Below are 564048 nucleotides of genomic sequence, written 5' to 3'. Positions count from 1 at the left end.
GAGTTTAATTGACTCGTAGGACATTCAGTTGGTGCCTGCAGAGAATTGGAGAATTGCTTGGTGTGGAAAATATGCACATTTGGAGTTAGAAGTGTGGGCAGCAGAAAACAGCCCATTAAATAGTGAACAAGGCAGGCATGGTCTCTGTCCTCACAGGTCTTTAGATTTAGCAGAGGAGCCAGACTAGCAAAGAGCAAAGCTCTCAGATTCTGTCTCTTACCACTTTCCCCCTTAGTTACCACATGCCAGTCATTCTGACCTCTCCCCGATTGTTTATAGACACCACATTTGCTGTGCTCTTGCTGAGACCTCTGTCTAGAATGCTCTCCCCTCCCCACAGATCTTCTCATGTCTCATCCTTCTGGTTTCATTCAGGTCTCCACTCCAATGACACTTTCTCATAGAGACCTTCTCCAACTTGCCTACCTAAAATAGCATTCCTGTTCCTCTCTGTGTTCTGCCATCGCTTTATGTTTTTTTCCCCCTGAGCTCTTATGCTCCCTGTTATGTTACATGTTTATTTCTTTACTCGTTCAGGGTTTGGCTCTGCCAGCTGTAATGCAAGCTCCCAAGAGCAGAGAGTTGGCCTGCTTTGTTCACAGGTGTATTTCCAATGCCTGAAACAGTGCATGGGACATGCAGAGTAGATGCTCGAAAAATATTTGTTTATTAAACAAAGTGAATAATGAGTGACCTGCGCAAGTGGTATCTAAATTACAGTTGCAAAAAGTACCCCAAAGGAGACATTCCAGAGCTTTGTGAGACTACATCACCAAGAGTGGGAGCAGGTCTCAGGATAGAAACGGGGGCTCCTGAAGTGTCTTATTGCGTTTGATGGCTTTCCAAGCAGGTTGGTGGGTGTGGGATTTGGCCTCTGCTGCAGACAAGCCAAACCTAGTTTCCATTGGGTCCCTACCACACTAAGCCTCTTGGGCTGTGCTGTCCAATATGTTAGCCACTAGCCATGTGTGCCTATTTAACTTTAAATTAAACAAAATTAATTCACTTTCTTAGTCACACATTTCAAGTGCTCTGTGGCCCCATGTGGCTAGTGGCTGCCATATTGAGCAGCAGCGTTAGGTACAGGCTATCTCCATAATCACAGATAATTCCGTGGGGCAGAGTGTGTTTCAAACCAGCAGTCCTGTAAGTATGGCATAAGCTAACTGCCACATTGCCATCTGTATCCATTCCCATCAGCAGTTCTAGAGAGAGAGAGAATGGGGGATGGGGAGGGGCGGGGAAAGGAGACCTGGTTACCAATAACCCCCATGTAATCATAATCATGTATTTTTCCTAAACTTGCTCTTTCCCCTGAATCACAAAATGACCTCCCTGCTAATCCCGACCCCACCCCTTGCCCTAAGCAACAATACAACACATGGTTGCCCTCATTCATATGCTCCCTTTTCCTGCTGTAAAGAGAAGGATAAGATGCTTTGATATTATCTGCATGGGAGGAACAAAGAGGGGAGTTCACAGTAGACTTTGAATGGAGGTCCCTCCATCTGTAATTTGAGACTCCATTGTTGGGAAGGCAGGAAGGCAGACACATTGCCTCCTTTCCAGGTTGAAGCATAACATCTTCAGGAGAAAACTGGAAAGAGAAGGGTCCTTTAGCCTCCAGAGCTAGGTGGCCAGGGCAGGCTCTGACATCTGTACTTTGTAAGCAGACTATTTTATGATTCTTGCTTTCTTTGTGTTTATCCCTTTTTTTGTGCTCCTTTTGTACTTTTTTTGGCAATGCCAGCCAGGCTTAGCTGTGCTAAGGATAGTCAGAGACGGAAGATTTTGTTCCACTTGTGCCAGAGCATGTAAGGGGGTACAGCCATTCTGGGGGCAGGCTGGTGGCAGAGGAATTTCCTGTGGCAGGGGGAAAGATAAACCCTGGCAGACAATGTTAGATCCACCTGGCAAATTACTTCTCCCCACCTGGAGCTTCATCTTCGAGGGCAAAAGCCTTGGATGTTTTAATAAGAGAAATGATGACAGCAATAGGATCTAAACCTGAGGTCTGGTGGGACATGCCTGTGCCACACACAACCACCGCAGTGAGTGGAAATCACACACCTGCATATCTTACAGGACCTGTTTGTGTGACCGGAAATAAAGAAAACTCAAGGGTGGAATTAGTAATATCCATATGAATTATTTGTCATTCCCCATTTGTAATAAAAGTTAGAAAAATACGATTACAAATATCCCTCATGAGATTATATGCTAATGTTAATTTCTGACAGTCCTTGAAGCACAGGCTAGATTTTCCTGAGCAGCTCAGCGTGCAAGTTTATTGGTAACTATGTGTGAATATGCTTATTTCCAGGGATCAATTACAAGAGATGAGTTCCCTGTCTGTAATAGCCTTTGTCACAGCTATTGTTTCACAAGCCTCTAACTAGATAGCCCTCTCGATGTCACTGCAGTGACCAAGGAGCAAAAAGGAAAAATGAACCATCAATCAGTTTAATGCTATCCTTTTCTTTCCCACGAAAACTTCCACTCAGTGGATGATGACTGACATAAAAACTAAATCCATCTGTTTTATCACTCCTCTACAAAAGGACAAGTCTGAGAGGCAGGAAGAGGACAAAATGTGTAGGATTAGTCTTACCTCTAGTCACTGGTCTGCTGTGGTACTAGGTAATCTATCACTTGGGGGAAGAAAATCAACTATTAAAATAGCTGTCTTGCAATTTAGTGCACATTTAGTATAAAATGTGCAGCTGTGAATCGTAAGCAAGATCTTTTGGAGTAGGATTCTTGGAATATCCTGTTTAATATTACAGAAAACATCTTTCAAAAGTGTCTGAGAATGCAGATAGGTTATTCATTCATTCATTGAACAAATATATTTTGAGTACCTATTATGTCTGAAATGCATGCCAGACATCGAGGACATAGTGGAGAACAAGACAAAACCCAGTTCTTGACTTCATAGGGCTTACAAGTTGGTGGTGAGGACAGATGTTTAATAAATGAGCAAGTGAGACAAATGTTACCAGAGAGGAAGCACAGAGAGCATATCACTCCACTCTGACAGCCCATGGTGGTGGCAGTGAGGGATACAAGGGTCCTTTCTGAGGAAGAGACATTTGAGATGCCATACAGAGGGTGGGTAGGATTGAGACAGATGGAAGTGGAGGAGGATGAGGGGTAAAAGTGAGGAGGGCATATTGTAGGCCAGAGGGCAACAGGGAACAGGAAACATTTCAGGAACTAAGGTAAGAATGGCTGGTGCAGAGAAAACAAGGGGAGAGTGGCATATAATGAAACTGGAGAGATGAAAAGGATCAGATCCCAGATGAGAAGTTTAAAATTCTACACAGGGAAGTGGGAAAACAGAATTGTAATCATAGGAATGGAATGCTTTATAAAGATCTGTGTGCAGCAAGACTGATTAGAAGGGTGTAAGACCAGAAGTGTGGGGTCCAGTTAGTGCTGTAGTCCAGGTGAGAGACAACAGATGTTTAGACTAGAGCACAAGCTGCAGATATTTAGAGAAATGGTCAGATACCCAGGAGACAGAACCCGCCACACTTAATGATTAAGTTCTTAAAATATATATATTTTTATTTATTTTGATAGAGCACACAAGCAGGGGAGGGGCAGATACAGAGGGAGAGAGAGAGAATCCCAAGCAGGCTCCATGCTGTCAGCTCAGAGCCCAAAGCGGGGCTTGAACTCACGAACCTCGAGATCATGACCTGAGCCGAAACAAGAGTTGGACACTTAACTGAGCCACCCAGAAGCCCCATCACTTAATGATTAATTAGATGAAGGGAGAGGTGAGAGCAGAGAAGGATTCAAGGATGACCCCTGAGCTTCTGGCTTGAGCAGTGGGGTAGACAGTGATGTTCTCACTGGATTGAGGCACACTGGAGGTGGGGCAGGTTTGGGGAGTTGGGAAGAATGTGAGAAGAGTAGTTGTACAAATATTGAATTTAAAATACTTATGGAATATACAAATAAAGATGTCTAATAAATGGTTTGATATATGGGTCTGGTGCTTACCAGAAACAAGGCTGTATAGGTGTTCCACTTTTACCTCTAGTTTTCTCGACTCATTTAAACAAAGAAACATATTTGGAAAATTACTTATGAGTTGTAAAAATGGAGGCTAAAGTGTATCCTTTAACCTCCAAATTCAACCTCTGGGAAATTATCCCAAATAAATTACCCAGAAAAAGAGAAACACCATATGCATTGAATTCTGGTTTATAAGAGAAAAAAAAAAGTGGAAACATATTCATATCCAACAAAAGGGGCTAGTTAAATAAATTATAGTATACCAACAAAACAGAATATTGTACAGTTACCAAAAACAGTAATTATGGATATATTATAGCAGCTTAGAAAGATGCTTTGACATTTTAAGCTAAACTGCAAAATTCAAAATTCTATTTATGCTATGATTATAATTTTGTGGGAATGATCACACATGGACAACTAGAAGGGCACATGAATAAACAAAGGGTTGACTTGCCAAGCAATGGAATTATGGTGTTTTTTTTTATTTGCTGAAATGTTGTCTGTAAAGTAAACATGCTAAACAAAATAAAGATGGCTTTCTGCTAGGAATTTACCCAAGGGATACAGGAGTACTGATGCATAGGGGCACTTGTACCCCAATGTTTATAGCAGCACTCTCAACAATAGCCAAATTATGGAAAGAGCCTAAATGCCCATCAACTGATGAATGGATAAAGAAATTGTGGTTTATATACACAATGGAGTACTACTTGGCAATGAGAAAGAATGAAATATGGCCCTTTGTAGCAACATGGACGGAACTGGAGAGTGTTATGCTGAGTGAAATAAGCCATACAGAGAAAGACAGATACCATATGTTTTCACTCTTATGTGGATCCTGAGAACCTTAACAGAAACCCATGGGGGAGGGGAAGGGAAAAATCAAAAACAAAAACAAAAACAAAAAAGAGGTTAGAGTGGGAGTGCCAAAGCATAAGAGACTCTTAAAAACTGAGAACAAACTGAGGGTTGATGGGGGGTGGGAGGGAGGGGTGGGTGGGTGATGGGCACTGAGGAGGGCACCTTTTGGGATGAACACTGGGTGTTGTATGGAAACCAATTTGACAATAAATTTCATATATTAAAAAAAAAAAGATGGTTTTGCTATTGTTTTGTTTTTGGTTTGGAGGCAAATGGGTTTCCATCTTAGATAAGATGGAACCATCTTGCTGAGTTGGGGACATGGAGTTCAGTAGTGGGGTGTGGCTTGATGCACTTTGTCCACAAGGATCTTGTCTCCCGGCTCTCCCCACGATCACATAGGAGTCTCATCTGAGCATGTCTCAGTTTCTCCAACTAAAGAAGCCCAAGCTCCTTGGAGCACATGTGAGTCTCCCCTGGGATCCTGTGGATTCAGTTCTTTACACTCAGATCTTTCTTCCCAGTGGCTTTCCAATCTCTGGAGACCGAGGAACTTGACACACAATTGATCTCATTTTTTTCCCTCTGTTCCTTGACTTGCCTCAGGAACCTAGTAAGAATTAATGGTCAAATGTTGGAGACAGGTTCTCATTTTGTTTTCTCATCTCCTTCATTGAAAGCCCCTCAGTGAATATTTGCAAGCGACCATAAAGATGATGTGCCAATGGTTTCCAAAGGAGAAGTGTTCTGAAGATGCTGGATGCCCATTGTTACTATTCTTGTCTATTCATTTATGCCCTTTGCAGTCCACAGGGGATGCAAGGAGCTTTCCTCACAGGAGAATCTTGTGTGATGACAGTAGCAGCAAGAGCAGAGCCAGAATGCAAAACTCCTGGGTCAGATGTCACCCTGAAATAGGCTGTGACAAGATGGCTGTACTGGCAGGATCCTTTGTTTTTCCAAAAAGAGAAGCTCTGCCTGGGAACTAGTATAGAAAATGAACTCCGGTGGCATGTACAGTAAGGACGGATTTCACGCTTTTGAAATGAGCTGGGCTATGTGGCAAAGAAATCAATGCCAATGAAATAATGAAACATAAACCCTCAGAGGTAAAAGAGCTCTTTTCATTCTGGGAGGAAAAAACAAAACCAAGCAAAAATGGATTTAAAATGTCCTTGTCTTGGGTTTATGACAAATGGAGAATTAAGGAGATTGGCTGGATCGGTTCCCCTGGAAGAGATAAAATGGCTGAGTGTTCAGATGCTCCCTTTTCTCTAGGGAAGCCCAACAAGAAAGTTGCCGTGAATGGCAGAGTGGGGCAGTCAGGTGAGAGAGAGGGGCTCAGCAGTGGAGCCAGGCAGGGCATTGATGCAGCGAATTCCTGTTCCCACTGCTCTCTGCCCCAAGCAGAGGCCATTTCATACATCCTCCTAAGATGTGATGTTTCCGTGGGAAGTTTTGTGAGCTCTTGTATCTGTTAGGATTGATGGCAATGCATCAAGTAATAGCTACCTGGGTATGATTTACAGGTGTCACAGGGATGGTTTTGTGTGGTTATAAACATTCAATAGCCTTATTATGGCTTTAACTTTTTGTTGTCAGTTCATCTGAGAGTTACAGAAGGATCACAAAGACAGGACAAAGAGTGCCATGTGCCCTTCCCTGAGCATTAGCACCATACAGAGCCGGAGTCCATTTTCTGAAACAGAGAAATTCACATTGGGACAGATTTTATTCATATTTCAGCACTGTTTCCACTAACGTCCTTTTTCTGTTCCAGGAGCGAATCCAGGATGTCACCCTGCATTCTTTTGCCTGGTCCCTTTTGTCTTTTCCAGCCCGCGATAGTTTCTCCATCTCTCCTTGTTTTTTGTGACCTTGATAGTTTTGAAGAGTACTGTCAGGTGTTTTGTAGAACATTCTTTAATTAGTGTTTGATGTTTTCTCATGATTAAACTAGAGTTATACATTGTGGGGAAGAATGCCACTGAGATGTGCCGTTCTTATCATGATATCAACACGATGTTACCACAACTTATACTGGTGATGTTAATCTCGACTTGGTCTAGGTGGGACCTTCCAGGTCGGTCCCCTGTAAAGTTACTGTTCTTCACTTTCTATACTCCTTTGAAAGTGACATTAAGTCCAGCCCACACTCAGGAAGGAGGAGAGGGGAATATCAAAGAATTTGCGCACACATGCTAAAACCACCAGAGTAATTAATACACATTTTGGGGGATTACTTTGAAGCCAAACCATTTGTTTGTATATTTACTATTTTAAGATTAAATTTCCTTTTTTGTTTTTGATCACAAAGTGTAAAGCAGGTGACCTAAATTTCAGCAGTCTCACAGACAAAAACCCAAATCTCACTAATCACTGGGTGCATGTGGATGTATAGTGTGTATTTACTATTTGGTAACTGGTTAAATTTATGACATTGTGAACATACTTTAATGCAAAGTGATATTTGAGAAGACCATAGAGTACGATAAGCTTCCCTCACCGTCCAGCCCCTACCAAGAATGAGTGCCTAAGATCAACACAATTACCAGAGATTTAAAAATATAGGAGTTTTAAAAACTCAACACCCCCAAAATGAATACAACAATTAAAAATGGGCAGAAGACATGCATAGACATTTTTCCAAAGAAAACATACAGATGACCAACAGCCACATGAAAAGATGCTCAACACCACTCATCATCAGGGAAATGCAAATCAAAACTACAATGAGATATCACCTTACACCTGTCAGAATGGTTAAACTAAAAAAACACAAGAAGCAACAGGTGTTGGCAAGGATGTAGAGGAAGGGTAACCCTTGTGCACCATTGGTGGGAAGGCAAACTGGTGTAGCCACTCTAGAAAACAATATGGAGTTTCCTCAGAAAATAAAAAATAGAACTACCCTAAGACCCAGCAATTGCCTAAAGAATACAAAAATACTGATATAGAATATGGCGGAACAGCATGGAAATTTTTTGTGTGTCTCGCGTCCATGAAATACAGCCAGACCAACACTAAACCATCCTGCACACCTAGAAAACGGATCTGAGGATTAACACAACAATCTGCACAACCTGAACCACAGAACTCAGCAGGTACATGGCATGGAATGGTGAACTGAGGGAGATAGAAGCCGCAGAAAGCAGGGAGCCACTTTTGCATGCAGAGAGAGGACAGAGACGGTGGAGAGAACACAGGAAAAGCACCCCTCCCCCTAAAGCAGCTGGAGAGAAAGTGGAAAAGTGGAAACAGCCGCAGAGACTGAACTAAAAAGGGACAAAGGAGAGGTTTTAAATTCCATTAAGACTATAAACAAGGGGAGCACAGAGTCTGAAACTCCGTAGCACAATACCTGACGGTGCTCTGGTGGGAAGGGCGAATCCTCAGGAGCAGAGTGGAGTCCGGGGTTCTTCAGGCCACACGGGCAGAGGCGGTTCCCCTGCTGGGAGGACACCTGGTAAAGGCTGTGCGGGCCCCCGTGGACCCAGGAGAACAACCACATTTGCTGGTGCTGGAACAAGGTAGTTAAGGGTGAAGCCTGGTACCAGATGTGTTGTGATTTTTCATAATCCCTGAAAAGCTGCTACACTACCTCCTGAACTTTTTCTGGGGCGGGCAGGCACCCGGCTGCAGCCTCTGGGCATCGACAGCAGCACGGTCCCGCAAACGTTCCTGGGTGCCGTCGGCACACGGCCGTTGCTTGGTGAGACCCTCCGGCAGAGGGGCAGAACGCGTCAAAGCCGCAGTCCCTCAGAAGTAAGACATCGGGAAAAACAGCCGCATCTAAGACAAAACTCAGGAGGGAAGTGCTGCCTGGGGCTTGGTCACGGACTGTGTAAAAGCGGGGAGTTAACAGCAGCCGAAGACAAAGGACGGGTGCGATATTGCTGATTGGGGAGAACAGAGTTCTGATACTGGAGACTGGCTGGGTGCCGCCATGGTCACCATTCCCGCACATGCGCATATGCACGTACAGGCGCCACAACGATTGACCCCAGTAAGCTAAGCAGCGCCATCTTGTGGAGATCAGAGCCATTACACTAAGCCCCGCTCAGGTGCGCCAACTTTGCTCTTCAGGAACACGTGTCTCTCTCTGCCTGCTTAGCTTATGGACTATAAAGTGCTTCATAGTTTGACTTCTAGGGGAAAACAAAGTAATTTCAGTCGTATTTCAGTCTGTTCACCGGTCCATTTATTCAATTTTCTTTCTTTTATTTACTTATTTTTCTTTTTTCTCTTTTTTGTTTCTTTTTCTTGAATACAGAAAGAGAAAAAAAAATCATTTTTATTTTCAATTTTTATTAAAAATATTTTTGTTTAATTTTTTCTACTATATTTTCTACTTTTGTGTAAATTTTTTCAAATTCTATTTTACTTCCATCATTTCATTTTAGTCTACTTCAGTGTATTCATTTTTTCAAATTTTCAAACAATTTCCTTTTTTTTCTTTTTTCTTTCCTCATTTTTCTCTAATCTATCAAGCTCCTTTCAACATCCAGACCAAAACACACCTAGGATCTAACATCATTTATTTGATTTGTGTGTGTGTGTGTGTGTGTGTGTGTTTAATTTTTAATTTTAATATTTTTTTAATTTTAATTTTTTTACCTCATGAATTCCTTTCTCACTTCAAAATGACAAAACAAGGAATTAACCCCAAAAGAAAGAGCAGGAAGAAACAACAGCCAGGGACTTAACCAACACAGATGCAAGCAAGATGTCTGAACCAGAATTTAGAAGTATGATAATAATACTAGCTGGAGTTGAAAATAGATTGGAATCCCTTTCTGTGGAGATAAAAGAAGTAAAAGCTAGTCAGGATGATATAAAAAATGCTATAAATGAGCTGCAATCTCAAATGCAGGCCATGGTGGCAAGGATGGGTGAGGCAGAACAGACAATCAGCCATATAGAGGACAAACTTATGGCCAATAATGAAGCAGAAAAAAAGGGAAATCAAGGCAAAAGAGCAGGATTTAACAATGAGAGAAATCAGTGACTCATGAAAAAGGAACAACATCAAAATCCTAGGGTCCCAGAAGAGGAAGAGAGAGAAAAGGGGTAGAAGGGTTATGTGAGCAAATCATAGTGGAAAAATTTCCTAACCTGGGGAAAGACACAGACATCAAAATCCAGGAAGCACAGAGGACCCTCAATAGATTCGACAAAAACCGATCATCAACAAGGCATATTATAGTCAAATTCACAAAATACTCAGGCAAGAAGAGGATCATGAGGGCAGCAAGGGAAAAAAAGTCCCTCACCTACAAGGGAAGACAGATCAGGTTTGCAGCAGACCTATCTACAGAAACTTGGCAGGCCAGAAAGGAGTGGCAGGACGGATTCAATGTGCTGAATCAGAAAAATATGCAGCCAAGAATTCTTTATCCAGCAAGGCTGTCATTCAAAATAGAAGGAGAGATAAAAAGTTTCCCAGACAAACAAAAATTAAAGGAGTTCGTGACCACTAAACCAGTCCTGCAAGAAATTTTAAGGGTGACTCTCTGAGGGGAGAAAGGATGAAAACAACAACAGCAAATAAATAAAGACCAAAAGCAACAAAGACTAGACAGGACCAGAGAACACCACCAGAAACTCCAACTCTACAAGCAACATAATGGCAATAAATTCATATCTTTCAGTACTCACTCTAAACGTCAAAAGACTAAATGCTCTAATCAAAAGAAATAAGGTAACAGAATGGATAGGAAAACAAGATCCATCTAGATGCTGTTTACAAGAGACCCACTTTAGATGTAAAGACACCTTCAGATTGAAAGTCAGGGGATGGAGAACCATCTATCATGCTAATGGTCAACAAAAGAAAGCCAGAGTCACCATATTTATATCAGACAATCTAGACTTTAAAAGAAAGATTGTATCAAGAGATGCAGAAGGGCATTATATCATAATCAAGGGGTCTATCCACCAAGAAGACCTAACAATTGTAAACATTTATGTGCCAACTGTGGCAGCACCCAAATATATAAATCAATCACAAACGTAAAGAAACTCATTGATAGTAATACCATAATAGTAGGGGACTTCAACACCCCACTCACAGCAATGCACAGATCATCTAATAAAAAAATCAACAAGGAAACAATGGCTTTGAATGACACACTGGACCAGATGGACTTAACAGATATATTCAGAACATTTCATCCTAAAGCAGCAGAATATACATTCATCTCTAGTGCACATGGAACGTTCTCCAGAATAGACCACATACTGGGACACAAATCAGCCCTCAACAAGTACAAAAAGATCGAGATCATACTGTGCATATTTTCAGACCACAATGCTATGAAATTTGAAATCAAACACAAGAAAAAATTAGGAAAGGTAACAAATACTTGGAGACTAAAGAACATCTTACTAAACAAGGAATGGGCTAACCAAGAAGTTAAAGAGGAAATTAAAAAGTTCATGAAAGCTGATGAAAATGATAACACCACAACCCTAAACCTCTGGGATGCAGCAAAGGCAGTCATAAGAGGAAAGTATATAGCAATCCAGGCCTTTCTAAAGAAGTAAGAAAGACCTCAGAGTCACAACCTATCCTTACTCTTTAAAGAGCTGGAAAAAGAACAGCAAATAAAAACCCAAACCAGCAGAAGACAGGAAATCATAAAAATTAGAGCAGAAATTAATGCTATTGAAACAGACAAACAAAAAAACCCAGTAGAACAGATCAATGGAACCAGAAACTGGTTATTTGAAAGAATTAACAAAATTGATAAACCACTAGCCAGTTTGATCAAAACGAAAAAGGAAAGGAGCCAAATAAATAAAATCAAGAATGAAAGAGGAGAGATCACAACCAACACAGCAGAAATAAAAACAATAATAAGAGAATATTATGAGCAATTATATGCCAATAAAATGGGCAATCTGGAAGAAATGGACAAATTCCTAGAAACATATACACTACCAAAACTGAAACAGGAAGAAATAGAAAATTTGAACAGACCCATAACCAGTAAAGAAATCAAATAAGTAATCAAAAATCTCCCAAAAAACAAGAGTCCAGTGCCAGATGGCTTTCCAGGGGAATTCTACCAAACATTTAAGGAGAGTTAAGACCTATTCTCTTGAAGCTGCTCCAAAAAATAGAAATGGAAGGCAAACTTCCAAACTCTTTCTATGAACTCCAGCATTTCCTTGATTCCAAAACCAGACAGAGACCCCACTAAAAAGGAGAACTATAGACCAATTTCCTGATGAACATGGATGCAAAAATCCTCAACAAGATATTAGCCAACCGGCTCCAACAATACATTAAAAAAATTATTCACCACAACCAAGTGGGATTAGGGATGCAGGGCTTGTTCAGTATCTGAAAAAAAACAATCAGTGTGAATCATCACATCAATAAAAGAAAGGACAAGAACCATATGATCCTCTCAATAGATGCAGAGAAAGCATTTGACAAAATACAACAACCTTTCTTGATAAAAACCCTCAAGAAAGTAGGGATAGAAGGATCATACCTCGAGATCATAAAAGCCAAATATAAAAGACCCAATGTTAATATCATCCTCAATGGGGAAAAACTGAGAGCTTTCCCCCTAAAGTCAGGAATAAGACAGGGATGTCCACTCTCACCACTATTATTCAACATAGTATTGGAAGTCTTAGCCTCTGCAATCAGACAACACAAAGAAATAAAAGGCATCCAAATCAGCCAGGAGTAGGTCAAACTTTCACTCTTCACAGATGACATGACACTCTATATGGAAAACTCAAAAGATTTCACCAAAAAGCTGCTAGAACTGATCCATGAATTCAGCAAAGTTGCAGGATATAAAATCAATGCACAGAAATTGGTTGCATTCCTATATACCAACAATTAAACAACAGAAAGAGAAATCAAGGAATCAATCCCATTTACAATTGCACCAAAACCCATAAAATACCTAGGAATAAATCCAACCAAAGAGGTGAAAAATCTATACACTGGAAACTATTAGAAAGCTTATGAAAGAAATTGAAGAGGACACAAAAAAGTGGAAAAAATATTCTATGCTCATGAATTGGAAGAACAAATATTGTTAAAATGTCAACACTACCCAAAGCAATCTACATATTCAATGCAATCCCTATCAAAATAACACCAGCATTCTTCACAAAGCTAGAAGAAATAATCCTAAAATATGTATGGAACCAGAAAAGACCCCGAATAGCCAAAGCAATCTTGAAAAAGAAAACCAAAGCAGGAGGCATCACAATCCTGGACATCAAGCTAAACTACAAAGCTGTAATCATCAAGACAGTATGGTCCTGGCACAACGACAGACACTCAGATCAATGGAACAGAATAGAGAACCCAGAAATGGACCCACAAACATATGGCCAACTAATCTTAGACAAAGCAGAAAAGAATATCCAACGGAATAAAGACAATCTCTTCAGGAAGTGATGCTGGGAAAACTGGACAGCGACATGCAAAAGAATGAACCTAGACTACCATACACCATACACAAAAAATACTCAAAATGGATGAAAGACCTAAATGTAAGACAGGAAGCCATCAAAATCCTCAAGGAGAAAGCAGACAAAAACCTCTTTGACCTTGGCCGCAGCAACTTCTTACTCAACACATCTCTGGAGGCAAGGGAAACAAAAGCAAAAATGAACTGTTGGGACCTCATCAAAATAAAAAGCTTCTTCACAGTGCAGGTAACAATAAGCAAAACTAAAAGTCAACTGACAGAATGGGAGAAGATATTTGCAAACGACATATCGATAAAGGGTTAGTATCCAAAGTCTGTAAAGAACTGATCAAACTCAACACCCAAAAAACAAGTAATCCAGTGAAGAAATGGGCAAAAGACACGAATAGACACTTCTCCAAAGAAGACATCCAGATGGCCAAGAGACACATGAAAACATGCTCCACATCACTCATCATCAGGGAAATATAAATCAAAACCACAGTGAGATACCACCTCACACCTGTCAGAATGGCTAACATTAACAACTCAGGCAACAACAATGCGGAGAAAGAGAATCTGTTTTGCATTGCTGGTGGGAATGCAAGCTGGTGCAGCCACTCTGGAAAACAGTATGGAGGTTCCTCAAAAAATTAAAAATAGAACTACCCTACAACCCAACATTGCACTACTAGGTATTTATCCAAGGTTATATAGATATGCTGTTTCGAAGGGACCCATGCACCCCCATGTTTATAGCAGCACTATCAACAATAGCCAAAGTATGGAAAGCCAAATGTCCATCGATGGATGAATGGATAAAGAAGATGTGGATATATATACAATGGAGTATTACTCAGCAATAAAAAAAATGAAATCTTGCTATTTGCAACTACATGGATGAAACTAGAGGGTATTATGCTAAGTGAAATTAGTCAGAGAAAGACAAGTATCATATGATTTCACTTATATGAGGACTTTAAGACACAGAACAGATGAACATAAGGGAAGGAAAGCAAAAATAATATAAAAACAGGGAGGGGGACAAAACATAAGAGACTCTTAAATATGGAGAGCAAACAGAGGGTTACTGGAGGGGTTGTGGGAGGGGGATGGGCTAAATGGGTAAGGGGCATTAAGAAATCTACTCCTGAAATCATTGTTGCACTATATGCTAATTTGGATGTAAATTAAAAAAATAAAATTAAAACAAAAACCAAAACAAAACAAAAAAAGGAATACAAAAATACTAATTCAAAGGGATGCATGCACTCTGATGTTTACAGCAGTATTATCTACAATAGCCAAATTATGGAAAGAGTCCAAATGTCCATCGACTGATAATGGATAAGGAAGATGTGCTACACACACACACACACACACACACACACACACTGAACTATTACTCAGCCATAAAAAAGAAATTCACCATTTGTAACAACATGGATGGAGCTAGAGAGAGTATTATGCTAAGTGAAATAAGTCAGAGAAAGACAAATCCTGTATGATTTCACTCATATGTGGAATTTAAGAAACAAAACAAACAAGCTAAGGGGAAAAAACAGAGTCAAACCAAGAAACAGACTCTTAACTATAGAGAACAAACAGATGGTTAGAGAGCAAACTGATGGTGGGGGTGGGGTGGGTGAAATAGGTGATGGGGATGAAGGAGGGCACTTGCTGTGATGAGCACTGGATGTTATATGCAAGTGTTGAATCACTATATTATACACCTGAAACTAATATTACACTGTATATTAACTGAAATGTAAATAAAAACTTTAAAAAATATGCATTTTTCATTTAAAGCCACATAACAGGGTACAAATAATCAAGATTGAGGCTGTGTTTACTGAGGCGGGGTTCTAGTCAGGCACAAAGAGCAGTCCCAGAGATTTCCAAGCATGACACTTCAGTCTCAGCTCTTGACCTCTGAGGCAGAGACCAAAGCCACAAGTCTTCCGCAGTGAAAAATGAGACCTTTAGACATTCAAGAATGCCAGCTTAAATCTCATTCAAGAGTGTTTAATTTTCAGAACAGAAATTGCAAATACTTTCCTCATCATTTTAGGAGCCTGCACCTGGGGGCAGGGCAGTCCAGCTGGTCACAATTAAGACTCATTTAATAAATGCCATGTTTTTGAAAGAGTCTTCATCCGATTTTTTAAAATGTTTATTTATTTTTGAGAGAGAGAGAGAGAGAGACAGAGTGTGAGGAGGGAAAGGCAGAGAGAGAGGGAGACACAGAATCCGAAGCAGGTTCCAGGCTCTGAGTTGTCAGCACAGAGCTGGATTTGGGGCTTGAACTCACGAACTGTGAGATCATGACCTGAGCCAAAGTCAGACACTTAACCGACTGAGCCACCAAGGCAAGCCATGAGAGACTCATCCTTTGAATCTTTTTTCTAGTATTAAGATTGGAAGAATGAATAATATAGTGAAAGATGCAGGCAAAATTAGATGGCATAGAATGTATAAACACCTTATCAAATTTACGTTGAATGTCAGCCCCAAGGGAAGCCTGGAGTTCTGTCACCATCACAGTGTAGAGTATAAATAAATCTTAAAAACTTGTGAGTGGGTACAGGCATCCTTCCCCTGTCTCTCTTTTGATTTTCTTAAGTGACTGATCTGTCCGTTGTATTGAGGGTCAGGGAAAAAACCTGAAGACAATATTGCAACACCTAAGAGACCTGTTTACTTTTACTGTTGCTCCATATTGACTGGCAAAAATTTAGATCTCTCTCTCTCTCAATTGCTCTCCCTCTCTCAATCTCTCTCCCTCTCTCCCTCTTCCCCACCCTCTCTGGTTCCCCCTCTTTAGAATCCAGACAAGGGTAAGGAATAAGAAACAATGCATTTGCTATTGGAGAGGTTTGTGGGTAACTGAATAATTCTCTATGTCTGGGATTAACACTGTTGACATTGGTGTTGATGCTAAGCAAGGTTAAAGGACCAAATTAGACTTCTGACACATTAAAAAAAATGTTAGCCATTTCTTTTGTCAAAAAGTCTTAGAGTGGCTGAACTTGAGCATAATCACCAAGAATCACGTGGGTGACATCTGAGAAGCTTCTGTGCATCAGAACCACAAAGAGAGCTTATTAGCAAGAGAGTCTGGGCTCCATTGCCAGAATCTCTGATTTCGTAGGGCCTAAAGTGGGACCCAAGAAGTTGCATGTCTAACAAGTTCCTAAATTATGCTGATAGTTTTGGTCCAGGACCGCACTTTGAGCATGACTTCTACAGACCAAGTTACTTGCGTAGATTATTTTCTGCACAAGTAGCAGGTGCTGACTAAGTGGATATGATGAACTAATAATGCAACACCAGGACAAAACAAAATTCAGCCTGCCTTGCTACAATTTTATTCTAATTAACATCTGCTCTCTCTTGGGCTCTGAAAAACTCTTTTGATGTTTGTATTTGAAACCACCACCAAAACGAGTTGATGCAAAAGTTCATTCAATTACCAAACATTTTGTTTGTGATGAGAAAGGAGTTTGCTTTCTCTAATTTGAGACACGTTTTGTTTCATCTTCAATAGTGGCTCGCGCAGGTGTTTCTTCCCTCTGACATCTGGCAGGCCACAGTGGCTTGGAGTTTTCTGATCCTCTCTCACCCTTTGCCCCTCAGAATCTTGAGGTTATGAGGCCTGGGGCTTGCTCTGAGTTGTAGGGATCTTTGACAGTTTCATCTGTGTACCTCTTTTAGTCTCAGATGAAAATCTGTGGCTTCTGGAAGTCATCAAGCCAAATGAAATCGTTTCCGATACAGTACCAACCTTGGCATTCCTGGGGGATGTGATCCAAGACTAATCAGTTCTCCAACTGGAGAATTCCAAATACAGTCTGCTCCTCCTCATTCTTACCTCAGTGAGGCCCCCTGGAATATAGCTTCGGAGAAACAAACCAAAACAATGCTGCCACCACCTTAAGAAAGCAGTACTGAGTGTTCAGCAGACACAGAAAATGAGGGCCAAAGAGGTTTTTCTGAAATATATCACTGGTGCCTAGAAAGGAAGGGGAAATTAAATAGTGCAAGACAAGGAGTGATTCCTTGCTTGCTGGATGGATGATCACTCTTGTAGAGGGAAATGCAAATGGAGACTTGAAAGGGCTAAGTTATTATCCTTGTGTTTTAGTCATAAGCAAAGTCGATGCCCATCTTGGCTACAGAAACATCTGGTATGGAGCCAAGGGCATGGTTTGTTATGGGCCTGGGCTGGGCTAGTGTCCAGCGTCAATGATCAGGCATGTAGAGCTGAGGTTGGAAGTTGGTCAGACAAGTAAGAACAGGACTGTGGTTAGAGACTCCTGACAGAGGCAGACAGGCAAAGGTGGGACAATGATTCACTTTACAGAGCAATCCCCATGGGCCTGCTTGGGTTAGAAGTGTGTGTGTTTGGGGTCTGTGTGGTTCAAGAGCCACTTTAGGGAATGAGACAAGTAAAGGCATGTTCCCAGATGAAATACAGGACACTCAGTTAAATTCAAATTTCAGGTAAACAATGAATATTTGGGACATTCCTCTGCTAAAAAAGTGTTTGTAGTTTATCTGAAATTTAACTGGATGTCCCGCATTTTTATTCACTAAATTTGGCAGCCCTAAATTCAGGAGGCCTGGCTTAGGTAAAGCAGGTGGGCAGCAGCTCCTGGAGGCAGGCCGCATGGTGGCCAAGGCCTCTGCTCCGGAGGCAGGCGCTGCGGGTGCTGCGGGGCCCCTGGGCCAGTGGGAGAGTCAGGAGACCCACTCTCACCTGGTCTAGGGGAGAGCCGTAGGCTATGTCCAGTCAGACTTTGGAATGAGTTATGAACTAAACAGTAATTAAAAACATTTCACATTTTTCCAGGCCTTTTTTTTTTTTTTTTTGAAAGCAAGAGAAAGGTTGGGAATCCTAGGGGCCAGGAGTGTGACTTCAGGCAGAGACTCTAAATGTGAATTCTCCACAGCTAGTTGGTAAGTGTGACCCAATTGGGCAGAGGAGAAGAGCAAAGTAATGAGCATCTGCTCTGAGCTCAGCATTTTCTATTTGTTTCTCTATTTATTTTCACAATAACCACTGTAATATAGGGGGGGTTGGCAGTGCCTATTAACTTCCCGGCACCCCAGCCCTTATCAGGACCTGCCTCACTTCCTTCTCCTCGTCCACCTCCATCCCTCCCTCACCACCCCGTGCACATATCCAAAGATTGGACTTGGCTGTTCTAGTTCTCATGCAAATCTTACTATCTAAACTGAGCCAACAGGAAACCCTCTGAAGTCTTGGAATGAGACATAGAGACTGAGCTCCTTATTTGTGGGAAGAAAAGTTAGAAGGTCATATGAACTCAGAAGATTTCTTTGTTCTTGCGGGTGACCAGACTGATGGGTGCAAGCATGCATAGCGCAGATAAAGCCAGTATACAGAGGGTGCAGAGGGATGTGGAAGAGAGAGGTAGAGAAGGAGAGAGACACACAGACAGAGATAAACTACTGGCAGCTTTCCAGTTCAGCTGTCCTTGCAACTGGCCTGGCAGAACCACTCCCTTATAGTTCATCTCAATTTTGTTGTTTAATTCTGAGTGGCTTCTTGTTCCTCATAACTCATAACTAGTGTGCTCTAAACCGGTCATTATTATTAATTCTTCTTTACAACATATCACATGGCAAATAAATGATAACACCTGTAAATGACCCCCATGTGGCCAACCACAATAGTCCCTGCTCTGTATCATTCTAAGCTGCCAGCTTTTTCTGAAGCATGATCTCCTATCATGACAGATGGTGAGTGACCCATGATTTCCTCTCTTGGGTAGACCACAGAGGTGGCAAAGGTTTGCCCAGACACAGAGACCAGAAGAATATAGTTGTTGAGGTCCACTGAAAGCAGAAAGCTGAGCTGGGCTGGGATGGTCCAGCAGGTAAGGCCAGGCTCTTCCAGCCACAAGGCCATCAGATGAGCCAGAGCTCCCAGAGAAAGCACAGATGACTGGGGCCGGTCCTCAGGCTGCCCAAACACTCAGAAGGTTTAAGTGAGGCAGCTGCAGGGTCAATGTAAGAGGCCAGAAATAGGATGGTTCCCAAATGGTGCCATTGATTGGCCAGTCACCTGGCATACAGTGATGACGCCATGCTGAAGGGACTCTTGCATTCAAGAACTTTAGTGGGAAAGGACACAATAAGCAAATAAATGTAACTAAAAATTAATAAACGCAGGTGACTGGTGTGCTATGAAGCAGAAGTTCTGGCTATGAGGACCGAGATAACACAATAACCCAGAGCTTAGTGTGGTCCATCCCAGGAGGGAGTTGTGGCCCTCCCAAAGCAACCATTCAGACCAGGGGCTCAGAATTTGTTTTATGGGTTGGGGAGATCCGCTGGTGGGATAAATGGGATAAATTACTGAATGGGATGGTAGGAGTGGTAGATAAAGACTAAACTTGAAAGTTCTTCTTGGATTTCATTTATCCAAGTTGGTGAGGTGAGGTGTTTGGGATCTGGGTCAAGTCATTGAAAGGAAATTATTCACAATTCACCTGAAGGTTAACTTGCTAAATTATCAAATTACCAAAGTTGGTCAGATACATTTTTTTAAGTTTATTTGAGAGAGCGTGAGCAGGGGAGGGGCAGAGAGAGAGCAGAGAATCCCAAGCAGGCTCCCTGCCAGTGTGGTCCAACATGGGTCTCAAACCCATGAAATTGTGAGATCATGTCCTGAGCCAAAATCAAGAGTCAGATGCTTAATGGACTGAGCCACCCAGGTGCCCCAGTCAGATACACTCTTTACCTGGCTCTAGAATGGTTTGTCACAGCCATTTGGTGGGCATGGGCAAAGATGGGGCACAAGACAGGAATAGTAGAAGATAAAGAGAAGAGATAGGCAGAAACAGGGGTGTAAGGTCTCACATTAGGATAGCTAGCTTGTATTTAAGGGAAACTCATTCTATTTGCATATAAAAACTGCAACGCTTGGAAAGGTCCTGGGCATTTACGATGTGAAATCCATAGGAAATTGACATTCAATTTAGAAGAGTCTGACTAACATCACAGCTAAATGCGAAAGTAACAGCCCGGGAGAAGCCATAGCTAAACCAAAGTGTGGGGAAAGCATCAGATTTGTGACTAGGTCATTCAGCAAATAGATTATTTGAGGAATTGATTTTTGGCAAATTGGTTAATCAGACAGGTGGCTTTCAGAAACGTGGGGATTCAGGGTACCGTCCTGTTTTCATTTGATTTGATTCATTTATTAGTCAGGGCTCGCTCTTTTAGATTCAAGGACAGAAACTCAAAGTGGCAATGGCAAAAATAGTAATTTACTAGAAAGATACGGGAGTATCCTATGTAATCAGAGGAAGGATCAGGCAGCTAAAGGGAAGGGCAGAGCTGCAGCCGGTCCTCAGAAGCAGTGCCCAGGGTCAGGCCAGCCCACTGCTGGTGTCAGCCCAGTCCCACTTGTGGTATTCTGGCTTCTGCCATGAGGCTACTGATAGGTCCCAGCCTCATGTCTCAGGGCTCCCATGCCTGTGGTGGACTGACTTTTTGCCCAATTTTCGTTTGAACATAGGAGAGGAGTTCTTTGGCCAGCATGAGAAATGTACCCAAAGCAGGGGGAGGCAGAGTTTCCAGAAGAAGGGGGTGATGTGGACACACAAAAGAGTTATATGTCCACTTGCTGGCCTTATGAGAAGCTGGGAAAGACGTCCTCACCGTGTGGGCCCACAGCACAGTTCTTGTTGATACAAAAGGACAAAATTAGTCAATCCCCCAAATAAACAGGTCCTCAAGCCTCTTGTCTCCACCTGCCAGCTTAAAATGGTGATCAACCCCCCACCTTCTGCTCAGAGACATCAGAGTCCCCTCCAACCCTCAGCTCGGTGGACAGCAGATGGATATTGCTCGAGGGAACAGAAAACCTGCTGGCCAGATTGGGCTCCACTTTGAACATGGCAGTGGCCGATTACCAAATTCCACAGGGGCTTCTTATGAAGGGGATGAAAAGATGGAGAGGGCCAGGAACACAGCTGAGGGGCTCTGTGGAGCTCACCAGAACTCAATGGGAATCAAGACTGCCTAGACACCCAGCCTGGCACTGGGAGTGGGCAGGTGTCCTGTCTGCATAATGCCCTTGATCTCTAGGAATAATGGTGAAGAACCAATCAAGTGGCGGTCTCCTGCCAAGGACTCCATTAGCCCGCTCCGGTGGCTGCTTCTGAAGTGGCGGCCGCTGGCTCCTTCTCGCTCTCTTGTTCACGGAGGACATATGGGCCAGGCAGGGATCAACGGAGGAACATCTGGTACAGGAACAAATCAAACAGCCCCAATGACTAATTTAGGAGGGTTGCTTCTCCATTGTTCTTTCCATGGCCCCATGCAAAGGTCACCCAGTGCGGCAGGCTCAGAGAAGCCACCTCTCCACCTCCAGCAGTCCCCAGGATCCAGCTTGTTTTCCTTAAAAGTGAATCGATCGCTCTTTCTTTGAGGATAGAAACAGCAGCTACCTATCACTGAATCCTGAATTCTCCCAAGCATGGTTAGCCCCTCCTTGCCAACCCCCCAGGCACCCCTGTTTCTTATTAGCCATTTATCATCTTGCCTCAGAAGGCTCTCTTTTTTAAAAAAACTCTACTGAATTCAAGTGTGACATGTTCTATTTCTGCAGCTGAACTTTTTCTCCTTTTGGTTCAAATAAAGGAAACAGCAAATATTAAAGAGCATGAGAGAAAAGGCACAAATGCCTGGACCATTAACAGACAAGATTGCCTGTGGTTCTGATTTTGGTGGTTTATGTAATAGCCAGAAATGATCTTTAAATTAAATATCCATTTTCTTTTAAATTATCTCTAATGGCACAGTACAACCATATCATTTTCAGCCTAAGAAGAGGGTTTGATAGGATATCTGATGCTTCTTCTGTCCTTTTTTTTTTTTTTTTTTTTTGGGTCAGGATCACACATCACATAGCTTATTTTTGAAGTTCTCTACTGGAAATGTTACATCTTTCCTTCAGAATTTATTCTCATGTGTTAAAGGTGTGCTGTGGGATAAGCCAGGTCTTCCGTGTTTGTCTGCATCCTAGCTCATTGGTAACCCCCAGCTGGCTGTCACATTACCAATACCTCCTGCTTCACTCCCTCACCTGGTATCACACACTCCTGGGGCTCTGGGTGTCCCCAGTCATGGGATGGTCAAGATTATTGTGGTTAGTCACAATTATCCCTGGAAACACCTAAAAATATTTCCTGATCCTATTCCCAGCAAAGAACATATTCCATTCCTAAGGGAAGCAAATGCCAGCTTTCTTCCTGCTGTCCCAGGCCGGCTGGCTCTGAGCTCCCAGAAGTGATTCTGGAATTGTCTTACTGGTTATCTCCATTGGGTTTCTTCAGTGCAGCACTAGCTTTCTTTCCTCCCTTCACTGATGTAGACTGGTGTCCTTTGTACGACAGGCTGTCCTAGGCAGGTAGATGATCACTGAGTGACAAGACAAACGGAATCTAGTTCCAGCTCAGTCATGACCTTGCTGCGTGCTCAGAGACAGGCTACAACTTCTCTGTGTCCCTGTATCTGTACCTTCTGTTAGGACATACTATAGATCTTCTGATGTGGTTATCACTTAAGGTGGGAGTGGGCAACAGATTCAGTGAAAACTATCCTTCCTAAGCAAGGTGGTGATAATGAACCGACATGTGTTTTGAGGGCCCTATAGTCTAGTGTTCAGAGCATTCCACTGTGTCTTCACTATTCTAACCTACTAGAGACATATTTGTCAAATGAGACTTCCAAAGGATTCCTCCAGATTTCCTTCGAATGGGCGAGAAGACAATGCAGGGCATTGTCTGGAGCCTGTTCCTCTTGGTTGCGTGACTGCCCATTACAGCTGTCTAATAAGGACAACATGATCATCTGTCTGGTAATTACAAAGCACTTTCATTTTACTGCCTCCTTTAATGTTGCCAATAACCCTGTGGAATAAATATTATTTCCCCTATTTTATAGATGAAGAACCTGAGGTTTAGAAAGGTTAATGACTTATTAAATGATGCCTGGCTACTAAGGGGTAGAGTTGGAATACAAAACTAGGAGTTCTGATTTCAGATCTAATAATTTCCATCTTCCCAATGGTTTTCAAGCTGTTCCGTCAAATGGCTAGGTTTGGGGAGGTACCTTAGGGGAACAAGGGAAGCTAGACCAGTGGAGTTTAGATCACATGATTCAATCAAACCATCTTTAACCAGTTTTTTTCTGTTTTATATTTATAGGATTCCACAGTAAATTTGGTTTTGAACAAAATGTTCCCAGTGCTAAAAAACAAAGTTTGTGAGCCACAACACTAAACCATATGTGTTGAAAATGAGACCTTTTATCAGTCCTCTCTTTAGTACTCAGGGGATTCTTCCTTCTTTGTTCTAACAATCCCAGCTTGAAATCCTCTGTCCCAGAGGAGCTGACCACAGGTACTCTTTCTTCTCTCATTCCAGTGAGACACATTCTGTTTTGGTGGATCTTTCTCAGGAGAAGCATTGTGGCCCAGGTAGTTGACACTGAGCCAGCTGTTGTAGAGCCCAGATAGAGGCCCCGTTCCTTTCCTTAGAAGGACTGAACCGCATGTTCCAACCTGCCTCGTAAATATAAAAAGAAAAGGCTAGTTTCCATTTTAATTAGATGAAATAATTACATGTCACACATCTCCTAAACAGTTTTGTGTTTGCCCTAACTGTAATGCTGACATTAGCATTCAAAGAAGCTGTTTGCACCGTGTACAGATGTTGAGTTTATAGACTGTCATGTTCCTTGTGGCCACAAGATGTCAGGCAAATATGGTCATGGGATGTAGGCACCAGAAGGTGCCTTGGCTCCTGAAAATGCCATTGATGAGTTCATTAGCTGATTAAAATCCTTCCAATACACTTGTTGGAAGAATGTAGGGAAAGTCTATGAAATGTGTCATATTGTTATCCTGTTGATGGAGGTACTGAGCACCACTAGCTGGTAATCAGATTAAGATGAACAAATATTGATTGTACATGCCTGCATGATTAAATCCTGAATAATTAAAGGCCACTGAATTTCCCAGCTCTTTCTCTAGTGTGTGTTACCATGAGCAATCTCCTTTGAAAGTTTCTGTTTGAAAATCTGGTAAAGTGAAGGAATGGGTTTTAATGGCTATCATATAATCATGAAATACTACATACACTGGAATATGTTAAATAAAGCCACATATCTAAACATGTCCGTATATCTAACGTATACTTGTTTCCTCAATGATTTGAATAATAGGTGTTGTTAATTAATGGCCGTCCTGACACCCCACCCTTGCTATTCTTTTAGTCTCCTGAGTGACTTCCTATAGCAGCTTCCTTGGGATCTGATGGAAGGAAGCCATCATGGCAAGCAAAGGCCGGGTCCAATCAATAAGCAGTTATTGAGTTCCTACAGAGGGCCAGGTGCTGGTGGGGATTCAGAAGACATTGAGGATATGGTCTCTGCTTCACCCTTGTTTCTATCCTCCTCATTTATTTCCTTTATCTCATTTTCTGTCTTCTGCTCCTTAACCTTTCAAATGCTCTTTACTCTAAGCTAGAAGATGAGGAGATGAGCCATTATTCATTTACCTTTGAAATCATATTGGCCTCCTACCACATGCTAAACTTTGGTCTGAAGATTCAAAGATAAAGTTTAAAATGTTGCTCGCCTTTCTGGGATGCCTGGGTTCTCAGTTGCTTGAGTGTCCGTATGATTTCATCTCAAGTCATGATCCCAGGGTCATGGGATTGAACCCTGAATTGGGCTCTTTACTCAGCATAGAGCCTGCAAAAGATTCTCTCTCTCTCTCTCTCTCTCTCTCCCTCTCCCTCTCCCTCTCCCTCTCCCTCTCCTCCCCTCCTTCCCTCTGCCCCTCTCCCATGCTCTCTGTCTCTCAAAAAAATGGCACTCATCTTTCTGTTGGAGGAGTACGGTCATGGAACAGACCATGGAACAAATGAAAAATCAAATGACAGTGGTCTGGTATTAGCGATGTCATCAAGTAAATGTGCTATGGAGAGCACAGGCAAGAAAGGATTAATTCTGCTGGGTCCTGCGAGAGTCGTGGCCTTTTGCAAAAGTGATGAACTGGAGCTTACCAAGTAAGCAAGTTGGGACAGCCTGAAGGATTAGGACACATGAGGGCAGGTGCGTTAAGACAAAGGCTAAGGGCTGTATCAAAGAGATCTACAATATAGCGACTTGAAAGAAGTCTGTCACAGAAGTCTCTCACACAACAGTCTGCAGAGGACAAGTCAGTGGGACAGGGCAGCTTCAGGGACCAAGATCCTTTCAACTTGGGTCCTCCAGGATTGGTGGGGCATCACATGGCTTGCTGCTAAGAGCACATGCCAGTTTCAAGGAGGAGAGAGGGAAGAGAAGGATAGCAAGCTAGCTCATTTTAGCCAGGTGAGGCAGAAGTTGCACACCTGTCTTCCTCCTACATTCTGCTGCTGGCTTTGAGAACAGACGTGTGGCCAAATCTAGCTTCAGAGGAATGATGGCGGAGGGGTGTGGCAGGAAAAGGGAATAATATATTTTTAATAAGGTGAAAAGGGGAAGAGTGGGCTGTGGGGACCAACCAGTAGCCTGCTGTAGCAAAGGGTTATAAAGGGAATGCTGTGTCTATGGTGAATCTGTAAGTGGGGACGTGTAGCCGGCTTATGGCTGGTGTGGCTGGTAATTTGCCTGGTGGGGTGGGGCCAGGGTATGGAGGAGTTTGAAAGCTACATGAGAAAACTTCAATGGAGCCAACACACTGACTTTGTTTTTGGCGTATATCACTCTATTTCCTGGTGGCTCCTTTGGTACGGCGAGACTGGAGGCAGGCAGTTGTTGTAAGTCCAGGTCAGAGATGACAAGGGCTTCACTCAGGGGTAGGGATGGCTGAGTGGGATGGTAGAGTAAAGTTAAGAGACATTTAAGCAAGACTTTGAACTGAAACTGGCTAAGGATCTACCAGCACCTTCATTAAAAAGTGTTAACAAACCAGACTGATAGTATTACCACTATTAGCAAAGCCTCTCCCACAGAGAATAGTCCCACCTCTGTCCCCCACCTTTTATGAAATGTACACACTCTAGAAATCAAAGCAGCAGAGTGGGTCTTTATGCTTTACCCACTTGGATCCATGTTCTTCTTTTTTTTTAATATATGAAATTTATTGTCAAATTGGTTTCCATACAACACCCAGTGCTCATCCCAAAGATGCCCTCTTCAATACCCATCACCTACCCTCCCCTCCCTTCCACCCCCCCATCAACCCTCAGTTTGTTCTTAGTTTTTAAGAGTCTCTTATGCTTTGGCTCTCTCCCACTCTAACCTCTTTTTTTTTTTTCCTTCCCCTCCCCCGTGGGTTTCTGTTAAGTTTCTCAGGATCCACATAAGAGTGAAAACATATGGTATCTGTCTTTCTCTCTATGACTTATTTCACTTAGCATCACACTCTCCAGTTCCGTCCACGTTGCTATAAAGGGCCATATTTCATTCTTTCTCATTGCCACATAGTACTCCATTGTGTATATAAACCACGATTTCTTTATCCATTCATCAGTTGATGGACATTTAGGCTCTTTCCACAATTTGGCTATTGTTGAGAGTGCTGCTATAAACATTGGGGTACAAGTGCCCCTATGCATCAGTACTCCTGTATCCCTTGGGTAAATTCCTAGTGCTACTGCTGGGTCATAGGGTAGGTCTATTTTTAATTTTTTGATGCACCTCCACACTGTTTTCCAGAGTGGCTGCACCAGTTTGCATTCCCACCAACAGCGCAAGAGGGAATCTGTGATCTTCTTATGACAACTTTGCAGATTCAGAACCCTGAGTGTGCTGGTACATTGAGAGTATATCTGCCTCTCAGGGACTGAAGCATTTAAGTTCACAGAGACTGACATAGATAAGTCAGGACCGTCATTTAGTCATTTGCAATGAGCAGTGCAACCAGCAAGTAGACAAATGTCAACTCGACCAGCTCTCTAGGGGGCACTCTACGTGGGAAGTCAAATTACTAGAAGGTTGCTTTAGGGTTGTGGAGTAGAGCAGGGGAATTCTATATCTGAGTATTAAATGGCAGCTTGATGCATTCATCTCCAGGGTGGAAATGGTCTATCAGGGGCACTAACTTTTTGTGGTGGACTTATCTGGCATCTCATCTGAGATTTTGTCCAAAATTGGAAGCCCTGGTGTTTCCATCACTACATCCACACTAGAGGGCATTTTTAATTGCACCCCATATGTGGAGATTCTGATAAGAACCAGGGCCCCTCAGCTCCAATTTGGGAGCTAATGGGAGTATATTTTATTTTGGAGATGTGTTAGAAGAGATCAAAGATTGGGAAATCAAAGGCTAATCTACATTAGGGATTAGGAAGTTTTTTCTGTAAAAAGCAGGATAATATATATTTTAAGTATTGTGGGCCATATGATTTCTGTCATAACTACTCAACTTTGTAATTATGGCACAAAAAGAAAAAAAAACCCTGCCATAGACAATATCTAAGCAAATGTTCCAACAAAACTTTATTTACAAAAACAGGCAGCAAGCTGGATTTGGGTTGACTGACCCCACTGCCTATCCTAGATTATCTTTTTATTGACAAAATCTTTCTTGGAGGAGGATTCAATACTGTTGACTTTTTTCCTACTAAATCTTATCTTTAAGTTTACCCACCCTGAGTTTGCATCCAGACCAACCTGATTGGAATTTGGGGTGTTTCTAAAGCTACAAGTCACAGAGAATCTTCTAGTTTACTATCACATATGCTTGTCGCATCCATCATGTGAAATTCCACTAGTTGAATTCTCAAAAGTCAATCTTATTTCCCTCCAAGTTCCAGAGTCGCAACTCACTTTGTACCTATTATGAAACCCATTTCACAGATGAGCAATCCAAGTTACAGCAATGCTAATAAATGGGAAAGCAGAGATTAGACACCAAATTAGCAAACTCCAGGTCCAGGATCCTTCCCACTCTGTCACAATATCCTGGGTTTATTCTAATTCTGCAAGTATTTAGCCTGGCATAATGACAACATGGAAATGTGGTAATATGGGCAGGACAGAAAATTATTAGGATCTGAAGGCTATAAAAACAAAACAAAACAAAACAAAACTGGAATGTAAACCCAAGTTCACTGCCTAACACCTTCTTATATCTACACAAATATGACCTTTGTGGAACAAAGGATTTAGTCATCAAAGCTAAAGAGGTTTATGTGACTGTGTGTTTGGATTTAATCTCTACACTTCATTAAGCATACGGCAGTAGTGAACAATGTCTGCTTCCTACTGTACTGACGAGGGGGGATGTGACCAGAAATATCCTTCAGACGTCTGTGAGAGGCTCCTGGAAGCTGCCAGGCTTAGCAGATGGAACTAGGAAAATGTTGATTCCAAGGCCCCTTGTTGTTGTGGTAGTTGTATTACAAATTGGAGGTCCTCATTCTGGCCAATGGCACTCCTATGAAATCCTTCCCGCCTGAACCCCACCCCTGTTGGAATCAGCCGCTCCCTCTTCTCTGTAAATCCTGCTCTAATAAGGCCTACAACACTTTGTGGACTTATCCATTTATAAGTCTGTTCCTCTGTCTTTTTTTTTTGAGGCAATAATTAGGTTGCGTCTTTCCACCTAGCATAGGGCCTGGCCCTTAGTAGTCACTCTGTAGATTTGTTATGGGAAAGAAAGCTTCCCCATGCAACTTTTTTTTTTTAACCTTTGCTCTTCATATACACTTTCCAAATAATGAGTGTGTGACACCACTTACCTCCTCTTTCCCTCCTCCTGGTTGGTTCTATCCATGTCTGTCCCTGCGGGAAGCACGGCTTTGCCTGGAGTCTCACCATGTACACGTGCCAGGCAATGTTTTACATGCTTTGTATGTCTCAGCTCCTTTAACCTTCTCAGTACTGCTCTAGGTCCTACTTCATGAAGCTCTAGAATTAGACAGCTTGCATTTGGATTCTGAATTATCTACTACTGAGCTGTATGGCTTTCCGTGTGTCACCTCCCAGTCTGTGACTTTGAATGAGATAATACACGTAAGGTGCTTAGCACAGTGTCTGCCATGCAGTCAGAGCTCCTTAGGTTTTTAACTCTTAATATTATGCTTGAGAGATGACAGATATTAGCAAATCAGAGTCTGTTTGTCTTTCAGATGCTTTATGCTAAATAGTGTGATTATCTACTTAGCATGCATGGAAGCCATAACTAGGTGGAGATGGGACTCTGGGGGAGGGGGGGGAGGCAGAGAGACCTAAAGGAGAAAGGAGAGAGGAGAGGCAGGCCTCCCTCTGAACCCGAGGAGAGCCGTAAAGATCCTGTTTGTGCCATGCTCTGGCCTCAGCATGTTTGTGATGGGCTAAGAGTAAGATTGAATTTTCTCTGGTAATGGCTCATGTGGCCTCCCAGACATTGTGCAACATGGTCACAAGATTACAAATGTCTTACTTAGGTGGTTAAGCAGTGGATCAATAATTATTTATTGCAAAGCAACCTCCTGAAAGCCTATGCCCCATACCCTAAAAATGGTCACAGGTATTCTTGTTATAATGCAGCAAAGGTGGATTGGAGACATACCCAGAAAGTTCAAGAAGGGATGGGCTCCTGCCAGAAACGACTCCTAGGTGTAGTTCCTGGGCATGAGGCAGACTGTGGAGAGGAAATAATGACAAGGGTAAGACATTTCACCACACAGAGGTCTTCTGACACATACCATTCAAATGGAAATGAAAACCGAGACAAATTAAGGAAAATTAAAAGCTCTCCTTGCTCCCTCCCCCTGCAAGACGCATTCTGTGGTGCATGGCCCACTTAAACAGATGTGAGAGGTCAGAGCTTTCCACTTCCAAATATATATCAGTGCCTCACTGAGGAGGAAGCATGAGGAGGGCTTTGGGAGGGGGGCTCCGGAGGAGATGGTGTAGCAAGCCCACCCTGATGGTGGCTCCCCAGATCTTCATCCCCACCTCACCAGCTCTGGCTCCTTTAAGCCTATGCCACTCTTCTAGCCTTTCTCTTGCAAGGGGAAAAATCACCCTTCATATCCCACGTGGGTATTGTTGGGAAGAGGTATGCTTCCTTCTTCCTTCTTGGCTATAGAGTTGTCTGTTAGGGTATGTTATAAATAAATAATGTTTCTATAAGAGAAGAGAAGACTGAAGCAGGAAGGGGGAGGACGAGGTTTATCAGACAGAATAGGTGCCAGTTAGGAGAACCTGCAGTGGAATGTTAACATGGACTAAACAGGAAAACATGCTGCCGGCCGGGCAAGCTAACGTGTGAGCAGCCTTGACTGGGTACGCAAGGGGTGGCCTCCAGGTGGACTGCCTTAAAGGGAAGCCTGGCTCAGATGGGGCAGGAAGGAGCTCCAGTCAGTGCAGCCCCTTAATTGCTTTGACAGTGCAGGCAGCTCTGGGGGATGTGGCTCCTGCGGGGAGATAGTGCAGGATTAAGGGAGCCCAGGATCTCTTGGGAATTATCTCCATGAGGGGAAAAAACAACAACAACAAAAGATACTTAAGCAACTCTAATGTTATAAAAGATAACTGTTTGAAAGACTTAATTGCTCCCATGGATCTCAGTATAGGAATGATATCTACCATGCATCTATTTTAATCAACTTGGGACTTCTGTCTAGGGATGTGTTCATTCATTCATTCAACAAAATCTTGATAAACATGCCCCATGTGCCTCTTGTGTTATACCTTTGGATAATATAAGCAAAGGAGGCAGGAACAGATGATAAGTAATCAGCATATTAAGTACAATATATATTTTAGAAGATGATAAGTTCTCTGGCACACACACACAAAACCAACAGAAAAAAAAGAGGGGCGAGCCAAGAAGGAGGTAGTTGACATGATAAGTATGGCGGACACGGTGAGCCTTATGGAAAAAGTGACATATGGACAAGGACTTAAAGGCAGCATAGAAGTGGCCACTGAGGGTATCTGGGAAAAGAGTGTTCCAGGCCAAGCAAACAGCAGAGCAAAAGCCCTGTGGTAGGAGGAAGCTTAGTCTGTTCTGAGTCAGCAAGGGCGCCCTGTTGTGGTGCCTTTGCCAGAACAGAGAGCGGGGGTGCAGGGTGGCAGACGATGGAGATCTTGATGGTCTCTTGCCTCAAGCCCATTATGAGAACTTTGGCTTTTATTCTGATGGCAGAAGGAGGGAATGGCAGCGGCTGTCACTGGGAAGCTGCTGCTTTTCACCTGACAGGATTTCTGAGAGGCCAGCCAAGCAAAGTTCTTGTTGCTACTGCAGAAGAGGACCTAGTATGTTGTAGAGACCAAGGTGTGTGGGAGCTGAGGGGTCAGTCATCTCCATGGAGGTGCAGAAAAATCCCTGTGGTGCAAACAGCTTCCAACCGTTCAAAGCCAAATGGAATTTTCTTTGCCATTTTAATTTCTTCCCCTAGTATTTGTCCAACCAATAGGTGGTGAGGTGTCAGGTGAAAAGAATACTGGATTAAGGGTCAGATACCAGGTATCTGTGAACTCTAGTCACCTTGATTAGTCTTAGACTTTTCTTAATGAGAGTGATTAAACCCCATTGAGCTTTCCTCACAGGGTGGGGGGATGTGAACAGTCTTAAAGGGGGAAGAGAAAGGGATGGGTCTGTCAGCCACTCACTGCATGGCAGGCTACAGGTGGAGCTCAGCATGGTTTGTTTCTCCTAGTAAAAGAAAACCTGTTGAATACTGAGAGATCTAATGCAAATAAAAGGGTTTTTTTTGCCCCCCCCCCTTAAGTTGATAACATAATTAGGCTATTGCTCTGGAGAGGTTTTCTCTCTGTGTATTTTGGAGACTAGGACCCAAAGCTAGGAATGCAGGATTAAGACAAAAAACAAGGAATTTCTTGTGTGTTTTTGCCAGAATGGAAATGGTGATTATATCTCAAAGAGAAAACTCATTGAAGATAAAAATCTTCATTTTATTGATCTATTCATGACTAATAACAGTGCCTTCATGGTATAAAGAGTGAATAAATAAGAATGGACAAAGAAATAATCAACAGACGAGAAACGAATAGGCAAGGAATGGTTGCACAGGTGGATGGATGAACCGATGTTTGTGATTCTCCACAGTTCATTGCTTTTTGTTTGGTTTTGTTTTACATGGCTTTGTCACTTAAGGAGGACTCTCTGGCTTAGGAAATTATTTTTTTACTTACAGAGTAAGAATTATAAAAAAAAAAGATGTTGAATATATGGAAATATGCACAAGGAGACATTACAGAATCAAGTGCTCATTTCACTCTAGGCCACATTGAAAAATGGACTTTACGTGGAACTGAAGACATGGCCAGTGTTTTTCTCCCTCAGTGAAGTTCATCTTTCAGAGCCATGGGAACAGCATGAAAGGCAGTGTCTGAGCTCCTTTCTCCAGGAGCAGAAGTACACAGAAGGTCAGGGAATGGTGCCCTATCTACTTCCTTCTTGTGTTCCCTTTCTCCTCTTCAGCTTCCTTGCTTCACTCTGCCTCTTCAGCTTTTCTCCTCTTCTTTTAATGGATGTATTTGCCCTTTCCAGGGTGCTCCGCCTTGTTCTGTCTTCCCTGAAGACCTATCTGAATAATACCTGCATCTCCCGCTCTATTTCACTACAGTTCTTCTCCATTCTTTACTCCTCTGTGAGTTTGTCATGCTTCATCCCTTCCATCCACTTCCAGCATGTGTCATGAAGAAGTTCCTGTTGGCTCATTTACCTTGGTAAACCTTTTTTTTCAAATAGTTGTGCTTTCTGCCTCCTTTTACTTTGAATACTTAGTGAGAACACTTTAACCTATGTTAGTGGATGATTGAAGAAAAAAATCAGTCTTAACCATCTCTGAGAGAAGAATATTTTCAGTTTTTGAATTTACCTGGTAATTAGAAAGTAAGGCTTATGTGGGTCTAGATGTCAAGAAAGCTGGGGGCCATATTTTTGAGATGTCCTGGAATGAAAATGGGCCTAATCTTCCATGTTCCAATTAAGTCAGGGACTGATGGAAAAGAGCCTCCTGTAATCATGCTCTGGGGGTGGGGTGGGAGTTGGAGTAGTTGACCAGACACATTACCTGGATCATGTGCTTATTTGTTTATAATGAATGACCCCTGCCTTGGAACATTATCAGTAATGATGATTTTGGCCTGCTTAAATCTTTTGGAGCTTGGAGCTAGGGGTGAAGAAAAAGAAAGGAATCTGTCTCCAGGCCACTCTGCTTTCAGCCAAAGTCATAGCTGAATGTTTTGCCATTTTCCTCCATCATGTGTCTTTGCTTCCTCATTTGATCTATAAACTTAAAAAAAAAAAACACTTTTTTTAGTGTTTATTTATTTTTGAGAGAGACAGAGTGCAAGTGGGGGAAGGGCAGAGAGAGAGGGAGACACAGAATCCGAAGCAGGCTCCAGGCCCTGAGCTGTCAGCACAGAGCCCGACGGGGGGGCTCAGAATCATAAAACATGAGATCATGACCCGAGCTGAAGTCAGATGCTTAACCGACTGAGCCATCCATGCGCTCCTCATCTATATGCTTTTAAAGTCTGAAGAACTTCAAGTCAGGAAAGGCAGAGGCCCGTGGCTTCTGTGCATTCTCCTTGCCTGTGCCCAGGTGAGGGCAGAGTGGCTGCACCAGCAGGGTATGTAATGGAGCCAGACCAGTTTGTGGCTTCAGTGACACTGGAAGCAAGAGGAGAGTATCCAATGTAAGATAATTCTTATCTTTTGAGTTGTGGCTCCTATTCCCATTCTTGTTCCACTGAGAGAATTCACAATTTCATAGTCTCATCAAAAAAAAAAAAAAAAAAAATGCATAGTGACCAGCAGTGAATATGGGCAATAAAGCACATAAGGCATTTTGACTAGAAGTGAGAAAGTAGTTTTAAAACAATACAGAAAGAAAGGCTTAGGGATTGAATGAACTAAAAACATGCATATTAACTGTGGTTGTTTCTTGTGGTGGTGACGATCTTGGGAGACTTTTTTATCTTTTAGTTCATCAGTATTTTCTCCACTGATATTTTTGTAAACTATGTAATTGTATAATTAAATATAGTAACTTTTTTTTAAAGGAATGTAGTAAAAACTGTTGAAGTATGACTGACTTATTAATGTCCAAGTGACCCCAACAATCTTAATTGCTTGGAACAAAACCTTTGCAAGACATGGGTGAGACTGAAGAATGCAGTTGTATGTTGTGATGCTAAGTGTATTGGCTTTAGGGTAATCTGTGCAATTCTGAGACATGTTGATTTATGAACTAATTAATGGCACACCACAAAAATACTTAATAGAAACTTGCTCTACCCCCAGCCTGAAAAAACTTTTGAACAACAGGAAAATGGGTTTTGCATGTTAGAAAATTAAATTCAATATATATTTATGAGGCCATTCAAAATGTGGAGTCCTTTCCTACTAAGTCCCGAGTAAGCAGAAATGTACATGCATCAAAACCTAATTGTGCCAGAGTCTAAGGCTTGGGGAATAAATTAAGTCTTAAGCCAGAAAAGACATTGGACATTAATTTTATGGCTTATTATTGCTCCAATGATATGGGCATTAATAAATCCAACAGGAAGAAAGAATAAGGAAAAACAACAAATAAGACATACCTATTGGTTTTCCTTGGCAAAATGTTGATTGTTGATCATTCATTTAAAGTTGCACAGATATTTCTGCACTCTAGGGTCATGGTTCCAGCAGCTTGTTAATAGGGACCGAATAGGGTGTTGAATATTTCATGTATTTTTGATGTCCCCACTTCTTGTTTCTGAGGTGAGAAGGGAATAGAAATTATTTTATACTGTGTAGAACATTCAACATTCATCCCACAAACCTTTACTGAGCACTTTGTTTGATAAAGTAGTATTATAGGCTATGGGTAAAATTTGATGGGCATTTAGAGGAGGGAGACATTATTTCAGGCTGGAAATAGAACTGTCTTTAGAACTGGTCTTTGAAATATCTGTAGGACCTAAAAGTACAAAAATGTGGCTAAGAAAGATTTCATGATAAAGAAGCAGTATGAACAAAGATGCAAAGATTGGAAAATGTGGGGCATGTAATAGAAATAGTAAGTAACTTAACTGTGTGATAAAATAAGGTTCATAAAGGCACATAACAGAGCCAACCCTGGAGAGGAGGTAGGGGCCAGATAATGGTTAAGTTAAGAAACCTGGACTTTATGTGCTAGATAATGTAGTTATCGAACCAATTTTTACTGAGCACCTATTAGATGGGTCTGAGTTAGATATGAATATGAATATGAATAAGAAATGCTACCTATTCTCAGAGCCTCAGGGTAATATCACAGTCAAAAAATTTTCAGTACAATCAATTTCAGTACAGTCAATTTCAGTACAAAGTGAAAAATCTATGTTAATACAATAAATGCAGGTCTATGCAGACCCATTAACAGGGCATCTAATATGTTCTTGAGGGTCAGGAAAGTTTTATTGGATAGATAACCTTAATTATGAATCTTGGGAATTTAAGCAAGAATGTATGGAAGAAAGTCATATTGTGTTTGGGAAAAATGGAATTACTGCAGGAAGGCTGGGACGTAGATTGTTGAAAGAGGGATGAGAGTAGCCAAAGATGAGCTTAGCTAGAAAAGCAGGGAACAGACCATTCAAACATGTGCAAGCTGTGGCGAACTTTTTTACTGTTCACTGAAGTCTTGTTGCCCTCTTTTTCTGGACACAGGGAAGGACTATACTTATATACACCTTGAAATTAGGCATGGCCATCTGATTTCCTGTATCCAATGGAATGTGTATAGGAAGAAGCACTTAATTACTGGTATTCAACTCTATATCTGGTTGTGTTGCCATAAGATTATAAAAACATGTGTTGACATGGCAGTGTAATACTGAGCCATCTTGTAGAGGGAAGCTTCTGTGAAGAGTCCTATCAGGTTCCTTTGAACCCATCAGACGTCGTGCGAATGAAAAATAAATGCTCTCTCTCACTGCCCTGCTAATACCAGCAGGGGTATACGGTTCCTGTGCTCATCCACTGCCCTGCTAAAGCTGGTGCACATTTGCAGACCACACAGGGGACTCTCCTTGATTGCCTGGTTTTAGTGGTCAGGGGGCCTTGCATTCCTGAGTCCACAGTACTGTAACAAACAGAGAGACAGCTCTTGGCAGGCCACCACCCCCAGGACACTACACAGCAGACTGAAACATATCCTCCAGTCTTCCTGTGAAAAAGGCCTATTTACTTGTCCTGGAGCTTCAACCTGAAAGGCATGCTTTAGCTTTTCTATACACCTAGAGGCTATGGAGTAGCTCTCAGGGAATGTAGGAATCTAAACCTAACACTAAAGAAAGTCATCAAATCTCAAGAGAAGAAGAAAGGAACAAAGAGGAACTACAAAACAATCAGAAATAAATTAACAAAATGACAATAAGCATATACCTATCAATGATTAATTTAAATGTAAATAGACTATATTCTCTAATCAAAAGATACAGAATGGATGAATGTATAAGAAACCAAAACCCATCCATATGCTGCCTGCAAGAGACTCACTTCAGATCTAAGGACACAAACAGATTGAAAGTGAAAGAACAGAAACACACATTTCATGCAAATGGAAACCAAAAGAAAGCTGGAGAAAATATGAGACGAAACAGACTTTAAAACAAAGACTGTGATAAAAGACAAAGAAAAGCATTACATAATGGTAAAGAGGTCAATTCAACAAGACAATATAACATTTGTAAATATTTGTGCTCCCAACATAAGAGTACCTAAGTATACAAAGTGATTGTTTTTTTTTTTTTTTTTTTAATTTTTTTTTATTTTTCAACGTTTATTTTTTTGGGACAGAGAGAGACAGAGCATGAACGGGGGAAGGGCAGAGAGAGAGGGAGACACAGAATCGGAAACAGGCTCCAGGCTCTCAGCCATCAGCCCAGAGCCTGATGCGGGGCTCGAACTCACGGACCGCGAGATCGTGACCTGGCTGAAGCCGGACGCTTAACCGACTGCGCCACCCAGGCGCCCCTGCGCCACCCAGGCGCCCCTACAAAGCGATTGTTAACAGACCTAAAGGGAGAAATTGACAGCAATACAATAGTAGTAGGGGACTTTAATACCCTACTTACATCAATGGCTAGAGTATCCAGACAGAAAATCAATAAAGAAACAATGGTCTTGAATGACACACTAGACCAGATGGTCTTAATAGATATATGCAGAACATTCCATCCAAAAATAGAAGAATACACATTCTTCTCAAGTGCACATGAAACATTCTCTAGGGTAGATAATATGTTAGGCCACAAAATAAGTCTCAATAAATTGAAGAAGATTGAAATCACATCTAGCACCTTTTCTGACTACAATATTTTGAAACTACACATCAATCATAAGAAGAAAACTGGAATAGTCACTAATATGTGGAGATTAAACAAGATGCTCCTGAACAGCCAACGAGTCAATGAAGAAATCAAAAGTGGAATAAAAAAATACCTTGAGACAAATTAAAATGGAAATACAACATACCAAATCTATGAGCTGCAGCAAAAGCAGGTCTTAGAAGGAAGTTGATAGTGATACAGGCTGACATCAAGAGACAAGAAAAATCTCAAATAAACAATCTAACTTTACACCTAAAGCAACTTGCAAAAGAAAAACAAACGAAGCCCCAAATCAGTAGAAGGAAGGAAAGAACAAAGATCAGAGAAGAAATAAATGAAATAGAGATTTAAAAGACAATAGAAAAGAACTAAAATTAAGACCTGGTTCTATGAAATGATAAACAAATTGACATATCTTTAGCTAAATTCACCAAGAAAAAAGAACGCTCAAATAAATTAAATCATAAATGAAAAAGAACTTACAACTGATACCACAGAAATACAAAGGATCATACGAGACTACTAAGAACAATTACATATCAAAATGTTGGCCAACCTTTAAGAAATGGTTAAATTTGTAGAAACATACATTCTTCCAAGACTGAATTAGGAAGAAATAGTAAATCTGAATAGTCCAATTACTAATAAGGAGATTGAAACAATAATCAAAAATCTCCCAACAAACATAAGACCAGGACCAGACAGCTCTACTGGTGAATTCTACCAAACATTCAAAGATTTAATACCTATCCTTCTCAAACTCTTCCAAAAAATTGAAGAGGAAGAAATGCTTCCAAACATATTTTATGAGGCCAGTGATATCGTACTACCAAAACAAGACAAGGACACACACACACACACACACACACACACAAATTATACTCCAATATCCCTGATTAATATAGGTGCAAAAATCCTCAACAAAATATTAGCAAGCCAAATTCAACTATAAATTACAAGGATGATGCATCATGATGAAGTGGGATTTATTCCAGGCACACAAGGAAAATTGGACAGTCAGATACAAAAGAATGAAACTAAACCACTATCTTACACAAAAATTAACTCAAAATGGATTAAAGACTTGAATGTAATGCCTGAATCCATAAAACCTCTAGAAGAAAACATAGGTGGTAATCTCCTTGACATTGATCTTAGCAACGATTGTGTAGATTTGACCACAAAAACAGAGACAACAAAAGCAAAAATAAACAAACAGGACTACATCAAAATAAAAAGCTTCCACACAGCAAAGGAAAATTAAAGCAACAAAATTAAAAAGCAACATACTGAATGGGGTAATTGAAAATTATTTATCTGATAAGGTATTAATATCCAAAATATATAAATAATTCATACAACTCAATAGCAAAACAAACAAAAATTCTGACTAAAATATGGGCAGAGGATCTGAATTGACATTTTCAGAAAGAAGATGTGCAGATGGCCAACAGGTACATGAAAAGATATTCAATATCACTAATCATCAGGGAAATATAAATAGAAACCATCATCAGATATCACCTCACACCTGTCAGAATGGTTATTATAAAAAAAGACAAGAAATAACAAATATTGGTGAAGATGTGGAGAAAAGGGAGTCCTTGTGCACTGTTTTTGGGAATGTTTTGAGAGTGTAAATTGGTGCAGTCACTATAGAAGAAAATAGTATGGAGTTTCCTCAAAAAATTAAAAATAGAACTGCTATATGATTGATCCAGAAATTCTGCTACTAAGTATTCAGAAAATGAAAACACTAATTCAAAAAGATATATGGACCCCTATGTTTGTTGCAGCATTATTACAATAGCTAAGATACGGAAGCAACATAAGTGTCCATTGATGGATGAATGGATACATATATCCATTATATATATCCGTATATACAAATACTACTCAGCCATGAAAAAGAATAATATCTTGCCATTTGTGACATGTATGAACCTTTAAATTATGCTAAGTGAAATAAGTCAGACAGAGTAAGACAAATGGTGTATAATTTCACTTATATGTAGAATCTAAAAAACAAAAGAAACAAATGGAACAATACAAAGCAAAGCAAAATTCATAGATACAAGGAAAAAAACGATGGTTGCTAGTGTGGAGGGGGTGGTTAGAGCTGGGTGAAGAGGTGAAGGGGATCAAGAGGTACAAACTTCCAATTAAAAATAAATCAGGCTTGGGGATGTATGCACAGCACAATGACTATAGTTAATAATACTATAGTGCACACTTGAAAGTTAGCAAGAGAATAATCCTCAAAGTTCTCATCACAAGGGAAAACAATGTTTTGTAACTTTATATGGTGACGATTGGTAACTAGACTTTGTGGTGATCAATTCATAGTATATACAAATATTGAATATCTTGTCTGCCAGAAAATAATATGTTATATATCAATTTTGCCTCAATAAAAATAAAGGAGGAAAATAAAAAGAAATTTATCATTCAGGTATGGAGACATTAGAGATTGTTTGTTACTTCAGCAAATCCCAACCTGTCCTGATTGATACCATTAAGCCATAGTTAAGAGTACATATTTTATTATGAGGGCATGAGGACTAATTGGAATGTTGGATTAAATTTTTGAAAGATTGCTTTCGTGTCAATGTATAGGAAAGCAGAAAAGTATGTTCAATAATTAATGTGAGAGATAATATGAAATTAAAATATGGCAGTGTGATAGAAGAGATTGATGCATAGGAAAAATGTTGTCATGATGGAATTGACATGATTTGTTGAGCAATGAGCTATGAGAATTGAGTGAAGGTTCTAGGATGACTAAGTTTCCCAGCCTCACGTACTAGAAGAATTAGGTTGCCTTTAGAAGAAATAAGAAGAGGGACACCTGGGTGGCTCAATCGGTTAAGGATCTGACTTCAGCTCAGGTCATGATCTCATGGTCTGTGGGTTCGGGTCCCCCATCGGGCTCTGTGCTGACAGCTCAGAGCCTGGAGTCTGCTTCAGATTCTGTCTCCCTCTTTCTCTGCCCCTCCCCTGCTTATGCTATGTCTCTCTCTCTCTCTCTCTCTCTCTCTCTCTCTCTCTGAAAAATAAACATTAAAACAATTTTAAAAATTAAAAATGAAAGAAATAAGAAGTGTAATAGGAGAAATGAATTGGGGATGAAAGAAGAATTCAGTCCATGAGCTGATTTACAATAGAAGAATTCAAGACACTTTAGTGCTTAAGAATCATGTACTTCTAGATGGTAGTTGACCTGAGGAAAATGACTACCTAGAGAAGAGGGTTGAGAACAGAAGCACAATCACAAATTTGGGGGACAGGAGCATATATAGGAGCATAAGAAGTTGTTTTGCTGTGACAGAAGCTAAAGGAGAAGAGATTTTCTGGAAGGAAAAGGTATTAAATGCTGTAGAGACATTGAGAGAAATAAGGGCTGAAAAAATCCATTAGAATTGAGGTTCAGTAACCACACTGGAACTCCATGAGGAAGGGGTTTCCTGAAAGAATTGGAGCAGAGAATGGATTTTACAAGACAGAGAGGAGGGTGGGTGTTGGGAATTGGGAGGCAATGGGTATAGATGGGTATTTTAAGAAATTTGCCCATGAAGGGATTTAAGAAAAGGGAAGATGGGCTGGAAAAAAAATAAACTATAAATAAAAAGTGGAAATTTCTAAAGAAAGTTGGCACAATGGTAATGAGTGCGATTAGGACATCATAATTGTTAAAAGCGTGGGCCAGGGGGGTAGATAGGCCTGGATTTGAGTCCCAACTTTGTCAATAACAAGCTTTGTGACCTATTGAAAGGGGACCTCTCAGGTCTCTCAAATCCCTCTAAACAAGTGTTTTCTTGATCTGGGCCCTATCTACCTGTGTTCACCTCACCTCATACCTCCCTACCCTTTGCTCATTATGCTCCAACCACACTAGCACATAGTAAAGGGATCCATAAATAAGAGCTATTTACAGCCCTTTGGATACAAAGATCCTCTGACCAAGGCTTGGAGTGGGCTTAAAGAGTTTCTGATCTTCAAAGAACTTGCTGAAGATTCAATTCCATTTGATGTCTATGTTTTGAGATGACGGTGGCTAAGGCAACATCTGAGGATGCAGGGAATTTATCTCAAGAATAGTTTAGGGCCTGGCCTGACTGGGGAGAAGGTGGGTCCTTGCCTGGTCATGAGAATAGGGAGAGCCCAGGTAAGGCGGTCTCCATCATCTTCACTAGATGTGATGCTATTCAGGGATCAAAGAGAGCATGTACAGGCCATGCCTGACGACTGCAGGGCTGGACGAGCCTCTGTATGTGTGTGTAGTGATGGCAATGCTTACCCAAAATTAAGCCTTTAAGTTGTTATCTAGGTCTTTGGAATGTGAATGCATTTTCCCACCATACTGTGTGTTCAGGGTGGAACTGAATGGCAAGAAATGAGATTTTATCAATAAAGATTTCATGAGCATCTGGTACCTATGAAGTACACCATTATTTTAAAGGGCAGAGTGTTGGGGCGCCTGGGTGGCTCAGTCAGGTAAGCATCCAACTCTTGATTTCGGCTCGGGTCATGATCCCATGGGTTCCGTGCTGAGTGTGGACCCTGCTTGAGATTCTCTCTCTCACCCTCTCCCTCTGCCCTTCCCCTGCTTGTGCACTCCCTCTCTTTCTAAAAACAAGTAACAAAATAAAAAATAAATTAAAAGTGTTTGTTTTGTTTTGTTTTTAAATTACACAAATTCTTGGCAACTACAGCTGCAGGGATCAGGCTGAGGACTACCCTGGAGAATGGAGCCTCACTGATGCTTCTGTATACACTGGCTTCTCTGAATCTATTTTGTTCTTAGGCAATTTGGGGGAAATAGAAGCAACACACTAGTTGCCAAAGCTGGATCACCCCCCTGGGACTTTCTAGGCCATTACTCCTCTGATAAATTATTGCACTTAAGGGTTTCATTGGAATGCATCGTCTTCATTAAAAGAGATATTACCAAGAGGATGTCATTATAGGGCCCAAGGAACAATAGTTTCAGAGTCAGCTTTTGAGCCATGTAAATCCATGGTCCCACTTCTACTAGGCATATATGAATAACTTTAGCCATTTTTACATAGCATGCGTCTCTATCATCTTATAGCAAAGTAGATAAAGTTATGCCCTAAACTTCACCAAGGGCATCCCAGAAACACAGTAAGTATGTCTTGAGAGTCAGACTTGCTGACAAGGATATCTACATGGGACTCACAACAAAGAACGAAAAGTCTGTTGTGGGGACTGAATGTTTGCTCAGAATCCCAATTGTGGTCTAAAACCTGGTCCTCTCACAGACAGAGAGGTTTATCTGACAAAGAAAAGGAATGTTGTCTCGTAGAAGCAGGAGGCTTCTTTGGGAACCTTAACTCAGATTATAGATCCAGACCTTTAGTGGAAAAACAAGTATATAGGGACTTATACTTTTCTTTTGGTTCTACTTTTCAGGGACAGCCTATGTCATTAACCACTCATGACACCAGGCCATCCAGGAGACACATCCATTTATTCACAAATATTTACTGGTCACCTACAAAGCACCGGACATAAAATAGACAATAAAACAAAGCCCCGATTTCATGAAGTTTAAATTCTAACTGGGGAGTCTCTGGTAGATAAATGAGTATGTGTATGTAAACATTCATGCATACAGATAGTGCTAAATGATATGAAGAAAAATAAAACACGGGAAGAATATAGTGAAAAGGGGTGCAGATTAACTAAGCAGATATCGGAGCAGATACCTAGGTGATATGAGGGATAAACTACATGCAAACCTAGAAGGAAACGCTAAAGCCCTGAGGTATGAATATTTGTGTATTTAAGGAACAAGTAAGGAGTGCAGATGACAGAGCAGCATGAGTGTGGAGGGGGACAGTAGCTGGGGGATGAGTAGAGCTTCTCACCACACTTACCCATGACATATGACAGCCTTGGGGTTTTGTCATTCCTTGTTCGTCTTTCCTCCATGTTACCTTCACCTCCGTATCTTAAGTGATGGTAACTGTACTTGACACACAGTAAGTCCAAAGCAGAAGTAAGAAAGTCTGGAGTTTTGAAAAAAAGTTTGGTGTCAGAAAGTCTTTACTACAAATGCCACTCCATTACTTATTATCTGTATGTCTTGGGCAAAGCATATAAACTCCTTCTGGGTTTCCCTATCTGGACAGGTACTAAGGATCCCAAACATGAAAGCTGTCAGATGGATGAAATGCAATACACCATGTAAAGTCCTCAGCCCAGAGACTGGATGGTGAGCTCTCAATCAGTGGTGGCAATAGATGGGTTATAGATAGGTTAACAGGGTTCTGGCGGGTACATAAGTTGTTTTAGGGACAAGAGGCTGATCTTTAACTTATAATACTTGGAAAATTTGCTTGGCAGATGAGAAATAATATGGAGGCTGATCTTTCTAGTTTTTTAATTTAAAAATTTTTTTTTTACTTCTCAAAACTCTATAAAAAAAAAAAAAATAAAGAGGCACCTGGGTGGCTCAGTCGGTTAAGCGGCCGACTTCAGCTCAGGTCATGATCTTGTGGTCTGTGGGCTCAAGCCCTGCGTCGGGCTCTGTGCTGACAGCTCAGAGCCTGGAGCCTGTTTCAGATTCTGTGTCTCCCTCTCTCTGCTCCTCCCCTCACTTGTACTCTGTCTCTCAAAAATGAATAAGTGTTAAAAATAATTTAAAAAAACCTAGCAATACCCCTTTACCAATTAGTTTCACTGTCTCCTCTGTTAGCAGCCATGATATGGGTCATAAACTAAAATGCTGAGCTGCATAATACACAGCTTTTGGAAAGGATTTTTTTTTTTTTTTGTCTGGTCCTAGACTGTTGGCTAGAGTAATCTGGGACTGGGTTCTACTTTCAATGATAACAAAAGTTTCCCTTATTCCCTGACAGGTATAAGAGGATGTGTCTGTGTGTTTTCACAAGTAGTCCATATGCTCTTTCTCTATATGAGCAAACATGGTATGGTAATTGCTGGTCTACCAGTTTAGACTGAAAGCCATTGGATGTGTTGCATCCACACAATTCCTGAAACAGAATGCTACAGGCACCAGTGATAGTCACAACAAAGTTTATTGCAATGACAGGCAAGGCAAACCGATCGACCGGACCAACACTCTTGACCAGAGTGCCATCTCGAACAGCCGAGGTTCAGAGCTTTTATAGCTGACCACATCATCTTATTATCACCTGGGAACAGAACAAAGGAATAGTTCCCAGGTGGAAACAGTTCAAACAGGCCCTTGCCCCAATCCAATCAAACACTAATTCATCCCTTGATTGATAGGATAAGGCTGTTATCTCTTAACCTATAGTGTTAAAACAAAGCTGTTATTTCTTAAGGCTACAGGTTAGCCCTACACTACAATTTAACCCTTACATTTCCCTTTTCTTGTCCGTGAATCAATCCCTTCATTCATCATTAGGAACTAAGGGGACATAGTTGGACCTAATCATCATAATTTTTATTTCACCAACTCACCTCTTGACATACTGTACTAACGAATTGATAATGCATGGGCCGATAATTAACCTCAGAAGTAACAATAGCAGTGGCCCAGCCATGGTGGTGAGCAGTGATGTGAGCCAGGGGGACCAAGAGTGATACCAATTATTGCTGGCCTCCCTGGCACGTTCCCTGGCTCTAAGATTGTTCCTTACTAAACTGAGGGTCTCTAATTGCTCCAGAATTGTTGGCATGAGACACTATGCACCAACCCTGCCCTTGGAGGTCCCCTAGGGTTAAAATTGGTCTCGAACTCCAAGGGCATAATGACATCATACATTCAGAGGCCCCAAGTGTGCCCAGTATCTCAGAATGAGGAGAAAATAGATGAGCTGGTGTTGGGTTACATTTTCCTTGGGCCTCACATTGGGGGTTCGGGGTTCTAAGGAGAGTAATTAGGGGGTCAAGGTCCCGTCCTGTTAACCAGTGGGCTAGCGTCTCACAACCCCATTTGGCACAGTGGTATTGACCCTCTCCTTCACATTCATTTTTTTCTATCTGCATCTTAGCCAAATTTTGCTCTAGTGCCCTATTTCCACATCCACAATTGTTCTCCCCAGTGTTCCTGAGAGCTCTTGCCCAGGTTTACAACCCCCATCCTTCTCCTACCAGGTCACACAGGTCGAACAAGAAACAAGGCATAGTACAAGAGGCGTTAGACGTTACCACCTTCCGTGTGACAGTGTCTGAGTTCCTATTGGTATGGCTAAAAAGACAAGGGGTGCAGTTCCACAGTCTCCCAAGCTTATACAAACCCAGACAATTATTATTCCCGCATCAGTCTTATCTTTAAAGGATCCTCTGGGTGCCTTTTGACCTTCCATCGCCGTTCGTTCTCTGGTCCCGTATCAGTCCTGGGTGTTTCTGCCTCCGCACAGTTTTTCTTAACCTGAGAGTGATGAATCCAGGTTTGGACACCATCTGTCTTCACAGCCATTGGTGTAGTCAGGATCACGGTATGTGGTCCTTTCCAGAGCGGCTCCAGGGTTTCAGGCTTGTGCCTCTTGACCCAAACTAAGTCTCCTGGTTGAAAGGGGTGGGGAAGAACAGGAGGATGGACAAAGGCTTCTTTCAAGCCTTAGTTATTTCCTTTTGTACAAGATGCAGGGCCACGAGTGAAGCCAACAAGTGGTCCTGTTCTAGCTGTTTCTTTATGTCGTCCCCTAGCCTTGGCAAGATAGGTGGAGGTCTGCCAAATAAGATTTTGTAAGGGGACAATCCCTTGATAAATGGAGTATAATGCACTCGCAAAAGGGCAAAAGGCAGAACATCAACCCAATTTTCGCCAGTCTCAAGGGACAATTTGGTTAAGGTCTCCTTTAGAGTCCGATTCATCCTTTCTACTTGACCGGAGCTCTGGGGTCTATATGCGTGATGTAATTTCCAATCTATTTCCAATGCTCTGGCTAGACCCTGCAATACCTGTGCTGTGAAGGCCGGGCCATTGTCTGATCCTATGCTCAGAGGCAGCCCGAATCTAGGAATTAGTTCATTTAATAATTTAACTGTCACCTGAGCTGTTTCTGATTTAGTGGGGAACGCCTCAACCCATCTGGAGAAGGTGTCCACAAAAACGAGCAGATACTTGTATCTGTATTTCCCTGGTTTAATTTCAGTAAAATCTACTTCCCAAAACCAGCCTGGCTCAGTTCCTCTATCTCTTTTAGCTTCTGAAACCTTATTTGCACCCTGATTTACTTGGGCACAACTTACACATCTTTCAACCATCTCCTCGATCTCTTTTCCCAGCCCTTGCGCCCTGAACTTCTTCCCGCACCAATTCCACCATCTTTGCTTTTCCCAGAGGAGTCCCTTGGTGGAGCAGATGCACCATGCGTTGCCCAAGTGCCGCAGGTAAGAGTATCTTACCTTCAGGATCCTGAAACCACTTTTCTCCCGGTATCATACTTCTTCCTTTTCTTGAAATCCACTCCAAATCTTTAGGAGTGTAATTGGGCTCCTGCGGAAGCAGGGGGTCTATCAAGATCCGTAGTGCCAAAGCACTTTTACTTTCAGTTAGGGCAGCTTCCCAGGCTGCCGCATCAGCCAGGCAGTTTCCGACTGCCTCTAGGGTGTTGCCTTCTTGATGTCCTGGACTGTGAATGATCGCGAGTCTCACAGGTTCCCAGATGGCTGTTACAAGGTCTAGAATTTCGGCTTTATTTTTGATGTCCTTGCCCTGGCCCGTGAGGAGGCCGCACTTAATAGATGGACCCGTGCACATGCGCAATTGCAAAGGCATAGCGGCTGTCTGTATAAACATTAACTGACTTGTTTTTACAGAATTTCAGAGCTTTAGTTAGCGCGATAAGCTCTGTGCGCTGGGCTGAGGTTCCCTGGGGAAGCGTCTGTTACCATAGAACCTCGCCCTTTGTCCTAACCGCAGCACCATCATACCTTTGCCCTTGAAACACAAAACTACTGCCATCTGAAAACATGTTGATATCAGGATCCTGTAGGGGAAGGTCTGTGAGATCGGAGTGGAGGAACGAAACTGTAGCTAAGGTCTCTGGGCAAGAATGTAGAGGGGGACCTAGTCCTTTGGGCAGCAAAGTAGCTGGGTTTAAGGCTGCGGGGGCACAAAAACGTATCCGGGGCTGGTCGAGCAGCAATGCTCGATACTGGGTAATCCAAGCATTTGACAGCCACCGTTCTGGGGGACCCGCAGTAAGGCCTCCACTTCATGGGGCCCTGTAACAGACAACGTCTGTCCCAGGGTTAGTTTATCTGCATCTTTGACTAGTAGCGCGGTGGCAGCTATCTGTCGAACGCATGTGGGCCATCTGGAAGCAACTGGGTCTAGCCTTTTGGATAAATAGGCCACTGGCCAGCCTCAAGTTCCCAGGAGCTGAGTCAGAACTCCCTTAGCTACTCCCCCTTTCTCAGCTACAAACAAATGGAATGGCTTAGTGGGATCTGGCAGGGCCAAGGCCGGTGGGGTCATGAGAGCCTCTCGTAAAGCTTTGAAGGCTTTAGTTTGAGTCTCCCCCCATGTGAAGGACTCCGGAGACCTGTTGAGAGTGGCATACAAAGGGACTGCCAGTTCAGCAAAGCCAGGTATCCATAGTCTGCAGTAGCCTGCTGCCCCCAGGAACTTGCGAGCTTGTTTGCGAGTTTTAGTCTGAGGAATATTGAGTATAGCATGAATTCTTTGTTCACTGAGATAGCGCTTACCTTTTTTAATGTTGTAACCTAAATAAGTGACCGCAGTGCAACAGATCTGCGCTTTTTTGGCTGACACTCGGTATCCTAGTTTTTGCAGAAGACTCAAGAGTTCCTTGGTGGCACTCAGGCATTCTGAATGAGAGGGGGCTGCCAGCAAGATATCATCAACATACTGCAACAGAGTTACCTGCGGTTTGGAGATTCAAAATGGTTCTAAATCCTGGTTCAGGGCTTAGTGAGCTGTCCAGCTTTTCCCTCTTCAGGATTGGTCCATTCAAATGCAAACAGTGGCTGGCTCTGTGGGGCCAGTGGGATGGCAAAGAAGGCGTCTTTTAAGTCCAGAACTGTGTAATACACCTGAGAAGGGGGAAGCAGACTAAGGAGAGTATACAGGTTGGGTACAGTGGGATGAATATCCATTACTCTGGCGTTTACTGCTCTCAGATCTTGAACTGGCCGAAAATCGGATGAGTTAGACTTTCGGATAGGGAGAAGTGAAATATTCCATGGCGACTTGCATGGGGTCAGAATGCCTGAGTCGTGCAAATGCTTGATGTAAACAGCGATTTCCCGCCTAGCCTCCCAGGACATAGGATATTGTTTCAGTCTTACTGGAAACACGGACGCCTTAAGTTCCACAATTATTGGGGCTTGATGAATTGCCAGTCCAGGTGGATTGGTCTCAGCCCATACCTGGGGAAAGTCTGCCTAGAGACTTTTAAGGAGGGGATTGACTGTGTGAACATTTTCATTGGGTACCCGGGGTACGTAGGCCCTCTTTCCCAAGTGGCACAGTCACCATTACTATTGTTGGGCCATCCTGGCTGACTTTAACAGGCATACCTCCTTCAGTGAATCTCAAAGAAGCAGTTTATGTAATAGGTCTCTACCCAGTAATCCAGGGTAGGGGCATTCAGGCATGATTAGGAAAGAATGTGTAACAGTTTTACGGCCTTGAGGCAGCTTTCCCATAGTCCTGGAAATGGGTTAGTATGAGACTCAGAGGGGTGGGGGTACTCTGATTTTGATCCATGACAAAGATGGGCAAAACTGAGAAGGACGCCCAGACAATCAACAGAAAGAAAATAATTAAGACACGAAGAGAACACAAGTTCGGGATCTCGAGGCCAGTAGGCCGCGGTAGCCACCTGAAAATAGGATCCTTTCTAACAAAAACCAAACCAAATGGGATCCACCGGCGTCCCGGTAGGAACCCCGACTCTGGGTCGATAGCCGCGTCCAGCAGACCCTTCTTGAATCATTCAAATTGCGTGCCCCAATCCTTACCTCTCCCAATCCCGATCCTCCTTCCAGGGGTCAGTGGAGCAATCCGAGGAAAGGACCCTGTTTCAGACCTTTAACTTTCCCGGCCAATGCACCAAATGTTGCATCCATACGACTCCTGAAACAGAATGCTACAGGCACCAGTGACAGTCACAACAAAGTTTATTGCAATGACAGGCAAGGCAAACCGATCGACCGGACCAACACTCTTGACCAGAGTGCCATCTCGAACAGCTGAGGTTCAGAGCTTTTATAGCTGACCACATCATCTTATTATCATTTGGGAGCAGAACAAAGGAATAGTTCCCAGGTGGAAACAGTTCAAACAGGCCCTTGCCCCAATCCAATCAAACACTAATTCATCCCTTGATTGATAGGATAAGGCTGTTATCTCTTAACCTATAGTGTTAAAACAAAGCTGTTATTTCTTAAGGCTACAGGTTAGCCCTACACTACAATTTAACCCTTACAGATGGTTTTCCAATAGCTACCTGATTTTCATTATTGAATCCCTACCACCTTAGATGCATTTACCATAAAGCTAGTGTACTTTAGGCTTCAGGTTCCTAACTTGCATTGTGCCTTTACTTGGGGGGTAGGGGGAAGAGTCCTTTAACAAAAGTTCACATGACCATTTAATTTTGGTAAAAGTTGCATAAGTTAGATATTTTAATCACAATCAGTTACACTGCCGGGTCTTTCCCCACTGACTTCCCCTCTGTCACACTCCCTCTTTGTGGTGAGTCGTGTTGGTGTGGCCAGGAGTGAGTTTTGGATTCAGCTAAGAGAGGGTTGAGTTGCATAGATATTTAATTTTAGTTTAATAAGATATATTTCTGTGGCTCCCATTCACTTTTTTGGTATAGCTAAGTTATTACTTGCTGATCCAATCCAAGAACAGCTTCCAGATATAACCCCACTGCCTCCTGTGCCAACTCGTCTGGTGTTGGGATATAATGATGAAGGGCCAGAGGATGTGCTTTGAAATGAGTGTATTCCTATGGCTCCAAGCAGGGGAGGGATAGGGCGAGTAGAAGAGAAACAAGGTTTGAACTATATGGTGCCTGAAGTTAGTCTATGAAAAATTCTTCCAATCATCAGTTGTATAAAATCCTAAGGGTTTGGTTCTTGTTGCTGGAAGCAAATCAAAAGAGTTCTCTCCTTGATAAATGTTTTCCCAAATTTGCTGGCAATTCTGAAATTTTATATTACACTCCTTATAATTAGTTGTGAAGCTGAAAAAAAAAAACCACTTCAAATTGCCAATTATCAGAAACAAATTTTGATTAATGATATTGAAGAGAAGACTAACATATCTTCCTTTTCTGTCTACGAAAACGATATTATAAAATCATTGTCATTGAAAGGTGATGAGGAATATGTGCCCAAAATTGTTAGGGAAAGATATTATAGAGGTGTGATAGGTAGTTAATCAACAAAAATGTTATGCTACTTTTCTGGATTTTGTAATGTCTGTGATGATTGTTGGCTTCAGCATTTTTTTTTTGTTTGTGTTTTTCCATTATTCTACATAAGTATTCACTTTTTGACCTAACTTTACATTCTTTTCCTAAACTTATATAAGCTTCAGGATCCACAAAGCTGGATCTACTCCTGCCTACTATTTAGCATGGCACCTGGCTCATCATAGGTGCTCATTAGACACTTACTAAGTGAATGAATGAATAAAAAATATGACCAGAGGAATCAGTCTCCTTCTTCGGACCATGGTCTCTTTATCTGAAAAATAATGGAGCTAGGGTAAGAGGGCTAGAGGTGATACCTACCCAGTGTTCTTTTACTGCTAATGTTCCTAATTCAGTATTCTGGAATTTTCTTTGGTGAGTAGGAGTCACATTCCATGTGCTGAGTTTGCTTATGCAATCTGTGCCTCTTGAGTGATCGCACTGGTCTGTATTTTAGTGCCCTAACCTGCTACCCAACTCAAGCAATTTCTGAGCCGTGTGACTCTATTATTCAGTGTTTCTGTTTCTACCACACACTCAGATTAGAATGCTGTCATGCAAATCACAGAATCAGATTTTGAGCTCTCTACTTCTCCAACACTTTTGTCAAATCCATATCTTTAGCCCACTGCCTCATTTCCCCAAAGAGAGTTTAAAATAGTATCTAAAAATCTCTCTCTTCCCACATGATTCTCTTAAGGATGACCCACAAGGATATAATAACTGAATGAGGACTGACATTGATGTCTTACCTCCTATTAGCAAATCCAAAACAAAGAATCACACCACACAGAAACCTGGCTGATGTGTATTTTTTTTTTAAAGAACACAATTTAACTCATTAAACAGTCCCCTCATGTCAAATTCTCCATCAGCTGAACATCCTACACACTTTTGCTGAGAACATCTGTGACAGTCTGGAACGTGTTTTTTTTCCAGTGTTTGACTTAATGCTTACTCTAAGTATCAGACACTTTCCCAGATCCTGTGATATATCTTAGTACAGTTTTAGTGAAGAGATGTCAGTTATGTCTGTATCTTCAATAGTGTCAATCTGAATTGAAAATATGCCTTGTTCTTACTAACAGAGCTTTTAATTCACTGGCTGATGGTGTCAATAATGCTGTCAATTGATGGCTCAAGATCTATAGCTGAATATGTCTTCTATTTAAATTTACAGCTTCTTTAGAACTAAACAATTCGTTTTTCAATGTGAATGAGAAATTCAGAAACAACAGGAAAGCGATTGATTTAAGTCTCTCAATATGTAACTGTCACCTATGAACTCCAGTTGCATTCATTATTTATTCTACAATTCCAGTATTTTTCATGATGCGTATTCTTGTCATACTGCTCATAAGAATTAGTTTTAGCAGAATGTCTTGGGATGGAAGAATGAGGATTGTACTTTTTCATTTCATAGAGTTTTAAATATACTTGCATGCAAGCAATTTAACATTTCTATAGTCTGGCTCATTTCTTCGATGTATTGCCCATACATAGGCTGATGTACAAGAGCTTGTCCCTCCCAATATGAAATGAACCAATGTGCTTTTAGGCCAAAGCTTATTGAGAGTCAGTAAAGATTTCTTTCCATGGTCTAGTCTTTTACAGTAACTTGTCGACCTCTGCTTGGTGCCCTGAGTATAATACACATACGCCAGAGGTTGTAAGGGCAGAAAGCCAAGACCTGGGAAGAGCCAGGTCTCAGCAGGAAAAGGTGAGAGGAGAGGAAGTCATTTTATAATTTATCAAAGTAGGAATACTCAGAGCACAGGTTTTATGAAGAACTAAAAATTGCCCTTTTAAAAAATAAAAAATATGAAATTCATATTTTACTTAGATTGAAATAAATTAAGCAAAAATTTTTTTGCTTTCACCAAAAAAATAAGAATAGCAGTTTATCCATTGCCCATCAATAAACTACAAAACCTTTTTTTTTTTTTTTTTTCATTCTCTTGGCTAACTATGTCAAGGTGAGTCCTGACGAACATGGCACAAACACAGACAGAAGAGTGTCAGTGTCCAGGGGCCTTGTTTCTGATTCCATGATGACTACACAGCAGGTATCAAATATATACCTTCTAAAAAGCTTGTAAAATGGTTTGCATGGAGGCCCAACAAAGGACAGGATGAAGTAGCAGCATCCAGATTTGGATTCATGTCTGCTGGCTACTGGTGAATGCTCAATAAATATTTATTGAATGAATTCAGTGACCCAGAAATAGAGGTCATATCTCTTTTTGATGCTTGTTCACAGATATTTCCAGCCACTCAAGCTGAAACACATTTCCTAGAGTCTTTGTACCCCCTAAACTCCACCGTCACCAAAAGTTTCTGCTAGGGAAAGCTAGGAACTCCCTTATTTCAAGATTTTATGGTCAAATGACTGGAAACTACTATTTACCCAAGGAAAAAGCAGAAGCGCTTTTCCTGTTCTTTGTTGCTATATTCCTTCCATCATAGAGGAGACTATCTGGAAGGCAGAGGTACATTTTCCCCTAACTTTTGCTTTTCATTTGGAAAGAGGGGGGTGGTGGTGGTCAAATGTTATATTACATAAGCTGGTATTCTTTTCTCCAGCTCTCATCTGCCTCACTGTAGCTGGGTGTATCTAGTCCTTGAGCCTTTTTTTTTTTTGAACATTTATTTACTTATTTTGAGAGAGAGAGAGAGAGATGAGTGGGGAAGGGGCAGAGAGAGAGGGAGACAGACAGGGAGAGAAAGAATCCTAAGCAGGCTCTGTGATGTCAGTGCAGAGCTTGATGCGGGGCTTGATCCCACAAACTGCATCATGACCTGAGCCAGATACTCAAACCTACTGAGTCACCTAGGTGCTCCAGTCCTTGAGTCACTGGATCTGCATTAGTGCTTGGGTGCTAAAACTAATGTCTCATATGCAGTTCCAAAGTTATCCTTCATGAGAGTGCTAATGATAGCAGGTGCATTGCAAACACTCTGGGGTTGGGGGTGGGGGGGAGATAGAAACGCAACTTATGCAAAATCATAAAAACAGAGTTGCAAGGTGTTTCTTTTTTTTCCTGGAGTTTTTGAAGGCCATGTATGATAAATAAGGCACCAAATACCCAACCCTATAAATTGAGCATATGTTAGGAATAAACACCTAAAACATGTGTATGGTTAATCCCCCATCCAGGGAGTTTCATTAACAAACACGCTAATTAGGATCCTGTTTACTTTGCTACTGTCAATAGTTGTTTGTTTTAACTATTCTATTCTACCCTCATTTAAAGTAAAGCAGCACCAGTTAGTGCATGAAAATGTGTTTGAATTTTATAAGAAATTTAGGACCCATACAGAGGGTCGATCTCTACACAACTTCTGATCATTCAATATTTTAAATATATGAACAAGGTATCAGGTTTATCTTAAGAACTGTAAATGAAACTGCAAATTATAGTATCCCTTCTGTGGACATTCATTCATTCATTCATGTAATTCATAACAATAAAACTTGGCTCCTGTTTTCACGTGCCTTACAATTTAGTATAAATCAGGAACATCAACACATATAACAGATATGACCCCAGCCTTACCCTCTGGTGGGTACAAATGAGGGCAGAATTATATCAACACCCTAAATTTCAATGTTTTAAGCCAGTAGTCAGCAAACTACTACTCCTAGGTAAGATCCAGGCTGCCACCTATTTTTGTAACGTTTTGTTAGAATGCAGCCATGTTCATTTGTTTTCTTGTCAGTGGCTGGTTTTTTGTTTTTTTTTTTTGTTTTTTTTGTCTTTTTGTTGTTTTTTGTTGTTTTGTTTTTTTGTACTGCGACAACAGAATTGAGTAGTTGCAATGGGAAACATATAGGTCACAAAGTCTAAAATATTCACAGCATGGCTCTTTACAGAAGAACTTTGCTGAGCTCCATTCCCATGGAATGTTTGCGGTTCCCCCGGGGTGCTTACATGTCAGTCATCCTCATGGCTCTGAGGATGTCCTTTCTGGGGAGCTGGGATTTTGCATGTGCCCTTTGAGGCTACGTCAGAAACTGTCAGCCTCCAAACATCCTACAGGGGTGCCGCCAACGTATCATCCAGTGCTGCTGGCCCCAGTGGCCTTGATGCCATAGCTTTCACTGCCTCCTCTGCACAGGCTATTATGTTGCAAAATGTCCTACTTGCTATTAGTAGAACCAGAAACTTGTAAACCTTATGGGGGGCTGCCAAGCAAGACAGAACAGACCCAAAGAACGTCTTGGGGATATGCCTCATCAGGTCACTTGGGTTGGCTTCAGCGAAGCTTCTCTGATTGCCCCAGTCTGCCAGGATCTTGGGGAGAAAGGAGAACGATGCTGCACGTCCTCCATGTGCCACTCTCCACTCCTCTCCCCTGCTCTGTGCCTTGGGTAATCCTTTATGTTTCCTTCAAGGATCACCTGAGCAGGCTCCTTTGCTTTCTTGATTCCTGTTGGGTTTGGCCAATGGGAGGCGCTGGCAGGAGACTCAAGTGCAGAGAAATAGAGAAGGGTTTTTCCCGCCAGGATGCCTCCTGTAGGATGCAGGTTGGCAGGCACTGGTTCCTCTGCTAAAGTCCATACCTCCCCCAAAGCTGCCCGTCTCTTCAGGCTCTGGTGACGGCTCACTCCCTTCACCTGTCAGGCCTGGGGGTGGTAGCTGCTTCCCCAACCCAGAGACCTTACCGTTTCTTTTCCCTTAACTCTTCCCATGTCTTCGAACATAGTCCCTTTGTTAACTTCTTAATTTCCCCTTTTGAATGTGCCATCTGTTTCCTGCTGGAACCCTGACTATAACCAGAGCCATTTCCTCAAGGCACCTGCATGTCAGGAGGGTTACTGGGTTGAAATCCAAGTTTCTCCTCTGTGTCTTAGGCTGTAGTATTGACTCCAAAATTATTTTCCTCTTATGGCACATTAAGCCCTTTCTTGAAATTTGATCTTGGGTAGGATCCATTCCAAGTCAGCATTCTAAAAAGTCAGAGACTCAACTAGGTCCATGGGGGTGGGGGGACAGGATGGAGGACTTTGTTTTATTCCACTTCTTGGTAACACCTGAGCCTCAAATACTTGTGAATTGCATCTGAGTCCAGCTCAGCCAGATGCAAAAAGGGCCAGAGAGTGGTCGCCTACTCTTCTCCCCAGATGCCTCTCAGGCCCAGATCTGCTCAGTCCAAATGCCCTGTTTCAGAAGAAGTGCCTTAGAGAACCAGGAGGCCATGAGCCCGTGTTGTCTTCAGTTCTAACATCCACGCAGAACTGGGAGTTACCTTTTGGGTCTAGGCTCAGAGAACAGATACGTGCTGTGATTACATTATGGTATTTGCAAGGCCACGGTACAGAGGCAGAAACAAGAAACAGAAGTGGAATACTCAACTGAGAAGGCAGCCTGTCAGCAAGAGAAGCCTTGGCAAAACTTATAAACACCTACCCATTCTGCTCTTAACTGATATCTCAGGGGAACTTCAATTCTGCTTGATTTCCCAGACTGGCCCTCTGCCCGGCTGCTGGAGGTCTCAGTCAGGAGGTGCCTCTTGGGTTTGCCATTCTGACTGATTTAGTTTAGAGAATTTCTCGCTCTTCACATGGCAGCAAAGGTCACGTGGTTTAGCGATTATGTTGTTCAGGAAACAGCTTCTTTACTGCTGTGGTTCTGTAACACTGTTTGAAATTTCCCTTTTTATGCTGTTTTTTTTTTTTTTTTTTTTCCTCTTGGGCCTGAGATTATAAGGTTCTACCAAACAGTCTTATGACCACATCTTGGAAAACACATTTTTTTCCCCTGTAAGTCTTTATTGCCAAAGAGGACGAGAATGTGTATATGCACTTACATAGTGTATTTCTATCTTCAGAGACAATTTCCCATCTCATAGAGAGAGGATCAGGAAGAGAAGCATCTGGAGACTGAGTTGGTATTATTTGTAGGCAGCTCTATCAAGGAGAAAGAGGTCTTGATAAAAAGAGGAGATGGCTTGGAAAGCAAAGGACCCCAGGTGCTGTTGCTTATGAGTAGTTTTATTTACGATGTTGAACTTTGCCTGTAATTGGGAAATTAAGGTGATATCAGGAAGCCCTTCCATGGTCATTGGTTTGGTTCTGTTTTCCTGATTTAATAGCATTCCCCTAATGGCAAAGGAATTCTACATGTGTGACTCTCTTAGGACTTTATGGAATAGGAATTGTTATCTCAGTTTTCAGAGAAGACTGTGGCTCAAAGAATTTGGGTCACTTGCCCGAAGACACACAGCTTAGAGGTGGTAGAACACCATCCTGGATGTGAAAGAGTCAGATATTGGCTTTTTCTCACTCCCCTGGGGCAGCCTGTAAAGACTGATAATGCCCTGCTGAGGGTTTGGGTTTGTCTGAGAATTTTGAAGGAAAATTGAATAAGAATGTGTCCTGGCATGACACGTAGTCCCAATCATTCCTGCCTGACTACGGATGGTGTTTCAGGTGTGGCCACAACACCGTTCTCTTTTTCTGTCTACACCTCACCCAAGCGCTCTCCATTCTGAGATTTTTTTTTTTTTTGATTAAACAAAGGTGACTCAATAAAATAACACTGACAGCATTTTATTTTTTTAATGTTTATTTATTTATTTTGAGGCACACACATGAGTGGGGGAGGGGCAGAGAGAGAGAATCCCAAGCAGGCTCTGGGCTGTCAGGCTGATACAGGGCTTGAGCTCACGAACCATGAGATCATGAGCTGAGCTGAAACCAAGAGTCAGGGACTTAACCTACTGAGCCATCCAGGCGGGCCAATGCTGAGAGCATTTTAAAAGAGAAGCCACCTCTACCTGAGCACCACTGATCAGACATGCAGGTCCCATCTGCCTTTTCTTGGCATGCTTTACTGTTGGTCCCTGCTGATTTCCCCTACTATTCTGTGGCCTGGTGCTCAAGGACCCTAGCTTCTGCAATGGTATAAAACAGAGAGGTTGCTCAATAAATATTTCAGCTTTGCTAGTGGACAGAGAACAAGGTAAGGCATGTGGATTGTATTCAATAAGAAAATAGGCATCTGTAAAGTTTTTGTCTGAAAGGCAGAACTGGAATTCTCAGAGTGTATTTTATACAGCCTCCCCCTGCCCCCTGCCCCCCACCACCAGCAGCAGGCAGTAGAGCCAACCGCCTTGGTAAACTTGAGCGCAGGCTATTGTAATGGTTCACAAGGTAGGCAAAGGTGACAGATGAAATGGTGGGGGCAGGTGGGTGAGAATGAAAGAGAGGGGGCTCATACAAAAACACCTGGTGGCACTAGAATCAATAGGACATGTGGACTGAATTGAAAGGGAAAGTGAGGGCGATAGCCAATTCTGAGACAAGTTGTGGAGCCTGGGTGACTGAGAGAAACAAATTGTCTTGTTATCACTGCTCCTCCTTCCCTGCCCCATTCCTCACATCAGCTGCCATTTCACTGTTTACTTAGTTCCTGCATCTCTTGTGTTGGTATTGGCTTTTTCCACCCTTTTGAACTCAGAAAAGAAAAATTTCAGTGCAAGCTTTGATCCTTCAGAGCCCCGTCTGACAAATTTGGTGGATAGTTTTCGGACATTCATACTGAAGATGATGTCAGGATCACCCTGCCTGACTCAACCTCTACGGGCTGCAGTTCAGGCAGCTCCCATTTCAATCAGACCTTTCCTGGCAACTCTGAGGAGGGGATTAACTAGAGGGAGAGATTGGGGACCACATAGAAGTGGAGGTCAAAATAATGAGAGTGGACAACACCACTAAGGCAACGTCATAGTGATTGCCTTAATTACCTTGGGCTACTTTAACAAAACAGCATAGACTATGTGCCTTAAATGACAGTAATTATTTTTACTGTAATTCCAGTATAGTTGGCATACAGTTTCAGTTATATTATATTCATATATATATGTATATTCATTTATATTAGTTTCAGGTGCACAATGTAGTGATTCAACAATTCTATTCATGACTCAGTGCTCATCATGATAAGTGCACTCTTTGAAGTTTATTTATTTTGAGAAAAAGAGAGAACCAGTGGTGGAGGGGCAGAGAGAGGGAGGGAACAGAGGATCCAAAGCAGACTGTGCGATAAGAGGAGAGAGCCCAATGTGGGGCTCGAACTCATGAACTGTGAGATCATGACCTGAGGCAAAGTAGGACGCTTAACCAACTGAGCCACCCAGGTGCCCGATAAGCGTATTCTTTAATCACCTTCACTGATTTCACCCGCACCCACCCCTCCCCCCCACCTCTCTTCTGGTAACCATAGGTTTGTTCTCTATGGTTAAGAGTTTGTTTTTTGGTTTGTCTTTTTTTGGTCAGTGTGTTCGTTTGTTTTGTTCCTTCAATTCCACATATGAGTGAAAGCATATGGTATTTGTCTTTCTCTGACTGATTTATTTGACTTAGCATTATACTCTCTGGATCCATCCATGTCAGTGCAAGTGGCAAGATTTCATTCTATTTCATGGTGGAATAACATTCCATTGTATGTATATGCCACGTCTTCTTTATCCATTCATCAATCAATGGACACTTGGGTTGGTTCCATAATTTGGCTACTGTAAATAATGCTGCAATAAACATAGGCCTGCACATATCTTTTCGAATTAGTGTTTTCATATTCAAACATTAGAAATTTATTTCTCACAGTTCTGGAGGCTGGATGTCCAAGATCAAGGTGCTGGCTGATTTGGTTTCTGGAGTGAGCTCTCCCTGCTTTCTAGATGGCTGTCTTCTTCCTGTATTACTACACAGCGGAGAGAGACATCGTGTTACTTGTGTTTCTTCTTATAAGGTCACTAAAATTCCATTCACGAGGGCCCCATCCCTAATTATCTCCCAAAGGCCTCACTTCCTAATACCATCCCAGTGAGATTAGGACTTCAACACGTGAATTTTGGGAGGGCACAGACATTTGGCGGTAATAAAGCAATAATGAAAATAATGATGACAATACTAAATATTTAAGGATTATTATGTTCCAAGCTTAAAAGATGTATACATACATTCAATTCTTATAACAACATGAGGAAGATATAATTTTAAACCCATTTAGCAGTGAAGAAACTAAAAGTTAAAGTTTGAAGTCAGTGCCCAAGCTTAAGAGCAGAGAAGCTGGGCTTCTAACCAAGGCAACTTGACTCTGAGCACATCCTCCCAGCCAGTCTGGGAGCGGGAAGCAGCCAGCAGGGAGGAGGCTTGGAATATGATGGGTATTGAGGGCCTGCTGGCAGTGAGCTGGTGCCTCTCAGGTCTAACAGCCAGCCTGCTCCTTCTGTGAGCTTAACACTCCCATGGCTCAGACTTGCCCACTGCCATCCTGGAGGGCTGGCTTCCTGCCCCTGAGGGTGCTGGAAAAGTGAGGGATTGGAGCTGCTGAGAGAGGGTCGTGAGTTCTGCCCTGCCCTGGCCAGAGGATGGCAGCTGTGGGTAATTGAAAGAATATGAAGCCTAGAGTCAGTCCAAGACTGAGCTCCCGCCACTTCTTTGAGTCACAGTTCCTTCATCTGTGAAATAAAACTGTCATGGGACTGAAGGAGATTGGGTATGTGAATGTACCCAGCGCAATGCCAGGTGTGTGGCTGGTACTTGGTAAAAGCTGATTCACTCATTGCATCACTCTGAGAATAAATGCCCGAGGGGCAGGGGGAAGCTCCCCCTATCTCCTGTTACTCCCAGGGGAAGCTCTGATTTTGTATGTGTTCGAATGATAATGTTAGAACATTCAACCATGGCCCAAAGAGACGTGTAAGATTTCCTCACAATGGCAATGCTCATGCGTTACCCCCAGTTAGAGCAGAGCAGGAGTCAGCATCTAGAGGAAACTCCTCTTGTACTTGATGTGTTCTATGAAGCATTGTTTCCTTTTATTTGTCTCATGTAATGTGCTGATAATTTCATTGCACAAGTTGGCATTTCCAACTAATGTAATTACATTTGGAAACTGTTATAAGAGGCTATTACTAAAGAAATCAAATGTTTCTCCTCTTTATGTAAAATGGGGATAATAATTTCTCTTAATGTTCCTATCATGCTTGGAGAGCCCTGACTTAAAGAAATTTTGCAAACACAAAGCAGCATTTTCTGTCTTGCTTTGTCCTTATTTAGCACCTATCACCAAGAATGCCTTTCTGGCAAAAAGTAAGGCAGAAAGCACAGCCTCTCAGGACCTATGGAACCTTCTTGCCACCTGAGTGACTGAGTGTTCACAGTAGAAGACGGGAAATGTCAAATGTAAATTAAGGTCTCCTGTCAGAAATTCCAACCATAATTTCCTAAACAGGTACACATAAGCACAAGATAAAGACAGTACCATTTCTTATCTTATCCCTGCAATTCAGGGAAAGATGTCAGCATGAAGTGACCACCCTCATCGCTCTAGTCCACACCAGGGGAGGAGGCTCTACTGATGAAGACAAGGATCCAGACACTCCTCCCTGGAGCCAGCTGCTTAGTGCCCAGTTAGCCACCTTCTCCTTCCTTCCAAGCTGCCAGAGCAGCCCTGGAGGAGACAGGGAAGGCACACGGGGCCTGGGACTCAGTGCTTGACACATATTTGGTGTCAGTAAAATATTGGCAGAATTCAGCTGGGGCTCCCAATCACCACTTAGTTATTACATACGGTGAGGCACAAAGCCATCGCGTGGACTGCTCTTCGTCTTCTGAGCTGTGAGTGCAGCAGACACCATTAAATGCCTATTATCCCAGACACTGTTAGGCTCAGGCAATAAAGAGACAAAACAGTCTTTGCTGTGAACAAAACAAAACAAAAGGAAAAGCATCCCATGGTTTAATGCAGAGACCGCACATTGTTTTCATTTCTTGAGCTAAATGCTTTCAGATTGTTGGTCACTTGGAGCCCCCATCTCAGGGGTTCCAAGGCCTCACCCAGGTTCTGCAGGCAGGAGCGCTGCCATCAGGGTCTTCCATGAGCGTTCATTCACTTATTCATTAATTCCACAACTATTTATTTGGGGACCTCTATAATGCCATATGCTGTTCGGGATGCTTGGAAAGCAGCAGCAAACACAGCAGACATTCTAGTGGAAGGAGACAGACAATAAACAAATAATATAATGTCAGAGGTGGTAAGTGGGAGGAAGAAAAACAAAGCAGGCTAAAGGAATAGAAGGGGATTGGTGTGGAAGAGGGACCTCTCTGATGAAGTGACATTTAAGCCAAGTCCTGAATGAATTTTGAAGAATATCCAGGAAAGAAGATTCCAGGCAGAGGAAAGAGCAAGTAAGTAGGGGGCTTGAGGCAGAGCACGCTTGAGGGAAAGGTGGCGTGGGTCTGACGTGGTGTCAGTGAGGGGTGGTGCAGTAGGACATGTGGGCAGCAATGTAGTGCAGGGCTATTCCTGTAGGGCCTTGTGAACAGTAATCCCTTTGGACTCTACACGTGAGGAGAAGCCATTGGTGGGTTTGAGAAGAGGAGGGACATAGGAATATTCCCTTCTTTAAGGGGTCACACTGCCCGTGGAGGGGGCCATGAAGGGGGTGAGGCTGGATGAAAGGAAGCCAGTGAGGACACGGTCGCAGTAGACCAGGTGGGAGAGGTGCTGCATCTGGGATGCCACGTGACCTGAGGATGAAGCCAGAAGGTCTTGCTAACTACATGTATGAGGAAGAGAGAAGATGCCCATTCTGGGGGTCTGAGGAACTGGGTAAAAGGTGGTATCATGACCTGAGATGGGGAGGTTGCTGTGGAGCAGATGGGGTTGGAAGAGGTGGGCAAGTGAGGATTTGGCATTTTAGACATAATGGTTGAGCATTCCTATTAGACATTAGATGTCCATGCAGGCTGGACTCCAGGGAAAGGGGGAGACAGCAGTGGCACAGGAGAGTGACAAGATTGTCTGTGCCTTTTTTAATGTTTATTTTTGGGAGAGAAAGAGAGAGAGAGAGAGGCAGAGAGAGTGGAGGACAGAGGATCCAAAGCAGCCTGTGCTGAGAGCAGAAAGCCTGATGTGGGGCTTGAACTCACACACCGTGAGACCGTGACCTGAGCCGAAGTCAGATGTTTAACCGGCTGAGCCACCTGGGCGCCCCTGTCTGTGCCTTTTGACAACCCTGGGGTACTTGTTTTAGTTCATGGACATGATATTTCCTTGGACAAAATTCGCAGCATTGGCAAAGTTTCTCCTTTGCTTGTGAAGGAAATGTAAGCTACTCTGTACAATGTATTGATAATATTTTCTGATTAAAACCTGGCACAGATAAATAACAGTCTTTCAAAACTGAGACTGTTCAAAAAGTCTGGGTGTATTATCACGGAGTTGATTAACTTAAGGTTCATGAATTCATACACACCACCACATTTGTTGAATGGCTCCTCTGTGGTTTGCTAATTTTTTGTGTAACTTGCAACACAGAAATAAGACTAAAGCAGAAGAACCCTATAAGGGGACTACTTTCCTCCTTTTATGTCCTCTGGGCACCAGAAATCCTCACTCAAATATTCATATTAAGTTTATATGTCAGTTTGAAGACGAAATGGGTCCTGACCCTCTCTCACCTCATCTACATCCCCCCCTTGGCTCAGCCTATTCATTCTTGCAGCTCCTCACACATACTCTTGCCTCATGGTATTTGTCTTGGCTGTTCCCCCTGCCCGTGATGCTCTTCCCCTACATATTGGCAACGCCCACTTCCTTACTTCCTTGAGGTTCTTGCGTGTCACTTTGTCATGATATCTCATCTCAGGGCCTCAACCTGCCAGTGCTCTCTGCCCTCATGTCATGTGTCACCATCTGACACACTCTGTGCTTTGGTTCTTGTTGGTCACCTGCCACTAGGATGTGATGTGAGCTCCGTGGGAACAGGGTTATCTTTTTCTCCACTGTATCCCGGCACTGGCACCCTAACCATTCCTGGCACATATTAAGTCCTCTGTAAACGTTTGGAGAATGAGGGACTGCACTTAGTAGTGGTCTTTTTTTTTTCTTTTTAACACTCAGGTCTTTGGTGGCTTATTAGCTTGCTAGGGCTTCTATAACAGAATCCCATGGGCTAGGTGGCTGAAACCATAGAAATTTACTTTTTCAGAGTTCTGGAGGCTGGAAGTCCAAGATCAAGGTGCCAGTAGGGTTTGTTTCTCCTGAGACCTTGCTCGTTAGCCTGCAGATGTCTGTCTTTTCGATGTGTGTTCAATGACTTCCCTCTTTTGTGCATGCATTCCTGGTGTCTTTTCCTTTTCTTTTTTTTGTTTATTTATTTTGAGAGAAAGAGAGAGAGAGAGAGAGAGAGAAGGTGTGTGTGTGTGTGTGTGTGTGTGTGTATAAGCAGGGTAGGTGCTGAGAAAAAGAGAGGGAGAAAGAAAGAATCCCAAGCAGGCTCCACACTGTCAATGTGGAGTCCTACAGGCTCACGAACTGTGAGATCATGACCTGAGCCGAAATCAAGAGTTGAATGTTTGGCCAACTGAGCCACCCAGTCACCCCTCTTCCTTTTCTTGTAAGGACACATCAGTTCTAAACACTGATCCTAATGGTTTAGGACCTCACTCTTATGACCTCATTTAACTTTTAAAGGCCTTATATACAAAATCAGTCACATTGGGGGTTAGGGCTTCAACATATGAAACTTGAGGAAACAGAATGCAGCCCCTAAGAGAGGGGAATGTGCTGTGCTTACAGTGACAGACTCTTTCCCCCTGGCCTCTATGATGGGATTAGTTTTCTAGAACAGTGCTTTTCATATCAGGATTCCATGCCTTGATGCTGACACCAGCCATGACTGCAGCTAATGGGGGAGTTCTCTGTGCCTGGCCAGCATGAACTCTCTGCCCTGTGCCCTGTGTTATTCCTGTCCCCAGATACCTCTGCACTTGGAAGTCTGCTCTTTGCTTGGAGCCCTTGGCTTGATCACTGCTGGTATTTGTCTTCGAACAAAACAGAGTGGGGTATTACTCACCCCACTCTGGAAACATTGTGGGTGGTGGCCACTGGTGGCCTCTCTCACTGAGAGATCTGAGTCTATGTTCTCTTGGCCACCATGCACCCTGCCCATAAACAGCACTCTTCCATGTGGCATATTGGGACTGTGCTGGGGAGCAGGGAGGTTACATATCCTTTGGTGGAGGAGTTTCTGCTTGGAATCCAAACTTAAAACAGACCCTCTGTGTGAGCAATGCTCAGAGTGGTCTCATTAAGCACTTTTTTTTATCCACTATCTTATGTGAGCTTTGCTAGGCCCTGCGAATACAATGATGCTAGGAGGTCAGGGTCTAGTGTGGAAGCCAGTGGGCTAAACAGCCACACAGCACAGCCTGAGGCAGGTGTTGACAGAGACCTCAAGGTACAGGGGTAGGCAAAGAAGAAAGTACCACCCTATATGGGAGGGGTCAAAGAAGAAACAGGGTCCCAAATTCTTTGACACTTTTCCCAATGAGAGGCAGAGTCTGTGTCCTCTCCCCATGAATGTGGCTAGCTCGGGACTGTGTTGAGTGATGGAATTTGACAAAAGCAACACTATGTATTCTGAAGCTAGGTCATAAAAGGCATGTGGTTTCCATCTTGTTTGCTGGAATACTAAACCTTTCCATTAGATGTTTGGCTACCTGACAGCTGTTATGCCAAAGAGACCACATGCAGACACTCTGGTTGATGGTCCCAGCTGAGGCTCAGCCTTCAACCACCCCCAATGATACGCCAGACATCTAAATGAAGAAGTCATTTGGGAGTGATCTTCTAGTTCCAGCTGCCAGTCCCTCCAGTGTTTGAGTCACCCCTCAAGTGATGTGCCTGCCAGATATTTTGGAGAAGAGACAAACGATCCTCACTTGTCTGTTTTACTCCACTAAGTTCTAGGGTGGTTTGTTATGCAGCAATAATAATGGGAGCAGGGCATCAAAAAAAGGCACTTCAACTGAGTCTTAGGAATGAGCTCGCCAGATGGACACAACGGGGAGGTATATACCAGGCAGAAGGGACAGCAAAAGGAAACACACATAGAACATCCGAGCCTGGTGTCTTTGGGGAATCGGCGCCATTGGTACTTAGCTGGAGCACAGGCTGGTAAGATGGGGCGGAAGCAATACAGACACCAGAGGACAGGGAGTCTTACATGCCTTGCAAAGACCTCATCATGCTTGATTCCATTAAATCTAAATTTGCCACCGTTCCACAACTGCTGATGATTTCCTCAGGCAGTGATGTCTTATTAGTGAAATTAACTGTTTTATAATACTTGAGATGCTATCTATAATACAGTAAATAAAGTCGCCTTTATTTCCTAAGTCATTGATCACAGATTTTAATTTTCCTGTGTTAACATTTTTTTGAAGTTTATTTATTTATTTTGAGAGAGAGAGAGAGAGAGAGAGAGAGAATGAGCAGGGGAGGGGCAGAGACAGAGACGGAGAGAGAGAATCCCAAGCAGGCTCCCCCATGTCCATGAGATCATGACCTGAGCTGAAGCTAAGACTCAGATACTTAACCGGCTGAGCCACCCAGACAACCCTTGTTGTTTTAACATTTTAATCATGAGTGTTACTGTTTGTCCTCAAGTGTCTATTATGTTGTCCCCAAAAAGAAAAGGCACAGGTGTCTGACTTCTGGAATGCTATCACTTCCAGGGGACAGAGTAGACTGGAGCTTGGGGGTCTCCTAAGGGAACAGTTAATTCTCTGTGCTCTCAGAACACCTCTATTGCATTTTTCCCAACTGTACTTAAACACCTTCTTTTACTTTTCATGGGAACAAAAGCCTTTTCCCTCCTTGGAAAGGAGACTCACCATCCTGTATTCTTGTTGAGGCAATTTTAGAAGTACCTCACTCTGTGCTGCAGGATATTGTAGTGCGTTTCCATAACATGTTTAAAGGCTCACTCCTTAAAATTGTCACGTCTGGAGAGCCCTAGATAAGTCAGCAAGGACACAGACGTGATCACTCTCTCCTGCCCCTAGTATTACAAGCAGCTATCAATTCCAGCTCATTTAGACTGATCCAATTCCGGCACCAAAAGCCATTTCCATATTATTATACCAAACTGGAAATTACAAGGCTGTGTATTCCTCTGCAAAGTCTCCAATTTAGGCTTATAACTTAGCACCAGGTTATTAGTGATATGCATCATTATTCTCAAGATACATTCTATCTGCAAAATTCTGTTCTCAAATCCTTTGGAAGATCTCAGCTGTGCTGCCCTGACTTTCTGAGAAGCAAGCTGCACTGTTCATGTTAATGCGCTCTTACCAGGGGCTTTAAAATTAATTTCTGATCATTGATTCCTTGCATTAGCCACCCCCTGATCCTTTCTAGTGGGCAGAGAAATATCACAGAGTGAAGGCACAGAGTGACTCAGTGGGCAAGCTGGTGTCAGGAGGAACTAGGCTTTCATTAAGCGGGAACTCACAGGGCTTCCGAGCGTCCGTGTGGAGGCTACCGCCATGACCTGACAAGAAAAAGAGAATCTTATTTCTATTTTTCTTTTAGTCTGGATGTGTCTTGTTTCAGTCAAATAATTCAATTTTGGAAAAGCCAGATATTCAAGTTGAGGAATGACACATGCAACCAGTTCAATTGTTTTGATTGCTTTATTGAATCAAGAAAGTAAACAAAAAAGGCTTGACAATTTACCTGGTCCAAAACATTTAACTGCTTGCTCCAGAAAAATCTCTAAGGTCTTTGTCAACTGTAGGGTTCTATTATTTTATCATTTTGTCAGTGAAATTAGTTGAATTTAGAGACTGGAATTTCTCACAGATAGTTAGAATTGCATGAGTGGGAGAATCTAGTGAAATAAATGCTCTTGCCTTATTTTGTGGCTAAATTGAAAATGTGTGGCTTCAACTCACATTTCCTGAATGTGAACCTCAGATCAAACAGTTACATGTACATGATGTCATTCAATTCTTGCCATAGCCCTGTGGGGTGAGGGTGAAGATGGCCACTTTAATGTTAGGTGACTGAGCCTCCCTCCAGGAAGGGGAGTTAGATCAGCTTTGTGAGATTCTCAGTAAATTGCAGTGAAGGTTTTAACTACCTTAAGCCAATGGGTCTCAGACAGTGATGTCTCAGACCTGCAGCATCAACTTCATGTGGGCACTGGTTACCAATTGTACCCTCCGGCTTCACACCAGACCTATGGAGTCAGAAACCCCAGGGGTGTGCTCCACCACACTGCTTCACCAAAGCCCTCAAGGTGATTCTGATGCATGTTTAAGTCTGAGAACAGTTCATTCAAGGGCGATGTGTGACAAAGATTGAGAAATACAGGTATTTCTATTTTAGGACAAGGAAATGTCTCAAAATGTAAATGGTAAATTAGGATACATTGATCACACTGTAAAAGACTGCTTGCTTTTTAGGAAGCATACCTCACAAGTTTTAATTGGGGGTACTCCTCTAATGTTTAAACTAATTTTTTAAATGTTTATTTATTTTTGGGAGAGTGAGACACAGAATGTGAGCAGGGGAGGGGCAGAGAGAGAGGGAGATACAGAATCCGAAGCAGGTTCCCGGTTCTGAGCTGTCAGCACAGAGCCTGATGTGGGGCTTGCACCCGTGAACAGTGAGATCATTACCTGAGCTGAGGTCGGACACTTAACCGACTGAGCCACCCAGGCACCCCTTCCCCTAATGTTTTAAAAAGGAGATTCAATCTGCAACTCTTAAACGTAGACAACATTTTCTCTTTGGGAATTCAGTTTGCTTTAGTTCTTATTTATATTATTTCACAGAATAGTTTACTTGAATTGCTTTATTTAAATATAATGTGAGGGCCACACACTCAAACTTATATTAAACCCTGTTGTTTCAGTCATTTAGATCAGTACCTGGTATATAATAGGTGCCCAACAACATTTGTGAATGAATGTATGGAACACTATTCTACAGAAAGTCTTTGTGTGTGTGTGTGTGTGTGTGTGTGTGTGTGTATCCAATGTTAGTCTTAACAATGATAATCTACGAGGAGAGATAACAAGTAAGTCATGGTATAAATCACATATAGCAAGAGCTAAGTGATGAGTCAGACCCCTAGAAGCTGTGGGGATAATTTGCCAAGATTTCTTGGAGAGGTGGAGCTTGACTTGGGGTAGGATTTTCATGGGTAAAGAATGTTTAAAGGTACTCCAGATTTTAGAAAGACCTAACTAAAGTCAAGAAGATGATAATAGGCAGGGCATTTTCAGGTCTTGTGCACTGGAGAAATGCACGGGGAAAACTCCACAGTCTGAGGCTGTGGAGTGAGCAGTTTATTTTGAAAGATTGTTGAATGGAGGGATCATGGAGGTTCTATCTCATGAAAATCATTGTTTAAGCAGGTAAAATTTAAAGTAATTAAAGGTTTAACCCTTCTAACAATAGAAATCCTAACACCCTTCCCATTATAATGCTGTATCTCTATTATGCAGCCTATGTGCACATTATAGACTCACATTTGGCCTTTGTCCATTGGATTGCCACACTTTGCCATCTTCTATTCATTGTATGCATACACAGCTTAGCAGAAGCAATTAAATGTACAGAAAGAAAAATGTGGGTCAACAATATGCTCGTAAGCTGCGTTGATAGAAATGTGGTGTGTTATTTAGAATAAAGATGGTAAAAACACTTACCACTGCATCTAGCTCCAGGCTTTCAGTGAAGACTTGCTGTGTTGTTGCTAGTACTATTATTTTTCATCACCATTAGTATTCTTGTTGATGCTGTTGCTAACGTAAGATCCACGTTCAGGCTACATGACTCGTTTAAAACTCTAGAAGCCTAGGGGTGCCTGGGTGGCTCAGTTGGTTAAGCTTCCGACTTCGGCTCAGGTCATGATCTTGTGAGTTCAAGAGCCATGTTGGGCTCTGTGCTGACAGCTTAGAACCTGGAGCCTGCTTCAAATTCTGCATCTCTCTCTCTCTCTCTGTCTGCCCCCCTGCCTTGCTTGCATGTGTGCTCTCTCTCTCCCTCTCAAAAATAAATAAACATGAAAAAATTTAAATAAATAAATAAACCTTTAAAAGCCTAGCATTCATTGTTCCAGAGTGCTTTTAGAGAAAGACTTGGTAAGACCTTTGGCTGAAAATTTTCCAGAAAAATCTGGAAATGTGGAACTGGAGCTTGAAAACATCAAGATTGTCACCATCAGATTCATCAGCACAGTCATCTTCCTATACTTTACAATTTACCAAGTAATTTCATGTTCGCTAGCTCATTTTTATTTTCACATTAACTCTGGAGAATGAATTTCATGAACCCCATTTTAGAGATGGGAAAATTAGGTGTCTAGGGCATCGCTGTCCAATAGAAATATGACATGAGCCACATATGTAATTTAAAAATCTCTGGTAGCCACATTAGAAGAGCAAAAAGATACAGTTAAAATAAATTCTAATAATATATTTTATTTCACCCAGTATATCCAAAATATTATCATTCCAACATGTAATCAATATGAAAATTATTAAAAGAGAGAATTCACATTCTTTTCTCATTTATTTTGTACTAAGACTTTGAAATCCAGGGAGTATCTTACATTCACAGGGGTCTGTTTCGACTAACCACATTCAAGTCCTCAATAGCCATCGGAGGCTAGTGGCTACTGATTTAGATAGTGCTGGTCCAGAGGACAGGGTGGGAATGAAAATCAGTGCCCTGAAGAGTCAGAATAATGCCCACAACTTAAAGAACCATAGAGACACTTAGAAAGACCTTTGCTTCTGATGTAATGCTTGTAAACTAGAATAACCATAAAAATAAAACAAACCAGACAAAAGGAAAACGGTTTCGTGCCATTCAATCCAAATGTGTTCTGGTGTCACATGTATTTTATTTTTCAAAATGTTAGGACAAGTATGGAAAAGAAAAAGTTTGAGCCCATTCCAGCAAAATGTCTGCAATAGAGAAATCAGGGTGGGTTGTGCTTTGCACATCCCTGAGAACAGAATCAGAACCCACATCATGTCAGACTTTTTCAGAGTGTTAAGAGTATTTTAGGTGATGGAATCTGACTAATGGGGAGGGATTTAAATCTATGTGGTAACATCCTATAATAGGCGAGTCTCAAATTAACCCAGTGCTATCTGCCTTTAATGAGGGGTAGTCATAATGTGATTTTAAATGCTAATATGTTGTGTGCATTAACGTGAAAATTTACATGGAAATATGCACATATTCAGATCAAATGAAAAATGGTATGTGTCCAATTGGCGGAGTTTAGTTATCATTTAATTGGAACTGAATATGCAGTATAGGGCCTTTATTATAAACATTTTTTTAATTGTTTAATTTTTTAAATTTTAAACACATGCTTCCATGCACACGCACAAGAGAGACAGAGAGAGGGAGAGAGAGAGAGAGAGAGAGAGAGAGAGAGAGAGAAAGCTGGGGAGGGGCAGAGAAAGAGGGAGAGGGAGAATCCCAAGAAGGCTCTGAGTTGTCAGCACAGAGCCTGACACAGGGCTTGATCTCACAAGCTGTGAAATCATGACCTGAGCCAAAATCAAGAGTCAGACGCTTAACCAACTGAGCCACCCAGGCACCTATGATAAATATTTTAATGCAAGTACTTAAATTACTTAGGAACAGAGATTCTCCCAAGAGCTTTATTTAGTGGCTCTTTATGGAGCCACCAATATCCTTCAAACCCTAGAGAAGGTCTCCCATCTGCAGATACAGAGGATGTGAATCTCCATTTGTCTACATGCTGCCATGAGAAACACTACATAAAACACTACACAAAAGCTACCAAGACACTTGGATCATTTGTCCATGACATTACACTCCTGCTCTGGGCCATTTTCACTTTTACTTCCTGCCTGGCTTCCAGAACAACCATGCACATGTTAAAATAGGTACCTACAAAAGGGAATACAGATGCCCTTAGCAGCTTAGGAGAGATAAGGTCGGTATGAAATGAATAAAGAGCTGATTTCTGGAAAACATGTGCTTTCAAATACCGTCATGTTATTTTCACTCATCACCTGCCAACAATTTACTATTTAAAGACAACTTCCAGGGGTGCCTGGGTGGTCCAGTAGCCTGGGTGGCTCAGTGGGTTAAGCATTCGACTTCAGCTCAGGTCATGATCTCGAGGTTTGGTTTATGAGTTCAAGCCCTGAGTCCGTCAGATGCCTAACTGACTGAGCCACCCAGGAGCCCCATTCAAAAAATTTTTGTAATTCAGTTCCCTGTGTATATATAGAATATTTGTAAATTTGGATAATTATTGCTTTATTTTAAAGAATAAAGTTCTATATAACTTATTTTAATTATAAATTATGAATGTACCATAACAAATGTCCTGTACATATCTCCTCCAGAAGTTTCTTAATTTATTAAGAAAATTTTTTTACCATATAATTATACTACATAAAATTTGTAATCTTATTATCTCCATGAAAAAATACCTCTTCAGTGTTCACCTTTACAAATTAATTAACAAAGATGTGGGTTGCCTGGGTGGCTCAGTCAGTTAAACGTCTGACTACCACTCAGGTCATGAACTCTGTGAGTTCAAGCCCTTGTCAAGGACTGTGCTGACAGCTTAGAGCCTGGAACCTGCTTCAGATCCTGTGTCTCCCTCTTTCTGCCCCTCCCCCACTCACATTCTGTCTCTGTCTCTCTCAAAAATAAACACTAAAAAAAACCAAAACAAAACAAATTTAAAGAGAACTTCCATAGATAGGGTAAATCTCAATCTTAGGTTTGGGAGCAGTCATCCTTATACTTTTAGGCCTTTTGTAAATTAAAAAATAAATAGAGTGGGGTGCCTGGGTGGCTCAGTCGGTTAAGTGTCTGACTGTTGATTTTGGCTCGGGTCATGATCTCACTCAGGGTCATGAGCTTGAGCCCCATGGTGGGCTCGGTGCTGGGAGTGGAGCGTGCCTAAGATTCTTTTTCTCCCTCTGTGCCTCTCCCACATTACTCACATAGTCTCTTTCTCAAAAAAAAAAAAGAGTGTAATAGCTCCTCTGCCAGAAAAAAATATATGTATGCACACATATATATGTATATACATACATATGTGTATATACATACATACACACATACATATAATCTTACACGTAATTTAAAGCACTTTACTGCCAAAATTCCTCCATTGCCCTCCCCAAATCTGGTTTGAAGTCTAGAAAGAAGTCTCACTTTTAAGAGTCCCTTGCTATAATGCGTGCTGCTGGGTCTATGTGGCAGAAAGAACCATTGATCAGAATGCATTTCGATTTCACTGCTTTCCCAATTATGAATTGTAATTACACAGGATGTAAACACGAGTTTAAGTGGTTGTAAAACTGCTTCAATTCTTGTCACACTATTAATTTAATAAACCTAAATATTTAGCTGGGGTCTTCATAATTAGGCATCAACCGACCAAAGGATTCTTGCAAATGTAGTCCTCCCATATTTGGACCCATTCCCCGCCCCCCCAGCGGGGACAAAAAGAGATAGAGAGTGATGACACTAATCTCTGCCTGTAGGTGTTTATCACACACCATGAAAGCCAAAACAATTACTCAGGGCTTCATGGGGTAGGCACGACTGGTAAATTTCAAAATGCTATTTCCTTGGAGAATGTTTTTTTGCGTGTTTCACACCGGCAGAGGGAAAGTCATTCCCCCACAGGAGCAGCCCCCCTTCAGAGCGCAAATACAAACGAACAAAAATGACATTATGTTCTTCCTTGCCTGGGGCAAAGAGAATCACCTATTCTTAACAGGACTTCAGGTGTGTGATTTTCTGCCATTTTCCTTCTTTTGTTAGATTAGAATGACTGCTCCTTGTAAGAGTAAAGCTGTAATGTGGTCATATCAGGGCAGGGCGGCTGGAGGATACACAGCATGGCACATTATGTCTTTAACGTAACTTGACACATTCTTGCCACACAGGAATTTTCAGTCTATTCAGACAGATATAGGAGAGGTAGTCATTATGTTTTCTCTCTTCCAGGCGGGGTTTTTTTTTTCACATACAATTCATGGTTCGCTAATTAAATAACGGTTAAAAGGGATGCCCCTGCAAAACTGGGACAGTGTTAGGAAAATGGGTATTATTTTTACTTCCAATTTTCTGCAGTTCACTTCAATCAGCCTAGCTGAATCTTCAGTGTTAACATAATTAGGTCTCACGGAATAATGGCCCATTTTACCAGCTATCATTTCAGGTTAATAAAAACATCACATAATTTTAAATGCTACTACTCCATTTTAATTCATCCATCAATTAAAAACAGCTCTTGGGTGACGGGAGAAGGTAGAAGAGGGATTCTGGCATCTGTTAGATGCTTAACTTGTACCATTGTAAACGATGCCCTTAAAATCATTTAGGTCTTCTTGACAGGCTTTTTCAGGACCTACTCTAAAAACGTGTTAGGAGCAGAATTTTTCTGCGGTAATCTATCTTAAATAATTGCATTTAAAAAATATTAATATGAGTTTTTCACAGATATTGTTTTCTCATTTCTAGCTAAATGCAATAATATGATTTATACAAGGGATATATCTGTTTCTTATATTTCTTATATTTGATTCTTCAGAAACAAAATGAAGATGATAATATGTGAGTCACACCTTCCCAGGTGTTGTGAAGATGAAAAGTTCTCCATGTTCCCAAGATTTTGGTGAAAATTCAAAACCCAATAGTTGGCATTCTGAATTCTCTCTGACATCATATTATGTTTATGTGTAGTTTATGCTGGGAGCTTATTGGCATCTGTTTTAGGTAACTAAAGGGAAAAATTACTTTTTAATGTAAAAACAAGTGAAAATGTAGTTAAAAGTGAAAAACTCTTCTCTATGGAACTGGTAAGAATTACAGGAATATTTGTGCCAGATCAACATTTGATATTTCTTAGACAGAAAATGGATTAGAATCTAGTCCTGATACCCTGAGGCACAGAAGAGATTGCTCACAACTAGACATTTGGATCAAAATTCTGGGGGTGTTCCTTATCTCTATGTTTCTTTCTTACATATTACTAAGGCTGTCCAATTGGATTTCAAAAAAAAAATCTACTTTTACCTGGTTGTTCATATTTTGCTAACATGTAGCTTGATTGCTGCTACCATTCCCATCCTTGCCGATGAAGACTGGGAGGGACATGGCGGGGAAGGAATTCTAATTCAGATTTCTGAAGGTGAAACTTGAAATTGCCCCAGATCATAAGGTACAGAGTCCCATATGTAACAAATATATAGAACATGTAGTCCAAATTTCCCACATGTGCAATCCTGTGATCAAAGAAACTGTTGAGCAGGTATTTTTTTTTTTTTTTGTCTTTAACAACAGATGAAGTACAACAACCCATATCCCACATAGTGCAGAGCACCTATTTCAGAATATGGGGTCTTTACATCCCAGCAATACTGGGTTATTGATGGTGGAGAAGGAAGGCAATGGGACAAAAGATCTGATTTTCGGGTTCCCCACAGCTGCCCCGTAGTCCATCCAAACTTCTAATAATTTCAGTAAGTCCATAGGTCTGAGAAAAGGTGAGGGAGAGCATTCATGACAGCAACTGCTGAACTGTGGCCCACGCCTTCTCCAACCTGTACCTTTCTGTTACCTGGGTGAGTGATTTGTGCCAACTTAGTGATTTAATGCAAGGGCATCTCGTGCAGTGTTTACCTCCAGGTAGAGCCACCAGGTGGGGGCCAGGACAAAAGTACCAACGGAGGCCCATGTGCCATATGTCTAAATATTTAAAAGTTATACATTAAGCTAACACAGTGTTGAATAAAATACATTCCAATCTGCCACACTGATGCAAATGCTTTCCTAAGAAATGGAAACCCAGTTGTAGATTTATAATCCTTAGTCTGCTCAGGGTTCTGTACCCGACCCTGGCCCTGAGGCAGCCCTAGTCTCTCTCTCTCCCACGTTTTAGACCCTTTCCTTCCATTTCTGAGCTCTGGTTTTCACTGCAAGGGGCTTCTTCTCACTCATGTGTGAATTCTCCCATGTACACTCCTAGGACCGAGTCACTTATCTACCCACACAGATTCACTGTCGGCCACCCCTTGTGTCCAGGGATATGCAGTCATGGTGCTGCTTGCCTTTGGAAGTTTGGGCCCATAGAAGAGGTGCATACATGCCCTTTAAGTGGGTAGAGGCCATCGGGGAAGGGAATACTAGGTTCCTGGCTACTGAGATGAAGTGAGAGGAGAGTCAGAATGGACTCCTCTTTGCTGAGACTCAAGTACATGCTCTAGGCTGGTACAGGGACAGAAACGAATCACTTCCATATCACAGCAGGGCAGTCTAATTACTGTCCTAGAAATAGTGACCCTTTCTATAGAGCTGAACATTTGGATAAAAATTTTGTTGAAGTTTTATGCTCATTAATGGTGTTGATGGAATGAATTATATTTTTACTCTGTGGGAAAGTTGGGGAAGCAAGAATTGGGACCTTAAGTATGTGAACAACTCAGTACCCACTTTTCACCCCAATCCTGTTCTCAAAGGCATAATATTGCAGGTGGAACCCACATGGCAAGAATGCTGGAAAGCAGCAGATGAATAAAAATCCACTGAGTTGGGGTTTCTTCAAAGGAATAAACCCTTTAGAAGAACTTGAGAATCCAGATTAAAAAGAACATTTCATTTCCATTTGTTATATACCTAAAAGTGAATTTTTATTAAAAGCAGATCACATCACTTCAGGAAATTCAGAAAACTATATCTAAATACATGGAACGCAAGATATTCCTCATCAATTTAGATTCTTATAGCCTCATAAAGATAAAATGCAGATGAACTGATTTAGATCAAGCCTTCATTAAATTTTAGAATTAGATTTGGAGTCCCATGTATTGAAATGTGTGGAGTCTGATTCCTGAGCACTGTGACAAAGCCATGAGTGGATAATGATAAAGTGCATCGTTGCTAGAAATAACACAGTCTGCCTTTGGTTTGTGCTAATAAACTATAAGACAACCTAAATTCCAATTTTAATATGAGGAATCCACCTCATTAGAAGTAATCACAAACTCTGTATGTTATCAGCATTTTCATGTGTATTCTTTGGTGAGTCTGAAATATAATTTGCTGTTTATGCTTCTAACGTAAATCTCCAATTTCTGGCACTAAGCCAGAGCTCTAATTTATTTCCATCTTTCCTTATTTCTTACATCAAAAGAGACTGTTGGTTTGAATAACAAACATTCAATCGACTTAGACATGGGGTGGCAGGCAGCACAGGCATTACCTGTTTACCTTTTATTGCCTTTTTTGAATTGGCTTTTCTGGGAACAAAACCAGTAAGACATGATGTTCCTTCATCTAGTTTCTACCCAGGTTATCAGAGGACACCCCCCTCCCCGCCCCATGGTAGGGTAAAGAATTCAGACCAGAAGCCGGCTTCCAACCTAACACTATCATGGATTATTGCTCTGCCGAGTCAGGTAGGACTTGGTTGTCCTTAAGACTCTGGCTTGGGCTGAAAATTGTTTTTGATTCCAGGAGATGCCGCTGCTGACACGCTTGTAACCTGTAGGACAACAGTGTGCCTGGAACGGAACACACACTCTGAGCCACTGTGAAAGTTTGCGAGGGTTCTCCCGCACCCACCTCCCCTTGCTGCCTTGCACAGTAATTGGCCTGATAAAAGGCAGAAACAATTTATTACACCTCGGGTGGTACTTAAAACAAACTTTATTCTCAGGAACAGCAGTCATGTCTACTTGCTGCTGTATATTTTGATATTTCCTCTAAATACTAAGTCTGAATATATTCAAATTGCTAATCACTCAAATTCCCTGTGAATTTCCTGGTTCTCCAGGTTTTCTCTCATGATACTCCATGTAAACACTGTATTTTCAAAGATACATAGATCAGCATCCCTAGAGTCACACGATCACATCAATCTGTGAAAATAGCATGACTTAAAAAATCAAAGTCTCTTAGTACTCTGCCAACAGGCTTTGGCATAATCTTGGCAATCATTTAGACTTTTTTTTTTTTTTTTTTTGCTGTTATAATTTTTTCCCAAGTGGAAATAGTCTCGTGTTTTGCAGAAGTTGTCCAAGCTAGTGAACATCAATCCATCTTCCTGGGTACTAAATTCATCAGCTGAATGTATTCAGTCCACAGAGAAACCAGTAAAGTGAGTGTGGAACTGCTCGCTGGCTGCTCCGTTCATCTTAAGAAATTGCAATACAAATTCCTGAAATCATTTACGCAGGAATTTTTATTCTTTAAATCTTCCAGTGTTAAAGCAACAAGAAAACACTTAGAATGTCCTTTGGTGGAATCTTATTACACTTGTTATTATATGTAAACTGATATTCTTTGATGCCAGCACGTTCGTTGCCCTTACAGAGAAATCTCTGCACAATGAAACAAAACAGAACCGAAGAGGACAAAATAAAATGTCAGTCTTTGCTGATTCGAATTAGATACATCAACAGATTGTCTGGTAACACAAATTGGCAAGAATACAAAAAATCTACATATTACAGTATTTCAAGAAAAATAACTTCATTTGAATACAAAAGGATAGATACACTTTCTTTTTTTTTTTTTCTCTTTTTTCTTTTTTTTTTTCCTATAGCCACTCTTGGACAGTGGATGTGTGCTTGCACTGGGATAACAGTGCTGCTAAGATATACGGGGTATGACTGGCTTGAGCTTTTGGAGGGGGTTGTTACACATGTGCATTACTAACATCAGACAAAGAAATCTTTCAACCAACAAGGGTTACAGAGCAACGTTCACTAAAGCACAGGTTGGAAGGGGTTCAGGGACTGAAGCAGGCCAATATGGCAGCTTGTAACAGATTTCCTTATACCCACAGTGCACTGCCAGCAAAGAATGCTTCTATTTGGTTGGTCCACACACCGGGCCAGTGGTGCTGGGGCACCCCGCGGGAGAGTAGCGAATGTTTTTAGGTTGCTTGATTTGTTTGTTGTCCTTCCTGTTTCAGGGGCTGTCACAGCCTTTCCGATCGGCAATATGCTCTGCAGCTGGCAATGTGATTTGCGGTGATGGTATCAACAGCTGCCAACTCCTCTGGAGTCAGAAAGTAACAGTCTTGACTCGGGATGTGCTGTCCACGGCTGATAAATATGGCTTAGTTCAGTTAGGCCTTCTTAGTTTGTACACGGTGTTTGAGTGGGGGTGTCTGAGTGTGTGTTTCCTATGTTAGCAGCGAATGCTCGCGTTGCGTTGGCTCCCCCTCCCGGGCGGGTACGCGCCCCGGCCGGTGGCTGGTGGCCCATCTAGAACAGCAGGGGGCTGGCTGTGCCCAGCAGCGCGGGCAGCAGCAGCAGCGCCGGGGAGCCGGGAGGGGGCGCCCCCTGGCCCGAGTCGGAGCCGCAGCTGCCCGCCTCCTCGCACCGCAGCTTCTCGCACAGGATGCCCGTGTACGCGGCCGGACACAGGCAGCGCACGTTGTTGTGGCACGTCCCTCCGTTCTGGCAGTGCAGGAGCTCGTTGTCGCAGACATTCGCTGCAGAACGAGGGGTGGGGGTGGGGCGGGGCGCGGGGAGGAGAAGCAGAATCAATTTAAGTTCATCTAGTACATCGTGTTTTTCAGCTTAAAAAAATCTATATCGATCTTGTGCTTCCCCCCTCCCCTCCACAAACTAAGCATGTGACTCCAATTTCCAAACGAATGTAGTTCGCTGCCTTTTTTTTTTTTTTAATCATATTTGTCCTTTTCGTATAGATTTTTGCTGCAATCCTGGATGGTATCATTGTCCATTTCAGGCTATCGAATACGAAGGAATGTAATACTCCTGGTTTGGCAGTATCTTCTCTTCAAAGAACTGGGACCTGTTGTGACCTCCCGGTTTTCTAAAGGGCGAGTGCCCGGTACAAGAATGCAGAGTTTTGAAGCCAGGTGAATGGAAGTTAAAATGCAAAGCAGTATTGCTGAAATGACCAAGAACCTCTAAGGGGTGGGCCATTCTCCCTGCAGGTGATTCCAGCCGCTGCATGCAGGAAGACCGAGCCAACAGGGAAGCACAAGGGGAGAGGGGACCGGTCAGGGGACAGGCAGCATGCTCCAGGCAGGCGGGCAGCCAGATCAGAAGAGAGAAAGTGGTTTTGTGGGAGGAGAGGGAGGAAGAGCGGTCATATTTGCCCCTGACAGCCCTATTAGGATATTCATTGCCTTGTAAATATGGGAAGTAGAATCCAAGGTTACCTTGATTTCCCCGAATAGTAAAAAATGCGGTGATGAAACCCTGATTACCAAAATTTCACTCTGTCCATCAATTAATAGAATCAGTTTGAATAAATCAAGCAAGCAATTCCAGATACTGCAATTCATTCATGGTCCCTGTCATGTAATTTTCATCTCTAATAATTACTTATTTCAAAGTTCTGGTTATCCTCATTAATTCCATGTCTCCTATTCTTTTAGATAATCAAGGTTTCACTGATTTAGCAGAATGTTAAATAGGACCCAGGGAAATTAAAATAATAACAAAGAGTAAAAGAGCCAAGAACACTTCCCAGCAACATATGCTGCTTAAGCACTTAATATATAGAACCACTCTGGAGTTGGGGGTAGGGGCAGAGCAGAAAAAATAGATTTTTATAAATTATAACATTTTTCATTTTTAAAAAATGTCATGGTCAAATTTCCCCAGGGGTACCACGTGAATTAAACACAGACACACACACACACACACACACACACACACATGCACGCACGCACACACTTAATATTACTATCAAGTGCAAAGTATTAAAAAAAAAAAAAAAACCTCCCAAGTAGTAATTCAATAGAGAATGTTGCTTGTCCATTAATCATGTTCAGCAGTCATGTCACCTTCAAAAGAAGCTTCTTACACACAAATGTGCTAATGCCCTGTGTGCAAATGAGCTGAGGAATGATGGTAGCGGACACTCACAGAGTTCATAACAAAGTGCCCTAAACAAGGCCTTCTTTTACCTTCTTCCACAGTAACTCTTTGGCAACCTCTAAGGCAGCTGCATCACTCACTGGTATAATTTTCAAATGTACCCACATTTGCTGTCTGTAAATGTCAGAAGTGACTATTAAGGCCTACCAAATCCTTGAGGCTCAAAATATTGATATACACAGTAGTGTCTCAGGGGTTCTAATGATTATTTAAGCTACCTCTCATTGGGTGGTAGAAATCTTGAATATCAGACCCAAATGATGGTATTTTATGTGTCATGGTTTAAAAAATGCCAAGATCTGTGGCTGCGAGGCAAAATCTACAAGGGTAGAATGGTTACACCCATGGTCAGAGATGGTTGTTGTTAATTTGAGAAGCATACCTAGGTTTTCAGGATTTTGTTTTGCTTACACTTCAGGAAATATCTGTTTAATTGGGGCAACATGGAATAAACAGATCCAAATAACTGTTTCCATTTAAAGTTAAAGATTCTCAGCATTTCTTGTTCCCGGCAGCAGATTGCTGAATGGGATATTTCCTTTCATTTGGGCACTGGAGGTAGGGAAATATCTGTTCCATCAATATCGATAATTGCTTGCCTTGAATAATTGAGAAGAAATCAATAGTTAATTAAATATTGCTCCCCTTAAAAAAAAAAAAAGCTATTTTTCTTCTTGGACTTGAATGTAAATCAGTTGAACAGAGGTTTCTTTCTTTATTTCTTTTTTTTCTTTTTTCAAGAAGCTGGTGATTAAGTTCAGATTCAATACCTTTCCTACATTTAAATAATCTGCTAGTTGATGTTGGGAAGTGTGAGAAATTCAATAAATATGCAAGGAAGAGATGTAACCCAGGATTCATAATACCGTGAATTGGGGATATCTATTTTTCTGTAAGAGGTAAACAGAAAAGAAATCAAACCTAGAATATATTTCATCACTTTACAATTCACTATAAGACATTTTACATTTAGTCTCCCGATTGTGCTATTCAACAAACACAGAACTTCAGCGTATGAACAGCACTCTGTTGGAGTCATGTGCTAGAAGCACGTCTAAACCTAACTACAGATCTTACCTGCTCTTCATACATCTATCCTCCATCTTCATGTCTTTTTGGACCAAATTTGTGATGCTTAACGAATAAACTAGGTGGTTAACAAATATCACTGAGCTCTTCTTCAGCATACGAAGCCTTGTACTGAACACCATGAAAAAGTTTTTAAAAAATATTATAAAGCGTGAACTCTACTCTTATGGAGTTCAAGTCTGGTTGGGAAGATAAAATATGTACAAGAAGTGATCTAATATTAATTTCATTGACATGCCTTTATTGATTCCATCCATCTCAGCCAACATCTGTTGTGTGCCAGGCACCCTGCTCCAGTCTATGGTTGTAACTCTACCTGCCCTGAAGAAGTTCAAAGTTTGGCAGAAAACAAATAAAATGAACATACACAAGTAACTGTGAGACCAAAGAAGACTAAAAAGGAAATATTTGCAAAATGCTAGTGGAAATAATTATTTGGGGGAAGATTAGAGAAGATTAGAAAGGAGATTGTATTTAAATAATGGTGCACTCCAGGCAGATATTGGTTGGAAGAGCATTATGGATGGGGAAGCTGTATGAGTATGGATAAGGAGACAGGGAAGTGCAGAGTGCTGGTTATTAAGCAATTGTCTCTCAACTCTAACCCACCCTTCCTTCTCCAAATTGTCTCCTGGCTTCCACCAACAGGGGGCACTAAAGGCACTGGAGAAGGTGAAGAGATTTCCCTTTTCCCATTTGATGGCTCTTCCTAACATTGTTGCCCCACGATGGCCCTTCATCCCAATAGCAGCATTTGGTCCCAGTGCATAGCCTTACTCAGAACCAGCTTTATCTCACCCTTAGAAGGTCCCTGCACCAACCCAGCAGCATTCCTTCCCTAGAGGTTTGAGCTCGGCTCCAAGGGGCCCTTGCCCATGTTGCAGAGGTACTAGGAGCAGCCAGGCATTACATCTTCTCAGAGATGCAGGTTCCATGTCTGTGCGGTCTCCCCCTGTACTTCTAGTTTCTAATAACCCATCCCCTTCCCTGTAAGCCCTCTGCCTGGGAGTGGTGCTGCTCCCTGCTTACACAGTTACTATCTCTGAGTGACTTCAGGGGCTCTCATTTCTGAATTCCAAAACACCCGTTTAATGATTTCCTTTGATAAATTCTCTCTGTCAAAATGCCTAGTGTGGTTTCAGTTTCCTGACAGGAGCCTGAGTGAGAGATGCATGGGACACGCTAGTGAATGGTGAATGGACTGCAGTGGCTGGAATGTTGGATGTGCAAAGGGAAAATGGAGACTGGAAAGGTAGGTTCTGGCCTGATGACTGTGTAAGCTCTACATAACACACAACACAGCATTGAAATAACAGGCAATGGGGAGCCATCAAAGACCTATGACCAGGGTGGGGTTTTAAGGCGGAAATAGACAGATGAGGCTTGGCCAGAGAAAGGACAGACTGGAGGCTGACCTTTGCATGGAGCCAGCCATGCAACCCAGATGCTTCAGTACAATGGGCTTGGTCTGGTTAGAGCACTGGGGAGAGAGAAGGGGAAGATTTGGACACAGGTGATTTGAAATGGGTAATTTTCAGTATTTGGATGCATTATAATGTAACTTATTAAGAAATGTAGATTGGAGGAAGACTTCTGTCAGGGATGAAAATGCACTTTTCTTGGACCTATTGACTCTGAGGGGTCTGTAGGCTCTTCTTCAGGGGTCTTGTTATTAGTTGGAAAAATTAGTTAACCATTCAGGAGGTGGGTCATCTTGGAGATACAGGTTTGGAGCAGGAGTGATGGTGGTCATCACCAAGACCTGATCCTGGTGGAATACACAGCAAGGAGAAATAAAGGCACCAGTTGGAAAACTGAAGAATATCAGCATTTAGGCCACAGGAAGAGAATGAAAGATCATGAAGCGTTCTGAGAAGAAAAGATGTCAACAAAATGCAGTGATCATATGAGGGTATAAAATTAAGCCTAGAAGTTTTCCTGCTGTGGTTGACTCTGTCTAGGGATAAACAGACTGGCAGAGTATGAGAGGAAGGGCACTTTGAGTTGGGTGAAAGAAATTGAAAAATAAGCATTTGATTCTTGATTGAATCTGGTAAGAAGGGATTTCAGAATAATTTAAAAAAGGACTGAAGAAATTTAAAGAACTAACATTTCACCGAGGTCTTTGGTTGTCAGTGTAAAGCAGTGGTTTTCCACAGTGGATGACATTGTCTCCCTGCAGACACTTGATGATGTCTACAGATGTTTGGCTGTCACATCTCAGGGCCCGCTACTGGACAGAGGCCAGAGAGGCTGCTAAATATCCCTCAGTGCACAGGACAGCCCCCACAACAAAGAATCTCTCTTCAATTAACGCCGATGGTAACATGATGAATTTCTGAATGGGGGTGTCAGCCAGGCAATGAGGAGGAGTTGTCTTTACACATACTGGGCAAAGGAGAATGAAGATGTCTTGGTGATTCTAGGTCACAGAGGATTGTGAGTTTGTAGGTGTGCAGCTCGGGAGTTAGAGGCAACTATAAGTACTTGAAGTTGAAATGTAAGAGTGGATTATCCTTGGAGGGGAGTAAATACAGAAGCTTGGGATCTAAGACAGACCCTTGAGTACTGTTCATAATTAAAGAGTAGGAGAGAGGAACCAAAATCCGCCTTGTCATGTAATTTGTTCTACTTTGCCCCGTTAGAAACAGTAAAATCAGAGCTTGAGGAGACTCCAGAAACTAGGCAAGTTCTAGATGAGGAAACCAAATGCAAGTTAGGGAAGAACTAGAGCTAAAATCAGGTCTCTTGATTTGCAGATTACTCCTCTTTACATAGAATAGAACATTCAGGAGAAACGCAATAAATGGTGGTGTACAGTGTGCACCCTGTGCTCCTCAAGACAATATAATTCACCTCTGTAATCCTCAGTAGGTTGTCACTTGTATTGACCTTCATATTGTATTGTCGGCTGTTCTGCTGTCAGACCACACTGCGCCTAGGTTGAGGTGTTTGTTGACAGGATCGAATCTCACATCTTCTAGACTTCTACCACATTCTAGGAGAGCCCCAAATACCAATCAGCTCAGACATAAAATATAACCAAAAATAGCAGAGGTCTGGTTTGGGAACAGCAAATATGCTGCATATGCTGCCATTTCCTCTTCCTCCATGGAGAAGACATAGCTACTTATCCACGGCACTCTCTTGCATCACACTTCCGGATTTCTTGCAACATAAGGTTTCAGGCATCCACCACCAGCTGATAGAACTGGCATGAGGATGAACAGCCATTTACAGTCCTGTCATCATCGCCATCTTGTCTGGCATGTCACTGCAGATTAAAAATCCAACCGGGGAGTTTTTGCAGTTATCACTTCCTTTACTTGGTGCCCTTCTGTGTGGATTTGTCTCAAACGAAAAACTCTGACCTTATTTTGGGAAGTATTTACATTAAACATGTTCTGATTTTTTCCTTACCACTATTGATAATCTAAGAGTGTGTAACCTCGGTAAACAGGGAAGGTTTGTTTTTCAATCCCTTTTCCAACACTTGATCCAGTATTGGATGCAAATTGCTATTTGCTAGACACCATTGTTTTTATTATGATACCTTTTATTATGATATCCTTAGATACTGGATAAGCTAATCCTTCTTTGGTAATAGTTTGGCCATATTCTGAAGGATAATTTTACAATTGATAAAAATAATTCATGTATGGTGTGTGCAATATCACACCATATAATCTATAACCCCCTGACATTTCAATATCAGGAATGCTTTCAAGTAGAGTGACCCAAATGATCTATGGCCCTTGATAGAAAGGTTACAGTATTAAAGTTAGACCCGAACAGTTACACGGCTAGAAGATGAAGTGTGGAATCCTGGTGGAAAGTTTGTGGTTGGCAAGGTATTATAATAGCTCTGATCACAGCTTCAGTAAGCAAGCTACAATGGTAGATAAATAGGCTTCCACAATTGCTATGAGTTTCTAAAAACACTCAGAATTTTCAAAGTGAAAAAACAGGAATGCGCAGCATTTCTTCCTCCCTTTTTCGCTACTTATTTTTTTTCTAGCTTGAATAATGAGCCACAGGGATGTAGTTAACTATTCAATTTTTTTTAAGTTTTTTTTTTTTTTTTTGAGAGAGAGAGGGGGCAGGGGAGGGGTGGAGAGAGAGGGGCAGGCAGAGGATCTGAATTGGGCTCTGTGCTGACAGCAGAAAGCAATGCAGGGCTCAAACTCACAAACCGCGAGATAATGACCTGAGCCAAAGTTGGATGCTTAACTGACTGAGCCACCCAGGCACCCCCAAATTATTCAATTCTTTAACTTTTTTGTAGGTTCCTTGTCATACACATTTCCTATTCCCAAACTGCAATCTCTTGTCAAAATGTGCATTATGAGAGTTTGATTCCTTTTCCCTCTATTAGTCCTTTCTGGAAGGAATGGAAAAGCAGACATAGAGAAGGATCCCTATGCTCAAAATGGGCACCAGCCAGAACTTAATGCTGCTGCTTGCTCTAGTCTTCTTTTCTTTTCTGACCTGAAGGGTCACTTATTCCCGTTATGGTCATGATGATCCATTACATTACAAAAGGGAAGTTTTCTTTTCTCTGTTTGGGTCTTGTTCAAAGCTATACATTTAGGTTCACCCTGTCAGTGAGTTGCTATGCTTGAGCAATGCTGGGTCTGTATTTATAGACTTGAAAGTTTCTCTTTTTGGCTTTGTCTCAGGCACTTCAAGGGATCGATGCAATGTGTTGCCATGACAGCCTTCCTTGATGGTTGTATTAATAAAGTGACCTCTACCTTCACCACCTGAAACAAGCCCAGGATTGCCGAGGGAAAGATGTTCCAAATTGTTCCCGTCCTTTTCAAAGAAACGTCAAAGAGTGAATAACCTCTACCAAACAGGCTAATAACAAAGGCATGTGTGAAACATTCAATTCTGATTTAGACATTTGAGATTTTGTGGCAGGGAGATGAAGAGCTATGATTATGACCCATTTATTCAGCCTTGGTGGCTGTTATACTAACTTGTGAGCTGGGAGCTATAAAACTGAACCTACAGGTTAGCTCCTGGGGTATAGAAAAAACTTTGCAGACCATGGTCTAATGGGCTTTTTTTGAATTCTGGGTACTCTAACTGAATTTCCCTCCATCTCTTCTCACTTGTGTCTGGCTATGACTGGTACATGTATGGTGGAGAAAACATTAAGAGGCATGAAACATGAGTTTTGGTTCTGACTAGCCATCATTATGTTGTGAGGCTTTGGACATATCATGAAGCCACTTAGTGACATCTATCCATCCATCCACCCATCCATCCATCCATCCATCCATCCACACATCCATCCATCCATCCATCCATCCATTCATCCATCATCCCACCAGTCACTGTTCTTGACGATGGGCACATAGCAGGAGCCAGGTGGACAATGCAGCTGCTTCTGGGGAGCTTACATTCTGATGACAGCTACAGAGTTAGGGGAAGAGTTTGACATAGGTATTTCTAAAGTTCTCTTGAACTTTATGATTTGCATGCATATTATCATGGTAAGCCTATTGTCTGAAAAGGCAAAATGTGAGGAATTCCTCTTCTTTTTGATGAAATACTTGATGATTGTTGGACGTCTCCAGTATTAGTCCTGGTGATGACTCAGGTGGCTTTTTTTGCTTGACTGGTTTTGCTTGTCAGTCTTGTCTAGTGCAGGAATAGTTTTTCTCCTGACTTGTACTATAAGCATGAGATGGTATGAAGAGAATGAGGCAAAGAGAACTTGTGATTTAAGACTGGTCTCTGTAGTTAATGGGCTGCGTGAATTGGGGAAATCATTTAACCTCTTTGTGGCTCTCTTTCCTCATTTCTGAAGCAAGAGTAATAACGCTTGTCCTGTTCACCCACCTCACAGTTGTTGGGACCCTCAAGATAAATTATGTGGAGGTGGTTTAAAAAAATATAAAACATAACCTAAGTATACTTTGTTAATGTTCAGTACCTTTCCAATCCCTGCCAAGTGTTAGAAGCCCGGGTTGAAGAGTGAGCTGTTGCTCCTAACTCTGCCAGATGAGGATTTCATCACTACCTATTCAATTCAAGGCACTGAAGTGAAAATAGAAGCAAATGTCCTCCCTCAAAGATGCATCTATGTGTCCCCTGTGGGGTGAAATGTGCAGTCCTTGAATATTTATTTACATCCAACTGTTGTGTACTCCACAACAGTTCTGTGAGTTGGCTTGGGTGCACAGTTCCCGTCTGTTCAAAGGTGACTTGTGTACTCACAATGTGCCTTCTTGGGTACTGATCAGAGTACAGAAGGTGTGTTTTCAGGGGAACAGGGAGGGTACCACCCCACAGCCCACCTTTAGCCTCTGCTTTGGTGAGGCAGGGATAGATACAGATGCAAACCAGGATCTAGACTGCAACGTGGAAGCCATCCATTGGAAACTTTTTTGCCTTCCTGCTCTCAGCCTACCTTGCGTGCTGCATCTCTATCCATCTGGGGACAGTGGTGCTGGTGGCACAATGCCCGTGTGACAGCATCCAGTCTACTTGGTTTCGGTGTAATGAGGCCAAGGAGCAGAGCTGAAGGGGCCGTCGGGAACAATGTGGGAGCTGTCAGCTGGGTGCTCAGACATGTGTGGGTAATGAAGTACAGCAGGTTCTGACATCAGAGAGAAGCCGTTCTATTCATATTCATCTAATCTCAAGGCACTGATTATGGGAATGACACTTGCTCTTGTCCAGTTCAAGGAAACACTGCTCAAAACATCATAAAAACAGCCACGTTCATTTTGAAGGAGCCTATGTTTGCAGCTTGCAGCAACACAGCCAGCGTGAGAGAAATCACAGATGACTCCAATGCAGGAGCGAGAGGCGCTGCCCAAACACCCCCCAAGTTTTCAGCTTCTGCAACCACCCCCTCCAAAAAAACCCCTCCGCTGATGTTGAGAAAGAATTAATTCACTGAGAATCCCACAAGCCAAAGGCTGGGTATCTTTTCCCAAAGCGATCACTAATGATGTATTGAAATCCTATTTAGGTCAACACCTTCAGACACAGACACAGGCAAGGTGCTCAAAAGACCATGCTGAGAAATCACACAGTTTCTCATCTGGTATCAGAAAACACACTTGTCTAGTTTAATAAAAAGGTGCAGCCTCTACTCTTTTGCCCGAGGTGAAAGATGGCTCCTGTTGGGAGGCTTAGTCACACACGATGCAACACACATCAGGGTCTAAACCACCATTTCAAAGGGCATGACGCTATGTCAGGAGGAAAAGCAGCACAAATGTTTATCCAGCATGATCTCCATAAGCACAGACATACACCCCTACGCGTGCCCTATGTAATATAGACCTTAGAAGAAGTACTAGAACAAACTGTACCAAAATGCGACCAGTGTTTATCTCTGGCTGGTGGGAGTATGGGTGATTTTAGTTATTTTAATTTTCATCTTTAGACTTTTCACTTTTTGCAAATTGTCTAGAATATATAGTCCTTTGAAAGTATTAAAAATGTTAATAAAAGGAGCTATTGTTACTTGAGAACATAAAAGGCATCTTTTACAGAGATGATAAAGGTGATTCATGTAAGAAATGATCCGTGTGACCAAATTTTGCCACATTTCAGTATTTGTGCTATTCATATATATTTCTAGTCAAACTGCTGGTTATCTTAAATGTCTCCAAAAATTATCTCGGAGTATGTTAACTAACTGGGATTTAAATAAAAACTTGAAACTACAAAAACAAATTATCTCATAAAAGAAAAAAGAGTTCCTACATAGTCCCACAATCCTAAGAAGGCCGCAAATGTTTTCACTCATGTGTGGAATTTGAGAAACTTAACGGAAGACCATGAGAGGAGGGAAGGGGAAAAAAATAGTTTCAAAAGGGAGGCAAACCATAAGAGACTCTTAAATACAGAGAACAAACTGAGGGTTGATGGGGGGAAGGGGAAAATAGGAGATAGGCATTGAGGAGGGTACTTGTTGGGATGAGCACTGGGTGTTGTATGTAAGCGATGAATCATGGGAATCTACCCTGAAAACAAGAGCACACTGTATACACTGTATGTTAGATAACTTGACAATAAATTATATTAAAAAAAAAAAAAAAGAAGGCCCCAAGCACTGAGATTCCTTGCCTTGCCAAAGACTAAACAGTGCCAGGTATGGATGGAAGCTGTAGAACCCTTGGGGTTAAAGGGATCTGTAGCCTGAGGGCCAGCTCACTGCTAACCGGTGCAGATGATATGAAATGCATGGACATTCTTGTATTGGCAGATCACAGTGATGACTGTAACTGAATTCTCCACTACCATCCCAGTATAGGGGCTCAGAGTCCAGCTTAACTGCCCTAGAAGAAAACATATTTCATGTGCCTTGAGCCTGTGGGAGACTCTTATTGGCTCCCCTTGTATGTGTCTGCACCACATCTAACATGCTCACTGTGGTTATAAGTCAGTAATGGGCACTGTCCCTGGCACCAAACTGATGCCCAATAAATTACTTACTGAACATGTAAATACAATGTGTCTTTTGTTCTCTGCCTTTTTCTGAACAGTGGGCATATATCTATTTTAGTAGACAGACAAGTAGATTGGTAGATAGATATTGATACACATGCATATAAAGCTTACTGGCTGGAATGGGAAGTGGAGGTAACTTTCCCTTAATGGCCTCATTTTGTTTCTGGGCAGTAGGAGGTAAGACTAGCTCCTGAGCTTAAGGAGACAGAGAGAGGTAAAGCGAGACATTGAAGGTAGGGCTGGAATATTTGGTAGGGAGCAGGACAGGGAAGTAAGACAGGAAGCTAACAGGGGACACCTGGCAAAAGTGCTGAGCAGCTTTGACGTTCCAGCTCAGCCTGCATACCATGACTGGTCAGGCCTTTCCTGCTTTCCTGATGGAGAACACTAGAAGGAAAGGCATGGTGACTTATTTGGGGTTTCTTCCTTCGATGATACAGTTTATGCCTGGGGAAGGGATGGAGGGAGGTGAAGAAGCAAGAGTGGCCACCTGAGCTCAGTCATCAGAAGCACCCCCTTCAATTTTCATTAGGCAAAATGGATTGGCCCTTAGTATCATCTTGGCATGTGAGTAACCCAAAGGTGGAAAAGACATGGCCCTAAAGGAAATTAGTGGCTTTCCTTTTTTTTTTTTTTTTTTATAATTTTGTTTTAATGCTTATTTATTTTTGAGAGAGAGAGACAGAGTGCGAGCAGGGGAGGGTCCGAGCGAGAGGGAAACACAGAATCTGTAGCAGGCTCCAGGCTCTGAGCTGTCAGCACAGAGCCCAAGGTGGGGCTTGAACTCTTGAACCGCGAGATCATGACCTGAGCTGAAGTCAGACGCCCAACCGACTGAACCACCCAGGTGCCCCTCTTTTTTTTTTTTTTTTTTTTGTTTTTTTGTTTTGATTGGAAGGTGACTAGACAAATTCAGAACATAGGCTAAAAAAACATCCAGATGGAACTGTTCTATGTGGAACTAGGATGGAGGTGATACACCATCACAGGCATATGGAAGAATGCAGGTAAAAGGATTTGGTGTTCTTTGAAATGATGAGGGAATTGTGAAAGACAATCCATATAGCCTCATTCCATGCTGAAGGCAAATCTGTAAAACAGTCCACATTCTGAGGAGAAGGTAGAGCAATACTACAGTAGGCCTTTGATATTTGGCATTAAGAATCCAAGTATCTGTGACTGAGAGGAGATAATTGTGTCATTAATTCACATGCATGTTTTTTTTTTTTTGAGACAGAATTTCAATGCCTTTGAGCACTGTGTAAAGCTAAAATATAATTTGAGGTTCCTGTTTGTCAAGCTATAGCTAAATGACTCCTTAGAGACTTAATTTTTCCTATATATATTTGGCAGGAGTGTTCTAAATATGGTCTAAGCCCTCTTAGGATTTTTAAACAGCAGGGATATTTAAGTATGAAAAATAGCTACTGAAATCACACAGCAGTAACTTTTCTTAATGATTTTTTTTTTCCCTGAGAATCACTGTAATTCACTCTTGTCTGTTGTGGCCTTGCTGTCACCATAACCACCTCCTGACAATGTCGAACGAAGTCTTGGGAGGTGATTTTATAATTGGATGAAGCAAAGCTATTTCCCTGTTAATGCCAATGTCAAAGCAAAATGAATTGGTGTCAATAAATTCAAGGTGAGGAAAACAACATTATGGAATCAAGAGAATGTGCAGAATGATGACAGGAGTCATTTAGGGATGCCAAGCTCCAAGTAAAAATGACTGCTAATTTTCAAAAATGTACTTGCTACTGCATCAGGGACCAAACATTTAAGTGTTCTAAAGTACATTAACAAGGTTCCAAACAGACAAGGGGTTACAATTATAGATGGGTCATAAGCATATCTTTTCAATAAAGTCATTGGTGACCCATTGCAGTTCACATTGTCCTTTCCCATTGATAAAGTCCCGAGACACCCAAAATTTGAACTGCAAAATTTAGTATTTAACTGTTTACTTTGGTGTTGTCCAAAGGCCTAGGTTCGAATACTGACATCACCACTCATGGCTGAATTTCTGAGCCTCTATTTTTTCATCTGTAACAGAGGCCATCTCATAGGGCTGTTGTGAGCATGAGAGATCATTCAGCTCAATGATTATTATTAAGAGTTTTGTAAGTGTGGGCTCTGTTCAAAGTCCTGCAATAAAAACATAGACTGGGAGAGCCACAGGAATGGTGTTTATTTTTGTAGGTCAATATATTCCTTGGATAATGTAACTTCACATAGGGTATGTTCTTGTGTCTTCTAGTTCACTTTAATCATTAATAATTTCTAGCTTCTGGGGCACCTGGGTGGCTCAGTTGGTGAAGCATCTGACTTCGGCTCAGGTCATGATCTCACAGTTTGTGAGTTGGAGCCCCGCCTCGGGCTCTGTGCTGACAGCTCAGAGCCTGGAACCTGCTTCAGATTCTGTGTCTTCCTCTCTCTCTGCCTCTCCCCTGATCGTGCTCTGCCTCTCTCCCAAAAATAAATAAACATTAAAAAATACCTGAATAAAAAAATTGTTTCTAGCTTCTTTGGGGCTTAATAAATACCTGTTGATTTAAAAAAATCATCTTTCCTACCTACAGTTCCTTACACAGAAAAAACAACTGCTTACCCATTGAAAAGATCTATTTGCTCATTTTTCTTTAATGAAGAGAAAGAGGGACAAAGCGTGTTCTGAGGAAAATGTTTTGGTAAGACAGGGATGCTAGACTAGCTCATAAGTAACTTAAATAATTCTGTGCAACATTACTTTTACCAAACCTAAACTTCAAACATGATGCAGAAGGTAAAGTTACTCAGTTCTTTCTTAACATCCAAGGGAATCTTTTCTTAATAGGTTAATAAAAAGGTGTAGGGATGAGAACAAATCCAGAGTGGATGATTTGAAAAGGGGAAATACAGTCATTGCAGGTATAGAGAAGGACATTTTAAGTCTTCTTAAATGCATAGCTGTTGTGTCTCAGGAGAGAGGTGAGCTAGTCAGCCCGAAATCAAGAGGCTAGCAAGCGACGTGTGTGAGCTGTGCCTTCTGGGGCTTTCAGATTCAGAGGCAGAAAGAAAAAAAAAATGTAGGAATTGGTTTGGATACAGTTGGGAGGCTGTGAACATTATTTAAAACACAGTGAAAAGATGTTAGCCCTCCTCTTTGAAGCAGACTAAGGCACACCCAAAGTTAGATTAAGCAGGAATGAATACGATTTGGGTGGGCTGGTTAAAGGGAAATCACACAAGAGCCTTTGAAATATACCTTGTTCTTTTTTTTAAAGTTTTTTCTTTTTATGTTTATTTATTTATATTGAGAGAGAGAGAGAGAGAAAGCGCATGAGCGGGGAGAGGCAGAGAGAAAGAATCCCAAGCAGAATCTGCACAGCCAGCCTGGAGCCTAATACGGGGTTGAAACTCACGAACCATGAAATCATGACCTGAACTGAAATCAAGAGTTGGACGCTTAACCGGCTGAGCTACCCAGGTGCTCTGAAAAAATCTTGTTCTAACATGTTTCATTTTCTTGGACATTTATTATTCTTTTTTTGAATATACCATAATTTTATATTAATAAGGAGTTATTCTAGACTATCAACGGGATTTTGACTGTTTTGTTCCTCGATGCATGTGTGATGCTTAGAACCATGCCTAGTACCCGACTGTATTCAGTGGATGCCTGAGTATTCTCAAGTGAATGAATACATGAATTTCATAGAAAAAAGTCATATATCATATCCATTCCTCCCTTTCTACTTCTAACCTACCTTCCCACTGTGTCTATTCTCTCTCCCCAAATCAAATGCACAGAAGTGCTATGGCCAGATCGAACTCACAGAGCTTACATGATACCCCTCGCTCACTGTGTAATGTTGTAGTCAGAATCCTTCACAATGTGCTGGGAATCTCCCTATTGTCTGTTTTTACTCCCCAACATAAACTTTCCAATGTTGGCTAATCTACTTACTGTCCTAAACACATACATATGCACAAGACAAACAAAAATAAATTATAATTAAGATACCTTTGCATATGTCACTTTGCCAAATAATTCCACTGACCTGGCAGGATAGCTTTATTATTATTATTATTAATTATTAATTATTATCATTATTTCCATTTTATGGGAGCTGCGTGGATTTTACCCAAGCCCCACCAGCAACCCAGCAGCAGAGGCAGGACTAGAACTTAGGCCTCTCTGGCCCCAAGCACCATTGGTCCATTTTGACCTCCTGTTCCTTGGCTGCCACATGCTGGCCCCTGAGTCAGAGCCTCTACTCCTGGTGTGTCCTTTCCTAAACTCACACCCATCCTTAAAAAGCCAGTTCATGGACAACCCCACCATGAAGATTTCTGCTTCAGCCTTCAGACACCAGTCCTGCCTTTGATGCCTAAGATCTAGATCTAGACATAGATCTAACTCTAACTGTAGATAGAGTTTGAACAGCCTGGATTTAAACCTTGGTTCCACCAAATACTTGCTGGATGATCTTATGAAGTCGCTCAACCAATCTTTGTTTTATTCACAACAGGGAGCTAATTTAATACCCGGTATCCACTTCATAGGACTGTTATATATGTAGTAAAGGAGTTAATACATATAAGGCAGCCACCACAGTGCCTGACACACAGAAAGTCCTTCAGTAAATGCCAAGGTTTATTTGACTCTTCAAAACTTACAACAAACACCCCGTTTCCACATGCATTTCTTGTCTCCTCCGTGAAAACACATGCAATTTGAGGGTAGGGCATTGTCTTGTACCTCTTTTCTTTGTCCGCACTGAGCAGCATGGGGTGCTTTGCACAGAGTGGAAGTCTAAACATTATTTCTTGAGGGCAGTGAACATCTCTTATCTTTGTATCCTAAGCACCTATTCTACTGCCTGGCACATAACAGGAGATTCTTCTTGGTGTTTTTTTTTTTTTTCCCCTTCTCAAGCAATTCTGCATTCCTAAGATCATGTGAGAGTTAAATCACTCTTGAGAATATAACTGAAAATAATCTGGTTTCATTACTGACTCCAAATAGTAGTTTCAGCAATGTTCCTTTCCTCTGTAGTTTTTAATACCTTTTGTTTCTGTTTCTTTTAATTCTTTGGAGTGAAAGCAGCAAAGACAGGGGGGCAGGGAAGGAGAGAGGGAAGGGTGATGCAGGGTTGGGTTGATCTGGAGGGAACCCCACACCAGAGATGTGGTGCTGGCCCTCCTTGGGGTGGGGGTGGAAGGTCTCCAGCTCTCCTTGTTTGGGAGTATGGATTGCATTTAAAGTTTAAAGCCTTCCAAAATCTTAAATTAAAACTCTAGCTCAGCTTTAGCCTCTATCCTGGCTATTTTATTCCAAGGATGAGAAGGATGAATACGTCACATGTACTCCCTATAAAAAAAGTGCAGAAGGGCAAACAGGTTTTTCACTCCACAAATTCAACTTTCCGACTTCTCCTTAGGCCAAAGCCAAGACCCTGACTCCAATGAACACGTTTCTTCGCACTGGATGTGCTGCTTGGTATGCTGTGTGATCCTACGTGGGTCAATTTATCTGGCTTTATTGTCCGGGGTTCTAATTGTTTTGTACCAGTTGCTCCGTGTAGGTCTCTCAGTTAATCTAAAGTTCTTTGCTCCACTCACCCCCCTTCCTCTGGGTTCCTGCTACCTGTCATTGCTGCAGTAGACCTTTCATCTGTGTCCAGGTCACTCATTTCCATGCAATGCTTGCTTTCTACACCAGGTGCCCTTAACTAGTCACATCTTCTGAATATCACTTCAGTGTATTAGAATGTTTCAGGCAGGTCTCTGACCTGTTCAATCAGGCAATTCCTTTGTGGTAATAATTGTTGGTTATAAATCTTTGTGCTTGTCAAATGCCCCTACAGTGTTTAAATGCTCTAATCTAAAGGTGCGCCTATGGCTGGCCTGGCCTCATCAAGACAAAACAGGGCAATTTATAAATAGATTGCAAAGAAAGAGAAGAATCATGAGGGTAGGGTGTGGGAAACAGAGGTTTTCTGACAATGTAATCATTTTCCCATGAGAATTCTTGGATTTTTTTTTTTGTCTTGGCCTAATGCTTAAATATCTAAAAATGTCTCAATTAATATTATGGGTTGTTAGTGTGCCGTTTTAATTCATCAATTCTCTTTTGTGGGAACAAGTATAAAAAGAAACCCAAGGAAACAAAGGTACCATCAATTAAAATTGTGTCTTATTTTTTTCTAGTATTACATAACTAATAAGATGAAAGTTTATGACAAAAATTCAGTCAGTAAAGAAGAATCATGCCAAAATTTCAAATAAATGAGTTTGTATGACCAAACTACATGATATAGATCTTCTTTACAATGCTAACATCAATAGATCCTTAACTATATGGCCAAAAGCAATTATGTGAGAATAATGTGAAAAGACTGAATGGCCACATGAAAAAGTAAAGGATTTCCAGTGATTTCCAGCCTTCATGAGTTTATTTCCTAAGAAGCACACAACAAATTCCTGTTGACGATGGGTACTTGCCTAATGGCATTAAAGTGTGTCATCAATACGCACTAACCAGGCTGGGAATCTAGTCCAGGACATCCTTAATTGGAGACCAGTCAAGACACAAATGAAGACCTGAGCTCGCTGGCATGGGGGGAAAACTAACTTCCTGGTTTGTCTGATGGATCTGAGAGATCGCTGGAAGTCACCCGGTATAGTTTGCCTCTAACCCACTCTTTAGGAGAAAGGGGAAAGGCTATGATGTCATACAAAGCTGGGTCACATTTTGGTTCTTCAGCTCTTCAGCTCACTAGTTGTGGGAACTTGGGAGGGCAAGTAACCTCCCAGATCCTTCCAACGTTGTAAAACAGGCACATAATGTTTTCCCAGCAGAGTTATTTCTGAGGGTGCAAATAGAGACTGCATATAAAAAGCTTACCAATAAATGGTAACTATTTTGATTACAGTGAGGTCTAAATGAGATATAATTGTCTATGAAACATCTGTCAAATAGCAAGAGCTTCTTCAATGTTAGTTCCCCTGCTCCTTTTAAGAAATTGAGAAAATCTCTACACAGTCTCTCTTCCTGTTTGGTAACTTAAAAGAAAAGCACATGTTGATATGTCATTTGATGTATCATTTGGTCAGGGTGGGGGGAGGGGGGGAGAGAAGGGGGTTTAGTCAAACCACGATAATAGCAAAAGCTAACATTTATTTATTGAGCATTATTGAGTGCTTTTCATGCATTAATGTATTCGATCTTTTTTAACAATCTTATAAGGTAGGTATTCTTATCCTGATAGTTTTATTGTAGATGGAGAAACAAAGACTCAGGGAAGGTAAATCATGTATCTAAAGTCACATAGGTAGTGGGTGGCCAGAGCCTGGGATCCCACCCAGTTTTGGGGACTTAGTCACTTTGTCTAATCTCTAGGCATTACATTAATATGCTGGAATGCTGTGACAACTACTACTTGTGTCCCTCTGTTTCCTTCTCTACCAAACAGAAACCAGTACAGCCCAACTACAAGGCATCCAGGTGGTGAGGGCAACAGAAAACAGAAAATACAAAGCTGTGTTGCAGAACACCTCAAAATTTAGATTTAACACTGAGTTTCTCAGCAAAGGCAGGCACAGACTACAGCAGGTCGTGAATCCATCCACTTTCATTACTTGCTTTGCTGCCAATCCAGTTCACGCCATCAAAGCCTTCTGCCTAGACTACTGTGGCCTTGTTCCTTCGAACCTCGCCCTCTCTCTTTGCCCCCTCTACCATTCATTGCTCTCACTGTAGTCACAATTATTTATTATTTTTTAATTGAAACCCCCATATCATGTCACCCTACTGCTTAACATCCACTGTGCTTAGAAGAAAAGCCACACCTCTTCTCCTGGCTCTTCAGGGACAGGTGAATCTGGTGTCCAACTCCCTCTCCTACCTCATCTCAGACCCTCTTCCTCTGATTCACCGCACCACACTTTCTTCTTCCCACTTTCTGAACTGGGCAAGCTCCTTCCTGCCTTTCTGCTTTTGCAGGACGAATTTCTTCTTCCCTGGAATACTCTTCCTTCAGAACTTCCCACAGTGGGCTCTTCTTGACACTTGGGTCTCAGCCAAAGTGTTACCTTCTCAGAAAGGCCCTCGATAACCACCTGTCTAAAATGGTCTACACCCACTGTTCATTCCTTGCCTTACTTCCCATCTGCCTCCCACCAGCATATGAGCTCTGGAGAGCAGGGGCTGCATATGTCTTCCTAGTACCATACCTTCAGCACCCAGAACAGCGCCTGGCACAGCATTCGTGCTCAATACATGTTCAGTGAATAAAGTGAAGTCGTCTATGGCTTGTTTCACCTAGTATCCTTCCTTTAAGGACCTAAAACTATGATGGGAATACTGGATTTTGTGGAAGCTCTCCTGGCTGAGATGGATTTTAATTGCTCTCCTACTCCAGGATTAGATAAACTCTTCAGACTTTCTGGGCTTTAAGGCCTGATGATACCTCTAGAACACAATTAGCACTCCAGGCCCTCTAGAGTTACATATCATGCGATATGTCACAGCAGTGTCGTTTTATGCAGCCCCCCTCCAGCAGAATATTATGCACTTGGCAATCTGGTAGAAAATTCTCCTCAGAGAAAAGATCATTCCTCATGATAGATGAACAGTTTCCAACATCAGTTTCCACAGCTAGGCTACCTCCTAATTTCTAGTTCAGTATAAAACTGAGAGCTGAAGGATGTGGCTGCTTTCAAAAGAAAGAAGGAAAGAAAGAAAGAAAGAAAGAAAGAAAGAAAGAAAGAAAGAAAGAAGAAAGGAAGAAAGGAAGAAAGAAAGAAAGGAAAAGAAAGAAAAGAAAAGAAACAAAACTATCAAATGATTACAGCTATTATTTCCATAGAACTGCCTTTTCCCCCAGCAATACAGCTAAGATGCTAGGAATATAAATATTTGTAAGAAGTCAATATGAAACCACGGGCCATAGAGGAAATAATTTCATATCCCAAATAGGAACTATTGGATTTCTTTGTGAGATTTAATTGCCAAAGTTATTCCAAATGGTAAAATCTGTCCTGCCTGATAAATTATTATCAGCTCACCTCTTTATGAGTAACAGAGCAAAGGAGGGATGTCATGGTAAAAGAGGCTGCTAATGACCCAAGAGTGCACTCCTGGGAGCTGCCAGCTTGGCCCTGTGCAGGGGCACGGCTTAGTGGCATGGCACCGGGCAATGAGGCAAGCGTCATGACGAGAGCCAGGGCTAGCCATCTGTGATGCTGAGATGGGTCTCAGCCTGCATGGTCATTGTGCTGAGAACTGTGTTTTGAGGTTTTTCTCTCCTGGCAAAGCAAATTGTTTTCTACTCTCAATGTTCCAAAGACACAGAAAAGAACAAAGAGCAAAATCAGAAAAGACGAGCCACCACTATACTTGAACCCATCGATGCATCTCCGCTCCCCTGGTGTACCTCTGGCTAGCTGGGAGGCAGGGACCCTGATTTGTGGTTTTAAATCTCTCACTGTCAAATCCACAAGCAAATGATTTGCCCTGGGAGTACCTGGTTGGCTATGTCTGAAAATGCTGCTGTGAACCCTTTCCTTCAACATTCCCAAACTGTGTATTGGAACAGCTCCCTTGTGCCAAGTTCTAGGTTAGAGTGTTCCATCCCCAAAGGTGTTCTAAAAAATTATCCCCTGCTGGCTTCCCACTAGCATCACTGCATAATGGGTTTTGTCAGAAGAAACTAGTGGGGAGGCTAAGGCCTACCCCCATCTGTAAGGAATCATTAATCTTTATTGTGAATAATTTTGCAAGACTTGACTAAATAGAAAAAAAGCTCAAATTGAAAGTGTAGTTTTTTCTCTTGGCAACTTATTTTCCACTCCTGCCTTGCCTCTGTCCCCCTCCTCCTCCTCTGCCCCCATTCCTTTCCTCTTCGCAGGCTGACATCTATGTATACTGGCGAGGGTATTTGTGAATACTCTCCAACAGCAATGAATGCAGAGAATGGGATCTTCAGAAAGTGTATATTTTACTTTGCAGCTGAATGAATGGCATAACCTGAAGCTGGTAGCCTCTGTGTTCAGAAAACAACACAACACAACAGGACATGTTTGTTTTTTAAACAAAGTTTTGGGTTTTACAAAGGACATAGGAATAAAGTTATCCTAAGTTTAAGACTCAGACCAAATTTATCCAATTTCTAACTCACTCTTCTTAAACAATGTATCTTTGCAAAGTTGCCTCAAAAAAGGCAATAAACTGCTCTAACCATTTTGTCTTCAGTACAATTCAGGCAATAATAGATAGTGTGAGCCACTGCTAACTAAAAATCCAATAATTACATTTTTTAGAGGCCAAAGAGATTAATAAAAATCATCAAACAATATGCATTGAGAATGACTTAAAAAAAACATCTTTCTGCTCAGTCGGTTAAGCATCTGACTTTGGCTCAGGTCATGAGCTCAAAGGTTGTGGGTTTGAGACCCGTATTGGGCTCTGTGCTGACAGCCAGGAGCCTTGAGCCTGCTTTGGATTCTGTGTCTCCCTCTCTCTGCCCCTCTCCCGCTCGTGTTCTGTCTCTCTCAAAAATAAATAAACATAAAAAAAATTTTAAAGCAACATCCGTCCTGTTTTGATGCCTTTTGAAATTATAGAAAGTACAGCAAAATTAGGCAAAAATTGAATCATATTCCCTTGTAAGAAATAACACTTCCAATTTGAAAGTAAAGTTTACATCTAACAAATAGGATTCTATATATAGGAACATTATAGAAATTGGAATGATAAATTTGGACCACTAGTTTTTGGCATGCAAAAATGTTATGCAAGAACCCATCATATGGAAACTATAAGTATAGTAATAGTAATGGTAAGATATTACAGATTTATGTTCTTTTTTTTTCCTTCCAGAGTTGTTCAAAAAGGGCTCTAAAAGGCCATCAGGCTAACTTTTCAGTAACTGTTTCATGAAGACTATTAATTTGTGAACTAACTGAATTTGGAGGTCTTTAAAAGAAGAAGCTGTGGACCCTTTGCTCATTTCTGTCCGTGTCATAAATGATACCTATGTTTTAGTTTTAAGCCAGATGGTCAATGAAGGCAGTGACCTCAGTAATAACCAATGTAATTACCTACTTTATTTTCACTGAGAGTGAAACTTCATTGAAAATAATTTTGTCTCTCAGTTTATTTATAGTGAAAAGTGGTTTTTACCTTTTGAACTTTAAGACTACTGGGCTGGCTATAATGGCTGGAGATCTCCTTTAATCGTCTCTAATGGCTTCAGAGCAGGATGAAGTTAAATTTAAAATGATATAGAGTTCTTTGGCTTCCCCCAGATTGGCAGTACCTAATTTTAGAAGGCTGCCAGTGGAGTGATAGAACAGTGGAACCAATGTGCCACCCCTATTAATCTGACTAACAGATTTAAAGTAAGGGGACTTTTTATTATACTGTGTTTTTTAATATTTGACATCAGACGCATGAGGAATAACACTCCCAAACTTCCATATGAGGACAGATTCTTGGGCTATTAGGGCAAATGAGGTCAACTTTTAAAAGGAAACTGAAACTTTTCCTTGAATATTATGAATAAAAACATACCATCCCAGGGATGGGCTCATTTTCTTTTTTTTTTTAATTTTTTTTTATTAAAAAAAATTTTTTTTTTCAACATTTATTTATTTTTGGGACAGAGAGAGACAGAACATGAACGGGGGAGGGGCAGAGAGAGAGGGAGACACAGAATCGGAAGCTGGCTCCAGGCTCTGAGCCATCAGCCCAGAGCCCGACGCGGGGCTCGAACTCACGGACCGCGAGATCGTGACCTGGCTGAAGTCGGACGCTCAACCGACTGCGCCACCCAGGCGCCCCTGGGCTCATTTTCTAACGTCACAAAGAAGTCTGAGATAGATAAAAGTCTTCAGAAAAATTTCCTTACACTACTCATAACACAAAAAGCCAAGAAATTAATGTTCTGTTTCTTTAGATATTATGGCGAAGTATTAGATTCATAATTTTCTAATACTTTAGGAAGGCGAACACATCCTCACATTACAAACTCATAAGTCTATGGATATAAATAATTTATTCTGGCAGCTTATGTATGATTCAAACTGTAATATTTATGAAAGGATGTTGCAATTTTCTTGTTACAAAAAACTTAATAAAAGATAAATTATTGTTAGATAACCCCCCAAACAAAATAATCTATTTGCCTCTAAGAACATTACATGAATAGCTGATAGACACATGTATGTCATAATTAAGCATGATATTAAACAATATTCCCAAATTTTGTTAATTGAGCATAGCACATTCAAAGTAAGCATGTTGAATGAGTTCTCACATCTATGTATATCTACAGCACTGAACACAGCACTGTGCACATGAATAAATGTGAAAGGTGCAAATGGAATTCAAATGCATTGCTTCCAGACTTTTCCAAATATGTGCTGCCATAAAGTATTGGATAGAGGATTTTGTACCAAAAGAACCAGAAATTCATACTGGAAAATAAACTGAGTGATAGATGTGCGGTGTTTTCTTTCCAATCTGGATGCTGCCTGCTGGCCTTTATTCTCTCCAAGAATGCTTTTCTAATGAAGGAGAACAGCCTGGAACAATTCTAAGTGCACACATCTAAAACGGCACAAAAAGAATTGCGCTAGCCATACAGCCTGAGGCTTGAGATTTGTATTTTCCTCAAATGATACATCTTAGATGTGCCAGTAATTAGATTTGTGATAGAACAAAAAGGAAGACATTTTGTATGCAGAATTTCTGCAGACAGATTATTAATTCATCTGTACCTTGAGTTACACAGCACACAGTACTCCAAATGTGTAAATCTGTGGACCTACAACTTACAGTGCAATCTTACAGAGAACAGTTGCACGCTAGAACCTCTGATAGCTAACGGTACATCAAACCACACATGACATCCAACTGGGGGATTAAAGTCTTGCATCATCATAAGGCAACAGTATTACAATGTATAGCCAGACAAAGGTATTTGCAGACCAATATGAAAACAAATGGAACCTGTAACCTGGGGTATAGGGTTTCTTGGTTGGTACCAGATACCCTAATCTACTTTGGGCATAAGGATTAGATGAAGCGCAGCGTGGTATCTGCAGATACATCAAAGGCTATTCTAAAATCCAGTTAGGAGTCCCAGTAAGCAAACAAGGTGGGCTCCTTGGGGGGTCGACTCACTTCTGGTGGCAGCTCTCAGAAAAGTTTAGCTGATTTATTTGACCAAGGGTGATTTTATAATACCAGGGTCTTTGGGAGTAGGCATGGACCTACAGCAGATTCCAAAGCCAGTTTGGGTGAGAGAGAACTTGCTTATGCCTATTTTGTCCAAGTCTCACTCCCTCTCCTAAAGTTTGAAAGCAGGGAGGTGGATATCTTCTTGGTGTCCAAGGGGTTTCCATTTTGTTAAGCCCAGGCAGCCAAATGAGCCAATGACTTACCAGAACAGCCCATTGAGGGCATAATTCTATTGCCTTACTACGTACCGTAAGTAATCACTCACAGCCCCAAGTGATTTTAGGATTCCCTCCATTGCACTATTTCATTTCCCCTATCCTTCATTGCTCATCCTCTTTTTCATGAGATGGTTTTCAGTTTTTGAGATGACATGAGTCTCCCATCATGATGGGTCACTGTGTTCAGGCATGGGCAATATTCTTATCTCTTCTAGAAATGGGTGCATCTTTCCAAACCTGATCGGAGATTATTCCATGACAACCACCCACGTTTTCAAAAATCCTGTTTATAGCATGTGCAGCCACTATATGGAGCCATCTCCATTTCCTCTCATACACACTTCCAAAAGAGATGACAGGCACAGGACACAAGAGCTGAGACAGTGTCTGCTACCAGCAGCTAATGATTTGATGATGAAGAGATTCTTGCTATTCCTTGTCTCCAGGGCAACAGAAAGAGCCTGACCATGGAGCACTGACATGACATCATGAAAGCTGCTACCACAATCAAGACTTGTCCACGCATTGTTCCTGCCATGCTACTCAGTGCTGTCACCTTATTTCACTGGAATGGTTGCAATGCAACAGCAGTTACTTGCCCTGCCCGTCTGAGAATATTGGACCCTTACAGTGAATCAGGCATTTATTACTTTTCACAAGCACTAACACAGCTGGCGAATAATAAGCCTGCTGCTTTAGAGAAGATGGGCGCCTTCCTGTTTCCAGCATCCAACATTCTGTTTCATTTGATCCTGAGGAGCACCACACTAGGTTAATGGACAACATTGTGAATAATGACTCTTTACTGCTCCTAAAAATCATCTTGCCAGTGTCTGGTGTTCAACAGTCTGCCTCCTTACACCTCACTTCTCACCTCACTTTCTCTGCAAGGCTCACCCCCGAGTGCCGTAGCTCAATGCTCTGCATGTGGCACTGGGCGGTGAATACACATTGTTGGCCTAGGGAGGAAGCGAACTGGGTTTGAGTCTCATCCTTTTCTTTTCTAATTTTGTGACCTAGATAGTTGGGTTCACCTCTCTAAGTCTGTAAAATGCAGAAGGTAATATATTCTCTTACAGGGATGCCGTGAGGATTATTTGATCTTCTGCTTGGTGTCCACATAGTAAGGCAACAGAATGATGCCTTCCATGGGCTGATCTGGTAAGTCATTGGCTCATCTGGCTGTCTGGGCTTAACAAAATGAAAACCCCTTGGACACCAAGCAAGATGATGCAAATGGCTTGTCATGATGATGATGTCGGAATAAGATGATCTCTTTGGTCAGATAGGAGCCAGTGACTAAATATCTAACATCTGTTTATGTATGCTGCTTCCTTCTTTGAGGTATTAACATGTGAAGTAATCAGCTACAGTTTGATGTCTTTATTTGAATTTCTGACTGGCTTGAGGAATTGGTCAGAAGGTATTTTCATGACCAGTTTGAGTGATTTTTCTGTGTGAAAAGACACAGGATTTTGGCTTGAATTGAATGATTTGCATCCTTAGAACCCATCCTCTATCCTCTTTGTTAACCTCCTCCCCTACATGAGATGCTACCTCTCACCAGTTTGTATGTTATGGCAGCGCCTCTCTGCACACTTCTAGGCGCCGACCTTGAGAGCTAGGGATCTAAGAATATAGTTTGCTCCTTCCAAGTGAGCATGGGTGGATGAGCTGTGGATTCTGGGAAATAAATTCACTGCACACAGAGGGCAGCGAATAAACATTTGCTGCCATTGGCACATGATAAAGTGATACTGAGACACAGTAACCTTTGCCTGTCGATGCTTGTTTTTGTCCAGCAGGCTTTTTCTCTGTTGTGCGGTGGTGTCTGTGTTCATAAGCACTCCTATTAATGAGGACCGAGGATTGTTTCCATCTCACTGAAAGCAAACTGATCCTGTGGCTGGGCTGTGGTCCAAGACTACGACACCGCAAGTTGCTATTACCCTCCCAGTTTTGAAGGAGGATTGAGCTTAAGACTGCATCTATTTTGGACCCACAGCACTGAGTTTGCGTGGCAAATGGAACAAGGAATCAGATCTATATCTTGGTTTTATAATAGCTCTATTGCCTACCAATTGTTTGACCAAATTTAACTCTCTGAGCCTTAGTTTCCTCATCTATAAACTGGGTATACTAGCACTTCTTTCAGGGTTATAGGGAAAGCTAATTGAAATAACATGTGTGAAGTGTTCAAGCATGCTTATGGCACATGGCATGTTTATTACTGAAATATTTTGAAATACACCTATTTGTAATAGAGGTGTATTTATTTGTAACACTCCAGTGAATTTCCCTATATGGTATTCATCTTTCCTGTTATTAAAGTCATAGCAGTTTGAAAAGAAGGACACAGTCAGTGGGAAAAGCTTAAGTACATTGCAGGCATAGAATTGGACTTATGCTGGGCCTGAGGAGAGCCCCTGGGGGTTTTAGTCATGATCTCTAGTTGTGTTTTCAAACACATTTTTCAGTGAGTAATGCATACTCTTGAGCTGGAAACTAGGCACCTGCTGAGGGAAAGAAAAGATCCCCAGTGAACTCCTGTCTTCTCTTGAAAAGAAATGTGTTTTCAATGTCCTTTTTGACTGTCAGTTTCTGGATGAAGTTTTTTTAGACAGAAATCCATGCTCTAAAGGAACATTATTTTCTGTACTGATGTTAAATTTGGAGCTAGGAACAGATAGTGCCTGGCCTTTTTTGATTAAAAAGTGTAAGACTACCTTTACCTTCAGATTTATTAACAAATTTGAAGCTGACTGTGCTATTCCACAAAACAATAAAATTCTCATTTGAAACTGGGTACAAAGGAGAACTCTTTCTTCTACCACACAGATGGCTAATTCTGATGTTTTGAGATGCTAAACTCATGCCAGAGAAGTTAGCCACAATGAATGGAAGCTCTAACTTCTCCCTCAAAGACCGAAGGGGGAGTATCCAACAATCTTGAGCAAGGGTAGGAGGTTCAGGCATTTCATAGATCCTGGTCACTTCCCCAGCACAAGGGAGAAGACTTGTGATGTCAGATACCTCCTGAATATAGGACAGACTTTTCAACTACTTATCTTTTCACATCCCCCACAAATGAATTTCAGAACATCAGGGAATCCACGTAAAGTTCTCTGTCCCCACCCAGAGACTCCCCACTTTCCCTTGATGGCTTCTGAGCACATATGATTAATTGCCTTGTCAAATATTGCTTAGAAACCAACATTTATGATCGGAATCTCCATTTATAGCTGTAATGGCTCATTGACAGCTGCAAATCCTTCCCAGCTCTTCATCAATTGCTGTTACCTACTGCAGTTTGCTTACAGTAGAACAATCCCAATAACAGTGATCCTTCGCAGAGCTCACTGGGCCCCAGGAACTGAGCTGAGTAATACAACCATTTCATTTAATTTCCTGACAATTCTATGAGATGAAATCATCTCTTTTTTTTAGAGAAGCAACAGCTTGGGCAGAGAGGTTATATAATTTACTCAACACAGGATGAGGCAGGGCCAGGATTCCAACCACTATTCAAGACAGAGCTACTTACTCAGCTAGAATAGACCTAGAGTAGTTTTCAGTTTCCTTTTACAACCAGAGTCATTAGGAGAGAACTAAATACTCTGGACAGGAAACTTCATTTAACTCTCTAATTTATGTGCTTTACCCCAATCTCGAGTTTGATAACCTCCTTGAGGGCACAGGCTGTATTAACCTTGCTTTACATCTTATATAGCACCTAACATGATGCAGGGTTCATAGCAATAGGTCCATAAATGTTTGGTTATTTATTGATGAATCCTTCAACCCAGGGTCTTTCCTCCAACCCTGCTTCTTTAGAGCTTGGTACTTTCACACCTTTTCTCCCTGCCCTGATAAATACTTCCTCAACAACTAGTACACTCATGTTAAAACATAAATTAATATGCCAATACAGCATACAGAGGGACAGCACATTTCAAATGCACAGACTAAACCAAGATTGGTTGACCCTGGCAGTGAGTCCCCTGCCTGTTGTGAGGGACAGTCACACTTCCTTCATGTCCTCCTTACCCTTTGGAGGTTCTGTTTCCTTCTTATTTTCACATTTGGTAGTGACATTGCTAGGGCTGAAGAAATATCAACTCATCCTCTGTGCCTCAATGCCTTTGATTCACTGTTAAAATTCAGCCTTCCTTCTTTATGGGCTGGATGACATGTGGTTAAACTGTTACTCATATTATTTCTTTTAATCTTCTGTAAGAAAAAAAAAACCTTATTCCCTTAAAAGTAAGAGTCTCAATGTGAGCATCTTTGTAGTATAAGAAGAGAAATCTTTGCTGAAAAAAATAGCACATAGCATGAATTTGCTAAGAATAGCAATAATAATACTAATAATAAAGTCTCCTGAGGAGTTCTAAAAAAAGGGGTGGGGGATCTGAATGTATTTCTGACATACAAATCCCTTAGGGTGTCAACAGTCACCAAGCTGAAAATGATCAATTATCACATCCAATAGGTCTGATGATGGCACAATGGATTGTTAAGTGTCCAATCATCATCCTGAGAAACTGGTTTATGTCCAACTACAGAACCCAGTCTGCTTTGGGTTGGATTAGGGGTCACCATAATTCAAGACCTGGCTAGCAGGCAGGCATTTTAGCATTACAGGATAATTTCCAGGATTTAAGACGATCCTAAAATTGATGAAGAAGTGCTGCTAAGGTTAGGGTGAATCTAATGGACAAAAGTTTATAGTGAGAGCTTTACTTCTCTATTTGGAAACTGCAAAACTAAAAGGCACTGATGTTGGATAAAATCGTAACTAAAATTTTGCATTCACAAGGGGCAATGAGGACTTGAAAGAACCACAAGAAAATGACACACTAAGTATTAAATCCCATCCATTTTTGAGTTTTTTTTTCTTTTTTTCCAGGTAGCAGCTGTGACTAGGATTGCTTTCATTCTCATGTCATTTTGTTTGTAACTTGACTGCCTTCTTAAATTTGTTGATCCAATTCCCACCATTTTCAATGAAACTTTGAGGGCAGGAACCATCATGTAGCTCACCATGTGATCTTACTGTGTGATAGAAACTGGGTTAAATATCGTTATATTATTGAATTCTCACAGATAGTGAGATGGATCTGATTCTTAGTGTCATTTTACATCAGCAAATTGAGGCTGAATAAGGCTAACTAATGGTACAGGACTGTAATGGCTGCATATAAAATGTTTGATCGAGTCTATAAGGACTCAGGCACATTAGCCTAAGTTGCAAATGTTACATTTTGTTTCATTATCCTTAAATTTCTGTCATTGCCCAACCAAATGTTCTTCCTTCTTTATCCCAAGATTTAAAAAATTAATAGGTGTTAATGTCTTTTAATAATCCTACTCATTTTCAAAAAAAATAACTGAATATAAACATAATTTTTTGAAGAAAGAATATAAAGCTATCAACAGGAATAAAGCAGTCATATTTTTTATCTTCTTATACTTCCTTTCTCTCTGTCTCAGAAATATTTTATCAAGACACGTATGCAAGGAGGAAGTTGATTTAAAAAAATGGTAATTGGGAACCTGATAAAATATACTTCAGAGTAATGCTAATCATGTGTGTCAAGATAAAGGAAATTAAGGTAGCTTAAGTTTTCAGTTCTCTTCGGAAAAATCAATTATAAAGCAGTTACGCTGCTGACACTAAACAATAAATCCCTGGATTTAGTTCATAAAAAAAAGCCTTCCACTTTTTGAAGGTTTTTTTTTTTTTAATCCAACAGAAGAAACTCATAACATTGATTTTTTGAGAAAGAAGGGGCTATTTACATCAGGTATCTTGAAATCCAGATACATTCTTGATCTTAGCCTGTATGGATTAGAAATCACTTGCCATCTAGGGAATATGTCTTTATAAAGCTGCCATGGTTTACACTGCTCCTGGCCTTGGTTGAATGCCCTCTTACCTCAAACTCTAATGAAGAATGGCAAACTGGAACCCACCTTGCATTCACTTGGGGTTCAGAATATCGAGTCAAGTTCAAGGCTGGGTGAAATCTCTCTGACAACATGCAGTTACTGAAAATGTAACCCTTAGTCCTGGCTATATATTGTAATTGCCTGGGAAGTTCTGGAGAATGCAGATGCTTGGGCCTGCCCCCAGGAGAATCATACTTATGTATGCTAGAGGGGGGCCAGCAATAACTATTCCATTTCAATTGCAATTAACCTTTATACAGTTGCTGAGATGTTCACAGTCTTGTCACTTTCTAGTTTTGGATGATTAGAATCTTGCTGTCATTCTTTCCCTTTTGTTCTCATAAAACCAATGACACAAAGGTTAAAGCCACTGAGAGGGAAAGTTTTTCAACAAGTGCGGTTCTGCTCATCGCTTTTCAAATGAGCAATTAATAATTCATAACAATTAACTGAGTTATGAGTTTCTCTTTCAATACGTTTCCAAACATGAATAGATTAAATGGTAATTGCCATCAAATTTTATGTTCTATTTCATGTGCCCAATAAAAGTTTATCTTTCGGAACTCACTTTGTATTTCCTTTTGATATATTCATAACCAAATGCAATATACTATATTAAAATATTTATTATTAACCTATCAAATATTAACCACTTTTAAATTATATGGTGAAAGAAAACAAATAGCTACTTGTTTAAGTTTTCATGATTCTCCTTCTTTTAATATGATTTGGATTTGTAGAATACATGCTGGTAAAAACTGATGACATGAGATACTATACGAGTTCTGCCCCTTATATAATTTTTTCCAACGCGTGCGTATGCCCTTGATTTCCCAGCTACCATCATTCTGTGAACACTAAGTCATAAAAACAAATAAGCAAAACACCTGGGCTGTAGAATCAGCCCGTCCTAGGTTAAAATCTACACTGACTATCTCATCCCCTAACTTCTCAAATTTTAATGCAAATATGCATATGAATCACCTGGAAATCTTGTTAAAATGCAGATCAGGAAGTCTGGGGGAGGGCCTGAAATTCTGATTTCTAACAAATTCCCAACTGCTGCTGAGGCTGCTGGCTGAAGGATCGCACTTTTAAGTTGCAAGAATCTAGACGTGCAGGGTACTTTGCCTCTTTGAGCCTCAATTCACTTATCTGTAAAGCGGGGATAACTGCTAATGGGATTTTATACAGATTAAACAAGTCAGGGTAAATGGCTTGGCATAGTTCCCGGCACATGGTGCCTGCCCACTTAATAGTGGCCACTGTCATCATTAGTAAATGCAATAGGGAGAGCTTATTAAAGCCCTGAACAATTTAAAGACTAAACAATTTTCATCTATGACTGAAAAATAAGGGCTAAACTAGAAAACGTCTAAGACTCAAATCATATATAAGATCCTAAGATTAGAGGTTGGAGGAGAGATTCCTGTGACCAGAAAAACAAGCTAGGAAAGTGGTACAGGAGGTCTGTCTTCTCAGATTCCAACTAGAGTGGAGAACCCTCCTTAAACTGTCAGCCCTTAGAGGGAAGGGATCACATTTTCATTGCCTTTGGTGATAAAATTTAGCACAATTCCTGGTGCACAGTTGGGCTTTAATATTTTAAAACTAATGACAGTATGAATAAATGAAGGCATGGATGGGTGAATGAATGACGGCGTGAACAAGTGAATGAATCAAACAATCCTCTAGCCAGCCTGGTTTGCTGGGGAGGAAAATTCAACAGATTTTGCAAGACTCAGTTAAGAAGCCCTTCTATCACCTTGGTTAAATTGAATTTAGTAACCAAAGATGAAATTAAGGGTATAGATTTCCTATAGAGTATGCTACAATTTGACCCCATTTGTTGTATATGAAGGAATATACTGACCATGATTGATTTAACCCATATTAGATGGGCCTTGTCAATAGGTGAAACAGAAACTCCTCCATTCCAAGACTCCGGACAGTCTTGAGTAAAAATGTGACTTCAGAAATTTTAAAGCCTGATATAATCAGACAGAATTCATATGTCATATCTATGTGTCTATACATAGTTTAGCATCCTTGGTGCAAAATCAGTTCCTTTAATTTTTATTTTAATTGGAAAGAAGAAGGGTGTGATATCTCAGTAAAGACCTCATAATATATCCAAATATCTTCCATGTGGGCACTAGTTAAAGCTGGATTGGCAAGATCATTGAAAATGCTGCCACTGTGACATTATATCACTAATAAACTGCCAGATTAATCCTGGTAACAAGCCTTCCTACAAACTCCCAAGCTTTGTCTTTTTGTACTCAAAATCATGCGAACAATGTAGTTGTCTATATTATTGATTTTCATGATAAAGAATACAGATTAACATAAGACTAAGTCCATAGGGTCCAAATACTAATTAAAAAGAGGTCTCAAGGTGATTCTTAAAAATAATTACATCAATATTTCATTATTTTTGTAGTTTTGTCTCTGAGACATACACCCATTTTCCCCAAAGAGTTGTAGCACAGAAGAAACAGCTGCAATACATAATATTAATCCTGCACTTTTGTAGAACATGGGAAAGAATTTTGTGAAAAATACATTTTTAGCAATTGTTTCTGTTTTAAAGCATCCAGCAATGTCTGGATGATCTTGACTGCTATCTATGAGGATGAGTCGGTGACTGAAGTTGGACGTGAAACAGATGAATCGTGTACGGGCCTGAATTTCTGTGTGTATGTGCCTGTTTTCAATGAAATCCAGTCTCATTGGAATTTGCATCGAGATAGTCAACTGTGCTGTATTAATGCATGCCTCTTCTCCCACCTTGCAGCAATGGAAAACTGAAGGTTGACTATAATTTTTAAAAACAGAAAATTTGACAAAGATGAGATGAAGAGCATATAGCCCTTAAGTAAGGATGGTCATGACATAATTCTGTTCCTGGAGGTAGAGCCACATGATCCAGAATGCCCTGGGTTCAGTGGACTCAGTCACACTCAAAAGGGCATTGGGCAGAAAAGGCAGGGGTTTATGGCCCTGACATACACTTTATTTAAAATAATTATCTCTGACATCAAAGCCGATGGTAGAAAAAAAATTCTCAATGGGTTCTGTATGTATTTTTTTCCTGCACCCTCCGTGTTGTAGGTGGTATTATTTCTATAATTCTCCCTTAGTAGAGCTTTTTGCTGATGTTCAAGGTGATGGGTTGTTCCTGTAGAATGCAACAGAATGATTCCTTACACCAACATGAGCAATCCTGATTGTATTATGGCCACCCTGACTTCTCTTTCATTAGTTGCTGATTGTACTAAATTGATGCTAAATTGACTCGGCTGGCTCATAAGCCTTTAAACGGCTGGCACTGACTACGCCTGTGATCTTGTCCTGGAAATTATATGATTGCAGCCTTCATGTTTCTGGAAATCCTAACTTTCTTCTTAAGGTCAATTAGGGCCTGGTAAATATGAATCAGTTAGACCAGCCCCCCGTGATACCCATATCAAGATAGAAGACACACTTTAATGAAATGTGTGCGTTTTTTCTTAATGTCCTCTTCTGTCTCCTGCTTCATACTCTCTCCGCTTTATTAAACAGGTGCTCTGCTTTTTTATTTCTAACTGCTGTGTGAGCTTGAAATAAATCAAACTATGGTCTGCAGGCCAAATGGAGCCTGTCTCCTGTTTACTATGGCCTATGAACTAAGAATGTTTTTTACATTTTTACGTGATTGAAACAGAATCAAAGGGAGAATAATATTTCATGGCGTGTGAAAACATATGAAATTCAAATTTCAGTGTCCATAAACAAAGTCTGATTGGAACATAGACACACGCATTCATTTCAACATCATGTTGGGCTGATTCGGGGCTACAACAGCAGAGGTGAGTAGTTGCAACAGACTGTGTGGCCCAGGAAACCTGAAATAATTGCTATCTGACCCTTCCTAGAAAATGCATGATGACCCCTGGAGTAAATCACCAAAGTCTCTGTCTCCATGTTCGAAGTAAAAATGACAAAATCCTATAAAATGCTGCAGCAAACTCAATTAATAAATATTTGCTAATAACTGGTTTGCCATTTTGGCGGGGGCAGGGATTGCCCTCTTTAAATCTCGGTTTTTCTGTCTACAAAATATGGAAGATAATCTTAACCTCCCTTGTAGAATGAGATAATGCATACGTATTTATGTATTGACACACATAAAATGTACAATAAATAACAACTTTTATTATTTTAAAATAGTTATTACTCCTCAGAAATTGGCCCAAATGCAAGTAGGTCAAACCATTTGTGAGGTTTCAGGATCACAGAATTTCAAACCAGCAAGGAGCCTGAGGATTTCACAGGAGATGCACAGAAAAGGCTGAGGTGTGGAACAAACATTCCTTGGAGAGCTGGTAGCAGTCACACCCAGAATCAGGATCCCTGATTTCATTGTGTTGACTTCTAAAATTTAGTTATCAGGAACCCTAGCTACCCTGGTTTATCTGTGGCTCCTCTACCCCAGAATTCTGTTTGATGGGGGCTGAGGACTGATTTTTCAGTTACATAAAATTTTTTCTCCCACAAATTTCAAGTGGGGCAGCCCTTTTACAATTGGGCTGATTTACACACATAGACATTACCTTTATATACACAGCCTCAGAAGATTTTGAGATTCTCTTTCTCTTTCTCACACACACACACAACACTCACTAGTGGGTAAAGAGTGGCTCAAGGTGAAACTCCATTTATGTATTGTCTAAAGTAAGGAAAAAACTTCATGTATTGTATTTCTTCTTGGCCTCTCGATCATCTCACTATCAGATAGGACCAGGCTGTTGCTTCGAATCTGGAACACTAGTAGATAGAGTTGTACCCGCATTTCTCCATGAGTTTTGGCATTTCACACACCTTTCACTGTTTAACTTGTACAGTGGTGTAAAATTGTAGAGTTTGGGCATTCTTGTCATTTTCAAAATTCTCTTCAAATAAAGGGGGAAAATTCGTATGGATTGCCAAGTAAATATGGAATGTTTCTTATTGAGGTCAGAACTGAGGCCCCACTCTGAGCTGAGCACAGGGTAGCTGAGTAGCAGGCAAACCTCAGAATGTCAGGAAGTGGTCTGGAGTTGCTGTTAGTATACCCACCATTGTATCTGTCTTATGTCAAGCTCTAACAATTCGAGAGTCACAGGTTTTGATTTTGAACATACTTAGGATATGATCCAACTGTGAAGGGAATTCTGAACAAGGCACTCCTTTCAAGCTGCCCCAGCCTTTGCCTCTAATGGTTGCTCCAAATGGAGTCATTAGTAATGTGAAGGGGGACAGCACTTTTCATGGCATGAGGGTAAGCCTTGGCTCCCCTGTTCATGGGTGGCATCAGGTCCCTGATGTACTGGAGATTGGTGGGATTTTTCTCCCAATCCCAAATTAAAGTTATGCTAATAATGGAAGGGAAACAGGACTGGAACTGGAAAGTGATGGCTATTAGCATGACGGACTGCTGTGGCCACGTCCTGCTGAATCAGGAGAAATTTCACAACTGAGAGCAACCCTGGGGTTTGCTCTTCTAGATGACAAAATGAGCCTTTTCTCCCCAGGAGGACTACCAAGCCTATTTGTAATGCCTACAAATTGCCACTTTCTATCTTCTGTCGTCCTAATATTTTCCTTTTTAAATTACCTCAGGGAGGCTCCTACTGGTTCTGTTTAATGAGCACTTCCTTCCCACCCTTAGGAGTTGAACAACAGTAACATCAAGTACCCTTCCAACTATTTACTTTTCATCACTGTTATGTATGTGGTGCTCAGCAAGGGAGATGAGACTGTTGTTCAAGTTGCTAGCAAGGAAATTAAAAACTTGGATTCAGTGATGCCATTCACGTTTAGTGATAGAGATGCAAGAGCCAAAATGAGTGAAATCATATGTTTGGGCCTGCAAATGCGCTGAAGCATCACGGACATCCTTGTTAAGTGACGTGCCACCTGTCAATGGATTCAAAATGTGAGGTCAACTGGTGAAATGTGAATTGGATGTTTTAATGTAACACAGCAAATAGCAGGTCACTGCAACTGGAGGCAATTGAAAAGTTACAAGTTAGGTTCACAGTATTTGTCCAGGGAGGTATAATCTTCATCTCAGTGAAGCAATTGGAAGCATCACCTTAATGATCACAAGTTGACAGGTCTTTAGACGTTAATCTCATACAAAACAAAACAACAATTAAAAAAGAAAATAAAAGAAAGAATCCTGATCTATAGTAGGAGAAAAGTTAGTTTCTAGAAAAAAAGGATTTACCAAGAAGTGAGGATGGAGAACATGGCCAGTGAGAAGCATGAGAATCTACCCATTGGTAAGGAAAGGCAAGAGCACAGAGGACAGCTGAATGGCCAAACTAGTTCTTAATACAACTTGAGGTATCTCATGATGCCTTCCCTTGGCCCACTGACTTGGTCTACTAGAACCAAAAAGCTGGAAAGGTTCTAGAGGTCCTTTCACTCAACTATTCATTCAGGCAGAAACTCTCCCAAAAGCATCACTCACAGGAGCCCATCCAGCTTCTCTCTGAACTCTTCCAGAGTCTGGGGATTTATCATTACCCAAGGCACTCTACTGTATATCCTTAAAACAGCTGGGGAGAATAGTTGTTGGAAAATGCTGAGACCCACCTCTCTCTTTTACCTACTGGTCTCCATTCTATCTTCCTGAACCAACATGTCCACTTGTTACATAAGAGCCCTCTGAACCCTGGTTGACATGTGTCAACCTGCTTCAGCTTGCTTTATGAAAATCCCTTCACCAAAGATGGAACTCTCCTACATCACTATCTGCTGCATTATTATGTGGTCTCCCAGGACTAGACTCTTGACGTGGGCTGCTTGGGGCACATGTCAGAAGGACTATAACTTCTTTTGGTCTTTGTTCAGCCTCAAGTTGTGTTAGCTTCTTTGCTGCTCATGACATACTGCTATCTAGAATTGAGCTTGAATGTGAGCTGAGATTGCCACATCTTTGTGACGTAAGCAACTGTGAACACAACTTTATACCATCCTACATTTTTGCAACTTCTATTTTTTAGCCTTAATTTGCAGCACAGTGTATGGCACACAGTGAGGACTAAATGTTTGTCAAAACCCTGTTGGGAACCCTTGGATAGCCATGTTGGTTATTTTAGAAGTCTTCTATTTTAGGTCATCTATTGGGAACAATTTTTTCTTTTATTTCTTAAAAAAAAAAAGAGCGTGTGTGTGTGTGTGTGTGTGTGTGTGTGTGTGTGTGTTTAATAAGGGTCTAAGATCTTACTCCCGCCCCTCAAGGATATTTTGAATTTTTCTTAAGGCTTGGGACAATGTCCCTTAAAGGTTTTTATTAACATTTCTTCACTTATGTGATACTACCATCTCTGTACTAACCCAGTGGTAATACTAGTTTCCTGACTCCTTTTTCCACTCTTGTCAATGCAAGTCAACAATTAGTAGACCACATCTTTTAACGAATGTCTTGGTATCTGAATTCCCTCATTTTGGAAGATTCCAGAGCATCTAGATTTTCTAATTTGGCTTTGAAAAATATCTGTATCTTCCAAATAGCTGTGTGGTCTATAATACACTTTACAATATCTTTTCTATAAGCTTCTTGGTCTTGACTGAAAAATATTTCACTGTTTCTATCTTCTAATTCATAATGTGAGTCTATACCTTCTCGACCCATGACAATCTTTTCTAACCCTATAACGTATTTTTTCAAGTTAGTTTTATTCTTGCATATCTTTATTCTGAGCATGAGTTACATTCCATCTCCATGATGCCTGCGTATTTATCCTTGGCATTAAAAAGTTGACATTATCAATGATTATTGTGGTAGGCAATGTTGACTGTCTTATCAAAGATGTCTATATCCTAATAACCTGTTCTTTTACATGGCAATAGCAACTTTACAGAGAAATTACATAAGGACCTTGAGGTAGTGAGATTATCCTGGATTATCTGTGTGTGCCCAATCTAATCATGAGTCCTTAAAAGTGGAGATCCTTTCCCAGCTGTGGTCAGAGGAAGATGTAATAATGGAAGAAAGGCAAAGAGAGATAGAAAGTTCTTGGCTTTGAAAGTAGAGGAAGGAGGGCATGAGCAAAGGAATGCAGGTGGCTTCTAGAAGCTAGAAAAGGCAAGGAAAAAGATTTTGCTGCTAGAACCTCCAGAAGGGTACACAACTCTGCCAATAGCTCCATCTTAGCCCAGTGAGATTATTGTTGGACTCCTAAATACAGAACTTTAAGAGATACATTTCTGTTGTTTTGAGCCACTAAGTTTCTGGTAGCTTACTACAGTAGCAGTAGAAAATGAACATAACCATTGTGCTCTCTCTGGGAAGGAAAACATCTAAGCCATAGAGTATTGTTCCCCAACTTTCCCTTATTCTTCTGAGAATAACTGTTGTCTTCTTTTCTTAACTCTGTGGTTTGCCACAGTATTCAGTTTTTACAGTTTTATAAAGGTATTTTTACAATACCCTACTCAAACTTTATTAAAAATCTTCTTGATCAGGCCATTGAGTCTTCTGCTAAACACTCATTTTTCTATTCACAGTAATATATGTACTGATCCCTTCCAAGAACCCATATTCTGATATTGTAGGCCATGATCCAGCCACTGAATCTCAGCCTTCCCCTTGCTATATGTACTAGTTCTTGATTTCCAACATGCTCTGTTATCTTTCAAAATCATAACACTGAACTATGTTACCAAATCTTTGGACTTTAGTCCAAATATTAAGACTATAAGTTCTTTTGAAAGTACCATTAGTATTCATATAAACTAGGTAAAAATGGGAGATACTTGGTAGCTTAATATACACTGCATGATATTCTAATGTGTCTTATATGTCCTCCAGGGAAATGACACACCTTCTCTTCAGCCTCATTGGTTCTATGTGTGGCTATTTCCATTAAATTTTCCAAACCAAAATACCCCCAACCTCCCCTATGTCCATCTCCTTAGAACAAGTGTTTCATTACTTCCCAATACATGTTAACCCTCCGTGTTTTATGTGAAGCATGGAACGTGGTTTCCTTTTGGATGGTTTAACTTTATTCTCTGGGATGTGGTTCATCCCTCTTCACTAACTTCAGAGGGGCACATAAAAAAAACCCTCCTTCTCCTCAACATCTCATTCTTCTATTAGTAACCTCAACACTAATTTAGATTCTGCTTGGTGTCCTTGAAATCTTTTTCTTTCTCCTTTCTCTCCCAGATTGGGTGTGCTCCATGCTGTCTAAAGACCATTCATTCCAATGGTTTTCAAGTGTTTCACCTTTTATGTCAGAGAGAGCAGCTTACATTTATGGAGCACACAATCGGTGGCCCCCTGAGGGAGAAGGTTCACTTATGAACCTAGAGTTCTTCATTTCGCCTGCTGAAGCCATAGCATTGTTTTTGGGGTCAGCTTTGCTCCAATCTCTTAAATCAGCCTTGCTTATCATAAAGGGCTTTTTAGAACTTCCTAAGTCCACAGTTTGGAATTTCAATAGTGGCCCAGCTTGCTGATGTTCTGCACTATCACTGTACAATAACTTTTAAACACAGATTCTTGCCTAGAATTTTGACACATCAACATGTGCTTGGAATTAAATAATAATAATCGAGTGCTTACTATGTACCATAAAGTCCACATTCATTACTTTCCTTGAATTTTCACAATTATCATATGTGTTAGGTCCTAGTATACCCCCATTTTAAGACGAAAAACTGTGCTTAGAGAGTCCAAGTGATTTCCTTTAAGTCTTGCAGGTAGTAGGAGGTGGAGGTGAAATTCAAACCCAGAGCCTAAGTGTGTCTGCTTCCTCCCTGCTCATGGCTACCAGCACCACTGCCAGCCCTATTTACCACTGCTTTCTTCTTGGCATTGGTTTCTTGTTGTCAGGTTAATTACTGCCACTGATAATGTGGCTAACTCAAGGATGGGTTCATCTCAGTAGAACTGTGGGGGGTAGGGTGGGGAGGAGGGTGGAGGGAAGAGAGAAAGACAGAATTGACTTGAGGGACTTATTTTTAGTACATTCATGTGTGTGCAGACACAGAGTGATATGAAAAATATTTGTCAACCTATAATCGCCAACTAATTAGAATGATATCTGTTATATAATACTGGTGCTGGAGGCACCTTACTATGACAGGTATTACCCTAGTAGTTGCTGGATCTTGGGGGTGGTCTGAGAGATCCTGGGGAAGGCACTTAAGGATCCTCATGCCATAGCCATTTATCAACTGACAGCAGAACTTCTATATTTTTATGTAGAATATCAGCCCTATGTGGGTGGGTCTGAGGGAAGGAAAAGATATTTCAGAGTGAGAAAAAGCTATTGCATACTCAAAGGTGTATTTGAAATATGTTAAATTTATATAACAAATCCCATCTCATCCTGTTCCAGTCCTTCCTTTACAGAGCAGCCAGAATAATCTTTCTAAAACGAAATCTGACAACTTCATTCCGCTGCTTAAAACTGTATGATGGATTCCGTGTCTGTCTCCTCCCCAGTGAGAAGAAATTCCTCAGCTTAGTGTTCATGAAGCCATATGATCTGGTCTCTGGTTGCCTTTTCAACATCTTCCCTCCCTCCCAACACATACACACATGCATGCGCGTGCACACACAAACACACACACACACACACACACACACACACACACCCCTCATCCCCCATCACATCAAAACTATTTGGTATTTCTGGAACATAGTGGGTTAGCTCATTCACTTTTGCTCAAGAAATTCCCTCCTGTAAAGCTCCTACTAATCCCTCAGTACTGAATCAAATGTCACTTCTTTGGGAAGCCTTACAATTCCCACCCGGGCTTCACTAAAAGCACACCTATAGGTCTTTCTTAGTTCTGATTATCTTCTTTCATAATCATTGGGTTGAAGGTTAGCCTCTTACCTCAGATTGTGAACTCCATGCCTATATGTCCACAGCAGCTATCTTTCTTCATCCTTGTAGCCTCTACTGTTACCTCAATGCCTAATTCATGGAAGGTACTCAAGAAATACTCAAGAGGATAAAGCATTCGCTTCCATAATCTCATTTATCCATACATACCAAGGATGTGAGATGCTGGAGCTGAGGTACAGAGTTTTCTATATTGCACAGCCTTTATGTGGTAAGGCCACGTGTAATACAGTCTTCCAATTCCAGAAGGGAAAATTTGATGACATTATATCGGTTTATAATACTCCAACAATTAATACAGAAAAATCAAGTTAGGACCTTTTTGGGATATATTTCCCCTAAGGCTAGATTAGTTTTCCTCTCTAATGTCTTTCTCTGATTATATTACAGGAACCCATTCCTCAGGTCCTGTTGCATCAGGAAATTTACATGGATCTTTCTTTTAGAGAAGTGTGTCTTAATTGTAAAGTCTTATGCCTTATGCCTTGAGTCTTGGACCTATTTTGGGTCCTTCCTTTGTCTGTCCCTCCTTCTCTCCTTTTGGCTGCTGGCATTCTCTGGGCCTCCACATCCAGATGTTCCAGAACCAATGACTGTCCGCTGAGTCCTGGCTCCTCATATGGTCCTTGGGATCCACCAAGTCATCCATACCCCTAAGGTGCCTTCTAGGAATCTATAGCATGTACGATTTTTAACCATGGCCTTATGCAGAGCTCACGTGCAGGTGTGCTGCATGACTTCTGACTATTTGTCTTCTAATGCTCCTCTCCAGCATGGCTGGAGATGCTCACCTCCAGCTCCTTGATCCCATATTAACCTTGGCATACTCAATGGCAAATTTCTCAAACTATCACCACAGTTTTCTGCCACCCATGACAATAGGATGGCAGTTAATTTCACTTTGGCTTTACATTACGTAGAAGGGTAGCTTACAGATAAGTATAAATTCAACGAGTGGCTGGTGAAATATTCTGTAAGGCCCTGGACTTAGCTTTAGACAGTTCCTGCATGCTGATATTGTTTTCAAGTGAAAAGTAAGCAAAAACAAAAACAAAAACAAAACAAAACAATCCCAAAAAGGCAGAAAAACAAACAAACAAAAAATGTCTAGAGCTGTGCTGTCCAATATGGTAGACACATGTGGCTATTAGGCCTTGCAATATGGTCAGTCCTAATTGAGATGTTCTGTAAGAATAAAACACACACTTGATTTCAAATACAGTATGGAAAAAACGTATCTTTAATAGTTTTGATGTTGATTTTATGTTGAATGATACTATTTGAGATATTTGGGTTAAATAAAATAAGATGTTAAACTCAGTTTCTTTTTCAATGTGGGTAACAAAACATTTAAAATTCCATATGTGGCTTGCACAATTTTCTATTGGACTGCACTGCTCTAGAGGATTTGCCTGGTGGCTCTTTAATATTAGTAAGCTAAATGTGTATGGATAGACTCACAAGTTAGTGCATAATGAAAAAGCAGAAAAGGTTATGAATGACAGAAGGAAGCTTCTGCTCAGATTTTTAAATTTCTGTTCCCCGAATACACCGACATGCCACCTGCCTGACAAGCTTTTAAGAAGGTCTGATAATCCTCAGAGAAATGAGGCTGAACCAAATGGCATCTGTCTAAGTCTCACTGCATGGTGCCTAACCTCAGAGGCTTAAAATCAATATTGATTTTTTTTCATTATTTTACCCTGGCATTTAAATATCCCTTAGATTTATTACCCTTAGGTTTCTGGTTAAGATTCAGTGATGGGTGTGAGAGCAGGGGTGGTAATAAGTTATGTAGATATCATTTAATTTATGAACTCTGGAGCTTTGAGGTAGCTTTCAGTTCAAGAAATATATTAACCACATCCACATCACCCTTCATTTTGCGGTGAGGATTTCCACGCTGGGTCCCTATTGTGCCACTTAATTTATGGTCTGGCCAGGTACATGGATCTGAGTACAATATTTCAATATAAGTTGCTCCTGCATTCAGAGGAGAAGAAGATGGGCTTCAAAGAAGCTGGCTGGACAGCTGATGGATTGCTCTCTCTCCTATACATAGGCTAGGGCTTTAAGTAGCTTTTAAAGCTTGTCAGTGGCTTGGGTCTTTTTCTGCTCTGAGAAGCTGCACACACCGGCCTGGACAAGCAGATCAGCCATGCTGCAGCAGGCAGAGGGCAGCTCCCAGAGTTACTTACGTTGACAGCCGTAGTGCCAGGAATTTCCCGGCAGACACTCATCACACTTAGGCCCTGTCGTTCCCGTCTTACACTCACAAAATCCTGAGCCATTACAACGATCATGGACTGAGCCCAAAGGGTTACAATAACACTCTGTAGAAACAAGACAACACACAGGCTGGAGACAAGTCTGCATGGCTTATAGGTTATCAACACAGGAGCGTCACTTAAATGCATCGCTTACTTAAAGAAAGATGTCCGCTAATGAAATGCTTTGGCAAATACAGCTATCTCAGGCCCCTTTATTTATTTCCTCAGCCTTCTGTGATGCTGTTTTTATGATATGGGAGGAAATTAACTGAAAACTTCCCAGGAAATAAGACATTATGCTCTTCATGGCTAACAGATCATAATAGAGATTCCATTTGTTAGGGCATTTTTAGATGGTTTAATGAACACCATGAGAAGTTTGTATATCAAGGATAAATCAATATGCCATCAGTGTAAAATCTGTTTTAAATTATTCAAATGGCCTTATCTGTTACACTCAATATTTGAGAACTGCTGAACATTTTTAAAGTGCAATATGAATGCACTTTGTTCACTCAAAGGCATTTTTACTTTATGATATGGGAAAGCACTTTAACTTATTTATATATATACTGTTTGGTATGAGCTTTTAGATACTTTATCTGCTAGGCATGTTAGTATGGTTTTTATGCAGCCTAGATTAACAATCATGAAAGAAAAATAAATTTTGTAATCCCAAGTAAATTTCAACATAGGCATAATTTGAGACATATATTTCATCATAATGTCTCCTGGCAGGACAAAACAACTTTGTCCAATGAAGAGTAAATAGAGTGTTTTCTGGATTCCTCACACACTCTTATACAGGATACTTTTGCTTCTGAAACTCTGTTTAGCTGAAAGGCTGAACCTGAAGTGGGGATTCCTTAGGTTTCCTTTAGTTTGAAAGGTAATAACAGCTAGTTTGCAGCTTTGGGGACTTGGGGGCCAAAGTTTCTTTCCTTGTTATCCCACTGTATAATCTTGGACAAGTCATTATGCCTCTCTGTCTCTCAGTTTCCTTTATACTAAAAGGGTCCTATTAAAAGGTTTTCTGGTTAAAAACCAAGTAAAATCATACCAGCCAACCAACCAACCAACCAACGGAAGCCCTGAGAGCTTTAGCTTAACAGCATCAAGTTTAGTGTTTTAGACTGGCAACAGAGATTCAAGGTTTAACGATATAGAGAGGACTGGACATTTTGTTCTGGTTTTACTACAGGAATCAACTGGAGAATGTCTTCAGAAAATGTGGAAGACCTTACGATTATGATTTATTTCATGTTAGTCAATTTTTGAGTTCTGCATTATGGTGATATAAGCATTGATAAGACTAATAGTGATAGTGACATATGCAGGTAAAAATAAAACTAAATAAACTAAAATGTTCCCTCCTTGCCTGGCTTGGTTTGTATTTAATAATTAGAGTTTTATTTTAAGTCATCATTTTCTATTTTAATGTGTGTACATGGGAGTTGTTTAAAAAGATTTTTTTAAATAGTAATTTTGTATGGCTTTAAAATGTTTTGTGTACATATTTATACTATAAGTCTGTGCCTATACTTATTCAACATTTAATGTTTCTTACTATTTCAAGTGCATAAGTTGACAGTGAGTCACCAGCATTTTGCAAACCAGGGAGTACAGTTATATCTAGCCAACAGGAATCCACACACCAGTCTAGTCATTTAGCCCATAGCAATTATATTAATATAAGGATTTAGATGCAAAGAAAGTAAACAAATTTTTTTTTAAACATGGGACACCTAAACCAGTGATTGTCACAGGAAGGGTGATAAGTGTTATGTTATACAAACAGTAGGGAAAATAAGTGACAAGGAGAGGTTTACCACCTTATGTACAAATAACTTAGTTTTTTAAAGAATACCATGGTCAATGGTAGATATTGGTGATGGCCTTGGAGTATTATATTTTATTACATTAAACCAGGAAGAATATGCAGGACTGTTAGGCTAAAAAATAACATGAAATACTTTGGAGGTTTGATTAAAAAGTTACAGTACAATTGATTTATAGGTATTAGAAGTATCCTGTCTATAGAAGGTACCTCTGACTACCTGATCTTGGGTTTCAAGGGGAATAAAAAGACAATACTTCATAATTTGAGATACGTTTAGTAGCAAATGCTGAACCCTGTGTTTCATTCTGATGTCAAGCTTGTTACCAGAGATTATTAGCAGTGATTACCCAAGGTCACGAACCACATATCCTCTAACTTCCTGCTTAATGCTTGAGTTTATATGAAACAGAAGCATGCAAGGGTGTCATCTTCATGTAATTGCTGCGTAATACAGGGTAATTACATGCATCTTTGGAGACATGGCTGTGCTTGGAATTTGTATGAAAATGGGGAAATTCACCAGTAACCAATAAGCAGCAACCACTGTGGCAACACGGAATAGCCTGCATTTTGTATTTGTCATAATATAAAATGACGCAAATAGTTTACGACACGTACTTCAATGCAGTCTATATATTTTGTCGAGATTTGGCCTGTTCCCTCACAGCCAGTGTGGTGGATTTCATTGTCATTTGTTGAAGAGATGGCAAAATGCCTCTTTTCCCCCTTAAATTTGGAGAAGAGTTAGATGAAGTTCAAATTTTCTGAGATTGGTGCTTAATTCTGTGAAAGTGAATTGGGTAAATATCCATTCATTTTCATTAGTGCTTTCTATACAAAAAGGTATTAAACTCAACTATTTGTGATGTATGCTCTTCAATTTAATTCTCAGTCCTGGCTCGAGCCCTTTGGGGAGCTTAACTGTGGAAAAGAGTGAATAAGTTCATGCTTTCCCTTAGGGCAAACCTTGGCAATAGGGAGCCACAGGCTACCAATGGCCCTCAGAGAGCAAACTCCAGCCTTAGCCTGGTGTGTAGGCAGCTCTTCAAGTGGGAAAGTGGAACCCGTAGCTCTTATAGGACATAGCTTTTATTGTTATTGATTCATTGTACATATATATAGACTAAACACAAAAGATAGACTATAGCATATATCAGCTAGCTACATTTTCCAAAGCATTCTTTACAAACAATTTTACGCCTTAGAAAAAAGGCAGCAATTTAAGGAATTTTGGTATGTGGGGGAATATTATAGCCAATTTTAATGGTACCTAAAAGTTCTCATCTTTGTGTTTACCAATTTACTTGGTTTGGAAAGTATAAAATACTGAATAGAAACATGTTTGCTTCAATAAAATAAAATTCCCCAAAGATTTATAATTTTAACTAACAAACTGTCTAGGAATGGAGATAACAAATGCTCTTGATTTTTTTAGGCAGGAGAAGAAATGTATATTCAGCTTTTTCATATTTCATCACTAGTTGATGTTATTCAAAAGACAAAAGCTAAACAGGCTGCCTTCCTGCCTGTAGATAATCAGAAATAGATTTACAACAGGACTTAAACCTCTTAAAATTAAATAGTAAGTGCAGATTTTATACTTCATAAAATTACTTTAGGACTGGAAAAAGGCCAAAGCTTATAAGAAAGAATACTCTGAGTAAAACACTTTGGGATATTGTTAAGTTACCTGCTATTAGAAATTTTATGGAATAAAATCTTTTCTTTTAAGGCCTTTTTCTCTGATTTGTTTAAAATACTATGAAATTAACACTTTAAAACATGTTAATCTTAGGTATTTTATGAAAATGATTTTTATTCCTGCGTTCCTATTTATTTTACCTTTTCTCTTGTTTCTGTATTTATAGTATGACATTTATATATTTTACAAATGACATTCAGTGAAGTGTAGCTCTGCATTCAAAACTCAGACAGCTACATGTCTTTTGGGTTATTAATAGCCTCAAATCTTTGTAACCCCGATTGTTATAAAGGCCACTGAATTACTGTTCACAAACTCATGGTGGAATTGCTACTGTTATCCAAAAAGCATACCGTTTAAGTAAGAAGTCTGACAAGTTTAGTTTTGCTAATTATGTCAGGGTAGCTGGGAGAAGATGTTCAAGCTCTGAAGTCAGGAAGCTAACTCTTTGCTAAAGCTGTATAATTTGGTTCATTTCACCTTACTTTTCTCAACTAGAAAATAGAGGAAATTATCAGTGGAATACTTACCCCCCCTGGTTTTGTTAATGAGGATTAAGTAAAAACAAAACAAAACAAAACAAAAACAAAAACAAACCATATTTGCAAGTCAGTTCACAGTTTACCAAGTGTTTCCTGGGCATTCCATATGATCCCAGTTTGTTTGACTGGGAGTTCTGAAAGGACTTACCTAAGACATACAGCTATTAAATAGCAAAATGGGACTTGAACCCAGCTCTCCGGTCTCTAAGTCCAGTGATCTCTCCACTAATTCACAAATAATAAATAAGGAGGCACTTGGAAAAATAGAACATACTGTAGATATCAACAGTATTATGTAAACTTGGTCTAACTGAATTCACAACAACTTGTAGACCTAGTTTATGGGATTCTGGGCAAGTAGCCATATGATCTTGATGACCTAATCAGAAGACAATGATCTCAGAATTGCAGATTAGATTTCTTTTTTGATGAAAAAAACCACCTGTCATTTTTCTGCATTTTTAAAAAATTTACATTAGTCTTTATGTGAAAAATTCTATTTTGAAAATTAGTTGCCAATGTATTTACCTACTGGTATGGTAACAGACACACATGTACCTTGACCATTTCAAATATATGCATTTCTTCAAAGTAAATTATGAAGTGAAATTCCATTTATTGTTTCTTATTTTTCCATCAGCTCCCTTTCTTAAAGACTGGTTCCACTGTGCAAAAGGTGGGAGAAATTTTTTGTCTGTGAAAACAGGTTCTTTCTCCAGTTGACCTGAGCAGTAGTCATGGTGGGTAGGGGATAGTGCTCAAGGGAATCCTGTGGACCCAGTTTTTCCTTATTTACCTTGGAAGCTATGAGAATTCATTGCCTATAATACTTCTGAGAAATTGCTTCTGCTTTGGGGGGCTAGGAAAATTAAATAAATGGAATTTCCTTGCTATGGATGGAAAAGTCAGGCAAACTTCTATATTACCAGTTGCTAATGATTTTCAATTCCAATTGGCAATATTTTTAATCAATCAATGTTTGTTGATTACCAGTTATGTGCAAGAGTTTATCCTAATTTCTCATATCTATAATTAAGTGCCATATAATGAGTTTTCATTTTAAAAGTTGAATGTACAACATAAGCCTTTAAGATCAGTTTGATATTACCAGGTTTTAAGATTTCATGCAAAAAAAAAAAGGAAGAAAGAATAATTGATAGAAAATTCTTCATCTTCTAAACAAGATTTCCAGATCATCATATTTAAAGCAACAAAAACATAAGGATTCAGAATATATTCCCCAATTCAACTGGCACAAGAGAATTTTAAGTCTACCACAAGGATGTTTTCTCCATTGAGAAAGTTCATTCTGGCTCAGCCGTGGTTCAAGTTAACAGCCTCTTCACCTTGAATCGCTCCCCATAGCTCGAAAGGCACAGAACAATAGCTGAAATTATAATGGAACTGACCTATGCACACATTCTCATCGTCCAGCTGTGCAGAAGCATTTCTGAAGTAGCCCAGCCTGCATAACTCACAGTGCTGCCCTCTAGTGTTGTGTTTACAGCTCACGCAAATGACTGTATTTAGCAGATCGATATAACTGCATCGATTGGAGTGGCCGAAGCATTCACAATCTTGCAAGGAAGAACAGAAATGTATACAGAGTGTATACAGTAGCAGAGTAATAGCACACTACATGCTTGGATAAAATGAGGAGTGGAGAAAAGATGGCAGAATGGCATTACATCTATGTGATGCAACATGACACATGGCGACCACAGGTGGTTGTGACTGGCATGGAAGTAGCGTCTGTTTCAAGCAGGATAGAAAGGTTGGACATTCAGAACATGACCGAAGAGTGTTAATTCTTGGCATACAATATGAACAGAAGCATTTGCAGGTGTACACCTTTTAAAATTTGGGAAGGCTCGGTCGCCATTGATGCAAAAGTCTAATTTTTGCACACTGAGAACTTTACTGTCTTTACATCACTTCCCCATTTTTTTCTTCACATTTGCACTCTTAAAAAAAAGGGAGGGAAGTATGTGAGCATCTAGGGCCTGAGCCTGCCATCACCCATGACTCCTTTGTTTAGTCTCATTATCATTTATGTTAAGACAGTAGCTCGGTCAGGGTTTCACAGAAATTGTGGCAAATTTAATAGGGATCTGGAGGACTAAACAATTCTCTATTTTTATTCCAAATACTAACAGAAAAGACAGCCTTTGTAAGCCTTTCATCAGGCCAAATATGATGTTTGTTTATGTGTGAGAGAAAATACAAAAAACAGAGAGATGATTTGTATGGGAAAAGTGCTCTGAAGATTTCCTTTTCATTCAAATTTCAAGCTGAGTCCACTACAAAAGAAGGATTAGGTAGCTAGTGATTATACAGTACTCCCAGATTTCCTTTCTTTGTTTTCCCAGAATGTTGGAGATGCCTCTGAGGCTGAGGTCCTGATGGTGAGAAGAACTAGACAAGGAGATGGGGAAAGAGAAGGAGAGCAGGTGGGGAAGGATGGGGAGTGATTACATTTTCTCTTGGTTGCATCTCAGCTAAAGCAAGAAGTTGTTCATCTAATTCAACATTTTTCAAAAAAGTGGTAAAGACAAAGCCTTTACCGGTAGCAATCACCATCAAATCAGATAGAAAAAGAAAAAAAAAAAGACAGGAGAAGTAAGTAGGTGGGGAAGCTAATTTGTCTTCTCAAAATATGGGGGCAGGTGTAGCTGGATATTAATGAGGAAGGTCAACGGTGATACTGCAAAACCTTTATTTAGTTTATCCAAAAATACTCCTCTTTTTAATGTCTGACCTTTATTTTACCTCACTAGGAAGCCAAAGACAGCCACTACTTGAACCCATTCATTCATTCATTCATTCATTCCATATTTTATTGGGTTGATCTACCATGTGCCAGGCATTATGCAAGGGACTGAGTTACTCTTTTGGCTTAGATAAACTTTGGAAGTATCGCATTTGATGAGCAGAGTAACAATGAATAAGCACTGTCAAAATGAATAACGAAGATTAAGGAAGAGAGACTGGATTTTTTTTAAACATGCTGGTACTCATCGGAATGGTGTGGATTTATTTAGTGCAGAGCTGATTGCTATAGCAGAGGGTCAAGGTCCTGAAAGAATAAAATAAAATGTGTATCAAAGCAGAGGAGGACACTGGATATAGTGACTAGTGAAAGATACCAAGATTAGGGTCAGCACTTTGGGGATTCTAGATGCTCAAAAGGGAAGCAAGAAGAAGGGGAGGCTCCTGAAGACAAGCTGGTTCCTTTAGGGGAGGATAGCTCTGTCGTGTGTGTGTGTGTGTGTGTGTGTGTGTGTGTGTGTGTGTGTGCGCGCGCGCGTGCGCGTGCATGTTGGGGGCTGGGATCAGGAGGAAGCAGAGGGAGAAGAGCAGAGTGGGAAGGAGGCCTATGCAGTAGTTAAGGTATGCCATATTAATAATAATAAAACAATAACAACAAAAATAATAGAATTACAGATCACCAAATTAAATTTTCTTAGAAAACAAACATATCACTCCAATACACTATATCTCCCTGAGTTACACCTTGTTTATGCTGGCAATTCTGACTTGCGAGGAAACCTAAAAGGGCTCTAGAGCCTTTCTTGGTTGAGGATTTGGAACAGGGAAAACCTTTCTGGCCTAGAGCCACCCAAGAGTAGTGGTTTCAGGAAGGAGACCCAAGTTCCAAATCTAATTGCTTCCTAAGGACTTCTTCAGAGCTGCCTGGAACTGCTGAGGGATGGGCATCAACAGCCCTGTCCTCTGGCTCTCCCTCCTGGAAGACGTTCCTTGGTGGTTGTTTCTTATATTCCCCATCCCAGGCTGGCCCTTGGTGCACCTAATATAATTTATCCAGCTTTGAAAAAAGCTGGAGCTACAAAGAAGCCCTTGTTGTCAAAAAACTAGTTTTGTGGGTAAGACAAACATATGGTTAGAATAACTAGAAAACAAAAGAGCATGTGCTAAGAAAGTCAAACAGTGACACAAAGTGATCTAAGGAGGAGGCCATTTAACTTGAGGGGAATTAGCAAAAACTACCTTAACACTGGACTTAACAATGGGTCTTCCATGAGGGCAGGTAGGGTTTGTTAGAAAAAAGAAGTTTGGGGGAGAGGGGATGAGCATTTCAGGTGAAAAGGGAATAGAACCTGCAAAGGTATGAAGTTGGGGAAAGTGTAGAGAATAAAGCTAGAGAAGTTTCATAAATCATTTCCTTTGTGGGTATTTGAAGGGTTCTGTAAGATCTGCGCAATGGCAAGAGTACATGCTGAGCTCTATCTGACAAAGTTTTATCCAAGAAATAAAACATATCTATAGATATCCAAGTTCAGCACTTTCAAGACTCAGCCCATGAATCTCCATGGACACATCAAATGTCACACTATCATCTACTATTACTCTGAATTCAATGAGTCGTATACATTTCCACAATGACATTATTTGTTTCTGGGTCTTGTTTGAAGACCGATTTATTAATTTTGGTAGGAGAAGATAAATAATGTAAGTTGCATAATTATATATAGAACCATACCAGCTAAATGCCCAATATTAATAAATTTATTTTAGAAGATAAGTGGATATTTAAATATCTTTTAATCTAGGAAACAGGGTAGCAACTTGATTCTTTTAAGACTTCTAAGATTCTTCTGAGACTTCAATAAAGCTGTCTTCTCTGGCCACGATATATTTGAGAATGTAAAATGACACAAAGATCTTTGAAAATGATTTGAAAAACATGAGAGCAGTGTATAAATGCAAGGCATTTCAAATGTAATTATTAGGCTGCTGTATTATTTTTCAGTATTCTGTTAATCTACCGCTCTTTAGGAACTAGTCTTTCCACACAGGCACAGAATCCTTGAATGATTATTAACGATGTAGTCTGAGTTACATTACCATATTAAGATCCTGTAGGGATGATACTAATAGTTCAACAATTCTTTGATCTCTCAACTCATTGACCTGCCATGTCCTCCTTTCCCTTCTTACAAAGTATGGAGTCCATGGTCCTTCCTTACAGTGACTTCCTTTCATGCACTCTCATCTCCCTTGACCCCGAGTGTCCACCGCAATCAGTCTCCTGGGAAAACCTGATCCTGCTTAAATCCACCTCTCCATCTCTCCATGCCTACACCCCAGCAGCTAAATGTGGCTGGAGTTTTTCTCCAACTATTTTGAAACAAGTGTCATGTTAAGTTTATAACCATAAGTCTCAAAGGGACCTTTAGGGCTGCCAGGAAATCCTTCCTAAAACAGGGGACTTCTGGGTCACCACTTTCTCTTGCTTCTTCTTCTCCACCCATGATTGTTTTTCCCTCTCTTTTCCTCTTGGTCCTTTCTCCTCACAGGTACTCAGGGCTTAGCTCTTGGAACTCTTTGCTCTTTAGGCTCAACCTAGAGCCTAGGGCTCCTTACCCAGTCTCCGGACTTTACACATCATCTAGATGCTGACCTTTCCAAAATAGTTGTTTCAGCCTAGATCAACTCCCCAGTTAGTGAGACTTCCTCCAGACTGACACACTCATCTGCATTCTTAGTCTCCACCTGGACATTTACTAGATATCTCAACTTCAACATGTTCATAACAGAGCTCTTAGGTCAACCTTCCCAAACCTGCTACTCACCCAGGCAGCCCACCCTATCTCAGTAAATGGCAACTCCATTCCTCCAATTGCTTAGCTCAAAATTCCTGATGTTGTTCTTGACATGTCTTTTTTTCCTCATCCCTGACAACCAGTCAATCGGCAGATATTCTTGGCTATGCTTTTAAAATACACTCTAATCTCACCACCTCTTACTCTGTCACCTTGAGTTAAAGGCACTTGGATTATTGCAATGGTCCCCAAACTGCTCTCTTGGCTTCCATGCTAGTGATACCTCCTCTCCACACAGCAGTCAGAGTGACTCTTTCAAAACTTAAATTCAGTCATGACATCCCTTTGTTTACAATCCTAATGGCTTTCCATGCCATTCAGAATAAAACACAGAACTTACATGCATTCATTCCCAATTGATCTGGCCCCTGGCCTCCCTGGTGGCTCACTGCAATCACTTTCCTCCTTGCTCTTGTACAAAGCCTCCATGTTGCTCTGCAAACATGCCAGGGACTTCTCTGGGGCCTTTGCTCTTGCTGTTACCTCTGTGTAGAATCTTCTTCCCCTAGACATCCCTGTGACTTGCTTCCTCACTTTGTGCTTAGGTTTCTGCTCAAAGAAAATTTTGTGACCACTCTCTTTGAAATAACAGCAATGCCTAAACATACTAATTTCCTAATCCTACTTAATTTTTTGTAGAATTTATAGTAACTGGAAAGTATATTTAAAATAATTTTTCCCCCATACTCTGAGTATAAATACATGAGTGTGGACTGTGTTATGTTTACAGATGTAACCAGAGAACTCAAAACATCTGTCACATGCTAGGCACTCAACGAACATTGTCAAATGAACGTATCTGTGAATATGTGACGATTCTAAAGGTGCCCTTTTTTGCAAAACACAGGCAGACACAAGAGGAAAGTTATGCTTAAATTCATGCCTCCCCCATTTGAATTCCATCAGAGTCTGGCTACATCCCATATACCCAAGAGTTTAGAAAAACAACAGCCACACCAACAAGGTGTAACTGAGTTACTGATTATTTTAGCTGAGGGTTGTCTACCCGTCTATGCAGATCATTTTGGGAAGAAAAAAAGGAGACTTGTAAAAACTTCTATGGTTTTATGTAGTTTTTCAATCTCAGATTACACTGTAGATGATTTTTCATTGCTGCTGTGTAGACGAGCTAGTGGGGTCATCTAGAACACATGGCCATGGTGTGCACGGAACCGCTGGCAGTACATATTTCCTGAGAATCACCTCATACCAGGGAACAACATGAGCCAGTCCTGCAGAGTCTAGGGTGGTTTCTCAGCCTTGGCACTATTTCCACGTTGGGCCAAATAATTCTTTGTTTTCCTATATGTTGTAGGCTATTTAGAAGCATCCCTGGCCTCTACCTACTGGATGCAGTAGCAACCCCCGAGTTGTGACAACCAAAAGTCCCCTGTGGGGTAAAATCCCCCATATGAATAGGTGAGCTCATATGAAACAGTTATGATAAGATACTACAATACTTAGCAATTGGCTAGTTAAGACCAATTAAAGCTAGGGATACTTTAGAAGGAGTATTTTAGAAGGAGTGGTTGGTCTAGATCAGGAACGACCCAACCCTCTTAAGTAAAGGTTCTTTCTGACTGACACTGGCTGGAGAAGGGCTGGGCAAGGAGGAGTTGCCAGAAGCAAGAGGTTGGAGAGAAAGAGAATGGAAGAAAAAGAATGTTAGAATAGGAGGGGTTAAACTTCCCGTGGGTGTCTTCTTTCTTACTGTTTGCCATGTTGCCTTGCATCATATGTTACATGGCCTATGTAAATATAAGATCAAGTCCTCTGAATATGGCACAGGTCATTTTTCTTTTTGGCCAAATTAGGAAAGCTGATGAAAATTCATTAAAAAAGAAACAAAACAGATTTGGGGAAAAGAGTTTAGATAGAAAGTAAAGGAATGAGAACTCTCAAAAAGTATTTTCCTCTCACTACATTAATAGAGTCACCATGCCTCTGAGGGGCCTCCTCCAGGGGTGGCAGTGAAGTGGCTGTAGCATTTTGCTGGTCCTTACCCCACCCCTCCCCTATTTTGCAACCTTATGTAGCTTTTGAAGCTACATACATCATTTGATGACGATATGGATTTTTTTAAATGATAAGTCATTAGGTGGCTTCTTCCTGCCTCTGGAGATGTGTTTGAACCTCATTAGTGCTATGACCCCAGGAAACTGGAGATTCAATGATGCAGGGTGAAATTCCAGGTCAAGAGGCCCCTTGTATTTCCAGTGTACTTGACGGGACATAAGAGAAATGAAATCTATGAAAGTCCCTAATGCTTCTCTGTTTCCTCCGCTTCCTTGGTTTCTTTGTGTGGATTTGCATTTTGGAGATAAAGAAAGATCTTCCCCCTGTGGCCTTAAGATGGGCACACTTGCCCAGATAGGCTTGATACCCTATGACGCTGTGGCCGGTCTGTTCCAAAGAACTTAGTTCCCCCAAATTCAAATACATTTGTATTCCCCTCAAAAGGGCACCATTAATGCTTGATATGTAAAAAGCACATTGTGAGGAAAGTTTAAGACATGGTTTGAATACCATCCATTTCCCCTTTCCCATCTTTGGCCCAGTTTCATCTTTTTCTCTTTACGTCACAGAAGGACCAACTCAACATTAATTAAAATCTGGAAAATGATCTGACTCTATTCAATAAGGAATAAATAAGCTATTATGGTCATTTTCATCAAGTGGGTCAAACTGAATTTTGACTTTGTTAATAAACAGATTTCTTTATAAGAGGTGTTTCATGAAAAAACAAAGAACAAAAAAAAAACCCCACAAACCAAAAAACATGACATAAGCCCAACAGTCAAGGGTGGAAAACAAGACACACCTGTCACAGAAGACATTTAAAGGAAAATGGTAAAATAAAAACAGAAGTCTTTATGTTTCCTGAAAAATCTTCATTCTGTGAATGACAGATGCTAGCTGGAATGGACTATTCATGAGTCACAGATGAGATACTGCTTGCTTGCATTTAAAGTAAGTAATGTAATTATTATTTTCAGGTCATAATCAATGCTAAACCCAGTGTAGATCTTCACTGGTATTCATTCAATTTCATTTCAAACAATGGAAATAGAAAATATAAGCTATTTCGTTTGTCCAAAAGTCAAATGGGCACAAAACACGGAACCTGCCATTCTGTTCTCATGAAAAGCATCCTTGAAACTCACTGTAAGTGGGTTTCCTTATTTTCAATGCCAATGAACAACAATGTTAATACTCTAACATTCATGTTCTAAACAGGATCCTAAGCTGTTTGAATGTTTATTCACGTGTTAATCTTTCAGAAAACAAATGTTGCAGCAATTTTCATTTGCAGCAGTGAAATTTCTCAGTGAAGTTTTTTGTCTCTTACAGATGACATTTTCAGTACTTTTTGATGCATTGATTGGTATCAGTCAACATGCCTCACCGATAAGCTGATGGGTACACTTCACAGATATTCCAGATTCATACAGTGCAATGTTTCACAACACATAACACCATGAAATCACTGTATGAATCCAAGAATTCCTACCTCTCTTGTGGTTTGCAACTTGAACAGAAGAAACTGTTGACAAAGCTAATTTGGGAGCAACTGGATAGGTTTAAAAGAATGAACAGAACATTAGAAACAATAGTGAAACGTTCAAACTGTAATAACTTATCATCAACCCACTTGAAAAGGTAGCCCTAAATGAAGAGACTATTTGTATCTGTTGTTTCTGGGAGATGGTTTCAGTCCCAAAGGAAGTCTTGTATTTGGCTGAAAATGGTTTTACATTGTCAGTAATAAAGTTTAGAAGCTTTATTTTCAGAGGCAAAGAGAATTACCATTTAAGAGTCCAGTTATGCAAGGATTATTCTGGTAACATTATGGATATTAGGATCCCCTATTGACCCTCTCTTAAAATAGTAGTTGTGCTGAGATAATTAGCAGTCATTGCCTCAATTCACTGTCATTTTCTCTGTGTAACCAAAAGCTCGTCTGTGCCTCAGCCAGTTAGATTATTTTTGTTGAACTGATTAGACCTCACGGAACATAATCTCAGTGGCCAACCATATGGACCTTAGTCTCAGAGTCACCTTGAATCTGTCTACCTTTGAAAAATGTAGTCTCCTTCTCAATATTTATTACCTTTGTGGTCATATCAGTTTGTTAATGGCAGAGATTGCTCTGTATGCTGTCTGCCATTTCTTTTCCGATTATTCATGACGAGTTGCTTGCGAAAACAGCAAAAGCAGATAGAGCCTGACGTTCTTTGCAGATGTTGACAAGATAAATTATGGCTGCACAGAACTGGCCTCTGTTAGAAAGTGCCCCTTGAGCTAAAATTTCAAGTTTAAGCACTTTATCCCGTGCGCCGCTTCTCAAATAAATTGAACTCATTACCCACGTTCTAAAAAAACTGCACCTGGTATTAGCTGAAGGTATTTCTGAAAGTTTTCTGTGCAGTGACACTGACAGAAAACACAGCAAAATAATTAAGCAGGTGTGTTTCAGGTTTTGAACAATGCATAATCTTGTTCATCTCAAAACTCACTGTGGAGAAGTGTTAAGTCTTAGATCCTGTCTTGTATAATTTGTTGAACTCTGAAATTCAATGGGAAATACTGAGTGACATTTCACTGAAGATGCTCTCATTGAACCTGCCAAGGAATAAAGGCACTAAACCTCCCCCAAATCCTCACAGAATTATACTAATAGGGGTGAGCTTGAGCTCTATTTCTTCTTCCACATATGTATGCAGAAAGTTGAAAAAATTCATTTGGAGCAGATGATTAAGATAATTCTATTTGCTACTAATATATGTATCTAGGACAGTCTCGATTTCATCACCCTGATCAAGGACTGAAAATGCAGCCCTTCCAATTTGACTCCCCAACAAATTGCTAATATATTTTGTTTGCTTAGCAGCTATTTCCTGGTTCCTCCTTTCGCTCATTTCCTCCTCCATCTGTATTCATTAGAGTTTAAAAGGAACATCCTGTATGTAATGAAAGAAGGTGGAAGCCAAAAATGTGCCTTTTTTTTTAGAAGAAAGAAGGCAAAAGAATACAATTTTCTCTTAAAATAAACTCCTATTTATACATGTCTATATACATCTATAGGCTAGATGTTAATGTGAATTTAACATTGCGTTTAAAAACTCATTGCCCAGTTTTTAAAAGTTCTATTTCTTCCTGTGTAATCACACTGCTGTCAGTCTCTCTCTTTTATTTATTTACTTATTTTTGAGGTTACAAGTCAGAAAATAATTACTGCTCTAAAGACAGACAGAGAGCAGGTTGTTCTTAATGCTGCTAGAAATAATTGTTAATTTGTAAAGGATTAAAAGGGGAAGCCCCAACAGAGAAAATATACTGTGATGTGGAAGAGAAAGAGAGAGGGAGAGAGAGAGAGAGAGAGAGAGCGAGAGAGAGAGATACACAGAGAGAGAGAGAGAGATTCAAATTTCTGCCAGTCAATATGGAGAAACAGTAAAAGAAAACAAGTCTGTTAGGGGTTGCAATACTGCCTTTATGTATTTTTCCCCCGACCTTCAACACAACTGACGTACTAGTCAGTTTCGTTAAGAGGAGCAAAAAGGAGACATTGGAAGGACACCTGCAGCACTCAGAAGTTTTTAAGGCTTATTATTTATATTCCAAACTGTGATGGCAGCAAAACTCTAGGCTTCTCTTGGGAGAGACATTCAACCTAAATTTGATGAAGTGCTTGTAACTTCTATGCCATCTAATTTTCCCCTATATCTTTCACTCTAATATTTCCAGGGCACTCTTCATATTAGAAATAATATTTGAATCAGGATTCTTTCAAAGACATGGCATTCACAATAATGCTGTTATTCAGTGCTGAAAAATAGTATATGGGATTTTCCCCCTAAACATGTGGGGTTTTATATTGCTAGGAATTTTACATGCTCCTACCTTGTTTTGGGTTAGAAACCTCAAGGGAAGAAATATTCGGCCATATCCTATTAAACTTTGGAAGATCTGCATGCATCAGGAAAAATCAGGGTATGTTATTTTCAGCTATAATGTCATTTGGTCTAAACAGAAACTTATATGGACAAAGACACAAACCACACATCTGCTCTTTAACTTGGCTGTGATGCACTTAACAAAACATGACTCCCGCACCAAACAAGAGCAAGCAATTGATGATTCCCAAAACATTGAATGGACATTAAATAGATAGCCCCTTCGCTAACAAAGCTATACACATTTACTTTTGCAATAAACTAGAGTGTTCTTACAAATAACCAAATAGGGACTTCGGCATTTCAAACTGTTATATAAAGCTGGTGCCTGAAACTAGAAGATAACGTGAAAGAAATAATTTCTCACTGGAGGATTCCATTCTCTGAAATTTATATTTACAGATATGAACTGGTTGCATTAGTCTTTCATGAGAGATTCTTTGGGGTATGTTTTAAGTGTGAGCCATTATCTCTGCAAAGAAGTGGATTTATTTCCTATTTTTATTTATGCCATTTCTCAGAGAAAGAAAGGGAATACTGGTGATTTCTGGCTTCTTAGTATAGCTAAGGCTTGTATGTACAGATGTGTATATGTCTTCATGATTTTTTTTTTTTTTTACTTCAACCTATGTTTCTAGAGTTTTTGGCTCCAATCCAGAGGTAATTATAAGCATTGTTACCTTGAGAACTGATGTTCTTTCTTTCTTAGATTCACCAGTATATACATATTAAAAAAAAAAAAGACTCTGGAAAAGCAGAACATCTAGGTTTAGGATTGGATGCTTTGAAATTATTTTTGCTAAGGTGCATAACTATTAAAGCAGGCATTTTAGGACTCCAATCTACCACCCATTCAGATCAGCTCAAAACTACACCTTCTGTGTGGTCCTTTGGGACTACCCAAGTCCACAAAAAGTGCTCTCACCTCCAAACTCCTATAGCATGTTACTGTCTGTGCTCCTGATTTCTCATTGATATGGGGATAAGGCATGAGTTTTAATATTGTTGATTTAAATTTCATAGGTCTATTTCTCGTCTCTGTAATTAGATTGGATCTCTTTGAGGAAGGGCAAAGCCTTGCAGGAGGCCTCAGTAAATATCTAATAATTGAATAATTGATATCAAGTGGCTAGGCCACTGTAAACAGGTATTATCAGATTGTTTCCTCCATAATTAGATTATAGCAAGTCACATTCTTGTAAGACATGGTACTTTCGCTATAACTTTGGTATTTTAATATTTGTTAGAAAAGCTGATCTACTGTGTGTGTGTGTGTGTACACAAAGGCAGATGAAATCTTAATGTTGATATTACTCTGTCAAAACTGCAGAATGAAAAAAGTGTAATAATATTTTCCACATTTGTACCCAACTGTTACTAAATATATAGATACTTAGTAACATGTATAGGCAAAGTAGGCAAGTAATGTTGCTTTTCACCTGAGCATTTTGGTGCTGGGTAGATGCTGAATTAACAGAACAAGGCTACTTAAACAGTGCTCATTACCTCTGAAAAACTATAAATTTGCATTTTGAGAGAATGAATATGATTTCTAGAAATTACTTGGAAAAAAATTGTGGGTTTATATAGGAAATATATTCCCTCACATTATTAGCTTCAAATTAAGAATATTTTAGTTTGTTGAAATGGTTCTCTCCATATTTTTCTTATAGGAGAGGCAAATACAGGTCATAGTGGGGCTGCTGTTTGTAAATTTGATGTTAGGTATTTAGTGACTTGATGAAATTAAGCAATATGATTGTTTGGTTAATAAGCTCTGCCAAGAAATTTAAGTAAAGACCGGCATTTATACTAAATCAATTTAAAAGTGAGTTTTGAAAATTAGCTTCATAAATTAAACTGTATCCCATATTCTATTAAATATTTGTTTATGCCTATTTTTAGCATACTCTTTTCCTAGTGTTATATAACTTTTCCCCCTAGGATTCTGAGGTTCCATGTTAAGGAATGTATAAAATATATAAAAAGTTAACATAGGGCATTCTACTTTTGAATCGTTAACTACCTGACTGTATGGAATTATAGAGGTAGACAGCTCAGTCACAATCTGATCCGTACCTGGAGTGTAACTTTCTTTTGTATTGTGTACTTCAGATGGTTTCTTGGGGGGAAGGGGAGAAGGTAGCCCTTGTATTTGCCTGGGAATGTAATTAGACATTCTCCCCCCCGCCGCCGCCCCCAAAAGTTCCATTATGTGGGATGCCTAACTTTCCTGAACACTCAAAACTCAGAACCACCAGCAGTGATCCCATTGGAAATCCCAATCTAATCTACACATATCTCTGATGGGACAAAATTTTATGTGCTGTTTTTCCCTTGGAAGGAAAAATGTCCTGAAAAAAAAGGCACTGAAATTTGTGCCCTCCCTCCCCCCAGACTCCTACAGCATGTTACTGTTTGTGCATGCATGTTCCAATATTTGGTCCCCAGGAGTTTTTAATTTAATATCTCATCTTATTTTTTAAAAATTTGATTTTGTCTTATAATTGCAAGGCTAAGTAAGAAAACAAAATTAGGCAGTTACTCTCCATTTACTCTTGTTACTCTAAGATCCTGGCTCAAATAAATATTTAATCAATATTACTAACAAATGTTTAATTCCCAGGAGTAAATTAGGCACATTGAAGATGATTTTAATAGTATAATTGAAACAAATTCTATGTTATCATAGCCAATTCTAATGAAAAATCTTTGCATAACATGTAGCTTCTAATAATTTTTAGCCAGGGGGCCACTTGTTTTGAGTAGGTGGAAATTGAAAATAGAAAAAAAAAAAAAAAAAAAAATATATATATATATATATATATATATATATATTGCATTAAAACTATTGTATTGCCTCTTTGGGTGACCTGAGGCAGAATTTATTAATTTCACTTTTTCACAAATTAACTAAGGCATATCTTTGGGCCAACATGAAGGTCTTAAAGTGGTGGCTTGTTGCAGGGCAAAGGTCACCGTGAGTCAGAAGAATCAGGTTTGGTCCCAGTACTGCTACCAAGGAATTGCCTGGCTGTTAATTTCTCTGGACTTCTATTTCCTTATAAACAAAGGTGCTGGACTAAAAGATTTCTAAGGTTTCCCTTAGGTGTTAATTTCCATCCCTCTAGGAGTTCTCCAATGGTCTAGCAGGGCCCCCACTCAAGTTCATGGGAGGATGAGGCCTATTGGGATGAGGTACATGCTCTTTGGAGACTCTAGAGGACTAAGAGGGAAGGGAAAATTATTGCTGCATGTTTTGGCAGTGGACCTTTCGACTGTCACAGTGAAGCCCAAACTGGAGTTGAGAAATTATTGGGGTGAGGGGAGGGATCCCTCCATGTGTCCAGCGGGGTTGTAGATGACTAGTCATTCAAGAATAGCCTTCTGTGGAAATCCCTATTTCTTAAGGATGCTGGCACAATACATCTGGGAAAATGGACTGGACTCATTTTGATAATCTCCTTGACTAGATTCCAAAGACTGGCTCTAGGAGTATAGAGACCATAATCACATACTCCACAGCTGTCCCCTTACAAAAAACAAAAATATCTGGAATGTCAATCAGATCCAATTACTCTCATTGTTGAATTTTCAAAGTGCATCTATGGGAAGCTTAGAAAATAACTATTTGGGGAAATTTTTTTGAGATATGGTGCAGGTAAGTAGAGCTTGGGCTGGATTAAAATCCCAGCTCTACCACTTGGACAAGGAACTTGTCTCTTTCTTGATCAAAAAAAAAAAAAAAAAAGGAAACTCTCTTTGTCTTTCTCATCTGTAAGTTGGGGATGATGACACTATCTGCTGGTTGTTTTCAAGACTCAGTGAGTTAATACTTGCTCGATATTGTAATGAGCATTTAAAAAATGTTAGCCCTTATGATACCATTTGTGGTTGCTATTGTGACAAAAATCAGATTACTGTAGTATTAAAAGTTCTTGCTGAATTGAATTAGAGAAAATAATGTGCTCCCCCTATTTTTTGCAATCTTAATTATTCCCAAAGTGAGTGGTACTGATAGGTAAAAAAGCTCACTTAAGATGTAGTTTACTTTAGGCCAGTTTTAGGGTCTCTATTGATTAATACTATTGTTCAGAAAGCAATGGAAATAGTTTGGGATACTGTGAAAAAGATTTGATTTTTAATATTAATAGTTAAATATATAATGTTAACTTTCAAATTTCTTTCAATTTGGGGGCACATCAGTTTAGACTATGAATCAAATATATATGTCATCTGAATTCTGTTTTTCATCAGGGAGAGAATTCAGAAAACAGTTTGGTTGTGGCACTTGAAACTCACTTTCATGAATCAGAAAAAATGAGATTCTAGTTACAAGAGTGAAACTTTGGAGGAAAATTTTTCTCCTCTGTGCCCCAAGGAAAACTCTGCACTATACATTGGAGGGGACTATGTTGGAATGGCTGAAATTGACCATCTATTGCTGACGCCATAATTTGTCAAACTGGAAAACAAGCTTGAAGCAGAAGGCTGAAAATATGTTATTCACATCAAGAAAGCTTTAGAGGTAGGGTTGTTTTAGAATATTAAGTTGTCCTCTATCATCCATAGCACTCAGTTTGCATGAACTATAGGCAACTTTCAACTCACTTTGTGGGCACCTTTTAAAAACAGAGTAAATTGTGACCATGATTTCCCATCTTTTTCTAGAATGGTGCACCACATAGAATTTCATACTTTAGTAGTTTCATCAAATGAGAAGGTGAGTTCTAATATCAGGGTAGAATGTGAAGAGTCCTAATCTGGAAATTGGATATTGAGCTGGAATCCTACCTTGGCCACTGCCCCGATGACTTAGACATTTCATTTAAGCCTTCGTTGCCTTATATGCTGTAAAATGATGATGTTGAATGAATGCTCTTTAAGTTTCCTAAAAATACTAATTTTTAAATAATTTTTTGGTTCTAAAATATGGTGGGAAGCCACCATGGGTGCCACCATGGATATGAAAATCCACTCCTGGGGGATGTTAGTGAGCCTTCATTAAACATCCTTCTTCAAGGAGTGTGAGAGGAAAATATCAGGTAGAGGCAAAGCCACAAGGTCCTTTGGGCCTTATATAGTTAATGCTTCTGTTACTCAGGGAATCTGGAAGCATTATTGATGCCTAGAAAGGAATCTATAGAAAACCCTAAAGCTTTCCAGAAGAAATCTCTAGGGCCTTGGAGGTAATCTTACCATCTTCATAGCAAGCTGCCTACCCTCAGAACTACCATGTCATTAAACTGATGGGAAAGATATAGTTTAATGTGATAGTGGTAGGTCTGTCCTAGAGATGGCATATAGAATTTTATTTTTGCTATAAGTGACTATTTCAATAAAGAAAAAATTTTGGATTTTTACTGTCATACAATATGAACAAACATGTTTCATAATTTGCATAGAAAATTTCATGAGCTGTCTTTCTTGTGGTCTATAACATACCTGACATCTATACATCTCCCCTCTTGCTCAGCATACTGAGGATGTTTAGGGGTAGAGGAAGGGCATATATTAACGTGGAGGTCACAGTTCCCTACCCCTTCTACTCAGACATGATGCTGGTAACTTCTATTGACAACATAGTGAAGTACCAGAAAATGAACTTCTGTTTTTCTCCGGGACACTAAATTTCTCTGTGCAAAAATGGGTCAATTCAGAGATCAACAGGTCTAAAGTGCAGTGTGGTGGACTAGAAAAAGTCAGAGGTAAGAGTCAATAAATCTAGAATTTTTCCTTCTGAGTTCTTCCATTTGGTGTAATGTTATGAGCATAACTTCTGGAGTCAGATGGGCCTTCCTGCTTGTATTACACTGGTCAAATGACTCGGCCCCTCTGAGCCTCAGATTCACCATTTGTAAAATGGAATTCTGTAGATATGTGGGAGCATCTCCCTCCGGTTGTGAGCAAAAGCACTGCCTAATTCTTCCTGGGAAGTGAAACACTTAGTTGACCAGCTCCATATCTATACTCCAAGAAGATGTCAATGATACCCACACTCTTAGCACAGGAATTCACAGTTACATGTTTGAGGCTCATCATGGGGCCTTTCAGAGATCTTGCTGAATCTTTGTTTATGCTAGGAATTTCCAGATGCCCCTACACAGAGATAATAGCAAAGGTGCAGATAGCAGCTCACACTTAAAAACTGGTCTGGCACTCTAAATTCACCTGGGAAAAGGTTAACACATGAAAAAAGTCAGTTTGCTCAAGGTGGGTGATTTTTGATAACATTACTAAACCTCCCAATTCTTTTTTCTTTAGGTAGGGGGTACTTCGCCTCCTTCACTGTAATACTTGATTTATTCTTCAGGATTAAAGCAGCAGCTATATCCTAATGTTCATTCAATTTTAGGATAACCACAAAGGTTTCATGAATGTGAAATGCTAGTTACACGAATATGAAATGGATCTGTGATGAGGATACTGGGTACATGATATAACAAAGTCCCAAAGGCATTTCACCTGGGACCTGAGCTTTCCTTCTAGAACATCAGCAAACAGTTCAAAATTAATGTAGCACACCATGCAATTTGCCATATAGCTACACTAGCCTGATAATTTTTTTCCTCATTATATAAAACCTAATTAGTTAAAGGGCAATTCAAATGAAACTTTTATTTGGGGGATTTAGAAGTATTAAAGCAAAGGGAAAAAAAAACAAACACTGCAGATGTCTAGATAGATGAACATGATTACTAATAACCCTTGGGTGGGGAAATGATTAACCTCATTATTTTCCTCATGATCCAGGTTTCTACAGCAAATCGGTGCCGAACAGAAATATCTGGATGCTGTATGGAACACAACTTTTACAAGGTCTCCAACTGGCATCAAATATTTTCAAGTATGAAAACATCTCTGGGCTTTCTCAACAGGCTATTGGATCCCTGCAGCTAGCATCTCCCTTGTTCCACAGTCCCGTCAGTTAAATCAAATTAGAGATGAAGTTTAACTCCATGATGAAGGGAATGCTCATTATAAGAGAAAACAGGAAAATGGATTATTTCCTGTAAGTGAACCATGATTTCTAATTGAATGAGGTAGAGAGGAGAGGATATCCAAACACTTCCACCAATATTCTATGCTTTATATATCATGGTCTCAGCCACTGAAAAGTAATTTAAAGAAATAATGTATACTTGGGTTCACAGAACGTTTACATCTCTCTTTTCTTTTGTTGCTTTTCTAAGAAATATCTTTACTTATTAAAAATTTTCAAGCTGTCTGAAATGGTGTTTCCTGATGTGATCTTCCATTTCAGTGGCTGGCCTACCTTTAACCTCGGACTCATCTGTCATCTGCTTTCTTCAGTGAGTATAACCCACACAAAGCTATGTGCACATTAGGCCAGTTCTTATTCTAATTATGGTCTGTATAATGTTTAACATATTAGGGAAATCACTTGCTTTTCAGGACTAAGGATCAGATAATATATGCTAGAAGGTAATCATTAGTTTATCACTCTAGCAAAAACATCCACACCAAACCAACTCTTAATTTGCATCATCAGCATCAATAAATGTTCACTTGGGTAAAATTGTGAATGTTTACTTATCAGTGTGTGATACATTTTATTAAAAAAGAATGAAACCTGAATGAATTACTGCCCCATTAGGTAAAGTAGTAACAGAGATCACAAGGCTCAAATGACTATAGATATATTTTTGGGATTAATTAATTGCTGACAATATCACCAGTATTTTTTTCAGCCATGGTCAAAAGCACATCAAAATGACCAAGTTTTAAATCAAGGACCTTTGAAATGGTTGGGAAGCCTATTTCCTAATAAATAGACAATAGCAGGTACAACAAATGATCTTAATGAGAAATTTGTTTCAAAAACATTTTTAGCAGATGATCGGAAAGGATGACCACTCTGTCAATGTATTTGAACCGTAATACTGGTATTGACAGTTTGAGATCTATACTGAAATCTATCAGGGCTTGAAAATCTTTAGCCATTGTGTATATAGCATACGTATGTGAATTTATGGTTACATAAATCAATAATTTACATCAGTAGTATATATCATTCCCTTTCCTTGAAATATGCTTTGGTGATGGGAGTCTCATGGGTATTACATCTGTTATAATGGCATTGTCTATGTACTTGGTGGAATTATGCTCCTTGCTTCTTTCTTTGGGATAAAGGCGAAAGCCCTGGGAAACACCCAAACTTAGTTAAAAACCCAAGCAACTCCCTCTTCTCTAGCTTATACCTTGGAAACCTCCTTCCTGCACCCTGTGGAATAGGCCATGAGTCCTCTATGCAGGAATTCTTGCCCTTTGGAGAGGAAAGGAATACACTAGTGCACACAAGGAACACCTTATGAGGAGCACCACAAAGAAGGAATGTGCAAATGCCATTTAAGCAGCCTAGAAGATACAATCATGTTTGATGGTTTTATCGTAAATCTCTTGACTTTAAAGCCAGCAATAGGCAAGCTAGTTGTGTGTGATGTTGGGTGACTCCTGGAAGCTTTTACATCCTGTTTGCTGGAGAAATCTGAGGAAACACCCACTGAGCTCCAAACGGAGCTGCCAAAGGCACAATGAGGTCAGGTTACAAACTATCACTTTGTTAGAGGGTTTTCACTAGGCATTAAGGAGTTAAATTTTCCTAGGCTCCTGATTAAAAAAAGGTTGATACATTTGCCAAAGGCACAACAAAGCATCCTTTCAGGTCACCACCCATTTCAAAATAAAACAAAGCCAAACAAAAGTGGGATTTCCTGAATCAGGGTGTAAAAGGTCAACATCTGCTGATGCTCAGAGATGGGGCATGTGGCGGAGGCGGCCGAATGAAATGTCCAGTGAGCTGTACGGTCAGAGATTCCATGCAACACATGACTGACACCGTGAACAGAAACACACCCCAGCGCCAAAGAACTACTTTCCATCCATCCATTTCTGAAGATTGGATAGGTCAGACTGCCACAGCAGCCTCAATAGTCTGTGCCAGCTTGCTTCCATTTGGTTCCCTTTTGCTCACAAATGCATATGCAAATGAAATTGTCAAGGCCTGAAAGGAGCCTACTGTGGGGTATATGTATGTGTGTGTGTGTGTATACACACACACACATACATATGTATACACACACACACACACACACACACACACACACACAATTAGGCAAATGCCAGAGGAGATACTAAAGCAGAACCCGGAGACTACTAGAGCTGAACTTTCTCCATCTGCAAGACTGTAGCACTGATGCCATTTCAATAAGATCATAAAGGCCATGCTGTAGCATTAGGCCGGTATCTAAGAGGATGTGAACACTACTTCTATTTACAAAGCTGCTGATTTTCATGGCATTTAACATGCCCATTGCTTAACAAAGCTGTGTCGGGGCCTATTCACAAGCTTAAGTACACCGGGTTGCTTTACAAACTGGAAGACCTGCCTGTGCATTTGTAAGAAGGAGGAAGTTGTTTTTATCCAAATGATCAGAGTATTGCTTTCAGGATGGGTGTTGGGTTTTGCAACACCTCAGTGGCTGTTGTTTACACTGCAATCACCCTGGGTGGCACAGCACCCATGAGGAAGTCTGGGAGGGGTGAGACCACAGTGAAAATTCTTCCCTTCACTTACAGCACATAATCTTGGCTTTCTCAGTATTCTATTTTGAATCAGTTAATCTAACAATTGTTCAAAGGTTTTAGCCATCAGAGAGAAAGGCTGAGATATATAAAAACCCTGCTCCACAAAGCTGTGGGGCATTTCCTTAATGAGCATTTCAGGCTTGGTGTTGGGGTGTCATTGTTTTCTATGTGAAGAAGGAGCTATAGTCTGTTTCTCCTATGACAGCTGGGAGGATGCTGTGTGCCATGGCAGTGGGAGTTTCAGTTGCTTCTATTTCTACTAAAAGATTTCTTGCAGGAATTCTAGTAGCTGGATTCCTAAATTCTGCATATATTTTTTAATATCCCATTCTCTATCAAACTTAAGCCTAAGTAGTCAGGAAAAGATGGATCGCTGTATTTTAGGAGGGAGAAATGGACATACATTCTTTCATTCCTCCAGAAAACTAATGGTCGCCAACCTGCCTCTTTCAGGCCTTCACAAAGACTGGAGTGCAATACATTACTAAAATTCCCTCCCCCTGGTTTTCTTGGGTTCTAATAAATATGCCTAAAGCATTTGTTGGTATTCACTCTCTGCTTTTAAAAATTACAGTAGAAATCCATACCCAGTCCTAAAGAGAAAGTTGAGTTTGTTGTTGGTTACTGAGTATGAGTACACAGGACTATTTATACTTTTGCTCATGAGCTATGGTTACCTTAGTAACTGCACCTCTGTAAAGGTAGCCTTCATTGATTAAAAGTAGTCAGGAAAACTGTGGTATTAGAGGAGTTATACATGGATAACTGTTTTATCTGTGCTCTCACCATATCTGTGCACAGAACAAACACAACAGTTCAATTCACAAAGAAAATACCCCTTCCATCAGAAATGGACACTGGGAAAATAGGTCTTAGGAGCCCAACAAGAAAACAGAACTAGCCTAGACTTGGTTTGGTGATTTTCTTTTTTTTACTTACTACCAATACTGGAAATACTGGGGATACCTGGAAAGAAAGAAAACAATAAAGAAAAATTGTTAGACAGTTATTAATACATGATATCTTTAACTTAATATAAAAATCTCAGAAACTTAACACTAAATAACATTCAGATCATTAGGAAATATGCACAGAAACAGAAAGACATATATTCATCCATCAAAACCGTTTTTGCTTTCATTCTAGAACTCCTGAACTTATCAGGGTTGGGAAATTAATGCTCAACTTCAACAGCTGGTTCAAGACTGCTTCGTGACATCAAACATTTTGTGCCTGCCTCTAAGGTCAATAAACATTTTGTGGCACTGTATGTGGTTCAAAACAGATTTTAAGCTAGGCTTATGTTCCGGGCATAGAGTGCCAAATATACACTGTGTGGACCTGTGTAAATATCTCCACACGTGCAACAGATCTCTTTAAATGTGTTATGAGACACATATGTTAGCTGTTGAAAGTCATTTGGCCCTTTATTTGATTAATTTCGCATAACCATCATTTTTAGCCCTCTTTTACTTGTCAGATATGTGGATTAAACTCTGTAATAGAAACTTAATTGAGCAGAATAATTCAAGAATACATTAGGTTGTTCATATTGATCATGCAGTTCATCAATTTTCTCAGCTTCCACTTTAATTTACAGGTTGTGCTAAGGTGGTGGCACCATTGCAGAATGCAATGGACTTGGTACAAACGTGGACATGAATTTAGTCTGTGCTGAGAGCAGGGGCATGGGAGTCAGGCTGCCTGGGTTTGAAGCTTTGCTCTTACACTCACTGACTGTGTGACCTTGGGCAAGTTGCTTACGCTCTCTGTAGCTTGGTTTCCTACCTCTTAGGGTTGCTGCAAAGATCACACAAATTGATACATGTAAAATACTCAAAATGCTGCTTGGCAGGTAGTGTGGACTACATCCGTCTTTACTATGATTACTGTTATTGATATAGTGGGTTCATCAAGCAAGCAATACAATGAAAGATACTGCTAATTAAGAGTCAGAGATTTATATCTTCTCCACTAAAGTTGGGTAGGGGTATGGATGGGAGCATGAGATGGGAATCAGACAGAACTGAGAGGCCAGCTTTGTAACTGATTAGCTGGGTGATGACTTCAGGCAGGTTCGCAGCCTCTCTATGCCTGTTTCCTCAACTGAAGGGGGCTAATACTACCTACTGCATAGGGCTGCTGTGAGGATTGGATGAAACAATCCATAAAAATGTCTGACACATGGTACACTGTCAATAAGTGATAGCTGTTAAGGAGCTGTTCAGACTTGTTCTCCACATCACTGGAGTGTGCTCCAAACAGGTGGTAAATGTAGGAATCATTAAACTTCTATTTTAGTATTTATTTTTGAACAACTGCCCTCTGCTTGTTTTAACATCTGACATTTGGCATAACCTATTTAATCATCGTAACTTAGAGATTTCTAGCTGTGTATTCTTTAAAACCAAGAGCCAACAAAGTCCCAGAGACATCACTATAAGCATAAAACATACAGACATCACAATGACTCTAAACCCGTATCTTTCTATAATAACACTGAATGTAAATGGATTAAATGCGCCAACCAAAAGACATAGGGTATCAGAATGGATAAAAAAACAAGACCCATCTATTTGCTGTCTACAAGAGACTCATTTTAGACCTGAGGACACCTTTAGATTGAGAGTGAGGGGATGGAGAACTATTTATCATGCGACTGGAAGCCAAAAGAAAGCTGGAGTAGCCATACTTATATCAGACAAACTAGACTTTAAATTAAAAGCTGTAACAAGAGATGAAGAAGGACATTATATAATAGTTACAGGGTCTATCCATCAGGAAGAGCTAACAATTATAAATGTCTATGCACCGAATACCGGAGCCCCCAAATATATAAAACAATTACTCATAAACATAAGCAACCTTATTGATAAGAATGTGGTAATTGCAGGGGACTTTAATACACCACTTACAGAAATGGATAGATCATCTAGACACACGGTCAATAAAGACACAAGGGCCCTGAATGAGACATTGGATCAGATGGACTTGACAGATATATTTAGAACTCTGCATCCCAAAGCAACAGAATATACTTTCTTCTCGAGTGCACATGGAACATTCTCCAAGATAGATCATATACTGGGTCACAAAACAGCCCTTCATAAGTTTACAAGAATTGAAATTATACCATGCTTACTTTCAGACCACAATGCTATGAAGCTTGAAATCAACCACAGAAAAAAGTCTGGAAAACCTCCAAAAGCATGGAGGTTAAAGAACACCCTACTAACGAATGAGTGGGTCAACCAGGCAATTAGAGAAGAAATTAAAAAATATATGGAAACAAACGAAAATGAAAATACAACAATCCAAACGCTTTGGGACGCAGCAAAGGCAGTCCTGAGAGGAAAATACATTGCAATCCAGGCCTATCTCAAGAAACAAGAAAAATCCCAAATACAAAATCTAACAGCACACCTAAAGGAACTAGAAGCAGAACAGCAAAGGCAGCCTAAGCCCAGCAGAAGAAGAGAAATAATAAAGATCAGAGCAGAAATAAACAATATAGAAACTAAAAAAACTGTAGAGCAGATCAACGAAACCAAGAGTTGGTTTTTTGAAAAAATAAACAAAATTGACAAACCTCTAGCCAGGCTTCTCAAAAAGAAAAGGGAGATGACCCAAATAGATAAAATCATGAATGAAAATGGAATGATTACAACCAATCCCTCAGAGATACAAACAATTATCAGGGAATACTATGAAAACTTGTATGCCAACAAATTGGACAACCTGGAAGAAATGGACAAATTCCTGAACACCCACACGCTTCCAAAACTCAATCAGGAGGAAATAGAAAGCTTGAACAGACCCATAACCAGCGAAGAAATTGAATCGGTTATCAAAAATCTCCCAACAAATAAGAGTCCAGGACCAGATGGCTTCCCAGGGGAGTTCTACCAGACGTTTAAAGCAGAGATAATACCTATCCTTCTCAAGCTATTCCAAGAAATAGAAAGGGAAGGAAAACTTCCAGACTCATTCTATGAAGCCAGTATTACTTTGATTCCTAAACCAGACAGAGACCCAGTAAAAAAAGAGAACTACAGGCCAATATCCCTGATGAATATGGATGCAAAAATTCTCAATAAGATACTAGCAAATCGAATTCAACGGCATATAAAAAGAATTATTCACCATGATCAAGTGGGATTCATTCCTGGGATGCAGGGCTGGTTCAACATTCGCAAATCAATCAACGTGATACATCACATTAACAAAAAAAGAGAAAAGAACCATATGATCCTGTCAATCGATGCAGAAAAGGCCTTCGACAAAATCCAGCACCCTTTCTTAATAAAAACCCTTGAGAAAGTCGGGATAGAAGGAACATACTTAAAGATCATAAAAGCCATTTATGAAAAGCCCACAGCTAACATCATCCTCAACGGGGAAAAACTGAAAGCTTTTTCCCTGAGATCAGGAACACGACAAGGATGCCCACTCTCACCGCTGCTGTTTAACATAGTGCTGGAAGTTCTAGCATCAGCAATCAGACAACAAAAGGAAATCAAAGGCATCAAAATTGGCAAAGATGAAGTCAAGCTTTCGCTTTTTGCAGATGACATGATATTATACATGGAAAATCCGATAGACTCCACCAAAAGTCTGCTAGAACTGATACAGGAATTCAGCAAAATTGCAGGATACAAAATCAATGTACAGAAATCAGTTGCATTCTTATACACTAACAATGAAGCAACAGAAAGACAAATAAAGAAACTGATCCCATTCACAATTGCACCAAGAAGCATAAAATACCTAGGAATAAATCTAACCAAAGATGTAAAGGATCTGTATGCTGAAAACTATAGAAAGCTTATGAAGGAAATTGAAGAAGATTTAAAGAAATGGAAAGACATTCCCTGCTCATGGATTGGAAAAATAAATATTGTCAAAATGTCAATACTACCCAAAGATATCTACACATTCAATGCAATCCCAATCAAAATTGCACCAGCATTCTTCTCGAAACTAGAACAAGCAATCCTAAAATTCATATGGAACCACAAAAGGCCCCAAATAGCCAAAGGAATTTTGAAGAAGAAGACCAAAGCAGGAGGCATCACAATCCCAGACTTTAGCCTCTACTACAAAGCTGTCATCATCAAGACAGCATGGTATTGGCACCAAAACAGACACATAGACCAATGGAATAGAATAGAAACCCCAGAACTAGACCCACAAACGTATGGCCAACTCATCTTTGACAAAGCAGGAAAGAACATCCAATGGAAAAAAGACAGCCTCTTTAACAAATGGTCCTGGGAGAACTGGACAGCAACATGCAGAAGGTTGAAACTAGACCACTTTCTCACACCATTCACAAAAATAAACTCAAAATGGATAAAGGACCTAAATGGGAGACAGGAAACCATCAAAACCTTAGAGGAGAAAGCAGGAAAAGACCTCTCTGACCTCAGCCGTAGCAATCTCTTACTCGACACATCCCCAAAGGCAAGGGAATTAAAAGCAAAAGTGAATTACTGGGACCTTATGAAGATAAAAAGCTTCTGCACAGCAAAGGAAACAACCAACAAAACTAAAAGGCAACCAACGGAATGGGAAAAGATATTCGCAAATGACATATCGGACAAAGGGCTAGTATCCAAAATCTATAAAGAGCTCACCAAACTCCACACCCAAAAAACAAATAACCCAGTGAAGAAATGGGCAGAAAACATGAATAGACACTTCTCTAAAGAAGACATCCGGATGGCCAACAGGCACATGAAAAGATGTTCAGCGTCGCTCCTTATCAGGGAAATACAAATCAAAACCACACTCAGGTATCACCTCACGCCAGTCAGAGTGGCCAAAATGAACAAATCAGGAGACTATAGATGCTGGAGAGGATGTGGAGAAACGGGAACCCTCTTGCACTGTTGGTGGGAATGAAAACTGGTGCAGCCGCTCTGGAAAGCAGTGTGGAGGTTCCTCAGAAAATTAAAAATAGACCTACCCTATGACCCAGCAATAGCACTGCTAGGAATTTATCCAAGGGATACAGGAGCACTGATGCATAGGACCACTTGTACCCCAATGTTCATAGCAGCACTCTCAACAATAGCCAAATTATGGAAAGAGCCTAAATGTCCATCAACTGATGAATGGATAAAGAAATTGTGGTTTATATACACAATGGAATATTACGTGGCAATGAGAAAAAATGAAATATGGCCTTTTGTAGCAACGTGGATGGAACTGGAGAGTGTGATGCTAAGTGAAATAAGCCATACAGAGAAAGACAGATACCATATGGTTTCACTCTTATGTGGATCCTGAGAAACTGAACAGGAACCCATGGGGGAGGGGAAGGAAAAAAAAAAAAAAAAGAGGTTAGAATGGGAGAGAGCCAAAGCATAAGAGACTGTTAAAAACTGAGAACAAACTGAGGGTTGATGGGGGGTGGGAGGGAGGAGAGGGTGGGTGATGGGTATTGAGGAGGGCACCTTTTGGGATGAGCACTGGGTGTTGTATGGAAACCAATTTGTCAATAAATTTCAGAAAAAAAAAAAATAAATAAAACCAAGAGCCATTTTCCTATTTCCTAATGGGGAGGGGTATGAAGGAATTAAAGCATACCATGATTTTTTAAAAACCTTGGAAGGAGTGAAATTTTATTTTCAGTTATTAAATACATTCAAAATCTCTTGATTTTTAAATGCACAGGGTTTATGGAGCTTCAGCTTAATTACTGATTACTCTTCGACCCAAACTGGAAATCTAAATTTCCATTTCTGTGTTTTAACTCTGTCCTCTGAACTGAATTTCATGCTGAAAGCAATCTCTTCAAAGGACTGCTGAGTTCCTGACCGATACTTTGGCAGACTATCTTTGCTGCAGCGTGACAGTGACTTGGTACTGAATCTTTCTTTCTTTCTTTCTTTCTTTCTTTCTTTCTTTCTTTCTTTCTTTCTTTCTTTCTTTCTTCTCTCTCTTTCTTTCTTTCTTTCTTTCTTTCTTTCTTTCTTTCTTTCTTTCTTTCTTTCTTTCTTTCTTTCTTTCTTTCTTTCTTTCTTTTGTAAATCCCCTGTTGAGTGAGGTATAATGGAAGCATCACAATTTTAGTATCAATGGCAGAAGCTCCAAATTCCCCCATGATTGAAAATCCTGCTCCATCAGAACTGCTTGCCTTTTGTAATCCGTCAAAGAGAATGGAAGTTAGGATGGCAGAAAGAGACTTTTCGGGTGTTTTGAAACTTACATGGAGTTAGAGGGCCATGCATAATGCAAGGCGAAATTCTCAGGATGTTTGGCCAGGCAGCTGGAGAGAGAGCGAACCTGCAAGACTATTTAATGCAGTACTTGCTGCAGCTGAATACGGTAGAACGATGCAGAAATGTTTCCATTCCTTTGGGGATGCTAGCGCAGGAAGAAATGTTCACTGCAGCTGTACTAAACTTGCCAAGCAAGGCCATTCTGAGATCTTATTTTCCTCATGAAGATGTTTTCCATTACCTAACATTTTGGATGCTTAAAATTCAGCCCCTTCCTCATTTTGTGGCTTACAATTTTTTGGGGTAGTGTCAGGTGAGTCACTTTCTATTCCATTGCTGTAAAATGGGAATTCCTTAGAAAAGCCTTTTAAACTGTTTGCTGGCATAAAGATTTTTGAAGTAGAAAATATGTGAACACCAAGGGATAGCCATTAGTACATTTTCGAATGTTATTATTACAATTATTTTTCCAAATGTTCCTTATTGTACTGTCCAAACACCTTGGTCTGGGTTCTCTACAGACAACTAAAGAATTTAATAAACCCATTACAGTCATTAAAAAGAGTAAGGTAAGCCATGAGAAGCCTTCCAAGAGTAAGACAAGAGGGCTGTCATTCATGAAAGGTGGGCTTCTTTGGGGGTCTGTAAAGGATGAATAAATGAATATAATTTCATCTGACAACACAGAAAGTGCCCATGAACCACGGGGATGAGAGTCAGATTATCTAGACACATGTTGCCAGTTCTTAATCACTCCCTGTGAAGTAATAAGTATTAGGTAAAGAATATTTTTACCCTTAAAATTGAGCTTGGGAGTTATTCTTTCCCTTCTTTTTTCATCTCCCTGATGTGAAATAGCCACTCCCTGTGATCACACACCTCTTTGTACAGGCCTCCCTGAAAAACTTATCAACTTACTTATAATTGTTTGTGTGTCTGTCTGAGAGGTCTGAAGGATAGTCACCATGTCTCATTCCTTTCTGTATTTCTAGTATCTGCCTGGGACAATGCCTGGTACAGAAAAGCTGCTCAAAATATATTTGAGCAAAACTTTATCACTTGTTACCAAAATAGTTTCTATCAAATGAAAATACTTTTGGCCATAATATGATCTTGTCCCCTATAAAATGTTCAACTGAGATATTTCTCAGAGTTCAGAGTTAATGGGTACTTTTGTTCTCTCTGAACACTTACTTCATTCTGATAGCCAGAGTTATACGATATTCCTTGCCTTCTAGAAAGTGCAGTGGCTCAGAACACAACCTGGTGCTCAACTGGGTAAACTCATTTAATATTTGGCTTATTTGCCTTCCATTCCTTCTTTCACATCTTTTTTTTAACCCTTTATTTGGATACTCTTATTTGTATTTGTCTTTTCCCCTAAGCCACCCAAGGGAAAGTACAGATTTTGTGGAGGTCTAAAGCATATTCAAATCTGGGAGCTCTCTTTGAGAAAAAGAATATTAACTTTAAAATATAAAATTAAATATAAAATTTATTTTTTTAAGGTTAGAAGGATTCTGATGAGGAATCCTAAAACTCAAGCTTCATTAGGTTAAACCTCACCTCTGAAGCAACCTCAAAAATACTTGGGAAAGATAAACAGATGATAGGTAGACAGACAGGAAGCACGATACCAGGTAGGCTAATTCAGAAAGAGTAATTTAAAAATGAAGAGCAGACAGGGAGTTAAGAAATAATCTCATCGAGCTTTTCATTTTAGAAAAGAGGAAACTGAATGCACAAAGAGAAGAAAGAGAGAGCCTTGCCCAAGTCAACACTTTTAAATTCAACATTGGAACAGTTAATTCCCAATCCTTGTCTGATTAGACACTGCTGAACTTGCACTGAGGAAATGAAGCACAGGTATGCATGAGTTTGAGAGGAAGGTTCTGCAATACATGGTATATAGAAAATGCTCCTTCAGTCGAGATACACACACACGCTGAATATGCCAAAGGGTTTCGTGTATCAAAAGAATGAGAAGGCACTTAGGGTTAGTCCTTCCTCAACTGTAGGCACTTATGGCTAGTCCTTCCTCAACTGGCCCTTCCACTCCTGTATTTAGTTTAATGTTTGTTTTAAAGGAATTTGCTACAATTAGGGGGATGAGAACTTAGTAGAATTATACAATCATTTTCTTCTTCCCGTTCTCCTCTTTCTCCTTCTCCTTCTCTTTCTGTTTTCAATTTTACTAACCCTCCCACCAAGTAAATGGCTAAAGGGGGCATAGTTAAGCAACATGATGGAGATCGCAAAAATAAACATCCTAATCTTCCAAAGCAGATTAATGCAGTGCTAAGAGTCATAACTCCTTCTGAGAATCAATGCAAAGTCGGCAGCTTTTCATCAAGAGGAAATCAGAAGGGACACAGATTTGGCATGCCTCAAAATGAGAGGAAATATTACCACTGTTGTGATAGATGGTTTGAAAACAGCCCATCAAGTAGATGGCTAGATCTTCAGGGGAAGCCAGGCTGCGGCCATCGGGAGCTATAATTTCAAAAAACCCAGTTGAAGAAGAGGTGGGTGATGAGGAAGAAAACACTCTGCAGCCTCATTTGTATTCTGGGGGAATAATTTCCAATGTCCTTCCAGCCCTAATCCCTGGTCCCACTGTGTTGATAGGAGGCACAGTGAGTTGTCTGCCGGGAACTTGAAAGTAAAGGAAATAAGGTTGCCTTCATAGAATTATAGTGTGAAATCACCATATAAATGATCCAATCAAAGATAGCTAAAGTCATCTTACAACAGAAGGACATGAGTGTATGTGATTGACTTGACATAGGTGACATCAACCTGATGTAGCCTATTGACAGATCTGAAGAATGGAAGAATGGCCAATCAGAAGGGGGAGGCCTAGAAAGGAGCAGCATTCCAAGGCATATGGTAGCACTGCTGGCCCAGCACTGTTTCAGGAAGAGGGAGGGGCAACCTGAAAGCTTTCAGGCCTGCAGTGTTCTGTTGGCATTAAGGAGGCTGACTCTGTGGCAGGATGGATGTGTCAGGATGTTTCAGTCTCATGTTATTAGCATTAGAGTCATTTAAATTTCCTGATGCCATGCTCACCAAGCAACTTTCTGATTGTCATCTGGCTCTGCAAGGAGTCTCAATTACAAGGGAGAGAATACACTGGTCATGAGGACTTAAATATTCTGAATACCATAACAGTTATTTCATATTCTACATGAATAAGCTGGGATCTGGACATAATTTATCTCCCTACATAGCTGTTACCTCCAAAAGGAGGATTTACACATCCGGCTGGGATGAGTCCATGTGTTAGATCTCAGTGAAATTATAATGACAATAGCATCTCATTCCATTGTGTGCTTACTATGTGTCTGCCTCTGTTCTAAATACCTTACATGCATTTGGGGCACCCGGGTGGCTTAGTTGGTTGAGTGCTGACTTCAGCTCAGGTGATGATCTCATAGTTTGTGAGTTCGAGTCCTGCTTTGGGTTCTGTGCTGATAGCTCAGAGCCTGAAGCCTGCTTGGGGTCTGTGTGTCCCTCTTTCTCTACCCCTCCCCCACTCGTGCTCTTTCTCTCTCTCTCAAAAATAAAATAAAAAACATTAAAAAATGTAAATACCTTACATGCATTAATCCATTTAATTTTAATGACAACATTATGAGGTCAACACTCAGGTTTATTCTATGGATGGGAGAAACTCAAAAACAAACAGCTTGCCTAAGATCATCTCTTAAGGAAACTGATTTGAATCCAGAGATCCAGGTTGCAGAGCTTGCACCTGTAACAACCACTCTATACCATCTCTTAATTTATTTTAGGTCCCTATCTCTTATCTCCAATCTTCAAACAACAACTCTGAAAATTAAAAGTTTTTTTTTTCTCCCAAATTTACCTCCAGCACAACATAACATGCTCTGAACTAATTTGGTGGTAAAACCTGAGTGAAAGGGGCATAAGGTGAGAATAATCAGAGGTTTGCTGCAGAAATATTACAATGTTTTCAAGTGGTGCTACCTCATATTGTGCTGTGAAAATGGTTATAATATATGTCTACAATATATGTATTACCTTTTAAAATCCCAACAGTTTTGAATTCCAAGTCATATTTGGTCCCATGAGCTTCAGATAAAGACTGTGTGGATTGATGGTTATACATGAATAATTTGGTATTCTGGTTTTGTATATTGGGCTGACAGCTTGGCATGCATATATATATATATATATATATATATATATATATATATATATATATATATATGGCTCTGAGAGGAAAGTCCTCTGTTATTGTGCTGTAGAACCAGGGGTCTCAGCCTGAAAGGCTGGTGGGCAGAATCTGACAGTGCTCAAGTCAGTGAGGCCATGAATGACATTTGCGGAAGTCTGGGAAGCTCAGCCAGCCAATGTGCCATCTCTAGATGGTCAGATGGGTTATGAGTACCCTTGAAAAAAAATGAGTCTTTTCCCTGTTGTATTTCCTCCAAGATGGCTGGCTCTTCCTGTAGGAGATTGTAGACCTTTGTGTTAGAGCTGCTGAGCTGTGAAGACCATACATTCCAGGAGACAGGGGAAAATGGATGGGAGGTCAATGTACCGCATGCACATTACAGCCTTATTTAGGTTTTCTTAGTCATTCACAAAATAGTTAATTCCACAAGCATTTATAAAGGCCAGAAATACAGTATGGTACTGTTCTTAAATTGCTAACATTTTAGCTCTTGAAGTCATATAGACCTGAGTTTAAATCTTATTCAGTAAATCAGGACACTATAGATGCTGGAGAGGATGTGGAGAAACAGGAACCCTCTTGCACTGCTGGTGGGAATTAAAACTGGTGCAGCTGTTCTGGAAAACAGTGTGGAGGTTCCTCAAAAAACTGAAAATAGATCTACCCTAGGACCCAGCAATAGCAATGCTAGAAATTTACCCAAGGGATATAGGAGTGCTAATGTATAGGGGCACTTGTACCCCAATGTTTATAGCAGCACTTTCAACAACAGCCAAATTATGGAAAGAGTCTAAATGTCCATTAACCGACAAATGGATAAAAATGTGGTTTATGCATATAACGGAATACTATTTGGCAATGAGAAAGAATGAAATCTGGCCATTTGTAGCATTGTGGATATAACTGGAGGGTATTATGATAAGTGAAATAAGTCAGGCAGAGAAAGACAGACACCATATGTTTTCACTCTTATGTGGATCCTGAGAAACTTAACAGAAGACCATGGAGGAGGGGAAGGGGGAAAAATGTTACAGAGAGGGAGGGAAGCAAACCATAAGAGACTCTTAAATACTGAGAACAAACTGATGGTTGATGGGGGGTGGGGGAGGGGAAAGTGGGTGACGGGCATTGAGGAGGGCACCTGTTGGGAGGAGCACTGGGTGTTGCATGGAAACCAATTTGAAAATAATTATATTTTTAAAAAGTAATAAATCTTGTTCTGTGACATATTTGCTGTGTGACCTTGGAAAAACTTACTTAGTGATCTTTGTGTGCCTGTGCTTTCTTATCTGTCAGATGGAGATAAAAATAGCACACACCCCATGAGGATTGTTATAAGAATTTAATGCAAGAAAGCACTTCACAAACTATAAAAGCCTGTGGTAAACTTAATAAATAGAAGCTACCATTATTATTATTACAATCTTGGTCATAGAAAGTCAACCAACTGTAAGTGTACATACGCTATCAAAAATCTAGAGCGAAAAGAGCAGTTAATTTTGCGTGGGAGAATCTAGGTAGGCTTCACTGAGGAGTTGACATTGAGGAGCAGTCTTGAAAAAGGAGAATTAAAATAGAAAGTGACAGAAAGGCAATTTGGAGAAAGGAATAAATTCAGTGTCCGGCATGTGGACTTTGAGATCTTCATAGACAGCTGGAAAAACCAGTGTGGATTCATTAGAGCAATTCTAGGCTGTAATTGGCTGATTACTATCAAACCAATAATACTAAGAGCTAAAACCACAGGAATATACAGGAATGGTAAGGAAAAAAAAAACTGTAGACTGAGAAGAAGCAGGGGTGGGGAGCTTGAAAATTGAAAGCAAGGGCAGATGGGGAGTCTCTGAAGGCAAAGAAATAACAAGCAGAAGTCTAGGAAGAGAAGTAGGAGAGACCAGGTTTAGAGAAGACTGACTTGTTTAAGCAGGTGTCAGAATGTGCATACCCCAGTGGAGAACAGAGGAAGTCATTAAACTTTAACCTGAGAAGCAATATAGTACAATGTGCAGTCCTTGGAGTCAAGATATATGTGGGTTCAAATCCTCCTGTTCATCCTGACTAGTCATGGAAACCTTAATACTTGTCCTCAGTAGTCTGCAAAATCCACGTCTGTAAAATGAAACTAACAGCATCTACCTTATAAGAATGTTGTGAGTTAAGAATGAGCTAATGCATGTAAAGCACTTAGGAAATTGTCTGGATAATGACACACACATGTGTACACCTGGGAAAATATAAATTGGTCAATGTGAATTTAATACTAGAGAAAATAACAGAACGATCATCAAATTATTTTCCATTACTCAGAGGAGACCTAGATATTGTGTAACAATTCAAGTTGGATTTCTGAACAAACAAATAATGTCAATGTCAGACCAATTTAATTTTCTTTCTTTGAAGAATATTAGACTGTGTAGGTAAGAAGAAAGTGAAAGATTGAATACAGTGGAACTAGATGGGCTTTCTGTCTGTCTTCATGACATTTCTATCACTAGGCTGTAGAAATTGTTTAGTGCAGCAGATCCCCCAAAGAGTGTTTTATAGAAAGTTATTAAATGTTCCATGAACAGTTAATTTTGGGAAACACAGGGTAAAATAGGTTACTTTACTATCGGATTCTCAAGTTTTTAATAAGGTAATATGAATATCTTAAGAGTCAGTACAGTTTATAGCATTTTCCAAACTTATTTGACCATGGAATTCATTAAAGGGTCATAGAACACACTTTGGTCATAGAACACAGAGGTGTGGATGGTATTGTACTATCTTTCTTACAGTTATAGTTCTTAAAAGTTAATTATTGAGTTTTTAGCATATATATGTAGAAAAATATTGTGTGTTATTCCACAGGGATCAGAAATTTAAAGATGTGCTACTTAATACTTTTATTAATGAGCTGGACAATAGCAATCAAGTGAATCATGATGAAGCATGAAGTTGGACAGAGTTGCCATCTACTTTGAAGACAGAAAAGAAATTAAAGGACGCTGAGAATACTATCAAAAATAGAATGAAGATCAATGGGGAGAAGATGCCTTACAGAGAAAACATAAGCTTTGTAGAAAAACAAGGAAAACATTCTGATATCTATATCTATATCTATATCTAGATTTTTTAGTATATCTAGATCTAGATCTAGATCTAGATCTAGATATATATTTGGCTTTAAAAGACAAAGAAGAAAACACACTGGTCTTGAATAAAAAACATGGTGAATAAAAATATAAGCACAAGAGTTATTACTTCTGCCTCTGCCAAGCCTATGGCAGTGAAAAGCATAGGGAAATGTGATGTGTCTCACAGATGGGGTGTGGCTCTATTTTAGAATTTAAAAATTCTATTCCACCCCTATTTAAATAGGGGTGGCTCTATTTTAGAATGTTGGGGATCTGTATTCTTCTCTCCTGGCTCTACATGCTCCTTACAAAAGTGGCCTTGGAGATGCTCCAGAATTCAGGACTTCCAAAGTCATAAAATTCCCAGCAAACTCCTGGTTTACAGTACCTCTGGGTGATGGGTTAATTGTCTGTGAATGGAAATCTTCTAATTTTCTAGTTTAATGAAGTTCTCTTAGTTCTTTTGCTAAGAGTGGACAGGAATTGACCTTCCTACTAAAAAATTACTCTGGGGGCACCTGCGTGGCTCAGTCAGTTAAGTGTCCAACTCTTGATTTCGGCTCAGGTCATGCATGATCTTGTGGTTCATGAGTTCGAGCCCTGCATCAGGCTCTGTGCTGACAGTGCAGAGCCTGCTTGGGATTCTCTCTGTCTCCCTCTCTCTCTGCCCTCCCCTTCTCTCACTCTCTATCTCTCAAAATAAATGAAAACTTAAAAAAAATTATCCTGGCTGCGGAGATTCTGCTAAATCAAGAGATTATCCAGGATGCATAGCCTTTCAAAGCCATTGAGAAGTTGACTTTGAGGGCTCAGAGATTGTAGCCACTCTTTTTTTACTTCTTAGGTTTTGTACTTTTGTATTAGGATATGACATATCCTAAGTGTTCCTCTTAAATAACTGACCTGTGATGCACCACCTAGAGTTGTGTGTGTGTGTGTGTGTGTGTGTGTGTGTGTGTGTGTCATGCACACAAAAGCATGTATGCATGCATGTATGTAAGAAAAAGCCGGTATGAATAAGAATCACAACAGTGCCAGAGTCTTGTGCTTGGCTGACATTTTCACACTAAAAAATTAGATGACTTCTAGGGCAAGCAACCCCACAAGAGACATGAAAATCCTATTATATGAAAAAGGATGATGATGTTAACCTGGAGAAGAAAAGAAACAGGGATCATATACTCTTTCACTACTTAAAGAGAAAAAAACCCACTGGAAATTAGGAGATAATACTGATATTAATGAATAAGTTTTATAACAATGAAACCTGTCCAACAATGAACAAGCATGCCTTATGAAAAAAATTCCAAAATCAAAATTATTTTTGAACACCTATTTGGTGACAGGTGTTATGCTGAACACATTACACGCAGTAGGCCATTCAATTCTCTCAAAATCCCTATGAGGTAAGAACTGTTATTATTTTCACATTACAGGTGGGAAACCAAGTGTTGGAGAGGTTAGTTTAACTTTTTCAAGGTCACACAGCTAGTGAATAGATAAACTGTATTTGATCCTGGAACCTGTGTACTAAACCACTGAATTGTTTATTTCCATCCTTGGACATTTTAAAGCACAGTCTGATGTATCAGAAATTTAATTTAAGGGGTTCTTTCCACTGTAAGGCTTTTCCATTGCAAGACTGAACCACTGCAGTCATCTCTAAAATCTTTCATTTAATTTTTGCATACTAAAGACTGAAAGAAACATTGACTTGGGCCCCCTTGGGCATTATGACCCCTGTAATCTTCCTACTGTAACAAAGATGGGGTCAAGTCTACAAGTATAGAAAAGGCCAGTTGAAGACTAAGGGATTGATAAGCAATAGAATCCACAAAGAAAATTGGAAGAGGTTGCATTCCTTTGGCCAGGGAGTAATTGGTGATCTTCTGCAATGTGCAAAAGATGATGGGTAAGTAAATCATGTCCATGGAGAATACAAGAAACCCATCACAGTGAGAAAGCTTGGCTAGCACAAGAAGCTCTTCCTAGTGAAAAGGCCTTGAAATAAACAAGACTTCGAAGCTCAGTTACAAGCAGAAGAAGTCATGTTAGAATAGCAACCAATGCCTTTAGTAGCAGCCCACTCCAGCTGCCTTTCTGGTAGCCTTGTCAAGTTGGTCAGCCCTGAGGATGAGCTAGAAGGCTGGCAGGTGTCTGTGAACTTTCCTCTGTTCCATCTTGTCCCACTAAAGAAGCAGCAGACACCAAAAATGAAATCCGAGCCACTTTCATTTTGGGAAACCTTTAAAGTAAATATGACAAGTGTGGTGATAGGGAACCTTGGTAGGCAGCCATAGGGTCTCGCAAACAAATAACCTTGTGATTCCTTCTGAATTCATGAGTCTATGGCCCTGAACAATTGAGGATGGCCAAAAGAGTCTCTGTTAATAAAATCACCTTGAAAAATCAACATTTCTGTTCAATAGAGTTTTATGTATTAATTTTAGGAGCTAGACTGTCAATTTTTCTTTAACACAGAAAGAAACTGAATACCCTTACAAATAGGGATTTTAAAAAATCTTTTGAAGAATTTTTTTTTTGCCTCATAGAAATTTTATCATAATTTCATGCCCCCTTACTTCATGGCTTGTTTCTCGCTTCATTACTCTTATATTTAACTTGATAAGGTCCTGGTTCCTGTGATACTAGTTTTTAGATTTTGGTTTCTCACAGCTGCTGCTTTGAAGTACCTGATAACATTCTTAGCCTTGCACAGAGTGAGTGGCTTTTCAAGCCCTCATTCTCCCACTGCTCACTGTCCTATTTCTGTTATTTCTCACTTACTAGGTATATTCTCAACCTCACCCCTCCTCTACTTTTGAAAGAGGGCAAACCTTTGGCTTTTACAGGTGGCTAATCGGTCCACCCATGGAATTGGGCAGTTTATTCTGAAAGTAATCATTTCTCTGCCTGAGCGTGTCAGAGTGTGTTTTCCTATGGATGTTCAGGGATTTTAGTGGGGCATACACATGAGTGGTAATGGGGCACCTGTTATGGTTCCTGTAAACACAGATAAGGCCAATGCTCTTTTCACATACACACAGACGTTCCTTAACTTAATGTAGCACCTGCAAGGCCTACAATCACACTCTGTGTCAAAAGGTGGCTTTTGCTAACAGGATCCATGCCAAGCATGACCTCAACTGCTGGAATTTGGAAAAAGCCAATTATTTCACTGGGCATAGCTAAGGCTATGGTAAGATCAGACAGGGAAGCATCTTCTGGACAAAGCATCTCTCAGGTTACCCAGTAGGGGAAATGGGATTACAAACATTTAGAGAATTTCTGAATTGTTTATGGTTAAAATTAAGTTACCATTGGGAGTTTTGAATGCTGTTGTTATTTTAACTGGAAATTAATTTGGTGGAGAAAAACAAACATTTCCTGTTTCATCCACTTAGCAAAATTTCTCCTGATTTCCTTCATTTCCCAACACATTTGATGTGAATGTTGGAAGACTGAATTGAACAGATGAGCCAAGTGTGAAAATGTGCTTACAAGTGGTAAAATAGGGACTAGAGCTTCAGCTGCATTTTGAAGAGGAATGGGACAACGGTAAGAATAAAAACAAAAAAAGCACAATCGCAAGTGAAATTGAGCAGAACTCTCAGCTCATCTCATCGTGCACAAAATATGGTGTTACAGAGCAATGCTACTCACAGGTATTTGCAGTGCCTTTGGGGATGGGGAGATAGGAGCCTGGACTCCAAGGCCGACCCTGATAATTCTTCTTGCATTTCCCACAGTCTGGACCTGTAGTGTTGTGCTCACATTCACAGGTCAATTTGCTGTTGTCATACACACACACAGTGGCGTGGAGATTACATTTGCACCTAAAGAGAGGAGAAACAAGAGTTCATTGTTAAGTCAAGTTGGTGATCACAGAGGCTTTACCCATCTATCTCCTGGGTGGTAGTTCTCACACCCTGCTGTGCTTGGATACCTACAAGCTCTTGGCAAAATATAGATTTGGAGGCCCTACCCTCAGAATCTTTTCAACAAGTGCCATTGGGGGAAGAGGTGGGGTTATGATACAGTCTGTATCCTCCCACACTTTGAGGAATCCCAATACCAGTCAGTCCGTTCAGTGGGGACCTGAATGTGAGGTAAGACAACTGTGCTAAAAAATCAAGGGCTTTCCAACAGGTATCAAACTACTTAGGGAGCAGTTTTCCTGTAATATTATCAAAACTATGACGATTTCATCTGGGTTGGAAGAACAATGTTATCTTCTGTTTTTCCTTAAACCAGAAAGGCAATCTTTCTTTGTTGAAAAGGAAATGTAACCATTAAGACAATTTGCTATTCAGACTATTTTATAGACCCAAGGAGGTCATAATAAGATATTCATATTCCGGGCTCAAAAATGACCTTACCCCAGATCCAAAGTTTTCCCACCAAGGCTTCTACCCAATCTGAGTAGTCCTTAGATTGCTCCTCACAGCAAATAAGACAATTACAAAGTTCTCTCAGGAATGGTTCAAATGACTCAGAAAAAAAATGCTTAGAGGTCTAGAAAACAAAAACCTATATGTGGCTGGGTTATTGCCTTTGGTGCCTATGAATAAAAGTGTGATCTATGAGAGGCCACAATGAAATATGCAGTTTCCACAAAAATGCATCCCCCTATCCAAAATCCTGGACTGTAAAATTGCAAAGGCCAACTGGATATTTGTTGAGGTAGCAGATTATAAATTGTAACTTCCCAAGCACAGGTCGCATCCTGTGGAAAAGTAAAACCTAGGTTGACAGGATGACCATGGCCAGAGGCCAGAATAGTGTATGCAGGATGCCATGCATCCACACAAAGGGGAGAGCTAGGACACCCAAGCTGAAGGATAAAGGGTCAAGGTATGTCAGAGTCAGAATCGGGAAAATGTAATTTGTGTGTGTGTGTGTGTGTGTGTGTGTGTGTGTGTGTGTGTGAATTTTTAAATGAGTCTGGCCTCTTCCAAGAAGTAGGACAAAAATATAGAAAGCCAAATTTCATAAAGACAAAGAAATATTGTTGTGCTTTACATTTGTTTTCCTTTGTGGAAAGTGTCATGAATTAGAAAAGGTAACAGTAGTCTTTCTTAGGTAGGAAAATAAGGTTCTTTAAGAACTGATGTGGGTTTCTATGTTGTCTGTACAGCAACATCCGAGGTTCTCCCTTGTGCACTGATGATCTGTTTGGTAGGCTGGCCCACACTTATGGCAAGGAAGCAAAGGAATGGCTAAGACCATTACTGAGAGCTGTTGGGTTCTCTTCTAACCAAAAGGTGTGGCCCCTAAAGCAATGCCCACCCTGCCCCCCTCCCTCAAACCTCCCTGGGTAAAGACCACACCTCAGCTTCCTCAGGGGTCTAGCACAATTCATAATACTTGTAGCTACACTCTGCCTTCTGTATACTTATAAATTGTAGTAAATTGAAAGGCTGCTGTTTAAACAATACCTCTTCAACTTAGATACATAAACAAAGCCTTTAAAATTAACATGTATGCAGTCTCATAAAAAGATAAGAGAAAAATAATTCGGTTAAGTGAAATAGTGTTTAATTATGAGCTAGGTCTTACAGCAATCTCCTCTATGCAGGGAGGGAGTCAATTGTGCCAAATTGTATATGGAAGGATCTTTATCCATCAACATTAGCACCTTTATTTATGGGTGTGTTTGTATATATGGAAGATGTTAGAAACCTAAGTGATAGAAGCACCAGCTTATACTGATTTAGCACCCTATCTGGTGTTAAAAATTCCAAATGGGGAAAAGAATAATGTGACCCCAAAGGATATGCTGGTTTCATGTAGGAAGACCAAGAATACAAGAAGTAATTGTAAGTTGGATTAAATGTCTTGTAACTGTTAATACCTTCATATACTTGTAGTCACTTTCTGTGTTACAGGCAATTTCCATTCTAAAGACCTTATATTTGCTGAGAAAATATTCTTTGAATAACAAAAGAAGGTGAAAGAGGAACGGATAAATGTTTAATCTTATTTCTCGCAGATTTCTTTCAATTAATGGTTCATCCTCACCTGTCCAAAAGCTAATCATTCAAAGGCTCAACTCAATTCAAACTCTTCCCAATCACCTATGCTACCAGTGTAGGCACCCTGAGCTCTATTCTTCTGATCCCCTTAAATGCTTCTGTGTATTTGGTTTTGTCAGTTGTTCCTTAAGGCTCTTTGAGCTTTTAAAATGTTGACTCATTGCACAAATCTCTCCCATCTTAAGCGGGGGTGGGGGGTGGGGGTGGGGTGGATATCTACCCTGTACTTCTTTTCTACCTTGTCTTCATTTCCAGCTACTTCTTTAACAATCTCCTCTCCCTTCTTGAGTTTCCTGTACTTGAATTTTCCACTTTCTCATCTCCCACTCACTCTCTTTCTCACCACCACAGCCTCTCTTGCCATGACCTCCTTGTTGAAAATCCAATGGATACTTCTCTTTACCTCATTTGACCACCCAGGGGTATTTGAATCTCTCCCTTTGATTGAGGTATTGACCACTCCCTTTCTCCTGATACTTTGTCCTCACTGGATTCTCAAGTGCATTTTCAGAACCTTCTTCTGTGTGTTCTTTTTATATGCTGTTCTTGGGGTTCTGGCTCAGAACCATCAGCCTAAGTGAGTCTTTTCGGACACTCTTACAAAAGGCCGTCCCTTCAATTTCCTCTGTGGTCCTTAACTACCTTTGGGTTACAGCAAACTTGCATTCTAAAACAAACTTCCATAATCTTCCCCACCCTGAAATAATAAGCACATGAAAGATAAGCTTTAACAATTGAAAACATTTTAGGAGATTCAGAGATTCTCTGTTACCCACAGAGATTGATAGAACCCTTCCCACCACTATTACTAGGTGAAGATTACCTGATTGACATATTGATAAATTCTGGATCTATCATGGATCTCTCTCCTGGGCATGTCAAACTCCACAGATTCTGAACTGAAGTCTGAGCCTCTCTTCCCCACTCACTCCTCCTTCTGAGATGTCTGTCTCAGTAAACTGCATCACCTTTGAGGCAGTTGGTTAAGAATGCCTCTCTTCCTTTCCTATCACATCTAAGTTGTCATTGCTCCATCTCTCACCAAATTCTGGGATTCCTTCCTCTTTGATAACTCTCAAATACACATGGTTCCAGCCACCCATTGCCACTGCCCTAGTTAAGCTTGTCATCATCTCTGATCTGTTTTATTACAATGGCTTCTCAACAGACCTTACTGCCTCCAGTTATGCTCCTCTCTAGCCCAGTCTCAACACAAGAGTCAAAATAATCCTTTACACAAAAATATTGGGGTCACTGTGGCTTAGAACCATTTAAAGACTTGTCACTATTCTCAGAATAGAGTCCAAACTCTGTCATGTGGCCTCCAAGTCCCTTTGAAGTTGGTGTCTTCTCCCTTCTCTAGATTCATCTGCACTGCCAGCAACACTAGTTAGTTTTTCAAACTTTGCCTTCAGGTAATCTTATAAGCTGTTCCTTCGGCTTGCAACATTCTGCTCTACCATTTCTATTCCTTTCATCTGCAAAATTCTTAGCATTCAGGTGTCAACTTGGAAATTTCCGTGTCTGGCTGCTAACTGACATTCAAAAAACATCTGCTGGTCAATTATCTGAGTGCTTCTCTGACCCACCAGAATACCTTTCCCATGTGCTCCTGGGACACTGGGTGAGGCCAGTCACATGATAAAGCCCACACTATCTCTGCCTTAGACATAGGCTGCATTCTCATAGTTTCTTCTTCTAGCATGTTTACTAGAGTAAACTCCTGGAGGCAGCAGTCATGTTTGCCTTATTTATTGCAACATCCCCAGCACATGTCAAGGTGCTTGGCACGTAGTAAGTACTTTAAAAAAAAAATATATATATATATATATATATTTGACAGATAAACAAATGATTGTTAAACAAGTAAACTCTCTGAAAGCAGGAACTTCATGGGTCTTTTCTACTATGTCTAGCACGGTAATGGACTAAAAACAGAATTAATAGGTATTGTAATAAATCAAAAAGTCCTTGACATGTGCTCAAAACTACCACATGCCCTTATCATTGGTTTACATAACTAACCTCATAATGGGCAAAGAGAACTCTATAAAACTGGTAAGACCTTGTAAACACTATTCAAACTCCAGGGAATTTGCCAAATGCTGGAAACCTAACACAAGAAAAAAAAAAAGCCCGAAAATAAATGCCTCAAAGACTCAGGAAAACAACACAGTTTAGAGGAGGAAGAACAAGACAAAACAAAAACAAAGCATTTGTGTAGCATAATTATTCTGGAATGTTCATCTTTTGGCTTCAACTTCTCATGGAAGAATGGCCACCTGCTTCAGGTTCAAGTTTGGCAATCTTGCTTGGGTTCTGGCAAAAACTGGAACTTGTCTAGTATTCATTCTGCTGACCTAGCCTAGCTTCTGGACTGTGTTTCCTCCATCCTGGTGATGACTGTTATACCTGGACAGCACAGGTGAAAGTGGACATTGAGGTACCACAACACTGGCTGGTATTTGAAAATGATTCTCTTTCCTTCCCTACAGTTTGGTTGATTCGCATCAGCCCATTCCAACCAGCCACTAGGATTCTTTATTTAGAGCCCCTGCCAGAGTATCTTTTCCTCCAGCAGAAAAAAAAAAGAAGAAATGGATGTCACAATGCCAGGAAATTGCTCTCAATTCCTGGGAATATGACCTCCAGCCTTGTGATGGGATGGAGGTCAGATTTCCAGGGCAACCACTTGTCTCTGACAGATTCATTATCTATTTCCATGGTCATCCAGCTCCCACGTCTACCATTACATTGGGCAGGGAAGGAGCTGTACAAATGGAGACCTAACAGGCTTTGCTAACAGTGAAATATCTGATGTTCTGGAGAGCTAAAACCTATTCACTGATTCTGTTTACACACATAGAACTCACACCAAGACACTCTAGATGGAATTGACTTGCTTGTACCTCAAAGATCCACTTGTGCATAAGTGACAAACTACATACACTGTCAAATAAAGGCATTGCTAAGACAGACTTACAAAAAAAGCGAGCTCTGTTCTTTGATACGAGTGATGAAAACCAGTGTATTCTTGCTTTCAACCAGGTCTGCACTTCCTGTATTTTAGTGACCAGCTGTCATGAGTCAATTTAATCCTGCTTATAAAAAGGCTCCAACATTTAGATGTGTGCCACCTGCCAGTAGGTACGAAAAACCCATACAGTCTGCCTGTTTTTTTTTTCAAGATAATTTAATATATTTATTCTGGGAAACATGTTATCCACCAGAATTTCCTGTGAGTTAGAGATCTATATATATAATCTATCACTAGTGTTTCAAATAGAGGCACCAAGACACAGAAGTTTGAAACTGGCCCTTTCTGAAGCAAAACAGGAAGGAAAGCCAGGCTTGCTGCTTTGCAGGTCAGGGATTTGACTACTTTTGTGCCAGAGGCGGTTCACCATGAAGCGAATGAGGTTTAGCATCACGGCCTTTTCAGGGCCTTAAGGAGGACCCTAGCAATGCTCTCATGTGGTCATGTGCTTTTGTATAATTTTCACAAATAAGATATTTTTGCATTTTTTAAGTAGTGAAGGCTTTCCCTTAATGAAAGCACCCTTCCACTCCCAAAGGGTGTAAATTTTGGGCACAACAAAACCTGGCTCAGTCTCTGGTTGCACCCTCTGGCTTGGATTGGCAGCAGCCACAAATGCTTCTAGAAAATGAGTTCGCACAAACACTGGAGCTTTGAGGATGTCTTTTTCAAAAGGTGATAAATTACAAAATGCCTTTTACATATTTTTTCTGCCTCTGCAGCCCCTTGACCTTTCTCTTTTCACTTTGACACATGAATTGTTGGTTTCCACCTCAACAGATTATTTGAAATAGGAGACCCGCAGCAACATAATTTAGAAATTATGAGTTATTGATTATTAAGTCAGATACCCTGGGTTCAAATCCCACCTTTGCCACTTGTGAGGCCATTGGATAAATGACTTCACAAACACACACGTAAACAGAACGTGTGGAATACTTCCAAGTAGCGGGAACGGTGCTAAGCATTTTTTTTGTATAGTTCACACGGACCTCACAATAATACTGCGGGATTGGCATTAATTATAGATGATGTATTTGCATATTGACCAGCTAAGAAACCAAACCCATCTCTCTAGCTAGAATGAGACGGAACAGAGATTTAGACTGTGGGCAGCCGGCCTCCACAACTCTGCTCTTACCACCAAAAGTGGAAGGCTGTCTAAGTATGGCTAGGTCTCAGCTGCCTCGTCTGTAAAACAGACACAATAAATGGATGTGTTTCAAAGAATGGTTTTAGGTATTGAATAGATAATGTACGCGTGCCTTTAGGATAATGTCTGACACAAAATTCTTAATAAATGTTATTACTTCTATAGTCACTACTGCTACTACCACGACTGAAATGGGCTTATTCATTCTGTAAGACTTAATAACATATTCTTGGGTAGCACCATGAGAGGGCCCATGGGATTCAAAACCAGAAGATGACGAAGAGTCCTAATGTCCAAGAACATACAATTTTTGAGTAAATAAGATGAAATACACATAGACTACAAACCTTCAAGAGGGCAATACCAAGAATGCCAGGGACCATGGGAACAAGCCCCAGGTGAAAAACATTATATACCTGGGGCATTTCATGTTGATTATTATTGCTAAGCTGCTTCTCTTACAGTGAAGAACTGGGATGCAGACTAGTATACAAGGCTGACTTAAAAACAACAGCCATAGCTATGTCCTATTGGCACAGAAACAAACAGGCGCCACAAGCCTGAAAGACCCCAGCTCCAAAAGACACCAATAAACTGTCTTAGTTGCTTGCCAAAATCAACCAATCAGGACAAGGCACTTTTCTATCCTTTATTAGCATAATGGACCTGGCAACTTTCAGGGGACTTTATATAAGCAGGGCCTCCCCTTTGTTTGGAGAAGCCAGCCTAACTCCTGTGTGTTGGTGATGTGTCTCCTTCCAGCTAGAGCTATAGCCCAATAGAGCCTCGCCTGTGCCTTGGTCTGGCCTCATTTCTACCGTTGTGGGGCCGAAGATCTGGACTCCAGTAACAATGCTTGATCTAATCATGACAATACAGGAAAGTAGGGTAGTAACACTCACTTGTCCCCCCACTGATAATGCTGTATTTGCACAAAACAGAGGGACAGCCCCTAATGCTGAAGGCGGGTAGAAGAAAAAAAACAACACTTAACCACGTCCTAATATAGATCTGGAACTGTGATAGATGCCTTATGTATGTTATTTCACCTCATCCTCATTACCACTGGGAGAAGGAAGTATAAGTATCTGTAATTTACAGATGTGGAAAGTGTGGTGAAGAGCAGTTAAGTGATTTGCTCAAAGAAGCACTTCTGGTAAGTGGTAGTCAAGAGTCAATTCCAAAGGCCAGGTTTGAGCTAGGACATCAGTCTATTTGAGGCAGAAGAAAGCAAATTGGTTTGTAGAAGGAGAATTAGACTCATGGTTCCCAGCAGCGATATTAATACTTCTACTAACACTTGCTACCTAAATTGAGGTCCCTGGATCAGCAGTTTCAGGATCACCTGAGGGCTTGTTAAAAATCTCAGGCTTTTCCCAGACTTGCTGAAGAAGAATCTGCATTTTAACCAGATGGCCAGGTGATATATATGTAGAGTAAGGGCTAGAAGCACTGCCGAGTCACCAGCGTGTCAAAATCCTGATGAACAGGAAAACTAAAATCATGGGTGTGATCCATATACAAACCTTACTTCTGCCTATATTCTGTTGGGAAGTCTTTGGCCTAAAATCTGAGTAGTACTAAGGTGCTAGCTGTACTCACAAACTGAACTGACCATTTTTGTTTGTGAATTCTGTCAAGGCTATCAATCTGCAGATTCATATATCACAGAATACTTAAATAATTCAACTATATTAAAAACTGTTTATACTTACTAATCAAAATCGTATTTCTATCCAGAATATATAAGGAGCTCTTACAACTTGAATAATAAAACGACAAAAAAAAAATTAGAAAACGTGTAAAGGATCTGAATAGATAGGTCTCCAAAGAAGATTTATACAAATGGCCAATAAGCACAGGAAAAAATGCTCAACACCATTAGTCATTAGGGAAGTGCAAATTAAAACCACAATGAGTTACCACTTCACATCCACTAGGATGGTTATAATTTAAAAAGATGGTAAACACTGATGATGATGTTGGTAGAAATATATTGTTGGTAGGAATGTAAACTATAAAAAAAATTTTAATGTTTTTTGAAAGAGACAGAGAGAGAGAGAGAGAGCAGGGAGGTGCAGAGAGAGAGGGAGACACAGAATCCAAAGCAGGCTCCAGGCTCTGAGCCATCAGCACAAAGCCCGACGTGGGGCTCGAACCCACAAACTGTGAGATTATGACCTAAGCCAAAGTCTGACGCTTAACCTATGGAGCCACCCAGGCGCCCTGGAATGTAAACTTTTTTAGCCACTTTGGAAAACAATATGGCAGTTCTTCAAAAAGGTAAACATAAAGTTATCATAGGATCCAACAATTCCACTTCTAGGTATTTACCCAAGAAAATTGAATACATGCCCACAAAAAAACCTGTACACAAATGTTCATAGCAGCATTATTCATAATAGTCAAAAAGTGAAAACAATCCAAACATCCATCAACTGATGAACGGAGAAAGAGGATGTAGTATATCCATATAATGGAATATTATTTGGGAGGAAAAAAAAGGAATGAAGTACTGGTACATGTTACAATATGGAAAAATCCTTGAATACATAATGCTAAATCAAAGAAGCCAGACACAGAAAGCCACAAAATGTATGTTTACTTTTGTATGAAATACTCAGAATAGGCAAATCTATACAGATAGAAAGTAGATAAGTGGTTTCCAGGAGGTGGGGGGAGGGGCATACTGACAGTGACTGCTGATGGATGGGGTTTTCTTTTAGATTGATGGTAGTGTTCAGGAACTCAATAATGGTGAGCGTTGTACAACTTTTTGAATATACGAAAAACCACTGAATTGTACATTAAATAAATGAAAAAGTAAACTAAAAAAATATGGTATTTGTCCACAGAGATGGCAGAAAAACAGTGGATAAGAGTTTGGGCTCTGAGGTCAAATAGTCTGGCTTTAGCAGGAACTTAGGCAAGTTCCTTAAGCTCATTTTATTCCTCTGTAAAATGAGGATAATTAAAATACCTACCTTAGGGGTTGTGGGGGCCTTAAATGATAGATTACAAGACAGCAGAGACTGCTAATTGATGTATCTTTTCTTTTTCCATACCACTACAGTGTTAGCTGGGTGCACAGTCACACGTATTAAGACTATGTTTCCCAGCACCTCCTCTAGCTAGGTGTAGCCATGTGACTATGTCCCACCATTGGCATATTAGTGGGAGTGATGTCTGTGTGTGACACTCCTGTTGGGCTACACTCCTTCCTCCATTTCTAATTTACTTCATGGAACACGAATGTGGCGTTGATCCACTTTGGACAACATGGACCATGGCAGTAACCATGACTAGTGGAACCTGGGCCCTCAGGCAGCCTTCACTGCAGTCATACGGTAGGTAAAGATAGAGCCACCATTCCAGCCATGGAGGACCTACCTCCCAAGAGAAAGGAGAGAGAAAAAACTTCTACTTTGTTTAAGGCTCTTATTTTTTTTTTAATACATGAAATTTATTCTCAAATTGGTTTCCATACAACACCCAGTGCTCATCCCAAAAGATGCCCTCTTCAATACTGTTTAAGGCTCTTATAATGTGAATCTATCTTACACACATCTGAACTTATATTTGAGCATAGCACCTGGCAAGTAAGCAGGTAATAATTATAAGCTATTACTATTATCACTTCTATCTCATAGCAAAAGGCCAGATTTTCAACTATCAAATGGGTCTGCTGATCCTGATCCCATGAAGAAAGAGAGAGCTCAAATCTTTCCAGCATTCTCCTACTCCTTCCTCCATTAAGAAAACCTACTAATTGCCGTCTGACAGTAGTTACCACTGGTAAGCAAAAATGTTTTCAGAAGATTTATTGTTATAAACTATGCAATGGCCAAAGTTCGATGTGAAATAGATATCTACTTACAACAATTTTTGGAAAGCAGCCACACACTAACATACTAACAAAGAGTCTGGGCATCTAACTTGGGTTTGCATTCCTGTATTATAGGAGAGGCATAGAAGAAAGAGAGGCGCTAGGACTGTAGGTATCTGCCCTGCAAACCCAGAGGACAGATTTCCACATAGCTTTTGAGCTCATTCTTTCACAATATATTGAGTATGTAATATGGCCCCGTGTTGATGGTGGCTTTCCTGTCCTGAGGAAACTAATTGAAAGAATTAGTTTTGAAAAGTTATTGGTACAGATCTTTTTTTTTTCTTTTTTCTTTTTTTTTTAAGCAAAGAAATATACAGTTACACAGTTTTCTCCAGGAGTGTGAAATAAAGCCTGAGATCCTTATCAAGTTCTTCACAGACACTGGGATCTTACCATCTTTTAAAAAATATGTAATTTATTTGCTCCAAAAATTGATGGAACAGGGGCTAGAAATCCTTCTTGTACATTTAAGCAATAAATGACTTAGACATCCTTATGACATTTAAGAAACCCTCTAAAATTACACTTAAATCTTGCTTGAAACCCTAAACCGACCTGTAGTGAAACCTCAGATTACATGACTCGCTAAACTACTGGTTCTTTTACATAATCTTAAAAATAGCTCTTTTCTATTTCTAAAGCTTGCCAGGGAGACTAGCATACCATGACTGTAAAATAAAATAAAAATAGGAGCTTATAAATTCGAGATAATGCATTCTCTAAGATTGGAGTAGGTATACGATGGTGCTCTGTGACCTGTTTATTACACTCATGAGGAATCTGGTTAGACAAGAAGTGCTGAAGGATAAAAGACATAACAAGATAATTATCTCAATTGAGACTGCCACTGTTCTCTGCACAACCAATCAATCTGGAGATTGGGAGGTAAAGAGCTTGTTAAATTAAAACTAAACTAATCCAAGGCCAATTAGCAACTAATAGATGAACCTAGATGTTTAATATATCCATGGTGAACCTTTCCACTCTAATTCTTTTTGAGAAAACAGAAAATTTAGGGGTCTCTGGTTCCAGAAATAGAGATGATCATTGTTCAAGGAACCAGATAAGAGAAACAGGGCAACATGGTGTTAAGAGCTTGGACTCTGGAGACAAAGAGTCTGATATCAAGTCCTAGCTCTGCCATGAACCTGGTGGGTGTCTCCATCTGAGTCTCAGTTTCCTCACATATATTTTTGGACTGTTATTAGTACCTATCACATAGGATTGCTATGATGATTAAATGGAATAGTTCACGTAAAGTATGTACTACAGATTCTGGTAAATACGAAGTATTCAAGCTGTTATTATGGAGAGAGATGGGAAATTCATGGCTTGGCCATCTAAAAGTCCTTTTCATCCCTTTCTCTCTTGATTTTTTCTACAAAACATGTGAGGAAACTACAATACTCATTTCCCAGGCTCCCTGCCTCTATGGTTGACCATGTTATATAGTCTGACCAGTGGGATGTGACCAGAAGTCACTAGGTGGGGTGTTCTGGAAGGTTTTTATTTATTTATTTATTTATTTATTTATTTATTTATTCATTCATTCATTCATTCATTCATTCATTCATTTTAAAGTTTATTTATTTTGAGAGATGGAGAGAGTGTGGGGGGCGGGACAGAAAGAGAGGGAGAGACAGAATCCCAAGTAGGCACCACACTGTTAGTGCAGAATGCCATGCAGGGCTCAAACTCGAAAACGGTGAGATCATGACCAGAGCTGAGATCGAGAGTCTGACGCTTAACTGATTGAGCCACTCAGGTGCCCCTTGAAAGTTTTTAAACAGGGACAGCTTAAAAAGAATCATTCCTCCCCCCCCCCTTTTTTTTTGCCCCCTTTCACTTTGCCATTTCTTCCTTCTTCTTGTCTGGGATCCAGACAGAAATGCTAGGGGGACTCCAGGCTTTGCAACCACAAGAATGGAAGTTCCATTTAATGATGGGTAAGCGGGAGGCCAGAAGGAAACTAAGGCCTGATGGTGCTCTTATACCCTGAGCCCCAGCCTGCCCACCTCCCATGTGTTCTCACTTGAAGAAAACAAGCTTCACCCTGTTTAAGGCAGTCAGCTATCCTGTTTTTGGAAACCAAATATATTCCTGATATAAGAAGCCATTATAAAGGCTGTTGATGTAATCAGGTTATTATTTTCACACATATTCATCCATTTTGCGGTTTACAGTAAACAACTGCTAAGTTACATTTCTTTTTTTCTCTTTATAGAACTACATAAGTGAAATCTTTCTTTCACCTATTTTTTACTTCCAGTTGATTTGGACTATACCATGATAATTTCTTATATACTTCTTGGATTAAAAAAATATAATTCTCCTTTTTTCTAGGAGAAACTGGGACAAAAGAAAAATAGGACAGGAATGAACCTAAAGTCCTCTTGTGCTCTGCAAAGCCACACCGTTCAGTAAAACTCTGGCTATAGACCTAAGAACCCTCTGACACTGTAGGATTCCGCTATCAGGTTAGATTGCCAGGTAAGCTTGGGGGTCTTTTAAATAAGTACACTCATCCATTCAAAAAAGGTCTTATTTCCTCAAATAGTTATAGTAGAGTCTGATTAAAAATGAACCAGGCTGAATAAACAGTTTTATCACATAAAAAATAAAGTCACACCTGTGCAAAAGAATACACTACAGCAACCTGATTCTATATTTTTACTTTTCACTACAAAATTTGAGAGGAAATTGAATTAGATTCCCATGGGTGGTATGGAAAATTGGGGGAAATAGCTTTCTTCTAATTCTCCCTTTTCTGAGAAATAAAATAATACCCAATAGAGAAGGGTGCACCTAGCAAAGCCTTTGTTTTTTTCCCCTTATTTGGTGGCCTACTTTTGTCAGCAAGCCTTGAAAAAGTTGAAGTTTAAAAGTAAAAAAAAAAAAAGAATATAGAAGAGAGAGAGAGAGAGAAACAGAGAGAGACAGACACACACACACACAGAGAGAACGGAAAGAAAAAAAAAACCCATCTGTTAAAAGAGACTGATCTTACTTGCTGTGGCCGATGACCTGAACTGTATGTCACTTAAGATTAGACACAAAGGCTTTAAAGCAAAGAAATAAAGAACTCTGAGAATAGAAATGAAGAACAGCAATGAACTCTCAAAAGATCCAACAGATAGGATGTGGTCAGGGAAAAATAACCAGATGGTAGCTACGAGATTAATAATATTGTCCCCATCACCATCTCTTCACTTATGTAATGAAATATTCAGAGGTGGGGTCTGCACCAAATGTATGAGAAGTGAGGTGTCACGAGAAGTGAAATTTCAAATAATGTTATATGGATCATGGTCATAATTTAGAGTCAAGTGATAGGTGATCAAGAGACCCAGGCTTAATCACTAAATAGGTGATTCACTTTGGGTGGGTTACACTGGCTTGAGGGACTAATTTCTTTGAATTGTGAAAAGTTTGGTCTGTGCGTGAGAAAAGGCTTACATTGGCTGTGTGATTTACCCCACCTCTGGCAATATCTAAACTTAAATGGGGGTGCACATTGCAGTTTTTGCACCCCCAAATTCCTACTTCTTTTTCCTTTGGTAACAACGCTGTGGGGCTGCCCTTTTTCATCTTCATATTGGGAGGTTGAGGTGGGGGATTCCAACCTACAGCTCCAGGGATGAGCAGAGAGGCTGAGCTCAGCCTACCAATCCATTCCATCTTCTTGGAAACATGATGATTGGTTCAAGGATGGGAGTAGGACCTAATCCCTGTGAAAACGGACCCTTGGGCCTTTGCTGAGAGTATGAGGGTAAAAAAAAGTCCTGTTCCTTGTGGTACTGCTACTCTGGTAGCAGGTGGCCTGGAACTGCTCATGGCCATCTTGTCCACGACATGGAGAATCTCAGCCTAGAATAAAGCCAAGACGGAGGAGAACAAGCCAAGAGATAGGGACAATATCCTGATGACTTTGTGTAGCTCATGCTGTCAGCCTGTCTGAATCTAACTGTGTCCCAGATTCCTAACTATGTGAGCCAAAATAGTCTCTATTTTGTTTAAACTAGTTTGAATTACTTATTTATTTATTTTTGGCACTAGCAACCAAAAGATCCTAATACAATATGCCATGTTAGTTCCCCATGATTCTTCCACCTCCCAAAATGATTGAACTAGACTGGACCTATTACCCATAAGCAGTCATTACAGAAATTGCTCAACAACCCAAAATTTATGGCCTGGCTTGGAAAAGTCTGGCCAACCAGATTTTTCTGCCAAGGATTTAGACTTGCAAAACAGACATATGTTATCATTAGGAGGTAGGCATTAGAATATGCTGGATAATTTCAAAGTATGCTGGTTCTAACCTTACATGATTTTTATAAAAAGTGTTTTGTTTTGTTTTTGTTTTCAGTAAAATGAACTGACTTTTTAAGTTAGGGTGCAAAAATCGTGCTGTATTTTGGAGTTAGAAAAGACCTAGATTTGAATATCCCTATGATCACTTTTAAACTCTTTGACCTTAAGCTAGTTCCTCACCTGTAACATAGAGATGAAAGTGAATGACTTTGTTAGGCTTTATTTTATTTTATTTTTTATTTTTTAATTATTTAATTAATTTAATTTTATATCAATGAAACTAAGAGCTGGGTCTTTTTCTCTTAATGTTTATTTATTTTGAGAGAGAGTGCATGTGTGTGTGTGCCTTGGGGAGGGCAGAGAGAAAGAGAGAGAGAGAGAGAGAGAGAGAGAGAGAGAGAGAGAGAATCCCAAGCAGGCTTTGTGCTGTCAGTGCAGAGCATGATGCAGGGCTCCATCCCATGTAGTGTGAGATCATGACCTGAGCCGAAATCAAGAGTCGCATGCTTAACCACTTGAGCCACCCAGGTGACCCTTTATTTTGACTTTTGAATGAGATAGCATGTCAAGTGCCACCATGAACAGATCATAAAAAGGTAAACTCAATAAGTTTTAATTCCCATCTGACTGTCATCATCAATCATTATTAAATATTTGTTAAATGCTTATAATACATAAGATCCGGTGGCTAAGTTTATACTATTTCTGAACGATATCAGAACAATAATCCACAGAAAGAAGGGACCTGCTGTCTCACCTCAATTACTCTAAGGTCATGAGGTCTTCTCATTTTTGTTTTATATTTAACAGAAGAATGAGAAGAAACTTGAGTGTGTTGTGAGGCAGTACAGTGTGAAGGAAAGGGATCAGGACTCTGAACTTCATGAGGTCAGGTGATGGGCAGGCTAAACCCCCAGTTCCTGAAAAGGACCTTTCATGGTGCCTGGTCTGGAGTAGGCTCTTTGTAAGTATTTGTTGAAAGAATTATCCAGTCCCATTCCCTCACTGTGGAAATGTGGGAAACACAAGATCAGAGAAAGAATAATAGCAATAATAACAATAAAATAATAAATTGGCTAGCAGTTTTTGAGCTTAATTCTGTGTTTAAATGTACATTCGTAAGAGTATATTTTTCTAGCAGTGTTTTATTTCATCTGTATAGCAACGTTGTAAGAGAGAGGTGGGCAGGTATCACTCTCCCCATTTTATAGATTAAGATAAAACTCAGACTTAGAGAATTTACATGTAGTAATACATAAAAGCAAACTTGTTTTAATATTCCCACTAGCAATACTTTAAACATAGTAAGCCAATATTTTTTTCTTCAAGTTTTCAAAAACTGAGCTCTACTTTGCTTTTAGTTCCCAAAGATTTTGGCTCTAGTTTTAACAGGTGATCAAAGCCTCTCCATAGGAAGGAACAGAGAGGGGGATAGGACTTGGGGTGTGAAAGGATACAAATGTATACAGTAAAAGCATCATCATTGTCCCTGCAATGATCCTCACTTCTTGCCTCCGCATGCTTGGTACTTGGCCAGCAAATTTTACAAGGGAGAGGTGAATTAACTCCCCAGGAGCAACCCCTGGGTGTTTGAGGATAAATACTCCAGTTTCCCTGCCTCTTAGGGAGCCAGTTCTGGGAAGAGCACCCTTATTGACTTTAATCCCTGCTCCATTTATTCCCCATTTCCTCACAATGCTTTCCTGAATTACTTCCCAAATATATCATTTGCATCCAGATCCTTGTCTTGGGTCACTTTGAACTAGGAAGACAGAAAAGCATTCGTAGACTGCAAGAAGAACCACAGAAAGGGACACTGCTAGATTGTTGGATCAGTGTTGTCCTAGTAGTAAGAAGCTCTCTGCACACATCGTGTATGTCTGTTGATCGTTTAGTTAGCACATCGGAGTGTGTCTTGTTCCTTATGTAACAGGGTTTTACTGATTGACTACTTTTCCCTGGGATTCTGAATCTCTCCTGGGGTGTTCAGGAAGGAATCTTATACCTCTAGAGGCTAACAGATCCAGCCTGACAACTCTCTAGAAATAGGATGGGTAATTAGTGAAGTACCCTCATTGTATATACAGCTTGTCCAAATGCATTAGGATCCAAACTTGTATTAGGATCTTCTGCCTCTCAAGTTCCAAAATGCCTCAGTTTGGTTTCTGGCTCTACTACCCGCTTGCAGTGTGACCTTGGGCAGGTTACCTAACTTCTACATGCATCAGTTTCATCATCTGTAAAGCTGGATAATAATAGTACCTGACTCAAATGCCAAAATATTATCTTCAAAGCAGTTTTTAAAAATATTTATTTATTTATTTTGAGAGAGAAAGAAAGAGAGAGGGTGCAGGGTGGGGCAGAGAGAGAGAGAGAGAAAATCCCAAGCAAGCTCCACACTGAGAGAAAATCCTGACACAGGGCTTGAATTCATGAACTGCGAGATCGTGACCTGAGCCAAAAATCAAGAGTCAGACAACCGACTGAGCCTTCCAGGCGCTCCTTCAAAACATTTAAAAACAATGCCTGGCATGCAGTAGATGTTGGCTGTCATTATCACCATCTTCATCATCACCATCATCTTCATTATTCTTGTCATCATTTTGGTTTTGGGAAGGGAACTAAAGGGACACCAGAGAAAGCCAAACCTTCCAGATTCCTAACTTGTAGAGTTACATAACACTAGTGCCAAATTATCACACAAAAGATTTCTGGGTCCATGTGGCTGACAGAGAGCTCAAACTCTTATTGATAACACTAATATTTTCCGCTCTCACACAAATTGCGTAGTTTGGACAGAATTTTAAACTTTTGGGTGCTTGAACTGAATCTGAAGAATGAAGCTGTTGATCCCTAAACAACAGCACTGGAGGCAGGGAGTGAGGATTTGTCATCTGAAACTGAGGTGGAAGGTTCCGGAAGTTGTATAGGCCCATGGTCCTTAGATTCTATAGAGATGGCCATAGAAATGAAATGACCTGTGCTTTTTCTAATAAAAACCACATGATGGGGGCAATAACTACCACAATGCAGTCTTGGGCTTTGAGGTTTCCTTTTGTTTGGGGGCCCACCCAAAGAGCATCTCTGCAACAAAAGTAAATAAAAATTGCTTCTCCTGCAGGACTGGAAATATCAAATGCAGAGTGTTGTGCAGCCTTTTAATCCACAGGGTAGCAAAGTAAAGGTCAATTACCTCACTTAGAGGAATGAAAGGCATGTAGTAAAAGTCAAATAGATATGCCATTAGATAATATATTTCAAGCATGGAAATGAGGATTTTCTATTGCAGGGTTATATTTAATGCACTGGTAAACACAAGAGCTTTATGACAGAGAGTAAGATACGAGGCTGACAGTGAATCTGCCCGACAGAGTGCCCTCTGTTCGATGAAGGTGTCTGTGTGGGACCGAGCGGTCACCATTGATTGGTGTCAGGACCCTGCCGGGAAGCAAGCAGGCTGGCCCCACAACCTGCCAGACAGAGCCAGGAGGAACAGGTGCCTCTGCAGTGGCTCTAGGGATTTAAGGCTGTCAAGACACTCAGCTGTGCCAGACTAGTCTCTCTGTCTCTAGTCTGTCCTGATCTGTGAACCTCTACCTTTGTTTTTCTCCTTCCCTGATATTCTACTTGTGATCCTGACATTGGCTCAACACCCAGTTCTGCATTCCTGCATTGGCGCATTCGGTTTAACAACCTTATTCCCAGTTCCCAGGGCTGTGACTCTATTCCAAAGCTCCCCCCCACCCCTTATGCATCTGAGATTCTAATCTCCACGTTTAACCAGGATTAATGTGCATGTATCCTGGTTTCTGAATTTGTTGACGATTTGATTTGGAGTCTTTGACCCTGATGTATTCATTCTGATCACTTCCAATACCCTTCTTCTTTAGGAAGGGCTCTTTCTCCTAAAGCAATCACATGGTTATGTCTCTAGATTGAGCTTCTCCCCCTAGCTATGGCCTCAGTTTTTCACCTCATCAAAAATATCCTTCAGGGTCACAGGCAATATGCTGAAAGGCTGTGTGTTTCTGTTGCTGACACAGGCAGTCCCCATGACCTGCCATTTTTTCACTTGGAGAAGCACCTTGTTTATTGGCCACCGCTTAAGAAGCTGTGTGGCTTTAGAGACGTTGTTTAATTTCTCTGAGCTTCAGTTTTTCACATTATAAGCATTCAAAAGAATCTCATTTTTCATTTTTTAAAAATAAGTACTTACATTAAATGAAGATATTTAGGAGGAAAGGTATGTTAATATTTATTGAAGCTGCAAAACTATCACCTGGGGCCTCAGCTAGAAACATCTGCAGTAGATTACATCTACATAGCAAAATCTGGAAAGCACACTTTGGTGAACTTTTCATTCATGAAGAGGAATGCCAGGACCTGCCCACTGTTTTCAGGAAAGCCCCGATCCTGTGAAATTAACTCAAATGCAGATGCTTCAGCTTGATCCAGTAAGATTTCTGGTTGGTGTAAATTTGGTGTGTCACCTGCAGATCCAAGCCTTTGAAGAGCCTCCCCACTAAATCATAAGTCATGCTCACTTGCCCCTGGGAGACATGTGTATCCTTTCGCCCAAGCATTTGCTCGTAGGAAATTAAGGGGAGTATATGAAACAGGAGGAATGTGGTGGTCTGACCTCTTAAACACTTTCGGGATAAAATGGGGAATGGGACAAACTGGGCACACCCAACATGACTGGGTGTTGGAGGCAGACTTGAAGACACGCACTGTTGGACGGCTCATCTGTTTTCACAAGGGCCAGGAGGTGTGATCACATTCTCTAGGTAGGGGTGGGAATTTCTCTTGAAGGAACTGAATGTTCTCAGTCTTCCTGAGGCAGGAAGTTAGATGGGCTTTGGAGAGAGAAAGGAGGTTTTTCTTCCCTCTCTGCAGCCAGGAAGTGGGGAACTTGGAATGTGAGGTGTAGTGGTGGCTGGAGATTCCAGCTGGTGGTGACAGAGATGCTCCTCTCTGCCCAGGCCACCATGTTGCCTCTGAGTGACGCCTTTCGGGAAGTGGGAGCCACTTAAGATTGAACATGAACTCTAAAACTAGTCATTCACTCTCAATGTGATTCTTCAGTATTCTCCAAATCTTCCACAGAGTGCTTTTAAATTTAACAACTTTGTTTTAAGGGAGACGGGGTCCATAATTGAGGGAAACGGGTATGTAGCAAGCACCTGATGAGCCCCTTGTAAGCAGGTGAGAGGGGTCAGAGGGACCCCAGATTCACATATATCAGCTCAGGGGACTTTAATCTCCTGGCAAAGCTGCATCTTCTAGCTCGCTCTGCCTCACTGTTAGTCTAAATGAGGCTGTGCTGTGAAACTAATAAATAAGGGGGAAAAGAAGAGGTATTATTTAATTGAGGAAGAGGTATTCCTCCAATAGTTCTGAGTGAACAGAGCTGTGAATATGAAGAGCAGGGGACGAATGTGAAGAGCAAGCATTTACAGGTGCCTGGGTTGCCAGCTGGGGAGCAGCAGGAGAAGCCTAGAGGTTGGGACCGAGAGAGCCGAGAAATTATTGAATGAAGTTCATTTGTTCAGCAACCAGGTTAGAAATCACCTCATCATACAAAATAAATTCAGAATAAAGCATGTCAGAAACTCAGAGAAAAAGCAGACTTCATGATGGATATACATTCTGAAGTTCAGAGGATCTGGGCAGAAGGTAACAGAGCAGAGTGGGTTGGGGCGTGGGCACCAGGGCAGGGTTTCCTGGTTGGAATGCCGGCCTTGGACAATCCTCTTATCGTCTCAGTGCCTCAGCTTCCCCTTTTATAAAATGGGAATAATAATAATATTAGTATTATATGGATGTTGTGATGATTAAATGAGCTAATAAGAGTAAGTGTTTACAAGAGTTACTAGCTCAATATAAATACTTAATACACATTAACCACTGCAATTACCATCATTATTTTCTAGGCAGAGATGAACTAGGAGCAACTGATTAATGGTCAAATGCAGAAAAAGAGGAAAAGGAATGAAAAGAATGGGACGAATGGAAAATAAATATCAAGATATTAGAGTTCAACCTAACCATTAAATCCAAATCGCAACATCCGATCACATTAAATCTAAATCCTAACAGCCTATTAAGATAGAGATCAGGGGCGCCTGGGTAGCTCAGTTGGTTAAGCATCCGACTTCAGCTCAGGTCATGATCTCACAGCTGGTGTGTTCAAGCCCCGCATGGTGCTCTGGGCTGACAGCTCGGAGCCTGGAGTCTGCTTCGGATTCTGTGTCTCCCTCTCTCTCTGCCCCTCCCTCGTTCATGGTCTATTTGTCTCTCTCTCTCTCAAAAATAAACAAACATTAAAAAAAAGAGAGAGAGATCAAAAAGAGCAACTATATGCTGCTTACAAAAGGAAAGAAAAAGATGTATCCTGCTAACACTAATCAAAAAGAAGCTGGGATGGTATGTTAATATCAGATAAAATAATACATGTGAAAGATCATAAGAATGTTGTTACACAGTGCTCAGTGAGTGCTCACTGTTAGTATATCACTTATGTGGTAGTTCTAATGAGGGAGGCAATGAATCATAGCAGACTTAGAAGTCAAACATAAGAGTAGACCAGGAGTCTTAAATTCAACTCTTAGCACTTTATTTATCATCTGTGAAACTTTAGATAAGTTACTTAACTCCTCTCAGCCCCAGTTTCCCTACCTGTAAAATGGGGTTAGCAACAATGCTTACCACACAGGAATGTTATGAAGGAAGGTGAAATAAGCAACATGTATTAAAAAATTCTGTCACCCATTCTTTTTTCTTCAGGTAAAGGAAATCAAGAAGTGTGGTATTTTGCATACCTGAGATTGCGGACTGAGATTCATCCCAGTTACACACACTATGTTCATGTGGTGGAGAGGGGAGGGGAGGGAAGGGGAGGAGATGGGAGGGAAGGGAAAAAAGAGAAGAGAAGGGAAGGAGAGAGGAGAGACACAAGGATACACCAAGGGAGGAGAGACACAATGAAGATCATAGAAATAGGAAAATGGAACAAAAAGTAATTAGGAGATAGAAAAATTCTCTAAGAACCCTGGAAATGATGTATTTGGGATAGAATAAAGGGTTTCCTACTATATGTTGGATGGATGTTTTGGCCATTTTTATTTAAAGATCTAGTATACAGTAACTAGGGGATACCTAGATGGCTCATATATATTTGTAATATATTTTGTTTTATTTATTATTTTATAGTTTATATTTGTACATTTATATTAATATATATTAATAAATATATAAATATAATATGCTATATTAAGTTTATAATTTATATTCATAAACTTGCCTGTTTTACAAAAGAAAAAAGCTGTCATTCTGTAAGAATACCATTGATATTCTTGGCTTGATTGTGATACACTAGGGGCTTATATGTACAGTGATATTCTAGCACAGGAAAACATTTTCCTGAGGGTAAATCTGGTCACAGTTACACATAAAGTTTGCTAGGCCATAACAATAATGATTCAGTCAACAATTATTTGTTGGGTATCTGATATGAACCAGGCATACTGGTGTTCAATATTCAGAAGATTCAGTGCCCTTCTTCAAGGAATTTCAAATCTGCATGTTTCTACTTCCTACCTCCATTTCTTAGGGTCCTGTATATTTAAAAAATAAAAATCGTTTCTGGGCAACTATTAAGATCTACACTTCCTGCTTTGGGCAGGAACAAGTTTCAAATGCCCTAGTCCCCGTTCAAGTTGCAGTTCCTTTTCCAATTATATCTGTAGGACAGTAGTGATTTATCATATGCCTTAATGTCATTAAACATTTATTAAGCACCCATAGTGTGCTAGACACACAGAGAACAGCTGAAAGACATTGTTCCTGCTTCACAGCTCTTTGTAAAAGAGGACTAATGAATATATGCTTATTCAATAGATCAAGCAAGCAATATACATTTTAAGAAACTTATAAATATTCAATCAAGATGCTGTACAGTTACTCTGACAGAGAAACCAAGGCTTCTTGGATTACAAAAGTGGATTCTCAATGACTAAAAATGTAAAGGTCTACAGCTTTCATGGACAAAATGAGTTGAAAACATCTTGAAATAGGTATGTCAAAATTATTCCATATAATTTCTCCTAATTTCCCAGAAAAAAAGTTAAAAATTAGAAAACATCTTAAATCCCCAAGAGACAAGATGAATTAACTCTAGATATTTCAATCTAGATATAAAGTATGGAAGATTTCCTATTATCCCAGTAGCTTATATGTTAATAACTTGGAAAAGATTTGAAGTCTGACTTTATCCTTTCATTCTGAGTGACTTTAAATATAAATACTCCTACACGTGTGCGCACAACCCCCCCCCCCCCAGCCTTACTGGAGCTTTTGCCTACAGATCTATAACCCCAGGTTGGCATTTTGTGACCCTCTGGAATATCATCCTTGACTCTAAACCTTTTTGTTCTAAAGTTAATTTTAGCTATGAATTTCCAGGTCTCTGGAGAGAATGTGTCACAGCAAACTTTACTTTGAGACAGATTTTTGGGTCTATATTTAATTAAAAGTGCCCTTACATCTGCTCAGTAGCCATCCTATAAAAGTCCTTCTGAGATGGGAGTGATGACCCAAAACTTCCGATCTATATTTGTAGGTAGTATTCCATAGCAGCAACTGCCAGCTGGTACCCTGCACTCTTCTCCCTACCGTGCCACTGAAAGGGAACAATTCGTTGTGTGGGAGGTCTAAAATTGTAGAGATTAAATTACCATCTGACTGGACATGGTTACAATACCATTCAAAATCTTACTTAACTCTCTGCTATGTTTTTATTCTGCAACCCCCTACTCCCCACAACAGAACTACCCAGGAGAGTTGTTACAGATCTAGGCTGACTGCTATTGTTGCCTAGAACAGACATGGGTAGCAGGATCTTCATCTGTCATCAGCTACTGAAGAGGTAAAGTAGAGAAGATACTTTGACACAGTGGGGAATATAGTACATTTATGAACTGAAAGAAAATTGAATTTCTGTTGAATTGTTTACTGCTGCTGGAGAAACAAGAGAGGTTAATTTCATACTGTTTAATATAGCTTTGAAAGAATGTAAAATAAAATAATGCTTGAACATAACAGTGGTATGCTTAAAATCTGCCCTCCCCCAAGCAAAACAAACTCAATGTAGTTTTAGACCTTTAAAATACATTTTAAATTCTTATGAATTCAGATCCTGAGGGATTATGTTAAGTAGTTCTTACAAATCATACCTTATGCCAAGTGGCATATAGAAAAAAATATGCAAAAATATGATTATGTTTCATTGAAGATTCTGTCTATTCCATATTATGGCTGAATTTGAATTTTTTTATTTATAGGCATCATTACATCACATATGGTAAGTGATGGTAAAATATGCATATATAAAGTTTTATTGGTTTACCTATATGCAAATGAATAAATATATTCATTCATGTGTATAATTTTTTTATTATAGTTTGACTTATCAAAAATAGGGCCTTTTTCTTTTTTCTTATGGGCTCTGGACTGCCAAGAAGGATTTATGTGTAGCATCAGTAAATCATTCACCACTGTGGTGGTCCTCTGGCTGTCTTTTATTGGTAGGTATCATCTTTTGAAATTTTTATTTATTTTTTTGATGAGGGAAGAGACAATTCTTATTGCAGGTTCAAGTTACGGAGTTATAGTGTGAATGAAGACAAATTCTAGGATTGACTTTGAACATTTTGAATGAAGTTTTTCAGGAGAAGAACTATGCTCCATATTCCTAGCCAATACACTGGATCTCAACTGTTTTTTAGGTCAGTACTTTAAAAAAATTTTTTTTTTAATGTTTATTTATTTTTGAGAGAGAGAGAGGCAGAGCGTGAGCAGCAGTGGGGCAGAGAGAGAGGGAGACACAGAATCCGAAGCAGGCTCCAGGCTCTGAGCTGTCAGCACAGAGCCCGATGAGGGGCTCGAACTCACGAACTGTGAGATCATGACCTGAGTGAAGTTGGACGCTTAACCAACTGAGTCACCCAGGCACCCCTAAATCAACATTTTGTAATAAAAATGTGGCTCACATCACAAACGCAGACACAAACACTCACATGACAAAGCCCCAGATGCAAACCACATATATAAATTAGAATTTCCTAACTAGCTACATTCAAAAAAGTAAAAAGTAACAGGTGAAATCAATTTTAATTATATTGTTAATCCAATGCTATTCAAGACACGATTGTTCTAATATTTTTTAAATACTCATCAGTGAATATATAACTACATTGTGTAAAAATTTTTTGCTTCCCATCAGTGCTAAAGGTGCTATATTTTGGAAAATACTTTTTGAAATGATGAGTGTGGGTGATAAAAAAAAATAGAGAGAAATTATTAGGTGTGTATTGGACAGATCTGGATTGGGACTCCAGGTTCTGTATTTGATGATACAATTGACCTTAGGCAGGAATGTAGTGCTCTGAGCCACTCTTACCTGTAGAAGCATAATAATAATAATACTTGATTCAAACTGGATAATCAATAAGTATTCAAAGCACTTAGAACATTGCCTAGCACAAATTGCTCAATAAATGCTAAGAATAAGATGATGGTGACAGTTTCTTGATTGGGAGGTAAGTTGTGGTCACTCCTCCAGAAGCTTCCCTTGAGAGTACTCTGTATCCTGCTGGACACATTGTAAATGGTTGTATAAGCCCCTTGTGAAGCAATACATAACACTTAATATGAATATTAAATGTGTCTTCTTACCAAGTCAAGGCATTCCTAGAATGTATCTGAACGAAATAATTCAAGTGAAACAATTAAAAAAAAAAAAAAACCAACCCTTTGTTATGAAGGGCTGCACTGAAGTGTTACAAATGAAAAATAAATGGGAAAAGGTCAAAAGTTTAATAATGAGTGAATACATTAATAAAACTATGGTTCTCTCATAAAGGGAATATTATGCTGTATAGTATTGTACAGGTAACATGATAATCATGGAGATTATGTAAAATTACTGAAGTGATTATGCCAAATACAAATGAAAATTCAGAATATGAAATGTAAGTACATTCTGATAACGATTATATAAAATATTTATAGATGTGGGAAAGGCGTGGAAGGTAATTTGCAAAAGTAGAAATAATTGTGTTAGAGTGAAGTGACAAACTATTATTTAATATTATTACATCACACTTTCAATACAAGAAGTGTAAACAGTTTATTACATAAGTCCTCATACATTCTTATTATTCAGTTAAGCACAAAGATTTATTTAGCATCTATTCTATCTATGTACTTCCCTTCACTGGTCACAGTGGGGCAATCCAAAAGAAAAAGAAAAAAGGGAAGTCCTCTACAAAATAACATAGTCAAAACAAAAATGAAAATTGTAAGATAGACCTGTCATTGTGTCTTATTTAGTGATAAAAGCATTGTATATAACGTCTCAGGAAATATATATGTATCTATATCTATACAGATGTAAGATGGTAAAGTTCGGGTAAGAAGGAAGAACTCAATGCAGATGTTATCTCTGGGTGGAGATTAGCTTGGAGCTGACGTTTAAAGTAGGCAATCTCTGTATAAATGGAAAGAGAGGATCCACATTCTATTGGTGGAAAAAGTGAATAAAAGCATGATGTGAATGGAATTAATCAGAAAATAGACTAATGATATTAGAAAGTTTCTTTTTTGACGGGGAAAGAATAGTGGGATAATTATTCAATTTCCTTAGCTAACATTTATTAAGAGCAAACTATATTTCAGATAAGGAGTCATCAACTTAGGCAAGATATGGAAAGTAGGTTATGTCACAGGTTAAATCATGTGTCCTGTGTATTCTTGATCCGTGATCAAGTTGGACTGGATGGCCCTCCATACCTTTCATGGTTATGAGATTCTGTGAGGATACACCCCATGCCAGTTTCTGACGCAAAGACTATGTAATGCAGTATTCTCTTCATAGGATTATGTCAGGATGATGCTCTACCACATCTGTACTTGAAATAGGGCTTTTTTCCATTGAGTTCTCCAGAAAACAATCCAAAATATAAGCCCTGCCTTTACTCAATCATATGCTAATGAAATTTATATGAGAATATGCTTTATTTTGAGATGTATGATTAATGATTAATGTAGATGACTTATATTTACAAAATGAAAAAAACTAACTTCACTCATTTGCGTAATTTTTTCAAAGAAGAAACAAAATGATGGAACAGTGATGGTTAATTTGACAATATACACAAAAGGTTCTTCAGGAATACTTGAAGTCAACTTCCAGCGTGACCAGAGAAAGCCCAGAAGAAATGCCAAGGCACATAAGGGAGGAAGAAGGTGAGACAGAGATAAAACTCATGCATTTGTTCAGAAAAGTCTCCTGAGAAACTCCTCAAGTAATCAGCCATAATAAAAACAGATTGTCAAAAAAGGTAGAGAAACTTTAAAAAGAAAAATCTAAAAGAGGATCTTGAAATCTTCATCTGCCCTTATTCTATTTTTGCTTAAAATGAAAATAGCATCATTTGCCTTGTGCTTTACAGTTTACAAAGCATTTTAACATATATTCTGTGTTTAGATTTCACAACAACTCTGTGGGATTTTACAGATGACGTTAAGAGTCTCAGAGACTGAGGGACCTGCCCCATGCCTCTTTTTCCACAAGCAGTGGACATGGAGGGCTCACCTAGGTCCTTGAACTCCAAAATTATTTCCACGGCACCACACCAGGTGCCTGTCAGCTTTGGCTTCACGTGGGCTGGGATAAGGGACAGAAAAAGTTACTTTCCTACTTCAGTTCCTGTTTCACTGTAGTGGTGGCTAAAATGAGGATTAACTAATGAATACCCAGTCTTCAGTAATGAAAGTAATAGAACTGCATAGCATTTGCCATGTCCAGTCAGGGCAGTAGGCAGTAACATGTACTTAATAACCACACATTAGACATCACATGGTGGTATTCCAAGGGGATCAAAAGGCATCTTGTCTGTAACTCTCTTATGTTGCCTCCTATTGCATCTAGAATGTCACCATTCAAGTCATTCCTTTGGAGAAGGCATAAGCACGTCTTTTAAAAAGCAGTTATGTTGGGGTGCCTGGGTGGCGCAGTCGGTTAAGCGTCCGACTTCAGCCAGGTCACGATCTCGCGGTCCGTGAGTTTGAGCCCCGCGTCAGGCTCTGGGCAGATGGCTCGGAGCCTGGAGCCTGTTTCCGATTCTGTGTCTCCCTCTCTCTCTGCCCCTCCCCCGTTCATGCTCTGTCTCTCTCTGTCCCAATAAATAAAAACGTTGAAAAAAAATTTAAAAAAAAAAAGCAGTTATGTTATTGAATGGAAATATCATGGCAAACAGACTTGGGAAATTTATCAGAGAGAGGGCTCTGAGGAAAGTGGATAGAGGTCAGAGTAATTCTATGGATGGATGGGTTTCAGGGGTGGATGCTTTTGAGAGGAATATTCAATAATACCTTATATTATTGTATAATATAATATATGGTTATAATTCTATTGTGTATAATATAATATGTGGTTGTACAAGAGCACTGCATGTATGACGTGTGGATGTGAGACGATTCTTTCTGCAATTTTGTTCAGGGCTTTCCCTGTCCCTATCCTTGTCTCTGTCATATGTAAACCAGCCTGTTCTTGCTCAGCGTTCCATGCACCCTGCCAGTCACACTCAAAGATTCTACAAAATAGGGTAAGAGAAGCCATGATGCTAATTTGCTACAGCTCCACAATTATGAAGTGATCCTCAGAAGTGAAACAGCAAACACGATCTTTTATTGAGTTACTGCAGTAGGATGCAGACTTGTTTATCACTTCTTCCATATAGGAATCATTTCCTGAGCATCAAAAACAATATCAGCTTTCAGCAGGATGAGGAAGTGCTGGCAGTGATTAAAGAATCTGTTCCCTCAAACTCATTTCAAAGTTCTTTTGCCTTTTTTTTTTTTCTGGAGCTGTGAACCTTCATATTGCAGTATGCTTTTCTTTAAATCAAGGTAATTAATAAAAGAGTAAAAGGAGTGACATAGGAGCTCCATTAGAAGCAGGTTTATGTGTCATAGTTATTGATCAATAACAAAACTAAGGTTCTTAATTTGTTTTTTAATAATAGGAAGAAAAATGTAACAAACGTATTTTGGAGACATGGCAGAAAATACTCAGTGACCAGTGAATGGATGTTAGAAAATGGTGTCTAAACTTTTTGAGCCAGGCACCATGTATTAAGTAAACTTTATATTGTGAACAGAACTTAGCATAGGACTTTGCACACCGTAGGTGCTCAATAGATGTTTCCTAACATATTGTAACTAGCTAAACAGATTAAGAATCCAGATAAGATACATATGTTTCCTAACATATTGTAACTAGCTAAGCAGATTAAGAATCCAGCATTATTTAATTTTGCAAATATTTTAGGAATTTAAAATGAGTTGAAATATTTATGTACAAACAATCCAGGGAAGAAATAGACACTTCTCTAAAGAAGACATCCGGATGGCCAACAGGCACATGAAAAGATGCTCAATGTCGCTCCTCATCAGGGAAATACAAATCAAAACCACACTCAGATACCACCTCACGCCAGTCAGAGTGGCTAAAATGAACAAATCACGAGACTATAGATGCTGGAGAGGATGTGGAGAAACGGGAACCCTCTTGCACTGTTGGTGGGAATGAAAACTGGTGCAGCCATTCTGGAAAACAGTGTGGATGTGCCTCAAAAAATTAAAAATAGATCTACCCTATGACCCAGCAATAGCACTGCTAGGAATTTACCCAAGGGATACAGAAGTACTGATGCATAGGGGCACTTGTACCCCAATGTTTATAGCAGCACTCTGAACAATAGCCAAATTACGGAAAGAGCCTAAATGTCCATCAACTGATGAATGGATAAAGAAATCGTGGTTTATATACACAATGGAATACTATGTGGCAATGAGAAAGAATGAAATGTGGCCATTTGTAGCAACGTGGATGGAACTGGAGAATGTTATGCTAAGTGAAAGAAGTCATACAGAGAAAGACAGATACCATATGTTTTCACTTATGTGGATCCTGAGAAACTTAACAGAAGACCATAGGGGAGGGGAAGAAAAAAAAAGAGAGGGAGCGAGCCAAACCATAAGAGACTCTTAAATACTGAGAACAAACTGAGGGTTGATGGGGAGTGGAAGGGAGGGGAGGGAGGGGAGGGTGGGTGATGGGCATTGAGGAGGGCACCTGTTGGGATGAGCACTGGGTGTTGTATGGAAACCAATCTGACAATAAATTTCATATTAAAAAACAAACAAAAAAGAAATATTTATGTACCACTTATGAATAAAAATTATCTATTTATTACCATATAAGTTAAATTACTTGATTTTCTTGCTGAAAATCTTCCAGTGGCTTCCCCTTGTCTTGAAGTAGCCTGTAAGACCTAAGCAATCTGGCACTTAAGTGCTTCATCACAGTGTATATCACTTCCTGCCTCCACTGCTCCACACTGGTCGACTTCCTGTTTCTCTTCAGGGTATTTGCAGTTGCTACTCCTCCTTTTGGAAAGTTCTTCCCCCAGATGTTTACAAGGCTCACTCTTTTACATCACTTAACTCTTGCTCTGATATCCTGTCCTCTGAGAAGTCTTCTTAGACCATTCCTAAAGTGGCTGTCCTGTGTTCTCGCTCTGTTTCCTTAACTGAATTTATTTTTCTTCATGGTATGTATCGCTGCCTTAAATTATAAAATCTTTTGTTTGGCTTGTGTCAGGTTCAATACCTGGCATATAATAAGTTACATTTCAGCAACCGTTTTCCTCAAAAAGTCAATGTTTCCAAATCAATCTATTGGATGGTGTTAGACCACGGCGGGGGGTGGGGAGGTGTCACAACTCAACTGCCTTCAGCTGTCAGGTAGGTAAACACACCTTGTATCAGACAACAAGGTGTGGAGGGAGACGGAACTACCTGGAAAGTATAGGCTCCATAAAAGGGCATTCAAATTTTAAATATAACTAAAACACTGTGTTGGCCACATAAAATACATCTAAGGACCAGATTGGGCCTTACCTCTTTGAGTTTACATAGTATATGAATTTATAGATAATGGTAGTTGGCTTTGGAGAAAAAAGTATTGTTTCCAATAAATATTTATTCCCATTTCTCTTCCTCCCTTTCTTTTGTCTTCTTTGCCTTAGCATTTTAAGTTAGCACAGTTGATGTGCTTAATTCTTGACTATTCAGCAACCTAATGTTATAAGCAGTGACCACAAATGAAAATATCTCTAGGCTTTCTAATCACAGAAACAGGGAGCTCCAAACTCAAGAACACAGGGCGAGTTATAAAAATGAGAAGGGAAGGGGCTTGCCAAACACAGACAGAAAACAGAAAATGCCACCTCTAACTTCTGGTACCTACTCTCACGTCTGCAGAGAAGGCTAATTGCCAGAAGAATGATCATCTTATAGGTATGAATAGGGCTAATGAGGCTATGAAGGCTTCACTGGACAACTGGACCCGTTCACTCTGTATTCGTGTGGTCTCTTCCTAGGAAGCTAAGATTGATTTTAGGTGGTGCTTGGATTTTCTGATGTCTTAACTGGTCTGTGATAGGTTTCAGATTGAGTCAATCAATCTGTTATCATCTGCTATTCATATTTCTCTGCAATCAATGTCCATGCCACGTTGCTTCAGGCTGTGATTCACAATCATAAACAGTGGTTTATAGTTATCAACCTTGGTTATAAGAAAAATTGAGCAGGCAGGATGTAATTACATTGTCATGAACTACTAGAAGACCAACACTGAGGATCACAGAAGTCAGGCACATTCTCCCCATTAGCTCCGTGTGTGTGTCCACATCTCTATTTCCCCACCAGCCTTGAGGGAGCTGCAATTTCCTGTGGTTTTACCTGCCTTGTTCAAGTTTCTACCAAATGGGAATAGCATTTTGTGATAGAGATGTCAGAATTTTCAATAGTACTTTATGATTTTTTTCCAAGACAATGATCAGGCTTGTAGTAGTCTGCCATCATTTAGATTAATTTATGGTGGAGCTGTCAAGCCTAGAATTAACAGGGAAAACCTAGCAAAAAATGAATCTGTCAGTTCAAGGCACAGACCTCAATCCTTTAATCACAGCTAAACTCTTACTTCTGGGGCACCAAAGCTGTCCCCACAGCAGGGTGCTATGGCAAGTTTATAATGTCTAAAGGGTAGAAATATGCTCAAATTTCAGTTCGTATTGTGTGTTTTCAAGCAACCTCAGCTTGCGGATATTGTTAAACTCTCTGCCTTTTTTTTTTTCCTGGAATGATTTGATTACCATCTCAAGGTGCTCTTTAGAATTCATTACTTTCAAAACAGATATTCGAATTTAAGCTTTTACTCATAGGATATTACTTTGGGAAAAGATGACCACATTTTTAGTGGGCTAAAGCAACACTAGAGATATAGCATATGAATTGGAGATCAAGAAAAATGTTACTGTTGACAGAGTCACCCAGAACAAAAGAACAGAAAGCCCCCAGTAGTGACCAAACCTGTGTGCAAGCTGCCATGTGCTGTTGATTAATTCTAGCTTCTTCACGGACGTCAAGAAAAACAAATTACATCCTAGCTCTTCACACCCATCTATTTTCCAATGTTCAACTGTGTGGAGTATCACCTTTAGCAACAAGACTTGATAAACTAAACTTTAAAAATAACTCAAATTGAGGTGCTCCCTGAGTCAAGAAGACAGTATTTTCTCCCAATTACTTTTTTTTCTCCACAAAGATAGAAAAGCCATATTTTGATATTTCCTTTCAGATTTTGTATATTGTTGTACCCAAAATCTCTATCACATTCTTAGGATGTGTAAATATTTTCTCACAGAGTTTAAGATGGAGTTCACAATAATAGTTCATCTAAAATTCAATATATCTCAAAATCCTAATCTTATATTTGAATGAAATAATGTATTCCTTAAGAGTAGTCACAAATTTAAAAGAAGTAATTTGTCCTACATAGTTTAGGTTATAATGCTATAGATTCTACCATTAGAGTTTCCAAATGTTTCTTAGATATATGAAATAAAGCACAGCTTCAATATTCTAACTGAACAACTCCAACTATATTTCAAATGTTTTCGATCAATATTTTCCTTCATTTCATATTAACTTACCATTTTAATCACATATGATTGAAAAGCTTAGGATCAGATAACCTGTTGTAAATAATTTATAGTTGTTTCTGTGAAAAACAAATTGTTACATACCATGAACAAAAACATTATGTTTATCCTTTTGTGTTAAAAAATACATTTTTGCCCAGTGTCTCTCCTTTTCTCTTAGCTTTTAAAACCAGCCCATCTTCTTTCTTTCAATGTAAACTTTGTGATCTAGAATTTCTGGTCACTTCTCAATCATATACTTGACTAGACCAGTCAAGTAAAGAATGAAATCATTTCAAATTTTTAATAAACCATGAAATGTCTATAAAAGAAGTAAAGTAGTGGGGCGCCTGGGTGGCTCAGTCGGTTAAGCGGCCGACTTCGGCTCAGGTCATGATCTCACAGTTCGTGAGTTCGAGCCCCGCGTCGTGCTCTGTGCTGACAGCTCAGAGCCTGGAGCCTGCTTCGGATTCTGTGTCTCCCTCTCTCTGACCCTCCCCCGTTCATGCTCTGTCTCTCTCTGTCTCAAAAATAAATAAACGTTAAAAAAAAACTAAAAAAAAAAGAAGTAAAGTAGTTAAAATTTAAACTTGGCTAAGCTTGTGTAGGGATTCTGGAGCCCAAGACTGACAAATAGATACTAGGATTTAGGGTCCTAAAACAGATGTTATAATCTGGAATTATTTTCCACCACTGTGGAAAACAGTATGGAGGTTCTTCAAAAAATTAAAAATAGAACTATTCTATGATCCAGTATTTCCAGTATGATCCAAAGAATATATACACACACATATACACATATATACCATATATACACATATATATGTATATGATACATACATATATATGCATATGTATATATACACACAATGGAATTGTACTTGTATTTAAAGTGAAAGAAACAGCCATAAATATTTATAAAGACTTCTGTTTCTGCCATTATGGCAGTCTAGTATACACTAGCCTTACAACACAAAATCTAAAAATATTTGATACATATTTTAAAACTGTAAGAGTATAGAGAATCCACTGGAGTCAGGAATAAACAAACAAAAAACAAGGAATCAAGTGAATATCGGCACCACTGGATTATTAGATTTCTATGTCCTAGAGCTTGAAGGTGGTGGTGGTGGTAGAATTAGACCGGTACTGAGACAAGACCTTGAGCCCGGTGGATCAAAGACTACCTTAAATAAAGATAGAATCCAAAAAGGATTAGGGTCTTGCAGAAAAGGGTAAATTCATGCGTGCATATATATGCAATGGAATTATTCATCCATAAAAAAAAAGGAAATCTTGCTATTTGCAACAACATGGATGGACCTTCAGGGTAACACAATAACATTAAGTGAAATAAGTCAAACAGAGAAAGATAAAGTATGGTCTCACTTACATGTGGAATCTAAAAAAGCCTAAAAAATAACAACAAAAAGAAGCTCATAGACACAGAGAATGGATTGATGGTTGCCAGAGGTAGGGAGTGAAATGGGTGAAGAAAGTCAAAAGTTATAAAATAAATAAGTCACGGGGGTATAATGTACAGCATAGTGACTATAGTTAATAATACTATATATATGAAAGTTGCTAAGACAGCAGATCTTAGAAGTTCTCACCACAAGAAAAAAAATTCTATAACTATGTATGGAGATGGATATTAACTTGACTTATTCTGGTGATCATTTTGAAATATACACAAATATTGGACCATAACATTGCACATCTAAAGCTAACATAATGTTATATGTCAATTATACCTCAATAAAAATAAATAATTTTTTATTTACTTATTTTTTTAACGTTCATTTATTTTTGAGAGGGAAAGAGAATGTGAGCAGGGGAGAGGCAGAGAGAAAGGGAGACAAAGAATCTGAAGCAGGCTCCAGGCTCTGAGCTGTCAGCACGGAGCCTGATGTGGGACTCAAATTCATGAACTGTGAGATCATGACCTGAGCTGAAGTTGATCACTTAATTGACTGAGCCAACAAGGCACCCCAATAAATAAATTTTTAAAAATAAAAATAAGTAAATCCATCACACACACACACACACACACACACACACACACACACACAAATTGGAGATTGATTCTGAGCCCAGATGAAATAGTCAGCTTTTAAAAGGAATTCTTACAAGTATCAATATGAAATGGAATGGGTCCAGCTCTAGCAAGGCTGATTTATCTATTTTAGGCACTCTAGTATACTAGTTTCTGGTGTGCTGTAGCATAGTCTGTGAAAAGCTTAAGTAATATTGCCTATTGATGTAATAATAAATATATTTACTTAGATATTTCTTTGTCCAATTCATACTTTAATTTCTTAAAGAATAATAGATGAGGGGCGCCTGGGTGGCGCAGTCGGTTAAGCGTCCGACTTCAGCCAGGTCACGATCTCACAGTCTGTGAGTTCGAGCCCCGCGTCAGGCTCTGGGCTGATGGCTCGGAGCCTGGAGCCTGTTTCTGATCCTGTGTCTCCCTCTCTCTCTGCCCCTCCCCCGTTCATGCTCTGTCTCTCTCTGTCCCAAAAATAAATAAACGTTGAAAAAAAAATTTAAAAAAAAAAAAAAAAAAGAATAATAGATGATATCAACTTGTTTTAGATCATTTTTAATTAAAAATGGGATTAATACTAATAAATGTCATTGGATATCTATGAGATACCATACGTTCTATTTTCTACTTTACTTCCTAAGTTATATTAATAGATTTATTAACCTCCTAATATTGAAAGACCTGACATGTTAGAAAATCAGCTCTATTAAGCATGACCAAATCACCTCCCATTGGCCTTGAGAAGATAAGCAACATAATAAATATGGTCTAGCAGGCCTTGGAATGCTTGCCTTTTCCTATCACTCCATTTCCTGCTGCATATAGCGAGCGCTGCTGAGTAAGTTTTTACTATATTGGTTACTTTGACATAATTATATTTGAATTGATGTGGGATGATTCTTTAAATAAAACTCCCTTTCAGTAAGAAAAAGAAAAAGAAGTTGGAATATTCAGATCAAATACAAAATAAGTATGTTTGATAGCCTTAAGAAATAAAGAGAAAATTGAAAACACAAGTTGGGAATGAGACTATCAAAAGCATTCAGGTAGGTCTGGGGAAAAAAAAACTAAACTAAACACAATTTTAGATAATGCTCATTGAAATAAAATCAATGAGAGTTTTATCTAGAGAAAAATCCAACATAAGGCAGAAGTAGCATTGCATATCCAAAGGAAAAGATGAATGTTACACACTAATCGTTCCAAGAACCCCATAAGGCCAGTTATTATTCCTATTTTACTGATGTGGAAAATATAGCTCAGAGAGACAAGGCATTTGCCCACATTATCCAGAGGTAGTAAATGATGGAGAAATGGATTTGAGCCATTTCCAATGGGTCTGTCCACCTACAAAGATGACCATTAAATAATACAAATGGTGTGACTCTGGTGTGAATGTTCTGTTCTCACTGGAAATCTACTCTTCCTGCTTGCTCTGTCTTGTTCTTGTTTACTTCCTTTGCCTTTGTCCCTAGTATATGCTGCAACTGCTTCTGGTGTACCATTTCTCAGGGTCAGTGCACCCCTAAAGAAAGAACATGTTTTTTTTTTTCTAGGGCAGAAAGAGATGATGGCAGAAATAAGGGACTAAGATAAAACTCCTACTACGTGTAGGTTCTTTACATGTGCAAATACAAGATAAGAAAGTCCTGGCTGTTATGGGGCAAGATTAAAGACAAAGTTAAGCAATTTGGAAGGCATGTTTTAAATAAAGATTGCCTCGCAATAACTTCCAAATGCTATTCTGGTCCCCTAAGCCTGATCAAAGCTTCTTTTTAAACCAGGCACTGAACATTTTATCTTGGATATAAATTTTTCACTTGTTTTGACATCTCTGAAGATTTTTTTTTTAAACTTGCCAAAAAAAATCTAAATATATAACGCATTTGTGAGTGCACCTTGAGAGAAATGTATTCTGTATCCAGAACAGCCATCCCACCCCGTGTAGTCAAGCTGTTATCCAAGGAAGGGGCCACAGGCCGTGTCTGTGCTGCTGCCTGGAACACACTTTCGGGCTAACCTCTCACTTGACATCTGGGCTGCTTTCAAATGACTGGTCATCTTCTCAGCCTGCAATCCCCAAGGGTGCCAAAATGGCTTATTCAAGCCCCATTTTACCCCTGGCCAGCCAACTATACTAAATTCATGCTTAGAGCCAAAGAAATGCAGTTTCCTCATAGACCTGGTGTTTCCAGGGAGCAATCCTCTCCCAGAGCTATGTTACTGATGAAGAAAACCTTCAGTCACTTTAGGTTGGCTGTAGGTCAGCATTTCTTATTCTGAGACATATCTCCTTTTTGAAGCCTATGTAAATTGCAGTGCCTGGGAAGGTCAGACTGCAGGACATCAGCCACACACACAGGGAGACTCCAGATTCCAGCCCAAATCCAGGTTTCTAAAGTGAGCCTATTTTGTTTGTTCCTGGTTGCTACAACTGTACTTTTTCTGATGTCCTGGGGCCTATGCAGCCTCAGGAACCCCTTCTCAGAAAACAGATCAGCAAATCACACAATGTATGCCAGGAGAACTGATGAACATCTTCAATTCTAAGAAGACTATACATACCCTCAGTCTAGAAATGGGAATCAGGTATTACTCACCATGTCAGATACATGATCTAGAAATAAAAATATTTCAATTCAGGAAGTTTTTTATTTTTTTATTTTTTATTAAAAAAATTTTTTTAATGTTTATTTATTTTCGAGAGAGAGAGACAGAGAGACAGAGACAGAGATACAGTGCGAGCAGGGGAGGAGCAGAGAGAGGGAGACACAGAATCGGAAGCACGCTCCAGGCTCTGAGCTGAACTGTCAGCACAGAGCCTGACATGGGGCTCGAACTCATGGAGTATGAGATCATGACCTGAATTGAAGTCGGATGCCCAACTGACGGAGCCACCCAGGCACCCTCAATTCAGAAAGTTTTTAAAATAAAAAGAATAGCACTAATGTAGGGCAGTTAGCACACTTTTTATATGGGGATTTGTTTTGGGGAAGAGTCTCCAAGTTCCCTAAAAAATCTGCATTCAGACTATTGGCTATAAGGATAGTTATCCATCTGCAGGTGGGTTTTCTAGAACAATGGTTCTCAGCTTGAAGGGTTGCCATCATGAATAATATGAAATGCCATCTGACATTCTCATCCCAGAAAAATGGCATTTCAAAGGATAAAGCCAAAGTAACTTGATGCCCCTTGCTGCTGTGTTGGTGACTTCTATGCCACAGCATCTCACACCTGTCCAGTGACCTGCTGATCATTGATCCTTACAGAACTGAAAATCACCCTCTGGGTTCTTTGTGTTCACACAAAGAACACCAAGGTTTGGTTATTCTGAACATTACATAACAAGATGGAGTTCCTACTTATAACCTATTTTAAAATGTTAGCCCTCCCCCCATTTAAATAACTAATTCTGGAAGCAAGCAGTATGGAGATCAGATACTACCCAGATTTCCCATATAGCTTTTGAACACTGGATTTTAATTCCCAGATAAATAAATCAGACTAACTCAAACATTTGGAGAGATTTTCATGATCAAATCTATGACACAATGTGTGATCCCTATTCTCTCTTGGAACTATTGAGTCTTACCCTTCTTAGAAAAAAAAAAATTAGAAGGGACATTTTGGAACTACTCTATAACTATCAGTGTTTGAATGGCTTGGGACTGCTTTTCTTGTTAGTACAACAAATATACTGTTTTGATCTGTTTTAACTAGATATTTTCCTCACAAGTCAACCTTTCCTGCTATTTTAAAGCAGAATATCACATTGTAAAGGACACGGCAAGATTTTAAAAAATTACTCTTATTATAAAAAATGAATAAATGCCTGCCTTCACCTAACTAGACAACTTGAATTTGATGACCCAGAGGAGTTTTCAGAACGAAAGTGAGATAAGTATTTTGGAATTGAGGACATTGCCAGTATAAGAAAGTATTAAGAGAGGGCTACGAAATTCTGCTTTGCATCACTGAGATACCTTTGTGCCCAAGAAGAGGGCTCAAACCTCCAAAAGACAACAGAGTGACAAGTTTGCTGACAAATACCTCATCAAGTGAATTTGAAAAAAAATTAAACCACCAACAGATGGAATGTGTCTGAATGCCCTCCCTGCTGGTGTGTGTGTCACTGAATATCAGCACAGTGTACTGGGGAGGCCCCATAGGATCCTGCCAAGAAGGAAAGCAGCAATGACCCAAATGCACTTCCCTATACAAAACACTCAAGGTTGATGAATACCATGTCTCTGCAACTGGCTTTTGCTGGCTCTTCATATTTCCCTGGGTGCCCTTTCCTCTCCTTAAAAAAACAAAACAAAACAAAACAAAAAAAACACCACCAACAACAACTCCAGAAAATCAGACTATAATTTTGGATCAAAGAAACTTTCCATTTATATTTCCATGAAAAACTTTGGTAAATATCATCTGTAGGTTTAAAGAATCAATCCTCCTGCTCCCTGTAATTAAGTGGGAAAATGAATTAGTGAATGTTTCCAAACACAAGCATTAAAAACAATAAATATGCCTCCATGGTGAAGTTTTCCTTTTGGAGGGGAAGAAGTAACAAAATCTAAATTAAATTAAAGTGGTGTTCTGGGAGCCAAAGTGGTACTACAGCTCAATAAACTAATGTAATTAGACAACCTAAGATTTTTTTTTTCTTCTAGGCTCCAAATCTAAAGCATGGGCTTTGTAAAGGTTCAGGATCATTGTTAGAATCCAATTCAATATTCGAGCTTCTCAAATTCACAGCCGGCACACTCTGCCTTTAAGGTATTGCCTGTCTGATTATCCTGCCAGTCTCCCCATCTCCTAATGGTTTTGTGTAACTTTCAAGTGCAGCAGCCCCCTTTGGAAACTGACAAGTGTTCATTTGGAAATGGAGTCATCAAATGCACGCAGCCTTCAGGAGGCTCCTCTTTTCATGAGAACAAACAAAGGGAAATGTTTTTAGTACAAAATCCCTTTTTAACAAATAAAAAGCCTGTATTGCACTGCAGGGCTGCCCACCTCCACAAAGCCCCGGCTCTTTTTGGTGGCCCTCAGAAGCAAGCTTTTCATTGTATAATTCATCCACGGATAGAGCATCTGCTGGGCTAATGAGCTCTCCTGCAGCCTCTTCTCCCGCAGGCGAATCCCCAAAAGCACAGTCTTAAATCAGATACTGTAAAAGCCAAAAGAGAGAGGAGTGGGGGTAGGGAAGGAGAAAAAAAGTAGGGTAGAGAAAGCCAAGTTAGCAGTAAGCCAATAATCATACCTTGCATCTGGCTTTAGTGAAGTTGTATACTTAAAGATTTTCATCCACACAGTTAATTTCTAAGCTTGTTCTTTCATGGCCAAAGTTCTATTTTGAGTATTGTATCACTGGAGCACACCTCCAATGGAGATTAATGTAATAGATCATCATGGCAGCTGGCTCTTAAATATACTGATAGCAACCTTGACCAGGAACTGATTAGAAAGGGCAGGATTAAGGAGCATTACCTTTTTGCCAGAAAGTGGAACATGACATTGGAAACCTGATGGCTCTGATTCCTGTCCTATTACTAATTTTCTCATGTTTTACACTGTCATCAGTGAGTCTGGCGGACATTATTGGGAAGCTATGTGACAGCATCTAATAAAGTATGTTGGGAGAGAAATCATGGCTCCCCTTTGCACTGATGATCTTTTGGAGAAATACAGTATTGTGGATTATGGGAGGTGGAGGTTGCAAACGCTGATGATACCCATGGCAATTCATCATCAGCCTGCAACTCGCCAGTGATCTACAGCTATAAAGGAATACCTTCCAGGAGGGACGGGGATGGAGAGTCTGTCTTATTCATGTTAGCAAAGATGTTCTAGAGAGGATTGTCTGATTATTTATTGGTTGTTCTAAATCCCTGAACACAATTTTAGGACACTGTCCATATCTGTGCAGTGTGAAGCCTCTGTAGAATGTTCTGCCTTTAGAAGTGTCCAACGGGGTTGCATTAAAACAGCACAGACTATGTTACGAGTGGTTTAGTGATGAATTTGTAGGATTCAAAAGGCCAGAGGAGCATTAGTAATGTTGGGGTTAACAGAGGCAGCTCATTTTAGAAATGTGGTATTTGAGTTTTTCAACATCATCCAAAGTAGGTTCACCACATTCTTTTTAACAAACTCTCCAGCACAGAGCAGATGGTTCCTCTATTAACAACCATTTGCATTTAACATATTGCAATGATTTATGTACCACATGCCACTGAGCAAAGCAAAAACATTCAGTAGCGACTAATTAGTTGACTGTAAAGACACATATCTCAATGTACAGAGCCCTCCTCTATGTTTTTTTCATTTTTTATAGTTTAGTATTTTATCTGTGTAAAGCATTTAAATCTGAACTATGACATTCATCTTTCAATTATGGTAATGGTGTAATTATGGTTTTATTAATGACTTGGTTATACTCTTTTTGGGGTGGGTGGTTGAGATTTGTATGTGAAAATTTCTCTGGGGACTGATCGGTCAGTCACATTTTATTGCCAAGGTGGTAGAATGCTTGTAAGTTACTCCCAAACCCACCAAAATGCTTATTTTAAGAAGTCCACTTTGCCTTAAGAATAGAATAGAATAGAATAGAATAGAATAGAATAGAATAGAATAGAATATATACTAGAGATGAAATAAGACTACTAGTCAAAAAAGATGACTTACAAAGAGTGATTAATTTTAATTGGATTTGAGTGTCATTTATTAATACACAATACCTTTTGTATCAGATCTTCTCCACTATACTGTCTACCTTAGTGAGCTCACATAATTTTCTTCCCTCCCCTGCTAAATCCCTGCTTCAATTCCCTCACAACTCATGGGTTTGCCTCTGAACTGGATGTGGTTCTTAAGTTGGTAAGCCCTGAACTTCCCCAGGACACAAGGGGTTTTGCTGCTTTTTAAAAGCAGATTACTTGAAGCCAGAGAAGAAACTGAAGTACAAATTGTATTAATTCTTGCAATCTATGGAAGAGAAGTCTTAAACTCTTTCGGTCTTAGATGATCCTGAGACATTTTCGTCTCCTTTTTGCTGACCAACAGGGTCAACGGACATTATAATACTGTCACTGTGTGTCAAGGTGACAGCGTTAGGACTGTAGGATGAACCAATGAATCTTTAATACCTACAGTTTTCATTCTCAAGGGTTATCCATGCAAAATGTCAAAGTAGGCCATCCATCATCGGGAGGATAAATGCATGTCTGCAACCCAGAGAAAATGGGGTATAATATAACTGCATTTAGCCAGGACTCAAGGAGCCAACCTTAGAAAACCTGAACTTGCCCTGCTCTTTTTACAATTCCCAGTTTTAATTTTCATGGTGATCTCTATTGACAGAGAACCCTAGAAATATGGTAATGATAAATTTAACCTGCTTAAGTCTTTAAAGGGAAAGGAAGCAATAAAGACAGAATGTAAGTGCATTAATGAAGGTACAATAGAATGTGAATTATATATTAGTATAAACAGTCCAGCAATATAAGAAAGTGGAAAGAATTAGTAGACAAAAAAATATTAATGACTGAAGTCTATCAGGTACCAAGTGGAAGAGCTTAGATTTGAACCCAGGTCTTTCCTGCTTCAAGCCCCCTCTACTGCCTCTCCATGTAAACCAGAGTTGGTTAGAAGCATATGCTTCAACTTAATATTTTCTTATTTTAGTTTGTATCAAAAACTCAACTGTGGTGTGATTTCCTTTGGCATTTTATTTTGGTAGTAAAATAATATTGGAATCTTTAGATATGCTGTTGTTAGTAGCAAAATCTAATAGAATAATCAATATCAAGGAAAAGAGCAAATAATCAAATTGCAAAGAAGACTCTTGGTTTAAATTCATCAATGCTAAGCAAATATAAAGTGTATAACCCTGAGAGATATCTTTTTGCTTCTGCAGGACTCTAGTTTTCCATAAATAACATTTATATTTAATGAAAACAGGATTAACTTTGTATTGAAAATTGAGCCTGTCATTCAGTCTGATTAAACAACATGCGGTCTTGCAAATCCACATTTTACTCAGTATTTTTGTGTGTTTCTACTGTGAATAAATTTTCTGGATATACCTATATTAGGGAAAGAAGAAGGAAAACATGTCTTTCTAAGTGTGTACTGGTACTAAAATAGGACACTGGACAATTTTCACCCATTAGATAATATTCAACCATTTTTAGTCAATTAATAACAACTTCATATGGTTCAACCTAATATATGGAAGTAATTGTTTAGAAATAACCCCGATGCAGGGTGCCTGGCTGGCTCAGTCGGTTAAGCGTCCGACTTCGGCTCAGGTCATGATCTCACAGCTCATGAGTTCCAGCCCTGTGTCAGGCTCTGTGCTGATGCTCAGAGCCTGGAGCCTGCTTCAGATTCTGTGTCTCCCTCTCTCTCTGCCCCTCCCCTGCTCACATTCTGTCTCTGTCTCTGTCTCTCTCTCAAAAATAAATAAACATTAAAAAACAAATTAGAAATAACCCCAATGCAAAAGAGACTATCAGAAGGTCCTCTAGAAACCTTCTCCCATCCCACCCTCCTCCTCCTTACTAGTGTTACTACAGTAATCTTATCTGTATCCCTATCACTACACAGATCACACGGCCTTATAATTTTCTTTGTGAAATGTCTATCAGTCTGTGCAGATGGTAGCAGTTTGAAGACAGGGACTGTGGCTTTTCATTTTTGTATCTCCAGGAATTGGCACACTATCAGGAACAAGTAAGCACTAAACATTTAAATGCTTGCATTTATTTGTATTGCATTTTGTGTCGTCGTCGTCGTCTTCTTCTTCTTTTGCATTTTTTTCAATTCTTGAAAGGGAGGTAATATAGGTATCATTATTTCTGCAGTTACAGTGCTGGAACTAGAGTCTGTGTGATTCAATCCTCAATTAAATGATCCTTTACCCTTTTTTTCTTACATATTGTCATGTTCTCAAAAAGACTTGTAATATCACTTCTACTTAACTAAATATAACTAGTTTTTCTATTCACTTTTAAGATATAAGCAAATTATTATTAAAACTGCAAAATGTCTCCATTGCATTAGCATGTTTAATCAAATGGTTATGCTATTTCCAAAAAGGACTCCTTTCCTTTTTAAATTACCATATATTTCTGACATTCCCTTGGCTATTTGAAGTTTTTGTTATGCTTTATGGGATTTTGCACATTTTACATTCTATGTAGTGCTAAGGTTAAATAAGTGGTTGTCATGCTCTCATTTAATATCAACACTACATACTTTTCAACATGCTTTATCTCTTCCTCTAAATGGGTAACTCTGGAACACAGCAAAGGCCCCACCTTATAGATTATGTTCTGCTGACTCCCAATCTCATAATGACTAGAGAAGTGGGCAGAGCTGTGAGAAACAAAGAGCATTTGAATGGCTCTGGTGAGTTGGGGACATTCCTCTCAACCAAGACGGCCATGTGCTCTACTCTTTATTCTCTCTGATTTGTAATCAGCCATGAAGCTGGCCTATAAAAAGTGCTTCTGAAGTGGATGAGATTTCCCAGCTGATCTGCTCATCTTGGGTAGGAGTGCAGAAAGATGCAACATGCTATTAAAGACTTGCAAGTTTCAGCTTTCCTGAGAAACACCACAATTTTTTTTTCTTCTTTTTAAAATGTTTATTTATTTATTTTGAAAGAGAGAGAGAGAGAAAAAGAGGCAGAGAGGGGGACAGAATCTCAAGCAGGCTTCATGCTGAGTGTGGAGCCCAACATGGGGCTTGATCTCACGACCCATGAGATCATGACCTGAGCCAAAATCAAAAGTGGGACACTTAACCAAGTGAGCCACCCAGGCGCCCCTAATTTTTTTCTTTACAAAAATTTTTCCAAAGGAAATAAAACATTCCATTCAAAATATTTTTGTAATATACTTTCCATCTAAAATCCTATTTTTTATGCTTATGTTATTGGTATACTTTCTAGCTGAGCTGGAAGACTCATTGAAGAGTCCAACCATTGCCCTAAATACCAGTTATTTTAAATTTTTTTTTCAACGTTTATTTATTCTTTGGGGGGGACAGAGAGAGACAGAGCATGAACGGGGGACGGGCAGAGAGAGAGGGAGACACAGAATCGGAAACAGGCTCCAGGCTCTGAGCCATCAGCCCAGAGCCTGACGCGGGGCTCGAACTCACGGACCGCGAGATCGTGACCTGGCTGAAGTCGGATGCTTAACCGACTGCGCCACCCAGGCACCTCCTAAATACCGGTTATTAATGATCTGAATGCATTCAAGGTTATACACAGGAAAAGAATACTTTCTAGGTATTCTGGTGTCATTCAGAATTACTGGGTTGCAATCAACAAAGATATTAATTATTGCTATCTACTTGCTTCTAAAAAATATTTTTCCATTGATGGAATTTTAAAATGTAAAATAGCAATCTATTTTATTTGTAGGTCATCAATAAGCCAATTTGCTCATGTAGCAACTAACAAATACTTATCATATCTCCTGTTTCATGTTCTTACAGTCTCATGATTCCAATTTCCTATAGGCCATTACCACGTTTAAAAAAAAATTTTCCTTTTACATTTTTATTTATTTTTGAGAGACAGAGAACAAGTGGGGGAGGGGCAGAGAGAGAATGAGACAGAATCTAAAGCAGGCCCCAGGCTCTGAGCTGTCAGCACAGAGCCTGACGCGGGGCTTGAACCCACGAACCATGAGATCATGACCTGAGCTGAAATCAGACACCCAACCGACTGAGCCACTCAGGTGCCCCATTACCACGTTTAAAAAAAAATGTTTTTATTTATTTTTTTGGGGGGGAGGGGCAGACAGAGAGGGAGACAGAGGATCCAAAGTGGGCTCTGTGCGGAGAGCAGAGAAGCCGATGTGGGGCTCCAACTCATGAATCGTGTCATGAGCCAAAATTGGACACTCGACTAGACCACCCAGGCACCCCAGGCCATTACCACTTTTGAGTTAAGTTAAAATATGAGCTCACTGTAGTCTTAAATAGGTGTCCATCTCAATTTCTAAAATATTAATAATGGCTCCATGACCCTTCTAGCTCCCTGGGATGAAAAATTTGGTCATACATTGTAGATACCTCTGTCTCTTTCTACACTTCACCACTGATGTCCTCAGGTCCCCGCAGAAAGGGTCACTGCCCTACACTCTGACTTTAGAAGGTCCCCTATATCACAGTATAGAAACATTTTTTAAAAATGTTGTTTTCTTAAAATTTTTTGAAAGTTTGGTAACAGATCAAGCAGTTAGGAATCATGGAGGGGGACTTGAGATTTTACCTGAACCTCATCAACATCTCACCAGAAGATTTAGGGCTGAGAGAGCTTCAGTAGCTTTGTTGGGTGTAGGGGGAGTGGAAGGCGGGAAGAAAAATCCGAGCCTCTGCTTGTATTTTTGTTTTTACTTTTAAAAAATACTGCGCACCCCAAATTACCCAAAGTAGATGTCTAGGCAGATAGGCTCCCCAGATAACTGTGCTTCTTCCCTTTCCCGACCTTCCCTTTCCTCACCTACTTGGAGCTAACACTGTACCACTTCATGTCAAATGTAAGAACTTGCAAACATATAGATCCATTTATCCCCTCTTCCCATGCTTTATGCTGTAGTTACCTTGTTTTATATCCACATGTTAGAAACCTCATATTAAAATGCTATACATTTTTTTACACAACCATATATTTTAAAGAAATAAAGTGGAAAAATATTCATATATTTTCAATTTCCAGTGTTCTTCATTGCTTCCCAATGTTCTAAGATTTATCTGGTATCACTTCCTTTTGGCCTAAGAAGCTTCTTTCAGCATTTCTTCTAGTACAGGCCTGCTGGCGATGAATTCTCTTGGTCTTCTTTTATCCTTATTATTCTTTTAATAAGCCCTCATTTGTAAGAGATATTTTCACTGGACAGAGAGTTCTGGGGTGAGAGGGTTTTTTTCTCTTTCTTTTTTCTTTCAGCCCTGTAAAAATGTTCTTCCCCGGTCTTCTGGTCTTGCTTGCTTCTGATGAGATTTTCAGTGGTCATTTGAATTGTTGCTTGCTTATATGTAATGTGTCTTTTCACCTCTCTCTGCTTTCAAGATTTTCTCCTTATCATTTGATTTCAGTGGTTTGCATATGATATGCCTAGAGGCTGCTTTCTTGATAGTCATCGTGCTTGGGGTTCACTGTAACTTTATGCCATTGGAAAATTTTTGGACATTACTTCCTCAAATACTTTTGCTGCCCCATTTTCTCTCTTTTATCTTTCTGGGACTCCTATTACATATCTATTGGACCTTTAGATATTGTCCTAAAAGTCCCTGAAACTGGATTCATTCTTTTTTCTACCTTCTTTCTCACTGTTTTCTGATTTGGATAATTCTACAGATGTATTGTTAAGGTCACTGATTCTTTCTTCTATCAGCTCCAATCTACTATTAAGTATATGTGGTAAAATTTTATAGAAAAATATGCTTTTTCAGTACTAGAACTTCTGTTTGGTTACTTTTTATATTCTCTGTTTCCCTGTAGGTATTTCATATAATTATTTATTAACATCACATTCTCCTACATCCTTTGGTATTGTTATAATAACTGCTTTAAAATCCTTGTGTGCTAATTCTTATACTTTTGTCATGTAGAGTTTGGTCTCAGTTGTCTATTCTTTAGAATGTGGGATATCTTTTTCTTTCTTCATATATTGTGTAATTTTTAAATTGTATCTGGATATTATGAATGATACTTTGTAGAGACTCTAGATTCTGTTATGTTCTTCTGAAGAGTATTGATTTTACTTATTTGTTTTAGGGGGCAGGGACTGTGACTAAATTCAAACTGCACACTGTAAACTGTCTCCTATGCGCTATGAGTCAAAATCTCAGTTCAGTTCTTTTAGCTTTAGCCACGCTGCTTGGAGGCTGTCCCACGCATTAGGATTCAGGAGTTCACCAGAGATTTAGGCAGAGTTTATATATACAGTATTTAGGTTTCTCCATCTCTGTCTCTCTCCTTTTCATATTTCTGTCTTGACATTTTAGTTGTTATGGTGGCCTCAACCTGTCCTCTGGTATTTCAAGCCAATAAAAGAAGAGGATTTTCCATCCTGGTTTTAACTACACCCCGTTCCCTATCATGCATGGCACAGACTGAGGCCTGCCCTTAGGGGAAAAACTGAAAAGAGGTGAAAGTCCCTCAATGCCTTTGACTCCCCTCCAGTATCTGCCTGCTTCTTATCTCTCTCTAAAGTCTTCAAATAATTGTTTTTATTTTTAGTCCATAGTTTGTAGTTATTATTGGCAGGAGAGTTAGCATGATAGGAAATGTGATTACCAGAAGGAGAGCACTTGGTGTAATTTTGGGAGGTTCTTAGAACTACCTGGAAATCTTGGAATGGAGAAGTGAGAATGGAGAGAAGAACCTTCTTGCATTGGTTTGCTCGCCTGGGTAGGTTTCCATCCCAAGTTCAGGCAGATCAGTCACCACTTATGAGTCTTGGACCCAGATACAGTGTCTACTTTCCTCCAGCAGTACCATGTTGCCATCAATCTTCCACACAGCAGAACTGTCTGGATTGAGATGGTGGCTCCTTTAATTACACATTGGAGAGTGGGCTATGGGGTCCACGGTGGGAAAATGGGCCAGTCAGAGGTGTAATTCAATGTATAACATTATTATTTAGGCATATAGTATTTCATTTGTATTCTTTCCCCAAATATTAGGGACAAATATTAGGGACAGACTTGGGTATTATTAGGGACAGACTTGGGTATTATTAAAACCTATTTTTCATCTCTCCTTCTATTCTGAATGACAGCTTTGCTAGGTAAAGGATTCTTGGCTATATATGTTTCCTATTCAGCACATTGAATATTTCCTGCCACTCCCTTCTGGCCTGCCAAGTTTCAATGGACAGGTCTGCTACTACCATTATGTGTCTACCCTTATAGGTTAAGGCCCATTTCTCCCTAGCTGCTTTCAGAAATCTCTCTTTATCTTTGTATTTTGCCAGTTTCATTATGATATGCCATGGAGAAGACCTATTCTGTTAAATTTGAAGGGAGTTTTCAGTGCCTCCTGGATTTGGATGTCTGCCTTCTTCCCTAAATTAGGGAAGTTCTCAGCTATAATTTATTCAAGTAAACCTTCTGTCCCTTTCTTGCTCTCTTCTTCTGGAACTCCTATGATACAGATATTATGTTTCATTGAATCACTTACATCTCTAATTCTCCCCTTGTGGTCTAGTATTTTCTTATCTCTCTTTTTCTTGGTTTCATTGTTTTCCATAATTTTATCTTCTATTTTTTTTAATGTTTATTTATTTTTGAGAGACAGAGAGACAGAGACAGAGACAAGGCACAAGTGGGGAGGGGCAGAGGGAGACAGAAACACAGAATCAGAAGCAGGCTCCAGGCCCCAAGCCTTCAGCACTGAGCCTGATGTGGGGCTCAAACCCGCAAACTATGATACCATGACCTGAGCTGAAGTTGAAAGCTTAACTGACTTAGCCACCCAGGCGCCCCCATAATTTTATCTTCTATTTCACTTATTCTCTCCTTTGCTCCCCCCACCCTTGATGTCATGCATCTAGTTTATTTTGCAGCTCATTTATAGCATTTCTTAATTCATCATGAGTATTTCTTAGTTCCTTGATCTCAGCAGCAATAGATTCTCTGCTGTCTTCTATGCTTTTTTCAAGCCAAGCTATTAATCTTATGACTATTATTCTAAATTTTTGCTCAAATATGTTGTTTATATCTGTTTTGAGCAATTCTCTAGCTGTCATTTCTTCCTGGAATTTCTTCTGAGGAGAATTCTTTCGTTTCATCATTTTGGCCAGTTTTCTGTCCCTTACGTGTTTTAATAGCTCATTATGTGTCCTGCACCTGCAAGCACTATTATATTAAAATGGGGTCATACACTGTCCGGGGCCTGGCCCTTCAGGAGGTGTTTTTGGAATGTGTTGCTTGTTCTCTGTTGTTGTGACTCTGGTTGCTTTATCTCCCTACTCATAGTGGTGGTTTGGACCTACCACCAAGTGTGTTTTGATTTGTTTTTTGAAGTAACCCAGCTATATGACCTTGAGAAGACTACTTCATGTATATGAGCATGCGTCTCCACCTCTCAGCCTCCTGGAAGGGACTAAGGTTTGACCCGAATGGGGTATAACTTAGGGTGCAGGCAGCCCAGGGTACTCTGGCCTGGATGCTGCCTGTAGGAGCTGTGTAGGTGGCCAGAGGAGTGCACAGCCCCAACTCAATGGCTCTGCCCATTTCCCTGTGCCTCCACCATGCCGGCTGAGGCTTCCTTTCTATTGTCAGTCATCACCTTTCATGATGGTTATTGCAACAGTCAATAAGGTTCTTCTTTCAAGCCATTGTACACACAGACAGTAGTAAAATCTTTTTAGTGTTTTTTAAAATATTTTCATCTTCCTCAATATACATTATACACAGACCTACAGTTTTTCCTCATTGCTTACCTCAAGCAATGAAATCAAAACTCAGTCTGATATTGAATATCCTCTACTATTACTGTGCCTGCCCTTTAAGCCCACTTTTGTAATTGTTCTCCATCTCTCCTGTACACAGAGAATCCCCTCTGCCCATTAACTATCTGTTTGACAAAATATGGTTTCCTCCAACTAGCATGTATTCCCTTCCTCATGAAGCCCCTTACAAACTCAAACCCTGCTCAAAATCTTTCTTCATCTCAAAGCCAAGAATAATATTAAAAATAGCAAAGGGCTAAGAATGTTAAATATGTTAGAATTTCTATGCTTTACTTGAGTCAATAGGTTTTATGTTTTTGCTGTTACTTAATTTTATTTACTTTTTACGTGGTAAAATACACATAACATAGAATTTACTATTTTAACTATTTTTAAGTGTACACTTTTGTGACATTAAGTATATTCTTATTGTTGTATGACATTCACATTTGTTGTTGGATTGTAAGTTTGTTATATTTTCTGGATAACAATTCCTTACCAGATATATGATTTGCAAGTATTTTCTCCCATTGTGGGGGTTGCCTTCCACTTTTGATAGTGTCCTTCAATATGTGAAAGGTTTTAAATTTGATTTTTTCTTTTGTTGCTTGTGTTTTTGGTATCACATTCCAGGAATCATTGCCAAATTCAATGTAATGAAGTTGTCCCCTTATGTTTTTTCCTAAAAGTTTCATAGGTATAGCTCTTATATTTAGGTCTCTGATCCATTCTGATATGGTTTAAGATAAGGATCTAAATTCCTTTTTTTTTGCATGTGGATATCCAGTTTTCCCAATACCATTTGTTCCAAAGGCTGTCTTTGGCCTTTGAGTGGGATTGGCACCCTTCTCACAAATCATTTAGTTATATATGCAAGGGTTTATTTCTGGACTCTATTATATTCAATTGCTCTATAAGTCTATCTGTATGCTGATATGCACTGTTTTGATTACTATAGCTTTGTAGTAAGTTTTGAAATAAAAAAGGATAAAACTTCCAACTTTGTGCTTCTTTTTCAAGATTGTTCTGGCTATTCAGAGTTACTTGAGATTCCCTATGAATTTTATAATGAGTTTTTCTACTTTCGCAATAACTGTCATTAGGATTTTGATAAGAGATTGCACTGATTCTATAGATCTCTTTGGCTAATACATCTTAACATCTTTCAACTCATGAACATGAGATTTCTTAATCATTTCTTTGTCTCCTTCAATTTCTTTCAGCAATGTTTTATAGCTTTTAGTGTTTCAGTTTTTAGTTTTTTAGTTTTTAGCCTTTTTGGTTAAGTTTATTCCTAAGTATTTTATTCTTTTTGATGCTGCTGTAAATGGAATTGTTTTCTTAATTTATGCTTTGGATTGTTCATTGTCAGTGTATATAAGCACAACAAATTTTTGTGTGTTGATTTTGTATCCTGTAACTTTGCTAAATTTTAACTTTATTTTTAAAACTAATTTTATTCAATGATATGTCCTATGAATGAAATGTGAAAACTACAGAAAAGCACAAATAAATAATATTACCCACAATTCCATGATTCTGAGCTAGCCATGCACTATGTTCTTTCATTTTCTTCCCCCCCCCCATCATAACTGTTAATAGTTTTAGTCCCATTCTGTTACTTAAGAGCATATAATGAACTTGAGTTATTTTAGTAAAGACATATGTTCATAAAAGGTCACTGCCTGTCTCCATGTCTCCTCAGCTCAAATTTCTTGAAACCCAACCCTGACTCTATCAATATTTAAAGGCCTCATTTACAAGTTGTAAGACGGTTTTTATATAATTTTTAGCTCTTTAGTTGCGAACCCAAGAGACAAACCTCATTTGAAGACAGCTTTGGGACACATAGTGATATTGTAATTTTACTAAATATTTCTTAAGGGTGGACAAAAGGGTCCACTTCTTTTCATGGACTTGTTCTCACCCAGGGAGGAAATTATGAGTCAGAATTTTTGGTCTTAAAGCACGAATCAGACGATAATAAAAGAAACGTGTGTGTCTGGGTAGAGTGATACTCATTTATCCTGAATAGATATATGACTCTGATATCTGAGATAGATAAATTTTATTCTCTATCTTTTGACAACTGGTTGAAGCTTTGCAATTTTGGTGTTTTAGAAAAGTGGCATTACCGAAAATTTGGGCTTGGCTCCAGTTCCCTTATGGTCTTATTAAGGAATACACAAATGTGGTCAAAGGATGTCAAGCGATCGCTTCTTGGCCTTCTGGCTAAAATCAAGTGTAGGATGTCAAGTGAAAGGGTATAGATGCTTAGAATTGTTGTTTTACATGATGTTCAAAAGGGTATTCCACAGACATTCATTCACTCTGTCAATAAGTATTTATTGAATCCCTACTACGTGCCAGGCCCAGTTCTAGTTACTGGAAACAGGTCAGTGGATAAAATACAACAAGTTCCATCTGGCTCTAATTCCTGGTTATGCAACAGTATCATCCTTGGCTAATTGACTTAACCATTCTGTTTCACATTTGAAAATGAGGGAGTTAGATTATATTATCTCATGGTTTCTTTCAGTTCTAAAAGAAATTATTTCATAGTGCTATGATTCTGACTATTTGGCATACACACTGCCTATATAATTCCAGTTCAGGAGTTCATAATGCTATCTACTCCCAATTTGACAAATTGTTGACTTCTCCTCCCATCATCTCTTGGCCACCCTCCGCCTATCTGTTCTCTGTTCCCAGCAGCACTGGAAAACCTATAATTACACATGGATATCACCAGTATGTTATAATAGCTTCACTTCCCTGATATTCTGCTAAGACCAAATGAGTAAAAGCAGACAGGGCAGCAACACAATTCCCAGACAAGGTGATATCCCTTAGCTGTACACTATTTTTATTTTTACTGGGCTCTCATTTGTTATTCATTAGCACTCCTAAGGGACAAAAGAAAGGCAATATGCATTTAACTAAAATCAGCCCGTGGTTTCAAGAATATCTTCCAAAGCAAATGAAAAAAATAAAAAAGAATATATTAAATATGAGTTAATCTTATTTTCCTTTAAATACATGATTTTAGTTTATTGCTGTAATTAGAGTTTGAGAAGTTTACATTTGAGAGAAATAGAAATCTTCCAACATCTCTATTTATCTCTGAAACATACCAGATTGTACCACTTGGCATTTCATTTTTTACATCTTTGCTGACTCTTCCATCACAATTTCTCAAACTTAAAAACAAAACAAATATCCCTATCTATTCCAATACTGTACTTAATTTCCTATCTTAAAGAACGATACACAGTACTCCCCTAGGTTCAAAAAATAAGAGCAACAGTTAAAAAAAGAAAGGCACTCCCTATCAAGGCCATACTTTCCTTAAGATAGTCTCATTTTTTCACTCAAGGTAGCAACAATATAGGAAAGATGATAGCTAAAATTAGACTTTGCTGGGAAATATCAATCTGTTCTCAGCACTGCAAATACTTCAAACACACACACAGACACACACACACACACACACACATGATGTTTTCATTTATTTCCTTATATCATAGGAAAAGTCCAATAATATTAGAGACTTAAGTGAAGAAATTTTGCTACCCACATGATTTCTACTGATGCTAGTTATATGGGGTATTAATAGAGGCTTTTTGGCGAAGTTTGGGAGGCTCTGGGTAAGTAAAATGGAAATGTTTTCCTTATTATAGGATAATCTGCTAATACATATTGTGATTCTCCTAGAAGGAAATACTGCAAACATTTCCAAAATATATTTGACCATTATGGGCTTTATTTGAAGAGTAATTCTCAGAAACTAATGTAGTGTAACATTCTTACTTTGTAGATGAGGAGACTTTGCTCACAGTTGCTGGGGCTTGCCCTGAGCTCACACAGTTATTAGCATAATAGAGCTACAACTATTTCTCTTGACTCCTAGCGAATGTTTCCTTCTAAAGAAAGACAAAAATGATTTGAGATCCTAATGTTTTGTCCTCTGTCATCTCAGTACATTCCTAATACAATATCAGTTGTCTTAGTACCAGTCACAAAGTTAGCAAGAGTTGACACAATAGCTATCCTAATTGAACAATTTTCTGGATTGGGATCTGTGAACCAATGGGATTTGTGAAGCTCCTACATCACAGACTTAAAACCTAGTCTATCCATTCACTCAATGATTTTCAAGTTGAATTTCAGGAGAAAATTCATTTCCCTAAACATAAGTATTTAAATTTCTTCCTTTTCCCCTTGCCACTGATTCAGTGACCTTATTTAGATAGTTTTCTTACCTATAAAAAGGAGGCAGAAATAGCAATGATTTATATGTGGTGTAGTCAGTTCTGGTTAAACTAAAATATTTAATTCTAAAAGTCACTTAATTGAAATATAGACCTATATTGCAATGAAATCAACATATTTTACATAATCAAATCACTATGATAAAACCCATTACTATGAAAAAAATCCATGACATTAATACATTTATTCTTGTATCTGGAGAATGAATGGAAATAGTGTCTCTACTGAACCATTGATTACATATCTCCACACAAACTCTTGCACTAAATATCAACCAGTGGCCATGACCTCCTAATTTGTCAGGAAATACCTGTGATCCTAGGGACAAAAAGTCCAAGACCTTCCCAAGATGCCTACCTTGGAACTAAAATGAAAAGCATAGCCCCAGAAGTTGGACATAAGAGCCGAGTGCATCCCTGTCTTCCATTGTTCGGGCACGCAGATGCAGCCAGAATATAGCTTTTTCTACAAATGCTAAACTAAGTGAGGGAGGAAATTATTTTACTTTTTAATTATGTGGTATTTTGCCTAACTATCCTTTTGTTTCTTAAAAAGGAGACAACTTTCCTTTAATGACCCACTAGTTTAAAAAAATCTACGGCACTGGGGAATTAAGGATAAGGAGACAAGCTCTTAAACTGGGTTGTTTTTCTGCACACTAATGAAGTTCATAATTTAATTGGAGGAATTATTAGAAACATTCTCTCTTTATAATGGTGCAAACCTCAGAGGAAAATGAGCTGCTTAAGCATATATTCTCCTTGTAATTCAAGAAATCCTCAAGGATTTAAGAAATATGCTCCAAATCAGAATGGCACTCAGTTGTCCACTTAAAATGGTTTCATACCATAAATCTTGATTCTAAGCATTTCCACTGGAGTTAATGCTTTGTGTTGTTTTTTATTTTCAATTATGGTTACTAAGCTTTTCATTTGAGTGCTCTTATTTACTGAACTTCATTCTCCCTTTAAAAGAAGAGGAAATCAAATTTTAAAAATTTGGATGGTAAAATGTTATTTATGTATTTAACTTGAATAAAAGACTTAAGGATAGGATCATTGACTGCAAATTTATGAAATGTTATCATATGAAAGAGGTAGTACACTTATTCACTATAGTTACAGAAGGGCTAATGTAGTCTACTACATGGAAGTTAAAAGGAAAAGCAGATCATTCTCAATTGAAAGGTAAACTCTTAAAATAAGCTGGTGTAGTTGCTAATTTCTAAGCTTATCCATTAATATTTGTGGTTTGTTTTCATGTTTGAGGATGCACCTTAAGCAGAAGTGGTTGTGGGTATTAAAATTTATGGGAAAATATGGGGAAAGAATTAACATTTAGAAAATTCAGTGCATTTCTTTATTTTTTTCTCCCCTTAGAAAATGAGACACTACCATGAGAATTTTATTTTAGCAGTGAAGCACCTAGAGCTAACACAATATGTCAAATAAGCCCAATCAAACATATAAAAATGAGTTAAGAAGTTAGGATTCAGATAAACACAGTGATCTGATACAGTGAAATACACCATATTTCAGCTGAGAGTCATGGAGAGGGTGACTCCCAGAACATTCCAAGAAGGGCAGAGCCATAATTTAAATTGTTGCCATTTAAAGATGGCTCCTTTAGGAATATTCTGGGTCTCCTGTATGGATTGAGCTCACTACAGGCTAGTGTGACTATATAAGCACAATGCAGAGAGCATGAGGTTTGTAATTAGCAACATGACTTTGTCACTTTATTATTACGTATGGGATGTTTAAAAAAACAAAGTCATGAAACTTCTCTGATCCTCAGTTTTCTCATCTGTAAAATAGGGTTAAACAATACCTGCCTTAAGTTTTTTTTTTTTTTAAGTTTATTTATTTATTTTGAGAGACACAGAGAGTGAGAGAGAATGAGCTGGGGAGGGGAAGACAGAGAAGGGAACAGAGGATCCGAAGCATATTCTGTGCTGACAGCAGAGAGCCTGATGCAAGGCTTGAACTTATGAGCTGTGAGATCACGACCTAAGACATGAAGTCACGATCTGAGCTGAGAGATCATGACCTGAGCCAAAGTTAAACGCGCTTAACCAACTGATCTGCCCAGGTACCCTGCCTCACAAATTCCTTATGAGGATTAAAAGAAAGAAAGAACCTGCCAAGAACCTTGTAACTGAGTGCCACACAAACGTAAAGGTTTGTTACTTAAAATATTCATGGGGGCTATTAGAATTACTTAATTCTTTCCCCCTTTTTTTGATTTCCTCCTAGTTCTCAGATTATTTCAAAATTTCCTTCAGAAATTACCTCTTAAATGACAGTATTCCACAGAGTTCTGTAAATGTTCTGTAAGTGACCACAGTCATTTATAACTGCAAGGGAAAATACCATATCATATCATATCATATCATATCATATCATATCCTTGTCATCCATTCCTTAAACTTCACCCATCACATGTAAGGCATAATTTTCAAACCTATATTTCTAACTCAAACCTCTTTCTGCAACACCAGAGCAGTATTGTTAAATCCTTGACTAAACTCTCTACTTGGATTCCTACTGAAGTCTTTCCTTCAGCCCTTCCTTCCTCAAATTCTGATTGAGGCCATCAAGTCCTATTGACTTTGCAAGCAACTCTCAAACTCTCATGTGATGATGGCTTTTGTGGAACTTAGAGAGCTTTTCTGGACTCCTCATTTGGGCATCAGGACTTGGAGTTACAGCTTCTCCACCACTGAGCAACGTAACAGCTCTTCTTGTCTCTCCCACAGTTCCTTGCTAACCACAGCTGCACTGAAATATCTCTAAAACCATTGCCTTAGAATGTTTCTCACCTGCAGGGGTGCCTGGGTGGCTCAGTCAGTTGGGCGTCTGACTTCGGCTCAGGTCATGATCTCGCAGTCTGTGAGTTTGAGCCTGCATCGGGCTCTGTGCTGCAGCTCAGAGCCTGGAGCCTGCTTTGGGTTCTGTGTCTCCCTCTCTCTCTGCACCTCCCCCACTCGTACTCTCTCAAAAATAAACATTAAAAAAAAAATAAAAAATAAAAGAATGTTCCTCACCTGCGCTGAGTTGATATGTGAGAATCCAAATAATCCAGTGAAGAAATGGGCAGAAAACATTAACAGACACTTCTCTAAAGAAGACATCCAGATGGCTAACAGGCACATGAAAAGATGCTCAATGTCGCTCCTCCTCAGGGAAATACAGATCAAAACCACACTCAGATACCATCTCACGCCAGTCAGAGTGGCTAAAATGAACAAAGATGTGGAGAAATGGGAACCCTCTTGCACTGTTGGTGGGAATGCAAACTGGTGCAGCCATTCTGGAAAACAGTGTGGATGTGCCTCAAAAAATTAAAAATAGATCTACCCTATGACCCAGCAATAGCACTGCTAGGAATTTATTCAAGGGATACAGGAGTCCTGATGCATAGGGGCACTTGTACCCCAATGTTTATAGCAGCACTTTCAATAATAGCCAAATTACAGAAAGAGCCTAAATGTCCATCAACTGATGAATGGATAAAGAAATTGTGGTTTATATACACAATGGAATACTACATGGCAATGAGAAAGAATGAAATATGGCCTTTTGTAGCAACGTGGATGGAACTGGAGAGTGTTATGCTAAGTGAAAGAAGTCATACAGAGAAAGACAGATACCATATGGTTTCACTCTTATGTGGATCCTGAGAAACTTAACAGAAGACCATGGGGGAGGGGAAGAAAAAAAAAAAAAAGAAAAAATGGTTAGAGAGGGAAGGAGGGAGCCAAAACATAAGAGACTCTTAAAAACTGAGAACAAACTGAGGGTTGATGGGGGGTGGGAGGGAGGGGAGGGTGGGTGATGGGCATTGAGGAGGGCACCTGTTGGGATGAGCACTGGGTGTTGTATGGAAACCAATTTGACAATAAACTTCATATTAAAAAACAAAAAACAAACAAGCAAACAAAATAAAGAGAATCCATATAATTTTAGATTTCCTATGACATGGAGGGCTCAGAGGCCAAGATACAGGATTCCTTCAATGTTCTTGGAGATCCAAAGAAAGAAGATCCACAGAGAGAAGATGGAAGGGCATCTCCCAGGATTTGTCCATCCCACCAATTCCCAACTATTCAGAGGTTCTTAACATGCTGTATTGTTCTTAAACATAATTTTTGACCTAGAATATACATTCTTCCCTGGCTACTTAAAATTCCGAAGCACATATTTCAAGATACCATGCAAATGTCATATCCTCATCAAAACTTTTCTTAGGCTTCCCAGATTAAATTAGTATCCCCTTCCCTATCATCAGGGCACTTTACACATTCACATGGTAAAAGTACTTAACCCAAGCCATCATCATTTTTTGTTTACACCTCTGTGCCCACTCTGGTTTCAGCTCCTTGAGAACATTGACTATGCCTAGTACATCTCTGTTATACTCACTGTCTAGCCCAGCATCTCTCCCAGGGTGGAGAAGGAGTATTTTTTGGTGACAGAAAGAAGGAGGGTGTTATAAAAGCAGAATCTGTTAAGTAGTAGTACAGCCCAACCTCAATAATTAGGACTAATTGAGAAGAATGAACGAATGCCAGGTCCAATGCTTCAAAAGCGCCTTGCAGGACGCCTCTCACAGGAGAAGTGAAAAGTAAATATTGTGGTACATTTATTCAAATTGTGGCTAGGAAAAAGACAGAGAACTTGCAGGGTAACTGGTAAACCTTTGGTAATTGGCAGACCACTTTCATATTACATGATTTTTCCAAATTATTTGAGAAAAATCGAAGGGATTCCCTTCTGCTTTGATACTTTTAAACTTCCCTAGTGTTCTTGCTTACCTAATATCACATGTTTCTGCACTAAAGATTTGAATGCCTACCTTTAAGAAAGTGAATTCCAACCTCACTTCATACTAAGTACAGCAAATACCAAGGCAGTGACATTCAAAGAGTAAGCATTTGCAAATAGATCTGATTCCTCCTGAGGGTGAGAGTGTAGTGGGGGGAGGGGGGTGTCTTTCTCACTCCAGACACCTAGTTAGAGTGGTTCTGTTCCTCTACCTTTGCAGATCTTGGGATTAGGTAGGGAGGGTGTAGGGAGGGAGGGTGTGGTTAAGAGCTGGAACAATAATGAAGTGAAGGAAACACCCAAAAAGGTAGCACATGGAACTTCTGAGCTAGCACCCCCTGGCTCCTTCCTTGGAGATAAAAAATAAGGGGACAGAAGGCAAAATCAATTCTGTAAATAGTAACAGACAACCAACTACTTCTGAGGTGTTTGGGTAGGTGCTGCAACGGGTAAGGAATGAATAAGCACCAGGGAGAAAAAATACATTGATAATTATTTTTAGAAATATTGTGTAACAAGGCGAGTAATGGAGATGTGGGTTAGAGTTTTCTAGGCCACTGAGAAAAGTTCTGACAATTCTGTCCTAAAGTTTTTGAGGTCAAAAATGATTTTCTAGGGGCACCTAGTGGCTCAGTCACTTAAGTGTCCAACTTTGGCTCAGGTCATGATCTCACAGTTTGTGAGTTTGAGCCTCATGTCAGGCTCTGTGCTGACAGCTTAGTCTGGAGCCTGCTTCAGTTTCTATCTCCCTCTCTCTTTGCCCCTCCCCCACTCACACTCTTTCTTTGTCTCTCAAAAATGAATAAAAACATTACAAAAATTAAAAAAAAAAGAATATGATTTTCTATTATCTTAAGTCTGAAACCAGTACCCTAATACATTGCTGGTAGCAAATCTTACAGATAAATGAGCACATTATCAAATGTTCATTTGTCTTTCAGATTTAACAATTATTACAATGAATCACATTACTTCCTTGAAACTGTTCATCTCAAAGAAACAATAAATTATGCTGAGTTTATATTCTATAAAATCTACACATCTGACAAATGTGATGTTCAACTTTTCAATTAATTTAGTTACGAAAGCTTGGAAGAAAACGAAACATTTAAAAATCAAAACTTCCAATTGTGCAACTAAGAAAACATTTTGGACATTATCTCTACTTAACAGCCTGTGACTTGAACTCCCTGTCTGTGTAAAAAGATGTTCAGAACAAATATCTGCTCTTCATTTCTCCTCTCACCCCTCATCTGGGTAGATTTTATTTATGCATTAGATGACCTTTTTGGCCATTAGAACCATCTTGCTTCAGCAGTTAATTAACACAAGTACCATAATTTAATACAGTTAATGCTACTTGATGCCCTTTAATGTACCTTCCATTAGTGATATTATTGTAGTATTACCCTGTAAATTAAAATGAGATCAAGACTAAGAGAGCCACTCTTTAATTAAGGTACTGGCACACTGTACTCGTCTATTATTCACTAGAGAAAATCACCCTGATTTACTGAAGTAGGACATCCATAAGTCAGAATTAGTCCATGAAGATTATGAGGTTTATTGAACAATGTAAGTACTACAGAGTCGCTGAGATCGCCAACAGCCATGTTTCCTCTTTTCCTTCCATTATCTTAATAAATACACAATGAGAGGGAGTAAATGGAAGCAAAATAAGTATGTGGCCAAAGAAGAATAAAATTTTTATGATGGGATTATAGTTTTTGTCACCAGTAAAACAGGTATGAGATGTATCACATGCTAAAAGGAACATAAATGCTACATTAGTCTAATAACAATCAAAACATCACCTTTACAGCAAACAATACTAGTGTAAAACATAAAGGCCAGGGAGCCTGGTTCAGTCTGTTAAGCGTCTCACTCTGGCTCGGGTCATGATCCCATGGTTCATGGGTTCAAGCCCCATACTGGGCTCTTGGCTGCCAATGCGGAGCCCACTTAGGATCCTCTGTCCCCCTCTCTTTCTGCTCTTCCCCCACTTGTGTGCTCTCTCTCTGTCTCAGAAATAAATAAACATTAAAAAAATCCATCAAGGCCATGTGCACATGTTGCACAAGAATTGAGAATTGGAATTCACAGTCAAGTCAAACAAAGACTCTCCTGTTTTTGTTTCATAGCTTCATATACCTCCAGGTGAAAAATCTTGTATTGTCTGTCCACTCTTCTATGGATATTTGCCCACTTTCCCCAAATAATAATGTCAATTCCCACACTATGACATGGGTGGTAGTAGAGTAATAAGTCAATAAACATCATTATAATGATAAGATATGGACATGAAATGACACATGAAATATTGCAGCCATTTCGTGGATGGCCAAGAGCAGGTTCAGGGTAACAAAGGGCTTCTTATATTTTGGAAAGTTTATAATGATGAGGTCTTGGAAAAGGAACCCTTAGAACTTTCTTTTGGACATCATCAATTAATCGTTTTGTAGATGATTTGCTCTATAAGAAAAAGTTAACCCTACCGAAGTTTTCAAGTGTAAAATGTATGTATCAGCTTCTGTGCTGAAAGGCCTGTGTACCAGAGGCAGCTCAACAGCTCTCTTTAGTGCCTCCATTTCCCTTATATAACTTAAAAGCTGGAGACACGCCTGAGCCATCAGGCCTTGCTTCCTTAGTCCCTCCCCTATGACTAAAAATACCCCAGCCATCTGGTGCCTAGCACAGTACACGCCAGCATCAGTTTTGCCCTGAGGAATTTGGACAGAGTTTAGAGGTGACAGAGAAGGACCTGATGGAAGGAGCTCACCTCTATTGGACCTTTCTCTCTTGCCCAGCTGCTTCCTCACTAGCTTACACTTGACTGGTGAACAGGAAAAGGAAGAAGAGGGGAGTCCCAGAGAAGGGAGGATGGTTCCTGCCAATTTCCCAGTCACCAAAATGCAGTTGGAGAATTCTAGTAGGACCAGGGATAAAAGAAAAGTGGTAAATCTGGTGGGAGTCTACATTTCAAACATGCCACTTTTAAGAGATAGTATGTCTGACCTCAGAGAATGCATAAGAAATGCCTGTCACTTTAAAGGGCGCCTGGGTGGCTCAGTCGGTCGAGCATCTGACTTCGGCTCAGGTCATGATCTCACAGTTTGTGAGTTCAAGCCCCGCGTTGGGCTCTGTGCTGACAGCTCGGAGCCTGGAACCTGCTTCGGATTCTGTGTTTCCTTCTCTCTCTGCCCATCCCCCTCTTGTGCTCTGTCTCTCTCTGTCTCTCAAAAATAAATAAATAAATGTAAAAAAAAATGCCTGTCACTTTAAAGTGTATTTATACTCTCTTTTTAAATCAGAGGAAACAAGAATGAATGTGCAGTAACAGAAATAAGTCCCAACAATGGTTATATCTCAACCAAAAGCTGCACAAGATTGCCTTCTTTACAAGTGGAAGATGACAGTGTTTGCAGAAGTTGGACTCTAAGGATTTTGGCTTGGATTAAAATTTCTCAAACTGCAAGAAAACTGAATTAGATGATACTATCTAACAGTGCCGATCACACTAGGATTCAAATTCAAATCTCAGTTTATTAATTCTGTAGCACTCATTCTTGTAGATGAACAGAATACTTGTTACTTTGTTGTGGAATGCTATTGTTAATAATACCAACATCAATTATTTTTATATATTATAGTCCCCCAAAATAAGAACTGGAAACTGATTATCTTTTGCTAAGATATTTATGAGTATAATAGCTACCTTTTATTATAAATAGCAAATTCATATTTAAGGCAACAGTTCCAGATTGCCCACTCGTGGTGCCCTGCTAATACATAAACATTCCTCTACACCCTAGAACCCATAAGCTCAATAATGTACTGATACATATTTCTCTCAGAAATACTACTTTGTTCTAAAGATATCTTCATCATATGTCACCAAGACCCTACTTAAAAGTTTTTATTTGTATTAATTAATTAATTAATTAATTAATTTTTAAATATTTATTTGGGGGGAGGTGGGAGAGTGTAAAGGGGGAGAGGGACAGAGAGAGCGAGACAGAGGATCTGAAGCGGGCTCCGTGTTGACAGGCTGACAACAGTGAGCCCAATGTGGGGCTCAAACCCACAACTTTGAGATCATGACCTGAGCTGAAGTCGGATGCTCAACGTACGAGCCACCCAGGTGCCCCCGGCCTTAGTTAAAAGTTTTTATTTTCTATTTATTTACTTATTTATTTTTTTATTTTTTTAACTTACATCCAAGTTAGTTAGCATATAGTGCAACAATGATTTCAGGAGCAGATTCCTTAATGCCCCTTACCCATTTAGCCCATCCCCCCTCCCACAACCCCTCTAGTAACCCTCTGTTTGTTCTCCATATTTAAGAGTCTCTTAAAGTTAAAGTTTTTAAAGAGACGTCATTGCTAAAGATTCTAGACTCTTCCAGGAGGAACATGAAGCTGGAATAAAATTGAGAGTAGGTGGCCACCAGTTCCTGCTACTTCCCACAGTTAAGATTGTGAAACCTCTACTACTATACCGAGGTCATGTCCACCACTCCATTCTGTGTGCCTGCTATGGTCTTTACCTTAACATCAGTGACCTCTTCTTTCTTCTCGTGCACAAGTACAACAACGCTATCTAAAGATAGGTCGAGTCAACTCTTGGAAAGACCAGGGAGTCTCAGTTCTTCTCCAGTTTGTGAGGACAGGGTTGCCTTAAGGGATGCTGAAAGCCAGTAAACCTAATGGAGCCTGCCTTATTTGTTTGAATTTCATAATTGTTAATTAAATCTACATGATTTATGTACCATTTATATTCTTAAGTTCATATATTCTGACTTAAAGCTATCTTGGCATTGTTAGAATGATTATTGCTTTGCTTTGCTGTTTTTTTCCATTTTGCTGTGTATTTCACTCATCTTTAGTTTTCCCAGCTAATTACCTCATGCTTCAACTCCCATCAGTTGGTTATTTGGATAACATACCACACTTAGAAATCTGGTTGAACAGCTCTACGTTAGTAGCCCTGGTTCTTATTACTTGAGGTTTTCATTAACACATCCTCAAAATTCTCAGAAACTTGCTCATGTGTGTCTCTGATGTATTCTCAGAACCAAATATATGCTCAACTATGACCATTCAGGTGTTTAAACTCTGGTCCATCTGTAATTGACCCATAAAATGAAGCAAGCCTGCCTCAGGTCCATATTTAAATGGCCGCCTATCTTTTTAAGACAGTAGCGACCAAAAGCCTGAAAAGTAGAGCTACTCCTTTTAATAAATGTGTGACATTCCTATTTGCATTTGGCTCTGATTTAATATATTAAAGGAATATAACTCACATTTCTGAAACTTTTTGGGGGGCCATACAAGAAAACAAAAACAGAGTTGTACCATGCTGAAACCCTCTCTTGCACTTGAAAACGATGGAAAGACAAATTTCTTATCTTTCAGTATCTTTTATAGAGCAGCTGGCTTTGTTTCCCCTGGTTTCATTGTCTTTAACCACCCCCTGGTCTAGGGAATTCCTTGGTCTCAAATAAGATGCTATTCTTTTTTCTTTTGTTTAAATTCTAAGAAATCCTGCCAGGTTCAGGCTCAATGACAGGGAGTCTGGGATTGCAAATGACTGCTGAGTAAGAAGGGTCTCAAATTTCCCCAAACCTACCTCCAGACTGGCGTTCCTGAGAAAATGGTGTAGTAGAAAGTGACAAATGTCACTCTCCAGCTGTGGGGCCAACACACTGGCATTTTCTTTGAACAACCGTTCTCACTCAAGTCACACAGATGTTTTCTTACCTTCCGTGAACCTTTATGTCTGAGATCGCATAAAAGTAGCGTGCCAAGTGTAGCTCATCTACAAATATTTCCCCAACCGCTGGTCGCAAAAGCCGTATCCTCAGGTCTGTGACTGTAAAGAAATCTCTGAGTTTCTTGGTTGTATCCAGCTGTCCGTAGAGAGAAGCCATATTGCGTAGCCATGGTCCAGCAAAAAACGCAAACCTGTCTTTGATTTCAAAGTGGATTATTTTGCTATTTGTCATATACCCCGTAGAGTACTCTTCAGTGCAAATGATTTCTAAGACCGTATGCTGTGATAAATCCTTCACGGATTTAGGGTCCATGTGAAAAGCGTCTAAGCAGTCTGTGGCATAATACTGATAGGGCTGCCATGTTCGTCCATAATCGAGAGATTTCTCCAGGATCATTTGGTCTGGACGCCCCGATTCGAAGGTAATAACTATGTTGTCTGTGAGCTCAATGGTTTTGCTCCAAGACAGAGTGATGTTAACCTGGAGAGGCTTGGGATATTCCTTCCAAGTAGCAGACTGCCAAAATGTGGATGGATGTCTTCCTTCAAAATCAAACATCAGCTCAGGGGGATGCGCCAACTCGGGGGTACTTGCATCACACTCATTATTGCACATGTAGGGGTTGCCCTATGGAAGAAGAACAAAAGAGGGTGCATCAAAACACTGGTTTGACACAAGTCTTGCCATATTGCTGTTGCTGAGTAAAAAGCTAGGAAAGAAAGAAAGGGGGGCGGGGAACGCTGTCTACAGTAATCATTTTTATTTGCCCTAACTGGATTCTCCTTTTTAATAGCTTTAAAAAAAAATGAGGCAATATGGTAATTTTCTTGTCTTGTTTCCTTCCATGGGCTTTAAGAAATGAAAACAGTTTATTTATCCCATATGTGTTAGACCCATAATGCAGTCCCAGAAGCACAAAGACACTGAGCAACTGTCTAACAGCTCAATACCTCTGTGTCCTCTTAGAAAGATGCTATAGAAAAGCAAGGAAATTCCTCCATGCCTCAAGGACGTTCCTCAAGAGCATAGTTCTTTAAAAAGTCATTTTCCAAGCAAACCTTTAGAATTAGCAACGAACCGTAGATACCCGTGTCCTGTTTGGGAAACAATACCCCCCTACAACATCCAGTTTCTTTTTGCTTCGCCTCAAATCCATCATCCTTAACTAGGTCTCTGCTTCATAAAGTCTTCTCTTAAAGCATTTACTTTGTTCACCACAAATCATTAAAATGTGGTATTCTACAGGCTCTGGGGCTTGGTCCAAACATCTGCCATCCTATTAGCTAGAGGCAAGGGGATTGCACAGAAAAGACTTGGGGCAAGGGTGTGCTCCAAGTTATCAGGACAGGACACCCCAGTACTTAATTAGGAGTATAAGCCATGGCTACTTGACGTGTTACTCTGTGCCGGCCCATAGTCAGCTGTCTGTCCATGAATGTTGGCCATTACTATAATTTTCCTCTCACAGAAGCTAGTTCCTTCACAGTCCACTCAGACAAGAAGCTGGAAATAAATCTTGTATCACAACAAGTTACAACACCACTTATGCTACACTTAATAGCTGCTTTCTAGCTTTCATCAGATGATTCTTTGGCAAACAGCTGGCTCCCCGATTTTTGTTTATTTTGCATTTAAGAAAATAAATGGTATCATTTGGAGCCAACTATCCAGGCATTTCTCTCTAATCCTCTATTGGGTAATTATAAGCATGGATGGGTGAAAGAATCGACCCTTTGACATTGTCCTTAGGCTTTCTCTTGTAATTACAATTAGATTTTTTTTTTTCTTTTCATGAACTGAGAACTTTTCATCGTATCTGCAGGATGCATGAGCCAGGTCTCAAATAATGAATTTACACGATGGACCTTGGTGCTCAGTTACCAGCTGACTCCCATGAAATGTGAGATGGACACTGGAGAATTGCCTTGGCCTCCCCAGAGGCGATTTCTCCTACCCAGTCAGCTAATACTCTCACTCTCTCTTTCCCATTAGTGCAACTGAATCCTAAAGCTGGCAACAGGTTTGGGGGACTCAAGTATAATTGAGATGGGCAAGAGAAAGGAGAGAAGGTACATTATCTGAGGAACAGAACTGTTTTAAAAATACATCCGAGGCATCAGTGATAATGGAAATGTTTCTGTACTTCTCTCTCGAATTTCAATTCCCTATTCCTGATCCCAGCGTCTGTGGCACTATTTATAGTAACCCCTTCAAGAGGAGCCAAGGGGGGAAAATACGTTTCTGTTCCAGGTGGAATAAATCACCAAATTTATTATTATTTAAACTCTCTTAAGCATACCAGAGAGCCAAATGCAAAGCTCTGCAAACTGGCAAAGGCTTTTTATGGAGGGCTATAAATATTGTGGAATCTGTCAAGATTTATAAGTTCTAAATATATGTAAATGCACATTTTACTGGAAGGGGTCAGGTTTACACAAATCACACCTTCGTTTGAAATTTACTGAAAAAATATGGTCACTTCAAAATCTACCAGCATGTAGCCATCTGCACAATCATTAACTTGGATGCTACCACCTTCCTCCTGACAAAAGCATCTTCATCTGAGGTCAAGGGTATCAAAACACAGGAAATCAACTCTGCAGGATACACCAAAGTGAGTTATCAGGCATTTGTATTAAGTCATGTTGAAAGATAGCATTTCTTCGACTTCAGCATTGATGTGCAGATCTTCTCAGATGGGCATAGGGTGCCGAGACAAAGAAGGAGGTACAGTAGACTGATTCTGGGTATGGGTTGATACTAGCAAACTCGTCTTAGGAAATATACTTGAAGGTATCTATCTAAAAAGCATTCATTCCTACATTCAATAAAAGGTGTTGACAATAACCACCATTTATTTAGCACTTATGGGTCACTTTACATCCATTATCCTGGGTAGTCCTTTCCACCCCTGCTATATGGAAGAGAAAACCGAGGCATAGAGAAGTGTTATGCAACTTGCCCAATGTCACATATCAAAGTGAGTAAGGGACAGAGCCAAGATGAGTTCCTTCTGCCCCTGCCCTGACCTGCTTAATTCCCAAGTCAATGGAGTTACCTATGATGCAACCCAGTCTTAGAAACACAGTTGGCTGGTTAGAAAGCAAGGGCCTAAAATCAAAATAGGTTTGGGAAACAGCTTAAGATCTTCCTGCCTTAGAAAGCCCTAATGAGCATTATCATACATCTCAGATGTTAAGAATCTTCCTCAGCTTCATGTAAGACCTAGTTTCAGAAACTTAATTTGACCATGGAGCCCCTTTTTGCTTTAGTAACCTCTATTTATATGCCACAGAAGTAGTGTTCCGGAGAACATCCTTTGAGATTCCCTGCTTTGTATTACTCTTAAAATTGTAAACGTGTGGATGCCAGAGAGCACTGCAAAACTCAAAGTTTTAGTCCTTTAGTGAAGACATGGCCATACAAAGCACTTAGTCTCTGCTTTTTTTCCATAAGGATACCCTTCCACAGGGGCTCAGCAGGACAGCCAGCTCAGGATAAATGCTTATATTTACATCAAATTGTCAGCCATCAAAATGCATGCCAGGACAAGGAGACAATTTTATTGCATTGCACTGATCTGGTGCTGTAGGCACCTGAAAAATGAGAAAAAAGTTTCATGCATGCAATAATTATTTATTGATTGCCTATTATGCTACTATATTTAAGGCACTTGTCTTGGCTTTCAAGAGGCAGTAGCGAACAAATCCAAGTCCCAGCTTTTAGCATGGCTTCCATTTTAGTTGGGGGAGATGTACTAAACAAATATATAATGTTCTACAATGTTACATGGTGATAACTACTAATAAACCAGTTAAAGGGGAAAATGGTGTTGGAGGAGGAATACTGATTGTAATTTTATACTGGGAGGTCAGAGAAAGTCTCTCCTGGATAATGTGACATTTGAACAGATTAAGAGCAATTCCCAATTTACACTGGAGATGATCAGAGTTTGACCAGAATGACAGTTTTGTCCTTCATCTGACTCTACTCTTAGAGATAATTTCAGCAGCATAGCAATTTATTGAAATGGATGAGTAAACAAATCATTTCTAAGGAGATTCTACACCAAATGGCTCACCCCCCCCCCCCAAAAAAAAATTAATTGAACCATTCTTATTTCATAGACCTCATGCTCTTTTAGGAGATTCATGATTTGATGACCATTAACATAACTTACTGAGAGACAATGATACTGAAAGAAAATTACTAGGGAAAAACAAAGATTTCATTTTGCTCCCCTCAGAAAAAGCTTGCATTTGTGGTGAGAGAGAAAAAAAAAAAGAGAGAGAGAGAGAGAGAGAGAGGCAAAGAAGCTGAAAACCTTACTATTCTAGAAAGAGAAAGCTAGAGGAGAGATTATATGCTAAAATATTTCGTGTAAATATTTCACAAGGGTGTGATTGGTAATACTGTTGTTACAGAGAATTATCAATATGAAAACAATTGCTGTTAAAAGGATTAGATTAATTAAATTTTCAACGACTTCAACCCCACCCTAATCCTCCCTAATACAATTAACAATGAAATTTATATAAGAAAAATAACTTTCCCCTACTTGTGAAAGCAAAGAACACTTCTTGTTGCTAAATCTAACAGATTCAGGCATTAGCAAGTGTAAGTAATTATTTTGTGGCCAGCAGGCAGCTTTAAATAGATCTTAATTTAAGTCCTACAAGTAACAGATCCTTAACTGATTGTCTATGGACAAAGCAGAAAATATTTATGACTGTGCTGATAATATTTACACCATTAAGAGATGCCTAAATAATTAAACAGATATTGCTGCTAAATGTTTTTGTAACAATTAGAAGATGAAGATTGTGATGCTTAATTTCATTTAAAAAAATGTTAATATGTTACCTCTGGGAGAATTGAAGTTAGTTATTAATTAGCACTTTGTAGCCAAAGTGGAATGTTATTCTTCCTTAATGCGCTTTCAGAACTTAAAAGGATAAATAAAATTTGAGACATGTTTCTATTGATGGAATTCCTTCTGTCAAGAGATACTTGACAAGAATAGTCCTTTCAACTCAGATCTGCTAGACTCTTCCGAGTTAAAAAAGAAAACCTGCATAAGCAGTAATCCTTGTGGTTCCAACCAGTTTGAACTTCTCCTTCCAAGTTTTAACCATTGGGAAAGACAGTTGGAAAGGTAGGGAATTCTCATGAGAGGTTTGCCACTGAACTGTACATTATATGCCAAGTAGGCATGTACTTACAAGTGGTCGTGAGAAGGATTTGGGTTCACACTTATACCGATTATGAAAAACAGTGAGACAGAGCTGCCTCACACCCATTTGCATCTGGCTCGTCCTTGCTTGTTTTAAGACTAGGTGCCATTAAAAAAAAAAAAAAAAAGACACATAGGTAAGGGAGCAGACACAGTATTCTGGGATAGCACTCCCAACCTGTTTCCATTGTGATTTTGAAATATATATCACTATGTCGTTGCTAATGCAAGGCTTTAAAAGGGTGAAGAAATAGGTAGCATAGTCTACTGTTTGTCTCTCAGAGAGATGAACCATGAGCACCATGTTTTAACTGCTAGGCTGGGCTATCATCTTGAGGATATGGCTTCCTTTTCTTCCCTTTCATTGGTGTAATTTGTGGTGGTTAGGAGCCCCTACTCCCCAGTCCCTTCTTGGGACTTCTTTGTCACTCCTTTCCCTGAGTCCTCGATTCTCGGTTGGCTATAACACAGAAAGGCCCCTCTTTTATGACTCCTTTTCTGAGGAGCCCCTCTCTGACTTTTATGACTACTCTGAGTCTGAGAGCTGATCATTGTTCAGGCTGAGGTGCCCCCTCCAGGTCTTATAGCTTTGTTACTCATGATAGAAAGAACAGGAAGAAATCAGAACCAGAGGTGTGTATAATTCAAGATGGTGGATACCTTCTCCAGAAATCTGAAAGGTAAGTGTCAGCATCATCAGTACTGATAGGCCTTGCTGACCACAGCTAAGGGGATAAACTCTTCATGTCCTCAGGTAGGTCCACAAGACAGCATGTTTCCATTATCCCTCTGTACATAAAGGGCAGCAACCGCTACAAATGACAGTGCACTCTCACTTATAACCTGCCCTGTTAATTGGCATGTTGGATCCCAATGAGGAGTACACACAGGGCAACAATATAGTCTGAATATTTTGGGACTGTCCAAACTTTAGTCTGAAAATGTCGGGACAAAATTACCTATATATTTGTCAGAGCATAAGTGCCAATTTTTGCTTTGGAAAATATGGCCACTCTAAGAATAATAGAGGAGAAAGAGTTTTGCTTTTGTAACTCTGCAGTTAAAAACCAACTACCCTGTTTTCTAATGGAACCCTCTGTTCATCACAAAGATTCCTTTCTGGCATAGACACAGGCTTAAGGCCTGATTGAAGCCATTGCTTGTTTCAATCTGCTCCCTGACGATACTAACACCATGTGGACTTTTTTACTCAGGAATAAAGACAGGAGGGCTTAACCTTTCTGCAACGAGAATTCTAGAGGCCATATCACAGAATATGGGCCATAATAGACAGCTGTGTAAATCCACACAGAGGATTATGGCCAGGATTTTCAAACTGGTGAAGGCTGCACAGATCAAGATGACCAAGTTTTTAAGAAGGAGCCAAATACATTCTCAAGCCACAGTAGCCACAAAAGTGGATTCTTATATAGCAACCCAAATCATTATTTTGCATGAACTGGAGAAGAAATAAATATTCATGGAATCGAGTTAGTTTGAAAGTGAACGTCTATAGAAAAACACTGTAGTAATGTGACACTTTTATAACTGGTAGGGAAATTGCTTTTTTAAAATTTATTGTCTTAAAAATCCTTGGCACGGTGTTTTGCCTTATAGGTCATCTTGAAACAGAAGCTAAGTGTTGATAACACCAAGTTGAAGTGGACTTTCAGCATTTTAAGTTAAAGTAACTTGAGGGGAGTTAAAATATCATGAAGGTGGGAATGTTCTGAGTTTGATACCATCATGCACTGTGAGAGTTGATTTGAACATTTTGAATCCTGAAAGTTCTGACTTGATTCTCAAAAAGTGGTTCCTTCCTCTCTCATATGAAAAAAACAAGTCCAAGACCCACTTGAAGTCCATTTTCTGCAAGCCTCCAGCTTTCCTGTAAGAGAGTATAGGAAGACCAAAGCATTCTCTGTTGAAGTGATCACTAAACCATGAAAGGCATGAAGAGAACTTTCTAATGTGGCACTTTTTTTTTTTTTATTTTTTTTTTCAACGTTTATTTATTTTTGGGACAGAGAGAGACAGAGCATGAACGGGGGAGGGGCAGAGAGAGGGAGACACAGAATCGGAAACAGGCTCCAGGCTCTGAGCCATCAGCCCAGAGCCTGACGCGGGGCTCGAACTCACAGACCGCGAGATCGTGACCTGGCTGAAGTCGGACGCTTAACCGACTGCGCCACCCAGGCGCCCCTAATGTGGCACTTTTCAAAAGTGACTGGTTTCTGGTGAGTCTATTCTGATTTCTCATACTCTATATTTCTTTCAAACTCCTCTCTTCCAAATTCATTAGCTGTTTACTGGGAACCTACTCTGTTAAAAACACTGTGAAGAACACAGAAATTATACAACAAAATGTTTGCAACTTGGTAATGGAGACTAGATCTATACATGCAACAATCATGTTTTTCCAATTGGTTATTCATGCTCCTAGAGAGGGCACTAGGTGCTCTTGAGGGTAAAAAGACCTACCAACAACATTGTGCAATTTTCTGGAGGGTCTATTTCACTACTTGCCGCATAATTAAACAAATATTTATATTAAAAACAGGCATTTTGAAGTATGGAAAGAGCCCAAATGTCCATCGACAGATGAATGGATAAGGAAGATGTGGTGTATATATATATATATATATATATATATATATATATATATATACACACACAATGGAGTATTAGCAGTCAAAAATAATGAAATCTTGCCCTTTGCAACAACATGGATGGAACTAGAGTGTATTATGCTAAGTGAAATTAATCAGTCAGAGAAAAACAAATATCTTATGACTTCACTCATATGTAGAATATAAGATACCAAAGAGATGAACACGGGGAAGGGAAGCAAAAATAATATAAAAAGAGGGAGGGGGCAAAACATAAGAGACTCAAATACAGAGAACAAACTGAGGGTTGCTGGAGGGTTGTGGGTGGAGGGATGGGCTAAATGGGCAAAGGACATTTGGGAGGAAACTTGTTGGAAAGAGCACTGGGTGTTATACGAAGGAGTCATATATGAATCACTGGATTCTGCTCCTGAAATCATTATTGCACTATATGCTAATTAACTTGGATGTAAATTTAAAAAAAAATTCAAAAATATAAAAAACAAAATAAGGTAAATGAAAAGTGAAAACAGGCATTTTATGGAGTAAAATGCAAAAAGTATTTGCAAGCAAATTTTTAGGAAAACACACAAAAACATTTCATGCCTGGGGCAAATTTGGAGGTATGTGTCAAAACCACCGAACTAGAGAAGGAGGGGATCTGGGGGTTTCTGCTCAGTGACAGTTTATTCCATTCCACCATCTTCCTGCATATGATACTTCATCCAAAACACCTTGGAGAGGTTGTGGCAATACTAGCTTTACCAACACTGAGAATGGTGATTTAAACAGTTCCAGCATCAAATTCTAGCCTGAAAATATTTGCTGCACTCTGCCATGGCAATCTGGGTGGGTACTCCATACACTAAAATCTCTATACAAGAAGAAAATTTGCCATCCTTCCATCAAGTTGAACATACAGTATGTATTGTGGTAATATACAAACTTTAAGGTGCATAAGAAATACTTGGTGAATCCAATCCCCTTCCATCAGGAATGCCACTTCAATAGATTGGGTGGACCCAGGAGCCTAATTTGACAACTACCCTAGATGAATCTGATGCAGATAACCTCTGGACTACACTTCCATAAACACTGGTGTAATGTTTCTAAGAATCATGGCTCTAGGTTAGATCTGCTTAGGTTTGAATTCCAGGCCTACCACTTAGTTATTAAGTAATTTTGGACAAGCTAATTGACTTCTTGAGCCTTGATTTCTTCTTCTTCAAATTCCATATAATATGTACTTCATGATATTAACTTGAGAAAAAATTACATAATGCATGTTAAGTGTTCAGCATCTCCTTGAAATGCTCAATTTCAGTGCTCAATAGTTAGTAGTTAGCATTAAAAATGCTCCTCCTTCTGCATTTCTTGACTCTGAGAATGACATCAAATTCTTCCATGTCCTAAGCAGGAAACATGGAAATCATCTTTTTTCCTTCTCTTTCCTCAATCTGTTTACCAGCCAAGCTCTCTAGAACCCATCACTACAGCTTTCTTAACACTGCCAATGTTTTCTTTAGTTTTTTCATGTTTTAAATATTTAAAAACTATTTTTGTCCTGAATTACTGTAACACCTTCTTAAATGAACTCTCTCCAGATTATACTATCCTCTTACAATCTATTCTCTGCGTAGTTTACAAATGTACTTTTATTATGCCCCCTTCTTAAAGCTCTTTAATGGGTTTCCCATTACCTCGAGGGCTACAATTCAAATTCCTTAGCCTAGCTTGTAAGATCCTTCAAGATCTGGCCTCTGTGCTTTTTCCTTTTTCACTCACTTATGTTCACACCTTATGAGTCAATCACACCAGCCCATGAGTGTTTATATATATATGCATTATTATGCAATTCATCATATTAAATTCTAATTGTTTATTTTTACATCTTTCCAACTAGAGTTCTGTGAGAAGCATTGGCACATAAGAAGCAAACAACACAACTTTATGAATATAAGAAAAATAATGAAAGCAGAAAGACAGGAAGACAGGGAGAAAAAGGATAAATTAACTTGGTTTGACAGTATGGAATAAGATGGGAGGGATTTGCCCATAGGTTGGTGATTAGGGATCAAACAGACCACCAAGCTTGAAGGACTATCTAACATCCTAAGTTGTAGATGAAATTAGTAATGATGTAATATATTGGGTAAAACAAAATAAAACCAGGAAAACATCAAGAAGTCCAACTCCAAAGTGCAGAGTGCCTGTGTCTGTGATTGATATAGTTACTGGGACTTCTGGTGAGGTCAGAGGACAAAGACAAATGGCATGACTACAGTCATGTCCCAGTCCTTTCCTGGTGTTCATTTCATCTTCATTTTTCTCCATCAGTCACAGCAGTGTTTCTACTAGTGGCTTTAGGCTGAAGACCTCTTTTCCTCATCCCACCTTGCCTCACTTATCCAACCTATAGCATCCTTCTGAGTTTACAGGAGTGGCTGAACATCAAGGGTTTGATTGGGCAATTATGGAGAATAAAATAAAAATTGAGGGAAGAATCAGTGAATGGGGAGGTTATAATTTAACAATGCTCAGGCATGGAAATGGTGCCTGGTGCAAATCCTTGGGAAATGTAAGATGTGGTAAGTGGAAATGGGTGAAGAACCAGGAAGCAGCACAGTCTGTTGCAAAAAAGGAAGTGGTCTTCATTTATTGTGCTGCAGCTTACATGGCTCTCCTAATTACAGAGGTCCTGAAACTTCTACCTGGCTCCAGAGGCTGACTCATTAGGAAGCTAATGAAGCTTACACCTCAGAGCCACTCAATTACACTAGCTGCCTCTTAGGTCTAGTACCTAATTTTGTGTTTGAAGCTTTGAATTTCTCTTTTTAAAAAAGGGCCCCCAGAACTGTATAGGCTCCAGGCTCATAAAACTTGGTCTTACCATGGTCTGGGCCATAGGTAGTGTTTCGGGGCTTGCTGAACTAAAATAACTCTTCCTTCCTTCCTTCCTTCCTTCCTTCCTTCCTTCCTTCCTTCCTTCCTTCCTATTTCTTCTTTTCAATTGATTTCCTTCTCTTTTCTCCCCTAGAATGTTCTTTTCTCAACATTTCCAACCTTGAAATAAACTTTCTCTATTTTTTTTTGCCCAAGTTCACACTTGAGGGGTGTGTGTGTGTATGTGTGTATGCGTGGTATATTGTCAACAATAAATGTAATTAATTTATTTGTAAGTCTGAATGACAGCTTACCAGAGCCACCATCATGAACCAGAGTAAATTAAATGACAAAAAATATCAAGCAGCTATCATGTGCCAAGTATTATGCTAGCTCTTATAGATTAGTTTATAATAAGGTTGATTCTTCCTTATCAGCTATAATGTAGTGGCAAGATAAAATTAAGGAAGGTGTATCAGTTGAAAAAAAGAAAATGTATTATAGAGGGCTATTTTTGGTAGGTTATATAGGAATGAAGTAGCAGCTAATAATATTCTAATATGCAGGTAATATATGCAAAATGTATTGTTAAAAAGAAGTATAAAAGTCAGACAGTCATGATGAAAGAGTTAGAGTAGGCAGAATCTTAGTTTTCAAAGATGTCTCAGATTTGCATAGGTGAGGAAGGCATTCTCTTCCTGGAATAAAGAAGGGATCAATGATCATTGAATACCTTTTATGGTTAGGAATTGCAAAAGGGGCTTTATATGTGTCCTCCCATTTAATTCTCACCATTACCTATACAGCAGGTGTTATTCTAACTTTACAGATGAAGGAACTGAGGTTCAGAAATGTCATGGAATCTATTCCAGATAAAGGGGTAAGTCTGTCTGTAAAATGAAGATGAACCTAGTGTTTGAGAGGCTGGAAGGTGTTAGGAGAGAATTTTAAATATACAATGTGAAGTTGATTTTAGAGGGTACTAAAATCTGGGTAGGCGTATTTGTGTGTGATTAATTGGAGAATAAAAAGCTATTGGTGGTTTTCAGAGTAAGTGACCTGTACAGTTAGCTTTCTTCATTAGTTTTCCAGATTCCTTTCTAGAGAAAATATCACCTTGAGTCCAATATTAGGAGTTAACTCAATCAAGTCATGAAGAAGAATCAAAAAGCAAGAGTTACAATTCTCAGAGTGGGCACGCAAATAATTCTGGACACACCTTATTTATCTTTGTATCTAGCACAATTCCTGGCACACGGTAGACAGTCAATATATGAGGAGCTTACAAATGAATGTAAAACAAGCTGCTTCTCTAACTAGCTTTTCTGTTTAACAAAATAAGAAAATTCTCAAAAATGAAGAAGAAGCAATTAAATGTCTTCTAATTCAACTATCTGCTGCGTAAATCACTTCTGGGACTTCAGGTAAAGAAGAAGCATGATCTTTGATTTTTCTCTTTATCTAGAGAGCTACTGCCCAAATCTCAAACACTCGTTCGTATTTCACCTACAAATCAAGAGATTCATTATGGAACTGGAAAGGGTCCAGAACTGACTTAGGGCCTGATGACTCTATTTCCAATGAAGTCTAGGATATGGACTGAGACAGCCTCAGAAATAGCAGAATGTCACAATAACTGCAGTGTGGGATATAATGAAAGGAGGTAAGACTAGAGGTAAGGAAGGAAGCTAGGAGGTAGCTTTAATAATGTAGGTGTGAGAACAAGGAGCTGATTAAACCGAACAGAAAGGCAATGGAAGAGTCAGCAGGAATTAGACTGATTGGAAGCAGAGAGCAAAGGAAAACAAAGAATCAACGGTGACACTGAGTTTAATGCCTGCAGACAGTAAAAATGGTGGTGATAAAGTTTTCGACTAAAACTAGTATGAGACTGGGACTCTTTTATTGCCCCATCAGAGCAAAGTTCCATTTGCAAAATGTTAGTGTGACATCTAACATTACTGAAAACCAATTACTGAAAATGCCACAGAGATTCTATTCATAATGTACAAGATATTTAATTTATTTTTTATTAAAAAATTAAAATTTTTTTATCGTTTATTCATTTTTTTAGAGACAGAGAAAGAGTGTGTGTGAGGGAAGGGCAGAGAGAGAGGGAGACACAGAAGCTGAAGCAGGCTCCAGGCTCTGAGCTGTCAGCACAGAGCCCAACGCGAGGCTCGAACTCACGAACCACAAAATTATGACCTGAGCCGAAGTCGGACGCTTAACCAACTGTGCCACCCAGGTGCCCACAACATGATATTTTAAAGTCCTCCATTCTCATCTCTCTCTAAATAGCCAACATGCGTACTTATTGATCTCCAAATATTTCCCACCTAACTTTAAGTTCCCATTAACTTGGTCCCAAACTTGGTCTGTACAGGCTTCCTCATCTCTCTTGCTTTCTCCTCCTTCCCCTCTTTATCTTCTTTTAGTTGCTGCTTATTTCATTGCAAATCCAGCTATTCTCCTACGTACAACACTAGTTTATAAAATGAAAGCCGAGGAGCCTAGAGAGAGCAAAACAGAACCCTTAGGAGCCAGTGCAAGAAGCTGTGAATATTATTAAGGGGCGAAGTGGATCCAACTGTATTTTAGACAAGAGGCTAGAGCTGGGAATTACAACCCAAGGAATGAACAAGATATGTTATCTTCCCCAAAGTAGTCCACAAAAGAGTAAAAGGCCAAGGACAAATGTTCAAGAGGAAGGAACTTGGGTGGAAGTGTGAATAGGGCTAAGTGTTAGAAAGTAGAAACCAGTAAAAACAGGAGCAATAACTTAAAAATAAGCCCTGTTAGCTACAAACTAGTGATGCGTGGGGGCATTAGTGCTGGACAAAGAATCAGCATTTTCAAGCCTGGACATTTGGAATAAATTGTTATTCTGTCAAGGAGTATCAGCCTCTTCCATAGTAAAGATGAGCACATGTAATAAGAATAATAAGGGATACTCCCACAGCATTTTTGTGAGGACTAAATAAGCTCATAAGTAAAAAGAGTTCAAGATGGTGCTTGGCTCATAGTAAGACCTCAGTACATGTCAGCAATTACTATTATCATCAACATTGCCATCTCTATGACCCTTACAACTTGTCACCTCATAAAAGCCCTCCTTTTCAGGGTCCATTGTGCCACCAAATAACTCAGCACTCAGTTATTCAATGTGAGCTGGTAAAATGGAGGTATGAAAGTTAATCTCCTCATAGAATTCATACGATAAGTCAACCTCTTAGGGATGCACATGCAAAAATACCATTCCTATTATTTACAGTATAGCTTTACAAGGTCTCAAGGTACCTTTCGTAACAAATATAAAAATACCTCCAGATGGCTCTTATTTTTAGAACATTTTTAATGTTTATTTATTTTTGAGAGACAGAGAGACACAGTGTGAGTGGAGGAGAGGCAGAGAGAGAGAAGGAGACACAGAATCTGAAGCAGGCTCCAGGTTCTGAACTCTAAGCTTTCAGCACAGAGCCTGATGTGGGACTCGGGACTCACAAACTGCGAGATCATGACCTCAGCCAAAGTTGGACGTTTAACCGCCTGAGCTACCCATGTGTCCCCCAAGATGGCTCTTGTTGAATGCAATATCTACCTCTCAGGATCAAACCTGTTGTAGTAGCTATGGTCAATGTAGAGCAAACCCAGAATCCTCCCAACCGGACAGCTAACTCAGAACCCAGTGTAATTAAAATGAGGATGGGAAGAGGACAAGACTGAGACTGCATCCACACTCTTGAATTTATGAGAAGAATCAACCTGGGGAAATTATCTAACTTTTCTGAGCCTCTGTTTGCTCAGGTATACACTAGGGAGTACATCTCACTACCCGGTGAAGATTAGAGTATCCAACACATCAAATACACACACACACACACACACACACACACACACACACACGCCCCATAGAAAGTGAAATAGAGCTGGCAATAGAGATTAATTTTCCTCTTTTTATTATTTTTTAATGTTTTATTTATTTTTACGAGAGAGAGACAGAGAGACAGAGTATGAGCGGGGGAGGAGCAGAGAGACAGGGAGACACAGAATCCAAAGCAGGCTTCGAATCCACAAACTGAGATCATGACCTGGGCCGAAGTCTGATGCTTAACTGACTGAGCCACCCAGGTTCCCAGAGATTCATTTTCTTCTACTTCTATCCATTCTGTCGTCTTTTTAATGGTTCACACCTATGTTTTCCAATATGGTAGCCATGAACCCCATGTGCTTATTAAGCACTTAAAATGTAGCCAGTAGGCAGTCCAAAATGAGATTTAATGTAAGTCTAAATTACACACTGGATCCCACAGACATAGTAAAGAAAGAAAAAGAATATAGAATACCTTGTTAATAATTTCATATTGATACATGTTAAAATGACAATTATTTTGGGTATGTTAGGTTAGATAAAACATATTATTAAAAAATTGTTTTAAGATTATTTATTTACTTTGAGAGAGAGAGCTGGGAGGGACAGAGAGAAAGAAAGAGAGAGAATCCCAAGCAGACTCCACACTGCCAGCATGGAGCCCGATGTGGGGCTCAAACTCATGAGCTGCGAGATTATGACCTGAAGTGAAATTTAGAGTCTGATGCTCAACTGACTGAGACACCCAGGCACCAAATTAAAATCATTTTTACCTGTTTCTTTTTACCTTTGATAAATTAAATATTACTTATATGGATACATTATATTTCTATCAGACAATACTGGTTTAAACAATCAACCAGATGTGATGAAGGAAACAAACATTTGGCAAGTGAAGGTTCATATGGTCCTTTTTACTTCTCATAGCCTAGATTGAACTGATTTTTGTCATTGATGCCAATAGGCACTTGAGGTCTCTTTTGGGCAGGCATCCAGAAAGGAGAATTAAGCACCCTGCCCACACACAAGATAACATTAACATTAATAATAATAATAATAATCAATATAAGTATGAAATGGCATGGAAAGCACAGCCTGAGCAACTGGTGAAAACAAAGCCTAAGATGAGAATAGAGTGACAGGAGTCTTTGAAAAATTGTCTGAGCCTTGTGTTTTTCATGATTGTGAAGACCAAAGACAGATCAGCCACCAAGGACCAAAAAAATCTTTTAAAATTACATGAAAAAAAATGAAATGGATGCTAAAAATGAAACTGCAACAAGAATGCATTTATGCCTACAGAAAGGTAATTAGAAATTCTTCGACTACAATATCAGCAAGTTATTCCAGAATTTAGGAGTATAAGAGGGAATTACTCTTTCTGGAAGAACCTCTTCTGGACCCATCATGTAGGCTATTGATCAACTCCCTTGGAAGAAGAAGAAAGAGTCCATGTATTTTGTCATAAATGTGAAAATACCATTTAGTTAGAGCTGGTTTTATTGGCAGCTTACAACCCATATTTGAGTTAATAAATGTAAGTCAGGGCTCACTAGATATTTTAATATATGTACAAGGAGAGAAATAAAAATTTAATCTGACCTTCAAGAAAATGAAAACGCAATTCAATATCCTAGAGAATAAAAAACAAACAAAACAAACAAAAAACTTCAAAATGCCAGAAAGAAAAAAAAATTGTGTGATCAACAGTGCCAGATACTCAAGAGAAGATAAGGAGCAAGAAAAATCTTTTGCTCTGTCTTGAAAAGGGTTGTCAGTGACCTTGGAAATACTTGTTATGATTGAGTGTTGATCCAGAGCCATTTTACTAGAGAATGTGAAATGCTAAAAACAAAAAGGGAGACAGAGATTCAAAACACTCATTGGAAAAGTCTCAAAACAAAAGCAAGCAAAATGAGATAGCTTAAATGGGGAAGAAGATTAAGTAATGCACTTTTAAGAATGATCAGTGTTTGGAAAAAAAAAAAAAAAGAATGATCAGCATTTGCTGACAGAGTGCAAAGAAACGTAGCACAAAAAGAAAGAAGGGTTAAGTGTGAAACCAAGTTGCCAGTACCTACCCTGTAATTTTGGAAACAAAGGATATCTTCTCAATGCAAAAAACTTATGGCTAGATCTTTTCAGTGAGTAGCCAAGATGCTTTACAACTAGAATTATTGGATGAATGTCTCCTTTGTTGCTCACCTTCTAATTTCATTAATCTGCTGTGGTTAAGGCTCACTAACAGGAACCAATATAAGGATTGATTTTAAGCAATTTCAAATCTTCCTCAATATTAGTTCAGGACCATATCAGCGGAAAATTTACTTGTCCTGAATGGATTGCACTGGTCTACTCAAGTGAATTCAGAACTGGGAAGTTAGAGATATTGAGTTTTAAATATTAGATTATTTTATATTGGACTTTGGATCTAATATTAGATATTAAAGTGTAAAATCACATTGTCCTTATTGCTAGCCTTCTTTTTTATCTTGCTGCAGGATCAGTATTATTTTAGTACAGTATTTGATGGCTCATGAGCCTACAGGGTAAGGGAAAATATTTACACTACTTACTGACTGGTGGACGACCTAAGCTTTAAGATAAATGTTGCCAAACTTCAAATGCACTAATTTATTAATGCCTGATGACCAAATCATATTTTACTAGTGTAGCAAAAATATCAAACAAAATGAAACAAATCCCAAGCTAACTTAAAGAAGTAATGAAGGTGTTTATGAGTCATTTGTAATGATGCTTTCAAAAAGAAGCATTCTGCATCTATACAGTCTGGTATGCTGACACCATAAAAAAAAAGGTAGTAAACAAAAACAAATATAGAACAAAATTATGAGGATCCAAACTTGAAAAGCAAATTGGGTCAACACTACTTTTCAACTATACTATTATGAAATATACTAAGAATAATCAGTATTAAGAAATACTTAAAATTGGGGCGCCTGGGTGGCTCAGTCAGTTAAGCGTCCAACTTTGGCTCAGGTCACAATCTCACAGTTCGTGAGTTCAAGTCCCTGCATTGGGCTCTGTGCTGACAGCTTGGAGCCTAGAGCCTGCGTCAGATTCTGTGTCTCCACCTCTCTTTGCCCCTCCCCTGTTCACGCTCTGTCTCTCTCTCTCTCTCAAAAATAAACATTAAAAAAAACTTTAAAAAGAAATATTTAAAATGATTGAAAGCAGAAACAAAACATGCAATTTTAGATCCTCAAATGAAACACAAATACCTGATTTTTATTGAACTTCAAAAACAGCCCAAGTCTCTTCAGAAAATACCCAATGCAATTGTTTAAAACAACAATAGTAAAAGTTTTTATTATATTATTATATTTATTGTGGACCTATTATGTGCAAGGACTGTACTAAGTACTCTATTTCAAGTACTCTACATGTATTGAATCATTTGTCTCAAAACAAACCTGTGAGGAATATACTGTTATTCTAACTTTGCTGATGAAGAAACGGACTTAATTGCCCTGCCAAGGTTGCACAGCTAGTAGTGCAGAATGTGGATAGACCAAATCTAAGTTGCTGTTGCTGTTGGGCTTTTTGTTTTTTTTAATTTTGTTTTGTTTTTTGTTTTTTTTGTTTTTTAATGACCAAAATACTGGTATACTACAGTAGTTCCTGAACAGAAGCTAACTTACATTTTACTTTGTTTGAATTTCAGATACTCATATTCCCTGTAGAGCAAGGATTTAAAATATTTTTCATGAAATGGTCTGATACCAGGCAGGTTAGCAATCACCTGGTTATCATCACTGGAATAAAAAGTGGGGAATGGGTCTTAGGAATAAGAAGGTTGTCAAAATAGGTGTTCCTATGCATGATCAAGACTAAGCAGGAAAAGTGAATTTGTGGTGAGTCGAATTGTAGAGTAGATCTATTTTAAATCCCTTTAACCAGGCACATGAAAAGATGTTCAGCGTCGCTCCTTATCAGGGAAATACAAATCAAAACCACACTCAGGTATCACCTCACGCCAGTCAGAGTGGCCAAAATGAACAAATCAGGAGACTATAGATGCTGGAGAGGATGTGGAGAAACGGGAACCCTCTTGCACTGTTGGTGGGAATGCAAATTGGTGCAGCCGCTTTGGAAAGCAGTGTGGAGGTTCCTCAGAAAATTAAAAATAGACCTACCCTATGACCCAGCAATAGCACTGCTAGGAATTTATCCAAGGGATACAGGAGCACTCATGCATAGGGCCACTTGTACCCCAATGTTCATAGCAGCACTCTCAACAATAGCCAAATTATGGAAAGAGCCTAAATGTCCATCAACTGATGAATGGATAAAGAAATTGTGGTTTATATACACAATGGAATATTACGTGGCAATGAGAAAAAATGAAATATGGCCTTTTGTAGCAACGTGGATGGAACTGGAGAGTGTGATGCTAAGTGAAATAAGCCATACAGAGAGAGACAGATACCATATGGTTTCACTCTTATGTGGATCCTGAGAGACTTGACAGGAACCCATGGGGGAGGGGAAGAAAAAAAAAAAAAGAGGTTAGAATGGGAGAGAGCCAAAGCATAAGAGACTGTTGAAAACTGAGAACAAACTGAGGGTTGATGGGGGGTGGGAGGGAGGAGAGGGTGGGTGATGGGTATTGAGGAGGGCACCTTTTGGGATGAGCACTGGGTGTTGTATGGAAACCAATTTGTCAATAAATTTCAGAAAAAAAAAATCCCTTTAACCAGTACCAAGATTCATCCTAGAAACTGGAGTGAAGCTAGGCTTACAAGTTTTGTCAAAAGCCAAGATAGACTAGTTGCATGGATAACAGGAAAGCTGAGGCTATGATTCAAGCAGGGCTTATTCAAAAGCATATTAGGTTCTGGGTGCAAAGGGGAAAGCATGGTCCTAGAAAAGAAGGAGACAATAAGTGAGATGAAAGGACAAAGAGGTTGGGAATTGGTAAGCAGGATCTTTTCAGATTTATATGGGAACCCCATGGAAAGAACTGGCAAACAGCAAGCAAAGATGATCTTCAGGAAACTTGAATAGATGGGGGTTTCCCAAAGGAATCTTGGAGGAATACTAGCCCTATAGTTGTTCTCCCTTGTAAGGACTCACAAAGAGTCATCTGTATTAAAGATGGGAAGTCACATGGCAAGGAAACCTAATTTTAACCTAGCATTTCCCAAACTTACTTGACAATTACACCATTTCTCATACTTAAAATGACACTAAGCTGGTGTTGCATAGAATAGACTCTGGGAAACACTGAAATGGACACCATTAAGAAGAGGGCACCAAGCCTATTAAGGGAGTTGAAGAAAATACTGGAACATCTATTTCTACTTGTGTTATCCTTTAAAATTTCTTATTTTGGTATGTTTCATAATGTACAAAATGTATTAGTGCAGTAGAACATATATTCCATTTTTATATAAATGAACATGTATATACTAGAGGCACATGTCCCATACTTCTTACTGATTAGGTGCACATCAAGTGGGTTTGGACACAAGCAGGAGAGGGATAAGACCACTTTTCTGGTGAACATTCCCTACCAGAATGCAACCCTAGTCTATACAGATGGGGAGACTGATCTTTATTCTTCCTCTACTTCTATTTCTTTTGGTGTTTGTCCCGGATGAGTTCCAGCCCCCCAGAGTACCACCATCAGCCACCGAAAGCTGTTGGTAATAAGGAGCAATATCAACCTAACCAATGCTTTCAAAGAGAAGAATTTTTGTTCCCTCAGAGGAAATATGAAAATAAATCTAAACATTACATGGCATTTTATTGTTATTTCACTTTTTAAAGAAAATAAATAAGCCAATAATAGGACTTCTGAGTAGACACCAAGGTTACTTTTTTTCTTTCTAATACTGATACCTACTTAGGGTCTAATAACGGGTTTTAATTAGCAAAAAACCTTTTATTTTTTAAAGCATTTATCTCAAAAAGGCCCCAGATTTTAGGTAGAAAAAATGAAAAAGAAAAGAAAATCCATTCAGTTACTGTAGTTATTTGGACTTAACAAAAATCTCTTTCCTCTCAAAGCCTTTAAAATTCCCTCTAGTAAGTTTGCTGGTGTGCATTTTATTTTATTATTTAAAAAAATTTTAATGTTTATTTTTGAGAGAGAGAGAGAGAGAGAGAGAGAGAGAGAAAGAGACAGCCTGAGCAGGGAGGGGCAGAGAGAGATGGACACACAGAATCTGAAGCAGACTCCAGGCTCTGAGCTGTCAGCACAGAGCCTGATTCAGGGCTTGAACTCATGAGCAGTGAGATGATGACCTGAGCATAAGTTGGACGCTTAACCAACTGAGCCACCCAGGCGCCCCTGCTGATGTGCATTTTAAAAATATAATCTGTATTCTCAAGAATATTATTAACCTTTAAATATCCAATTGTAGCTAGTTACTAAATCTCAACATTTTAATGTTGATCTGACATCAGGGTACCAACAAAATGTGAAAGTAGAATATAAAATCTGTTAACTTTTGAGATACAAATATAACTCCCAAATTTAGAAAGAAGTGCTCTACCGAGCACTTGCTTGATCTGAATCCCTTAAAAAACACAAAAACAAAAACAAAAAAAAACCCTACCAATATAATTCTGAACATCACAAAACAGATGTAACCACTGCTTCTAACTTTAAAAAAAACTTAAGAGTTTACGATTTGTCATAGTTTATGTTTTCAAGTACATGGCTGTTTGAATTATAATAATCATTTAGGTTTGAGGTCCCAGATCGAAAGCCCAGAGAGGGGCCAGGCAGGCAGAATCAACCTATGAAGTGCACTGGGTGCAAAAGGAATGGAGTGTTGGGGTTAAGTGAACTGGGGAACTAGAGCAACCGATAGGTCCATCGCACTGTTGCCATTTAAGAATTCAGATCCGGTTCTGCCCCAAATCCAGACTTCAGGGCATCTCTTAGTATTCAAACCTGACACAACTGTTAAAGAAATCATTGCATGTGACAGACCCACCACATATATAGACAGAATTGAACTGCAAGCTGCCAGTGTGTAACCTCTGCCCTGGCAACATGCTTCCCTTTGGCAATCAGTAATTGTATCTAATTATCTTTGATCAATCAAAGACCATTGGCTTCAGATGCACCTATATTTAAGTCTGCAGTCTTATTTTGCCACATACTAGTTCTGGAACTTGGAACAAGTTACCTATCCTCTCCAAGCCTTTGTTTCTTCAGCTGTTGCACAGGAAATTGGTAATGAAGCCCCACTGTGATGATTAAATAATATTATCAGCCCAACTCTCCTTTAAAACTGACTACATTCCTTTTCTTTTATTTCCTGCCAATGTTGGCAATAATGGGAAATTTGTGCGGTTGTGCGTGTGTGTGTGTGTGTGTGTGTATGTGTGAAGGATCTGCATATCCACGATATTGTTTTTTGTTGTTGTTGAGGCCATACAAAGTAAAAAGAATGTAGAATAGGATTGGACTTTATTCTATCACTAACTTATTACATGCTTCTTGCTAAGATACTTAAGTCCTCTGGGCTTCAGTTCCTCATCCACATAAGTGTGAAGTGAGCACCTCATCCTAAAGTCCTTCAGAGGCAGTGACAGAGTGATGACGGACTTGGCCACTGGAGTCAGACTGCCTAGATTTGAATCTTGGCTCTGCTACTTACTAGCTGTTGAGATATGTATCACATTACTTATCTTCCCTGTTTTCAGTTTGCCCCTCTGTAAAGTGAAGATAGTAAGAACACCGTACTTTTAAGAAATAAGTAAGATATGTAAGGCCCTTCAAAAAGTGTCCAGAACATAGCAGATGCTTAATAAATAATAGTTATTTCTATTATTCATAGAATATAAGAAATGCAATTGTATGTATCTCTAAAGAAGAAAAAAATCACTTCAAATTAAATTGTGACACATGCTTTCTCATTAGAATTTTTATTTTACATTGAACAAAAATGGTTTCTAGGCCTTTTGTGCATCACATGCTACACTTTTGCATATATAAAGAGAAAAATATAAATTTAATTGACTAGATTGACTTTGCTGAATCAGTGCTTTTCTACCCAATATCATCTTCTGAGTAATGAAGAGTATTAGGAATGCATATCTCCTCTCCTTCTTTTCCTGCTCCTTCCTCCTTCTTCTGATTTGTGAAGATTTTCATTTAAAAAGATTTCCAAGATGCATATTAATAGAGAGAACAGTATAATGAACTCCTATATACCCATAACCCAAGGCAACACTCAACAAAGCGCTTTTACCATCTGCAGCTTTTTTCCCAAGTCACTAACATCTATTTTGCAACTTCTGATGCTTACATTTTCTTGATCTTTCTAGAAGATGCAAATAGAAGCTTTGTAGGCAAGAATCAGGACTCATATTTCTTCCTCTTATTGCCCTCAAACGGTTTGTTTTTTGAAACATCAAGGGGCTGCCCTTATTCAGTCACGTCAACAGGAATCCCAGCCAGGTTTGTGCAAGGGCAGGAAATGACAACTCTCTCACCACTCCCACCTGTCACACAGCAACTGTAGCTCATCATTGATTAGAAGACACATCCTGACTTCAGTGATGTTAAAATGAGGTGGGGGAGTGCAACTTAGGCTCAATATAGTAGAATATTATCATAAAATATGACCCAGAGGATATCAGACCCTTTTCTTGATTTCTCTTCAGTGACTAACTATTTCTTACCACCTTTGGCAAAACATGTTCTTGGGTAACATATTCTCTGCTACATTACATATCCGAGGATGTCTTTTTATATGAACAACTCATGATTTCTCTGTAGGAATGCTAGAATTAACCCAAAATGCAAATGAGGCCCATGAAGAAAGGTAATGATAACTCCTGTGGAAGAAATCTAGGCTCTTCTGTTCTGAAACTTATGGAATTCATCATCACCTTCTTCTGTAATTTAGAAATTATAACAAGAAACAGCGTGTGTCATTACCTTGATTACTAAGTTACCCAGGCCATGATACAGTCTTTCAGTTGCTATTTTTTGGGTCTCTTTTTTCCCCAGAATTCTAAAATACATGTTATTACATCTTTAATGATTAATTTTGATCCATTTGTTGAGTCTATAAGCTTTATCTTCATGACTGACCTCTAGGCCCATTATATTCTGTCTCATCTTTTAAACCCATGATTTCATTTTCTCAGTATTCTGGGTATGGCTGATTTGATTATCTGCAATGTCAGGTCTGCTTTTTACTACTTTCAAATAAGATTTTTATTTCAGTTATTGTCATTTTCATTATGTAGTGTGCTCTTCTTACCCAGGCCTGCTTTTCCTCAATCGAGACAATGTCCTCTTTTATTTCATTAGGAATAAAAAGTAGATAATTTCTAAAACCATGTCTTCTATTTCATGAAATAGATCAGATTTATTTCTGAGCCTCTATAACATGGCTCTGTCTGTGCATCTTTGAGATGGATGTGTTGATATTTCTATCCGGAAGTTAAGGTTTTCTTTGGATGTCTCGAGTAGCAATTGTTGTTTCGGTTAGAGATAGATATGATCCTGCTATCTTAAATCTCAACCAGTGGTTCTTAAATATTAAAGCACACAAGATTCACCTCGAGAGCTTTCTAAGAATGCAGAATCCAGGGCTTTATCCCCAGGGGTCTTGATTCAGCACAACTGAAGTGGGGTGCCAGGAACGGTTATTTATTAAATAGTTAATATGAGATTTTCAAACATACATTGAAGTAGAAGAACAGTATAGTGAGCCACCCTGTTCCCATGATCCAACTGTAATAATTATCGATAGCTTACTCATCTTGTGTCTTCTATCACTGGTGCCCTTACTTTATCTTTTTCTGTTTTGTTTTGTTTTTTTAGTTTTTATAATTTTTGCTACACTAATTTAGAACATATCGCAGACATCAGTTATTTCACTTTTAAATCTGTAGAATATATCCCTAACTGATGAGGACTTAAAAAAAAAACACATAACTGCAATGACGTTATCTCAATGAAAATCACACCAATTCCTTAATATCTCACATTGCATGATTGCATTTGAATTTCCTCTTGTGATTAAAAAATTTCTTTCACAGTTCGTTTGTTGCATCAGATCCCAACACCATGCGTAGTTTGCATTTGGTTATGTCGGTTATATTGGAGCAGCTATTCCTAAAACTTGTCCTCTAGAACCTGGATAAGATGCTGCCATAGGATCCTTCCAGAAGTGAAATGGTTTGGTTCAGAACACAAGAAGATAAGGAAGACAAGGTTTGTCTTTAGCCCTGATGAAGATGGACATAGAGAGATCAATTCAAGATTTGAGTCAAGGAACACCGTCCAGGGGTGCTCAGAGAAGGAACTATCAGTTCAGAACAGGCTGTAGCACAAAGGATACTTGCTATTCATCCCTCATGCTATTAAATGATACAGTATATAAAATGTGCTTAGGATGACCTAGCATATGGTAAGCTCTCAATAAAATGCTAGCTGTTGCTATAATTACTCGGTGGGACACAAAAAATAAAGGTTAGAGGCCTGGTCAGTGACTGAAACAAAACAAAAAAAAAACTAATCAGCATTTAAATGTCTTCAGTGATTTAGAGCAGAGTTTAATGGCAGGTGGCAGAGGGTAAGTGCAGGAGAGAGAGCTGAATGGAGAAGTGGGTGACTGGTTCTATAGTAAAAACAAGGCAGGCCCAGAAAGTGCAACACGGGCAATGAATAGAATTCTCTATGGTGTCCATACCTGTCCCGTTGGTATTTCAAGCACAACAGAGACACAACTTAATTCTCATTAGTTTTTACATATGCTGCTGAAGCATCTTTACTTAGTGTCTCATAGGTAGTTTAAGTGGAGTGAGGAAGGTGGAATGCCATAATTAATATGCAACACTGTGTGTTTTCTAGGCACTGGAAACGATGTGGGATAAATGATGTGAAAACAAATGAAAGTTTGCTCTCAAGGGGCTCATGCCCCAGTGGCAGAGAGGTAAGTGAGAATTTATAAAATAATGAGACTTTATGAAACAATGTGATAAATCTAATGCAGAAGGGAGTGCAGAGGTCTGTGGAGACAGAAAATAGGGCATGCTTAGCTTGGCCTAGGAACAAGGGGAATTTAGGTAGAGTGATCAAATAATGTATCGTCCAATGCCCTGTGAGTGAAAGGTGGTGCCAACATTAATCACAGGGAGACAGCAGCGGTAAACTAAGACAATCCTTGACAAACTGGAATGGATGGTCACCTAGATTAGGCCAAAGAAGTCTTTATAAGTCAGGTGATCTATGAGCTCTGATGGGAGAGAACACAGTCACCAGGGAAGAGTGTCTTTCAAGTGCAGGAAGAGTGTATATAAGGACAGAGAGGTGTGAGAAACCTAAGATGGTTATGGGGTCAGGACATAGCTTAGAAGTGGAATACTGCAGTATAAAGGATGTAGAATGGGCAATGATGAAAGAAGAATCTAGAGTTAGGGCCAGGCCATAAGAAAATGAAGTCAACTAAGCAGCCAAGACTGAATTTTATCTTTAGTGTTATTGAGCATCATTAAGGGGAATGTGGCACAGTCAAATTTGCATGGAAAGGTACTAGTAAATAAATTTTACTAAAGTCTCTGCCTATCATATACATTTCCAAATTTAATGTTTCAACCACCTGACAATATGCATATAGCTATCCCTATTTCACAGCCATATACAAGTTCAACAATTTGCCCGTGAGAGATGGAACTGGCAAATATAGGTGTATCTAATCTAAATGTAGGTATGTCTACCTCAAAATCTAATCTACACTCAACTGTGACTGAAGGTTTGAGAGCACTGTGGTGAGGAGCCAGGGGAGTCCAGTGAAGTGCCCGCTGAAATCCAGGTAGGAATCATGACAGGCATTACATGTGGAACAGGCAGGAGAATGATTGAGAAAGAAATAGGCATGCCATATAAAAAGAAATAAAAATCATAAGACTTGGTTTCTTGAGTGAGTAGGAGGGGCAATAAGTAGATTCAAAGAGTCTAGATTTCTAGTTTATATGTCTGAGTAAATAGTGATACCACTCACCAAGATGGCCAATTCACTGAAGGCAGACGTTTTATGAAAATTCAATAGGTTTGCTTTTAAAATGTTGGTATAGGATTATTGGGTGGTACTTAGTCAGTAATTGGATATATGAAGCTGGTGTTTACCATTGAATTAACTGTCAAATCCATGGCAACAGATTATATAAAATGGAAAGACCAGAAGGCTGAAAATGAAACTTGGATAATACCACCATTGAGAGGATGAGCTGAAGCAGATAAGAAAATAAAAGTTATAGGGGCACCTGGGTGGCTCAGTCGGTTGAGCATCAGACATTGGCTCAGGTCATGATCTCACCATTCAGAGTTTGAGCCCTGCAACGGGCTCTGTGCTGACAGCTCAGAGCCTGGAGCCTGTTTCAGATTCTGTGTCTCCTTCTAGCTCTCTGCCCTTCCCCCACTCGTGAGCTCACTCTCTGTCTCTCTCTTTCACTTATAAACATAACAAAAATTTTTTTAAAGTAACAGAGATAGATGAGCCAAAGGGATAAGAAGAAAATAAGAGGAATGACTCAAGAGAGTAGGAAGTTTTGAGAGAGCAAAAGTGGTTGACAGGGACAAATACTGCAGTATAGTAAAGCAAAGATGTTAAAGTGTCTTCTGAATTAGGCATCTAGTAGACCAATTTGGGAACCTAAACTGAATACTATATCTTTGTACCTGTTAAATGCAATACTTGCTGAAACACGTTTGAATCTCAATTCTGTCATCTCTTATACTAGCCAGCTTTTTCTGCTTTGTGTCATCCATACACTTTATACATTAATACCTATTTTACTTATACATTCATAATAATAGATACAATTCATAAAATGCCTACAATATCCCTGGTTCTTCATATAAATTATCATCTAATTTACAAACAAGCCTGCAAAATCCATATTCTCATCTCCATTTTAAAGATGAAGAAATGGGGTGTTCCTATAGCTATGATTCAAAGAAGAGGGGAAGAAAGCTAATTAGGGCAGATATTGAGGCCTGTTCTCTATGTACTTACACCACAAGCCCATCATTCTCTTCAGGTTTCAACTGCATTAAGCCCATTTCAAATGTATCTTCTTTACGGCACAGGAAAACTGGTGATAAACAGCAAAGTTATTTAATGTTTCCATTCCATGGAAGAAAATAGATTATTTAATCTACTATAGAAGCAAGAGGATCTGCTAACTGAAGCAAAGTGAACATGGAGATACCCACATCCACAATGAATGAACAAACAGAATGTACCGAAGGTACAGGTAATGAAGCTTAAAATAATCACATCTAAAGGGAACCAGAAGAAAAGAAACAGGGTTGGGTGAGACCTACAGGAAAATCAAAGTGACACAGCTCGCTCCATTGGGCTCCTTTTTAAAATGGCAAGAGCACAAATGATTCTTCCCGCACATCCCAACCAACTCTAAGGTAATTACACAACTGCTTCCTGACACTAAAAACCGAAAACAGTGCAAAATCCACAGGATGATTTTAATTAAAAGCTATTTTCAAAGGCAAATATGAATGGATTTTACAAAAGGGCAAGTAAAAAATCAGATGTGTAAGTGTTGCAAAGATTTCACTTATTGGGTGCACTTAGGTTGACACTATTTTGGATGGAAAAAAACTTCTCACTCCCATGGGGTCAGCTTCATTTTATATGTTGGAACACCCTGAATTTCAGGTGAACTCATCCCTAATAAAGCATATTATGTGCTTAAGGTAATGTTACAAAACAGTGGACAAATAAACGATACCAATGAAAACATAAGCAAAATGCTGAGGGGTTCCAAATGAACACTAAACCACCATGAACTCTCACTAATCTCTATAACTCTGTTGGAAACGCCAGAGTACCCTGCCCTCTTAAACATGAACCCATTAAACTGATGACTTTTTTTTTTTAACATTTTTATTTATTTTTGGGACAGAGAGAGACAGACCATGAACGGGGGAGGGGCAGAGAGAGAGGGAGACACAGAATCGAAACAGGCTCCAGGCTCCGAGCCATTAGCCCAGAGCCTGACGCGGGGCTCGAACTCACGGACCACGAGATTGTGACCTGGCTGAAGTCGGACGCTTAACCGACTGCGCCACCCAGGCGCCCCTAAACTGATGACTTTTTAAGATCACCTGCTTCATCTGATCTTCATCTACCACCATATATAGCAGTCAGGTCTCATTTCTTCTTCAAACATGCCCTCTTACTGTCTAGCAAAGGTGCTATTACTGACTTACCAATAACAGGACGTTACGTTTGGGGTTATTTGTTTAATAGTGTGTGGGGTGGAGTGGAGAGAGAAGGGAGGAGACAATTTGTTCCTTTCCATTCATGCTCCAAACTGGCCCAGCCTTGGTTAGACATATGGCAACAAATGGGCATGTAGCCTGCAGGCACACAAATGGCTAACTAGGGAAGTCCCTTGGGGATGATGTCTGGAACTTTGGCCTCATTAACACCATGTTTTAGCCCAAGGATTCTCAAATTTTGGTGTGATTTAGAATCACAGGTGGGATAGTTATTAAAAATTCAAGCGCTTGGATCCCACGTCAGTCCTACCAAATTAAAATCTCTGGAGGTGGGGCTCTGGCATCTCCACTGTCATCAGGCTCCACCGTTGACTCAGACACACATCACAACTGCAGAACCACTGCTCTGGCCACCAGGCTGCACCTCGTCAGCCAGGACTCTGACTACTTGCTGTGTGGCAGATGGTGCTGGCTGACAGTTGCTCTGTCCTAGTGGCCCACGTCCTGGCTTCTGCTGCCGCCTGTCTGATTTACATTTTCTTTTCAGAATCCTTTGTCTGCTTTCTACCATTTGGAAATGAAACCAAAACAAAACACAAAACCGGTATACTTTAAGAATTATGAAAGGAGAAAAAATTATGAAAGAAAAAAAATCACATAATTGCAACATTCTGAGATAACCACTGTTAATGCTGCCGTCAATTATTTTCACTGTATATTTAGACAGTTACAACCGTCCTTTGGAGGAATCATGTGCCTCATTAAAAAAATAATAATTTTTATTGAGTGCTATGTGCATTGCGCTAAGTACTTTATATTCATTATTTCATTTAGTCCTCACGGCATCCCTGTAAGGAATGCACAAGTATGTCCCCTTTTATAAATTAAAAAAATTGATAGCATGGAGAAGTCATAGTAGATGGGGGGGAAGTGCTGGTTTCAACCCTGACACACAGTATCTTGTCTCATTCTGACATTTCATATATGTGTGTTTCAAAGATATTAAAAACACTTTGTAAATAACATGTATAATGACCACATACTCTTCTGCTTCAGGACTCTACCATTTGCTCACTCAATGCTTAGAATCCAACTATGGAGTGTAAATTGCTCTAATGCTGCAATACCTTCATAAATTTATCTTTATCTATGTTTCCAATGATTTCTTTAGGAGAAATGCCTAGAAAATGAATCACTATGTCAAAGAGTATAAATATTTAAAAAACATAATTCTTGGTGCACATTACCAAGTTGCTTGTAACAGAAAATTAGAAAAATTTCTGCATGCTTTTTTCATTTGCCCTGGCCAAAATGCTTAGGGTAGCCGTTTCTCATTTTTCCTGATTGTAAATAAATCCTAGGTGACTATATTTGTACATTTATCTTTGCCTACGTTTCTGATTATTTCTTTAAGTTCCATTTCTAAAAGTGGGATTGCTGGATCAGTGGATACACATATTTTAAAATCTGTTAATACTTATGGTATTGCTGAACTGTCTGCCAAAAAGATCACAATGATACTCCCACTGGCAGGGAATGTGAGTGACCATTTCTTCACACCCTTGTCAACACAAAACATTTTGTTTCTATTTGAATTTTTAAAAGCTGAGGAAGTAGAACAGTTTTTCACATGTTTATTGACCTACTGCTTTCCTCTTTCTTTTTTTTTCTTGTAAATTTTTAAATTTATGTTCTTTGCCTTTATTTAAAAAAATCTTTATGTTCAAGTCTCTTATTAATCATTTATTTGGAAGAGTTCTTTATATTAAGACTATTAGGTCTGTCAAATCCATTGCAAAATGTCCCCTGTTTCTCATTTGCATATTTCTTAGTAAAGTTTTTGATGTAGTACAGTTTAAATTTTAATATGGTCATGTCTATCAGTATTTTCCTATATGGTGTCTACCTTTGGTTTTATGTAGAATTTAGAAAATCTATTCTCACTGCACTAAATATGAATATTCACATATATTTTCTTTTATTTATGGCATCATTTAATCTTTAAATCATGTGGAACTTTTTTGGTGTAGGGTATAATATAAAAACTCTAATATATTTCAAGTAGTTAATAAATTAAGTGAGCAATATTTCTGGAAAAAATATTTTTCCCTATGTGAAATGTTATTTTTGTATTTATGAAAAAGACCCATGCATGCACATACATATACATTGTGCATGTGTATGTATAAATACACACACACACATACACACACTTGTTTATATACATATAAAACACTTAAAAATATCTTGTGCGTGTAATAAATATTTTAAACACCTAATTCATTGATTCATCTATCTAGACTTTCATTTATTTATCCAGTGCATATTCATGAATATATTCTACATGTAAGCACATAATTAGATGCTTTAAACTCAATCTCAGGGAAGAGGTCTTACCATTTAATGAGAAGTTCTACTTTTCTCTAAACTCTACAGCACTGATGGTCCCTTCTGTTCATTAGGCACTTAATCATCTCAAGTACAACAGCATGTCTTATTTAATTTTAGACTGTTTTGGTGTGGGTCCATATGAAGAAGATAAGCTTTGTGGAAAAGGACTTTACCTATCATCTTAGTATCCCTTACAATGCTTCAGAAATGTATGCTTATGGGGTCCCTGGGTGGCTCAGTCGGTTGAGCATCCGACTTTGGCTCAGGTCATGATCTTGTGGTTTGTGAGTTCAAGCCCCATGTTTGGCTCTGTGCTGACAGCTCAGCCTGGAGCCTGCTTCAGATTCTGTGTCTCCTTCTCTCTCTGCCCCTCTCCCCCAACTCTCAAAAGTAAACAGTAAAACATTTTTAATAAAAAAAGAAATGTATGCTTATATGCACAGTACATTTTTGAGATAAATGCATCCTCTTAACTAAAAGTTAAGTGTAAATCACTTATACTAATTTTACAAATGAAGCAGATTCAAAGGGGTCAAATGACTTATCCAAGATCATACAGCTAATCGATGATCATATTAGGATCAGGACCCTGTTTTTAAGCTGTCACTTTAGGGACCCTTCTGTCACCACATTCTTTTTTTTTTTTCTGGCATTTTACTTGGCTCTTCTAGATGGGCTACTCTTCTAAAAGTCTTGGCATAAAGGCAATGCCAGTGGCTCTTGAGCCTTGAGTGAGTGTCAAATCATGAGGAAACTCTCCTGGGTTGTGAAACAATTCTGTTCTATATTTTAATATGTGTATACATAAGCATCATGTGTCTGGTTGACTAAGTTATTAGTAGCATAGAAGAATTAAATACACAAACTGAAAAATTAAATACATATGGCAAAGAGATAATGCTTGTTAAAGTAAATATAGAAATGTTAAGGATGGTTATATCATATGTTGAGGTCAACACTTTCTCAGTGGAAACATATTTGAAATTATAATTGTGCTTAGTGAGAAAAATGACTTCATATGAAAATATTCCTTGCTTTCCTCCTAAAATGAATGTAGAAAAATCAATTAATGTAAAAATCAATTAAATCTAAATTTATTCTTTTGATAAATTACATTATAATACATGTACTAAGGAATCTATTAATGAGAATCTGCAAAGAATATTCAACAAAAATTTTCTGAATGCTTACTCTATGCCAGCCTTACTCTATGCCAGACTATATGTAGTATTCACTATATAAGAATGAACAGGACATATTGCCCTTTCTTTATGAAACTTAGAGTCTTTTAGGAAAGAACAAGAAGTGACTAAAAGTGTAGTAGGTATAATAAAGAAAAGTTTCAAGTCTAGGACTGAGACTCTCATGAAGAAGTGATGTTGAAGACTGAAAAGGTGAGTATGAAGAAGCTTGAGGGGTTAGAGAGGTTGGGGGCAGGAAAGAACATTCTAAGTATGGACATTTTAAGAAAAGGCAGAAGGCAAGAAGTGGTGCTATATGTAAAAAGTTGGCCAAACATTATGAAGCTACAGAATTAACATCAACTTCTCTATAAAACAGGAGCTGGAGGAATATAAGGAGTAAAAAAGGGGAGGAGGCTTTAAAAAAGTGTGGTAGAGACCTGAGCTTGCTTGATGACTGATATAAAGAGGTCAATGTGAACTTGCATATATGTGAAGTGAGGAGATGACTCAGCACAGATTCTTGAGAAGGAGGGAGGAGAGAAATCCTGTGTAGCAGGTGCCGGGGTCTGCCTGCTGCATTGTGAAAAGGGAAATGGAATAACCAGGAGACTCAAAGGCACATACGTTTCTAGATTTGATGGTGGAAAGTGGAAAGAGTCAGCATCTCTGCTGGCTTGTGTTTTCTCAATGAAGTAGATTGCCTGATGGGAATGAAGAGAAGGAAGAGAAAGCTGGAAGAATGCAGAAATTTTGAAACAATCATTGATGGTCAATGGAAGAGACAATGTGAGGCTTCTTGTGTGTATACCTGTATTATACAAAATTTAACTTGGCTTTAATCTATGAGGTCATCTGAGAAATTGGGGAGAAAAAATAATACAAAGAAAATCATTGAACCCTGATTCAAAAATCACGTCAAAACAACCCAATGCGATTGAATGTATATACTTCCTGTAAAATAAATCAATCAAACCTCCTCAGAATATAAACGTTTTTTGAGCTTCCACTCACTACCAAACTTCTTGAAACAATATTTCATACATGTTTCCAACTCATTCCTCAATCCCTTGCAAGAGCAATTGAAGTTTTCAAAGGATATAGCTGAATTAAATGAAAATTCTTCGGATTCATCCTACACTGTCTTTCCTCAGAACTTTACATCCTTGAAACTCGCTTCTCTCCTACCATCTTGAAATGTCCTCATTGACTCTTAAGATTATTCTTTGGAGAAATTTATGTTTACAATAAAATTAAGAAGGATGTCCCATAACTCCCCCACTCCCCACATTTATAGCCTCAGTCTCCTCAATTATCAACATCACTTACCAGAATGGCATATTATTTCTAATGTTTATTTATATTTGAAAGAGAGAGAGAGAGAGTGCAAGTGGGGGAGGGGCAGAGAGAGAGGGAGATACGGTATCAGAAGCAGGCTCTAGGCTCTGAGTTGCCAGCACAGAGCCTAAAGCGGGGCTCGAACTCACACACCGTGAGATCATGACCTGAGAGGAAGTCGGACACTTAACCGACTGAGCCACCCAGGCGCCCCATAGAATGGCATATTTTTTTTTTTACCAAGGATTACCAGAATGATTTCCTAAATTACAGGTGTAATCATGTTACTTCCACATCAGAATTCTCCTATGGCTTCTCATTAGTGATAGCTGTCATTTATCAAGCTCTTCCTTTCCTAAGTTCCAGTCAGTTTACAAAGCTTGCCTAATCTTACCATATATTAGTTATCTGCCTCATCATCGCCTAAGAGTATCATCCCCATTTTGCAGGTGACAGTACTGCAGATCATACAGCCCAATTAATAAGAAAGCCAGAATTAAAACAAAGCATTAGATTAACTTTATTTCCTTGCTCCTAACTCTGACTCTCCTACTTGGAGAACAAAGTAAAGGCAAATTCCCTGCTTCCCATTCAAGGTCTTCAAGATGGGTCTCAAATACACATCTTCATTATTTTGTTCTACTTTCATTCTTCCCAACTTCATTGAGTTTAACTACATTTCTGGCAGGGATCTCAAGCACAGGAAAATCTTTGAGGTGCTAATTCTCCAAAGAACATGTAGTTATTAACCAAGGGCTATGAAACTTCAGTATTCTATGCTACGCCTGACTGAAATAGTAGTGAAGAACTGGTTATACTTCAGGCCAAATATTTTTAACAGTTTATTACCTCTACCTTTTTTATTTGAAGGGATATTCTAAAAGATGGTAAATAATTATTGTAATACTTTATGCAGAGTAATATTATTACACACGATGCATATTTTGTTGGGCTTCAGCTTCCACAGCTGGTAGAATTTGTTCTTCCTTTTATAGATGAATACACCTATTACTCCTTTGTATCAATAAAAATTCTACATGTGCAAGAGGAGTCTCCAACATGCTCTAGAAAATCAAATGCTGTAAGTAACTATACAGATTTTAAGAGTTTTTAGAAATGTAAAAGCATCCTTGTACCTATGTGTGAAGGATACATTGCTTAGTGTCATTTGAACACCCCAAATCTTGGTTGGCCTGAAAAGTGTATTAATATTTTGCATAAATTTGGATGATGAGATTTATACTTTTTTTGGAAAAATCTCTGGAATTGGAATAAAAGAGATTATGGATGTCATGATGAATCACATCAATAACCAGTAATTAATATTTATCTGTAAGCTTTTCTATACAAAGAAACCTACTATCAGCAGACAAAAGATAGCAGATTTACAAAGGCATTTACTCTGTTGAAATATTCACCCTAAGGAAGTGAATTTATAATTCATTTCTCTCTTCTTGTTTCCACCCATTTATTATAAAATCCTATTTGCTTCTCAAAATGTATAGCTGCAACAAATATTCATACAACACTGCTGCATAATCTGTGGGAAATCAGATATAAATTACAGAAAGACAATGAATGAGAAGCATGCAATCCTCCATGGTGTTCATTAATGGGTGTTTGTGACAAGGTATTGTCAGCTTTAGCTTGCTAATTTTTCCTTGGATGGTTCCTATTTCTTCAGCAGAAGTCACAGGCATTACTAAGTTAGCTCACCATTGGTAGCAGGAGTGAAATGACTCTCGTCAGAATGGACATGCTACAAAGCTTAGCGGTATAACTGAAAGACATGAATGAGGTCCTCAGGTCTCACTCAAGTAGTGAGTAGGAGAAAACTGTGTACCAAATAATCCTCCTTACACCTTCAGCCACTTCTACACCATTGAGTATTTCTCATTTTCCCATGAGCATTTGGATAATTACAGAATTAGCTTGGGAGTGGCTCCTAGACAAATCCAGATATAGAAGCTGAAACATAAATAACTCCCATGGCCTTACATCCTTCCTGAAAGGAATTTGCAACAAACACCTTCACAAATGACAAAGCGATTACAGGTCTCTATCTTCACAGTCTCTTCAGTGTGCTTCCTTCTTTGAGGAGGAAAAGCTGACATTTATTCTTTATTGTGAATTCTATTGCTAATTCCACTGGGTAGAGGTGAGAAGCTCCACAGATCCAGATGAAAAAGAGAACAAAGGCAAAAACAACAAATGAAGGTTCTTTCCCTCCACTTGGGATCTTTGAAAGGTACTGCTGGGATTGTCTGCAATTGTGAGCGTTATTTGTGGACTATTGATTCCACACCTGTGGATTCCATGCACAAGTCAGGTTTCTAAAATAACCACAATTTCATGGCTGATCATAAAGCTCTCATTGTTTTCGACAATTTCTGACCTGCTCCTATGCTGCCAATATGTCTACTGCCATTTTTAATAAGCTTTAGAGCTGGTGGATTAACACTGAATGTCAAGCACCACAATTGGAATTGCTGATCGTATGCAGAAACACTATTTTCATATATTAAAAAGCTGCCTTATTCTTGCCATAAAATTCAGCACTCACTTCTGTTGTATTTGATCATTCTTACATGTACTTTTTAGCTCTCAATAACCCTTGTGTGAATACAAGCCTTTGAAAGGGAAAGAGAAAGTCAACATAAATAAAACTGACAATCATAAGTGGAACCTAATTTCCTTTCACTTTTCTAAAGGGCGTATGGACTCTTTAGCTGTTCATTTTTCCTATGATTCATCATCAACAACCACATAACCCAAAACCTATAAAAGAGCACATTTGAAAGCTGGACCTCGACAGAGTACAGTACACTTCCCTAGCATGAGTTGGAGTTGGACTTCTTATATTCTCAAATTATGGAGTATATTTCTCTAGGCAGGGGTGATGTCACTTACCCACTCTACTTCAAATTATTCTAGATACTCATAGAAAACTGTTTCTGCATTTAATCCATATTTTTCTACAGCATCCAGTAGTATAAACTCAGTTTGGGGGAGAACTCAGCATTTTCCAACTATCTCACAAAAACTTTACATATGTCAAAATATTTTTGATATGTGTGAGTGGCAATCAATGAGATACAAATTACTTATGGAGATGTCTCCATGACTAATTTAATGAAAAACAGATTTAAAGCAGAATACTATACTCCTCCCTGAGGGACTCCATTCTCTGCCATTCCAAGTCAGAGGACTAATCAACTTAACAATAGCTATCAAAGAGTTAGATTTCTATTGGATATTTTTTCTTCCCTTTTAATCCATTTTTTAAATACAGTATTGTATATCCACTAAAGAAAATTTAGAATATGCAAAATACTATAACAGAAAAAAACACTCATCCTTGTGGCACCACACTTAAATATTAACATTTTAGAAGTGTTTCTATCTTTCTCTCAAATCTTTTCTTATGCATATTTTTACAAAACAATCACAATTAAACTATACATACAATTTTTATCCTGCTCTTTTCACTTGCATTATGTAAATATTCTTCATGTTTTTGTAAACTATGAAGTATAATTTTTAATGGTGATAAAATTGACCACAATGTGAATAAATTATTAGGTCAATTATCTTAAGCATAGATTTGGTAAAGATTCAGAGACAAAACAAGCATTTCTAATTTTCTTCAGTTCAAATACTGTTATTTGCATGCATATATTAAAGGCTTCTGAAAAGTATCTGTAAATAAATAATTTAAGATAAATTATTGGAAGGGTGCCTGGGTGGCTCAGTCAGTTGGGCATCTGATATCGTCTCAGGTCATGATCTTACAGTCCATGGGTTCAAGCCCCACATCAGGCTCTGTGTTGATAGCTCGGAGCCTGGAACCTGCTTTGGATTCTGTGTCTCCCTATCTCTCTGCCCCTCCCCTGCTTGCTCTCTTTCTCTCTCTCTCTCTCTCTCTCTCTCTCTCTCTCTCAAAAATAAATAAATATTTTTTTAAAAAGATAAATTATTAGAGGGGGGGATGCTCAAGCCTGTAGTTCAGTATCATAAGAATTAAGTTCTGTCACCAAGAGTGGCCCCTTTTCACTCCTTGCTTTAGTTCAAACTTTCACAAACCTACTTCATTAAGTGCCCATCTTAATATTTACTTTCTTGGTTCTTCCTTAGTATGTAACAATCAATAAGTAACTCACTATCTATTTATTGAGTGTTTTCCATATGAAAAATATGTTAGCCACTATGAGTGAACATTGATGCATGAAGAGGCAACCCATGCCCTCAAAGAGATAATACCAAAAAGAAAGGAGATAAGTGCACTAATAAGTAAGAGGAAATTAAAGTAAATAAAATAGTTCAAAAGAGAGAAAGATCACATTTGGATGATCTAATCATATGAGGTTGTCCTAAAGAGACATCTGAACTGAGCTTTGGAGGATGCATAAAAACTGAATCAGTAGAAAAGGGGAAGACACATATAACAATATGAGCAAAATTAAACATGATAATTAAGGGAATGTGACTAAATAACTGAATTAGCCTAGAGTGTAGGAATCAGTGGCTGAGTTAATGATGTAGCTTAATCATCAGGCAATGATTCTTGGACTCCATATGTTATGCCATAGGGAGCCACTATAGGTTCTTCAGCACAGATATAAGGATTCATGCAGCAAATTAAGAAACTTAGTATCTCAGGAGTACATACATTGGATTGAGCAGAGAAAAAGTAACAAGATATTTAGGTCAGATCTATTGAAATGGCCGAGGTCTGACAAGGCCAAGTCATTGGAAATGGTAAGAAAGCAACTGATATGACTTACTCATTCCAATGCAATTGTTAAGTACAAAGGAATAATGTTACCATAAAAGTCAGTAAGTGACAAACTAAAGAAGTTATTTCTTGTTACATAACTCATGTTTCTGTGGCATTCCTAATCACAGGTATTTGTAGAATACCAATTCCTACCAATTCTACCAAGGTAGAATTTACAGATTAAAGATTTGCAAGGCTGGAGCAGGATCTATGAAGTTGTCCCAAGCAGTGCCTTGCACCAAAAAGGCATCCTGGGAAAGACGAACAGGTAGGTACCAAGAGAGAACAGAGCTATAATGCCTGAGAAAGGTCACAGAGACTTTAACCAAGTTAAACTAGGGTGTAGCCTATCCAGTCTTATGTGAACTGAGTGGTAAAAGTCTGAGGGAAAGTGGTCTCTATAGAGAAGGATTACATGCTGTTCTGTGAATGGAGTGCAAAGATGGTAAGAGCTCCATTTAGAAAGTAGGCCATTCCAGGATGGTCTAGAATGAAACTGAGGACAGGACCACAACATGACCTCTGGAATCTGGAGCTAGCTGAAACCAGTGGTAAACTGGCACTAGACAGTGAGCTATGGTTTGGGTGGGTTTTATCCCTAGGAGAAAAAAGTGTTCAAGACAAGAACCATGGAACTCTGAGTGCCTACAGAAGGGGGCTGATCAGTGCCTGGTTATGCCATAGCTGTTTTCAGGAGCTAGCATCTGCTCAATGGCATTGCAAAAAAGTCTTGCCTTTCATCCATGAGGAGAGATGGAGAGATTATTTCCAAATTCTGAGAGGACTTACAATGGAAGACATATTGATATACAACTCACTACCCACATCACTATCAAAATACACACAATGGTTTGTAGATGTCAGAGTATTAGTTGGCATTAGCTGACATGAAGTCTCAGGATGGGAGCTCTCAGGAAGAGATCTAGGACAGGCAAGGGTTGGCAACAAGTAGAGCTCTACAACAGTTATAGCTATTGTCTCATTGGCAACTTCAATGGTTGTTTTCTATTGAATATATCAAAGGAGTTTATAAGGTTTTGCCAGACTGAAAAATAACAAAACTTGCACTGTGAGAAATTAGTAAAGTTCCCTTACTGCTTTATTAATGAGATAAGTAACTAATCATCCTATCTGTGAATGATTATGGTAGTTTTCAAATTTCATTCCAAGGAAAACATGTGTCAGATACAACATTTCTTTAATGCCTTATCTGCTAGGCACTGTTCTGATTTCTATCAGTCTTCTCAAAGTGTGGCCCAAAGATTGGTGCTAATCTGCAGACTGTTACTTGTCTGTGATAAGATAAGCAACTTTTCCCAAAATGTTAATCAATGTGCTACTTCTTTCATTGAAAAATCTCATTAGGAAAAGATGTCAGTTAACTATGGCTATGCTTAGTAACCTAATTGATTTATATTCTGGAACAAATTCCTTATATCGTCATGAGTAGGTAAAAAATAACTCATGGACATATAGTAATCCACAAACCAAATTTTAAGGAGGTTTGATTTATAAACATTATCCCATTTAGCCAAGTAAATGAGTCAAACTGAGTTGAGAAAAATGCAGGGCAACACAGACTTCTATTTACATTTCTTCAGTCCAATACCAACAATATGCAAATTCCACAACTCTTTAAACATTTGTTTAGTGGTTCAAGTTTCTCAATTATTTTGAAAACTTGAACATAATCATTGAGTTTCCCAAAAGATAAAAACCAGCAAACAAATGCATTTTTTCTTTTGATTAGGAAGACTAGATATAAAAACTATAATTACTTAATATAATTATATTGATTTAAGAAGCTTCTACATCCATGACACAAGAACAGAATACTATGAAAAAGGAACAAGTGGAATATAATGAGCTCTTCAGTTTTAAAAATATATAGTCAAAATGAAGTCAACAGAAGGGTTGGAAATAAAGCTAAGAAAATTTCTTGAAGATTGAGTAAAAGGAAAGACATATGCACACATGAGAGAGAGACAGAGAGAGAGAGAGGTTAAGTGATACAGTTAACCTGGGTTAAGTGAACCCAAGACATCCAAAGAATGTCCAATAGAGTTGCAAAAATAAGAGAATGGAAAACATGTAGAAATCATCAGAACATAAGAAATTATCAGAAATAAAAATGAAAACTTTCCACAACTAAAAAAACAAATTAGCCTTCAGATTGAGAGGTTTCAAAGAATGACTAAAATAATGAGTAAAAACTCCAATACCATGATACATCTGCATATCTTTAAAAAATCTAAGAAAATCAAGACTAAAAAGATTATCCAAAAAGCTTCCAGATTAAAAAAGAAACACACACACAAACACACACACACACACACACACACACACACACACACACACTTCTACAAAGGAACAGGAATTTAGAAAGCACCAGACTTCTTTTATTAGTAACAGAAAGGCCAAAAACCAATGGGAATGCTTTCAAAATTCTAGGGAAATATTATTTTCAATCCAGAATTCTGTTATCAGTCAAATGATCAATCCAAAATAAAGAGAAAATAAAGGTTTTTCATTCATATAAAGTTAATTTCCAAATTTCTCTTCTGAAGAAGCTAAAGATGTAATCTAGAAAAATGAAAAAGAAACAGAAGTCAGGGGAGTAAAAAAATTATTAAGTCATCCCAGGAGAACAGAAAGGAGGAATCCCACTGTGATGGATGTGCTGCTGTCTGAGAAGCGGATCGTTCACACTGAACTTGGTAAGCAGGGCTGCTAGTCTGTATACACTAGAATGCCCTGATTGGTAGTTTATCAAGGTCCTCTTCCTTGATTGGTCAGTGATGATAACATGTTAGGTGTTAAAGTTGACTCTAGGATGAATCCAAGAGGGAGGTCAACAGGAAAAGAGGGGTGACAATATGCAATATATTTCATTTTATATTTTATAGAATGAAAATCTTCAGGCTATGATAAACAATTTCTATTGTCAATAGGAAAGCAAAGAAGCAAAGGAAAAGCTGTAAACGAAAACATGGAGATTTTATATAAAGCAGATATGAACCAAAAAAAAAATGTGGCATAATCTTAAGCAGTTAGACGTAATTTGAAAAGAATCTATTTGACTTTGTGGTAGAAATGCTCTTCTCTGAGTGACTGAACTGTCATGACATTGGTGCTCTAGAGAATGAAATGTAATCACAGTACTCAGTTCATCCATGATTAACATCAACACAGCCATAGTGACCCCAATCTACTTGAATTCTAACTTTTAAAAGCAACTTAGGGGTCAAGAATGAAAGCCTTGGTTATGGTTACAGCACAAAATGTAAATCTTTAGAATCCTGACAATATAAACATAATTGGAAGGTGATCAATGCAATGAGAGGAGGAAAAGTAAAGAAAGTTTCAGGGCATTAAAACTCTCACATAGGGTTAATTAAGGTGCTTACTGAAGTTGATGGAATAAGAAATCAAGAAATACACATTTTTTTAAGTAACAAAGATAAAAATTATTAAAGGTACAAAACTAATCAACCAAAGACTTAAATTAATAAAATCACTATCAAATAATGGGAAAAAAAAGAACACTTAGTAAAAATAATGATTTATTATTAGATCTTTATATTTCATAATGGGGAAAGAGTAGAAATTGTCTAAAACTTCTAATGAAGAAAGAGAGGTAAGTGCATTTTAATTATGTAGGTAAGACCACCATAAAAATGAAAACAGAAATAATTAAAAGAGGCTGTCTCTGGGTAGGTAGTGAGATAGAATGAATTAAAAAAAACCCTCAAACTCATGTTTTTTTGGTCATAAACACTTATTTGGATTTTAAAAAGGCAAAATATAAATACAACAAAAGCATTTGCTGAGGATCTACTGCAGAATGGGAATACATTCCCTGAAGGGTTTTTAATCTAATTACATGACACAAGACATAAAACAACTTTAGGAAAAGGAAACCTGTGACTGAGTACCCAGCATGGTTGTGAAATGTACCTGTATAGGAGTTAAAGTATGCAACTACCTAGTGACATTATTTCCTCTTAGTTTAAAAAAAAAATTGGGGCGGTTATTTATTTTTTGAGAGAGAGAGATAGAGTGTGAGCAGGAGAGGCAGAGAGAGAGGGAGACACAGAATCTGAAGCAGCTGCAGGCTCCGGGTTGTCAGCACAGAGCCTGAAGCAGGGCTCGAACCCACAAGCTGTGAGATCATGACCTGAGCCAAAGTTGGTCACCCAACTGACTGAGACACCCAGGTGCCCCTATTTCCTTGTAGTTTTGTAGCTTCTAAGAGAACAGTTTTGTAGAAAAGACTTCATAAAAGAGAGTAGTCTACCAGCTCAAGGTATCTTCAAGGAAGTAATGGGTTCATATGGGATGGGAGGAAATAAAAAGGCATTTTTCAACAAGATGAAACCCAGGAGAAAACAAATCCAAAGAACAAGGAGTGAACATGTGGTTGAGTGTGGGGGACAAGTAGAGTAGATACTGAACAGAGAAACCATATCATGTAGTTTTATTAGCACAACTTTCAATAAGTTCTACCTATATTATCTTGAATCATTTCTTTCTGGCATGAAAAAATGTTATATGAAATAACAGTTGGGTTTTATTTATTTATTAGACTTGAGGTTGCTTCTAAGACAGACTGGTTTATTTATAAGAATGCAAATTTAAAAAGCCTTCTGGAATTTAGAAAAGCCTTGTCATTTAAAACTTCTATAAATTAGATATGCTCTATTCTACACAACAAACTTTTACATGTTCTTTCTCACAAGATATGCAGCATCAACAATTTGTTAAATGTGATTCTTCTGAGGAAGCCTTTTGAATTCAACCTCTAAAATCCAGCAAACTATGACCTTAGTCAAACATCTACTCACTAGAAACTGCATGTAAAAAAAAAAACAAAACAAAGAAACCAAACTCCTTTGATTGTTCTCTGAAACAATTTCCTGTAGTATTTTAAGTTTATTCAGTTAAGAATTTTATTTTTCTCTAAAATGTCAGAATTAGCTAACAGCCGAAGCATACCCAAGACTAAGTAACCTGAAATGTATTTAAGATGCCCAGTGCATTATGTATTGTTCTATTATTTAAAGGCTGTTTCATGTATTCAAAATATGTTTTGCTGCAAATCTGTAGAAGGGATAAAGAACCATCCCTACTGCATCAAGAGTTCCAAGCCTTCGTGGTCACCATGAAAATGTGGGCTCTCATATCTCTAACTGCAGGGAGTGTGATCGACCAAGAGCCTCAGCTGTTGGGCTCTAAAATCCATCTTTGAGTTTGACCAGGGAGTTTACACTTCCCAAGATCTGCTCCTAGACAACTGAACACAGAGGGGCAATAAGGGAACCAGTTCATGGGAGATGTAGAGCTCCTCTGTTGGATGACTAGTGACTCAGAGATTCCCCACTAACTTTGTTGAAACTTTCTTGGAACTGCATCATTGTCTAAACCTTTTCCTACCCATCCTTCATGTCTTCTCTTCCTCCTCCACAGGGGACCTGCATGGTTATCTGACAAGTTTTCCAGCCTTCCCCAGCTTCCTCTCCTTTTTCCTCCATGCAAGTTCTCCCCACTAAATTGTTAATAATAATTAGGTAATGAATACAGTTGTTAATAAATGAATATAATTGTTAGAATTTTTTTAACGTTTATTTATTTTTGAGACAGAGAGAGACAGAGCATGAACAGGGGAGGGGCAGAGAGAGAGGGAGACACAGAATCTGAAACAGGCTCCAGGCTCCGAGCTGTCAGCACAGAGCCCGACACAGGGCTCGAACTCACGGACCTCGAGATCATGACCTGAGCCAAAGTCGGATGCTTAACCGACCAAGCCACCCAGGTGCCCCTAACTGACAAGTTTTCCAGCCTTCCCCAGCTTCCTCTCCTTTTTCCTCCATGCAAGTTCTCCCCACTAAATTGTTAATAATAATTAGGTAATGAATATAATTGTTAATAAATGAATATAATTGTTATGCATGTTAATTATGCATCCAATAATTATTGATTACTTACTGTGTCAAGTACAGTCCTAGGTGCTTGAGATGCAGAGGTGAATAGGACCTAGTCCTTGCCCCCTACAATTTCACTGGCTGGCAAGGAAGGCCAGTCCTGGATAAACAGTCAATGGATAAACTCTAATGGGAGTGGGTATCCAGTATTATGGGAAATCATATGAAGACACAATTGATTCTTCTAGCAAGAGGAAGGTTGAGGGTAGAGGTTCAGTAGTCTGAGCCTTGAAATTTGAGTAGGAGTTCACCAAGTGGAGAAGGCAAGAGGAAACATTTCCAATCAGAGGGTATGGTGTAAGCAAAAGCTGGCAGCCAGACTAGTTCATGTGATATGTGAGATGTGGTGAATAGTAGGTGTGGCCAGAACTTAGAGGGGTGTTTGGGAGGGCACTAGAACTGAGAAAGGGGACACTAATGGTTTGATGGCACAATGACTGACTACTATGCTGAATTCTAGTAAATAAATGTCTTGATACACTGTCTTCCTCTGCACACAAGGGAGGATGCCATTGATATGGACTTACAGAGTCTCCTAAGGATGAAATCAGCAGAGAGTGTTAGGGGCACAAAAGAAAAGGTCTGATCCCTACCCCTGATGTGCATGAGACTTCACAGGGATGTATTTAAATACATGCACTCAAGATAACTAGAGAATGAAACAAAATTAGTTAATATCTAGATCTTATTTTGTCCAGAAAATGTTTCATGTGACTAACCTGATTATATTTAACACCTTCTATATTCTAAGCTTCCTACTAAGTTCTGGGGGATTCATTCATAGGAAAATAAGAGAGAAGCTCTTCTCCTCTGTCATTAGAGCGCATCCTTTGTGGACAGAATGAACAAAGGAAATACAAAGGCATGATGAGAGCTATAAGGATGTGGACCTACTGGTTCCTCAGGGAACACAGAGAGGCATCTATCCCACAGGTAGGAGTGGATTGTCAGGAAGCTTCCCAGAGAAAGTGTCTAAGCTGAGCCTTAGCACAGTAACTTCTATATATAATGAAAAGCTAAATAATAAATGCTCAGGATAATGTTAATGTTACTCTAATACCTGCATAGACTCGAGTGTAAATTCCTCAGCCAATGCATCTAGTGCCCTCCACAATTTGTCAGTAGTAAGAGATAACCTGTGTCAAGTGCTTTCTTATTCATTGCCCAGAGAAAGCCCTCATATGGCAGAATATGTTTGATTCTTTCTAAACTTCCTAGATACGGCTCTCATCTGGACAATCTATCCCCACTCTTTGCTGTTCCTCTAAACCCTTTTCTCACTGGCTGGGAGACCTGGACAAGTTATTTAACTGTCTATGCTTCAGTTTCCCCATCTGTAAAATGGGCATACTATGTGCCTGTCTCATAGAGTTATTGTGAAGCATACATGAGTTAATTATAAACAACTGATCTCTGGTAAGTGCTATATAAGTGTTTCAAATTATTACTATTGCCCTTACTTACTGTTCAAACTCAAGTTCTATCTATGCAACCAAGTCTATCCAAATAACATGCCCACCGAGGCATTTCATTTTTTTGAAATCTGATGGTGCTTTAAACATTCTGTGTGGACACTTAGCATATAACACCTTACAGTGTTACTTGTCTTCCCTGAAGGGGCCTGAAGACAGCCTGCTGGGGTAGAATCCCAGCACCACCTCCTGTGGCTTTGGCAAAGTTACTCCTCAAGCCTGAATTCCCTCATTTGTAAAATTGTGAATAATAATAACGTCCACCTCCACGGGTTCTTGTGCAATCCAAGCGGTAAAACATACCCAAAGTCTAACAGGGTGGCTGGCACATAAGAGGTCACTAAATGTTTGATATTAATAAATTGTAAGTTCCGAGTGCACAGAGTGTGCCTGAATTCTCAAATTCCCAGCACCTGGTCTAGTTATTGATAATAATGATAAAATTGTTGTAATGGTAACATTCAGGAGAGGAAGAAAGCATTAGGAAAAAAAAGTCATTGAGAAGTAAGATGCCAAAGGTTGGTCAGTTTATACTGAATGCATTCCATTCAGTTAACAGGTACAGTGAGCACTGACTGGGGCACTCTGGAGGACGTTGACTGTGAGTGATATACAGTCACCAAGAGCCCCACAGACCAACATATGATATGGCCCGTGTAAACCTAAAGCCATTATAAGGAGGTATATAATTCACATTCCAAATTGAGAAAAACATTCAGAATTGTGAGGAAAAAGAAAACTTTACTCATTTTTCAAATATTGTTTCAGCACCTATTAGTCAGAGTTAAAAGGCACTCTCATGGAGATTTCATGGAAAGAAGGAAGGGGAAAGAGGGCAGGAATGGCTGCTGTTCCAGTCCCACAGGTTTTGTGTTTAAAAAAAAAAAAAAAAGCAAAGCAAATACATCCCTTTGCCACCAAAACATCAAATCAAATCAAAACAAAAACCAAAAACTACCAACAAAAATAACCATGATGCTTTAGATTTTGCACTTCCAAAGGCATACCTCATATAATTTCCTTAAAAATTCTTAGAGGTGGGGGTGCCCTGGGTGCTTCAGTAGGTTAAGCATCCGAACCTTGATTTCAGCTCAGGTCATGTGAGTTTGAGCCCCATGTGCTGACAGTGTGGAGTCGGCTTGGGATTCTCTTTCTCCCTCTCCACCCCTCCCACCCCCTGCTGCTTGCACACACAGGCTCTCTCTCTCAAAATAAATAAATAAATATTTTAAAAATATTCTTAGAGGTGGGTATGAATTTGTAATAACTTTAGGGAGTGTATACCGTGCCCTAATTTACAAACGAATAAATGCTTTCACCAGGATTCAAACCTCCTAATGTCTGAATTCAAGTTCTCCCTTCCAGTTCTATGCATTTTCTTCTACATCACTCAGCTGTTCTCTTCCCTCAGGTCCCTCACAACCTTCCCGCCCTTTTCAGGACTTGCTTGTCTTGATATCTGTCAGCTCTGGGTCACCCCCACCATTTATCAAGGCTTTATACTGTTAAGAGAGAGAGAGAGAGAGAGAGAGAGAGAGAGAGAGAGAATAAAAAGAAATAACCTTCATAGAAGGGATAAATAGATAAGCATTTTATTCCTTTACTAAGAAATGGGAAATTATTGATCTTGACTTCTTATCATCATATAAAAAGGAAGCTCCTTGAAATACAATGATAGTAAGACATATGCTAAGTAATCTTTAAGTATTTATGATGCTGTAGATTAGTTGTGTACTATAGACAATTTTACTAGAGCTTTTAAGTGCTTCTGACTTTAGTGTTCTAAACTGCTTAAGCATTTATACTTAATGGTCATATGATGATAATGCCTACTCTCTTGATACAACAGCACTGAAAGCCAAATTCATACATTACAGATCACTTTTAAAGACTGGTTTTTCAAGTGACTTAGTGAACACTATCAAACCTCAACACCATCCCTCAACAACTTTTCCTTAAATACAAATTAACTTTCACTTGCTCAAATATGTACATATGGGGGAAAATGGTTCCTTCTGGGGTTTATGGCTGCCTCTGAGGGTTTCCAGGTATTCCACAGAGCCATGCTGAAACACATAAATAACCTTCCCAAGGGTGAACTTCTTCATCATTTTGCTCCATGTACCTATGGGAATTCACCGTAACAAAATGCCCTGGAGGGCTGATTTGAATACCATTTCCCAGTGGAATTCTCTGTAAAATGCTCATTTATTAGCCACCGAGGACACTGATGCTCAGATCAGTCCAGCAGAGAGCTAAAAAGTTGTGCAGCAAATGCAGAGAGTCATTAGTTTGTAATATAAACTCCTCAGGGAAGAAACAACGCCCATTATTCTATATTCTGAAAGGAGCTGCAGAGAAGGAAACATTTTACCACGTTAAAAAATATTCAAAAACAATACTGAGTAACTGCTTTCAGTTCCTTTAAGAATACTAGAATTAGTATCATTATTCAAAAAGCTGGACGACGCTATTGTTGATGGTAATAAGTAACTAGGTCATCTGTAAAGGCACAGACTTGACACTAGGAGGCACTCTATAAATATTTGTTGGAAGAGTCCCTTAAAAATATTAAGGGTATTTTACTGAAAGTGATTTCCATTTGACTTTTAAAAGTTCTCTACATCACTATTTGGTCAGAAGGGAGTTTTAACTAGAAGAGACGGTTTTAGCTTAAAATTCTGAATCATTGTTTTTAGAACAGGTACTAAACTTGACAGAACAAGGTCTTACCTCCCCATAATTCCTTCTTTTCATTAATGTCATTTTTTTCGATGCATTTAAAAGACAGTGCATGCCCTAGATTCTGAAGTCACTAATATATATTCATGAGCCAAACATGATTGGAGTGTTATCCTGCAAAGCTCTATACCTTATCACGTTCTTGTCTCAGATTAGCAGCACTTTTTTGACCCAAAGATGGGGAAATGTCTATTTAACCAGACTCTGGAGGGTCAACAACACATCTCTGTGTCATGTCCTTGTTCATGTTAACTTTACCTCCATTACCTAGTTTTAATTAAATATCCATCCATAACAAAATAACTGTTTCATTGGAATATATCAGTTTGATACTACAATTAAGTTATTTAGGATTCCTAGTCATCAGCAGGTTGGGTTTCTTGAGGTTTTTGGTGTCTGCCAGTTACCAAAACATGCTTTCATTATTTTTAAATACAACCTCTGAGTATCTGGTGTTCATTTTTCATAAGCTGAATCTGTAATAAAATGGAAAAGGGAAATTTGGAGGTTATAAACAAAAGTAATAAATGCTTGAAGAAGATAAATGTTTAGATCCAATTTGTTGATTTCTAACTGGTTTTTACTGATAATAATGCTTACAATCTCAATTAAAATATATTTTGAATCGATTTATGCTACCTAGAGACTAAACTCATAATCTGTGTTTATATAAACAAAGTGATTGTAACCATTTAAATTTTCTTAGTTTTAGATTTATGTCTAAATATTGTGGTAAGCGATTAGCCTTTCAAATCCTTTTGGTTGAATATGTAGAACATCTTCTGTTGCTTAATTAGTTCTTCAGCACTTGTAATGAAATCACCGGATGTGTAGTCCATTTCCTCATTATTACAATCATCCTATAAGGTGTATGCTTCTTATAGGTAAAGGGCGCTTTTGCTATATGAGGGCCTTCTCTTAAAATAAAACATATTTATGCAAGTAAGGCAAACCTAGGAGCATGCTAACTTGTCTTCTTTTCAGAAGACACACTATCACTGAAAAACTTAATTCTTAATTTCAAAGAAATATGTCAGGCCTTGACAAGGAGAAAAGAGAAGACGCTGCATTTTATGGGGTCAAGTCAATGCATTCAGGCTGATAAGCTTCATTTAGGAAGGGAGCAAAAAGTTTGCATTTTAGAGGTGAATGCAGCCCCAAATTAGGAGCTTTTAATAAATAGTCTTTCTGACAGTATAATTAATAATAACAGAAATACTAAAAAATGCATATTAAATACTAGTAAATGCTATATACCATTTATTTCCATCATTGTAACAAACTTCCTCTTCCCATTTCATAAATGAGGAAACCGAATTTTAGAAACGTTACGTAATTTTATGACTTTGCGGAGATGAGAATTCAAAGAGCATTGTTTCAAGCTGAGATCTGCCTGATGACAAAGCCTGAGCTTTGAAATCACGATAGTAAATTCGCAAATAAGGCACCTATAGCAATCTACAATGGGATTTTTATATTTTACAAAACTATTTGCAAGAATGATAAAAATGGTTCTGGTTAAAGCATGAAAAACTCAATACAAGTGACAGGTAGAAAAATGTTAAAACATAATACAATAAAATGCGGCTCTAACTGGCTGAACGAATTAAGTTTGTTTCCTGCTTTGGAAAGTTACTTGCTGTTTTGCATCTGTCTTCCTGCTTAAGGTGACTTGGATTTGGTTTTCACCAAATTTGGAACAGTTTGCTGTGCTGAAGCCCAACTTGAGATAAAATGGCAGTTGATGATATTTTTCATATTGGCATACTTTGTGTAATATTCAGTGGCTTTTCAATGGCATTTGGAACATGAATAGAAATTACAGAACCAGCCATCCTAAAAGCAAAACAACTGCTTAGACCACTGTTGTGAAGGCATTAACATAAGGCAGCTTTAAAGCTGCTGATGTCTACATGCTTAGTTAAATTGATGAAAGTTCAAGGCAGAAGTCGGAACAAGGAAAGAAAAAAAAAAAAACAAAACCTCTGTAAAGAACTCAGAGAAACTGCGAAGTATTTTAAAGACATGAAATGTAACATGCCCAAGAGTGTGTACATGCTAGTATATTTGTGCTGCAGAGCTAGAAGGAATGATTGATATACTAGTCTCCCATGGTGAACTAAGGGCCTCATTCATTCATTTGTTCATTCAAAGAATGTTTTTCCAGGGGCGCCTGGGTGGCCTAGTCGGTTGGGCGTCTGACTTTGGCTCAGGTCATGATCTCACGACTCGTGAGTTCGAGTCCCGTGTCGGACTCTGTGCTGACAGCTCAGAGCCTGGAGCCTCCTTCAGGTTCTATTTCTCCCTCTCTCTGCCCCACCCTCTGTCTGTCTCAGACCCTGTCTGTCTCACATGCTCTGTCTGTCTCTCAGCCAAAAATAAACATTAAAAAAAATTAAAACAAAGAATATTTTTCCATCACACTCTATGTACTAGATATTCTTCTAGGTGTTGGGGATAATAATAAATGGGGGTGGGGATGGGCACTGTAAAGGCCCCGTCATCACAGAGTTCCCTTCATGTGGATAAAGGAAGAAAATAAACAAATAATGTATCATGAAACAGTAAGTGCTATGAAAAATAATAATAATAATAAAGCAGAGCAAACAGAATTGAATAAGCCAAGGGTAAGGGTGGGAATACTAGTTTACTTAGGTGATCAAATAAGATTTCACTGAAAAGGTGACAAGAAAGCAGAGAACTGTGGAAAAGGAGAGTGACCCATGTCAACGTGGGGGCTAAAAAAAAATTCCAGGCAGAAAGAGTAGCAGACACAAAGGCCCTGGGGTGGAGGAATGCTTGAGTGTGTAGTCAAAGCCAAAAAGAGGCCTATGGGGTTGCAAACTAAGAAAAGGAGAGATTAGCAGGAGGTAAAGTCAGAGAGGTAGTAGAGCCACCATACAGACTTTAACTTTGACCCTTATTTCTTAGAGACAAGAAAAAACTGGAAAATATTTTAATAGAGGAATGGTACATTATGCTTTACATTTTACAAGAATTGCTCTGGATGTCATCTTGGTAAAAGACTATCAGGTAGAAACAGTGAGACCAGACAGGAGGTTACTGTGATTATCCATATGGGAGATGACAGTGGCTGGGACTGTTGGATTCTAGATGTATTTGTTAATAAACTGGCTGTGATAAAGAGAAGAGTCCAAGGTTTTGGAGGTGATGGGGAGAGGTGATTTAAAAAGAACCCTAAAGTTTGGGGACTAAGCAACTGGCAGAATAGAGTTGCACTGAACTGGGGACGTATGTGGATGGAGTGGTTTTGGGCAGGAAGTGAGAATTGGAATTTTGTTTAAGATAGTTCAAAATGCTTACTAGAAACTAAGCAATAAGAAGTTGGCAGTAAGTAAGTACTAAGTAAGTAAGTAGTAAGTAAGTAGGAATTCAGTGGTGAGGATGAGATTTGAGCTGTTTGGGGCTTATCACTCACAAAGGAGAGTGAGAAAGAGTGATAAGAGAATCAAGATAGAACAGGCCAATAAGCCAATGGAAGACAGTGTTTCAAGAAGGGGGTAGTAATCAACTAAATCCACTGTGTCAAAAAATCAAGAGAGGTGAAGCTTGAGATCTTATCATTAAATGTGGCAATGTGGAGATCAGTGGTGATCTTGATAAGAACTGATCTGTAAAAATGGTAGGGACAAAAGTCTAACTAGTGTGATCAAAGAGAGAATGGAATAAGATGTAGAGAGAAACACAGTATAGACAACTTTTTCAAGGAACTTTGTTGTAAAAAGGAAGAGAGAAACTGGATGATGGGCAGAAGGGTGAGACATTAAGGCAAGGTAGTTTCTTTCTTTCTTTTTTTTAAAGATGGGATGTAGTTTAGCATATTTGCATACATGATGTTAGAGAGGAAAAGTGATGATGTAGGAGAAAAGGTAGAATGTCTGGCACAATGTTCTTCTTTGGTGAGAAGGGATGGGATCTATAGATGTAGAGAGAAGTTCATTGTGGATAGAATGGGGGTCAACTCATCATCCATAGTAATGGAAAGAAAGGCAAAGTTTGGGGGTTAGATACAGGAATATTGTTAGACATGGCACTGGGAACTTGTGGAAATTGATGGTTAGCAGAGTGACTTTTGTGCTTATATTGAAGTGAAGGACAGAGAGAGATAAACTGGCAACCAATACTATACTAAAAACTTACTGGAGGAAAAGCTTCTAGGTGCAAGTGTATGTGTGTTTAGTGTGTGCTCAGTGTGGAGAAGGAAAGGTGGCTGGAGGCTAAGTGTTCTATGGTTTTTTTTAATGTTTATTTATTTTGAGAGAGGTAGAGAGAGACAGAGAACAGTAGGGGTAGAGAGAGAGGGAGAGAATCTCAAGCAGGCTCTGCAATGTCAGCACAGAGCCTGACATGGCGCTCGAACCCACAAACTGTGAGATTATGACCTGAGCTGAAATCAAGAGTCAGATGCTTTACGGACTAAACCACCGAGGTGCCCCCCCCCATAAGTGTCCTATGGTAAACAAACAGCATGTTCAAAGCCCTTGGGGCAAGACAGTGAGAGACACTGTTGGGACTGAGAGCAGCTAAAGGAATCATGGCTGAAGAGAGGTTCTGGGAATGGAGGGGTACAGTAAGAATTGAGAGGACTATGTAAGTTTGAGACACATTTGGAAGTCAAAATTGATAGAACTTGGTAGTGAATTGAGTATTAGAGTAAGTATGAGGGGAAGAAAGGAGCTACAGTTGATACCCAGGTTTCTAGCTTGAGTACTGGGTTTATCTTGATGATGGTATTGATTCAGTTTCCTCTGTGCCTTCTTCATTTACGAAAACTTGGCTTCTGCCTCCATATCTAATGCACGCTCTAAGTCCCTGATAAAACCTCACCTGACTTTTCTCTTTCTTGGATAATGATCAAAATTGCTACCATTGGTTGAATGTCTTCCATATATCAGGCATCGCCATTGGCGTTTAACATGCATTTCCCATTAATCTCTTTACAGCCCTATAAGGTAGATCCTGTCATCCTTTTTGCAGAGGGAAGACAATGGAGGCTGAGTGTGGACATTTTAACAGAGGTCTACATGTCTTGCAAATCCATGCTGACTTGGTAAAGTAAAAGCAGCAGAGGAGCAGTCTCTGAACTTCTACTCTCTCTATTTGTTGTACACCATACTACAATGGGTCATGACTATAGTCAGACTGTAGTTTATGAAGGTGCATCAATGCCCTTTAACTCATCATAGCACTGTGAACATACTAGGGATTCAATAAATGTTAACATGAAGGAAAGGATATTTGTGGATGAGACCCCATATCTTGAAACTTTAGGTAAATCGATAATTTTTGCGGACACATATTAAAGTTAGGGAGGCGAAAGTGCACTTCCACTGGCTAAAATGTTAACAGGATTATAATATCAATTGAATAAACATGTTAAAGATCTGAAAGCAGTCCACACATCATCTTACTTTTGATTCTTTGTAACTATTCTCCTCATCTTATAAAATTTTTAAAAAATATTTATTTATTTTGAGAGAGAGAGAGACAGAGAGTGAACAGGGGAGGGGCAGAGAGAGAGGGAGACACAGAATTCGAAGCAGGCTCCAGGCTCTGAGCTGTCAGCACAGCGCCTGACGCAGGGCTCAAACTCAGGAGCCGTGAGATCATGACCTGAGCCAAAGTCGGATGCTCAACAGACTGGGCCACTCAGGCTCCCCTTTCCTCTTCTTATAAATGAGGAAACTGGAATTCAGAAGGCTAAATGGCTTGGCCATGTGACAAGAAAGCTAAACTTGGAACAACTGCACATCCAGCACACTTTTCTGATACGCCATTTTATCTCCCAAATCACCATCAACTGATACTTGTCAGTGGTCCCCATCCCAGCTAACACATACTGGATATTTACAGGCGGAAAAACATTAAAGACATGCAGAACCTCACATTCCAGCAAAGGGAAAAAGATGTGGTTAAAACAGCATTCTGAAATGTGACGAACACAATTAGAATTATCTAGAAAATATTACAGACACAGAGATTGGACAGATTAATTTTGCTTGGGGCAAGGGAAAGAGAAATGGAGAAGTTTCAATTTGTCCATTAATTCCAAGATGCATTCTCAAATATATTGATCATTTCCAGTTACTGAATTAAAGAAAAGCACCCACTAGTAGTAGGCCAATCAGAACACCAAAGAGGAAGCTCTGATTTTTTTTTTTGCTATGTTTTCATAGTTCTGCTTTATTTTCTTATGTATTTCTTAGACAAATAATTTCTTGTACTTCTAACAAAAGAGAAGCATGACTGAAAATCTTAAGACATATTTGGGGCTCATATTTCTTACTCCTCATATTAAAAATTTAACAGAAAGCCATTTGGCCTAGAGTAAGTTGTAAACAAGTGATTTCAAAATAACTAAGGGTATTGACCAACCAAATCACCTAACAGAAAGAACGTGCTGCTTTTCAGAAGTCTCCATGTGATATTCATCTCACTGTTTAGGCTTGCAGCCCTGCAAATCTTAATTCATGACAGAGAATTTTCAATGCCTTCGATTATTCTGTTAATCATAGTTAGCTGACTACTTGGTTGACTCGCTTTCAAGAAATCTTCCCACTTCCAGACTCTCACCATTCGGAGAAGTGCTGTATTTGAATTTTCATTAAAGAAAATCCTCTAATTTCTGAAAAAGTAATTTATAGAGCCTGGAGGGATGAATCCATAACAGTGTACCAGTCTACAGACACAGAGAATTCTGGGTTCCTGTCCTTGCGCGCCCTCCCGCCCCCCCCCCCCCCGATTTACTATACATTTTCATCAGCTCTGCTCTTCCATAATTCTCCAGGGAACTCAAGGAGGCAGTCTCCTGAGAGAGGGCAGTGAAATCTAATATTGGAATAATGAGAAAACAAGCTATAATCACCACCCCAGGATTAGTCCTTCATGCAACATTCATTCATTTGTACATCCATTCATTCATTCATTCATTCAGCAAATATTTGTTGATGCCTGCTGCACAGGACACTGGAGAGAAAGGTGAGTGAAGACACAGTCAAGGAAGGTGTTCCTCATCTTGTGAAAGAGGTAAATCGGCAAAATTCTCACTGCACCCAAGACACATGAAACATCCTGCCTTAATATTTGATCAAAACCTTTATGTCAGTGGAGGCAAGCCATGTGTAACAGGCAGTGCTTCCCAAGGGAATTTCACAGGTGCACAAAGGGACTGAAGTCTGGACCCAGCCACTGCTTCAGCCCTCCCTTATCACAAATGCGGCCAAACACAGAGATCAAACAGAAAAAAAATGAGAAGGAAGTGACCCAAAGATGCTTTAAACTAATGTAAATAGAGAAAATGTTGAGATCAGCCCAATAGACACAAAATTATTTCTATTTTTAAATCTGCCAATATATAAAGAAACAAGAACAAAGAGCTATAGCCAGGAATTCTGCTCAAAGAATAAAACATGATATGGTATAAAAGTCCAAAGAGTATTTATAAAAAAAAATGAAAGAAAAATCCATATATAGTCTTTTAACTTCATAAGGAAAGAATGGGGGGCATCAATTACCATAGGATAGTGAAGGATTTTATTCTGTAGCTAAATGGCTTAATCCACTAGAACTCTGGGGTTGCTTTTTTAATGAAGCCATTTCTATAATGAATGGCCTCTTCAATCCTCACAAAGGAAAAAAAATGGCAGGGAGGAGTAAACCTCCAATAAATTGTGTGGGAGGTAACATGATCAATAGGACCGTCACCTTAAGGAACAACCAGCTACAGAACTGCGCAACAAGGTGGCAAAATGATATTGGAGGTGGGGGGGTGTGTGGTTAAGGATTCTGAAAAACAGAAGGGTGTGTGTGTGTGTGTGTGTGTGTGCGTGTGCGTGTGTGTGTGTGTGTGTGTGTTCTCCAGGCAAAGGGAAAGAAGGTGCTGTGGATCTGTGCAAACAAATAACAAAGGGATTCTAGATTAATCTCCTGTCATCCACTAACAAATATCAAACAAGATAGCTTAGTATCTATAATGCCTTGGAATGTTTGGCAAATTACGATAAGAAGACTCCTAAGAGAAATACTGTATTTTGAAGAAAGATGTGGAGTTTTGTAATATTTAATTAAGATGCGTTTGGTTCACGATTCATATACCTTACTTCCATTATTTTTCTATGAAATTCCAACAATAATCCTTAAATCTAACCCCAGATTCTTGAATTCTCAAACGTTAAAGTGAATGTTAAAATGGGATTTTTTCAAAAATACTAATAAAGGCAAGTGCCGTAAGCATAACTCTCAAATACATCTTTCCCATAGGGAATATCTGGGACTGCCTCGGGTTATAAGGCTTGTAGGGAGACAAGAAACGCTAAGTGGGAAGTTACACGTACAAGACTTGGGAAGCATTTTTTTAAACTTGCCTTGTTAAAGCTAATTACCATAGATAAAAAGTGCTAGATAACTTAGAGTATTCATTAACTCTCTCACTCTGCCAAGCAGCCATCCCCCAAAGTGCTAATATCTTTCCTACTCCATTCTTAAAAGGTTTCATAGTCACTATTCATGATTCACACTTTGAAAAGACCAACTTCCTGATTAATGCCTAAATGGAAAGAGTAAAAATGTGCCTCAAAAATTAGTACAGGCCTCAAAGGTGAAAGCCTGCCTATCTTAAAGGTTTCCAGAAAATTTAAAAAAAGAAGAAAGCTAACTTAGAGATGTTACTAGCTTTCTCCACAGCTGCCCTCCCTCTCATATCCATACACGCATTCTCCCAGGAGCCTTGGCGGCCACATACTTGAGGTAAACAATTGGGATTTGCCAAAACTTCGGGCTATACGTACTCCCATTCTCCTTGGCAATAAAGGCAACATTGATTCCAAGACTTTTTCCCCTCCTTGATCAGAACCGTTTGCAATAGTAATTCACACATAAGTCAATGGCCAACTTTGCATTTTTTGTGCTACATAATGCATTCCAGTCCTTTGTCGCCATATCTTCTAAATGGATGGATTCTCAATCCAGTCATATCTATAGCAGTTCCCTTAATTATGAACATTCACAGCCATAAATACAGTTGTGCACCAGAGAAAGTGTTTACCACCAACAGATGGACTTACAAACAGCCCTTTATTTTGTTTTTTACCTCCCTCCTTTTTGGGGTGAAGGGAGGGATTCTTTTTCCTTCTTTTTTTTTTTTCTTAACAGAAGGTCAATATGCTCCTGGGAAATGTGCATACCATATGCTCAAGTCAACATAAGTGATTTTTAAGATCTTCTAATTCATGTATTTATTCCTCAACTCCCAGCTACTACCTTGAGTAATTAAAATGTACAATGTCACCCTCGTTATGTGTGTTGCATCCAGATTGATTTTTCTACTTTGATCATAACACTCTCCTGCCCCCAAACCATTGTTTAATGGCATTAACTATCAGATAAAATATAAACTCCTTAGTCGGGCATTCAAAATTCACTGCAGTTAGATCCCAATCTAATTGTGTGGTCTATTCCTTAACAATAAAATAAATCTGTATTTTAACCAACTGGCCTACTGCTCATCTCCAGGCATACCTTGAATTTTTATTATAAAATACCTTTCATTGTTTCTCTTCCCTGAACTGCCCTCATTATCTCATCCTTCACATAATGTTGCTAACCGATCTAGTTCCCCTCCCCATCTTCACTTATGTAACCCTAACTATCTGGAATCACTGATTTCATATGATTTACTCTTGGTATTACAATATGTAGTTTTTTAAAAACACCTTAATAAATCTTGATCTGTAAATGTATCAATCAGGACAAAAGTATTAGTCTGTGCATTACCGTTTTTCACTTCACATTTATAGCACTTATTATGTACATTAGCTCCCTTGGGCCTTATTTCATATTTTGTTGGATGATTATTTTACTCTGTATCTTATTTCTCTTCCATGAGGATGAACTCCTGGAGTGTAGTTTTTCTACAGTTCACAGTGTACCTGATACAGGTCTTGTGTTTCCCTTATACAGTAAATGCTGGCCCAACAAATGTCATTCTAAAAGAGTTTACCCTTTAAAATAAATTTGCCATTTATTAACAACAGACATAGAAATAAAATATTAATTATTTATTCAAATTTTTATGAAGAGACTTTTTTTAATCTTATAAAATGTGCAAATGGAAAACAAAATTTTTTTTTAATTTTTTATTTTTTTAAATTTACATCCAAATTAGCATATAGTGCAACAATGATTTCAGGAGTAGATTCCTTAGTGCCCTTACCCATTTAGCCCATCCCCCCTCCCACACCGCCTCCAGTAACCCTTAGTTTGTTCTCCATATTTATGAGTCTCTTCTGTTTTTTCCTGTTCCCTGTTTTTATATTATTTTTGTTTCCCTTCCCTTATGTTCATCTGTTTTGTCTCTTAAAGTCCTCATATGAGTGAAGTCATATGATTTTTGTCTTTCTTTGACTAATTTCACTTAGCATAATACCCTCCAGTTCCATCCACGTAGTTGCAAATGGCAAGATTTCATTCTTTTTGATTGCCGAATAATACTCCATTGTACATATATACTACATCTTCTTTATCCATTCATCCTCTGATGGACATTTGGGCTCTTTCCATACTTTGGCTATTGTTGATAGTGCTGCTATAAACATGGGGGTGCCTGTGTCCCTTCGAAACAGCATACTTGTATCCCTTGGATAAATACCTACTAGTGCAATTGTTGGGTCGTAGGGTAGTTCTATTTTTAATTTTTTGAGGAAGCTTCATACTGTTTTCCAGAGTGGCTGCACCAGCTGGCATTCCCACCAGCAATGCAAAAGAGATCTTCTATGTCCACATCCTTGCCAACATCTGCTGTTGCCTGAGTTGTTAATGTTAGCCATTCTGACAGGTGTATGGTGATATCTATCTCATTGTGGTTTCGATTTGTATTTCCCTGATGATGAGTGATGTTGAGCATTTCTTCATGTGTCGATTGGCCATCTGGATGTATTCTTTGGAGAAGTGTCTATTCATGTCTTTTGCCCATTTCTTCACTGGATTCTTTGTTTTTTGGGTGTTGAGTTTGATCAGTTCTTTATAGATTTTGGATACTAACCCTTTATCTGATATGCCATTTGCAAATATCTTCTCCCATTCTGTCAGTTGCCTTTTAGTTTTGCTGATTGTTTCCTTCGCTGGGCAGAAGCTTTTTATTTTGATGAGGTCCCAGTAGTTCATTTTTGCTTTTGTTTCCCTTGCCTCCAGAGACGTGTTGAGTAAGAAGTTGCTGCAGCCAAGATCAAAGAGGTTTTTGCCTGCTTTCTCCTCGAGGATTTTGATGGCTTCCCATCTTACACTTAGGTCTTTCAGCCATTTTGAGTTTATTTTTGTGTATGGTATAAGAAAGTGGTCCAGGTTCATTTTTCTGCATGTCGCTGTCCAGTTTTCCCAGCACCACTTGCTGAAGAGACTGTCTTTATTCCATTGGATATTTTTTCCTGCTTTGTCAAAGATTAGTTGGCCATACGTTTGTGGGTCCATTTCTTGGTTCTCTGTTCTGTTCCATTGATCTGAGTGTCTGTTCTTGTGCCACTACCACACTGTCTTGATGATTACAACTTGAAGTCTGGGACTGTGATGCCTCCTGCTTTGGTATTCTTTTTCAAGATTGCTTTGGCTATTCGGGGTCTTTTCTGGTTCCATACAAATAAATGGAAGAAAAATTTTAATTGCCAGCCGTTCTTACATGATGTTAATGAATTAATTTATTGTTATCAAATTAGCTTCTATAAATTGTCTGGTGTTTTACGAAAATCTTAGATGTTTACATGGCATTTATCACATACATGATTAAGTAATCCTGTATTTATTTGCCTAATGTCTTTATTTTGTACTAGACTGCCCATTCCATGAAGCCAAGGACGATGTATACCTTATTTCTTTCCATATCTCCAGTACTTAGAATAGTGCCTAGTACAGGCAGGATGTCAGTAAATATTTGTAGGGTCAATGAATTAGGAATGAATAACTTTGAAAAATGGAATGAATTAAAGAACAACTAATATCACCAGGACTCCTCTTCTTTGGGTTCTGATCCATTGTCACTAGAGTAACTAGAGTTCTTCAGATGTACTTATTTGGGCTGAGGGTTCTCAAAATCCCTTGACTCACTTGCATGCTCCCCATAAACAAAACTTGGGAAGTGGTGCCAACTGGGACCTCCTTTCTCTATGTAAAATACTGGCTTTTAAATGGTTTTGTTTGTTTGTTTGTTTGTTTGTTTGTTTGTTTTTAGAGAGCCAGTGCAGGTGGGGGGGGGGCAGAGAGAAGGGGGACAGAGGATCAGAAGTGGGCTCTGTCCTAACAGCAGTGAATCTGATGTAGAACTTGAACTGATGAGATCATGACCTGAGCCAAAGTCGAGCACTCAAACAACTGAGACACCCAGGTGCCCCTAAAATACTGGCTTTTAAACACTGACTTCCAGTTACCTGGTCTATCAGGCAGCAGGAGCAGCAGAAATGCTGACAGAAGAAACCAGAGCAGTGTGTGTGTGGTTTGGGAGGGAAATCTCAATTGAGTAAGTTCTGGGGATTCCTAATCACTAGCATCTTGACAATAGTATTGCCAGCTGACAATGGTGGAGATGCTCTTAGTTTGGAGCCTGGAAAAGCTAGACAGGAGGATGTCAAAACAGAGGTAAGTCCGCCCTGGCATTCTGAGCCGTAATGTGTTCTGGAAATGATGGTAGTGACTGCTGCCAAAGATCCTGTTCACAAGTCAGAAGCTTCAGTGGGTCTATTACCAGCTGTAGTTACTTTTGTCTCGCTGCTGATGCTCCAACTGAGTTTCACACTGTGAAGGTCATTGTTGCTACTACAGCTGTTGGAGGCAGGGTAGACCCTCTCCTCACTGAATAATGTCAGAGTGAAATGGGGATCTTCTTGTCCACACATTTAGCTTCTGAAGTAAGAAAAGAGGTCTCAAAGCAGCCCCCCAAAAGTATCGAATAAGAATTGAATCATCTTGTCCCCATCCCACAAAGCATCTTTATAGTCCATATTAGTAGAAATTGCTCTTGTCAGGGACCAATCCAAGTAGGCTATTTGGAGAGCTGGGAAGGTCAATAAACTCATTCATTTTTATATGATGTTATCACAGAAAACTACTATTGTGAAATGATCAAATGAGTGTTTTCACTTTTCAACTATTGTTTACTATCATGGATACATGGCCAAAATTTTAATTTTCAATGTGTGTCTTTTGCATTCCAGAGTTATGTTTCCATAACCTAGAATTTGCATCCAAAAGGAGAGAATGAAGTGTTCACACAATCATAGTTCTGTGGTGTCTTTCTCTCATCTAGCTTAGTTTCCGGCCTCAATAATAAGTTTTTGTTATTCTGGAGTTTGAATCAACATGACTATAATTAAAAATAGCAGAATTTAAAATTATATTTCTGACTCAAGATATTAAAATAATTATAAAGATTTTAATAATTATTAATAAAATACAGACTTAGTGAAATGAAATCAGTCTAAAAAAAAAAACAAAAAACAATAACAAAACCCCCCAAAACTCTGCCATCTAAGGCACACACTAGAGAGAGGTAGTTGATTGATATTTGAATGAAGCAAATAGCAAGATTAAGGTTTTTATCTTGTGGGGAACATATAATGAGGGTAACATAGAGGTAGCAAACATAAATTATTCATTACCAGCAGAATAATAATGTTAGAGAGGGAAAATCAAGAGTAGAACTTAAGGGAAGAAGACCTAGAAATGAGTTCTAACAGATTCTGGATTTAGATCTATGAAAATTAGGGCACCTGGGTGACCCAGTCGGTTAAGCGTCTGACTTCCACTCAGGTCATGATCTCACAGTTCACGCGTTCAAGCCCTGTGTTGAGTTCTGTGCTGACAGCTCAGAGCCTAGAGCCTATTTCAGATTCTGTGTCTCCCTCTCTCTCTGCCCTTCGTCTGTTCACACTTTGTGTCTCTCTCTGTCTCCCGAAAATGAATAAATGTTAGAAAAAACTTTGTATCTATGAAAACCACACAAAGCAACAAGTTCAGAGTTCAAATAAATGACTTTAATAAGTGTTTGCTGTGTCTAATTTTAATGAGTATATGGGTTAGTAAATCAAAGCTATAATACATTGTATGCCTTATACAGTATGATTCCTAATTTATCCCTGTTATGGATAACACTGTTTTCCACAATGAACATATTTGTTACCTTGACCCAAGTGAGAATTTTAGTGTGAAAGGTCCAGTGATGCATATGGAAACAACTGGAAGTTGTAAAATTGCAATTTGCTTTGGAATTTTGGTTGCATAGAAATATACCAGAAAACAGAGGGGAAAAAGAGAAAAAAAGAAAAGAAAGAAAGAAAATGGCAATAATATGACTCATAAAAATTATTGGTTTCCTTAGAAACTAGTGTTTACAATTTTAATGGCTTTCTGGTTTTTAAAACCCAACGAATTTTTATAGTGCATTATTTTAAGACCAGCATTTCCTAAATATTTTTATTTCCTGTCCCTAATTCCAATCAAATTTTTGTCACCCCTGTTACAGAGCTGATTAGTTTTTAGAGCTCCTTTGAAGTATTCCTTTACTTAGTGTCCTTCCCATTTTCCTGTTGGGTTTCTCAGATGAAACATTTTGTGTTCTCTGAATCCTTTTTTTGTTGTTTCCTCCATACCAAGGATCAAACCAAATAAACCATAACAACAACAACAGTAGCAGCAGCAACAGCAAAATGGCTTACTTTCTTTGTACGAAGATGGTCACATTATCAAATGAAAGTCTTCTGCTGTGTAGATCAGGCTTGCCAAAGTGTGCCCACTGCTTGGAGTCTGAACTCTCCCTCTAGGCAACAGGAACTTGGTGAAGCAGCCCGTTGGAACCTGTGAGGTGGGCCCCTGAGATGCGATCCCATTCTGCCACTCAGTTGTTCATGAACTCCAGTGAGTTATTTAACTTCTGTGCCTCAGTTTCCTCATTTGGAAAGTAAGGATAGAATAATAGCAACTTTAAATAGGGGTTTCTTGAAGAAGTAAATGCTTGGACAAGTAAATGGGCACATTAAATTGCCATGTGAGTCTTTGCTGTTATTATAAACTGTATCTGTTTATGCATGCCCCTGAAAAAATCTAAGTTGACACCCCAATTGTTTCTCCTTTTTAAATAAAATAGTCTATTATGGAGCTGTTTTTGTTTTTATTTTCATTCAATTTTAAAAATTATTTTGTCTAGGGAGTAGATGAAGGAACATGTTTTAATTCAGAGAGGAGAACCTGCATTATTTTTAAATACTGACAATTTTTTCAGCAACATCAAGTGGACTTTTTTCCTCAGCTACTATTAAAGTGGAAAAGAAAAACAAAAACACTTCATAGGGCTATTAAAACATTTCCTATGAGTAGCCCTGAGCAAAGCATTATATAAAAGAGCATACAATCCCAGTAAGAACATTCAACTTAACAAGAGTCATCCTATAAACCCAAATATGGATGATCCTATCTATACAGGGCAACATGGACAGTGCCAAGGTAGAGAAGGGATTAGTCTGACAATGTCTTTCATGTAATGCTTTTAATCCCACTTGTCCAAAATTGGAAAATGGGAATGGAGGCCCTATTAACACTGATAATGTCCTAAATAATAAAATATCTTGGGGTAAAAAGCTCTTTGTGTTGCCATAGGCCTGAGGCTACTGAAACAGAGGAAGCATGGGAGGGATGCTGGATTATTAAAGTGAAAATGCAGGATACTTTCTCACTGCTAAGGTCATTAAGAGAATAAGATATTTGGTTCAGTGAAGTTCCAGCAAGCTGTGTCTACACCTTTGTTCTCTGCCCTGCTCCACAGGACATTTGTCATACAGCTTTGCTTCCCTCCTTGCTATGTGTCTCCATAACTAACACGTGGGAAAGGTTCTTTCAGTGGGGGCCCGGACAAAGAGGGCTCTAATCCTCCCGGAACTGAAATCCTCCACTATCCTTACAGCATGTCAATGGATAGGGATCAAATTATGTATGTACAGTCAGGCTGGTATTTTGGGATATATTCACAATCACTTCTAAGTCAAGTGAGTACTACAGCTGAGTAGCGACTCAATGTTTTCATTAAGATGTCCAAAATAACTGTATTGATGGCTTCTGGTCTTTTCATTGTTTTAAGTACAAAGGGGGAAAAATTCTCTACTTCTAGAGAGCTGACTGGGACAAATATGAAAGAGATAAGATGCATTCCTTAAATGTAGACTCTTATTTCCTCATCTGCAGTGGAACTACAAAATAAATACCTGAAATGAACACACATCAAAAGACAAATTTTTCTCAAATATTTCTGTAGACCTAGTTGTTTTCTAGTCTTAAGAAAATGTTAACAAAAGTGGATTTCAGTGATATTCTGAGCAACTAAAATATCTTCTGTTTTCAGATTTATGAATTATGACCTACACTGTTTTCTAAACTGATTTATTGAATCCAAATAATTATAAAAGCAGGTAGTTAATATATGAATAGCATATCATCTTTTTAAAAATCCTGTACAATTATATGTTGAAGCAGATTCACCTTTCTAATTTAACATGGGGAAAGATATCAAGCAGGAAGCTGAGGAAGGAAGATAGAAGTTAGAAATTCAAGCCAGAAAGAAAAATCTCTCTATCTTTGAGATAAGCAAAAACATTTCAAAGTCAAGTCTGTCAGAAATGGAAGCCAGCTCAGTTTGGACAATAAAAAATAAAAAATAAAACCAGTTTGGACATTTTGACAGGTAAAGAAAAGGCGTAAAGTATGGCTGATTCAGTTAGAATATGATACTAATTGGACAGAAGTCATTCTCCTGATTAAATCCTTCCTTTGGTCTCCAGTCTGAGGTGTGACCATAAAGCAATGAAATGATTTTAGTAAACAATACATGGAAACGAGTTTCATTAATTTATAGATACATTTAGCTCTTACAGATACATTTAACATGCTGCTTTTATAATTAAGACAACAGCTAAAACACTCCGGTGAGGTTCTAAACACATATTTTCAATTTTCTCAGAGTTGAATAATTCAATAATATTAGCAACTTATTTATTAAAATAGGTCTGAGTTGTGAAAGCTATAATACTATATGAAAAAGACAAGTAAGATATTGGGGATACTTTGAAAAACAGGGTTCATTTCTCAGGATTCCAGTCTATTTCTAAAAATGCTGAACTTAGAGTTTTCAAACCATGGATAATTTGTTTTAAAGCAACTTTATTCCCATAATAGTCTCAGCCCCACTTCCCAAGATACAAGTCTGTCAGAACTGAGGGATTTGGGGCCTGAAAACTTGAATTACTAGAATTTCCTACTGGACTTAAGAAGATACCCACAAAGAAACAACAGGGCAGTCAATGAGAAAGGAAAATGTTTAAAAAAAAATTAATTCTTGTCTAGTTCCAGTTTTCAAGTCACAGAGGAAAAGAAGAATTTAATCAAAAAGGCCCTAAATATATTTTCAGCTGGGCTAATGCATTTCCTCTTATTTCTAGTCTTTGCACCACTGGAGAAAGCCAACCACCCCCCAAACACTGCCCATCTCTCATCATCTTCTCATTTATCAATGTCCCATACCTGTACTCTAGGCTATTTCTCCTTTGGTAATTACTCTACCTTATGGAGGAAAGCTATCTTTGCCATAACAACATAACAATTGTGATGTTTAATTGTCTTAAATTCAAAATGATGTGAAATGCTAAAAAATACTTTGTGTTTGCAAATAGCTTGCCTCCTGAAGTCTCAAGCCATAACAGAAGACTGATTGAAACATGAGGCAAGTCTTATTTCATTTTCATTATTTTACTATTGTTTTCTAATTTACCGGGATGCATGTTAGTTAAAATGCTTGCTTAGTTTTAATCCATAATATCCCAAGCCTTAAGCACTTTCAGAGGCTTATTTCTAAGAATCTGTGTTATTGTAGTCGTTTATGATTACAATTAGTAGACCTAAATAATAAAGTCAAAAGAGTAGGAAAGAGAGTAATATTCTTGAATCTCTCTCTTCTGGGGAAAGATATAGTATATTCAGCAGACATGTACGTAGCTTCTTTGGGTCCTAAAATTGTTTGTCTAATACAGCCATAGGCATTCAAAGTCACAGATAGGTGTAACATACAATTATGTTCAAGCAATGTATTTTTTGGTCCCCAAATAGACAGATTAGTCCAACCTTCCACTAAACAAAAGGCTGCTCTATTTTTAATCCTTAACGCATTTGTTTCTTTCAAAAGTACTTTTCTATTTAAATTTGTACAATTCCCCCATTGCAACAAAATCCTATTATCGTAAATCCTTCCCTAGTGCTTGCAGTCAGCCCTCGAACACAGCAGATAATGCGTGCTCTTATGCATCACATAACCCCCTGTAGTTTGCTATCGGGAGGCAAGCACCTCAAAGGGCTGCAGTATGGGCTCTTCAGGAGGGACCAGGGGGGCCCCCATTGCAAGGGGCAGACTCGTATAGCAGTAGTACCTGCCATGTGACAGCCACTGGGAAGTGAGGTATATGACAGTTAAGAGGTAAAATAACAAAGTCACAGACCCTGTTTTTGTTTTTGTTTTTTGTTTTTTGTTTTAGCTTACTGGAGACCAAGAACATCCTGGGAAGTGCTTATTCACCTCAATTTTAGAGTCCAAGTGGTGTGCTGGGTTTTCAGATTGTATAGTCTGTATTAACTCAATTTTATCATTGATTGTTTCTCCTGATGTTAAACAGATCTGATGGCTACTCTAGCCACCACTGTAGGTGTTTATTTAAAGAACACATTTTTTCCACAGCCTACTCTCCATTTTACAGCTCTACTGGAGCATTCTCATGTCAACCCAGCCCCCTGGGCTTTTAGAAGTGATGAATCCTAAAAGATGTTTTCCCCACAGAAACCACAAGGTAAATGCAACAAGTAATCAATCTTCTGAGCAGCAATCAGGCAACCACTTAACGAACATACGACACAAACAAAATAATTAATCTAAGCACTGTCCTGAATAGTAATTAATCTAATCGGCCCCAAATGATGTGTTTGTTCACGGTACACTATTTGGTTTCATAGTTGTCATAGTTAAAGGTGTCAGAGACAGTACAAATGTGTTAACCAGTTTAAAAGAATACTAATTTCAGAAGGAAAGTGTGACACAAATGTTTATGCAGTGTGGGATGTTCATTCCTTTGTTTGCAGAGAGGAACAACACATATCACTGTCAGACTAAAACAAAAGGGACAAATACTTTAAAATAAAATAGGAAACAGGAGGGACACCACCAAACATCAGGCAAGCCATTAAAGAGCTTAGAAAATTATAATATGATCTAGACCAATAATTGCCTCTTGGGGAAGAACAGGTAAATTTAATTTTAAATCTCCTGATGAATGGAAGTGAAATGAAATGGAATGAAAAATAGCCAAAAGAATCTCTTTCTCTAAGATCTCTGACATACAAACTGGGAAGAATTTGTTGCTTTTTCTAGGAAAAATGGGTTGCATGCAAACTCATTCTGATAATTTAGAATAAAAGGCTAAACATAAATCCCTTATTAGTGGTTTCCTTTTTTTTTTTTATCCTAAATTCAATAATTTCAAATGCTCTCAGCTACCTCTTATTGTTGAACTTCACTTTATGTCATGAAGACCAAACCTTTATTGCAGGGTGGCCACTGCAACAGTTACAAGGAGCCACCGGATTTTATTTGTAGCTGACATCTGACCCGGGAGTGTGATATGTAGTGGTAGTCAGCCTCACTGTAGGTCAGACTCTCTTGAGTAACAGGGTCTTTCTCAAGACTGTATTTTTAACCTCTGAAAGCTGAGTGAAGCCACCTTCACAATTTTAAGCTGTTTTTGAGAAATTTCCATTAAATTAGGATTGTGGGTTTCAAATGCTCGGTTATAAATCATTTTCCCATTTTAGTTCTTCTTGGTGAGAAAGTGAGTAAAGAAAAGAGGAATTTTAGAGGAAAACACGAAGACATACCTTCCTACCACAAAGGTGGGAACAGGTTGTATGGCCATTTTGTGGTGTCCATACCACCAATGCCCATCTCTGGTATTGGGGATATCCTTCCCCCCACCACTAACCCGACAGGAGAGCTATTCTAAGTGGTCATATTTGTACCAGAAAAAGCTACAGTTTTGACTATAGCTAACTGAAAAAAGAGTGAACCCTTGAGACAGGGAACCAGACCGTAGTCTGATCAGAGCCCTTAAGAGACTCTTTCCTAAGAATTTGGAATTCAGACACTGAGAGATTGAGTTTGTTAGTTGTGGGGATCCCTGATGCTAAACCAAGTGGTGTCCAGGAATAAATCAGTGCCTTGGCAAGCTGGGCCCACCAATGTGCAAGGATATCGGGAAACGGCAAAATCGAACAGAGAAAACCAGTCGGCTGAGAGAACTAGGGTAAGGGCCCAGGACCAGACAAAAACAGCATGAAATGCCCCAGAACTGGAAGGAGAAGTCTCATTTCAGTCTAACCCCATATGGTCTAGCTGTCTGTAATTTCTTGTTTTTAGAAGTTGGTATGATTGCCTGTTAGATCTATTCAGTGAGCATCATGTTTACATACATTGGCTTCTGTGACTTTCAATATAACATTTCTTGAATTAGAACAAAAAAGAATCATCAAATAGAAAATCCGGGACCAGGCATACAATTAGCAAGTAGCAAATCAGCTGCTAGGTTTAAAAACAAAACAAAACAAAACAAAACAAAACAAAACAACAAAACAAAAACAGTGTGTTATGGACCTTCAGTAATAGATTTCACACAAAAAGGTATTTCAGTGAAGAATTTAACTTGGCCTGGAAAAAAATAAAACAATAGCCAACATTCATCGAATGCTTACTTTAAGTCAGGTATGCTTCTAAGCATTTACTTACACGAACCATTTAATCCTTATAATGTCCTCTGACACAGATGCTATTATCCCCACTTTACAGGCAAGGAATCCCCATTAAATTGGCAGAAAGTGAACCTTGGAGGCATATAAGCCCAAGGCATCTGTTGTTAAAAGTAGGTAATGCGAAAAAAACACAATATAGAAACATAAATTATGACAACTTTCCCCAAAGTGTATCTCTTAATACATTATACTTACATAGTGTAACTATTAATTCCAGGAGACACTCTTAGTTGTTCTTTTACAGGAAAGGTCTTGGTAGTCAGACAAATGTGGAACATTATAGGTCAAATGATGTAAAATAAGTTCATATATATAATAAATATATGAACCAATAATATATATGAGCTAATACGTAGTGCAGATTTTCAAGAGGGAGATGTTTTATGTAGTGAAAAAATCCAAATTTATTTGTCCACAATATTCTTTTTTAGGGTAGTCTCATCAAAATAATACTTTTTTGGGAACTTAAATCTTATAGAATAATTAAAGCAGTAATGTCTTATGAGATAAAGTCCCAATACACGCATAGCTCCCCAAGCTAACTTTCTAATCTCTATCAATATAATGTCTAAACTTCTGATGAAGTAAACTGGGAACATTCTTAAAATTTTAGAAGTAGCTAGATATATGCACAACTATCCCCATTCTCATTCATGAAAGGAAAATATGAAATTCAGCACCGTGGATATGAAGAAACACTGTCTTCCATTTTTAACACTCTCCTGGACTTGGGATGTGACCAGAATAAGAAAACTGAATAATAATTGACAGGTTAATAAAATTGCTTATATTGTGATCATCATTATAGATTCAGTGAACTCAATTTGATAGCCACAAGCAATGAAAACCGCTTGTCTTAAATCACAGAAGACTTGAGGACAAGTGGATAGCGAATATACATGTATAATCTTAGTTCCTCGGTAATATTAACCCCTCACTACCTCTCACATCTGCTGTAGTGCCACATTCGTAATGGCAGCTAAAAATCCCAAACTTCCCTAAACCAAAGCTATCTTTACCACTTGTTATGCTCCTCCTAGCAACTGAAGAAGTCACCATGTTGTATACTTGAACATCTCAGTAAGTACATGATGCTGCCACAGACCATCACTGAAGTGATCATGAATGAATCCCCACCATTCTCCCTCTGGAGGGAAGGCCTCAAACAGAAGCATCCTGATTGGCCAAGTCACAGTCATATGATGGAGCCCTGGCTGCCAAGAGGACTTGAAAAACAAGGTTCATTTTCCTTTCTTGATTTCTGTACTCAAAGTACCATATTTTAACAATATCATACAGAGTGGGATTTTCCCTTTAAATAGAAAGGCACATTGGCAGTACAAAGGCAAAAAACTGACCAAAGTTCATCAGGGTGACCAGGGACCATTCTGAGTGACGACAACCTCAAGTTCTGCAGGAACCTAGACTATCGACCTAAATAAAGAAACATTTGGTAGCTGAGGTTGTGTCTCAACCTTACGCATGGAGCTGTAGCCTCTGACTTCCTGGTTTTGGCTATACTTGAAAAGGTGGATGCCAGATATATATTAATTGAGCAGAGAACTGCAGCCCTCCTCAAGGCCTGGCTGGTTGGTGGAACCCACAGCTGAGACCCTTGCTTCACTTGGCATTGATACTGTTTCTCTTGTAAGAGATGTCATCTGATAGAAGTAATTAAGATCCTCTTAAATAGCAGATGGTTGGCATTGCACCTTTGACATTTAGGAAGCCAAGAAAGAAAAGCTGACCACATGATCTGGAGGGAAGGGACCAGATGAAGTTCTAAGACTGGGACCTAATCCCACAGCACCCAGGCAGAAATCCATGCTTCCAAGTATAGATCTGTCTAGAAGTCATCAACGCACACTGAAAGACACCAAGCTTATAACTATATGTATCATCTCATTTAATCCTCCCAACAGTAAGATTAGGTGGATGTTATTATTATACCCATGTTACAGAAGAGACTGAGTCTTAGGTACTTGAAGTCACTTGCCCAAGTTGTATAGTTCCTTAGTGGCAGAGATACCTTTCCTCTCCTGACGCCAAGCCCTGTGCTGGCAATCAATGATCCCTTTAGCTCGCTTCTCTCCCATTCATGGTTCTGAGACCTCATTTTAAACATATGACTGAGAAAGAAACAGAGAAAGACAAAGAAATGACCAGCTAATTAAGTAATGATTATTTCTGGTAGGACTGAGGGTGCAATTGTAGTGTGACTGACTAATGGAACAACACTTCGCATTTTGTATTCAGGAAACAACCAGTCTGTGCAGATGGAAAGCCTCAGAGGTATAAGACTGTTCTTATGGAGAATTACCCTTTCAGCTTCTTCCACCAGAGTCTCACAGTGGTCTCCTGAAATGTACCTCAGTGAAAAATCAAGCAGAAAGGCAGCCTCATCTCTGAATTCACTGGGTTTCTAGGGTGACAGTCACATCAATAAAGCCATGGTGAAGTGGCAGAAAATGTGACACGTCTTTCTAGGAATAAGCCAATGCCTAGCTGAAAGCTGTAATTCTCTCCAAGAAGGAAGCATACAATAGATTTTACAATTTACGTGTAGGTGTTGTATATTGTGAAAAATTAAACTTACTATACAAATACATTTGCCTCTTGTAAAAGGGATCTTGGATTTTATCAAATCCACTCGAAAGCTCTTTTAAGTGGCCAGTTTCTCTATTATAGGTAAATGGGCTTTGTATAACTTAGTACACAGGGGCCCTGAGATAACAAAATTTAAGATTTTAGCATTAACTGCTACTGCAGGACAAATTTTAGCATAAATAAAAAATAATACTTTTTAAATTATAATATATAATATTACAGGAAAGAGGAGTACATGAGAAAAATCAAATTTAAACTCAGTCTCCCAAGATTATGCCTATTCTATGAATTGAGGTTTAGATCTTTTTCCCTATTATAAAACGGGGATTAATAAATTTATAATAGTATTCCTTTATGAACAATTGCCTTTATTTAAGCTTTTACTTCCCAAATGGGCCTTTTTTGGCTTAAACAAAACAAAACAAAAACTCTAATGTAGACACTAAGATACAAACAAGTTGAACGCACCTAACATGCCCCTACGTTATCTACCTACATACAAATTTGCATAAATTTGTCATAAAGCCATAATTAAACAGCAATTAGAAAACCAGTGTTTCTAAATACTTTAGAGCCTACTACTAAGAGTTAAATAACTTCCCATATAGAAAAAACTTTTTTTAAATGTTTATTTTGGAGAGAGCAAGTGAGCATGTGAGCAAGGGAGGAGCAGAGGAGAGAGAAAATCCCAAGCAGGTTCCATGCTGTCAGCACAGAGTCTGATGAGGGGTTGAAACCCAGGAACTGTGAGGTCATGACCTGAGCAGAAACCAAGAGTTGGACACGTAATCGACTGAGCCACCATGCGCTGGTTGAAATAAATGTTTTAAACTACTAACTTCCGGATTTAGAATTTACTGTTAGGCATATAAAATCAATATTGTTTTAATAAGATAATATAAAAAATACATATTATTTACTAAACACCTAGCATATGCCTAGCTCTAAATTAGGCTCTTTACATTCATTATAAAATTTAACACAACCACTTGTGGAATATGTAGGACTATTCCCCTTTTGTAGATGAGAAGATAGTAACTTAGTATTACTGACTAATTTACCCAACAGTTCATGAGAAATAATACCATGTGAGAAGCCATTCAAACCCTGATGTGTTTCTATCACCCTCATTCCCTACTCATTTGCTCCTGGCCCTGCTCTACCTAAGTGCAGTGAGAGTATTTTCCTAGGTTAGCATTCTCTGAATCATTCAAATCATTTGATGCATAGCAACATCAAACCGGAACAAGAAAATAGTATTGATTACAAGCATGGGTAAAAATCAACACAATAAATGTGAACAAAAAGAAATATATATAAATGGTGAAAAGCACATTAAACTTGAAAAATCATTGCAATTTAAAAACTAAGCAGTGGTGGTATGAGCAGAGATTTTTTTTTTCTTATAATAGCTGAGTAGGCTGATGGCTCATTTCATTGTGCAGCAATATTCTGATTTTTCTCCTGAAGCTGGAAATGCCTATTTACCAGAATGAGAAAAATACTTACACTTATGTAAACTGCGGTGGTAAATTATGCATGCTCAATTAATCCGCAAGTACAGCTCTGGGTTTGCTTAAGGTTTTTTTGAGGCATAAGATGCAGGTGCCATAATGATAATTTATCAAACCCTGGATTTTTAGTCATCTATCCAGATTAGGCTGATTGTGTAAGAAATGCTCACTGCTTAAAACAATTGGACAGGTAAATTCCTGCAGCTGCCCCTCCCCCACCACACAATTCATTATTGAGCTCCATGGATGTGAAAGATGAACACTTCTGGGTCTCTTTTGATATAGTTCTGAGAAAGCACTGTTAGCTAACAAATCCAGTCCATAATAAATCTTTTTTATTTACTGCCCACCTGGCTATGGCTCTATCAGTATCAGCAGGAGAAAAGATAAAATCTTATCAGTAAACTGCGCTGACACCAGATGCAGTTTTCCTTTCAAGACTTGGGGTATGTGAATGGCATACTAGTTCGTTCCAGCAGGCTCCAAAGTGACAGCTAAATTCTCCAGCATGAGATGCACTGGCTGGCATGTGCCACACGAAAGGTCCTGCTGCCTCCTCTCCACACCCTTCACCTTATTCCAAAGATCTAGGAACGGCATATGTGTAAGAGACAGGCTGATAGAGACAGAGAGAAAGACAATGAGCCAGCAAGCAGGAGAAGGAAGAAGAAAGGGGAGAGGGGTAAGAGAGAACAGAACCCCCAAATAAAACAATATACAAAATTACTGAAATAAAGGATCACTTATTTCATAAGGGAAGCTAAAAATGGAAACACAGAGTGGAAAAATATAAAGCTCTACCACAATCACACATAATGGTCTTGTCTGAGAATAAAAGGGGGTGTATTATTTCTAAGAGAGCAGTATTGGTTTATATGGAGCAGCAGATGTGGGGACATAATACAAGATACCTCACGTGGCACATTTTGAAACAAGTTAAAAGGATGGGGGTGTGAAGGGAAAACCAAATAGTCAACACTTCGCAATTTTTCAGAATTGGGAGTTTCTGAAATTATGAGCAACATAAAAGAAAAAATAGTTCAAAATTTTAAAGTTTTATCTATTTAACTAGTATTTTTATCTCCATAGGTTAACTAAATGTAGACAACACTCACTCTTATTTACAAATTTATATCTACATAAAGAATATATTTAAAAATAGATGACCTCATATATGAAGTTATTAACCTACACCCTATCTGCAATAATAGGTATACCTTTCTAATTTATTTATTGTATCAACATATTATTTTTCTTCTGGTAATTATTGCCATGTATTGATAAATGCTAAATGCTTACCTCCAAGATATTTCCAGAATGGAAGCTGGCAATTTATTTTGCATTTTTAACTAAAACAAAACCTTCCTAACTTGTTATATATCCACACTTCCACTTTACTGGACAAAATGCCAAGTTTTGATGAAATTTGGAATATAAATAATATACTTACAGAGTGAAGGAGGTGTAAAGAATTGAATAGCTCTTTCTTTTATCTATGTATCTATCTTTATATTAAAATAACTCAGCACAAAGTGTCATACAATGAGAAACAACTCTCTGAGTCTCTTGAGCCCAACATCTTTCCCTTGCTCAAAAGCAGTGCTACTAATTTATTATGTAATTATTCCAAATAGATTCTATGCATATGTACACAAAAATAATGAGTGAAAAAATCAAAGTACTTAACAGTGGGGCAGGTTTTTTTTCATTCATTCATTCAGTATGTCTTGAGGACTGTTCTGCTCTTTTAAACTGGTAAATAGAATTCTACTTTAAAGATGCACCATAATTTATTTAAGTAGTCCCAATTCATGTTCATTTAGGTTATTCTCAGTCTTTTCTGAGCTTCAGCATTTTTAGAGCCAAGTTTTGGGGTCACTTTTCCATTTCCACAACTTACTGCTTTTTCTAGAAATGCTCAAATTCAATTCTGATGCTACAACAAGTATAAAGCCTGCACAAGAATAGTTGTAAAGCTACAAGGAGAAGCATACCACATGGAATATAAATGTGAGCAAAAAACATTTTGTATAATTTTTCAAAGGAATAAAAGTCAAGTTCACAAGTTATGAGGATTTTCAACAAACCCCTTGATGCTCTGATCAAGTCTTAGAAATTTAAATCAGAAACCCTCTGGCAACCTTAGTTCTAAGTAATCAAAAGCTCACTTTCCCTGTATATGACATATTGACATATGGTAACCTCTTATTCCAAAAAGTTATTTCTTCTCAAATAAGGCTTTTCATTATTTTGTTCCCTAGTTGCATTTAATCCTTCACTACAAAATCTCTTTTCTCCTTTAATTTGGAAATTCAACAAAACAAAGGTATTTCTGAAGCACAAATGTTCACTGAAGTAGCTCACTAAGATCCAGACCAGACACAACATTGAGTAGATGAGGTGGTCAAGTGGCGAAAGGAAAAGATCTTTTGTTTGCTGTAGAAAGCAAGTCCTACTTTTTATTCATTTTCGACACAAACGATACAGCAACCAACTTGTAAGTACCGAGCAAAGTTAGGATCAGAGTGAATCCAAAGCTCGAGATATGTTCATCTTGTAGACCACATACATAGAAAGCACAGGCTGGCTTGTTGTGTGAATTAACATATCTTACATTTTTTACAAAAGCTCTTTGGCTTTTGTAAAACCCAGAAGCTGATCTGCATTTGTCATATGTTTAATACAACCATGTGATAGTTAAGACTTTCTCTTGCCACAGATTTCTAAAGCCTTCGAGTTAGATGTGATTTGGATATTGGTCATATTATTTTTCTTTATACCAGTTATGTACATGACAATATACAACTACCGTGGTGCAGGCAGTGAAAAGTTCTTTAAGTCCATTTAGACTTTTAAAGACAACTATATGAATCCCTTCCCCTTTTTGCCCTAAAACATGTTCATGGCATCAAATAATCCCCCAAACTGAGTCAAGCAATCGGTCAAATCTACTTAGGGCATGCTTGGAGTAGTAGTAGTAGATGGAATTTTCTTGAGGAAAGAGGGTGGGTCTTCTCGGGAGAAATGTGGTACATACTGATATTTTGTTGGTTTGGTCAGTACACTGCTTTGCCCTGTGCGAGCTGTTCTAGTTATAAATGCCAGGTTTAGTGTGAGGTTCTCCAGATGACTTTTAGTATGGCTCAAAGACCGTGGTTTACGGTTTGCCTGGCCCTGCCTCTTTACTGATATCCTATCACAACCTATCCTATCCTATTCAATTATATTTGGACATTCTTTGTATAGAACCTTCACCGAAGGCAATTTTTTCTGCATAATAAACATCACTGCTTCACCCTTGCCATTTATACCCAGGCTTGGCTGTTCCAGGAGGTCTCCTGTCCAAGAACCCATTAATTTATCAAAAGAGCAAATGTCATTATGCAGGAAGCCACGGGAACTACTTTGCATTTGATTTCTGGTTCTGATAGCATTATTATTGATTTAGTATTCTCCAGCATGACATGGGCTAGACACAACAGATCACTGTATTTCTGAACTGTCAATCACAAATGATCCAAGGCTTTCCAAAATATTTGAACATATGAGAGTCAAAGGTCCATCTCACAGCCTGAAAACTATCAAACTTTGAAATTCTCCAGCCCCCAAAGGATAAGTAACAAGTTGCTTTATTTTCTGTTAAGAAAGAAAGAAATTTTTAAAAATGAAATCTCAATAGTAGTTTCTAAAAATCTTTGAAGCAAATGAAGAATAAAGTAAGAAACTGTTGGAAGAAAAACAATGCAATATAATTAGTTCTTTAAAAAGATAAACAACAACAAAAAAAGTGACTTTAAGGATATTTATTTTGAACTTATCTTCCTAGAGAAGAAACTAAAAACAGAGAGGGCAGGTGAAAATTAAGGCACTTCACATAATTTCTAAATTAGTGAGAAATTGAGGAATTTTCCCGCTATTTGGTACTAAATTTATTTTTAATTTTTAGTTGGTCAAACATACCTCAATTTCAGTTATTAAAAAACAAAACTCAATGTTTTTATATTATACAGAGTTTTCTCACTTTTTTTCACAAACTGAACAATGAAAAGCAAATTAGACTCATGAAAATCAAATGTTTAGCTGGGTATTAATGGAAAGCATTAAATGGATATGACATTTCACAAAGATCAAGGTGATGTGAATGTCCACATTTTTGATAAAAGTGATATTATAAAATATCTAACAACTGCTGGTGTCCAAGCAGAATGCTCAGATGCTGACTGTAAACATCTAGAGGTGCCCACCCCCATACCCACTAGTGGCCTCTCAGTCCTGGAAATGGCCTTCAGGGCTATGTTGGAGTCCAAAGGTCAAGTGAACAAACTTTGGAACTAAGCACCCTGACTTCAACTCCTGATTCTACCATCTTACTACTAGTATGAAGTGACTTGACTTCACTAAAATTAAATTTCCTCATCTATAAAAATTAGGATATTCCATTCCACTTGAAAGGGGGAAATACCCCTACAGATATTTGTTGGTAACGTCAGACAATTATGCTGTAAGAGCTCTACTAAGCTTTACTCCTCACTGCCAAAATAAAAAAATTTTTAAAGCTGTTTTGCAGTTGTTTCTGGGAGATAATAAACTGCATTTCTCTGTTGTGTCATTACATCCCACACACTTTGAAATACTACCATTTAATAGAACTTCCTGCGTGGATGGAAATCTTTGATTTTTCTGTGCTGTTCAACATGGTAGCCACTAGAGATATGTAACTATTGAGCACTTGAAATGTCACTAGTGCAACTGAGGACATAAGTGTTTAATTTTATGTAGTATTTTAAAAATGTTATTTTTTAATTTTAATTCCAGTATAGTTAACATACAGTGTTATATTAGTTTCCAATGTACAATATAGTGATTCAGTAATTTTATGTCATTTTAATTAATTCAAATTTAAATTTAAATTGAAATAACTAGTGACCATGTTTTTGGACAGCACAGTTATAGACAGCCTAGTATTACAGGGCTAGACTCAGTTTCCCTCATATTGAGCTCCTCCTCCACAAAATCAAATATAATTTTTGCCCTTTTACCATCTGTCCCTTAAATAGATCTAAATAAACAAACAAGTCTGAATCTTGAGTGCCCATCCCATCTCAACTCTAACCCAACCTGATCGCCATGTCATTAGTGGACTCTTTCTCTCTCTCTAGTCCCATGAAACACCAAGCACCAAAGGTCACACACCTATATTAGTCTCTGGTCTAATGGCCCTACTAACAGATGATGAACTCTCATTTCACTGGATTTCAGTTTACACAATTGAGAGATTTTTTATCTATCATCACTGTGGTTTTCAGAAGGATAGGACTCACTCCCTGGCCAAGAGTTAATGTTCCTCCACATAATAGACTTCTAACTCCAGGATCGAGAATGCTAAATTGTTTCCATCTCAGATGGTAATTTTTTAAAAAAATGGTAGTATCAACATGAGTAAGTCATAGTACTTAAAATGATATGTCAGGACCTGTCCTACCCTTTCATTTCTATTCTGATCTAGTTTTCTTATTGTGTGATCTTGCCTTTGGGCCCTGAGCTACATAATTCTTGGGACTGACTTGAGACAAAGTATGAAACATTCATACAGTTTGCTAAACCAGAAATTGCTAATGCTCCATGTCTGCCATTCATGTTGCCTGTTTAGGTTCGCATCTGACATGTTCTATTCCTCCTTCTAGTCCTAAATTTCATGGAGCTTTCCTTCACAATTTGAGACATGACTATTTGCTCTCTCACTTCTTATTTTATAGCACTTTCTACACTTTATTTCAGCAATGATTACATTGCCTGGTATGGAGAAGGTACTCCGGAAATACATGTTGAACAAATAAATGAACTTAGATGTGTTTAACTATGACTTCCTAAATGCATGGACCATATTATGTATTCACCTTTTTATTCCTAATAGGAAACAGTGCATGGAACATAGTGAACATTAGAAATCATCTTTTCACCTAAACGACATGCAGGGGGTTCCAACACTCTTTTCTGTTCCAACTACTATCTGACTAGGTTCTTCAAGTCCTAAATGTCTGGACTCTACTTTCTGTGCTTTCAGTGCCCTGGTTTCTAACTCTCTGCCCAGATCTTTAATGGCTTGAATGTCTTTGTCTGTCTGCCCTATGTGGTTGCAAACCCACTGCCAGACCTTATTCAATAAGAATTTACTAAGCACCTACTTTTTGGACTTTGCCTTACTAATCATAGTTAAAAAGATATGAGTATATTTGCCTAGTCATCTTTTAATAATTTTTAATGTTTATTTATTCATTTATTTTATTTATTTTTTGAGAGAGAGAGAAAGAGAGAGAGAGAGAGTGAACATAGGAGGGGCAGAGAGAGAGGAGACATAGAATCAAAAGCAGGCTCCAGGCTCTGAGTTGTCAGCACACAGCCCAATGTAGGGCTCAGACTCACAAACAGTGAAATCATGACCTGAGCCAAGGTCAGATGTTCAACCAACTGAGCCACCCAGGAGACTCTCTCTTTTAATAATTGTATATTTGATTGAGCTCAGAATCTTAGTTCTGTCATTTTGAGCTTTTAGGGAAACAAAGTAGAGACATCAGTAATGTGATTAAAAACACACCTTTAATCTTCCCTCACACTTCCTCATCTCATCTTTTTCTGTTTTCTATCCTCCTAACATATCAATTATATTTACTTTAAAATTTTTTCTAGTGTGTTGTCCATGTTTCCAACAAATCCATCTTCCAATAACACGACATACACCTAGCTTCATATGTAGTACAGGTACCTACTTTACAAGGGGGCTTCCCGATCCCTCCCTCCCATCCCTGGTGACATTGCTGCCTTCATTCCATTTATCCATATGCTATAATCACTTAATACACTTAAAACATTGTTACTATTATTACCTTGAAGTTAACTTTTATATTAAGAACAAAAACTGAATATCTTTATTTTACCTTTATTTATTCATTCTTCAACACTCTGCCTTTGTTTATGTAGAATGTAGCTTTTGACCTGTAGCATTTTCTTCCTGCCTGAAGCACTTCTTTTACTTATCCTGCAGGGCAAATCAGTTGGTGATAAGTTCTCCCAGTTTTTGTTTGTCTGAGAAAAGTGCTTATTTCTCCGCTACTTTTGGGGAATAATTTTGATGGATACAGGATTCTAGGTTGGTGGATCTTTTTTTTCTAGGAACACTAAATATCTCACTCCATACTCTTCTGTCTGGCATGACTTCTGATTGGAAGATTACTGTAATTCTTGCACTTGTTCCCCTGTAGGTAGAGGCAAAGTATATATCCCCCTGTCTTTTTTCATAATTTTCTCTCTTCGACTTACTGCAGTTTGAACATAAAATGCCTAGCTATGCATGTGTTTGGCATTTTTTTCTACTTGGTGTTCTCAGGTCCCTGGGTCTACTATGCATGCCATTGCTACTTCAAATATGTTTTTTTGATCCCTCCCTTCTCTTTCTGGCATTCCATTTATGTGTATTTTCCACCTTATGAAACTATCTCACAGTTCTTGAGTCTGTTCTGTTTTTTATTTGTTTGGTTTGGTTAATTATTTTTTCAATGAATTCTTTTTTAGTTTTTGCATTTCAGTTTGGGAAGTTTTTCTTGATCTATCTTCAAGCTCACTGATTCCTCAGCTGTGTCAAGTCTATATCTGAGCCCATCAAAAGCATTCTTCACTTGCATTATGGTGGTTTTTATTTCCAGTCTTTGATTCTTTCTTAGAGTTTCCATCCCTCTGCTTGCATTACCTATCTGCATTACTATTTTATGGTTGCCTTAACTAACAAACTATATCAAACTTAGTAACTAAAAACAACACAAATTTATTACCATACAGTTCTGTAGGTAAGAAGTACAACACAGATCTCACTGGACTAAAATCAAGATGCAAGAAATGCTGTATTACCTTCTGGAGGCTCTAGGGAATAATCCCCTTCCTTCCCTTTTCTACTTCTAGGAGGTGCCTGCATTTCTGGGATCATCGCCTCCTTCCTCCATCCTTAAAATTAGCAGTGGTGGTCGAGTACTTCTCATACTACATCACTCTGACTTCCTCTTTTCTCTCCCTCTTCCATTTTTAAGGATCCTTCTGATCATATTGGGCCCACCTGGATAATGTGGGATAATCTATTTCAAGACCCTTAACTTACTTTTTTAAAGTTCCTTTTAACTATATTCATAGCTGCTGGGTATCAGGATGTAGACAGCTTGGCATGGAAGGAGGGCATTATTCTGCCTCTTCTACCATCTGTTCTTGCATGCCATATACCTTTTCCATTAGAGTACTTCACATATTAATGATAGTTATTTTAAATCCCTTGTCTAATAATTCTTGTATCTGTGTCATCTCTGAGTCTGGTTCTGAAGAATACTTTGTCTCTTCAGACTGTTTGTTCTTGCCTTTTGGAATATCTTGTAATTTTTTTTTGCTGAAACTTGGATATGTTGAATCACAATAGGAACTGATGTAAATCAATCTTTAGTGAGAGGATTTATGTTAATCTGGCTAGAAGTAGGTCTGTATTTAATGTTTTCTATAGGTGGCATGTGAGTAAAATACATATGAGTGCCCTTGTTTTTGTGTTCCCTCTTGACTTTAAGAGTTTGTGTCTTGCAGTGTTTTCACTTGCAATCCAAGGTTATTATGCTGGTTGGTGTACTGGCAGGGTGTGGGGGAGGGAGAGCATTATGTAACATTCAGTTACACTCAGTGTTTTAGTGGGGTCTTCCCACTTGGGCTGTGTCATTAACCCAGTAGCCTAGCCTGTTTTCTCCCCTTTTTCCTACATCCTACTTTGGTTGCAGTGCTCCTAATATAGTTCCTTGAAGACTTGACCCCAGCAAACAACCTCCCCCTCCCCCCCCCAACACACACACATACCCTTTAGATGAGAATGGAAGGCTAGAAGGATCTGGGATGGGAAGAATGCCCTTTCCTTAGCTGAGCCATAGATAACAGCCATTGTTATGGAGAAAGATCTTGGCATATTTCACAATTACTCCCTGCCAAAGCAATGATGGAATGTTCACTATGAGAGTCCCATGGGATTTCTGGAGGTAAAGTCCATTGGATCTGTGTAGGACTATCTGAGATTAAAGTCCCCCAGAATTTCTCACACTCATGCTAGTCCATAGCTCACTCATCAGAATGGTTATTTAAGTGTTCCTACTGGCTTCTGCTGTAAGTATGCAGATCTTCTATGTGTCTCTCTGAATGAACTTGTCTTTTTAAATTTGGGTCCTGTAACTTCATCTCTTATGAGTTCAAGAAAACTCACTGATTTTCAGTTTGTCTGAATTTTTCTTATAAGGACAGAAGTGATGACTTCAAACTCTTTACTTCAGGGTTAAACCAGAAGTCCTAGCGCAAAGCCCTCTGAATTCAGACAAATTGAGTTCTGCCATTGTCTTTCAGCAGCTATGTAATCCTGGGAAAACTGCCTAACCATTTTAAACCCCAGTTGCTGCATTGATAAAATTAGAATAATTATAAGAAGCTAACATTAAATAAGGCATTGCATTACATTGGGTCTAGCACACAGAATTGCTCAATAAAAGTTAGCTGCTGTTATTTCCCAAGGGTAGCTTTCATTTGTGCTTATCCATGATCCTTTGCTGGAGGCCTTGCCCCAACTTCTTGCAACCTGCCTCTTTGTCCCACATGTGAGGTTTGATACTGCATGAGCAGTTTCAGTATAGACAAATTTGGAAGCTGTGGGCTCAGTAGCAGTGTCCTCATTTTAATCATTAGCTTTCATCCAATGGAAGATAGTAATTCCTGACTATCAGTGTTTTATCTATGGGGACCCATTGACCTTGGGCTTTTCCAGGCATTAATGTGCTGTTAAGAGTAGGTGGAGAAGGGAGTCAAATATTTCTTCTGTCATTTTCAGCTATATCACCTTAGGTATGTTACTTAACCTTTCTTTTTTTTTTTTTAATTTTTTTTCAACGTTTATTTATTTTTGGGACAGAGAGAGACAGAGCATGAACGGGGAGGGGCAGAGAGAGAGGGAGACACAGAATCGGAAACAGGCTCCAGGCTCTGAGCCATCAGACCAGAGCCTGACGCGGGGCTCGAACTCCCGGACTGCGAGATCGTGACCTGGCTGAAGTCAGATGCTTAACCGACTGCGCCACCCAGGCACCCCTACTTAACCCTTCTTTATACCAGTTTTCTTGCCAGTACAACAGGGTGGAAATAGAGCCTACTTTATGGAATAACACTCCAGATCAAAAGATGTAACAAATACTGAATTTAGAACTGAGTAAGAACTCAATAAGCATTAAGGATTATTTTCATTGACCATATACATCTGAAAAAAAAAAGTAAAAAGGCTTTCTTGAACATCTAACATTCCTGGACTATTATTTCATTATTTTATTAAACTTATAAGTTATTCCTTCTCTATTACAAACATTTATCCCATATAAAGATAAAGATCAATTACCTAAAAGGCCTATCTACAGAGTAGAGAGTGACAGAACATAGACAAAATTAGCATAGATAGTTCTTTGCCCTTTGACCTAATGCACCTCTAACTCTGAAACAACCTGTACTTCTTTAGAATACACGGCAGTGAGGACAGGGATGTAATATGGAAAGGTGGTTCTCATTTGATGGCTTCCAGTGAGTAGAACTCCCAGGAGCAAAAGAATGGGAAAAAATGCCGAAAACCCAATGCTCATATCCATTAACCATCCTGAACAGGCAACAGACTATTAAGTAATTAATCTGTGTGATGAGTACACTCCCTAACCACTGTATTTGAACACTGTCTGGGGAGGAATTCTTGCTTCCAAGTGTAGGGAATAGTAGAAGACTATGATTGTCAGGGAACACACTAAAAGAACTTGACTACCATGCTTAATGTTTTCCAAAGTTCCATGAGCACATTTCTTTTCCAATAGAGGATGTATTTTATCAATTGTTGATATTGATTTTCTCAGTACAGCTCCTTTTTGGATGGACTTTGAAATTATACCCATCACATTTCTTTTTCAAAACCATAATCAAGGATGCTTGCTTAAGGACCTAAAATTTTGAATGCCATTAAATGATCCAAAGGCTACTTTCAGTAGGATACCTGAGTTTAATAGACTTCATATAAAACAATCATTGTGGAAATATTTAAGCTCAATGAAATTTTTTTCTGAGACCCATAAAGCATAATAAATAGGGAAGTGCAAATGCTTAAAAAATAGTTGATGAAGTCTTCTACTTGCTGGTAATGTTTCTTATCTTTTATCTCCAGGGTTTTGCTGATTTATACAAACCTGAAATTGAAATCTGTTATTCTCAGCACAGGTCTATATGCTTTAATGTTTTCATAATCTCATATTGATGTATTTTAGGCAAAGGCATTAGTCATATCAGAGACAATCTTGAAACAAAGGTAAAAGTGTGTGAGTGGTCCCTGAAAGGATATGTAATTAAAATGATAAAAAGTTAATAAAAATTATATTATTATCCATAAAGTAGTAAAAATACATAGTCTGATGAGTTTTGTGTATAAGCTTCATCCTAAATAAAATAAAGCCTAATATTTGAGCTTCCAACCTTAATTTCTGCCTCTGTAATCTGAGCTATACACACTGTCATTATCAGATAATGTCTATGCAGCTGAATGCTATTAGTACTCTCCATTCTGACTAGACTATTATATTATAAAACATGAGATTAGGCAATTTTACATCTACTCCTTTTATTGATTCTGACTAGTAAGTAGGCAATCAATGGTGATTACAAGATGCAAAGCATTCTAGAGTAGAAAGAAAATTAAATTTGGCTCATCACTTCTGTTAACTATACAAATATAATACCTTCAAGATGAACAGCAGGCAGACTTTAATATAAATAAATATACCATTTAAGATCCCAAATCAGCAACAAAATTTATGAGACCACTTCAAAATGATGATGCATTTAAAAGGAGATTATATTTTCAAAGGAACTGCTCTCTTTAAACTGTTAGCGATATAGGCACATGGTGACACTAATTAGTGGGTGAGAGAACGCAAGGAATATTTATTAAAAGAAAAGAGAGAAATCAGGGGAAGCACAAGACCCAGGGCTTCTGGTTTCCACAGAAGTAGGAGAAGATATGCAGAGAAGAACTGGTTTCAGCAGATCATTCAGGGCTTCCTCTAAGAATGAGAAACAGCCAACATATTGTTGACTTTTTTTCACCTTTAAGAAATCTGTTCTAAATTAAATATCCTTTATATGTTGTTTCTCTGGATCCGAACTTTGTTTCACTTGAAAATATATTCTTACAGTAAAAAGGATTTTATCTTAAATGTTTTAGTAGCTATGAAATGAAGGTTACATATGGTAGCCCTTTATTCCACTCACCTTGATTTAATGGCAATAAAGACCAGATGAGACTAATCCTGAAATTCAGTCTGTTGAATGTTCACACAATATAAGTCTGCCATCCAGAGTTTCTGAATCAAGAAGCCATTATTCTTTCCTTCTATAGGAAAACTGTCCAAAGTACAAATTACCCACAGATATATGGAAAATTCCTGGTGAGCCTTTAGACTGAGTTCTTTTAAGGCTTCCTAATGAAGGGATCAATCTATGGAACAAATGTGTTTCTTCTATGATAGCCTTATATTAATTTCATCTCATCTTCTTTGGTAACAGTATGCCTTCCATGACATAGCAGGATCCCAGATGGAACAGACATCACTGAGGAGGACCAACTAACAGATATTAGGAGTCTGATCTACTTCAATCTGCACAGTTCATTGGCCTGAAGTGGCCAGGTACCACTCAGGGGTGAATCTGTTTATTCACCTTCTGTTTATACACTTCTGTGTAAGGCACCATCATTTAACAAGAGGTGAAGTTCTCAGAATTGATTAATTTGGTAATATAGGATAACTTAGTGAGCTTAGTGAGTTAATGATTAGCCATGTGAAATGAATTAGCCTCAAAATACAATAAATAATCCTAGAAAAAAGTACGTGATCCGATGTAAAAACACACAGAAATGTATTCAACATAAATAACTTATCTGAATCAACCAGCATTTACCAGTAGTAAATGCCAATCAGGAGCTGAAATCAGACTGCTGAAGCCTAAAGCCTGTTATTCACTTGACCTTTGCATTTCAAGATGTGCCAGAAGGGCATATCAAGGATGAAGAGGCTGGCAGTGGGGGTAGCGGTGGGCATCTCTGGTGGTTTATGCCAGCATCGGAGCTTACTAAGTAGCGTGAACTTTCATGGCCATCATCATGGCCATCATGGTCCTTGTATTCATCTTTTATTATACAGGTAGTTTATGTACATTATCTCTTTAAAAAATCTGGAAGATAGGGATATTTACCTTTTATTCTGCAGGTCAAGAAATTGAGGTTCTGAGAGTCAAGTACTTTGTCATACATTCAATAATTACCAAAATCTGGTTTCAAACCCATCTTTATTTGATCCCAAAGTCCAAACTCCAGTGACTCCAAAGTTCCCACTCAATGACAATACCTCTTTCATCCATTAGAAGTCAAAATATGTATAACACATTAAAAGTTATCCATTCTAGGAGGCATCCCATATGGTACAAGGAAAGCTGGACTCACTGATTTTTGAAATTCATCAGTAATTGTACCATAATGCTATGCTATCTACCAAGGCCAACTAGTGGGTTAATGTTAACTAGCCTACATTTCTAGATTCTGAATATTAAACTAATATGTGTTCAGTTTTTCACAGACCTGGAAATAGCAACTCATTTTTTCTGATACAGTTTAAAAAACATATTCTTATAAAATACATAATTTGAGGATCACAAAAATTCATCAATTATTATCATTAACAATGTTATAATATAATATAATATAATATAATATAATATAATATAATATAATATAATATAATAACAGGATATTATTACTAATATCCCCATTTAAAAATTTTTTTAATGTTTATTTATTTTTGAGGGGGGGAGAGGCAGAGACAGAGGGAGACACAGAATCTGAAGCAGGCTCCAGGGTCTGAGCTGTCAGCACAGAGCCCCACGTGGGGCTCAAACTCACAAACCATGAGATCATGACCTGAGCCGAAGCTGGACACTAAACTGACTGAGCCACCTAGGCGTCCCTAATATCTCCATTTTAAATATAAGAAAACATACTCAAGGCAAAAAGAAAAAGAAAAAAAAAGTGGGGACCCAGAATTTTAGAACACTTAACTCTAAAATACATACAGAGTCAGTACTCAGTTCTACTCTACTGACTCAGTCATTCCAAAATCCTAAAAATGTCCAGCCTCCAGATGCCCTGTACCTACTCTTCAGCCTACTCATTCTCCTAGAGCCCTCCCTGGTCTTCCACATGCAACAAATCCTACAAAGACGCGGACTTTCTAGGAGTCTGTCTGCCGGATATAGGCAGGCCTTCAGTGACTGACTGGAGCCTGGAAATAAAGGATACCATAGTTCTCTTTTCTTTCTGCAGTAATACTGGCACCTTATATCATTGTGAGGCCCAGGGATGTCCAGAAGTAAAAATGTCTTGTGATGTCACTAATTCTTAGGGATTTGGGCTTTCATAACTTACTTTATAAGGGCTTGTAAAACTAGTACAATAAACAGGTGTAATAATCCAACAAATAATAAGAATCAGAATAAGAAACTATGCATATTGGGATCAGTACTGGCATTATCACTCGTGTTTCATACTCAGTTTCCTTAATTTATATTCCATATTTTGCCTTAGTGATGAATTCTAGGATGGGTCTTACCATTTTTACAAATAAACCAAATTCCCAGAGACCACAGAACAGTGTTTCTTCAGAAACAAATTCACTTTTCAGGGTCATTAACATATTCCCATGGGTCTGCAGAACAGAGCAGCTCTAAGGGAAAATGCATTTCCTTCCTCTAGGAGAGAAACCACCATATTTTTTTCCAGCCCCTTCTCAGAGGATCATCATCATTTCCAATAGAATTCACAGCAAATGCAGAAATATACAGTATGACTTTAGTGAAGGAATCACTTGGGATTCTAAAAAGAGTATTTGTTCAGCCAAAAAAATAATCATGAAAAGTTTCTGCAAACTGTCATGGCAGAGAAAACTTTTTAGCAGTGGAAGGAAAGGGGAGATATTACAGGGCTCAGCTTCCCCACTCCTCACAGAGCAGACCAACACACCAATACCTCCACCTCTGAGCCCTTTTCCAATTGCTTCTTCTTTCAGAGCAGAATCCTTTTCAGAAGTTCTCATTTGAAAATGAATGGAAAACAACTTTGAAATGTACTAAACACACCCTAAGTTCCTGCAGTATAAATAAGATGCTTGGGACAGGCAGGATTAAGAGCCTGTGAGGCCAGCAAAGGGATCCTTTCATTGTGGCTTCTGTATTACTTGCTATCTTTGATTGCCCGAGAAGGCATACTTGATGAGAGAATGACATCAAGTGTATACAGTTGTGGCTGGAAAGGCCAACTCTGGATCAACTGAGGACATGCTCCTATTGAGTGAAGTATTGATTGTCCTTCAATCAATTAGTAGTGGGACTGCTAATCTAAAATGGGGCTGCCATCCAAAGAGCCCTTTTCCGTTTGTAACATTTCCACCTCCTGGACTTGCTGCCAAACCCCAAGTCCTTGCTGAATATGAGCAGTTCCATTCTGTCTGGCCTCTTGCAAGGCTGGTTGTGTAGCGACCCTTCCTTTTATCTAGCGCAAAGCCCGTCTGAGCTTTGGTATCACTGCATCCTCAAGGCATTCTTACCAATTCGCTAGTTAGAAGGAGGGTCTTGCTCTACTCAGGGAGGTTACTTGGATAGCGCGAGCCTTGATCTGCCCAACAAAGGTGCACTGGGGAAGCAATGCTCCGATGCCTGGTGGGCTGACCAAGGCACACGACCTCATTCATTACACTGTACTCCCGGCCACTATGTCTATGTCCCCATGACACCAAATAAACTCCTCATGAGAGTGATATTTTTGGTTGCTCTAGACCTTACAGCCTCATCAGAAGCCACACCTGTGCCATATTTAACTTCCCTAAGCCTAGTTTCCTCATCTATAAAACAGGAATAATAACACTACCTGCCTCATTAGTTTATTGTGAGGTTATTGTCAAGTATTTAGCCCAATGGGTTGCATGCAGTAGTCACGCCGTCAACAATAATAATTATTATTGTTGTGTCTCAGCTTCTAAGAAATTGTGCTGGCTCCAAGTGGCTTAGATAACTTAACATGGAAATTATAGCCATACTTTCATAGGAATGAATTTTCTATACACATGGAAGGGGCTTACTATAACCGAGATGGCAATTTTCACTGATGTGTTCATCAAAAGAGATTGTATAGATACATTTTATAGTCCACGAGATAACAATGGAGTCTGATCACACAGATTTAAAATTTCCTAGTATGTAAAAAAGCAAGCACTGAAACAGTGCTTTCTCAAATTTAGAGAGATCAAAAAAGTAAGAAAGAGAGAAAGGAAAGAGATTAATACCTAGGTTCAAATGAATTACTGGTGAAGGGGTTAATGTTTCTGTCTTGGAGGTGTTGCTTCAACTTTACTCTTAGAAAAGAATCCTTGTGATCATCTCTTACTGAGAAAAAGAAATTAAATTAAATCTTTTAAAGTTGATGCAAGATTAGCTTATATGGATTACCTGCTGCTTACTTGAATAAGAACATGAGAAGCACAGATTATCTACTATCTAGAAGTCATATAAATAAGCGTTCTTTAATAAACAACTGAAGTACATGTTTTCATTAGCCTTGAATTCTGGCCTCAGGTAATTCAAGAAGAACCAATTAACAACAATGACAGATTATTTGGGAGGTTTCATGTAGGAGACTATCATCTCACAATGATGTTCTGTTGAAACTCCAGTGACAAAGTATCTTTGAAAGAAATTTAAGAAGTCAAGTGTACAAAATTGGTTTAATAAGAAAATTATAATAGAAGGTTTCTGACCTGCTGAAACAATGTTAAGTCTTTGCTTGTATATGAGAGTGGGGGAGAGAATGCTGGTTTGCCCCTTGAACCAAAAGTAACTTTAGCCAAGAATTCAAAAATACAGACTTATCTTGGTCTATTTGGATGCCTGCTGGAACAGTCCCAATAGGATTGATATGCTGAAGGGAACTGGGGAGCTGACCAGCAAGGAAGAATCACAAGGAAGGAACAGTAAGGCACACACACATAATTTAAGGTTAGTGCCACAGAGTTGGAGAGCAGGGCATTTCTGAATAAAGCCAAGTGCTTCCTACTTATAGCATCTCCCAGTTCATCACTGAGTCCTAAGGAGAGGAGCTACCAGTACAAATTGAAATAGCAGATTAAAATCTCTGCACTATGCTGGGAGCCTAAACCAGTTTGAGCCTAATAGGACCAGTGACCAACATGTACTGAATCTTTACTCTGGACTGGGCCAACCCCAAGAGGTAAGGACTATTGGTAGCCCCACTCTATGAAGTGAAGAAGAAAACCCAGGTGAAGAAACCTGGGCAGAGAGAGATTAAATAATTGCCCCCAGTCGCACTACAACCTGAAGGAAGGGCTGACACCCAGACCCAGGGAGAGGGCAGTCTGACCCCAAACACCTACTCTAATCTACTACACCTTATGAAGCAAAATCTTCAAGTGGTGAACTGGATTTCCTGCATTATCCAAAACATACAGAAGCAGTTTTAAGACTTCAGAAATGCCAGAGAACACAGGAAACCATTGGTGCTTCTTAGTTGCTGGGCTCTGCAGTACTCTTAAGACTACATGTCTTTGCTAGAGGCCCCAAGAATGGAGACAACCTCAGAGACATCCCCAACCTCCATAGAGCCATGGCCTCAGGAAGTCTGAATATACGAGGAGAAAACCAGTTGGCAATCTTTGGTATCAGAGGAGACTGTGATTAAATCTCCTTGGAATAACTGAAGGAATCCTTACAAAGAAATGGAGGACTAGAAATAACGAATGGGCAGATAGACCAAGAAATACTGTTACTAGTGTCCCAACACTTACTTCACCTTTAGTGTGATGAGGCCTGGTGAAACCTATTTAGGTGATAAGGAAAGTAAGGTTACTACAAATACAGTCGAGGAGGAAATTGCCATTTGTGTGCCTGCTGGGCGCTGAACTCCACATCAGCACACAATTGCCCTGGAGGCATGTGAATCTACCTGTCTTTTATTCCTGAGAAATAAAACTTTTGTCACATTAATGACAAAATTCGTCTCTTACACAATGAGAGACGGAAGAAAAGGAACATGAACATGGCATTTATCTCAGATGCAACATTTTACTTTCTGACTGTGTTAATGATTGTATTTGAATAGCAGGGGGGCGGGAAAGACCTAAAACAGTGCATCGCATTTAGCATTTAACATCTGGGATCAATTCAGTCAAATTGAGACTCACAGAGTTCACTGGGATATCATGGCGGTTCTGTTGTTGTTCTACAATATAGTCATAATATATTACATTTGTATTTCCTACAGCATTAACAGTGGATAAAAAGTGGCTTTAAAGACAACTGACTCTAGTTCAAATCCTGCCTTCTCTTGCAAGCTGTATAACTTTGGGCAAGATACTTTATGTCTCTGAGTCCCATTTTATTTGCCAATAAGGTACATATGATATTTGCCTTTCCCATAGCATTAATGTGAGGTTTGCCTCAAACATTACTTGCCCAGTGCTTAGAACAGTACTGGGTCAACAGTGAGGGGTATGGGAATAGGGTAATGAGTGTCCCTTACTGTTTCAAGAATATAAGAATACTTAACCACATGGAAAAACATTATTATATGTTTTAAGTAAAATACAGTATAAATCACCATGATCCTATTTTTTTGTTTAAAAGCATTTGTGTACACACAGATAAGGGATTGAGGAACATATTCTAAAATAATACATAGGTTATATCTAACTAGTTGCAGTATGGTGACAATTTCATCTTTTTGCTTTAACATACTGATTTTATACAAAAATTAAATAATAAACGTTGCTGTTGAATAGTGTAATGAGTGAGAAAGATTGGTATCTCTGGGATAAGGGGACTAAAAGAAGGTCTTTATATATTTTTATTATTTTTTTAATCTTTATTTTTGAGAGAGAGAAACAGAGGGCAAGTGGGTAAGGAACAGAGACAGAGAGAGAGACACAGAATCTGAAGCAGGCTCCAGGCTCTAAGCTGTCAGCACAGAGCCCGACGCAGGGCTTGAACTCATGAATCCCAAGTTCATGACCTGAGGAGAAGTCAGACCGTCAACCGACTGAGCCACCCACCCAGGTGCCCCTTATTTTTTTTAATTACAGAATATGTTTACAGCTTTTTTTTTTTAATTTTTTTTCAACGTTTATTTATTTTTTGGGACAGAGAGACAGAGCATGAACAGGGGAGGGGCAGAGAGAGAGGGAGACACAGAATCGGAAACAGGCTCCAGGCTCTGAGCCATCAGCCCAGAGCCTGACGCGGGGCTCGAACTCATGCACCGCGAGATCGTGACCTGGCTGAAGTCGGACGCTTAACCGACTGCGCCACCCAGGCGCCCCTGTTTACAGCTTTTAGACAAGGCAGAGGCAGAGTGAGCTGGGGATAAAATGTTGGAAGAATCAATTTGGAATTGTGTCAGATTAAGTAGTGAGCCTTGGAATGGAGAAGAGAGTCATCTTGTGAAGGAATGGGAGGGAAATAATAATGACAGCTTGCAAAATAAAGGCATTATTTATATCCAAATTTTGAAAATGATAGTTCAGTTGTTTTCAGATGCTTTTATTAGAGAACAAAGTTATGGATTTGATCCCCTAATGGGCCAGTTAACTTCTCCCTGTTCCTAGAGGCTAAATAATTTACCCTAATATCACCTGCCTGTTTTGTGGAAAGATGCCAACTACCCATTGTTAACGTGCTTCAGTCTGACACAGCAACAAACCTTACCTGAAGATCTGATGACTCTGGGTTTGAGGCTCATGGTCTAGAGGTTGCTCTCCCTGAAAAGCACTGCCATCAAACATTTGCCCAGACCTAAGAAACACATCTTCCAGAAAACTGATGCGTATGTAGACTTGCACTGGTCACTGATTTCTAAGGGTGGCAATTCAGGACATCATTTCCAACGTAATGAACCTCAGTTTCCTGGGTATTTAGACTGCCTCGTCTTCTCTACAGCATCACCACACAGGGAACTCGTCAAGAGGATCATGGAGCAAAGCCCCCTGAGAAGCAGCTATTTTGGGAAAGCTTCTGTGGTCAGACATTTGTTGGTCCCCAAAGATTTTACTAAATGGGATTTGATTCAGTTTTCTTGCCTGGAATGCTGCAGATTTAAATGCTCCCTACTGGATTACTGTCTGCTCTTTTTTCTGAGGTATTGTGTGGTATTTAACAGAAGCTGCAGGATTGCAGTGTGCTTATTTAATTATGCAAGAATAATGAGAAATTAAATCGCATCTTAGTTTGTATTTTACAACCGAGGAGAAATCTATAGCACTTAAAAAGTATGGATGTTTATGTCCTACAGAATCCAGCTTGAGACCCACTTCTGCAAATTGTTAGCTCTGAGACTGTGGCTCAGTTTCTCATCCAGTGTCTAATAGCCACTTCCCTTATAAGGCTACAGCGAGTAGTGAATGAAATAACACATATTTACCAATTAGTATAGCACCTAGCAAACAGTAAATGTTTCATAAATGTTAGTGATTACTGCTTTCACTTCTACTACTGCTCTTAGTGGATATATCTAGAGGATGCCTCTGAGAAAATAAAGAAGACTGTCCCAAGGGAAATACTAATTTACCATTTAACCAGAACATAAGATTTAGAGGGGATGAAATGGAAGAATTAGAAATTTCCTTTAGTGGACCAAGATTCTGGATAAAAGCTTGATTTTGGAAAGGGTTTCTCAGGGGCATTTCAAGGATCATCAGATACCACAAAGATATTTACATCCATCTGTTCGGTCAAAGGCAGGTGAGAAGCTCCTATATATAGGCCAAAGGAAAATCGAGTGCATATTAAAAAAAAAAAAAAAAAAAAAAAAAACAAATCTTGTCTGTGTTCAGTGATAAATTCTGTGTAAAAATATGTAAATATACCAGGGCAGGCTTCTGGGGGGTTGAGACAACATGGATTAAAGTTTCAAACCTGATTTTGGAAGTAAACAGATCTGGGTTTGAATCCCAGGTAAATCACTGTACTAGCTATAAGCCCTTGAGCAAGATATATAACCTATAGTAAACCATATCTTCCTCTTTTTGTGGGAATTAATTTAGATGCTGAAAGCAAATTAGCAGAGAGCATGGCATGAGCTAAACAATCAATAGATGTTAGCTCTATTTTTCCATGTATGAGAATGGGCCATTGGTGTCTATCCAAGCACATAAAACCTTTCTATCCCAAGAAAGTTATCACAGGTGTCAAGATAAAATTGAGAATTTGTATTTTAATCCTCAATTACTCACAGCTACATCTTCCCCATTTCCACAGGCATTGTTTCAATCATCCGAAAATATGTGGCACATCTATTATGTGCTCAGTAGCATATGGTGTGGGGACTCTGGGGGGCGTGACTGTCACTACCAAGCAAAGTTTTAATGGGTGCTTATGATGTTTTCATTACATTACAAGCCTCGTGCTAAGGACTTTAAATTAGGCTTTGTTATTATTCCCATTATACAGATGAGGATGCTGAGAGTTAGCTAGATAAGGTAAGTTGTCCAGCGTCAATCAAGTATTAAATGGCAGGAACCAGGATTCACAAGAAGGCTTACATGTAGCTCTCAAGCCCCACTTTGAACCAATAGCTTATTTAGTCGTCACTCTGCCAGAGCTTTCATTCTGCAGTGGTTAGGAGGCGGGTACAGAGAAAATGAAGCGGAGGAAGTGTTAGCATGTGGGAAATATGGGCTACCATGGGAGTACCCAGGAGAGACATGATCCAGACTTGGTGGATGATAAGCAGTCAGAGAAGGCTTCTTGCAAGAAGTGATGCATCAACCAAGATGAATGATGAGCAGGGGTTGACTAGCGCTGAGGAAAAAGATATTCAGGGCTTATGTAACCACATGTAGAGACATTTGAGACTCGAGGAAAAGCTTGGCAAGTTGTAAGAACTGAAATAAGCTTAGCAGAGTTAGACCTTAGTGTAGGGGGGTGCATGGATGCAGGGGAGGAGGAGAAGGAAAGGCAAGAGATAAGGCTGGAGAGCTTAGAGGGAACCTGATTGACAGTATGCACAAGTTCAAGCGCACATGGGTTTGAGAGAGTTCCAGATACTAGCCATGGGCCAGGCACTATACTGAGTGTGAGACCCATGCTTTGCATTTTACCTTCCACCTGCAGTCCTCATGCACCCTAAGTTCTAACCAAGTAAATTACCCGCTCTGTACATTCCCCCCACTCTTTCTTTGCCCCAAATGTTCTCTCTACCTAAAAAGCCTTTTCCTTGCATTTTGATAGGTAGACACAAGGCATACCTCGGGACTGAGCACAGATGTCACCCTGTCTGGTAGCAACCCTGGATTGACCAGACAGTGGTGGTCCCCCTCTGCTGAGATTATCCACCACTTAACCTGTGCCTTCATTAGGGCACATATCAGTTTTGTCTTACAGATGTTTGTTTGCTTGTTTGTTTTTAAAAGAATGTTTTCTCTTGCCTAAAGGACTGTGGCCTCCCTGCGAGCTAAGACCCCAGGGTATTCTGGAATTCATCTAGGAACCATCACAGCCTTGCCCAGCCTTATCATCAAAGCTAATACAAATTGACTCTTCTCATTCCTCTGTCTGTATGAAAGCGACTTAACTCAAATATGGTGGATATTAGCAATTTCATGTGGTTAAATTCGAATATAGGCCAACTACTGAATTAAGCAATTTGCATGTGATATCTCAATTGATCTTCACAACAGCCATATGAAGTAAACACTATAATCATTTCCATTTTACAGACAACGCAACTGAGGCTTAGAGAACTTAAGTGATTTTGCTCAAGGCTACACTGACAATAACCGGAAGAGTTTAATTAAGCTAAAAACTGATTAGAATAAAACTGCTTCCTGCTGGTGGGAGTAAGGGAAATATATACTGTTTTCACTCAGTTTCTGTATTTTTCTCTTCTCCATAAGAGGAGTATAATGCCTGATTGTAAATAAGAATGCTATTAAATTAACTGAAAAATGCATAGTTGTAATAATTATTTTATTTTATTCAGCACTTACCTTGTGCCAAACACTACTCTACATACTTTAAATCATTTCATGCTTATAATAATCCTATGAAACAGAGTCTGACAAATGAGGAAACTGAGGCTAAGAGGGCAGAGACATTTGCCCAAGGTCATACAGCTGCTAAGTGGTGGGGCCAGGCATCAGCAGGAGTCTGACCTCAATCCCGTTCGCTCCACCTTTATGCCATGGAGACGTACAAAAGCCCACACCATATATAAAGGAGATATTTTAAATGGCAAGAAACACAAACATATGTTAATCTAAATCAAGGTTTAAAATGCATGCAAAAATGTGAATGAATTTGATACTTTAATTCCCCCTTGCTATGGCTGGCATAAAATCACCGGCTGGCTCCTTTTAAAATGTTCCACTTTCAAAGGCAAAATTACTTGTTTACTACCCTCCTCAAAGAATAATGATTAGAAAAAACATAAAGGCATAGAGTCATACTGAGGCACACTTGATGGCTGAGAATCTGGAATACAGAAGTTATTTCTAACTCTGCCACAGGAATTTGTCCGCTAGACCTAACTGGGTCCAAAATGTCACGAAGGAACTAGTCATAGCTAATTTAGTAAGTGGCCTAGGAGGATAAACCAGGCAGGTGAGGGCAAGGGAGGGCTTAGCAGGTACCTAGAGAACAACCTGTTTGGGGGAAAAAGCAATTCCCAAGTAGGGCTTTAGGAACTACCTTCCATGCACACTCCAGCCCTCAGTCTGTATTTCTGTCTGAGATGTGGAATACAGAAACAGAGAAACCAAGGCTGAAGTTTCATAGCTTATGGTTAGCCAAGTCTTAATATATGTCCTTTAACATGATTTCTTGTGGCAGTCTCTTTAGACAAGCTGTTGTGCTTTTCATAGCTTCCAGATGTTAGAGCCATGATGCAAAAAATTGAAACAAGTGTAATGGGCTTGATTGTGCAAAATCAGATCGATTCAAATTAATGAGCCCACTAAACATTAACAGTCAATGAGTTTACAAGAGATTAAAACTGAAAACAGCACTAACTACAGTATTTCATGACAGAATAAGGAATGTAACAGCTAAAATGAAAATATTTTATTTCACTTTTATCTAGCAGCAATTTTCAAATCACTCCAGAATATGCTCCGCTAAGAAGCATATTGGCATTCACCACCATGTCTTTTAAAAGCAGAATCCAAGGTAAGCGGGAGCATTGCCCTGGGGTGTTCCCAGTAGGCATTGCCTCTGAAGGGCCACCTTCATCACCCACATAGCTTGCTTCAAGCGAGTTAATACATGCAAAATGCTGAGCATATAAGGGGCACATAGCCAGTGTTCAATATGTAATGTTTTCTTTCTCCTTTGCCTTATACCACAGAAGCTAAGAAGGCTTTTCCTACTTTCTGTAGAAACTACTGGACACAAACCAATATATTTCAAGTTAAATGGAATCATACGCAGCTGGAGTTTTTCTTCTGTAAATTCATGGGAAGGTGATTGTTTGGGCTAAATCCAGAAGCTTCAATGAATAATTCACTGCTCAAAGCTCAATAACGTCAAGATTTTCTTTTAAGAAAACAAGATACGTCTATGGACTTTTCATACGTTCAGTGACATTGAATTAACCAGCAGAAAAATGGCTTGACGTTACTGCTCATATAACAAAATTAAATGAGCATGGATTTTAGAGCCAAAAGGACTTGGGTTTGAATCCAGATTTCAACACTTACTAGCTATGTGACCTTGAATAAGTCCCTTAATCTGTCTGGAAGTCATTTTAAAAGGGATAATCCTTTCCTTGCAGTGTTGTTATAAGGATTCAAGATAAAATATGTAAAGCACAGTATAGTCTCTGGCAAATAATCAGCACTCTTAAATGATATCATATTATCACAATGGGTATTTAAGCATACTCCTTACTATTAACTTCTTAATTGATAAAACAGCAATATCACAGATTTAAAAGTTTTCAACAAAAATGTGTGGGTTATTGTCACTGAAATAAGAACAAATGGGATTACTTGGTCTAAGGATCTGACCAACCCTTAAGCCTTCTAGTTCTCATAGAATGCTTTCCTCCAGGAAAACAATAATATCTAGTGATGATTTTCTCCATAGAGATTTATGAGTATTAAATATATTTTAATATATCTATAAAGAGATTTAAGCTCTTTTTGGAAATAAAGCTGAGGGAGCCATTGATCAGAATTTGACGTGGGAATAATTTCACTGCTGGGCTGCCTTTTTCCAAATACATTTCTCCCCATAAACTGATGGGAAATTCAGTCTTTCATTTTCTGAATATTGCCCAAATGAATTGTGGAAGTCCAGCAGAAGTGCTTGATTGTACTTTCATTAGACTTCTTTTCCTTTAGGCCATACAGGTGCAATGAAAGAAGAAAGAAAATTAATTAAATTTATGGGCATGTTTATACCCTCCAGGTGTCATAAAATGTACTGGCTCAGACATTTTTCAAGTAATTAAGCAGACATCTCTGTGTTTCCTAATGAGTTGCTGCCCTTCCCTTTTTAATCTGGTGAGAGATCTCATCACCTGCCTTCTGTCAGCTGATGGGCTTATTCCCTGGACAAGCTCAGCCTTTTCCTCACGCTGCAATGTGCCAATGGGACTCCATGGATATGAATATGAGATCCTCTTTTCCACAAAAATCTTTCCTAGGGTCAATTAGTGGCTTAAAGATATTAAAAGTTGACTGGTTTGTCTCTTATATGTATTATTAGAGATGCTGGTTCAGATTATTTGAGAAATAATATGAATGAAATATGTTCATATGTTCAAATATATACACATATATATGTGCTCAAATATGTATTATAGATTGTATTATATGTATTGCATATTTTATATATGTGTATATGAAAAAAGCGTGACTACTATTTCAGTCTGGGGCTTAGATGAGACAAAATTTAAACTCCAATTTAGAGGATATATTAAAGTAATTTGGACAAAGAGAGTTTGGCAGGATTCTAGTAGAGGTGAAGACCACATATAACTAGTTTGTTTGTTTGATGTTTATTTATTCATTTGAGAGAGAGACACTGAGAGACCACAGGGGAGGGAGGAAGAAAGAGACTCCCAAGCAGGCTCTGTGCCACCAGCACAGAGCCCAATGTGAGACTCGAACTATGAACCATGAGATCATGACCTGAGCTGAAATCAAGAGTCGGATGCTTCACTGACTGAACCACCCAGGCACCCCGACATGTAACTAGTTTACATCATGCTCTGTAATTCACCTAGCACTGTTCCAGGCACCAAAGGTCTTTACGGAGCACCAGGTTCAGTTGCGAAAGCAAACTAACAAACATAAAATAAATAAGGCTGTAAGTAATAGAGAACATGCATAAGTGACAGCGTTTCACAGCGATGGTTGAGTCCAAGTGGATGTTTGGAAAAGATACACAAAGGCTACAGAACAGAGGACGGTATGGAGAAGGAAGGCACCCCAAAGGAAGGGAGGCTGAGCTGAACTCAGCCACTGGATAAATAAAGAAATGGGAGAGGGCATCCCAGAATAGGGAGTATTATGAACTTAGCATCTTCAGGGGCATGGAAGGTACTGCTCTCCCTAGAACAGTGTGGCATGGGAAGGAGCTACAAATAAGATTAGGGAGGCACAGGGGGCCAAATTAAAATGGAAGGCTTAAGAGCCAGGAAGAGAGGTTAGAATTTGAACCTTTTGTGTGGATTCCTCGGCAGTGACATATAATCAATTCTTTTTTAAAAAAAAAAAATCACTTGAAGAAATCTTAAAGATCAACTAATCTAAACCTATCCTCCCTGCACAACCTTTTCACAGATGAAGAACTATACTGAAAATAGTGTTTTATTAAGATTCATCTGGCAGTGACAGACGCCTGAGTTCCCGGGCACGCATCGTCCTCCAGACCTTCTCTATTTCCAGTATTCCCCATCTTAGCCAAGGAGCACTTTCACCCAGGGGTACCCCAGTCCTCCTTCTCCCTCTACCCAATGACCCTACCCTAGAAGTATTATCCCTTTATTCCCTTTTACAGCTGTCCCTCTCCTCTGTCCCCAGGGCCACTACCCCAATTCAGGTCTTCATCATTTCTGACTGAAGTGCCACAGGAGATGTTTACCTGTTCTCCTTGCCTTCAGTTTTGTCCCACTCCAACTCGTTCTACAGATGACTGTAAGTGAAACAAGATTAGGGTGCCTGAGCCATACTTCTTTTGTAAAAATGTATATTTTAATAAAAACTCGATATTAATGTGTTCAAAATGATGATTTGATATCCATCCACACAGTGAAATGATTACTATAGTCAAGCTAATTAACAGGTCATCTGCTCATATAGTTACTATTTTTTCGTGTGTGTAATGAGTGCACCTGAAATCCACTCTCTTAGCATATTTCTAGTGTTCGATACCAGATTATTAAGTATGGTCACCAAACCATCATTCTTAAATATCTTTTTTTTTAAGTTTATTTATTTATTTTGAGAGAGAGAGAGAACAAGTGGAAGAGGGGCAGAGAGAGAGGGGACAGAAGAACTGAAGCGAGTGGGCTCCATGCTGACAGCACAGAACCTGACAGGGCGCTCAAACCCACAAACCGTGAGATCAGGACCTGAGCCAAAGTCGGACACTTAACCAACTGAGCCATCCAAGCTCTTTATCAAGCCATCATTCTAAAATGCATTATTTTATTATTGTCTTCAGAGTAAAACTCCAAACTCCTGTGCTTGACTGCCCCTAACTGCTCCTCTTACATCCTCTCAACCGATTTCCCTCCCCCATCAGGAACATCCCCACTGTTGATGTTTATATATTAATGCAGCCTTTGCTCAAAGGGTTTCTCCTTCCTGGAATGCTCCTCTCCTCCTCCTTGAACATGAAGCTCTGGCATCAGGTCCTTTAGGAAATATTTAAATCACACCTCTTTTAGTTGCGAATGACCAAAATCCTAACCTACCCAACTGAGAAGCTCAACCAACTTAAACAACAACAACAAAAGGGATGTACTGACAGAGAGGACCACCATGGACAGGGCACAGGCATTGCCTGATCTAATGACACACCTCTCATCAGATCCCTCTCTGGACCTGGGACTCCTGCCCGATCCCCCATTATGGGAATGGTTTCATTTTATGCTCCTACAGGCAGGCTTTCTTCATGTGGTAGCAACACGGCTATAATCAATTTCTTCTTGAACAGAGATAAGAGAGAATTCTAAGGAAAGTTCCAGGGAAATGGGTTCAGTTGGCCTGACTTAGGTCCTATGTCTATTCCTGGGCTTATTACTGTGGGAAGTTGGATGGGGTGCACGAAATCGGCTCAACCAAGGTTGTGTGTTAGAGGCTGTCACTGGGAGGTGATGAACAAATGAGTACTGAGCACAGGAAAAGCAAGAGCCAACACAAGAAGCCTTTCTTACCTGCCCAGGCTGAGTCACCCCCATAGATGCCCCATTCACACCTTTTCCATTCTGACGTAAGTCACCATTATATCATGATGCTTCCTTTTCTGCCTCCCCCAAGGATATACTCTGAGGCATATCCTCACATGACTGCAGTGCTTAGCATACAGTAGTCTCTTGAAAAAAACATTCATTGAATGGACCACAAAAATGTCAAAATTTGTGACTAAAAGAGAATAGATTAATTACCACATAGTGGTAATCAAAGCAGTAAATAAGGTTTCGAACAGAGACAGACCAGAACAGAGGAGCAAGGATCCAGGACTAATGGCATGAGGGTATTTGCTGTCGAACAGAGTGAGGAAAAAAAGTGAATTCACCAAAGAATAAAAGGCAAGCAGAAAGTTATTAAAAAAAGAAAAAAAAAGTAACAGAAGAGTTTGTAATATCAAAAACCAAGCAAAAAGCTTGCAAATACAAAATGTAAAATTTTTAGGTTTATTTGTATCCTGAATAACTGGGAATGTTTTCTAATTTCCTTAAGCAGCTGTATTTCCTGGCTAGAACAAGAATCTCACAAATCAGTTGGTGGCATGTGGGCAGGGGCATGGAGGCAGTAGTGGTGGTGGAGTCCCAGAAAAAGCCTATAGAGGCTGCAAGCGTTGTTGAGAGCGGGCAGTCTGTCAGAGGAACTAGGGGACAAACCCCCACAATAGACCATCTGGCTGAGAGACTTAAGGCGCCTTCTAGGAGTGAGATGGCCCAAGGGATGGGGAGGTGAAGCAGACAAGCCTAATCCAGGACGAAAGCCTGGGTTGGTGGAAGGAAGAAAGTCTGGGTCAGCACAGCATAGTGCTGGTCACTTACATGCCTCTCAGCCAGCTCTCTGGGAATAGGGGATAGGGACAACAGATGGAAAATGACAGAGTTCCCTTGCTGTGCTGCTTGGGGACATACATGATAAAGGTTAACGTTGAAGTGAGCAACGAAGCTCTCCTGCCACTTCCGCATGAATCAGACTCTGATCTTAACGCTTTGAGGTCTCGAGACAACACACAGTCCTCTGGCATCTTCGGGACTTCAGCATCAGCTCTGTCACCCCTCCAGTCAAGGTGAGGAGGCGGGCAATGGGATGTCCTGCAGAAACCATTCTACTATAGATTCCAGAGGCAATGACAACACAGTCACTGGAACCAGAATTATATCTGTTGATACCCGTCACCTCATTTTCAGTAGGCAAAGTTTTGAACCATTTTGAATATTAAAAACAAAAATTAAAACAGGGGTGTCTGAGTGGCTCAGTCGGTTAAGCATCTGACTCTTGATTTCAGCTTAGGTCATGATCTCAGCTCAGGTCATGATCTGGCAGTTTGTTGGTTCAAGCCCTACATCAGGCTCTGTGCTAACAGCTTGGAGCCTGCTTAGGATTCTCTCTCTCCACCTCTACCCCACTTGTGCTCTCTCTCTGTCTCTCTCTCTCTCTCCAAATAAATAAACATTAAAAATGAAAACAGCTGGGGCACCTGGGTGGCTCAGACAGTTGAGCATCAGACTTCGGGTCAGGTCACGAACTCTCAGAGCCTGGAGCCTGCTTTGGATTCTGTGTCTTCCTCTCTCTCTGCCCCTCCCCTGCTCATGCTCTGTCTCTCTCTGTCTCAAAAATAAATAAATGTTAAAAAATTAAAAAAAAAATTAAAACAGCTAGCATTTATACCCCAGACACTAAACATATGTATAGTTTCTCCACAGAAAAGTTCATTTTTGTCCTTAATTTTTGAAGAAGTTGATGGAAAGAAAAAGCAGAATCAAGAGACCCTTAAAAATGAATAATGAAGTACACGATGAGAACTCTCGCTAAGCACCGTAAAAACCTTGGCTTCATGCCATCTCCTTCCCAGTTACAGTATTCTTCCTTTAGAAGGTGGTGATTCACAACTGGAAAGCATTTCTTTAGCATGCATGCCTACTGTAATACGTATCTGACTCCTTAGAGGAATTTTTCACAGATACAGGAGGAAAATGGGAAAGTGTTTCAAGCAAAATGAAATCTCTAGGTCTCATAGTTACTGCTAGGAAGAGTGTCTCTTCAGAGTGCAAGCCACAGAACTACTATTATAGAGGATAATAAAGCTGTGTCGGACAGAGAAGAGGATTTCTCTCATAAAACCCATACTGACACTTATGACTGTCCAGGATACCTGAGAAATTAGGAACCAAGTAATTGGATGTTTCATCTCCAAAACATGCTCCATACCACTTTTGAAAAAAATGTCAGTGAAAAATCTTTTTTCTTCCTTCTAGAAAATTACAAGACATAAATCTCTCAAGACCAAATTTCAAGGTGGCTGCCATGTTCATATGCTTAAAGTGCTATGTATCAGCTTCTGCCCATCCAGTTGCACCAGAAAGGTGGGAAAACAGAGCCAAGGAATTACACTTAAGGAAGGTTCATCTGAAACTAGCACTTAAGCTAGGCTGGTACATGATCTAAAATCTCCCTGAGTAAAGGAATTATCTGATTCACTCATATGATCTCCCACAACCCAGCCTTACATAGTAGCCAATACATAGTAGGTGTTGAACAAATACTTATTAATTTTTTTAAATGGTTAAAACCTAAAACTTATATACTTGATTCTCCAGGAATAATGTTTGAGATGGCTACCAGGTGCAACTTCTAGCAGGTCTAGAAGCTGAAAGCCCCATGTTCATTCACTTAAGCAGGCATCTGTGTAATGCTGCATGAAAAGCATTAGAAGACTCTGTGGCAGACTTTGTGCAAAGGTGAATGATACAAGCCTTCTCTAGACAGAATTCCCAGCCTAACTAGGAAAACAGACTTGATTAAAAGTTCATCATAGGGGAGCCTGGGTGGCTCAGTTGGTTAAGCTTCCGTCATGATCTCACGGTTCATGAGTTTGAGCCCCACAACGGGCTCCATGCTGACAGCTCAGAGTCTGGAGCCTGCTCAGATTCTGATTCTGTGTCTCCCTCTTTCTCTGCATGCTCTGTCTCTCTTGATCTCTCTTTCAAAAAAAAAAAAAAAAAGTTCATCATTATAAATGGCACCTTCAAACGGCCAGAAAACATAAAATGTTCAATTTTATTACCCACCAGGGAAAGAAAAAGTAAAACTACAGCAAACTATCACAATACACTCCAGAATAGCAAAAGTGAGAAAATATGAGATATTGACTGTTGGTATAGATATGGAGCACTCAGAATTTTCATGCATTGCTAGGTGGTGTGGGCAGGGTGGGATATGAAGGAAAAATAGGTGTGGCCACTTCAGAAAACCACCTGTCTATATTGAGGAAAGCCAGAAGTAAGAGTAAGTTATGACCCAGCAATTACACTCCTAGGTATATACATGTTCACCCAAAAAACATGTATTAGAAAGTCCCAACAGCCCTGGAAAACTACCTAAGTCTTCATTCACTGTAGAATGGACACATAAATTATCATATAGTCACAAAATGTGCAATGAGAATGAACAATCTACAACTAACACAATAAGGCAGATTAAATCTACAACACATAATGTTAAACTAAACAAGTCAGATGTGAAAGTATGCATATTGTAAGATCCCATTTCTATGAAGTTCCAAACAAGCCAGACTCATTTATGCTGTAAGAAGGCAGATTAGTAGTGAATAGTAGTTATCTTCTGGGACTGGGGGCAGTTAGGAAAGTGTTAAAGGCAGTTGAATGGGGAATGAGAGGTATTCCTGGGCATATTGGTAACGTTCTGTTTATTTATCTGGGTGATAATTGTGTAAGTGACTTTTTGTTTGTGAAAATGCATTGTTCTATATGTGATTTGTGCACATTTCTGTATAAATATTAGACTGATACAGCAATTTAGCAAAAAGCCTCTTTTATATACTGAAAGAGAATTATAAAGAAAGTGCTCAGGGGGTGGTTCAGTCAGTTAAGTATTGACTCTTGATTTTGGCTCAGGTCATGATCTCAGGTTAATGGAATTGAGCCCTGCATTGGGCTCTGGCTGAGTGTGAAGCCTGCTTAAGATTCTGTCTCTCTCTCTCCCTCTGGCCCTCAATCTCTCTCTCTCTCTCTCTCTCTCTCTCTCTCTCTCCCTCAAAAAAATAAAAAATAGAAAATAAATTCAGGATTTGTGGTCAAGGGGGTATTATAATTTCATACTTTGGGGCTCAATATCCGAGTCCAAACATTGGACAATAACAGATACATTATAAAAATCATTATAAAAATTTTAAATAAAAAAGGAATGACTGATCTGTGGTTTTAGCTCTCAAAGAGCTTAGAAGTCATCACTCCCATCCTTATAAAAGAAAAAAACTGAATAAATTAAAAACCTTTGACTTTTCTTGTATCTGTCAGAGAACTGTGGTTGCATGGGAAACCACCACGCTGAAATTTCCAGAAAGATACTGCTTAGATCCAGAAAGACACTGCTCAGATCCACTTACCTGGGGCAGAAATCCCTGAAGCCATAAACTGATAGGGGCACTTAAAAGGGATTGTTGATGGATGTCTGGAGGCTAAGTGTGGACTAGCATTAAGACTGAGACAGTTCTGGGAGCCAGAGCCTTAATGGGGTCTCCACCCTTCCATAGGCTTTATCTTCAGAAATCCCACCAGGTTCTCAAGATTCTCTCTGACTCTGATAGGGGAAGGGAAGATAATCTTTGTGCAATGTGCCCAGAACCTGCCCCATAGAATACTTAATGTTGAGGAAAAGACTGTCAGAGCATTACTCCAGCTGGAAGAATGGCATTTCCCCCCACGCAGCCCTCTCTAAGATTCCCAGATTACCTGACAGAGGAAAAAACATAGTCAATAGGGGTGAGGACTTTGTGGAAATAGATTGGTAACACTGCAGCCAGCAATGGAGCAAGAATGGGGATGGGGAAAAGCTAGGCCATGAGAAAAACCCTTCTGAAGGTTACAACCCCAAAAGACATAGGCGATGAAAGACACAGATTTTATCAGAAGATCAGAGAATTCCCTTTCCCTGACACTTTACGATCACAACAGTGCTGCTGTATAAAAATGGTGACTCTTAGTGGAGAGAGCTCCAAGATTCAGTTTTTCCCTGAGAAGGAGTAGTTAGGGAAGCCCAAGATCAAGAGGGGAAACAAAAATAAGAACACTAGAGAAATCTGAAGCTTCTAATTCCTACTGCTACAGCAAACATTAAACACAGCCCAAGTCCTAGACAGATTAATGTAAACACTCACACTAAAGAACTATTTACCTCAGTTCTTATTACCCAATGCATCAAATCTGGCTTTCAACAAAACAACACATGGCATACCAACAAGGCAAAACACAGTCTGAACAAAGGAAGCATCAGTATCAGATTCAGATATGACAGGAATTATCAAAGAATTTAAATAACTATGATTAATATGCTAAGGGTTCTAACAGAGAAAGCAGACAATGTGCAAAAACAGGCAATGTAAGCAGAGAGAGTAAACTCTAAGAGAAGAAAATAGAAATGCTATATATTCTGAAACCACTACACAGGTATCCTAGAATGCTAAAATTAATTCTAGTTAATTTTAAGATTAAGAAAGTGTAGAAGCGCCTGGGTGGCTCAGTCGGTTAAGCATCTGACTCTTGATTTTGGTTCAGGTCATGATCTCATGGTTTGTAGGTTCGAGCCCCCGGTCAGGCTCTGTGCTGACAGCGTGGAGTCCATTTGGGATTCTCTGTCTCCCCTTCTCTCTGCCCCTCCTGCACTCACTATCTGTCAAAATAAATAAGTAAACATTAAAAAAAGTTTGTTAATTAAGAAAGCGTATAGCAGATAGTGGAAGACAGGTTTCTCACCTGTAGAGTGGGAAATTACAGATAAGCAATGGGAGAATGCTAGTGGGATTTGTGTGCTAAGATTAAAACTGGAAACATTAGGGGAGCCTGGGTGGCTCAGTCGGTTAAGAGTCCGACTCTGATTTCGGCTTAGGTCATGATCTCAGGGTTCCTGAGTTCGAGCCCTGCATTGGGCTCTGTGCTGTCAACGGCAGAGCCTGCTTGAGATTCTTGCTTTCTTTCTCTCTCTGCCCCTCCCTTGCTCTCTTTCTCTCTCTCTCTCAAAAATAAATAAATAAACATTAAAAAAGAAAAAAAGAACTGGGGACATTAGATGAATTCATGTTTAGCTAATACAGATATAGATGGTTTCCTACAGAAATAGTTATGAATACGTGTGTATACAGGGGTTATACATGTATATACTCTATACATGACAGTTTCATCACTTTGTCAGCTGAGACGGCCTTGAAGCAAAAACAGTCTAGTAGCAATAAGCATACCTTAGCACACAGATCTTGGTTTCTAATACCATTCTCCAGCAAAAAGACCTGGGCTGCTTGGGGAAATGGTTGATTTTAGGGCTGGAACTGGAAATATACTTTAAGGCATCTTGTAGTGTCAACAAGTAAAGAAATGTTAATACACATGCCATACACACACACAATGATGAGTGTATGTCAAAGGAACCTAGGAGCGAACTGAAGGAGCTCCCAATGGTCATACTTGTACCAATTTATGTAAATACTTTACCCTCAAAGAAGTGAAACAGAACTCCGGGTCCTTAAGCAGGGGCTATGTGCAGTAAGTTTCTTTTTTTTTAGTTTTTTGTGTGTTTTTGTTTGTTTTTTAAATTTTTTAAAAATATTTATTTATTTTTGAGACAGAGAGAGACAGAGCATGAACGGGGGAGGGTCAGAGAGAGACAGAGACACAGAATCTGAGGCAGGCTCCAGGCTCTGAGCTGTCAGCACAGAGCCTGATGCGGGGCTCGAACTCACGGGCAGTAAGATCATGACCTGAGCCGAAGTCGGATGCCCAACCGACTAAGCCATCCAGGCACCCCTAGATTTTTGTTTTTAAGTTTATTTATTTTGAGAGAGACAAAGACAGCACGAGTAGGGGAGGGGCAGAGAGCGTGGGAGACCAAGAATCCCAAGCAGGCTCTGTGCTGACAGCACAGAGCCCAATGCAGGGCTCGAAGTCACAAAACTGCAAGATCATGACCTGAGCTGAAACCAAGAGCCAGTGCTTAACTGACTGAGCCACCCAGGTGCCCCCTGTTTTGTTTGGTTTTGTTTTTAATTTATTTAGTATTTTTGAGAGAGAGAGCACAAGCAGGGGAGGGGCAGAGAGAGAGGGGACAGAGGATCTGAAGTGGGTTCTGTGCTGACAGCAGAGAGCCTGACTCGGGTTTTGAACTTTTCAACTGTGAGATCATGACCTGAGCCGAAGTTGAATGCTTAACAAACTGAGCCACCCAGGTGGCCCAGTAAGTTTATTTCAAAGAATACAGTATAAAAGAGGGATCAAAGAATAACTTTATAATACAGAAGTCTGACAAAGGCTACGTTGACCAGGTGATCAAGGTTAACAACAGCAGTGATAGGTCATGTAAAGTACGTAGTATGTAATCTTCATATAATGTGATCAGAATGGTAGTTTGTGGTCTTCCTACCAAAATACATAACCCCAGTCTAATAATGAGAAAATTATCAGGCAAATCCTATCTGAGAAACAATCTATAAAATACCTCACCAGTATTCCCCAAACTGTCAAGGTCATCAAACACAAAGGAAGTCTGAGCAACTGTCACAGCCAAGAGGAGCTTACGGAGACATTGACCACTAATGTAACGTGGTATCTAGATGGAATCCTGGAACTAAAAAGGGACATTCGGTAAAAACTTTTAAAAAATCTTAACAAATTATGAACTGTAGTAATAATTATATACCAAGACTGCTTCATTAATGGTGAGGAACTTCTCTCACTAATTAGACATGTTAATAAGAATGAAAACCAGATACAGATATATAGAAACTACCTTCTTTACAATTTTTCTATAAGTCTACTCTATTATTCTAAAACAAAAAAGTTATTTCAAAAAAATGAAAAAGAAATCATATGATAGAAAGGAAAAGAAAGAGAGAGAGCACAAAAAAAGAGATAAGGCTAATCTCCCAAATAAGCTAAACTACTGGGGTCCGAAATGAAAGAAACACAAAGAGTAAATGCGACTGCATCTCAGAGTTTACTTTGTTTCAAGTCTGGAAACCAGCACATGTAACTGGGCAGGTTTCTTGTGCGGTGGCTGGAAGTAAAGTGCCTACACAACAAGAGAGACTATACACAAGCATGGCTCCCTCCATCTTGGAAGATGGCTCAAGAATCAAAGCTGGTGCTCACATGAAGTTGAAAACCTAAGGAGTCATGAGGAAGCAAGCACAACATGGAAGCCAACTCCTGGGCCAAGCTGCTTTTGGCTCAGTGGCTTCATCTGCAGTATCTCCAGTATCACCTGTAGACAGGGACCTGAAAGCCTAGGGGTGGACTGGTGGAGTGCGGAAATTTAGTGGAGTATCCCCTAAACCAGTAGTCATGATGAGTGTGTACAGAGAGTATGGGACAGGGTAGGAGGCAGGAAAAGCCAGATTCAAGATAAGTCATGTTTCCATTATCTATTGCTATGTAACAAAGTACTCTCAAATTCTGGCTTAAACCAATTAACATTTTATTGTATCTCATAATTTTGAAGTTTAGGAATCTGAGCAGGCCTCAGCTGGGTGATTCTTCTGCTCTACCTGGTATCAATTATGGTCACTTGATGATATTAAGATGGTGGCTAAGTGACAGGAGGGTCAGAGACAGGTTTGTTCACATGCCTGATTCATTAGGAGGGACACATCGAAAACCAGAATACACTCCCTTTCCACATAGTCTCAGGGCCTTTCCACACAGTCATTTGCATGTAGTTGGACTCCTTACATAAAAACTCAGATCCATAAAAGGACTATTCCAAGAGATAGAAAGTACCCAGAAACTGGCTCAGTATTACCCCCATTGCATCTTGGTCAAAAGAGTTACAGATCCCACCAAATTAAAGAAGAGATATATATCCACCAGTCAGTGAAATCTGTGACCATCTTTAATTGACCATTGTTCTCGATCCAAAACTCTAAAACAGGTGATGACAGCTAATGCTAAAAATTACAACCAAAGAAATCAACAAGTAGGCTATAAAATGTGTTCCAGATGAAATGAAAACAAGAACATCTGATAACTTCAACATAAAAATGTTTGGGATATTCAAAGAGATACAGGAAAATAGCATCAATAAAAAGAAAACCTAGGGGCGCCTGGGTGGCGCAGTCGGTTAAGCGTCCGACTTCAGCCAGGTCACGATCTCGCAGTCCGGGAGTTCGAGCCCCGCATCGGGCTCTGGGCTGATGGCTCAGAGCCTGGAGCCGGTTTCTGATTCTGTGTCTCCCTCTCTCTCTGCCCCTCCCCCGTTCATGCTCTGTCTCTCTCTGTCCCAAAAATAAATAAACGTTGAAAAAAAATTAAAAAAAAAAAAAAAGAAAAAGAAAAAAAGAAAACCTAGGGGTGCTGCGATGGCTCAGTCAGTCAAGCATCTGACTTCAGCTCAGGTCATGATCTCGCGGTCTGTGAGTTGAAGTGCCGCGTCGGGCTCTGTGCTGACAGCTCAGAGGCTGGGGCCTGCTTCCAATTCTGTGTCTCCCTCTCTCTCTGCCCTTCCCTGCTCATGCTCTGTCTCTCTTTCTCAGTCTCAAAAATAAATTAAAAAAATTAAAAAGAAAAAGAAAACTATATCACAAAATACAAAGTAGCTAAGAAGAGTAAGCAGATTAGAACACTTGAGTATTAACCTTGTTTAGTAGAATAAACTTTATAAATCTTGTTTAGTAGAATAAACTTTATAGAGTAAATGCAAAAATTAGTGAACTGAGAGATACTATTGAGAAATTCACCCAAAATGCAATGCAGAAAGTTAAAAATATTTTTTAAAAAGTTTGAAAAAGCAGTTAAGAGACATAGATCAGTCGAGACTCTCTGACACTTCAAAAAATAATTCAAAGCATAAAACAAAAAGAATGGATAAAAATTTCCAAAACTGAGCAAAAATAAATGCTCTCATATTGAAAGTATGTGGCCAAACTGACAAACTAAAAATAAAACCATATTAAATAGTGCTTATCAAAATTGATGAAGACTAACTATAATTATATACATATATTCCATGGGGAAAAAAATCATTGTCTACCAAAAAAAAACCCCAAGATTGATAAAATTTGCAATAAATTGCATTAGTAACAATAGGTATCAAGAAACAATAGAGGGGCACCTGTATGGCTCAGTCAGCTGGATGTCCAACTTTGGCTCAGGTCATGATCTCACAGTTTGTGGTTTGAGTCCCATGTCGGGCTCTGTGCTGAAAGCTCAGAGCCTGGAACCTGCTTCGGATTCTGTGTCTCCCTCTCTCTCTGTCCCTCCACTGCTCACACTCTGGCTCTCTCTCAAAAATAAACAAACATTAAAAACATTTTTTTAGAAAAAGAAACGATGGAAAATACTCTTCAAAGATGGATGGAAAATTAATGTCAATTTGGAATTCTATCTCTGGATATATTACTACTCTAAAGAAATAGAGGGAGAAAAGACTTATTCAGACACAGGCTACAAGAAATTAGTACTCATAGATTCCTACTGAAATAATTTTTAAGGAATGCATTTGAGTTTCAAAAAATTGTAAATTCATGGGCACCTGCGTGGCTCAGTCGGTTGGGCATCTGACTCTTCATTTTGGCTCAGGTCATGATCTTACAGTTTGTGGAATCGAACTCCATGTCAGGTTCCTGCTCACAGCATGGAGCCTGTCTGGGATTCTCTCTCTCCCTCTCGGTCTCCCCTCCCTGGCTCTCAAGCACACCGATGCCCATGCTTAAATAAATAACCTTTAAAAAAAATCGTAAATGCAGAAAGATAGAAGGATGAAAAAATGAATATAAGTACTCAAAGGAATTGGCAAACTCTTGCTAAATTTAATTACCTGCAAAAACAAAGAAATACTATTACGTTTTAAACTGTACAATCAAAATTCTAGACAATAGCAAAAACAGAGAGAAGGATGAAAGGTCAGAGGGTAGGGATCTAAGATCTTTTCCATTTAAAAATAGTGTGGACATATTGAATAATTTTTTAAAGTTTATTTCTTTATTTTGAGAGAGAGAGAGAGAGAGAGAGAAAAGGTGTGCATCCACAAGCATAAGCAGGGGAGGGGCAGACAGAGATGGAGAGAGAGGATCCCAAGCAGGATCTGTGATGTCTACACGGAGCCTAACACGAGGCTCGATCTCACTAACCTCCAGATCATGACCTGAGCAGAAACCAAAAGTCTGACGCTTAACAGAGTCACCCAGGCACCCCATATTGAATAATTTTAAATTTGGATTGAAATTTTTGCAATTAAGATACATTTGATGTAGCTTCACATGCCTTCACAAAAGGCATTAATCTAAGTGAAAAGGAAGCCAGTCTCAAAATACTACATGCTGTATGATTCCATTTAGATGAAAAAGGGAAAACATTTGAGACAGAAAACAGATTTGTCGCCTTAGATGGTGATAGGAAGGGCTCATGGAGGAAAGACAATTGACTTTTGAAATGAAAAATCAAGCCCTCCTTCACATCAACAAATTATGTGAAGAAGCACTGAGCTATTAGAAAAAGGCGCAACCAGTTCTTCTAACTTTAAAAAGGCTTTGAAAATTTCCTCATCAAAGAGTATTAAAAAGACAATGAATTAAAAAGACAAAGGAATCTTCAAAGGGCTGGCCAAGAAAGAATGGAGAATGATTTGGTCAAAAAACTCCCTTGGAGGAATATGGGGGAGGAGCCAAGAGGGCAGAACAGCATGGAAGATTTTTGTGTGTCTCGAGTCCATGAAATACAGCCAGACCAACACTAAACTGATCTGAGGATTAACACAACTATCTGCACAACCTAAACACAGAATTCAGCAGGTGCATGGCGCCAAGAGGTGAACTGGGGGAGAGAGAGGCCGCAGACGGCAGGGAGTTGTTTGGCCGCAGACGGCAGGGAGTTGTTTTTACCTGTGGAGAGAGGACAGAGACGGGGGGGGGGGGGGGGGGGGGGGGGGGGGGGGGCGGGGGGAGAATACGGGAAAAGCACCCCCCCAAAGCAGCTGGAGAGAAAATGGAAAAGTGGAAACAGCCGCAGAGACTGAACTAAAAAGGGAGAAAGGAGGAAGGAGAGGGTTTAAATTCTATTAAGACTATAAACAAGGGGAGCACAGAGTCTGAAACTCCGTAGCACAATACCTGACGGTGGTCTGGTGGGAAGGGAGAATCCTCAGGAGCAGAGTGGAGTCCGGGGTTCTTCAGGCCACACGGGCAGAGGCGGTTCCCCTGCTGGGAGGACACCTGGTAAAGGCTGTGCGGGTCCCCCAAAGGCAGGACCCCCGTGGACCCAGGAGAACAACCACATTTGCTGGTGCTGGAACAAGGTAGTTAAGGGTGAAGCCTGGTACCAGATGTGTGTTGTGATTTTTCATAATCCCTGAAAAGCTGCTACACTACCTCTCGAACTTTTTCTGGGGCGGGCTGACACCTGGCCGCAGTCTCTGGCCATCAGCAGCAGCACAGTCCCGCAAACGTTCCTGGATGCGGCCGACACCGGCCATTGCTGGGTGAGACCCTCCGGCACAGAGGCAAAACGCGTCAAAGCCGCAGTCCCTCAGAAGTAAGAAATCGGGAAAAACAGCCGCATCTGAGACAAAACTCAGGAGGTAGGTGCTGCCTGGGGCTTGGTCACGGACTGTGTAAAAGCGGAGAGTTAACGGAAGCCGGAGACAAAGGACAGGTGCGATATTGCTGATCTGTGAAAACAGAGTTCTGATACTGGAGACTGGTTGGCTGGGTGCAGCCATTTTCACCCTTCCCGCGCATGCGCATATGCACCTACAAGCGCCACAATTCACCCCAGTAAGCTAAGCAGCGCCACCTAGTGGAGAAAGGAGCTGTTACACTACGCCCCGCCCAACTTGGCCAACCTTGCTCTTAAGGAACACAAGTCTCTCCGCCTGCTTAGCTTATGGACTATAAAGCGCTTCATAGTTTGACTTCTGGGGGAAAACGAAATAATTTCAGCAGTATTTCAGTCCGTTCACCGATCCATCTATTTAATTTTCTTTTTCATTTTTTTTCTTTTTTCTTTTTGCTCTTTTTTGTTTCTTTTCTTTTCCTTGAATACAGAGAGAAAGAAAATTCATTTTTATTTTCAATTTTTATTAAAAATATTTTCTTTAATTTTTCTACTATATTTTTTATTTGTAAATTTTTTCAAATTCTATTTTTCTTCCATCATTTCATTTTAGTCTAATTCAATGTAATCATTTTTTCAAATTTTCAAATGATTTCCTTTTTTTATTCTTTCCCCTTTTTTCTCTAATAGATCAAGCCCCTGTCAACACCCAGACCAAAACACACCTAGGATCTGGCATCATTTATTTGATTTTTTTGTGTGTGTTTGTTTTTAATTTTTTAATTATAATATTTTTTATTTTAATTTTTTTACCTCATTAATTCCTTTTATCCCTTCAAAATGATGAAATGAAGGAACTCACCCCAAAAGAAACAGAAGGAAGAAATGACAGGCAGGGACTTAACCTACACAGATACAAGCAAGATGTCTGAACCAGAATTTAGAATCACAATAATAAGAATACTAGCTGGAGTCGAAAATAGATTAGAATCCTTTCTGCAGAGATAAAAAAAAAAAGTAAAACCTAGTTAGGATGAAATAAAAAATGCTATAACTGAGCTGCAATCTCAAATGGAGGACAAGGCGGCAAGTATGGATGAGGCAGAACAGAGAATCAGCGATATAGAGGGCAAACTTATGCAGAATAATGAAGCAGAAAAAAAGAGGGAGTTTAAGGCAAAAGAGCACGATTTAAGAATTAGAGAAATCAGTGACTCATTAAAAAGGAACAAACATCAGAATCATAGGGGTCCCAGAAGAGGAAGAGAAAGAGAAAGAAAAGGGGGTAGAAGGGTTATGTGAGCAAATCATAGCAGAAAACTTTCCTAACCTGGGGAAAGACACAGACATCAAAATTCAGGAAGCACAAAGGACTCCCATTAGATTCAACAAAAACCAACCATCAACAAGGCATATCATGGTCAAATTCACAAATTTGAGGCAAGGAGAGAATCATGGCAAGGAGAATCATGGCAAGAGAATCATGAAAGCAGCAAGGGAAAAAAGTCCTTAACCTACAAGGGAAGACAGATCAGGTTTGCAGCAGACCTATCCACAGAAACTTGGCAGGCCAGAAAGGAGTGGCAGGATACATGCAATGTGCTAAATCAGAAAAATATGCAGCCAAGAATTCTTTATCCAGCAAGGCTGTCATTCAAAATAAAAGGAGAGATAAAAAGTTTCCCAGACAAAAATTAAAGGAGTTGGTGACCACTAAACCAGCCCTGTAAGAAATATTAAGGGGGACTCTCTGAGGGGAGAAAAGAAAAAATACATACATAATACATACATACATACATACATACATACATACATACATACCTAAAGCAACAAAGACTAGAAAGGACCAGAGAACACCACCAGAAACTCCAACTCTACAAGCAACATAATGGCAATAAATTCATATCTTTCAGTACTCACTGTAAACATCAATGGACTAAATGCTCCTATCAAAAGACATAGGTAACAGAACGGATAGGAAAACAAGATCCATCTAGATGCTGTTTATAAGAGACCCACTTTAGACCTAAAGACACCTTCAGATTGAAAATAAGGGGATGGAGAACCATCTATCATGCCAATGGTCAACAAAAGAAAGCCAGAGTAGCCATACTTATATCAGACAATCTAGACTTTAAAGACTGTATCAAGAGATGCAGAAGGGCATTATATCATAATCAAGGGGTCTATCCACCAAGAAGACCTAAAAATTGTAAACATTTATGCGCCAAATGTGAGAGCACCCAAATATATAAATCAATTAATCACAAACATAAAGAAACTCATTGATAGTAATACCATAATAGTAGGGGACTTCAACACCCCACTTACAACAATGGACAGATCATCTAATCAAAATATCAACAAGGAAACAATGGCTTTGAATGACACACTGGACCAGATGGACTTAACAGATATATTCAGAACATTTCATCCTAAAGCAGCAGAATATACATTCTTCTCTAGTACACATGGAACGTTCTCCAGAATAGACCACATACTGGGACACAAATCAGCCCTCAACAAGTACAAAAAGATCGAGATCATACTGTTCATATTTTCAGACCACAATGCTGTGAAACTCGAAATCAACCACAAGAAAAAATTTGAAAAGGTAACAAATACTTGGGGACTAAAGAACATCCTACTAAACAATGAATGGGCTAACCAAGAAGTTAAAGAGGAAATTAAAAAGTTCATGGAAGCCAATGAAAATGATAACACCACACCCAAAACCTTTGGATGCAGGAAAGGCGGTCATGAGAGGAAAGTATATAGCAATCCAGGCCTTCCTAAAGAGGAAGAAAAATCTCAGATACACAACCTTACCTTATGCCTTAAAGAGCTGGAAAAAGAACAGCAAATAAAACCCAAACCAGCAGAAGACAGGAAATCATAAAGATTAGAGCAGAAATTAATGCTATCAAAACCAAAAAAAACCAGAACAGATCAATGAAACCAGAAGCTGGTTCTTTGAAAGAATTAACAAAATTGATAAGCCACTAGCTAATTTGATCAAAAAGAAAAAGGAAGGGCCCAAATAAATAAAATCAAGAATGAAAGAGGAGAGATCACAACCAACAAAGCAGAAATAAAAACAATAATAAGAGAATATTATGAGCAATTATATGCCAATAAAATGGACAATCTGGAAGAAATGGACAAATTCCTAGAAACATACACTACCAAAACTGAAACAGGAAGAAATAGAAAATTTGAACAGATCCATAACCAGTAAATAAATAAAATCTGTAATCAAAAATCTCCCAAAAAGCAAGAGTCCAGGGCCAGATGGCTTTCCAGGGGAATTCTACCAACATTTAAGAAAGAGTTAACACCTATTCTCTTGAAGCTGCTCCACAAAATAAAAGTGGAAGGAAAACTTCCAGACTCTTTCTATGAAGCAAGCATTACCTTGATTCCAAAACCAGACAGAGACCCCACTAAAAAGGAGAACTATAGACCAATTTCCCTGATGAACATGGATGCAAAAATCCTCAACAAGATATTAGCCAACCGGATCCAACAATACATTAAAAAAATTATTCACCATGCCCAATTGGGATTTATACCTGGATGCAGGGCTGGTTCAAAACCCGCAAAACAATCAATGTGATTCATCACATCAATAAAAGAAAGGACAAGAACCATATGATGCTCTCAATAGATGCAGAGAAAGCATTTGAAAAAATACAACATCCTTTCTTGATAAAAACCCTCAAGAAAGTAGGGATAGAAGGAGCATACCTCGAGATCATAAAAGCCATATATGAACGACCCAACGCTAATATCATCCTCAATGGGGAAAAACTGAGAGCTTTCCCCCTAAGGTCAGGAACAAGTCAGGGATGTCCACTCTGGCTGCTGTTATTCAACATAGTATTGGAAGTCTTAGCCTCTGCAATCAGACAACACAGAGAAATAAAAGGCATCCAAATCAGCCAGGAGGAGGTCAAACTTTCACTCTTATAGATGACATGATACTCTATATGGAAAACCCAAACGATTTCACCAAAAAACTACTAGAACTGATTCATGAATTCAGCAAAGTTGCAGGATATAAAATCAATGCACAGAAATCGGTTGCATTCCTATACACCAACAATGAAGCAACAGAAAGAGAAATCAAGGAATAGATCCCATTTACCATTGCACCAAAAACCATAAAATACCTAGGAATAAATCTAACCAAAGAGGTGAAAAATCTATACACTGACAACTATAGAAAGCCTATGAAAGAAATTGAAGAAGACACAAAAAAATGGAAAAAGATTCCATGTTCCTGGATCGGAAGAACAAATATTGTTAAAATGTTGATACTACCCGAAGCAGTCTTCATATTCAATGCAATCCCTATCAAAATAACACCAGCATTCTTCACAGAGCTAGAACGAACAATCCTAAAATTTGTATGGAACCAGAAAAGACCCTGAATAGCCAAAGCAATCTTGAAAAAGAAAACCAAAGTAGGAGGCATCACAATCCCGGGACTTCAAGCTATACTACAAAGCTGTAATCATCAAGACAGTATGGTCCTGGCACAACGACAGACACTCAGATCAATGGAACAGAATAGAGAACCCAGAAATGGACCCACAAACGTATGGCCACCTAATCTTTGACAAAGCAGGAAAGAATATCCAATGGAATAAAGACAATCTCTTCAGCAAGTGGTGCTGGGAAAACTGGACTCAACATGCAGAAGAATGAACCTGGACGACTTTCTTACACCATACACAAAAATAAACTCAAAATGGCTTAAAGACATAAATGTAAGATGGGAAGCCATCAGAACCCTTGAGGAGAAAGCAGGCAAAACCTCTTTGATCTTGGCTGCAGCAACTTCTTACTCAACATGTCTCTGGAGGCAAGGGAAACAAAAGCAAAAATGAACTACTGGGACCTCATCAAAATAAAAAGCTTCTGCCTAGCGAAGGAAACAATCAGCAAAACTAAAGGGCAACCGACAGAAAGGGAGAAGATATTTGCAAATGACATATCTGATAAAGGGTTAGTATCCAAAATCTATAAAGAACTGATCAAACTCAACACCCCAAAAACAAAGAATCCAGTGAAGAAATGGGCAAAAGACATGAATAGACACTTCTCCAAAGAAGACATCCAGATGGCCAATCGACACATGAAGAAATGCTCCACATCACTCATCATCAGGGAAATACAAATCAAAACCACAATGAGATACCACCTTATACCTGTCAGAATGGCTAACATTAACAACTCAGGCAACAACAGATGTTGGCAAGGATGCAGAGAAAGAGGATCTTTTGCATTGCTGGTGGGAATGCCAGCTGGTGCAGCCACTCTGGAAAACAGTATGAAGCTTCCTCAAAAAATTAAAAATAGAACTATCCTACCACCCAGCAATTGCTGGGTGTTGTATTTATGTCATGTTTTTTCAAAACATGGGTTTTGATTTATCCAAGGGACACAGGTATGCTGTTTCGAAGGGACACATGCACCCCCATGTTTATAGCAGCACTATCAACAATAGCCAAAGTATGGAAAGAGCCCAAATGTCCATCAGAGGATGAATGGATAAAGAGGATGCAGTATATATGTACAATGGAGTATTACTCGGCAATCAAAAAGAGTGAAATCTTGCCATTTGCAACTATGTGATTGGAACTAGAGGGTATTATGTTAAGCTAAATTAGTCAGAGAAAGACAAATATCATATGATTTCACTCATATGAGGACTTTAAGACACAGAACAGATGAATGTAAAGGAAGGGTAGCAAAATAATATAAAAACAGGGAGGGGGACAAAACATAAGAGACTCTTAAATACGGAGAACAAACAGAGGGTTACTTGAGGGGTTGTGGGAGGGGGGATGGGCTAAATGGGTAAGGGGCATTAAGGAATCTACTCCTGAAATCATTGTTGCACTATATGCTAACTAATTTGGATGTAAATTTAAAAAATAAAATTAAAAAAAAATCTCCCTTGGTTACACCTTCCCTTAATATACTGATGGGAATCCTCATGAAAATAATCCACATGAAAGCACCTTCAGAAAAGAACTACAGACACAATGAGTAAGACCATGCATACTGTTTGAACTCAACCACACAGCATGTGATTATTTGATATGTTACCAAGGATAACCAGATCTCATAATATTATGTTACTTTGAAAGTAGAGGTTGCTGAGATTATCTTTCTTACTCTTGCACTCACCCAGCACACAGTGGATTTTAAAAATATTACACACAAAAAAGGTCTATTGAATGAATGAATGAGTTAGCTAACAAGGAGCCACAGTAATGTGTCAGAGACAGGAGTAAAAGAAAGAAATAGTTACAAAACGAGTGTCCAAGAACCTGACATGGTTACTGGAGTATGTATCTGACTAAAAAAGGAATGGATATTACTTGTCATGTCAAGTACTTCTAACAGGTTGATGGAAGACCCCATGATTCCACCAAGATCAAAGAGAAATTAGCCCTGAAAGACTCTGGATAAAAAGTATCACTTCACAGAGACCATACACATAAATCCTGGTCCAGAAGGTTATTGATTGATAAAATGGATTATCACAAACATATTGAATAAGCAGAGAACATTTGTTTTGAAAAGCGATAATGGATTTCATAAAGATATTCCATTACGGCTTTGCTGAAATAGTCACTTCACTTTACGAGGGCCTGAGTTGGGACTCTGAATTAATTATGGTAATTTTGAAGTATCTGTGCAAGAGGAAGACTGTGTGTATGAATAAGTAAGTGTCTCTTAGTAACATTTTCTGATGAATAAATCAGTTTAAAATTGGAAATCTCTGTCCTCTGGTAATTTGTTCTAAGCCTTCTTTCCTGTGAGATCCCTTTTCAAAATTAACACACCTAGAAGACATTCATTAAACATTTGTTGAATGGATGAATTTTGATGTGACATTGAGATAATACTTTTAGCATCACTATAAAGTAGTGCCCAGTGCATATTTTTCATAAGTAGATGTTTTGCAATGATTATAGGACTGCAAAGAAATTGAATCCTTGGGTGGAAGTTACAAACATACAGGTTTGCAGTGAGTTAGGGTTGCACTTCACATATTCAAAAGTCTCACCTTTGTTTGAAAAAAACATGACATAAATACAACATGCATAATGTATGCCAAACTATGGAACTAGGAGCAGTTCAAAAAAGAGACAATAAAATTGGTGAAGAGGGCAACGTCCTGCTACATGAGAATATATAAAAGATTTTTTCAAAAAGGCTAGGGACATAACTGAACGTAACACAATCATAAAATGATATATAGACAGTAAATATGGGATTATCCTGGAATCCTAAAATGAGGATTTGAATTTTGAACGTTTATCTAAGCACCACACCAAGGATATTGTTCAACCTTTCAAAGTGCAAAACAATTTCTATAATTCACTGACTAGGTAATAGCAGTAAAAAACATCAACCAGTATCAGTATGACTTAAATAATAAATTCATGCACAGGAAGCATCCATAGGAAGCATATAGTATTTTAGTATCCTATTCCTAATATCTTTCAGTTAAAATCAGTGGTTCCCAGAATAGAGCCCACTGCTCCATTACTGGGGACAGAATAAAGGTTAAACACACCATGAGCCAACTTAATGGTGGACTTGGAAAGCCTGCATGTGATATCATCAAGTCAAACAATTTTAGAGCTGAACACCCTAAGAGACTACTGCAATGTTTTCATTTCACATAATGAGAAAACTAAGGCCTGAAGAGATTAAGTATTTTGCCTGAGGTCACATAGCTAACAAAAGGCAGAGACCTGTTAGGATTAAACCCTTTTGAGTTCCCACTTCTAAATTCTTTCTATTACTGTGACTCTCCCAAATGAACATGAAGGGTAAAAAAAACAAAAAACAAAAACAAACAAAAAAAAAACCAAAAAAACAAAGCAAACAAGTATTGGACATTAAGGCAAATGTTATTTCTGTCCTCTCAATATAGTCATTAAAATGGCTCAGTTGGTTAAGCATCTGCCTCTTCATTTCAGCTCAGGTCATGATCTCACAGTCATGAGATTGAGCCCCACATTAGGTTCCATGCTCAGTGTGGAGCCTGCTTGGGATTCTCTCTCTCCCTCTCCCTCTGCCCTCAAAATTAAAAAAAAAAAAAAAAAAAAAAAAACCTTTGATTTTGTGATACAACTTTATTTAATTTCTGTATAATCAATCTAGAGATTGGGAATCAGGAGTCTAGTTTTAACTTTTTATTATGGAAAATTTTAAGCATAGATATTTACAGGCAGAATAGTATAATGAAAGCTCCATGTACCCTTCATCCACCTTCAAAAATGATCTTATGGCCAATCTCATTTTAGCTATTTCCTACCTAATCCCACCTCCTCTCACAATGTAATTTTGAAGCAAATCCAAGAGCACATTCATAAGTATACCAGCATGTGCCTCGAAATGTGACTACAATTACATTACCATACCTAAAGAATTTCTAATAATTCTTTAACGTCATTTTAAATTAATGTTCAAATTTCCACTTGTTTCATACATGTCACTTTTAGAATTTGTTTTGAACTAAAAATAAGTTAAATTTTACTAAGTTATTAAAAAAAAGAATAACTAGATAAGCTATAGTCATGAAAGTCACAATAGAATCTATCGTTGATAAAAAATAGTATATCACTGCACCTTGAAAAATGGGGAAATGTGTACTCTAAGGGTCTGGGAATAAGGTCATTATTTTTGTATAATCAAATTCAGTGATCCAATTTAATGCATAGAAGAGTATTTTAATAGAGATGAGTATATGATTAAAAATGCAGTGGCCAAATTGATGGCAATGTTTACACACTATGGTGCACCAAATTATCAATTATGTCCATATATCCAAATGATCCCGGGCAAGGTGCCATGCAGAGAAAATGAAACGGATCCTACCCTGTCACTGCATGCATGTGTATTCTAACAAGTCATGGTGGGGATTAGTTAGGGTACACTGCAGGAGAAACTCTGCAGGAGAAAAACCTGCTGAAGTTAGAATCAGGGGGTTGAAATTCCAGCCTGGGCTCAGCCAGGAAGTAGTTGTGTGCAAATCTGTTGAACTCCTTGGGGTTCAGCTCCTTATGGCTATATAACAAATAGTCAAGATGACCTCTGAAGTCCCTTCCAGGTATAAGAGTTGATGATTTTAAATATCGCCGACTTATTCCTATGTATTATGCTGAATTCAGATACCATAATACTACTAAATTGACCATTGAAAAGTCACTTCATTTAGCACACAGTTTCTGAAGAACAAATCCCAAAGCGGTGACTATTATGATCTCTCATTAGATGGTTTAATGGCAGGGAGTCTATGACTATGTAATTTGCTGAGGTAGAGGGTGGCATTTGGGAGTAGTAGTAAGCAAGCCGAGACTGACTCAGTTTCAGCATAGCTGACCACTCTAGCTAAAGCCTGCAGAAGGAATCCCATCCATCATATTTCCTTTATCACACATCTCTGGGTATCATACAGATATACTCATGCCCCCTGCAGGTTTGCAAGATTTAGCAGATGAAAATACAACATGCTTAGGTAAATTTAAGTTTCAGATAAACAATGAGTATTTTCATACTAAAATGTTATATACTAAAAAAATCTCTATACTAAAAATGCCCATTGTTTGCATGGGCTTCAAATTTAACTAGATGTTCTGTATTTTACCTGGCAACGCTAAACCCCTAACCCATGCCCTTGGGAGGATTTATCTTCATTTTACAGATGTGGCGATGGAGGCTTAAGTAAACTATCCATTAACAGGGAAAAAATAAATGGCGGCAATGGAATTCAAATCCAGATCTGCCTCACTCTAAAACACAGGCATTTTTCACTACCTCTTCATTATTCCCTAAGCACCTATGGAAAACAATTTAAATTTCCTGTAAATATGCAAAGAAACTTCAAGAAATTCAAATGTATGAAGACCACAGCTTGCATAAGGGCTATGTCTCAAAGTCTCTAAGGCAGCTATTTAGAATTTGGAAGGCATCTTTCCCACAGAAATTCTGACAAATGGTTGTTAGCTTCCAGGTCAACCCATAAAGCCCTGTGTAAACCACATTCTAGCTGAATCACCATAGATATTCTTAATCAAAAACACAGTAGAAAATAAGTATGTTAGTAATAGCCATATTAGTAACTAATAAGTGCGAATTAATAGGAAATATGTTCTTATTTATGTTTTAATAGTGATGTAGGAGGTAAAGGAAATCATACTGAGACAGAGAAGGTAATGAAAATATTGTGGAGACTTGAAAGAGCCTTCTAGAAAATTTTAAACACATTGCAGATGGATGCTGTTTGTGTACTCTGCCAGTGTCACTTTTCAACACTTCAGATTTTCTTTTCTTGGAAACAGATGTTGACTTGCACATATGAACTGTAACTGGGGCTGTCTCTGGACTCAGATGAAAGGATATGAGGGGAAGAGAGAAAGAAAGAACAAGAACACTGACAAGTATTCCCCCATGTGCCTGAATTAACTGGAAAGAGTTTTAGGAGAAAAAAGGCGGACTGGTACATATTTGTGTTTCTGTAAGGTGGCTTTGATTTAAGATGTAATTAGTTAAGGAATGATAAAGAAAAACCAGGACATTGCTGTGAATGCCAGAGGGGAACAAATTTCAAATCAAAGTATTCCTTGCACTGGTCAGCACCTGACATCATCATCCAAGAGTATTTGATTATTGAAGAAGCTCAGAGTATCACAGGAACAGAGGGTAGGGGTGGGGATGCATGGCAGGGTGAGGGGACTAACCCTCCAGAGGAGGAGTGACATTCAGGTTGAGTTCTGTAGAATGATAGTAGTTAGCTAAGAAGACAGGACTTCTGGGCAAAGGAAGAAGTGTGTGCAAAGGCACAAAAACCAGAATGCATGATCTATTGACAACTTCAAGCAATTTGGTATACGTGGAAGCTATGTGTAAGAAAATAAATGATGAGACACAATCCTGGGCAGGATTTTGGGGACCTGACCATAAAGGGCTAAGGAGTCTGGATTTGACTGGGAAGCCATGGTGGAGCCTTTGAAAAGTTTAAGCAGGAGAGAGACAGGATTGGTCCTTTTTTCTTTTCTTTTTTTTTTTTAATCACTCAAGAAGGAAGGAAGGAAGGAAGGAAGGAAGGAAGGAAGGAAGGAAGGAAGGAAGTCTCGTAGCAGTAAAGAAAATGAATGTATATGGTCAAATTGAAGGCATATTAAGTGTGGGAATATTCCAGGTGAAACTTTGCTGACTTGAACTAAGATAGTAGTAGAGGAAATATAAAAGAGAGATAAATTCAACAAACATTATGATGCCATAGGACTTAGAGACTATTGGTAAAAGACAACATTGAAGATATGAGCCATGTGGTCTTAGTGCCAGAGCGTCTTCAACTGGAAGTCTTAGGCAAGCTACTTCACATCATTCAGAGAAGAGTTCCTCAACTGTAAACTGAGGATATAATTAAATATACTTCCAACAGCTGTTTTGTATAAAAGTGCCTGACGCAGAGTGAACGCTCACTAATACTAGTTATGACTTGCTTTTAGTAGGAGCGTAAGGAAGGCCTTCTGGCCAGAGAAAGATAGGGAATCCAGGAAAAGTGGGCAGTAAGGAGGGAGAGATTGAATTCAGTTTAAAGTATCCAGAATTTCAATGTGTCCTGAGATGGAAATGTTTGGTTGGCAGTTGGTAATCAGGGCTTGGAGAACACAAAAAGGTTGAAGTGAAGGAAATAACAGCAACAGGCAGAACTTGTAATTGTAACAGTAAGACTGTGAGAAAAGAGAAGAGCAGCGAGCAAGAAATTTAATATGAGAGATAACAGCACTGAAGAAGTTGTGGAAGAAGTTCTCAGAGAAGTAAGAAGACTACCAGGGGAGAAAATCATCCCCCCATTCAGGAAAGTTCTCCTATCAACAAAGGAAAAGACAATTTGGCCACCTATGAAGGTACTTTTAATTTCTGAACATAAAAATTAAGCAATTAATATATGTTTAAGGGCATTTGCCTTATATTTAATACCAGTATATTTTGAATTATAATCCTCCTATACCTTATCTCATTTTACCTATTAGTCTCAGTTTACTTTGTTTATGATACACATGGAATTTAAAAGGAAGAAAATTTAATTCTTTGCAAAGATTGTCAGTGGTTCTCATTTTTCAGGAAACCACTGTAGTCTAACTCCCATTATTCAGAATTAGTCAGATTTTATTGTATAATGTGAGCCAACTGAATTAAAGTGAACATTACAACCAAATCCCATGGCATCGCCGGTAATTTCCAAGCATGCAAAATGTAGTCACACATGTGGAATAGCAATTGTAACAAAGACCATTTCATCCATCCAGGAATAGCAATTGTATCTTAAACTTTAAAACTAAATACACATTTTGGAAATAAAAGGAAAACAAGATGGGGAAGATGTGTCAGAAAAAGAGTAAATACAACTAAAGAGAGGGAGATTACAAGCTAAGGTATGTGTCTCTAGACCCCTGAATTGGAAGGAGGAGGGCTAACTTCCAGACACTGACCTTTTGGGCTAATGGTTGGAATCTGGGTCTCGGGAGTTATGAAGACCTCTGGGAAAAAAATATAGTGAAACACACTGGAACTGAAGTCATTCCCTGGGATAAGGCTTTTGCACAAAGTCTACCCACCTTCCTCTTAGGAAACCCCAAGTGATCTTGTCCATCCAGGATTGGTGTCTGAAAATAAGGAAGCCAGCAGCACAAAGTGGGAATCAGACATGAGGGACACAGACTGAGTAGAAAGTGAGAACATACAGAAAGATGCTCGTGGACTCCTGACTTCTTCCAAGGCACCTTTGTTGTTGTTGTTGTTAATTATGGCAAAATATACACAGTACATTTTAATCATTTCTGAGTATACAGTTCAATGGAATGAAGTACATGCACCTTGTTGGGCAACCATCATCATTATCCATCTCCAAAACTCTCATTTTCCCAAACTGGAGCTCCCTATCCAGTAAACAATAGCTCCCCATTCCCTGCTTCTCCCAGCATCTGACAGTTACTGTTCTACTTTTTTTGTCCCCATGAATTTAACTATTCTAGATATTTCACATAAGTGCAATTATATGATATTTGTCCTTTTGTGTGCAGCTTATTTTACTCAGCATAATATCTTCAAGGTTCGTCAATGTTGTAGTATGTGTCCAAATTTCATTCCTTTCTGATCATATTCCATTATATGTATATACCACATTTTGTTCATCCATTTCTCTGTTGGTGGACATTTGGGTTGTTTCCACTTTCAGCTACTATGAATAACACTTACAAATATTGGTGTATAAATCCTGTTCAAGTAAGGCACTTTGTTTTCTTAAGTTTTGACTTGCATTTACCTCCTTGGTCATAAGTGTTTGCTCCCACTGTCTTAGGACATTAAGAACTTTCCATTTTTAGATGTGTTCAAGCTGGAACTGTCTATCTGTCCAGGGTGATATATAGGAAATTTTTATACCATATATGAAGCTGGAAAACTGATGAATTATATGCCTATAAGGTTCTTCTAAAAAACATAGAATATTGCAATCTCTTATGAACCTACCTATACTATTAGAGTACTATGATCAAATGGCACAGACAAAAAAATGATATTCGAGCAGCAAAGAGTAATTTGGCAGGGCTGGGAAATTTGACTCCCATTTTTATCTTTAGAGACTACTCATTGTTTATTTTCTTTAAAAAAAAAAAAAAGCTAAGAATTACAACTTTGTCCTTAAGCTCCATTTACATTTCTAAATTCACCCAAACTGTTAGAGACTCCAAAATATGACTGGCTATCAATGTCCATTCTGTCATAGGAAGCCCCTCATATGGGATAGAATTAATACTCTTAAAAATTTCATTGATTTGTATGCCACTAACCAAAATGAGATTACCAGAAAGGACCATTTTAAATTTAAATGAATGCTGCCTTAGATGGAATAACTTACTCTTGATCCTCACATTTGTAATCAATAGGGAACTCTTCGGCTGCATCTGATTTTTCACATTTTTCAGCTAAGTCAGGAATCCTAATGCAAAAATCTGCTCTGTTATGTGGATTTGTGAACTGTCTAGAGGGCTCTGGGTCCATTAACCAATGGATAGATTACCATGAGACATAAATATAATGTTTTTGTCTCCAACCGAGACAGTCTTGCTCCAATATTATTCATGCGATTTCAAGAAAAGTGGTTGCTGTTTTCTTTAGACTCACACCTGGAAATTAATAAAGAGCAAGGCATTTCTCTTGGTATTAATTCAAATTACTAAAACAAAATTAATTACACATGCACTTTTAAAACTCTGCATCGTAGAGCTGGCAAGGAGAGCATCTTAGAATATATTCACTCAAAACCCCAGAATGCATGTGCGTAATAGGAGGTATTATTCCTACAGGGTATGAACCAATTAGAGCAAATGGGGCCACAGTATAGACTTGTCAGTTAAATCAGAGACACATTACATCCTGGCCATGACTGAGACAAGACATCTAAGCACCGCCCTTTGTCTGAACACCTAGTGTTGCAATCAGCCAACACGTCAGGACTTTCATACCCAATGTGATAAATAAAATCCCACCAAATGCTATGAATTCATTTGGATCTATTGTCAGATTCACACCAGTGTGGGACTGCTGATCAAAAAAATATTTTTTTTTAATTTAAGAATTGTCAAATAAACTACTTTCAGCAATGCTGTAAATGGCAGATATTGATTTAAAAAATAATGCCTATGTTATTCCATATTACACACAGAAGTAAATAATTGGACCAATTATAAATCAGTCTTTTGTGTGATCATTCAGCATAGAAATCTAACAAATATTCTCAAGGAGATTTCTCTTCCTAGCCAAAGCTGTAACTGAGCATTTTTACGCCTAATGTGAAATATTAATGGCTTTTTTCCCCATCTCCTTTTTTTTCACTCCTTCTTGCTCCAACCCCTGCCATCCTTTCCATATAAAGGATAAAACAAAGTCATCCTGCCCTTGCTTCTGAATCATATGTGTCCTCGCCAACACCTGAGGCAGAGGAAAAAAAAAAAAAGATGAAGAAATGACAGTATCTGGTCTCAGTGTTTCTCACTACATTGTTGTAGAGATATCTAGTATTTCAGATACAGCATTAACTCTTCATTGTCCTTGTGCAGCTGTGAGAGAGAACAGCTGTGCTCTGAAACCTCACCAATGTGCATGATGATCTTTTTGGAGCTAAAGCAACAGGGGCTTGTGGAGAGAAGGAAAGCCCCTGCCCTTTTGGAAACCAGTTCCGGTGGGGGAGCCACCATGTTCTTTGCAACATTCATTCATTCATTTAGCCATTCAGTGCTTAACTTTCCGGGATCTTATGAGTCACTTGTGAAACTGCCGACTGAAATCAGCCCTGTGGCGGCAGTATGAAAATTCAAAAGAGCTATAAATCAGTCCCCAGCCCCTACCCAAACCTAGTGGCTAAACATTTACCAACACTTGTGTAGGGATACCAACATAAGTGTAGGGATCTACACTTATTTATCAAATACTTATTAAGTATCAGCTATGTGCCACACACTGCGTTGGGTGCTGGAATACAACTATGAACAACAAAAAATTCTTTGATACTGGTGAGAAAGATAGGCAATAAATAAATAGACACATACTTAAAAAATTACAGAGAGTGATCAACAAAATGAAGAAAATAAATAGGTTCTATGTGTAAGAATAAAATAAGGGACACATCTTTCTGGAAAGACAGCAGGGTCTAGTGGTAGAGAGGGCAGTCTCTAGAGTCAGATAGTCCTGGGTATAATTCTAAACTCTATCATACCTGGTATATGTTACACAGCAGATGGTAGTATTATTCTGGGAACATTATTTAAACTCTTAACCTAAGCCTTAGTTCTCTTATCTGTAAAATAAGAATGATAATAGTACTTCTTTCAAAGGCTGTTATAAAGATTTAAAGAGATAATTCAGATAGAATGACTAGGGCCAAAGTCTGGCAAATATTTTGAGATAACTCAAAAGAATGCTAGCCATAATTATTATCATCACTATTGTCTGAAGAGGTAACATATGACACTTGGAGTGTGCAATATGTGAGCCCTAATGAGGAACCAAAAGAGAGAGATTTCAGGTAGAAAAAAAGTACATGTGCAAACTCTTTGAGATGCAAATGTGGTTGAGTTGGTCAAAGAATGGTTAGAAAGCCTGAGTTGCTGGGGATAGTACATAGGGAAGAAGTTATCATACCTTTTTACTGAGGCACTTGGAAAGACAGGTTAGGGAAAGATTATGCACAGCCTCTTAGGCCACTAGGAGACATGTGGATTTTATTGTGCATGCAATTGGAAGCCTCCAAGGATATTTAAAAAGAAGACGCTATGAGTCAATTTATAGTTTTAACAACTCTCTTCTTGTATATTGGTGGTGAACGAGTTAGAAGAGGCACAAGTAGGTACAGAAAGATTGGATAAGAATCTAACACAGTAATTCAGATGGGAGACTATGCTGCTTTACATGAGTGGGTGGCAAAGGAGGTAAGTGGACAGATTTGGGGTATATTTGGGATGTAGAATCAATAGACTTTGGTCATGGACTAGATAAGGACATGGCAGAGTGTGTTTTTTAAAGATGAACAGAACAACACCTCATACCCCGCCTTCTTCTACAATGTGGTCCTCAAAGTCTCTCATTAATAAGTGGTCTAACTCTTCTACCTTTAAGCCTAAGTGAGCATTATCGTGACTGTGTCAACCGATTGAAGAACAGCACAAATGATGCTATGTAACTTTCAGACTACGTTATAGAGACAGCATAATTCCAGTTGTACTGGGTTGAAGAGTGTCGCACAAAAATTCACATCCAACTGGAACTTCAGAATATGACCTTATTTGGAAATAGTCTTTGCAGATATACTTAGTCAAGATGAGGACATCATGGAGTATGGTGGACCTTAATTCCAATATAGCTGGCACCCTTCAAAGCTGAGAAGACGCAGGTACACAGAGGGAAGAGGGTCATGTGGCAAAGAAAGCAGGGATTGAAGTGATGCAGTTAGAAGTGAAGGAACACCAAAGATTGTGGGCAAGTACCAGAAAGCAGGAAGAGTAATGGAAGGATTCTTTCCTAGAGCCTTCAGAAAGAGTACAGCCTTGCCAACATTTTGATTTCAGACATCTAGACTCTAGAACTGAGACAATAAACTTCTGTTTTAGGCTACCTGTTTTGTGACACTTTGTTATAGCAGCTACAGGAAACTGGTGCACACTTTGTTGGCTATGACGCTCACTTTTGAAGCTCTGAGCTTTGATGTAGAAAGTTCAACTACGCTGTGTCAACCATGCAGTAAGAAAACTCTAGGCCATACAGAGATCCTATCTCTCTCCTGGAGAGATCCCCTATGTGAACAGCCCAAGAAGTCCCTACTGCTAGCCAGCATCAACTGCTAGATATGTGAATGGAGACACCTCAAAACGATTCTAGCCCCAGCTGTGAAAATGTGCCCAGCTACTGAAGACTCCCAGCTGAGATCCTAGATATTGTGGTATAGATAAGCCCTCTTTATTGTACCCTGTCTAAATTCCTGATCCACGCAATCTTTAAGCATAATAAAAGGCAAATGGTGCCACTAAATTATGTGGTCGTTTCTTACGCAGGAACAGCAACTGAAACAGAAATTTCATGTCAGAATTGAGTTCTGCCACATCAAAAGCTTAAAACATATGGCATTACCTTTAGGACTGGACAGTGGGCAGAAGTCCTTAAGGAGATAGTAGTTCAGAGTAAGTGAAAGCTAGTGAAGCAAACAGATGTTAAAAAGGACTTATGGGGGGGCACCTGCGTGGCTCAGTTTAAGCGTCCGACTTTGACTCAGGCCATAACCTCGCAGCTGTACTGACAGCTCAGAGCCTGGAGCCTGTTTCAGATTCTGTGTCTCCATCTCTCTCTGCCCCTCCCCCGCTCACGGTTTGTCTCTCAAAAATAAATAAACATTAAAAAAATGTTTTTAATGAAAAGAAAGGACTTATGGAGTCCAGTGACAGCTAGGATGACAGGGAGGAAACTCTTATTGGAAGCTGGGAAAATACTGACCTCTGCTTTACAGCGGCAGAGAGTTTGGCAACCCCATTGCCTGTATTAACATAGAAAATAAAAAATGTACCTAATAGGGGCACCTGGGTGGCTCAGTCAGTTAAGTGTCTGACTTTGGCTCAGGTCATGATCTCTCAGTCCTTGAGTTTGAGCCCCACATCAGGGTCTGTGCTGACAGCTCAAAGACTGGAGCCTGCTTCAGATCCTGTGTCTCCTTCTCTCTCTGCCCCTCCCCCACTCATGCTCGCTCGCTCGCTCTCTCTCTCTCTGTCTCTCAAAAATAAACATTAAAATAAATTTTTTTAATAAAAATAAATGTACCTAATAAACTGGTGAATTTGTCTAAGGATACTTCTCAGGCAGGATACTGAAAGCGTCCATCTATTTCCTTTAGCCATGTGCAAGGCACAGATACAAAGACATAAGGAAAAAAAGTACTGGGCAACTTCTAAGCAAGCTTTAAAGAAAATATAAAAAGACTTAGTGGGTTTGAAAAAAAAACAAAACTTGTTCTTTCAGTGTCTCTTAGTAGAAGATTCTCAAAATAAGAAAGGGCCTCAGTGCAAAGATCAAATCAAGACCTATTAGGAAAATGTCTCATCGTTAAGATGAAGACAAGAGTGTGGCTGTAAAATTTTTCATTAAAACCTCAGGAAGATGTAAGATGGTGCCTCATAAACCTTTCAAATACATACAAAGCTTCTGGATTTAAGGGCATGCCTTTTTAAACAATAGACACCTAGACTCTTAAGGGTTTGTCTTATGGCAGCTTCACAGGGAGTCCATGGCAGAAAAAAGCCTATAAACTGAAGAGATTTCCGGACACGTTTTTTTTTTTTTTGTTTGGTCTAATATGATAGATTTCTATATTAATACATTGGAAGCCGAAAATTTTTAAAGGAAATGTATCAGCTTGGACTGAAAGGAGTAGATACACCATAAAATAAAAGGGGTTTGGTCTTTGGACCCATGGACTACTTTCGGCAGGAAGCAGGATGAGAAAACTACTCAGCTGCAAACATGGAAGGTGGAATAACTCAGGTAGTGAAACCAAATGCTGAAGAAGGTGGATCCAGCAGCTGGAGAAAACAACGGCTAAGAAGTAGATTCAAGCCCATATCAAGGAACTGGCAAGATGTGCCCAACCAAATTTCAGAATTGCTATTGGACACTGATTCTGTGTGCCTCCTGCTCCTCCTCCCTTTTTCAACAAGAATATTTATAGTGGTTATCCTGCACTGCATATTGGGTATATGGAAGGAAGATCATTGGAGTCTCTTACTCACAGCTCTTCAGAGAGTGAAAAGAACCATGCTAGAGGAATTGCATCCAAAGAGCCTCGTTGGCACTTGGAATTGATTTGGATGACCATGTCCTGGACTTCAAGTACTAAGATGAGACTTCGGGAATTTTGAGAGAGGGGTCAGATGTCTTTTGCATGTGGAAAGGATGTGAATAGCTGTGGACAGAGGATAGACAGCAGTTGATAGTATTTTCCAAAAATGGCTACAATATCTTTCATCCCCTACTCTCTTCTACTTTATACAGCAATAAAGTGATTTGTTATGCAGCAATAGTACTCAGACCATAAAGATGAGAGAAAAAGGGGACCAAGGATGCCCACTAGCGTTTTGACTTACACAAATGGGGGAACGGTGATACCACTTGCTGAGATGATTAGTAATAGTTTTTGAGTGAGGGGAAGGGAAGTGGGCAGAATGGTAAATCACAGTTGTCTTTTGGCCATGTTAGTTTTGAAATGTGTGTGAGATATTCAAATGTAATCTCCTTAGTTCATTCAGGATTGTGAAATCACAGTAACACTTCTACAGTGGAAATACCTCACCAGTGACATTTTTATGAAGCATGGCACTACAACCCTATTATGACATTAACAAATATAAAAGACTGATGTCGTCCAAATGGCATAATCATCCCAAACTAATACAACTAGGTATAAGCTGCCCCAAATTTTTAATATTAATGTTTGTTACTTGAAAGGTCACCATTTGGCCCTAATGAAATAAGTGCAAAAGAACTTCATTATTTGAAAACGTTTGAGTGCTTGAAGTGGAAAAATATCTTTCAAGAATCATGCTTGCAAGAAAAACACAATTTGAAGTTGACCTAACTGGTCACTGGCCAAAAATAAAATCTTTGCCAGGATTCCAGTTTCAGTCGGATGTAAATGAGGGCTATTCAAAAATGATGTTCCTTAAGGGGATGCCAAAAAACCTTAAACATTGCAGTACGCCAGAAACAGCCATAAAGGACAGAAGTAGTTGTTTTCCTTCACAGCATTAATCACAGGAACCAGACAAGAATAAACAGCAGTTGGGGGAGGGGGTGCCCCATGAACAAGGATAATAAATGCTTGTGATGACCTCTTCCACCAGTGAATTAAAGGCCTTGAGAGACACGAAAAAGTCGAGCAAAAGAATCAATTTAATCTTTTGGTACCTGTGTTGAAACAGTGTGCAATTTGTATGAAACCTCTACTCACAAACAAACCATCCCAGCCTGCCAGACACCATGCTCCTGGTTACAATGTCACCCTGATACCATAGAAATTCCACTTCATTTTGGGATGTTGTGATTGATCCACGACACTAGATTTGCTGTAATCTTCTACAGAATGCCATCACTTGCTCAGGGGGCAACTGAACAGCGATAAATCAGCAAGTGAGAGACTGAGTCTCTGACTCCTCTGTTCCCATCTCTCCTGAGAAGGATAAAGAAGGCTGTCATCCACAAGATGCCATGTTTCCCCTTTGTCAATGCACCAGTGGTTCAAACTGAAGGTGAGATTGTGGGTCAGGTCGCACCCCAGAATCCTGAAGAATCGCTCAAGTGCATGAATAAAGCCCTACATCACCCCGCCAAGGAAATTGTGAGCTCTCGGAAGATTACTATGACTATGGGATATTAAGACTACAGGCCAAGGAAAGAAGGATATTTTATTGCTTTTCTTGTTCCTATCACAGGAACTCTAGAGAGCGGCAGAGCTCTACCCACAGTAGGACCTCATCAATAAACTTTTTTTTTTATAATGATAGGGCTATTCTTAATTGGTCATTCCTTCTCAAGAGAAAATGCAAGGCAAAATTTCATCACTTGGATTTGACCATCAAGAGGGGAAGAATTTATTACCAGCAGTGTCTTCTAATCTGTGGCATGTTCTGTTGCTAGGAAATTTCTCTAAAATGAGATTTAGGGAGACTCAAACGTTGTACTTGTGCCTGTATTTTTTTCCCACTCCCTCCTCCTTCTCATTCCTAATGTTAGATATAGATCATAAATAAATGTCTCATTTTGCATTTCAATAAAATATATTTATGTATTCAGATCTTTCATCAAATGTTAAAGCTTTAAATATTTTAAACACAAAGGGGAAAATCACATTGGTTTGGGAATTTGGGGGTGTTTAGGATTTTTTAAAGAGGAATTGCAAGTGGTGCAGGACAAAATCTAGGACAGCAATCAAGCATAATTCCCCTAATAATTATTATTAATATAAAAAATTGGGGGAATGTGGAGAGTTCTTCAGTATTTTTTCACCTAAAGGAGACAACCAGAATGAGATGCAAATCAGTGCTCTTATCTAATGAATAATGCAAATGAGTGTTCTGCATATAGCAAGTCAGTCTGCAGGAATTCTCTCTGCCTCACCTCACATTTCTTGTGGATTTGAGCACCGTGTGTCACAAGAAATTAGAGAAAGGTATTGCCAAGTAATGACAGAGGTTTGGAGCCCCAAGTCAGTGTAGACCGCAAGGACATTAAGATGCATGGTACAGCAAGGGAGGGAGCTGACATCTCAGTAAAATGAAAATGTTGCTATTTTTCCTTCACCTGGTTAATGGAGTTGTATGACACCATAATCTGTGATTATTTGTGTGGCTATTACTTAAAAGAATCTACAACAACACTTCTTTGGAAGGGTTCTGGAAAACTAAAAAGCAAGCCACTATCTTCCCAACCCCCAGTAGAGGTAGAAAAACCTAGAAGTAGTTTACTTTCTCTTTTGTGTAAGTTAACCAACACTTAAGATTTTTCAGTAACATGACAGAATCCACTTAAAACTGAGCACTTTCTGCAACTTTTCTTGTTACTTGAAAGGTACTCAATTCCCCAAATAACAATTGAAAACAAACCCTCATTTACTCAACATATAATCAATTGATGTTAACCATGGGTGTGCTCACAGTTCCTTTTCAGTCATGGGTTATTTCACTGCAATGTATTTTTAATTTAGAATTCACTGCCATTGTCTCTGGTTTTCTAAGAAAGCTGTCCTGAATACAGAGTTATTTTCCTTGTATAACATAACACATGCCTCATGTTTTCTGTTGAGTCATTTGCTCTGCCAGTCCCAGATTTTAATCAATCTTAAAAGAGTGCTCAACTTAATCTTGTGCAAATGTGATACACTTTTTTTTTTTTTTTTTACCAAAATATTTAGGAGAGGTTCAGGCACAGCCACCTGGCAGAGGGGAATCTGTAGCACAGTCCTTGGGCTATTTGTTTCTAGCCATCCTTACAGTTACCTCAACATATAGAAGTGGACCAAAATTGAGCAACAACACTTAAATCTTCTTAATGAAAATTGTTTGATGTATGTTGCAAATCCCATTCTCCCTCAAACAAGCAATCTGACCATACAATGTCCCAATTAAGACAACGACCACATATATTATTACACTAAGCAACCATTGGGGTCAATTCTTCATTTTAGTTTTGTAAGTTTTCCTTTAAGTTTGAATTTTGGAGAAAATACACAGATAACAAAGCTTGCTAAGAATTGTTATGTTAAACACACATAATAAGACTCTGAGCTTTAAGGGGCACCTGGGTGGCTCAGTCGTTTAAGCATCCAACTCTTGATTTTAGCTCAGGTCATGATCTCATGATTTCCCGAGTTCAATCCCCTCATCAAGCTCTGTGTTAATAGCGTGGAGCCTGCTTGGGATTCTCTCTCTCTCCCTCTCTTTCTCCCCTCGCCCCCCAACTTGCACTCTCTCTGTCTCTCTCAAAATAAATAAATAAACTTAAAAAAAGATTCTGAGTTTTAAAATGATGTTAAAAAATGAAGAAAATATCTTTAGAGTAGGGAATTTATGACATTTACTTGAAAACCCAGAGAACATTTTTATTTACTTCATAGAATTTCTATAGCACTGTTTTATATATGATAAAATATTAGTGAGTCATAAAACACGTCTAGTAAGTGTTGATCAGAATTTTAATATCTGAAATATAAAGGAAAATATAAAATTGGTTTGTATATAGTATGGCATTTTGTGAATTTTTATTTCCATTAAGTGCATATTTATGTTTATATGCATTACTGAGTCTTAATGTAAAAGGCATTACAGTTAATCTTAGATTAAAAAAATGTGAAAGCTTGTGCTCTAGGGCCCTTCATCAAATCATCTAACATTCACATTGACATTGGGAAAGAGCACAGACAAGCAGACCAGCTTAATTATTATGCTTACTAAGTCAAAGGGTTGATTGAGTCTTCTATACCAGTATAAAATACAAGCTTTGTGAAATCCACAACCTTATAGAAATGCAAATACATTTTCATTTCTTAATGGGCTCTTCAAAGAGAAGCAGGCACTTTGCAATTCGTAGCTTATTCCCAAGGGTGGGTATCAATCCATGTTCATATCTTTGGGCAGGAAAATATATGGCACTCTCTGGAGTATATCTGGTAAGGGTTAGAAAAAAACCTTGAGTTAACTGTGTGAGCAAAGGTGAGGCTCCTGTTTGGACACTGTAGTCTCAAAGTGGAGCCTTGGCATTCTGGTCTATCAGACAGACATCACCAGATATAGTGCTTCTGGAGGCCAAATTAGACTAATTCCTTCATAGTGCTTCTAGTCAGAAATTCTTTTTTTTTCTTTTTTTAATATAATTTATTGTCAAGTTGGCTAACATACAGCATATACAGTGTGCTCTTGGTTTGGGGGGTAGATTCCTGTGATTCATCGCTTACATAGAACACCAGTGCTCATCCCAGCAAGTGCCCTCCTCAGTGCCCATCTCCCATTTTCCCCTCCCCCCACTTCAACCCTCAGTTTGTTCTCTGTATTTAAGAGTCTCTTATGGTTTGCCTCCCTCTCTGTTTGTAACTATTTTTTCTCCTTCCCTTCCCCCATGGTCTTTTGTTAAGTTTCTCAAGTTCCACATATGAGTGAAAACATATGATATCTGTCTTTCTCTTCTAGTCAGAAATTTTTGAAAAGACAGCCAAGGTAAACAAGCAGAAAAGTGCACACTGAAGGAAATGGAGATAATTCAGGAAATAGAAAAGGATATTAAAATGAGAAGATTCATCTACTCAGAGATTCAAGAACATTTTATATTCATAAAACAAGAACAAAATATTTTGAGAGAATAAAAATCAAAACAATAATTTGTTATTGTCAAATTTGTTTAAAGATCAATTGAAAATAAATGTCTCAAAAAATATCATAAGGCAAAAAGACAAAATAATGGAATATATGTCTAAAAAATAAAAAAGATAAAAACATACATATAAAAGAAATTCAGGTGGTTCAATTTCCTGGAAGAATGAGTGAAAAAACAGGAAGGAGGATTTACTAAAGAAAGAATTGAGGAATCTTTCCCACAAGAAGGATATGAGTCTTTGGATTATAAAGATCCACCAAGTGCCTAGCATAATGGATGAATAAAAGAACCATCTCAATACATAGTCATAAAATTTCAGAACTCTAAGAATAAAGAGAGTAATCCCTAAAATTCTAAAATGTGGTATATTATATTATTCTTCCTATTTATTCACTCTCCCTCTGTATAAGGCCCATCCCTCAGACCCTTCCCTGGAGCTCCTTCCCATGTAATGGGTATGGGATGCTGGAGAAGGAAGACTTTTGGAGGCAATGATTCCTGCTCCATTGGTGTCAGGTTTGGACATGTGACTGGTTTCAATGTGAATGGTAATAACACTAGTAGGAGCTTGAAGTGTCAACATTTTTTGGTTCTATCATAGTTCCTTTCTCTTGTCAAAAGTTGAGCATTCTCTGCTAGGGACGACTTCTGGAGTCTAGATCCCATACTTAGAAGACAAATGAGGCCAAAATAGAGATACCCACAGTTAACATGTGACAAGCTACTGACACTTTGGCACTGCGTATACCGTAGCCTAACTTATTGACACCAAATACAAGAGAGAGAAAAATATGTCAAGAAAACATGTATGCCTTTCAGTAGCCCTGGGTCTAACTGTACCTTTAGAATTGTAAACAAAATTATTTTTAGCTTAGAATTTTATGTTCAACCTACTGATCAGAGTGAGGGTAGAAGAGAGAAGTTTTTAATCACTCAAGACTCTTTTTATTTGTAAGTTACTTGCAGCTATACTCTAGCAAAATGAAGATAAAACAAAAATTACAAAGACATGGGATTCAAAACAAAAAGCACAAAGACATGGGTTTCGGGCATCTGTGGGTCCAACCGAGGAAAACAATGAAGAGAAGCCCTAAGGGTGGGGTTGGGCATGTGGGAAAAGAGATTAATCAGCATGATAAATGTGAGGATATGGTGAAGAAAAATAGACAAGCAGTGCAAAAACAAAGCAAATAAAAACTCACAAGATCTAATGCACAGTGTGGTGACTATAGTTAATAAGACTGGATTGTAAACTCAAAAGTTGCTAAGAGAGTAGATCTTAAAAGTTCTTATCACAAGAAATGAACAGACTCTTAACTATAGAAAACAAACTGATGGTTATCAGAGGGAAGTGGGGGGATAGGTTAAATAGATGATGAGGATTAAGGAGTTCACTTGTCATGATAAGCACTGAGAGATATATGGAAGTGTTGAGTCACTATATTGTGCACCTGAAACTAATATAACATTGTGTATTAACTAACTGGAATTAAAATAATGACTTAAAAAATAAAAAATAAAAAAGTTCTGGTTGTAAGAAAAACAGTGTAAATATGTATGGTGATGGATGTTAACTAGACTAAAACAAAAACTCACAAGAAAGATATGGGCTATTTATGAATCAATGTAAAATATGCCATGATTTTTCGGAGCTATGAGAATTGAAGAAAGAAGTTCTCTGACACTAACACTGATCTTTCTCCTTCAAGTGAATCAAGGATCATGCCATTGAACAATGGAGAAGGAAATAAAATTATAGCTCTATACTTGACCTGGTAGGGAGAAATGTTTGCATTGTGATAAAATGTAAATTTGGTTTATTGGCTTTCAACTTAAAGGGTCAAGCTAAGAATATGGAATGGAAGACTTTGTTGTATTTGCAAGAAAGAATGAAAATGTCAACATTGTAAATGGGAACGTAAATAAAAGTATTGCTGACAGAAGGTGGATATGGAAAATGAGGAAGATAAGGTAAAAGCAGTGAAGCTCCCATCTTACTAAGTGGGAAGGTTGAGAGATATTATCAACTTGGTCTCTATCTCACTCAGCTTGAGGGGGTGCAACACTGTGGTCTTGAAAGTTGGTTGACCAAAAATATATTATTTTTTAAAGATTACCATGTATGACTAGAAATAATCACCTACATGTCAAAAAATGGAAAGGAGAGAGGGTAAAAGCCAAATTATATACCTGAGCTATAACCCCATCTTTAAAACAAATAGCCAATAGATTTTGCCTAAAATTGATAAGTCAAATAAACAGAAATGTAACTAAACCTAGAACTATGGAGAAAACTGCTGGAAGTAAGTCAGAAACAAAGTTTTTAAAGTTGCCTCTCAGACAGGAGAGAAGAGAGGAATAGAACAGGAGGCCTCTTTTCATGGCTCTTCTGTACTCTTTTACTCATTAACATGTGCATGTAGTATTCTGCTAAAAATGAAACTTAAAAAAGATAGGGCTGAGGGGGATAAAGGTCTGAACTAGGGTAAAAAGTCACTAGAAGTTTAGGGGCACAGGAGTAACAGAATGAAAGCAAGGCCTAGAACCATTAAAATGGCAGCTATCATGAACAGAAGTGAGACTGAGGAAGAATATTTAGAAACCTGCCTTAGATGAATTGTTTTCCACTGGGGCAATTTTGCCTCCCAGGGGGACATGTGGCAGTGTCTGGAAATACTTTATTTGTCACAGTTGGGGGTGTGTACTCCTGGTATCCAGTGGGTAGAGGCCAGGGATGATACTCAACACCCCCACAATGTACAGGACAGCCATTTCCAAGGAATTATCTGGCTCCAAATGCCAACAGCACCAAGGCTGAGAAACCCTGGTTTTGGCTCAGGTCATGATCTTGTGGTTCATGAGATCGAGCTGTGCTTTGGGCTCTGTGCTGATGGCATGGAGACTGCTTGGGATTCTCTCTCCCTCTCTCTCTTTTCCTTCCCCCTCAAAATAAATAAATAAACTTAAAAAAAAAATCTCTGCTTTAGACTATGTACATTTGTTCAAATGTAAGGTAGAAAGTCATCAAAATAGGCAAATGGCAGTAAGAACTGAACAGAAGAAACACGAGGAAATGGCATTTGGAGCAACCTGGATGTGTTACATGAAAATCAGAAACCCTTGCAAATACAGAGTGTGAACAATTATATTCCTTTTATCCACTTTAGTGAATTCCCTATTGTAGTACAGCACTGTATTTAACCTGCAAATTTTTAGTATATTCCAATTCAGATAAATACCATGACATCCTTAAGCCTTACTGTAAGGAGTATATGCAGTTCATTCCTGTCAGCTAATAAACTTAATGGTGATGTTAAGTACACACTTTGCTAATAAATGAGTATAGGTAATCCTTAAATTCCTTAGTTGAGAATCAATACAACTGAGTTATTTATAAGAGTTAATTCAGTAAAAATGTTCCTCCAAGGCATCTTGGATTCAGATACCTAGAGTAAAGGTATCTAGACACATAGATATCTAGATACATAAAGATCTATGAAAATGCTTAGTGATTTTTACCTTATTTCAGAAACAAATAATGTATAGAGTAGACCACCTTATCTGTGGTTTTGCTTTCTCAGGTTTCAGTTACCCTTGGCCAACTGCAGTCCATAAGCATCAGATGACCTCTTCCTTCTGACATATCATCAAGTCAATAGTAGCCTAACACTATGCCACAATGCCTACATCATTCACCTCACTTCATCTCATCATGTAGGCATTTTGTCATCTCATATCATGACAAGAAGAAGGGTGTCTACAGTACCATAAGCCATTTTGAGAGAGAGAGAAGGAGAGAGAGACCACATTCATATAAATTTTATTATGGTATACTATTATAATTATTCTTTTATTTTCAGTTATTGTCAATCTCTTACGGTGACTATGAATTAAACTTTATCATAGGTATAATACATATAGGAAAAAAACATTGGGTTTGATACTGTCTGTGGTTTCAGGTATCCACTGAAGGTCTTGGAACATAACCCCCACAGATAAGGGACTCCAGTATCTTTCTTATCAGATGAGTTGCTGACTACAGTTGAATGGGGGAAAAGGGGTATCCATAGGGAATGGGCAGTCATTTGATTTTCCCTAAATCAATCTCCGTACCAACGTGCTACTCTATAAGCCATTAGTTTCTTTGCAACAAGACTTGACTTTATAATCAAAAGCTGTCGCTTTCCCATGCCAGAGAAAGTTCTTTGAGGGTAGAAACTTTGCCTTACTCAACTTCCTTTCCCTCTCAGTGCCCAGCCTTGAAAATAGACGGTCCTCAACAAGTAGTTATTGATTTGTACTGAATTGGTGAATTTAATTTCAAACTGCCCCCAGCAAGAATCTGTACTTGTCAACACTAAAATTACTTATGATCCTATGAAGAACATAACCAACTGACAAAGTTATGAATCTTTCCCAAACTGGCCTTAGAACTTCTTGTGATTCTCACCATGCATGTTGTAAATGAGTTTGGAATTTGCATGCCAAGTTGAAATATGGTGACCTAGAGAATGTCTATGATTGATCTCATTCAAGCAAATTTACCCATTGTCCCCCAACACCTCACTATAATTAGACATTGGCTTTTTGTTTCAAATTATGTAATGGTTTTTCATAGGAGACATCTGTCTTGTAACTTGTCTGATTCTCTTAGGAAAAAAAAAAAAAAAAGAAAACAAACTGAAAGGAAAGGGAAAAACAATACCTTAGTGACATTAATTATACCAGCATGTTTTCCAGTGCTTTGAAAGGGGGACTCTGAGCATTGACTACCATTGAAATGAAGCCTAAAGGGTACACTACAGTTCTGAAAACCCCACTTAATGTTCTTATCGCTCCAAGAAATCTAGTCATATCCTGATGGCTACCTAGCGTGACAATCAATTTCTCCTATTAAGTTGCCCAAGGCAGTAGCCTGGTGTGTGCTAGTGCCAGGATCCCTCTGCAGGTTGTTGAATTCCGTAATGCCTCTTGCTTTCCAACAAAAATTGAGCAGGATATAACATACCAGTAGGTAAAGGTCCTTCAAACCCCAGGATAGACTTGAAAAGAAACCTTACACTCTGATTGCAGTATTGCTGTACTTCATTCATCCCAATAAACTGCTGCTTCTTGTGTTTGGAGTTTTTATGAAGCATCTGAGAAGAATTACTGTGTTGAGATCTGCTGGGCAAGTACAGCTTAGTTGTGAAATTCAGAAAGCACTAGCTTAAATTGAAGCTAGTTGTATAAGTGCTCTTGAATACTTCATAGTATTTGAGCATTCATACATTCATCAATCAAACATTGATCAAATAAATAAATAAAATATTTATAATGCAAAAATCAGGGTAGATCAACATTTTAAAGTTCATTCATTCATTCATTCATTCAAGCTACCACTATTAAGTAACTATTATATATCAGGTATGGTACTAAATTCTATGAATATGGCTGAATTATCCTTGCCCTTGAAAAATGTATAGGCTGATATTTCACCCTCAACTCTGAACTTGCTTTAAAATTACCAGAGCAACTAAAAAACAACCTGTGTACTTCATCTCCAAAGGTAGGTCCCAAACACTGGCACTGCTTTTTTTTTATTATCATCTTAATTTGTTTAATATATTTTCAAGTGCTTTTTTTTGGGAAAGCATCCATCATCTCTTAACCATGTGAAACTTAGTCGCTTGAAGGGGAACAGGCTCAAATTTACTTCTGTTTCACCTATATCTTAGAAGTCTGTAATTGTTAGAAATATTAAATATAAAATTAAAAACAAAAGAATCTTACAAAACAGAATATGCAAATACATTTAAATGATTGACTTTAATATTTATATTAAATATCTGCAAAGCAGTAGAATATAATGGTTAAGTAAACAGCATTTAGAATCACATATTTGGCTTTGAGTCAGTCAGCCATTAATTATTGGCAATAAAAGTTCAAGCTAGTTTAATAATTTCTGTAAGGATTTAAACATTGGCATTTAAACACCCAGCAGAGAACAAAATCCTTGCTCTAATAGGTGAACTACACAAACAAACAGGAGGTCATAGTATAGAGTAGTAAGTGCTATCACAGGCATAGACAGGATGCTTCTGGAGCACTTTGGAAGGCTGTAAAGATCAGCCTTGCAGGGATGGGGTGGTGGTCAAGGAAAGCTTTATCAATAAAAATACATTAAAGCTTCTAAAGAAGAGGAAAAGTCCTTCTAAGAAGGGTCAGAGAAGGAGGGAGACAAGAAAGCAAAGAAATGAGAAAATAAGCAAGAAGAGGGTCACCTGGGTGGCTTAGTCGGTTGGGTGGCCAGCTTCGGCCCAGGTCATGATCTCACCATCCGTGGGTTCGAGCCCCGCATCGGGCTCTGTGCTGACAGCTCAGAGCCTGGAGCCTGCTTTGGATTCTGTGTACCCCCCTCTCTCTGCCCCTGCCCCACTCATGCTCTGTCTTGCTCTGTCTCTCAAAAATAAATAAAAGTAAATGTTAAAAAAAATTTTTTAATAAAGGAAATAAGAAAATAAGCAAGAAGACATGCATATTTTAGCATATTTTTGAACAAAATATCCAGCCAAATTGATGGATTCTACAGTGGAAATTCATGGAATTCAGCTCAAGCATCAGTAGTGTATCCCTACACAAGTCACTAAACTTTTTTGATCCTTTATTCATTTATAACTTGAGGACAATAATAGATACCTGACAGGGTTATTATAAGGAACAGAAAATGTAGCATGAAACACTCAATAAATGCCATCATTAAGCAGATAGAGATGATTCAAAAACAAATACTATTCAAATATTGTTGTAGTGATTGGATTAAAATTATAGTTTGTTAGTTTAGAAGACTGAAATCTCGGGGTACCTGGGAGGCTCGGTCGGTTGAGTGTCCGACTTCAGGTCATGATCATGTGGTTTGTGGGTTTGAGCTGCATGTTGGGCTCTGGGCTGACAGCTCAGTGCCTGGAGCCTGCTTCAGATTCTGTGTGTGTCTCTGTCTCTCTGCCCCTCTCCCACTTGTGCTCTCCCTCTCTCTCAAAGATAAATAAACATTAAAAAAAAAGACGACAGAAATCTCAAGATCAAATAAAAACAATCTTGACATACCTTTCTCCAGTGAAATATAGTACATATTACTTTTTAAGCTACATTAATCCTGAACAGGACTCAATTTTCCTCTTCCAATAGTGATATTGACTAGTGTAATGCACTGATTAATCAAGATCAGAAAATTCTGAAGGAATTAGAATGGAATTTAAATGCTATACATAAATGGATTTCTAAAACTCAAATCTCTCTTCCAGCACTGAGAATAAACATTCAATGTGACACTGAAGTATTTCGATGCTTAAGATTTGCTTATCTATCTTAGGATGGTGGGCAAGAATAAAGAGCTATGATTGTTGTCTCATTTTATTTCACTGCTCTAAACAAGAATTTCTTAAACATCTCACACTACTTCACCAGATGGGTATGGTCTTCCTTAAAACCCAGACAGCTATAAAACTTTACTTTCTAGGTAGCAAATGTGTTGGAGCATTATTAAAAGGTGTTGGGCATGGCATATAATTTGTCAGGCAAAGCAAAGTGTTATGGGTCATATTTTGTTGTCAAAGAAACACTGGCCCAATTCTTTACTTCTTCCTTGCCCCTAGCAACAAACAAAAAAACAAACAGATGAAAACAAACAAACAATATGACAGGATATTTAATTGATCTATTACTGAAAAACAGAAACACCAATCCCTTTCAATCAGGGCTTTGAAATTGGTATTTCTAAAGAATCACACAAGTCTTTCTGTATTCTAGGCTACACTATATCCAACCCTAGAAATAAGTAAGTAAATAAATAAATAAATAAGAATAAAGGGGAAAAGGAACAAAATAGAAAATGGAAAAGACTTCTAGAATAGTGAATTATGAGGAAATTTTAAGGTGCTATGAAAAAAAAATGCAGTATGGCTGGATATATCTCAGTAAATCTATGGAGCACACCTACTTTTATTCTTTGATACATAACACATTACGGCTTACAAGTGAAGTATAATTTCAATTTCTACTACTGAGCCTTTATGATGTTCTTGGGGACCAGTTAATTTATTACTGAGCTTTCCTATACCAATCTCATACCAGTCTGGAAACAGAAAAGTCCTCTCTTCTGAATAAGGTGATTTCTGTAGAAATACAGCTGTTTCAAAAGTTCACAGCACATAGATCGCAGGACACTACCAAGTTCTCTACTTTAGAGTTTCCAAGAAAAATTATTTTCACATACCACAAACATTCTATCAAGTACCTATTGCTTTTTAAAATGGTAGGGTTTTTTTTTCAAGTATCAATTAGTGAATTTATGTTTATGAGAGTCCCTAGTGAGAGGATATGGGAAAAGCAGTCTATAATTTAAGGCAAACCCTTTTCAGATTAGTTTCACAAAAATTCCTTTTCTCTTAAGACAACTTTTAAAAACAAAGCCAATGGATGCCACATTCTGAGAATGGCTGAACCAAATGACTGGTCACTTTTTTTTTTTTTTTCCTAGTAACAGTATAGTTAAGTATATGTTAAGTCTTGGATTCTAGAATTTTGACTTCATGAATTATGCCATAGTATACAAGTTAAACATAAGAAGTTTAAACCAGACTGCCGAGATTTTTGCTAATTTTGTGGCTTTGGGCAATGACATAACTTTTCTGTGCTCTACCCTCTTCATTTGAAAAATGGGTCACTACCTAATTATGGAGTTGCTATGAGTTAGCACATCTAGAAGTTCTTATAATAGTGCCTCACACATAGTAGGCACTCATTAGAAGTTAGCTTTTAACGTATTATTGCAGTCTCCAAGAATTCGCTTGGCAGAGTACAGGTTTTGGAATTAGGGATGAATCCCACCCCAGTCATTCATCAGCTTTGTGGTGACAGACAAAACTATTTGACCTCTCTGAGTCTCTGTGTTCTCAAGAGTAAAATAAGGACAATAATACCTACCTCATACTGGTTTGAGGATTAAACAAGCAACAAGCAATATGCTTGCTGTATAGTCAAGTGGCTATCTGAAAAGCATACAACAACTAAAGCAAATAAATAGCATGTATACTAGATTGTCAAGTTGGTAAACGAAGGAAAGCAAATGACTGAAGAATAAGTTAAACATTTGGTTCTAAAGACTCCTGGATCTCTCATCTACCATGTCCCCTCCTTTCCCCACGTCCCCAGAAAAATCCAGGCTATTGATAAAAGTATTTCTATGCCCCAAAGTGAATGTGATACTTGAAAATCAGTCAGGAGTATTGTCAGCCTTTGGCAATCATACTGAATCGGACAAGGTTAATCATGGTCACTTTAGAGCCTCCGGAAATACCGTGGGCCTTCAGAGGGTGGGTGGTCAGTCATATCTATGAGGGTCGGGGAAATGGAGTTTAGAGTGATAGACGCAGCAGGTGTGTAGTGACTAATGCTGGGAACTGCAGCACTCACAGAGCCCCACGGAAGCTTGGCAAAGAACAGCGGGAGAGCCTCTAGGCCTCTGCCGGGCCACTCAATGGCAGACCAATGCAAGCCACTGAGACTCAAAAACAATCCAGTGTCTTTGAAGCAGCCAGACACCTTGAGGGAAGAAAAACCTTAATCCCAAGTCTTAAATCTCCTTTCCGTGCCTTCTGCCAATGATTTTGAGAAGATGGTGAAAGGCCAGTGGGGAGGAGAAATAGATGTTTCTAAGTCCAAGACTCAGAGCTGGTACAGAATGATTAGAGAAAATTAGGAAGTGTTTGGTTAAACGTGTACATAATGAGAAAAAAAATTTAAATACTTGCTGAGCATTTTAAAACATCAATAACTCAGCCATTTATATTTTTAAATATTAAAAAGGGCACAGAGTGTGGTATTGATTTGAAATACAGGAATGTCATGCTAAAAAAATGTATCTGGTTTTGAACTGACAAAATAAGACCGATCAATCTGGTTTTATTCACATACTAAGGGCTACATTTCAACATAATGAAATTTTGCCTTATTAAAATGTAGGTTAGGATACTCAATATTTGTATGGTACAACAAGTAATAATGGCCCCATTATTAACCTCCTATTCTTTAAAAAGTTCCAAAAAAAGAAATAGAAATTGAGAGCCTAGATGTATCTATAATATGACAAACAGTTGCCTATTATCTTATTTTGGGGTCAGCAATGGTAACTCAATAAATTGTAATGTGTTTTCTAAACCTGACCTATAATTGCTGTTTTAAACAAAACATAAATAATACCAAATGGTACATCCAATTAATTCATTTCCAACTGGTTTTGATTATCAGCACCAATAATTATGTTCAGTTTGTATCTGGTTATTAGCCTTAATGATACTATATCTGCCATTTAAGTAATTACTTTTTTACCAGCATCATCAGTAACAATAATTTTTTGCTTGTAATTAGTTGATTTGTCATTCATTAAGGCTGCTAAATTATCCTATTAAATCATCATCCACAAGATGATCATAAAGATAAAAAAAATATTGCATGGGTACTGAAACCTGTCACTCACTTGAACTTTGAAGTATGACATAGACAGGGCCTAAGAAAAAAAGAAATAATTTATTGATCTTCTTTAGGCTCTAATACACCCTTTAACCTCACTTCCTTTATGTCTTAAAGTATATTTTTTAAGTAAAAAACCTAAATAGCAAAACACTTTGAAAATAATTTTCTTAATTTTCTTAAAAAGCAGATGTGATGGTCTTTTTGAAGTGTAAACTCACTATGCTATAGCCACCAGTTATTCAAACACTAATTTAGGTGTTGCTATGGAAGTGTTTTATAGATGTGATTAAAACCCATAATCAATTTGACTTTTAAGTAAGGAAGATCACCCTAGATAGTCTGGATAGGCCTAATTCAATCAGCTTAAAGGCTATAAGAGCCGAGGCAAGGCTTTCCTGAAGAAGAAATTGTGACTATGGAAAGCAGCCTCAGAACATGCTTGAGAGTTCAAGCCTACCCTTCCTGATAGTCTACCTTACAATTTTGGACTTGCCTAGCCAGCCTCCATAGTCACGTAAACCAATTCTTTGCAATACTTTTTTTTTTATATGAAATTTATTGTCAAATTTGTTTTCATAGCACTGGGTGTTGTATGCAATACTTTTCTAAATACAGAAGCGCCTGAGTGGCTCAGTTAGTTAAGCATCCAACTCTTGGTTTTGGCTCAGGTCATGATCTCATGCTTTCCTGAGTTTGAGCCCCACACCTGCCAGCACAGAGCCTGCTTGGTATTCTATGTCTCCCTCTCTCTCTGCCTCCCCTCTACTCATGCTTTCTCTCTCTCAAAAATTAATAACTAAACCTTAAAAAAAATTTAAAATACTTTTCTAAATATATATCTCCTACTAGTTCTGCTTCTCTGGTTGGACTCTGATACAGCACGCTAGCATGAGGTGGCTTGGTGTTGTATCAGACAGAAGAGATAGATAGTAGAAAGTACTCCTTGACCTAAAATGGAGAGCTTGCCATTTAAAATTTCATGAGTGGATAGCCATTCACTTCTTTGTGTGATCCTATAAAAATGTAGACGTTTTTAGAAGGGGTAGCAGCATAAATATTCCTATTAAGACCTTCCCCTTTAAAGGTCCTCAATTCCCACGTGAGGCACTAAGAGGATAGAACCCATAAGTTGTAAAGATCAGGGGAGGAGTAAACAGCAAATGGAAGTGTTGCTACCTCATAGCTTGGCCAAGGGCCAGTTTTGTCAGAACTAGTATTGATCCATTTAAGTTACTGTAGATTTCTGCTCCGTTATAAACTTGCCTTCTCCCAGGCATGCAAGACCTTAAAGAAATGTACACGCATTAGGATTCCATTATCAAAAGAACAGTCATGCCATGTTTCAAGAAACTCTGGAAGAAATCTGGAAAGAACACAAATACATGGAGAGTAAATAACATGCTACTAAATAATGAATGAGTAAACCAAGAGATCAAGGAAGAAATTTAAAAAATACATGGAGGGACAGTGTTCACCAAGGCCGATGCCTGGCCCTCTAGCAAGACCAAGCCCCACTGCATTTTATTTTATTTCGTTCATGGCTTTGCATAGACTAAAGTTTTGTGGGTTAGGTTCAACTCTGGACCTCCTTAAAGAGGACCCATTTTTTTTTTCTTTCCAAAATGACAGCTTCCAGCCATGCACTAGTGTTAGATTTGCACTGGGTGATGCTGAGAGATAGCAAGCATTGCAGCTCCTATAATTACAGAACTTATGTGGTAAGGAGGATAAGAGATGACTTCAGAGAAAATAAGAAGGTAAAGGATCCCGTAGAAATTCAAACCCTAGTGAATAAAGTCAAAATAGGCTTCGGAATAATCCATTGCAGGTCCACATTGGCCAACTGTATTTGACTGACAAGTTTATGAATGAGAATCAAGAGAAGTCCAGGACTTAGGGAGCTGGGACCAGGCACCTCCAACAGCTGTAGACCACCTTCAGCATTCATTCTCTGCTTGGGATGGGGGCTCTCAACAGAACACAAGTAGTCTCTTACATCAGCTTAAAATAGCTTCTTGCTCTGTCTGCTGTAGGAGAAGCTCAGTCAGGTTTCCATTCTTCTGCAGCCTTAGTAGAAAAGGATGGCTCTCTCTTGGTTTGAGTATTAGAATGAAGACCTGAAGCTCACTCAGAATAATTCTGTGTATTATTGTGTCACTCCTCTTTTATATCTCATCATCACCTGTTTAGAGCACTTCCACACTTTGTTTTTGCTTCATTGACAGTAAACAGAACTGTCTCTCTTAAAAAAAAAAAATACATGGATACAAGTGAAAATGAAAACACAATGGTCCAAAATCTTTGAGACACAGCAAAAGCTGTTCTAAGAGGGAAAATTATAGCATTATATAGGCCTATCTGTAGAAGCAAGAAAAATCTCAAAGAAACAACATAACCTTACACATAAAGGAGCCAGAAAAAGTAAAACAAACAAAGCCCAGGGCTAGTAGAAGGAAGGAAATAATAAAGATTAGGGAAGAAATAAATGAAATAAAAACTAGAAAAAGAATGAAACCTGGATCTGGTTCTATGAAAAGACAAACAAAATTAATAAACCCTTTAGTCAGTTTCATCAAAAACAGAGAGAGAGAAAGACACAAAGGATAATAAGAAAATATTACAAAAAAATTGTATGTCAACAAATTGGACAACCTAGAAGAAATGGATAAATGCCTAAAAACATATAATCTTCCAAAACTGAAACAGGAAGAAATAGAAAATTAGAACAGACTGATTACTAGCAATTAAATTGAATTGGTAAAAAAAAAAAACTCCCAACAAATAAAAGCCTAAGACCAGGTGGCTTCACAGATGCATTCTATTAACATTTAAAGAGTTAATACCTATTTTTCTCAAGCTATTCCCAAAAAGAAGAGGAAGGAAAACTTCCAAATTTATTCTATTAAGTCCGCATTACCCTGATACCTAAAACCAGATAAAGACACCACAATAAAAGAAAAATACAGGCCAATATCTCTGATGAACACAGATTCTAAAATCCTCAACAAAATAGTAGAAAGCCAAATCCAACAATACATAAAAAAATCATTCACCACAATCAAGTGGGATTCATTCCAGGAATACAAGTGTGGTTCAATATTTGCAAATCAATCAACATGATACATCACATTAACAAGAGAAAATATAAAAACTATGTGATCATTTTAATAGATGCAGAAAAAGCATTTGACAAATTACAATATCCATTCATGATAAAAACTTTCAAAAAAGTAGGTTTAGAGGAAACATACTGCAACATAATAAAGGCCATATATGAAAAACTCACAGTTAACATCATATTCAATGGTGAAAAACTGAGAGGTTTTCCTCTAAAATGAGGAATAAGACAAGTCCACTTTCACTACTTTTATTCAAAATAGTAGTGGGGGGCGCCTGGGTGGCGCAGTCGGTTAAGCGTCCGACTTCAGCCAGGTCACGATCTCGCAGTCTGTGAGTTCGAGCCCCGCTTCGGGCTCTGGGCTGATGGCTCAGAGCCTGGAGCTTGTTTCCGATTCTGTGTCTCCCTCTCTCTCTGCCCCTCCCCTGTTCATGCTTTGTCTCTCTCTGTCCCAAAAATAAATAAACGTTGAAAAAAAATTAAAAAAAAAATAGTAGTGGAAGTCCTAACGGCAGCAATCAGAAAAGAAATAGATGTCCAAATTGGTAAGAAAGAAGTAAAACTTCCACTATTTGCAGAGGACATGATACTCTATGTTGAAAACCCAAAAGACTCCACCAAAAAGCTATGGTAACTCATAAATGAAGTAAGTAAAGTTGCAGGATAAAAAATTAATATCCAGATATTGGTTGTATTTCTATACACCAATAATGAAGCAGAAAGAGAAATTAAGAAAACAATTCCACTTACAATTGCACCAAAAATAATAAAATACTTAGGAAGAAACTTAACCAAGAAGACAGAAAAGATCTGTCTTCTGAAGACTATAAAACACTGGGGCGCCTGGGTGGCGCAGTCAGTTAAGCGTCCGACTTCAGCCAGGTCACGATCTCGCGGTCCATGAGTTCAAACTCCGCGTCGGGCTCTGGGCTGATGGCTCAGAGCCTGGAGCCTGTTTCTGATTCTGTGTCTCCCTCTCTCTGCCCCTCCCCCGTTCATGCTCTGTCTCTCTCTGTCCCCAAAATAAATAAACGTTGAAAAAAAAATTTTTTTTAATAAAAAAAAAAAAGACTATAAAACATTGATGAAAAAAGTTCTAGATGACACAAACAAATGGAAAGATATTCTATGCTCATGGACTGGGAGAATAAATATCGTTAAAATGACAATATTGCCCAAAGCAATCTACTGATTTAATGAAATCCCTATCAAATTATCAACACTTTTCATAGAACTAGAACCAATAATGCTAAAAGTTGAATAGAATCACAAAAGACTGAATAACCAAAGCAATCTTGGGAAAGAACAACAAAGCTAAAGGTATCACAATCTAAGATTTCAAGATATACTATAATGCTATAGTAAGCACAATGGTGTGGTAATGGCACAAAAACAGACACACAGATACATGGAACAGAATAGAGGGTCCAGAAGTAAGCCCACACTTATATGGTCAATTAATCTACAACAAAGGAGGCAAGAAATATACAATGGAGACAAGACAGTCTCAACTGATACTGGGAAAACTGGAAAGCTACATGCAAAAGAATGAAACTGAACCACTTACTTACACCATATACAAAAATAAACTCATAACAGACTAAATACCTAAATGTGAGACCTGGAACTATAAAACTCCTAGAAGAAACCAGGCAGCAGTTTGTTTGACATAGGCCATGGAAACATTTTTCTAGATATGTCTCCTGAGGAAAGGGAAACAAAAGCAAAATTAAACTATTAGGAATATACCAAAATGAAAAGCTTTTGTACAGCAAAGGAAACCATCAACAAAACAAAAAGGCAACCTACTAAATTGAAGAATATATTTGCAAATGATATATCCAATAAGGGGTTAATAACAAAAATTTGTAAAGAACTTACACAACTCAACACCACAAAAAACAAATAATTCAATTAAAAATGTGCAGAAGCCCTGAACAGACATTTTCCAAAGAAGATATACACATGAGTTTCTTAGGAGCCAAACTTCGGAGTTTCCTCAAAAAATTAAAAATAGAATTATTGGACAATCCAGTAATTCCACTATGGGGTACTTACCCAAAGAAAATGAACACTTAATTCAAAAAGATATATGTGGGTGCCTAGATGGCTCACTTGATTAGGCACCCAACTCTTGATTTTGGCTCAGGTCATGATTTCACTGTTCGTGGGTTTGAGCCCCATGTCAGACTCTATGCTAACAGCTCAGCGCCTGCTTGGGATTCTCTCTCCCTCTTCCCTGCCCCTCCCCCACTCTTTCTCCTTCTCTCTCTCTCAAAATAAATAAACATTTTTAAAAAAAGATATATGCTCCCCTATGTTTATTGCAGCATTATTACAAGATCCAAGATATAGAAGCAACCAAGGGGATCCATTGATAGATGAATGCATAAAAAAGATGTGAGATACACACACACACACACACACACACACACACACACTATGGCATATTACTCTGCCATAGAAAAAGAATGAAATCTTGCCATTTGCAACAACATGGGTGGATCTAGAGGGTATAATGTTAACTGAAATGAGTCAGTCAGAGAAAGACAAATACCATATGATTTCACTCATATGAGCAATTTAACAAACAAATGAACAAAGAAAACAAACAAAAAACCAGACTCAAATACAGAGGACAAATTGTGGTTGCCAGAGGGGAGGAAGGTGGGAGGATAGGTGAAAGGATAGGAGAGTACACTTATCTTGTTGAGCACTGGGAAATATGTAGAATTTTTGAATTATATTGTATACCTGAAACTAACACTATATATTAATTATGCTTTAATTTAAAAATCTCTAAAATACTCCATAAAAATACTCACTCAAGCAAACAGTTTGATACACAGACTACAGAATCAAAGAATATATATCTAGATTAAACTCTTTTAAATGGATAGTTTCATTTTTGCTATACCAACAAATGTGGGTATGGGTTTGGTAGGGAAAAAAAAAAAGGCAGCCTACATAATGGAGGACTTCATGATGGTTTCAGTAAATTTTGGACTATCAAAAACATGATGCATATTTAAAATTGGTTAATTTGATCAATTTTTTTAGATATTTAAGATATTTCTATAGATTTTGTTTCTGGTCATTTCTATGATCAGCCCTCTATGGTTGAGCGAATGACAGACCTGTCCCAAGATTGGAGGATTCAGTTAAATAGTAGAGAGATCAAAGACCTTGCTATAGATTTGGGGGAAAAAATTATACCATGTGCTTGTGCTTATGTCCACCCAGGATGCCATTCAAAAGAGAATGATTTTAAAATAGATTTATCACTGGGTTTATTTTGTTGACCTTGGGAAATGTCACCTCCATTTCATTCCACCTCTATTTTCCTCAAAGGAGCAGAGCTGCTCACGGGAAGGTGAAGGCAGAAACACATGGCCAAGTTAAAGTAAAGATATTGCAAGTTTCTACACAGAGAGAAACATTTTCAGCTATCCAGAATGTTAACAAGGAATAGGATTTGTGTATCAGAAAAGTACTCTCCTGAGCATAGTGTCTTAGTTTATAGATTAGTGACTACTTCATTATAAACACAAATTTAGAGCTTTATGAAATTATTTATATTAGAGTCTAGTACTGAAGTATTTTTTTTTCCTTGACATTATTCTAAAATGGAAGGGAGAACATTACCCATGATTTCCTATGATAATTGTGGACTTCCACTCAAGAGAAGGAAAGAAAAGCAAGCAGAAGCAACATTTGAGAACTGTCTTCCTCATTTCAGACTGCGACTACATGAATAATCTTCTATTTTCACAGTAAAGCTCCCATTAGTTATACTGTGAAATTGCAGGCTACTTTTTCTCCAGAGATCTCAAAGTTCTTTTCTGGTATCAATTTGTCAATAGGCCAATGCCTCTGATTGTATGGAGCCCACAGGAATCTGTGAAAGCCTTTCATAGGCTTTATGACAACCAAGCTAAGGAGTATCAATAATGACTGCAAGTTCTTTTGCCAAATGCTTACTTAACTAACAAAAGACATTTCCATTAAAAGAAAAAAAGTATGGCTTTGAAAAAAATTGAAAACTCAAGGGCGACATATTTACATCCTTCTTAAATCTACTCAAGCTTTCATTCAAAGATTAAATTTACGCATGTTATACACTTATACAGTGCCTGGTAAAGTATACTCAGTAAAATTCATTACTATTAACTTTACAAATATATGATAATCCAACATCTATTATTTATTAGTTATTGTGACTTAGAAAAAGTCATTAACCTTTTCAGATCTCAGCTTTCTCATTTATAAAATGGGGCTTTGCCACCTACATATTAGGATTAACATTATTCAAGATGTATGAGATCATTTTTAAGTTGTTTTTAATGGAAATATGAATTTTTAGTATAATTAGCCTGGGATTTGAACTTTAAACACTTTAGAAATTCAACACAGATAATAATGAACTATATGTAATAACATTATATATCACAAATATTTAATAAACTGGGAAAAATGTAACACTGATGTTCTACCATTTATGGCTAGATTCCTTCAGAATAAAGTTTTTCTTGGTGATCACGCATAAATTCATGCCACTTTAAGGATGGCTGTAGGCAGATTCATGGAGTTATGAAGATTTGTTCTGGAACATTCTGAAGCAAAATTTAAAAAGGCATTTAAGCAGTCTTACAAATGCTTCTAACTGGAAAACAATGGTAAAACCAATAGTCCAGTGTGCCAGCGAAAATGTCATATAGTCTTAAATGAGTATTTTGGGAGAAGAAGGAACATTGGGGTTTGGGCTAGGATTATGGAAGACCCTCTGAGCATCAGAACTTATAGACATAAGCCAGGTTAGGTTGCTTGTATTTGAATTCTGTGTTCACTGTGATCTTTCTGACTACTCCCACATCTGAACAAGGACACAAACCTATGATACTCAATGACAATAGCAGTGACTTTGATATGTAATCACCTATTGTTAGGAATTATTATATATCTCACTTATGTAAGTGTCATCTCTCCAGCAAAGCTTTTGGTATCAAAGGCCTAAGTCAAACCAAGGGTCTGGTATGTATTGAGTGACTTTTTCTTATACCATATTTTACAGGTTTCAAAGTTAATGATGTCAGTGAATCTTCACAAAAACCATGCAAAAGAACCCGGAGCTCTGAAAGTTTAAACAGGCAACTTGTCCAAAGTTACTGGGGTAGGCTTCAATAAATATTTATTGAATTGAATCTCCATATCATCTGTTAAGTACCATGATTTGTGATCACTGAGCTTGCAAATACATAATAAGAGTTATAGTGCCTTGTATGGCACTTTCCCGTTTTATATAGTACTTTGCATTTTATAAAGTGCCTTCACCCACATAATTGTGTTTAATGATTGATACCTTAGAGAGTGGGAGAACATGCCAAGTGTAAGAAATGAGGTTCCAGTATTATGTGGTAGGAAACATAAGGACAGCTGAGCAGGATTTAGATTAATTCATGGATGGCACAGTCATAACATTTGTTACTGTTGAGATAGATCCACAAAAGGAAATTATTTGAAAGGAAAGCTAAAGACAGGGCTTTGCTTATCTCCTTAAGCTATAATGTCCTTCTCTTTCTTCCTCCATCTCAGAACAGTTTACTCTTCCTTCAAAGCTCAGCTTAAAGACCATCTCCTCTATGAAACTACCACTGAGTTCTCTGAGTTTGCAATGAATCACTTCCCTCTGGATTCTCACAGCTCTTTAAATGTAGCTCTTGCATAGAATTTATTTCCTTCTGCTTAGTAAATAACTGTTTATAAAGCTTCTTGAAAGCAGAATCTCCCGTTATCTCCCATTTTGCCCACCACAGGGCTCTGGCAGTATTAAATGAACTGGAGGGAACCCACTATTTAAAATACTGAATACTCCCACAAAATATCCCGAAGGGTGGTCTCATGCCAGATTCTGCATGAGGTTACTTTGATACTGTAAATGATAGCAAGGACAGTGGAAAGAAGAATCGAAGAGGCAGAAAAGGTTATTGAGAGACAATAAAAAAATTAAAAAGTAAAAGTGCACAGAGCAGAGATTTGGGAAAGCAGACTGTTAGAAGAAAGCTCATCCCACAGTTATATATTAAGTGTCCACTATATCTCCGGCACGAAACTAATTTCTGTGGATGAAAAAGAGAACAGGGCTCTGTCTCTGTTCTTCAAGGAGCTTCCAACCCAGTGTGGAAGGCAGTCAAATAACCCATAATTACAAAACTAAGTGCTAAATGTATTGTTAAGGGTAACTACCTATTATAATGTGGCAGTTGCAAGTCTTAAAAATTCTTGTTTTTAAATTGCCTTAAAAATATGAGGAAATGGGCTGGCTGGGTGGCTCACTCAGTTAAACATCTAACTTTGGCTCAGGTCATGATTTCACGGTTCGTGAGTTTGAGCCCCGCATCAGGTGAGCTTAAGCCCCACTTTGGGCTCAAGCCATATATATGCATATGTATGTATATATACATATACATACACACATGGAAATGAAGTTGGGGCTAGACTTCTAGTCTTGTGATGACAAAATTATTTTACTGTAGGAGTTTCAATAATAAAGTTGCATGTTTCCTAGCTCAAAGAATATACTATGCTAAACTTATAACATCATTGAGCAAATCTAGCACTTGACAACATCCAGACTTTCTTCAAGAAGAATCAGTTTTACTTTCCTATCACCACCAGCATTATGATTATATACTCTCATAGGAACTTTAATTTCTTCCTTGAAACATTTATCACTGTAGTAATTACTGGTATACTTGTGTCGTGTGTTTCTCCCTGCTTTGATCATGATGAGCTCTACGAGGCTGGGAAATGTGTCTGTCTTGCTCATCCTTACAGCCCTAGCTCAGCACCATGCACCTACTACAGGCTCAATAAGTATTTGCTAAATTGGTTAAATTACTAATATTTGTTACTTTTGTCATTCAATAACATAAAAATAAAACTTTTCTATGGCTTGCAACAGCTTTTTCCCCACTGTGAGGTGCTAATTCCAAAATGCAGTGTGAGTCCAGAACAAGATCAAATTATAACTGAAATCCACATAGTGCACAAAACAGCAAACACAGTTGGGCGGCCTGTGCCCAACACAAAGAAGCCAACCAAGTCTTAGATGGGGGCTGAGATCCAACCTATTTTCTCTTTTCTAAGACATGGCACAAGGATGCATTTCTTGGAAACAGAATCTCTTCCTGATTCATATAGTAGCCTTGATAATACAACTTGTTGGCTGCCCTAATTGAATACACTATCCAAATACCATGTGTACTTAAATATAGTGGGAGAAGGTGAGAATCATGGATCTAGGTTTCACTTAACGATGTTATTTTTAATAAAGGTATAATTGACATACAACATCATATTAATTTCAGGTGTACAACATAATGGATCAATATTTATATAATACTGCAAAAGGATCACCACGATAAGTCTAGTTAACATCTGTCACCATACATAGTTACAGAATTTTTTTTCTTGTGGTGAGAACTTTTAAGATATACTTTCTTAGCAACTTTCATATATGCAATACAATATTATTATAGTCACCACACTGCACATTAATTACATCCTCACGACTTGTTTATTTTATAACTGCAATAACCCCCTTTTGACCCCCTTCAACCATTTCTCCCACCCCACACTCCCAGCCTCTGGTAACCACCAATCTGTTCTCTGTATTTATCAGCTTGGTTTTTTATTTTCTTTTTTTCTTTTTCTTTTAGATTCTACATGTAAGAGAGATCATATGGTATTTATCTTTCTCTGCTTAACTTATTTCATTAGTATAAGACCCCCAAGGTCCATCCATGTTGTCACAAATCACAAGATTTCATTCTTTTTTATGGCCGACCAATTTTCCATTATATATATATATATATATATATATATATATATATATATATGTGTGTGCGTGTGTGTGTGTGTGTGTGTGTATGTGTGTGTGTGTGTGTGTGTGTGTGTGTGTGTATGTATATAATTTTCTCTATCCAGTGTTAGACATTTAGTTTGCTTCCATATCTTGGCTACTGCAAATAATGTTGCAAGGAAGAATGTTTCATTTTGTTGATCAGGACTTAGTGCAGGTGGAAATCCATTGGATATTTTTGAGGAAGGAGATACTGTAGGTAATATGGCAGCCAAGTATATTGATTTGGGATCCAGAATTTCCATTTCTCATACTGAATTTCTCTCTTCTACTTCAAAGCATCCAAGAGAGCCAACATATTGTGCCCATTCCAATATTTGATTAATAAAATAGCTTTTATTTAATTTATTTTCACATAGGTAATATTTGTTAACATTTTCTTTTTGCTTTTAGACAGAGTGGTTATGCTCTCATTAGACATGTCTAGTGCATTTGTTAAAACACTATCCATTATAATCTCAGTGCAAATGCCATTGCATCCATGAATGATTATTTTAATGCTTTGTTATTTAGAACACCTTTCATTTATTTCAAAACCACAATTGTGAAATTGTTATTTTAAATACCTCATTTGGAGCCAGACCCTCATAAGCAGTTAGTTAATAGATGCCATTGGTAACATCAGGAAAGGCCAGACAGTTCACAGAAAGGGGAACTAAAGGGAAAGCCTTCAGAACATCCTTTCAAAGCAGAATATGAGAATCAAAATGCCTTTAATTTTTTATCAACAGAAATGATCACAATGATAAAAATAATATTTATTGGGCATCTCCTATGTGCCAGACACTGCTAAGCACATCATTATCTTACTGTCCCTCAGAACAAAAAAGTGAAATAACTTGATTAAGTTGGAACTTGAACCTGAAGACTGTTTGAATTCAGTAAAAGCTTTAAAGGCATGTACTTTCCCAAGTTAGACAACTCCACTTCTAAAAATACCTGGTTCTAAATGCCCAAGACCCAGGGATCTTGGAAACTTCCCATCTAGAAGGGGCAATTGACCCTTTCTTAGGAGGCCATAAAGAAGTACAAAGCTACTCCTTTACTGTTACTACTCCTAAAACAATCCCAAGTTGCCCCAAACAAACAAGCAAGAGTATAAAATATGTACCAACAGTGTACCTGTACTGTCAGTCTAAATGGAAACTTCCTGGCTGTGGTTTTAATTGGAAATGGAACCCTTCCCTTGCTGCCCAAATTTATTACAGTTACACATAACACTCAGGTTTTCATCTAGGAGACAAGTCATTCTGGTGATGGATGGGGCAATATTTATATATCATCTTGCAAAGTAAGCAAGGAGACTTCCAGTTTAAAAGCACTATCGGCTATTGTTATACTCTAATAATGAAAACAATGATTTTGGAAAAAAGATTACTTATATATAAACAATTTTTTAAACTGCGAATTTTGTATTAGTCATACAGATCAGGGTACACCTATCAATTCAGGTGCCAGATGCAAGATGTTACTCTTAAAATTCATTGCCCTCTGTGGAAAGATCTAGTCAAAGAAGGTTCTCGTAGTTTAGCTCAATATTTATTCCTCCAAATTTCATGCTTCCTCCTGTTGATTCACCATTACGAATATTCATTAGCTTTGTTCATACAACTTCCAAGTGATTTACTATTAAATAATTAAAACAAAAATGAAAGATTAAGAGCCATGGTATATACAGTTTTATCAAAAATCCTGTTAATTATGGTTGCTATGATCCATCATAAAATCCAACTATGAGTGCCCGGATAGCTAAAGCCATCAAATAGACAGGATTTTTAAAATATTCTCCATTTAATAACAAGAGGAAACATATAAGAAAACAACACAAAACAAGACTTAGAAGAAGCCTTATAATCTGCTGGTAGGAACGCGACACAGAGCAACTACATTTGATGAAAATGCCCACACTCTACAGACCACAGATTGGTTTCTGGGTGCACACCTTGAGGTAAACAAAACAAAATGCAACAACTCTTGATCATATCCACCAAGATCTAGGTACAATGGTGGTTCTTGTAGAGTGGATTGTAACTGCAAAAATCTAAAACTAAAACACACACACACACACACACACACACACACAAACTTGCTAAATTCTCACAATTGAACAATGTATTTATCCAGTGGAACAGGTAGGTAGGTAGGTAGGTAGATAGATAGATATGGATATAGATATATATCCTTTTAATATGAAGGAAACATATCATATAGATCAAACAGATAGTTTACAAAAATAGTGTTGAATGAAAAATTTAAGCTACAGAATAGTTTTTTCAGGATGGTAACATTAAAAAACCCAAAGTCAAAACCATAAGCTGTTGGGGCGCCTGGGTGGCGCAGTCGGTTAAGTGTCCGACTTCAGCCAGGTCACGATCTCGTGGTCCGCGAGTTCGAGCCACGCGTCAGGCTCTGGGCTGATGGCTCAGAGCCTGGAGCCTGTTTCAGATTCTGTGTCTCCCTCTCTCTCTGCCCTTCCCCCGTTCATGCTCTGTCTCTCTCTGTCCCAAAAATAAATAAACGTTGAAAAAAAAATTAAAAAAAAAAACCCATAAGCTGTTTATGAGCATATAAGCTTCACATAAAAAATATATATTAACATTGACTGGAAGGAAATACACCAAATTTATGATACTGGTTCCCTCTGGAAAAGGAAGGCATGGAAGGGATCCGAGGATGGAGACAAGATGGTTTCAACTCAGTCAGTAACATTTATTTTTTAAAATCCTAAGAAAAACAATGTAACGTCATCATTGTTAATTTTAAGTGGTGGTTGTACATACATCTGTTATATTAAGTGCCTTTAATTTAAAAAAAACTAAAAAAGGAAAATATTTATGATACCTTCAAGATTAAGGACCTCCAACATAGCCTAAATACTTTAAAGAACACGTATATATTAGAGCAATAATCTTTAGTATGAATGCCATCATCATATTAACATATCTCTGTTTTAGCAGCTCATTTATTCATTCAACAAATATTTATCGAGCCCACCATGGACATAAGACAAAGTTCCTGCCCTCTGGAGTTTATATTGTGGAGGAGAAAAGAGACAGAAGCAGTATATAACATAATAAATATCCAGTCATTAGAATGAATGGTCAATCAAATGGTACCCAGTAAGGTATAGCCACTAACGTCTTTTCTGATTGGTTTGTGTTGATTCTGTCCCAGTTGTTAAATAGTTTGAGTATCTCCCTTATAATAAATTCAATGAAGAAAAATTAAGCAGGCTCAAGGAATGGATAAAGGGTGTGAAAGAAATGCTATTTAGTTTTTAGTTTTTTTAATTTTATTTATTTTTGAGAAAGAGAGAGAGAGGGGAGGGGCAGAGAGAGAGGAGACAGCGAATCCCAAGCAGGCTCCCTGCTGTCAGTGCAGACGTCAATGGCGGAGCTGGAACTCACCAAACACAAGGTCATGACCTGAACTGAAGTCAAGAGTCTGACACTTAACAACTGAGCCACCCAGGAGCCCCAAGAGATGCTATGTAAATAAGGTGGTCAGATAAGCTTCTTTGAGAAGGTATTCACGAAACAGAGTCTTGAATAAAAGGTGGGAGGGAGCTATGGGAAGATTTTGAGAATGTGGGTCCAAACAATGAGGCAAAAATAAACTTAGTTTTATGTGCAACACCAAGAAGTTGCAGGCAGAGCGGTCTGAGCAAGGTGGGAGTGATCAGAATGGACTTTAGAGAGGTATTCAAAGACCAGACTATATAGTACCTTTCAGGCATTAGTAAGACTTCAAATATAGGGGTGCCTGGGTGGCTCAGTCGGTTAAGCATCAGACTTCAGCTCAGGTCATGATCTCATAGTTCATGGGTTCAAGTCCCACATCGGGCTCTGTGCTGACAGCTCAGAGCCTGGAGCCTGCTTTGGATTCTGTGTCTCCCTACCTCTCTCTCTCTGCCCCTCCCCAACTTTCTCTCTCTCTTTCTCTCTCTCTCTCAAAAATAAATAAACATTAAAAAAATATTTTAAAAAATGAAGAGTTTGGATGTAATTCTCAGTGGGACATAACAAGGAAGAACTTGAACAAGGACCTGACTGATTCAGATTCTTAAAATTTTATCTCTATGTATATTATATAATTACATATCTAACTATATAATATTCATGCTATACATCTATATGTATAATTTTTATGTATTAGAATATTTATATTGTGCTCTATATTATAATACTATAAAACCTATGTGAATTTGGTAACAGGGCAAGAGTTAGGGAATACTGCAGAAGTCTAGCCTAGGTATAAAGCTGTTTGGGACCTGGTTGTTAGCAGTAGAGAGGGTGAAAAGCAACTGATTTGGATATATTTGAAGTTTAGCTAACAGGACTTGTTGATATCTGTTGTGAAGGACATAAAGGAGTTAAGGAGGATTCCTAGATTTTTCATCTTGAGCAACTACATAAATATAAGCTGCTGTTTATAGATATGGGAAAGACTACAGGCAAAATCCATTTGGGGAGAAGAAATCAAGAGTTCTATAATAAATGTGTTAAGTTTAAAATGCCTACTAGACATCCGAGTGGAGACAGCATGGAGGGGGTTGGCTATATAACAGTTGTTATTGATAGTGTTAAAAAAAAAAATCAAAAGCATCAAGCTAACTACTTTTCTCAACACCTCCCCCACAAGAATATGATTTTGTTAACTAGCCAACAGTTGCTGACTTATTATTCTGGTTTTAGATGGTGAACACAATATGTACTCCGCTCTGTATGATTTCTAACAGCTTATTTCCATTTATATGAACACGTTAATGGAAAAGAAAGCAGGAATGGAAACAAACACTGTTGATTGGTTCTCTTATCCCTGAATGAAGACACTCATCACATAATGTGTATTTCCAACATTCCACACACTGTTTACAGAATCCAATTTTCTGAGGTTATTTCAGATAAAAGGCATTTTAAATAACAAAATCATAGTATTGTGTTCATAGTCCAAATCATAAATGTAATTTTAAAAAAGGTTTTTGTGATGGTTTTATCCCACATACTACAAACAAAATTAGGGAGGAATTTATAGTATGGTTTATGAGTAGGGAATGCATGTCATACTGTCTGGGTTTATATCCTGTTCCGACTACTTGGTTGGAAAAGTTATTTAACCTCATGCCTCAATTACTCCACCTGTTAAATAAGGATAATGATGGGATTGAAGATTATATGAACCAACAAAGGCTGATGTTTAGTCAGTACAGTCCATGGTACCATGTAAGCTCTTGATAAATATCAACTACAAACATTATTTGTAAAAACAGCACACGTTCAGTTCAACAAGCATGCATTAAGTACTATTATCTGCTTCACACTGTGCTAGGCAGTATTTAAAGCACTGTCTCCAGTGATGGCTAAATAGAACGCTATTCTGAGTCAGACAGTAGACACATTGATGAGAATGCTCCCTAACACCACGTATGTTATTTAGTCTTCTAATCTTTGAAATCAAAATCCTTATGGAGTGGTCCAGGCATCACAGCCAACCTCAGATTGCCTACCAGCTCACTCTCTTTATCATGCACATATCCTCTTCTTGCAACTTGAGTTGACCATTTATGTTGAATTCTCCTTTCCCTTGAGGGAGAGTTGCTTGGAAGTGTATTTGATTTCTTCCTTTCATCATTTCCAAGAAGGAAAGAGAGCAACAGGAAAGAAACAAAAAGTTACATGGAATGGTGAAAAACCATTGTTCAGACAAGACCTGATTATAATGTAAGCTGCTAGACTTCTCAATGGACATCAACCCTCTGGAACAAAAAGAGCTATTTCTTTGTACCGAAGCAATATCCAGTTCAATTCTTCATTTAATATTTTAGAAGTCAGTTTCAAAGTAGGTCAAAGAATGAAAACCAATTCTGGCTCTTTCTTGGCTCACATCTTTAATTTTCATGGAACTGATACTATGTGAATCTATCTATTCCCAGAAAGATGGGAAGAAATTTACAACCTGCCAATCTCAGTAAGTTCTTTTCCAATATTATGCGTGTGAAACAACTTTCAGCACTTTCCCCTTTTGTAAGAAAAGAAATTCTGAAATCTAAAAATGGCACATGAAAAACCAGTCTGCCCATTGGTCTGGTGAAATAAAACTAAAGCAGATGTCACACCAGCCACTTTATACAATTAATATGCTTCAGTATGCAACTGTTTCCAAAGGATGATACTAAATGAAAAGGGGTGCTTTACTTAGGGTAAATAACAACTTCTCCAAGCTCTTACATTAGGAACAAAAGATATGAGGGGGCACACAAATAAATTTTTCTCAGCTTTGAGATGATGACACCCTGCCACCAAAATCTCCTGCAAGAATACATAAAATTTCCACAAGATGAAGGGTGTGCAAAAGACCCTGAAACAAGACCTGTTCTTCTGGAAGAAAGGATACTCACAATTTTAACTTAATCAACTGACCAAAAAATGGTATCTGTTTAAAAGGCCCAAATATACATATTTTTAATTGCTGGCTTCAACAGAAAAAATAGGAGGAAAAAGGCAATAAGTGTAAAAACTACTACAATTGGGAATAAGAAATTTTAAATGGCCTAGAAACATTAAAAATCAATCTAAACATTAAAAAAAATTTTTTTTGAGAGAGAGAGAGAGAGAGAGAGAGAGAGACACAGAGCATGAGCGGGGGAAGAGCAGAGAGAAAGGGAAACGCAGAATCCAAAGCAGGCTCCAGGCTCTGAGCTGTCAGCACAGAGCCGGACAAGGGGCTCGAACTCACGAACTGCAAGATCATGATCTGAGCTGAAGTCAGAGGTCCAACCTACTCAGCTACCCAGGTGCCCCTGGCCAAGAAACATTAAAAATCAGTCTAATCAAGAAGCAAAAAATACATCCTTAAAAAATTAAATGTAATCTCACCTTCCAATATTTCCATTTATCAATACAAAATCACAGAAGTTATTACCTCGGCAGAAAAGATGGTGGCAATAAGGATAATCTTATCATTATTCTTTTTGGTAAAGTACATACTTTCACTTATATCCTAAGGCCCTACATTAGAAGAATATTTAAGAATTTCCAGTTGATAAACTCACGCCTAGCACATTTTTTTGTAAAATGCTTAAAAGCAAAGTGTGAACTAATCATCTTTCTAGAGGACAATTTGACTCCAGTCAAGAGCCTTAAAATGTAAAAATCAAACAAACTAAATGTCTAGAAATAGAAGATTGATTAAAGAAAAATCCATATGGTAGAATACTACATAGCAGTAAATCTCAAACACATAATGTTGAATTTAAAAAAGGAAGTTATACAATGATGCGCACAGAATTTTCCCATTTATTCAGAGTTTCAAGAACAATCCTACCTATAATCTGTGGATCACAATCAAAATATGATTTTCAATTATTTGCCAAAGGTGAAGAAGAACTATAAGGGGAGAAAAAATTACCAGAGGGCATAGCACACAGGAAGGGTAAGTACTTTCTTTGTGAAGCTTTTGTTTTGGTGGTGTATATGGAAAGCATGTGTTTAATGAGTTGTAATATAAAATGTATTTCTCACTGAGGATCAATTTGAAGCAAGTTTTAAAGCCACAAGTACTGTTTATATGGTGTAATTTGCCCATTTTTAGCTTGTTGCTCCCAAAGAGGTCCCCTGACTTTGCTCTCTACTGTGTGGCAGAAGCTGTCTTCCTCCTATCTCTAGAAGCTCTCTCAAGTCCACGTAAAGGAGAGCAAGGCCCAGAGAGGGGCCTGCCTAAGTCACACATGCTGATTTCAGTCCCCCTGACTGACAAACAGTCTATTTCATTCCACTCTAGGGAATGCAAGAACATAGCCCTACTCTATAGCCTCAGACAAATACAATATAAGGAGCTCAACAATCAAAACACATGTGTGGGTGCCTAGATGGCTCAGTCAGTTAAGCTTCTGACTTCAGCTCAGGTCATGATCTCATGGTTCATGGGTTAGAGCCCTGCATCAGGCTCTGTGCTGACAGCTCAGAGCCTGGAGTCTGCTTCAGATTCTGTGTCTCCCTCTCTCTCTGCTCCTCCCCTGCTCATACTCTCTCTCTCTGTCTCAAAAATAAATAGACATTAAAAAAAAATTTTAGGGGTGCCTGGGTGGCTCAGTCGGTTGAGCGTCCAACTTCAGCTCAGGTCATGATCTCGTGGTCTGTGAGTTCGAGCCCTGTGTCGGGCTCTATGCTGACAGCTCAGAACCTGGAGCCTGCTTTGGATTCTGTGTCTCCCTCTCTCTCTGTCCCTCCCCCGCTCATGCTCTGTCTCTCTCTCTGTGTCAAAAATAAATAAACATTAAAAAAAATTTTAACATGTGCATTTAATATGGGAAGTTTTGAATGTGGGAGAAGAAGGATATGTTCAATAAAAAAGACTACATTGATATATGTTCACCACTGCATGTAACCGATAATATATAACCAATAGAAAAGAACATTAAGCTGTCAAGGTGAGAGGGTAATTAAATAAAATATTGTATATCCACATAATCAGATCTTTATAGCTATCAAAACCATATTTCCTAAGAATATATAATGATACAAGTAAATGCTATAAGTGTAGCAGTAAATGGGAAAAAAAGATGAAAAAAATGTATGTGATACGATTCCAATTTTGTAAAACAAAATATATATTTAGAGAGAGAGAGACTCATAAGAAATATGACAAAATCACTTCAATGTTGCATGTGAAGCTCTTCTAATTTTTTTTTTCCAAATTTTCTATTTGGAAAAATACATTTCAAAGATTCAATGAGAAATGGAATTTAAAAATCCCTTATATACGCTTTCAGTGTTGGAACTGTGAGTAGATTTTGCCTCTCTCACCTCTCTGGAGAACATCATCATAAGCTGCCCAAGTACAGCAGCCAAACTTTTCCAGTTGTTTCTTAATTTACAGAGGAAACAGATTCATGATAAAAGTTCCCAAGAAACAGAAAACATTCTAGAAAATCAAATACTACATTGAAACAACCGATCAATTAATCAATTAAAAGCATGCTATTATTTATTTGTTCCCTAGGAATATGTTAAATGCTATGAAGTAGGAAAGCAATATAATGCACAGTCTCTGTTGAGTCCCGGTAGGCTTTCTTACATATCATCTCATTTAAAGAGTGGTGATCCAGATAAAGAATCAGGATACAATAAACACACAAAACAAATGTGCATGTGGGTGTATTAATCAGTAAGATGTAATAAGTGCTAAATGGTACCACACAGTGCAGTACATGGGCAGGGCTAACATATATACTCAGTCAACAAAATGATATGTGCTGAAATTGGCAGGAAGTACATATAAAGAAACACACAGACCTTGAAGGATGGGTGGAATCAACAGAAGTGCAGAGAAGCACAGACGATTCCAAGCAAGAGGAATGTCCTCTACTTGTCCTCGCAGAGAAAACACATGAGATGAGGGACTTCCTGTGTGATGACACTAGTTTTCAACATCAGACAATCAAGATGCCAGCCTAGGACCCGTGTACAGTCCCAAAGCTCGGAGAGCAAGCCCACCTCACCAAAGTCTGGAGAATATGCCTGAGAGACCCTAAAACAATCTGGAAGGGCTATGGTATTTTTAGGATATTGCTTTTCACACTTTTCAGTGATATTCCTCTCCACAGAGAGCAGATAAGATTACTCCTTGGGGGACTGAGGAGTGTTTCATCTTTAAAAACCTTGCATTTGTGCATTCAGTTAAATGCTTCTCCTAATCTTTGTGTAAAATTGGAGCTCCAGGTAGATGAGCCATGCTTATCTTAGCACACTCCAGCATCAACTAAGTTAAAAAAAATACATACATACATATATATTATGTATGTATGTTACATATATATACACACATGTGTATATGCATATTTATATATATGGCATATATATAGGTCTAACTCAACACATTTTATGATTTTCTCTCCTATTCCATCCTGCCAGACATAAGGAGCCATTCTACCCTTAACCAGGCCACTAGGCTGTCATTTAAACACTATGCTTGCATCTGACCCACGCAGCCTTTTTCTATCTTTTTCAGACATTGTTGAGCATCAGGCACTTGGCTACCAGATAGTATTCTCCAAGTGGCCCTTTGATATGCAGCAAAATAATGTTTCACCTTTAAATTCTGAATGCTGGCTTTGCTGCTCTGCTCCCCCAGCCTCTGAGTACACACTACTTTTTTATTCATTTTTCTTAGGACTCCTTGATTTCCTTTGGAGCCAGGGAACACATGTTATTTGACTTTGATTCACACCACCACCTCTCAGTTTTGCATGTGCTGTATGACTCTGCTCACTTCACTCTGCATTCAGTAGTCTGGAATACTACTTGTGAAGCCTCAGCCCAACACAGACAGAGGCACTTGCACACACAGAGAATACTATCTGAGAACATTCAGTGACATGACGTGGTTTTAAGTTTTGTTAGCCCCACCATAATCTTTACCAACTCCCTCCCAAGCTCCCTCCCCATAATATTCTGTTCATGCCATGCCACTGAACTTCAATCCAAATGCAGTAGCCCCCTCCCAATCAGATCATTAGCCATAAGTCCCCTGAAGGTGCCATACACAAGGTCCTAGTGGGAATGGGAAAAAAGGTTGAATACAACCAGATTTAAAACCCAGCTACAGTACTTTAGACTTGATGCAACAGACAATAAGGAGCTATGGTAGGCTCCTCAACAAGGAAATACTTGATACAGTCATAGATCAAAAAGATTGATCTCCATGAAACTGAATTCATTTCAAACGTGAATTAAACTTTTCTAAGAAATGAATCTAAATAATGAACTAAATAACAATGAAGTGTTAGTAATGAAGGAACTGATGGTTTTTATTTTTTAAATTCCATTCTGGGATAATTAAGGGATAAATCAGTTCAAATGAAAGATGTCACTGTTATTAAAACTTCATTCATTTATTGAATTACATTTCATGTGAACAGAGTTATTTTAAGATTATTTGATTATCATATAAGTCAATGTCATTTCCAGTTTTTGGAAAATTGATATTAATGCCTTGTCACTGAAAATGTAACTCAGTTTATCAAACTAATTTCTCAGAGGCCACCTGATAGCCACCAGATGGCAACCTGCACTGATGTCAAATTCGAAATTTAAGTTCTGGATTGCCCTGCAACTATGCATTACCCCTCACCATCCCGCTGGGTTCCGTTAAAATCATAAAACCCAAAGGCTTTCCACTACTTTCCTAAATTCCATTTGAACAAAATGAAATATGTTCTATCCACAATGCTTACGATAATTAAGGTATTTTTTTCTTAATAGGAGTCTATCTGGAAATAGCACAATATGGAACGATCATTAATAGGCCTGTTATGGTACTTGAGTAAACGCCTATCAAGAGCAGGGGCACACATTAGTAAATTTCCTAAAGAAAATCCATTTTCATTTCAAATTCTGACATTTTATTTAGAAAAATTACATCCTCTCTTTTAATTATTTCAGTAAACATAATGAGGGTATTGCTAACTACACCTCAGAGTACTTTATTTTCTCCATTTTTTTAGTAATATGAGTCTACTTGTAATTAAAGGCACACTGCATTCATGATGCCAAGGGTCTCCAAGGGAAACACTTAATGTCCACCTCATAATATTATGCCACAATTACATGCACAGAAGACTTTTTAATAATCTTTGTTTCCTAATTTAGTTTTGATTGGCTCTGAAATCCACAGCAGCTCTCAAGGGCTCCCATTTCCACAGTCATCAGCACTGCTGCACCATCAATTGTACAAACGCACATGACTTCTTCCGTCTGTGGGCTTCCTTTCAAAGCTTCTGTTTAACTTATCCAGAAAATTAGCTGCAGGCTGGAGATAATTGCAGATAATTTTGCCATTTTTAAGCCACTGGGGTGTTGCGTGCAGATATGACAGCTAAGTTTGTCTAAACACAAAGAACAAGTCATAGCTTTGTGTTGTCACTTCAGCTTTACACACGGGTTCAGATCATCCTATTTGCTCTTTATGCAAATTGAAACAAATTGTCGTCACTGGATGATCCATGTTTTCTGACAAAGCTGTGCTATGTGAAGCTTTTATGTGGCTGGAAGAAGGACATGATCTATACTAACATATTACCCCAGCCTAAAAAACAAAAAGCCTAATCTATGCTTCTATGCTTCAGATTCTTCCTCCTTAGCAGAGATATTTCTTGGGCCACCAACAACTTAAAAAGAATACATTAAATTAAAAAGAAGATGTATGGTCTCAACATATGCAATTGATATATATTAGTCTCAATATACACAATTCATATAGATGTGTGTATATGTGTATATGTTTCCCCTATTTTACTGTCATGAATAGGAACGGCAGAGTTCTCCCATAAAATTTATGTTCACAAATACTGGTAGTACTAATATACAGCAATTTAAAACCACTATATATTAAAGAGTTATTAAACAGGTCATCTGGGTTAGCAAGCCGAGATCTATTGTCAAACAGAATCACGTGGCCCTTTTTACCCTAAAATTTCACCATAAACTATATGCTGCATTCCTGGATAGTCACAGCCACATAATGATGGAGCAAGTGCAGAAAGCGGCAACACTGACTCTTAACACATTGCCAATGAACTTCAACTTTATACAAATCAGCCAGGGGAATTTCAGGGTATTTCTCTCACCAAATGTGCCCTTAGTGTTCAGAATTGTTATACTCACAGCTAATAAGGGTGTCAGTAACTGAGCAGGTGATTTCTGAAACCATTTTGCAGCAAACATTTACATATAAGGGCTAAGTAGTGATTGTGCTTATGTGGCAGCAACGCTGATGTAATGGGCCATAACGACTCTGAGGGAGCAGGAAGGGATGGATGTGTGTGTCAAGGAGGAAAGTGTGAAAATCATAACACAAATGACTTTATGGATTCCCATTAGACCTTGGGCTAGGGAGCACCTAAACAGGTCTGATATGACAGCATCCTGAGACAGCTTTACAGCCTGGTGTCAGGAACCCTTACACTAAAAAGTTTTATGGAAAATCCAAAACTACAGAGAGGAAGTGTTGCCCTATTAGGCCATTATCATTGACTTGGCATATAATATGCATACAAATAGCCCCAAAGTATGTGCTTAAAGGATAGATTATTAAATCTGTTCTGCCAATCATATGCATATTAAGGAGTCCAAATTAGGCACTGATAGGTAACATCGCACAAATCGTACACTCTCCCTTGAAAAACGTTTCTGCTCCGTGACAAGTTTACATGCACCAAGGCTTCCAAATATCTGCCTCATACTCAGATGTAGCCTTTGAAAAGGCCGTCTTGTGGATCTTGGGATAAACATACAAAATATACATTTTATTGCACTTGAGAAAGTTGAGGGATATCACTTTAATTCTTTTTTCTCTTTTGGTCTTTAACATCACATAGCTAGGGAACTGGTAGGGAACTGACTTGCTTAAAGACCTTACACCATGTGCTGTGAAAGGCATGAGAAGCATGAGAAGTTCTGTAATGTGCCCTTTCCCACTCATGATCGGAAAGAGAGGCACACTAAAGACACCCAGTCAATAAACCCTTCCCCAAAAGGACAGGAACAGTGCCGAACTTGCCTTTTCTTGCCAGGGGCTGAGATCAGGAAAGCTGCATATTTAAATTACAGGTTGAACACACTATACAGGACCTATGCAAGTGGAAACGGCACGCTGCAGAAAGATGTCTGCTCTTTTACTTCAATCTGTAAATTATTAAACAATTCCAGAAGAGGCATATTGCTACAAGTATCATGCAAACCAATATATAGAGCTAGAGTGTTCTTCATAATATGAAGAGTTGGCCCAGAACTCATTCTCTGCTGTGAGGAGTGCACAACTTATCACCTGCACAGCAATTTCACTCCAAATTTGCAATGAGATCTTAAATTTGACCTTTTATGAGAGATTATCAAAGACCTTACGCAAAGCCAACAAACGTCCCTGCTCTTTTACAGATTTATTATAGTTTTCCTAATGTGTTTGAATGAAGTACTCTTCTAGAAGTCTCTGGTTTCTAAAATGTACATTTTTTGGTTTTTTGTTTTTTTGTTTTTTGTGGTTTTTTTGCAAAGCACATACCTGTTTCCCAGAGAGACGGGTCCTCTCTTTGAAATATTTAGTCTTTCAGGGCACTTTAGTCATTGTGACACCTAATAGCCAAGATCTTTTTCTCACCCTCCACAAAATCAGGTTTAGACTATAATTCAAACCAGTCCCCAAAGGCACTTCTGAAAAATGGCAAGCTGCTAGCTTTTAGGTAAAAACACTCTTTATTGCTCAAAATTGTTTCCTGTTACAAAACCTTTTCCACAGTGCTAGGTCTAAGATGATCTTATGCTAATTTAACTCACTGGGGACTGTGAACAGATGCTACTTTGATTAATAGTTTCACTATCCTGAAAATGCCAGGCCGGGTTCAAGATAATAAAGTCAGATAAGAATACTATTAAAATCTGCTATATGATTATATCTGTTACGTGGGGGAAAATGGGATCACAATTCCTCTACCAAATAAAGACCGCCTATGATAAAAAAAAAAAAAAGTGACATAAACCAAATGAACACACTATCTGGACTCTCTAGCACCTTCATTTACATCAGCTTAATCACCAAACTCATGACTAGTACCTTTAGGTAAACTTTCAACCATGTCCTTAGTGAAAATCCCATGTGTCACTCCAAAGTTCTCCTTGCACATAACATTTAACTTTTCACCCCGGAAAAGACTGATGTACACCACGAAAACAATGAATTCTTTAACTTGGCCTCTCAAAAGGATAGTATCTGAATTTGTATGCCGAGGTCACTACTTTTCAGCAAATATGCTTTCAACATTCCAACATTCGTATTTAAAATACCCATAGAAAACCAGGACCCTTGAAAATAAGGACCCCACATGAGTTGACAAAGAAGACTTTTCTGGAGGCATTACCTCCTCTCTCCTTTGCTTCTCTTCTCACTGACCTCCTAACCAAGGACTTCCACATCACATCAGTTTCCTGATGAGGAAAACCATGAACTCTAACCTAGCCTTGAACAATGAACCTCAAGGGTGGCCCTATACAGGCATGTGAAGAGAACTTTGTTTTTCTAAAGTTGGTTTACCAATGGATTTTATCCTTTACTATAAGACATGTGGCCTAATCATATTCCCAGACTCCAATCTGAAACTGAACCCTCAGCCGAACTCTTTCTTTTCTCAGTTATATACAGTACGCCTGTTTCAGTGGAAGCTTCAGTTTGTAAGGAAGGCAGAAGGCACGTTCCAGTGCATGAATCACCCTGCGAATCGTAATCCCAGGTCCTGCAAACCTCCACTGAGAAGAAGGCTAGCCTATTAGCACCAATCTGCCACCAGCAGATTCAGCTCATTGCTTGAGTTTTCACACTCACCACATCTGTACACGTAAATGACATGCCTCCACTTAATATGAAACATTCTATTCAAAAGGGTTGCCTCACCATTGCACAGAATGTCTCAGGAGGGTCTCCACAGGTAATGTCCGGAGGATCCAGTTTTACTTTCAGATATTTGGTCATGTCCGTGGATTCCGGCTGACAGGCCATGTAATCCCAAACTTTCCCTTCTTCTGTGTAAATCTGAGTCTTACACACATCATAATGTCCCCATACCAAAGGGTAGGGCTGCATCACTGAGGACACTGTAACCCAAAGGGCATGAATTGACAGGAATCTTGACAAATACATCTCTAAATTCTTGGCAATCTTTGTGGTAATAAAGCAGGGTTTGCTTATTTGTGATCTATGTCCCTTTTACATATACATATATGTGTATATGTAGGTAAGTCTATATATTAAAAAAAAAAAAAAAGAGGATGAAATCTCAATGTAGATTCCAAATCTAAAAGCCAAGGGTTGATATTGTGCACGTTCAGGTATATAGAGGATTTGGGTGGAAGTCTAACATACTTGTGCGGTAGGCATCACCAACAACGTGCAGCTTTTTCGTTGTCCTAGAACGTATCTATTACACTCAGGTCTAGTTTGGTTTTTGTAAAAGATGTCCAGGAGCAAAGGATGATTTAGCGATGTGATGGCTCTGCCGTTGTACATCCGATAACCCTGGGTGATCCTCAGTGCTCGTGGCTCACAAGGGATGCTCAGATGTACTGATAGTATCTGAAGCAAAAGGATGAGTGTCTATAGCCCGGTGTCTGCTTCTCATCAATCATTCTTTCCTTCTGGCACCAACACCCTTTAAAAAACAGGAAGAGTAAAAGTTATTGCCCCAGAATCGATGCATTACAAAATGTTTGATATGTTGACATTTGGGAGGGTTGATGCAATATAAAGCAAATTGGTGTAATATGGATAACCTTTACGCCGATGCTTTGCTAGAATGAGCAAACCACAGAAATCATTCACATTGGGGAGAATTTTGATACGAAGGACTTAACTCTTCCGTAACAAAGACAGATGTGCATGTTCCAGGTGAGTTACAGGTTTTCGCTTCAAAAATCATATTTCCATCTTGACAAAACTGAGAGCAAGCAGCTAGATTTAAACATTTCTCATGGATTGCAATGCTAGAAAATCTTACAGGAGAACAATGGGGGAAAATGAACGCTTTTATAACAATGACAAAGAAGTGACAACTACTTGTATGCCTTTTGTCTATTGGCAAAGAGACCCTAAAAATCTCTAAATTCCTTGTACATCTCTTAGCTTTTGTTAGCCCGAGTGAAAAACTGGCATTGTTGGCACAAGGCTGTCCCTCTGGATTTGCTCATTATATGGAAGAATTTAGCCTCTTTTGTTTAGTTGCATTTAGTGATAAAGATAACTTGGCTCTCTGGAAAAAATACTCAAAAATAAAACCAAAGGAGCAAATTTTCCTTTCATAAGAATTTTCTATTTTCTTACATCTTTTTATAGCCATTACATCTGCATTTGCACTTACTTTTTGTAACAGAAGAGAATTTGTCCCAAAGGCAAATATTATACGCTGCCTTAAAACTAAAAGCTCTGTAGTAAAATGCACAATTTAAAATGCACATATAAAAACAGCTGAGGGTGAGTTAACAGGCCATGAAGCATAATAATATGGCACTAATTCTAACAGAAAATAAAAATTACTGTTTAAAAGTACTTTTGGTCAACCGATAATGCAGCCTACATAACTATGAGTACTAGTCATTGGTGAGTTTAACTGGCAACTTTTCTCTTTAGAGATCACTGTCCAAATCTAAACAAAAAATAACATTTTGGAACCCAGGTGTAAAAAAGAGGTATTTGTGTAATTAGTTGGCTCATCGTGTCATAGTCCCAATAATTAACTATTTTTTAAACAATTGAAAAGGACAAAAAAGCCCACAGTTTAGAAAATACCATTACAGACCCTTTAATTCACATTAAGCAGTTTAAATAGGGAAGTTCACTATCTTCAAACAATCTTGTAAAAGGAATTCAATATATTTAAATAATGCACCATCTTAAAATGAACTAAGCCACAGAGACTATGAAATGCCAAGGGATGGCTGAATAGTGTTTCCATAGCAAAGTAATTTATAATAATTGCTTTATGGATGCAAGTGCAATTTTCATTATATTCAATTCATAAAATGTTATCATCCAGCTGCAATTTGTGATATTTTCTATTAGGAAAAGTGTTGAATATTTGGGTTCCTACGAAGCAATAATTAGCAGTTTGTCTAAACATGTATAAACTGCTGATTTGAATCTGCCTCCTCCTTGTGACATAAAGACTATACTATACCGTGTTGGGCACATTTTGATATCTTAAGCTAAAAAGAAAAAATCACAGAGAAGCATGTGTTGTGGCTAGCACAACCTTCTGCTTTTTCAGATATGGTGGTAATTTTAAGTTGATATTTTAAGAAACATCCAACAATTTGACAATTAATAATCTGAAAAGGTTGTGAAAATAATACACATGCACACTTTCTAGATGCATTTTCAACTGTGTGTACTACTCTGTTATCACAAGAAGACTCTCATGGGGTGTAGGGGAGCTGGGCATCACAACAGACAGCAGAAGTGTAAAATCTACTAGACTAGAACTTATTAACTTCAATTCTTAATTTCAAATACTTAGCAACTTATTTATCAAGAACAATATAATCTTGAAGGCCAGGAATGGACTGCTCTGAGTGTGAACCAAGTGAAAATTATGAATTAGTTTTTAATACTGTTTTTCAAATGTGACCTTAAGTATATATTTGAATGCTCTCGGAGCTTAATCTTCACTTTTTTTTGTTAAACAGTATATGTTATCCCCTAATCTATTTATGTCTTATATCCCTTTCTTTATCCACATTTTGCCTTACTACAACCACAAAATAAAGGATGACCAGGTGGCTGTACGTGAAAAATTTGGACACTAAGGAAATGTATGTGAGCCTGTTACTGTTTCCTGATACAACAGCAATCCCAATAGAACGAATTCTCATTAAAGTATAGCAGAATTATAATGATGGTCATTACACAGAATTATGGACTACACCATTGATCGAATTTAGAGCACTGACAAGGAAAAACGCAGAGGAGTGCAAGATATTTGAATATTAGGCAGTTGCAGGACTGTGCGACAGACATTCTTGACAAGAAGCAGCCAATTATAGCTTAAATTTCTGGCACATAACCAGTTGTGATTAATAGTTTTCCATTACATTACAGACATATTATTAATGTATTAAAAATGTCAAGCTTTGGCAAGCACTAATATGGCATGGCTCAGTTAGTCTGCAGAATTTACATTTAATGAGCTCCCATTGACACAGAAAAAGATATTGACCACGCATATTACAGATCAGGAGCAGAGGGTCACTAAGCTGTTCTTTAACATAATTGCTTAATTTCATTCTAATTTTTGTATTTGTAGCATGTATTCTAGTGTGTATTCTTTATATAAGGTCTCCTTACTTTTTTCAGTGCCACATACACTTCAAAGAAAATCCTCTTAGTTTAAAATTAGTAAGAAATTAAATTTGTGAATTGTCATGACACACAGTGGGAAAGGAAGCCTCTGTCAAAATGGAAAAGTTGCCATTAAAGTATAATTATGGAGTTTTCAAAGAAAACAAAATGATATGAAAATAGAATACTGTTTACCCCCTAACCTCTATTGTCTTAATGGCACTGGTTCCCATCTGGCTATGCTTTCAACCAGGTTAAAATCATCAATTGCTTCTTAAAAGCTAGGTCATCACAGCAAATATCGAAGCAAACGGATTATGACAAAGACAGCCAATGACATATTTGAAGGTTTAATATATAGTAAACCAACCCCTTCTGGCCCATAACTGAACTGATTGCCAAATAATATGGGCTTTCAATTGTATCAGGTGTCTGCATCACCTAAATGTGAGCAGCTTCAGAAGAGCTCTGGGCAGCCCCAGTTCTAGTTCTTTGCTTTGCAAATCTTGGAAACTCACTGTACTCAAATAATGCCATCATCTCTACCTACACACTAAAGTACTGAGAAGTCCTCTTTGATAAAAAATAACCACTAATATGCTATGAGAACTCCAAAGACTCTCACTGGTATATAAATGTGCAGAGCCAATGTAAAAACATAAAATTATGTCATGTCCTCAAGTTGACAGATATTACTGATCTGTACTAAAATGGGCTATAACATGGCTTTGCATCCATGAGACATCTTTCTCCAGGCTTCTGTAGCTAATTCCCTTCCACGTTGGATTAACTTTGCATAAGATCCTTCACAGGCCCTTTCCCTCACTAGAAGAGAAGCCTTACAAAATATTACATGGAAGTAATAATGATCAAAATTATAGACAATTATATTCTAAAAACAATCGCCAATTTCATCAACTGAGAGGAAAATATTGACAGTAAATCTGTTAACTCCAGCTCATTCGTTTTATTATATAATTTCACTAGGAGGTGGGGTTGGTGGTAGTAGGCTATTTATTCCATAAATATTCAGCTCTTCGGGGGCACCTGAAATAGACAGCTATTGACTCATTCCTCATAGACATTAAGACTTTTATAAATATGCATGTTTCTGAATGGGAAGGAACAAAAAGAACATGGACTATCATCACATTTCATTGAGTGAAAAGTATAAAGAGATAAAGATATTACCCAAATTCTATAACCCACCAAAATTAGCAGATTCAAACACTGTCATAATGAGATGGACTAGACAAGACATTTAAGATATACTGAATGCTCTTTGCATTTATTTATTTGTTGTGAAGAAAGCATTTCCTAGTCATCTTAATGGAAAACATTTGCTTCTATCCTTTTGCTAACTGTCTCTCAAAATGTAAGGAATTTAACATGTATTACAACACCATTGGCATATCTTATTCATTCTTGATTGGGTATTATGAGCAACTGCCTATCATGAGATTCTTAATAAAACCGAATAGCACACCTTCGTATTTGAAAAATCTCGGTTTTCACAGACAGAAGAATGATTAGAGAAATCAGATAGCATATACTTGGCAGGATGTTTGGGGATGGGATAATAATAAAAATTATTTCAGAATCAGTTAAGCCTAGAAGAAATCTGGGGTTTCATTCCCATACAACAGCAAATCTTGCCATCTTACATAGGGAAGTTCAGACATCCAAGGTTTCAAACACACATTTAAGAAAATGTACACCCACCTGAAGTTCTGAAACAAAACTCTGGATTCTGAAGATGAAATTATTTTTTAAAAGTATGCTACATCTCTTACTGACCTATAATATGATACACACACACATACATTTTTGTTAACACAATAATTGACTTTCTGAGTTGCATGAAATTTTTTCTCTCCAAGCGCCCTGATGCTCTCGTAACTCCAAAACTCTCCAAATCTTTACAACACTTAGAAAACATATCAACTAAATGTGTAATGGTTTAATTCTTTGACATTTTTTTTTCAGAATAATAATGGAAGCAGACAAGTAGTTGCACCAACTGCAAATATACAAAAGGAAACTGCAAAATACATTGGCTTCCTCCTAAAAAAGCTAACCTGAATCACTTTAACACACGTGCCCTGTGAAAGCTGACAAAACAAAAATTTCAATAGAAAAAAAAAAGCTTTGTGTGCAAATAAATTGTTTTCTTACAAAATTTTAGGATTATATCTCTTAAATTTCACAGTAGGAAGTATCACCAAATTAATAGCCAGTATGTGGAATTCTGAATGCCCTCATGTTGGTCTTTAGTGGCGAAACAGATGTCACTTCATGGCTTCCAGAAGAGAAAAGGAAATACATCCCTTACGTTTATAAACTGTAACAACATTAAGTGTAAAACACTTGATGCATTTTTTTCCCCTTTGTATCCTTATCCACATGCAAAGGCCCAAATTTTATCTTCATGAAAAACTGAAAGTTGCTTATCTTCCAAAAGAATCTTGGACAGTTATTGAACGGCCTTTCCTTTGCCAAAGAGAAAGGGCGGGGGGGGGGGGGGGGGTAAGGATAAGACATTCAAAGTGATACAGTTCAAAATACTTAAAGAAATCTGAGGTTGCTAATTCCCCACAGGTTAGAGATGCTCTCAAGGTCTAGGCAAATCAGGAAAACCTGGTCCCGTCTCCGGAAAAGACAATTTCTGGGAAACTTTTTCTAACAAGCTTAACCATTATGTAAATTTGAATAAAGCATTTTGTTGGAGGATCTTTCTGGGTAGTCCCCCCCACCACCACCACCATTTCTGTAAGATAGGAAAACTTTTAGTGTTTTCAGTCATAAAATAGGGCCTTATTTCTAGAGCAATACGAGTGCCAGATATGCCATATGCTTGGTGGAATTCTGAATCTTACTCAGAATTTTCCATTCCAAAGACTGACAAACTGTTATGATAACGAGGGGCTCCATTACCGTTCGGAGTGCAGAGAAGAATGGAGGGGGAGTTGGGTAACAAAAGCCTCTACTCTCTGGAAATCTATACCTGATGCGACGATGGGAACGCAACCTCCGACTTCTCCAAATAAAGTTCCTTTAAAATCCCCGCTAGGAATTTTCCTGCAAGCCCTGCAAGATGACAACCTAAGTGGATGGGGTGGAGGGTGGAGGTCCCCGGGTGAGGTTACTAGAATAAACAGCAGAGGGCGCAGTTTCTTTTTTTATCGAACTTTTCGCGTGTATGAATCACTTAATTGGTTATTTTGGGCCCAATAATATTCGGGATTATTTGTATTATATATAGATATCCACAGATCCATATAGGACAGGAATTCAGTGTCCCTAGACGATTGCGCCAACCGGTTAATGTCATGCCACCAAAGAATCTGAGCAAAATATTCCACACAGCATTCCAACATCAAGTCTTTCCCTCTTTGAATTTTCCCTTCTCCCCAGCTGCACACCATGGGATAGTAATGCTTTAATCTCGCACCAATAACGGAGATTAAAAGAAAGAGACTTCAAAAGCTCTCAGTGTGGCCACGGGCTCCACATGGCCGGCAAGAGGGCAAGTTTTCTCCCCAAGCAAAGACAATTGGCAAAAGGAAAAAAAGAATCCTCTGGCGCGTTGTGTGTGGCCAGGTGTGTGCGCGTGAGAGGGGGAGCGCGCAGGGTGCCCGTCCGTGCGTCCGCCGAGGCACAGACCCCGCGCCCGGGCTCCGGAGGCAACACTCACAGACACGTAACCCGCTCGGGGCGCACACCCAGGAAGACTCGCGTGTGGGTGTGAGAGTGTGCGGGTTGTGTGCGCGCCGCGGCTCCGCGCGCTGCCTCCTCAAGGCGCTTCGCAAAGTTCCTCGCCCACCCGGAGCCTCCCTCCCGCCTGTGGATCGCAGGGGCGGGGTGGGGGGGAGGGGGGCGGAGGGAGGGAGGGAACCCGGGGTTGGGGGTGGGGGGAGAGGGGCCAAGACGAGACGCGCGGGTCTCCGGAGGAGGGGGACGCCGGCTGCACTTACCGTGTGGCCCGCTTGCCCTTGCGCCGGCCGGGAGCCGACCGACGGCGCGGGGCGGCGGCCCTGCCCAGCCGGGTGCGCCTCGGGCGGCGGCCGCAGCAGCGGAGCCCGCGGGCGGCGCACTGGCGGGCGGCGGCAGCTCCCGCCGAGCCTCCTCCCGGGCGCGTGGGGAGCGAGAGGGGTGGGGTGTGGACCTGAGCCGCCGCCGCCGCCGCAGCAGCAGCCCCGGGGTCCCGCTCGCTCCCGGCCCGCCGTGGGAGAGGACTCTGCGGACCCCCAGCCCCGCGCCGGCCCGCCACTCCCCGCCGCTTAATTACCTTGGTCGCGGGCCCCAGAGGGGGAGCCTCCAGCGCGTCGCCCCCTCTCGGAGCCCTCGCCGAGAGGGGGAATTCCTTTCCGTTGACGTCCTCTTCCGAAATGCAAAAGATCAGTGACTTTGACAGGTAGATGAGGGGGAGGGAGCAGGGGTGGGCGGAGAGGAAGAGAGGATGAGAAAGGTGCCTCTCCCTCCAAAAATATAGTGATATTAATAATGAAATCGCAGCCTTCGGGAGGTCTTGCCAGCCCAGTCCCCCGCTTGCCGGCTCTCCTCCGCTCCTCCTCGCGCCACTGCCTCTGCCACTTCTCGCCTTAAACTTTTACTGGGGGATTTTTTTTTTTCTATTTCTATTTTTTTTCTCTCCCCTTTTTTTTTTTTTTGTAATTTTTTTTTTTTTTTCAGCTGCAGGACGATTTCCTGATTCCTGGGGATCAGAACCAGCGGCCGGGCGGTTCTACCCCGCTTGGCACAGCTTTCATTTTATTTCAGATGAAGACGTTGAGCTTAGTCAGAAGGGACATAAATCAGGACAATTAGCATTGGCGCCAAGAAGATCCTCTAGTAACAATTTCGCCCGGGCTTCCTTCGCGCATTCCTCCACTCAAGTCAGAAATGTCACTGCACATAGCGTTGATGGCTGTGAGACGCGACGCACCCAAAGTCCATTTGATGAAATATACATGGCCCACGACGCTTCTGGATTGCGGTTCCCGGGCTCCCCGCCCCCGCCCGCGGCGCCTGGCCGGAGCGGCTCCGAGCGGGCAGCAAGCTCTCAGCAAACTTAGGGGTGCGTGCAAATTAAAGAGTGAGCGTGAGGGCCGGTGAAGAGAGAGAAAGAAGCGAGCCCCGGGAAGCCGCAGCCCTCAGAGGGGTGGCTCGAACGTTTCACTTAAAAGCAGATCTTCTGCAACTGCCAGCAAGTGGAAGGATTGCAAACCTTACGCTACCTCGAGACCTGGGCGCTCCGAGCGGTCCTAACTCCGTCCCGCTCGCTGTTGCTGCGGCTGCTCCCGCCGTTCGTGCCGCCGCTCCACGACCTCCCAGCGCTGAGGCTCTGAGACCACCCTTCACTTCCCCACCCCCAGCTCGCCCACGGAAGCTCCCTTGCCAGTAACTCTTCACGTACCATCCACTCGAGCCCCCGCCCGTCCCATCCCTCGCTGCTCCTTCTCCTCCCCCAAACCGTTCCTTAAGCGCACCCCTCGCCCCTAGCAGGGATCCCTACTGAGCTTTTCAACCAACAATCCCCAGGCCCTGCCAGCGGCCCCTAGAGCGCCAGCCTTGAACCTCCTTATTTAGAAATCCATTCCCCTTTGGAAAGTTGAAGTTCAAAAGAAAGCTTGTCAGATCTCCTTGCCTTTCCCGAGAAAAACGCAAATACCCCGACCCCAAGACTTCATTCCCCACCAGTGGGGGCTCAGACTTACCTGAAATCACTCTTAGCTACAAGCTAACGTCAAAAAATTAAATACAAAATCCAGACTTAGATAGGGAGACACTTTAATTAGAAAGAAAGGCTATTGCAATATAGAGAGAGCTCTGATCTCAGAAATCTGTAAGCATCTCAAAGCCAAACAAAAAAAAAAGCCTTGATACGGTTAAGGGGAATACGCGGCAGGGGAAAGTTGGGCAGAGGAGAGGAAGTAGACTGAAGGCATGACTGACCTGCGGGGTTTGACAAGAATGCGTCTCTGTGGTCCACGGATTTGGGGAGTAAGCGAACAAGGAAACATGTTGTGCATTTTAGTGCTTGCTCAGATTTGCCGGCAAGCTAACGTTCAAGGTTGGGTGGGGAGGAGAGAAGCCTGACTCAAGTTCAGTCAAGGCAGAGCAGAGGGTAAGAAAGGGGTATCTGTGAGCACTTGGGTCACTAACTACACACCCAACTATGAAGGCACAGAGCTAAGAGCAGAGAGATCACTTTTCTGCAATGGCTGGGGGGTGGGTGTGTCAGAAGAGTGTTAGAGGGAGAAGTTTGTTGAACTGAGCCTGTAACCAGACCCTCTTTGGCCCCCAAGCAGCCAGAAAGGAGGCAGGAACCCCAGGCATCCAGCCCCTAGACCCTCTAACACGGAGAGGTCACAGTGAATCCTCCCTCCCTTGACTTTCTCCAGTGCCTGAATCTATGTTTTCCTTGCTTTCCTTCTCCCCGCCTCTATTCTTAAGCATTGACATTGCCAAAAGGGATTACCTAATGGGTGAAACTCTTTAAAGGCATGCTTAGACAGTGGCCATTTCCTGGCTCTTCATTCAGTCCCTGTCTATGCTCCTCCAGGATTGAAATATACTGATTATATGGAGATACTATTCACCATTTCACCCTTCCTGACGGGCTCCAGGAAACTAGAACCTTCAGGGAAGCCAGTAGGAGTTAAGAAACAACACCCACAGTGGTGCTCTCACTTCTCACTGCTCCCCCCCCCCCTTTCTCAACACTGAATACAAACAGCTCTCAGCCTTACCTCTCCCTCTTGTTCTTTCCACTCAAGCCAAGAAAACCCCTTCTGAGTTTCTATCCCCAGTGTTGTCTGATATTTTAAGGTCCTTTTCTGGGAAAAAGTAAAGAAAATTTATCCATGTAGAGATTAGGAAATTCCCTCCTGGGATATATGAAGATCTTTGTGATATTGGCTCCCAACCTGGAGAAACGTTCCTTTCCAGATGTCAAAGTCTCCGAACTAAACCCCTTCCCCTCTTGCTTTACTAAGACCCTCTCTCATCGTCAAGGGCTCCTTTAACTACGAGGCACACAGCAGTCCGAGAAGAATATATTTGTAAGGGGACCCTTTCCAGTTAAGTAGCCTCTTCTGCTCCAGGAATGGGAGAGTCTTCCAGAGGTGAATTTTTTTTTTTTCCCAAACATCTGCTCTGATCTTTTCACAGGCTCAGTAAATCACCAGTTTTAAACATGTGGATTTAAACTTTGGCCAGGAAATCAGAATCGTCAGAGGAGACTTTTCAACATTAAAATCCCTTCCTCTCCAGATCATGATCCCTCCTCTAGTGGAGATGGAGTGGGAAGGACCTTATCTCCAAAAAAGTACTTTGGGTGGATCTGATATACTCCCTCAAACAGAGAACCCTTGAATTTATCTATCAAAAGAGCTTTCCTGAATGTATCTTTGCACATTTGTTTATATAATACAATCAGAAATTTACTTTAGATATATTACAATTGTATTATATAATACAATCAAAAATTTACTTTAGATATATTCTTGGCATCAGAGAAAATAAGTTAGGGCATACTTACTTTTCCTACCATCCTTTGCCTTCTCCACCTACATATATATTTAACTTTCTTTGGAAAGAACGATTTTTCTGTTTTTATTTAACCTTTCGACTCTACTTTTTTTTTTTTTTTTTCTTCTCTCCTTTAGAAAAGAATTGTTTGATCTTTCAGTTCTCCAGCTTCAGATCTCTGGCAGATTTCCGTGCATTCCTCATTCTTCAACTTAGATTTTCATTTATTTGTAATCCCATTAGGTCTCTAACTATTGTTCATCTTGCTAGGTTATTAGCTTCTTAAAAACCTTCTTTTTAGAGATTTGGCAAGGCTGTTCAATTACTTGTAACGTCAACATGCCAAACTGGTAGTAGTGACATATTTGCAATATATCTAGTCCAAAAAGATATGTCTTCTTGTAAGTACTCTAAAGTACTTAACATAAAGTAGGTATAAGATCAAGTTCGTTTCAGGTGTGAATAATTTTTGCCCATTTCCAGGATTCAGCCATAGCCTCCTTGGTAACAGGAACTAACTCCCACTATGTTAAATTAAGACTTCCGTGTCCGAAATACCCAAATCAGGGACAAGTTCTGTTTGGCCAATTGTGTACTACGTGATAGATGCTTTTTATAACTGCTGCTTGCGTCCCAGTAGAAACATCCTAGCAGTTGTAAAACCTTTAGTTGTTTCTTGCCTCCACTCTGTGCTCGGGGACATGTTTTATTACAAAGCCATTAGCAGTGTAGTTTTGACAGGTTTTGAAGTTACTTACCTAACAGGATTTTTTAATGCTTAAATATTTTGACATTTAAACCTCTCACAAGCCCTAACCATCTGGTCTGGGCTCTATCACCGGACTATATTGGCACTTTCCTGCTGTTGTAGGTGTTCCAAGTACACTTACCTTCAAACTTTAAATTTACAAATCCAACGTATCCAAGTATCAAGCATGCCCAGCATAGATATATCAAGAATCTCATTTAGGTTTTCTGAGGACTGATAGTATACCAAAGGGCATATTGTTTAATGTAAGAAAACACACATATTTACTGTGCTACTGATTCTAGAACATGAAGAATAGCAGATGGTATAAGCTATTGATAGTTAATGACTAGTGCAGGGAACGTGACCTTTGGTATCCATGTGCTTTCTAATATATGGCACAGTATCAAATGCTCTGGAAATAATAAAATAAACTGCTTGGTTAGGGTAATATAAAAATTTAACAAAATGTAGAATCTGATATTTTTTTTTAGGAGAAAGCATTCTAACCTAAACGATAACTGTTTTTAGTCAAATATTTCATGTCTTTTTTCTATTTTGACTTCCCAGACCTAGAAGTGTTTGAGGGAGAATAGTTTTATTATTTTTGTTTACCTAATATCACCCATAAGAAATCAACAGAAATCACTTTTTTTTTTTTAATTTGAGAGAGACTGCGTGCAAGAGGGGCAGAGGAAGAGAGAGAGAGAATCTCAAGCAGGCTCCACGCTTAGCTTGGAGCCTGAGGCAGGACTCGATCCCACAACCCTGGGATCATGACCTGAGCTGAAATCAGGAGTCGGGTGCTCAACTGACTGAGACTTCTAGGTGCCCCACTTCTTAGTTTTTATGCTTTCAGAGTCTATGACATTACATGTTTTTATCCAACAAGTAAAATCTGTCAAAATCATGACAACTTGAATTTTTTTTAACCTATTTCAGTGTTTTTGAGACTCAGAACACATAGTCAATATTTGTTAAACAGTTTTTCTGAGGCTACAAAAAGAAGGCATCCCACCAGCAAGTTTGGAGAATGGTCTGAACAAACTCAGCGTCTATGAGCTTGTATTTTGTTGTAGTTTGTCTGTCTAAGATCATAAATTTACTTCTTGAAAAAAAGGAGATCTTGCAATTTATCTAGTGTGTTGGCTGGAAAATTCATCTCAAAAATCAACAGCTGTGTAGATTTCTTCAAATGTAATTTTCATATTTTCAATTATTTTTCAACAACAAAATCAGGATCCTTTTCAAATTGAGAAAGAAAATATATGGAGGAAGACTAACACCCTTTGCCTAATTTAGAGATCTTTCCACAACTCCATCTCAATGGTTCTTCTCTCCAATTCAATACATATTGATGGAACCCACACCACCTTCGAGGAACTGTATTAGGTGCTGGAGGCAATGCAAAGCTCTCAAGACAAAGTGTAGACTATCATGTTGGGAAAACAGAGTTGGATTAATTGTAACGTGCTTTTTTAATGTTATACTACAGATTGCTAAAAGGAAATGTAGTTGTAATGGTCAAGTCTGGAGACTCTTTTTGTACCCAAAGTGGGACAAACATGCACACAACTCAGATGATGGCATCAGCAATCTCTAAGAGGCCACTGGCCCAAACTACAGTAGAGTGTAGACTGGTTTAGCAGCCTCTGCAAGAGGTTCCTGGACTATCATACAAATGCAATAATGGCTGAGCCAAAATTCATTGACCCACTGCAGTCAAAATATCCATGATGAAAGAAATTCCAATAATAGAAAAACAGTAGACAAGGAAGAGAAATCTAAGATCACAGAGTGCCACTGGTTTGAGTTATACTCTATACAGATGTTTCTCCCCACTTTTTTTGACTCCCTGCTTCTGGGTTTAGTTTCAGGTTTACTGTTCTGAAATTATTACCTTGGTTGCTGTTTTTATCAGCTTTATGGCTCCCATCCTTTAGCTTCTATGCTGAATGGAGGCAGTGGACATAAGCTGGTGTTGGCTTCTGGTGAGTAAGATGGATTTGTGCCAAGCGGCCTTTACTTTGGCAAGAAGGCTCCCTCTCCTACAGAAGATGACTAATTCTCTTAAATTCTGCCTCTATTTGTAATGGAGAAGAATGAAATCAGAGGCATTGTGAATTCTCTTCTTTCCCCCATAAGCCAGGAAGAAAACTCAATTATCAGTTCTCCAAACTGTGAAATTCCATAGAAAATAACACAACTGTAAGATAGCTATGATATCATAAGAATTCTTTCTTGTCCCCCTCTCTCTTTCTTTTTCCTTACTCTCAAACATGAATTTAACACCTACCATGTGCTAGGGACTACATTAGAAATGATAAGATGAATAAGGCAGTCTCTGTCATAGTTTACAATCAACGAGAGAAAACAAATTTGGAAACTACCAATGTAATACTACTACAGGAGCTGAAATTGAATCCACAGGGAGCAGGTAAACCCCAAAGGAAAATACCATGTGATTCTTCTTGGAGAATCCAGGGAAAAGCTAGGTAGGTTAAGTGGTGTATGACCTACAAAGAGCCTCAAGAGATGTGTAGTGTTCACCCAGCAGACAAGGGAGCAAAAAATGCTTCTGACCAGGAAGCAGGGGGTGGGGCGCAAAGTCAGGAGTCCTAACCCAATAGGGCATTTTTTTTTTTTTTGTCAGTAGTTTGGTATGATTGAAGCTCACTGCCCCACACAGATAGCCTTTGAGGTGAAAGCTTACAAGCTTTCGACCCTGAAAATCCGTAACAAGACTTGAGAACAATAGGAGAGAAAATCAAATGAGAGGAAGTATCTTATATTATTTAGGCTGAGACTATGAACACGCTGATAATTTACCATTACCGACCACAGAAATGGCAACTTTACGTGTCAATCTTGCGGGACCAAGAACTTCCCATTCATTTTTCTGTAACCTCTGTGAAGGCAAGAGGATAATCTAAAACAAAAAATAATTTTTAAAGCTTCTGTATTTGCTTTTGGAGTACATTATATGCCTCTTTTTGGCAGGAGATCTACTTTCCTAATGAGGTTTTGTGCTTAGATTGGTATTAAAATTAGTCAGATTTCCCTGAGTAAGCACTGAGAGCGGGAGAACAGGGCTGCAGAGCAGACTGGTGACCAGGAAACCCAAGGTTCAACGATGTAACCAGGGATAAGCTACACATGAGTAATGGAAGTTGACTAATTAGTAATTATAGATACCAATTGAGCCTTAGATGAAAGAACCAACCCCCAATCATTCCACCATGGTTTACATTTTTGCAATCCTAAATAAGTGTATTTCAAATTCCTGTTGGGGAATAACTATTTTTTCAAAAAGAAAGGGGAAGAAAATAAAACAAGCTAGAAAAAGATGCTAACATTCAAGAAATTTAGACATCGTTATGCATAATGGAAAAAAAGAGCAACAAATTGCTATTTACGTGAACCAGTTCTTGTCTAAATCAAAGTAGAATTCAGGTTTTTTTTTTCTTTTTTGGTGAAGATGGGACTGTTAATCAACCTTTTTACTATTTATGATTAGAAAGTCAGGAAGTGTATTGATGAGGAAAAAATTTTTGTTTTTTTACCTGCCATATTCCCAATTACCTTCTGCATCTATAAATCTTAGTTTTCTTGATATCTATGTAAAATGAGACTTAAAAAAATTACCCCTCTCCTCAGCCACTTCCCTGAAACTATATTTTCCCCAACTAGTAATCTGAAGGCTGAGTTTGCAATGAAGAAAGAGAGCTAGACTGTTAGTTACTGTATATCATGGTATACACACCACTGTTAAATGTTGCAGTTATCCTCATATTAAGAACTGATTGAGGGGTGCTTGGCTGGCTTAGTCCATAGAGCATACTACTCTTTTTTTTTTTAATGTTTATTTATTTTTGAAAGAGAGAGAGAGACAGAGCTCAAGAGGGGAAGGGCCAGAGAGAGAGGGAGACACAGAATCCGAAGCAGGCTCCAGGCTCCAAGCTGTCAGCACAGAGCCCAATGTGGGGCTCAAACTCACAAACCACGAGATCATGACCTGAGCCGAAGTCGGACGTTTAACTGACTGAGCCACCCAGGTGCCCCAGAGCATACTACTCTTAATGTCAAGGTTGTGAGTTCAAGCCGAACATTGGGCATGGAATCTATTTAAAATTAAAAAAAATTTTTGATTAATAGACAAAGATTGCTGAATGTTCATAGTTCATTTAAGCATCGAGAAACAGAAGCCCAAACTTCGGCAATAGAAAATCTGAGACTGATATATATATGTGAGTTTAGCTTAAAACTATTATATGTTTGGGGGCGCCTGGGTGGCGCAGTCGGTTACGCGTCCGACTTCAGCCAGGTCATGATCTCGCGGTCCGTGAGTTCGAGCCCCGCGTCAGGCTCTGGGCTGATGGCTCAGAGCCTGGAGCCTGTTTCTGATTCTGTGTCTCCCTCTCTCTCTGCCCCTCCCCCGTTCATGCTCTGCCTCTCTCTGTCCCAAAAATAAATAAACGTTGAAAAAAAAAAAATTAAAAAAAAAAAAATTAAAAAACTATTATATGTTTGGATCCTTCAAATAATTTTTTTCAGAAAGTCCACTAAGATATAGTGTCAGTCTGGGTGCCTGGGTGGCTCAGTTGACTCAGCATCCAACTTTAGATTTTGGCTCAGGTCATGATCTCATAGTTGTGAAATCAAGCCCTGTGTGGGCTCTTAACTGGGCATGGAGCCTGCTTAAGATTCTCTCTCTCCTTCTTCCTCTGTCCCTCTTCCCCACTCATGTACGCTATCTCTCTCAGAAAAGAAAAAAAAAAAAGGAAAGAAAGAAAGAAAGAAAAAGAAAGAAGAAAAAGATGTAATGCTAACTAGCATTGGACCAGGAGGAGACCAAAACCTTGCTAAGACACTTTTTGCTGTGAGAATTTGCATAAGTCACTTTACTTGTCTACACCTTAACTATGTAATCTGTAAAATGAGGAAGCTGATTTAGATGAATCTAAGGGAGTAGTTGCTAAAATGGGCTTCGTGGACTTCGTGCCTTAACATAACGTTGGGGCTTTCTATAAAGCAGGTCCTGAATCAGCACCTCGATAGGTGACTTTTATTTAAGCATATTAAGTTTCAAGGATCACTACTAGCCTAAGGTTTCTTCTAGCATTTGCATTTTGAGTCTTCCTTTGAGGTTGGGCTTAATTTAAATGAAAGCTGAGACAAAAATAAATGTATCCTTCAGATTCTTGGATAATAGAATAGGAATTTTGATTTCTAAAATATTTTTTTACACTTCTATACAAACGTCTATGTATTAGAATTAAGTGGGGTATATGTTTGATTCCCTGCAAGATTAGATGGAATGAAGGCCAAAGACTTTGAAACCATAGTGTTAGGAAAGGAAGAAATCAAGCATTTGCTACATAATACAGTTCATTTGTAACCATGCTAACTGAGGCCCAATTTCTGGAACATATGTATTAGCTATAAGCTGCCATAAATCTCTCCTAGAAGTATATTCCTCAACTTGTAAACATCAGTTCTTTGAAACGTACCATGAGATCTAGTCATGAGGTGTTAAAAGCTTTTTTAAACATTTTATTAAGGCTGAGTTTCTTCAAAATCAGTCAGTGATTATTGGACTTTCTTTACCAGCAGTAACTAATACATGTATACAAAATGTCCTAATGAATTATTACCATCAGCTTCCATAAAAGTCAGAACTTCCAAAACAGTTTAATTAAAAACTTAACAAACTATATATAAGGATGTGCATACATTATGCTTATGTATACATTTTCTGTGTATTTGAGTTAAAGTCATTCTGAAATATAGTAGGATGTATTGGTAAATCGTTGAAGACCAGCATTCAAGTCCTTATTACATTGCTTAACAGTTGCATGGCCTTAGGTAGCTGACTTAATCTTTCTGGGCCTCTCTTTCCTCAGCTATAAAATGGGAATAATGTTGAGTATCTTATAATACTGTTATGAAGAATAAATATATTTGGTTAAAAAACACTTTGTAAATGTTAACTATTATTTACTTCTCATATTATAGGACTGAACCTTCCATTATTAATGTCAAGATTAATTTATTTATTAGGCAAGATTTTTGGGGGGCCATCTGAGTCTAACACTGTACCAAATACCCTGGAAAGTAAATATAGAAGAAACACACGCTGTAATTTTTGTGCCTAAGGCACTGAAATTTTACTTGAGGATTTCACAGAGCAATATCACTGCGTGAAGGATAAAAACTGAGGTACATATTTTAAAAACTGACTAAAAATGAATAAAATTGGTCTTCAAAGATCAAAGAATGTTTTATGGGAAGGGAGGTAGAAAGGTAAGAAGACCTTTTAGGGTTTGGATGGGTAAATTGATAGAAGGAATTTCATCAGGGGACTGAACAAGAGCAAAGGCAGCTGAACCAAGAAAGTCAAGTCATTTCCAGGAAATGGTAGAGAAGCAAATTACTTGGAAGTGAGGTATTATTTGAGGGAATTGTGGGTATCTGCTTAGAATTTAGGTGGGAGGACCATGGGTCAATGTTCCTTGAATCCCCAGTGAAGAGTTTTAAAATTTATCCAGAAGATGTTATACAGCAGTTAAGACTTCTGAGCGGGTGGTTGTGGGGGTGGGGGGGTGACCCCCCGGGTGGGTCAGTTGGTTAACCGTCCAACTTCGGCTCAGGTCATGATCTCAGGGTCTGTGAGTTCAAGACCCGCGTGGGGGTCTGTGCTGATAACTCAGAGTCTGGAGCCTGCTTCCGATTCTGTGTCTCCCTCTCTCTCTGCTCCTCCCCCACTTGTACTTTGTCTCTCTCTCTCTCTATCAAAAATAAATAAACATCAAAAAAAAAATTGAGAGTTCTGAGCAGGGTAGACCCATGAATAATATGGCAGGATTCTTTATATATGTATGAATTTATCTGGATATGAGTCAGAGCAGGGAGATACTAAAAACAGGGAGAGCAAATAAGAGGCAGACAATGATTTGGTAGCTGTAAAATAGAAAAGCAAAAAGTGGATATGTGAGGCAATGGTGAGATTATTGACACAAATTATTTATTAAAAAATAATTTTAAGCTAACCGATTATTTTGCATCAGAAAATGAAAATAATTCAATAGAACTCTTATATTTTCATTTCTCTTCAAATGTTCAAAATGCACACATCTTTCCTTCATTCAACCAAATATGTGTTGAATGCATAAGACAGGCATTGTTCTAGAAGTTTGGGATTCAGTGGTGAACCAAATAAAGATAAGACTCATAAGCCTTATATTCTAGTTTGGGGATCCCAGTGATATAAACAACAAATATAATAAGTTATCTACTATCTTTGAAAAAGAAAAATATATGGAAACAAGGAAAGTAGATTAGGACATGAAAGTGACATGTTGAGGGTGAGATGTACAGTGAAATAGAGTGGTCATCACAGACCTGCAAAGGTGATGTTGAGCACAGCATTAGGGAGGAAAGAGAATGAGTCTTACAGAGAGTTGGAGGAAGACTGTTTCGGGAAGAGGAAGCAACCAGTGAAAAAGCCCTTCACCTCCCTGGCATGTTGGAAGAGGCCAGCATGATTGCTTTTAAAGTCTGACAATTTACAGCAAATCACATTAATTCATATTTTTGCAATTCTTTGAGACTTAGCCATACTTGTACTGTTTTGACTGTGTAACACAGCCCTTTATACAGCAATTTTGAGCCTTTAGGGAAAATTGTTTTATTTATATATAAAATATCTATAAATAATAAAATTATTATTATTTACATATTATATATATGTATATAAATCATGGATAACAGTCCTTTTCACACTTGATGTCAGTTACCATTATTATTTTTTATTAAATCTTACATGATTTCTGTATGGTGATTTCATTTCTGTAGTTTTCTGGAAAGTGGTTTTTAAACTCCCTTGCCCATTTTTAAATTTGTGCTACCACCATATTTCAGAGAAGATTTAAGGCTACTTACAAGAATACATAAAATATGACCCCCAAAAAAGAGCAGAAACAAAGGAATGGGGAATAGGGCTTAAAATGGATGACACAGTGTCCATGTAATATAAGGTTTTCCCTAAGCTGACTCGTGGACAATAAAGACGGAAAAAAATCTCATAACCTAATTGACCATATCTATGAGATTTAAAAAAACACAACTAGATATACCATAGAAAAATATAACTGTTCTTTTTAATAAGACCGGGCATGCATTTTTCCTAGGGGTCCTGAAAAAAGAGGATACATGATGAAATAACATTTTTTACAATATCCTTGCCAATGATATGAATAGAGAGGAAAGAATGTTTTATAGGAAAGGCAGTTTAATTCAAGACTTCAATTGATTATCCTGAACACCTCTGGGAAAGGTAAGGCATACACATGAAATAATATTTGTTTTAGCAAAAAAGAATCTCATTTTCTCACTTAGGATGTCACATAACTATGTGTTTACAAACTCTACAAATTACGTCTCGTCCCTTGTTCCATATTAAGATCCTGAAATCAAACCAGGGAACCTGGGATGGGATTTCTTGTTTTGTTGCACACCTTTATAGGAATGCTAAAGAATAAGAGACTGGAACATTTTGTCTGGGATGCTGGTAATCCTCTGAACCAGCAAACCACAGAACCTAGAAAGCATAACGTCTCAACCACTGGAGTGCTTCCTTGTCTCACAATCCCATTTTCCCAAATTTGTTAAATCTAGGGTGTGGGAAATGTTAAGTATCATTCATGTATGTGGCCAGGAAGGAACAACCCATTAACACTTCAGAATAATCAGAAAATAATATCAGTAGCTGTAGAGCTGATACAGAGCAGCAGTAAGATAAATTTCAGAAATTAAAACCCTCTACCCACTAATAAACTTTCACAAGTTGTTTTGAGGCTGTAGAAAATCTTCTCAGTGATATTAGAGCATGCATTTGATATGGTGCCCATTACATATCTGTCATGATTTATAATGTTTGCCTCACTATCATCTCTTAATTATATTTCATGGATTAGATTTATGTGAGAATCTCTACTCACTGACCACAATGAGGGCACAGATGACCACTTGGATATGTAAGAGAATATTGAACAAACAAGCAGGAAATTCCGATGAACCTGGTTTCAGGTCAGAGAATGACAACACACAGAAAGTACTCCAAGCTTCTGTGAGCCCAAAGGTGAAGAAAAGTTATCTCAGATGGCTCCCTGTCTGATCTTCACAAATACAAGTTATCTGAAATAATGCATAGCATATGGAGATCTTCACACCTTTGACAACTAACCATGAGTCGTGGTTTGTGGTACCACTACAAACCAGTAAAGGGCAGCAACAGCCAACAGCTTTGTAACATGAAACAATAAAGCTTAATTGTTATTTCAAGTTGTAGATAAAAGACTGACACTGTTACATGTAAAGGTGTTTACTAAAAAATTAATTATATTATGCTAATAGTTCTGATAGGCTAGCTTTAAACAATATCATCTTAACCCAAAGCATATTTATAATCAATTTGTCATTTCAGAATCAGTTCATTCTTACAGAACTTAGAGGTAGAAATTAAAGATTTTTCTCCAGTGATTCTGGGAACATTTAACGAACAAAATATCTGCTCACCCTCTAGTCTGTCATCTAAAAATATATTACTGAATAGCAGAAGCATCCAAACCTGTATTGATCTGAAATTGAAAATAAAAGAGTAATCACATTCAATGAAATACCAATTGATAGAGTTCTAAATTCAATGAATTCACGTTCAGGTATCAGTTCGGATCATGACTGGAACTCACTTTGGCCATAGATTCATAAAGTGTGCAAGGAAAGGGAACACCATCTTGCCACAATTTTACACTTGGCCAAGGTTTTCTGATTAAATTAATTTGTTGATGTACTATGTTAAAAGGTGGGGGGAGGGAAGGTGTTTATCCTAAGTGATGAAAATGAATTGAGCAAGGGAAAGGAGACTTGGAGCCAAGTCTCACTTTAATTTTCTTTCACTGGTTATAAGCACGATGTGAGGATTCCTACTGGCTTTAAAAATTCCAGGATAGCCATTGAAGACTTTGTCTAGAGTTTGGGTTTGTTTTGTTTTGCATGGAGCCCAAACCAGGACTTGAACTCATGATCCGTGAGATCAAGACCTAGGTGCTTAATCAACTGGACTACCCAGGTGCCTCTAGAGTTTGGGCCTTCTTAGAGGGGACATCGTAATCTCTGGAGGCAAATGACTTTGTTTTGATCTACAGCTATTCTATTTAAGACCTGTGTGATCCTCAGAAGTGACCTCATCCTCTCTAACACCGGTTTTTATGGATTAAAAAGGGGGTATCACACAACGCGTACAGTTACAAAAAAAGGATTAAGTTACATGGCCTATGCGGGTAATAATGTTGTTAATGTTTTTTGTAACATAAATATAGGAGCAAATCAAATAGACAATCTATTATTTGACTTCCATCACTTTGTATTGTTTAAAGATACGGAACATTTGTAAATGTAATATTTACACTTAAAACAGAACCTTTATTTAGTGTAATAAGACACTGTGTAAATTGTATTCACTATTACAAAATAATTGTTGCATGTACTTATAAATTTTTATGTCATTTGTCATATTTGTTTTCTTATTAAAAAGCTTCATGTGATAATGTTAAAAAAAAAAAACTGGGAAAACTTTGTTGATCTTTACAAATCATTGGTTGTAACAGGTTCCAGAGAAACAAAGCATGAGGATACTTTACTGCTCACCCGCAAGAGCCCAGCAGGGTCATTTATTTGCTGTGGCTCTGCCTGCTTTATCACATTTCTCTCTCAGTGTGCACATCTAGAGTGTGTCCGCTCAGTAGTAAATGAGCATGTCCTATAACATTTGTGAAATTTTCACAACTTGAAATAGTCTCTGACAGAGTCATTTTCAAATTGCCCCATGAAGATCCACACTGTGGATAAGAGATTGAGCCACGGTAGTCATTGTTCCCATTACCTAGTCTTTCTTTCTATCCTTGTCATATGACTGTAGCTGAGGACATTTCCTAGCCTTCCTTAAATAGTATGCAGAACTTCCAAGAAATCCCCTTACAGGAAATGAGTCATCCTATGTTCCCCTTTTCTCCTTCCTTTTTTGAATGCAGATGTGAAGGTCAGAGCTGGAATAACCGTCTTGAACCATGACATAGAAGCTAGGTGTTGAGGGCTACAGAGCAAAGGATAAATGGTCCTGGCTTCCTGACATAACACACCACCAGCACAGGAGCCCTGGACTGCTATGCTCTGATGATTATAGGAGATTATTTCGGGTCTCCTTGCAATGGCTAAACTGTACCTTAATGAATAGAGCTTCTGTTGCATCAGGAAAGCACCTGTATAATTCACAGAACAATCACCATGTAACTGAAATTACCACAAATCACATTCAAGTATTATAGTAAAATTTGTTTTTAAAATGTGTAACAAGTCATTTAAGTATTTTATATTTATTCTATTATTTGGATCTTCTAACCTACATGGTAATTTAATTTGTTCTTTTTCTGTCCACTTAAAAAATTTCTTCTGCCCTGAGACTCACTTTTTAAAGTTTCATATGATAAATAATTAAGAGGAAACTGTTATATCTTTTCCTAGTGAACATATTCTAGACTCTTTGACCCGTGGGTTTTAAAAACTGGTTAAAATGTGTTTTCCTATAAAACATAATCAATTACTAAATGCTTCCTACTATAGTCTTACTCACTGATTTGCTATTTGGTTTTTCCCTAGTTCATGAGTTATGGAATCTGAACAGCATACCTTTAAAGACCGTGGTCAGTCTACTGGTTTATGATCAGATTATTATAATCCCAACTACTCATACTCAAAGCTTCATTTGAGTGGGCTTAGCCATGACGTGTTGAAGTGAGTAATTCTGGGAGGCTGTGAGTGCAGTGAAGCCAACTCCAGCTTTGAAGTCAGATATGCCTAGCTGTAAATCTTTACAGTGACACTTACTACCCTATTTCCTCTGGGTTATTTCTTTGACTTCTCTGAGCCTATGTCTTTAAATGGGGGTAATAACACCTATTTCACAGTCCAGTTGAAAATAGTGCTTCATTCCTGGTAGGTGTTCAACAAACGTTAACCCCTTTCCCCTACTAGAGTGCTCTGACAGAATGACCATACATGAGCATGAGCATTTTGACCCTTGTTTCTTAGGACTTGCTGTATTTGCCTATTGCTGGGTGCACAGAGATATTGCTGGCTTTGCTCAGCAGCCTTTTCAGTAGTTGAAACACTCACTTTCTTTTAAAGTTGATTGCAGCTGAATTAGAATGAAATCCACTGGGAATGGAAAAAGACCAACTTTGCATCTTCAGATGTCCTACAGATGTGCTCTGTTGCTCTCCTCTTCCCCTACCCTGTCTTGTTATCTCTTGGTGGATTTGACACAAATTTCCCCAGGTGCTTGACCTTCTGTGACAAAGGGTGTGTTTAAGTAGATCAGCTACAGCTCAGCCCGTCTAACTGAAGATGGGATGTTGTGTAAGTGGGAGTCCATGGATGCGTACTACCATTTCCATTCAGCCACTGGCTAGGGGTGTGTCCCAATCCAAGGGAAGAGAGGCAAAGAATATACACTGAGTGCTTATCATGCACCTTGTCATGTGCTAGGCATTGGTGTCTTAATTTCATCCTTAAAAGGGGCCTGCGATGTAGGCATTCTTACATCCATTCCAGGTGAAGAAACCAAGGCTTCCCTGCCCTGAGTACTTGCACGTAATTATGAAGCCATGAACTGAACCCAGCACTGTCTGGCCTCGAAGTCCTGCCTCTTTTGCTATAGAATGCTGCCTCTTCGACCTGAGTCTCCTTTTTTCCTCTGCAAAATGCTGTAGGATAGATGCTCTCTAAAGTTCCTTATATGCTCAAATCCTATAATTCCATGTTCTTTACTTTCAATGCAGGAATACAAAACATACTAAGCTTTCTAAAGACTTAAGTCTTCCTCTGATAAATGTTCATACTACACTTGCCTCAGTACAGTAGTCACTTTTTAATGCAGAAGACAGAAAGAGTAAATACATATAATTGGGGGTAAAGAGTAAGGAATTAGGTACTTATCACTTTTTGTAGACATAAATTTTCAGTAAATTGCTGTTTAAAATCTAAATACTCTTATCCTTTTTTTTTTTTATAATTCTGATTATACAACAGAACACAAATGAAACAATTCAGAATCCATGCTGTGTTCAAAGAAGAAGGGGTTTCCACAGGTACAACTGAGCCCAACAGGAGATGCAGTTATAGACATGTTACAGCTGAAGGAGCCAGGATACAAAAGATTGTGTTGAAAAGCCCCTTCATTATTAGCTTAACTCCACTTTAGTCTTCCTGAGTTGGCTGGGCAGTTAACACAGCCAAATCCAACACTTAACTTCCTTCATTTGTCACATACATTTTAAATTTGAAGATGTCAGTCTCGTACTGATTAAAAAAAAAAATCTTACCTTCTTTGGTATCATAATGCTTTATTTCTTTTCTCTCAAATAGCAAGACCAGTTCTAGAGAGATTTTGCAGGGTTGTGCTGAAGCTCGACTATAATACCCTTCGAGCGGCAAATTCAGTTTTATATTTAATGGATAGATCTGCCTTAGTCATAATCGGTAAGCCTCCTTCTGGGTCACCAAGAAATGTTGCATTTGGTTGGGATTTATTATTCCTATTCATTGCTCTTTGTGTACCTCTTTGAACAATAGGGGGAGGATACTCTTTTCTTTCCTTTTATTATCAAGTCTGTGCTTTTGTGAAACACACATTTGAATTTGCATTTTTGCTCTAGTTCATAATATAGTAATACTGCAAGCTGCTAGGAATTAAACGTATTTAAGAAAGTGACAGAGTACATTTTCTCAATTATTCCATAAGCTGGAGAGGCAGAGTCATGATGGAATGGGCATTTAGGTAAAGTGACAGAGGTGCAGAGGCTACAGCTTCTGAGGCAGATGCTCTGTGAAAATGTAACCTGGCCCATTTAACTGCAGTTTCTTTAACTGTACTATTTACGATATACTATAGCTGACTCACTTTATGGACCGTTTTTTTTTTTGTTTTTTTTTTTTTCTTTTTTTTTCTTCGGATGTAAAACTCAGCATTTTGATTCCGCATTCCAGGTTTTATTGCTGCCTGAACCTCCGTGGCACGATGCACGATTTTCATGCACATGAGGTTTCCACTGGTGTCATGTGCAATGTGAACTTCGGGCAAGGACAAATGACTCAGCTCTCCCCTGGAAATGGAATTGCGGGGCCCCTTACACCCCTTCCAAATGTTGCAATTAATCAGCCCCACAAATATGTTTTGGGTGTGGACTATGTGCAAGGGTATAAATACCGTGGAATGGCTTCTGGGGTTATTTGATGTACCAGCAGCCTGCTTCAATTCTCCCTAGCCTACCCCCAAGTTTTGACCTAATTAAACACTCTTTAACACCTGGTGCTTAAAAAGGAAGGCTCACTTAAAAAGTGTGCGAACAAAAAGGAAAGGATAGAAAAGACACCACTTCTCTTCCCCTAACACGCCATCCCTGCTTCCAATATGGAAGGCTCTCAGAATCCAGGCAGTTGGATGTCTCCAGAGGGATGTGGAGACCACAGCCTGTGATGATCTCCCTGGGATTTAACACTGGTACTGGGCTCCCAAACTCATTTGCATTGTTTATTTTTCTCTGATAAAGTCAAGAGGGGTGCACTTGGGTCTCCAAGCATGGTCTGAACCAGATAAATGTGGCGCTCCAGCAGCCCCAGTCTTAACTAGAGCTCAGTCCTCAACTGCATAGGAGCCATTTTATTTAGGCTAACACCTTAACAAGAATATTGCAAAGTAGCGGGTTAACATTTTGGGGACTGTTTCCTTCTCAGTGAATGAGGGAGGTTGGAGGACTCATAAAGGGGTGGATCCCAGACAGGAAGGGAACCACTGCCATCCACATCTTGTTTATTCAGAGAAGGGCTTTGAGACCCAATTTCATGCTTCTTGACATTCCCTGTCAAAACCACCATAGCAACCTACAAGGGGGAACACGCACAGAGTTCAGGAAAATCCCAGCGGAAAAGCCCTACCATATAGGTTGCTGCCTCTGTGCCCTTTCTCTTTAAAACCATGGTCGAATAATTGCAACCGAACTTCAAAACTACCCTGTAATCAGTGTGACTGACACCCAGGCATATGATTTGTTGGACGGATCACATTATAACTTGGTCAGCATGGTGCTTTAAAATGTATAAAGGATTTCTATTTAATAATCATAACAGTAAGTAACACTTAATGGGACTTTACACCAGGCCAAGTGTGATTCTCAGCATTTTATGAGCATCTTCTCATTTAATTCTTATGGCAGCCCATGCAGAGAGAAGCTGTCAAGGTCACATAGCTTGAGTTTAATCTTAGCTCCTCGCTGTGTGGCCTTGCTGCCTCTCTGTGTCAAAGTTTCCTTTCATCTTCAAGACTACTGTGTGTGCCGTAAGTACAATTTTCCTGCCTTACAAATGTGGAAATAGAGTCAAAAATACTAGTGTAACGCTCTGCATTTGAATTCAAGTCCCCGAAAGAAAATCTCACATCTGTTTGCCTGCTCTCCCTCTCTACTACCAGAAACTGGTTCAAACAGCTATTTTCACCAGACCACTGCAATAACTATGAGTCTCCTGGCGTTCACAGATGCCCAGATTCCTAAACTCCCACCAATTCATTCTTGACATGGTAGCCAGCATGTTTAGAAGCACACCTAATTGTATATGTTATAAACATATCTCATCCAATATCGAATCTGTGATGAACCTATCTAATCATGTCATGTGCTGCTTTACACCCTTGGTGGCTTTCCATTGTTCTTGAGACGAAAACTAAACCCTTAGCGTGACCTGTAAGGAAAGATTTACCTACAGGTGCCTAGCCAAACTGATCTCATGACACTTTGCCTCTTGCTCTCCTTACTGAGTTAAGAAAGATAAGACAAGTAAGTGGACATCTTGTCAGCTGAACTGCTTTGCAGGGACAAGACCCAGTTCAGAAAATACTAGACACGATCAGCTCTCCTCGGGCATTTTTCACAAACTGCTTGGTTCAGACTGTCTGTAACTAATATGTGCATATATGCCTCAATTTTGGAGGGAGGATGCATGTTCCCATAGAGTCAGAATTATAAAAATTAGTTTAAGTTCCTGTTTTGCCTATAAGGTAGCAAAGCTATTGTCAAATTACAATATTTGACAAAATAATGACAGCCAATGCTTATTTAATACTTTAGAACCTACCAGGTGATATTTTCCACATTTGGCATATATTTACTCCCAAAATTTATTAACTCCCCCCCCAAATTTATGTGGTAGTTACTATTATAATTCTCATTCACAGATTTAAAAAATTAGACACCTCGCAAATTCCAATCAGGAAAATAAATGTAAGAGATGGTAAACTACACCATAGTTTCAATAAGAAAATTCATATTCATATTCTTCCTCTTTATACCTCTAACATTAGTAGGATAGCAGTTTAAGTTTTGGTAACCGAACATAGTTTTGAAGATTTTTTGCTCCCAATTTCATACTTTGAAAAGAAAAAAAAAATACAATTACAATCATTTCCTGATTAAGAATTCAGTGCTTGTTTCTCAGCCTTTGAAAATTCTCCCATAAGTATGACAATAAAACAGTTTCTGCTTATTGTTGATTTACATTTTGCTTCTGTCTATTCAAACCTATGGTAAGATACCCACCATTGTGATCCACTCACTCAACAATGGATGCTAGTGTCTGACTAGGTAGTGGGACGGCACGCACACAGCCCTGTATCTATAACAGAGTCAATTTCCTTACAGCCACCCCACTTAGGACATATTCTCTAGGAATGCACAGATATAACAATCCTCAGTGTCTTACAATTGTCTAGTTCTTTCTTCTACCAAATTGGGATGACTTCCTGCTGCATGGGGCTAAGTCTCTGTTTAGATTTTTTATTTTTTAAAAGCTTAAGCAGATTCTGCAGGTTTAAGAGATCAAATCTCAAGTTATTAATATTTGAGCAACTACAAAAAATTAAGCTAAAATTCCAGACAGTATCACTGATTCATTTTTATCTATTGACTTTGTTGTTTCACACTTTGGGGAATATTTGGCTGGGGTCTGTTTGATTTGAGGAGATTATTAAAAAGTGTTTTCATTGCCTACAATGATTTTCAATAATAGGTCAGCAAATGAAGGGATTTAAATACATGTTTTATTGAAAGTTGAAAAATATTTTGGATTTAAAGGGATGCTCTAATATAAAACTGTAATGTTTTGCAAAAAAAGAACTGTTTCTTAATTGTGAATTAATGTAAGGAAGGTAGGTAATTAAACAGTGCTTATGTATTTGATATTCTCAACATAGGCTATAACCAAGGAACACGTGATCTATTATTTCATTCCATCCTCTGCCCCACTATTTCCACAACACCATGGCTCCCATACCATCCTGGTGCACATTTCTTCCAATCAATATTGTAAATACACCATAATACAAAAAAAAAAAAAAGATGTAATGTGATATTTAAAAGAGTCTCTCTCTCTGTATACACACACACACACACACATATAAATATAAATATGTATATAAATGCATAATATACATGATAAAAGGAATATTTGAGCGCTGATTTCTAATCTTAATAATGGGCTTAATAGACTAAGACCCTTCAAAATATCAAAATGCTAAACAACCAGTATAGCTCAGGTCCTTACCAAATAGAACCAACATGGGCTCCTGTTTAATGCTGTGTCAACAATTAAAACTTCAGTTGTGGAAAGATAGGATATTGCAGAGTGCTCACTGTAATGGCTGTTTACCAACTAGTGCAAAAGTATTTCAACATTTTAACTAACTGAATGTCTACAGTGGCGCATTATTTACTGGGGGGGAGGGGGTCATCAAGAGGATGTGACCTCCAGTTAACCTATGAGCTGGACTGTGGAAATCAGAGGTTTTCCATCCCCTCCCTTGTCCTTCGAATTTGCACTCTTCTCACCTTCCCAGCTCACAGAAGCTGGCCCAGGAACATAGCCTTGGGATAGTGATATGGTGTTGAGACCATCTGGATGGTACACATGACTCAACAGTACACATGCCTGAACCCTTTTAAGGCCTCTACAGAAACTTTCAAGATCTGGTGAGTGGGTGCATAGATCCACTCATCTTGCAGCCACCAAAGACAAGCCTCATATGTAAGTTCCCTTGTTTACTGCACTTGCCACCTACCAAGCTAGCATGGCCTGGGTCTTTCTTCAGTCTCTCCTCTCTCTGTGTATGGAGGCCAGTTTCATATTCCACCTGGGAAGCTCCCAAGGAGGTTGCCAACCAAGGCCCTGGTTTATGAAGGTGAGATCAGCTTGTGATATACAGCATAGGAAACCCACCACTTTGCATTTACCATTTTACAATCCTGTCTTTGCATTACTATGTGAGAGCCTAGTTCTAGAGCAACACCTCCAGCTCTGGCTTACAAAGGAGAGTCCACACCGAACACCTCACGCTGCCGATGACCAGCGTATTCCTTATTGCGTTGGTGAAAGAGTATCTCAGAACATAAGTGGTGGGTGGGTTTTTAGACTTCACATAACATAGCCACTTCTATACACTCACTTCTCTAAGCCCTTTTTTCCTTCTTTTACCAACTGCCATGGCAATGCACCCTTCTTCTTAACGTGGGTCATTGCACCTCCAAGCATGTAAGCATTTTTCCTGAAGGTCCATGTCAGGATGCTAAACCCTGTATTCTAGGAGAATGAGCTCACAACAACACATTCTTTCTTACTTAACTTTATATCCTGCCTCTCTTGATCCAGCATCCTTAACATCTGTTTCCAGACATACTCTTTTAGTTCCTTCTGGTATATGCTGACCAAGTCCTACATCTTCTTTGATAGTCTTTTTCCTCACTTAGTGCTGAGATCTAGCCCTTTCCTAGCCAAGTTATGTTTGGTTCTATGTGGTTTCAACATTAATTATTGTTCTGGAGGCCAGGATAAATCTGGAGGGAGTATGAATGTGGTGTCTCATATTGCACCGGCTTTCGCATCTCCGCCAAGCAATGTGCTATCCTCAGAGAGGGAAAGTGGGCAACTTCTGCAGATCTATATGGTTCACTGGAAACTAGGGATTTAAGAATTTCAAGTGCATCTTATTTCTCATGATATCATTCTTCCCCAGTTAAGGTCCTAACCTTGACATCGCTGACTTGCTTAGGTTGAGAACTCCATCTTCTTTGGAGTTCTGCTGTTTTTTAAATTCAATTTGGGGCCTAGTTCTCAGCATTTCTTTTTCCAGCCAGCTCTATGAGATGAGAGTCTCTATATGCCATCAAAGAGGACATCAGGCTTGCATAGCTCCCCCTTTATTGTTCAGAATTTTATTACTTTTTTTCAGAGCATCAGTTATTCCCATCAATAACCAAATAATACCATTATCCTTATAATTATAATAATTAATACTTTTCAAACACCTGGTACATTGCACCCACTTATGCATTTATTTCTGTTATACCAACTCTATTCGCCGCCAGGGAGCAATTTAACAGTTTCACTGCTACTTTTTGCCAGGACCTTCATCTGCCATCAGTAACAGGGTCCTCATTGTCAGGGGACTGGCAGGTGGTAAAGCTCCAATATCCCATCTTAGTGTTTGAACTTTCTGGCCACTCCTGGTATCAACTATTACCAGTTGACTTCCTAAGGAAGCAGAATGTGAAGCGATGATTAGCAATGCAGGATAAACATCCACTCCAGAAGGAAAGCAAACATAACTGGGAAAAGAAGGAATTTGGGCCACAAGGCAATGCAGTCTCAGTAAAGGTTTCAACTGACATGGGGCATGATAAAACTGGGGTAGCCCTTTAGAGTTGCTCTGAGTTGGGACAAAGAGGTAGAAAGGAGTGGGACTTTGGTCAAGGCAATTCTTATTAGTGTGGGTCAATGGCTCTCAAACTTTAGCATATATCAGAATCAGAACCCAGGAGAGCTTAATAAAATCAATACTTGGGTCCTACTTCTAGAGTTTCTGATTATGTCTGGGATGTTGCCTGAGAACTTGCATCTCTGACAGGTGACGCCAGTGATCCAAGTGATGCTGATACTGCTGGTCTAGGGATCATACTTTAAGAATCACGGATATGATTCATTTCTTGAGAGGGCTTGTCAACTGGCAGCACTCCAAACATCTGGGGGAACAGGTCCTACAATCCTGAGAGGGGATGTGGGAAGTATACCACAGCATCTACTACCAGCATAGACTCAGGAATGAAGTGTATACTATCAACTCTATCACTTACTTTTCTAAGTGGGAAGTTCATAGTTAGGACAGTACCTATCATAGTTATTTTCTCTACCAAAACTGCAAATGATTTAGAAAGTTTCATCTTTTTTTTTTATTTTTTTAAATTTTTTTTAATTTTTTTTTCAACGTTTATTTATTTTTGGGACAGAGAGAGACAGAGCATGAACAGGGGAAGGGCAGAGAGAGAGGGAGACACAGAATCGGAAACAGGCTCCAGGCTCTGAGCCATCAGCCCAGAGCCTGACGCGGGGCTCGAACTCACGGACCGCGAGATCGTGACCTGGCTGAAGTCGGACGCTTAACCGACTGCGCCACCCAGGCGCCCCGAAAGTTTCATCTTTTAAACAATTTTTTTTAATCCTAATGTCACTGGTAAAGATATTAGTAGCATAAAAATATTGCAATTTTATAATCTACCATGGAAGTGAAAACCATAAATAATACCGCAGGAACATAATAATCTGGCCATAATTATTGTTAATTTACTTTTTAATTATTATTTAGTTATATTAATGATTAAGTCAATTTTTAAGTATTGATATAACACTTTGTGACCAGTATGTGCTTCATAAATTCAGCAATTTTATGATATATATATATATATATGTATATATATATATATGCCTATTATTGTTTTTGCAAATGAAGAAAGAGTTACATAGGAATAGCTCAAAGGCAAGAAAGAAACAGAAGTCAAAGTCTGAATTTTTAACCACAGGAATCACATATCCCAGCTACATCTACTTCCCATGAGAAAGAGAAATCTTTATCACAATCCATGGGAAATAAAAAAATTGCATCATTTTGGGTAAAACATCAATAGAAGAAATCAGAAGCCTATATAGTATAATAAGGTGGATAAATTTCCGTTATGGTACACAGGAGAGTCTTCTGTTTACTTTCTCCATTAAGGATATTTGCTATTTACTATTATATCAGCCTAGTCACTCAGCACTGCTTTATATCCTTCTCTTCCTATCAACTGTCAAAAATCTCTTCAGAAAATTTCTGATGGAACACTTCTCCCCAGGGTGTATGGGGACTTTATAAGTATCAAGTTATAAAGTTCTTATGGGTGTCAGATTGGTTAAACTGAACTACATTTCCCAGGATTCTCTTTCCTACATGTTTCCAGTTACAATGAACCCAAGAGATATTCCTTTGAGAGATTTGGAGACATAAATGAAATGGCAGCCATTTTGTAGTTCACACACAATGACAGATCTGCTGATGCACTTTGTGAAATTTAAGAAACAAAACAGATGAACATATGGGAAGAGAGAGGGAGGGAAACAAACTGTAAGAGACTCTTTATGATAGAAAACAAACTGAGGGCTGATGGAGGAAGGTGGGTGGGGGATGGGCTAAATGGGTGATGGGTATTAAGGAGGGCACATGTTATGATCAGCACTGGGTGTTAAATGCAAGTGATGAATCACTAAATTCTACTCCTGAAACCAATATTACACTATATTATAACTAAAATTCAAATAAAAATTTAAAAAGAAAAAAGAAGGCTATGCTCTGGGTGATCAAATATTTACAGCTTTAAAATATTATAGTAAAAATACAGAGCATAATCGGATTGCTTGGTTCCTTTTAACTGCTGGAGAACTTGAAGCACAAGGATAACGAACTCATAGTGCTTTACATTCCCATCTCAAGGTCTGCATAAAGGACCTTGTATGACCACTCCAAGGAAAACCCCTATTTTCTGTAACAGTGGGACTAAGATTGCTAAAAACTAGACGCATAGTCCAATCCTGTGTGTGGCTAAACTATAATGCAAATTGAATTCTCAATCTTGAAGTGTCTCTTCTCTGAAAGTTATGGCATTGATTTGGCAGGAAGGAGATCCTGAAAATGAGAATGGGGCATATGGGCAGATTCTGATGACCCAATCTCCTAAAATATTTTGAGTCTTCTATGGGGGTGGAAGTATCCCTTCCACCCCTTCCCAAGTAGGTGAGTCTTTCTTTTCCTGAGGAAGCTGTCATGGCCTCCCCAGATATAGTTGCCTTGTAATGCACTGCTGATCATCCTCTTGACCTACCCTTGCCACCCTTCCAGATATATAGCCAGACTCAAGTTCCAGAAGGTCCCAAAGGGTAGGGCACAAATCATTACCTGTAATAAGGTGAAATATTCACCAAGACAATTGCATAATTTGCTAATTTATTTTGACACAGACCTGAAGGATATGTGTAAGAATAGATATTACAGGTGTGGAATCAGGTAGAAGGAATATAAAGTTGTATCAGGCCTAAAATATTGCTATAGGTCTGCTAAGGAGAGAGTCTAGATTTAATGTCTTAAGCAGAGAAGCTAGAAATGGCCCTAACTTTTTTTGTAGGCTGGTTGAAATATGGATCTGAAATATCCTATGCCAACTAAGTGAAAATGCCATAACTTTCTTGGAATACTGTAGAGGAAGGCATCCAAAGGTATAGGGTGATTAGAATATTAAAGTGGTTTTCTCATATAAGACCTACTCACTCACCTCTAGAGGGTTCTGAGGAGGTATTTTTCATGAAGTTATGAGAATAAATTTGTGACGAGACCCTAGGATCCCTGAAAAGTTTTGTGGTAGCTCTTCTTCATAGGTCGGAAATTATAGTTAGAACTGCTCCCATAAAACTGGGATGCTGACATGCAATGGGGTTGATGTTATCACTGGGACCAAGTAGCAGTACTTAATCTCCCAAAACAAGCTGGTGGCATGGTTACTCTAATGGACACTGGAGCCAATGCAGTCATTAGGATGGACTAACTCACCATTTGGCCAGATTGTCATGATGTCCCAGAACTGAAAATGATGTGTAGCCTAATAAAGTCTTATTTAATCTTTATAACTGGAAAAGTCCTATTGAACAGAAATCTGAATTGAATTTCCAAAACAGAGTCATAACTCCTCCATTGATTCCCAGTCTTGAGCCAGCTCACACAACAAGGATCCTTTGAGAAAAGACCCTGCTACACTGACAATGAGTTATACTGTTACTCTTTTTCCCAGAATTCCCCCAAGGGGATCTGTGGCCATTTTCTCAGTATGACTATAAATTGTGAGGGAAAAATAATCAAACTTTATAAATATTAATGGAAACTGGCTTAGACCTAATACCTACTCCTGTAGACATAAAACATTACTGTGGTCCACCAGTTAGAGTGGGGTCTTGTGGAAGTTAAATAATCAATGAAGTGGACCCTTTGGTGCAGGTTACTCTCACAATGAAACTTGGGGTCTCTAAACCAACTCTGTGATTATTCTCCTTGTTCTAGAATGCCTAATTGGAATGTGCATATTTAGTGATGGGAAGGATCCCCACGATGGTTCCCTGACCCATGGAATTAAAGCTATTATGATAGGAAAGCTCAAATAGAAGCCATTATAACTGCCTCTAGTTATGAAAATGGAAAACCAAAAATAATACTGCATTGCTGGAGATATGGTGTCATAAGCAAGGACTTGAAAGACTTAGGGATGGTTATTCCCATTTAACTTACCCGTTTGGCCAATGTGGAAGACAGATGAATTTTGGAGAATGACAGTGGATTATTATAAACTTAACCAGGTGGTGACTCCAATTGCACCAGTTGTTCTGCAGGTTTTTTTTTCTTTTATCTGGGCCAAACCAACACATCCCCAGCACCTGGTATACAGCTATTGATCTGGTGAATATTCTTTTTTCTCTATACTTGACAGTAAAGACCAGTAAAGAAACAGTTTTCTTGCAACTGACAAGGCCAGCAATATACCTTCACTGTCTGATCTGAGTGGTATGCCATTACTCCAGCCCTATGTCAGAATTTAATCTGCAGAATACTGATCATCATTCTCTTCACAGGACATTGAGCTAGTCCATTACATTGATAAAATTTTGTTTGTTGGACCTGGTATGCAGAAAGTAGCAACTATCTAGACAAGCTGGTAAAACACTTGCATGTAAAATGGTGGGGAATAAAACCTATAAAAATTCAGGAGACTGTCACCTGGGTGGAATTTCTGAAGGTGCAATGGCTTGAGACTTACTAAGTTATCCCTTGCAAGGTGAAGGAAAAGTTGCTGTAACTGACCACTGAGAAAGTGGCATATCACCTAGTGAGCCACTTGGGTTTGGGAGCAACGTATAGCCCCATTTGGGCATGCTACTCTGACCCCGTACTGAGTGATCCAAAAAGCTGCCAGTATTGAGTGAAGCACAGAATAAATGAAGGTTCTGTAATGAGTCTACACACCCTTGGTAGCTGCTCTGCCACTTAGTCCATATGGCCCAGCAGATCCTATGGTACTTGAAGTGTCAGTGATGAATAGAGATGCTACGTGAATCTTTTGGCAGAACTTTATCACAGTGAATACCCTTAGAATTTTGGAACAAAGCCATGCTGTCCTCTGGTGATAACTTCGCTTTTAAGTAACAGCTTTTATGTTACTATATAGGTCTTTAGTAGAGACTGATCATTTAACCATTGACTATCAACTTGTGACCTGAACTGCCCATCATGAACTGCATGTGGTGCCTTGTTCAAACCATAAAGCTGGGTGTGTACAACTACACTCCATCATCAAACAGAAAAAGTACATACAAGGTCTCATACAAGCTGGCCCTGAAGGCACAAGTATGTTACACAAACCCAGATGCGCTTTGTCCCTCTACCTGCTACATTACCTTCTGTTTTTCAACATGTACCTGTGGTCTCATAGGGAGGTCCACAAGACCAGTTGATTGAGGAAGAGAAATCTTGGGCTTGTTTTATAGATGGTTCTATGTAGGTATGACCCCAAAGAAGACAGCTACAGCACTGTAGCCTCACCTTGGGATGACCCTGAAGGGTTGTAATGGAAGAAAATCCTCCTGCTTCAAGAAGTGCCCCTGGATGTCCATTTTTCCTGGAATAAGGGATGTCATGACATATAAATCTATACAGATTTATGAAGTAGAGCCAATGGTTTGACTGGAAGGTCAGGAACTTCTAAGGAATTGATTGAAAAATGGATTAGTAGGAGTTCTAAGAAAGAACTGTGTGGTGGACCATTCCAAATATGCAGAAAAGTTAAAGATTTGTGTCCCTTATAAATGCTCATCAAAGAGTGACTGTGGAAGAAAATTATTTTTATAATCAGGTGGATAGGATGACTAAGTGTGTGGATAAAGTTAGCTTACTTCTCCAGCCACTCCTGTCCTTGCCTAGTGGGCTCATTGATACATGGCTATGGCAGCAGAAGTGGAGGTTATGCATAGGCTCAGCATCATGGACGTTCTCTCATCAATGCTGAACTGGCTATCCCCACTGATGAGTGCCCAGTTTTAGCAGAGAACTGCTACAGAGACCAAAATAAGCCCCTGATGTGACACTATTCCCCTGTGGGGTCAGCAAGCTTTGGCATGTTATTTACATTAGGACACTTGCATTATGAAAAAAGCATTTATTTATTACTAAAATAGATACTTAAACTCTGGATGTAGATTCGTCTTCCCTAATGCATCTGCCAAAACTATCAGTCATAGACTTCAGGATTCCTTATCCACCTTCATGGTATTCCACGCAGCATCACTTCTGACCAAGGAAATCATTCCGTAGAAAATGAAGTGTGGCAATGGGTTCATGCTCATGGAATTATCATTATCTCAAAGGAGCTGGCTTAATTGGGAAGAATTTGAAAACTTGTGCTAGGGGGATGGCAACACCTTGAGGGACTAGTGTGATTGTCTTCTTGGATTGGTATATGCCTAAATCGGCATCCAATGACATTATTTTCCTAGAACCAGGATTCATGCATCCATCCAGGAATCCAACAGCAGAGGTAGAAGTGATTTCTTTCAGTATGACTCTAAATGATCTCCTAGCAACACTTTTTCGTTTCCCATGTCCACGTTCTGTTGGGGACACAAAAATGATTCCATTCCAACTGCTGCCTGGATATTGGTTTCTTTAGGTCTCTGAATCATGGGCAAAGGAGAGGGTTATTCCATTGGCTGGTGTATTTGACCTTGACTATTAAGAGGACATAGACCATTACTATATGATGTTCTAGAATCAGATGCAAAGTCAACAGCCTTCCAGAGACTACTTAAACAACATGAGCTTCCATATTATGTAAGGTCAAATACTTAGAACAAAACTCTATATCTATCTGTTTATCTATGCATATATCTATCTTTATCATGTATAGTTTCCTGATAGTTCTGCTTTTTATTTTGACCCTTATACAAAGTGTAAATGTAAATAATTACAAAGTAATTACAGTGGTACTTTCTAATAAGAATCAAATCCTTAAGCCATTAGAGAAGATGAGAACTACTTTAGGAAAAGGGCTTTTGGACTAATTGCCACTAAGGTCAGATTACTACTAAGGTCAGAAAAGATATTTTCCCAGTAGGATCTAGTAGGTGTTTTTCACTGAAACAATGTGTGTTAACCTAAATAGACCTGCTACTTTATTTGCTAAATTGGCAGGTAGCTTGGGTGAATCTAATTAGTCTAATAGCACCAAATCTTAGGAAAACGTTTTCTGTGTTTCAAACAAATGGCTGCAATATGACCTCTAGGACAACCTATTTTATATTGGGGATTCTCTATGTGAGGCATTCTATGGAAAGAACCAGAAAAGGTGATCGTTCAATAGAAGGGAAGAAAATCAAAATGGAATTTCTTTGAGAATGTTTCTTTCTGATAAGAAGACATTCTGTACTATCCCTTGGCCTGGGAGAAATTGAAAATTTTCTTCAAACCTGTTTAAGACCAAATTTTCAGATCTGTAAACAATAATGAAGATGCGACTTACTCTGTGATATCATGTAATTACTGTGATGAGATAGTGGGATCAAAATTTCACTAATACAATGAATATTCAGCTACATTTTTCAGTGTCAGTAAATCTGAAACATACAAAGACTGTCCAGTAAAGGCCATGGTACTGCATCACAAACTCAGGATGAAATAGACTTTGAATGTGGCTCATGGCCCTAGTGTCAAGACTTAATCTGTGATTATGGTAAATAAATGAGGCTGCCTAACGTTAGCTTCACAGTCACTTCACAAATAACCTATTGTATCTCAGAATTTATGTAAACAATTTATTTTTGTCACTTAACACTTTCATGTTCAAACTTCAACCATCTGCTTTTATCGGTTTCTAGGGCTTTCTGTCCTCAAACTAGAAGCAGGTGTGTGTGTTCCATGTTTCACCTCCCCTTTCAGTAACAGCCTCTTTTAATCGCTTCAATCCATCACAGTCTAACTATGATTAAAATCGTGTCATGAATTACCAGTTGTATGCTGGACTCCAGGAAACAAGTAGCTTGAGAAACATTTATACTGAGAAGCGCAAAATAAAATATTCAGCCCCCTTGTCCTCACTCTCTTCTTGAGTCAACGAAACTGTCAAAGCACAATAGCATCTGGAAGATTCATCCAAGGATTCATTTTCAGAGGATGCCAGAATGGCCTCCATCCTGTAGGAATTTCTAACTCCAGAACTATATTTCCAAAAGGCTTACAAGCCTCCTTACCATATTTCTTTGAGTATAATATCCCCTGGTATTTTCCATCCCACTTCAGTTTTAAGGAACAAATATATTTTTTTATTTGGTTGGTCGGTTTTTACTCCAAGTTATTTTCACAGCGGTGAGCTGCTTTGGTTGTTGACAAAAGTAGTCGCTGCTCTGAAAGAGGCAGGAAAGACCCTATTTGCGGAAAGAGAAAGCAAGAGTGTGTAACAGACTTTGTAACAATGCTTGAGTGATTTGAGACGCAGGAAATTTAGCTGTAAACTGCCGTGGCTGTAGTCCCTGGGGTAACCATAATCTATTCCTCTAACTTGTATCTTCTACTGACCATCTTCTCTGCCTATTCCTATTTTAAAAATGAAACATTCAGGGGCGCCTGGGTGGCTCAGTCGGTTAAGCGTCACGATTTCACGGTTCATGAGCCTGAGCCCCATGTCGGGCTCTGTGCTGACAGCTCAGAGCCTGGAGTCTGCTTCGGATTCTGTGTCTCCCTCTTTCTCTGACCCTCCCCCGCTCATATACTGTCTCTCTCAAAAATAAACTTAAAAAACTTATGAGGCCACAGAAATTAAGCCCTGTGTACACACAAAGTGTGGGAGGGACTAGGGTCATAAAGCAATTCTTGTTTTGAAGACTTCCCTCAGTTCAGAGATTTCAGAAATGATTACAGAGTTCCAAGCATTCAGTTCATCTCAGCAATTTAAGAATTCAGAAGGTAACTTTCTCAGGATGAAAAATATATTTTGAAATAAAATCATTAGAAATACTGTTTTCTAATACATTTCTCAGCTTATCCATGCTGAGCCATGTAAAAAGGGGGAGAAAATACAACAATTTGCCCCTGACCATACTGATAATTAGAACATGATAAGACTAGTAAACAACTTGTGAGTTGCAAATGTTAATGTGCTCTAGCACATTATTATCAGTTGCCATTGCATTTATTTAAGCTACTAATTAGAACTGTAACCATTGCCGAATAAAACACATATAGCCTGGTGGCTTACAAGCCAAAGTCATTATGTAAAGGGCTATGAGAAGGAGTGTTAGAGAAGTCATTTTGTGTTGTCTTTTCTAATCAGTGGAATATGAATGCAATACAGCATGAAAAATGAGTAAAGGAAAGATGATATTGATATAGAAGAGAAAAAAAGATATTTCTGCCTCATTGGAATCCATTTGTTTGTTTATGATCTCTGTATTCATTTGGGAATTTACCAAATCATAAGATATTTCTGAGTGACAAAAAATGCTCTCTTCTGTTCTACGTTGTAAATTAAAAGAATGCTTGGTTCTGAATGTACACAGTTCACTTATTTGATAAATGAATTGTGGTAAAATTCCTCTTTAGTGGCCACAAGTAATAAAGACTATTTGGTGTGGTCCTTCAGAACATAAGCCGCGATGACAAACACAACTGGCTATGAACTTCAACTCTGCTACTTACCAAATGTGTGACCTTGGGCAAATTTCTTGGGCTGTCTGAACCTTAGTTTCTTTATCTATAAAATGGGGCTAAAATGATAGTCTCTATTCATAAAGTTATGTGAAAATAAGAAGCAGTAATATAGAGAAAATGCTTAGCACAGTGTCTGGCACATAATAAAAGCCCAATAAATTTTGCTATTTTTAAAGTTGCAAGCTTATATAACCTTGCAATATTCAGAGTATGCTTATAAAATGTAGATCCATAATAGGTTGGTCTTTTAATGGAGCAAGGACCCACAATTTTAGATATAGTATGATGACGTAACGAAACTTTAGATTGGGTCAAATGAGTTCATTGTTCCCTGAAGGTCCAAATGAGATGAATAGGGACATCCAGAATTACGCGTGAGGCTAATCAGCTGATAATCTAAGCCTGAAGGTAGGTAACAGCAGAGAAGAGCTGTTGAGGCAGGAATTCCTCTTAGGAACAGGCACAGGGTTAGACAGATAGGGATGGAGCATTGGTAAAATATACAAAATCTTCAAGGACACGTTACAAGGAGGGATTGCTACATCAGATCACAAGACAATTATATTGGAGTCAAAGCCTGGAAGAAGAATCAATAATCAAGCAATAGTTGAGAAATGAAAGCAAACCCTGGAAATGGACCAAAGGGTTAGCTGACAACCACATCGGCTGAGCCATAGCAAGGAGTAAGGGACACACTGATGGTAAGTAAGCCCATCTATTCACTCACCTACTATGTGCCAAACAAAACAAGTTAGGAGAATAAAACAGTATATTCAGAGAGAGAGAGTGTTGGAACTCTAAAGCATTTCTCAAATATGTTTACTGACCACTTATTTTGTGCTAGGCTATGTTCTAGACACTGACCATGCAGTATTAAACAAAGGCAAAATTATACTCTAGTGAGAGAAAGACAGAGGTTTAACAAAAAGTAAAATATATTACATGCGAGATGACAGTGAGTGCTAGGCAGGAAAGGAAATAAGAAGTGCTGTGGAGGATGCGATTTTATATAGGCCTTGCTGAAAAGTGACCCTCGAGTAGCAACTGGCAAGAGATGAGGGAGCACACCAGGTGAATATCTGAAAGGCAGCATTCCTGAGGGATGTGAATGCTGGTTTGAGAGCCTGCTGGCTTGCTATGAAACCCACTGTGTCAGGGGCTGCAGGAGAACCAGCAGTCTAGGCTAGATGAAAGGTCTGATGACACCCAAGATGTCTTCAGTTAGTGGAAACCACACTGACGTTGAGAAATCAGGCAGGGCTACCAGGCTATGGCCAAACCAGACTAAATCATGGGCACTCTAGTCAGAAACTGAATCACAAACAACTCAGCAGTGCCAGTATATCCCTTGTTGGCAGATCTGAAGCTAGACCTGCATGCAGGCAGTAAGCCTCATCTCCTCTGCCAAGTCCACAAGGACATAAAGGCCATGAAACCCTTCTCCCTCTTCCAACTCCAACCACATACCCGGACAATATTTAAGGGCAGGGTTCTGAATCACTGAGTATTTTTATCCAAGAGAAGCTGGACCCTACCTAAACATTATAGTATACTAGGTTACGTAACTTATAATATATAAATTATATATGAATTCTTTAAGTGGAAAAAGCTTTAAACTGAAGAGCACATTTTATTTTTTTGGTTTATTTTCCGCCTTCCTTCGCCTACCCCACATCAGCGGGTGTGGCCCCAGAGGAAGACGTTGGAGTTGTACTATGAGTAAATGTACGACTCCAATGCATTTAGATTATCAGAGAAAAAATATGGGGATAGATGTTTCTTCAACTGCTACAGTATAAAAAAAGACTTAAGTGTTTTCTTCTTAATTATCTATAAGTTTGTTCTAATTGCCCTTTTCTTTCCTCCCTTAGACATATGTTTCATCTTTTTATTTTTCCATTTAACTATTTTTATGTTCTTGTTCCAAGATGAGTTTTGGAATAAGATGTTCTAGCAGCAGTGCAAATAACAAATATTATTTGGCTCATTCAATACTTTCTATTCTTCTGAGGAGGATACCTTTTCCCTTTCTGATTGGTGTGATTCTAATGGGAACTTTGGTGATGATGGTGATGATGATGAGGATGATGATGGTGATGATAATTTAAAAAAATTACTGGGGCGCCTGGGTGGCTCAGTCGCTAGGACGTCCAACTTCGGCTCAGGTCATGATCTCGCGGTCTGTGGGTTTGAGCCCCGCATCGGGATCTGTGCTGACAGCTCAGAGCCAAGAGCATGCTTCAGAGTCTGTGTCTCCCTCTCTCTCTGACCCTCCCCCGTTCATGCTCTGTCTCTCTCTGTCTCAAAAATAAATAAACATTATGGGGCGCCTGGGTGGCGCAGTCGGTTAAGCGTCCGACTTCAGCTAGGTCACGATCTCGCGGTCCGTGAGTTCGAGCCCCGCGTAGGGCTCTGGGCTGATGGCTCAGAGCCTGGAGCCTGTTTCCGATTCTGTGCCTCCCTCTCTCTCTGCTCCTCCCCCGTTCATGCTCTGTCTCTCTCTGTCCCAAAAATAAACAAACGTTGAAAAAAAATTAAAAAAAAAAATAAATAAACAAACATTAGAAAAAATAAAAAAAAATATTTACTATTTTGTTAAGCATTTTTTAAAACAAGTTTTTTTTATGTTTATTTTTGAGCGAGCGAGCGAGAGAGAGAGAGAGAGAGAGAGAGAAAGAGAACGCCAGAGGGGGAGGGCAGAGAGAAAGAGTTGGAAGGAGGCTTCAGGCTCAGAGCTGTCAGCATAGAGGCTGATGCAGGGCTCAAACTCATGAGCCATGAGATCATGACCTGAGCCAAAGTCAGATGCTCAACTGACTGAGCCACCCAGGAGCCCCTTTATTAAGCATTTAATATGTACCAGATACTGTGCTAATTGCATTAGGTACATTAATTCATTTAATACTCACAAAAACTCTGTGAGTTGGGAGCTAGCATTTCTTCTCTGTTACAGATGGGGAAATGGAGACTTGGAGAAGTTAAGTAACTTTTCCAACATCACAGAGCCAGTAAAGTGTGGGGCCCAGACATGTTCTCGTATCACTATCTCTCTCTGGGGGCAGGTGCTTGTTCTGTGGTAGCAGCCAGCACCAAACTGGCCCAAAGATCTTACCTTCCCTCAAACCTCAGCTGACTGTTCTAAAGGGAAGCACATGACCCAAGCCAGTCACTTGTCTTTTCCAAACTGGGGATGAGGAGGAATTAGTGGTACTAGGGAGAGGAAGTGGAGGAAGATAGTTGAGTTTTAGGTGCTATTGGCCGCCATGTTTTCTATCAAATGGAAGAAGCAGGACTAAGAAAATGAAAACAAGATCAGCGATTTAGAGAATGTGGGAAGATTCTATTGTTCTAGCCTTAGGCTTCCACTGTCCCTGAGGTCTAGCAGCATTCCTGCTATTACATAATACGACTCAAGTTGGGTTTCTTTTGCCACCAAAAGTCCTGAACAAAAGCAAATGGAGAAAAAAAAAGGAGCTTAAATGTTAAATGCCTCACCTTTGACTGTATTTGTGGTGATCTAATAACTTCAGAGTTCCAATTTTAACATCATGCTACACATTAAGATTTTCATTATTTCTAGTAAAGGTAATACTGCTTTGTTCAGAATACTTGATGGTCAAGATCTCAGTATATATTTTTGAATTATAATATGTGAAGGGACTTGGAGAGGGCATCTTTGTTCATCCAAATCTGCAAAAGATTACTCATCTAATAAGGTCTAACTCAACACCCTCACTGAGATTATTTTTTCTATGTTCCACAAAGATTGTGTTCATTCTTCCTATTATCTTTAAGATATTTTTTTCTATGATACCAATATAGTATCTCTTATATGGGTATTTGGATAGGTTTATAAAATGTATGTTGTAGATTTTTGTCTTTGTGTTTTTAGATTTAGCATATACCTAACATTCTCTAGATACTTAAGACACATATATTACATGAATTAAAAAATTATTAAATTTAATTTAAGATAAGGAAACAGATAAAAAGGAGATGTATGGAGAACCTTAGAAATCATCTGCTGCAAACTTCTTAGTTTATACATTTGCAAATTGAGGCCTACAGAGTTGAGGTTTTTCTTCCATCCTCACATAACTAATTATCGGCAAAGTTAAAATTAAAACACAGCTCTCTATTCAGCTATGCCAGGCTGTATCTCGAAGAAGGTGTTTTCTCAAATTAAACCCTGTGTGACACACTTCTGGTTTGGGAGAAAAGAGAGCTCATGTACCCAAGAAGCATGGCCATCTTCATCCTCCATAGAGTTCGACAGAATGGAAACTCGTTCTCCCTCTTGATTTGTCATTTGGTGAAAAATGCTTTGGCTGCATAACCCTGAAGGGTGAATAGTATTCTGAGCATGTGTCATCTGGTGGCATACTCTCTATTTTGTGTTTGAAATATTTAATTGCCATACAAAAAAATTGCTCTATGTTGGAGATATTTAAAAATAAGATATTTATCACAATAAGTGTATTCTTAATCTCCTTTATCTATTTTGCCCATCCCCCCATCTACCTCCCCTCTGGAAACCACAGTTTTTTTTCTCTATTTGTCCAGTTTTTTTGTTTGTTTGTCTCTTTTTTCTTTGTTTGTTCATTTGTTTCTTAAATTCTATATATGAGTAAAATCATATTGTATTTGTCTTTCTCTGACTGACTTACCTCACTTAGCATTATACTTCTAGGTCCATCCATGTTGTTTCAAATGGCAAGATTTCATCCTGAGTAATATTCCCTTGTATATCTATACCATATCTTCTTTATCCATTCATATATTGATAAACATTTGGGTTGCTTCCACATCTTAGATATTGTAAACAGTGCTGCAATAATCTTAGGGGTGCATATAATACTGTTTTTGTTTTCTTTGGGTAAACAGTAGTGGAATTACTGGATCATATGGTAATTCAATTTTTAATTTTTCAATAAACCTCCATACTGTCTTCTACAGTGGCTGTACCAATTTTCATTCCCACCAACAGTGCACAGGGGTTGTTAAAAATATGCTTAATCATGATGAGTGCTGAATAATGTCTAGAATTATTGTATCATTATATTGTACACCTGAAACTAATATAACACTACATGTTAATTATACTTCAAGTTTAAAAAGAAGATAAGGTATATAAATACAATGGAGTATTAGTCAGCCATAAAAAATGAAATCTTGCTATTCATAACAACATGAATGAACCTAGAAGATATTACACTAAGGGAAATAAGTCTGACAGAAAATGACAAATACCATGGGATTTCACTTATAAATGGAATATAAAAAAAACAAAATGAACAAAAAAACAGAAATCAATTCATAAATACAGAGAATGAACTGATGATTGTCAGAGGGAATGGGGGTGGGGAGGATAGCCAAAATAGGTGAAGAGGGTTAAGAGTTACAAAGTTCCATTTCTAAAATAAGTCACAGACTGAAAAGTACAGGAAAAGGAATATTGTCAGTAATGTAATAACTTTGTATGGTGACAGATGGTAACTACACATGGTGAACATTCAAAATGTATGTAATTGTCAAATCACTATGTTGTATACCTGAAAACAATATAATATTGTATTTCAGCTATACCTCAATTAAAAAAAAGATTAAAAAATATGTAAGTAGTAGTTATGGGTATGTTTTGGATGTTCCAAATGTGTTTTGCAGATTTGATCAGACTTCTTGGTAAGATTCTTGCATTTTCTTTTATTTTGGAGCATTGCATAATTTTCTTTGTAATTAGGGTAGAGTTATATCTGGGAATCTGTTTTATTTCCATGTGTGCTATGTAGGACCCATGTAATCTTGGTGTTCATTTTTTTTTTACGTTTATTTATTTATTTGGGGGGAGAATGGGCAGAGAGAGGAGAGAAAATCCCAAGCAGGCTCCAAGCTGTCAGTGCAGAGCCTGATGTGGGGCTCAATCCCATGAACCGTGAGATAATGACCTGAGCCTAAATCAAGAGTCTGAGCCACCCAGACACCCCTGAGTCTTCATCTTTTGTAATGATGATGGATATGGAGAACGCTATGGCACTGAGCAGGAACTCTGATAATAAGAGGTTGATTGCACATTGGCCCAAGTGGAGATTGTTAACTGTTGAATGCTTGAAGGTCTATAAACTTAAAGAAATAAATGTACTTATGAGGATAAACACCTGTGAATTTGGAATAATATTTCCCCTGATTACAGACTCAGATATTGTGGTTTGTAGATGCAGATCACAGAGGAAATGAGAAAAGGCTAATCTGAGAGTGGATTATAAATGAGATACAACACATACAGATTACTTCTATGAACTTTCAAAAAAAGTTTACTCTTTTGAACTAGAGTTGAGACATGCATCATCTATTCCCAAGTTGTTTGTGAATCATACAGTTCTTAAATTCTATAAAGTGGGTAGGACTCTTGGAAACCTTATGGGGACTACAAATACTGCAAGCATTAGGTATAAATTCTGGTACCAGTCACACTATATGACAATCAGTATAGTTGCTGAGATTGTAAGAAGGAGACAGATAGATACACTTATCCTTTTGTGTTGTCTGTGACCTCTAAGACATTAAGGAGAGAACTGAATTCCTACATTTATATCAGAGCCAGTTATCAAACCTAATTTTTATTAGAAGATTTCCTTTCTCTTCTTTTATATTTTTTGCCACATTATATCAACAAATTTAAGAAATATTTTTGTTCATGTATGAGCAATATATTTTGAGTACAGCTCTTATTAAATATTTATAAAAACACAAACACTTTACTTTTCTGTACACGGTTATTAGACATTTTTTTGGTATATATTTAAAATGATACATTTTTAAAAAAATTATGAGAGCATAGACTTCAATTTATACTAATGCTCTTGAAGGAGAGAGATTAAAACTCATATTCCAACTATGTTTGAGAAGACTGACATATTTTATGTTTCTTAATTATCTTTAAAGTTCCCAATTGCATTACTGTTGAAAAGACTCAATTTACTATGTGCCAATGAAAGAATAAAAGAACCTCCCAGACAACTGCTATTTCAGATGAGAAAGTATTTCATTCCTTTGTGCTGTCAGAATATAAAACTTTCATGTGAAGGGCGTTTTTAACCTTCTTTTGTTCTACTCAAAGTCATGGCATCGTTTGGGTCAAGACTGACATTCAACACAAGTTTAAAATATTAATTTAATAAAATTTTCCAGTATATAGATTTTCTGCACTTATTAATTGGCAATGCCTTTAGGTCTTTGTCTCTCAAAAATATTTTAAAATATATGAAGGCAATCTCAAAACTAGCTTGACAAAATTGATCAATCTCTTGAGGTCTTTTCCTAGCCTACTGAGATTTTTTTTTAACCCTTCCACATTTCCTGTTCTTTCACCAGAGGGTCACTTCATTCAAAATCTTATATTGTACCCTCTGTGACCCTTTTCAGTATGTGCCTTTTGGAACTACTGGGGAGAGTTTGATGAATCAATAGTAGCCTGGAGGAATGGATGCTGAATTTTTTCTTCATCTTAAATGGCTCAGTAACAGAAAGCCTACCCTCTTCTCCATTTGCATGTGGGCAGATTTCAATCTTCTGCAAACTGTCATATCTATAAACCTACTTGCATGTTCATTATATAATTTTTTGAATTTCTTGTTGGTTATATTGGCTTTTATCTTTTTTGGATGGCTGTACAGAGACTTCTTTTAATCACAGATCTGAGTTCAAGGCATGCCATCACCATCAGTGCTCTTTTCTTTTTTAAATTATAATTAATTATCCCTCCAATAGCCGCTTGTCTCATTCCTCTCCTGTCCCCTCCTCCCACCGAAGACACTATTTTTTTTTAAGATATTGTTCATTTGTATATCCTATCCATGTTGTTTTGAATCTTTTTTAAAAAAGTATGTAACTGGTATTGTACTATAGATTATAGTTCTCTTTTTGTTTCTTACACTTTCTAAAACTCAGGCATCTATTCATGTCCATCCATGTCTGTGAATGTACACTTACTTCATTGCTTCTAACTGTGGTATGGTATTTCATAGTGTGTGTTCACCATATTTAATTATCCATTCTCCCAGCAATGGACAACCAGGTTGTACCAACCCACCATGATCCCTCGGAGTTTGAGGGATGGAAGTAGGAAAGAACCATGGGTGGAGGAAATGCCCAGGACCTAGACTTTCTGCCTGTATACCCTCTGTCATGTCCTCCATATCATAAATAGCTTTGAACGACACTCTGTTTTGCCTCTACCATCCCTGGTGCTGGCCAGAGATACTTTTCCCTGTTTCACAGTGAGGAAGGAGCCAACAGTGATGTACCTGGGGTTCTTTTTTATTGTTAATTTTTCAGTGAAAAATTTTATCTCACTTCTGTGGCATATCAGACATTGGATATCAATAAAGGGAGCTACCAGCCTACTCCTAGTGTTTCTAGGAACCATAAATCCATAAATACTTTTAGAAGACAAATTCTTGTTTATAAAATAGGGATGGGTTTAAACCTTTGGGAGATACAGACTTAAAAAGGTACTTTCATTGGGCACTTTTAACATGCATATGTACTCTAGATAAACATGAGTGCTATTAACCACATTAAGAACCACAATCCTCATAGGAAAGAATGAATGACTGTACAAATGACCACAAATTTATTTGAAGTAATAAGGGAAAAAAATGACTGTGGGAAAGATTTCTCAAAATTATTGCAACAATATATTTTCTGGTCATGTTCTCACCTTCTAAGCAAATTTTGATCTTTGTGATCTCTTTTATGCCTTTGATCTCATACTTTGAAACAATTCCTTTTTCTTGGTAGAAGGAACAGGACTTGACATATAAGCACTCATCTTTCTCTGCTCAGTGAACTCTGACTAGAACGTTCTAACACTGCCTAGAGTCTTTCAATGGTGGGAGGGGGGAGGTGGGGGAAGAAAGAAAAGAAAAGAAGAAAGGAAAAGGAAAAGAAAAACAAACAATAAACAGTAAGATATTTTCCTTAATCTTATATCTCCCCTTGGTTACTGTCTTATATTCTTCACAGCCTAATTTCTTCAGAGATGTCTTCTCTTCCCACTGTGACCTGTCCTTAACACTTCACTAAAATGAATGTCACCCTAGCAGGTCAAATTCAACACTTCATTCTTTGCTCTACATTTTCCCATGTCAGCTAACTGACATTATGAACTGCTTCTTCCACCTCAAACTCTCTCTAAAACCCTGTCTTGTCCAGTTTCAATTGCTATCTCTTGAGGAAATTCCTGTTTCCTTTGTCTCTAACACCTCCAGCTCAGAATGTTCTTCAGCCCTCTGTCCAAGGAGCTCCTCTTGTCACTCTACTCTCCCTCCCTGGGCAATTTCATAACCTCATCTACCATGTGTCTATTTTGTCAGGAATTTTCAAATCTGTATACTCAATCCAGACATCTGTATGTACAACTATATAATAACTCTCACCTTGGATAATTCATAGGCATGTCAAGCTAAGCTTGTCCAAACTGAACTTAGGATCTCTCCAGCACCCCACTCACACTCTCCAGTCCTCCCCTACATCCTCACTATTCCTTGTACACTTTTCTGACATGCGCCCTGTTGGTTACGACCACCTCTCCAGTCAAACATATATAAATGGATGAGCTGTCCTTTAAAATGCCCTTTCGGGGCGCCTGGGTGGCTCAGTCGGTTGAGCGTGGGACTTTGGCTCAGGTCATGATCTCGCAGTCCGTGAGTTCGAGCCCCGCGTCGGGCTCTGTGCTGACAGCTCAGAGCCTGGAGCCTGTTTCAGATTCTGTGTCTCCCTCTCTCTGACCCTCCCCCGTTCATGCACCCTTTCTGTCTCAAAAATAAATAAACGTTAAAAAAATTAAAAATAAAATGCCCTTTTTTTTCAATCTTGTTTGGTAATCAGTCACCAAATCTCATCAATCATATTTCCAAAACGTATTTAAAATATATCCACCTTTCCCAGTGTTTCCTCACTTCCATTCTTGTGTTCTTCCACACAGTGGCCAGAGTGAATTTAATAAACACTGTATCAGATTTTAAAATACTTTCAAACGGTTCCATAGTCCACATGATACCATCAAACTCTCTATGGATTAGGCCTTACCTTTCATTCATAATTCTGCTCAGCACTCTCTTTCTTGTCATCAGACTTGCCATATGGCAGTTCCTTGTGTTCTCCCACCTCTCTGCCTGCCGGAGTGACTTTCTCTCTGCCTGGAATACTCTTCCTATATCACATTCTCCCACTTTACATGAATAGCTCTTACCCTTTAGCACTTGGGTTTTTTTAATTTAAAAAATCTTGCTCACTTTAGAGAGAGAGCGCAAGCAGGGAGAGGGCTCTTCAGCAGGCTCCCTGCTCAGCACGGAGCCCAACACAGGGCTCCATCCCATGACTCTGGGATCATGACCTGAGCTGAAATCAAGAGTCAGATGCTCAACCAGCTGAATCACCTAGGAGTCCCATTACTTGGTTTAAACCTTACTTCTTCAGATTAGATGAGAATTCTTTTTTGAGGGGCTTATATAGACCGCTGTACTTCTCCTTCATAACGTTAACTTGTTACTTGTTATTGTTTGTTCATTGACTCTACCTGCTACAAGTTAACTATTTCTTTTATTCTCCATGTATAGGTGCCTGACACCAAAGGTGCTCAAAAATATTTGATGAGTGAATGAATTGGAAAAGTGGAGTCTTCAAGCATTCGCTTGAAGGACAAACTGCATCCTTTGAAATTCACTCACGTATAATCTCCTCAAGAAAGCCTTTCCTTAACTTTCTGTTTTGGTGGTGCCCTTCCCATTATAGTACCATCACGCTTTCCATGACTTTATATTATCCATTTCTAAATGAGAGTAAAAATATCTGCTTTGGGGTCTGCAATCACTAAACTCTGTCCTACAACCTGTAGTTTTAATTAGAACGGACTGCCTTGGATTGAATGCCAGCTTTGCTACCAAATAGCTATGTAATTTTGGATATAGTCTTCCTCAATTTCCCTCTACACAAAAAAGAGATACTAACAATTCTTACACTGTAGTTTGTTGTTAGAATTAAATGACAATACACATAATAAGTGTTCAATAAATGTTAGTTACTATTAACTTTGTGTATTCTGTGTTGTTTTGCTCTGAATGATAAGGCAAACTGCTTAAGGCAGTAAAAAGAGAGAGAAACCAAATTACAATTTAAATTAATCCATTTATTCTTTTATATAAAATATGTATTTGAGTACCTATTTCTAAATTCACTTCAATTCATCTTCCACACTGCAAAATTATATTGTAAAAATGCAAGCTTTCTTTTGCTACTTCCTTCATCAAAATTTCTTCTGTAATTCCTTATCACTTATTTAAAAAAACACAAAAGTTTTAGCATGGAATAAAATGGTCCGTGCAAACCTTTTATCATTTGCCTCCTCAAAAAATTTTTCCATCCTTTAGTCTCTCTTGCTTCAGCCATATTTATCTGCCATTAAGAGAGAGGGGAGGGGGGGAAAGAGACAAAAAGAGGAGGGAGGGAGGGAAGGAAGGAAGGAAGGTAAAAATAAATCCAATGTTCTCTCACTCAAGCACATGATCTCTACATGAACAAATTCTCCTTCCTTTTCAAAGTCTTTCTGAGTCTTTTCTTTTCTACCCTGTCTCCTTCTCACCCAACAGAGAATTATATTTTCTCTCTTCCAAATTCTCATGACGTCTTATGAAGCCCATATTATGATACTTGTCACGTTTTATTATAATTATTAATGGGTTTATTTCTCTACTGGATTAGGAACTCCTTGAGGGCAGAGATTTTGCAGAGTATAGCAGATCAGAATTCAGGCCTTGCATTTTAATTCTAGCTTCATCTCTTCTAGGCTCTGGGATCTTCAGCAAGTTTACTTTGACCTCACTAGAAAATAGGGATCATGTTAATACTTACCTGAAAATTAAATAAATACTTAAGACCTAAGAAGAGCTGAATAGATGCTGGCAATTATTAGGCAATTATTATTATTATTAGTTGTTGTTAGGGTTACCTATTGGCACATAGCAATCCCAAACCCAGTAGTTTACCCCAATAACAATTGTTATAATGATGTGGTTAGAAACCTAAGAAGGGCCAGGACAATTTCCTACTCCTTGTGGCACTAAGACCAGCTATTTTGCAGGGTCCCAGACAGCTTCATTCAACATCTGATGTTTTGGTGAGGATGGCAGGAAGACTGTGCTTAGCACAACAGTTGACTGGAGTGCCTACACACGGTCTCTCTACCAGGCAGCTTCGGGGTAGTTGGACTTCTCACATGTTGGCTGGCTTCCCCCAGAGCAAAAGTTTCAAGAGGACCAGGGAGAAGATGCATTGTCACGTATGACTGGCCTCAACATTCATGCACTTTCATTTCTACTACCTTCTTTTATTTTTTTATTTTTATTTTATTTTGTTCTTCTTGTTTATTTATTTTTGACAGAGAGAGAGACAGAGCATGAGCAGGGGAGGAGCAGAGAGAAACAGAGACAGAATCTGAAGCAGGATCCAGACTCTGAGCTATCAGCACAGAGCCTGATGCAGGACTTGAACTCATGAACTGTGACATCATGACCTGAGCTGAAGTCAGACGCTTAACCGACTGAGCCACCCAGGCGTCCCCATTTCTACTACCTTCTATTGGTTATAAGCAAGTGTTAAGGCTAGCCCAACTGAAGAGCAATCAGACCCCACTTTCCAACAACAGTAGCCCCGTCACATTATGGAAAAGCATGTGGGAGGCAAATATGTCTGCTGCCGTTTTTGGAAGATAGAGTTCACCACAGTATTATCAGTGGTTAGCAGGAGAGCCAGACACTCAATCAATATTTGAAGAATGGATAAATAAGAGATTCTAGGAGAAGAAAAAAAAGTAGAACACAATCCTTGCTTTTTAGGATATTTTAACTCTGTTCTTGCTAGCTGCTGGGAATCAGAGATAATCACAGTCTGCGTCTGCGTGAAACTGAAGAAATGGGCTCCATTCTTCTTTTTTTGTCTTTCACTTCTAAAATAAATCTCAGTGCATAGTGTTTTGAAACTGGAAATGAAACAGAGCTTTTTTTCCTGGTCTGACATCCAATGTTCAACCCCCTCTCCCATACCTACCATGTTTTCAAATGTAATTAAGTTTTGTAACAGTTGTCTTACTAGTTTAACACAAAGAAATAGTCTTTCTCTTTTACAGGGAATATTACAGGAGGTTTTATGATAAAACATTTACTACTTAATTATCTGTATGAATGAAAACTATAATTTTAAGATAACTAATGAAACTTGTAAGTATCATAAACTGTTTTAGAAGTCCAAAATTATATATATTTTTTTAATTTAAAAAAAAAATTTTTTTTTCAACGTTTATTTATTTTTGGGACAGAGAGAGACAGAGCATGAATGGGGAGGGGCAGAGAGGGAGACACAGAATCGGAAACAGGCTCCAGGCTCTGAGCCATCAGCCCAGAGACTGACGCGGGGCTCGAACTCACGGACCGCGAGATCGTGACCTGGCTGAAGTCGGACGCTTAACCGACTGCGCCACCCAGGCGCCCCTAAAATTATATTTTTAAATGAATAAAAACTAAAAATCATTTATTTAAAAGTCTCTGATCAAATTCTTCATGCAAAACAAAAACCCTTAGAATAAAATATCCCGTGTCCATTCATGGAATTCCCTGGCCCATGTGCCCAAGTGAGTGTGTTTGTGTTCCACTCTCTGATGGGGGTACTGCTGATAATTACACTACCAGAGAACATATTATATTTTCTAAGTTCATAGTTAGTATACAAGATACTATATTGGATTTGGAAGTAAGTTTTTTTTTTTAATTTAATTTTTTTTTGAATGTTTATTTTTGAGAGAGACAGAGACAGAGCATGAGCCAGAGCGGGGTGGGGGTGGGGCAGAGAGAGAGGGAGACACAGAATCCGAAGCAGGCTTCAGGCTCCCAGCTGTCAGCACAGAGCCCAACGCAGGGCTCGAACTCATGAGATCATGACCTGAGCCAAAGTCGGACACTCAACTGACTGAGCCACCCAGCCACCCCTGGAAGTAAGTTTTTTGTTTTTGTTTTTTTTTTTTAATTCCAGCAGTATCAATAGAAAATACTGATCCAAAGATATATAGTACATGATAAAACGCATGTCTAAGTAATGGCACAACAACCTGTAATGTAACAAGACAAAAAACAATTATTTCCCAAATTGAGTATGGTGTCCCATGCCCAATGAAAACAAGCTCATTTCATTATTTACACGCACTGGTTAGTTGCATCTTTTTTAAAATCTGGAATGTCTTGCTGAGCAGTAGATAAGCCAAGACTCTAAATTCAAGATTTTCCTTTCTCCTGGACCACAGCCCAGCTCACTGAAGTAGAGAGTTGCATTTATTACAATTCAACAGCACCTAAGGGACTTAGATGAAGAATATGCATTGATTTAATGTGACTATTGGCTGCTATGATTTGGCAGGATCTAAGGAGCACAGAAATTATACTACTTCTTTAACATAAACTCAAGCAAATGCAGAGGAAAGCAAACCAGTTCAGTTGTTTGAAATTTAATGATATGTTTTGCTTAGTTACTTGTTTTGCTATTTAATCTCTGCATTTATCATTTAAACTGAAACTTGGTGAAAATATACATGTTTGACCTTTCTATTGATTGTATCTAATTGTGTTTAAACATAAACGAGTATAAACAATCCCTGAATGAATGTATTCAAACAATGAATATGGATGTAACTAGTTTCTGAGTGAGATTCAGTCAAACATTACTGGGTCCTTGAGATTTAAGCAAGTACACATAGCTTCTCAGAAGATGCTAAAGAAACTCAACCAGGTATCTGTTCAGCAGAACTATCTGACCATGCAATGAATGTTGGAGACATTCTACTCATTTGTCATTGAACCATCCCCAGGTTAACTTTATGCATGGAATCCCTGTCCTCCCTCATGCCTTGGAACAAAAACCAAATAGCTTGTGGCCATGATACATCTCATCATTAAGTCTGAAGAGAAATGGGCATTGGTTTGATCTCCTTTCCTTTTCCTTTCTCCCTCCCTCCCTCCCTCCCTCCCTTCCTCTCTCCCTTCATTCCTTTCCTTTCCTTTCCTTTCCTCTCCTCTCCTCTCTCCCTCCCTTTCTCTTCTTTCTTTCTTTCTTTCTTTCTTTCTTTCTTTCTTTCTTTCTTTCTTTCCTTCTCTTTCTCTCTCTCTCTCTTTCTTTCTCTTTCCTTAGTTCTTTAGTTTTCCAAAGTCTCAAGTTTATCTTTAAGGTATAAAGTACTCTTCATTAATAGATGAGTATATAACTTGATCATGAATTCAGAGAACATTATTGAACTATTATGTATCAGGCACTCTAGAAGGTAGAATCATTTTATTCTGAGTGTCAAATTATAAACAAAAGAAAGCCATTAAACTTCAGTTGCTCATGTGGGGGGCAGACAGGCACTTACATTGGCGATTGGTAATTACAGGCAATCATATTGTGCTGTATATGATAAATATGTGGCATACACACCCAAGTGCCTATATTAACCATAGAAGCCCACAGGAGAAGGACACTTATTCTTTCCCTGGAAAAAAAGTATTTTTAGAGAAGATAATAATATGTGGAAGGAAGTCTTAGGAGATACAAGGAAGGATCAGAATATGCTTTAATGTCTTTTACTATTTTATTTTTAATCAATATCATTTTATTTTTAATCAATTATTTTCAAACAATTTTATTTTTAATCAGATAGTATATATTGCTGAATGGAAATGGTCCTTATTTCTCCATTATTCTCACCTAAAGAGTTAGTATTAGTCTGCAAACTTTCTACTTCCTCATCACCATTGGAAGAAAATGTGTACAAATTATATATGGAGTTTGTGTGCGGTGCAACATAATTGATTTTTGACATTTTAGAAGTTAGTTACTTGCAGCTGAGACAAAGATGGGAAAGGAGGAGAAAGCTATTAAAGAAATCATAATGGCTTTTTTTTTTTAAATCACCATTTAACTCACTGGTTCTACAGTGACAGAACAGGAAATGAAGTCATTTGGCACCATTTATTTTATTGGAAAGGTCTTCCGTAAAGGCAATTCCTAGGTGGCTCTTCTTTCAAGAAAGTAGTCCCCAAGGCCCTTTCTATTAATATATATTTCCAGATAGTGATATCAGTTGTCACTCCTAAATGTTTTATATCCATTTTTCCATTTATTCATTTGATGACTATTTATTAAGAGCCACCAGGTCAGGCACAGTATCAGGTGCTTGGGATACAGTAAATATTTAATAATAGTGAGAGGGAGGGGGTCTTGATTTGTAGCACTTGCTGCTTTCCCTGGTGTAAATACTCTCATAATGGTTGATTTCAAGTTGCCAACAGGATGCCACTGAATGAAGAGTTGGGAGAAGATGTATAGGATCAATTGTTGTGAGTTTGTGCGAGCTGACTTCAGCACATCACTGGATACACCAGTGAACAAAGTACATGAAAATCGCATCCTCATGGTGTTGCAGGACTTTTTTTTTTTTATCTCAATGCCCGGAGTTGGCTGTCTCGCTGCTTCCAAGAATGAAGAGGTGGACACAAATGAGCAGCAGGCAAAAGCTTATTAGAGTATAAGATTAGAAAGGAAGAGTAGTAGGAAAGCTCTCTTTACTGAGAGGGGACATTCAAAAGTGAATGCTCATGACTATAGGCAAGGGTCTTTTATAAGGTTCTGGTCAGTCCTTCCTTCACTTCCCCACAGTTCTTCTAAGGTCCTACCCTTATTGCCTGGATAACTCTAGGTGCTGGGTTGTCCATTCCTGAGAGGCTCAATTCCATTGTATAAGCAGTGAACTATGGCCAAATCGTTCCTTGTTTGTGGAGGGTTTTATGGCCTACTACTTATTTTTAGTCAGGTCTTCTGTCAAATTTCTGAGAGGAACCTGAGGGGGAGTAGGTGGTGTCTGTTACATTCTTAAGAGGAAACTTATGCCTGAGGGGGTTTGCTGTGGTCAAATGCTCCCAGCATTGTTCCAAAATATGTGTTTTTCCACAGCCAGCAATCTCAGGTCCTGTTCTTTCCCTCTCTGCCTACTGAATCCTATCTTTTGCTATCATAATGGAACTAACATTGTACATTGAACTATTTAATCTTGGGACCCTGCCACACCCCTCTGAAATATTAACCTTCACAAACAGGAAGCACAACCAAAGATGTTAAGTAACTTGAACTAACTCACACAGCTAAAAAAGTGTTGAATCCAGGACTCCTCTCCAGAGTTTCCAATTGTGATCACTGTGTGTCACATTGTGTAACCAATTCCTCATGATAGATCATTGCAGTGTTTTCAAAATTCCGGGGTGTGATCAGTCAGCGTTATTAAAAAATTTTTTTAATTAAAAAATTAAAATACATTGGTATAAGGGATAAGTACTGTTTGTAAAACTTTATTTTCAATTATGAGTGAATATTGAATCAGAAATTAAAATCTGCTTTTTCCTCTGGGTTACAGTCCAAGTAAGTTTGAAAACAGCTTTCCTGACTTAAGCCTCCTAGAATTGCCCTTTAATTGATGTGGTACAAAGGAAATGCCCAAAGGGCATAATTATTGAGCACCCTAGTGAATTGAGTGTCCTTTCTTGGGAGAGCCTTAGAAACACAATTGCCCACATGAGGTCAAAAGGGCAGCTTTTCTTCTACCTTGAATCCACATTTAGGCCTTAATTATATCAATGCTACTATCTGAACCCCTCTCAGAGTAGCAGGGGAACGCTTTGGTTACAGAAAATGAGTCAAAGCCTCTGTTGTAAGAACATTTGCAGGCTTTTAAATTTTACCTCCTGGCTTTGCTGTTGACGATATTGTAATTCAGTGTTAGCAGTGAAAATATTAAAAGAAACTGAAACAGCAAGAAAGAGGAAAGCCTATCAAGGCCAAATCCATCGTATGACTGGTCTTGAGGAATGAGGGGGAGATTGGACAGTAGTTCTGGAACAGAGAAAACAAAGCATTGCTGAGCTCTGCGGCTAAAAGGGTGACCCAGAGGAAAGGGTCTGGGGCTGACCCTGACTCAACTTTTGACCCAGAGTTAACTTTACTGTGAATTTCTTTTGGAACTCTCATTCTACTTGACCAATTTTCACATAAAATAACACTCAATGAAGTGAATTTTGTGACTTTTCTGGTCATAAATCTCTGAAGAACAGAAACTTTGCCTATTTTGCCCCCCACCATCTCCTCAACACCAAGTTAATAATAGCCTTTCCAGAAAGAATTGTTGATTGAATAATTATATGCTTGAATAAATATAAAAAAGAAAAACTTTGGAAACTTTGTATATTTTTAGTATAGCTTTTAGGCTGTGAATTTCCTAATGATAATGGGATACTAACTTCTTTGATTTTTTTTCTGGTTTATTATTTGCTAATTGTGGGTGTTAGGATGTCCTTGGAACCACAGTAGAGGGGATGGCCATCTTGCCCGCGCAACCCAATGAAAAGCCCCTAGTAGCGTGCCAGAACGAATTGGAGGTCAACCAATCACCGAAAGACAGCACGACCTGACGCAAAAAAAAGGCCCACCTGGACCTAAACCCAGAACCGCTGCAGCTTAAAAACCCCACCCCACCACACCTGGGGCGACTTCCCTGACTCCTCTCTCTCTCTCCCTGAGTCACGGAACCTCACCTGAGACCTTAGTTCCCAAATAAAGCCTTCGACTGCTAAAATTTTTTAGCCTCTGACTCCTATCTTTACCCTGCCTTACGCCTGACCCTAACATTTGGTGCCGAAACCCGGGGGGTGGGGTGGGGAGGGAGGTAGTAGCTCGCCTCCCTAGGCTGAGCTCCCTCCTTGCCAAGCCATAGGCCAACCACCCTACTCTCAAGCGCCTACAGGAGCCTGTAAGTAGGACAGACCCCTCCTTCCCTCCTCCAACTATGGCTGACACCCAGGAGAGACGTCTCGCAAGTCAGTCTCCTTTCCTCCGCACGCTGCAAGGTCCGCACGCCAATAGGCCCCTTATTGCAGTGTGAGGGACACCTCGCCCTGCCACACCAATGGCGAGTAAGGAGTCTAAACCGCTTCGATCTCTTACCGCCCCCCACCCCAGTGTCTGCTAAAAAACTTCCAGCTCCTGGGCTTACAAGGGGAACTTCGTCCTAACCAACTCATCGGCCTTTGCACTGTAGTCTGGCCTCAGTACAAATTAGATAATGATCCTCAATGGCCACCCGAGGGGTCTTTACAATACCAAATCTTAACCGATCTGGACAATTTCTGCCATCGGCTGGTAAAATGGGGAGAAATACCCTACATCATGGCCTTTTGGGGCCTCAGGTCTCGCCCCCAACCTATGTTCCTCCTGCCCCTCTGCATGCATGCTCCTTGCCTGCCCACAACCCCCCGACGACCCCACCTCACCAACTTCCCCGATCTCCGACCCGTTAGAGGATCTAGCCACTATGCCCACCGGCCCTCGTCCCCCTCAGTACTCCCAACCCCCAGCCGTCCCGCCCTCGCCTCCCATATCATCCCGAACTCGTGCTCAGGCCCCTCCCAGCGAACAGACCCCAGTGGCCTTCTTACCTCTCCGTGAGGTGGCAGGACCTAAAGGCCTGGTTTGCATTCACGTCCCCTTCTCCCTCCAAGACTTATCCGCCATTGAAAAGTGGCTAGGGTCATTCTCGCCGACCCCACCCAATACATTAAGGAATTCCAATACCTTGCCCAAGCCTACAGTCTCACATGGCATGACATCCATGTAATCCTCACCTCTACCCTCATCCCTGAGGAGAGGGAGCGTATCCAGGCCGCAGCCAGAGAACATGCAGACCAAATCCACATGACCGACCCCACTATGCCTGTAGGGGCCGATGCTGTCCCAGCGGCCGACCCCAATTGGAACTACTAACATGCAGGCAATGGTCACCAGTGCCGGGACCAGGTGATCCAGTGCCTACTAGCAGGCATGAGGGCAACCTCAAACAAATCAGTAAATTTTAACAAACTTCAAGAAATAATACAGGACCCCAATGAAAACCCCGCAGCCTTCCTCAGCCGGCTCACAGAGGCACTTACCCAGTATACCAGACTAGACCCTACCACCCCCGCCAGGGCCACAGTATTGGCCACCTATTTTATTTCCCAATCAGCCCCTGATATTAAAAAAAAAAAAAAACTAAAAAAGGCCAAAGATGGTCCTCAAACCCCTATGGCCGACTGGTAAAGATGGCTTTTAAAGTTTTTAATGGCCGAGAGGAAGCTCAAGAATAACGGTGATAGGCCCGTCTCCAACAAAAGGTACAATTACAGACCCAAGCCTAGGTAGCTGCCCTGAGACCAGCCACAATAAAGCCCTCCAGACCACGGCCCCCTCCGGGGCCATGCTTTAAATGTGGCCAAGAAGGCCATTGGTCTCGTCAGTGTCCCCATCCCAAAAAGCCTACCAGTCCATGCCCATTGTGCCAGCAAATGGGCCATTGGGAATCCTATTGTCCTAACCCAGGGGACGACAGACTCACAATGCCCCCACGTGGCGAGGCTTCACCCCGATTGGACTCTGCCTTCCAGCTGCTGGAGATGGAGGATGACGACTGACGAGGCCCAGACTCAGTAACTCCAGTGACACACGCTGAGCCCAGGGTAAAACTCCAGGTAGCTTAGGGTAAGTCCATCTCCTTTCTGTTGGGCACGGGGGCTACCTATTCCGTCCTGCCGAGCTATTCTGGCCCCACCACGCCGTCCTCCGTTTTGGTCATGGGTATAAACGGCACCCTCCCCTTTCCCCCATGCACACCGGTACTCACCTGCTGCCTGGATGGCTTCCACTTCTCCCACTCCTTCCTAATCATCCCCTCCTGCCCCATCCCCCTGTTGGGCCGAGACATCCTCAATAAATTAGAAGCCTCAGCAACCTCTCTATCCTCCTTACAAAGGCAGATCAACTCCCTAGCACAGGTCACTCTACAAAACCGACGAGCCCTAGATCTCCTGACAGCAGAAAAAGGGGGAACATGCCTGTTCCTGAGGGAGGAATGTTGCTACTACCTCAATGAATCAGGCTAAGTTGAAACCAATATAGAACACCTAAAGGAAATCCAAAAAACTCTATCCACCCGCCCAGGATCCTCAGACCCCCTAACCTCCTGGTGGCAATCACCCCTCCTAACTTGGCTCCTCACCATAGTCACCCCACTAGTTGCTATCTGTATAATACTTATGCTCTTACCTTGTTTTCTCAGTTTCGTACAAAAACGAATTCATGAAGTTTCCCAGGTTGCATTTCATCAGATGGTGGTCTGGCCATATTCCCGCATTCCAACCTCAGACCCCACATACCATGACGTTGCCCTTACACCCACAGGAAGCAGCCAGATCAGATCCGTTGCCCATTATCACCAATAAGAGGTTGGAATGTTAGGATGTCCTTGGAACCACAGTAGAGGGGATGGCCATCTTGCCCGCGCAACCCAATGAAAAGCCCCTAGTAGCGTGCCAGAACGAATTGGAGGTCAACCAATCACATGCGACAGCATGACCTGACGCAAAAAAAGGCCCACCTGGACCTAAACCTGGAACCGCTGCAGCTTAAAAACCCCACCCCACCACACCTGGGGGCGACTTCCCTGACTCCTCTCTCTCTCTCCCTGAGTCACGGACCCTCACCTGAGACCTTAGTTCCCAAATAAAGCCTTTGACTGCTAAAATTTTTTAGCCTCTGACTCCTATCTTTACCCTGCCTGACGCCTGACCCTAACAGTGGGTACAATATTTTATTTTTCTTTCTTTGTTAATGTTTATTTATTTTTGAGAGAGAGAGAGGGAGACTGCAAGTGGGGGAGGGGCAGAGAGAGAGAGAGAGAGACTGGGTCAGAGGATCTGATGTGGGCTCTGTGCTGACAGCAGACAGACCAGTGCAGGGCTCGAATTTATGAACCATGAGATCATGTCCTGAGCCTAAGTTTGACACTTAACCGACTAAGCCACCCAGACACCCCTGTGATTACAATATTTTAAGAACATAAAATTGGTATAGACTCTGTAACAGTTTTCTATTGTGGTAGGGTCCCCTCCCTAAGGAAAGAAAAAAACCCTCAAGGCAACCTGGTTATATGGATATGTGACAACATCCCTCAGGACCTTGTAATATGAGACCACTTAATCAGATTACATGTTTGTGTGGTACCATATATGGAAGACAAAGAAGTGGAAAACATACGTAAAAACTATGCCACGTGGTGTTCAGGGCCCAGTTCTTCGGATAGGAACCAACTGAGTGGTGCCGGCAGGAATAAAGTTGCTTCCTGAAAAGAAAAGCCTGTGTCATGACTCCGTGAGAATCCTGCTGCATTATGGCTGCTATAACAAATTATCACAAACTTAGCAGTTAAAAAACAACATAAAGGTATCATCTTACATATGGGTTCTAAAGTGTAGAATATGTTTCACTGGGACAAAATAAAGGTGTCAACTGAGCTTTCTAGAAACTCGAGGGGATCCTCCATTTTCTTTCATTTTCTAGCCTGTAAAGGCTACCTACACCTTTTGGTTAGTATGTTGCCCTCTTCAGTCTTCACAGCCAGCAATGGCCAAATAAGTCCTCATATCATGTAAGGCTGACACTCACTCTCCTGCCTTCTTCGTCCACATTTAAGGCCTCTTGTGATTATGTGGGCCTGCCTGGATAACCTAGGATAACTCCCCATCTGAAGGGGATTAGGATTGTGGTGCCATTATTCTACCTACTGTAACTAAACACTGGGATTGAAATTCTTGTTCTGCAGTCAGCAAGGGGTAAATTCAATAATAGCATCTTGTCCTTCATTGGCTCATCCATCCAATCTGAAACTTTTACAGAATCTGAGAGGTTTGGGTCACAGAGTTGGGCTTCAGTCCCAGTTCTGCTCCTTCTAGTTTTGTGACCTTGGGCAAGACAGCTAGACTTTCTCAGTGTCATTCTGAGTCTGTGAAATGGCAATGTGTGTTGCAAAAGTTTTGTGAGGAATAAAGAAATATGGGTAGAGGCAATATATATAATTTATAGGCTTATTAAAATATTGATTTATTCTCACTGCTAGGAGAGAATAGAAAGAATGAAAGAGAAGCTAAACCTCTTGGTTCTTGCTTCCCTTGCCTCAGTGGTAATTGATAGCCACTTTAAAGATCTATCTGAAGCCATCTTGAAATTTTTTTTCCAAGAAGAAGACAGGGCTGCTCAGGAAGGGGAGAAATGGAAGTGAGCATCTGAGAGGATGACAGAGGTGGCCGAATTCTGAGCCTAAGAGGACACAGGTATTGTTAGGCCAGTAAAAGAGTTTTGTTTTCCCTTTGTACTAACACACTAGGACCAGGTAGGACCTCAAATGGTGATGGCTGCATGTATCCCAATGGAAATTAGGATTCATGAGGGAAATCATGTACTCACGCTAGCCAGGTTGCCTTCCCTTATCTTGAGGTCTATCCCTTTAGGGAGGGGACTCTACTCCAGTCACACCTGACACAGTAGTAAAGTATGTGCATGCCATGAAAAGCACCCCAAAGATCTGGGCAAGGAGAAGGGGCAGAGTGGTTCATATAGACTTCACTATTCTTGAATTGTAGGAGGATGAGGAATGGATTGAAAATTTTTGATTTCAGGGGCACCTGGGTGGCTCAGTCAGTTAAGCATCCAACTCTTGATTTCAGCTCAACCCATGATCTCACTTTGTGGGGTTGAGCCTTCTGTCAGGCTCTGTGCTGACAGTGAGGGGCCTGCTTGGGATTCTTTCTCTCCCTCTGTTCCTGCCCCTCCCCTGCTCATACTCGCTCTCTCAAAATAAATAAACATGTACAAAATAAAATTTTAATTTCATAAAATAAGGGTATTTGCTCTTTCTTCTTTTGTAAAGCTTCTGATTATATAAGAAACTTTTTAAAAAGTAGCATTTACTTAATTAATTTTTGGTCTATGTGATCTAATTTGATTCTTTCCAAATACTATCAGGCTGAGTGCAAAATAATAAAAAAGTTTCTGATTCCTTTGAATATTTTTCCATCAATGTCCTTCGTAAATAAGGCTTCTTGAAAACCAAATGGCGACAGGTGCTGGATTTTTACTCTTCATGAAGCTAGTCAGGTAATACTCTCTTTTTATTTGAAATCTTCATTCCTGTTCCTGGCATTTGCCAGTGCCAGTGTACCATTTGCTATTTGCTATAAAATGCAAAAGCAACATTTCTGAAAGTCTCACTTAATATGATGAAGAATGTATTTGAATGACTCGAAGGACACTCACTCTATTTAACCAAAGTGTGTATGCATTTTGATATTATTTTATTTTAATTTTTTAAATGTACATTACTTATCCAACCAATTGGAACTATTCTAGTATGCATTTATTTATGAATGCTTTTAAAATTCTAAATGGCTCATAATAGCATATTTGAAACTACTAGAGTTGGTGCTGTAAGTGAATATTAAGACTCATAACCCAAATGAAAAGCTGTTATTGCAGAACACTCAAGTCATTTTCTAGAGCATAACATCTCAGCAATTTTAAAGACGTTTATTCAAAATACCAAGAAAAATTAGACAACATGATGACAGTCCCTTTGCAAACCCCAATTGTTAAAATCACTCTTGAACCATCCTACTGGAAAAGATCAACCAAACCCAAAAGCATTCATTAGCATTACAATAAACAAACGTTGACTATGGTAATAAAAATGCCATAAGAATTTTAATAGCTAAGAAAAACAATCTTCTAAACAAAAAAGCCTCAATACTCTAGATATATAGCTAGATTATTCTATAAAAGGTGAGGAGGTATAAATCTCTTCTATGGGCTTGAGAAAGACAGTCATCTGGTTAATACAGTTCATGGGGTTTACCACCATACAGTTCTTGGAGTATCATTCTCCTCACTGGAGAATGTTCTACATAGTAAATATCTCATTCAGTAATACGTGTATTCTATGAACCATCTCATCCTATTTTTAATACAGTGCATGATTTTGGGGCTGGAATGTATTTTTCTAGTAATTATTAAATATCAGTTTTAAAGAATGTATACAATCTTCACTCTGTTTGAATTCCTTTTAGAGAACTAAAACTTGCCAAGCAGTGGCTCTAAATGTGTGAGTCTCAACCTGGGGGTGGGGGGGGATTTTTGCCTTCAGGGACATTTGGCAATGGGTGGAGACAGTTTTGTGGGTCAAAATTGGATTGGGGGTGGGGCTCCTGAGTAGCTCAGTCAGTTAAGTGTCCGACTTTGGCTCAGGTCATGATCTCAAGGTTCCTGGGTTCAAGCCCCATATCAGGCTCTGCATTGATAGTGTGGAGCCTGCTTGATATTCTCTCTCTCCCTCTCTCTTCCTCTCCCCAACTTGTGCTTTCTGTCTCTAAAAATAAATAAAATGAGCTTTAAAATTGGATTGGTGATGTACTTCAAGGTCCTGAAGGGTAGAAATCAGAAATGTGCTAAACATCCTACAATACATAACATAATCCCCACAACAAAGAATTATCCAGTCAAGGATATGTGAATAGTGACAAGACTGAGAAACCTTCCTTCCTTCCTTCTTTCCTTCCTTCCTTCCTTCCTTCCTTCCTTCCTTCCTTCCTTCCTTCCCTCTCTCCCTCCTTTTCATTTTTCTTTTCTCTTTTCTTCTCTCTCCCTTCCTCCCTTTCTTCCTTCCTTTCTTCCACCTTTCTTTCCTTTTTTGTTCTTTCTTTCTTTCTTTCTTTCTTTCTTTCTTTCTTTCTTTCTCTTTCTTCTTTCCCCCTACCTCATCTACCTCTCTTTCTTTCATAATGCCAGATAAGTGCTGCAGGAATTGGGAGCTGACTGCATTTCTCTCCGTCAACCGTGCAGGAAGAGATGCATTGTTTTGCCTTGGCCCAGTCTTCTCAGAACCCAACTGTCCCATCCAGAGCTCAGGCAGCACTGCTAGAATGTGATAACCTGGCCATATAGTAATAGATGGAGATGGGAAGATAAACTGCTTCTAGAGAGGACACAGAGGAAGCAGATAATAGAAAAGTATTGCAGGGCGCATTCCGAGAAACCATTTGAAAAGAAATATTTATTTATGAGAGTTCCAGAGAAAATGTCATTTATTGAATCTCTTGATTTCCCTGCATAGATATAGTAGAATAAGACCTTTCAATCTATTTTAACGTGGGAAGTTAACACTTTTATTTTTCCTCCTTTTCTTTGCTATCCTGGGACTGTTTCAGATAGCCTGTATTTATATTTCTAATGATTTCAGATCTTGTTTTAGTGGACCAGCACTGTCTATTATTAAAGGAGAAGATTAATTTATTTGAATAGCAAATCTGGTGGTGGGAGAATACATGGGGCATGGACCATAGGAAGAACTTTGGAGATGAGAAACAAGTTTGTGCTTTTGTAAGTGGAGTAGTCAACAGATGAGGTGCCTAAAATTTAGGAAGTACTTCTGGTAAAACTTTCAAAAAGCAAGAAGAAAAGGAAGAACTTGATGGGTGGGCATAACGGAGAACGGCTGATGAACTGGAATCTTCCAGGGGCTTGGTCTCAGTTCATCATCTGCTCATCTTTCAATCAAGAAGAGCATCTCAGGGCCAAGCCCCGAGGGACTACATTGGCTGAATCTCGTGAAGCCCTAAAGAGAAACTTTTATGGCACAACAGTCCACTTCCACTTTGAATGCCCATCAAGATAATGGCTATTCTTGATACAAATATTTATTTGGTCTTGCCATGTTCTGTGCATACACATACAATGTCTCAGAACACCCTCCAGCCCATAATCTCGCTTTTGTGAGTTTGACCCCGGCGTCCGGCTCTGTGTTGACAGCTCAGAGCCTAGAACCTGCTTTGCATTCTGTGTCTCCCTCTCTCTCTGTCCCTCCCCTCCTCCCACTCTGTCTTTCTCTCTCAAAAATAAATAAACATTTAAAAAAATTTAAGCAGGGCTTGAAAGAGAAACAAACACTTTTCTGGGACAAAAAACAGCATGAGCACAAATATAGATTTTTTTTTTTAAATGGTGGTTATTTTGCAAAAACAAACAAACAAACAAACAAACAAAAAGGTGAATAAATCTGACCCAGTAGTGATTTCATTGGCAGTAACTAGAAAATTATTTCAGTCAATTAAGGGATACTTATCTTACATAAAGAGAAATTAGTGATTTAACTTATGCAATGCCAAGTTTTGGCATTGGACTCCCCTGAGTGCAAACGGATGAAATAAATTTAGGGTACCTCACAACATTGCTGCTAAGTGCAGAATGTTATGTGGCTGGCAGACATTCTATATCTGTGGTTACTTTTCCCAAACTAAAAACAAAACTGAAAAAATTAGTAATAAAGGCTGGGATATGAAGTAGTTAAATATTTCTCAAAGGAGAAAACAATCACTTTTTTGTTCCCTTTGGGGAAAAAAACAGTTATATGAAATAAGCATTTCAACAAATAACATTATAGTATCCCCAAGCAAAAGCTTTCCACAAAAGCGTGCATCCCCATTCTATACTATATATTTGTATCGAAATATGGATCTAATTTTCCAGGTGCTATCTGTGAACACTGGAGAAAGTCTTGCATATTCAGTTCATATGTTCTCTCAGCTTAGACTATATGCACACTATGGCCTGTGCAGTTTGTTGATAAGAATGCCTGTTGCAAAAATATAGATTTGCTTCTGCAAATGCATGTCTGAATAAAAGCTGTCAATAACTATTCATCAATATGTTTTACTGGCCAATTTTTTTTTCAGCATATGCAGTTCCTGTAATTTGTTGTGATAATGCCGGTTTAAAATAGCTATGATTCCAGTCAGTTCACATTAATAGTAAACAAACAGACGGCTCACCAAAAGATGGATCTTCTTTTTCAATAACCCAAATATGCCACATTGCTTACTTTTCTAAATATGAACACCTATGAAAATTGTCTTCTGTGATGGTTATTTTTTTTGTCAACCTGGCTGGGCCACAGTGGCCTGGTATTTGGTTAAATATTAGTTTGGATGTTTTCTGTGAAGGTGTTGTTTGGATGAGATGAACATTTAAATCGATAAACTTTGAGTGAAGTAGATTACCTTCCATAATGTTGGTGGGCCTCATCCAATCAGTCGAAGGCCTCAACAGAACAGAGACTGACCTACCCCCAGCAAGGAAAAATTCTTCCAGTAGGCTGACTTCGGACCTGAACTGCAACTCTTCCCTAGTCTCCAACCTGCCAGCTTACCCCATCAGATTTTGGACTCTTCAAGCTGCCATAATTGCATGAGCCGACCTTTTAAAGTAAATTCCTCTCTTTCTCCCTCTCTCCAAGGACAGATAAACAGACAGACAGACAGATAGATAGATAGATACAGAGATAGAGATAAAAATATGTTTCCTCTCCAATGTCACTAGCTTTCTTTACCTTTCTGTTTACTTAGCCAATGACCTTGATATTTTGGACTTCTGAAAAGCAGTGTAAGTCTATTTTCCACCAAAGGCACAACCCTCTCTGATAAAGCAAGAAGATTTGTAATCCAATTATTTCTCTTAAAGTGACCAGTTTCTTTTCTTTTCTTTTTTATCTCTTCAACTGACATATTCAAAAAATCACTTCCAATTTTCTTTGGGTCCTTAACTAGTTTAATTGCCTACCCAAACCCTTTCCTTTTTATAGAACATTCCTATAATTCAGAAATGTTAGATAATTTAAAATTAATCAGAATTTATTGAGTACCTAGTACATCTAAGAAATTGTACTGATTAGGGACACAACAAAATAACATGAGAATAAGCATCAGTCTTCAATTAGCAACTATGTCGTTACATGTATCAGTATAGAACTAGCCATATCAAGTATAGGAGGGAGCCCCTCCCCCACTGGGAAGGAAATGACTGCTGATTACCCAATTTGGAGCCAAATATGAAACATGTAGTTACAGTTTAATTTCGTTTTTCTTGAATGGGAGAAGAATTTTGAACACTTCTGTCTGATGCACTGAAAAATCGGCAAATTAGAATTTCATGATTATTGCTAGCAAAATAACAGGAACAAAACTGTTAAGTCTAATGGCATCAACATAGGTAGCCATCTGTCAATTTTAATTAAAAAAAATAAGACCTACTGAATGAACCTAATATGTTTGGGCCCCAGGTTTCTGTTTCAAATGATCAATAATTGATGTTTTTGCCTTCTAAGTTCTAAGATACCTAAGTTCTAAATTCTAGACACCTTAAACATGGTAAGTCTTCACTCCATGCTTGCTGAATTAAATGGAGTCTTGCGAGAAATGAATTCAGAAGACAGAGCAGGAGGTGTGCGAACCTCCTTTCAATGGTGTCCTAAATGCTCCATTTAGTTTACATTTTTATGCTTACCCATACAACTTTTGTGATATAAGAATTAAATTCTAAGTCAAATAAAACTGATAGATCTGGGGATAGTGCTTTTTTTTTTCAATGTTTATTTATTTTTGAGAGAGACAGAGAGGGACAGAACATGAGTGGGGAGGGGCAGAGAGAGGGAGACGCAGAATCTGAAGCAGGCTCCACGCTCTGAGCGGGCAGCACAGAGCCTGACACAAGGTTCAAACTCCCAAACTGCAAGATCATGACCTGCACTGAAGTTGGTCACTTAACCCACTGAGCCACCCAGGCACCCCTGGGGATAGTGCTTTTTAATGTCTGTGCCTTACTTTCTTTTTCAGAAAAAATGAGAATAGTAAACTTTGTCTCTTCTAAAGGAAAGATTATAGGAAAAAACTTCTCAAAATCTGTGAGCTTTGCATTATTCAGAGGCAAAATATTAATGTTGTTATTTGTAGTATTCAGGTAACCACAGTAGACCATATCCAGAATTCAGAGATATAATCAGGTGTTATCTTATTAAAACAAAATTAGTTAAAAAAAAAAAAAAAGGAAAAATCATCATGTAGCTGATATTAACTACCTCTAGAAAGAAACCTCTCTATCCCTTAGAAGACAGTCTGCCAATACTCTTGACTCAAGTTATTTCCTGGATCAAATAAAAAAAAAATCCAGATTTCTTCTGTGAATATAATCAAAGTAACCAAAATGTTTGTTGAAAAATGCAACCTATTTGATAGTATTTTAGTAAACAATCCTATTACGCTTTCCCAGTAAAGTCATTTTCTCCAGATAACTATCTCATACTTCTCAGTCCTCCCAAAGAGAAGAGACTGAGACACATATCCACATCTATGATAAAACTGTGGTTCTGCATTGAAAGATACTCCCAAGGGTTTGTACCCCTCAACACAGAATTCAAGTACACTAACTCTTTATTGCTGCCACTTACAGCCCTAAGTCCTAAGCCTCAAGATAGGGCTGGAGGATTTTAGTCCAGGGACAATACGCTTTTGCCCCTCTGATGTTTGTGTGAGAATTTGAATCTACACAGCCTTGAGCTTTCAGCCATTATAACATATGCTAATGGCTTGGGAGGTGATGAGTGAAATATTGTTCTGTCTGGAAAGTGAGACTGTTCTATCTTAATTGGAATAAAGTAGCTACTTTTATGGGGCTCTGGGGTGTTAACTGATGTCACTACTTAGGGACAAATGCTCATCTAAGGCAACACAAAGAGTCTATTGCTTTTACATACTTTTAAGTGTACTTCTTCACAATTCATTAAAAGATGTTGAACATTTAAATCCTTACTGCACAATCAATTTCAAGAAGCCAGTATAACACCCACTGCATCACCTCAAAAGAAACATTTTCTTCTAATCAATTTGTTTATTATATTTGACTGTAATTGACTCCAAAATCATGTGTTTATAAATATCAGATGTAGGAAACTGACCTCTCACTCCATCTCATCACAAGGGGAAGGCTTCTTTTCATCCTGCCCCCATTTTTTTTGGTAGCAGACAGATTGGCCCTTTAAATGGAATTTCACAGTTACCTCCCTTGGTGGAACAGTTCTCAAACCTTCCCTCACCAGCTGAGTCCTCCACTCGCTGCTCCCAGAACTAAGGAAATAGAGCTTTCAAAGCACATATGCTTCATGATCGCTCTGCAAACTGACCCGCCAGCCTCCACTGGTACCCATCTTTCCTGCTTTCCCTTCTGTATGCCCGGAGAAGTACTCTGCCACCATGAAAGTCTCCTCTTTTGCTGTAGAACCTTATTGGTACTTTGCCCCAAAGTTCCTACCTTCCTTTAACCCTTCTTCATTACCAACCCTTCCCTCTCCACCAGATGATTTCTGTCAACAAATAAACATATTCTCTTATCTCTTGTCTTGAAAGGAAAACACCTCCTCCTTGACCCATGTGGTCCTCTAGCCTTTCCTTATCTTCACTGCTTTTCACATTGTTCACAGAAAAGCTCTGCCAAGGCACTGCCCTCATTCACTGAATCCATTTCATTCCCCCAAACCACTTTAGTTATGTTGGAACTGCTCTTGTATACATCACTGACTTTATCTTTGATGCCAAATACAATGCATACTTTTTCTCTTGCTTGACCCCTCAGCCACACTCAACATAGTTCATCCTTCATGTCTTCATGACTTTCTGGGTGCAGCATTTGCCTAGCTTTCTGGACTCTTCACTCTCAAGTCAACCAGGATGCTTCACCCTCTAAATTTGGAAGTTCTCAGACTCAACCATTCCTTGGTTTTAGGTCATGTCTGTATGCTGATGACTCTCAAATTCAGTGTCTCAGTTCTCTCTTTTCTGGCCTCAACATTCTAACTATCCATCTGACAGCCTCCCTAGAACACCTAATAGGCACTTCAAACATATTAGACCTTGAGGCAGGGTGAATAATGGCCCACCAAAGATGTCTATGTCCTAATCCTTAGAACTGTGACTATGTTACCTTACATGGCAAAAGAGACTTTGCAAGTGTGACTAAATTAAGAAGCTTATCCTGGATTATTATCCCAATAGGCGCAGTGTAATCAAAAGGGTAAGAGGGAGTCAAGAAAGCCAAAGCCAGAGAAGGTGATGTGATTATGGAAGCAGAGGGAGAAAAGAGGATGTGATGTGAGGTCACAAGCCAAGGAATGAGAACAACATCTTGAAACTGGAGAAAGAAAGGAAACAGATTGTCCCTTGGAGGTTCCAGAAGGAGCCAGTCCTGCTGACACTTTACCTTAGCTCAGTGAGACTGATTTTGGACATCTGACCTTCAGAACTGTAAGACAATAAATGTGTGTTGCTTTAAGCCACTGAGTATGTAGTAATTTCCTGCAGCATCAATGGAAAACAGGTCTCAATATCTGAAATTGGGTTTTTAATCCATCCCCAAACCTGTTCTTCTGCAGTCTAAGTGAATTCAGCAAAGGGCACCATTATCTAACCAGTTGCTCAAACCAGCAACCAAGGAATCACCATCGATTCTTCTCTTTTCCTTCAGCTTCTCCATCAATTCATTAACAATTCCTAATAAAATAGATCTCAAATGTGTATATTTCTCTCCCTCTCCACTGTGACCACCTTTGCTAAGTCATTGTCATTTCTTTCCCATAGGACTTAAATGATCTTCTAAAAATGATTTATCTGGGAAAATTTGTCATAGACACAAAATAAAGAAAATAGTTTAATGAAGTGCTATAATAGCTTGCTGTAACACTGATCAGCATATGTTGACCTCCCTTCTTCACCCTTCCTTTTTTTCCCCTGGACTATTTAAAAGCAAATTCCATATATCATGTCATTTCACCCACAAGTACTTTATTATATATCTCTGATATAAGATTTTTTTATTAAATTTTTTTAATGTTTATTTATTTTTGAGGGAGAGAGACAGAGACAGAGCACGAGCATGAGCAGAGGAGGGTCAGAGAGAGAGGGAGACACCGAATCTGAAGCAGGCTCCAGGCTCGGATCTGTCAGCACAAAGTGTGATGCGGGGCTCAAACTCACAAACTGTGAGATCAGGACCTGAGACAAAGTTGGATGCTTAACTAACTGAGCCACCCAGAAGCCCTTTGACACAGCAATTAAAAAAAAAAATCTCATTGTCATTTTCATATGTAATGTAAGGATAATTTCTTTATTTTTGATACAATCCATATCTGAATTTCCCTCATTGCTTCAGATGTAATTTTTATAAATTGTTTGTATCAGACCCAATTAGGTACTCATATTGTATTTAGTTGTTATGTCTCTTAAGACTCTTGTTCTATAACAAACCACACCCATCATCTCTACCTTTTATACACCATTGGGTTTCTGGAGGAACTAGGCAGTTGTTTTCTTGTAGAATACACACATTCTAGATTTCACTGGTTGCTTCCTCATAGTGTTGTTTAACTTATTTCTCAATTCCCTATATTTTCCATAAATCTCAAGGCCTGACTAGATTCAGGTTCAATATTTTAGGCAAGTATACTGCCTATTGCATTCATCATGTTTTAAGACACATAATAACTGTTTTTCCTACTTTAGGGATTAGTACAGTTGATGGGTTCTGAACGTGGAAGCCTGTTTCTTCATTATACAATTATCCATTAACCACTCCTCTCCTAGTGTTTGCAACTACAGATGATCATCACAAAGACCCATTATTTCATTATGGGTTGCAAAATGGTGATTTTTAAATTCTAGTATTCCCACCACTTTATTTGCTGGAATTCTATAAATGAGAACTTTCCGTCATCAACTATTGTTTATCCTGACATGCAAATGAGGAGGCTATTGTGACAGGCTTGGCCAGACTTTTCAGTGGCATGGACTGAGGTGATGGCACACTGATGATAAAAAATAAATTTTTTCAAAATATAGTTGGGTAGTAAAACCCTCAGGATTCGCAACCAATCAGAGGTGGTGAAGAAGTAACACGAGTTACAACTGACCTCTCATTTTTTGGCTTACATAACGAACTGGTGGATGGAGACGCAGTGGGCCCAAGTGGGAAAGCTTTGTGGAAACCAGCAATGGGAGAAAACGAGATCACTAAGTAGATGTTATTGGAACAGAAGAGAAAGGGAGCCTTTGTACTCGTTTCTTATAATGACATTTTAGAGAAAAGGAGTTTCCAAAACAAGAAATGGCTTTTCTAAAATTTTAGAAACATAGGAAAACTGTTCAGCAAGTATTCAACCAGTTTTATACATGAAATACCACATCCAGCACCCAAATCGTGTTGCCACACTGACATCAGCAAATGTTATTACAGCAGCACATTCGTCCTTCTGAAGTTAAGGGTCTGTCAGTATTTCCATTATAAACTCCAATTTTCAGCGGTTTATAACTTGGCTATTTTAAAATCACATCAGGCTGAAACTTGCAAGTAATAAAACATTTTAAAAAATAGATTTAATGCATTTTTGTCAAAATCTAGTTAAAATATTGCCTATTTTTTCTGAGATAAAGTGACTTACAGTTAATATATTGTGGGGCGAATGTTTAATTAAAGACACTTTCATTTCAAAGTTTCTGGAAATAATTACACTTTATAATAATGTCACATTTCATATGTATAGATTAGATAGGGATGGACCATAAACATTATACTGAAGCAGTTTTAATTATAATTATTTAATTATAATTTACTTTAATTTTATCAGAAACTGGCACATGCATTGTTTTGAATGAATTTCTTCCCAGTAAAACTTGTAGATTGGTTAAGGTTTTCATTTATTTTGAGGGATAATAACATGTTCAATTTTATTTTTTAAATAGTTATTTTGCTATTTTGTCAGAACTCAGTCTCAAAGTTATCGTTCAATTAAAAATACACCATCTTTTGTTTGGGATAGAGTATTTTGATGCTCTTTTAGTAATAGAATTTTCTAATATTATGGATGCCAAGTTCATCTAAGGTCTTTTGTAGAATCAGTTAAGCCAGGAATTCTGCCTTAAAGTACAAAAAGACTTTCTTTCCTTATAAGGAACAGGAAGAAGCACATTGTTACAGAATAAAAACAATCAAATACCATATGTTGGGTAAGGTAGAGCATGTAAAGATGAGTAAAAAATGTGCCCTGCCCTTATAAGACTTTAAAACGAATTTAAAGTAAACCTGGGAAGTCTCCAAAGAATAAAGCAAGTAGAATATAATGTGAAGTTGTGAAGAGATTCCATCCATCAGGGAGAATGAAGAAAGACTTAGTATGGGGGTAGAATTTAAGCAGGACCCTAAAGGTTGGACACGGAAGGAAAAGGGAGAAGATGGGCATTCTAGCTAGGCAAGGGTGGCAGGAGTAAAGGAAAGGAGCTAGAGAATTGCATGGTTTATTGGGATGATACCACCATATTGCTCAGAAATTGTATCACATTTCCCCAATAGATGTTTGCTCTTGGCCTGTTTCAAAAGTTTCTTAAGGGGCGCCTGGGTGGCTCAGTTGGTTAAGCGTCCGACTTCGGCTCAGGTCACGACCTCGCGGTATGTGAGTTTGAGCCCCGCTTCGGGCTCTGTGCTGACTGCTCAGAGCCTGGAGCCTGTTTCGGATTCTGTGTCTCCCTCTCTCTCTGCCCCTCCCCCGTTCATGCTCTGTCTGTCTCTGTCTCAAAAATAAATAAACGTTAAAAAAAAAAATTAAAAAAAAATGTGTGTGTGTGTGTGCGTGCGTGTGTGTGTGTATTATTGTGCGTATTTGATGAACACGATAAATTAGATAAATGCAAAATGGACTCCACTAGGTAAGTTCCTTGATGGCCAAATTGAATCCTAGAAAGAAACTTTCACTTTGGGGGAAGTTTGCTCATGGATTCTTCCTTGTGGTGACAGAAATATTCCAGTCTAATATAGAGAACACTGATATCATAAAAACAGGAGTTTTCAGGGCTCCTGGGTGGCTCAGTTGGTTAAGCATTGGACTTTGGCTCGGGTCATAATCTTACGGTTCATGAGTGTAAGCCCCATATCGGGCTCTATTCTGACATCTCAGAACCTGGACCCTGCTTTGGATTCTGTATCTCCCTGTGTCTCAGCCCCTCCCCTGCTTGGACTCTGTCTCTCTCTTTCAAAAATAAATAAGCATTAAAAAAAAATAAAAAACAGGATTTTGAAACATTTTTAAAGTTTATTGTTTAATATACACAAATTGTGTCAATATATATTTTAAATGGCATTGCTTTGTAAACATAACCCAAGTGACTCAGTATATATAAAATATTTGTCCCATTCTGTTTGGAAGAGTTTCATTCTTGATTGTAATCTCATTGAAGAAAACCTTTATGTGTGCAGAAATAAGGTCCATAGGAAGTGTTTGCTCATATCATTTAAAGATAAATTAAGCACTGAGACTGACAATGAATGAAGAGCACCCAGGTTTGTGATTCCTTCAGTGGCTTTTGGGCAATTTTGTGGGATCTTATCTACTCAGGCCTGGTCGGCGAGAGAGGACTGGCAGATACCTACCTGTCAAACAATAACTGGGGAGAAATCTGAGTAAAGTGTTGTCAAAATAATAGCTTTGAAAAAAGGATTTCATCAAACTTAGCAAATTATACCTTAGTTTCGTTTTCATCCTTTGTCATAGTTTTTGGTCTTTCTCTTTTGTTCATGGAAATCTTGAGAAATAAACCAATCATTCTGAAAGTCTTATCAACTCTTTTATTTTTCTTATGCCTTGCAAAATTTTACTTCTAGAGATCCAACCGAGTACTCTTTGGCAAGGTTTATTTTGTGTACTCAAGCAATCCTGGTAGACCCAGGAGACGTCTCACCGGCTATAAACTCACTAGAGATTATTATAATGCTGGCAAGCCCAATCATTTGCACTGTCCATCTGTGATATTTTCAGTATGTCAGGTATCACTGAAATTTTCATCTATAGACTGTGACTGAAAAAAACTAAGCACTTGTTTTTTCCATCCATTGTCCTCGCCTAGAATGTTTACTCTGCCTTCTTACATAAGTTGCATTTGGTTTACAAGGCCCATTTACTTAACAAATATTTATTGAATATCAAATTTGTGCCAGATAATGTTTTAGGCAATGGATAGACCGTGGCGAACAACAGAGACAAAATTCCTATTATCACAAATCTTATATTGTGAGAAAGACAATAAACAAGTAAACAACTGACTTTCAGCCAACAGGGGGAAAATGGTATCTGTGGTGGGGAAGAGGACTATTTTCATTATGGTAGTCAAGGAAATGTCACTCTCAGTTGACATTTAAGCAGAGAACTGAAAGAAGAGAGAGACTGAAGCATACAGTCTAAGGAAAAGACATTCCAAGTGGCGAGTAAATAAGATAGAATCTTGACATGATTGAGAATCAGAAAGATCCAGTTCCATTCCTCCATTTTCAATGAGAAGCTCTGATTTCCCCATCTTTCAGTGACAATACCCTTATAATCGTACTTGTCCGTGTGACTCATTTGGCATTGAATGTATGTGTTGTGTTATAATTCTAGTTATCTTTGAAACATTGAGAGGCTAACTCTCCACTTAAGACTCCTCTCCTCCAGGCTCAGGACCTTGCCCTATACTTCTTGACATGCCAATATAAAAATAGTAGTCTTATCAACAAGCATTCAATAAACACCCATGATCATTAATCTGATGTAATGATTTGTGCTATTGTTGAGTCCTCAGGAAGCATATTAACCCTTGACTAAAGATTGAGTTGAGTAGAGGATTAAAGTTCTGAATATTTAAAAACTATATTTAATAAATATATATTGTTTTAAAAAACAAGCAAAACTTAAAATATGCTGCTTAGAGATATACACATATATGGTAAAAATTATGTATATAATTATATACATGTTATTTATGTAGACTAGTTTGGTTATGTTAGGTTTGAGATGCCTATCATGTCCAAGTGGAGATGACAATTAAGCAGTGGTACATATGAGTCTGAGATGCAGGAGAGATGTCAAGGATGACGATATAAATTTGGGAGTCATTGGCATATGGATGGTACACAACTTAAAATAATGTGACTGGATGAGCTGAGCTCACCTAGAGAAAGAATAAAGTGAAAGGTGAGTATAATTTGTAGTAGCAAAGAATTGCACACAACTGTCTACCAATGGAAAATTGGTTGGATAAATTATGGATTATACTATTAACATTTTCATATTGCTATTAATAAGAATAAATTATAGATACATACATTGACCTCATGGGATATTTAGTATATGTATTTTAACCCTCAAAAAACAATTTTCAGAGTAACATGGGTAATATGCCTACACATTTTTAAAAACAACCGCATAGGCTGTATATAAGAGAATATAGTAGAAAGATACACTCTAAACTGTAGGGAATAGGTTAACTTTTTCCTTCTACATATTTATTATATTTATACCTTATTCATGCAGCTTTTAAAAGACTAATGAAAGAGGGACATCAACAAAGTGTCTGTAACTATTTATTTAGAATGTAAAGGAATCTTAGAAAAGATATTTATGGCAGGAACAATATCCTATCGGTGCTCCATTTATTCCCCATGTGTGCCACTTGGCATCCCTTTTCTTTCTTGTATATCTGCTCCTCCAGTATTTTTTACCATCAAACTTCCTCACTGGTAATCCTTAGCTGGGGACTGTCCTTAGGCTGTGAAAACTGCTGCACCCATCCACAGGAGAGCAAGCAAGTGCCTAGGAATTTACATCTCTCCAGGGGCAGGAATTAACCAATGTCCGGTGGGTGAGAGGGTATGAATGCTCCAGCTCTCTTGCTCCCTAACGGGACATTCTGAGATGTGATCTATGTTGTCCCCAGAGCATCTCTGCAGGACTGAGCCAAAGTTCCCTTTCTTAGGATTTGGTTTAATGTTACACTCTAGTCTCTTCTCCTTCCCTTCTTTTCTGCTTCTCAACTGCCCTTCTGGCCTGTTTGGGGAACACCTGATAAACACCATTATATGTATCCTTGTCTCAAGGCCTGCTTCTGGGGATTGTGGCTTAAGACAATGACCAACCTATTTCAAAAGACTATAGATGTAACCTTAACTCCTGAGAGCCCAGGCATCATAGATAGGATAGTGTAGTAAGTCAGATGCTCAGACTTTAGGAGAGGAGTCTGGAGCTCTGTCACTTACTCTCCCTGTGGCCTTGGGCAATTCACCAAACACCATGCCTTTGTTTTCTCATCTGTAAGATGGGACTGATAATAGAACTACTTCATAGAGCTATTTCAAAGAGTTAAATAAGATAATGTACTTTAAATGCATATAGAACATTAGGCACCTCAATAATGATTTAAAAATTAACATGGATGTTTTACATAAGTATAGGGACTATCTCTGTGTGCTGCGGCCTGTCTAAAAAAAGGAGTTTCTCTTAAATGAAAACTTATAATAGATATGGAGCTTTCCTTAGGATGAAAGCCACTCTTTGAAGAACGTTATTTTATTATGTGTTACTCATGTGAGGTAAACAAAGTTAATACATCATTGATTTTAATGGGACTTTGCACAGTTTGATTAATATACCATTATTGCATAAAAGCATTCTACGTGCTGAGAAGTAGTAGCTGGTGCATTGGAATAGTGTTTGGTCTAAAGTTTCAGCATATGCTATTTTCACTACATGCCTCCATGCAGGCATTATCCGGTATACAATAAATCAGATAATGAATCAAAAAAAGAAAAATGGTACCTCCCTAACAACTATATCACATATTTTAGCACTGAATATCATTTTAATGTCTTCAATGACATCACTGTGACGATGGCACAATGACCGCATCTAGTTTTACTTTTACAAACCTTAACTGATTGCTTAGAGTAACTCAACTAACTGTTCTCTTATCTATTTAAGAACTTACCATCCTGAAGCCAATTTTTCTTGGGCCCAATACCGTGGAATTAATTGATACGTGAACCAGTTTTACAACAATGTCTGGGCTCTGTAATATCCCTCTGATTGGGAGATCAAGCAAAGCTAGCCGATACTGAATTCTATTTATTACAAACAGCACATTTCCTGGTAGTTTTTCATTTCATTTTGTATAAAAATCCCCTTGTAATTGCTGTCATTCTCTTTATGTTTTCCCCTAATTATTCTGACTAGAGTAAATTCTCAATTATTCAGGGACTGTATAATCTGTAGATTTTCCAAATCCTCTCTTTTTAATTCTGCCTTTTACTGTGTACATTCTTAACCATTTAAATGTCTCCTATTTTTATAATTCACCAGGTGATAAATGATGGTAGAGTGAGAAGCTCATACTAAAATAAGCAGTGTGTGGGGCACCTGGCTGGCTCAGTTGGTAGAGCATCTGACTCTCAGGGTTGTGAGCTTAACACCACTTTGGGCATGGATCCTACCTAAAATAGTAATAATAAAATAAGCAGTTTGTTATTTCTATTGAAATTCCTGGTAAAAGGTCTGATTCCAATGAATGCATAAAATGAAAGTTTTAATCATTTGTGGATCTTAATCTGTTCTCCAATACTGTTTATAAAGTTAGAACCCTACACTTTTTTTGTATCAAATTATTCACATACTTTTTTTTTATGAGGTATAGTTGACATACAATGTTACATTAGTTTCAAGTGTACAACATAGTGATTTGACAACTCTATACATGCTTGCCCTGCTAAATATAGTCACCATCTGTCACCAAATAACATTATTACAAAATCACCATATTACCTATGCTGTACTTTTCATCTTAGTGACTTATTTTATAATTGGAAGTTTGTACCTTTTTTTTTTTTAAAGAACCCAACAGTTTAAATATGATAATTTTTACCAAGAGCAAAGCCGTAAGTGGGTTGTTTTATTTTATTTTATTTTTTTTAAGGCCTAATGTCATCTCATTCCATACCATCCATTACTAAACTGCACATAGCTTGAGATAATGGAGGTTGGTGGTTTTGTTCACAAATTTGAAAGGGTTGAGTTCTTAAATAGAACAATTCTTGAATCTGTTTAGAAATTAAGCTGAAATGAGAGGTTGAAGACAAGTATCAAAATAAGCAATAGTTTGTAACCTCTCAAAACACTCTTGCTTATGTTCTGAGCCCATGACTTCAGCAAAACCTTACCCTAAGAATATGGTGATGTGGGCAAAATGTATGCATTGGGATCCTGATCTTCATTTATGAGCTTCTCTCACTAACCTCATGCCTCCTTGACCCCAAGATATCTTTTATGTTGTCCTCTCTGGAGAAACACTTACTGTCCTCAATCACATTATCTAACCATCTTCTGAATACTCAACTCTTCCTTCCACTCTACACAGGTCAGCATTTCTAGTCCCCTTTCCTGTTGAACTTTTCCAGTGACCAAAATAATAAAATACATAGATTCATACTAAAGGATAGTTTTGTGACCTGTAAGCCTCCCCACCTCCTTTCCATTTTCCTTTTAAGACAATTTGCATTAAAAAGAAAAGCTCTATGGGGCATCTGGGTGGCTCAGTCGGTTAAGCATCTCAGGTCAAGATCTTGGTGAGTTGGGTTCCTGAGATGAGCCCCACATCCAATGGGGCTCTGTGCAGACAACTGGAGGCTGGAGCCTGCTCACACTCTATCTCTCTCTCAAAAATAGACACTAAAAAAAAAAAAAGTTAAAAAAAAGATCTACAAACCCAATGGAATTTCAAATTGGTTTAATTTCTGGAAATAGAACAAAGGACAGAATGTTCTACTGTCATGCATGTTTCTATAAATGAATAAACTCAAATGGTATTGGTAAGTAGAGGAACAATGTCAGAACATAATGTGGGCGGACATTGGTTAGTCGGTTGACTCCTCTCACCAGGCAACAACCACCTGACATAAGGTATACGGACACAGTTGATGCGAGTCAAAAACCTGTCACACCCTGTATTCTTCCTCTTGGCACTGTTTGGCCACATGCTGTGTCCTGAAATGTTTATTACACCTTCAATCCATTTTTGTGCATTCTGCTTTCTCAGTAACTCTTCCTTTTTTTCTTCCATCACACTATCTTATTTACTGCAGTATTATTAGGACTAGCATCTTTTTTTTTTTTTAACTGCTGCTATCTTTATTGGTATTCTTAGTACTCTTGGTTACAAAGTTACATAAGTTTTAATTGTCCACCCAAACTAATTTTCCCTGAAGTTCGCCATTTTTAGTGCAAAATATTACAGACTGGGAAGGTTTTCACAAGTACCTCTTTCATCTGATTGCAAGAATACTGGTAAAGCACTTTAAAAAAGTGTGGGGAAGATTTACCTCCACCCCACCTTCCTTTTTGTGCAGGGGGCAGCATGAACAAAGGAGGAATTTTTTTCCTTCCTTACAGCTTTCTGTATTTGTTGTAAGTTATAAAGCTACCCAATCAACTAAAAAATTCATCAGTCTTTATTCCAAATTATTGTAAATAATGAACTTAATCATCAAAGCTCCCAGAGGAGCACAATTCCAATGTTACTGGTCATGTCTTACTTTTTATTACAATTTTGTGCTTAGGTAGATCCAGATTTTTTGTTTCAAATGTCTCATCCTACATGCATATGCAATGTTTTGAGGAATAGTCTCATTATATCATCTTCCTCTTTACATCCCATCTTTGTGAGGTCCTCATAATCTATGTGATAAGTAACATAGAGAGGAATTCTGCACTTGAGAGGAATTTTAAGGTTACAATTGACGAAAGGGCTGGCTTCTCATTCTTGCTTCAGCAGAGGTTAAGATTTAGCTGGATTGAATTCTTCCAGGTTAAATAATGTATGCAAATTACTGGTCTAGGTGATTTTATTCCCCTCTTGTATTCCAGTTGAGGGTACCATTTGCTTATTTATCATAGAAGTTGTTAGATAGTTGGTGTTTATGAAATCATTAAATTAGTGAACACCTCACTGGATGCCTCTCTGATCTCAAGCACAAAGTACCTATAACCAGAATGGCAGAATGTATCTACTTTTCTTTGCTACTGCATTGAAAATTTTCTCCTGGAGGCTTCAGAAAGAATGCCACACTTGATTAGCCCTCTTAGGGAAACGAGTACACGGTATGTTTCACAAGTCCCTAGTAATTAGTAATTGTCAACCTTGAGATCCTATGGTGGGCTCTTTGAGGCCTATGACTTAGATCCCAATGGAACCTTCTTAAATTAAGAGGTTGTTTGGGGGTAGGAACTGAAATACTTGTGTTCAACTGTCAAGAATTAGCTATGTAAACATAGGCATCCTTCAGTAACGAAATCTTTTTCCTACTATGTAAAGTGACCTGCCTTTCCTAACACTTACACCATCCCAAGTCTTTAGCCCATTATCATTTATGTATTTTTTTCTGGTTTATCCTATGAACACATCTATTTGGAAGCAAAAGCTATGTTTTATTGGTTTGTATCCTAAGTGCTTCTCACAATGACTGTTACCTGGTATTCTCAATAAAATGTCCATTGGTCCAGTGAATGTAAATATTTGGACAGTTTCACAGTGCTAAATAAATGTAAGCTGTCTGAAAAAAGCAGGTAGAACTTCACCGTTTCTTTCTCTTCTTAGGGCTGACAGTTCTTCCTGTGGCCCAAATGACCCTAGGCAATCAGTGCCAGTTCACACAGAGACTGAACAGTGCCTGGATATTGGAGCAGGTCACATTCTCATCCTTCTGGAAATGTTGTCACTCCAAAGGGCTTGGACTTCCTTTGGATCATCTGGTGTCCAGTCATACATCGCTCATCACACAAAGCCATGCTGATACTGCCAAACACCTGTAAAAAAAAATCAAAATGTTGAATATTTATTCTGTGGTACATTTTATAGGTGTCCAAATGCTTCAGGTTTGCATAGCACTTTTCTGTAATTACAACAGCTAGGATTCACTAAGATCTTACTGTGTACCAGGCATTATATCCTTACATGTATTAACCACATGTATCACATGTGTTACATTTCTATGGAGCATGCATCATTGTTTTACATTTTGCATGAGAACACTGGAGAGGAACAGAAGTTAAGTATTTTGCCCAAGTTCACAGGGTTAAAGAGTGGTGGAGCCTAGGTACCAGCAGGATATGTCTGGTTCAAGTCCTAGCTTTTAATCCTATGCTATGCTGCCTTTCCACTAATTGCTTTAGTAGCTATATTTTTTTTTTATTACAATTCATTTTTCTTTTGGGAAACAGTTACAAGAATATTACAGCTTACTTTGCCTAAGTATGAAATCATTTCCACTTCTATGGTTACCCTAAGTTTTAATTGGTGTTCTTTGCATGCTTACACTGGTGATGAGAACTCTATAGTATACATAGATTTATAAAAGATATACTGTATTTAAAAAAATGGAATTCGGGGAGAATGCTTTTGTTTGCCCAAACAGTAACGGGATTGTTATAGGAAGTTAAAAAATATTAGAAATTTATTCAAAACCATACAATAAAATTCTAAATACATGTTCAAGTTAAAAAAAGCTGTTCACCCTAAAAAAAAAAGGACCTAGATTAGATCTCCAGCTTAAATCAGGCCCAGCTTGCTATGACTGTTCCATTTATATAGACTGTTAACTATCAAAATGGTGACAACTATCACTACTGTTGCTTGCTATTCAAGGATCTAATAAAGTCATGATTTTGTATGTTTCCCTTCATAACTGAAGATCTCATGTGTTAACACTAAATTTGAGCAAATTAAATACTTTAGTACCTTAATATGTGATGAATAAAAGAGAAAACTTGGTTACAATGAACAAAAAACTATGTTAGACTATTTCAGAAGACCACTTTTTCACACCTGTTTTCTATTAGCATACAAGCTACCAGTATGAAGAAAAAACATACATCAAGCATAAATTACCCTTAAACTATATTCTGAAGGGGTTGTAACACTCTTAAGAATTGACAATATTAAAAAGGCAAAAAGTATTATAAGTCACAGTACACAAGACTTCTTACTTCATCTATAAAAATAGAATGAATGCCAATGTTTTATTTGCCACAGGGATAAGGAGGGAAACATCCGTGAAATAAATTTGATAACATGACTCACACTTCATTACAAATGATTTTCCTAAATTCACAACTTTCACATTTGGCTGAGCTAAAAAGAAGAAAAAAAAAAACCTCTAAAAAAGGAAATTTCACTTGATGTAAGTAGGCCAGATCACATGATCTCTTTAGATGAGAGTTTAAATGAGTGCACTTCTCCAGCTGGGAAAATATTTTCCTTCATTTAGAGAGGCTAAATAATTTACCCCAAATGAATAAACCCTTGGGTCAGGTTCAGAAAAACCTTCTATCAGCCTGTTTAGTAAGAATCACACAAAACTTTATTATGTAACAAATATGAAATAAAACATTTCCTTGTTTAAGTCTTAAAAGATAAGAATTAAAAAATCCATACTAACTTCACCATCTTTCAGATCTTTTCTCCTACATCTACCTTCTAGGTTTCTTGGGTATGCCACACAACTGTATACAGCCAATTTTACTCAATGGAGAAAAGTGTTCAACTTTTAGCACCCTATGGAAGTAGTAAGTGTAAGAACAGGGTTATTCAAACTGCTTCCTCTTTCTCCTCCCTCTCATTACCAGCAGCAAAGTTTATTTAAAAAACAATGAGGGAGAAGTACTGAAGCCTAGAGGCACCTAGGAAAGGAGGGAATTCAGAGAATGATAGAATATGGCTCTGGAGAGCTATTTAAGTCATATTGGAAATTTATGTACTCTAACAAAACCCTTTACTGTTCTCCCTGGCTACAGATTTAAATGTGAGGTGTCAGGGATGTGCATGGAGCCTTCATAAACTTATATTTTCTTCTGTGTTTTTGCTTTCTTCCCGTGTAACAAAAGAAATAGAAATGCAAGTGCTTGGTACCACATGCTTTTAAGGCTCAACAAAGCCCATTGATAAACAAGCTGTTTCCAAAGTTGGGGGCCTTCGGCATTTGCTTTTTAAATAAATATCGACAGAAGAATCTCCTCGAAGAGAGGCAAGTCACTCTCCCTCCCCAGAAGCCAAGGGGGAAAAAGGAGACAGAAGGTATTGCCCCCTACTTGCACGTGGAATCTCCCTTTCTCCTCCGAACCCCCCTCCGCCTCTACCACGCGGGTCCTGCAGATTCGGGAGGTAGTTGGGAGAAAAGGCAACGATCAGTCCTCCATGGCAAAGTCTTTGGTCTTCTCCTCCTGGTCGCCTACTTTGTAGCGCAGCAGCACGCGCAGGAGACGGTGGTTATCCCGGGAGGGCAGCAGCGTGATCTCTCCGGAAATGTCTGTATCTTGTTCCACTTGCACAGGTTCGTTCAGGTAGAGGAGTGCCTGCTTCCAGTGCGTGACCGGATGAAAAGGCGAAGTGGACAGCACCAGCGGTTTCTCCGAGTCCCCTCCGGGGAAGGTCACCTGGAACCAGATGGCAAAGCCGTGCATAGGCGCCGAGCCGTAGCAACTGAAGCGGAAGCGTCCGCCCACCCCAGCCTCCAGCTCCTGCTCCAGGCCGGTGCGGGCCAGCTCCAGCTGAGCAAAGCGCTGCGGCCGGGCCAGTACATCCTCCCCAGACAAACCCTGCACCACGATCTCCGAGTGGCCCATAAGGCAGCGCGTGGCGAAGCTCTCCAGGCAGCTCATGTCCACACCATAGAGCTGCTTCACCTGGCTCCAGAAGCCTAGGCGCAACTCCAGCATCTGGTCGCTGATGGGCGCCACGAAGAGCTCGGCGGAAGCCGGCAGGAGAAGACCGCCCTCCTTCAGCCACTTGGTCCGCGCGTAGAGCACAGAGCTCAGCATGGACTCGTGCAAGAGTCCGTAGCCCATCCACTCGCTCACGATGGCATCCACCTGCTCCGGCAACTCCACCGTCTCCACTGGCCCCGGCAAGACGTGCACCCGGTCCTCCAGGCCGTTGAGCCGCACCACCTCCCGGGCCTGTTGCCAGATGGCGCTGGCCTCCACCGCGTACACGCGCCGGGCCCCGGCCTGCACACAGAAGATGCTAAGAATGCCGGTGCCCGCGCCCACGTCCAGCACAGTCTTGCCCCGCAGTGCTGACCAGTTGCGCAGGATGCCCAGGCGATAGGCATCCGTGCGGACGCGGTCCGCAATCATCTCCTCGTGGACGGATATGTCCGAGTAGCACTCGTAGTACAGCTGGTCCCGCTCCCGCCTAGCCCTCCGGGGTCGCGGCAGGGCCGCCTCCTGCTCTCCGCCATCTTCCTCCTCAGCTCCCTCCCCTCCTTCGCCGCCGCCCCCCGACTCAAGCTTTCTTTTCTTGGGCTGCGACATCTTGGCGGCTCCGACCGACTCCCAGCGGGCGTTGCGCCGCTCCTCGCGGCCTCCAGGAAGCTGGGGCTTCTGGGACTTGTAGTGCGCGCCCGCGCCTCCCACTTCCTGGGGGTTCGCAGCACAGGTGCCAACTAGAAGCCTCAGAGCTCTACTCAACTCTTTTAATTGCTCCTTGGAGGTACAGGAATCCCTTTCCCACCCACCATACCCAGATTTTACGAACCTGTACCTACGCCTCTTTTCCTTAGCTCAATTCCCTTTTGCTTTCACTCCCTTCCTGAAGCCCACACGCGCACAAGACTAAACATCCATGTTTGTCTTGTCTGCTCAACTTTGTTTTGTCTGCTCAAGTGTCTGATTTTATTCCACCGAATCATCCGGGCGACGCCCTTCAGACACTGCCACCTCACCTGGATCATTACTACTCTTAAAGTTCTCCAGGTGGATATTTAAAAATTGCACTCACGTTTTCTTTTCTGTTTTCAATGGCGTTAGGGTGCAAAGAAGGTGTAAATACAACAAAGAAAACCTCTCACGGTGTGAAACTTTGGTTCTGATTCCGGTGAGAGCACAACTTAACTAAAAAGATTAAGACGGATTGTATGACCACTCTTGCCTTCAATTACCCACCCACACCAGCAACAAGGAATCTTCATTGCAGTCTGAGAATTATGTTGCTGGTCTCTATTTGAGGAGAATACTTACTTAACTCAGTCTTGCTCTGGTTATTCAGTGGCTCATTCAAAATTTAAATCTTGGAAGGGTTCAGACTGGAGACCAGTTGAAAAGCAAGGGTGATTTGATACAGTGAAACCCATTGCCAATTGTATTCTGGTAACCAATTAAAACTTTTTCCCTCAGAAATAACTGAGTCCTTCCTCCCTTATGCTCACTTTTCCACTGCAACTCAGTTTTTTTCTGTGTGATATTTTGTCTGGACAAGATTGATACTCTCCCTCTTCTGTTTTTCTTTCAGTCACCTATCAGCTATTAATTTCTTCCCTCTGTGTTGTTCCTAGTAGCAATAAAATAGCTTTAAAATGTGATTTCTGTATGAGTGTCTGTATTTTTAACACTGTGAGAATAAAATTTTCTCCCAGCTTCAAAAAAATCACATTGAGGAAAATTGACTTTTATTTTCTTGTAGTCTCAAGCCATGTCTATCTAAACAATGGGCCTATATGCCTCATCTGGGGGAAAAGTTCCTTTACCTTTACTTCCTTCTACTAATCTCTTATTTAACGAAATAGGTTTGTTGACCAGACAAACCTCGGCTCTACTTCTAACTCAGGGCTCTCACCTTCTTGCTGCTCAGTAGAATCATCTGTGTAGCATTTAAGAAATACCTATCCCTGTGTCCCACCTCAAAGTTACCAAAACAGAACCATTTCAGTGGAGCCTGGGCATATAGTTTTAAAAGCTTCCCAGGGAATTTGAATGTGCAGCCACTGTTTCTAAGATGATCTTAGTTAAATCTTGCTTCATTATTTTCATTGGGTAAAATTATCTTTTTTCAATGGCCTGGGCTCAACCACTTAAGACCACAAGTCCTCAAAGCAGCTCTTCTATATTTCTGCCCAGTTTGATAGCTTGTTTGTTGTTGTTTTAAATAGAGGCACAGAGCAAGCCAGGGGATTCGAGTTTTAAATAAATGTGACCACTTTAATGTATGACTTCTAGGTTGTTACTTAGTGCATACCTCTCCTTTCCTTCCTCCAAATCCTTCCCTTCCCCTTTTAAATGCACTGACTCCTCCAACCAATTTCAATGCACTTACTTATAGTCTCTTTTAAGAAAATTCTGAATATAACTTTCATTGGTTCTCCCTCCAAAATATATCTTGAGCCCATCTTTTTTTCCTTCTCCCTTGCCAGCACCCTAGTCTAATCTTCCATCTTTGCTTTGCTGGAAATCAGTCTCCTAAAAGATGGCTCAGCTTCTAAACATACCAGTATCCAATCCATTGTCCATGTAGCTATAAGAATGAGCTTTACAAAACCCAAATTAGACCATGTCACTCTCCAGTAACTTCCCATTCTAGGTCCTGAAACAATCCAGTAACTTCAGATAACTTCCAATCTCATCTCATGATACCCTTCCCAACTCACTGGGCTCCAGATGTTCTCTTTCCTGGCTCAGGTCTTCGCTTCTGCTCTTCTAGGCTTGGAACGTTGTTTTTCATGTTAGTACTTAACCTCAGTGGCTTCTTCTCCTCCATTAGGTCTCAGCTTACATATTGCCTTCTGATAAAGGCCCTCTTTGGCTACCTTAAATGTTATTTTCTAATACTGATTATTGCTTTATTTTCTATTGTTTACTGCTTTTATTATTTGTATGTATTAGTTTATTTCTGTATTTGTTTTTTTGTAAAACACAAACTCCAAGAGGCTTGGACTTTTGTTTCCCCCCTATTGTAGTTCCTAGCACTAGCACAGGTCCTGGCATATAGAGTGCTCAGGAAATAGTCTTCAATAAAGAGTATTGTGGAAATAGTTAGATAGGAAATAGTTAAATAGTTAATTATTCATAAGGGAAGCAGAAGAGTTTTGCTTTTTTTGTAGTTCGTAGTATGACAATTTGGCTCTGATAAATGCTGAGATAAATCCAGATATAGATTGAATCTAGGATGCTCCCAAGTGTGAGAGTTGCTTTATTTTCAAACACTCTTAACCCTTCTAGACAGAATAATGTTAAGCTCTACATTTTATGCCCAGACTAGAGAAGAAATGGCCTGTGGCTCTCTCCCCTCCTGCACATTGTCTTGATATAGAGAGGGATTTCTTTACTCATCTTTTCTACCACACTGAGTTGTTTTAAGTAGGAAAGGGGCATAGATCATCGTTCTCCTCTACGTCGTGTAGCTCTAGCAAACCACCTGGATGGGAGGAGAGTTGGAGCTCAGCTGACAGAGCATTCTTTGTGTTTTTATTTCAGTGGTCTACTCACCACATCCATTTGATGCTCAATCCCAATGTCTTTCAAATGAATGGATCTTCAAATTGATTTAATACATCTTTACCAGCATTAAAAAAAAAAAGAAGAAGAAATAGAAAATCTCAAGTACATGAAATGAGTAAAGGTGAGTTTTATTTCAATACTCACTGGTTTCACTTAAGTATACTATATATGTATTTCTTGCTCCAGATTATGGTTTGAAAGTTTGAAATCCACAGCTTGTTCTCCAAAGGTGCTGTTAATTTTACATTTCTGTACCTTTCCTTTGGGTTTGTCCACTCACTCATCTATTTAGATAATGTTCAAATGTTATCATTTATTTGTAGCTTTTTGCAACCAGTCTGTGACTGATAATACTTACATATAATTCTTTTTTCACTTATCCCATTGGACCACAGCTACTTACATATCTGGCTTTTCCATGTTAGATGGTGTATATTTGAACACCAAGAGTTTATATTTTTCACTTTGATATTGAGAATCGAGTGTATTGTGCTGGAATCTGAACCATTTTGACATTCTCAATTGTTGTTCCTGAGTGCACATGGCATCATAGATGTGTTTTGTATGACTAGGAGAAAGATGATTGATTTTCTGTATCACATGCATTGATGTATTTATCCATTTATTCAATAAACATTTGGACTTCTCCTCTGCATTAAATATTCTAGAAACAGGGGCTCCTGGGTGGCTCAGTTGATTAAGCATCTGACTCTTGATATTGGCTTGGGTCATGATCTTGAGGTTGTGAGATTTAGATTGAGCCCCACATCAGGCTTGGTGCTGATAGCATGGAGCCTGCTTGGGATTTTCTCTCCCCCTCTCTCTCTGCCCTCCCCATGTCCCTCTCTCGCTCTCTCCCTCTCTCTCAAAATAAATAAACATTAAAAAAAGATTATAGAAACAAAGAACATATCAAGAAACAAAAGACAAAAATCTCTACCTCCACAGAGCTTATATTTTTGTATTAATATTATTTTATTTACCATTCTTACATTGCCTTACTTAAGCAAATTATTGTACCACTTTTAATTCTCACATTTTTTCTTATATTAATTTATTTGTGGAATTTGCTGGTGTGATTGCCTCTCACAAATATTTAAAAATTTTTCCTCTCTAATTTGAAGGTCTGTTTAAAAATGTATTTTAAAGCCTGGAATTAGAATTGAAGGCAGTTCCTTCAGGATTTCAAGATTTCATTGTAGTTCTCAAAGTGTGTGTTGGGAAAGGGTAAAGGAACAATGACATTAAAAATGTTATAAATATCTTTTTGATATGAATATTCATTAAATGATGTAGTTCTTACCATTCCATAGTTGCTTGGAAGCTGTCAGCATTGAAAAAGGCACTTCTATCTAAACAAACAAACAAAAAACCCCAAAACTCCCAAAACAAACCTTTATAGAAAATGAAGGTAAAAGATGGGGCACCTGGGTGGCTCAGTCGGTTAAGCGTCCAATTTCGGCTCAGGTCATGATCTCATGGCTTGTGAGTTTGAGCCCCGCATGGGGCTCTGTGCTGACAGCTCAGAGCCTGGAGCCTCTTCAGATTCTGTGTCTTTCTCTCTCTCTGCCCCTCCCCCACTCACACTTTGTCTCTCTCTGTCTCTCAAAAATAAATAAAGATTAAAAGTAAGTAAATAAACATTAAAAAAAAAAAGAAAATGAAGGTAAAAGATGATGATTTTTCTGTTTAAACAAATTAGAACATCAAACATAAAAAGCATAGGTATATGTAATTCTCTTGATGTACATAGTGTCTTTCCATGGTGTATTGGCCCAGCTATTAAACCAAATACTAAAACAGATGAATAGCAAATTCATAGCTCCCTGATGATATTATTATTTAAAAAAAATTTTTTTTAATGTTTATTTTTGAGACAGAGAGAAACAGCACATGAGTGGGGGAGGAACAGAGAGAGAGGGAGACACAGAATCTGAAGCAGGGTCCAGGCTCTGAGCTGTCAGCACAGATCCCGATGTGGGGCCCAAACCCATAAACCGTGAGATCATGACCTGGGCCGAAGTCGGATGCCCAACCAACTGAGCCACCCAGGCACCCCTCCCTGATGATATTATTAATAGTTGTAATTCTTTTAAAAAATGTTTGTGTTAAATTATTTAGGTAGTCACAACAAAGATATTATGAATGTAATCCATAATTATCAATTTGGTTTAAAATTTGGTTTATTGAGCCCTCTTAAAATATTGAATGCATCATTTTAACAATTTCAAGTACAAATATTGGCTATGACATTTTAACTATTTCTACTACAAATCATGCCACTATAATGGAAATAGTACAAAAACCCCCAGGAATGTTTGTTATAATATGGGGAAAAGTAATATATCAGTGCATCTATGGAAATTTGCTCATCTGCCACAGGAGTAATAAGAATCAGGTAGCTTGAAGAAAATTAGATATTAAACTTAACGGATATTATTTAATAAGCTCTTCCTCTCTTTTTTCTTTTATGAAAACCAGTATAAAGAAAGTCAACCATTTTTTTCAACCAGATGCTTATGATCTCATAGTATTTTGCTATTGAGGACATTTAAAATGCATAGAAGTAAATGTAGTCACAGTAGACCTGTGATTCTCAAAGTATGGTTTCTAGATCAACAGGTTTTTTTTTTTTTTAAGTTTATTTATTTATTTCGAGAGAGACAGTGAGCATGAGCAAGGGAGGGGCAGAGAGAGAGGGAGAGAGAGAGAATCCCAAGCAGGCACCACACTGTCAGCGTGGAGCTGGATGCAGGGTTTGATCTCACGAACCGTAAGATCATGACCTAAGCCAAAATCAGGAGTCAGATGCTTAACCGACTAAGACATCCAGGCTCTCCTTGAGATCAACAGTAATAGTATCACCTGGAAAATCACACAAGCGTGGATCCCGCTCTATATCTAATGAATTAGAATCTCTGGGGTTAGGGTTCTGCAATCTTTCTTCTAATATACCTTTAGGTAGTTCTGGTACATCGAAATTTGAGAACAACCACACCAATTTGAAGAGTGCCAGGACCAGTGTGAGGCCAGGTGGAGTTTATGGAATGGAAGGTCTATTTTTTCCCCCTATTGCTATGAAACAAATTATTACAAATTTAGCAATTTAAAACAAACTTTTTTTTTCTTTTATTTCCTAGTGTCCATGAGTCATGAGTTCAGGCACTGCAAGGCTGTACTCAACATGTCAGCCCAGCCACATTCCTTTTTGGAACTTGGGATTCTCTATCAAGTTCACATGGTTGGCAGAATGCAGTTTCTTGCAGTTGTAGGAATGAAGGTTCCTTCCTCTTCCTGATTATCTGATAGGGGCTACTTTCAGCTTTTAGAGGCTTCTGGCAATTCCATGCCATGCCCAGTCTTTCTCACAACATGACAGCTTACTTCTTCAAGGGCAGCAGAGAAGCTTTCCGACCTTGGGGAGGGCTCTAGCAAAAATCATTCTCTTGTTCCCACCCACCCCCATCTCCCTTTTAACTAACTAAAAATCAACTGGGAACTTCAGTTCCATCTGAAAATAATATTTTTCAGCTGCAGAAAATGGTTCTGGGTAAAGAGACAAAGGGTGTGTTCCTACTGAAGCTTCATAAATATTGTGAAATATCTGTAAATAAGTGTATGTCTCAGAGAACTATGGGTGTAGCTCACGGCATGTGGAGATGACTGTATCAAACATCAGAAACAAAGTTTTGAACAAGCTGTGACCATATCTGAGCAGAAAATTTTAATGCCACTAGCTGCACACATTGCCTACTACTGTTGAGTTTCTGAATCCTGCTAGGTGAGGAAGCACACTCCAAATAGTGACCACTTTTCTAGTCTGGGTCCAAGAAGTGAATACTTTCAGAATAAAGCCAGGTGGAGCTGGGCCTAAGTAAACCCAGGAGAGCTGATTAGATTGCAACTCCCATGTGGTGGAAGCAAGGAACAAATTCTTTTGTTACAGTGAGCCACTGAGATATTGGGGTTGTTGCTGCAGCAAAAACAAAGCTGACTTATACAATATATGTACAGAATGAGATCGTTAGAGAACCACCACCCAGGTCAGGACATTGAAAACACCACCAGTGACAGAAGTGTCCCTGTGTCCCTCCAATTCTGTACTTTTCCTCGTCTCCACAGGTATATATCCTGATAATACCATAAAAAGATTCAGTGAACTTCCTGTACATCTGATCACACAGTATGTGTTCCCTTGTGCCTAATTTCTTTTGCTAACCATTATGGTTGTGAGATTCATCCCTGTGACTATGTGTAGAAGTATTCTCTTCACTTTCATTGCTTTATTTTATAGTATTCCATTGTATGAATATACCATAATTTGTTTAACTGTTTCTGCTATTGTACAGATCCTCTGAGGTGGAAATAATCATTCCTACAAGGAATTTTGTAGTGTTATTTTTTTCTTGTACAGTTCTTTTGACCCTTAAAGTTTTCTACTTTATATAAATAACTTATTTTTATCATCCTATTGTATATTAAGTGCCTAATAATAGTTAAAACTTATTGTGTTTAGCATTGCCTAAATGTTTTATATGCATTATTAATTAATTAATTCATTCAACAAATATTTTTTAAATTTTATTTTTTTAATTTGCATGTAAATTAGTTAGCATATAGTGCAACAATGATTTCAGAAGTAGATTCCTTAATGCCCCTTACCCATTTAGCCCATCTACCCTCCCACAACCCTTCTAGTAACCCCCTCTGTTTGTTCTCCATATTTGAGTCTCTTATGTTTTGTCCCCCTCCCTATTTTCATATTATGTTTGCTTCCCTTCCCTTATGTTAATCTGTTCTGTGTCTTAAAGCCCTCATGAATGAAATCATATGGTATTTGTCTTACTCTAATTTCACTTACCATAATACACTCTAGTTCCATCCATGTAATTGCAAATGGCAAGATTTCATTCTTTTTGATTTCTGAATAATACTCTATTGTATATATATACCACATCTTCTTTATCCATTCATCCATCCATGGACATTGGGGCTCTTGCCATACTTTGGCTATTGTTGATAGTGCTGCTATAAACATTGGGATACATGTGCCTCTTTGAAACAGCACACCTCCATCATTTGGATAAATACCTAGTAGTGCAATTGCTGGGTGGTAGGATAGTTCTATTTTTAATTTTTTGAGGAACCTCCATACTGTTTTCCAGAGTGGCCGCACCAGCTTGCATTCCCACCAGCAATGCAAAAGAGATTCTCTTTCTCCACATTGTTGTTGCCTGAGTTGTTAATGTTAGCCATTCTGACAGGTGTGAGGTGGTATCTCACTGTGGTTTTGATTTGTATTTCCCTGATGATGAGTGATGTGGAGCATTTTTTCATGTGTCTCTTGGCCATCTGTATGTCTTCTTTGGAGAAGTGTCTATTCGTGTCTTTTGCCCATTTGTTCACTGGATTACTTGTTTTTGGGGTGTTGAGTTTGATCAGTTCTTTACAGACTTTGTATACTAACCCTTTATTGATATGTCGTTTGCAAATATCTTCTCCCATTCTGTCAGTTGACTTTTAGTTTTGCTAATTGTTACCTGCACTGTGCAGAAGCTTTTTATTTTGATGAGGTCCCAGTAGTTCATTTTTGCTTTTGTTTCCCTTGCCTCTGGAAATGTGTTGAGTAAGAAGTTGCTGCGGCCAAGATCAAAGAGGTTTTTGCCTGCTTTCTCCTTGAGGATTTTGATGGCTTCCTTTCTTACATTGAGGTCTTTCATCCATTTTGAGTTTATTTTTGTGTATGGTGTAAGAAAGTGGTCCAGGTTCATTCTTCTGCATGTCGCTGTCCAGTTTTCCCAGCACCACTTGCTGAAGAGACTCTCTTTATTCCATTGGATATTCTTTCCTGCTTTGTCAAAGATTAGGTGGTCACACGTTTGTGGGTCCATTTCTTGGTTCTCTATTCTGTCCCATTGATCTGAGTGTCTGTTCTTGTGCCAGTACCATACTGTCTTGATGATTACAGCTTTGTAGTATAGCCTGAAGCCTGGGATTGTGATGCCTCCTACTTTGGTTTCCTTTTTCAAGATTGCTTTGGCTCTTCGGGGTCTTTTCTGGTTCCACACATATTTTAGGATTATTTCTTCTAGCTTTGTGGAGAATGCTGGTGTTATTTTGATAGGGGTTGCATTGAATATGTAGATTGCTTTGGGTAGTATTGAAATTTTCATAATATTTGTTCTTCCTATCCAGGAACATGGAATCTTTTTCCATTTTTTTGTGTCTTCTTCAATTTCTTTCATAGGCTTTCTATAGTTGTCAGTGTATAGATTTTTCACCTCTTTGGTTAGATTTATTCCTAGGTATTTTATGGTTTTTGATGCAATGGTAAATGGGATCGATTCCTTGATTTCTCTTTCTGTTGCTTAATTGTTGGTGTATAGGAATGCAACTGATTTCTGTGCATTGATGTTGTATCCTGCAACTTTGCTGAATTCATGAATCAGTTCTAGCAGTTTTTTGGTGGAATCTTTTGGGTTTTCCATATAGAGTATCATGTCATCTATAAGAGTGAAAGTTTGACCTCCTGCTGGCCGATTTGGATGCCTTTTATTTCTCTGTGTTGTCTGATTGCAGAGGCTAAGACTTCCAATATTATGTTGAATAACAGTGGCGAGAGTGGATATCCCTGTCTTGTTCCTGATCTTAGGGGGAAAGCTCTCAGTTTTTCCCCATTGAGGATGATATTAGCATTGGGTCTTTCGTATATGGCTTTTATGATCTTGAGGTATGATCCTTCTATCCCTACTTTGTTGAGGGTTTTTATCAAGAAAGGATGCTGTATTTTGTCAAATGCTTTCTCTGCATCTATTGAGAGGATCATATGGTTCTTGTCCTTTCTTTTATTGATGTGATGAATCACATTGATTGTTTTTTGGATATTGAACCAGCCTTGCTTGCCAGGTATAAATCCCAGTTGGTCATTGAGATAATTTTTTTAATGTATGTTGGATCTATTTGGATAATATCTTGTTGAGGATTTTTGCATCCATGTTCATCAGGGAAATTGGTCTATAGTTCTCCTTTTTTAGTGGGGTCTGTGTCTGGTTTTGGAATCAAGGAAATGCTGGCTTCATAGGAAGAGTTTGGAAGTTTTCCTTCCATTTCTATTTTTTGGAACAGCTTCAAGAGAATAGGTGTTAACTTTTCCTTAAATGTTTGGTAGAATTCCCCTGGAAAGGCATCTGGCCCTGGACTCTTGTTTTTTGGGATATTTTTTATTATGAATTTGATTTCTTTACTGGTTATGGGTCTGTTCAAATTTTCTATTTCTTCCTGTTTCAGTTTTGGTAGTGTATGTTTCTAGGAATTTATCCATTTCTTCCAGATTTCCCATTTTGTTGGCATATAATTGCTCATAATATTCTCTTATTATTTCTTTTTATTTATGCTGTTTTGGTTGTGATCTCTCTTCTTTCATTTTTTTTTAAATATATGAAATTTATTGTCAAATTGGTTTCCATACAACACCCAGTGCTTATCCCAAAAGGTGCCCTCCTCAATACCCATCACCCACTCTCCCCTCCCTCCCACCCTCTTCTTTCATTCTTGATTTTATTTATTTGGGTCCTTTTCTTTTTCTTTTTGATCAAATTAGCTAGTGGCTTATCAATTTTGTTAATTCTTTCAAAGAAACACCTTCTGGTTTCATTGATCTGTTCTGTTTTTTGTTGTTGTTGTTTGTTTTGATAGCATTAATTTCTGCTCTAATCTTTATTATTTCCAGTCTTCTGCTGGTTTGGGGTTTTATTTGCTGTTCTTTAAGGTGTAAGGTTAGGTTGTGTATCTGAGATCTTTCTTCCTTCTTTAGGAAGGCCTGGATTGCTGTATATTTTCCTTTTATGACCGCCTTTCTTATGTCCCAGAGGTTTTGGGTTATGGTGTTATCATTTTCATTGGCTTCCAATACTTTTTAATTTCCTCTTTAACTTTTTGGTTAGCCCATTCATTCTTTAGTAGGATGTTCTTTACTCTCCAAGTATTCGTTACCTTTCCAAATTTTTTCTTGTGGTTGATTTCAAGTTTCATAGCATTGTGGTCTGAAAATATGCACAGTATCATTTCAATCTTTTTGTACTTGCTGAGGGCTGATTTGTGTCCCAGTATGTGGTCTATTCTGGAGGATGTCTATGTGCACTGGAGAAGAATGTATATTCTGCTGCTTTAGGATGAAATGTTCTGAATATATCTATTAGGTCCATCTGGTCCAGTGTGTCATTCAAAGCCATTGTTTCCTTGTTGATATTTTGATTAGATGATCTGTCCATTGTTGTAAGTGGGGTGTTGAAGTCTCCTCCTATTATGCTATTACTATGGATGAGTTTCTTTATGTTTGTGATTAATTGATTTATATATTTGGGTGCTCTCACATTTGGCACATAAATGTTTACAATTGTTATACCTTCTTGGTATAGACCCCTTGATTAGATATAATGCCCTTCTGCATCTCGTGATACAGTCTTTATTTTAAAGTCTAGATTGATATAAGTATGGCTACTCCAGCTTTCTTTTGTTGACCATTAGCATGATACATGCTTCTCCATCCCCTTTTTTTTCAATCTGAAGGTGTCTTTAGGTTTAAAGTGGGTCTCTTGTAAACAGCATCTAGATGGATCTTCTTTTCCTATCCATCTGTTACTCTGTGTCTTTTGATTGGGGCACTGAGTCCACTGACATTTAGAGTGAGTACTGAAAGATAGAATTTATTGCCATTATGTTGCTTGTAGAGTTGGAGTTTCTGGTGGTATTCTCTGGTACTTTCTAGTCTTTGTTGCTTTAGGTTTTTATTTATTTGTTGTTGTTGGTGGTGTTGTTGTTTTCATTTTTTCTCCCCTCAGAGAGTCCCCCTTAAAATTTCTTGCAGGGCTGGTTTAGTGGTCACCAAACTCCTTTAATTTTTGTTTGTCTGGGAAATTTTTAATCTCTCCTTTTATTTTGAATGACAGCCTTGCTGGATAAAGAATTCTTGGCTATATATTTTTCTGATTCAGCATATGGAATATATCCTGCCATTCCTTTCTGGCCTGCCAAGTTTCTGTGGATGGGTCAGCTGCAAACCTGATCTGTCTTCCCTTGTAGGTTAAGGACTTTTTTCCCTTGCTGCTTTCATGATTCTTTCCTTGCTTGAGTGTTTTGTGAATTTGACTATGCTATGCCTTTGTTGATGGTTGGTTTTTGTTAAATCTAACGGAGTCCTCTCTGCTTCCTGGATTTTGATGTCTGTATCTTTCCCCAGGTTAGGAAAGTTTTCTGCTATGATTTTCTCACATAAGCCTTCTACCCCTTTTTCTCTCTCTTCCTCTTCTGGTACCCCTATTATTCTGATGTTGTTCCTTTTTAATGATCCATTGATTTCTCTAACTTTTAAATAATGTCTTTTGCCTTAATCTCCCTCTTTTTTTCGGCTTCATTAGTCTCTGTAAGTTTGTCCTATATATCACTGATTCTCTGTTCTGCCTCATCCATCCTTGCTGCCTTGTCCTCCATTCAAGATTGCAGCTCAGTTATGGCATTTTTTATTTCATCCTGACTAGCTTTTACTTCTTTTATCTCCACAGAAAGGGTTTCTAATCTATTTTCAACTCCAGCTAGTATATCGTGATTCTAAATTCTGGTTCAGACATCTTACTTGTATCTGTGTTGGTTAAGTTCCTGGCTGTCATTTCTTCCTACTCTTTCTTTTGAGATGAATTCCTTCATTTTTCATTTTGAAGGGAGAAAAGAATTAATGAGGCAAAAAAATTAAAATTAAAAAAAAATTAAAATTAAAAAATAAAAAACAAACACACACACACAAAATTGAATAAATGATGCTAGATCCAGGTATGTTTTGGTCTGGGTGTTGGAAGGAGCTTGATAGATTAGAGAAAAAAGGGGAAAGGAAAAAGGAAAAGAAAAAGGAAATCATTTGACAATTTGAAAAAATGAATACACTGAAGTAGACTGAAATGAAATGATGGAAGTAAAATAGAATTTGAAAAAAGTTACACAAAAGTAAAAAATATAGTAGAAAAACATTAAAGAAAATAACTTTTAATAAAAATTTGAAAATAAAAATGAATTTTTTCTCTTTCTGTATTCAAGAAAAGAAACAAAAAGAAAAAAAAGAAAGAAAATTGAATAGATGGACCAGTGAACAGACTGAAATACGACTGAAATTACTTCGTTTTCCCCTAGAAGTCAAACTATGAAGCACTTTATAATCTGTAAACTAAGCAGGTGGAGAGACTTGTGTTCCTCAAGAGTGAGTTTGGCCCAGTTGGGCGGGGCTTAGCATAATGGCTCTGTTCTCCACTAGATGGCGCTGCTTAGCTTACTGGGGTGAATTGTTGCGCTTGTAGGTGCATATGCGCATGCGCGGGAGGGGTGAAAATGGCGTCACCCAGCTACCCAGTCTCCAGTATAGGAACTCTGTTCTCCCCGATCAGCAATGGCACACCCGTCCTTTGTTTTTGGCTTCCATCCACTGCCTGCTTTTACACAGTCCATGACCAAGCCCCGTGCGGCACCTTCCTCCTGAGTTTTGTCTCAGATTCAGCTGTTTTTCCCAACCTCTTACTTCTGAGGGACTGCGGCTATGACACGTTCTGCCCCTCTGCAGGAGGGTCTTACCAACCAATGGCCGGGTGCCTGACGCAGCCAGGAAAGTTCATGTTATTGGTGCTGCAGCCGATACCCAGAGACTGCATCCAGGTGCCAGCCCGCCCCAGAAAAAGTGCGGGAGACAGTGTAGCAGCAGTGTTTCAGGGACTATGGAAAAATCACAACACACATCTGGCACCAGGCTTTACTCTTAAGGACCTTGTTCCAGCACCAGCAAATGTGGTTGTTCTCCTGGGTCCACGGGGGCCCTGCCTTTGGGGGACTCGCACAGCCTTTACCAGGTGTCCTCCCAGCAGGGGAACCACCTCTCCCTATGTGGCCTGAAGAACCCCGGACTCCACTCTGCTCCTGAGGATTCGCCCTTCCCACCAGAGCACCGTCAGGTATTGTGCTATGGAGTTTCAGACTCTGTGCTCCCCTTGTTTATAGTCTTAATGGAATTTAAACCCTCTCCTTTCTCCTTTCTCCCTTTTAAGTTCATTACCTGTGGCTGTTTCCACTTTTCCACTTTCTCTCCAGCTGCTTTTGGGGTGAGTGCTTTTTCCGTATTCTACCTGCTTCCCCCTTTTCTGTCCTCTCTCCACACGCAAAAGTGGTGCCCTGCCCTCTGTGGCTTCTGTCTCCCCCAGTTCACCTTTCCGTGCTGTGTACCTGCTGAGTTCTTTGGTTCAGGTTGTGCAGATTGTTATGTTAATCCTCAGATCAGTTTTCTAGGTGTGCAGGATGGTTTAGTGTTGGTCTGGCTGTATTTCATGGACACGGGACACACAAAAAACTTCCATGCTCTCATTCAACAAATATTTAATGAACAGCTGATACTCTGTATCAAAAATGTAGGGGTAAACAAGACAGGCAAAAATCCTTGTTTTTATTGAGATTACATTTTAGAGAATAATCTCTAATTCTCAAAATCTATGGAATATTAGTACCCCTATTTTCACAATTTGGGAAACTGAGGCACCTAGCAGCTATTCCGTTTCTTATTTATCTTTTGCACTGGATTGTAAACTCCTTATAGGCAGGAACCAATTCCTTGTATATGTCCACAGTGTCTAGTTGAGCAACATTCGTGTAATCATAATATTAATTATTTGATGGTTATTAACATTTATTTCATGCTTTCTATATGCCAGACATAACTCAATCTTCACAAACCTATGCAGTGAATATTATCATTAACCCCATTTAGAAATCAGAAAATAGGCAAAAAGAGGCAAAATGACTTGTCTTTGCTCTACATTATGTGTATTGAAATCAATCCATGTGGTTGCATGTAAGTGTCATTCCTTGATTTCCATTGCCATATAGAATTCGGTTCTTTATTATCTCTACAGTGACTATGGTATACACTGTGCTAAACCTATGAATGACTTTGCATAGGGAATGTAATTCAGCTTCTCCTTTCTTCCATCTCTGTTCTGCGGCTACTATATTTCTATACACCAAAGGAAAAAAAAAAAAGCATGACAGACATTGTGTTTTTATCTAATCTGTACATGTGTTTCACTCAGAAGCGTTGTGATGTGGGAATTGTTAGTTATGCTGTAGTAGACTGTATTGAAGAATCTTAGTTTGTTCACTTAATATTGTTGAGTTTCTTCCCACATACCTAGGAGTGTGATGGGCTTTAAGAAAGGGAGGAGGAAGCAGTCTCAGTTTCCATCCTAAGGAGCTCCCAATTGTTGGAGGAGGTCATAGAGAGAACATGAACACTGGTTGACACTTGAGCTACATCAGGGCAACCAGAGGCTCCTTACCCCTCCTTGTCCTTAGAATGTATATTCTGCCCACTGTTCCCATAGCTGGAGCCACTTCAAGAATACAGTTTTTTTGTTTTTTTTTTTTTAATATTTTTTTTCAACGTTTATTTATTTTTGGGACAGAGAGAGACAGAGCATGAACGGGGGAGGGGCAGAGAGAGAGGGAGACACAGAATTGGAAACAGGCTCCAGGCTCTGAGCCATCAGCCCAGAGCCCGACGCGGGGCTCGAACTCCCGGACCGCGAGATCGTGACCTGGCTGAAGTCGGACGCTTAACCGACTGCGCCACCCAGGCGCCCCTCAAGAATACAGTTTTGAGAGTGTCACGTGTTGTTGAGACCATCTGGACTGTCTCCAACAGAACCCATTCGAGACCTCTATAAAATGTTAAGATCCTGCCAGGTGGGTGCAGAGATGGACCAGTCCTGTGGCAGCCCAACACAAGCCTTGTATGTAAGTTTTCTTGCTTATCAAACCTACCAGCTACCAGTCTCCTTTCTTCAGGCCCTCTGTGACTGGGGGCAAGTTTCAGATTTCATCTAGGAAACTCTCAAATTTGTGAACCAACAATTGGCAAGCAAGCCAGGAGGCCAGAGAAATGAATCTTGGAAAAAAGGCATGGGAGCAGAACTTCCAAGTTGGCCATCAGTCTGTAAGTGAGGAGGGGCAGCATGTACGTTAGATGCTTGTGGACCCTGTATGAGTACAACAATGCCTTCAAAATGTGTTGGTTTGAGGAACTGGCAAAGAAGGGAAGTGAATGATTGCTGCAGTGGGCTGTTCTCTACTGTGGGTACTCTGGCTGGCTATCAGCGACAAATTAGAGACTGAAGCCAATTTAGAAAGCTGAAAGAAGAACTGAGTTAAAAAAGGGTATGTGGGTGCCTAGCTTCAGGGCTGGCAGAGAAGGTGGGGGAACAGGACAGTAAGTTGGAGAATTTAGCATACTATTTTGCAAAGCTAGGAGGGTGCAAGCCTCTGTGGATTAAGGTCCAAGTTCTTATGACAAAGCCTGATTGGGGCACTAAGAGGTGGAATCTCCGAGAAAGCCAGGAGAGTGAAGAGGAGGATGTTGTGGTGATTGACAGTGAAACAGACAAAATGTTCCCCGCTGACCAACCCCTAATACAAACACAACAGCACAGTGCAGCCCAAACAACCCCAGCCAGCAGGGCAGACCCCAATTCAGGATACAATCATGATGAAAGAATATACTCCCACTGAGCTTATTGATTTAGCTGCCAAGTTCCAGCAAAAGGCCATGGAAAGTACTCCGGCGTAGTAAGTGTGGCTATGAGCTGGGGGGTTGGGGGGCAGTGATGACATTTTTCTGACTATGTAGGAGGCACAGAAAAGGAACAACATCACCACATACCCTGTCCTCTGGCAGGACCTGCATGGTGCTCTGGTGTTCGAGATACTCAGTCTGTTATAGATTGGATTGTTCTAACCCACAGGAGGCCTGGCCCAATAAAGGGGATCTCTCTGGGCACATGGACTGCTGGAAATCTATAGAGGAGGTTCAACAAATTCTCAGGAAGTTGGGAATGAGATAGGCCATCTATACCCCTGTTTTCGCAGGCTCTCATTGGGCCACGTTCACTGCAGGAATGGAAGCCAATATACTTCAGTCTGCGCCTGGGACCTGGTATGGCACACTGGTGTCCATGCTGAGCCCTGTCATGGGACAGGACATTTATGATGTTGGGCAATCCATTGCTAATCTGGGGGACACTAACAAATCCTAGGAAATTACCAGCTATGGGAGACTTGAGACAGAGGTGGAACTTGAAAAACCAGAAAGCTCTTCCAATCAGCTGTGAAGGATCCTGTAAAAGTAACTTGGAAACAAATGTGGTTTGACCTCTTGGCTGCCGGACTCCACCTATAAAGGTTGACTGACAACCCAATGCTGTGTTGGTCAACCTGCGGAAAGCCTTAAAACCTGAACAACAGTTCAAACCTGTCCCACCTGCTCCTACCATCCCTGATGCCCCCATCTGCTCCAGCAGGGCCTCAGGGGTACAGTCCTATTTGGGGTGGGTGACTCCCACACCCCAAGTATAAGATGCAGGCCAAGATTGCCTCTAGGTGAGGGCCATTGGGGGTGACTGGAGGCCTCAAGTTGAGTTCACTATTCACTGATCCCCCTGAAATAAACAAAAGGTGATGGCTCTGGTTGACACAGGGACCAAATATACTCTAATACATGGTAATCCTTAGACGTTTTCTGGCCCCTTCCTCACCATCTATGGTTACAGAAGGTGAATATCCATGGTCAGGAAGTTTCCTTTAACACTGCAAGTTGGGCATCCCCCCCCCTTTAAAATATGGAGTTTTAATCTCTCTAATACCAGAGAACACATTGGGCATTAATATTCTATGAGGCGTGCCTGGGTGGCTCAGTTGCTTAAGCACCTGACTCTTAGTTTCCTCTCAGGTCATAATCTTGAGGTTTGTGAGTTCGAGGCCCATGTCAGGCTCTGCACTGACAGTGTGGAGCCTGTTTGACAGTGTGGAGCCTGTTTGGGATTCTCTCTTTCTCTCCCCATCTCTCTGTCCCTCCCCTGATCTCTTTCTCTCTTTCCCCCTCTCAAAATACATAAACTTAAAATTAAAAAAAAAATTCTATGAGATCTGCAAAACTCTATCAGTGAATTCTGCCTCTGGGTTAGAGTAATCAAGCCAGTGCTGAAGGGAAACACCAACTGGGAACCAGTTAGTCTACTACCCCCATGAGAAATGGAAACTGTCAAACAATATAAATTGCCTTAAGGCCTAAGAACCTAGGAAAAACTGTCCAAAAACTGCATCAAAGGGGTATTCTGCACTCTGCCGATAGCACTTTCGATAGACCTGTATGGTCAGTGAGAAGTCGAATGGTTCATGGAGGATGACTGTGAAGTACTGAGAATTGAAGAAGGTAGTGCCCCCCATCCCTGCAGCTGTGCCCAACATTGCCACCATCTTAGATACATGGCTATGATCCTAGGAGTGTTCCATGTTGGGCTGGACTTAACAAGTACTATTAAGTACTTTTTTTTTTTTTTTTTGGGATGAGTACTTGGGCCCACACGGACCAGAGGTGGTTTATTAAGCGTGGAAGAGAGGAAGGGAGAAAAGGGCAGTTGTGCCCTGCAGAGAAAAAAAGCCCAGGAGCTCCCGGGTGCTGCCAGGGAGCCTCTCTGAGCTCTGACCCCTGGAGCCCCACCCTGTCTTCTTGGAGGGTTGTGGAGTCAGTGGACCTGATAAGCCAGGTCCAGGTAGGCAAGGATGAGGTTCTCAACCAGCTAGGTACAGTCCAGTGGTGGGAAGGCAGCCAAGGGTACTGACCCATGAGGCCCTACACAGCAATGGAACCATCTCGGAAGTCTGGCTGATGAATCACAAGATCAGTGTGCCTTCACATGGGAAGTTTAACAATGGACTTTTTGAATACTTTCCCAGGTTAACCTGCAAAGTTCCACCATATGTCATGAGGCCTGTCCCTGTTCTCCTTCCCCACATCAGTAAAATGGGCCCATTACATTGATGATATAATGTTACCATGTGAAGACTTACCTTTGCCATAGGGCATTCTGCAGGCTTTGCTGGAAAATATGTGAGGGAGAAAATAGGTCATGAGATCCCGAAAAGTTCAAGGTTGAGACACCACATAAAGTTTCTGGAAGTCATATGGTCAGGTAAGACATGCATTGTCCCAGAAGCTATGATTGACAAACAACATACAAGCCTACCCAACCCCTAGAAGCACAAAAGAGTTGCAAGCTTTTGAAGGAATTTGGGGGTTTTGGAGGAGTTTTATTACCCACCTGGCATGGTGTCTCCATCCCTTGTACCACTTGGTAAAGAAAAAGCAAATGTGGGATTGGTGATTAAAGCAGCAAGCCACCTTTGGGAAGGCAAAGGAACTAATGAAACACTCTGGGAATCCCCCAAGCAGGGCTACCACTTGAGTTGATGTGTCTGTGACTCTGGAAGGCATGGGTTGGGCACTGTGGCAGAGACAATAGAAGGAGAGAGTACTCCTAGGATTTTGGTCCCAGCTCAGAAATCTGATGCACCCCCAACAGCTCCTAGTGGTGTACACAGCATTCCTCCAGGTAGACCCTCTCACAAAGGAGAAGCATATCATGGTAAGACCTTCCCTTCCCATCAAAGGATGAGTTGAGAATATGTTCCATCCACCCATCTCTGGCATGGCTCAAACTTCCGTGTTAACCAAGTGACAAGCCCATTTTCAATAGAGGCAGCCTGTGCACCACTGTCTCTAGAAACTCAGGTCCTGCTGAACCCAAATGTCCCATCAGTTTCCTCTGGTAGCCTGTGTGGCCTGTAGAAAGGAGCTGGGGAAATTCCTGCTGATGCCTAGAATACAGGTGGATCTAGTCAGGCATCTGGATAGAAACAGGAACTAACTGCAACAGTTAGTGGGCTGAACTCAGAGCCATTTGGCTCATACCACTCATGAGCCCTGGCCATTAATGCTTTGCACTGAGAGTTGGGCTGTTCTAACTATATGGCTTGGACAGTGGGAACTGAGGGATGGATGACCATGAATCAGCCCTTGTGGAGTCAGGATATATGGAAAGACATTTGGGTCTGCCTGCAAGATACTGAAGTGGTCTTCACTATCTGCCACATTCCGACTCATAAAGTCCTGACTCCTACTGGCAATCAGGAAGCCAATGCCCTAGCTCAGTATAAGCTCTAGCAACTGACCGTTCACTAGATAGTAGATTGGGTGCATAGAAACAGTGGCTAACATAGTGCTTGGATGAAATGGCATATTGCTAGGGATGCTGGATTTCCTTTAAAATACAGTGACTTGGTAAATGCAGTAAAGCATTATTTTATGTGTTCTAAATAATGTCCAAGGCAACTGCCAAAGAATTCTGGGGCCATCATCCTAACTCGTGAGGGATTGGCAAACTGATTATACTGACACCTTCACTCTGAGTGAGGGTTCTAAACATGCTTTGGTTTGTGTGAACAGTGTTGTCTAGCCTAACCCAAGTTTTCCCTTGTCCCCATGCAAACCAGGCTGCTACTATTAGAGGATTAGAGAACCTGAGTACCATGTATGGATAATCTTAGCAAACAGATAGTGATTGGGAGGTCACATTTCAAAGGTCATAATATGCAAGACGGAGCAAAAGAACATGACATTGAATAGAGGTTCCATCACCCCTATAACCTATAAGCAGCAGGGTTGGTAGAAAGGAAAAATGGAATATTAGAGCAGCAGATAAAAACACGCATTAACTGTGGGAACTAAAGGATTGCCCCGAGCTCTAATACATTTGAATGCTCATCTAAAATGGCCTGTTACCTCATCTTCCAGACTGCGGACCCTTGCCAAGACACACAAAAATGTAAAGGTATGGAAATGACCATTGCCCAGATCCTCACCAAGGATCAAGATGCTATGCTGCTGAGAACACCAAGCCCCAAGATGCCTGGGAAAGACATTGTCCACTGGAATTTGCAATGGGATGGCCCTCAGGATGAATGGGTTACTTTGGATCCCTCGGTGAGGGGGAACTAATCAATTTCCACTGGGATCCTGTTGTCTGGCTGCAAGTCAGAATGAAACATGCACCACTGAAGAAGGGAAGAAGGTGGGGATCCTGGTCTGGCAAATTCTACCCCCTATCTGTCTTCTCATGCCTGACGGTGCTGCTTGCTTCAGCCAACATGTATGGTATGCATAACTAAGTCAAATTCCTAAAACTGTAGCCATCTTAACATCTAAGGATCAGGCCACAAGTATAATTTTTAGAGAAGGGGAAGACTTTCCCATACAAGTTCCTATTAAATGTCTGTCTTTTTGACCTTAGACTTCTGCTGCTCCAGTGGTATCTGGTCATGGACTGGGTACAGGATGGAAATACCTTTCTGCACTGGGTCCCTTCATATGCCTGGCAAATGAATCATTCCAACCGTTGGGTACGTGGGAAAGGTGCCCCTCAAGCTTAACAGGATTACCATGGTGGGTATTACCACTCCAGGGAAGGGACTGGAAGGCCTAACACAGTACATTAAAGAACAAGCTAGGTCTAGTACTCTCGATTTAACTGGTACCACCAGTACTGATGCAGAAACCTGGCCTGTGATACATACCTGGCCTGTGTATCAATAACACTGGGTGTAGATAGTCCTCGTCTGTCACTCAAATTATACACCCATTCCTAAAAATACCACTAGTAGAGCCATGGGTGGCTACAGTCAGATTTGGGATGGGTTCATCTGGCTTATAGACATTTGAGTCTTGGATTATAGACATTTGAGTACCTGGATACCCCTATTTTGGAAACAGAAGAATCAATTTAAACATAACTGGCTCAATTTAAACATACTGGAGTATGGGATGGATGTCACTGGCCCATTCTGTCACATTACAGGATAGTGACTAGTTTGGCACTAAATGGTCACACTGCCTAGGTATTTCTTGGGTAGTCCTAAATGGGGCCACATGGGTATGTGACACAAATCTTTGGCCATGGCTTCCACCTGGTTGGTTGGGCCATTGCAACCTAGGTTTTTGGTGGGCACAGGGGAGAATCTGCCCCATGGTAGTGAAAATTGCCAACCTTCCTCTTTGCAAGGTCAAATGGGCATATTCTGTTTTCCACTGGTATAATCATTTGGCTGCCGTCTTTGTCCCCTTCAATGACCTGGAGGACCAGTACACAGAAACCCTTACTACATTCACCCAACAAGGCTTAAATGGTAGCCAGCAAGCCTGTCTTTACTGAACACTGAAATGTCTTTAATGAGAAAAGCTGCCCTCCAAAATAGAATGGCTTTGAACATTACTGCTGCCTTGCCAAGAGGTACCTGTGTCATTATCCAAAAAAGAAGGTTGTGTGTTCATATCTGATGAGTATGCTAATGTGTCATCTTTATTAAATCATATGAGACACAGTGAATGTCCTGAGTGATCTGACACCCAGCTTAGGGGACTTAGTAAATCAATGGTACGGATCACGGGGCTTTTGGTGGAAAAAGCTGTCACTGATTTGGAGCATCGTTGTCTTAATCTGTGTTTTCTCTTGCATGTAACTGTATTATTGGTATGGTATCTTCCTCCAGGCAGCCAGATAGCTGCCAAAGGAGTCACCTCCATGCTAATGAAACACCTTGCAGACTGCTCAGGTCACACTATAGAAGAGGGGGGCTTATGAGATTATAAGAGCCAGTATAGAGGAGTGAAGTGTTGGAGGAAGTCATTGATAGGATGTGACCACTGACTGACTGAGGAGCTGGACCTCCACAATGGGAGGCTCCTGTCTTTGGAATGTTCCCTCTGCTCACTGTTCCCACAGGTGGAGCTATTTTATTTTATTTTATTTTATTTTATTTTATTTTATTTTATTATGATTTTTTAAAATGTTTATATATTTGTTTTGAGAAAGAGAGAGAGAGAGAGAGAGAGAGAGTGTGAGTGGAAGGGCAGAGAGAGAGAGGGACAGAGAGAGAATCCCAAGCAGCCTCAGCTCTGTCAGTGCAGAGCCCTACGTGGGCTCATAAACCGTGAGATCATAACCTGAGCCAAGCTAACTGAGCCACCCAGGCGTCTCTAGGTAGAGCCATTTTAAAAGGACAGAGCCTTGAGCATGTGTTGCTGAAAGCATCTGGAGGGGACAGATAAAGAAACCCAGTTAAGGCCTCTATACAAATTTTCACGATTCTGGAAGGCAGGTAAGGAGATCTGTTCATTTCACAGCAACACAAGAAAAACCGTATAAGGTCTCTTGCTTATTCAACCTGCCATCTACCAATCTGGAGTGGCTGGCCTGTTTCTTCAGTCTTTCCTTGGCCTCTATGAATGGGGGCCATTGTCAAGTTTCCCCTGAGAAGCTGCCACAGGTGCAAACCAACAATACCAAGAACTCACTGTACACTGTTCAGTTTTTTAACCCAGGCTCATCTATGGTTTGCAAATGATGCTGAGTGCCTTTTCAAAAAGGCGAGGATAATTCTTGTATTATCCAGATATTTTTCCTATGTCTCTGCAGATATTTAATTGGCATTGAACCTTGTTGCCATTTTGAGGAACTATTGTGCTACTCTTGTGATGAATACTGTTATGGGGTCTGCTTAGTTTTATATGCCTTAGGATATAATTGGATAGTGTAATGGCTGTACTTAAGAATTCACTTTTATGTATATTAAAGCCCTTTGTAAAGTGCTATGAAATGACAACATAATTGTTATTGTTGTTAGATGCTTTCTCAGCATAGTCACCATGAGGAAATACCTGGATGATTGAATCCATTCTTTGTTTTTAAAATGTCCATTGACTTGAAGACTTTTTCCAAGGACAGGAAGCAAAATTTAACACATGCTTCTGGGCTTCTCTTTATATTCTCAAGTATGGTTTACAGCCTCGAGCATGGTTGTCCTTTCTGACAGAACTATCTTTTATCTTCTTTTTACAAGATAAGATTGATCTATTTTTTAAGCTAATACACCACTGGCTTTATATCCTTGTTGTAGGCTTTGGGAATAGGTTAAAGCTTCTTTGTGTTGCATTATTTACTGTGCAGCTACATTCAAAAACACAATGAGTATACTGAAATTAATAACTCTAGAAGGGTGCAAAGTGATAGTATTCACAGTCAATTTTAGAGATGATCTATTACATTAATATAATACTGATGCTATTTGAATGCAATATAGTGAAGAAAAATAAAGTGGCAGGCTAACAGAATTTCAGTTTTTGAGTTCAGAAAAAAAAAGATAAATGGTTAGCGGGCGTGGTTTAATAGCTCAAATGCATATGCTATAAGCTCTTATTTCAATGTCAGCTCTTAGCAAAGGACACCAGGCAAATGAACTTGAATATCCATTTGATTTACTAGCTTCTTAAAAACTGAATAAGGTTTTATATACTTTGTAAAGACTTACTAGCAAAAAGGATAAGAGGGTGGGTTTTAATGGAGGTAATCCTCTAAGAAATTACTCCTTAGCAATTAGAAATACAGAAAAGCAAGATAAACTTGAAATAAGCCTGATAAATCCTATCTTACTCATTGTCTTCACTTAATAGGTACCTTGGATCTGGATTAAGCTGTGCTCAGTAGTCACCCTGAGAAATTCTATTCTTTATGTATTCTCCTTCCACTCCTCCTCTTACTGAGCTAATGATTACTTTCCCACCTACAAGTTATGAATGAAGTCACTGAATGCAATTATTGGGTGGAGTTCTTGGATTAAGATCACGGATCTTTAATGAGCCTTCATGGGTTCTATAAATGGTGATTCTCAGACCTGCCTGGGCACCAGAATCACCTATGTAGCTGGTTAGAAATACACATGCCTGGGTCTCCTTCCCATAGGATTGATTCTATATATCCGGGAGGACCCAGGATAGATGTAGTTTATGATACAGAAAAAGGATTGAGAACCCTTACCATTATTGGTTCAAAGTACATTTTATTAAGAGGTGGGAATTGAAAAAAAATAAGTATGCTATAACATTGATTTGAATTTATATTATTTTATATATTTTATGCATATAAATTAATTTTTATTATGCAAGTATACCTGTATACTGTAGAAGCATAAGAAAATACAGAAGCACAAGGAACAAAATAGTTTCAAATATGACCAGCTAATTTTTTAAAAAATACAGATGGACACTGAGATTTTAACTATAGTAAGAGAGCATTTGCCTTTGAAATTAGAAATAGAAATCCAAGGGTGCTCCATAGAGTTGTTGTTCTTGTGTATTGGTTGATGTTCTTTACTGAAGGGAAGATCTTATCCACCCTTTCTTCCTCTACCCAAATATTTTTCTGTTTTTTTTTCTTCTTCAAGGAATTGGCATATATGAGTTAATAAGGGGGTTCAGCAAAGCTAATAATGGGCTTTTGGAATTATCAATTCTGGAGACAGACCAAGCTGGTGATGGCAGTTCACTCATTCATTCATCTATTTGACAAATATTTATTGAGCACCTACTAATATGCCAGACACTATGCTATGTGTTGGGAATATTCAATCCCTTCTCTGGAGAAACTTCAGACTGTAGTATAGGATATAGACAAACAGACAAACAGAGTGTTTATGTGCTGTGAAAGATATGTATAGGATGTGTTTAGTACACAGATAAGAGATATCTAAATCAGAATGGAGAGTCAAGGGGGATGAATATAAAGAAGGGACATAAAAGCAGGGTATCAGAGGTAGAAGACACAGATGGCCATTTAGAGATTTTGGAAATCTTCATCAAGGGGTCTTCACTTACTCTATTTACTGGGAAAGCTCTTCTTTGTTCCCTGATACTATTATTATTTTTTGTAGTATTTTGGTTTCTTTTTCATAGATGCATTATCTTTTATTGTATTTCCAAAGGTCTCAATAATATTTTGAAATTTTCTTTTCCTTGCATAGTTTGTTTCTTCTGAGAAGCATTTTCAGTTTTGTTTGTTTTGGTTCCCGTCTTTCACGGTAGAGTTCACGTAGTTCTGAGAAGTCTTTTGCAATCTCCTGCCAGATGAATTATCTATCTGCTTGACTTTCAACTTCTGTGAAGGGCAGGGGGTAAGAACATTGGGGGTGCAGCACTCACAATGTAAACATTCACCAGGGAAAAGGGGTCACCCAGCTAATCTGGTTTTATAATGGTGGGATAACTGGTTCTTAAAAAGATTTTCCACCAATTTTCATATTTTGACTTTATTTTCACCTACACCTCAGGCAGGGGTGGGAGTGGTGCAGTCACATGGTATAAATGAGGCTGCTTCTGAAAGCCCCCTTACCTGTTTTGCATTTTGCCTTCCTGTGCCTGCTGTCAGTTACCATTTGTCAGGTATTTACTTTCTGGCTTCAAAATGTTTGTTATTTTTCTCTAACTCTGCTGTTCTCTTTGTCTTTGTAGCTTTGTGTCTTAAAGCAAAGCAAAACAAATAAAACACCACCATTATGAGACGGTTTCAGGAAGGGGAGAAAGTGAATTCATGTATTCTGTTTGCCTTTTGACCTGCACCTAAGTGCCTCGTTTTTGTAGGATACTGTGCTAAGAATTTAATTAATAATAATTCTAGGTAAAACAGGCATTATTATCGTATTACTTTTGCAGATTGGGGAACTGAATTTCAGAGTGATTAAGTGGCCAAAGAACAGACAAATGGCAAAGCTATGGCTAATAAGTGGCTCTCCAATCTGTGGAGTGGTTCACAAAGATGATAAGATTTTGGGCTAGCATTGCTTCACAGACAAGCTCCTTATCCTGTCCTTTATCAGGGTTAACCCTGATCCCAAACCCAGTTTTGGGGACTATGATAGTGAGGGCCTGTGAAGAGAACATTGGTCGTGGTATGCCATGCGAGAGGCCCTGTTCCCTAAAGAGCTGACTTTTATCAGGTCTATCATTAGTATGGATCGGACTGTTTTCTGATACAAATTCTTTCTTTTAGGAACTTGACAAAGTTGCATTTTGATGATCTATTTTAGTATTTTGCTAATTATGAAACACAGACCACCTGCTTTCAAAATAAGGTGCTGGAATGGAGAATAATAGAGATGTAAATATGGTGCCTTTTATGGGCAAAAGCAGATTTTTTAGCAGCATGTTTTAAAAAATTAGAAATTTAACAGCTGTTTTGCAAAATAAGTGAAATGCTTCCATCTTGCTAAAGAATATGCACAGGTAATTAATTTTAAAGAAAAACTTGTGACCTCATTTGACAGTATTAGCATCACTAAATTAATAAACTAATTTTATCTGTCAAATTATCAGCTAGATTCTGAACCTCTGTTCACTAAAAGCACTGAGTTTTTTTTTAATGAGAAGTAAATATAAATTAATAAGACCAATTTTCTGATGGAGTTTGTGAAATTGACCTCATAGTTTTATGCACATAACTGGTATGGAGTGGAATATACATTACTTTTGTGGTAGGGGCACCTGGGTGGCTCCATCAGTTCAGTATCCAGCTCTTGATTTCGGCTCAGGTCATGACCTCAAGGTTTGTGGGATTGAGCCTCACATCAGGCTATGTGCTAGGGGCCTGCTTGGGATTCTCTTTCTCTCTCTGTCTCTGTCCCTCCCCGGCTCACACACCCTCTCTCTTAAAATAATAAGCTTTTTAAAACAAATACGCTTTGTGTTAGATTATTTTTTCCAAGTGTAGGCTAATGTAAATGTTCTGAGCAAAATTGAGGTAGACTATATTAAGCTATGATGTGTGGTAGGTTAGATGTATTAAGTGCATTCTTAAAAATGTTTTTTTAAATGTTTATTTGAGAGAGAGAGAGAGAGGGAGAGAGAGAGAGGGAGAGAGAGAGAGAGGGAGAGAGAGAGAGAGGGAGAGAGAGAGAGGGAGAGAGAGAGGGAGGGAGGGAGGACCAGGGGAAGAGCAGAGAGAAAGGGAGACACAGAATCTGAAGCAGGCTCTAGGGTCCCAACTGTCATCACAGAGCCCAATGCAGGGCTCAGACTCCCAAAACGTGAGATCATGACCTGAGCTGACATCAGTCGCTTAACCAACTGAGACACCAGGCCCCCCAAATGCATTTTTGAAGTATATTTTCTACTTATGATGAGGTTATTAGGTTGCAATCCCATTGTAAGTAAAAGAAGATCTGTACACCAAATTTAAAATACAAAAGAGGAAAAAGAGATACTTGAAAAATCCTATCTCTTCCTACAAGCTTTCCATAATTTCCATGCAAATTTCTTAGCCAGCAAGCAGTTTACCTTGGCCCCTTGTGTGGACAGAATGTTTTTGTCCTCGCAAATTCACCTGTTGAAGCCTTACCCCATGATGCCATGGTGTTTGGAGATGGGGCCTTTCAGAGGTAATTAGGTTTAGATTAATTCATGAGTGGTGAAAGTCTTATGTTGGGCTTAGTGCCTTATAAGAAGGGAAAGACAGACATGAGACAGAGACAGAGACAGATTGCCATCTCTTGCTCATGTGAGTTGACAGAACAAAGAAGAGAGCTTTTACCAACACCTTATCATGCTGGTACCCTGATCTCAGACTTTCAGCCTCCAGAGCTATGAAAAAATCAATTACTGTATTACTGTATTTAAGTCATCCAGTTCATGCTATTTTGTTATGACAACCCAAGCTGACTAATATACCTCTCAACATTGCTTTTTGTCTTGTTCTAAGCTTCCTCTGTTCTCAGGGTAAAATATATCCCATGGAACCTGAAAAACTTCCTCTTCTCAACACTTGGTAAACCTCTATGTCCCAAATTTTGAGGAGAAGTTTTGAAAATCCAGATTTTTGTATATACTTTTAATATAGAAATATTATCCTATAATATATTTCTATGCTGGTCTACCCACAAACAGCACGTTTACAAATTTTGTTTCATTGTGTATGTCCTATCTCCTAAGATCCTTGAAGGGAGTGTCTGTGTCTTATTTTTATTCTATCATTCCCAAAGGTCTAAAATGATTGATAATCAAATACTATATATTCTAGTTGATGCTGAATCTACTTGCTCTTTCTCTGATCACTTTCTTCTTTAGGTAAATTATTCTCAATTACATGCATTCCTCCATTCTTCTTCAGTTTTTTTTTTTTTTTAATTTCATTTGGTTCTCCTTTGATTTTTCAGACTTTGGTGAACTTCTGTTTGGAAACATAGTGGGGGAAATCTGATTGTCCATACTCACCACTTTTTAACCATATATACACTTTTGGGCCCAAAGGTGGGAGCATTGGTGTGGAGATCTGTTTTCACACGAGGGCCTTGGATTGTACATAGAAAGGAATTGACAGATACTAAATATAAGGACGGTTTTCTCCAGTTCTACATTTTCTTTCTGTTTTCATCACCCACTATCTTGATTGATATTTCAACAATAGTGCTGTGCTACTGCTCCGTGGTCCAATTTCTCTCGCTCTCAGTGGGAAGGCTTCTCTTTTATTTATCTATTTGTTCCTATTATGTAGAAATTAAGCTTTAAGTGGCTATACACCTGTTTATTCATTCTGAAAGTGGTATTGCTCACTGTTACTGGTTGTTTTTGATGCTAATACTGCTTCTTGCCTTGTTTTATTTGGAGTCCTGACATGTTTGCAGGTCTACAGTAGCTAATAAATAACAATAATGAATTCTATACCAGTTCCTGTTCCTCCCTCACCACAATCTTCCTGGAGTCAAAATGGAGAAATGTTTTTTCCTCTCTGGTTTCATATTTGTTATCTACCAAGTGTTCAATCAGGGTGTTTATAAAATGAAGTTAGTTGGCATTTCAATGATGTAGTGCTGATATGATTTTCTTATGATCTATTTTTCTGCAACTGTTTTCCATCATTTGATTTTTAGGATACATAATATGTTTTCATAGTTCAAAATTATATAAAAATGCAAAAAGATACACAGTGAAAAGCTTTATTCCCACCTTTTCTTCCCGTTTCCCCAATCCCTACCTCCAAAGTATACAGGTAACTACTTTTATTAATTTTTTTATGTATCCTGCCATGTTTATGTACATGTAAGTAAATACAAATATAAATATTCTTATTTCTCCTTTTCTTAAACACAAGTTACCATTGTTCTACTTCTTTTACTTTACACTTAACATTACATCTTAGAGCTTTTGCCATATCAAAATACAGAGTTCCATATTGTTTTGTACAGTTGAACGGTATTTCAGTTGATGGAGATGCCAGCCTTTATGTAACTAAGGTCTTACTGATGAACATCTGGTTTGTGTCCAGTGTTTTACTAGGACATGCTACCTCCCAACAAAAAACCTCTAACAGACCTTATGTCATATGTATCCAAACAGATTTGTGTATTATAAATCCCCAGAAGTGATAATAATGAGGTCCAAAGGTCTATGCATTTGTGATTTTGTCAGATTTTGGTAAATTGCCTTCCACAGAAGTTTTACCAGTTTATACTTTCAGCAGTAATGTGTGAGAGTGCTATTAGAATTCTCAATTTATCAAGCTTTTGGATTTTGTCAGTCTGACGTGTAAATGTGGTATCTCAGGACAGATTTAATTTGCATTATGAGAGTAGTTGGACACCTTTTCCTATGGTTAAAGCCATGATTATTTCCATTTATGTATGAACTATATGTTGATAGCCCCTACCTATTTTTTCACTGGGTTGTTAGATTTGTTTGACAAGAATAAACATTTATCTGTACTATAAAAATAAAATTGCTTTTCGGTGATTTGAGATTTTTCTTGGCTTATGGTGTTTTTCTATGCTTTTTTTTTTTTTAGTATTCATTCACATTTATTTATCTTTGTATGGATTTGGGGTTTTGAGATACAATTGAAAGCCCTTTCCTACAAAAGCCCTGTCTCCTGCCCCCAGCCTAAAGCACAATTTTCTTCCACCATTTTATAATTTAATTTTTTTAACATTTAAATTTGTGTTTGATTGGTTGATTCATTCATTAAACAGATGTTTATTGAGTGTCTCTCATGTACTAGGAACTATTTTAAGTACTTGGAATGTATCAGTGATCAAGACAGACAAATATCTTTGCCTTTATAGAGTTTACCTTCTAGTGGAAGGAGATAGATTAGAAACAACAACAATAACAACAATAACAACAACAACAACAAAATGAGTAAATTACATAACATGTCAGAAAGTGATGAATGCTGTTAAAATTAAAATAGGAATAATCCATTGAGAGGAACCAGAATACCAAGTGGTGGGTATAAGTTGCAATTTCAAATACGGTAACTGGTATAGACCTCATTGAGAAGGTAACATCTGAGCAAAGGAAGGAAGGGAGGGACTTTCATGCAGACCTCAGGGAGATGAAAGTGCTAGGTTGAGGCTCTAGGTCAGGAACATTCCTGAGAAAGAGCAAGAAGCCAGTGGGACTGGAGTGAAATGAATGGGAAAGAGAATAGTTGAAGAGGAAATCAGAGCTTTCTAGACCCTTGTAAAGGCTTTAGCTTTTACTTGAGTGAAATGAGGAATCACTGAAGAGGTTTGAGCAGAATGATAAATAGGGCATATTTTAAAAGGATAACATCAGGGGATATAATTATTGAGAAATTAGGGGAAATAATCCAGTTCACACAATAGGTCAGCAAAAATGAGGAGTAATTAGTGATGTAGTCTGATGACAATAGGTTCAAAACTGGGGTGTTTAAGGAAGGAACAGTCTGAAAGCAGCAATAAGGACTGAGGGTGACCTCTATCACTCAGCTCACTGATAGCCTGGTGGCACTAGAGTTATGGGTCAAAACCAGCCATCACTTGAGAGAGCTGTAGAGAATGCAGGGTCCACTGGGCAGAGCCAGGTTTCAGTTAGGTGAAGAAGGTGAAGGGAAGAGGATTTTGCTGTTAACAGAGCAAGGAATTTCAAAGGGTGGAGTAGAAGAGTTTTGGCCACTGGATGGCCTGGGAGAATGAGACAGAGAAGGGAATGTAGGGATTCTGTGACTGGAGTGTGGGTATTCTGAGTGTGGTGGTAGTCATAAATAGAGATGCTTCATGAAATAAGTTGAGAATGTTTAAGGCAGGGAGCCCCTTCAGGACTTAAGAGTTTAAACTGGAGAGCAGGGGGGTGGGTGAGTTTCTGATCAAGGGGATAGAGGCCCTAGGAGGTATATTTTTAGACTCTTGACCTTGATTGGACTGAAGGTGGTCTTATATTCAGAATGTGCTATGTCTTGACTCTATGTGGATAGTCTTGAGGGCTTCTGGGGAAGCAGAGTGTTACACAATATATTGGCTGCTTCACTTCTGATTATTAGGAAATTAATCCTGTTTTAATGTGTGAAGTGTAGAACCAACTTCATTTTGTTCTAGACAATTACCAAGTTGGCTCAAAACCTTTTTTTGGATAATCTATATTTCCCCCGTGGATTTGAGATGGCATTTTAACATACAAATTCCTGTATGTATTCTGGATTTTGTGCATCAATGTATTAATGTATTTACAGTTATTATGATTGATAAAATAAATGTCCTTTAAGAAGTGTTTACATAAGTTATAGAACCCTTTTCTTAATGTGATTTTCTCAAAATGGAAGTCATAAAAAGGTATAACTGTTATTTATCGGAGGGACATGTTAAGTCATTAACATTTCTTTGTTATAAAAGAACTCTTATACCAAAATGTTATGAGAATAACCTTCTTTATTATTTTCCTTCACTGAGTTTATAAATCTGCAGATGGTTGGTCACTGTTTGTTCTGTGCTAGCATGGCCTTCACCATCAAATAATGATACAGCAACACAGCATAATTCCCAGGATTAATCTTATCACAAATTGCCATCTGCCATAAGGTCAGTTAATAATGCAAGGTAGAGCAGGTCTTTCTCTAAAGTATCCAGTAGACCCTGGCAGGGGCCAGTATTACAGTTTCACCTGGGGCATGGTCTTTTTGTGCTGCTATCAACAAAGTGAGACTTACAAGTGATTAGTAATAGTGACAAGGGTAGTAAAAACTTACTATAGTAAAAAATTACTACCACCACTACTACTACTTAAATAGGCATCATTTTTTGAGTGCCTTATTAGATGTTTGTTAATGTGCCATGGCTGTTGATGGCGTATGTTTAAAACAATAAGGACTTGTTATTTTGGTTTTACCAAAGAGTACTAAGGGTCAGGTAAGTTCGGTACCTTGTGGAAGTCACGTAGCTGGTAAGTGGCAAGCCAGAACTACATAATGTCTGTAGTCTACTCTGAAGCAGAATTTTTTTTGTCTCTTCTCACTTTACTACCAAATATTGTTAATTAATTTATTTTTTTAAATGTTTATTTACTTATTTTGAGAGAGAGGGAGAGAGAAGGGGAGGGACAGAGAGAGGGAGAGAGAGAATCTTAAGCAGGCTCTGCACCATCAGCACAGAGACATAGACAGGGCTCAATCTCATGAACTGTGAGATCATGACCTGAGCTAAAATCAACAGTAGGATGCTCAACGAACTGAGCCACTCAGGCAACCCCTAAATATTCTTTAGATGAGATAAATGATAGAGAAAATCTCATAAAAGACTTTCAAAGCAATTAACATAAGTACACCTTATTTTAGTTTTGCAAAAATAATTATGATTGCCATTTAATGTTCATAAAACCAATGTACGTATACTTTAATTCATCTGTCATCTATTTATCTATCACCTGTCCATCTGTCTATTCATCTGTCCATCCATCACCTATGATAGAATAAATTTGTATAAATGAGTATAAAGATAGCAAACACATGAAGTAAAATATATTATTCTTTTATTTTTTTATATTTTAATGTTTGAGAGAGAAAGAGTGCACAAGCAGCAGGGAAGGGCAGAGGGAGAGAGAGAAAATCCCAAGCAGGTTCCATACTCAGTGTGGAGCCTGACGTGGGGCTCGATGCCATGACCCTAGGATCATGACCTGAACTGAAATCGAGTCAGATGCTCAACTGACTGAGCCACCCAGGCAACCCTAAAGTAAAGTGTTCTAAAAAATTGTTTTTAAAAGTGTTTTGTTTGGACCTTGTAAAAACCAAGATTATGGAAACCCCAATGTCAAAATATATAATCGAGTGTCTTTTACCTGGTTATTATAAAACACACTCAAGAGACAGCAGCTGTATTAATAATGCTTAAGGGAGCTTAAGAATGAGTCTAGTTTTATCAGATTGTGAGGTCTGTATTCTGATTTCTCACAAGTAATGAGAGGATTTGTAAGAATTTTTTTTTTCATTTCACATTAAATATAACTTGGATTTTAATTTTTCAGAGAAAATGCGTTAATTTTCTAAGGCATCAGAAAAAAAAAAGCAGTGCCTTTGTTTTTGTTTTATAAATCACAGTACTGTTTTTTCCTTGACATAAATGTGTTCTGCATATTGTTCAGATTATTGATTTTTACTCAGTATGCTTATGCATTTTGTTCAAAGGCTTTTCTCTTTTTGCATTGTGTTGGGCAATAGGCATTTTTGCCCAGTGTGGGGCAATGTAACAGTCATGGCGACATGAATTCTAATAGAAGATGGATTCCCCATTGTGTTCTAGTTACAAGTGCCTCAGTTCTGTTCCTTGTATATGTTAATCACTCTCTGGTTTTAGGGAATTTGTATTCGTTTCCTGGTCCAAGAATCCATCTACCCCAGATACCCACATCTCTCTTTCCCTGACTTCGGTCAGGATTTCTTTAATCTTTTAACTTTCTGGAGTCTTTTTGACTGGACTTTCTAAGAGTGTCTCCTTACTCTGCAGCCCCGAATCTTGCTCTTCTTTGTGAACATAGTACTTACTATCTCATGCTTTATTTAGTGTATTTATTTGTGTGTTGATGTCTTTTCCACTAGAATATAAATTACCTTCTCTCACAGGTTATTTTTTTGTACACCAATGTGTCTATAGGACCTAAAACAGTGTCTGACACCCAGTGGACACTCCCAAAACACGAGTTAATTGTGTTCTTTTTGAAATGTACAAGCACTTGTGGGTTCTCTTCCTTTCGTTTCCATTTCCCAAGTATATGATCCATGGAGAGCAGCTTTTGATTTCTTTTTTCTTTCCTTAAAACAAAGTACTCATATATTGTATCTTCCTTCAGTGGTTCTTCTGCAGTGACATATGGAATCAAATGATTTCCTGAAACAAATTGTCAGAATTTCTACCAATCCTTATGTTCTACCCAACTTGTAAAGAATTGTAAACATGTCATTGAAAATAAATAAAGAGAATATTTATCTCTGCATAAGAATCTTTAAAGCATCTATATTCCACTATTTATTGAAACATTTGAGATTCATTAGGATGAGTAATGCTTATGAAAGCAGTTGAAGTTCTTTTTAGTTATAAGATATTATTGTTATTTAACATTTTGGCTGTAGTAATTTAGAAAATGCCTCTTGAGCCAATATTAGCATTTTATGTCTGTTTTTAACAGAACACTTTATACTGCTAAAAGCTCACTTCTAAATATTTAAACTTAAAATCATACAAAGTATGTTCTTAAGAGATTTGAAATTTCACTGTGTAGGTTATTTGCTTGTTTTGGTGATATATTCTAAATATTTGAACTTAAAATCATGGGGGAAAACATTCTGAGGTTAGTAGTCTTTTTTACTGATAGGTAGTCTGTCTCTGTTGGGAGTTGGTCTTTGTGCAAAGTCACTTAGAGCATTTAACAAGAAAGCAAACCCATTAAAAATATGGAAGCTCTTGGAAAACAAAATCCAGTATACTAATTAGACCTATTATGGCAACTACAGAGCACTATAAATGATGCAAAAGTTATGTTGGGCTCCTCATGGTACCAATGACAAAAAGGCAAGGAGTTCCTATTTTTTCTAGAGATAAAGAGTGTGATTAATTTCAGCACCATTGAGTTAATTTGCAATGAGTCAACAGCAGAAGACATTTCCATGGGGATAGAATAATGGTAGAAGATGATTTGTTTTTATCACTTGATGGTAATACAGCTATTTGTCAGAGAATGCTTTAGTGATGAAGGGAAAAGTAAAACCACCTATTGACAAGAAAGAAGAAATATAAAAAGTTTCCTGAAACTGTGGTTTTTAGTTGCAACCAAATCTCTGAGGTTTCCTTGACTAGCATGCACATTTGAGAAGATTGTTAAATGCTACCTTAATATCTTTTGATGGGTGATCAAAACATTATGATCTCTGTTTCAGAAGACAACTTCAGGCTGATGAACTAGTAATAGGAATTTTAAATCTGTTCCTTGAATGGCACTGATAATTTGTGTGGTGCTATGGAAAACCACTTCATTTAAGGAATATAAAAATGAGGTTGTGGTCAATAAAACTCTAGAGGAAATTTTATCCCTATAGACTTGTGAGAGACTTTTTGAGTACTTAAAAAAAAAAAAAAGGAGAACCTCAGTTAATGTGTATAAGCACTCTGAAGCAACTCACACAGGGGATTTAACTCTTCAGATGAACAATTGAGGCAGAGAAATGAAGAGATATTGTTCCCTAGGAGCTTTCAGTAAGGGAAGAGAAATATTAGATCAGGACCTGGCCTTCCAAACACCTAGTCTGGCACAAGATGGCTGCAGTGAGGTGGTCCCTGATACCAGGTGATCGTTTCCCCAATCTCAGTTGCCTAAATGATTTTTTAGTTGAGTGTGCCTTGAAGCATCACACATTGCAGAAGTGTATTTATTATTATTCACCAAATTACAACAGATGTGCAAAGTCAGCTAGGGCCGAATAAGCGTGAAGGAAGGACGGCCAACAGCGTATGTGCAGATGTAATATCTATTAGAGTCCTCCTCAGTGTTTTTGCCAGGGGATGGAGTCCATCAGCAGATCTGCTTGAGGCTGCAAAATCTCATACAATGCCCCCCTCCACAGCCAATCACAGCAGAGCAACTTAGTTGTTTTGGTTTTGCATTAGTGATTGTCATTTCCTTTTAATGTGTTCATAAAAACAATGTGTATGCATTTTAATTGGTATATGCCCCATGACAGAATAAAGTGGTATAGGAAGATGAACCCAAACTGAACATAATTAATGGACTGTTTTAACCTCGTAAGATCCAGGACTTAAGAATCCCCGTTGCAAAAACATAGCTAATTGAATTGCTTTTCCCCAGTTGCTGCAGCACACATTCCTTTAGTGGATATTTCTTAACTGAGGTCTTATGAAATCTAACAACTTTGTTTTATTCTTCCAACAAGATGCAGATTAATAACATCATAAAATGAATCCTCAGCCTATGGACTGAACAGTTCAGTTCTTGGTCTATCTTCAAATTGCCTGTCCCACAGAGTTCATAATCTTAAAATGTACTGGCCATATAAGGCCTTTTGCTAAGTTTCTACTGAAACTTAGGCTGAGAATCCACTGAAAGCGGAAACTTTCTATTTCCTCTTTTTAACACTCTTGCTTAGTATCACACCACAGGTATTGAATAAATGGTGCATGAACCAAACAACTTTATATCAGATTGATTAACAGTCAAAATATTGAACAAGAGAGTGCTAAATGCAGTTCTGAAATGGCTAACTAGAAAGAGGACTATGTCTTTGGAGCAATTACACAGGAGACATGGTGAAAGTTGTAGAAGATTATTCTGATTTTACTATTTTTTTAAATGTTTATTTATTTTTGAGAGAGAGAGAGAGACAGAGTGCGAGGTAGGAAGGGGAAGAGAGAGAGGGAGGCACAGAATCTGAAGCAGGCTCCAGGCTCTGAGCTGTCAGCACAGAGCCTGACACTGGGCTAGAACTCACAGACTGCAAGAACATGACCTGAGCTGAAGTTGGATACTTAATCAACTGAGCCACCCAGGTGCCCTTAATTTTACTATTTTTAAAGGATGAGTAAAACTGCTGAAAAAGACCTAGGGAGCCTGTCTAGAGTCTATGAAGCTTTGGGTTCTTTTTTCTCCATATAAGGTATAGGCTATGAAAGAGAAAGGAGGATATGTTCATTTAAGAACTTGATTGCGAGGGCGCCTGGGTTGCTCAATTGGTTAAGCAGCTGACTTTAGCTCAGGTCATGGATTTGAACCCTGCATTGAGCCCTGCACTGACATTGCAAAGCCTGCTTGGGATTCTCTCTCTACCCCTCCCTCACTTGTGCTTTCTCTTTCTCTCTCTCTCAAAATGAATAAATAATAATAATAACAATAATAATAATAATAAATCCAGCTTGGTTGCTAGATGATGTCATTGCTAGGGAATGGTTTAAGATTATCAAAATTATGTGCTCTTAATGGAAAAGTGGAGCTCCAAAGATTGAGAAAATCCACCTATTTATTTTGAGAGATTGGGGCGGGAGGAGAGAGAGAGAGAGAGAGAGAGAGAGAGTGAGCATGTGTTTGAGGGAGCAGGGGGAGGGGCAGAGAGAGAGAGAGAAGAGAGAAATCCAAGCAGGGCCTGCACTGTCAGCCCAGAGTCTGACATGGGGCTCGAACTCACAAACCATGAGATCATGACCTGAGCTGAAATCAAGAGCTGGACACCTAACTGACTGACCCACCCAGATGCCCAAGATAATTCATTTACTAAGAGATCTGCCAGCTGGATCAGTTGAAAATAGATGAGGGATTTTTTTTTCTGGCTGGAAATTATTTTATTTATTTTATTTTTTTTCAATATATGAAGTTTATTGTCAAATTGGTTTCCATACAACACCCAGTGCTCATCCCAACAGGTGCCCTCCTCAATACCCATCACCCACCCTCCCCTCCCTCCCACCCTCCATCAACCCTCAGTTTGTTCTCAGTTTTTAAGAGTCTCTTATGCTTTGGCTCTCTCCCACTCTAACCTCTTTTTTTTTTTTCCTTCCCCTCCCCCATGGGTTTCTGTTAAGTTTCTCAGGATCCACATAAGAGTGAAACCATATGGTATCTGTCTTTCTCTGAATGGCTTATTTCACTTAGCATAACACTCTCCAGTTCCATCCATGTTGCTACAAAGGGCCATATTTCATTCTTTCTCATTGCCACGTAGTACTCCATTGTGTATATAAACCACAATTTCTTTATCCATTCATCAGTTGATGGACATTTAAGCTCTTTCCATAATTTGGCTATTGTTGAGAGTGCTGCTATAAACATTGGGGTACAAGTGGCCCTATGCATCAGTGCTCCTGTATCCCTTGGGTAAATTCCTAGCAGTGCTATTGCTGGGTCATAGGGTAGGTTTATTTTTAATTTTTTGAGGAACCTCCACACTGTTTTCCAGAGCGGCTGCACCAATTTGCATTCCCACCAACAGTGCAAGAGGATTCCCGTTTCTCCACATCCTCTCCAGCATCTATAGTCTCCTGATTTGTTTATTTTGGCCACTCTGACTGGCGTGAGGTGATATCTGACTGAGTGTGGTTTTGAGTTGTATTTCCCTGATGAGGAGCGACGTTGAGCATCTTTTCATGTGCCTGTTGGCCATCCGGATGTCTTCTTTAGAGAAGTGTCTTTTCATGTTTTCTGCCCATTTCTTCACTGGGTTATTTGTTTTTCGGGTGTGGAGTTTGGTGAGCTCTTTATAGATTTTGGATACTAGCCCTTTGTCCGATATGTCATTTGCAAATATCTTTTCCCATTCTGTTGGTTGCCTTTTAGTTTTGTTGGTTGTTTCCTTCGCTGTGCAGAAGCTTTTTATCTTCATAAGGTCCCAGTAGTTCATTTTTGCTTTTAATTCCCTTGCCTTTGGGGATGTGTCAAGTAAGAAATTGCTACGGCTGAGGTCAGAGAGGTCTTTTCCTGCTTTCTCCTCTAGGGTTTTGATGGTTTCCTGTCTCACATTCAGGTCCTTTATCCATTTTGAGTTTATTTTTGTGAATGGTGTGAGAAAGTGGTCTAGTTTCAATCTTCTGCATGTTGCTGTCCAGTTCTCCCAGCACCATTTGTTAAAGAGACTTTTTTCCATTGGATATTCTTTCCTGCTTTGTCAAAGATTAGTTGGCCATACATTTGTGGGTCTTGTTCTGGGGTTTCTATTTGATTCCATTGGTCTATATGTCTGTTTTTGTGCCAATACCATGCTGTCTTGATGATTACAGCTTTGTAGTAGAGGCTAAAGTCTGGGATTGTGATGCCTAGATGAGGTATTTTAAAACATGTGAATATATTGTTACCCTAAACTGACCTAGAAGGAGGAATAATATGGAGAATCTTCCCAACCGGTCATATTGGAAAGGGAAAAAAAAAAAGAAGAAGAAGAAGAGAGAGAAATATTTAAGATGACAGAAAATGGCATAATATGATTATATGAATCTAAAGATATTACTGAGATTTAGTATGATAGGATTGACTGCTAGAATTCTGGCTATAGAAAGATAAAGATAAGTATTATTTAATAGAACTATAATATGAGCCACATATCAAATTTAACATTTGCTAGTAGCCACATTGTATAGTAAAGAATTTGGCATGGCTCCAGAAGATTTGTCCTTTCTTCTAGGGCTAATCTGTTATACCTGATAGGAGTATCTTTGTTTAGGGTGGGGGTCAGCCACACCAGATATAAGGTGAGACCAGCCATACCCAGTAGTCTGAGAGTGGGGGCTGGCCCTGCCAGAAAGACCAACCAGGTAATTTAGGGTGGGGACTTTGGGTCACATGGTATTTGTTTACCTGAAGCCTGAGTTCAACCATGTAGGACATCAGTTAATAAATCTTGCCTTTGTAATGAAGCCTCCATAAAAAATTCTGGACACCAAAGCATGGGTAAGCTCCCCTGCTTGGCAAAACTCGGTGTGTATTGTCATACACTGATGCCAGGAGGTGGTAGTACATCCTGACATGAATGGAAACTTCATCTTTGGAACTTCCTAGATTCTGCCCTATGAGTCTCATCCCCCATTGCTAATTTCACTTTATATCTTTTCCATATAATAAACCATAACTGTGAACATGACAGCTTTCAGTGAATCTGCAAACTCTTTTAGTGAATTACCAAAGCTGGGAGTGGGTTTTGGAAGCCCTACAGACTTGCAGTTGATGCCTGAAGTGAAGGCTGTTTCCCCTCTAACATTTAGTTGGACTGTAACTCCTTGCAGTTGGTGTCAGAAGTCTTGGGCACATTTGTCAGTCTGGAGGATTGTGCCTTCAACTTGATAGTTTTGCTAATTCTGGGTACACATTAATAAAGTAAAAAAGATAGAGGTGAATTAATATCACCAATATATTTTATTTGTCAATATGTCAAAAATATTATCATTTCAACAGGTAATCAAGTAAAAATTATTAATTGGCATATATATACTATAGTGTACTAGCTAAGTGTATTGGCTACTGGCTTACCATGTCGGACCGGGAAGTTATAGATAATTCAAAAATCACAGAGCTTTAAGCCAGTGATATCAAGTACTGTCATATGTTAAGACAACATTTACCTACCATAAAAACTCATGGACAGTATTGAGGCTCTGAGTAAAAGGGAAATAGAATATAAGTAACAGAGGACTGAGATGCTAGGTCAAGTACATGGATTGTATATCCTTGAATCTGATTATAAATCTGGCATGCAGATTGGGGGACTTTAGCTATCAGATCATCTGCTGATACTATCATTTAGGTAAATGCAATAAATAGGATAAATTCTTGCTATTCACAGGAATCTTTCTATGTCTCTGCCTCTCTCTTTCATCCTTTTCTCCCATTTTCCCTCTTCACGCTCCTTCTTCCCTCCCTTCCTTCATCCTTCACTTTTTAAAAATTAATTTCCATCTTTTCAAAAACTATTTATTGACTTCTTATTTATGTGTCATGTATTATTTTTGCCCTAACAATTTCAAGCCCTGAACCTAGTGGACATCTGACTATATCTGAAGACATTTTTAGCTGTTGTTACTTGGAGCGAGAGTGCCCCAGGAATATAGTGAGTAAAAGGCAAGGATGGTGCTAAATGTCCTTACAGTGTACAGGACAGTGCCCCCCCCCCCCAAAATTGATCCAACCCTAAGTGTTAATAGTGCTGAAGTTGAGAAGTCCTGTCCTGAATATTTTAGAGATAAAGGGAACCAGTTTTTCAGGCATAATTTTGATTAATAAGGAAAAAAGTAGAAGTTTAAAAAGTCTTTAGAGAAAGTAGTAATTAATAGTAATAACTTATAATAGCTAACACTAGTGTGTTTACCATTTTACAGGAACTATGATATACATGTTCCTCATAGTAACCTCTTTAATCTTTGCAACCTAGTAAATATGTATTCCTATTATCCTCATTTAATGGAAGAGGATCCTGAACCCTTGCCCACTACCTGAAGCTGCAAGTGGCGACATTACCATATTAGAACAGTGGGAGAAAAGGACGATTGAATCACCTGAGTGTTTACCGTGGACACTAGAGATATCAGTTTCAAAAACTGGAAGGAAAGATGGTGGGATTCTGTGATCTGAGGCTGTAACAGGGGATGTCTTGGAAGGATTTGGAATCTCTGAAAACACATTCTAACAATGATTTAGAAAATGATCTCAACCAAATAAAGAATGGCTGTTTTCTAAAGAGACGTATTAATCCATCTTAGCATGTTGTAGTGGATGGATTCAGTATCCTTGTTCCTGTCTACGGGACACATATAGGTCCTGTGCTTGCAGACCTGACCCAAGAGCTCTCTACTATAAACCCCTGAAACTCTTTGCTTGGGACTTTTCTTGGGAAAGTGGAGAGTTCTTAGCCTACAAGATGCAGCCTAGACATGTTTTTGCAATCAGTTTCTTTGACAGAGCCTTCACTGGTAGCTGACAAGAGTGTGCATCACACGTCTGCTTCCTTGGCCCTCTGAGGTGGCCTCTATGCAGTTTCCTAAGCTCCTCAGCAAAATCGAGCCTCTGCTGTCCACCCACAGTGGTATCCTGCCTTTTTTTTTTTTAAACACATCTTACATTGAATTACATCCTTTCCCTGCCTCATTTACTCTGTCTTCCATGGCTGCTTCCCAGGATGACCTTGTCCTCACAACCTTTCTTAAGGTCTTCTGGCAGAACCCAGCCTAAGATGGGTATTGTCAGATTGGGTCAGATTTTGGAAGAACATGACAAAACAAAAAGTGAGGGACAGCCATGTAAGGATGAATATGAATAAACCAAAGAACTGTAAAATCTAGAATAAATTAAGTCTTATGAAAATTGCTGTAGACAACTGAAATGGCTGTCTTAGGAACTAAAGGAAGAATGAGAAAGATTTGAGAAATATAAGTTCCAATGTCAAAGAAACAACTAATGTTTCTTCTAAGAAAAAAAATAGCTTTATTTTTAATAAAAAATGTAGGACAGGGCACCTGGGTGGCTCAGTTGGTTGGGTGTCCGACTTTAGCTCAAGTCATGATCTCACAGCTCGTGAGTTAGAGCCCCGTGTCAGGCTCTGGGCTGACAGCTCAGAGCCTGGATCCTGCTCCGAATTCTGTGTCTCCTTCTCTCTCTCTATCCTCCTCCGCTTATGCTCTGTCTCTCTCTGTCTCAAAAATAAATACACACTAAAAAAAAAAAAAAAAAAACAACCAAATGTAGGACAAATATCAATGAAAGGAATTGAAACCCAAATTCCTTGGAGAGGTGTAGACTTCTCAGTCTGAATGGGGCATTCCAGACAAATTTGAGTTAATCTATTTGGGGAAAACCTTCAACTAATGATTGACAAGAGTTTGTGCATAATGGCCCAGCTTTCTTGCACCTCTGAAATGCCCTGTGTGCAATCTCTGAGTGAGTTAGCAGTCTAAATTCAGAGAAATTATTTTGCAGGAAATAGGAATTTGAAAACGATATTGTTGAATCTCTGTCAGATATCTTACAAGAATCATGAAAAATATGTACAAATAGATATAATGTATATTTTCATAAGGGTAAAGATATTTTATTGATCAACTATATTTCCCCTAATGCATCTGAGCAGGATTCTAAAATGAATTATTAAAAGAATGGTTTGTGAGCGTTTGTCAAATAAACCTATAATCTTTTGGAATCTATGTGAATTATTTGACAATTTCTATTTTACCTGGATTTATAGAAAGTAAAGAGAACCAGAACTCTCCCTATCCAGTGTCAAAAATTTGGTAACACCAATTATCACCCCATTACAGTTTTTAAATGATGAGAAAATTAGAAGTATATATTAAACCACAGACCTGACCTTTACCTCACAGAAAAATGGCAGTATAAAGGGTCTGAAGTAGATGGACATAAGTCACTTACTTAAAAAAAAAATAAAACAAAACAAGCTTCAAAAGAATTAAAAGGAGCGCACTTTGAAACTTTATTTCATTTCATTTTTTCCCCTGTTGATTGCTCAGAGTTATACCCTAAAAGAACAAAGGAAATAAATTAACCCAGCAATGAAAGAACTACATTAATTATAAAATAAACTATTTGAAGTGATTCTCATTGTATTATCTTAAATATTAGTATAATGATGCAACTTAGAATGATGATTAATGTTTTCCAACATAACATTAGTGACTGGAATGTCTGGTGACAGAAATCATAAATAATGGTATTCTACTGTTACTTTTGTGCCCTGAGTTTTAAACTCATTTAGTTTAGACATCTTTGCATTTCTTTTGAACTGTGTGGAAGGAAGTTTCTGTGTGCATATTTATGATTTCGTATGAGCCCTCTATACATATTAAATATTAATCTACTTAAAAGAACACACTGTTCTCACATCTTGTCAGACATATTCCAAAAGAGGGGATCGAAGGAGTACAAACAGCTATGCTTCTCATTGCTACATTGTTTTCCCTATGACTTCCATCACAGTTTACTCATCTCTAAATGTCTATATTTTAGTTTTTAAATGTCTGTATTTTTAGTATTTCCTGGTGGTGGTGGAGATAGGAAAGAATGAGGCATGGGTGCTGGTGCACATGGCGGCAGTTAGAGCTATCAGTAATATGTCAGTAATTTAAAAAATTAGGTAGAGGAAATTAATTATTTAGCCACAAAGGGTTCAGAGATCTGCTTCTCGTCAGCACATAACTCAGAGTGGGGCTGCAGCCAAGTTGGTATTCTCCTTTAATGTTAAGTCTCTAGTGGCTGAAAATCATCATCTCATGATTGCCTGCTAGTGGTTTTTAGAGCTCCATATTCCTCTTTAAGCTCCTCCCAAGACAGAGTATATGTAGATAGAAACTGGTTGTAAGCAATCCAACAATTTACTATCTCAAGTCAGTGTTTTGTAGGATCTTCTTCAGAGGTAAAATTGTTGAGCCAACAGGAAGGTCTTACTTTGTCAACACATTTCAGCTAATTAAGTGTTATTTGCCCTGTGGACATATTAAACATTATGTGGGTCAGTTGTTTTCTGTTTCACTTTTCATAACCTTTGTCAAAGCTCAATCTCAGATCAGCCTGGTAGCAGCTTTCTCAGCAGTGTGAGAAAATGGGGGGTTGGATTACAGGAGGAGTCTCTCCAAATGAAATTAACCCAAGTATCGATTTCCAAGTAACACAAAGGTAGAACAAGGCTTCTTTCCTCCCTCCCTCCTTCCCTCCCTCCCTTCCTTCCTTTTTTTGGAAACTTCTTTCCTTCCTTCCTTCCTTCCTTTTTTTGTCAATGTTGCAGTTTTAAAATTTTAAGACAAATTTCAAATGTTGAAATGTTTCAAATGTTCATCAAATAATTAAATAACTTTAAGAATCAAACTAATTCAATAAATTAGATTTGACGTAGAAAGCATTAGTCTTCCTCCTCTTTCTCTTGTCCATTTTCCCCTTTTCAGAAATGTCACTTTCACATCTTATGTCTAGAAGATAGATATTATTAAGACTAGGGAATTTTATCCAGAGCTGGACTGTAAAGTAAACTGTGAGTTACTGGAACACTACTGTTGAGAATCCAAGGCTATTCTGATTCCTGTTCCTTTGAATAAGAACTCTTTCTTTTTATTCCCTCTCTGGAAGCTTTTAGGATTTTGTCTTAATCCTTGGTGTTTAGAAATTTCATGGTGATGTTCTGTAGTGTGTCTATATTTTTACCATTTTTCTGGGACTTGGTGGCCTTCTCAATAAGTTCTGAAAATTTTTCTTTTATTCTTTCCTGGATGATTTTTCTCTATGTTCTTTTTTTCTATCATTTGAAGTTTGGATCATCTAGATTGATCTCATTTTTCTTATCTTTTTTATCCTGTTTCCTTCCTTCGTCTTCCTTCCTTCCTCCCTTCTGCCTGCCTGCCTGCCTGCCTGCCTGCCTTCCTTCCTTCCTTCCTTCCTTCCTTCCTTCCTTCCTTCCTTCTTTTCCCTTTTCTTTCTTTCTTTCTTTCTTTCTTTCTTTCTTTCTTTCTTTCTTTCTTTCTTTCTTTCTTTCTTTCTTTCTTTCTTTCTTTCTTCCTCCTTCCTTTTCCTTCCTTCCATTTGTAGCATAGGTACTCAGTGTTAGCTATTAAGTTTTGTACATCACCTATCATATATATTTTTTTATCCCTAAGGATTCTCTTTTTGCTCTGAGTGATTCCCCCCCCTTTTTCCCCCCAAAAATGATATTCTATTTTTGTTTCATGGTTGTAATACCTTCTTTTATCTCTCTGAGGATATTGATGATAGAGTGTTTTTTTTTTTTTATCCTCTTTCCACTCTGTAGTCCATATTCCTTTAAATGGATTTTCCTGTTTGATTATTTTGATCTCAACTTCTTATGTAAGACATTTTCCTTAGGTACCTGCTCTCTGTTGTTTCTTATTCAAAAGTAGTGACTTGAAACTCTGATTGGGAGCTTTGAGACTATGAAGGGAGTTTACCATTTGTGAGCTTTGCTGTAAGATGACCTGACTGGACTGTTTAGTTGTGAAGACCCTGATATATCCATCTTTAAGGCTTTTACCTTAGGTTGTTCAGATTCTGCAGAAAATGATCCTCTAGTCATCTGTGTGGAGATGAAGGATGGCTGTTAGCATCCTGAGATTTGGAGTTTTCCATTCCTAAACTCTCTGGAGATTCAGAGATATAAATGGGGTGGGCTTTCAGCTTTGCCCAGTTCCCATTTAGGATTCAGTTGTATGCCACTCTTCCATCTGTTTCTGGCCTCCAAACCTTACAGCTATTGTCCTCTCTCCCATACTCCTGGTTACTATGGGAAAATACTTGGGGAAAAAAATCTAGTTACTGCTGCCTTGGTGGGTTTTGGAGGAAAAAAATTAGATAGGTGTGTGCAATTTGATATTTTTTTTTGTCTGGGATCTTACTCTTTCTAGAGTTATTCTTTAGAGACTGAAGTTAGAAATCCAGAGATTATCCAGGCCATGTTCAGGCTTTCTGAGGAAGCTGTTCATAAATACATCCAGTCAGATAGCCATTACTCAAAATTAAAACATATTCAAAAAGCAAGATTGTCTTTGTGATGATAATGGTTGAAATTGGGTAATACATATATGTGGGTTCATTGTACATACTCTTTACTCTTGTATCTATTTGAAATTTCCCATAATAAAAGGTTAAAAAAAGGTTATTGTACAGTCCTCAGTAAAAGTGTTTCCAAATCCAAGAATCAAGTAGTTTTTTTTCTCTAAATTTTACCTGTCATATATGTTATGTATTCAAAAGAATTTAAATTATGTGCCCTAGGCTTTTGGTATGAGCACTGGGTGTTGTATGGAAACCAATTTGACAACAAATTTCATATATTGAAAAAAAATAAATTATGTGCCCTAGGAAAGCTGTGGACTTCAATCAAAACATCACCAGTCTTTTTGAAATAAATGAACTTCCTAATAGTCTAGTGTGCCACTGTTACTGGCTTAAGTAGACAGTTAATTGCTTACCAGTCCATCTTTTTAAGAACTACTATTTCTTTTTCTTCTCTTCTGCTTGTAACTCTAACTTAAGATAGTCAGTCTCCTTTTCAACTCAGTCCAATATATTTCTAGTAGTCCAATTTAGGTGATCAATTTTTTTGCCATTCACTGCTTGCCTTCCATGCCAACTGACATATGCAAAAAATGAGCTTGGAAAGGGTTTGATTGTACCTTAATAAAATAAATTCAAGGTCACTTTAAAAAAATCTGTGGAATTACAATTTGTCTAGGAAAAAAAATCCTCGTCATGGAATACAATTTTACTTTAATATTTTATAAAATTTGATTTTTTAAAATATGGAAGTTTTAGTATTCTACTCAGAATAGTACCAAAATGTAGTTATGATATTCTGTAGCAGTATTGCTAAAAGTAACTCTTTAGACAATAATGCACCTGACTAAAATATGTCATGGAGATTAGGAAATTTTGGCTATTTATAGCAATTGCTTTACGACTTGGAAATTAGAGGCAATCAGGCAGAAATTCAAGATAATAACAGTAGAAAGAAATGTCAAATTTATGAAAATGCTCTTACCAATCACACTATGTCAACATTTATTAACAAACATTCAGTTCCACTGGCTGCACTTAGAACTTTAGTTATGATCTATTGTTTTGTCTCTCCAATTTAGTTTGGTTTAATTGATCAAAGCCCAAGTATATTTATAAAATGACATTTTTTCAACATGAGAAGTCTGAGAATATTGATGATTCTATTTCAGGAGCATGTCTTATTGAAATGGAAGAATCAGGACAGGCTTTTTATTTTTTTTGTTTGTTTTTTGTTTGTTTTGTTTTGTTTTTGTTTTGTTCTGTTGTTTGTTTTTTCATTTGGTATGTGGGAGATGAAAGAATCATAAGATTAAAACAAACCATTAAAACCACTTAGTCAACTGATTCAAAGCCAGGGTTATTTGAAATGTATTTGGGCATTTTTCATGGTTAATATGACTGAATGGAAGGGGCCAATAGGCAGTTAGTAGGTAGGGATTCAGAGATGATAGAAATCTCACAATGTTTGGGATAGTTCAGGATAATGAGGAATTGTCTTTCCAATTTCTGGTCAGACCAGTTACCACCTGATACTTGAATTCTTTCCACATCATGGGCTCACTTTAAGAATGATAAATAGGAGGGGCACCTGGGTGGCTCAGTTGGTTAAGTGACCGACTTTGGCTCAGGTCATGATCTCATGCTCCTGAGTTCAAGCTCAGCATCAGGCCCTGTGCTGACAGCTCAGAGCCTGGAGCCTGCTTCAGATTCTGTGTCTCCCTCTCTCTCTGCCCCTCCCCTGCTCGTGCTCTGTCTCTCTGTTTCTCTCTCTCAAAAATAAACATTAAAAAAAGAATGATAAATAGGAAATTCAGGTTTTAAAAAAATATTGTTGAAGCATAATTGACACAGGATATTCTATTATTTTCAGGTGTACAATGTACTGATTTGACAGTTCTGTACATTACTCAATGCTTACCATGATAAATGTATCATCAAATAGCCAAAGCCATCTTGAGAAAAGAAGAACAAAGCTGGAAATATCATAATCCCAGGTTTCAAGATATATTGCAAAGCCATAGCAATCAAAACAGTACGGTACTGGCACAAAAATAGACACATAAATCAATGGAACAGGATAGAAAGCTCAGAAATAAACCCACACCTATAAGGTCAATTAATCTATAACACGGGAGGTAAGAATGTACAATACGGAAAAGACAGCCTTCAATAAATTATGTTGGGAAAACAGGAAATTTAGTTATAAAATTACAACAATGCAATTCTGAGAAGTTGGGGAATAGCTGTTATAGCAGAGAGCAGCACAAATTTACTAGAATTGAAAGGTCACATAATAGAACAATATCATCTATCTACCTATTCCCAAGGTTTTCTGAATATCTTTGATTTAGATTTATTTAAATAGATTAAATAATTATTTCTTTCAAATGGAATTTCCTTTACTCTGATTAATAAAAAACAAAACAAGCACCTAGTTTCTATAAATAATCCAGAATACAGAAAATCACAAAGAAGGGACAGCAATGACTATTAATTTTATACTCAGAAACATTATTATTAACAATAGAGATGAAGGTTTCTCAACATTAGCACTATTTAAATTTTGAACTGGATAATTATTTGTTATGGAGGTTGTTCTGTGCATTGTAGGGTGGTTAGCAGCACTCCTGGCCTCTACTTACTAGATTCCAGGAGCACCCATACAGTTTTGGCAACCAAATATTTCTCAAGAAATTGCCACATGTGCCCTGGGGGAGAAAATCACCCCAAGTTGAGAACTGCTAGCTAAATGTATAATCTTTCATCCGTGTGTGTGTGTGTGTGTGTGTGTGTGTGTGTGTGTGAATGGCATCAAGAATTCCAGTATTTAGCCAAAGTAAACAAACTAGCTAGATGCCATAGTATATTTTGAAACATTTTTCAGGGCTGTGACTTACTTAATGGGACCCCTGTGGCCCAGTGAATTACATGCATTCTTTTACATATGTGACAGGAGGGCCTTCCTACGGTTTATTCTTTATCAGTTTTCTCACATTTTAGACGTGAACTAAGTCAGCAAGGATGATGATCTGCATAGGTGAGCCAGCTGAACTAACCTCAGGGAACATCATGTCACACTAGAGTAATTTAGTTGAACTGCTATTGTTTTTCCTTTTCTCTGCATATTCTCTCCATTCTAGGCTGGCGTCCATTTTAACTCAGGCTGAATATCATCCATTGGTGGTTCTGGGTGCTACCCACATGAAATTGAAGATGTTTTTAATATAACAGCACACATTTCCTCCTGTACTGTATTGGCAATTTCATATTCAGTTTTGCTTAAGGTGGTCGCTAGGCTGGTTGATGAGAATTCATTCTCTGAGAGAGCATGATAACTATTTTCTACTTTTTCCAAGAGACTCAGACTGTGAATGCTGTTTTGTGATTTATTAAAACATGAAAAATATATGTTGGCAAGTAATAACACGTGGTAGATTTACAGTGGTGCATTCTAACAATGTGCATCAGGACTTTGTCTTTTTTAACTCTTTTGCATCTGTAGAGCTAGACTTACATGACAAACTCTTTAGATAAATTAAAAGAACCCCTCCTGCCTGAGCCCCACATTTCATTTCCTTTGTCCATGAAAAAGGAGGCAGCCAGGCTTCAACTGACAAGCTACTCACCTCCACCCTGTCTTCAGCCTAACTCAAATTATCTTGACAAAAGTAAACTTTACTAAAAACTGTGTTACCAGGTTACTGGGAAATTCAACGTACTCTAAGAGTAAGAGATTCTAAGATTGTAATGAAGCCACACACACACACACACACACACACACACACACACACACAAAATGCTCTTTCACAGTGAACAAAACTGTAACATTAGGAAATCTCAGGTTAAGAGAGAAAGTGTGAACATGATCTCACAGTTTGGAAGTTCGAGCCCCACATCTGGTTCCTCACTGATAGTGGAGAGCCTGCTCAGAATTCTCTATCTCTTCCCCTCTCTCTGCCCCTCCCCCCCAACTCTCGCTCTCTCTCTCTCTCTCTCTCTCAATAAATAAGCTTAAAAAAAAAAAAGAAATGATGAGCTCTCCACTACTACTCATGCACTCCTCTATCCTTCCCAGCCTCTCTGGCATGTACAATCCTAGCCAGTGAGAGGTGAGTGTACCCCTTGCAGGATGAAAAAGAGCCAGTGAGCTACCTCATCCTTATGATTTCCTGCTGTGGTAACCTTAGAGTCTGCATGTTCTGGATTACATGGCTATAAGATGGAAGCAACCTATGGGGCGCCTGGGTGACTCAGTCGGTTGATTATCCGACTTTGGCTCAGGTCATGATCTCAATGGCTTGTGAGTTTGAGACTTGCCTCGGGCTCTGTGCTGACAGCTCAGAGGCTGGAGCCTGCTTTGGATTCTCTCTCACTCTCTCTCTGTCCCTCCCCTGCTTGTGCTCTCTCTCTCTCTCTCTCAAAATATAAATAAATGTCAAAAAATAATTTAAAAAAAAGATGGAAGCAACCTAGATCTTTGAGTTACCACATGGAAGAAAACTATGCCAATCCTGACCTAATACTGGAATAAGAAATTATTTGTAATTGTGGTCTGGCCTCTCCTAGCATAAGATATCAGTCAACCTTAAAGGATTAGAAAATGAGAAGGAGGACATATGATTCAGACACAGCCAAATAAGTGATGTAAAGCAGAGCAGCAATGACTCAGTTTGAGAACTACAGAAATGTTTTAGGCAACAATTGTTTTCCTTGGAAGCAGAAACACTGATTTTGTCTCAATCTATGGTTTGTGGATGGAAATAAAATTTCCCAGAAAATTTCTGGGAGAAGAACTTCACTGTGTTGGTATTTAATGCTTTTGTTTAAATTTTAAACAATTTTTTTTTGTTTTGTTTAGCATATCTATGTGAAAGAGTCCTCAAACAGAATCACAATCTCATAATCAATGATGACCTTTTGTGTCTGTTTTGTTATGATTCTGTTTCTGTGTGCTGGGAACTTAAAGCAATGATTTACTTACTCTCAAAATTCAAATCAATCCTCACTCTTATTAAAAATCACACAAGTTAGAAAAAAATAGCCTAAATTTTTTTTATTTTATACTTGGTTGGGCTCTTTCTTTTCAACTTTGTTATATCTTACACATAAGTGAAACCTCCAAGACTAGCTCCATTGTTATTTTACAGTTTTGTCAGGGATTTACTGGTATTGTAGCACTTGATTTCAACTAATTACAGAGACAGTCAGAAGATTGACAGATAATTTAGAGATCCCAGATATTTTCACTTTGATCTTCTTTAAAAACAATTCTTACAACATTTCCAAAGTTACAAGAAGGAAGGATTCCCCTACTTTGTCCTTCTCAAAAGTTGACAGAAAGAGTTGGCAAATGGATTAAGCCTGGGAAGAAGGCCACCTGGCATTTGTACATTAGGCAAGAAGGAATAAGTCAAGCCAAAGGGATTTCCCCATAAGGAGACTGTGGTAGTGAGGAGGATTCTTGAGGATGAATAGGGATAGGGAATATAAGAAGCTGGAATCTAGCCTAGATCCACACACAGTTTGAAGAGTTTAATTTCACACCAAAATGAGCCAAGGATTATTGGAAGCTTTATACTTTAGAAAATGTCAATTGAGTTTCAGATTTCAGAAAAGAGCCTAAAAGAAAAAACAGAACATTGGCAATGATGGTGACTGGCTGGTAATGGCTGCAGATAAGTGGTGGCCGCAAAAATTGCATTACCCTTCCTTCATCACTGAGTCAGTCCAGTGACTCAGGGGTCCATGTTTAATTTGTGGAAGTGTGTAGCACTAGAGAACATCATGTGTTCTTAGCTCTTTGGATGGTCTTCATATTAAAAAGCAAAGACTCCATTAATGATTTAAGAAATATAGAGGAAACTGAAGGCTTTTTAGAAAGCATCTATTTATTTATTTATTTTATTTATTTATTTATTTTTTGTTTTTTATTTATTTATTTATTTTTTATTTTTTTTTTTATGAAATTTATTGACAAACTGGTTTCCATACAACACCCAGTGCTCATCCCAAAAGGTGCCCTCCTCAATACCCATCACCCACCCTCTCCTCCCTCCCACCCCCCATCAACCCTCAGTTTGTTCTCAGTTTTTAACAGTCTCTTATGCTTTGGCTCTCTCCCACTCTAACCTCTTTTTTTTTTTTTCCTTCCCCTCCCCCATGGGTTCCTGTTAAGTTTCTCAGGATCCACATAAGAGTGAAACCATATGGTATCTGTCTTTCTCTGTATGGCTTATTTCACTTAGCATCACACTCTCCAGTTCCATCCACGTTGCTACAAAAGGCCATATTTCATTTTTTCTCATTGCCATGTAATATTCCATTGTGTATATAAACCACAATTTCTTTATCCATTCATCAGTTGATGGACATTTAGGCTCTTTCCATAATTTGGCTATTGTTGAGAGTGCTGCTATGAACATTGGGGTACAAGTGGCCCTATGCATCAGTACTCCTGTATCCCTTGGATAAATTCCTAGCAGTGCTATTGCTGGGTCACAGGGTAGGTCTATTTTTAATTTTCTGAGGAACCTCCACACTGCTTTCCAGAGTGGCTGCACCACTTTGCATTCCCACCAACAGTGCAAGAGGGTTCCCGTTTCTCCACATCCTCTCCAGCATCTATAGTCTCCTGATTTGTTCATTTTGGCCACTCTGACTGGCGTGAGGTGATACCTGAGTGTGGTTTTGATTTGTATTTCCCTGATAAGGAGCGACGCTGAACATCTTTTCATGTGCCTGTTGGCCATCCGGATGTCTTCTTTAGAGAAGTGTCTTTTCATGTTTTCTGCCCATTTCTTCACTGGGTTATTTGTTTTTCGGGTGTGGAGTTTGGTGAGCTCTTTATAGATTTTGGATACTAGCCCTTTGTCCGATATGTCATTTGCGAATATCTTTTCCCATTCCGTTGGTTGTCTTTTAGTTTTGTTGGTTGTTTCCTTTGCTGTGCAGAAGCTTTTTATCTTCATAAGGTCCCAGTAATTCACTTTTGCTTTTAATTCCCTTGCCTTTGGGGATGTGTCGAGTAAGAGATTGCTACGGCTGAGGTCAGAGAGGTCTTTTCCTGCTTTCTCCTCTAAGGTTTTGATGGTTTCCTGTCTCACATTCAGGTCCTTTATCCATTTTGAGTTTATTTTTGTGAATGGTGTGAGAAAGTGGTCTAGTTTCAATCTTCTGCATGTTGCTGTCCAGTTCTCCCAGCACCATTTGTTAAAGAGGCTGTCTTTTTTCCATTGGATGTTCTTTCCTGCTTTGTCAAAGATGAGTTGGCCATACGTTTGTGGGTCTAGTTCTGGGGTTTCTATTCTATTCCATTGGTCTATGTGTCTGTTTTTGTGCCAGAAAGCATCTATTTAGTTATCCATTTATTTTATAAAAAATATCTTGCCATCCACAATCAAACAATTAAAGATTCAGTCAGCTCTTGGCCATCAGCTATAAAAATCTTTCCCTACAGCAGCTGTATTGTAATAAGGTAAATTGGCCATTTGAAGAATTTTTCTGGGCAATAAGCAGGTGTGTTAAATTCAAGAATTTGGGTGTGTAAGAGTAGGGATAGGCAGGGAAATGTCAAGTGCAGGTGAGTAAGCACATCCTCTACTGAGAGAGGGACCGAAGTTTTAAAGAGAGACGCAAAGCTTTTAGATTTAACTCCCGTGTCTTGGCAGAACCGTTAAAAATACACTGGCAGGGGTGCCTGGGTGGCTCAGTCAGTTAAGCATCTGACTCTTGATTTTGGCTCAGGTCATGATCTCACAGTTCATGAGATAGAGCCCTGAGTTGGACTCTGCATTGGCAACATGGAACCTGCTTGGGATTCTCTCTCCTCTCTGTCTTTCTCTCTCTGCTCCTCCCCAGCTTGTGCTTTCTCTCAAAATAAATAAACAAACTTAAAAGTACACTGTCAAACAGACAACTTCCTGTTTATCATCTGTAAAATATTTGCTGCTTGTAGCCTATGAGGTACATCTTTAAGAAAGTGACTGGGACAGAGGAAAAAAAGTAAGAAATAGTTGGAGTATTAGATTCCAATGGATGTTCCACATTTTTTTCTGTTGATTAGAGCAAATTGCTATTCTTCAGTGTAATAAACATTTAATATCACATTTTAGGTTTTAATTCCAGTGTTTTTTAGGTTCCAATGTGATGGACCTTCTGTTTAGCAGACACATAAATATTGGTCCCTTCTCTTATGTGGCTGTTTTGTGGGCTTTCAGAGATTCTTCTTCATGAGGGAACTCTTCCTCCTCATGCCCTAACATGGGAAATGCTCTTTCTACCACCAGAGAGATGTTATCTCTCTCTCTTCAGGCTCTGTCTTCTGGTAGTTCATCCTTCACAGATTTTCCTGTTGGGTTACTTTGCCCTTCTTGAGCCTCTAGGGTAAGGGGGGTTTGCTTAAAAAAACACGCAAGTTTGGCTTTCCACAGATCCATGAGGCCAAGTGACAACTTGCTGCACCAAAGCCCAATCTATGTGCTCTGACATCAGGGTGGCTCCATGTAGCATCCGCCTTCAGACTTCCCAAGAGAGAGTCAGGTTCCAGCAGCTTCGTGATCTGCAAACTCCAAGTGTAACGAGTTAGTTTTCCAAGTGTTTGTGTAAGTGGCCCCTAATTCCGACTCACTTGGCTTGGTAAAGATGGGGCAAAGGGAAAGTGAACAGCACTGCAAAGACAACATCTTCCAATGAACTTTCCAATTCTGATCTACTGCTAATGAATCCCTGGCCTTCTCTCATATGGCCTGGAGGTAGCCTATGTGGTAGCAGAACAGGTTTACAGATTCTTCATAGATGATCTAACATATCTGTTTTTAAATATGGAGGTACTTGCATCTATTGCACTTGCACATATTGGTGGGAATGCAAATTGGTGCCGCCACTGTGGAAAATAGTATGGAGGTTCCTCAAAAAATTAAAAATAGAATTACCATATGATTCAGTAATTCCACTACCGGCTGTTTACCCAAGGAAAATGAAAACACTAATTCAAAAAGATGTATGCATTGTTATGTCTATTGCAGCATTATTTACAAGAGCCAAAATATGGAAGAAACCCAACTGTCCATCAATAGATAAATGGATAAAGAAGATGTGGCATATATATATATATATATATATGTACACATGTACATATACATATATATGTGTGTATATATGTGTATATATATATGCATATATATACACATATATATATATGGATATTACTCAGCCATAAAAAAGAATGAAATCTTACCATTTGCAACAATATGAATGGACCTAGAAGATGTAACTCTAAGTGAAATAAGTCAGAGAAAGACAAATACCATATGATTTCACTCATATGTGGAATTTAATAAACAAAACAAATGAACAGAGGAAGAGACAAAAAAACAGACTGTTAACTATAGAGAGCAAATTGATGGTTGTCAGTGAGGAGGTGGATGGGGGGATAGGTGAAATAGATAAAGGAGTTTAAGAGTACTCTTATTTTGATAAGCACTGAGAAATGTACAGAATCTATTATGGAAGTACTTGTGTCTATTGGCTGTGGTCTTGGGGTTTTCTAAGCTGAAATTCTAAAGAGAGAAAGACTCCCAATTTAATCATTGGTTACACATGTCAAACTGCTTAAAGGAGATTATAAACCTGGAAATAATAAAAATGGAGGGAACAACTCTCAAACCAGGTGGGGAAGGAAATGGAATAATAATAGCTATAATTGTAGTAAAAAATAAAATTGATGAATCCAAAAGAAGGTAGGAAATGACAAATACCAAAGAATAGAAATAAGGCTAATAGAAGTAACAAAATGAGACAATGTCCAAATATAACTATGATTACAATAAATGTGACTAGATTAACCTTCCAGTTAAAAAAGTAGTCAAACTTGAATTTGAAAAAAACCCAACTCTATGTTATATGTTATTAAGAAAAACAACATACTTAAACAGAAAGACAAATATTGTAGGTTAAATAATAAAAATGTACAATAGACAAATATTTAAAAAATGAGGCTGCTATATTAAAATCAGACAAAATAGACTTCAAGGTAAAATATTATCAAGCTATTAAGACATTTATGTGTGGTGCTGGAATAGACAAATAGAATAGAGACCTCAGAATCAGACTCAGAAACCTGATTTATGACAAAGGTGGCATTTCCTATCAGTAAGAAAAGGTTAGAAAAAATGGTACTCAAACAGTGATTCACCCATAAGGAATAAAATATATATTGGATTCCTACCTGCCATCATACCCAAGAGTTAATATGAGTAGATTAATAAAACCTATTGTACAAATTAAATCTTTAGATCTTTTAGATGTTATCAAGAACTACTCTGTTAGAAAAATCTCTTCTAATAATTCTAGGAGTGGTATATAATAAATAGGACCCCAAAAGAATACACTATAAAGAAAAAATTAAGTTTTATTATGTACAAATTAAAATGTTAAAAAGTATATCATAATAATAATAACAGAAAAGGAAAAGTGTAAGCCATATATAGAAGATAATTTCAATGCATATAACCAGAAGAGAATTAGGAAGCAGGATTTACAAAGACTGCCTATAAATCATTATAATAAAGATTAACAACCCAATAGAAAAACATGATAAGATATCTCAACTTAAGAAGAAATTAAAATGCCCAAACATGTAAAAATATGTTCAGCCTAACAAGTAATTGCAAAATGCAAATTAAAACCAGAATGAGATGTAGTTTTGCACCTATTAGATAGATTAAAAACCCTCGAAGATACCATGTGTTGGAGAGGATGCTGAACCACAGGAGCAGTCATAACTAGTAGTTGAAATACATATTGATAAACCACATAGGGGATTGTTATGGACTGAATGTTTTCCTCCCAATTCATATGCTGCAGCTGTAACCCCCAATGTGGTGGCATTTGGAGGTGAGCCCTTTGGGAAGTACTCGGGTTTAGATGAGATGTTGACAGTGCCCTCCCCACCCCCACACCATGGGATTAGAGTCCTTGTAAGAAGAAGAAGAGATACAAGGACCCTGCCATATGGGATCACAGTAAGAAGGTGTCCATCTATAAGATAGGAAGACAGTTCTTACCAAGAACCAAAAGGCCGGCACCTTCATCTTTGACTTGGCAGCCTCCAGAGCGGTGAGAAATAAATTTCTGTAGTTAAAATCACCCAAACTATTGTATTTTGTTATGATAGCTCACATTGATTAAGACGGAGATCTATTTCACAATGTATGGTCAAGTTTAAGATGCACAGATACTATGTGGTGGAAATAATGAAGGCGCCGCAACATTCATTTCCACGTTGGTGCACTGTGCCATTCTGTTCTGTCAAAGTTTGAGAGATGAAATCAACATTTCTTAGACTCTCGTGAAGTTAGACATCTAGAAGCACATTAGGTTTTGTCAACTGATATAGTTGGGCAATCTGTAAAGAGTAGAAATGATAGGGGGGCAGTTCCTGAAGTACTGTTTCGGATGGCAGGCAAAATCATGCAGACATTGGTTCAGTTTTCGTTTTTTATTTTGTTGCAGCAGCAGATGTCAAGTCCCTAGGTTCATCAGAGTTAAGAGATAGCTGTAGTTCAGAGGTTATGGTTTCCTGATCCTGGGACAGTGACAGTGGTTTGTTTTCCAATTTAATGGTTCCAGTAGTGGCCTATTGATTTCCTATCTTCTTGGTTGTAGCCATGGTGAAATTCTTTGGATGGGTTCATTTGATGGCATGGTTCTGAGTCATTCCCAGAGGTCTGGGGGCTAGTCTTTCTGCTCCTTCAATGATTTTGCAATCACTTAATACTCTATATCCCATACTTCTCTCCTTAAATAATTGGAGTTGTTTCTGTTTCCTACAATGGAACACTGACCAGTATAGCTTCAACCTATGAATTCCACATTTAGATACATACCCTAAGGAAACTTTAGATACATACCCTAAGTACCCAACTTCTCGATAAGGAAAATGTTGTGTATATGCCCAAGGAGACATGATGGAAGAATATTCATAGTGGCATGGTTTATAAAAGCAAAATATACTCGACAAGAAAATAGATTAAAAAAGTATAATCATGCAACCCCTTGCATATTTTATAATAAATTAAAAATAATAATGAAACACAAACACACAAGACATAATATCTGTTCTTGGTTAACTTAACAAGATAGTGGCCATTTTTAAGTGCAAGACTTTGGAATCAGATGATTTAAAATGAGTTTTCTCCTCCTTAGTTCTTAGTTACATATTCTTGAGGGTTTTTTTGTTTGTTTGTTTTTTAATCAACTTTCTTCTTTCCATGCACACTCTTCCAGGCCTTCTCATTCACTCGTATGGTTTTAAGTACATTGTATGTGTTGATGATTGTCAAAGATATATCCCTGAGTTTCCAACTTGTATGTCCAGCTGACTACTGGGTAGCTCTCCACTTATGTGTGTTGAAGACATTTCAAATTCAGTGTGGCTGCAAATGATCTTTGTTCCAAGATCAGCTCTTTATTCTCCATTCCTTATCTCAGTTTAAGAAAAATGCTACTCTTTATTACCATAAACTAGAAACTTTGGGATTATCCTTGTCTACATTTTTTCCTGAACCCCAAAGACCCTCACATACAATCACTAAGTCTTGCCAGTTCCTTCTATTTCATATTGTTAAAGTTTTCCTCATCAACTGTACTGTCATTTTCTTCACATATGTACTCTTGAAAAGCCTTTTAACTCATTGTCCCCTTGTTTTATTTTATTTTATTTTTCAACGTTTATTTATTTTTGGGACAGAGAGAGACAGAGCATGAATGGGGGAGGGGCAGAGAGAGAGGGAGACACAGAATCGGAAACAGGCTCCAGACTCTGAGCCATCAGCCCAGAGCCTGACGCGAGCGGGGCTCGAACTCACGGACTGCGAGATCGTGACCTGGCTGAAGTCGGACGCTTAACCGACTGCGCCACCCAGGCGCCCCATTGTCCCCTTGTTTTAAATCTTACCCTACCTATCCATTCCACACAACACAGTTTAAGTGTCATTTCTAAAGCAGAAACATCATTATGTCCTCCTCCTGGTTAAAATCCTCCAGTGGTTACTGATATTAGTGGTAAAATGGAGGTTAAAATCCTCCATTATGTCCTCTCCCTGGTTAAAATCACTCCTAATCATAATATTTAAGGCCCTTTATGACACAGTTTCCAATTACTTCTCAGTGTTCCCACTTACCTCTTGCCTTTCAAGCTCTGCAATACAGTTATACTGTATCTTTTGGTTTCTTGGCTACACTGTGGTCTTTCTGATATTCACAGCTTCCCATGTGCTATTTCTTTCATGTGGAGAATGCTTCCTTTCCCTTCCTACCCAGTTAGTAGGTCTCAGGTAAGACATTAATAATTTTCAGTAGCATGTATCCCTGACATTCTCCTCCTTCCTCACATTACATTCCCTTTTCCACAGTCTGTTTTATAATAGATAAGCCCTTTAAAAAATCATCACCATTATCACATCTACTGTATTTAACAATTATTTCTCAATATCATCTAATGTCCAGTCTGTGTACAAATTTCCCTGATTAACTCAAAATAGCGTATGGTTGATTTGCTTGAATTAGGATGAAACAAGGTCTACATGTTATAATAGGCTAGTATATCTTAACTATAATAGTTCCCTTTCTCATTTTAATGCCATTTTTTTTTTGGAAGAAACCCATTGATTTTTCTGATGGAATTTTCATATACTATATTTCACTAATTTGTCTCAGGGTGACATTTAACAAGTTTCTCTACCCACCACATTTTCTATTAGCTAGTAGTTAAATCTAAAAGCTTGATTAGATTCCCATTATAATTTTGGTAAGAATATTGAACAGATTGTGCTGTGCATTTCCTATTGAGTTCATCAGGATCCATGTATTAATTGGTTGTCTCTCTTTCAGGGCTATTAAGGTTATCAATGCAGTTCAGATGGCTCCAGCCCCATATATTTTTTACAAAGTTTCCCACCAACCTTTCATCCAATGGTTTTCAGTCATTGATGATTATTGTCTAAACCCAGTATGCCATGAGAGCTGCAGTATGATGTTGCTTCTCATTCTTTCATTTTTTCTGCATTTTTGTTATTCTGGAATATAACTGATATAGAGAAATGAGCATGAATGTTTGATTCTTTCTCTTCATTTACTGATTTTAAGAATATTGGCTTGGTGCATATCATGGTCATCCCATGGGAAATGGGCTCAACTCCCTACTCATAATTTGATTTAATGTTGAGACTGATAATGCCACAAATGTGTCAAGAGGGTATGAAGAGTTTGTTATTCACAGTCTTTCTGAGGAGAGCAGAGCAAGCTCTCAAGCAGGTCTGAAAATAGCTTTAGGGAGAGCAAGGAGGGCGTGACTGGCTTTGAGTTCTGTTGTCGTTTGGGAGTGGGGCTGAAGTGAGGTAAAGAGTGAGTAAAGAGGCTGGGGCTTGCCTGGTGTAAGCATTGCAGGAAGGGACACCTGGGCTTGCTCAGAAGCGGGACAAGAGAAGAAGGCATGTGTAGGGGGAAGAGTAGGATTTGAAAGTTGTCAATAATCAAAAATAAAAGAATAGAGTCAGACTCTTTACTGCCATTCACCTTTGGTATTTGACTGACAATTGAAATATATCATGTTTTATTTAATTACATTTGAACTTATTCCAGCCAGGTCTGGCATTTATGAGGTCTGAAACCTGAGACTACTAAGGGAGGTGAAATTTTTACTGAATGCCTTATTCAAGAACCCAATATTGTATATTCTGAGAAGTGAAATGAGTGTCTTTACTTCTTTTCTAAATAGGTCTTGTGTAATACATTTCAATCCTTGAAGGCTCTGTTTTAATTTACATTGGACCACATTAATTATTTTTGACCAGGGGGTACATGGAATCCAATTTTATCAAGCTGATTGTAAGTTCTAAAGATTAATTTTATTTAAATTTATCACTTGCTGGGTCTGAGTGCCCATGCCCATCCTGAAATATTTTAGGACAATGGGTGCTATGGCTATAGAGAATTTAGGCATGCAATACTTCTGATGGCCAAGGTGAATCTTACCTGTTTGTCCTGTATTCTATGTATGGTGGCTACCCTGACTGTATACAGTATACATTATTGAAACTTATTGGGTTCTCAGGTATAACTATAATTTGAATCCCAGTATAAATTAAGGTATGAAGATTTGTCAACTTGTAAATTTCATCATATGTTAAAATTAACCCAGAACCTATGCTATGAAGACACAAAAGCCAATCAACATGCTTTTATATTGGGAGGAGGAGGATTTTTAAAAAATGAACTTTATCTATTTATTTACTTGAGAGACAGGAGAGAGAGAGAGAGAGAGAATGCATGCAAGTGGGGGAGAGGGGGAGAGGGAGAGACAGAGAGAGTATTAAGTAGGCTCCATACTTACTGTGGAGCCCAACATGAGGCTTGATCTTATGACTGTGAGATCATGACTTGAGCCAAAATCAAGAGATGGATGCTTAACTCACTGAACCACCCAGGAGCCCCTATATAAACTTTATTTAAAAATTTTTTAACATTTATTTATGTTTGAGAGAAAGAGACAGAGCATGAGCAGGGGAGGGGCAGAGAGAGACAGAGACACAGAATCTGAAGCAGGCTCCAGGCTCTGAGCTGTCAGCACAGAGCCCAATGCGGGGCTCCAACTCACAAACCGTGAGATCATGATCTTAGCTGAAGTCCAAGGCTTAACTGACTGAGCCACCCAGGCACCCCTTAAGCTTTATTTTTTAAAGCAGAATTAAACATAAGCCACAAGATTTCCTACTTCTCCTCCCCCAACACATGCATAGCCTCCCCCATTATCAATATCCCCTACCAGAGTGATGCATATGTTAAATGATGAACCTATATTGATACATCTTTATCATTCAAAGTCCGTAGTTTATGTTTAATGTTGTATATTCTATGGGCTTTGGCAAATGTCTAATGACATGTACTGCTATTATAGTATCATACAGACTAGTTTTACTACCCTAAAAATGATCTGTGCTCTGTCCGTTCTTTCCTACTCACCACCCAACTCCTGGCAACCACTAACCTTTAAAACATTTCCATATTTTTGCCTTTTCCAGAAGGTCTTATAGTTGGAATCATACAGCATGTCAGCCTTATCAGACTGGCTTCTTTCACTTAATAATATGTACTTAAGATTTCTCTATGTCTTTTCATGGCTTAATAGTTCATTTTTATCACTAAGTAATATTCTGTTGTTTGGATCTACCACAATTTATTTACCTTCTCACCTACTGAAGGACATCTTGGTGGCTTCCAAGTTTTGGCAATTATGAATAAAGCTGCTATAAACCTCCATTGCAAATTTTTATGGATAAGTTTTTAACTCCTGTAGATAAATACCAAGAATCACACTTGTTGCACAGTATGTTAAGAGTATGTTTAATTTTGTAAGAAATTGTCAAGCTGTCTTTCAAAGTGGCTATACCATTTTGTATTCCCACCAGCAATGAGTGAGAGATCCTGTTCCTCCACATCCTCACCAGCATTGGCGTTGTCAGTGTTTTTGATTTTGGCCATTCTAATAGGTGGACTGTGGTATATTATTATTGTCTTAATTTTCAGTTCCCTAAGGACATATTATGTTGAGCATATTTTTGTATGCTCTTCCTTGGTGAGGCACTGCTCGGAACTTTGGCCCATTTTTTTAGTTGGGTTGTTTATTTTCTTATTGTTAAGTTTTAAGAGTTCTTGGTATATTTTGGATAATAGTCCTTTATCGGATGTGTCTTGAACAAATATTTTCTACCAATATGTAGCTTGCCTTCTCATTCTTCTGACAGTGTGTTTTGCATAGCAGAAGTTTTTGATATTAATGAAGTCCAGCTTATTTATTTTTTCTCTCATGCATCTAACGTTTTTCCTTCATTTTTCAAAAAAGTCATCGCCATACCCAGGTTTTCTTATCATTTTGAAGTTTTATAGTTTTATATTTCACATTTAGGTATAAGATCCATTTTGACTTAATTTTAACAAAGAATAGAAGTTCTGTGCCTAAGCTTTTTTTATTTGTTTGTTTGTTTTGTTTTGCATATGGAGGTCCTGTTGTTTCAGCACCATTTATTGAAAAGACTGTCTTTGCTCCAATATATTGCCTTTGTTCCTTTGTCAAAGCTGACAGATATTAAGACTCTATTTGTGTGGGTCTATTTCTGTGCTCTCTATTCTGTTCCATTGATCTATGTTGGCAATTCTTTTGCTAATTCTTTTGCTAACAGTCTTATCTTGGTTACTGGGGTTTTATAGTAAATATTGAAGTTGGGTCGTGTCAGTCTTCCAACTTTGTTCTTCTCTTTCAAAATTGTGTTGGCTATTCTGGCTCTTTTGTCTCTCCATATAAACTTTGGAATCAGTTTGTTGATGTCCACAAAATAACTTGCTGTGATTCTGAGATTACATTTAATTTGTAGATTATGTGGGAAGACATCTTGACAGTATTGTCTTCTTACCTACGAATGTGGAATATCTCTCCATTTACTTATTTCTTCTTTGATTTATTTTATCAGAGTTTTGTAGTTTTCCTCATATAGATTTTGTGCATAGTTTGTTAGATTTACTTTGAAATCTGTTTCATTTGGGGATGTTAATGTAAATAGTATTGTGTCTATGTTGATGATCATGTTGATTGCTAATAAACAGTTTTACTTCTTCCTTTCTTATCTAGATGACATTTATTTCTTTTTCTTATCTTAATGCAGTGGATAGAACTTCTGATACAATCTTGAATAAAAGGGATGAGAGTGGACATTCTTGCTTTTCAGTGTTTCACCATTAACTGTGATGTTATCTGTAGGTGTTTTGTAGATGTTCTTTATCAGGCTGAGGAAGTTCCCTTCTATTCTCAATTTGCTGTCATTTTAAAAATCAGAAATAGATGGATTTTTGTCAAATGCTTTTTCTGCATCTATTGAGATGATGTTTTATTTATCTATTGCTATCTAACAATAACATCACAAACTTAGCAGCATAGAACAACACATATTTATTATCTCACAATTTGGGTGAATCAGGAGTATGGACCCTGCTGACTTAGCTTAGTCTTTTGCTTCAGAGGCTCACAAGACTGCAGTCAAAGTATCGGCCTGGGCTACTCTGATGTGAGGCTACAATCAGAAAGGATTGTATTCAAATTCAAATCCAAAGTCAAATGTTTGCTGGAAGTATTCAGTTGCTTGCAGGTTGGAGGACAGAGGCCCCCACTTTCTTGCTGGCTGTTAGCTGAAAGCTGCCATAAGCATCTCTCTGAGTGGCCCTCTCCCAATGGCAACAAACAAGACGACAGTTTCTTTTTGAAGCCAGCAGCGAAGAGTGTCTGTTAACTGATATCACAATTTTATGTGATGTAATCATATACACATAATCACATACATCCTTTCATCTGTGCGACATTCTATACATTAGAATGAAGCCACAGATTCTGTTCACACTCAAAGGTAGGGAATTACACACAGGTGTGAAATGTCTTCTGGTCAGGAATTTGGGAACCATCCTAGAATCTGCTCATCACAGATGGTCATATGGATGATTTTATTTTTAATCAGTTACTGTGATGAATTACACTGATTGCTCTCAAAAGTGAAATTAACCTTGTATTCCTGGGACTACTCTACTCCATTATGATTTATTATCCTTTTATGTATTATTATATTTGATTTGCTAAAATTGTGTTTAGAATTTGTACCTTGTGTAGTTTTTTCCATATTTCTGGTGTTTCAGATGCATGTGTGGGTTTATAGTTTTAAAATAATTCGAAATTTTGGACTTGTTGGAGGGGATTTTTTAATAACTCTCTGTCTCTGTCCTCTGCTTTTGGACTCCTGTTATATGTATATCACATCATGTGAATTTTCCCCACAGTTTACTAACACTATGCTTATTCTTTTTATTTCTTTCGTTCCTCTGTGTTTTTCATTTTGGATAGTTTTATTGCTATATCTCCATGTTCTGATCTGCTAATTATCCCTTCCAGTATTTTCTTCTCAACACTGTATTTTCATCTCTAGATGTTTACTTTGAGTCATTTAAATATTTCCTATTTTTGTACTTAATTTTTGGAACAAATAGAATACAGTTATTATAACGATTTTAGTGTCCTTGTCCATTAATTCTAACATTTGTGTCTGTTCTGGATCAGTTTTGATTTATCAATTTTTCTCTTCATTGTGAGTTATTTTCCCTGACTTCTTTGCAAGCTTATTATTACTTTTTAAAAAATTAGACTCCGGACATTGTAGATCTTTCCTTGCTGTGCACTGGATATTTTTGTACTGCTCTAAATATTCTTGAGGTGTGTTCTGGAATGCGGTAAAATCACTTGAAACAGTTTCATCTTTTGGTCTTGTCTTTAAGATTTGTTGTATGCAAACAGAGCAGCATTTAGAACAGGACTAATTTTGCTTCACTACTGAGAAAAAATCTTTATGAGCACTCTGTTAAATGTGATGTTGCCCAGCTTGACTGGTGGGAACAGGCACTATTCCCAGCCTTCTGTGAGCTTTGGTACTGTCCCTTCTAGGCTAGCTCTTTCTTAGGCGTTAGGGCCTCAGTTTCCTCACACATTGTGGATCTCTGGAGTTTCTGCTCTCTGTGGCTCTTTTTACAGTGTTCCGTCCCATGAATTTTAGCTTTTTTGGTGCCCTGGACTCACAAATCCATGATTTTACCTTAGGGAAACATTGTCTTCTGCCTGGGCTCCTCCCCACCACCCCTTGTCATGCCTTGGAAACTTCTCAAGACAGTAAGCTGGGACAATCTTCAGGATCATCTCATTTAAGTTCTATTCTTCAGGAATTTATATCCTTCATTGTCTGATGCCCATTGTCTTCAAAACCATTATTTTATGTATTTTATTCAGTTGTCTTATTGCTTCAGGCAGTAGGATAAATCCAATATGTTATTTGAACTTGGCTGGAAGCAGAAGCTTCATAGGTTCTTTTAATAACTAAATGAAATAACATGTTAAAATATGTTTGAATATAAAATTCTCTACATATACTCATTATATATAGAACAATGTATAAAGTGTAAATATCATGTTATTACTCAAAAAGCAAGTATGAAATTCTATTTTAATATAGTTTTTTATTATAAAACCCACAATATACATATTGTAGATTATTTGGAAAATAGAAGCACAAAAAGAAATATTAAAATCACCTATAATCATACCACCCAAGGTATAATCGCTGGTGATATTTTGCAATGTATGCTTCTAATGTATATTTTGTATATATCGGGATCCTTCTCCCCATAATTATGTAATGATATTTCTTTTGGTGATATGAACTATTTTTCAAAACATGATTTTCAATGGGTTGATGAAAATCTATTTATAGATCCACAATTCTTTATGTAACCATTATACTTTTGTGGGGTTATTTGGAGAATTTTGAAATTTTGTTATTATAAATAACATATTTTACATAAATTTTTGTTCATAATTCTGATTATTTCTTTAAAAATTATTTTTAGATAGATAATTACCAATTCAGTTTTTGTTAGAAAGAAAGGAAACTGATAACTTTTGTTTGTAAAAGTTACTTCTGCCTCACCTTAGTAGATGGAATATTTTATCTTGTGGGGTTGGAGTTGATTGATGCTAAAGATCATTTTGCCATACTGCATTGTAACACTATAGGTATAAATAAACTTCATTTAGTCAAGACACTTCTCCATATTCATGCTAGTTAATTGAAAAATTCTATAACCAGGAGGAAAATTCTGAAAGATTAATGAAGGTTGTCAAAGCAGCTAGCAGACAGTGATCCAGATGCTGAGATAATTTGTCCTGCTTCCTTTTCTACTTTCACCATATTAGAATAAGTACATCAGTGGAAAAGAGATGACTTCAGCAAAAAATACATATTAAAAGACTTGTGTGTCTATA

General features: G+C 38.9%; 2 protein-coding genes, 1 long non-coding RNA gene and 1 pseudogene across 7 annotated transcripts; 2 read left to right on the top strand and 2 right to left on the bottom strand.

Annotated features, from left to right (window-relative positions):
* Window positions 1-77622: 77622 nt before the first annotated feature.
* On the bottom strand, window positions 77623-416918 carry NTNG1 (netrin G1). 5 transcript variants are annotated; one of them, XM_043575715.1, is made up of 8 exons: window positions 415839-416918; window positions 408116-408869; window positions 231730-232370; window positions 166472-166644; window positions 149205-149231; window positions 128485-128652; window positions 122920-123054; window positions 77623-79435 (listed from the first exon to the last, which is right to left on the bottom strand). In XM_043575715.1, exons 2-8 carry the CDS (start codon window positions 408359-408361, stop codon window positions 79206-79208), a joined length of 1620 nt encoding a protein of 539 aa, XP_043431650.1. In that variant the 5' UTR covers window positions 408362-408869; window positions 415839-416918; the 3' UTR covers window positions 77623-79205. The 5 variants fall into 5 exon arrangements, with proteins under 5 accessions (XP_043431650.1, XP_043431646.1, XP_043431647.1 ...); XM_043575711.1 differs by lacking the exons at window positions 122920-123054; window positions 128485-128652 and adding exons at window positions 136211-136270; window positions 138604-138669 and having other exon boundaries at window positions 415839-416915; XM_043575712.1 differs by lacking the exons at window positions 122920-123054; window positions 128485-128652; window positions 415839-416918 and adding exons at window positions 136211-136270; window positions 138604-138669; window positions 415525-415629.
* On the top strand, window positions 383081-383532 carry LOC122480860 (annotated as a pseudogene).
* Window positions 416919-490515: 73597 nt separating the features above from the next.
* PRMT6 (protein arginine methyltransferase 6) lies at window positions 490516-496129 on the bottom strand. Its single transcript, XM_043575710.1, has 2 exons — window positions 494888-496129; window positions 490516-492607 (listed from the first exon to the last, which is right to left on the bottom strand). Exon 1 carries the CDS (start codon window positions 496109-496111, stop codon window positions 494984-494986), a length of 1128 nt encoding a protein of 375 aa, XP_043431645.1. The 5' UTR covers window positions 496112-496129; the 3' UTR covers window positions 490516-492607; window positions 494888-494983.
* Window positions 496124-499190, top strand: LOC122480857. The gene is made up of 2 exons (XR_006296684.1): window positions 496124-496289; window positions 499046-499190. It is a non-coding gene; the product is annotated as an uncharacterized LOC122480857 (long non-coding RNA).
* Window positions 499191-564048: the final 64858 nt, after the last annotated feature.

The sequence above is a fragment of the Prionailurus bengalensis genome, chromosome C1 (assembly GCF_016509475.1).
Source record: "Prionailurus bengalensis isolate Pbe53 chromosome C1, Fcat_Pben_1.1_paternal_pri, whole genome shotgun sequence".
NCBI lineage: Eukaryota > Metazoa > Chordata > Mammalia > Carnivora > Felidae > Prionailurus > Prionailurus bengalensis.
The sequence above is the reverse complement of the archived record's forward strand: the minus strand, read 5'-3'. Positions and strand labels throughout refer to the sequence as shown.

Coding starts and splice junctions, on each gene's coding strand:
- NTNG1 (XM_043575715.1), bottom strand. CDS start 408,361: ATGTATTTGTCAAGATTCCTGTCAATTCATGCCCTTTGGGTTACAGTG. Junction 232,371..408,115: donor CTGAGACATTCTGTGCAATG/GTGAGGCAACCC, acceptor CTTCTTCCATAG/GGCAACCCCTACATGTGCAA. Junction 149,232..166,471: donor CAAAGGCACTGCAAATACCT/GTGAGTAGCATT, acceptor CTTTCTTTCCAG/GTATCCCCAGTATTTCCAGT.
- PRMT6 (XM_043575710.1), bottom strand. CDS start 496,111: ATGTCGCAGCCCAAGAAAAGAAAGCTTGAGTCGGGGGGCGGCGGCGAA.